The sequence below is a fragment of the Aquila chrysaetos genome, chromosome 3 (assembly GCF_900496995.4).
Source record: "Aquila chrysaetos chrysaetos chromosome 3, bAquChr1.4, whole genome shotgun sequence".
Taxonomy (NCBI): Eukaryota; Metazoa; Chordata; class Aves; order Accipitriformes; family Accipitridae; genus Aquila; species Aquila chrysaetos.
Window position 1 is genome coordinate 44,949,166 of NC_044006.1, and position 461,814 is coordinate 45,410,979.

The window sequence follows — 461,814 nt, forward strand, 5'->3', positions numbered from 1 at the left end:
GCTTAAGAGCCCAATACTCAGTGGATCCACATCATTAAAATAGTGCTTGAGTGGGAAGTGGGTGGAATAATCAGTTTATTTGTCCCAGAGGCACTGAGTTCCTGGAGCTGTGATTGCTCTTTACCTCCTTCATCTTGGTGCACCTCCTCACTGCACTGTGTTTTCATGCCAGAGAAAAATGAGGCACAATCCATTGCCCTTTCTGCCATGCCCTAGTTTCTAAAGTTAAAAAATCCAGGCATGTGAGGTGGAGGGAGCTATGACATATTCTGCCCTGGTCTCCTGTCTGGAAGAATGGTGCTCTCCAGCTCTGCCTTTTGAAGGCAATTCATGCACTTTGAATGCAAAGTTGATTGCATTATCAGGGTCATGTGTTGCTTCTGATGCAGAATTACCATAGCACCCTGTCTTGAACTAGGAGAGCTGAAGGGAATTACGGTACAAGCTAAGCCGCAATTTGTTGAATCCTAGCTCAGCAGTCACTCAGCCTGGTTTCTACATCCCTGGTGTGGAAATCCAGCTGCATGCAGCTTTGAAAAGGTGATCTGCAAATCTCTTTGTGATGTGAATAAAATAAATAGCTAGCGCAAACTCAGAGTGTTTCTGGTGTGTACATTTATTTTGCTTATTAAAAAAATCCTGTGCTTTTGTAACAAAGCACAACGTTTGGAAGCAGATCTGGTGTAAGGAAATGAGAACAGATTTCCGAAGGTGAAGGGATGCTAGGAGAGGACCTGTTATAACTCTTAAACAAACAATACCAGAGGTCAAACATTTCTTTCTCATCACTGGTCCATGAAATAGTTTTAGGAAATGTACTGATTGGGAAAGTATTTGGTCTGGCCCTGTAAAAGTGTTACTGACCCTGGCCGTTAGCAGAATACTGGCTCTTACAGTGTGGGTGTCACTTTGGCTATTAGAATATTGGTATGAGCTATTGAGTGTTAATGTTGTGCAACTTCAATAGCTTGTGAAGATTAAAGGAAAATTAAGATTTGTGTCACTTCCATGGGCCAGGCTTTCATGAGAAGCCATTCCAGTCACATGGCATAATCAGCTCCTGGTTTTGTACACCCCCAAAAAAAGGCGAGAGATTTCAATAGATTAATTAAGTGAAGAAATTATTGATCTCTCAAAGCAATTAATTTCAGAACATCTAATGCCCTGTGAAAATGACTTACACATTTAGGAAAAGATACCAGGAGGCTTAAAGTTGCAAACAGGCCTGCAGTGAGATTTTAGAAAATGGTTAACCTGCCTAAGAACTTCTGAAAAGCTTACTAGGTGCTTGTTTATATAGGGCTAATTCCCATTAATTTCAGCAGAATTTGGGCACTGACCAGTTAGAGGTCCAAGACATTATTGGAATTACACCTGGAGGAAGAAGAAGAAAAATAAAAAAAAATGAAGGAGAATTATTTTTATGCATTGCAGGGCTTTATATATATGAATTTTTACAATATAACACAGAGCTAAAGAAAAGAAAAGAAAAATACTGATGCTGATGCTTTGTCTTTCTAGTTTACCCTCATGTAAGTGAACACAGGAACTGCTTATGAAGACAGCAGTACTATAAATAGTATTTCAGCCTTGGCTGGGAAATCAGGGGACAAAGAAAAAGAGTCTTTATTGTAAAAAATTGAAAAAATTCCCATTTAAATCAGTAAGGGATATATGTTTTCTATAATAGTTCAATAGATTTTCTTAAATAAAGTTTACCCTCCTGGAGCTTTAGTTGCAAACACAGAACACTGCCCTTGTAATAGGAGCTAAACATTCAAGCACAGACCAGTTCGTATCTCAAAGCTCCAGCTCCTCCAAACTGCTTGAATCTTTGCCCTCTACAAGGTATTTATGACAAGTTTTGGTTCAGAGCAAAGCAGATAAATGGTTCCTCTTATTGAGTATTCCACAGTCTTTGTGTGATGTAACATCTGTCAGAAAGTTATAGATTGATGTTTCAGTATTATGCAGTACTGTGGTCTTTGGCCTCAGAACTAAAACCAAAATAAATGTGAGCATTTTTGGACCTTTTGCTAAAACTACGCCATGCATTCCTTTAATCTTTCTTTCTAGAGGCACTGTACAATAGTTTCCTTGTTTTAGACCTTCAGCATTGCTGACATTAATGCAATTATTTTTGACAAGTTGAAAATCTTCCTGTAATTGAGTTTCTATTTGACTTTAATGTTTGCCCCATTTGGAAGGCCCTGTTAACAGATTTCAAGCTGTGATAATAATATTTCCTTCCTCTATTATCAAACATTCTAATCTGTTTTCTTTCCAGATCACCACTGCTCGAAACGGCCATGAGATATTTTTCAAAAGGTGGAAAAGGTCCTCTTTTCAAAAGCTTAGGGTTTGGGGATTTTTTTAAATTTTTTTTTAACATCTATCAAAATGACACAGTGAGTCTCAAACAAAACAAGTCAGCAAGACTGGAAGCACAAAGTTAGAATTTAACGCAATGAGGTTTATTTAGCACTTTTCATAAAACAGTACCATTTTTTAAAAGTGGCCTGTATAATTAATCTCATGTATTAACTGAAATAGGTACAATGAAATATAGGTTTGCTGAAATCATTTTTCTCAGCTGTAGGTGCTATAAAATCCATATAACAGTCAAATTTAAAACAACTTTCCCGCCTAAGTTTACTTCCTTGAAATATTTTCCTTTGCTTGTATGATGTTTCTTATTTCTACACTCAAGGACACATTAAAGAATGCAAAAATTAAAGACTTCAATCTTTACCAGTACAAATTTCCTGAACTGTCACTCACAGAAGTTACTGCCACAAACTTTCTCTTTTAAGGCACACTGACAGTGAAGTTATCGTTTTGTTTTCAACATGATTTTCCTTTTTTCTTGGCAGGGTTGCTTCAAGTCATTTATTCTGAGTTACCCATGCCAAAGTATAGCCATGTTACTCTAACAAGTAGACTCTGGGGTCTTTGTGACTCTCTGATACTTTGAGTTTAAAAGAAAAATGTCAGCCTTCAACTCTGGCTGTTGAAAACTCTCTGCTTTTGGAAAGTGCGGCTAGGGAAACAGTGTATAGATATTAGAGGCAAAATTGGTTTTCCCTCTACTCACTATTCCAACTGATACTTAAGAGATAAAAGTTAAAGCAAGGTTTTAACAGAAAACCCTACCAAATCAGCCAAACAAAGGGCAGTTTCATAGACAAGGAAGATTGGTTTTAAGTACTGCCTACTCCAAACCCTTGTTCTTGGGCTACGTCAGCTGGTCATCACCTAGTGACTACCATTCAAGTATCACCCAAGATGTGCATACCAGCACTCATTTAAAGTATTAGTCAGATTTATTATGCATTTTTAAGGGTGTATGGAAGTTGGAATCAGATGAGAGAGGCAGTAAGGTATGATCTCAGCTATTCTTTCATTGATGAAATTACTGGCAATTGCTCTGACACTCCTTCTCTGCAAAATGCAAAAGCAAATCCTCTCATCATCAATGTAGAAAACCAGACACATAACTGTAAGGACATAATTATTATGTTCATACTTTATGGAAGAATGGCTATACTATGCTTCGCCCCTGTATGCTTCTTTTGCCTTGTATACAAAGCGTTTAATAGGAAGGGGAAAGGCCCTCTTGGAAGAGGGCTGGCTCAAATTTCTGCCATGGATATATAGGAGCAGCAGTGAAGAATATTAAAAACTAAGGCCTCAATAATCATTGGGAACTGCTCTGATGCTGCTTCTGGGGACTGTGCATAATTACTCCTCTTTCCCATGTCTCTCTTTCCCTTGGTTCCTCAACACACTCCCACTGGGCTGAAGCCATACACCAGAGAGGTCGGTTGCCTTTGCAGGAGTTAGAGTCAATATTACAGAAAAGCCGTCAACTGTCCCTATGTCAAGGAGAAATGTAGCTGTGAGACTTTTGATGAAAGGTGGAATTATAGTACATCACAAACCTCTTAAGCAAATGACAAAATAGTAAGGCACTGTGTTTCATTGCCATCTGGGTTTCATTAATAGATTATGTTGTAGAATGTGTTTCCATTAACAAATAAAGAAATGCTTATTTGCTACATCTCATCAAGTAACATAAAAACAGATTTGCAAATACATGCACAAATAAATGACTCAAATTCAATTTGGCATTATTCATGGATTCATGATCCTGCTTATCACCAGAAACTCCATTTCAGGCTGGTATTCATGAAAATGCCCACCAACCACCCCAGATATCCGAGCATGTGCCAGAAACACACAGTTATTCATTCTTTGTTCTTTTTCTCTCATTAAAGAGGGCAATTCTTCTGATGGGGGAGCAGGAAGTATGACCCATTCCATGCTGCGAGTGGAGAGCTTGAGATCTTTCAGGTCTGAAACCTGAGCAGGGAAGTGAGAAGGTGCAAACCCGCACACAGCAAAATGAACCCTGTGTGACACAAGAATCTTGAGTTTCACACAGGGCTGGTACTGGTATTTTAAGGCTGCAATGAATGTGGGGGAAAAAAACCCACCTTGCAGTGCTGGTATAAAAGATTTTGTAGATGGTATTTTGTCCCACAAATCTACAGCTTATGCCTTTGCTCTGATTGGTGTCTCAGTGTCACACTTACTGTAAAAATTTCTTGTATTGAAGCTTTCTTTACCATTGAACCCCAGAAATCTCAACTTATTTTTAAGCATTAAAATATGTTTCTAAATATCATTTCCATTGCCAGTAGATTCTGCCATGTAACCAGAGATGTGCAGGAAAAAGCTTTCTGCAGAAGAAAAACAGCTGGCAGAACTGACAGCCCCAAAGACTGCTATGCTCCCCATTGCTCGCCTTTCCTAGTGATGGAGTGATGCTGTGTATAATAGCACCGGATAAAAGGGACTGTATCTTGAGTAAATAAGCATATACATGAAGACTATCTGGGTACAAAGTTTTCAAACACCTAGCAATTTCTGGGCTGTGTTGTTAATGTATGCAGTAAGCTGCTGAAATGCTTACTATACTGCTCTTTGCAGCATGGCATTGTGAAGCAATTAACACTTTTTCACATTATTGCTTTTTCTTTTTCTATTTACACATTTAACAATGCGGATTTCAGGTAATGAACTAGAATGGGCATTCTGTACATGATTTTTTTAACCTGCTGTTACTATATAAATTGCCCCTCAATGTCATTAGTTTTCATTGGCACCTTCTAAAATACCCAGGTTTGAAATTTTTGTAATTTAGGATTCCCTGGAGAAGAGTCCAGCTCTGAAGAACATTTATTTTAGCATTAGGAAAGATGAAAGCTACAAAGTTATTACAAGACCTTAGCAATAGGAAATATAACTCGTTGATTTTAAAAGACAGAACAGAAAACTGAAATACCAAAAACTGGGGAAATCTGTTTAATGCACCATCAAGCAAAACAGAGAGCAATTCATCAAGCAGACTGGTGAACATATTTGGCCACCAAAAATGGCATGATATGGAAATTAGCTTGTTTGAACAAATTTTTGTGCTGTATTAGCTGGATGCACAAGTGTAACATGAATCTAAACAGTGCCAGTACTGCTAGATAATGCAGATACTTCTGCACATTCTGCTGCATTATATGTTAGGCAATACTGCACTGGATATAGGTTAGAGACTTATTATACAGTTTATAATTTGTACCACTCTCCATTCCCTTATTCTCCTGCAAGAGCATGCAAGACAATCTTGTCGATAGTTGCCTATGGGGTTTTTTTGATTCCAGTGCCCTCATATTAGCTAACTGGTTTATGATTTGAAATTTTGATTGCACATGAGGTAATGCTGAATGATCAGTTGGGTTACAACTGATATGTCATACACAGAACAAGATAACAAATAACATAGAAAGCTTCATAAATGGAGTTTCTCTGTAGATGGAAGTGTTTTACCATTTTTTGCCAGAGTAGCACATTTTATTCTGGGGTTCTTTGTTTTTTCTTTCTTTTCTTTTCGCGTGACAGCGTAGGTTTAACATTTGTGGGAAGGGATGGAACTGCTCCTATTACTGAGTTTTGCCACTGTATTGTGACTCATACCTGCATGTGCTGCTTTCCCTATATAAATAGGTATTTCAGTCTCTGTGTTAGTCATGTCTCATCCTCTGTGAACTGAACTTGCTGAATATGCAGATTTATAAATATGCTTGTCATAACCTTAAACTATCATGTTAGCTATGCAAAAGCCATACATTTTTTTACACAGTTACATACAAAATGTCTTCAGATTCATATCAAGGACTTGGGATCTGATTCAAGTCTTTTTGTCCCCCAGTAGCAAGATATCTTCTCTAACGTAGCTGCCTAGGCTCCATCTATAATCAGCGGAGAGGGATAGCCACATCTAGGAGGTGATCTATCTCACATAGATATCTTGGGTTATAGCTAGATTTCAAACTTAGCATATATTGTTACGTCCATAGTCAGCTTTTAAGAGTCCTGTGCCACTGTAGAGGTTAGAAGGTTAGGAAAGTATAAAATCAGTGGAGTCAAGATTTCACTCTTTGTAATAGCCATGTATTAGTTAACTAGAATGACTGCTTGAGTTTTTAAATATTCTTTATTACCCTTCTCTGATTCTATCAGTGTGGTTGTCGGCATGATTTTCTACATGCCATCTAAGATAGATGAGCAAAACTTATCTCAGAAGAGATAATGCCTCAGAAGAAATTATTCCATTTGCTTCTTCCATGAAGCTCCCAAATGGAAGCAGTGACTGATTCATGAACATAATTTCTGGACTGGTCCCTTCTCTCATCTTGGCTGGCTTGCTGGTGACCAGATGTGCTCTCTACAAATACGAGTAGTTTTTCCTCTATATTTTCACATCTCTTAAATTTTTCTTTTTAAAAACTCTTCCTTAAAAAAGTAAGGTTTCATCTTATTTTATTTTATTTTGAACTACCCAAGTAGGAGTGACATACAAGATGCAGGTCCAATGATATCAGAAAGCCATGCATAAATTATTTGGACTGCAGTGCTTCATGACATGAAAACATGAGCAACATGGAAATCAGAAACTTATTTTCCCAGAATTTGTCTTTAATAAATGCATTGGCAGTTGTCTGGGGACACTAGACTAATCAGAACCAGGATCTGACTGCCTAAATCCATGTAACTGAGGCTCATCTACTGATCCAGACTGCCTGCTCACCAGCACTGTCTTATTGCTGGTCTGAGAGTTCACTAAGGACTTTATGTCCTTACCCTAAGGACTCATCCTGAAGGGTAATAGGAGAATACAATACATACGTTTTACAACACATTTTAGTGGTTAGATTATTTACCTACAAGGTCTGAGATCTAGGTGGTGGCTCTCATCCAATTGCTCAGGCTTGAAAACACAATTTCTGCATCCACCCAGGATGGAGGGATAACACTCTCCATCCCTCCTGATAAAGCTGTGCCACAGTGCAGCAAGGAGAGGGAGAGCCATAGGGCTGGGGGAAGAACATACCAAAATGAAAATCCCAGAAGCCCAGTGAACAGAGGATGAACTACTCCTGGCTTATTGTTACTGTTGTTTTGCTTTGCTTTCATCCCAGGACACTCTAATGTAAAATACATTAACACTTGAAAGACAAGGACTTGTGGACTAGCTTCTCTCTAAAGTACTGCCTTCTCTCTAGTGCTGTTACCATGAGGCTCAAGTTGTGTGTCTGCTGCTGGCTCGTCTCCTGGTGTTCCGTGGTGCAATGGTATACCAAGTTTTAGCAATAAAGTAACATGTTCAAAAAAAGGAAGGAAGGAAGGAAGGAAAGAAGGGAGGGAGGAAGGAAAGGAGGGAGAGGAAAGAAAGAAAAAGAAAGAGAAAAAGAGAAAGACAAAAAGAAAGAAAGAGAGAAAAAGAAAGAAAAAGAAAGAAAGAAAAAGAAAGAAAGAGGTAAAATTTACTACACAACTTCATATCCTTTTAATATTTACAAAAGCTCAGTGTGTTATGCCTCTAAAGCCTCTGATGCTTAGCATGAAAAAAATCTGCCTTTTGAATGCTTCTCTAGTAGCAAATTCTTTAGATCTGAGACAGATGATCAAGTGCAACTAGCGGAATGGCTATTTTGTCTCTAGTTCTGATGCCCGTTTCAGAGCTCTCTTTTCCATACTTCTACTATGTTGAACAGCCATCTCCAGTTGCTAGATGGCAGAAGTCAGGCAAAGTTGAAATAACACTGATGAAATGAGTAAGGCCCATGCTAGCTGACAAAGGGATTTTGGTTTAGGACTATGAGATGAGTCTGTCTGTGAAGCAACTTTAGAAGTCTCTGAGAAATGCAGTCTCCTATTAAATGTTAAATGTAAATGTGTTAAATATAGGTCTGGTTTTTGTCTCTGGTGTACGACATTTCATAACAACACAATTCTTTGCAACACGACCATTTTGCAACAACCTGTATGTGTGCAATTCCAAGTGTGAGTTTCTCAAAGTAGTAATGATAATGGCACTATAATAAATGTCTATACTCTGAGAGTAGGCAAAGGCACTGTCCTGAAAACCTTCCTGCCCTTTAGTCTGTACTTCTTTGTCTTAGCACCCAGAAAATCAATGCAACTATTTTGATTTATATGCACTGTCTCTGACCTAAAATATTTTGAGTGTGGATGGGAATGACCTTGATCCTTGAAATTTATTATATACAGATTTATTTGACAGAAATGCAAGAAGGATTTCAAATGTTGATTTCTATGAATAAGATAACTTTTAACTTCAAAAATAAAAAAGGGAGGGCAGCTTTCAGTGTCAAGGTTCCCTCTTTGTTTGAAAGATCAGGCATGTCTCAGAGCACTTTATCTCTTCTTTGTATATATGGGGAGACCAAGAACACAACTCACTTGAAGGGGTGATGGGGATGTCTCATGTTAGACAGTGGAATGCCCCCCCCCACACACACACACTTTGAAATTGTAGCATTAAATATTAATTTACATGAAATGCATTTTAAATATGCAGTGTTTATGCTGTCTCTAGTCATCTCATCACATCACCATCATGACTACAAGTCCAAGCAGTGCTAACGGGTTATTTTTAGCAAGCAGCTGACAATGACTCACGAACTCGGATGGAATTCTAGCAGTGGAGCACAAAGGAGGACATTGCTAATCTTCATGTGTTCCCACAGATAAACTCAACATCTTGCACGTTGACAGACTGCATACAAGGATGCCTCATACCCGGGTGCTGAGGTGGTTTTCCTGCAAAACAAAGACTGGTTAAAACACTATGCAGATCCTTAAAAATCAAAGGCCTCTGGCTTTATAAGTCCACTTTACGGCCTGATTTTGAAGTGTTCGTTTTCAATGCCAGACAGGTTCAAAAAGAATGTCTGTTTTCATTTCAGCTGGGCTAATCCATACATAACATCCTTTCCCACTATTTACTAGACTTCAGCTATCAAATGAAGATATGATGTCTGTGTTTGGGTTAGTTGGTTTAAATTCTAATGACCATGATGTAATCACTATAATCAAGCAAAGCTTGTATGTCTTTGGATTTGGGTCTCGTTGCCATAAGCCCGGTGTTTCTAGCCTTGTCATTAAACTAACCACAACACTGCCTAATTTTCAATTAGCAGTGAACTTGCTATACAAAGTTGTGTGGCCCTAATTTAAAGCTTGCTTCACAAGGTTCTTTGTTCTTTTTTAACAGTTTACTAACATTTAGATAAGCAACCTCAGTTTGCAGTAGATGCTTTGTTAGATTGAATTTTCCCTGGGTTATTTTGGTGGTCATCATGAGGTTTTTTTCCAAAAGTGCTCATTAACTCTCTTCACATCGAGTGCAGGCAAAACTTTTGGGTAGGGTTACTCAGGAAGAGCTTAATTTAAATCAGTGTTGAAAATGTCTAAGAAAAAATAAATTAAATTAAGCTCTTTTAATGTCCCAGTTCCTCTGTGTATTTACCTGTGTTTAGGGAAAACTTTAGATTCTATATGTCATGTTTTTATTAGGAGAAAAGATGGAAACTCTGGATAAATTGCAATTCTGAAGCAATGAAGGGAAGAGAAAGAAACAGGATTCAGACTATTGCTTTGTTTGCCTTCATTTGTCTTCATCTCCTCTCTGCCTGAAAGTTTTGTTCCTTGCCTTTGAAAGTAAAATATCTGTATTTTTTATACCATTTCTCTCTAGCTAGTAAAATTGGAAAAAAAAAAAAGCTTACTCAACACAACTTTTACATTATTCCTGCAAATTTCACTAGGTTTTAGTGCAAAAAACTGACTGATCAGAGAATAGCGACACAAGTGTTCAATAAATGAAGACTTAATCTAAGAAAAAATTAACAACTAAATGCATGTAGTTTAACAGAACTGCACTTACAAGAAGAGCTTAAGAATAACTGAAGATGAAAAGAATGAGGAAGGAAAATGTCCCATTTGCAATGCACATAGACACAATAAGCACTGATTAGGTAGGACTAAGGTATGAATTTATGCTGAGTATCAGGAACAAATTCCTGCCAATGAGATGTTTTCAGAGAAAAATCAGCTCAAGGAACAATCTGTCTGGGAATTTAAAACTACATAGGAAATAAATTCCACAGAACAATTCTTCATTGGTGTAAGATGGGCTGATGCACTATGTCACTGCTTGAAAACCTCAGATTCATTGTATTCTCTTACTATTAGGGCATAGGACTTCTGTATTAACCCCAAGGTATGTCTAGCCAGGTACCCTGTTTCTGACAGGAGCACATTGCGGATGCTTAGGAGAGTATGTAAAAAGAAAGCATGTTTAAGTAATTCAATTAAGAGTTAACAAAATGATATAAATTTAAATAGTGAGGAAGTTATGTGTGATTTCTTTTTATTGCCACTTGTTTAGGAAATCCTGACTGAAGTGTTAACACGATCATTAAACATTCTTCATTTCATCTTCATGCAGCATGGATTCCTTTTTAGGAAGAGAGGCAATATTTTTTACTCAAATCAGCCAAGCTGTTGTTCAGTCTGTAGAGGGATTATTTGCTTATGACCAACCCCAATAAAGGGCTTACTGTAGGTTTGATTTTCATGTTGTCCAAGTGTCCTACAACTGCTTGCATGCATGTAAGGGTCTTTCCTGGTACCAGAAGATAACTCAGCCTCTGATATTCACTTGGTATTTATAGTTTTACTAAAGTCTATCTCATTTCTAACTACAAATATTCCTCTAGGGAATTAAAGATGCTTGCATATTAAAATAAAGCCATCTATGACTATAATAAAAAGAAAGGGGTTTTTTTAATCCAATCTTAAGTGAGACTAATTTTTAGCATAGTAAACTATAACCAAAATTAAATTTGTAGAGAGCTACACTGAAATTTTAGTTCCACACAAATGTATGCAGTGAACATAATATCACTTATGTCAGAAATTGTTCATTTCTTATTCTGTTACTTTGTGGTCCACTGTTCAAAAAAGGGCCATCATTAGTGTAAGGCTAGGCAAAGATATGTTGAACTGAAGTGTGAAGAGGTCTGCTTGTTCCACCATAGCAGGCGAAACAGCTTGTTCTAAGCTTTCTTTTCTGATTTTGAGACTACTTAAACTCCAAGGCCCATACTGTAGAACCCAATAAAATCTTTGCAAAGACAGGCAGGCACTTATGCAGCTCTGCATACAAGGTGATGGAAAAGGGCAGAAGAAACCAAACTAAACTGAAAGGAATAAAAAAGCAGAAGGCACTTGCCCAGAGTCGGATTCTGCCCATTAACGTGGTGTAGCCATGACTCACTGGGTATTTCTTAACTGCAACTACCAATGAACAGGGGTTTTGTAATGTCCCCAAGAGCCACGCTGAACTTGTCACTGACTTCTCTATTTCCAGGCCCAGAGCAAAGTGTGAAGCTACCAGCCAGACAGACAACAAAGAAAGCCTGCCTTCCAGATTTCCCCATGCCCAGATCACACTGAAAATGCCGGCCCAGCCAGCAGTAAGTCCCTCTTTCCTGGTCCTCCCATCTAGAAAGCAGTGAACATAGATGCTTTGCAGGCCAGCCAAATTTGAAGTGGCTGCTCTAGCTGAAAAATAGCTTTCCAAGCTGTCCAAACCCCTCTGAAATCATCAGGCTAACTTCTCTGACTATCTTAATCCTAATTTTCTAGAGTTTCCAGAGACCTGAGGGATGATCACAGATATTTATGATCTCCCCTGTGTAATGCAGGAGCAGAGCTGGCTGCACACCAGCTAACTCCCCTCAGTTTGACTGTTCCTTCCCGTACACTGGGTTATGTTAAATTGTCCCGCTGGCACATTCCCAAAAACGCTTCCCCCATGGCATGTGCCAATGTTTTATTTTTTACCTCCCATCATGCCCTTGTTGTTGGACCAGCTTGGAACTGATCACAACTCTTTTTAGCCTCCTAAAACTTAGCTGTCAAATCAGATGGTCCATGAGAGTAAGTAGACACATATGAATGGGGGTTTATCCCACCTGTCTCCAAACACCTTTTTTAAAATGGGACAAATTGTTCTCAGGAAGTGCTTATTACTCTCTACCAACTATCAGAGAAGCTTAGATGACTAATTTAGACTAGCTGCCAGAATTTTAAGGGACAAAATTAGAAGACAAGAATCCACCTCTGATCAGGGGTTGAGGAGCAAACACCAAAGCAGCTGAAACTGTTACCTCTGTCACGTAACCAGACAAACAGACCGACCAGCTGACAACTTCTGGCCCCAAAAGCTGCCAATTGGTAGTTGTTGCAGTTTTACAGAAAGAGAATTAATGCACAATGGCTAAGTGCCTGCAACAAGAGTAGTAGACAGCAAGAGCAATGGAAGGAAGTGGGAATTTGTGTTGCTTACCATGAGGATGGTAGCAATTGCAAGAGTTACTACTTGACTGAGTTTAGAGGTTCAGGAGGTACTGGGAGAGTTAGCAGACTACTTCAGTGATGTGTAAATCTTCAATGCGGCTGCAATGTAGCCTCTGACATTTTTCAGACAAGGATATCTAAGAAATAATTTCATGTTTTGCAAAACACATATATGTATACATCTATTTCAATGTATAAAGATACATAAAAATCTGGAGCATATCCCTCTTTTTAAATTTAGTTTACTGATTGCCTACCTATCTACCTGTCCTAAGAGACTATGATAGCTTGGTTGCACCACCTCTGAGGACATAGGCATACCCCTTTTAGAACAGGGCAGCGTTTGGTGCAATCCCAAGCTCAAGTAACTAGTCCTGGCCGCCTCTCAGAGAGGCAGGAGGAATCTTGCTCTAGGTAGGTATGGAACCACTGGCCCATAAAGGCTGATGAGGTGTTTTTCATTTCTTACCTTAACATCTGTTAATTAGAGCTAAACTTATCTCTGCTGCAGTCTCACTGGTTTCCCTCTGCCAGCCCTCATGAGACATGACCTTTTGCTGCTGCCGCAGCTTCTAGAGATTCATGAATGTTTTTATTCTTCCAGTTCCATGAGTTCGAGTGCTAACCTGACTAGCCTTCCAAGAAAATGGAATAATTTAATGGGAATGATGTAATGCTGTGTAAGTGTGTTCAGGCTCTTACATGCCAGTGTCCTGCAAAAGCCTTTCCTCCCAAAGAATAAATTATAGACGATGAAGTCTGCTGCAAACCACCCACCCACACTCAGCCTTTCTCTCCTCCCCCACAGCTACTTGTCAACCAAATGGATCAGAAAATAACCCATGTTTTCATTGCTTCAGTCAACAACAGTGTCTGCATTATTACTATGCATTTGAAAAGCAGAGGACATTGCAAGCAGAAAAACAAAGAACTTCTAAGGCTAAATATTTGTACATTGCTTTAGGGTTATTTTTACCTATAAAATGACATGCTAAATGTGGTTTACTTAACGTGTTTTACTCAAACTTCATTCACCTATAGACATCTGTGTTATATGGCACAGTATAACTGTAAGCAAAATCAAGATGAGGAAGTGGAACATACTCATTCATGTAAGTTTTTTTTTTTTTTTTTAGAAGAGGCAAGGAAATACTTACAATTTTTCTCAGTATTAGAGCCAACAGTTTAAAAAACCTAAACCATACAGATGTTGAAACAAAAACTGTGATGTTTATGAAGAATAGTAACTATTGAATGAAGGTAAAAATAGAAGAGAGCAATGTTTAAAACTTTTGCTGGTTCTTATTTTAGAAGATGACTACACAAAGCAAACCTAAAGAGTGGGATAGGATTTCACGTTTTATTGGCATTTGGGGAAACTTTATACTCTGTCTCTGGAAAATCAGAAAGGGAAGTGGTTGCAAGGAATCCACATAATAATGCATGGGAAAGCCAGCTAGAATTTACAAGGGAGTGGACGGTGCTGGTAAATCAAAAAGTTGCCAGATCACATGGTTCACAATTAATAATAGTCGGGTGTTCCACCAGTAAGGAGTTTCTCCATTTTCTTTTCCTTTATTACCATTTTATTCCCACTAAGCCATTAAATTATTTTTCTTAACTATTGGTGCAAAATACATGTCATTAGTAAAAACATATCAGGTATATAATGAGAAGCAAATAAGCCTATTGCAGTTTCATAAAAAGCCAGGAAAGTTCCAAACTGTAGGGTGTTTTGTTTTGTTTTTTTCTTGCTGAGAAATAAGGTTTTATGGCCAAATGTTATGAGAACCAAGCATTCACAAGAACCAGAGTTTCAGTGCTCAGTTTGGAGGCTCATTTTTAGCTACATAGTACAAACTCGCAGTCTGTGCTCTTGACTTGGTGCCAGTTCTCCAGCTATAGTCCCAGAAAAGGATGTTTAGGGACAACTACTGACAGGATCTAACTACAATTTGTGAATATTTTTGGTTCCATTCCACAACACTAAATATCACAAATGTCACCCTTGTGTCCCACCACATGATTCTTGAGGAACTAACTAAGCAGTATCATTAAAGAGAACACATTGCCTTATAAAGTGAAAAGGAATGCCAGCTGCCTATGTGATCCTGGTTCCCCAAATGGTTTTGCCCTGAAACCAAACTATTTTGATGTATTAATTCTGTCTCACGTTTGTTTATAGTATTGCTATCCAAATGATTTTTTAAGCAGAGAACCAGGTAAAGAGCACTTTGCAAAGATTTCTCTGGAGTATAGGAGGATGAAACACTCACAAGAAATTGGGTATTCCATGAATCATCCTTAGAAACAGGCATCCTCTCCACAACTGGAATTTGTCTGTCAAGGGACTCAGTTTTACACAGTCAAAGTGCCTTCTTATTGACCACAGGTAGTGCACATTTACAGCTCCTTTGCCTTAATTTTAAGCACGAAGTGAGCTCTAATGAACCTGTTAGATTCTGGTTTGAGTTCCTGATATAAAGGACCTACAAACACTGCTGCCAATATTAGTAACAAAAACTTCAAAGTGAACATCAGCAGCAATAGCATTTTGTCTGTGCCAGACTCTGGGTTCCCAGCTCAACTCTACAGTGGTTTGATTGTTTTCTCCCAGACAGGAAATGATAATTTGTCAGAACTCATCCTGGTTTTACCAAAAAAAAAAAGGTCCTTAAAGTTTAAGAAGTGCAATGGAGAAAATTAATTCTGAATATATTTCTAGTCAAAACTGAGCTAAATCATTCTTAGAGTTTGTGGAGTGAAGCGTTTCCCCAAAGCTCTCAGATCTGTCCGTAAAGACAAAACTCCCATTGAATTCAATGGAGGGGAGGTTGACACTAGACATTTCTGTAAAGATTTATACATACCTTCATTTCTCTAACACTTGTTATACATTGTATGAAAAGGCAGCATGCCATATGGCATAAGTAATTTCAGTGACACGTGGCAGTGGTGTTTTATACGTAATTCAGAAACACCAACAAGATTTTTAAAAAGTCCTCTCCCCAAGGTACTTATAGCTTTAGAACCAACCCTGCTGTCTTCCATTTCACTTAATGCAATTCCTCCCAACTATGCATGTTTTTAACAAGTTCAATTATAGCAAACTTGGATAAGAGAGGCGGTAAGGTAAACACTATAATGCTGATAAGACTAATGGTTATATGGACAAAGTTTTGGATTGAAGGTAGTCAAAGGTGGGGAATGTACACAAGAACTTGAGAAGGTTTATCAGTGTCCTGATTAATATTTTTGGATAAAGGAGAAACTCAACACTGTTTCATCAGTTAAAGACAGTGTGGTCCGAAGAATGAGCTTGCGTGTTCAGACCAGAATGGAGAGACAGAGAATTCCTCATATAACTTTATAGATGGCTGTTGTTTATAATAAAAAAGCAATCATGCTAGTATCTTTTAAGCCTACAGCACCTTTTCTTCCATGGAATTTTAATGTGCTTTTTCCACTCATTAATTGTTTTTTTCTTTCTGGAAAGCTGCTTCATTAAGCATAGCATGTAAGACATGCTTAACACTATGTACAACATGTACAAGAAACTTTGTTACTTCTGTTGCTCTAAAGCATACCAGATATGCTTGGAGATCTCAAAATTTATATACAAGAAAATTTAAGAGTTAACTTTGATTTTCACTGAGAGTTCAATGGGATTTGTGTATGTAAGAATAAAGTAAAAGCAACCATATCGTACAGACATGCTCCAGAACTGTTAAAATTAGTATTTCAGTGCATATTGAAGAAACAATAAAAATATTTTAATATAGATCACAAGCTCACCATGCATATACACGAGAATAATTGACTGAAACTGGCATGGAGAAGCAGAATGCTACCATTTTTAAAGAACAGTTCAAAAACTAGGGGCAGAAGCTTAATATAAGTTTGGAGTCAAGGAAGGCTTGGAGCAGAAATATTTCATTCAAAGAACAGTGAACTTAGGGAATATGTTGGAAAGCATAAACAAATTTGAGACAGCTACATGCTTCTATGTAGAGAGAGATACAAATGAAAGATTCAGTGACAAAGTAGAAAGTTAAAGATAAAATTGAATAGAAAGATACAAGGTCCTTATACAGCTCCTTTCTTATTGAAATCTCCAAATTGTGGTGTAATTTTCATGGTATTCAGCCTTGAGAATCTAATCTAAGAAATGACGGTATCTATAATGACACAGGAAAATTGCTGACTGTATGTGAAACATCTTGTCAGAATATGTTAAGGATGGGATTTACAAAAGTGCTCAGTAATGAACTAACTTTGTTCTTATTGAACATAGTGAAGAAGAGTTAAGCTGATGCTTTGTTAAATCCTAAATCTTATGCTGATACTGTATCACTGCAACCTCTTCCCATTTGCCTGAAACTTAACCCTAACCTTAGCCTTATCCTCAGCAAAGTAGCCTCAGCCAGTGTCAGTTCTAAACCTAGACAGGGTCCAAATGTCATCAAGCAGAAATCCAGTCTGTCATCATGTCCCAGATCCAGCCTTAGCCATTGGACATTGCCAATGAAAACCTGATCCTTACTCCAAACTTAATCTTGGCCATTTTGCACACCTCTGTGCATTAAACTGGAAAGGTGGATCTCACAAATCTAGCTTAAGAACCAAACCTGAACCAAACTCAAAACCAATTAATTCTTTCAAGGTCAAGGACCTGTAACAACACAGTTTATCATAGGTCCTAGGCCTTCACCTTAGTCCAGCATATTGTTGCTTCCCAGCTCCAGACCCAAACTGAAGCAGCTTCTCCCTGCCAGCAACATTATCAGCCCTTTGCCATTGGCGTCTCTTTACTTGACCTGGAACTTTAACCTTGGTCTTGACTGTGGCCACACCCCTTAGCTCAAGGCTGTAGGCAAGACTAACCAAGTGACTTCTGACAAGACTAGACCAAAAATTAATAATCTCTCTCCCTAGCCCCATCTCCCCTGCCATCTCCAGTGGTAACTTAACACCTGTTTCTCTTCCAACAGTTGCTAAACGCAGCAGTATGACTCCTCCACAAACTCACTGAGTCCATAACCCCACCTGCTTAGTCCTAGTATTGGCGTTAACCTAAAATATAGTGACAGCTTCAAACCTAACTCAAACAGCTGTATAATGCCTGCCAGTATGGTCACTAAACTCAGATTTTGCTGGGTAATTTAGGCCTAGGGTTTGGAATTAAATTATAGTTGTGCCGACTACTCTTGACCTTACATACATTATGTTCACAACTAAAGTTGGCAGAAATGTACTGAGCTGATGAGAAGGCTCAGTTTGGGCTTGCACATGTATCAGTGAGGTATCTTGCTTCACAGGAAGCTGCCAGATCAGTTTTGAGACTAGCACTGGAAAGAAACAAGGAACTAAATTTTGATCTGCCAGGCCTGAGGAGAGACTAAAATCTGCAGCTTGGGCTGATTTTCTGGTTTTACCCAGAAAGTCTGACCAGCTAAATTTCTGTCCAGTTAACATCTGAACTGGCACTTGTAGCCCACCTGCATAGGTACAGGTCTGGGAAGTGCAGAATTGCCTTGGGGTAGAGTAGGTTAAGGATTAAGCTATAGACCACATTAGGGGATATGGTATTTGACTTTGTAAGAATACTTCTTGGCACGCTGGGGAAATATTTAGTGAGGGCAAACAGACTTCTCAGAGAGATAGCTGCAGAGAGAGGAGGAACCTGTGTTCATTACTTCTCTTTGAGCCTTTCAAAACTTTCTCCAAGACAAGACAGGCTCTTAATCTTATCTCTCCAGGCAGAGGTGATACCAACTTTAATTCACCAAGGCTTAAGAGATAAAACTGCAACACCTCATACTCCTCCTCCTGACAAATACACCGCAGCTGTCTGTAGTGGAAGCAGTAATGGGAACATTCATTTAAAACAAGTGCAAGAAAAGGAAGGCCAAATTCAGAAGCTCTTCGGAAACCAAATGTAGCCTTTCATTCCCAGGCTAGCCAGAAGTTGGCTTTTTCTAAGTGAATATTTTTTGTGTTTGCATCATCACTTCTTCCATAATAAGCTTTTGATTGACAGATGATTGCGGGAATATCCAAGAATATGACTGCTAACACACAGTTTTGTAATAGCAGGCTGCAATAAGAACCTGGGCTCAGCTTGAGTCATTGTTGTTTATGAATGTAAGCCAGAAGCGCTGGAATCCTTATTTAAGAAGAGCTGAAGATTTTGTGGCATCCTTCTGGCAACAATAACACATCAGAGGTATATCTTCAAGACCATGTTGGCGAACATGTTGTAACATTTGTGGTAGCCACTTGACAATGGAAAACCTTAGGATGAATTTTCAGCTCATAAATAAAACAAGAAGGGCTCATGCTTACATGATCATGGCTGTTGAACCTGGCCATCTCTATAATGTTCCCACTTGCAATGACATTCCTTAAACTGAGCAGTCCATCATTATAGAGCAAACACGCAATTATGGTTACAGACTTGTTTTGACAATATTTCCAACATTACTGCAACCTGCTCCAGAATTTCTTTATATCAGCTGATCTCAGGCATTTCACAAGTGACATGTTTTCTAGACACATTCAGTGGCTACCTTATCTCAAAAATAAGGGTGGTCCAGTGTCATTTACCAGAGTTACTAGAAATTGATTTAAAACTGATTTTGTTGTACACTAGCAGCAATATTAGTGGCTGACTTCTAGTGGACAGATCTCCAGTCTCAGACATTTTGTGAACATAGACAAATCTATGAAAGACATTAATACACTAATGCTGTCACTCAGAATTATTCAGGGTACTCAATTCACTGCTTGCCCTAGAAATAGACCATGCATAATTAAGTTCAATATATATAGAAAGATACCCTTTTGAAGTGCAATGTTTTGTTGCCTTGTAGGAATAGAAATAAGTCCTTTAAATTGGTGTGAGGGGAAAATTCTTATTCCCCGTAAAAAGTAGTACACAGTTCAGTTCTGGAATTAAAAAAATACATTTTAAAACCTTATGAAGACCTTTATAAATTTGTATGACATCGTATGAATTCTTTATAATGACTTACAGTAATTAAGACACATTTCAATAGAAAAATAGCCCCAAATACATTTTTAGAGATGCTTACATATTTGCAAAGTATATTTTCTCTAGTGCAAGTGACATGTAGTGAGTATTTGACAATGTGTTATGGTTTAAAGACCTTGTTGGTACTTGCTAAGGGTGAGTCAGTCCTGATTTTATTACCTACGAAGCCGTTCCAGACTCTATCCCTCAGATTAATAATATTTATCTTCCATGTATTAGGATATGTATTTGTTATACTATTTTCTCATTGGTAATCTCCTGCTCTTTTCATTATGTGTATGCACATCTATGCATAAGAAATCTGTGCCTGGGAGATATGCATACTTTATAAGTACATGTCTCTGTACATGCAAATAAGTACATGTCTCTGTACTCCCTTTCATATATCTGAATATGTGTGTATTTAAATTTTTTTTTAAGTTAGTTTTTAATATCAAAAACCATAGTGCCAAGGCATTAAATATTTAAGACAGTCTAGAAGACCAATGCTTGAAGATAATACGCTTGAAAGGCTGGGTAATTTAAAAGTCAGTGTGGTAGCCATTAGTAAGTATTGGCTTTTTTATAGTAATCAGAAATGTATCATCTGTTTTATTTTTAGTTGTTCCTGTTGCAATCTTACAGCTTCCTTTCATGAATTTCTGGATTGTAACACTTTAAGTCATTTCCTTATCATACAGTGGGCCTCCAAACTTATTTCCTGACATAAAATTCTTGGCGTATTCTTATTACTTTTTAATTAAGTAGCCTTAGCAGTCATCAAAGTTTTGGACGACAGTCCAGGGAGTGTGAAATTCCAAATTTAAGCACCTCCCGGGTGGAACCAGGAACCATTTGCCAATTGTAATGGCATTTTTCATAATGGGGGATCATTTTTTTCCAGCAGGAACAAAAGCTGCCAGCTCTGTTTAGATCTGATTGTAGCTCACAGCTAGTGATGTGGTTATATCAACTTGCCAAGCCATCACTTGACCTTCTGTCCCTTTCCAAGGCAAATTCCAGCTTTTATTGTTAACAAGCTACTCTCCTTTAATTAAAGATGGCCTTGCAGGCAGCCTTTATGAAAGAGAGGGTTAACCATTTGACTGGCTGAAGTTTCTGCTAGTAAAATATACCCTTACTTTTTGGCCTCTTTCCTGAGGAGTCTCACACTACTATTAAACTGATATAAGCAGTGCTGCTAGGAATGTTACTGTTGAGGAAACACCACAATTTTAAATATCATATAGTTTTGAACATGATTGTGTTCAAATTGGGCAATGTTGAATACTGGCCACCAGGAGTTGCTTTAGGTCTTTCAACTAGTCACTCCATCAGAAGCAGTGATCTGGGATATGTCAAGGTCCTAGAATGGATCTTCACCTCCACACAAGTAGAAATCTACTTATTAATTTATTGAATACTCCCTTGCAAAATCCATTCTTTAAAAAATAACTCAATAGACTACATCTATCATGAGCTGGTGAGTAAGCCTATGACTGGTGCATCAAAATGTGTCATTCAGATCATGACATCTGGGAATACCTGGACCCTTCTAATAGGAAAAAATAAGGTATTTTAAGGGTGTTTACTTTTAAAATAATCTAATTTAAAACTGAATACATTTTAAGACATTACAGATACTTTTAAAGTAGTGTTTTCATGCAGCATCTCCTGAGCTAGACATATCCCTTCCATATCTTTGCTGAAGCCATTTGCTAGTTTATTGTTCGACACACAAGAATACAGTCATACAAAGGTTTCAGTCATTTTATAGCTTCAGTCATGTCACCTGAGCTTATTACTTCAGTTACCAAAGCTGGAAACTATATAGTTATTACTTTGTATTTATTTCAGGAGAGCTTTGTGAAGATTCAGTTAGTGTCTGTTGAGCTTTAAGAACATATAGTCCCATTATCATTTCACCTAAGTGGCCAATTCTTTGTTATTGTTGCTATTACGGAGTTGGCCCTTTATCAACTGTTTTTTTGACACTCTTGCTTCTGCATGCTCTGAATGATCTAGCACAGCTTTCCATGTTCATTGAAATGTTATAAGGGGTTATATACTAAATACAGACATAGCTCCTTTCCACGGCAAGACCATATAAAGAACTTTCTATTTTTCAGCTTCTCTTGGCCATTTACTCCATCTCCTTTTGACAGTTTGCTACTCCTGCACACCTATGCACATGGTTTTAGATGTACATGGTAAACCAGATTACCTTACACTCCTGCTTTTTTAAACCCAGGTCATTTCCCTGATCCACCTTACAGTGCAGTTACAGTGCACAAGCCAATGAATGAATTAGCAGAGAGTCAAATGGGCAGTAAACCAAGGGGATGGGAGGAGGGTGTGAGAAAGGATCAGGGAGGAAACCTCTTAAACTGGCTTACCTGCAAGAGAAAATGCTAGTGGAGCTAAAGATCTAAAACTTTCCTTGCCAGCCTGCAGGGGGAATCTTGTAATAGGATAACTGTTTGTACTTAGCTTGGTTAGAAAGTAATACTGTATGCTTTGCACTCACCTTTAAATACATGTTTTAGAGATAAACCCTCATAAAATATCTGAAGAACATCAGCATTTCAAAAGTGTCTTTAAAAGTTATGAAAATGTTAGATGACATCAGGTAACAGTCCTGAGAGGGGGGAGAATTTGTTGCAGGCTGATTTCTGAGGTACTATATTAGTAATTCACAGAGCGCACCTGCAGGGTAGGACTTCAGATCAAACTCAGGGAGGAACCTTGCAAGACAATGTGAATAAAAGACCAGCTTGCCCTCAGACTGATGTCCTATGTAGGAGAGGGAAAAACATCAAGACAGGAGTCTTACTTGAAGTTTGGATCCCAGATTATGGCTGACAGCCTAACAATTTTTTAAGTGAATGAAAATGAGTGTTTCCTCAGAGCTTATGAACAGGTGTGGCTCAAGTTTGGCTTTTCAGGTATTTGTTTCAGAATAAAAAAACAATGTTTACACTTTGCATCTTATAAAATATATTCTTTTTTCCTTCTTATTTCCATATAACAGTAATATAGTCATTTGAAGATACCTAGCAGACTTTCCAACACTTTTCTTCAGGGCTGTCATCTTCCTTTTGTAGGATCCAGAATGCTCAAACTGAATCAACCGACTGAAGTTTTTCAAATGCTCCTTTGCTAAGCTGTCAGGGCAAGTGTGGGATGGGCTGGTGTGAAGGGAAAAAATGAGGACAGGTCCTGGATTCAAAGGCACATAAATGAGAGTTTTCTAAGAACTGGAACCCACCTAGCTACTCTGCTCCTGCCCGTTATGTCTTCCCTTTCATATTATTTTTTACTCACTGTACCACTTGAAGGTCACCCAAGGTGAGAAGAATTGAATATGCAAGTTTGGAAGTTTGTTGGATCATTGAAGGAAAGATGCAGAATAGGACACATCCCATTGAAAATTACAATGAAGACAGTGAGAAAATATATACTATGAACACCACCTATTAATCAGGAGAAAGTGTGTGAATATTTTAAGGGACAGATGGGAAGGAATATAAATGAGAAAAGGAAACAGTGAGGCAGTTGTAAAGTGGTGTAGCTGAGGTTCAGTGAACACTCCTGGCCGAAGCAGATGGAGGAGCAGAAATTTCTGAAGTGTTTCTGTAACATGGTATTCTTCTGACTAGGACCTTATCAGAAGCACGACATAACATAATGCAGTCCTCTGTAGTCCTGGGGAGGAACAGGGGCTTGCTCAGCCTTGGTACCATTACATGCTGCCTCACAGTGTTCCATTACAAGAAAGAGTGGAAATTCATTAAAACACATGGTGGTCCAAAACGTGCACAGAAGGCAGTCATAGAAGGAGTTAGTTTTATTAGGAGTAAAATTTTCTGTGTAATATAATATTTCCCAGCCTCACTACCAAAAGGGCAAGAAGAATCTAAATGGAAAATGTAACTGCATTCAGTGTGCCGCATTTGTGTGCATATGCACACACACTCACTCATTACGTACACAGAAAATGGGGAAAAGAGGTTAACACATGGGAAATATACTATATAAAAAGCTTATTAGCAAGGGCTACTCAACATCTGTGGAAAAGTTGACAAATTCTGTAATAACGGTTCTATTTTATTAAAAGATAGATTTTTTTTTTTTTTTTAAATTTGAAAGCAGTTCCTTGGGATTATTTAACAGCATAAAAGAGCCATTGCATTGGAGAATATAAATATTTCAAAGCAGGGGCTATAACAGAAGATAAAGGATATAAAGAGTTACATCCTGGTGCTACTCATTTTAGTATGCACATACTTAATGGCTTCACCCACAGCAGTTTTGACTGCACAGACATCCATTCCTCACACTGAATCAGTGATTTCTTTTTTCCTCTCTTGTTCATTTTACTTCCATGTTGACAAAATTGGCTCAGGAGTGTCAGGTTAGCTCCATACTGTTCCCTACAATGTTTCTTCTGTAGCATCATTTGAAATGTCCATAGACTTCTGATTGCTTGTCACAACCCATTTTTACCATTTCTGTATTAATTTCCTAAGTTCAGCAGCTGCATCATTCCACCAGCCAATCTCTGAGTCCTGGAAGTAACTTCTTCGGTTTTTTAATTAATAACCTTTTTATTGCATTCAAATCATTTGGATGGAAAAGTGATGGAATTTGTAATAATCAATGATTATAAGGAAGTGGAAAAGACTGTTAATCATGTTTTTCAGTACATGCTTACTTTTATCTTTTTGTTTTACAAGTGAGTAATATGTATACTGACAATTAAAAATCCTGCATAGTCAGATTGCTTGGCATTCATCTGCTTTCCAATATAAACCACAACTTCAAAGGCAAATAATTACCCTGAGCAGCAAACCACATAGTTTTAATGCAACTCTGGCATTGCTGGAAAGCAAATTTGGCAGTGAACTGATTTACTGTTTCATGAAGTCCCAGAAGATCCCAGGTATATGTGTGCTTCATTATTTATAGAACTTTTTCTTTGACAGATTTGAATGGTAATGCAGTTTTCTGTAGGTTCAGGGTTGCTTTTGAGTTCATGTTTGCAAATCTGCAATCTGGCCTTTGTTAGTAGATTTATGATAAGCTTTTTTCCCAGCATAAATATGATATTCAGTGTGCACATTTTTATATACTGATGACTGTACTATTTTAGCAAATAGGTTTTCTTTAGATTTTATCTCTCATTCACCCATGTACCCCATAACGCTCTACTTTCCACCAAAACCATGTTTAATGTTTCATTAAGATACCTCTATGTGTTGAAATCTTTGTTACACAGGAGAGTTTCAGGCCAGTCATTCGTTAAAGCCCTGCAGAAATATTGCCTTGGTGTAGGATATATTTCAAGTTCCTTATCTATAGTGCTCTGTTAGTGAAAGTGATCCTATCTCCTTATGGGTATGTTTCTGTTTTGTTATCTTCCTGAGAAAAGGATAAAGGTCTTTTATATTTGCTGGCGGCAAGGACAGCAAAGAGGCTGAGTGACTACAATATACAATAGTTCAATTTGCACCAATACAGAGACATGGTGGTTTTGAATTAGCAGATTGCGGAAGCCTGAACACTCCTCTTTCAGGGTCCATTGCAGTAGCTGGAAGAAAACTAAAATTCCTGTTTTCTCCCATCAAAGTCAAAGGACTACTTACTTGTAAAGTCTTTGTTTTAAGAACTCCATCCCATCTGACTGCTTACCCTAAGACAGTAAAATAGAGACTCCTCTGTCAAGAGAAGAATATTTGAAATACAAATAGACCTGCTGGCTGCCTTTACAAATAAAGCAAACAATTTTTGTGTGCTAAAAGAAGTAATACTGTGACCGTCACAAACTGCGGAATGAATTCTAGATAGGGATGTCAAACCTCTCCCTATTCAAGATGAGATCTTTGTAACCCAACTTAGGGGGACAGGTAATTACTTTTCAGCCACTGAGATTATTATTTCACAGACTGTATCATTTTCACAAAATAATATTTTTTTAAAGGCTCTAATCTAGCAAAGAACTTGAGCTTATGAATTTGAAGTGTCTTGTTGATGTGAAGACAATGGATGAAATAATGATATCACTGAAGTCAATAATAAATACTGTCTCATGCTAAAAGTGTTGGACTGAGCCTTCTGTTGGTGAGCTGTTTATCAAGAACATTTTAAGCAATTGACATCAAAAAGCTTCTTTGCCATCCTAGATAGTCTTCCTGACTTGATATTTTTTAACTTTCTGCCAGGATTCAGTTTTCAAGCTACAACTCATATAAAACATCTAAATGCCCAATTAATCAGCAAATGGCATGTTAATTCACTGTCCCCACCCCCTACCAGTGGAACTTTTATTGATATATTCATTGGTAGCATTTCTCTGCTGTATTTATTTGCCATCGCTTTGCTTTCCTGACTTCAAAGACAGAGGGGTAGAAGGGTTTTCATCATTCTTTTCTCAGAGCTGAGCACAGGAAATGGGAGATCTGTGCATTTTATCAACTTGGCGTCTGTGTCACTATGGCACTGGGGGAGGAAGAAATGCCATGATACCTAAAACTGAAAGTCCTAGACAAGTAGATAAGCCAAGAAAGGATAACAAAGAATTCATCCTAAAATGAAAGTTTGCTTTTCATTATGATTGTGTTGGGGAGAGGGGAAGAACTGAAGTAAGACTGCAGACTACAAACTATTACAGCTGTTCATCAGCTTCCACTGAAATTAGTGAAAGGAGTCTTGACATTGGCTTTACTGGGCATAGGTTCATCATGTTCCTCAGTGATAATGTCTATCCTAGTGATTAATTAATTAATTAAAGCTATAAGGGATGATGAGACTAATGTAGCTGTTGTGATTTTACTATGTTTCTGAATCAGAAGATACAATGAAAGTGTATATGATGGTATCTCAGCCCATTTGACTGATGACACCATTTGACTCATGACACCATTTGACTCATGACACCAACATTGTCTGAAGTACTGCTGTGTTTTATAGCCCATCTTCAAAATTATATTTAGACAACTAAGAACCTAACTATGAAAAATTAAGTCAAGATACCGCCATCATTTTAATGACTTGGAGTATATTTCTGTAACTTCTACTCTCTTAATTGCAGTCAGTCTCATCTCACCATGCTTCGTTTTGGTATTTTAGTCTCAGCCAAAATTAATTATCTAGTCTCCCACAGCAGTAAATGAAGAAAGACAAGAAAATCCATGGGCATAAAATAGGCATTTAATATCAGAGAGGAAAATCTTCTTCTGGAAATAGCTATCTTTTTCCGCTAATGACTGAGGAGGATTTGATGACTACCTTCAACCAGACAGTTAACTTCTAGACAGCTAAAATTAGAGGACATGAAACTAAACCTTAGTGTATATGAGACGACATAATTCAGAGTTGAGTTTACCCATTTCCTGTTTTTCAAGTGATTTATATTACCCACCTAATGCCCCTTCAGCTGCGTTTGACTAAAGCAATATATTTCCCTAAAGAGCCAAGCAAGAGCATTCCAAAATATATCCTCAATAGCTTTGCACAAAGTCCTTATTTCCTACTGTAAAATCCTATATTTCTATATGAATTCTAACTTTGATTATCTCTGTTTCAATATGTTTATTCTTGTAGGACAGTTATACTGTTTTGGGAGTCAATTTCTTACCTTAAAAATTTTACAAAACTCGCTTGTAGATTCTTTTGTAGTCTCTTAAAGGATGAAATGAAGTAATAATCTACTTTTTCTTTGGTCACACTTCAGCAGCGGGATAAAAGCAGGTATGCCTAATGCATATATAATAGTTTTCGGTTTCTTATAAATGCTTTTTGTGAGATTCCTCTACACATTCCTGAAATAAATGCAAAAAAATCCCTTCATATTTAAATTCAACTTGCAGATTAATGGAGGTCAGTTTTTAGCTAACCAGTCAGTTCATGAAAGATAGATATCCTGAGACAGTCATCTGATATACCATCTTTTACATTGAATTACTTCTATTCTTTTCTTCACCTTGGACACTCCAAATATTAATGTCTAATTTCCATAAATAATTTCCTTCCTCTTCATATAATCTTCAACAATTTCTTTCATCATATATTTTAGGCCAAAACTTTTTAATGACACTCACTTTTTCCACCCTGAATATTGCCCTCCAACATTGCATTTCCAAGAATCTTTCCTTCAGCTATTTTCTATACATAAACTTACTAACTTCTCATTCTTTGGACTTATGATTCTCAGCATCATCCCTCCGACACTCTTTAGAAACGTTTGAATATTGCACATATACATAAATAATTAATTTGCTAAATAATATTAAGGTTCCAAATCAAATGGTAGATTTTGGTCAGAAAATATATGTCTTACTGTGGAGAATTTTGCTACTGTTCAGTTTGTTCTGAAGAGTGATGAAAATTTGAATAAACTCCTTGCAAAAGATGATGTCATCTCAGATAAGGGTGGTCTGTCTGTACACTGCTCCAAGGCTGAACACTCATTGATCCCTAAAGTTAACTCGACACAATGAACTGAGTAGTAGAGTGAAAACACAAAAGAGAGGAATATCATTATGCCTGGTCATCAAAAATCCTTCAAGACTAGTGGAGAAAGAAATGTTAGGAGAAACTATCCTCCTCCAGTGAAGTTTGTTGCTTCAAAGAATTTATATTTAAGACTGAGATGTCTGTTCATATTCCAGTTTATGTGGGCTTAAGCCCAAAGAGATTCAAAGACATATTTCACACTCAGCCACCAGACTCCTGCGAGCAGGGTTGATCAGCCACCCTTCCTACAGGAAGTATTCCCTTATAGAAGTCAGTTCAGGATTCACAGGGCCACCTAGAAGGAGTGTGACTGAGTAGTTTAATTTTTAAGGTTCTTTTCTGGTAGGCAGAGTCTTAGGCTATGGTGCTTCTTCTCAACTTTATGTATTTTGTGCAATGATCACTTCATGTGAAAACCAACAGCATTTCTCCTATTGCCACTCAGAGACAACTGTCTTTTCCCAAGCAATGCATGAGAAGTGTAATGCTTAGCTCTGGCTTCTTGATTCTACTATGGAAATTGCCTACAGTTACAAGCAGCAGCCTCTACCGTGTAATGCCAAAGGCTTTCAACTTGGTCTTACCCTGTGTTAGGCATTAGCTGCCCCACTGAAATCATCTCATCTTACCATCAGCTAATGGTAAATTACTAATTCCATGAATGCTTAGGAGATGTTTTGACATGGAGGGTGGGCTGGATCTCACACTGCTGTGGGAGGCAACACATAGTGCCATATCCAGAGGGACTGAGTCCACTTGTCCCTCAGCAGTGCAAGGTTTGATGCAGAGAAGGGGCAAGGCAGCCTCATCTCTCCCGTTTTGATCAACCTTATTCAACGATGGGGTGAACTGGCAGGGAGAGGTTGCCCCGACCAAAGGGGCACCAGGTCCTCTCCTGCCCAGCATGGCCAGGGACTCTCGGGGTGCCAGGGCTCCCAAAGTCAGGTTAGTTAGGCTCTCCCTTCTGCAGGCTGCACCTTCACTGCTGGCCCTAGCCTTAACTCTTTGGCTCTGGACAGAAACTTCAATCTAGAGAGGTCAGGACTAAGCCAAATTGAACTTGAAAACAAGTATTCAAATCCTGAGGGGATGCAGGGATGGGGGGCAGGGGGTTGAAATGGCTGCTGTCATATAAATACATGAAACCCCATAAAAATATTTACAACACACAGCTAATCTCAAGATAACATTTTTTGGCCATTGTAAAACTGACTCATCAATATAATGGAGTATATTTTTGGTTACTTTATTTTAACTTTCTTTTTTACAGTTAGTATTTACCAAGTCTCTGGGGCCTAAAATTACCTCACCCTTTTGCTTCAGGTCTACAGCTGCAGTTTCTTGCCTCACCATAGAAACGCCTGGAATGCAGCGTTGTGTTTCCTTTTCTGTTAGGAAAATAAGGGAAGCTGAAGTAGCAACTACCACCAAGAGACAGATAAATGCCTTTATAAATGACTAATTAATAACTTAAAGCTATGTTACTGGGTGGAATGTAGGTGACTGTTAGGTACTTTGATACTCCAACGGGCAGTAAGTCAGCTACAGTACCTGGTGTATCTTGCTGTGTCCTCAGAATATATGTTCATCTGGGTTTATCAGATCAACAACAGCTAAAATTCATTTTTCATAGTTAGTCTGGAGAAGAACTCTTTAGCTTTTCAAAGCAGCCAGTGACAGTTCAACATAAAACCTACAGGAGATTTGAATTTCAACTAGTCAAGTTGAGCCCCCAGACACTAAGGCTCTGAAAATCTTGAGTTCTTTTAGAAAATCTTGGCCCCTTTTTATTTAAAGAATTCTTAAGCAGAGTGAAAGCTGCATCTCTCTGAGCCAAGAATTATATCTTTTGAGCCACGCCAAGAAATGAAGTAGAAAAAGATGAAAAACCTTGTAGTCCCAGAGTTGATAGGACTTGGCTTTGAAATGGCTTCTGTGATCCTTCCCATTACAGTGCCATATGACTGGAAGGAACTATAAATACTGGTATCTTTCAATAATGCACAATGATATCTTTTCGTTGCTTCTGTTACTATACATGAAAATCACAGTAACCACAATGTCATATTCTGTATTTCTGGGATAGAGATTATTTTTATACTTTGCTTTTGAATGCAGAAGTGTTACTAACTGCTATTTGTCTTTTGGCAACATTGCTATAACTTAAGCCTGACAAAGTTATTACTCAGTTATGAAGACAGGACTTGGACACATAGTAAGTGCTGATATCAGAGCATAGTACCATGGAAAATGAGTTTCCTAGGAACATAAACCGCAGCTCATTATTTACCTAGTCTCAGAGTAAACTCTGGACAATGACATATATTACCGTATTAGATAATCTGTAGTAATAGATTATGCTTATGAAGGTTGCTTGAAGAAAAAATGGAGGAAATAATATGATCTATCTGTGATATTATTTCACTCTAGTTAGAACTGGGCCTATGCTTCTCTCCTGAGCATAAAACCTACAGCCCTCAAAGCTAGAAAGGGTCAGTGTTAGATTGGAGAAGCACTGCAAATGAGATCTACATTTAGAGCTGTATAACTTACTTTAATCATAACAGGGTCAACCCCCTCAGTGTGCAATGCAAAAGAATAAAGTCATGCAGCTAAAGCTCTCCTGCTGTTCTCCTTACCTGTTGGATGGATATTGCTGTCAATGAACAAAGAACATCTGCTCTTCTTGTAATTCTGCTTTTGAACCATTGTAAATTTCCAAAACAGTATATAAAGATAAACTGAAATTGAAGTCAGGCTGAGCTGGAAATTGCAGGGGTCCAAGAGCTGATTCACATTCTTGTCTCAAAAGCAGCAACATCTGTCAAAGAAGCAAGACAGACAGCTGCAGGCAGCAAGAGATTCTAAACTTAATCTACTACCTTACGCCTGTTAGTCTTTTTTATTCTTTTTTTTCAAGGCAGAGCCTGTCTTTGGCTTTGCCTTTAGTTTGTCTTAATCAAATGCAACTCCAACAATGCAAATTCCTCTTTATTATAGTGATGGTAACTGTGGAGTAGTGGAGAAATGCATAATGGCTTGTTATGAAAACTCTGCACCCTGGAAACATTCAAAGTCAGGTTGGATGGGGCTCTGAGCAACCTGATGTAGTTGAAGATGTCCCTGCTTATTGCAGGGGGGCATGGACTAGATGACCTTTAAAGGTCCCTTCCAACCCAAACTATTCTATGATTCTATGAATATTAGAAAAGCTCTTTTCAATAAATATGGGTCCCCGAGCCACAAATGTCAGTGGGACCATACTATTGGTGTTATTCATTTTTATCCACCATGAAAGCTAGCATGGGACAGTGGTTTCAGAGGACAGTTAACTAGATCTCAACATTTCACTAACAGAAAGAATACAAAGGAGTTGCTTTAGAACATCAATCTGCTTAACAAGTTATGTCTTTATTCAGGTGGCTGGGGCAGGTAGAAGAGGAAAGCAGAACCAAGACTAGTATACTTACAGTACCAAACCAGGACCTCACACATAACATCAGCAGAGTAGATTTAGGTTTGCAAAACAAATCAGAATATGGTCAAGAGGGGCGGGGGGGGTGGTGTGTCTTTTTAAATTAATAATTTAATGGTAAGAAATGTCTCATTGCATAAAGACAATATTAAAAATGTAGAATCAACAAGGTGGAAGAGAATTTACTGTCCCTACTGTTCAAAGCATTGATTACTTACGTATACACGCCAACAAACAAAGAGGTGAAGCAAGCGCTGGTATCAACTTCTAAGTCAGCTGGATCATATCACCGTTTTCACTCTGTAATAAACATCTCTTATTGAACTTAATTACCTATGATGCCTGCAGTACTGCCAGCTACACTGTAACTCCAATCACTCCATAGCTTGCTTGCCAAAACTGTTAAAAATATTTCTTTTGTAATGTACCATATTTTAGCCTAGGGGAAGGGGTAAAGAAATCACACTATATGAAATAATGTATCTTATTTTCACACAGTCCTGGACTGGAACATTCTTATTTTGGACATAAAGCATATGATCTTGTTTCCACTGGAGCTGAAAGAAAAAAACAAAACAAAACCATTCCAATTTCAATTCAAGCAGAACCTAATTCATACTTGGTGGACATGTCTATAAATAGATATCAGCTGACTGAAGCTTTGCCACATATTATTATTCACCAGCAGCTAATCTTGATCTTCAAAATTCCATACAATCATTCATCCCCATCACACCTCTCTGTGGTGCTTTTGTCTAATTAATTTAGATAAACCACAGGGCAGACAATTGAAAAATTTATCCAAATAATTCAGAGGAAATGGAAGAGCCAAACACTGCAATAATATGGAGCTGGGTAAAGCCACCATGTTGCTCAAGACTTGCACTGGACTTTGGATTCTTCTCATCACCGGACACAAAATAAAAGCATCACCTGTTTCTTAACTCCTGTCTTGCTGTTTGGAAAGCTCAGCACTAACTACTCTTAGTCAAGCTCCTAGATTACATCCTCAGTCCCAAAATGGGTTCATTCTTACATGTTTTTGGTTTTGCTCACTAATGGACTAATTGCTGCTAATGGATAGACAGTTTCTTCCTTGTGCAAACTCTTCTTTTTACTGGCATGCTTAACTCATGAAAATGAATTGTTGGAATAGGTCTGTGATGCAAAAAGACTAACCTTGTTTCTCTCTATGATCAACTTTACATTGGACCCTTATCTTTGTCTCTTGTGTCTCAGAATTACGATAGAGGCTGTGATTACATGACCATTTAACACTGGGCAATGGCCAATATTTATCTTACAGATATGAGTTAATTAGGCCAGGAACACAGACATGTTTCCTACACTGATTTCAGTAAGTTATCAGATTGCACAGGTAAATTGACATCCAGGAATTTCCCTGTCAGAAAGTCCTATCTTAATTCATTTTCACAAGGGACCCAAGATAAGGGTGGTATGGGAAGAAAGATGCAAGAATACTGTTGAGAGGAGATCAAGGAAAGGGCCTAAGATTGAAGAAATCTTATCTCTGAGTTTCTTGACCTCTTCTGGCTTAGATTCCATTCTGAATATTTCATATTTGTAGCATTTGGGGCTCAACTTCCTCCTTTGTGCTTTCTTTTCAATAAAATAAAATAAAATACAAAGATTAGACAAGAAAGGAAAAGAGAGAAGTTAAGCAAGGAAGAGGAAGAAGAAAGGTGGTAACTTTCTCCAGGTCCATCTCTAATAGTACTGAGTTTCCTATTTATCTTGCAGTCCCTTTTTTTCTTTTCTCCTCTTCAAGAATTATTCATTGCATATGTAAATAGATGCATAATCAGGATAAAGGAATAAATGCAAGTCCTACTGGACAGGATACCCAAGCTGTAACTGATTTCAATGAGTGCAGTAGTGAATTTATCTAACATGACACTAAACAAGCCATCCTTTAAAAGTGCAAGTTTCATGCCTTTGTCTAGCTACCATTTCAAAAAAATTATGTCAAACACATACCAAGGTGAAAAACTACATGATTATAAAACCACTGAGGTGAATATAATAGTCCGCAGAAAACACAGGACCACGCTGATTGGTCCTTTCCCTGGGACTGGCTGGCAGGTCTCCTACAGGCGAAGCTTAGACCCTGTAGCTTCGCCTCTACCCACACTCCTTCGGTACAATTTCAGACAAGTTGCTTCCAAAAGCTGACACGATAAGTAAACACCAAATGCAGGATCATTCTTGATAGTCAGACCACTACTGTTATGTCTGCAACCACCAAACAGGAGCTTCTTCTTGCTCCTTATGTGGCACCTGGTCACTTGAGACCAAGGAACAACACCAAGTAACAGCCAGTGAGCAGGATTGGGGCACACCATCAGTTCCCATCATGGATTTTTTTCTAGAGGTTTCCACAAATCTACCACATTTCTACTGTTAGCAGTGTGGGTAATATATCCATAACCTAGTGTGCTTACCAGCTTTGGGAAGACCAGGGTTATAATCTGAAGTGCTTTGATTCAGGGCAAGGAAAACTGCTTTAACATGAGCATAATCAACAGCTGGCTGCCAACAGTCAAGCATGAGACTTTATAAGTCTCACATTTTACAGGGAAGCAGAAAGCACATAGCTCTTTTGGCCTTACTGAGGTTTGTAGGAGCATTTCAAACCCATGGAACAAGTGAATGAAAAATCATTATAGAGATCATACGTATTTTTGTTACTGAGTTACTTTGTGATCCAGTGCCCGCTTTATTATCTCTGCCTACTGAGCTAACGGGTAAGCTTGTAGTTTTTTAACAATCATGACCTGCAGGCCAAAGGTTTTAGCCTCATGCCTCAAAAATAGAAAGCTAAAAAAGTGCTGAACACATCTTAAGATAACACAAAAAGCAGTAAGGCTCATTTAACACAGCAAAGCATCCTTCTCAAGAGAAGTAGAAAAGGGTTAAAATCTTTCTTGATACAAAGGAGTTCAAGTGTAACCAATTACTTTATATCAGTGGAGAATATGGTCCTGTTAAAGTCAGCCAGATAGAACCTGATATGGAGAAAAACACTATACTTACATACAGCAGAATGTCCAAGAAAAAGCTATTACAGAGAAGGCAGTAAAATTCCAGCTGATGCAATGAGCAGGAAACACTGGGTAGCAGAAAGTTGATTAAGTACATGTCAATTGGAAGACCTTTCCTCCGGTGTTCAATCACACAGAGAGTCCTGGGGAAAGTCCAGAACAAGAGCTCTTCATGTGAATTGCCAGGAAGGGGGGAAATGTACCCCTTCCTGGAAGGCATATTGTCAAAGAGTGCCAAAACTACTAGAAAAAGAAATAAAAGGGAGAAAGATAAAGAAGGCGGGGGGGGGGGGGGGGGGGGGGGGAGACACCAAAAGGAAAAAAACCCCTACCAAATAAGTTGTAGAGCATTTTAAATGAGTAGGTATACAGAAGGGTTGAAGAATGATACAGGTGCGGCAGGCCTTTACAAAAAATTTATAAAGAGAGAACAAAATAGGAAAGTTCATCTGAGTGAGAAATGACATAAGCTACACTATGTCTACACTGGTGTTTAATTCAAGTTAAACAATCCACTTGAATGAAATATGAATTTAAGCTAGCCTTCCTAAAAGACGTTATTGGGCAAGCCCTAACATAAACACACAAAAGGAGAAGAGCCAAGAGGAGAAGGGCAGCATTAGTGTAGTGAAAGACACTACTGAGTCAGTTGGTTGCAGGCCAAAAATTCGTATTACAGAAGGCTAATCCTGAAATAGTGAAAAAGTAGTAGTTCGTAGACATAAGTTCTGGAAGTGATGGGAATCCCATTGCTTAATCAACACAAACATTGTATGTATCCTTCACCTATCAGAGCAAATGGGATCTCCATTTATGCTTTTTGCTGTCTGTGAAGTGCAAGTACATGACAGCATACAGGCAGACACAGCAATCAGACAGCACACAGCTGTCACAGAGATGTTGAAAGAATAGCTACTTCCCATAGAGCACAGAGTATCTGATTTCCGTATTGTGCACTTCAGCGCTGTGCATTTCAGTCAAAAGGAGATGATCTAGTACATATGTCAGTGGACATCTATTTATTTTGCGTCCTCTACAGTGCTAATCACCAAGGGGCACATTCATTACTAATACTTTCTGCCAATGTATTCGGCATACAAAGTCTTTAAGACTGTCTTCACTAAGAAGGCATAACCTGGATTTCCTGGTTAAATCCGCTAACCAGTGAGATTGTCTCTTGGGTCTCAAAATGTGTACTAGTTTTCTTAAAGACCCTGTGCCTGGCAATACATGAGAAAGTAAGAATTTCACTCTGCTTGTTTGTGGTTCTAGAAAAAAACCTGAAGTATCAGACACAAATAAATTGTGAAGAGTCCAGTATACAGAGGCAAATAAAAGAAAACCCAAAATGCATTATGATGTTTCAAGTCTCAAAATTGTGAGGAGCTGATTTGGAAACCAGTAACAAGCTTGTCATCTCCAGAAAAGTAAACAAAACTGTACTGAAGCAAAACAGAATGAAAAGCTTGTGGATTTTACTGACAACCTGTAATTTATCTTGGGAAAAATAAGTTTCAGACTACGTCTGCTTATGTTTTAGAGAAAAGATTTTATTACTTTATTAACATGAAGCTGTGCTTATTGAGGCAAGTATTTGGTGGTTTTAGGTGCCCCTTTCCATCTAACCTATTGACATTATTATCTATCCCTTAGAACAGCCCCGTTTTGGGGACTTTACCTCTCATATTTACAAGGAAGAAGAAAACACTCTTAAGCTGTGAAACAGGCAAAGCAACAATTTCATCCTTAATGCTTTCGTGTCCTTTCCCTCAGACTCCTAACCAGTAAGTTCACACTTAGAATCTTCTAAAGAATTCAGTGAAAGCTTTCAATATCAATATGAAAGTAATACTGATAATCCATTAATAATAATGATTAAAGGTGAATAGATTTACATTTTTGCAATACTTGTTATAGTCAAGCAATGGCTGAATATTTGGGAGATTGTTCCTATACCTCTAATTTTTACAAAAATGTTTGCATGAATGACGGTGGGGAAAAAAAGTTGTCCCTACATAGATAACTTATTCTTTCCTTTCTGAAAGTGTACTGCTCAAAATACTTCAATCATCTATTCAGAGAGTAGCAACTGCTATTAACCCATCCAGCTTGTCAAATATGTAGTACACTGTATGTAAAGATGTCCCATTATCAAGCAGTCCATTATTACCCTAAATATCTGTTCTGGTATGTAGTCTGCCTGAAATTATACTAGTCATTGATGCGTTTTTTTCCTTCTGGTAAAGAATGGAGTAGAAAAAGAAGGGAAGCAAAGAAACAGTGCCTGGTCTTCAGTGTTGCAAAGGAAAGCTTCCACGTAAGAACTGACCATAGATGGTGAATTGGAATCTACCTGGGCCTGGAGGCAGACCTAACAGAAATGGCAAAATAAGAAGTTGGATTATCAGTTCTTGATTTCCACTTCCAATTTGTCAATGTTTTTATTAATTATTTCAGTGGTTTTTATTTTAGTAAAAAGAATAAAATGTTAAGTGCTAACCTGAGAGAAAGAAAAGATTGCAAGGCAGGAAGAATAGACATAGGGAAGAACAGATAATAAAATAGATGTCTTCATTTTCAGATTAAAGCAAAATTTAAGGCATCAGAATTTTGTGTGGGATGGCAGAATTCCCATCTTCAATTAGCACACTGTCTAGAAGAACTTGGCGCCTCCAGCATTCCCATGGATTTCTGGTCAAATCACACTATTCATAAATGGAAGCTCCACGCTAATTTTTCAGTCAACTCTAATTAGAATAGTTTTAATTTACAACGGCACTTTGAAGATTCAGGACTAAATTAGCTTGAGATAAAGTATGTGCCATTCCCTGAAGACACTGGAAGTGTGCCTGGTCCTAATAATAGTGAATATGATTCACCATGTTTAAACCTTTATAAATGACAGTCTAGTGATTCTGTTATTTAGCCATCACTCAACAGACACTGGCCTTCAAACGTGCTAAAAGCCAAGCACCGCTTCGTCAATAATGCCAATGGATGAGTTAAAAGTTCCACTGCTTGTTCATGCTGAAGGAAAGCCTCAAAGAATTCAGTACAAATTATAGCTAAAGATTCCCATGGCTCACTCTCTCCTAGTGCTTAGCAACGAAAAAATGGTACTCCACAGAGTTGCAGGGCCACTGTGCCAACATACATAAAGACTAAGGGGTGGGAGGGTTAAAGGAAGGATGTCAGTCATATTTTGGGGAAAAAATGACAGCAGTGGCTCACCAGAAAGTGTTATGGCTGACAGTCTCCATCATTATCTTATTTCTTAGTATCATAGTCTGTAATTAGAGTGCAGCTGATGTGCTGAGAAATATCTTTTCCACTACTTACAGAAGAGGGAAGCACTTATTCAAAACCTAGTAAGGTTTCCAAATGGTTTACATCCCGTGCTAATTTCCCCAGATATTTTGTATTAAGAAAGATGGATAGACTTCTAAACCAATACTGTTTCTATGTCAAGAACACATTTCTATTTCTATGTTTATATTTATCAGTCTAAAAAAAATGCATATAGGTTCACTTGACAAGAAATATTGTGCTTGTCTTGTGAAATCCTGAAACTGCTGAGGTACAACAATAAATACATTTTATGTGGTACAGTATTAGAAATTACTTACTTGACTTAGAATTATAAATGTATATTTTATGTTAGAGCTAGCTAGAAGGTTACATCTTAGTTGTGGTCTTTCTTCATCCATTTGCAGGCATCACTTTTGCTAGCAAACTGTTTTTATTTATATGGATATAATGTCATAACTGAAACAGCAGAAAGAGCTAGCCCAAAACACCTCAAAACCCCCTCCATTACAAGAGATGAGATTTATAGTTCCAGGGTGAGCTCACATAAACACAATTACCATATGAACTGTCTGAGACATAGATACCATTGCCTAGGACAATTATCAAGGGCCTCATTACCTTTTTTTTATCATGTCCCATACTGTATCATGTCTCACAAATAATGAGACCGCAGCAATCCCTGCAGAGCCATTGAGACAAGAAAATAATAGAAGCAGAAAGGATTGGTTAATCCTTTCTGTAAGTTAAAAGTTTTGCAATTTGGCACAGACTTTACAAGCAATGATATAATGAATTTTGTACTTACATGATACTTGATCTAAAAGGAAGTCCAAAAGTTAAGAGCATACATCTTTTGGGGGTCAAGTTTAAATTCCCAGGACTTTCAATACATGAAGAGTCAACAGCCTGACTACTGAAACATGAAACTTAGCATTATCATCATGCATATCCATCACTTTTTGTTTGTTAACCTATCTGGAATGGGAGAAATTAGGAGAGCCATGGTGAGCATCTGGCTTGTGCTAGAGTAGCCGAGGCATCTTCAAAAGGACTGTATTTTAAAGAGTTCATACCAACAAAGATGAACTAGAATGGACTCCTTTAAAATATAATTCAATCATTAAGTGACTAATTTAACAAAACATGTGGAGCCTGTTTATGCCCTTAAGAAGCACTGATTTTATTATTCCAAGCTTTACACATAGTTCTGAGCCATGAGGACTCAATATATCAGACCAACAATTCAACAACTGGAAGTTGGCACATGCAAATTTTTACCAGCTGGAGTTTTTCCAGTACATTTAGGTTTAGGTCCATGAGTTGCTCTTCATCTCTCAAGTGACAGTTAATGCTCGCTGAAGTCACTAAGAACAGACAACACATACCATGCAGGACCTCACTACTGCTCAGTAACTCACCAGCCCATTGATACTGTTTGTATACATCACAATGCTGTTTGAATGTCTGTATAAGCCATTTATTCAATAGGATCAGTTAATTAAGAGGGTGAAAATCACTTTATATTGTAAAGGATCCACTTACAGATGAGTTAAGCCCCAATTAAACAAACCCACACACAGTTCAACTGCCCACGTGGTCTTCCTAAGAAACAGTCAAAGTCCACATTTTTAAATTGGACTAAATAACTGCATAGGAAACAGAAACATGCATGGGGAAACTTTGACATAGAACAGTCTTACCCCTTCAGCCCTCAGGGTTTCAGACCTGCCATTCTATTAGAGGGATGTCATGTTGCACATCTCTGCTCAGTCTACGTCTCTCTTCTTGGGGTCAGCCTTTGAGTAGGAACATGAGAGATCATGTCTTGTCACAAGAGCCACTTCTCAAGATTTTTCTATCTCCTCCTCCACAAAGGCATCATGAAAGGTCCAAACAACCCTACCAGCAATTCACACATCAAAACTCTTCTCATAATCTTTTGGAATAAATCTCCTGAGAGCATGCATGATCCACGGATTATGTATACTGCTGTTAATAGTGAACTATTATAAGCTGCTTATTTGAGCTGACACAATTTTGTGTGTAGTTTTTTATGAATAACAGTTTTTCTTCTTTAGCTTACTGACTAGGGACCCACAAAAAAACGGTATGGGGGATATAAGTTAACTCCAAGCCAAAATTTTGCAACATTTTCTGACTGATCAGACAAATGAAAATGTTTAATTTGTGGTTGAAAAAAAAGAATCCAGAACTAAATCATGTGGCCAAGTTCTGCTCAACCCCAAATTCTCATTGAATCCAAACCTCTTTAAATAAAAATGCCTGATTGGATTATTCTTTAACACTAAGGAAATCATTGCTGCTCTTCTTACTCAGTGAAACAGCAATACTGTGTTACCATACTCTTGGAAGACTCACCACCTGTGCAATTAATAGGAAGGGATACAACACAGATGAGAACATCTGCTGTTACTGAATTCTTTGAGTTGGTGAAAAAGAACTGGAGCTGCTAATACTTAAAATTATAAATACTATAAATATGAACATACTTAACTCTATCTACTTTTAAGGCAAGTAATGTCAAATTGCAGTTTTAAAATTCTACATTCTCCAAATACAACATTTTATTAGTTACATCAATATTATTATGCAAAGCCAGCTGCTTGCCACTGCCTGCTGATCAGACTGATGAGCAATGCCACTGCATCTGTTTTTGACAATAAATTAGAATCTAAAATAAAAAGAAATCTTGCAGAATACATTGGCAATTGTTCATAAATGGTCACTTGGACAAAAGCGTACAGAAATCAGTGTCCATATGCCCATAAGGAGTGGATGAAATCACTTATATTGTAAGAAAAAGCACCCCCAGGGCAAGGACTAGTGTGCAAATACGCTGATGAACAGAACCAGAGCTAAGGGAAAGGACAGAGATGCCAAGTATGCCTGAACAAGGTAGGCTGCTGCTACTTAGGGCATATAAGGAATACATGGGAGCAGCTGTCAGCTGTAGGGAACCTAAAGAAAGGAGGGATGCCTGCAAGGTAAGAGTGTGTGAGTGTGTGTGTGTGAGTGTGACTGAGTGTGTGTGTGAGTGTGAGTGAGAGAGCGCACTGCAGGTGCTTAAGTGCTATGGCTCTTCTGGGGATGCTACTGGGTGGTGGAAACATTTGGCTGTTAATCCTAAAATAAAACTTCTCTTATTCACTGGAGTGGGGGAAATATGACATGATTTTTAATGTAACATTTTTATTTTAACAATGCCTGAAGGCAGAACTTGAGCCTGGCTACATAGAGGCACTGAACAAAACACATAAAAACCAGCCCTTGTCTCAGGAAAAATAAAGCCTGTTAAAGCTTCCTGTTCTCCTTGGATAATATTCTGAGGAACAACAAATAGCAATGTGATCAAAATGTTGTTTATTTAAAAGTCTGTATGTCCTTTCTGAATCCAGCCAAACTTTTTACAAAATTCCAGTCCACCAAAATTATAACCCCTTTTTTCAAAGAATCCTCACAGAACCACAACCCTTTCAGCAGATACACAACTCATCCAAATACATGCAAACAGAGATGCATACTGGAACAGGATAAATCCCTCAGTAAAGCTCCCTGTATTAACACTGGGACAAGAACTTATTCAAATGCTAGGAGATTGTAACCCTACCTCTACAATTTTCTTAACTAAATTAGATATCAAAGTCTCTAGCTTCTTTCTAACAGTTATGTGGTAGCAATGAAAGGAAAATTCCAGCCCCTACTTAAGTCAAAATTCATCTTCAAAAGCCTGCTAAAATTAAGCTTTTGTTCCTTGGCTTCCTCTTTGGCTGCTCCTTATATTCAGCCCTGAAAGTTTCTAGAGCCCTGGTTGTCTTTCCTGGATTTAATCCAATCCTGATGGAGGCTAAGAGGAGCCTTTGTCCCCTTCCTCCCCTCCCTTCCTTTCTCAAGGGACTCTTCTAACCCAGACTCAAGCTAAAGTACACCAAACGCAAGCCATTGACAGAATTTCTTTTATACCTGATTATGAATTACCTACTCTGCGCAGTGCATCATGATGGGCACCTTGCAAATACGTTAAGGGACCAAAGCCAGAGAAACTCCCAGTCTAAAAATGTTAACTATATTTGTCTCAGCTGGATTAACTGTACAGAGGAGGATGTAGCTGTCTCTCTCTGGCATACCAGTTTGTTTTCTCTCTTCTCTGAGTGGTTAGGCATAAAGCTTCATCAACGGTCTATGTGACTATAAAGTGCCGGATAGAAATAAGAACTGATGTGCAGTGTGTCCTTCATGTTGGTAGCAGGGCTGTATCAGCATGGTACATGTTCGCCCTTGTCGTCTTCTCACATCGTCACAAGACCAGCAGAATTTTTTTACAAAGTATTTATATAAAATAAAGTTCCATGGATATCACCAAAGAGAATGATATAATTGAGCTCCAGTTGTTATACACCGCAATGCAATTTAGAGTTTTGCACTGAAATAACTGAAAGATAAAAATCTTGCTATAAAGTCAAGTGTTTGTTCCTGTTTATAGAATATTTTTTTTGCCTGGAGTTTTATCTTGAACAATAATTCTGCATTCAAGGTCTGATGTGACTGTTCTACATGTAACCTCATTATCTTCCTAACAGAGAGAGTAGGAATGTAAATATAAAAGAACTATGTTTTTTTACTTAGAAACCATGCATTTTGTTGCTTGTGTTTCTGAACTGCCTTGAAGCTAACCCAGCCTGTTGTGAACTTTAGGCTAGAAATCCATCTGGGCAAAACCTTCTTGCATAGTAGTATGAGATCCAATTCCCAGAAACTCAGTTTCTCCAGTCAGTAGGCTGCTTTTGAAAGGGTGGTACCATGTCTTTCAAGGATAAGCATTTAGAAGTTTACTTATTTAGTCTATGGGAACAGGCACTGGAGAGAGCTTGTACTTCATGTTCTCCCTGGCAGGATCCTCCCTGATATTTGGTAAGCCAGACACACATTTCTACCTACCTTGCTTACTTGAAGGCAATCCCTAATATCCTGCCTTTCTTAGGTGGATAGTGGATGAAAATATATTTGCTTATATTCTTGCTTGTGCACAGAAAAACCTCATGTGTCTCTACTGATTCATTTCTTCACTAGATCAATTTACATTGTTTGTGCATTGTAAATTCTCTGGCTAGGACTTGGCACGTGTGCCAGTGGCATGTGATGCCTGGCATCCATATGACCAGCTTATGTGGTGTCACCCTGCTGTAAATCATGGAAATAATAGAAAGCATTTCTGAATTACATCCTTAGCCAATAGTAGAAAAGTTGCCTACTGTTTTCCATCAACTGAAATTACTCCTCCTGTAAAGAAGTCATTTCATTCTTGATTTTTCTTACTTTTCCCCAGAATATTCTTATTAAATTCCTATAAGCATCCCTCTGTAACAGGTTGATTACAAGGGAAGAACTGCATTTTGTCCTGAGCTCATGTGCAAATATTTCCTCAGTTAACACATCTCTCCATTCCCAGTAGGATTAGATCATTGTAACTCTAATATTTCACAAGAATTTGCTGCTGGTTTGATAAATTGAAAAGATGGCATCTTCTCTACCGCAAAGTTCTTTGCCCCACAAAAAAGCCATACTGTAATAAATAATAAATATACAGTACAGCTTCCTTAGACAGATTCCAAGAATTTTATATGCTGTAATTTAATCCTTAGAAAACCAGAGGATATTAAATGAACTAAACTGTCTTAGCCAGCAATCTCTGATTTGGGCTGCTCTTTGATGTTTATATCTGAAAGTCTTTGATGTCTTACAATTGTTTCAGAAATTAGAAAAAAATCTTGACTTTGTAAATCATTTTGTGATTACATAAACGACAATATGATGATGAATGGCACAGAGTTTACAAAAATGAATTGTTTCTCTGAATATTAAGTTAATCAAAAAGCCAAGATTGTCTAGTATGAGCTCCTAGTGCCTTAAAGATCCTTTGGCATTCCAGATGCACGATGAAACAAAAATAGTGTAGCCTTATTATGAGCACCTTTCCACATCTGCAATCGTGTTATACAATAAACTCTTGTTCTTTTGTAGCAAGATTGCACTGGTTCTTTTTTTCTTTCTTTTTTATTATTAATTTGAAACATGTGGGGAGAGGGTAATCCAGTAAGCCATAGGCATTTCATATCAGAGCTTTCATGCAATCACATGTAACGTCAACCATCTGGGTGGAAGGAGAGATAGAACTTGGTTTATATCAATAGACTGTGAATGATAGCAAGGAGCAGAAACAGTAGAGTTCAAATGAAGATTATATATATATTCATGTCTATGAACATAATAGTAGTAGTATTCATTTGAACATAGGCCCAGTGATGGAATAAACTGGTTTTGCTATTAAATAAAATAGCAAGCACTATACAATAAGAATGTTTGTTGTATTTACAACACTTTGAATGTATAGCATTGTTTGTAAGTGGACGCAAACGATACACATGAAACATAAAAAAGAACAAGTTGTATGCATATACATGTGCAAAAAGAGAGATTTCTATCGGCAACATATTTTTATGATTGGTAAATATATGCCATTTTGAAATTCCACAAAACTAGTGATTAGGTAGACAATTAAAAGATAATAATTTAGAAACCAGATGTCTCCTTTTATTTTGAGCAAAAATAAACCATTATCTCTAAAAACACATTCATTTATTGTTTATTTTCAAAGTGAACTTCAAAATTAAATTACAGTGTTTGGAAGAAAAAAATTAAATAGACATCTGAAAGAAATAGAATTGATTTAAAATTTTACCTTTTTGATGTCAAAGGATATCTTAGAGGAAAGCCTTAAGGATATAAATTCTTCTCAGACTTACAGTAAAAGCATGCAATTTTTTAAGATGCATAATCCTGTATCAAAGTTTCGTGAAAACCCGATAAAAACTCAAGAGTTCATACATCTAAAAGATTAAAACCAACAACCAATGCAAACACTTAAAATTATTTACAGTCCTGTGAAATCCAAACTGCATGCATGTGGAGTACTCTTATGTTGTAAAAACTGCAGCTCAGTCTGGAATTCTGTACAATAGAAGCAGAGAGGAAAATATATGACACGTAATATCTTTGCCTGTAGACTACAAATTAGTGAGTTTCCACTCCATGTTTAGGTAACATATCATCTAATCATTAAGACAATTCTATGCTGATGTTTTCTTTTAAAGTAGCATTCCAGGTGTTTGTTGCCTGTTCTCTACAAGTCACTGAATAGGAACAAATTCCAAGGTGAGAATCTGAACACTGAAATTATGTTCTGGTTGGCTGAATAGTTTTGTAAATAAGCCATTAAAAGAGGTACTATCTTCCAGGTTAGTTTTTTAGATAGTTAATAGTTTGGCTGATTGATTACTTTTTTTGTTTTGTTTTGTTTGGTTGCTTGTGAGTATTGAGCATTCTAATCATCCCCTACCTTTTACTTTATTCTAAAGAAGAACTGAAGCCACAAGCCAGCGTATCACTTAAGCACTTGGTAACTTCAAAGTTCTCATCACACTTGAAGTGAATGACACTACTTTTGTATGGATATCTATAAACACAAATAAGTGTTTTGCCTTTTTGGGACCTAATCATTGGCTAAAAATCTCAGACCTACTGTATCAAAATATTCTGCTGTATTTCATGTATATTTTCTCAGATGCCATGACCGCAAATACAGTCAAGAGCTTTTATTGGCCATCTATCCCAAATAAATTCTCTGTGGAAACTTGAGGGCAAGGGGACATGCCATCCCCTCCTGTTGGGAGGAAGCATGCTCTTTCAAAGGAAAAAAGATGTCAGGCTTCAGAACTCTGGATTCCAAGAATTGCAGGAACATAGAAATGCTCTTTGCAGGGGACCTTTGGAGGTGTCTCCCACACAAAGTTTACTCTTGCTAGCACTAAATCAGGTCAGACATATCTTAGTACTGTCCTGTCTAGAAAACTTTCAAGGATGAAGATTTCCCATGCTCTCTGGGCAACCTGGTCCAGTGTTGTACTACCTGTCTGCCACAATTAAGTTGTTTTTGTCATCTTTGCACCTCCCCTTCTAGTACTTGCAGGTTGCTGGGTTGCTAATAGATCATTCCTTAGCCTCCTCTTTGTCAGACTAAACAAGTCCAGCTCTTTCAACCTCTCTTCATTATCATCTTCAAAGTCCATCACTGCAATCTCTTATTTCTCAGTATCCCTCAGATGTTTGGGGGGGTCCAAATTAGAGTTTGTTTTCCTTATACAGCTTCATCAATGCCAAGCAGAGGACAAGAATAACTTCATTTGGTCTGCTCCCATGCTCCCCCTAACACAGTCCAATACATGATTTACCTTATTTGCATTTTGTGCTACTGGTTTATATTCTACCTGTAGTCAATTACACCCTTGTCCTTTTCAGGGGACTTTTTACTTATTTCCCAGGCTGCACAGATACATGATGTTGTTCTGACACACACTCAGGTTCCTCATGAGGTTTATGTTGGTTCAGTGCTCAAGAACTCTCTGAATTAAAGTTTTCCCGTTCTTCATGTCAATCATTCCTCTTAATTAGTATTATCCGCAGCTTTGCCTGAACACGTATTCTGTGTCACAATCTAAGTTGTTGCTTGAAATACTGAACAATGTGAGTCCCAGGACCAAATCATAGGGTACTTTGCTCATTACCAGCCGGAACACAAATGACTGATTTTACCCCTCTTTTACTGTTTTGGTAAAGCCGATTTTCAATGCATCTGAGAAACTATTATTCCAGTCCATATCTCCTCAGCTTCCACAGGGAATCTTTTTGGACACAGTGCCAAAAGTCATCCTGAAGACCAGGTATCCATTGCTTTCCTCCTGCCTAGTTGTCATGCCATCTCATCATAGCAGGCAATCAAGCTAGTCAAGTATGATTTGTCATTGAGAAGTCTGTCCTGGTTATTCCTGATTGCTTTCATGTGTTTGGAGATGGATTCCAAGGGGATATGCTTTATGATCTTTATAGGGATTAATATGGCCTATAATTCCCCAAGTCATCCTATGACTTTTCTTAAAGATGGGCATAGTGTGAGCCTTTTTTGGTTGCAAGGGATCTTCCCTGATAACCACAGTTTTCTTCAGAGACAGCAACCTTGCAGTCACTGCAGCCAGCTCTTTCAGTGACCTTGGGTGAATCCCACCCAGCTCCATCATTTTCAAACCTCTCTCAGTAATGCTTACCCTGTTTCTACCGCATTATTGGCTTTCCCTCTTTACCAAACTGCACTGATCCACACAGAGGTGTGAGATCAGGTTTTGCCAGTGAAAACTGAGACAAAAAAGATGAAGTCTACTTCAACCTTTTCTGCATCATCAGTCACTAGGTTGTCTACCTCATCAAACTCACATTTTTCCTGAACTTTATTTTGCAGCTAAGATATCTGCAGAGTCTTCTCTCATCACCTTTTATGTCCCTGACTACTTTTAGCTCTGACTAGATATTGGTCTTCAAATTCTTGTCCCTAAATACCAAAGAAAAACACTATAATTGTGCTTTTTCAGCTGTTTTCTTTCTATTTCTTGCAAGTTCCCTTTGTGTTTTAATTCATCAGGAAGGTTCCTGTTTAGCCAAAAGGACAGCTAGTGAGGGGTCTTAGACTGGTCAAGTGGATGCATAAGGGTACACTGCTACTTGATGTTCGAATCATCACTTTCTGGCTTGTGAAGGTGAAATGAGGAAGGATTTCCACAGGCTGATGAGCAAAAAAGGTTCCTGCTGCTTCATGGTGTTTTTCTGTAAGCGGTCTGCTTAACAAACATGAAAAGTAAAATGGGAAACAGTGGCAGATAAAATCTGAAAAGTCCAAGTTCTGGAAGGGACCAGCTAGACCTTCTTGTCTTCTTTTCTGAGTCAGTGTTAGAGAAATTTTCTCTAGTGGGAAAAAAGAATGTTTATTTTAAATTTTTTTATTCTTGCCCTCTTAAGTTACTTTATTTTTCCTAGATTTTGCTGTCAGGCTTAAGATTGGCCATATAGCAATAAGTTCGATCAACTGAAAACATAGCACCTGTGGTTTTAGATGCAGAACGGTATCACAAGTTTTTCCTTCATTTTCATCCCTCTGAACAGAACTGGTTTGTAAAAGGCCTAATACCCATAAAATACATCCAGTGGGAAAATTTCCTGAATCCATTGTCACTGCAAAGATCATTGGGTTAAACATGTCTGTTAGTAACTTTATGCAACCACCTAGATCTGCAGTTGTGTTTATCCAATGTTTAATTTTAGTTTAATTATTGATAAGATAATGGTTTTTAATATTAAAAGGCTATTAACTAGAACTCCTTGTTCTCCCAACTTCTTTAAAACATCCTTGCTGTTGGTCTTTGAATAATAAATCAAATAATATCAATACTTTCAAAAATACACAATGCAATTAAAACAGATGTGTTTTAAAATATTCTGAAGAAATTAACTCTAGTACTAAACAGTAAGTGAAAAAAAATTACAAATGATGTGATTGCTTCAGAATGCATTAAGAAACTCCCTTTCAACACAGGCTTAGAGGAATGAGTCAAGAAATCCTGGAAAAAATCTCTCATAGCAATAAAGACTAAACCAAAACCACCATGGCTAATCTTTAACATCCTAGGACACTCCTTCTGAATGAATACTGTGTACTACTGTATATCGAGTTTTTAATTCACAGTGCTGATTTTCTACCTAAGTAAAATGAGATTTATGTGTCCTTTTTTCTTTCTGAAAAGTAGAAAAGAAAATAGATTTGCCCAATTATTCAATCTTTCTGGAGCTAAAGTTAAAAGGGATTGTTCCATTCCTAACTTATTTTCTCTGGATCTGGTCTCACAAATGAGATAATCCCAGAGAGGTTTAGCTTTGAAAGCAAAAGTGAGTGATTTGACTTTTCCTGAGCTTGTGACCCAGGATTACCTAGCAATTAAAGAATTAATCTAGTAGACCAGAGATAGTGGGTTTGTTCTTAGCTTTGCAACTAATGTATTTTGGTAATCCAATGCAAATAACTGAACCTACTTGTCTTCAGTTTACCCCTTCACAAGTTGATATACTTACACATTTTGCAGGTGTATTATGTACATGCCTTTCGTGGTTTAACCCCAGCCAGCAACTAAGCATCACACAGCCACTCACTCACCTCCCTCACAGTGGGATGGGGAAGAGAAGCAGAAGAGTAAAAGTGAGAAAACTCATGGGCTGAGTTAAAGACAATTTAATAAGTAAAGCAAAAGCTGTGCACACAAGCAAAGCAAAACAAGGAATTCATTCACTACTTCTCATCAGCAAGCAGGTGTTCAGCTACCTCCAGGAAAGCAGGGCTCCATCACGCGTGATGGTTCCTTGGGAAGACAAACGCCATCACCCCAAACATCCCCCTCTTCCTTCTTCTTCCCTCAGCTTTATATGCTGAGCATGATTTTAAATGCAAGGATGAAGTTGTCTGTGATTCACCACGTCCTTTGTGCAAATGAATTCAAACTGTTGTTCCTCACCACTAGCCTGGGGAAAATCCCTAAAGAGGGGTGAGTCTGCATTATTCAGGAATTCTCTGAAATTGGGCAAATCTGGAGCAAAGATGACCTGGGGAAGAGGACATGAAGAAACTGTGTTAAGATCAGTAAGTTTACAGAATAGGTGGAGTATGAGTCCTCATTCCTCACTCTCTAGCCTTGAACTTCACTTGGGTGCATTTTTTATTTACTATTTGCTTTTAAAATTCAGTGCCTATATATGGTTTTATTTACTATTGTGCCATCAAACCACTGCATCAATGAATAAGACTACAATAGCTGCTATGGCTTTTAGGTTCAGCCTATGTTGTATTTTCCCTCCACTGGACAGAATTTGGAATTTGAAAAATTAAAATCATTTTCAATCCCAAGAGCTCTGGGCTTCATCTGTGTGTGATAACCTTCCCAGAACTAGCTCTAGCTCCCTTCTAAATCTCCAGCCCTACTGGTGCGTAGGAAAGGGCTCACCTTCCCTTCATGCCACCACCATCAAGGCAGTGTGTCCTCCTGCCCCTTCTCCACCGAGGCTATGACTATTTAACTCTTCCTCCCTTTAGAATATACTTTTTTGTCACAAGCTGCATGAAAGATAATCTTTGCCTTATTTTCTGGTAATGCATAAAGACCCCAGTAATGTCTGGGTTTCCCCCTCTTACTAGTCACAGCAGAAATACAAAGGAAGATTCAGTCCTGGCCTGGAAGACCTTCTAATCTGGGATGGGAAGCAATGTGTCTGTAATAAATCAAAAGGCATAACACAGGAAAGTCTCCCCTTCTTCTTCATGTTGGGGAGGGAATAGGAGAACCACTTCACCTCCACAGAAGTAGTGTCTGGCTTTCTTCCTTGATAGTCAGGGCCAGGCCAGCACTTTCCCAGGTATTAACATACTCAACTGCTCCCTTTTTAGTTCTAAAAACCTTCTACTCATTCATGATAATTCCTACTTTATAACTACTGATAAGCACCAAACTCTGTAGTATACCAAGATTTGAGTTTTGTCACAACCTAAAATACATAGAAAATAGGAGGAAGGATAACATGCGATGCAATGACCCACCTACAGTGAGGGGGAGAGACTGCTTTAGTGTGGCTGTTCCAAAAAATAATCAAGCATCCTAAATCATTGTTTGTTTCTAATAACCCAGAAAGATGAATATGTTATTTCATTTTTCCCCAAAACAAATAAAATTGCAGTGTTGAATTAGCTATGTTGTACAAGTTAGCTTCTATGACACAATTACATGTGACTTACTTTGTTGGATGAACAACATGACCAGGTACATGAAAATTAGATATTTTCTTTAATTCTAAGGGGAATAAACAAATGGAGCTCAAATAATATTTAAAAGCCCATATGTAAATTCTCCAGTATGTAGTGAATCCTGTAATTGAAAAAGACAAGCTTACACAAGATTTTGAAATAGCCAAATGCTTGTCTTGCCCAAGTTTTTTCTATCAGAAAGATAGATTCTGTCATCTAAATTGGCAACAAGCAACACCTTCCACCACCTTTGAAACATTTTCTACAGAAAATGTAGATTCAGGAGCATTCAAAACATTCAATCTCTTACTTACCAAAAATATGAAAAGGAAAAACAAGACATGACTATTTTGTATGGCACAGATGATTATAGATGTATTAGACTAGCAGTTTCTACTGGGAGTTTAGCATGAAAGGTATTATAAAAATTCTCAGGTTAGTCTCCTTTCCTGCATACAGACACATATGAATCAAGTAAATGGGTTTAAAAACATGTGATTTAAGAAAATGTGTTTACTTTCTAGCTGTTGAGCCTATAAAAAGGATCTATATAACTAACACCAGTTTAAGTAACTTTAATGTTGATGTTAACATGATTATTCCTAATAACACCATGAATTGTTAAAAGCAGTTACGCTGACATTAATGACATCTTTTTATTCTGTAATCCAGTCAAAATGACTGTGTGTAGAGCAAAGCTACTAGGAAATGCATTGTTTTCCTCATTCTTCAAAATTCTGAAAATTAAATGTTTTTGAGAGGAGTGTACTTTTAGATACTTTATTGAAGACTTGCCCTGCTACAGCAGACTACAAATTACAAGACTTTAAAAATTCTAGATTGCTTATACATTTGGATTAAAGTAGCCAAAATCATTAAGGATTCTACCCATGCTCGAGCTCAGTGCCAGGCAAAGTTCATGCAGCTCTGAGCTGTTGTGCCAGAGCAAGGCCTGGGGATGGGTAGCACTAACTGCAAAGGAAAATGATTAAAGAGGCAGAGAGACAGAAAATAATCAAACCATGAGAAGTGGGATTTTGGGGTAGAGACAGCTCAACCTAAGGAGCTGAATAGAAGACTGAAGCCCAAGGAGGTAAGACTAAACCATGTTCCACTTGGAAACTGAGGTAACAAGCTGAAGAAGTGGTGACTGGAGCAAGGACAGTTTAAGGGAGAAGAGGTGGGACATAACAGTGAATCATAACACAGAAAGAGACAGGACACTGATAAGGGCAGACCGGAGAGGATAAATCAGGTTGGACCTAATTTGTCAGAAATGAGAAGTGCCAGTACGTCACATTCCCTTTGTAGACGGGAACAAATCGTTCTGTTCTCAGTACACTTTTTCTGCCAGCAAATATCTGTGAAATCTTCTGGCAAAGTATGCCATCTTCCCTCAGGTCCTGATGGCAGAGTGGGGGATAACATTTGGCTTTACAGGTTTAAAGGCAGCAAGTAACATGATGGATCTAAAGATTTCAGCCCTGCCACAAACACATGTGAGGATAACGTGATGGAACATAGGATGGAAGCTTTCATTTTGCAGTTTACTTTAAAAAAATCTAGCAAATAACAGTAAAACTGGCATGTATTTTAAAAATTACATTTGCAGAATCAAACCCTTTAGGTTAGTAAGCAACCAAAGCTGTCTCCATGTTGCTAATAAAAAACATGTTCCAGATATGTGTTAATAAACCACTTGATTAATGTATATTACTTTTAATTCATATTAAAATTGTATATTATCTATAGAAGGGCCTAGTAGCTTAATGGGGTCTTCTTAAGCTAAAAAGGCTGTATAACACAAGTGGTCCCCAAAATTAAATTCTAGGTAACTCAAATTGGAACCCCCAATTCCAATTTGCCGTTTTGTTCTATTTGCCATAATTGTTCTATATCTATTTGCCATATTGTTCTATTTCTGCTTCCCTTCTGCAAACAGAACCATATCTATCAAGCACATTGATATGGCAGCTGATACAGCATGAGAAATGTTTTTTAAAAGCTCATATGAAATTATTAATCCTATCTTTAAATCATGGCTTATATAGCACAGGGAAAAAAATGAAGGTGAAACACTGAGCAACAAGAAGGAAAGAAAACACTATTTGTTATATTAGCAGCTTCTAATGTGTTGAATCAGAATTAAATTGAAATTCAGTGGGAAAGATCCTATGTGACACTGTAATTGGTGACTATTGTCATAAATATGCACGAAGCTGAAAGCTGTTAAGAGGATATTCAGGACTAGCAAGGAAAGAAATTCCATATCCTTAGGAGAATAACAATGCCAGAAGCTAGCGAGTCAGTGGATGGCTGAGAAGCTTGGCAAAGGAGACCTGTTCTTTAGAGAAGAGTTTCAGTGTAGGCCTCCTTGCTGGTGTAGGAGATACACCTGTGAACTACGAAAAATCATCTGGTACTTCCAGATTCTATAAAATGAAGCAGGTAATATCCAGATTCTAAAAAATGAAAACAAAATAAGAGGTAGAAGATCCTGCCTGGCATGTGTACTGTCAGTATCAGAAAATCCAAAGCTGAGTAGGTCAAAAGACAAAAGGGCTCATTTGATCCAAGTTGATCCCACCAAATAAAAAATGGAGGCTACAAAGAGGATTCTGGTAATGAGTCTTGGTCCACCATCATACATGCATTTATTCTGTTGATATATAAGCAAAATCTTTAAGTAACTATAGTTTTCAGCCTGACTTTTCCCTGCATTTTACAAATTGTGAGAAGTGGCAGAGAAAAAAGCATTAATTAATGGTTCTAGTACTTAATTACATACTAATAAAATTAATTAATTGTAATAAAGATTTAGAAAAAAAAAAAATCTAGATTCCTAGATAAACAATACATGCTTTCATTGCATTCCATTTTCCACAAACAATATTTATATAACAAAATCAAGGTGAAAGAAGCTATGTTTAAATAACATTACATTTTTTCATGCATGCTGATAAAAAGCCAGGAAATTCAGTTAAGGTTGACATTCCAACCTTAATACATGTCCTGTTCTCAATTCCTCCCACCCCTAAGGTTGTGATTAAGGAAAAAAGTATCACTCATAAAACTTTGCAAGCATGATGAATCACATCACACCCTAACCACAACTATTCATTTCATTTGTCTATGATTTACCCAAAATTGCACTTTCAAACTTTTCCTTCATCATTTGGTCCCGTAAGGGGAAATATCAACAGTTACTTCTTTAAACTTTTCAAATGGTGTGTAATACAGCTGTAAATAGAAATGAATTGCACTTTACTGGCAGAATGTACCTAGTTTTATTAGGTTTTGCCCAAAATATTGAGTTTTGCTAATGATTTCCTGTGTCAGGGAACAATGATGTTACTGAATGTCACATTTTTGTCAGGGAGAGCCAAGTTGTGAAACCTGATCTTTGTAAGTAGGTGCTTGTATTCAAATTGGAGTCCTATTAAAGACAGGCTGTGACACAGGAATGCATTCATACAGTCAGATACACATAGGATCAGTGCCTGACATTACTTCTGGGACCAGACCGTGATGCTCTGGCTTCACTGGATATATTCTGGTTTTAAGAACAGAACTGATCCTTATGCTGGACTTCACCTGCTTTGTAAGTAGAGGTTACTCACATATACCATCAACATAAGGAATAAAGTTAATCCTTATATTGCCTATACACGTAAAGTACTTGCGAAAAAAAAAGGTGGCAGAGAATACTTCCAGACTGAAATTCTAGTCACTGCACCCGAATATATCCAGTTGTGTTTGCCCACATACTCGGGATATATACCTTACTGGATTTTTTTTATTTTTTTTTTAGCTTTTATTCATAAACTGCTAATTCTAGAGCCAAGTTCATCCCATAGGACTGAAGTTAATCTGAGTTAGAAGCCAGTATCCCCAAGCTCCTTAGACAGTCTGTCAGGGCAGATAGACTTCAGGTGGACTGAAGAGTCCACTACAGATGCTCAGATCTCTGCAGGACTCAGAGTGTCTCCATGATAACTTGATACTTGGATAAGAGCCAGGAGTTAGATAATATGAGCCCATTTCTAGTATCCATTTTATTTTTCTTAACTGATGGAGTCAATCAATTCTTTATGCACATGAGACCTGAAGAAGTCAAAGTGAGGTTACCTTGTCCTCATGTCCGTACACTTCATCTAACTGTAGTGTACCAAAGTCTTTCCCAGCTGTTTCAACCAGCAAGGCACTGCTTGCTCTGGTGTACATTAGCTTTGACTTTGACTTCAGGACTCTCCTCGTTTCTGGTTTCATTGCAAGCCACTCGAAACAGTACTGACCAATTTATCTGAAACTTTTTATTTGGTCTCCTTCAGCTTCACAACTGACTCAGACATAAACTCTTTGAACATAAACTCTATCACAGTCCAATATTCCCTGCCTAGATAATCTCATAATGCGTTGAGACATTAAATCTATAACATCTCAATCAGTAATGCTAAGTCATCAGAATGGCTGCCTTTGCCTGTGTGATAATGTGGAAAATTATCAGCACAGGGACTCAGTACACAAGGTTATAAGGGGAGTAAAACTATTTCCATAGAAGTACGCTGAATTAAAATGCACATTGTCCTTGTTTCTGTTAGTACAAAGGATATTGGATTTGTTATATAGGGAAGCTTGTTAAGAGACATTGATTTTCAAAATTGTTAACAACCACGACATAATCAGGGTATGGGCAGAAGAGGATATATATGCTTTTCTGTTAGGGCTAATAGATCAGAAAAGCTGTTGTGGTTTGGGTTTTAAAGCCAAACCCTACATGAACATCAAGAATCATATCATAGATATTTTTGAAAAAAAAAAAATTATGGAAATAGCTGCAGAGTGGCTCAAAGGTGTAGCCATTGGTGCTCAGTATCTGTAAGCATCTTGTGAGCAAATTTTTTTATGGTAAACAAGTGAAATGAAAAGGTAGGATAAGAGGTGGGTAAAGGAAGGTAAACAATCATAGAACAAAGTGTATTCTTAGTTAAAACAAATCTTGAACACCCGTTTGAGCACCTAATCTGGTCTGAGAAGATTTCAGAGTATAAAACAGCCTCTCATGAGAGTTTGTCCCACTTCCCCTATATCGTTGCATTGTCTATGCACTGAAAACCTGTCCCCTGCAGCACTGGATATTCATTATGCACTTCCTCAGCTCCACACTTTCCCCGATGTGATAAAAATCACCAAATATGAAAAAATGTTCAAAAACATACCTCAAATCACAGTTCATTGAGCTCATTATGCATGATTTAAAATAGTTAATAGAAGAGAAAAGACAAAATTTTAGCAAAAATAAGAAGGGGGGGGGGGGGACCAAGAAACAAAGCAGCAATTAAATCAGTTTGACAGGAGGATTCATCTTGGCTACAAGTCTTCATTTGCTGCTAGGACCTCCCAGTCCTGCCTTAGTCCTGGCTTTAGTGCTTCCTTTAAGGATTCAGTGACAGGAACACCCTGCATTAATCTTTTATGTTTTATGTTATATCACTTTGTGGTGCAATAGTGCTTCAACAACCTTCTCCCTTTACCTTCTTGCAAAATATAAAACGCTTCTGGTTCCGGTTGTCTTTGTAGTTTGTGTCCTGCAAAAATCTGAAACTAGAGATGTGAAGAGACCGTGGTGAAGGGCTGCTCTATCCTCTTCTAAACGCTGGTTTCCCACACGACGGTAAATTCGGGTGAAGATTGGCACAGAGTTGACGAATTCACATTTCTCCATTCATTTCTTTCTTTATCTGAAGTATTTGTATTTCCCCGACAATTTTGCACCCTGTCGTGACGCATCTTTGCTGGCATTTGTCCTTAATTTATACCTCCACGTCTTTAAACGAAATACTTGCCACCTCACCTAGAAAGAGCTCAAATAAGTTACATTCCTTTGCGGATCGATCATAAATATTCACCTGATCTTTCGCCCGCCGAGCGTTTTTATATAACACTTAACATTTAGAGCTCTTCAACTTGCTGTTACTTTTGGATGCTCTCTAGTCAACGCTTCTCCCAACAGAAGTTTTACAGCTCCTCTTTGCCTCCTGAGTTGGTTCACCAGGTGTTTTAATGAACGACATTTGTCATAAATAAGCCCGTCTCTGAGCCACCTTCTCCCTGTTCGCTGAGAAACCTCTTAGCGCTAGTACGAACAAAAGCAACCTCCCGGCTATTTGCTCTTTATTTAGCCTTAGGCGTGCCATGGAATCCTTAAGGCAGACACCACGCCGCCCAGCACCTGCCGCAGCAGCGGCCGTGGTGGTGGTGGTGCGAGGGGCCGGGGAGAGGTCGGTTCTCGGCCCGGAGGAAGGCTGGGAGGGAAGGGCCCCCCTTCTGCAGGGCCGCCGGGTACCTGCAGTGCCGCCGCGGCCGCCGGGACCGGCTGCGCCCCGCTCCGGAGCTGTCCAACGTAGCTCCGCTCCCGCTCACCTTCCGCACCCCCTCCGCGCCGCTCCGCGCCCTGCCCGCCCCCCGCCTCTGACAGCCCTCGGAGCCCCCCCGCCCCGGGCCGGGGGAGCTGGGAGGGGAAGTGTCTTTCCCGCGGCATCTCTCCCAGGAAAAGGGGACGCGTGGTTCGCTCACTGTGTTGTAAATGACGGCAGATCCCGGTCCGCGGGGGGGAAACGTTTGCGCTCCCCTAGGCAAACAGGAAGGATTTTCGCGGAGCGAGACACCCGCCTCCTTTGATCTGATGGGCTTTGAAATCGCCTTAGAAATTAGAGACTAATTAGCCCCAAAGCGAGAGTGGCGACAATGCATGACAAAGGCGCAGATTAGGCTTTAAGAAGGCAGTGCAAGAGCAACGGCCAGCCACTCCGAAGCGAGCTGCGTGCACAAATCGTGTGCCAAAGAAAATCGATCCGGTTCAGCCCGAGTGTGTCTAACACTTCCCGGGATTGCCAGGGCCAGGCTGTTTATTTAGAGGTGATGGTCTATGGGGTGGGAGGGTGAAGACACAACCCCTAACCTCTTCCAGCCTCCCAAGACAAAAGCAAAACAAGCCCCAGCGTCCGTCCCCAAGGAAACCTTGATCAAAGAAAGGTATTCAGCGGTGTCGGGTGTACGGGTGTGTTTATATGCATTTCACGGTATTTTGCGCTACGTGTCCAGCGTTATCAGTGCGTGCAGTCAGGTCGATTCCTCTGTGCACCGCCGGTGACCGGGACGGCTCTACCAAAGGTGTAAGAGCAACCGCTGCCCTGGACTGGGACCGGCTTATCCTCGTCTCATGGGCGGGAGGAAGGAGTTTCAAAGCAAGTGCTTTGAGATTGCCTGAACCGAAAAGAGCTTTACGAAGCAGCCTTTTACTGGAAAGATGTTTGAACTCTAGTTGAAGGGGATTTAGGGGGAATGGAGAGACGATTCCAACAGTTACTACTGGGAATGCAATATCGGGTCCCCTGCAATGCTTACTTAGGCTAATGGAGGTCCTGTCATTCAGCTCCCATTGCGCTGGGATACAGGGTAAACATTCCCCGGTGACCCTCTGCGTGCAGGTCCCCTCTTCAGGACATCATTAAAAGCATACACGCACTTGCCTGACATCAATTGTCAGGCTGGCTCTCAGGGTTCAGAGATCCCGACAGAAAGCAGGAAAACAAGCCCAGCGGACACCCGGCTCTGCGGCCGCGGGCTTTAAAGAGGCTGAAAATCGTTTGGTTGCGGGTGTGTAAGAAGAGACAAAAGTGCTCAGCAGGTAAGAGCGGCGGGTTTTGCCAAGAAGGAACTGTCCTTGATCGCTGTGACAGGATTGACTCGCTGGGGACTCCTCTCTCGGGAGCATCCACGCGTCCCCGAGGGGGCTGCCTGTCTCCTCTCATCAGCATCACGGCGAGAAGTTTTACAGCCGCTCTTTCTAGTCCTGCTAATCCTGTTATCCGGGGGGTTATAAATATTAACGCCGCTGGGGCTGGGGATGGGGGACCAGATTAAGCCCCCTCTGAAGTAAGATGTCAGCCAGCCTCTTCCCAGCCCACCAGCGCCAGGGGCTGCTGGCTGAGCTGCGCGGCAGAGCCCCGCAAGCGCCCTGCCCAGAGCGGCTGCTGGGCGCCTCGGTGCTGGATTTCGTGGCCGACCTCTCCCTGGGCGCCCCCCAGGGCCCCCCCGGGGCAGGGCCGGGCCTGGGGCTCCGCGAGGTCACCTCCGGGCCTCCCTTCGGGGACAGAGCCCTTTCGCTCCGGGAGGGCATGGCCCGGGGGCTGTCCCTGGCTGCCTTCGGAGATGGAGGTCCCGAAGACGAGGAAGAGGAGGAAGAAGAGGAGAGGATGCGCGGCACTTCCCTCCTGGACAGGCCCAGGAGAAAGCGGGTTATCACCTACGCCCAGCGCCAGGCTGCCAACATACGGGAGAGGAAGAGGATGTTCAACCTCAACGAGGCGTTTGATCAGCTGAGGAAGAAGGTGCCCACCTTCGCCTACGAGAAGAGGCTCTCCCGGATAGAGACCTTGCGCCTGGCCATAGTGTACATCTCCTTCATGACTGAGCTCCTGGACGGCTGCGGCAGGCGGGAGGCGAGCTAGGGAGCGCCGGGGCCCGGCGGGAGGGCGCTGGGGGCCGGGCACCACCCACGGCCCCGGGCAGGTGGCCCCGGGCGCCTCCTGCCTCGGGACGCAGAGCCGTGGCTCCTGCCTCGGCTGCTCTCACCGCGGCCGGGACCACGGAGGCGTGGGATGCGAAACGAGGAGTGTTTGGGGAAGCGTGCGTGCGTTGCGGGCGGGGGGAGGAGTGGGCAGGAGGAGGGGTGGAGAGGCTCAGTATGTGTAGATTTGCTAATATATATAATTTTTGTAAGGGGAAGGGGAAAAATGAAGGGCTGAGGCCCGTCGGTTTGTGCCGCGTCGCCTGCTTGCTTCATAATTTTTGCCATTTGTCGCTTTCGAGGAAGGCTCGGCCGGGGCAGCAGAGCCGCTCCACTTTGCGGAATGGGCTTCCAGCGGATTCAGTTGCCTGCCCAGCCGCCTGCCAGGGACTAGGAAAATCTCGGCGCGTGCATTCTAAACCAGCGCTTTCTGCTTTCTTAAAAAATAAACAACAACTCCCTTTTCTTTGAAATCCAGCCTGCCAAGTCCATGCCGCGTGTCACATGGCCAGTGAAGCGGAACATCTGGACACGACCGTTTGTTGTCACCATTCTCTTCCCGGGACCAGCTCTGTCCTGGCGTGTGGGCCGTCAGCGCCGTCGCTCGCACCGAGCAGGAGCTGGCGGAGGAGGGCCCGGCGCTCCCCGGCCCGGCCCGGCCCGGCCCTGCCCGGCGCGGCGCGGCGCGGCACGGCGGGGTCGAGCCGGCCTCCCCGGCACGGGCGAGGCAAGGCTGGGAAGCCGTCTGCGCCCTCCTGAGAGAGAAAGCTTGTGGGCTTTGATTTCGGGGAGGTCATGGAAAAAAGCCCTTTTCCCCCTCGCCGGAATTTTGGGGTTTTTTTCCTCCCCTCCTATATGTTTCATTGCTGCCAGGAGAGAAAATAAACAAATAAATTCTGAAAAGCCCGAGCGGGAGGGAAGGGGGAAGCCGGGGCCGGCCGAAGCCTGGGGATGGTGATGGGGACAGGGTCCACCGCAGGGATCGTTCTTTTAGCGTTACCTACCAATGCCTCGCAGCCCCTCGTTAACAGGGGCGAGAGCCAGGGAGAGCAGCAGCGGAGGGGGAGGCCGTGGCTGGGCTGGGAGTGGGGCAGGGGGCCCGGGGGTCTCCCTTAGAAGCTTCTTCGGCCCTTCCTGATGTGTCTTTGGGCTCCCGCTCCACACCCCCCCACACACACACCCCCCCCGACTCTCCCTGCCGCTGGCACCTTCCCCCGCCGCCGCCCGGGAAAAACCTGGGCTTCTCCCCGTGTTTGCCGCAGACGGGCAGCAGCCAGCCTGTTGGGGGCCCAGCCCGGGCTGCCTTCAACTCGGGGGCAAAGGTCCCGTCCAGGGCAGTGGTTCTGCAGGAGTTGGCAGGACAGCTTTCATCTCCACTATATAAAATTGTCGTGATGCTAGTGAAATCAAGATTTACCCCGGATTCGGGCTAGTATGGCCGAGATCCAAATCCCAACCTAATACCTCTTTGATTTCTTCTCTCATGTTTTGTCAGCTCCTGTAGTGATTCTTCTTCCTTTTCTCATTCCATTCACTTTAATATTATCATGAGTGATCTAATAATATCCCGTATTAATACTCTAATACTCTTTCTCTTTTCACTTGTTTCCTTGGTTTCTTTTTCCACTTGTTTTTGTTGACCTCCCTGACTCCACACATTGCATCTGCTCTCCAGTTGTCAGAATGTTTTCTTTCCAAGAGGCAGTTGGATAGTTAATGCAGCTGGATCCTCTCTAGAAACTGGGGTGTTTCACCTCTTCAGATGGTTTTGTGTTGATTTTTTTTTTTGCTAAAAATAAAATGAGAAAAGGAACTAAGAATGAACAATGTTCCAAAATCAACAACTGTTCACATGACCCAGATGCATTTTGTTGTTACCACTGTCTCAAGCAAAACGATGAAGACAAATTCTTTAAGGACAATGAAATTTTCAATTCAATATTCACTTCTTAGCACTATTTCTTTATGATTTCTGTACAACTGTGCTTTCTAAAGCATGCTTATGTATCTTCTCATATTTTTTTTGCTCATGTCACTGGATAAAATTAGAACTCTATAGCACACAGAGTCTTAAGTTAAGAGATTCATAATGTAAACACGTCTGTAACAGATAGTTCAGAAATTATTGGTTTTCTCTTCTTGGTTTAATAACAAAACATAGGAATTTGCTCAAGATCCAAGGTTTTTCCATACTTGTGTTAAAGACTAGAGAAAAGCAGAAAGAAAATGTTACATTTTATTTTTAAATACAAATCAAAATCTGGATCTTGCATTATGGATCCTAATTTTTAACGGATCACTGGAAATTTTGCAGCAGCAATACAGAACAGTAGTAACATTCTTATATGAGCCACTGATTCTAAAAATAGCATTAGAAATTAAAAATGCAGTTATGGTATAAGACAACGAACATAATACGCAAACAGCAGAGATAAAGTATCCAGATGCATTTTGTGTTTCGTCAGACTTTGGAGGAGTGTCTCAGCCACACCTTGATTTATAGATGAGCCTGATGAAGGGGACTTTAATTTTTTATGTTTCATGCTTTTCCAAAACTGGCAAAGATTTACCAGAACAGTAGTCTAGATGCAATTTTTTCTTAGACACCTGTGTTAAAACTAAAGCATGCCCTTATGCCCATGAAGAGCTCAGTGACACAGCAAGATACCATACTGACCCATCACTTGGCCCATGTGGATGTGTCGAAGTCCTGGAAGCTCAGTCTGCTAAGAATATAGACACATTATGGAAACATCGCAGACAAGCTTCTTGCTGGCGTGCAATCCCATCCCCCTGAAATAACAAGGCTGTGGGGTCCCTTCCTCCCTCACCCTCATCTCACTCCAAGATAGCTGCATCCTAGTCTGTGGAGTCACAGTGCAATAAAACAGCATGTCAGGCTTGGGAAGCCAGCGAAACCCTGGCCCTAATGAAGTGAGTGCAAAAATGCTCCTAACTTCAGGAAGGCTAGGATTTCACCCACTGTAGGGAAAGGCCTTTCCCCTGCTCAGAAACCCTGCTGCCACCAAGGCTGAGGCCAGCTGCCGTCCTTGGTCTCCCCAAAGCACCATGCTATTATCACTGCATTAAGAACAAAAACTGACAGTGTCAATTTCTTCTGGGAAGAGATAATAAGGGGTTTTTTAAAGCCTTAGAGCTGTTTGATCATAGCCCATTTTTAGATCCTGGTCTGAGGCGGGTTTGTTTATATTCTTTTTGCCCACTGAAGGCTGCCTTTTGGTAGAAAGTTGACTTCCCTTGAAGCTATCACGTTACAATTAGTATTCAGACATGTAAACCAAAAAATAAGTCTAAATGAAATCATATTTGAGAGACATTTGCTAGCTTTCTAAGAGACGTATAAATAATCAAATGATTTTGCAACCTAGTCAGACTGATCTTGTTTTACAGCTGCTCAACCTGAAAGCAGGTTTAAGCAAATTAGAGCTGGAAACAAGAACAAAATATTATGATAGCACTGCAAACTCCTGCATCCACATTCTGACCAGCTACTATGGCCACACAATTGGTGTTTATTATCGCATTTGTCAGCGTTTCCATTATAAACAGTCTAGTGTGGAGGGTTTATAACTCAGCTATAAAAATTCCCTCCAGGATGAAACTTGATAAGTGAAGTCTTAGTCCAACAACACTTTTTTTTTTTCTCTTACAAACTTTAAAATAAATTCATTTTTGAAGTCATGGGGGTACTAAGCAAAACCAATGGAAAAGAGGTTTTGATTTATTTTTGTTCTCCTTCAGATCAGTGGTGCTTCTCAAAGAGATTTTCTATGTATCCCTTTTGGTCCTTTCAATGAACATGGACCTTTGGGGTTTTTTTTTAATTAAAAATAGCCAAAATACTGAGGCTGAAAATGTAACTGCTGTGTATGCTGAGTCCCATTTTTCATAAGAATTTGTTGCTTTTACCAGGCTTGAATACTAACAATCTGCAACAATGACAGCCAAGCTTTTCCTACTACTTATACAACAGAACAGTTACAAGGACAGCTAGGTATGCTGGTTATAGTCTTTTTGTAGTACAGTAAAAATTGTTGTCTTTTCTAAAAAGTTGCTAAATATAATTAGTTCAGATTATTTTCTCTTAAACTTTACTTCAAAAAGCATGCTTGTTTCAGGTATTGAAACGAACATTCATCACAGAATTGTATCCAGAATAAAAGAATTGCCTGAATAAAAATATTCAACTGCAATTGTCTTAAAAATCTAGCTTTTTAAAAACTGCAGCTCAGGTATTATTTTAAAATTTGCCTGTATTTCATCCAGATTTTACTTTTTCCTGTCTCTATTCTAGTTTCAGGGGTAACCTTTGGTCTGGTTGGCACTAAATTTTAAGCCCCTGAAATTTTTCACAACCACCACTCTGCTGATCACCAGCCGCAGTCCAGTTCAGTGGTCCTTACACACCTGAAATTCCTATTCCTTCAAAGAAGTCAAAGTAGGGGAGCAATCCTGTAATCTTTACTTTTGTATTGTCAATTTTCACATGAATGTATACTTGTAAGGGCTGTAATGTGTTCAAATTGTTGTGTGCATTATATTATCTTAGTGTGCCTTATATTGCTCTCAAAGGCTTCAGGGCTGTAACTGTGACTCAGACCATCTCCTCCACTCAAGGATTTTGTATGGTTCCTGCACAGAGCTATTGTAGTGCAGAAGGACAGGCTTCACTGTTGTCACACGGAGCTTTATTTCAAACCAAAGTAATCAGGCACCCTGAGATGCTAGGCCTGTTTATGCTTTTGTCATACTTCTGCCATAATTTCAAAAAGAGAAACAGCCTCCTGTTGGTTTAATTGTTTCTCTTTAGCTCTGACAGCAGAAGAAAGATAATAATTGCCCATGTTACTTCCAGTCCCATCTTGTCTTGCTCCAAGCCTTACAGGGGTTCAAGGGAAGGTAGTGCATTTTATGATTTTCTACACAACAAAGAGGAAATCTGTGCATGGAGGGTCTTCACCATAAATAAATGAATGGAGAGAGGGAGGAGAAGTTAATTCACATGTTGATACTTCTTTTTTTTTTCTAGCATTGTTTACTTACTGTACGGTCTTTAACTTTGTTAATGAATTCTGACCTTTGAAACTTGCAGTTATCAGAGGAAAGAGTGGTGACTATAGCACAAGAGATACAGGAATAAATATACCACAGCAAATACCATCACTGCTTGAACATTTCAGGTTCATGAGGGATAGATGATATCTCTGATCCAGATAAAGGGTAGCTTAACAAAGACTTTCAAAACAACCAGTGATTCAGGGTCATTCATTTTTTGTGTGGCCAAGATGAGATATCATATAAAGATCCTGACTTTCTGGAGGTCACTGCAGGTAAAAGTTGTGACCTGAAGCCATAGCCATTATTTTGGTCCTTGGTGGTGAAATGAAGTTGTGCAGCTGCACTAGCCCTTTTCAGCTGTGAGGAGTGATTACAGTGCCTTTACTGCTCATATCCAGTATTGCTGGAAAACTATACTGTGTTTTACAGTGCCCTGGGATTCCTACTCAAGCTCTTTGGTACTTGGCAGGGCTGCCTCTCTGTGGAAATTTGGTTGCAGAAAGGGCACTGGGCCTTGCCCCCAGAGCCCTGCAGCGGGAAGGGGCCATGCTGTCTCCACGGGGTGTTTCTGGGTAAAATGCCAGTTGCAAAAAACACCCACCCTAATAAATACGACGAGAGATTAGAAAGATAAAGAAAAGTTTCAATACGCAGACAATACACAGAAACTTTTGCAAGTTTAAGGGAAGACCCAACAAAGCTCCGACCCTAAAGCCGGTGGCTCTTTGAATTTGCCTTTTACCCCTCCACTGCTCTGCTTCTCTTTCTCCTGGCGAACAGAGGGCCCTTGCAATACAAAGAATGTCTCCTTTAAAACACATTTGTGTGCAAAATGAACACAAAACCCGGTAGAGCTAGATCCAGCCACAGCACATCAGATTTCATGTTGCAACAGTGTGCTACATTTTCTATTAAAGCTGGCGCCAGTGATCACATTCTGCCATTCAGTCCACTCTGTGTGGTTGTACATTTTCTTAATGAGGATCTGAAATCAGTCCCCTTCACTTAACTGACAGTCTGCCAGAATTATGCCATCTTTCCAAATGCAGAGATCATATGATCCATCTGTTGTCTGCAGCCATGCAGGGGAAACATTTTCCAAAGAGAAATGTGGGTTGGCCCCAAAAGTATGTAATTATCCAAATGCTGAAGTGTTTCAGATGTTTCAAGGTGCTCTTGGACCTGATCTTGGCCATCTAAGCTCCTATGAAGTCTTTTAGAATAATGTACATAACTAAGCCATTGAGTTGGCAGGAAATTTTTGGAGTACAGGAATAATTTAAAAATTATTCTTAAATAACTTTGAGTCGAATCAGAGATTTAGGACTCAGCAATATCATCTGGGACATTTGGGAGTGCTTACACTTTTAAGAAGTTCACATTTTTGTTGCTAATATTATCACATATAAAAAAAAAAGTGAAGAGCATTAAGTGAATATGCAGAAAGGTGTTTTAATCTATCTTTAATCATATTTTAATGATATGCCAGAACACTGCAGTAACTCTGCAGCATCCTTGACTCTCATAACTCTGCAAACTACCAGATGCAAGAGATGTTGTAGGATGACAAATAATAGTCAAGGAGAAAAAGAAAAAGAAAAAGAAAAAGAAAAAGGGAAAAGATGATTGAGAGACTGTGAAATGAAGGGCTATCTCAGATCTTTCCCTGCCTTACTTGAAGACGTGTGGAATTCATTTCATATTACATCTGAGCCAGTTTAAATTTTCTTTGCAGATATCTTGAATGTTGCCAAATATGATTAAACTGATAGTTTAGGTCCTCATCAGGTGCCACCTCCTTGACATATAGAACCCAAATTTTAATCATGAGCAAATGAAACTTTCACCGAAGTACTGATAACTGTGCTTGAACTACTAAACCAAGCCTTGGTAAGATGGAGTTCAAGTCCTATTGCTGAAAACACCTTTGGCAGCCCCAAGGTATTAAATTTGGAGACGTGCACATGTCCATTACTTTATTCTGTCAACCATATGTGGGTTGACAACAGTATAAGTCAATTCTCAGTTACATGTTCCACATATCCAGGAACTGAATGATTACAGTATCCCCTCTCAGATCACAACTGCCATACCTAAGACTGAACCACATTATACTGAGGAAGTTCTGTGATGTTAATAGCATGGGGTTTGCCCTTGGAGAGAAATGAGTTCTACCAAAGCTATGATGAGAACATATGGTACTTGTCATATTTAAAATATACAAGCATATTTCCTGAAAAAAACCCCAGAGATTTCTCATATTCTCTTTGAGAGCAGTAAAAGCATGAATCTTCAGTGTCCCATTGGCCAAATCCTTTAGAATGATCAAGTGCATAAGCCAAGTCTTTGACTGGAGAGGGTTTTGGCGTATAAGGTCAGTGGTTTGGCGTATAAGGTCCAAGCTGAAAAGGCATATTAGGTAGCCGAGAATGGCACAGAAAGTGAAAAGTTCTAATGACACCTTCTTCAACCCTGCTTCCCCTCCCAAAACACAGTTCTTGTGAAGCTATGGGTCATTAGCATTATTTATTGGGAAGGTTTCTGAATCACTTCCATACCAGAGAAACACCCAATATCACCCCAAAGATGCAGTGTCACCTCAGAGATGCGAAGAGAAGGCTTTATGACCAAAGTCTTTTCTTTTGCTGAAAACATCCAATGACACATTTTCAAATGACAGGAAGTCTACATGGAGACTGGTAATGTTTGCCTTGCAGCGGCATGGTGGAAATGCTGGCAGCACCGTGGAGGTTTCCTAGTCAGTGCAAATCTAGGGAAAACACAAGCTATGTTTGCTGTGGTTTCTTTCCACTCTATGTATAATGCTTCTACTACCTGTATGGCACTGCTGTCCTGCACCTGCATCTGTATTGCATCTGTATTGCAAATGGGGTGAAGTTATCTGCATCATTTGTGGTGCCACAGCTATTATTGGGGAGCCACTATCCATTCCCTTCAGTTTTGGTGCCCTTGCAGTAGCACCTACTCCAGTGTGTGTGGATTTCAGATACCATTTTCAAATGCTCTTGAGCAAAGTTTAATGCCAACTTTTTGTCATGTAGTATTTTGCTAACCTCTATGACTTAAGGAGCAGTGGAAATCCTTTTTTTGCCTCAATGAACAGTTTGGGAGGGGGATGTGTAAAGAAATACAATGGCTTCCATAACCACAAGGAGTGAAAAAGCATCTTCTATCTCTTTATAGCAGTTTAGCTTGCTTCAGATCTACACTAGGTCTGTGAGAATGTGAAGGGCTGTTTCTTGTAGTGATAGCTGAGTGACTGTATCACCTTTTTCCCTCCTGTCTATAGCCTTTGGGTTGGCCCCTTACCCTTGATGTGAGCAATTATGAAGTACCTCCTATTATACATCTGATTTAGCATGAAGAACTTAATTTCCCAACAGTGCGTCTAATCTTTAAACATGGTTATTTTTCTTCTTTTTTTGGATGAAATATACTACCCACAGTGAATTCTGTGCGGAAATGGTAAGACTTAGACAGTTAACCTGCCAACTACACTAACAAATCAGATAGTTTGACATCTAGACCAGACTATTAGTTTCTGCAATGAACTGACAACATGAAACCACAGATGGAAGGATTTGGTGTTGCAAAATTTTACCTGCCAAATTGGAGGCTACGTTGTCCTCTTAGAAGAGACAGCCTATTCTGGGATGCGTCTTCGAGAAAGAGAATGTGGCAGCTGTTTTGCTTTGTACAGCAACATGACACAGTGTTATAGGAAAGAAAATACAGAAAATTATCTTAGTTGATTGAAATTAAGCCAAATGACAGTGTGCCATACCACAGCCACTCAATTACATACGCTGAATGTAGATAAAGTTGTAGTTACCCATAATGGAATCTGGCCAGAAGACAACATCATGAGTCTTTCCAAGACACTAAAGGATTTCCACTGACCGAAGTTTAACATGTTGGCAGATAATAGCTAGGTTGAAGGCCATTTGGGGATAACCAAAATAGATCATAAATGTCACTGTAGATAGCACATGGCTGTAAGCCATTGCAATATAATTGATCAAACTTCTATCTCTTTGAAAGGAATGATGACCATTTTACTGTCAAATCATCCCCATTCAGCAAAAATTCCTGCAGACATACGTCATTCAAATTACCCAAACCTCTGATACAATGACTACGAGGAAGCAGTGCAGTAAACTCTGTGAGGCTGTAGTTTGTGTTTATATTGCCTTCTTTTTTAGTAAAAGGTATGCTCTTACATACTATGTACTGTTGTAGAGGAAAGGATTACCAACTGAAGGTGTAAACTTCACTGTTTTGTAATAAAGCCCATGCTATAATCCACCGCACATCCTCTGCCTTTAAATTAACATTTATATTTATGTTAAATTAACATTAAATTGCAACATCTGCTGTCACCAAGAGCTGCATTAGCCCTATTGTGAAGTGTGTAACAGCAAAGAATAACATTAGATCAGACATTAGAAAATTTCATAAACTGCTCGAATATGAATTGAGACATAAACCTGAACATATTCTAGAGTCAGGAGAGTATTTTGGAATGAAGTGTCTGCTCTGAATTTGAAAATCTGGACCATATCTTACTGCTTAGGGTCCAGCCCATATACATACCACTGAGCTCAAGTCATCTTTGCACTTATTAGGTCAACAACAACATTTCTACTGTGTAGCAAAATATGGATGTTTTGAAGACTGAAAACAAATTACAACTTTCATGCAAAGGATTATTTTTTAATCATGGAATATTCCACAAATTCAGCTAAATATTAAGGAACAATTACTGACCCTTTACTCCAAAGGCAGCCTCTCTTAAATATTTCTTTTTATTCAACAGTACTCTCAGACTGGACCTGTTTTCATTTTCATTTTATTTAAAATTTAATTGACCCATTTTAGGGCTTGATCCAAAGCCCACTGAAACACTCCCCTTGACATCAAAGGATTTTGGACCAAGTCCTTAATGAATGCAAGCACAAATGTTCTAAAAGGAGAAACGAATATTTCTCTGCTTCTGACATGAACTATGCTGCAAGGTCAGATAGTAGATTTTGGCATGAGAATATGTTTGCTATAGATCCTTTTCAAGGCAGAAGCAGAAGCAGTATGGTATTTTACAATACAGCGTAGATACAAATACAGATGCTTGTCTGGAGGTCAGAGTACATAGACAGTCACATACATACATGAACAGTGAATGTGTGTTAATTTACTTTAACATATTAATAAACTATTGCCTCTTCTGGAAAATTGCCTTTGGAGTTTGGTAACCAAAATTTGTGCTCTAGATCAGCTTCACAGTGTGACCTGCTATATGACCTTTGGTCAGAAATTAAAACCAGGTTGTGGACCTATGGACAGATCAATCTCTAGTGAGCAAGGTGCCTTGACTAATCACCATCCTATATTCTAGAGGCAGGCAAATGGGATTGGGGCTGCAAAATGAGCGGTAATGGTGTACAGTAGATCTTTAGGCATCATAGCTGATAGCCCATAGCACAAAATAATTATAACCTCCCCACTTAGGAAGAAATACATAAACCTTAATTCCACTCTGACTGCGTTTTCTGAAAGGAAAGACAACCTGGCAGAGATGGAAATAAACCCCTGCTCCCTCAAAAGATCTTCTAGCTCTAAGTAGGTGTCCTTAGAAGTAAGGTAACTGTGGAAAGAATGAGATGGGTGTTCATTTCTGTGAACCATTCTCCTCCAGGCTCCCCTCCTCTGCATGGCTAGTCAGCCCCTGTGTGGTCTCCAGGCAGGAGGAGGAGGAGGTGGATGGGGTCCAACTTGCAGACCTGGCATTCAATCAGGCTACCAATCAAAAAAACATTTCCATTTGCCTAGGAGAGCATATGTGTATGTTAGGACGACCTTCCAGGCCCTTTCCCTCACACCAGGCTTTGCTGCCTGCCTCAGAGGTAAAGGAGAGCCTATTACCCTGTCTAATGAACTCCTATGGGACTCTTGTGAGTCATGGTTGTTTCTTACATGGCCCTTTTTTTCACCTTCATCTGTGAGATCCCAAGAGCAACTGTAAGTCTAAAGCAGACCACACTGAGTAGGAAGCACAGGGGGTTCTTCCCCAGCGTGCAGACATGGCTAATGGGGGAAAAGCCCACTTCCATGCTGAAATTCTGGCTCTAGGACTCTGACTTGAATTGCATGAGCTGCAGGGAGAGTTTGAGTTCACCCCTAAGAAGAAGGCTTTCTGGAATGTTTTATCCATCATCTGTGCCCAAGGTGCTCCCTCCCCCACCTTGGAAGAAAAAGCAGAATTTGTGGCTAAAAAGGCCTGAAGTTTTATGGAGTTTCCATGGGCCAAGTGTACTGAAAGATTGAATATATAGATTTGAGTAATGTGTGGGAGCAGGAAGAATACAAAAAAGATATATTTACATAGTTCAGGAAAGATGGAAGAGATGGAAAAGCAAAAAAAAAAAAAAAAATCAAAGGACCTGAAATAGCAAATAAGCTCCATTATTAATATAAATAACTATTATCCCCTGGAGTGTAGATAAGCTTGTTTTACTAAGCAGTCTTTTCAGATTTAGACATGCAACCACATAAACAAGACCCAGAGCCATAATTAGGGGCAGAGCTCCACCACAGCATTAGACACGTTGATCTCTTGCAATGGGAAGGACTGGTCTTCTCTGGGGTAGAGGAGAGGATACCACTCCAGCTTCCACCGAGGTAGTCATGCTCTGCTTAGAAAGCCCCATCCACTGCCAGGAATTATTTCTGGAGCTGAATAAACCACACATAAATAAAAGATTTCATATTAAAACCCGTGTTGCAACTCATTTCAGATCTTAATTTATTAGGACGCTTGTCTCCTCTGTGGGACGGCTTGTTCGGTAACGGGACACAGGTACTCCTTGGCCTTGACCTGAGGCGAAAATTGGGAAGAGCGATGCAGAACAAAGCGAAGCCCCGTGCGGGGAGCGGCGCAGCGCTCCCTGCCGCCGGCGCAGCCCCGCGGCCGGCCGGGCGGGGGCGGGGGGGGGGTCGGGGCGCCGGGCTGGCCGCGCACTGCAGAGGCTGGGAGCACTGGAAGCAACGAGGCCTCGGGAAGTTAAAAAAAAAAAAAAAAAAAAGCCACCGTCACATCCTCCTGTGCCAGCAAGCCGTTAGGACTTTGAGATGAACGACTACATCACAACGAGCTTAAAAAAAAAAAAAAAATCACTGTAGTCGTTCTGACAATGAAGCTGATTCCTTGAAGGGTTCCCGTGTCATCCTTCTGTTTTCCGGAGCTTCCAAACGAAGCGAGTGGCAAAGCGCCGTGGGCTAGAAGCACACCAATGAGAAGTGTCCGTGTGTCCGCGGAGGACCCGTGTGCCGTCCCCCCGCCCCGCTCCCGCTGCCCCGGAGCGAGAAAAAAACACTCGGGGCTCGCCGAAGCACGGCGGCTCTGAAGGAATCTGTGCAAACAGAGCCGGGGGCGGGCGGGCAGCCTCTCACGCCCCTGAAACTCGGGCGAGCCAGCGCGAAGGGCCCCGGGCTGCCGCAGGAGCACGGCGGACGCCTCTGCCCGAGGAGGGAGCGGCTCACCTGGGAGCCCTGCCCGCCGCCGCCGGCCGGAGCGGGGAGCGGCGGGGAATCGTGCCCTCCGGTGGCCGCCGGCCGCACAGCCCGGCGGCCGCGCTCCCCCGCGGCCCGAGCCCCGCCGGCGGGGCCGAGCGGCACCGCGCCCGCCCCCGCCGGCCCAGGTAGCGAGGCTGCGTCGCCCGAGGTGCTTGGCGGCTCTTCCGCGCCCTTGGTTGTATGCGCTGCCGCCGTGAATAGGAAGAAAGGAGGAGAAGGAAGCCGAAAAATGGGTCTCGCTCTCAGACCCTTTATATAGTCTTTCCGCCCGCTCGCGGTTGCTCTGCACAGGTTTGTGCCAGGGCACGGCGAGAGTTCTCGGCTCGTTTCCTGGTGTGCTTTGAACACGGAGCAAATTACAGCGTAAATGTCGGTGTGAAAAGTTGCTGGCTGCTCTCTTGTCCCTTTTGAAGGGATTGGGTCTTGACCAGGCTTTCACCTAGCATCTGTGGGAATTGAAATACCTGGCCATGGAAATCAGTGGGGAAACTTCAACTGATTTCAGTGGCCTTTGAATCAGGTCTTAAAGGTCCGGCTTCTGCGGAAACACCGGACTGAAGGCTTCCCCACTAAAAATACTCAGGCAGCCTGTCTCTAAGCGTGCACGTATGTAATAGTTACATTGCTGAATATCCCAAGAAACCCCCACCAGTGAGAGAGTTTGGTCTTTTACCACAGTGAACAGCCTTTGAGAGCTAAATTACAATGTGTGTATGTACACGCCATATGGGGAATACTGAACAGCCCATCGCAACCCAGTTGTAATTTGTGTGTATGCACATAACACATTGGTGGGCAACGTTGTAGTTGTAACCACCAGATCTTGTGTGCATTAGTTCTTAAACTACTGCACTGATTTATAAACAGGCAGACAGAATCAGACCTTTCATTCCTTCTTAAACAAAAATCAAAGAAAGAATCAAACTGTCGGCCTACTCCATGCAAAATCTGCGATGTTTCTGCCTGGCTAAGGCAGACCCTGCTTGTCCCAGCCCGAGAGTGTCTCAGCAGCTAATGGGTACCTACACAAGGACCAGCATATAGTTGGGGGGATCCTTTGCAGCTGTGATCAGCCATGACCACAATGATCATCACAGCCTGACTTGTTCTGTCGTTCTGCTAAGCTTATTACTCATTTCATCTTCCTAGGAGCTTGTCATTTATTTAGCTCCATGGTCACACCCACACCTGTAATCTAGGTGGTTACTTCACCAGTGTTACGTGTTACTGCACAGATGGCAAAATTCTGGAGTTCTCTCTATGTCCTGACAGTGCCCCATGAAAGGGCTGATCCCACAGCATGCATTTTCCCAAGCTGAAGCGCAAGGAAGCCTGCAGGAACAAACCTGGAAACATCCCTAGAAAGGCCCTGGAGCTGCTTGCAGCTTTGCTTACCACCTCCAAAGAGCAAAGCAGGGTTGAGAGCCTGCCCAAGGAGCCAGGGCAATTCTCATCCAAGTCATGCCTATGCATAACAGAGAACAGGACATGCCATCCTTCATCCCATGCTCCAGAGTGGTCTGCAGGTCTGCCTTAGTGGCTTTTGGAGTTTCAAAACAGATGGTTTAACACCGTATGAATTACACAATGATTACTGTTTTAGTGTGGAATACAAAGCCTCCGCCTCCATCCTCACCAGAACTGTATATTTTAAAATAAACCAGAGTTAAATTGATTTTTTTGAACTCTGCACAGTCCTCTCTCCCCTTCCCTCCCAACACACAGAAGTATGCACACTGCAAGATCAACTATACACGCACACACAGACTCACACGTAAACACACCAGTATGTCTTCCTATCTCACACAGACCCCCAGACATGACTCTCTGACACATCCACCCTCCTCCAGACACAGGTCCAGCACACTCCAGCACTAGCCAGGGTTGCTGCCCACCAGCAGGCCTGGGGGATCCAGGAGGGCTGCCCCAGCCAGCCCAGCAGCAGGACCCTGGGCCAGACCGCTCCCACCACAGCTCGCCTGGCCCCTGCACTCCTGCAGTGGGTCTTGACAGTAACAGCATGGGCTTAGTTTCCTTCGCTCCCGAGCACATGATTTGTGAGTCAAAGACAAAGCAAAAACCAAAATAAAAATGATGGGATTTTCTGTGTAATCTGGGCTCATACAGCAGCGCGCAGGTCCCGGGTAGCACCACACATGTTCTGCTAATTACTGCTGGTTGCTTTTACTGCAGTTTCCATGAAGAGTAACTGACCCTAAACCCAACCATCTACCGTGGTCAGCCCCTCTCCTCAAGGTCACCCCCTCCCTACATCTCTCTGTGTTTTCTGGTTATCCAAACCATGTAACACTCCCTCACCACCTGTCCTTGCCTCTCCGGCACACCCTCCTCTGCACACCCTCCTCCCGCCCCATGGCAAGCAAGTGATGTCCTGCATCCCACTCAAAGTTCAGCTGACATAGACAAGCCATGCCTCCTGCTGAAGCACCTCAGGAGACCCTGTCCCTCCCTCCTTTCAGGCAGTGGATCGCTTCCATTGATTTTGCTGATGTGGGCCTCCACCATCCAGGCATGGCCACAGCATCCTGTTCCCAGCAAGGTAACCAGGTTTGGTTTTGCACTTTGATGTCTTTTCCATAAGAATGGGAGAGAGACGGAAGAAGGAAAGACAGAAGGAAGGACAGAAGGAAGGAAGGAAGGAAGGAAGACAGGCAAGCCCCCAGAGCTGCCTAGAGATGCTCACCACTGCTCTTGCCAACCTTTGCTCTGTAATGACACTCCTCAACACCCCAGGGGAGCACCGAGGCTCTGGGCACAGCCAAAATTATTGGCGAGAGGGAGGTGGTAGGAGAGCCAGCTCTTCTTATCTTGGGGGCAGCAGCTGCTGCCAACACAGGGGAACCCCTGAAGCTCCCCGGACGAGCAGTGGTGTCAAGGTGAGTGGAGGGGCCTACACGTTGCAGCACACACAGAAGGGACAAGACAAAAGCTGGGGAAGCTGTGCTTGCTCACTGTGGGTTGGAGTGCCAGCGTGCCTTCCCTCGCCTGGTCAGTCAGTCCCTCTTTCTTCCCCTGGTCGTGCTTCTGGCTGTTGCCCGAAAGAGAAGGTTTAGGGCAGACTGCTATTTGCTCGCATGGTGGGATGGAAGACCCGAGGACGAAAGCTCACCCGGGGGGGCAGCGGAGGAGCGGCGGGGCAGCTCTGCCCGCGGCTGCTGCCCCACGGGCGCTGCGGCTGGGAGCTGGGCAGTCGGCCACGCCGGGCCGGGCCGGCTGCCCCTCGGCGGCGGCTGCGCCGGGGTCCTGGCCCCTCGTAGCGCCCGGGACGGGAGGCCTCTGCCCGGAGGACACGGAGCCCCTAGGCAAAGGGGAGAGACGGCTTTTTTCCCCGGAGCGGATGACGGGGCTCCTCCAGAAGCCTCGTCTTTTTCGTCCCTGGGATTTATCGCTTCTCTGCTATTTCGTTCGCCCTCTCCGCCCTCCCGCCTCAAATACCGCCGGGGAGCCGCGGCGCTGCCCCGGCGCTGCCCGCCCTGCCCCGCGCCCGGAGGTGCCCCGTCTAAGCGGTCGCTGCCAGGCCGGCAACAGAGGCGTGCGGTCCCCTCTCAGGGAGCAGCAAAAGTGCATCGCCCCATTTATTAGTGGATGGCGATTTCTGGCTTTCCCTCCCAGGCGTTCCCCGTTTGAATCTGAGCTGTTGTTAAAAAGACACACCACCTGCTCTGTGCTGCCAGCGAGCGGGGAAGGAGGCACAAAGGCGGGGGATGGGGAGAAGTAGCTTTGGCTGCACACATAAAAAAGAATTCAAAATAAATAAGCTCGGTTCCCAGGAAGTGCCGGACTCGGGAGCCTTCAGGGCGGGCGAACTGAAGTGAGCCGTCAGCAGGCAGAGAGTGTGGGCAGAGAGGGTCCGCGCACCCTCCCGTCTCCCGGTATGCCAGGTTGGGGGCTGCAGGGGCGCGGATCCTCCCGGGTTTCCCTTAAGACGAGCTCAAGGACTGGTGCGTATGTGCAAAGCCAGCTCTTAGTTTCCCCGCTGCTTCCACCTCTGAAGATGGCTTTCTCCTAGCGCAGTCCTCCAGCCTGACAGGACACGGCTGTGCCATCCCCCTTCCCCAGCCCAGAAACGTGCGGGTCCCTCGGAAAGCCAGACCCCGGGGGTGCTCGGTGACGGGAGCGCGGTGCGTGCGAGAGAGGGACGGAATTAGGATGTGCCTGGATGCTGCCCCGCGGGTAATTTCCCCTTCCTCCCTTTCGCCGCAAGCCGTGCCCGCTGCGGCGGGGAAAGCCCGAGAGGTGCGGGCTGCCCCCCGGCTGCCCCGGGGAAGCCGCCCCCCAGCGCAGGCACGAAGCGGCCCGCTGTCCCCTCCGCAGCAGCGCAGGGGGTGCACGGGCACCCTCCTAACCTCCCGCCCGGGCCCCCCAGCACCACCCCAAAGCCGACTGCGAACCGGAGGAGCCTGAGGGAGAAACCGCGGAGAGGGAAGCTGAGAAAAGGGTTGGGGTAAGGATGTATGCGTGTGTGTGGAGGGGGGGAGGCCAGATCACTTGTGAATGGCTCGAAAAAAATAATTGAGGGAGGGCGTGGAGGGGGGGAAGCGGAAACTTTCCTATAAAACTCAGCAAAAGTCCCTCCTCTCCACGTCAGGCCAATGACACTGCTGCCCCCAAACTTTCCGCCAGCAGGAGCTATAAGAACCTCCAAGTCTTCAACTTTCTCCCAATCCCAGACACCTCGAAGGGGCTCCAAGGAGGGATCGGGAGGGATTTTTTTTTTTGGGGTTGGCTTTTTTTTTTTTTTTTTTCCTCTTGGATCCTGATGCCATCCCCCCTCCCCCCAAAGTGAGGTCCTCCCTCCCTCCCTCCCTCCTCCTCCTCCTTCTCCTCGCAGGCCAGCGAAGCAGCCGACCAAGGGGGAGCTGGCGGGTTAGGTGCCCCCCTCTTCTCCCTGCCCTCCCCCCCCTCCCGGCCCGCTTCTCGCGTCTCCCCCCAGAGATGATGCAGCAGGACGAGTCAAACTCGCCAGTCTCCCCCGCCGACGACAGCTTGAGCAACAGCGAAGAGGAGCCGGACCGGCAGCAGCTGCCCAACAACAAGAGAGGGGGGCGCAAGCGGCGCTCCAGCCGCCGCAGCGCCGGCGGCGCCGTCGGGGCCGCGGACGAGCCCTGCAGCCCGGCCCAAGGCAAGCGGGGCAAGAAGTGCGGGGCGGGCGGGGGCGGCGGGGGCGGCGGCAGCAGCAGCGGCGGCGGCAGCCCCCAGTCTTACGAGGAGCTGCAGACCCAGCGGGTCATGGCCAACGTGCGGGAGCGGCAGCGCACGCAGTCGCTGAACGAAGCCTTCGCCGCCCTGCGGAAGATCATCCCCACGCTGCCCTCGGACAAGCTGAGCAAGATCCAGACCCTCAAGCTGGCGGCCAGGTACATCGACTTCCTCTACCAGGTCTTACAGAGCGACGAGCTGGACTCCAAGATGGCAAGCTGCAGCTATGTGGCCCACGAGCGGCTCAGCTACGCCTTCTCGGTGTGGAGAATGGAGGGCGCCTGGTCCATGTCCGCATCCCACTAGCAGGCGGCGTCCCCCACCCGCATCCCCCCCGGCAGGAGCCCTAGGTAAGGCAGGGACCCCGAAACCGGCGGGGAGAAGTGGAGGCGGGGGGGGAGGCGAGGGGCCGCCGACCGCGCCGTGGGCCGGGCACGCGTGGCCGTGGGGGGGGGGGGAGAGGGGCCCTCCCCGTCCGGCGGGGCCCTGCTTCCAGGGCCGGCCGGAGAACAGGACGGCTGGAGGTGCCCCCCACAGCCCCCCCCCCCGCCCCGGCCGCTGCCCCGGCGCGTCCCTCCCCCTGCGCGGCCCGAGGTGCGCCCCCGGCCCCGCGGGGCCCACGCGTGGCGGGGCGCTGCCGGCGGCCGGAGGGGGTGGGCTGCGGGCGGGGAGGCGGCGGCGGTGCGGGTGTGCCCCAGCCAGATGGGGCCGGCCTGAGATCACTTTTTCACCAAACGCTGCGGAGCCAGCGGGGCTGCTGGGATGGTTCCTGCTGCTGCTGCTGCCGCTGCCGCTGCCGCTGCCGCTGCTGCTGCCGCTGCTAGTATTTTGAAGTGAATCCATGTCCGCCTGCTTGCTTCCCGATGAGCGTTTCCTACCGCCCCAGCAGCCCCCTTCCCTCGGCTCTGACACCGCTGGCTGCCTGGCTGGGGTGTCACACGGTCACCGCACCGCCTGCCCGGCAGAGGCACGCGTTTCTCCCTCCTCTGTTCATGCCCGATGTGTGTATTTCCACAGACGGAGAGGTGTAGGTAGATGTTACGTGTGTCTTTCATTTCAGTAACGAGTTTTCCGCCCTCTCTGGGTTTTTGCAGATGACATTGTTCCCACAGATGGAGAAAATGGACAATCTAGAGACTCTGAAGTTGGATACGATTTTTTTGGTCTTGTCTAAAAAAAATGTACCAAGGATTTCTTGGAAATTAGAAGAGCAATATCCAAATTCAAAGCAGGGCGTGGGGAGCACTTAAGGAAAGAGAAAGAGACAAGGGCTTTGGACAGTGACTACCCTTTGGGCGTCGGTACAATCCACACATCTCTGCATTCTGATAGAAGTCTGAATCGTTCGATTTTTTTTTTTTTAATTTTGACGAAGAATGTTGGAATTTAACTTTTTTTTTATTTGCCTTTTTTTTTGCATGCATTCCCAAGAGGTCTTGCCTGTGAGCCACTGATGAAAGGAAATACATTATTGTGGACTTTCTTCATTCTTGAATGAAACCAACCAACCAACCAAAAAATATCCCTGTAGAGATGAAAACTTTTTTTTTTTTTTTTTTTTTTTTTTTTTTTTTAGGGGGGAATAAGCTGGGCTCAAGCTGTTATATACCCGGTTCCTAACTTTTTTATTATTATTATTTTTCCTCTGAGAAAAAAATAAACATTTTATTTATTTATTGATGACCCATGTTAAAATGCAAATAGATCCGGTGTCTAAATGCATTCCTATTTTTATGATTGTTTTGTAAATATCATTGTATATTATTTTTCTGCAATAAATAAATATGAATGAAATTTTAATAACCTTAAAGTTTGGTCTCTCTGAGAACTCAGGGTTGGAACTGGAGATAAATACCTGCTTGTTGAGCTGTAAAGACACCCAAGAGAGAGGGGGCACTAGTATAAACAAACCAGGCGAAAAACGCAAATAAACTAGCTACTGACAGACACAGGCACGTTATTTATTGAGACAGCTTTATTATTCTGCGCTGCAGCTCACTGCATTTGGGGGAGGAAGATATTCTCTCTGCTCTCTTTCTCTCCCTCTCCCCCTTCAATCTTAACGCCAAGCGCCGCAGAGTTCTGCGGGGAGCGGACTTTTCGCCGCAGAGCTCCGGCGCTGCCGCTGTGCTTTGCCCCCCAGATGTAAGGCAGGAGCAGGGCCCATTCCCCAGCCCCCGGCGCAGGTATTTTTGCTGATCTCCCTGAGGACGAGGCATAGGTTTTACACAGGGATTCGTCCACCCACAGGCCAAGCGAGAGAAAGCGAGGTTGAAACAGGGAAGTGTCTAGCGAGTGGGGTTTTCCGGTGGAAGTGATGTTTGACTGCTCTGCTCTCTAGGGTTTTATATAATATATAGACTAGCGATCACATTTTCGTTGTACAAAGCACGGAGGGATACGCTAACCCGCCCTCTTCTCCTTTTCTACGTGTAGGGCGCATGTTGCCTCTGTTTCTCTTCACCATACCCTCCGCGGGGTCCCAGTGTGCGGCGACACCCCAGTTGTAAGAGAGAGGAAACCTCCAGCTCTGAGGGCTCGGAAGGAAGGTGGAAAGGGAAGTTGCTCGACAACAAAAAAAAAAAACCCCAACAACCCAACCCAACCCAAACCTTTATAACCGGACAGCTGATTCCGCCTCTGCTGTCACTCGCTCATCTCCCAGCGCTTCGCAGCCGGCCCATTCCCGGGGAGCGGCGCCTCCTGCCCCTCCGCGGCTGCGAAGAGTCCGCGGGTGCGCAGGGGCGTCCGCCGCGGAGCGCCCGCCCCGGCCCTGGGAGCCGAGCAGGGTCCCCCGCGGAGACAGGGACCCTGCCGCCGGGATTCAGCCAGTGCCTAGGGTAAATAGGATGGGGTGTTTTTTCAAAACAGAGCCTGTTTGCATAGCCCAGGTTGAGTTGACTTTATTGCCTGAATGTTTTTGTTTCCATATCCACATATTACCGTCTGTTGCTGACATAACAGTATTATAAATTTAATATCGTGCATATTTTAGGCCAGTGTGCAATGTTTAGAGTAGAGAGCCGGCAGCGCTTGTTTGCACTGCCGGATTAGCGGGGACTGGGAAACGGGATGGGGGCTCTGGTGGTCGCGGCCCTCCGTGACAGAGAGGAGGGGGAGCCGCTGCGAGCTCCCGGGGGGGGGGCCTGCCTCCCCCCGGAGCCCTGGCACCCCCAGCACCCAGCTCAGCGACTCGCACCTCTCGAAAAAGCCCGCTCCCATGCCACCCGGCTACCGAGGAGGAGGTAATGTCCGTCCGCGTTACTTCGGCTGAAGCAAAAGCGAGGGGCAGGGGGAGCCGACGGGGAGCTTTGGCCGTGGGGCTGGGCGGATTTGAGGCGTTGGAGGTGGTTTCGGTTCTTCCTTTGGGGGGAAAAATCACACAGGGGAAAGGGGGAAAACCGCCCCACGTTTAGGAAGAAAACAGGTTCGGGAAAAAACGAGAGGAGCTGCTCGGTGCTGAGGGGAAGGCGCGTTTCGTGGACGGGGATACCTGCGAAATATGAATGAGGAATCAAGTGCATTTTAAAAACCACGGGCCACGCTGTGCTCGCCCTTAGAAATGCGGAGCAACTCCGCTGGATGGACTTAAACCTGATTGACTCCGTCACAACCAGCGACAGGCCTCTGGCACAGCCTGTGCTAGCCCTTCCCAGCAAGCTGAAGCACCCGAGTGAGAAAAATCCCCGATTCCCTGTCCCTGGGGCTCATACCACCGTCAGGTCTCCCCACCTCACCCCTGGGTCCCTGCCGGCGCCGCAGCCCTCCCCGAGCACCTGGGTGCTCAGCCGGTGCGCTTTCCCGGCTGCGAACCCCTACCTTTGCTTCATTTAAAAAAAAAAAAAAAATCCTAAAGAGGAGATAATCCTGATTTAAAAACACAAACGTGCCCTTTCCTGGGTTGGAATTGGGGACTGCAGAGGTCTGGTGCTCCTAGGGCTAGAGCCAAAAGCGATTAAGTCAGAGTCAGGCTTACTGAAGTTAAAAAAAAAAAAAGTATATTAATTTGTCTTTTGGGAATTTTAAACACTCTTGCAATCAGAAAATGAACTCTGCCTTTCGAAGTCCTGACTGATTTTGCTTCTTTCCCCGAGGCATCAATACGTCCCGTTTATTCGCAGACAAGCAAAGCCGAGCGGAGAAGAGGTCCGGGTCCAAGCAGCTGCCCCGTCTCATCGCCCTGGCCCCGGCCCCGGCCCCGGCCCCGGCCGGGCCCCGCGGAGCGCGGAGCTGGCAGAGCGCGGAGGCGGCGGCTGCCGGCACTGCCCGCCCGCCGCGGGTGCCCGGCGCTGCACCTCCCGGGGGGCGGCGGGCGGGGGGCGCCGGCCGCGGGCCCTCGCACATTCCTGGGTTTGGCAGGGGCCGCCCCGCTGCTTTCTCCAGGCCGGTATCGGATTCCTCCCAGGCGTATGATTTCACTTGAAGTCCTGCCCAGGAGCCCTTCAAAGTGCGCGCTTGTCCCGCTCCCATGATGTCAGGCGGTTTTCCCTGCATCTGTAATTTTAAGCAAAACAAACAAACGCGCGGTGGGGGGGGCGGGGGATGGGGGCGGGGGAGAACGGGGGGGGACACACAAAAGTCACGGAAAAGCGCGGGGGGAGAGGGGCTCACCTGCGGCGCCGGCACCTGCCGCCCGGGGCGAGCCACCGCGGGGCTCGGCGCCTGCGGGAGCGACTCCCGGGAAGGGGCTCAGCTCCCGGCGCCGGTGTCCCCCCCGCCTCGCCCGGCGCTGCTGCCAGCCGCCCCCGGTGGCTGTGCCCGCCCGGTTCGCACGGCGCTCCCTTCACCTGCCCCGCTGGGGCAGGCAGCAGGCCCGCCGGGCAGAGCGGGAGCGCTCTGCCGTAAATTAGCATCTTTGGGAAGAGGGTGGTGGCGGTGGTGACGGAAAGTCCAGTCCACCCCGTGGAGGGATCCGGGAGGCTAAGGCGAAAAAAAGAGAGGCGCACACAGCCACATCCCACCGGGACTTGCTTTATTTGCTGCACACATAACCTGCCCGCAGTAAACATGGCACAGGATGTATTTTACATTAACTTCTGCACCAGCTTCTTTCGACTTCAGTCCACTTAATGTTCTTGGCAAATCAAAGCACGTGTCCTTTGAAGAAGGTGTGTAATTGGAGTTTAAGGCATGTATGGAATTCCCAGATGTCTATAAAGTAAGAAGGAGCATTTGGCAGGTCACTTGAAGGTGGAGCAGGTTAAAATGACTTGTACAAAAGTCCCCCTTTTCTTTTTTAAAAGCAAACAGCCGGCCATTTATAAGGACCAAGTGATCGAGATTGCGGGAGGCTTAGAGCGGTTTTACAGAGCAGAAACAATAAAGCTCCGGAAACATAATGATGATGATAACACCCGCCTAAAAATCCGAAATGAAACGCAAAACAAAACCAAGTATTCAGATCGGGGGAAAAGCTGTCCGTTCTCCCAGTAATTCCCTGTCTCCTCTGCCCTCTCAGGAGCGCTTGCACCCCTCTTATTTAGGTATTCTTCTTGTCTTGGGTAGCCGACACTTCCCCGCTCTTTTCATAAGGAGGTGGCATTAAATTTGCGGGAGCTTTACGAAAATTCCCTTGTTCACTGCATGGACACGGGCGAAAAAGGACGCGTTTCACTCCAAAATAATCCCGACGAACCACACTGAAATCAAAACGGCTAGAATGATAAGAGCAACAATTAATAATAGAAGAAATAATAACGGAATCGGTTTGGGACAATTAAGTCCTCATCATTTGTCTTTGGGGGCTTTACCGGTGTTCGTGCAAAATACCAGCCCGAGCAGGACTGCGGGTTTGCTTGGGGGGGTGCAGCAGACCCTGCTTGCTGCGACGCAGAAATCCCGCCGCGCAGTATTGCGGCGGGATGGGGACCCGCTCTGCCCTCCTCATGCGGGGAAATCTGGAAATGGGAGGGGGCCGGGGGGGGGAAGGATGCTCTTGGGAAGGGTCGGGGTCACCCCCTCATGTTTAGGGTTGCTTTGTTCTGTTTGGGACGAGGCAGAGTCATTAAACAAGCAGTCAAGAAAGGAGCAATGCACACGGCTGCAGCCGTGGACGAAAGGGGAGCTTCAGAGGGGAAGGGATTTTGACATGTGAAAAGTTAAGCAGGTACCTGAAGGAGGTTTATTTTGACCAGATGTTAGAGCTTTTATGAAAATGTCACGTGAAGCGAACAGATGTACAACTTGCAAATGGAGCCCCGCCTTGTAAATACTGGGAAGAGAAAGGCTCACAGAAAATCAAGCGTAAATCATTCCTGCTGCTTTTCTATATGTGTGTATTTGTACATAGATACACAGTATGTAGGTTCTACTTAAATATTGCTTTTTATTTGTTTGTTTGTTTGTTTGCGAAAAAGAAAACGCAGCTGTTCGGTCCAAACTTGCTACCCTCTTCCAGTGTGCCGAGCCAAAGTCACTTTCTCCCTTCCTCCCTTTTCTTCCTTCCTCCCTTTTCTCTCTTCCTTCCTTCCTTCTTTCTTCCTTCCTTCCTTTTTTCTCCCCTTTCTTTCTTTTTTCTTACTTTCTTTTTATCTCTCCCTTTCTTTCTCCCTCTCTCCTCCCTTCTCTTGCTCTCTTGTTCTTGCTCTCTCTCTCTCACTTTCTCTTGCGCTCTCTCTTTCACGCTGCCTCATTCTTTTCTTTTCTTTTCTTTTCTTTTCTTTTCTTTTCTTTTCTTTTCTTTTCTTTTCTTTTCTTTTCTTTTCTTTTCTTTTCTTTTCTTCTTTTCTTTTCTTTTCTTTTCTTTTCTTTTCTTTTCTTTTCTTTTCTTTTCTTTTCTTTTCTTTTCTTTTCTTTTCTTTTCTTTTCTTTTCTTTTCTTTTCTTTCTCTTTCCTTTTCTTCCTTTTCTTCCTTTCTTTCCTGTCCGTCGACCCCCTCCTTTAGTCTCGGGTCCGTTTGATCCCAAGGAAAGTATCGGATCTCTGCTGGGAGGAGAAACTGAGACTAATCAATTGCCTTCTGTTTGAAGGTGGGTAGAGACTGCTAAGAGGAGCGGAGGAGAGCCTGGGCTGGCAGCCCCGAGCCCTCCGGGCGCGGCGAAGGCGGGCGGCTCTGCCCGGCTCTGCCCGGCTCTGCCCGGCGCTCCCGCCCCGCTCCCGCCGCCGGGGAGCGGGGGCCGCGGGCGGCGGGACCCCCTGCCCGGCTCTGCCCGGCTCTGCCCGGCCCCGGCGGCGGGGAGAGCGGCAGCGCCGCGACTCTCCAGGAAATTAAAAGCTGTCCGCGGTTTGACGTTTTCAGAAGGGCGCAGTCAGTCCTGCGCTAGCTGCAAGCCCTGCGTTCTTTTTTTGTACGATTACTGTGGGTGGGTTTTATTCTTTTTGTACGATTATTGCTATTTTCCGCGAGGTCCTCTGGTATTTTAGTTGAAAAACTGTGGCTCGTGTTACACCCCACGGTGCCCGTGGTTATCACTGTCGCGACAGGCTGGCAGGTAGGGGGGCGGCAGGTAGCCCCCCTGCAAGCCCACCAGCCCCGAGGCACAACGCAGGGCAGTGGGACGCAGCCATTGCCAAGGAAAAGACCCGGGCTGGAGCCGGGGGCAGGCTGGGGCCGGGGGGGCTCGGACTTGTGCAAACACCTGCCTGTGTTCTGGACGTTTCATTCACAAACCATTTCGATGAGCTTATTGCTTATTTCTGCAAATCTATTTATGCAAGTGGGTTTGATATATCCGTTTTGAGCTGTGGTGGAGGCTGTTATAATAGGTACCTGTATTAAATAATAGAAGAGTTCTCACTGGACTTCGCCAGACAGAAATGAATTCAGTCTTTATTTTTCTTTTTATGCCAACGTTTTCAAAGGTAAAAATACTGACTTTAAGCACATTAGTTTTGAGAATGACAATGCAGGCGTACGTAATGCAGATAAATAGACTGAGGTGCTACCCGTAATCTATAGCATCAGTCTAAAAATCCCTGGGGTTTCTTAATCTAGATTTATTGCCTTTGAGTCCCAATCACATGATCTTGTAAAAACGTTTAAAGTGAACGCAAATGGAAGTTTTTTAAAATAAAAGACTAACTGTGGAGTCCTTTTTTCCTTTCTTAGCCATCGATGCTATAAATGACGGACTCGGGATATTCAGCAGATATCACAATTTTCAGCAAAAACAGATTTGTCTCGTATTCTTTAATGTAATTTAGAAAACGACGGGAGAATGGTTTTTACATTTATCTCAGAATTTGAAAAGGAGTAAGGCTTTTCTTCGCGTGTGAAAGTGTACATGTTCCGGACACGCAGGCACAAACACACACACACACACACACACACACACACACACACACACACACTCGCTTGTGAACCCTGGAGCTATCAAACATGTTTAGTGACTGAGTGAGATGCTGTCTACGGAGGGGTTGTTGATGTAGGAGCCAAATTAGTGTTAATTTCAAACAGGCGGCTAATTCCTCCACGGAACCTCAGCACTTTCAATGTCCTTTGCTGGACTTCATATTTAATTACTTGCAAAGGAAAATAGATCCATTTCCCACGTAGAAAGATTATTTAATTAATGAGGTCCCTCTTTCTTTCTTTCTTTCTTTCTTTCTTTCTCTTTCTTTCTTTCTTTCTTTCTTTCTTTCTTTCCTCTCACTTTCTCTCTCTTTCTCCCTCTCGAAGCATCCTGGAACACCTTTCAACTTCAAGGTTTTTACACCAATATAAACCAGATCCAGAACAGGCTCCCTTCCCCCTTCCCCTCGGTCCTCAGATCTGAACTTAAAACATATATCATAGATCAGTTTTCATCCAGCGAATTTAGGCATAGTCCTCGACCTGTATTTTCAAAGAGATTCTGGGCTGGAGTCTGCAATATTTAATCCAGTCAGCTATTAAATGTCCTCCGGCTTGAATCAAGAATTTAAACAGGCATCTGTGCTGGGGATAATGACAGTTAAAGCAGTTTGGGGTATAGTGTGTGGCAGAGAGGGGGGAAACGGACAGAAGGACAACGATTATGTCTTTGATTTGGAAAATTCCTGAGTTTTAGGAGTTCTGTCAGAGTATTGGTGGGGGAGAAGATGAAAGAAACCCCTTTGCTCAAAGGCATGGCTTTAATGGGGAGAAATAGTCCTGTTAATACCTGACAGTGCCTGACACTCGCCTTTCTTCTGCCTGCCCAGCAGTAACATGATACCCGCTCCCCCCAGTGATGGCCAGGCCCGGTGCGGGCAGCCCCGCTCCCCGCGGGGGACCCGGCTCCGGCCGAAGGGGCGCTCCGCCGGCGGGAGGGCTCCGCCGGGCGCCGCCGGGAGAGCTCCCCCGGGGTCCGTCCCCCCCGGCAGGGCTCCCCCGGGGTCCGTCCCCGCCGGGAGGGCCCCACCAGGCGGGTTCCCCCGCCCTCCCCCTTCCCGGGGCCTTTTCTTGAGACCTCGGGGTGGATGGGCTGGGGAACCCCACGGTGCTTCAGGCAGAGAAGTGTTGGGGTTTTTTTTTCTTTCTTTTTCTTTCCTTCCTCTGTCAAATACTGAGAGGACGGCCAGTTAGATTGAAAGATGGGGTTAGGGTGTATTAGGTGGATTCCTAAAATCCTACAGGGCTTGAATCCAAGGAAGAGAAGAGAAGAGAAGAGAAGAAGAGAAGAGAAGAGAAGAGAAGAGAAGAGAAGAGAAGAGAAGAGCAGGGTGTGGGCAAGAGGTTCAGCTTTTGACTTGATGAAGCACGTGTCAGATTCTGTAGTTCAGGCAATTAAAACTCGCTTCTGATCAAAGGCCTTCATAAATCACCAGGAGAAGTGAACTGGTCAGAGACAGCTGTCTGTGTGAGCAAGCGGGGGGGCAGCTGCCTATCCCCACCTTTCGGACACTGTCATCCACTCCCACTGCCTCTGAGGAGTCTCGCTGGGAGTGGATTTTTCCTGCTGTTTTATGGAGGCTTGTTTTATTTATGGAGGCATTTCAGCAGGAAAAAAATATATGGAGGGAGTTCATGACCACTGGTGACTATCCCGAGACCAGAGGTGCCACAGTGTTTTCTTTTCTGATCAGAGAAAAAATGCTGGATGCTGAGGAAATAGTGACAAAAAATATTTCCCTTATCCTTAAGAATGAAGCATGAGATGTCTGATTCTTTGTGCTGGGCTCAGCCCCAGGACAGCCCTGACCATAGAGCAGGGGAGTCATGCCCAGGAGCTCCTGGCTTTGCCCTCATCTGGCTCCACTGCTAGGACCTGGGCAGTGAAAGGGAGAGGTGGAGGGGACAGGGGAGAAGGGAAAAGGGTTTTGCAGCTCAGTGAATGCAAAGCCCCTTCATCCTTGGAGCAGGGCACTGGAGCCAGGGAGTTCATGCAGTTTTGTGTGTGCCAGTCCCTGTCTGTGAGTCCTGGGGTGTCAGGGATAGTCCCGCTGTTCAACTCCTCACTAATGCGTCTTCTCATGTCAGATTTGGTGTATTATAGGAGTTTACAGCTTGAGGGGCTGCTCTTTGATATTGGAATTTAGGGGTGAACCTATAAGTGGTCTCAAGGCGCTTGTCAAATTTGAGTGCTTTTTGGTGTGATTTATGGCAAAAGGCTCCTTTCTGACACCTCCATATGCCAAACCTTTCACCTTGCAGAAAACGTGCTGCAATAGCCAGGGTGAGTTTATGCCTGCTCTTTAAAACAGCTGCTCTGGGGTAATAAGATGGCATGCAAGCCCAGTAAGGAACATTTTTATGAGATTTGCCAATGGTTCAACTGTTTTCTACAATGGTTTCTACCTCCTTCCAGCATCCAGGCTATTCACTGACATGCAACACTGAACCTGTCTGACCCATCCAGAGGAATGCAGGACACCCTTTCTCCCTCCAAATCCTTCCTTCAGGCGGACTTCTAAAGTTACACTTCAGTCAGCCTGTCAACCTTTCTCTGCTCTGTTTGTCGTCTGGCCAGTTGAGGAGTCTCTGGAGGAGTCTTTGGCCATCAGGAGTCTCTGGAGATCCTTTTAATACAAGGCTTTTCAGAGATTGCTCTGGACAGAGGGCAACTATGGAGTGAGAATTTGAGAAAGGAAAACAGGGGGCATTCATCTTCAGAGCACATCAATCACTATGAACTCTCCCAGGCTACTCCAACAGGCTTGGGATTCCCTTGCCAGAGATGAGTCACAGATAAATTACCAATGGCCCACAGAGAACAAAAGGTTTGGCCAAAAACTGCAAGGGGACGGGTGTTCTCCAAGAAGTAGCGGAAGCCTTGCTAACACATGCCTCTCGATGGATGGTGGAGCTTGATCTGCATTCCTGGTTCTCATGAACAGCAGGAAATAAAAACAAAAATAGATCAAAATTCACTATGTGGTAACTTCTTCTTTGCATTTCTTGGCAGGTGGACTCAGATGTTTGATCTTACTGAGAGACATAGTTTTCCATCTGAAATTGAAATAGCCCCTCCTGCCAAACTGAATACATCAGCAAAACCAATTAACATTGAGCTTGGCTAGTGCTGGGTGGGGAAAGGACTATCACCACATTAGAGTTAGCATTGCAACAGCAGCTAACTGTCATCTGATCACTTCCTCTGTGGAATGTCAATATGAACCAGTAAGTCTGATTTTCTAAGATTATTCATTGCTGTGATCAAATTATGCCATATTGAATAAAAATACCAAAAGAGGAAGAAAGAGAAAGAAGAAGAGACAAAAGAAGAAAGAAAGAAAGAAAGGAAGAAAGAAAGAAAAGAAAGGGAGGAAGGAAGAATGAAGGGAGGAAGGAAAGAAGTAAAGAAAGAAAGAGAAAGAAAGAGAAATGAGAGAAAGAAAGAGAGAAAGAAAGAGAGAAAGAGAGAAAGAAAGAAAGAAAGAGAGAAAGAAAGAAAAGCTTTTAAGAGATTTTCCTGAATACAGAATTAGCAGTGTCTGGTGCATGGTTGTCAGCATTTATCTGAAAAGTCCCAGATAATACTTGTTGCCTGTGTGTAAGGTTAATGGGAAGGGGAAAATAGACCCCTCTGCTTGCATCCACATTATTTCAATTTACAAGTGTATCTGCTTCCTGTGGATGATAAAAGGGTCAAACCCATTTTTTTATTTTGTTGTGCAGAACTGATCCTGTTGCTTTGAACCCTAATCAGAACCCCAACAGAAAAGTTAATATAGGTAAGACTGGCAGTTTGACAACCTGCTCCTTTAACGAAAGGCAACCTTGCTCCTCTCACCTATCCTCTGTTGGCCAACCATATCGAAAGACTTAAGATTGCCTTTGTGCTGCTGCATGCATATTTTCCATGGAATGAAAAGAAACTTCCCCAAACTTCAAACCTATCAAATGTTTAGCATCTGAAGGATATTCATCTTTAGGAGGCAGGCCAAAAAGTCAATAAAAATTTAATTATTTCTGTAGCATATGGGAGCAGTTACAAGACCAAAAATGCGATACTGTGTATTGGTATTGGGAAGAAACTCAACGATATACTTTCATATTTGCTGGTCAAGACAGTGTCCCCACCAAAAGGCAACATAAGCCCCTGAAACTGCAATTAATCATGACAGTTTCTAAAACTAGCATAGAACAGGTCAGTGATCAAGGAAGTGATTACCTGCAACCCACTTAATGATAGAGTGGTGCTGAACATCTATATGCAGGGAAAACATGTGTTTATCATTTCTTTGTGTGGTCAACAGGAAAAGGAATATTTGTACTGATAAGATTCTTGCTGTCTGAAATGAGTTCTCTCTTGTATATGTGGGTATGGGAAGAGAACAAAAAAATCCCAAACACTTTTGTGAAGAAACAGAAGGGAAATCCCCAATTCTAAAGTTAAAAATAGCTTCAATATATCAATCATTAGCAATGTCAGGCAGAGGAATGCTCCTTGTAGGGACTGATCTAATGGGATCAACTCTGTGGGAGTCTTTCAATTAATTTCTTGGGGCAATGGAGCAGGCTACTATTGAGTTATTTTAGCATATCCCAAACTAAGTGTTAGATAAAGGGAAATTCAATCTGACAGAGGTAGGGGACTGACATGGAACAGCCTGAGAAGGCGTTTCTGTTATTTTCACATATGAATCCTTTAGCAAGACTTGCCATCAATCCAGATCTAAGCAGTGACAGTTTTAAACATGAGAACCACTGTTTAAGGTGATACATACCAGAATCTGCTGAAATAAAACCACACATCCATGCCATCGCTTTCATTATTTTAATTAAGAAGAATAACTATATAAGGTACCTATAACTCTATAAGGTATCTAAACCAATATATATTTAAATTACACCGTATTTGTCTATCTAACCTAAACACATTCATATATCCAAGCACTCAGCCTTTGTTTATTTCCTTTGTTGGTGTCACCAACTCTTCGGTTACCAATCTGTTTTTTTAGGATGACTTATTCCTGCCTTTATATGTGAAATAAATGTCATCTTCTGCCTTCCCTTTTTCTTCTATCTCAATACAGAACAGCACATGAAGCAAAATAATTCTGGAGCAGAGCTAGATTTAGGTCATATGAGGGTAAAAAATGTAGTTTTCCATTTTTTGTCCGAATATGCCACCTGCTTCTAGTATTCACAGGTCCTTAATAGCAGGTGTTTGAACTTGCTGTCTATCTGGAAAGGACATTGGCTACTGCCTGGTTACTAACTGGTTATCAACTTTTTATTCCATGGTTACTCGTGCAGTTGGAGGTAGGGCAACTAGAACATTTTGGCTTTATAGGGGCTTTGTTAGTCTTTCAGGTTTAAAAAATAGAGTCTTTTGTTTTTCTACCACCCCCACCCCCCCCCACCCCTCATGCACTGTTAATCTCTTCCTTTCCTCCACCCCAAATTTGCTTGGTGGTAGAATGCAGTTTAAAGGATTTATTGGTATTAATTTGTGACCTTTTACCTTATTCATACACAGCTTCTCCATTGCTGAGTAATGCAGGCATCCCAGATGAATGCCAGTACCATTACTATACCATAAGGTTATAAATGTTTTTTGCCCTATAATGGCAGAGAAAACAGTTAATATCAGCCAGGAAAATGAGGCAGTCCAAGTTTTTTCAAAGTTGTGTCCTATACTTCCTGCAGAATACAAGCAAATTCTTATAGATTAATAATACTTGCCCACTTTACAGGATTGTGGGAGGCTTACTTCATTAACATCTAAATATTCTGAGTATATCAGATGGAAGATGTTACCTAAGTACAATGTATTTAATCCTTTATTTCAATGTATAGCATTATAAATACCATATAGTTTAACTGCATATAATTACATCTCTATAGAATACATATACACCTATACTATTGGTTATATTCCCACTGGTGTAATATATGAAGATGATTTAAACCAGGCAGTCTTAATAGATGTTCATAGCAGACCCTGGAGCAGAGTGTGACTGCCATTCTGAATATTTGCTTTTAATTCCCCATCATTATAGAATTTGGGTAAATTAGATACCTCTATATTAATATTACATTAGCAATAGTAAACGTTGCCCCCTTAAAATCTGTAATATTTAATTCTTTCTTTTCTCTCAAAACAAAATGAAAGCTCGTTCAGTCTGAACCAAGTAGACTCTGTTAAGGTTACCTTTATCTGTATTGCTTGTAAACTAAATATAACCTAATGCTCCCAAGAAAGTATGGACTATTATGCCTAGATTTTTTATGGGAACAGTCAAGCTGCATGCTACACTTACTGGGTCAAGCACTGACCCTTTTACTCACATTGAGTAGCATTTCACTCTATAAATAGTCCCACCAAAGCCAGTGGAGCCATTAATGAAGTAAGGAGTTACTCTCTGTGAGCTGGGATCCCAGAACTGCCTGTAGTAATTCTTGTTTTAAAAAAAGGTATTAATATCTGCAAGCAATGGTAGGCTTTTGACAAGGAAGAATGGAATTCTGATGTCACTGAGGAAAAAGGATTCACAAAGTAGAATGTGATTCGCTGAGTGAATTCTGTACCACATGCTGCCAGTAATAATATGTCTTCCAGTCATAGCATGAAGTGAATAATTTTTGCAAACTGTGATGTAGCAAGGAAAACTGTGACCTTTTTAACTTCTTTCCAGCAAAAGAAAAATATGGCCAGTTGGTTAGCAAGATTGGAGCTAATTGTCCATGAAATGAATTTTAAAATAACTGTAAATTTTTAATTAATTTAGTAATTTCTCTTGGGAAATCTTCAATAATTCAATGAAGTGACATTTATGTAACTTTCTAGACTGGACATTTTGCAGCCTCATCAAATATAGTGAGTTTGCCTTTTCCGATGCAGACTACAGATCTCACAGCTGTATTAACAGAAGAACATCCCTCTCAAAAGCTGTAGCTGAGAGATATGGGCTGGTGTTTATTTGAGACTCCATCCACCTTTTTTCTGTTTTAAACCTATTCTTCCCATTGCCACTGTTAGGGCCAAGAATAACTGTATTGTGAAGGGAAGGATCACAATCTCAAGGCAATGTGCAGTTTTCTTAACTTCTTATACACAGCACATCTTTATTTCATTTAGGTCCAACAGAATGCATGGGAGAAGAGTGCAAACAATCTCTTCCTCCATTCTCACCTGTCTTTTAATTTACGGTAACATTTCTGGTGAGAAGCCTATAGAGTTGCTCCTGAAGATGTCATTGAACTAGTAACATTCCCTCCTGTGCTATCCCAGGAGCTCCCTTGAAAATGTTATGAGAAAACCAAGCAAATTCATTTTCACTCCTGCAGTTTAATGCTGGTGCATTTGGTCCCTCTGCACATCAGACAAGGTAAATTGTGCCAACAGAAAGCCTCTCTTTCCCAAGCTGGAAGCAAACAATTGCTTCTGGAAATCTGCTCTGTGAGTGATGCAACCAGAGTTTTTAAATGGTGCTGAGAACAAAGCTGGTATGAACAATCCTCAATATATCTGACTGTCAGTACTGCCAGAAAGATCTTGCCTCCTGAAAAAAGTCTTGGTTTCTCAATACTTACTCTTTTTACCCAAAAGTTCACAACTAAGGAAACAGAGATTTTTGTTGTTCCCAGCAAAATAAGCTCTTCCCTGGGGCTATGATGGACCAATGATAGTTTCTTTTCATTGCACAAGCCTGGCTTAGAGACATGGGCAGGAGGTTTGCCAAGGTCACCTGCCCCAAGTCAGCTAGCCAAGCCTTGGGGACCTGCAGAGAAATGACCCGCTGGCTTTGTGTGGGGTGCACAGAAGGCATCAGTGGGCACACCACTGCTGTAGCAGGGACTCCACAAGTCCCATAGTCCTAATGCCTGCGTGGTCATCTGTCCCACAAGGGCTGTAACCAGTGCTTTCAAGCCCTGCAGTTACAACAGTTACCGGAGGAGGCTGGTCTGGGATAATGAAGCTAGCTATTGTCCAGCCACACAGATTGTGACTTCCTAAGTTTCATCTGACAATATCAGTCAGCTCCTCACAACTTCTCTCTACTTAGCTGTAGTAACAATTCTACTGCAATTTCAAGCATCAGCGCACCTCCCTTTCCCCTCCATGGGAAAGGGTAAGGAAGAATAATCATTCACTAGTGGAAAAAAACCATTTTTTGATGCAGGATTTTCTTCATTGCTTGCCAGTTTGGGACCTCTCCTCACAAGTTGTGATACATTTATTACTCAGCAGTTCACTTTTACGGGATGTGTAAAAGGGAGTGGGGGCATTGTTTCAAAGTGTTTGCTCATAGAGCAGACAAAAAGCTTTTTGTACTGATATGCAGAGATGATGGACACAGGTTGTGTTTATTTGCTACTACGCTTTGTAAAGGTATTAATCATCAGCCTCGTACCGAACTTTCTTTTTCTGCGTGTAACATCAAAAGGGAGGTTTAAAGCTCTATAACCTTTTCTCAAGAACCCTACTCTTGAGTATTTCTGTTTCTTGTTTTGCTTTGTGGTCACTAACCACAGGAGAAATTTGTCTTTTTTACATATGCTGGAAATAATTTACTGCCCTTAGAAATATTAAACCACAAGAAACCCCCTACATTAAAGTAACATTAAGGGTCTGCCTAAAACCCACAAAAAGCCAGGAAATTGAGAGTTAAAGCTGAAACTCTGATCTGATACTCCAGCCTTAATTTACCTCATAGGGTATGGGTACAGCTGGTGGCTCCACTGAGGGAGTGAACGTTGCTGGGTGGAGCACTAAGCATTTTCTGTAGCACCTAGATGCAACAGCCTAAGTGAAATAATACAAATATGCTAAGGGCGAATTTGCTAACGGCAACCCCTTTTTATACTCAGGTTAATTTAGTAAGATGAATGGCCACATGGAACCTTTCCACAGCCGCTGCTAACTTTATCTCCATAGTTCATTGGCTAAATTTCCTCCTTTAGCCTGCCCAAAACAGCTTTTGGTCAGGGCATTCTCCTAACTTTAGACATGTTCCACTGGGCAAATGATGAGCTACTCCTAAGGTTTGCTTTGTTGCTTGCAAGAAGATCTCAGCAATCACTCGGTTGGGTTTGCTCTTACACTTCTCTCCTATACTGGTTCCACTGTACTTTCACGTGCTTCACAAGCCTTTACCTACCTGAAACACTGTTCCATCAATAAATGCAACACAATCTTCTGGACCAACCAGAAAAGATTAGAAAGAAAAGGATGCTGAAAACACTCAGAACACCTATGCACACTGGTATATGCAGAGTTAATAGCAATAATCATAGCATAGAGCTGTAAACCATACGATGAGGGTCTAGGGAACTGTTGGAGTGACATGTGATGAAACCATGGAAATTAATGCAGGGCAATGAGAAGCAAGTCTTGGTTGTCTGGGTGCTCATGGGTATTGCCCTTGTCTTTTCTCACCAGGACTGATCACCACTATCAGTCAACAGGCACCTGACCAGGTGGTACCTTTAGGCACAACCTTAACTTTCAAACGGGACAGATGATTATTGTTAAAAAGGAGAGAAAAAGCTCAAGGTCACTTCTCACTTTAGAAATTTTCAGCTTCACAAAGGATTTTTTGTCACTACAGCCTAACTTGCCTTCTGGACTTTGCTGGCACAGGAGGCTGTGGAAGCAGGCAATATCAGTAAGTTCAAAAGGATTTGACAAGTTCATGGACAATATGTCAGTAAACAGAAGCCTAGTGAGTGGTGTACCTCTAAGATCTCTAATAACACCTGTAGATTCTGAAGATGTACAAAGCATATGTGTGCCAGACTCACAATTCTGTTGTCTCCAACATTGAAAGTGGGCTGGATGGACCACTGCTCTGACCCAACAGGACTTTACTCATGTTCTTATTATTTAACTGTCCAAAATGGTAACAAATGACAGTTTCATCCTTAATTCTTATTTATTCTTCTGATTTCCCTTGTGAAAGACTTTTTCTTTTTGATAGATCAAACCTTAGGCAAAACTTTTGAGTGAGAGCTGTCATAGTCTTGTTCTGCCTCAGGAGCTGTGCCACGAGGAAAAGAGCAAATGGCCTTTGCTTCGCTTCTTCTGCTGAAGAAACTCTACCTTACTCGATTGTCTACTTTGTATTTAGATCTAGGTACAGCACAGTCCTGTCCTGCTACATACACCAGGTTTTCTTCTCTACCAGCAAGCAGATAAGGAGAGGGGAGAGGCAGCGAGAAAGTAGAGCTTTGCTTCTCTTTCTTTGCCAGTCAGCCAGAGGAAAACTGAACCAATTTGAGAACCACCGTGGAGTACTTGAGACAGCTGTTTCAGAAAAGCAGCTTGTCTGGACCTGATAATAAGACAGTGTTGCTCCTATTCCTTTTTTCAAGACTAAAACCACCAGTTCACTGGATGATTCAGTTGAATTGGGTAGGTTCATCCAAAGATGATGAGATGGTTTTGGGAGTCTTAAACAGGTACTGAACTGTAGCCACCTTTCCCTTTCTGTGTTACTAACTGACAGTAAAGTCTCAACTAGATAGAAAGCTTTTCCTAAGAAATACATACATAGGAAAGGAAATGTCACTGTGAAACTGACTGAGACACACTGACTTTTTTTTTTAGTATCAACAAAAGCTGATAAATGACATATGTATCAATTTAGGCCTATAAACAGTTAAGGCAGGGGCAAAAGTTATGCTGTGAACACAGCCTAGACCAGTGGAATATTATAACTCTAATATTCTACCCATGGCCTAATTTGCAGTGAAGGATAATTTTATTAATGAAGTGAGAAGTGTGGGAGAATTAGTAGAGAGCTGACAATTCATAACAAATTCCAGTATTTTACAGCATTTATCTTCTAGAGTATATTTGTCATTATGCTTCAACAGCTTATCTGTGACAATCAAGTTGCATGAAGCTTTTTCATCATAATGGTGTAAATTTGCCAGATGTTTGACAATAATTCCTAGCCTTGTGCCGGCAGACTGCAAGTCTTCATGGAAGTTACTAGGTCTGAGAGGATTTAGTTGCTGAGACCAGATGAGATTGGTGCATGGAATGTAGTCATACTGGAAGAATTTGTAATACCTTATGCCACCAATGACATTACCTCTGTGCTCTCTCAGATGAGGAGGCTGCTTATTATTAGGGTAAAGATATTCACATTATTTGAGGCTTACACATTTTGCCACACACCATAATGGAGACTATAGTCATACCAGTGCTTTAACTCTTCCTCTTGGCATTATCTTTTGCTGGTTTTTTTTAAAGGCTTTCAAGAAGCAATAATCCTAAATACTGTGCATGGAAACGATAAACTGCTTGTTGTGACTTTACTTTGAACAAGTTCTCCTGCAGAGTATCATATTTAAGTAAATTGCCATCAAGTACAGCGAGCAACACAATCATTCACATTCAGACAGAGCCTTTTGATCATATTCTACAATGCAATCAAGAATCACATGAGAATTCAAGTACACACCGGCCTCATTCAATGCTAGCTAGGTGAGAGAGAAAGGAGGATTAATTTTGGATGTCAACTAATTGGCTGATGCATTAGCATATAGAAACTTGCACTAGGTATATGTAATAACTATATAATTGTAAACGGCTCATGTTCACAGTGCTCTGCAAATGTATGGTTATTCACAGCTGAAAGATTATGAACATTGTTTCATGTGGGTACAGCACACCCCCCCCCTTCCATTTTTCTCAGATCAGAAAAAGTTTTGGAGCTTTTTATCCACAAGGCACATTAAAGTCAGCAATTGGGAATTGCTAACTGATGGGTTAATTGGGGAAACATAGAGACTCTATAGAACCTCAGCCAATAATTTAGCTCATAGATTTAAGCAGGGCAACAGATGTGGAGGTGGAACCTCTGAAGGAACACATGGCACTGGCAGGGCACTGTCTCTGCCCCTGTTTAAATTACAAGTGGAACAGCAATATGGCAAGGAGGTGAGAAATGAAGCTGTCTGAAAATATCCCTTGGTTGAAAAAAAATGTGCACATTGGAAAATAAATATTTCTCAGAGAAAATATTCATCCTGAATTCACACAGACATAGGAACAGCCTGAGGTTAAAACTTGACCACTGTTAGTGCCACTCATTGACAAATAGCTTTGTACACTCCTCTATGAAGTCCCTTCTTCAAGTGCTTTCTCTGAACAATCCTGGAAGGTATTTCTCTTCTTTCTTCAAAACCCAATCTCCAACTTGCCTTTTTCGAGTTTAGTTACTGGAAATAGCCACTAATGCTGCATCTTCTGTTGTGCAGGCTATAGATGAAATCCTGAACTAATGAGAGTCACTAGTAGGACTCCCATCAACTCCCACAGCTGGTAGAGTTTGGACAGCATGAAGCATTGATAAATATTCTAGTGCAAGGAAATATTATTGCTGGGGTCTATTCTCCCATCTTTTCCTTAATCTTGGATACTGTTTGTGCCAGTTTGGGAATATGTGCTTTGAGTTCCATCCTTCAGGGGATGTGAAGGCAGCTTCTACCATCCTGAATCATACCTGAAAAGGAACAGAAATGAGGGATATATTTCATAAAGTACTCTTCCTTCCACTAGGCAGTGAAATAAAGTTTGTAAAGGAAACTGTCCATCTAAGAAGCCTGGGCTGAAGTGCATCATCCCCTGAAATCTGCTGGAACAGCCAGTTGCTGTGATTTGGTGAGTTACCTGAAACAGACACATATCCACCATTGGTTTCCTCACCAGTTCTTTGCTTGTTGGTGTACTTGTTCTGTTTAAAACTTGTTACAGTGGAATATGCCTAGAGGGACAAGTAAAACACCACATGAAAAGGGGGACATGAAAAACACCACAAACTTGATTTGCCACTTCCCCCTCTTGTTGAGAGAAGGAGAAACTGAGGTGGAGTGAACCTCCCCTGCTAGCCTGGCTCTTGTTTTCCATCCCTAAATGAGATTGGCCACACTAAGTCTGGGTATAAAGGGGACAACTTCTGAAAAGTGGTTCCAGGACTCCTTCCTAGCAATGCATAATTAGCTCTTGCTGTGGGGATAGCAATGACTCCGCTTTTGCAGAACCCGTAAATAATCATTTTTTAGGATGACTGTACATCTCTTTACCATTTAGGAATGAGAAGCATGGTGTGGAAAGATTTTCCAGTTTTCCAGTAGTTTAAATCTCTAGCTCAGCTTGGGGTTCTTCTTGGCTTTACTTTATTATGTTTGATATGGGCATTTTGGGGCAGGCAAGGAATGAAGAGGACTGTATTCAGGCTGCAGTCAGATAGGCAGTTCTGGTTGCAGCTGTGCTTGGTCACACACTACCTCTTTCTGTTCATCTTTGTCCACTTCCCTCAGTCCTTATGCTATTCACCTTTGCTTCTTTACTCTCTCCCTGTGCTTGGAGGAGGCAAAAAAAGACTGGGGTTAAAAAAATTAATGGATCAAAAATGTCCAAGTGAATCACTATTTTTTTTTCAGCTACATCAGACAGACTATATACACAGCTGTGCAGGTAGATTTTAGGGAGCAATAACCTCTGGGGAAGGCAAGGAAGAGAAGCTGGGCATAGGCTCAGGAACACCTGTAGTAGCACGCTTGACTACAGCTTCATTTCCAGCCTCTGGTTCAGCAGTTTATAGCAGGCACATCACATCTACACACTGACAGTGGATATATTCCTGTTGACATCAGGGGGAGGAGGAGCTGATCTGTGAATGATGCTGACTTCAGATTAAGCCCTGTTCTTGAAAGCTAGGGCAAACCAACTGTTTTCTTGGAAATAAATGCAAATGTGAATTTATCTGAGATTTCAAGATTGGTCAGTGATAAGAACTTGTGAACCAACAGAATGGCATGTTTCACATCAGAACTGAAGTGTGGATGTGTGTGTGTATGTATATATGACAGCTTAAGGAAAAGGGGACTTAATTGTGCTTCCTATTGTCTGATGGAGACAGAGAAAAAGATTTTTGTTGTTCTGTTACCTTATTTTCTGGCAATTTTAAATGTTGACACCCCTGATGTATGCTTGTCTCCCACCCTTCATGCTTACATTTAATTCTGAGATTGGATACGTTTGAAATTTTATGCACCTTTCCTTGATTGTTCTTGGAAGTTTTTACCAATTTTTAGTTAAACATTTTGTTCCTTCTTTCCAAAAGCAACGCCATTTTCTTTTTAACTGCTACTTAATTTTTTAAACTTGAACTCTATCCCTGTCTTTCTGTTGTGATGAAAAAGCTTATTTATTTCTTCTGAACTGAATGTCACCTAAAGCATATCAGTTATGAATAGTCTATTTATCCTGCTCCTGTTATTGGTGAGCATCCCAAATGCTTTGTGGTTTTGCTGCCTGCTTTTCCTTATGAGGAAAATGAATCATAAAAGCTATTAGGTATCAAAAGAGATACCTAGGAAGATCTGTAAAACACCTGAACTCAGTACATGTCTAGCACATTCAGAGTCTGTCACCTGCAGGTAAGAGCAGTGACCTGGCTTTAAAGATTTAACCATAAGATACCTGTCTAAAGACAGTACAAAATCTGTGGTAAAGAAAGAAGCCAAACACAGCTCAGTGCAGTGCTTGAGACACCTATCTGGAGACAAGATGGTGCAGCTTTGTCCCCACTTTGCAAAAGGTGTTTTGGATGCAACCTCTTGCATGCAGATGCTCTTTAGGTACACAATGGGCATCCTTTGTATTGGCGGCTGATCTGTGACACCAGCATCGGCTTTTGACTGTCTATAGAAGGGGAAAAAAATTCTGGATATGCTAGGGCCAGAGTAGATGACTAGGTGCATTTTAAAGTGGTAGAATGAGCTGCTGAAAATACTAGAAAGATCTGCTACCTCTCTTTCTCCAGCCTGCCTGGGAAAGGGTTCAGTATCCCAGATGTCAAGTATTAGACTTCTGTCTTTCTTAAAACTTACTTTTTCAAGGATCCCGGGTTCAGTGGTGTTTCCCCAAAGGGTAGCACTAGCTAGGGTAAAGCCTTGGATTCTCTGCAGAGCCAGAATTTAGTTGCCTGGATCTATACAAAAGAAACTTCAAGAAATGCATGAGATTTCTTAACTTTCCTTGCTTCTGCTTGGTTTGGTTTCACTTGGTTTTGGGAATGTTTTCCTGAAGAGTTGTATTTGCATTACTGTGGCTTAAATGCAGCCACATTTTGATCATTAACCCTATTCTGAACCTCTGTAAGCATCTTGAATATCAAAGAAACCTGCCCAAATATACTTAATTTAGAACATATAGAAGAATCACCATTTCAATAAATAGAACAGCTTACACTGACATGAAAGAGACTATTCATCCTAGTGGGTGTTTGAATTGCTTGGCACTAGCACCATTACTTTAGAGTGTCTACCATGCACTGCGGATACTTTTCCTCAATTCCTCACATAGAAGGAATATGTTATAATGTAGTTCTGGTGAGTAGTTAAGGACCATGAATAGTTTCTCCCTGCAGTCCCTTTCTCTCTGCGGTCTCAGTCCTAGCTTCAGAGGCAGATGGAGGCATAGAAAGAATGACTAAATCCCTCTTCAGGTCTAAGAGACTACATGAGATAGCAGAAACAAACAGCACTTTGCTGAGCAGGGCCCCAGAATTCATATGAGATGGAGTACACGGAGAATCCTAAATAGACACTGGAATGGGGGGTCTTCCCTTCCCTTCCCTTCCCTTCCCTTCCCTTCCCTTCCCTTCCCTTCCCTTCCCTTCCCTTCCCTTCCCTTCCCTTCCCTTCCCTTCCCTTCCCTTCCCTTCCCTTCCCTTCCCTTCCCTTCCCTTCCCTCCCCTAAAGAGGAGAGGAATATGGATGTGTGCCTCAGTAAGAAGTGGAGCATGGACCTTTCACACTTTGCATAACCAGATGGAGCAGAGAGTGAAAGAGATTAAAACCTCCCCGGAGCAAGGCAGTGCCCTTAGGAAGGCAAGAATGTAGGGCTGACAGCTATCAGCCCTCATAAATCCCCTCTTCGTTAACTGCTGAACCCTGGCATCGTCCAAGTTTTCTCTCATGTGCCCTTCAGCCTTAATCCTCCCTGCCGTGGCCTGGTTTGCCACAAGTTCTCTTCATGTCCCGTTTATCCTGCTCGCTCTGTGCTGCCAGTCCTTCTCCTTTCAGCTTTTAACTTGCTGAAGAGCAGTCATGTGCATAATTTATTTTCCTTTCATCCTCTGAGTTTTTGCTGGGTTTAGATTATTTTACTGTTGTAACTAATGCCTTCTATTGTTCAGATTTCTCACAATACTCAACCATTCAAACAGACCCTGAACAGGTAGCAACAGTAAGCACTGTGTATTAACTATCCCTCTGAGATGCAGAGGACCCGTGGATGCAAACAGACCACAGGTTGTTGCCTACTCAGTTTATATAGGGACAAGGCAAGCCTCTCAACTCCATAGCAAGACCCAATTTTTCTGGAATACCATTTTCTATTTCTTTCCCCAAGAAACCTGCAGGACCAAGACACTAAATAACATAAGCAGTGGGTGACCTCAAATGTTTTCAGGGTAGTCAGCATGCCTCTTCTCTCACTTCCCTTAGCCTGAGAAGAAATTGAGAGGTGATGTGGTGTACGAGCTTCCTGTTACTAATTCCTTTCTTTAAATGTCTGCAGACCCCATCTCACAACTCTTTCGGTTCACACCGGTGATCAGAGATGGATGTTAAAACTCTAACAGAAACAGAAATAATTTCCTAACTCTGGAGCAGTGCTGTAATATCCCTAGTCAATGTTCTGCATTGTTTTCTTTGTGGTATGGAAAATTTCTTGGAGAGGAAAAAGCCAAGCATGCACTGAAGAGTTCACTTGAAACATTTATCTTCCAAATCTAGGGTATCACTGGTGGTCAGCTGTGATATTATACATAAATCTACTGTGGATGAAACTGAGAAAAGCCTTTTCAATATTATTTTCAGCTAAAGTGGTGACAGAAAACATTATGAATGCAATAAACAGAAAGAGAGGGAAATGCAAGCTTATACAGCAAGGCAGATTTATATTTTCCCCAGCTCTTTGCCAGCTAACAAAAGTACGTCTCTGACTCTGGGGTCCACTTTTATTGGAGGTTACTGCAGCAACCTTGCTCGTGCATCTGGCTAAATTTGGAGGTTTCAATAACCTTCCTTTCCCCCTTGATACTAGAGATGCTAGAAACATTCTGGAGACTCACTTTAAGCAAAGGAATCCCTCAAATGAAACAGGTGTTGAAGATGAATCATTTTACTTGACAGCTTATATCCCTATAGCCCTGACTGGAAAAGCTGTATCCAACTGAAGAATAATAAAATTTTACATTCTTTTTATCATATTATTTTATTGATCAGTCTTGTAGGATTATTAGTTAGCAAATCCTAATGTTTCCCTATCAAATGAGGATGTTGTGAGAAAACATTTTCTGTTTATTTTTAGACAGTGGAAATCCTGATTAAAACGCTGTTCCTTTCTTTAAAGTTCTCATCTCTTCACTCCATCTCTGACCTTTCTCAAAAGCCCATCTCCTTGGTCTGCTCAGGGCTGCTGCCAATGCTTTAATCTCTCAGTACTGTAAATACATACCCAGAGTAGAAGGTTGCAATTTCCTTTGACTTTAAAGTCACACTCCAGCTGTTTACCAAAAGAAGTTTAGTGGCTCTAAGGCAGACCAGCTAAGGAGAGATCATGGTCTCACCCTGTGAGGGTATCCAGTAGGGTATCCAGCAATGAAGGACAAGTATGCTTCTGAGCAACTGAACAGCTCTCACCCCAGCATGTGAGGAGTCCAGGCACTGAGCTGGGAATACAGGGAAAACCAAGATGAGTCCTGATGGAGAAGTTGGATAGGAGCATCATTACTACTGCTGATCCCCCTCCATCTCTGCATCATGTAACTGATGTGAGGGAGTATAGCCTGAAGCACAAAAAGATGGCACAAACAGACAAGCTGTGTTTGATCATAAGGAACAGTGTGACGAAGTGGCCACCAGCATCTAACGCCTAAATGTGAGCTAGGCATATGTGTGTTTAAGAGCGTTGCAAACTTCTCACAGGATTTCTTTCCATAGTGCTGCTGAAGAAGCCAATGCTTTTTTAACTAGCCAAGGGGTGTGACCTTCCACGAGATCCCACCCAAAATTGCTTTCATTTGGCCTGTGCCATGAGCCTGGCAACTCTGTGTTGTGTGGTGGAGCAGCAAAGGCTTTGATCCACTGCTTGCGTGGGAAAGAATTTGAATGCATTGAACTCTTTGTAGTAATAAAGTTTTCTTGTACCAGCCCAAAGGTTTGCTGGGCATAGCTCCTTCCCAGGGGGTTTTCTCTGATGTGAACCAGAACCACCCCAGCTCTAGCTCTAATAACCTAGTATATTTTACTTCCTTCTGCACTTTGACTTTTAAAACAATCACCTTTTTAGGTCCCAAAGCTGCGGTTGTACCCCTGCTCACTAACCCATGGAGCAGCTTCAATAGATGAGGTATCCTTGAGGAAGAGCTGATCATACTATTGCCCCCTGGGGTATTTTTAATCTGGAAAAACTTTAAATACCAGTTTTGAAGCTCTTCTGCTGGGTTGGCTTTGTAGGGTGCTGAGACCATCTCACAGATACCTTAACTACTGCTACAAGTATTCATGCCAATTCTGACCTGTTGTCAGCTACAGTGTCGTAGCAAAAAAAGGTAGTCTTCATACAAGAAAACATAGAAGAAATACATAAAACAGATTTGTGAAAGTGGGATAGATACAGTATGGAAACTACAAACTTCATCAGCTATTCATTGTGTTTCAGGGTGTCTGATATAAGGAATATAACTCATGAAATGGACTCAAGACATTGTGGCTCACTTTGAAACTTTAATTTAATGTTTTTTAAATTTAACTTTAATCTTTTTAAAGATTGAAGGCTACTTTCAGTTTGTTCTTTCTTTCTTTTGAAAGGGTTGAGGGACCTCCAGGGATTCTTCTAAAAATACAGAGAGCATCAGAATCACTAAATTAAGGCAACTTCTACTACAGTGAAGTGAAAGTATCAGCAGGAAAGATTGTTCCAGCTTCTGCAATAAGTAAGGGTCTGGTGAGGTGTAGGGTAGAGTTTCTCTAAAGCTCTGGAACTTGCATTTAGAACTAAACTTTGACTGGAGAAGAAATCAAAGAATTAATCAACATTGTTTTCCTGTAACAAAGGTAGTCCAAAAATTTGAGATGTCTTTGTCAATGTTTAACCTCACAATAACAATATTTTAGTATTTTCAGAGGGGCTGGGGGAGGCTGGAGGCAGATGGGGAAAGAAGTGGTTTTGGCTCTTAGGTTTTCATGTGATTCAGATGAAAAAGAACCTGGACCATTTAGCTGTAAAATATAAAATCTATTTCTTCCTTTTACCGCGTGGCACACATCCCAGGCTGCTTAGAAGGTGTGTGAAGGGAGTACAGATAGTGAAGAGAGGTCAGGAAAGGCATCTAAAGGGATGGAAGCTGTCAAATGAACAGATTACATGTATTTTCCTCTATGCAGTGTGTGCATAGCCTAAGAAACCAAGAAAAGAAAGAAAATCTTCCAGCATGCTTTGTTTCTCATATCTGGCTTTGAAGCCAGATTCAAATGTTGGCCAAAAAAAGTACATAAATTCTGGGGCCTGTTCAATGGGAGGTAGTGATCCTTTTCAAATCCATAACTTCATAAAAGAAAACCATCACTTATGGAATGCACTCCATTTGGTGAAAAACATTCTTTCCATCTCTATTATAAAAAAGAAAACTCAAAGAGGGAGAGCTAAGCCACGTTGTACTAACATACATAGATGAAGCCATACCAGAAGTGGAACTAACAGCAGCTTCATAGCTAAGGGGTAACATACTAACCAAGGTTATCTTGATTTGGGTTATTGCTTGGCTAGTGTGTCCTGATGGATTTGCATAAGTAAATTTAAAATATTGTGTTATATTTATTTTGGAAACCCTTGTTGAAGATAATTAATTTCTCTAAAAGGAGTGCATTTTTGGAACTATTGTTTTCATCAGATAAGATTTTTCTTGGCTAAACCAGTGTAACACAATAAGCATGGTCACAATGACTACCACTACCTAACCTGGTTAGCACAATTGCCCCTGTATTTATTTAATTATTATTGCTACTTTATGGCAATATAAGCTACTTATATGCTACTTTTCATTAACGGCAGCAGTGAGAAAAATCACCACCCTGTTGCCAGGGTCAACAGTCATTTATGAGAACTTGGTCAGCTTCTGTGAGGTAGTGTTTGGCACACATTTAAGAGTGTTTTCCCCCTGTAGTTATCCTCATGTTTTGACACTTCCATTGCAGTTTTCTTCTAAAAAAACCTATTCTGATTGGGTATCACTTATATCAGAAAGTAGCCTGAAATGGAAAGTTTTAAAAAGGTGTGTGAAATGCAGGTTAGTCAACTGTGCCATGAAGATGGACCAAAAGTTAGCTATAGGAAAAGGTATGAAGAATTCACAAGTCTTTCCAGCCAGCTCACACATGTTCAAGAAACATAAATCCCTTTGTAATTTTGGAATGTTTCACTTCATTGAAAAAATGGATTAGAGACTGGATTAAAAAATGAAATGTAGAAGTGTGAAGTCATGGCCTCTGTGCTGATGCCTATTTGCTGAAAGGTCCATTGGGACCATAAGACTGTCATTCTCCACACCTGCCTGCCTCTGAATGGCCTCACGTGTACTTGGTGACATGCTAAACTGCCAGGAGCACTTGAGCAAAGAGATCTCTTCATGGTCTAGACACATCACGGTCACCCCTCGGCTGAAGCTTGCTGCATCTAGCTGCACACCCCAAGAGTGTGGCTGGACACTCCTAGAGCTGGTGCATGCATTTACTGAAGTCTAACTTCAGGGAAGCCAGGATTTTCCCTGGAGGAAAATCATCAGACTTTACATTCAGTGGAGCTAAAATACTATATACAGCTAAGAATCAGCTCCCCTATTGTTTCAATTCCATGATGGTACATAGATTCATAGCTGTGGTATGTACAGAGCTAGAGATAGACATATATGGTGCATTATAGTACTCTATGCTCATATAATTTGGCGTTTAGATGGGTAGCTAACCTAAATACAGCCATGGTAGTTTGGCAGATATCCATTTAATCTAATTTATCCTAAAATATAATTCTGCTTTTTAAAATTACTTCATTAAAGTAGCATCTTCTGACTCAACAAGCTCATCTTCTATGGGTATTTGTAAAAACTTAGCTGCTTACTTTAACAACTGAAGTTCATTTTTGTCAATCATGCTTTTGACAGTCCTGCACTCTGAGGAAGAAATGGTTTTGTAGAAGTAGCATTCTGGGAACATCTCTGCAGCTCAGTAATTTCCAGGTTAATTCACAAGTGATTGGAAACCCCTCCACACACCTGCAGGTTCAGCTTTTTTGCGTGGTTTTTTTTGCATGTGGATCGTATGTAGGAGAAAAGCCAATTCAGAACAAAAACTGCTGTAATAAATTACTCACACAAGTAAATTGCTCACACTCTTGCCCTCTTCAATGGCATTTTTCATTTGAGAAACTACTCCCAGACGGGAATGAAGTGATCACAATCTAGCCTTTGGTAAAACACCTATAGGGCTGCATTCTGCTCTGCACCATGAACAACATTTTAAACAATGCTCAAAGGAGTGGAGAATGCTGCTCTGTAACTCATAGGTGTGCTTGCCACAAGTGACAATGGTAAATAACTTCTGAGTAAAACTGTGCTTCAAACCCAATGAGCATTCACCCCATCCCTGCAGAACAGTAAGAAATTGGTTCAGTAATCAGAAAGGACAAAGACAATAACCTGTCTTCTTTTAAAGCAGTGAACATTTTCCAGAACACCTCTGTGAGTTACCATTCTGTTATCCCTCAACTCTCCCCTGACCTCACAGTATGCTTTACATTCCCATCTTTATTTTACATTTTCAAAACTATTTCAAAACAATTTCAATTGAGAAATAACATTTGACCAAATATAAAGTGGCTGAAGTCTGCTCTTCACTTTTACTGCACTCAAACACTGAAGCCATCCTAAATATATTTGGGGGCAAAATGGTGCACAGAGATATAAACAAGCAAAAGCACAAATTGAGCTTATATGGGAATATTTTGTCATGGAGGGCACACTCTAATTAGATCAGATGAAGAAAGCAGATGGAAAAGTGGGCCAATAATTATGCTAATAGTGCAACTGAATGTATAATCCAAGAGACAGCATGACAGAAATAGACCAAGAGACAGATGCATATATAGAAATGCAAGAAGCACCGTTGTTCAGCCAGGTTTGTTACATTCCCATGGAGACTTGTGTTTCACATGCTAAGAGCCACTACTCACTCCTCTCCTACACACATTAAAAACAGTCACTTATTACAGACACACATACAAACAGCAAATCAAGCACCTTTGGAAATAAGTCAAGCATATTAATATGTCAGTGATAGCTGTCTTCAGTAGTGCATTTTTGTTTCAATAATAAATCCCTGTGGGAGAGATAGGCTTCCTCAGAGTGTGGTCATTTAACGTCTGAGTCCTCTGGAGGTCTTATTCACAGCTTACTGTAATAACTAGAGAATTATTTCTATTTCAGTAGGTTTTGGTCAGGCTTCTGACATACTGCATACATGAACAATAATTCTAATTAAAACTCTTGAACATTAATTCTAACTAAAACTTTGCTCTTTTAAAACCTATTTTCAGGCAAGCTACCCCATGGAATGTAATGGAGCTGTTTGGGCAGGAACCTCCCAAACCTCATACAAGATCTAAGGGATTTCTGTTGATCATAGTAAAAGCACTCAAGAACTGCATGTATGCAGAGAGGATGGGATGACGTGCTCTACCAGTACTGCAGAAGGCAGCAGTTTGAATAAGGTCCTTTTTCAGATGCTTTCATTCTGCTCTGCTTGACTGGCTTACCTTGCCTGTGTGTTGCCACACACCGTTTTGAAGATCAGTTTACATAGCTGCTTTCTTCCTGTTCCTTACTATTGTTCACACTATTTTTCATCAGCTTTGAGGCAAGTCTCTCTTACTTGGCATTAATTGAATAAACAGAGTTCTTTAAGGATCTATGTCTCTATCCAAACTTGGAACAAGCTATGAGTTGGGAGACAGAATAATTAGTACCTTCTGCAACTACAGAAATGGTAGCAAAGGACAAAGCTGCCCTGATAGAAACAGAGATTTTGGACTCAGGTTCTTTTAACTGCTATTTCACTTTCTAAGCGAATGTTTGATTGTTCTTTTCTGGTGTATATCAAAACAGAATAGAAGTAAGAAAAAATAACTTCTGTTCCAGCACTGTTTAAGTTGACAGAAGATTTTTCTATAAGCAGGTTGTTTTTGTAGGTAAAATACGCACAGATGAGCTCTTCAACTTATATTCACAAGGTCTTGTTATTGCTTTAAGCCCCAATTTGCATTAGCTATTATTGGTGCCAGGCGTCTAGAGAGAAAATGCAACTTTCCCTTCATGATTATTATAGAGGCAGGATGACAGACTAGGAGCAAACCACTCCACCTCTGTTCCCACAGAGGTTCTGGGTTTTTGGAGGAATAACTTTGGAGCAGCTAACATAGACATCCACAGTGGAAAAAGAAACATACTCATAAACCCCCAAAACCAGGGCAGCTCTCCTAGTCTCAACGGGTGGTAGCAGGAGGTGGCTCTAAAAGGAAGTCAAATGCTTTAGTTCATTGCAAGAAGTCTTTTAACTTCATGCTAAACTGGGATGGAGGCATATACCTAACTGAAGCTGCAGGGCTCTACATTTAGAACAATCTTTGATGAAAGGAAACCAAATCCCAAGCTCATTGAAGTCAATGGCAACATTCCTACCGACTTCAATGGGAACAGGAGGTAGTCCACAGTCATTAGAGAATTGCTAAGGAGCTATATTTATTTAAATCCAGATATGACAAACTTCTGTTTGTGATAGCTTCTCATAGAAGAGCTGACTTTGGTATTTCCATTCTAGCAAGAGTATTAGACAGCTAGTCTACTTAGCTCAAAATGTGCTTAAGTCATTAAGAAAAACAGGATACCACACCCAGTTTTTAAAGCACAGATTCTTAATGAAGCCACTCTTGAAGGAACTCGGACTGATTTTCATGGAGACTACCGGTTGCCAGAAAGCACAAGCATGAATCTAGAGAGGTTTTTGTTGAAAAATGTGTAATATTTAAGAACCTGAACACAATAGTTTGTTGTTGCTATTTTCACACAACCCTGTTGCTGCTTTGTTGCTGCTGGCTTTGAAAGGTGCATGTAAACAATGGGAAAAGATTCACAACTTCCAATTAAGAGACTTTCATTAAGATTAAAAGCAGCCAAATTTCAGCATTCAGGGTCCCTGAAAGGATGGACAGCCTAGTACCTCTCTGTTTGCACAGGCAGTAGAAAGCACAGCATGTGCTGTAGCTTGCCTAGAGTGCCCATTTCTAGTTTGACACATAAGCAGCCTAGTGGCAAACCACCCTCGGTGATGACATGATAAAGAGTCCATAGAGTCCATAAAAAGTTCACTAGATAGTAAAGCTCTTGAAAAAGTGGGACTGCTTCCTGAAAAGATGTCATGAGGACTTCTACGCAACCCATAGAAACAGCTCCTTTATGGGTTTCGGGGTTTTTTTTGTGAGCTTTTAAATTTCTCATACATTTCCCCAGCCAAAGTATAGATTAAAGTAATTTCAGTACTGCAATTTGAGGGATGCCATAACATTAAATTACACCCACTTAAATAATTACATCTCTTTAGCTACAAATGATAAAATAAACGTATCATGTTTAGTGTGTGTACTTTGCATGCAGTGATATAGCAGTTTACATGCAGAGCCTTTCCCAAAGTAGCAGAGCGAAAAAAGTCCTTCTGGAAATCTTTACCATTACACTAACATATTTGATTGTGGGAAACAATAATTCAAATGAGGCAAAGGTTATGGTAGAAAAATAAATGAAATCAAATGGGAATAAAAGCTATAGCTAGAAGGACAAGTTTCAGTCAGTGTACTTTATTCTCTTTCTTACCCTCAATTAATTGTTAAGAGGAACACGACTGTTAAATTGTATCTTCTGTTGGCTGTATGAACTTCTCTTTGCATACTTGCCCTCTCAGAGCATATACAGCTAATAGAACTTTATTTTTAGTATCTTTATTCAAGTGGGATATAACATACACAGAAAATGTGTGAGACAACGGGGAAACAGATGTTGCAGCAGGGGGTAGGAAAGAGAATAATTCTGCAGACAAGAAACTCCAACTCTACAACAGGCAGTGAGGACTTTTCCTCACGTTTTATTATTTGGCCCAGGGAAAGAGAAGATTATCTTTAGTCTTTTAAGAGCTAACCTAACTGAAACACCATCAGGAATCCCACCTGTTGCTATTTTAATACACAGCAAAGGATATATTTGTCCCTGGCCCTCCTGGGCATGCAGTTCATGGAAGATGCCAGCTGTAGTTGCCTTTTTACCTCAGAAGCCAGGGCTCTCCTGTCCAGCTTGTTATTGCTCATGCTTTGTGAGTTGCAGCCTGCCCAGAAGGTGGTTATGCACATCTTCACAAATAACTCTCCTGCTCCTCTCTGGCTGCTCCATGCCTGGCTGCTTTATAAAATATATTTGAAGATACATCGGAAAAGAAAAGAAAGAGTAAACCGGTATGGTGGTAATCGTTTGGTCCTTGGGGGCAGTTCACTCCCCTTGCATATAGCAATGTTAGACATACATTACAGGCTAAATGCAGCTCTGAATTTGGATCTGAATTCCAATCAGACTAAAATCTAGTTTACATAAATATTTGTGCTTGGCTCATTTTAGAGATAGTGTGCTGAAATTTAGGAGGAAAACTTGAGTCCATTTTGTTAAAACTGCCTTTGGCTTTTGCCATTCCAGTCTAGGATGACACCCTGTTTTAGGACCCACAGCCCCAGGCAACTGACCCAAATCTAAGCCATCCACAGGGCCCATTCTGCCAGATTTTCTCCAAGCACACCTCCAGGATTAGGCCATGCACAACACCAGCTGGAGCAAAATGCTTCTGCCTTTTCTCCCATGTTTAGATCAGCAAGGCTTTGAGAAAGACATAGCTTTGGTCCTTGCCTGGAGGGGAATAACAACTCAAAGCAGCCATGAGGGAGCTGAAACTGGGGGCACTGAAAACAGCTTCAACTTACATGTTAGTTAAATGCATGCTAGTTAAATATCCATTGGGAGAGTGAGAGAGAGAGCAGGCATGACTGTGTAGCTCTGCAGTTAGACAATGCCCCAGGAGGTTGGGGTGCAGTGCCACAGCAAGCAGGGTATGGCTATTAACAGCAGCTGTGAAGCTGACAGGACTATCGGATGCGATCAGCAGCTGACAGGGTACTGGGGAGTATATTTCATCCTGGGAATAACCACATGGCCATGTTTCCAAAACCAAGTGAAAAAACAGTAACAACAAAAAAAGGCCAAATATTTCCCTTTGTCCCCCTTCCCCAAGGTTTTAATCTCATGGGATTGAAAAAGAAAAGATAAAATGATTTGTTCTGAAGAAGAATGAAAGCAGTATTTGAAACGCTGGCTTCTCCTGTCTCCTGAACTCTGCCCAGCTCTGCTCAGTGTCCCAGAGACTAGGGTTCTCTGCAGGAATGGGAGTGACTGGGCCGGAGAAGAATGGACATGTCTACCAAATCACACAGACCAGGAACAAACATGTCTAAAATTGCCAGTGGCACGTCTTCCTGGGAAAATGGTAGAATGCTTAAACCGTGGATACAGAGGAGAGGGAAGGTGCCTCGTCACAAAAGCACCCCTTGGTGGGGCATGAGCAAGGTGACATCCTCTGAAAATGCCTACCATGAGGATCATAACGGAGCTTGGGCATGAGAGGAGCCCAGGAGCTGGCAGCCAGCAGGCCCTAGGCAGTGTTGATGCTCACAGCACTAGGAAGCAGCCCAGCAGCATCTCTGGGAATGCCAGCGGACACTGACTACTGGATTGAAGAAGCCAGGCCTTTGAAAGCCTAGCACGCATGTTTTGTGACCAACTAAAACATCATCTAAAAGCATGAACTTAAAAAAAATAATGTTGTAAATGCCTATAGTATAGTTTCTATACCTGTTTCTACAGGTAGCATTCCTCAATAACCATCATTAGTTACCTTTTTAGGATTGTGAATTCAGTCAGCCTAATAACATTACATCATATTCAAAAAAGCGAGTGGACAGGGTACTTCAGGACATGGTTTAGTGGGCTTGGTTAATGGTTGGACTCGATGATCTTGAAGGTCTTTTCCAACCTAAATGATTCTATGATTCTATGATTCTATGATTCTATCTATTGTAAAAAAGCATCTTGGATTTGTGTGATTATATAGGCACATCCCAGATCTCACACTGGTTTGTCTGCTATAGGCCAGGGATATAGATACTAGATACAGATATTATAGGCATGGACACAATTAAAAGAAGAAGCCAGAGGAAATATATCGTAGCATCAGAAAACATACTGCATGTGTCTCAAATCTCATCTTTCTTGGGCAGTCATTCTAGTATCCCTCACGTGCACATTAAATTTGGTCTAAAAGCCTGCAAAGCAAACAGATGTACTGCTGCCAGCACTCCTGCCAGGGTCCCAGCCATGTTAGGTTTGCCTTACTCAAGGTACAATAACTCTCACAGGCTGCTGCCAGGAAGCTCGGCATCAGCACACTGCTATGGAGAATTTCTATGGTTATTACTGCATGGAGAAGAAATGGGAGATCCAATGTGATCTATGTGTCTGTTCCCCTCTGACACGTTCGTGTGACATAGCACACCCCCTTTAGCAAAGGTTGTGCCACTTGTGAATTCAATCATGGAATTACACAATGTAAAGTGCAGTGCCTCCCTGGAGTATATTTTCCTTTCAATTTCTAGACATAGTTCACACTGTCCTTAAAATTCCTTTTATAAAGACATGTGCATACCATGAGGAGGTGATACATGTTACATAGTTGGGATAATTCCTCCTATATCATGCCTTGCTGCTTCATTCTTTTTGAACCAAAGATGGGTACATGAGAGTGGAGCTCATCAGACACTTTTTGTTGTGATCTTGTTTTAAACTTTCCTCTGAGCTGCTCACATACCAGTTGGTGTCCATATGACAGTTAATGATTAATTTTCAGGTACAACTGTGGAGTTTTTTCATCCTTTCCCACTCATCTCTGAGATTCACAGTGTGTGAGGCTGGGCTTAGACCTTCTGTAGGCTCTCACAGGGTTCTCTCCAGCAGCTTATTCTGATTCTGCAAGGGGATGAAGGATGTCCCAGACCTTTTGAATCATGTCTTAGTGCTCTACACTGTGAAGGTCCCATCACTGTGGATCCTGTGGTGCACAGTACCCACGCAGGTCTTACTCATTATGCTTGAAATATACACATACTTGTTTCCAGCTTCTTGGTTGCTTATAGAGCATGTATTTTGAGCATAACACCTCAGACTTCCTAAGAGACCCTTACAGGAAGATGCACTTCAAAGTTACAGCTTAACAAGGGTTATCCCATGATGTGTACCACCCTGCTTCCTTCATGCATTCAAGAAGATGCTTAGACAACAGTATATGGGAGGATCAAACAAAATGTGTCTTGAAAAGGCATTAACACTGCTCAAAGGAAGTCTAAGAAGCAGATTTGAGAAATCACCTGTTCAGCAAGAAGCAGTTTTTTCTGAAATTCCTGACTCAACTTGCAATGTGAGTTAGGGTTTTGCTTGACATTCATTTATGAGGGCTTGGTGCATGCAGCCTATGCCCATTCTGACCTGTCCATTCATTGAACCCCTAAGATTAATATGGGGCATAAGGACTGGGCTGATGTTCCTTTGTTTGGTAATAAGAACCACAACCTTATGCTTATAAGCAGTGAGAGTCTTGAGATAACTTCCTTCCAAATCCCCTGAAGCCTCATCTGAAATGGTTCGGTTGTTATCCCTTACACAAGTGTAGTATTTATTGATATTTTTGTGTTCTTTGAAATCTATATTCAAATTGCAACAGCCAACACATCTAGCAGGGTAAAGGAAAGGTCTAGTTCCTGTGCATGGCTTTTTACACAACCCAAACAGTTCTCTGTTTTGTGAAGGTCATTGAAAAACACGGAGCAAGTAAGAAAAAAAAACCACACAAGGAAACTACAGGATATGATTCATAAAAATCCCATGTCTCTTCTATATGCTCATACAGTCATCTTTGAAAAAATAAATAAAAGTTTTTGTTCTTTAGCAATGTTCCAGTAAGTAATACACATGCCAGAGAACAAGCAAGCTCAAAACAATGAGCTAAAATTAGAAGAGGCAGATTCAGCATCTAGTCACAAATACACACACATTTACTTTATAGTGTGAAGGCATCTGGAAGAAATATAGTCACATGGACTGTCTGGGTGCTGGTATTAGGACTGTAGCTCAGGAGATTCTTCCGTCAGCTACAAGCTCTTTGTGGATCCTCAAACAACTCTTTTAAACCTATCTGTGAAAAGAGGCAACAACTGGCCTGCTTTTGTGGCTGTTGTGAGGATGAAACCCTAGGTGTTTACAAGGATCTTTGATTTTAGTGTTGAAAGCCACTGAAATAAAATTATTTCTTCAATCCACTCAATTTTAAAAAGTGTTAAAAAAGTAATTCAGTTTAAGCCATCTTGCTATTCAGAGTAAGTCTACTTCCTACTAAAATGGAAGAGAAGGAGAGACATGGTGTGCACTAGTACTGACCATTTGTCAGCACTTCAGTATTAATACTAATACATTTTTTTCTGGCATTTTTTTCTCCTAACCTAAAAAAAAATAAAATTCTGTGCAGCCGGATACTTGCTAGCCACAATCAATTCTCAGTAGACCTTACCAGCTCAATCAATAAACTACTTGCATTCCCATGGGAGACATGTTCAACAACAGCAAGAAGCAGCAAGATCTACATAAGAGCCTGGGGAATCATGACCTGTGGCCAGGACCACTCCTTCCGTATTGTGCCATCAACCAGTAATCAAAGAAAGAGTTACTTACACCTACAGAGGAGGAAAGGACAGCAGCCATGAGTACATGCAAATTTTGACATTACAGAGAGGATTCAGGAGGAGCTATCTGATACCACTCTAGATTTACATCCCCAGTGCAGATACAGGCTCTAAAGGAGGCAACATGAGCTATTGTAGGTAAATAAAGATGGAGAGGTTTTTCAGCATCCAATATTCCAAAAAATTCTGAAGATTTCATTGCAAGGCAATACTACACTGTGATAATGTTTCTCATGAAATGATTTGCTGGACATTTTAAAGGATAACTGAAGTCCACATATTAGTTTTCAAAGTTTTCTGTTCTTTTTGCTGTTTACAGATTTTGTTGCAGCTGTTCTTAAACTACCTATCAACTTTCAGTATGAACCAAAACACCCGCTGCAGGCAGAAACTCAGAAGGAACAGGGACTGCTTCCTTCCTGCTAAGGTGGCAGAGGCAGAACTGCTACACATCAGATCTAGTGACAGACAATACACATTTGCATTTTGGCTTACATCATAAGTATTTATGTATGATGATTTTGAAGCGAGGAGGGGAGGCGGCTGAGAAAAAGATAAATCAATTGCAGAATTAATTTTGGTTTTGTTTCCTAAGAATCAGTTGTTATTTTTCCTGTGCGTTTGGTAGCTAGAACAAGGAATCATCTAATTTATCCCTGCTCATAGACCAAATTAATTATAACAAGACCAGATTAACCATAGACTCTATATTAGATTAACTATAGATGTTCTAATAAGATTCTCAAGACTAGATAATCTAAAATACTGAGAAAATTGTTAGACCTTTACTGGTTGAGTTGCTCGACATAGACAAAGTTGGAGAGCAGAATTTAGACAATGAAAGGCAAGAGAAGTTGAGAAGAAATTATTACAAATGACCCCGGTTATGTTCATACTCTTTGTTACTGTGTAGAATCTGTGCATGTAGTTAGGCTGGGTCTCTCTCACAGCTAGGATCAGGTACAGTGAATATGGAAAGTGACACTACTGATTTGAGGGAACACACATATTTGTAATGCATGCTTTTACCTTGATTGATTGATTGATGGTTATTTTGTTTTGGTAACACTTAACAACTTTAGCACAGACTAATATTTAATTAGATTAGACAGTTAAAGAACAATGCATTCAAATGCTATAATGACCTGAATGATGTCAAATGATGTTGCTTGTATGTAAAATATACAAGAGGTAATTTGGGATCTTACCAGCAATGGTCTATTTAGTTATTATAATCTATGAATACATTAATGTGGCAGTCATAACAGGCTGGGTATTTTTCAGTGATATGTAGACAGAGAAGTTCAGCCTGAAGCAGCATACAAGCTAAGAGTAGTAAATAAGCTAAAGTTTGCACAAAGTCTTGGACCCATGCCCTTACTCAGCTTCTAGTAAAGTAGGAACTTCATTTTGGGTTTTCACTGATCCTGCTCCCTTTTATAGGCAAGCCCAGAAAAGGATGTAACAAGAATCCTGAAACTCTGTTTTCCAAGTCTCCAGGAGGCCTGTATGAATGAAGTACTGTACCCAGGCCACTGTGATAGCAAAGGGAAAAATAAAACCCTTCTCTGTTAAAAAAAAAAAAAAAAAAAGAAAAAAAAGTATCTCAATAGCATGCTGAAACCATAATTTTAACATAATTTCCCCCTCATTTGGCAGGGAAAATAGGCAGAAATAAGGAAGAAGAGCAATGGCTCAACATGCACTCGGTCAGCTTTTATCTCACTGTTTACTCTTTCTGACAAGAAGCCATCCAACTCTTGCTACCCCTTTCAAAGCTGCCAGTGGAAAGAAAGATTTTTCCTGGGAGGGAGGATCTCCAGGGGAAGCAATGAAAAAGCATGAGAGAAGGAATCTGGAAGAATTCACTCCCACCCACCTACAGGAGATTCCTAGAAGCATTGTTAGCTTGAAGGTTTCCAAAAACCCACTCCACTTCTCAAAGGCAGGGTCATTTCTGTGGCAGGTTGATTTTAAAGCAGCAATGGTGTCTAGCTGGAACCTCTCACAAGGTTGGAATGTTAGAAGTAGTCCCAGGAGAGAGGGTCTAATGTACAAAATGCAGGTGAGGCAGCCAGAAAGACATGATGAATGCAATTTATCACAGGGCTCTGCAATTTATCACAATGGAATCACAGGAAACAAGCAAAGCAGAGAAGCAGATAGATAGACTGGATAGATTAAGCTCCTCTGGGCATGGAACTTCTTTGAAATATGCCAAGGAAATTACATGTTACATGTCCAAATTTTCAAACAATATTTTATTGATTGGAATGGAGCTATGGTTTTCTGGGGCTAGGGTCCTTTTCCCCAGAAAGGAAAAAGATGTGTTCTTCTGAAGAATGAAATAAAGCTAAAATTATAGGATGCTGTTTTGCTTCATTTTTGTTTTAATCCACCTCTGGAGCAGCTCTGGATAGATGCCAGGAGGCAGGGATTTGCACGTGCAAATCAAGCGCCTGTACTTCCCAGCTACCCTTCTGCCGGCTCAGCTTTCAAGTTTAGGTGCATGAAGCTCCACACACAGGAGCAATTTCAGAGGCCTGAATCTGTGAGCTACTTTTGACGATGTGCAAGTGATCAAAGTGCACTCGCAGCAAACACACTCCTTCCTCACTCCCCAGCTTTTGTGGAGTGCCTTTCTCAAAACAGGTCTGTTGTATCAGCATAACAACTCCGAGTTTTACAGCAGCAGGGCTGGCGCGATACCGTGGTCCAGAGTATTGCTGCAGTGTGCTGGATATTCCCCACCTCCCACAAAGTAGGGGCCTTATAGCTTTCAAAACAGCGCATGTACTATTTAAATTGTTTCTCTGGGAGGAGAATTATGTGTTCTGCAATGCCTCAGGACAATGAGCCAAAGGAACTGTAGAATATGAGCTTGGTGTTAAAGCCGGAGCTCTGCAATGCTCTGCTTTGTGTGCGTTTTAGCCTGCTATGTAACATTACTTTTACATTAACATTTGTGGTTCCTTTTTTATGCACTCCAGCTTCACCACGCTCCGCCCTTTATATTTTAACAGTCAGATTCCTATGATCCAACCAGGGTGGCATGTTCAAAGCTCCACTTCTTTTTAGCGCTGATTAAAAAAAAACAAAAACAACAAAAACAGGCAAAAAAAAAGCTCAGTGTAACGAACAAGCTTACTTCAAATAGCTTTTATTAACACTAGGACAAGACTATAGCCAAAGAATTATACAAAACACAAAACAAAAGGGATTTTAACAACTTGGTTGAAGGCTATTTCACGCCAATCTTATGCTCATATATCTATAATCAACAAAGTTTTGGAGCACAATAGTACTTAACATTACTCATTGGATGCTTTCAGATACAAAAATGTATCAGGAATAATAACAATGGTTCCTCTTACTCTTATGGAAATATTACTATTGACCTTTAAAAATGTTGCCCTTTGGGTCAGTCCCACTGATGCTTTATCCCTTAGAATCTGATCTGCCTGGAAAGAAATTACAGATAAACTTTTAGTGCTCTGAGCAAAAGGACTGGTTTTTATCATAGAAACAGATAGCAACATCAATTTCCCAAGAAAAAAATAGACATTTCAGCTATGCATCCCTAGACCAAAAAGTCAGTGTTGTAAAAACCCACGGCAATAAGTTTGCTTTGAAAGCTTTAGTTATGACTTCACCAGGTATTGCTTTATGCTTTCCTACTGCATCCTAACTTGGAATATTAAGCCAATCAAGAAATTTTAAATAGCAGTAAACTAAGCAGCAAGAGACATGAGTATGAACCTGTTCTTATAACACATGATGTATACACCCTCCTGAAGCTAATAGGATATATCCACTACTGTCAATGCTCTTTCAGACAGACTTTTCTGGAAGCAGAACTGGCACTTCATATCAGAAACAGGGATGTGTGGCCAAGTTCAGATCTGTATCTGCACTTTTTTTACAGTTTGTGTGGGGCTGAGCGCAAAGTTAAGGCTTCTTCTCTAGCTGCCTCCCAGATCTTACCCAAAGCCTGTTAGAGAAGAGATTTCAGTGGTCTTTCAATCAGGGCACCCTACAGCTCTGCTATTGCAAATATACCTTTGGCCAGGCAGGAGTACCATCAGGAAGGGGATAATGTGTGGAGATCTTAGCACAGAATCACTCTCAGTGATTGTCATTACCAGTGCCACTGGTTTTCATGCGTCCCTTGCCTTTAGACCATCCATGCAGGAGCATGCCTGCCTTATAAATTACAGCCCAACTCACAGTGTGCTAATTAACATCCGAATAGTAGTATCTTTGATGGTGCAGAACAATTTATATTTTGCTATAAACTATTCTAATATGCTGAACCACAGAGCATGGCACTAGAGCAGGGTGAAGGATTGTGCAGAAGAGATATAATTAATAGTTGCTGGAATGTCCTTTTTGGTCTTCGCCCTCTGTGGGTGTGTTATTTGCTAGAGACTAGAACTGAGCTAGTAACAAGATGTCATGGGACAAAAACCTTTTGGATCAAGTGAAAATATTACATTGTTAAAATCAAAATGGGTCCCTTTTGAGGTTAGAGAGGAATGCAAGTTTCACAATTTCTTTTTTTAACAATCAGCAGACAGCCAGCTAAATCGTACTCATAAAATACCACTCCAGTTTGGATCTGTCACAAAAATGAAGCATTTAATTGCTGCTAGAAGTGACAAAGATAAGCTCTTCTCATTCCCACACCAAGGGCAGGGGCATCTGTCAGAAAAGACAGACTTTTTTTGGTAGTTTTCTATGTGCTACGAGGGTGAATTCAATTATAGGTAAAAAAACCAAAGCAAGTGACATGACAAAGTGAAAGCTTAAATGATAATTAAAGAACCCAAACTCCTCCAAATCCAGGATGAAAAGCGGGTAGCAGAAGCTTGATTTAAGAGAAATTCTTTCCCAGCAGGTTTCCCCCCATGTACATATTCTGTTTTACTTCCATATGGAGACTGTAAAAAAAAAACCCAACAACAACAACGGTTCACAAAGCTCTACTGTGACCTTTTAAAATAAAACAACCGTGCACTGCTACACTTCTGGAAAGGCCACTATTGGAAGAAAAAAACCTTACAAAAATCTCCCCTATCAGTCATGTTATGAAGTGTCTGCTGCGGGCTGATAGCTTCTCAGGCAAATGCACAGCATACAGGTCAGGGCAGCACACCTGGCTGCTGCTGCTTAGGACAAAAAATTGTACAGCGAGGTTCATGTCTGCATGCATGTGGGCATGCTTGTGGGACAGAGGGGGCACTTCCCAAAGAACAAATGCTCGCTGAGCACCTCCTTGCCCCTGCAAGCTACCAGAAGTTAGTTGCCTCACAGCCATCAGTGCCTTTGGAAAAGTTCCCTCTAATTCTTCGTCCCAGACACATTGCCCCAAAAGTGTCCTGCTGCCTGTCTACACAAATTAGTCAGTCTCTACATTCTTGTTCTCTACAGGACCTCTGGTGTTGGCTGCAGCAAAACCTTTCTAATATTTCATCTCCGGTTATGACTCTCGGCTTTTTAGGGAGGCTGCACTTAGATAAAACACCAACTCAAATACCACATACTCTAGAGAGGGATTCATTTTGCCACTTCCATTCAGCTGGCAGCAAGTTGTTGACTTTTTTGCAAAGTAAAGAAATAGCCATCTTTGTTTGCATAACAGCTGTTTATATTTTCTTTTTCTTTTATGATCTTTATTTAAGATAGCTTAATGATTTTATTTTCCTCAGATTCACTTGCCTGGAGTTAGTTACTTCATTTTCACTGAAAGTAAAATTAGGAAGGTACATAATTAAAAAAGGGACTAATTCTGTCATCTTTACACTGGCAAAATTCCCATGAACTTTGATTGCTCGCTAGGAATTTTGCCTGAAAAAGTATCATATAATCAAGCACTTAATTGCTGCAGATTATATTGAAGCCAAATGAGCACATATAGAATTCCTTCACACAGAGTCTAAAAATGAAGTGCAAGACAGTCTTAAGTTTTAGCAGTTCTGAGATTTACCCTTCATCATTGCTCCCACTCCAGCTGAGGTAAAAGCATTAAGCTGGATAAAAATAATTATTTTCTTGACATCCTGAGTTATATGTCTTTTTAATTTTCAGTTTCTACTATGAATTTAAGGACCTAAGAATACAAGAAAAGTATTTTATGAACTAAGACTAGAACAAAAGCCCTACTGAGCTTAATATTTAGTCCTTAACACTAGGGAAGAATATGAACTGGAGCAAGCATGTTAGTGGTACTTGCTGCTGAGGCATCTCTCATTCTGCAGGTTGGTGGCTTAAGGACACCTTGATCCAGAGGCAGAGTGCAAGTTCCTACACACTTCCCTTGTGAGGCAAAGATTTGCTGCTAATGGCGGTGGCAGCCTGGGGTGGCCGTGCTGCAGGACGTTCTCCCGCCTGCCTGCAGCCCCCGTGCCACCAGCACCAGGTGGAGGGTCACCCTGGCTCCAAAGGCTCTCCACCACCCCCTTAGCTTCACCTTCTCCGTGGAATCACACACAGAAGCCACCATTTACCCCATCTTATTTAAGCATTTCAGCTCATTGTTAGAAGTAACCTAAGCTCAGATGTAGATATTTTGGCAGCCAGCTTGAAATATCTGGGACTTAATTTTCCGAGGTGTCAATCTCCCTAGCCTAAGCTGAGGTCCGTGGGAGACATGAGACTGTGATATCTCTTCAAAAACAGCTCCTAATCCTCTGAATTTGGACATTAGAAAGGGAGACATGCAATTCGTGCATCTTTCTGAAATTCTTGGAATTTGTTGTTGAATCCAGCTAAAACTGGGCATTTTTAAGAGTGTCTATGTGAATATTTCCCTCGAAGTATGTCTAAAATTGCTGGGAGATATTTTAACTGCAATCCATGGGGAGCTATTGATGGTAATAAAAAATACTGTGAGAAGAAAACAGCAGCAAGTGAAACTGCCCTCTCAGAGAGCCCAGGTCTGCTTTGAAGGAAGTGTTGATATTCACCATAAGCCTCAATCATTTCCCAGAGGGCTGTACGGTGCCTTGTAATGACATAATCAAAAAGTAATGGTGTTCTGGACTTAAAGGAAAAAAAAAAAAGCACGACTTGATCCATCTCCCATTGAAATCAAAGAGGATTTTGCTATTGACTTCAGTGAGAACAGAGCTCTGGACACAATCTGTGTGCAGTTTATTTGCACATTTGCTTATCCAAATCATCCTAACTTTAACCAATGGCGTGTCTAGATGTCTGTTTGGGAGTATGCCTGTTCAAATGTGTAAGTGTGAATTTATAATGTGGTTTAATTCAAATTATTCTGACATTTTAAAAGCATTTCCAGCTACAAAGGACAGCTTTAGCTGATTTCCACCCCAGAATACAGACTTTAATTGGTAAAGTTTGTAACTCACATTTCAGGCTGCAATTCATATTCAATTTCATGCAAGCTAAGGACACCAGCAGATGATTGTGCATTTGTGGGGTTGATTTTAAAATGATCTTACTATGCAGTCAATTAAAAATTTGCAGCCATTATTTCAAAATGTGAAAAGCTCTACAAATTACCCAACTCATCAGCTATGGTACTTGGTTTCCTTGAAGGGAAATTTCTTTGATGACCACAAGAAAATTGCAGTAAATGGCAAGTAAGATTGCCATCACAAGTCTGCTGAAAATGCAGGATGAACTCCTGATTGCTTTAGTCATGTGAACAACCCCTTCAGAACAGCCCAAAGTCAGGCAAGGTGGCTTACACCAGGAGTTAATTTAGCCTGCTGGGACTCTTTGCATTACTAAAATGAGCATGATTTTGGCTTGTAAATGGGGGGTAGAATTTTATTTCACTTTCTGAGGGGCATGCATCCATTTTAGAGTAAGCCTTTCAGAATAAAAGTTTACTTCACATTATAGGAAATGACATTCCTTTTTTAGATTTCCCTTTTCAAAGCATGCCTCAGATTTCTAACTTGTAGCAGAGAGCTTTTGTATAAGTAATAAAAGTCTTTAAAATTAAAATGCTAATCATAAACAAACCCAAATGCATGAAAGATATAGTCTGACTGCATAACAAAAGAGAATTATATAATTCTATTTGAGTGAAATCTTTCATCTTTGATTTACAGGTTTGAGTCTGCTTATAACTGAAACCATATTGTTCCATATCTTTCATATCATGGCCTTCCCCAAAATCTTGTTTTAATTAAGGTTCCTTTCAGATTTCAGAATAAAAAGCATGACAGTCTTCACTTATGGATTTAATATATCTTTTGAGTTTGGAAAATATATAAAAATGAACATCACTTGCTTTTAAAAGCTGAGCGAGCTATCAAATACTCCAAGTTGAATACTTCAAGGTATCTCCCAGGGTTCATTAGGTGAGAAAGTTGTAAACAAAATAAAAGTTGCTGTAGGAGAGTTTTGTTCATTTGAAGTAGTCTTACATACATGCCCTATCTCTTTCTCTGATGGTAAGGCAACACGTGTAACAGTTTAAGCATTCGTTATCAGCTAAAGGCACAACTCTATGTTACGTTCTCAAACATGGAATTAAACAGCTAAAGTCACATTGCGGGGAGATCTTGCTGCACTTTGGGGATCTAAAATAAAGCCTAAACCCTTTGAAGCTTCTTAAGCAACATCAGTTCTCTTGGTGCAGGACTACATAAAAGAATCAGTCTGTATTCACATGACGACCTGTAAAAAACACCCCAACACGACCTCCACAGAAACACCTGAGCTTCAAATTTGCTGCACGCAGTTACTGAAGATCACTGTTCTTACAGTCAGGACGCAGGAACATTTCAGAACAAACTAAAAACACATTTGAAAAGCCATCCATTTTTCAGAGACTACTTGATCTCTGCTGCACATATGGTGAGAGCTACTGTCAACTACGGAGGGTACAGCACTTTTTTTTAAAGGCAGAAGATCGCTCATTTTAGAGAATCGTGAATGTGTTTTTATGATAGAAAAGATTATGTGAAATGGGGAGGGATGGCCGGGAAAAAGGAAAAGAAAATAAAGCACCACCAAGCACAGTACTTTGGGAGGTTTATAGTATAATAAGAAGTGCTTTCCCTTTAGCTAAAATCCCTCATTGTAATTTACACACCTTTCACTTATTCAGCTAAGAACTCATTACAGGGCGTTAAAAAATGGCATGTGAAATAAAGGTGTTGGTTTTTTTTTCTTTTTTTCATTACACAGAGCAAGGAAAACAAATTCTATTAACAATTTAACGCAGTATGAAAAAAATTACCCAGTAAAAATTGTCAGAAAGTGATTCATGGAGTTTACCGAGTATTTTGCTGGCTGTTGCAATTCTCATATCTATAATCTATCATGTAGAATTTTGTAATACTCTATTTCACAATTTATGTTGGTGAGTGGGTCAAACAGCATATAAAAAGCATGCTCTAGGCTCTTTCTTCCGAGCCTGTTTTACTGTAACTCTAGAATTGTAGCGGTTACATTTAAGGAATCTTTAGGGCCCTTTCAAGTCCATCCAAAGAACAAGTGAAGCTGCTATTCAGAGTTTTGTGCCCAGTGTTTATGTTCCATCTGATCTGTGCCACCCAAGCAGCAGACAAGACATGTCTGAGGGTGCTTTGGGGGGATACACAATGATGTCACCCACAGGAAATATCAGGGAGGACTTGGCACTTCACAAGGCTGGCTCTTCTTCCATGGGCTCGCCAGCAGCTCTGTAAAAATAAACAGGCAATCAGAATACGGCACAAGAGTACACAATGACATTGTAGATTTTCATGCATAATCAAAGCTGATTTTTCAGCTCTCTCTGATGTTTATTTGTGTTATTCATTTATCCATAAATAGAGTTTCTTTCCTAGGAAGTATAAACAAATGTCAAGTGGAAAAACATTTTAGATCCAAGCAATCACTGAAAATGTTCCTGTTTATATTAAAATATGTCAGAATATTTTATAACTTTTTGTCCAGAAATGTACATGCTTTGTGTCAACAGAGGCAAATAATTTCATGAAAAAAATAGCTGTGATACTTTCATTTTACAAGCTTTTGCAACTAAAAATACATGCATTTATTTTTTCAAGTAGGCCCATACCATTAAAGCAGAATAGTTCACTAGTAGCCAAGTAGTTAGCAGTGTTTCTTCTGGGGTTCTTCAGTCCTCTGATTTTTGATTCTGTGCTTTCACAAATGCATTGCCTGCCTGCCTGCCTGCAACTTCTGAGACAAAATTCTGAACTCGATCAGCAGATCACTGTCATAGAGAAGGTATCTATTAATAACATCAAATCAGATTATATGTATATTTTTTATTTGAAAGCCTCTGGGAAATATTCAGCTTAGACACGATGAGCTCCTTAAAACATCCAGTAAAAAAACAGCTGGGACATATGCTGGGCTGGTATAAAGTGCCATAATTCCTTGTATCTGACAAGCTACCGCACTTCAGGATTATGCTGGCAATTATAAGATGGCAAGCTTCTGAGATCACAGTGAGACCTCACCATTGAAGGGCATAAGAATTTGGACATAAACCATTTTTTACCTCAGTCTGGCAGAATACCATACGACAAATGAGCTTAAGACCTTAAAAATAGTTACTTCAAGCAATTTTGAAATGAGGGGAGAGCAAAAAGTAAATGCAAATTAATAAATGAGACATTTACCATTTAAATCTTGTAAGCCAGTATAATAACTGGCTTCAGTAAAACAGCCCTCAGAAAGTACAAACTCATGAGGTCCCATGGAAAAAAAAAAAGTAATTAATGGGGGCTTGCATGGGCTTTGGTAGTTTATTCAGCAAGGAAGCCAGAGAAATTTAAATGAATCTGGAGTTTATTAAAGTCTTTCCCAATGAAAAATTCAGCAGCGTGTCTATAAATGATTTTATGCAGGTTATTCCTTTATGATTTGGAATGATCACAGCTAGTATGTTGAAAAACATGTCAGATGAATGAAATATGAAAAAGAAGATGTTTTTCAGACTAATCACTTTCCAAAGTATTATTGACCCTAAAAGATTATTAACCTATAAATCTTAAATCTTTTGTTCCTCACCACATGGTGGAGAATGTTTCCTACATACAGTAACCACTGCAGCTCCCTCATTGCTGAGAGGCGAGGTGAAGCCCTCTTGCATTCCCTCTTTTTCCCCTCTTGCATTGCTCTGGCTTGCAGCAGAGATTGCACAGTGGCAACCAGGGTAGGATGGAGGCCAGCCTGCTGCTGCCGTCCTCAGGTGTGATAAAGGATCATGCACCGTGTGGGGAATTCACACTGGTGGTGTATGTTGCTGTTGTGCTGACCGCATGCTTCCACCTTCTCCAGCCACTTTTGGAAGACCTGCATGTCCTCTGGCATAACGCAAAAGTGCAATAAGCCCTTGTTAAACATCCAGGACCTTATGGGGCTGTCTGGCAAGAGGATAATTTGGAAGCAGATTAACAGTTCAGTTTTTAGGTTCTGCTGTGAGTAAGCGAATGGGAAGAAATAGTTGTCAATAGATTTCAACTGGACATTGGCAGAGCAGGAAGGAGTGGAGCTCTGGAAAACCTCTGGAAGTGAAAGTGGGGGTTTGGCTTATTTATAAGGATCTAGAGAAGCAGTACGTGCAACAGTCTGTTCCCATGTCTTTGGTTTCTGGGACTGACATTCTCATGACCATATTACAATTGAGAAATTATCTTATTCAGGGTGTTAGTCCTGGGCAATTTTTCACTGACGAGGGTGCTTCTGAGTACCAGGACTGACCTTGAGTGCTATATTCTAATATATTCCAATATCTTCCAACAATATACCAATATTCTGCATCAGCCAGAGCCTAAGCACCAATAGAAATTTTTATATGCAAGTGCCAGATGCAAGGTCCTTTTTGGAAAAGGAGAGGAGGTTAAGGTGCCCTGGCGAATCCAGCTGTTGTCTCTCAGTGTGGGTACTCTCACAGCCTTCTCCAGTCTCCTGCTGAAGACTTATGTGTATGCTTTAACTTCGTTTTATTAGTGTCAGAGAAGTCACTGGATCTATCCAACAGCTTATCATTAAACCCATACATTTTTATGGGATAACGGCTTAGGCCGGAGTTTTGTGTGGGAGCCAGTAAAGTTTTAGGTCCCTTAGTACAGAGAGAAAAACACTGTAGTCCCATAACACTGAGTGGTGAATCAATATATACCCATTCTGCTGAAATCAAAAGTTCTCAAAAAAAGAATCGAGGGGGCAGAGTCTGACAGGCCAAATTTATGTTACTTCAGTTATGTCACTGTTAGTTACATCAGTTCAGTCAGTCTTCCTGTAGCTGACAAGAAGTTGGCATAAAAACATAAAACAGGCAAAAAAACCCATCCCGTATTGTATGCTCTGACTGGTTCCTCAGAGGTGCAGCTCTGAGCTCGGGTCTGACCCAGACTGATCCCATGCAGTCAGCAGATTCAGAAAGACACCGATTGGGACTGTAATGATTGTAGAACCACAACTGTGATTTTTCATTAAGGCTTCATGGTGGCTTGTTCAAACTGCAAGTTCCTAGGAGCAGAGCCCTCTTGCATTTGCTCTGTTTATTTTGGTGTGCTGGAAAGAGTGCTCACCTATAGTTCTCTATATATGCAATTCACACTATAGCAGAATGAAGTAGTCTCTTTGCAGTTAACATTAAACAAAATGATTCCGTTTAAATCTTAAACCCAAAGAAATAGATGAGGCAAAAATCCTACCATATGGATAAAATCTGGCAAAACATGTGACATCTTAAGTATTGTTCTGTGTCAGTTGAGAAGAAATGGAATCCATATTATTTATGAGAATATTATTTAAAATAGTTCACATCTACACTTTAAAAAAAGTTAATATTTAAGAATATAGATAAACCCTGTACATCATTCAAAAAAGTAAATGTTTCTCTTACCTTATTTTTTAAATCAGAATTATAGAGATTCCTCATAGGTACATCATCACACACATAAAAATAAAAATTCAAGGTATGTTTCCAAGTCACAGAAACTGCCAAACAAAAGACAGATTTTCTGGCTTGGTATGGCTGTTTTATGCCATAATCTGTTCCTAATTTAACTCAGCTGTCTCAGGGAAGATCATTGTAATTGAAAAGTGATCCTCTGGTAGCAGAGAGCTGGGGAAAAAGAGGTACATTTCTACACCATGGAGATGATTCGGAGAGTGTCTAAAGACATCATATAAGAGATCCTGGGTAAGTGTATACCCTAGTAAAAATGGGCTTTGTATGGATCAAAGAAAAAGGAACTAAAAGTAAAAACCATCATAGTTTAAGAGCAGAATAAGGTAACTACATGTATACTCTCAAAAGAGGAAGTAATGTCCAAATAAGGCAAATTAAATAAACTATAAACTCTGGCAAGTTAAATGTAAACTCTCAATGAGGCAAGCCAAAGGGGAGCCTGAAGAGCAACATGTTAAAGGCATAAAAACTACTAATAAAAAGATCTTTCAAAATACATCAGAAGAAATGATCAAAGCATAAAAGGAGCATCAAGGAAGGTAGACCGCAAAAGCAAAATGAACTATTTATATCTGTGTTCACTAAAGAAGTGTCAGGGAGATTTTATTATTTGCAGATGAACTATCTTAAACTGAATCAGCACTAGAACAAAGTGATATATTAAACATTGCCAAATTGTTAAGAGCAGATGATATTTGTCCACTGAGTTCTAGGGGAATGCAATTATGATGTTGCTGAAGAAATAATTATTGAGCATATTCTACTGCTTAACCCAGCATCCATGCAAGAGATAGAGAAGGTAAGAAACGCAATTCCCCTTCTGAAAACTTCAGGAGCTACAATAAGCCTGTATGGGGAAATTGAAAGCAGCTATAATCAGTGATAAAATTAGAAGGCATTTAGGTAATAGTAATTTGGGTAAGAGTTATGTCTTAACACTTACAGAGAAAGCAAGCCTTACAAGGAGGTTTCTGAAGGAAATGAAGGAAGAGAGATCAAGTGATATCCCTGTGCAAAGAAAGTCTTCCAAGAATTTTATCCAAATGCTTTGAGGAACCAGTACACAGTACTCAAAACAGGGGGGAGGACAGCTTTACCTGTTTATACACAGTGGTGGCTACAACTGAGAGCTTGGAGTTAATGGTAGAAGAGCAGAGAGCAACAGAAACAAGAAAAAAATCCCCAACATTAAGCTACTGTGTAAATTTATGGTGTGCCCAACACCTGGAGTCCTGCATGTAGTTCTTACTTTGTCTCAAAGAAAACTACAAAAGTCACAGAGAGGGGCAGGATCATCAGAGGTAAGAAATTATTTTCATACCAGGAGGAATACAGTCTTGAGACAGCTGAAGCCTTTAAAACCAGAAATAGGCTAGAGACTATGAGTAAGGAAAGAGCTGCTTTTATTTCTCACAATGCAAGAACTAGCGGTTCCCCTCTGAATCTATTGGTTAATAAGTTTAGAGCAAAGAGAAAGAAGTGCAATGCCTGATGAGGCTGTGGGGTTCACTACCTCAGCACCAAAGGTGTAAGTTCATTGAAAAAAAGCTTTGGAAAGTTTATGCCTGGGTAGGTATCCTGGAGGCTTTTACACAGGATGGGTCAGATACAGCTGTTGAGATCTACTGACTCACCGGGGCAAGGCTGTCTCTCAGACCCCTCTGCTCCTGGTTCTCTTCCTTATGCACCCACCACTGGTGGATGAGAGGAAGGTGGGCAAGATAAGGCTGCAGCCTGACCTGGGGAAGCTGTTCTTCAGCTCCTGAGCCTGGCTGTGACTGCAGGTCCTGTGGGGTGTGGCCAGATAGGTGCAGGTTACTCACCAAGGCTGAGGTGGATACCCAAATAGTGAAATGCTAAGCGAAGCTTTATGAGTTGGTACATAAACACAGCAAGTGACCCTAGATGGTGGCTAGCTGTAGCCCGTGATCCAACCAGGTGCTCTAGTATATAATATAATGTATGTAATACAATGCAATGTGACCAAAACTGCAACTGGTAGCTCTGTAACACTAAGAGTAATATCTAAAAATTACCCCTTGTTTTCATTTCCATTTGAGTAAAATCTATGCTCAGCTGAATGAGGGCCATAAAGTCAAATTCTGATAAATGTCATTCTCAAGATTTACTGTTTGCTGTAAAAGTAGTAAGTGCAAGAAATCTCCCTCCACACCCTTTTATTTTTCCATTTTAAGAAGAAACATACAGAAGCTCCAATGTATCAGGGACATCACTGTATTGAATATTTTCATAGCATGATTTCTGAAATGGATGTCTGGCCAAAGCAAAATTCTAATTAGCTAAATCTGTATCTCACATAGGGAATAAGCAGTTATCAAAACACAAAAGTTATGGTAGTTAGAAATGTTTTATAGGGCATGCTTGTTCCTTTAATTGCATCTGTATTTAAATCTGTGTTAGCATCATGTATGTTTTCTTTCCTATCCACAAACTTTTTTCTACATCTGTTCTCTTCTGAAGTCTATAATCAAGTTTCAATTGGATCTTAAAATGCAGAGTTGTGCTTTGGTAAAATAAAACACCAAAAGCGTAGCAGCTTTTTGCAGTTTTCTTCATTTAGCCTGCCAGAGAAAATCAAATGAAAAAATAATCGGCACTGTCACTTGAAGAAAAGAAAGAAAGAGAGAAGAAAGAAAGAGAAATACTTAAGATGGGCCTTAGCCAGGAGCATTTTATCCTTTATTCATCAGTGGTAAATGAGTCAGATATGAGTTGGCCAGGAAAAGAGCTGCTTTACCCAAAATCTGAGTTTAAAGTGAGTCATCTCACTCCAAACACCACTATATCCTCCAACGTAACTGGCAAGAGTTTGCCGCAAAGAGACTCTTGCTGCCGCTCTCTTCATCTGGGGGCCTGACCATCCAAAGCTGAAGTCAACAGGATCTCTACCATCAGTTCGGTGAAACAGCCGTTAGAGATGCAGGCCAGAATTATCAGCCTGGCTGACCATGGTGGGAATGAAGAGAAAGTAAATTGGCTCCTGCCATAATGAAGGAACCCTTCAGGCTGCCCTGCCAGCCATGCCGCTTTCTCCCCTGATCCCACCCTACATGTCACAACCAACTTTCCCAAACAAACACTCAGTGCAAAGGCTTGCAACGGGTCTTCAGAAGGTGGCCCCCATTGACAATGGGGGGAGAAGGGGCGCATCTACAGTGGCCTTATGAAGAGGGCTCGAGAGCCCCAGCAACTCCTCACGTCCCTGCAGCTCTGTCATTTGCATAGTAAGGGACTGGAGAAGGAGCATTGCATACTTGGTCCTTAATTACAACAAACATAACAAATGTGAAAAAGCAAAGTTGGACTCATCAGTACATTACTGCAGTTTGTGTTGGTATGTGCCTATGAAATGAACAGCATGTTTTTGTGAAATAAATGAAATTATACTGGCATGAAACCAGAGTGTGCAATGTCAAATCAGTCCCTGGATTTATGATCCTGTGCTGGACTTTCATTCATGCTGAAAGTGCAGCCAGGTCCTCTCAGCTCTCCCCACAGCTCAGAGGACTCTCAAAATCAGACTTTCAGGGTGACCATTTTTGATTCCATATTCCTCCTTACATTCAGCAGGAAGAAAACAAAGAGAATGATGTCCTGAAGCCTCAGAAAACCTAACTATCAATTTCAGCCCAGTGGGACAGCACTTATGTTGTCCTGTTGCTCTCTGATGGCAATCTGGCTTTGGGTGACTTCTTTGTGGGTTACGAATGTGGAAACAGACTTAGGAACGCATGCGTGCATAAGGTTTTTTTGTGCTGCTGAAAAACCTCTGCAGCACCACAGAAGATATTTCAAACGAAGCCATTTTTCCACACAACAATTCATCACGACAGATCTGTCCCTAGAAGAGTCCAGAACTGATGAAGTGTAATGAATCTGGCAGCCACATGAATTTCACTTGTGTACATTTCAGCACATCCGTTTTTTTTCCATTTCTCTCAGCTCCGCCCTGAAATTCTGTTTTCAGAATGGGTGGAAACTGTCACAGGTTATCAGTAGGTAGGTAATAAATACAATAATTCAGTGCAGCATTAGTCAAAGGGTTATTTTGTTCAAATTATGTAGGATCAGCCGTTGCTCTCAATGGCTGCAGTTTTAAGTGAGTGGAGGTACATAAGAAATACAATTCTTGGTTATTCTGAGCAATGTAAAAATACACAAAACTAACCACGCCCTTTTTCAGACAACTTAAAGCTTTGCTTTGTTTGACTACATTAGTTCCAACACTTTAGCTGAAATTCTTTATATTTCTGAGCTATGCACACACGAGCAGGCACCTTTCTGTCCCTGGCTAGCAGAAGTGTCTTATAACTGTCACAAATTTATATGACAAACCTTACATTAGTCCTTAGCTGAGCACTGATTAGCACTCTCACAAATTTAAAATGTGTCTCCCGTTCGTCACATATTCTTCCCTAAGCTTTTATGGATTTGTTTGCAATAATACTAGCACAACAATATCCATAGCATATTAAAATATGATTACAATCGGAAAGGTAATTATGTAAATACTGTGAACTTTACTAGCTAGCTCTGCTCCCTGTGTGTCTCTTTGAGCCATGTCTGTCAACTCATTGACAGATGAGCGCTCCCACTGTTGTGAGAGACGTTCGCTCCCAAACGCATCCATAGCTTTTAGCACTGCACCATTTCCCTGGATGCCTATCAGTTCAGTTCTGATTAAAAAAGCCAAAGCAGGAGGCAAGAACCAAATCAAACAAGTAGTTGTCACAACGTAGGAGCCATGGATCCTTCTGGCTCCGCTCCCACCACAACCGTGCCCACCCGCAGCTCCCTCCTTTCTCTCCTGCTGTTACACAGCTCTGCTCCGCAGCCTGCAGGGAGCTGATGAGTCTCCTTATAAGGCTTTTTTTCTCCTTTCCTCCTCTCTCCCCTGTTTTCTCTGTGTGACGGAAACTGAATGGTTCCACTGCATTTTGGGTCTCCTCTACTGGTGAAGACCAGGAAAGTTTACCCTTAAAACAACTTGGAGGAAACTCCAAGAACTTCTGCAGTGGCTTTTCTGATTCCTAACAACTCTTTGAAGAAATACTGTTTTGTAGATGACACAGTATTCAGTGGCTATCAATTTTTTTCATCTCTAATTGGCAAGAAACACAGCAGCAGTTACTGTATCATTTTCTCAATTTGTGAAACTGAAAGCAATCTTCATTAATGTACAAAGCAGCTGACAAGCTGGAAAAAACAGTGTTCTCATTCTTTGCTGGTGTACCTTCATCTTGGTACACAGAAAATGTTGGCCCTAATCCTGGTCAGGATTGCTTTAAGTTTTATACTGGCACCATTCCATTGCTTCCAGGGAAGTAACTTTTAATGCCTGTCTAATATCATTTAATAATGATTTAAGTCCATCCTTATTAAATTTATCTGACCATGTGTTAAATGCCTTCCTAGAAAATTAAAACTAAAACAGGTTTGAATAGCTTTCAATGAGAAGAATACGGTTGATTACACTTGATCACGTCTATTTTCCTCATATGGATATTGCACTTTTTATGTAGCAGAGAGCATTAGACGTGGGCAGAAAACAAGGTTCTTGTACTAACCGCGAACCTTAGTAAAGAATTACACACACCAAAAAAAAAGCCTGCTAGCATAGAATACCTCTGCTTCGAATTGCCAAGTGAAAGAATTCAAATCCAGGGATGAAAAGTTCCAGCTACCTCAGTTAGCAGATAATTCTGAAACACCCCTTAGTCTAGCTGTCTTCTTCATCTCACTTGACTGGAGTGAAAGCCTTGTTCTCTACAATAATTGCATATGCTTACCTGCTGCCTTCCTGAGGCATGCACTGCTCAACATCCACTGAAAGAGAGGCCATAGCAGACACCGTTTCCGTCTCCTCCCTCTCTCGTTTCTGAGACTCAGCCAGCGCACAATCCACTGGCACAGAGTATGGCTCCACTGACTTCCAGTACTTGCCTAAGGAAAACACACATAATAATTTATGGGAATTTTAGCTAGCATGGTGGTACAAGCATAGTAATCACTTAGTTCAACACTGAGTGATTATAATTTAAAATCACTGCGGTGTAAGCAGTACAGTTGAAATTTCAGACTGCAGTGAAGAGGTATATTTCTGAACCTAAGAATGCCAAGTTGGAAAGTGCTTTCATTCCAAGGGCTGTGTCACACCCTTCCCCAGAAGGTAATAAACTGGAGGAGTAACACACAGACTAATGAACACATACTGTTAGACAGGCTATTGGCTTTATCTATGCAAGGTGAAGGGAGTTCAGGGCAGGGTTAATACCTAGAAGCTCTGATATGGCAGACGGTTGATGCATATACAGCAAATAGGACTAGAAAAATGAACATTGTTGTACAAAGTGCTCACACAGCACTGTCTTGAAAAGGAAAAAAGTCAGAAATGCCAGCTCGGACTGAAGTGATGTTGCCAGAACAATCAGGTTTGTTAGTCCTGGATGTTCTTTCTCCTCCAACCTCAGGGCGTATACTAGAACAATAATTTATTTAAAACTTTCGTATATGAACTGGCTGCTGCTGGAAAGCTGCCAGATATAAGGAATAGAGCTTTCTGGTTTGCTGTGTAAAAACACAGCAGTGGATTAAAAGCATAAGTGTTCTCAGCTTTCTGCCTGCAACAGAAGAGACAGTAAGAAGCTTTTCAAGCAACGCAAACAAAAATGGCAGGTGACTCATCAGCAATATATAAAATGGTCTGCTACTGCAGTGCTATTAAGAAAGAGGTTGTTTAGCAGTAACCAGATGAACAAGTAAGAATTTACATATGTATTTCTTACAGTCCAGTAATCCACCGAGCTCTCACTAATTGCCAGGTGGATGACACCTGGAAATTAGGAGCTTTGGGAAGGCTGGGAGCTCTGGACCAGAGCTTATTCAATGTTTAGCAAGAAGCTTCCAGCAGCTGCTGCAGAGGTTGGATCAGGGTACTTATCTGGGAATTAGATGGAGGGTTTCAACAGCTGTGAAAGAGGAGGGATCAAGTAGGGGACTTTTCTGAGGGCTAAAAGGAGAATTTTGGCAGCTGGGCAGCGGGCTGAGTTGAGGTGCTTATCCGGAGGGTAGCTGGAGGCTTTGACAGCTGGGAGGCCAGGCCAGCAGTGGTGCTGCCTGTGCTGCACAAAGGCTGCTGAAAACTCCCTCTTTGGTAACACAGCTCTCAACACAGTTTCAGGCTTTTCGAAAGATGAACTTTTCCCTCCAGTGAGAAAGCAGCTGTCAATAAAGCCTGAAATGTCTTTATTCAAAAACATCATTGCAAGATGAAAGCCCAAGTCAATCTGCAAGAACAACCAGTAAGCATGGCCAGTGTGTTTCTTTGAACTCTAATAGTGTGCATGTTTGAGTAGTTAGCAGAATCTTTAAATAACGGGGACCTTCTGGGGATAAAATGTAAAGTGTATTAAGTATCCTACAAAGTTGAGATTAAGTGTTAGGAGCTTGGCTTTGCTCCAAAAGCATGAAAGACACAGCTAAAAAGTTATGTACATAACAGTAGGCTCAGTGATTGGAGCCTGGCAAATTTTATAAAAACAAGACAAAAATATTCTCTATTATTACTGTGCTCAGAGACCATATTCTCTATTCATTAAAAAATGCACTAAAAACAAACAAAAAAGTTATATGAGCATTCCACAATGTTCTCACAGATCATATGTGCAAAAGTCAGTCTTTGCAATATACACCCAATTCAAACCCTATAATTTATGAGCTAAATGTTCGCAGAGTGGGTGGGGTTTTTGTTGCAGAAACAGATGTGCAAGAAAATCAAATCTGTTGGCATGGGAATAATACCCCCTCTTGCCTATAAAAGAAATGAACCCATGTTCACTGCTGGAGTTTTCAAGGGTTCTTATTCATAAAATAAAATATTAGTACCCAGCTACCACTGTGCTGCTCTCCTGCAGCAACAATAAAACAGCATCAGTGAGGATTGCTACATCGCATTCATTCATTCACACACAGGCTCACACACCAGCTGCCCCCTGAATCCTGACTTTCTTGTAACACTAAAACTCAGGGCCAATTCAAGCATATTAGTGGGCTCTCTGTGCCCATTTAACTGCCCTTCACTCCCAAGCGATGCGTGATTTTCCTTGTTTCCCCGCATTGAGAATTGTATTATAAGAGGGGTTTTAGCGATAAAGAGGGAGAGCAGAGTCAGGCCAGGAAGCAGGTGGCAGCATCTATGCTGCAGTGGACGGTCTTGGAGAATGGTGTGCATGGCAAGGTGTTTGTGGTTTGTGGGAGGAAATTTTAAAGCAGTCCCAAATAGGAATAGCATCCAGGTAGCAGTGCATACCTCATGCAAAGTGGGCTTTCTGAAGCTTGTGAAAAAGCAATGGTAGTTTTTTCTTTAAAATCAGAAAGCTGTACTTACAAACACCTGTGGTAAGCAGAACAGCTTTGCAAGCTGCTTTTTACGAAGAACAACATTTATATGTTGAGCACAAAACATACAGGGCTAGCATGTGTGCTCAACCACAAGATTTGCAGGCAAAGTCTTGTGGAAGGGAGAGGCAATCATGGCATGCAGCTGCAAAGAAGCTTTGTTAGAAACCCTAGGTATCCTGTGGATTGACAATTAAATGAGCTCAAAAAGCATCTGCCTCAAACTGCTCACACCTCTGAAAATGCCATTTCTACTGTGCTATACTGGAATGTGAAATACTGCTGGTCCTGTTACATTCATTGAGAAGAACTTGGTGGAGCTCAGGGGAAAGAATGAAGCATACTGCTGGTTTCATTCATACAAAACTTGAAGAGCAATCACGGCTTGCAAGAACAAACAATGAAACCAAATCAGTCTTCTAGGTATGCTTTGGATTTCAGCATGAAAATGTGCTTAAGTCTCCCTCAAAGATTTGTGGGAGCACTGATTATTACCAGGAAATAATAAAAGTGAATGTTTCTGTCACTGTTACAGGCATTTGTAATTGCCTTTCACAAATAGATTTGGACATGCCATACCATGGCTTGCTTGAAAAAAACAGTTTGGGGGTGGTATTCAAGATAGTGAACAGGATTGTTTAGGAATAGCATATTACATGGGTGTGGGAACTACTACTTCCAAATGTATTACATTTCCAAAGGAGATTTGGATCACTGTCACAAACAAAACATTTAAACAAATTCCATTCTAATTAGAAGAAAGTTGTTTCCTCTCATTGTCTAGCTAAGTGTTGCATCTTCAATTTTTTGCAGCAAACACAGAGGGACTTTTTTTGTCTAAAATATTGCTAATATTCATCATCAAAGTTGGAGCACAGAAATAGAGACTCAATATACATGCAAGCAATCAGCCAAACAAATCAGGCTTTCTCAGTGTCTTTCACAGTGCTACCCCACAGCCTAATGCTTTTCAGTCTGCATAACTATTCAACATGTACTTGCTTCTCTCAATCCCATCTAAATATGCATCCTTCATAAAGCTGCACTAAACTTCCTCAATGCACCCTTCTGTCATCCAAGCATATTCCTCTCTAGTACTTGGTCTCTCTCCAGACGAAATGACGTATGCATAACCTTTCAGGTAATAACTGCAAGAAAAGACAGAACATTGTGTAGAAACAACTCCAAACCCTGACCAGTCCAACAGGCTTCAGAACAGCCCACTGGACTGCTGTGACTGTACCAGCTCAGCTCAAACCTAAGCTTGTTCTGAACAAGTAAATTTAAGCTACTCTGCAGAGGTCTGAACTATGTTTTTAGACACACACTATGAATTTGTTCCTAAATCCATTCCTTCTTTCTGAACTGCCATCATTAGTGTGTATTTCTAGTAAGACACTATGCCTTTCTGGAGCCAGTGTTAATTATTTTTTTTCTCAATTCAACTTTTTTTTTTTTTCCCCCAGATCCATTTTCATTAAATACATGTCTTATTTCAAACAGAGTTGCATATTCTTTCTTCATGTCTGTGGCCTGTGTGCAGCTTTCTGTCCTTATTATCATTTACAAATCTGCTCTATCTTGCATAATGCATTAATTTCTTTGACTTGTTGATTCCTTCCAGATCATTATCAGGGAATTTTAAGGAAGATACTAACTCATGAGCTACCCTAGGACATACCACCCAGCAAAAATTACTTACTGGAATTTATCATATATAGCTGATTTACTTAGAGCATTTGCATATCTGGGTTACTACAGGATATGAAGGACGAATTATATACCTACAATGAATTTTAATTGTCACCTTACAACTAAAATCAGATTGATAATTACTGCATGATCAATGGATAATGCATGGTGTCCCTTTTAAAAACTGCATTTATTTTATACAGATGAATACCAATTTATGATTCATCTAACATGAAACAAAACATTTGTTATCCATTTGTTACTGTTAAGGAACCAGCAAACAGTAGAACTCAGGAAGCTCCCACTGTCTTGGTAAAATGGCAAAGAGCAGAAGATTAGAAGTTTAAGGGAAGTCTGCTCAGTTGGATTAAGGCAACTGATGGCAAAGCAAAAAATTTTCAGCGAGACCAGAGCAAATGCCTTAAAGCATCTGGGTAGTAAAGGGTTGGGGTCAGGGCACACAAGTGAAGGAATCAAGTACCTTCTGCACCAGAAACAGAATAAAATCATGTATTTGTTAGCATTGTTCCATGCATCAGCGCCCATTTTGAGCTTTTTAACTTTATCTCAAGCTCCTATACACCTCAAAGTGAGTAACTTGTAAAGGACTGCACAAACAGAATCTGAAGAAACTATTTGTTAGAGCTCTAATTTACCTGTCTGTTCCTCTCCCTCACTGACAAACATCTATTTCATCCAAGCTGCTCTGGAATGGAAAGATTTGGGAATATTCAGGAATCAGAAAGTTCTAAATAATTTCAGTGAGTTAGTTTTTCAGAGCTAAATACATAGCAGAAACAAAGAGATGTCAAAGAAAGAAAAATAAAAGCATATATAAATAAATATATGTACTAGACACAGAATGTTGGTTTATACATAAAACATTTGCCCACTCTTTTCTCTGAAACAATAGTTAAATGTCTATGACATTAATTAATAATAAAAAATACCCCAAACCCACCAACCCACCAACCCAAACTGAGAAACATACTTTGAATTTCAGTGGTCTTTTTTAAAGAAGCTATTGCATTCATATTGGGGATTTGGTGCACAATATCTTCTGGGAGAGGCTCCAGCTGCAAGAATAGAATAGAATAATATAAATTTTCAATAAGCCACAGGGAAGTAAAACAAACTGAAACAATCTAATCCTCAGGAAAAGCTCAGCCCAAGAACTGGTTAACATTTTGCTGGTATCAGTTCTGAAAGTATAGCCATGATTTTGTTTTCTGTTTTCCAGCCATGTAATTGAATTCCAAGGGGCTTTTCTATTGGCTGCAAGACTAATCTATGGAGTCTCTGAAGCAGGTGCATGTCTGTGTATTATTCATTAAAAAAATGCTAGTTATTTGTGTAATTTTTGTAGGTTCCTCACAAACCAAATTCCACTGCGTCTGTATATGCAGCTGGGCACTCCAAACAAAACCTTGCTGAAGCCACACTGGAACCGAAGTGTGCACTCTATTATCTTTTTTTTTCTGGTTTTATTACATCTAACCATCTTACACATTTTAAGATTTATAGGGGGAAACCATAAAACACAGCTGCTTTTACTAGCTTTGCATTAATTTCAAATAAAGTAGTAGATAAAAAATGGTTATGCAGATCAGCAGTAGGAGTCCTCTAAGTATTTTTTTTTATAGTCAGCTGCATTTTAATTAGCCAGTTTTAATTGTATATTCTTTGAGTAGGGCTGCATCATAGTAAATTAGCAGAAGGAAGTGTTCTGTTACTGCACTGTTATTTTTGCCCTGCAATGGATAGATATACCAAGAAAACTGTGTTTTGAAATTCAGCCACATGTGCTTTTTTGTCCACCTTTCATACATTTTCCCCTAGAAAAAGGCTAAAAGATTGTTTGGGTTAAATGTGTCTTCTCGTGCTGTAACAACTACATTCTCTTTGAACTATGCTTAGAGTCCAACCAGTTTTTCCGCTTCCCCACATAGGCTGCTAAGGCTTGGCATGGGGCTCCTGTGGAGCCAGGAGTAGCAACCATGTCAAGGTGGACAAGGAAGAGCGGTATCAATACCAATCTCTCCTCTCTAAAGCCAAGGAAGTTTGACCACCATTGACAGGAGACATCTGTACTGCAGACAAAACTCCTTTCTTAAGCATGCCTGGGTCTACTTTGAACTAGGTCAAGTGAAGCCCACCCGAGGAGCTTCCTCTGTGAAGTTAATAGTTCAGTAGCCATCTTATATTGTCCTCCAGGTTGCTTCCACTGCATTGCTACCCATCAACTAGATAAAATCAGCTTTGATCCAAGTACACAAAGTGGGAAGTAACTGCAGTGTAGATACTCCCTTAGTGGTGCTATTTTAAGCAAGCTTAGCTACAAATCCCAGAACTTCTGGGATCCTACCATTACAATCAGCAGTCAATGCCCGTCAGTGATAAAGAAAGACATTGCAAATATCACCAGTCCTTTGGAATCTTGGTAACTAAAATGAATAGGGCTGTTCATGTCATTATTTCCTTAGAATCCCATGTGGGATTGCAGCTGGAAGATTTCCTTGTGGCTTGAAACAATAGAACTATGTTTTGTTTTCAAATAGCATAAATCACTCCGTTCTACACAGTGAGCAAGTGTGCAGAGGAGTGCTGGTAGGATCTGACTGGGTCCCAACTCTACTTGGTTACCGAGGAGGCCAAACTGCAAAGGCAGATTGTTGCTATATAATATGTATCATGGATGAGAACAAAGAACAATTACAATAAAAATAATATTTACAGATACATTTGCAATTCTCAAACCACATTTACTTCACGATCTTCACAGGTTACTCTATTTGGTAACTCTTGCAGGTACCTGGGGAAAACTGCATATTTACGAAAATGCCCACCAACAGATCAAGCTTCACATATTTTAGAACAATAATCCATATAGCAATCTTAATAATCGATACCTTGGGTTATGTAGATAAATAGCACTTGCTTTTATCACTTTTTATTTTTTGTTTAAAGTAATCTATCATTTGTCCAGGAAGAGGACAAAATCCTGAAGTTCTGTTTGGCGATACTGGGCACAGGAACACAGAAAGGGAAGGAAACAGTAGCTTAAGGTTCTGTTTTGACAGTTTCCTAATTCCTAAGGCTTTGATGACCAATTCACTCCCCTGAAGTAGGACAAAATAGCTTCAGGCTATTCAGTAAGAATAATAGTGCAAGGTATGGAATTGCCAGATGGCAAGATGTGAGAGCTGTGTCTTGCTTTGCCCTTTGAGTACCTTGAGATTCTTTCTGCAGACCTCTTGTACCAATTATTAAGCTAGGACCAATTGATGTAGAGATAGCTAGAGGAGATGTCCAATTAAAAGGTGAATATTCTATTGCCTTCTTCAGAGCTGTTTTTTTGCAGGAGCCAAAAAAAGTCTTGATTTTTCCTAATATATCAATGGCACCTCTTTATTTATAAGTACAGAAACAAATTTTTTAACAAGTAGGCTGCATTTGAATATCTACACATACCAGAACATCGCAGATGTGGTTTTAGAAATCAGGATAAGCTGATGAATCATTAAAGAAAAGGTGAAAAAGGGTCAAACATCCAACAATTATACCAATCATTACTCCATCGGTTAGCTCTACTAACAGATCTGTAGGTGATGAGCATAACAGTCATGATTGATCATTTCCTTAACTGTTTTTTTCCACAAAACTTTCATTTTATATCCCAAACTCGGCTTCTACTTTGGAGCTTTTCTGCCTCCTCACCCTTAAGGATAGCCAGACAGACCTTGGATCCTCTTCGATATCAAGGAAACCTTATCAGGCTCCACAAGTAAGTTCATTACATCATATACCCTGCTCAGCTCAAAATCCAGCACCATTACAAAAACACTGTAGAAATAAAGCCAGTGGGTTATGGCAGCTATTTCTATACACTTTGAAATGAGGCTGTCTGCATTCAACAGAATGATTTCTGTTGGCAGCTATCCACTGGTTGGATACAACTGTATAGACATAGGGGTGTCCCTGGAAAATATCAGCAGTTAGACCCAACAGTGAACAAAAGAAATTACTCTACACCTGGCATATATGGCATAATCACCTTCCCTCCTACACCTATTGGCATTCAGATCATTAAGTCTATTAAATCTGGAGGCTAACAGAAAGGAAGTTGAAAAGAGCACTGGAAATACACTGTCAGGAAAGAAATCTTTCAGAGAACAACAGCTCAAGTCTGCAGAAATAACCAAACCACTGGAGAGACAGTTTGGACTAGACATAAAGGGTCACATTTTCAAAGCTTTTACATGGCTGAATCGGGCTTTTGTGCCCAAAGTAGCACATGAAAGTAGAAACTGTGTCTGCTAATCATTTTCAAAGTAGGAAACACAATGTAAATGGGCAAAAATCACTTGGGCTGCCAAAGTATGCCAGAGGCATATCAACAAATGTTTGAAGAAGGAATTAATGATGGAAATTTTGTGTGCCCAGAAAGTGATCTGAATTGATCCTTGGGATCGTGGAGAGAATCTGAAACTACAGCAGTCTGTACTGAGCTGGAAATTCTAGCAATATCTGCATTGTCCTTAGCACTGTCATGTTTTCAAGCACCAAGATTAGCTTCAGTGAAGATCGTTGTGGACTGCAGTTAGAGATAACTGACAAGTGAGGCAATTGCAAGGATAAGGTAAGGAGCATGGAGGGTCCTGGCAGAAGCAGAGGAAGGGGAGAAGGCAGGCAGGCTCCTCAGCTTCCCCTAGGTTGCAGGGAACTACAACCTCCCTTTCCTGGACACACTGTGCAAGAAACACATCTGCACATAGGGTTGCCTATGATTACAGAGGACTAAGTTCAAAGATCTCACAGGTCCTCTATGTTCTTATATTAGCAATCTTGTCAAAGTTTCTGCACTTTCTGTTTATATATAAGCACTTTAGGCAGGTATTTTTGTGATCTGCTGTTACAGTGCAGTACCTAAACAAGCCAGTTTTCAGTAGGGAAAAGGTTTCAAAAGCACAAAGGGTCATTAGCACCTACCAGCCCCCAAAACCCAAGGGATGCCTTGGAATTATGTAGCTTTGGAATTAGAATATTCTCTGTTTTCTTCACCAAACCACTTCCTGACTAACACTGCCCACCTTGGTGACTTTGATGTCACCATGCTGACCTATGGCACATACATTGTTCCAGTGTCCTACCCCATCTAATTCTCTCTTTCTGGGCCAATTTCTGGACTCTGGGTTCATGCAAGCAGCGGTTGACAGGTGGCTTAGACTCAGTGTTAATTCTTTTCTAGTATTAGACTCAGATTAACAATGAGGAAGTGAGATTGCGACCAAGTTTACCATGCAATTTAAAATTGATCTCAGGCCATGTTCGCTTCCATGAAAATTTCCATTTTGGAGAGAGAAATGCTTACCTGTTCTGGTAAATAACCCCTTTTAACGCAGTCCAGGCCCTCTTGGCAGAGCTCACTGCCTAGCTGGCAAGCAGCCCCAGATTCACGCAGAATTCCACAAAGGAGAAAATGCCAACTTTTCATCATCAGCAGGAAAGCTGCAGAGTATGAGCTTTCCACTTAAATTACCATCCCCTCCTAAATGCCAGCTCAACAGATTGCAAGAAAGAAGCACATACTTCACACTCTGCAAGAAAATTGTCCAGTATAAGTTTTCAAGCATGCTTGGGAGCCAACCAATCACAATGTTTTGTCAAATTCTGCTTCAGACTGAAATTCAAGCCAGAAGAATATTTACTAGAAGATGTTAAATTTAGTCACTTAAAAATGTTTTTGGACTTAGGGCCAAATTCAGCCTTGGCCGCCACAGTCAATGAGAGCAGACATGCATCCTCTCTGTGCCTTTGTTGCAGGGTCCTGCTGGGCAGAGCACACTGTGGATTGCACTTCTCTGTTTCCTCTGTGCAAAGAAGAGCATGACCCCGTCTGTGACTAATTATCACTTGTTATACACCACGGCAAACTGCTGTACCACAGAGAGCTAAGAGACACTGCCCAAACCTGTAGACGGATCAGAGGGACCATGATGTTAGACTGACTTTTATGTCCCATAGAAATATCCCACCTGGCTGCTTGAAAAGAGACGGGATGAAGGAAGAACTAAAGCCTTAGGTTTTGACTCAAAGAAAGAGGTTTGTGCTTAAAGAAATCCTTCCTTACTTGTTCTGGCTGCAGAAGAACCCGCAACTGAACGCAGTTATGTTGGAAATAAGCTGCAGGATTTAGGATCCTGAACTCAAGGACAGCTTATCCCTGAGGGCTTTTTAAATCCAGGTAGTGGCTCTTCAAAAGTAATGTGGAGGAAAGAAACCAGAACCTACCCTTGCATGTATAGAGCAGCCTTACTCACCTCTACCTGGCACCGAAAGGCATAGCAGAGGTCTTTATAGCACTGAAGCTAGGACTGACAAAATAGTGTGGAATTTCCATTCTCCATGACAAAATTTTGGGGAAAAATCTCAACATTCAACCCAATTTGCACACACTTCTTGGAATAACATACAAATCTTAAAATTTAATGGTTTTCTTAATTAAAGTAATATGTATAGCTATATATGCTTTAAAAATAAGTATTTGAAACTATACAACCAATCTGTGAAAAACTGTAGAATCATTTAAAGAGTATCACAATAAATGAAGGAATTTAATTTTAAGCAAAGGAGTATATCATCATCTCAGAAATGCTTAAATTTAAAAACAATGTCTCTTTTCTAATTATCTGAATCTATCATTTCCTTTGTTTTGACAGATGCTCTTTTAATGGACAAGTTCTCAAATCATGTTGAGAAAATTCAGGGATATTTTAAAGCAACTCATGCTCATCCTGCCTTTCTATCTTCCAGAAGGATTTCCATGTTTTCATTTTAGATTTCAAGGGAATCCAGCTGCTTAATCTCTTCTCACCTCTTAGGAAGATTTCCTTCCAAGGAGATAACCTACTGTGCTCCTAATTAGCTCTGCAAATGGTCAGATGGATTTTTCTCAAAGTGACATGGAAATTTTCTGCTTGTACACAGAAAGATGGACAAGGAAACCTAAGATCTTGAAATCTTTTATTTTTAAGTAATTTTATATGTAAACTTTCTAATTAATAATTTTATCTTCATAAAATTTCTCCTTACCTTTACTTCTGTAATTTCCTTTTTCGTTTTCGCATCATTTAAGGAGAGATTCACACAACCAAACCGGATTGAGCCATTTCAGACACTATAGGGTGTCTTGCCTGATTTCCACTTGCCACTCAGAAAGTGTGTGGATCTACTTTAAGTTCTGTGTTAGATCTACCAGTCCTGTGCTGATGTCCTGGATACCCTAAGGTATCTAAAAAGGCACTAGGCACCTCTGTTTAGGGAATTGGGTCTTAGAAAGAAACAATTAACAAGATAAGTACTTCCAATCAGAGAATACCAACAGTTACAATCCCATTTGAGTTTCTGTCAAAATTTGAAATTATTGCTCAAAAGTACTTCTGCAGAGAAGTTCAGAAGTATTGGCCACACATAGATGGGGCTGATAGCTTATTTAAATTCTGATCTCTTCCAAGAAAAAGAGACATTTTTAATAGTTTTTTTGGTTAGTCTTCAAAATCAACAACTGTATGCAGGAATTTCCTGTGCCACGCTCAAATTATTTAAAGAAGATTAACTTGATAGTGTATTCTTTTCCTAGTGGCTCCACTTGCATTTGTTAAGAGAAGAGTAAGAAGTTATCTTGCTAAACAGATCACTGCGCTACTGCGCACATATAAATAAGAGCAAAGTATATCTATTTTGGAAGTCAACCTGTTTTCCTTCTTGGTGTTCAGAGACAAATTGAGAAAAGAAAGCATTTTGCACTGGTAAGTTTGATGTTACCTCTACATATCAGACCAGCTTTCCATGAAAGTTGGAAGTTGTGGCTAGTTTAAAGTTATTCTTTTTTTAAAATGTTATTCTGCTGGTAACAGAACACATGAAGCAGTGAATTTCTGTATTGACAAGTCCTGGCCAAAAACAACAAAAGAAAAGAAAAAGTTTTCAAAAAACCCTGCAAAACGTTTATGAATTCTAATCCTCAGCACATGAATAAATACATCTGACAAACTGCAGAGTACCTTACAAAGGCCTTTCCCAACCTTTCTAATTTGAGTTCAATTACATGTGTAGTGTTTAGAAACTGAAGTTCATCTTGCCAATGTTTTTAAACTAGGGTTGCACTATATACCATTATTTGTAAAAGTGAAGGGCAGATAATAAGTTATAATTATCCTATTAATCACCTGTAAAGAATTGCATTCAAGGAAGAATGCATCCTCAAATTACAGTAATTGGTTGTTTGAAGAAAAACATTTTTTTCTGTCCTTGGCAGGAACACACTTGGAGTTTGCTTTGCAAGTTCATGAATATTATGCTGAAATCAAGCAATGTATATGCTATGGGCCATGTGGTGTAGATTGCCATAAATCTAGAGATGTCAACAGACGTGCTGATTTCTAACTACTAACTAGGTATCAGACTTCCTCATTACTGTCTGCTCCTTGGCAACACCTTTACTTATTCTTTTAAGCAAACATTAATTTCTTATGGTAGTGTTGGTAACAACATCGTCTCTGGAGTATTTTTCTCTTCTTAACAGCCATAGCATATTTTCTCTTTGAAATTCCACTGCGCCAGACCATTTAATGCATGTCCCTGAAGACAATGCTGTGAGTAAGTGCACAGGAGAATAATGCTTATTGCATGAGATGTTTCATGTTATTAATGATCATGTTCTTTCACAAGTGAATTAAAAATGGCTGCATGGTTATGTCTGTCTTCATTCTCATCTATTGAACTTTTGTCTCTCCTGAAGTTTGCTTTGCTATATTTTGCAGATAGACTCACAACTTATCTAATTTCCCAGTCTGTAATTACTCTAAAATAAAATGGAAGAAAGTTTCTATTCTAGTACACTTATCCCATTCATTTTTCTCACAATCAGTATTTTTTCTCAGATAATGGCTAGCCAGTGACAGCAGAAATAGTAATTTGGTGTGATATAGTGCTAAAACAAAACAAGGCAGTTTTCATAAATGGGTAGCACCACCAAATGGTCGTAACTGGATAGAAGGACCCAGGCACCTACACAGAGGAAGACACATCACATCATCAGCATTGTACCATTTGCATTAGTCCCACAAGGGTGCAAATTTCAGAGAATGGGCTTAGAAGGGCTATGAAAAGCCACTGATGCCATAAGATACTACCACAGGGAAGATGACGACAGAGAATATCAATAAGAGTGCCCTGGAATGGCAGCTGATCAGGAAAGCAATGCTGCATTCACTAAGATTGTCACATGCCTCAAGCTAGGTTTTGTAGTCCCTATTTCGGCACCTAAATAAAAGGGCCAACATTGAGCTGAGCGTTTTTTTCAATAGTGCGTGTCACCACACTGGAAAACTCTCCTTATGGGACTTGTCAAAAGTGATAGCAGATAAAACCCAATGAAAGCTTTTTTTTTTTTTTTTTTTAATGTGTCTACTTCTTTACATGTCTGAGAATATTTTTGAAAAAGGTATCACTTATTGCATGTATTATGTAAAAAATAAGCATAAAAATATTTTTCTCGGTGGGTCATAAAAACGAAAAGCAAAGGTTTAAAAGAACATTTAGAAAATCCTTCTATCCAATATCCATCAGAAGACATATTACTTTACATCATTCACATAGGTATGAACTCTTGAAGTGGAAGGGAACTGGTAGACTAGCTTGCAATTTGGCACTAATACATTTGATTGGAGAGATTATATAGCTATTACCAATTCCCCTGGGGAAAAAAAAAAAGTAACATATTGCACTTTACATCAAGATCTTGCAAAATTCACAGTTTATGGTAAAGGCTTTTGTCCTTTCATAAATTATTTTGACTGCACCTTCAGCAAGCTTATTTTCCTTCTCACCATATTTATACGATAAAAGGTATTTTCTAGCGGACAACAGACCAATTTTCACTAATATTTTGTGTATATAAATAGCACATACTCATATTTACTTAGTCTGATAGTCCACTCTCAAAAGTTTTTAAATAATATATACAGTGTTTGATATATCTTGGACACTCCATTTAAATTACATGCAGATCAACCTGAATCTTCATTTATAGCTTAAAAAAAAACCAAACATTTTTTAAGTAAGTCTTGGACACATTTTTATTAATGTCATTCAATTTCAAAAGCCTCTGAAATATATTCTTTTACAGGCCAGTTGAAGTGTCAAAATACCGCAAAAAATGTGCCTTTGCAGTATCCAGTTCCTAAGATTACTAGATACCTTGCAAAAGCCATTTTTTTTTCCATGATAGTTGGCCAGAAGGTCCAATCCTGGTAGATGATATCCACACCAGTGACTACCAACGATGTCAAGTCTGGTATTCAGCACATCACCAAAAGCAACTCTGAGGTATTAAATCTTACTCAGAACTGGGAATAATTTAGGCAAATATAAAGGATTTGTTTAATCATCTAATTTAGAGGTATTTATCCAAACCAGCTCATCTGAGGTCTGTTCATTTCTAAGACATGCTCAAATTGCATGGGTTTTATACCAAATGAAAAAAGGACTGATGCCATTGTTACTAAAAGAAAATCAAAGACAGGAGCTTCAGCAAACTTGAAACATTGTCTCCACCTACTATGATTTATATTTTACCTCATTTCCTAAAAGGGCGTTTATACAGGCTTCAGATGCATCACAGATGGCAGTAAGGTCATGTCCTCCCTCCAGTGCCAGCACAACACGGCCATCCGCTAGCTTCAGCAATTGCTTGGTTAGGTGACCAAAACCTAGTATTCAAATACAGTAGTGCAAATAATTAAATCAGAACAGGTATTACTGGCATATTTCACATCTGCTGCACGAGAATGTAGAAAGCTCACGGATATTGCACGGGGAACATGGGATATATTTAGTCCAGTATCCTGTTTCTGACTATGGCCCACACCAGATGCTTTGGAGTTAGGTATATGGAATTTTGTATGAGGCAGATATGAAATAATGTCTCTCGTGCTGATCCCTAATAGCTGGAGATTAGTTGAAACATGAGGTTGTCTCTCTTCTTACCGTCGTTAACCATTATCAGCCTGGATTCTCTTCCTGTTTGCACATCAATGTAACACATAGCCATGTTATTTAGAGAGATCTGACATAACCCTGGTCACTTATGGCATTGATATGACAAATAATATTTATAGTTAAACTATGATACTATAATTAAAAATAATTGTATTTTTCAAATGAGATGATGAAATTTTTATTTACAAATTGCTTCTTCCTTTGTATTTGGGGTTTGAGTATAATATACAACCATGGACTGAAAAATAGTGGAAACATATGTTACTTCTTAGCTCAATTTTGAAGTGATTTTGGAAGCAGCACTAACAACTAGATCACTTATTTTGATTCAAGGTTTTGGTATAAATTGAAACTGTCCAGAACTTCATAGATGTCTCTACCAGTATTGCTCGCTCATGACCAACAATGCTCTAAACAATTCTGCACCACAGCCAAAAATGATGGTACTTTATGTGGTGACCTATAACTACATAAACACTACCACAAAGTTTTAATCTGAGATTCAAGTAAAATGAATTTATTTCATTTTTAACAACAAGAAAAACTGCATGAAAAAATGTTAATTTGGAGAGACAATTTTGGAGAGAAGTTTTGTGGTAGTTCCTTAGGACAGCTATTGTTTTTGATTAATCTCCTTTAAGTGAGTAATGGTAAGCAAAGTTTTGAAACTACTGAAGTTAAATATCCATCACATCTTGCTCTTAACTTTTTCACTAGTTGCTCTACTGATGGTCACCACTACTATTCCAGTGCATTTCATAGCCTTAAATAAAGCATTTAGAAGTTACCTGTTAAAGGCTGGGGCTCTATAAAGACAGGAAAATAAACATCTTTTTATTATGTTCCAGTGAAGAAGGTCATAAAAAATTAAAAACTACAAAAATTACAAGCATATTCTCTAGAGAAATTTTCCAAGACACAGACTTAAGGCTTGACCTGGCAAACAAGCAATTTCACAATTAATTCCATTTATATCTTAGGATTTTGTTAAGCACATGCCCAACTGTTTTTAGAACAGGGACTTTAATGATACCAGATTTGGTTTAACTGTGCAGACAAAAGAAAAAAAACCCAACCAACCAAGACTTTACTTGCCACTTAATCTATAGATGTTCACAGAACACTTGAGGTGAACTGTTTTTTTCCTGAAGCCACTCCACAATCTTCTGTACCCTCTAAGAACCGCAGTTTTGATTCTAGCAAAGAAACTATGCCATGGTTCGAATTACATACAGGGTTGAAAAACAAATAAAACCTTAAATTCTCATTTAAGCCAACCTTTCCTCCTGAAAAAAACCCAAACCCAACAACCTACCCAATCCTCTCTACAAAAGACCAAATTTAGACAGGATAATAAAAGCGAAGGAAGGAGTGGAATGAGTATAACTTTTGATCTTTAGCCAATTTCTACTTTCTTTTACCTACAGGATTTATTTCTGTCTGCATATTACACATGTGATCTTCAGATTCATAAGAAGAGAGTGCCAACAGTGTAAAGTGAGTCGTACATACAGCATTTAAAGGAAATGAAGAAGAATGAACGAGCGCAGACTCCCCACATCTACAACTCACCCTTTGGGTCTGTGAGAAATACAACAACATTTTTAAGACAACATTATCCTTCGTGTTTTACAGCTTCTGTGAAGAAGGGCAAGCTCTACCATGTTTCCCCTGCACATTTTGAAAATTTTGTATGACCGCAAATGTTGCTACTGACCCATCATAATTTTCTGAGGTATGTATGGCAATAAATGTAAAGACTCTTGCAATGCCTTTTTCTTCTTCTAGGCAACCATACATAATATAACTCTTAGACATTGTTACAATGTTAGTTTGTCTGCTTGGTTTCCTAATGATTTTCCTAGTATCAATGTTACAATAATCATCCCTGGCTGAGTCAGGGTGCAATGAGCCACGCAGAAAGCATCTTTCTCAACAGAGAACACAGTAACAAGATAAAGCATTGCCAAACCAAATCAACATGATGGGGGCTTTTCTTCAGTGTAGTTACCCTAAGAAAGTAAAAGTGAGTTGCTAGAAAGGGAGGAAATAACTTTAGCCAACAGTACCAAGATTGCTGGTGACCGAATGAGTTATGGAAATTCTTAACAAAGAAACTCGGATACTGTGTCAGTGCAGCAACCTAGGAAAGATATTAGCTTCCTCAAGGAAATCCCCTGGAGTGCAGAAGTAACAAAATGGAAAGAAAGGAATCCCAGTCAAGTAATGGTTTTAAGATGGGCTGTAGTTCATGCCAAATAATTAAGAAAAACAAGAAGAAAATAGTAACAAGCACCATGAAAAGAATCAGTCATCTCCCCTGATACGAGGAAATCAAGCACATATTTGACACCCCACTGACCAACTCTAACATGAGAAAGGAGTCAGACAAACATTTTGAATCCTGGATCTTCCAGCTCACATGAATTTCTAGAAATCAGCAGCAGTTCTTGGCCCTTCTACTGTGCCTGCTCGAAAAGGTGCCAGCTATGATGTTTTCAGTTTGGGTTTGCCATATTCTAAAACTGTATGGTTTCCCAGTGGTGCATAACACTTATAGATTAGTGGCATTTTATAGAAACAGGAAAAGTTCATTTATGAAATGGGAAGTCACACTAAAACATCAGTGCTTGATTTTCAGTCCAGACTTAAATGGTTATTGCTTCTTTGAGGCTGCAGGTGCCTGCGGGCCATTTAGAGTCTGAGTGCCTGACTCAATGACAAGCATCTCTTAATAAGGGCTTGAAATGGCCCTGGCAGTATCCACAATTATTTGTGTCCATAAACATGAGTCTAAAAGTCACATATTAATAATAATAAAAAAGAAATAGTATTTAAAAATCCAATCATTTGAGTCAATAAGTGAGAAAAGATCATACATACAGGGGTATTTCGCAAATCTTCTTACAAATGTACTCAGTGAATTTGTACTTTAGAGAAGTAGCAGCATTTTTTAAAGTTAGGCTCATGCAGTGTGCCAGGAAATTGTGAACATGGTTTTGTGCCAACTATTATTTTCATAATTTCTGTAATTTAGAAGTACCTGTTTCCTTCACAGATCCAATCTTTAGACATCCAGGGTAGAATTTGCAAAAGCACTTAATATTTTGTTTGCTATGGTCTTTTTAAAGACAATGATAAACCTTCAATTTACTGAAGAAACAACATTAAAACACTACTAAGTAGTTCTGAAAATCCTGCTCACCAATTGGTTTACATTTTCCTAACAAAAAACCTGTGGGTGCACAATTGTACATCTAAGAAAAGACTAGATTGAAACCGAAACCATTACAAACCATGTTGTGTATTGGAGAAATGTGTGGTATATGAGCTGTTATTTGCCAACCTTTGAAGTAAAAACATAAACTTTGAAATCAAAAACATAGCATGTATTTTTTAGTTATATCCTTTCCCCTCCTCTAGTGCTATTAGTGGAGGAGGTACAATATTCAGCCTTATGTAAGAAAATATTCTATTATGGGAAGGCAGAAAGAGACAAAATTAATACTGTATTATACTAATAAGCAAGCTGCCAGGCTGTTATTGAAGGACACAGTGTACTGATCACTTGAATTATCATCTAAGCAAGTAATTCAGCTTTTAGTGGACTGATGTCCCAGTAAGGGCCCTGTTGTTTTTTTTTTTTTTTCCTTTTGTAACAGACGGGCTCCCCATGCACTCCTTCTAGTTCTGCCAAACAGCAAGGAATGACATAGGTGAGGCTTCTGACTCATTTGACCAAAGTCACTGGAGCAACTATACTCTACCTGGACTTACTGAAAATCAGGAAAAACTGGTAAACCCTATAAAAAGAGAATTCAGGGTTATTTCAGTTTTCTGGTTTTGTTTTTGAGGTATCCTTACTCTGACAACCTGAAGTGGAAAGTGGCAGACAGAGAGCAGGTAAAATACCTCTTATCCAGGCCAGTTCCCTTCCAATGGACTCATCACACAACTGCATTGTGTATTACAGCTAGAGGAAGTAAAGCTAACAAGTCAGAGTTTGTATGTACAGCCTCCCATTCTGAGAAAGAAACATTTGAAAATGAAGACAACTTGTGAGTGTTATTCTTTTCACATCCTTTCCTCAGCAGACAGGGAAAAAAAGGAACCATATAGATGGGGTACACTCCCAGCCAGCACCGTGGAACTCCTTGTTTGCATAAACATATATGCAACTCAATTTGCTCGCCAGTAATTGTGCAAACACACAGTTAGTAGGGACTAAACCTGCCTCAGCAGAAGACAGACTCCTTCCCTCTCCCCCACTGTGCATAAGGAGAGCAGATGTCTCCTGCACAGTCATTTTTTGGGTGACAGTAGGCTGAGCAGAGCAGAGCCATGGCGCTGGCCCTTGCTCAGGGGAGGTGGCTGGTGGAAGAACAAGGACACGTCAACAAGCTTTGGAGTTACGGAGAAAGCCTCAGCTTGCTTAGTCTCAGCAGCAAGGCCCCAACAGCTCTTTCAGCTTCAGTGTCTTAAAAGCTACAATCCGACCCTAAATTACAGACAGAGTTCTGGTGAGCTCCTCTGGCTACTCGGAGCAGCCTGGAGAGGAATACACGCAAAACACAAAAACTCCACAGTCTCTGTCCTGGACCTCCAAGCATGTATTTAACTATTATTTACCATTTAATCATGTCATTACTCTCTAATTTACTTGAGAATGTGTTTTCCTCTCATTAAAACTGTTACGATGATCACTGCCAAAAGTCTACCCACCAGTGTTCTGCACTCCTTCCCTGTGGTTCCTTCGTGACTATTTGATTAATTTTCACTGATATTCTTCCAACAATAGCATCTAAAATTAACTGGGTCAGTTTTTACATAACTTCCTGAGTCACCAGGCTATGTGTCCTAAATAAATATGTCCATACAGGAGTCAAATGATAATTTACCCTTCCAGCACTGGCAGGAGCTAGAACATTTTTCAAACTTGTGTTCTATGATAAGAGAACACATTTTCTTCACAGGTCTTAATTCAGGACCTTTTATTCAATCAAAACTTCATTTGGATTAAGTCAGAGGTTTGACTCAGTTGGCAGGATGTGGCCCTGAGTGAGGGGGAAAGGGAGGTTTTAATGCCAAATACATTCTTATGAAAAACATTTTCCAAATGGCTGAAATTACGAATGTTAGTGTTGAGGTACCTGAATTTAAATGGTAGAGATCTGGCCTCTAGGCATTAGCTGCTGATTTCTTGCTTTTAATACCAAAGAAGGAAGCTCAGTTACACTTCAAATTACATGTCTCAAGCAGGCATTTAATTCAGATTAAATTAGACAGTAATTGTACGTTAAATAAATACCAATGGTCTCAGGAACTCATTTTTTACGGATTAACAATTTATGTAATAGATGTTTTTCTTGCATGCCTCTTAGTTCTACAGTAATATGTTTTTCATAATTAGCTGCTCTTTAGCTGCTACACTGAACATAACTTATTGAATCTCTATTAAATACATATTCAAGGATACATAGGATTCCTCTTTGAAAGCCAAATAATGCAAATCTGTCTCACTACAGGAAAAGGCCCACTTGACAATGCTCAGTAGGATAGTCTGGGCATCTTCAACTCTCTTGAGATATATGTGTATCCAAGCGGGTCACATATACTCCATTGCATTTGCTCAGTCCTCTCAGAAGGAGGAACTTGTACACCTCCACCACACAATGGCAGCACTGACCACCTGACAAAGTGTTCCTTAGAGAAAACACATGAAGAAAGAAAACTCCCCCAAACTCTTCTCCTGACTAATTCATACTAAAAAAAAAAAAAAAAAAAAAAAAAAAAGGAAGGCATTTCTTTTGTACCCTGCATTATCAAGCAGTAGGGATTCTGCATCCTCCAGGAAAGGTCATAGCGATGTACAAAATCATGATGTACATGATGATGTTTTTAGAACTGTTATAGTGCTGTCATGTGGATTCAGAGGGAAAATATTCAACCACAGATTTCAGCTGCCAGAGTCAAAGCAGGAACCTTTGGATATTCCCAAAACTGGCTGGATGTTTTTAGCCCTGTTCTTACTAGCTATTTGCTCTGTGCCTTCCTTTCTTCTCGGTTTCCTCATATTCTCTTCATCTCTACCCCATCTCACACTTGGTCCAAGTAATAATTTCTCCACTGTCCTGTCATCTTCCCCCTCTTTTTTATTTCGCTTCCTATTTAGTAAATCCTCTACTAAGTAAAGCTGGCCAAGAAGCAAGATTATCCATCCCACAGTGTTCTTCAATTTTTTTTCAGGAACATGTAGCTGTTCTGCATCAGAAAGCAAAAGCCAAGAGAGGAAACATAGAACTGCAAACATCAAGGTGACATGTCAAAATCTTGGATTCAGATCTCTCTGAAAAAGGCTGTTCCTTCATCTGTGTGGTGAGGGGATTCTCCATGGGATTTGGGGGGCTTGCTTTGTTTTTCTTTTTTTTTCTTTTTTTTTTTTCTTTTTTTTTTTGTTCCTGGAGATTAAAAATCCCTCTAAAGGGATTCTATGGGGATAGTCTAATCAGACTGATAATTATCTACTGAAAATCTGTCCCATATATTGTGAAATCTGCCAAGATGATAGTGCAAGTGGTAGTACTGTTATCATGATAACTTACAAATCTGATCAAGTTGCCTGATTTAAACTGATATACAATACATGCAACTGATGTAACAAATTACAGATGATTATATCTCCAAATCTGAGTCTAGACTCAGTAAGATGTTGGCTAGAAAACAAGACATCTGATAAAAAAAATAATTCAAAGTATGAGGAATTTGTTTCTAATCCATGCTGGAATGAAAATCAGATACTACTATTGACTATACAAATAAATCAGTAAGCTTGATTAAGTTTGGAGAAGTTTATTATAATGCTACTGCCTATAAAATCAACTTGACACATTTTTAAAATATGTGGGGCAAAGTTTCTGCTGTTATAAATGAGTATAGCTGAAATGCGGGCACTGAGTTATGACTGAAAACAATCTGATGGGAAGATCTAGCCTTATTTCTTTTTTTAACTGATGAAAAGCCAAGTCAGTTAATTTTGAATTGACCCAAGAGACTAACACAAAGGATCTGATTTAAAGCCCATCACTCAGAAGCTGAAACTGACTGCCATTTTCTGAAGATGGTCTACAAAATTCTGCCAAGAAAAGCAGCATTGACTAAACGATCTTTCCAACATATACAGTTTCTCAGAGTCTACAAATTAAGGCTCTTACTTTATTTGCAGTCATTTATTGGCCCTGCCACATCAACACATCGCATTAAATTAAGGGCTAGTTCCTTAACCAGTGTTAATCAGCATATACCATTATCTAAAGACCTGGCCTCCAGATGTGGATCATACATCATTCCAAGACTAGACATAGATACAATAAGCATATCAGGGATGGGTTCCTGTAGGTGGATAAACTTGAGGTAAATACTCAATTTCCTGACCAATTTGGCATCAAGTCTCCCGGTGAACTCAGTATTAGTATCAGAGCTCTAGTGCCCCTCAGGATTTGTATCACGTTGTTTAATAAACATCACTTTAAAATATCAGGAGGGAATAAGGTAGTGTATTTCTAAGGGATTACTGTACATCTCAAGTAGTTACTCACTTTCCCTCTGGCCTTGTGCCCGTTAACCCCACCTGACATATGCTATAATCACCCAGAAATGCACTGCCTGTCACCACTTACTGAAAAGGTAATGTGTAAAACTCACTGAAGGAAATGGTATTGAAACTAAGTTTGGGTCTGACTCCTTGCAGTCTTCTGATTAATTGCAATTTCCAAGTAAAATACATTGAGCAACTTTCTATTATGCTGTTCTATTACAAAAACGTGTAAGAATTAAGGGTGTGATTTCAACCCATACAACAGCCCCTTTGTCCCTTTTCACAAACAGATGCCTTGAAATGGCAGGTAAAACCCCACAGAGTAAAAGAAACTGTAGCTACTATTTGAATGACATAGGTGGCTCTATCCAGCCTTCTTCCCAAATAGAGAAGTCATGTCAGAACCTTGTCACTCATGTTATTACACAGCAGAGTTTGCAAGAGCCTTAGCCAGCTGGGAGCACAAGAAAAGGTGGTGGGGAATTGCATGGGCCTCAGGTGAAGGCAGCACTGATGCCACTTTGTTCTGATGCACAGGAGGTGGAAATATGTAGAAGATATTTTTATTTGTTGTTCCCCAGAATCAAATACATGACTCATTCTCATCACAGATATGTAAAATTTTTAAAGAATGGGAGTAAAGTTGTTCTTTTTTTTTTTTTTTTTTTTCATTTTGCAGACTTTAGGGCTAGGTTCAGCTGCTGGGTGAATGAGGGGGCTTCATGTACAATACAACTTGTGATCTGGAACAAATTAATTGGAATAGGAGTAGCCTCTTTGTTTCCCCAGAAATTCTTCCCCCCGGAAACACATCTGAGAATAAAATATTTTCTTAGAATATTTAATATCTTATCCCTGTCTCTCCAGTCTTCTGACATACAGTTCTCAAAAATGAGCCTTTCTGTGACCTTCTGCAGCCAAATGGTGACCCACTAATTACTGCTTGAGAGCTAGTGCTCCAGAAACCCTCATGGAATTCTTCACCCAGTGGTTTTCTACCTTTTCTCAGAGAAACTTTAAACAATGATCATAACAAGGCCTGGGTGAAAAATGCCTTCAGGTGGGTGAGCAGTCATGGAGTACTAGTTTCTGGATTTTCTCAGTGAGGAGCAGAGTCACTCAGGAATGACCTGATTCTGCGGGAACCGTAAGTAAGCAAATGACCACTATCTCTGCTGTTACCATAGCGTGACAGCAGTATTCAGGGAAGCTAACAGACCTAAAAGAATTGGTAATCTTCATTGAACAATAGAAACATCAAGACAAACAATGACATTTCTGTGCTACACTCAGGCCTAAATCCAGCTAACTAGTGTCAAGGTAATTTGAGGACTCCAGATGTTGTTGCAGCTGCATTACCACAGTCATCTTAGTCATTCTCCTTAAAAGTGGGAAGTTCATAACAGCACAAAAATCATTCATTCAGTGTTAAGATACTGTTTCTTGAGCAACATCAGTAATTTCTTCTTCAAGGGAAAGCAGCACATTGGCTTTTCTAAATGGAGACACCGAAAATCTACTACTAGAATAGCTACTGTTTCTCCCTCCAGAGTTTTAACAGCTAGAAGTAAAATAACCTGCTGCCAGAGCTCAAAGCTCCCTAGCAGCTCCAGAAACTTAGCAAACAACATATACCAAACTGCAACATCAGGATTGCATTTATTCCTCCTTCTGACAAAGCTGAAGAGCCACAGCAGCTGAAAGCTTGGGCAAAAATTATCCAGACTTTGTAGCAAAGCCACATAGAAACCCTTGACAGCAAAGGTGTTTGACTGCCTCAGTACAGATAAATAGAGAAGATCAACAAGGAAAAATATAAAATTCAGAACAATTCCACTCATCAGAGCATGCAGTGGTCACTCCAGCAGAGAAGGATACACTTTTTAGTCATTTTCAGTTTTGGCCAAAGTGCTGATTTAATTTCATAAAATAAATGGTCATGAACCAAAATTCTAGGATCTTCACACTGTTTTTACTTAAATTTTACAGCTGGACACTATGTTAGGGGGAAATAATTAATTAATGTTAATTAAGCATGAGAGAGAAAGATGAAAGAAAACAAAAAATGAGACATGAGAGAACTGGGAAAAAGATAAATGTGTATGTTGGGTTAATAAAAGACACTTATTAAATGACAAATAAATACATTTGTGACTAAAAGACAATAAAGGCATGTAGGCGAAATTACTGGATGACTGAGTGGATGAACAGGAACAAAAATGAATGTGAATATGAAGCTAAACATTGTCAAGGAATTAGATTTTCTTATAATCATCAGGAATGGTCAGAAAGTAAAGAGAGCAGAGAAGGCTTATGATCTTATTTCTACAAAGAGATGCCGAGCATTTCTGAATTCTTCACCAGGGATATACTTTTGTATCCTTTATATAGAGAGAAAGGTGAGGCAGTCCCACAGCTATATTGACATGAAAATGATTCAGATTTTGTCTGCAGTGAACTCTGGATTCCTCAGTGACCAGTTACAAACTCAAGGTCTAAACATAGGCTGCTGGCACTGAACTGAAAGTACAGTGTGCTTCAGGTGACAGATTTGTATGTGTAGGCAAAAATGTTAGTGATAACATTCAAAGCAAATAAGGTATTTAAATAAGTAGGTACTCGACAACAAGTCGGTCTCCCTGGGAGCAATCACATCACTTGCTATTTATTCAGACATACTACCATACTGTCACAGAGACAAAATCTGAAGTAATCCCATGGCTGCAGTGGATTTATACCTCTGGAACTGTGAGCAAAATTTGGCCAAGTAAGTACAAACATTTATCTTCTTTTAACCGTAGTAAAATAAGTTTAGAAATTGTGAATTAAATCCACATTAAAGTTTAAACATGTATTTGGAGATCCACATTTTATCAACCAGAAAAGAGCTTTTACAGTGAATGCACAACAGTTTCCTGAACTCATTTGGACTCAAGGACCCAACAGCTGTTGCTCCTTCTAACCTTTTAGCTACTTATATGTCTTACCAGACCATGCCTTATTCTAATTGGTCATCACAAATAAACTCAAACTACCTTTTCATAAATATGAATCCTTAGTGGTAGTGGAAAAGGCACCTTCTGTCTCCCTCCCAGGTGATGCGTGACTCCATCTTAAGATGATGAGCCCTGGCATACACCTAGCCCTACCTGGAACAGCTCAAAGATGACCTGGAAGTCTTTTTGACAAAGATCACAAACAAAAAGCTTTCATTTTCTTTTCCTCATACCCATTGGGAACTAAAACAGTAAATCTATGTATTTATTATAACACTTGTAAGGATTGAGTCCTCAGATCTGAGTAGAAAACATGTCTGGGGACAAGTGCTTGCAGGTAGGTAAAGAAAAAAGTCATTTCCAAACTGAAGATGACTTTTGGTGCTGGTAGCTATTAATAAACCACAGTTCTTCAGTGCTAAAATCTATACAAATCAGAGCAAGACCTGGATGTTCCTTATTCAAGGGATGTGAAATTCAACATGTGCAGCTGGCAGGGCTGATACAGGTGTGAGTGAGCAGGTGTGTGTTTGCAGGCAGAAGCAGTTGTAAAAAAACAGGGTTTTTTTTCATCCTATCCTGTTTCAGTTGCCCAAGAAACAGGCAGGAATAGTCCTTGTGACCCCTTCAGACTAGGATTTTTTTACTTCTTGTACATGTTGTACTGGGTCTGTCTGCATCCTCACTGTGTCTGGAAATGCTCAAGAGAAATTTTTTTCACCATGACTATTATCTGTTCTATTGGACTACTATATAGTACATGCAATTTAAAATATGGATCAGAGCTCTGTCTGAATTTCTGGCTGTGGCTTTTTGTAGGGTACGGCGTTCGGAAGATCTCGCGATGTCACGGAAAGGTAGAAGGCTAGTTGTCGCCTCCCTATGACGTATCAGTAATCCCACCTACTGTTGTTAGTATAAAAGGAATTAACTGTGCAATAAAAGACGGAGTTGACGCTCACAGCGTGTGTGTTATCTGTCTCTTCCCTGGTCCAGGCCGACCAGTGATCTAATCGCGGCACCTTGATATGTAGCAAAGCTACAGCTTTTCATGGCCAGTTGCAATGCATAAGTGACCTGCTGGTTGATGTTACAAATTGGACAATTAGAAAAATAAAAACATTTTTATTTAATCTGAAATTAAGATTCAAGAAACAAGAAATCTAGGGCTCCACGGTGCTATTTTTTTATCAACCACTTTTAACAACAGAGCTTGTGGTGTTTAAGCTTGTTTTTCATGATAGAAAAGAGGATAACAGAAAAACCTTATATACAGAAGAAAGGTAGAGGAACATTTATTTCCTCTCTTTTTTTAGATTTAGGCAGAAACTTTGAAGTTAGCATTTATTGCTGGTTTATAGTTACAATTTGAACCTGGCCCTCTCTATACTGAGAAAAGCCAAGGTCCAGAATAGTAGATGTTCATTTAATTAACAACTCTACCTTAAAACATATGCAAAGGGAGTCCATTGTGCAAGCAATCATAAATCTCACTTGGCCTAACTTCAGAGCAATTGACCTTACAACCCAAATAATGTTCCTTTGTGCACAGTTTTTATATGCAATTTCTAGATTTACTGTTTCAAAAGAAAGAGTGTGTAAACAATTTCAGCTGAGCCTAAAGTGAGCAACTCATTCATCCTACAGCTGGATGAAAGTTTTGCGCCAAACTGGAAAACTTGTTCTGGAAAGAGTGTCTATTGATGCTCAGTGGATCCAGATTCAAATTTTTCATTTACTTATTTTCACATGCTGCTGATATCTTAAGTAGAAATGAAATGAGAAGAAGAGAAATGACAAGTTTTAGCAGTTCATTGGACAGCAGAGAATATAATAGGAAATGGTAATGAGACTTTGCCAGCCCAAGAGTATTCCCTTGTCAGTCATCAATGGACTGGTACAAATAAAAAATTCTGAGGACTTCTCCAAGAAAAAGGCAGAAGAGAAAATATAGGCAACATAAACGTAACTTCTACTTGCTCCCACTCTTAACTATCCAGCATCTTAAAGTCTTCATACTTCTTTTTTCTATAAACAAAATTTCAGGCCACATTTTAAAAAGTTCAATATGCAAAGCATACATACCACTTCCATACGTGTGTTCTAGGTGACATCTATATGGAAACAGTGACAAACCCTTTCCTTGAATAAATATTGTAAAGGCTTTATTAGAAAATTTACCAAAAATGAAAATGTGTTATCTATATCAGTAGCGTGCATTAAAAATCTCAAAGTAACTAGCTCCAAGATGAATCTTTGCAAAATCTGAAGTCCATATGTGGGAGAGGCAACTTTAGCACTTGTAAATATCCAAAAATCTGTAATTAACCCGGAGAGATTCTTCAAATCTCTCTTAGGCTGACAGGCTTTTTTAGTTAGTCACTTCTGGAGAGCTCTGGTACTCTCGAGTCAGCCTCTGGAGGCTCCGCTGGCCATTTAAGGGATCTGGGTTTTCAATTCGGACACCAAGGTTGAGCAGTTAAAGCTGGGGCTTCCCAGAATACCTCAAACTCACTAGGAGGTTATCCCTGTCCTTATATGTAAGTATGGCCAATCTTTTATACATTATTAGAACTGATTGAAGTATTAATTACAAATAAATAATTCAGATAGTGTATCCCTGCTGCATGTTCATAATACTGTTTGTAAACATATATTAGTATTTGCCAAATGTTATGTTCATAAAGTTGTTTGTGAAGGTATCTGTTAGCATTTGCCAAATGTTATGTTCAGCTTAGAGGCTCCCTCCACATTGCTTACTTTGACTTCCTAACCTTAATTATCCATTTCTTATTAGTGCTCATAAAATGACATCCTATAGTATCTGCTCTCTTAATGTGTAGTTGAAACTTCATATACAACAGAACAGGGATTAATTAAGATAAAGTGATAACTAGTAAATAACCAGTTCTCTTGATCACACAAATATCCAGGAATCTTTGCAAAGAAATACCACTCCTCAGACTTAAATGAGAACATAAATTAGAGCCTGTGACTATTTCTTAATAGGAAACGAAAAAGTAACTTGAGCAAAGGTGGGATGAATGAGTTTTAAAAGTCAAAGAAATGTTTACTAAGAAGAACAGCATTTTCATTCCTGTTTTCCTGAGCCACTTGCCCCTTTTGCAACCTGATAAAACAAATGAGTCAATACAAATCAAGACGACTTAGTAGAAGAACAGCAAATGGCCATTGTAAAAGTAAAGGCCAGAGGAAAAGGGATGCCACAAAGGCCCCAGCCCTGCAATTTTTTTTGCAAGCAGATTTAACTGGTGTACTGTGGCCAGACACCTTTAGAGTCAGACATGCCATTTCACTTAAGGAGAGAAAACAGCAAGATCATGTCCAAAGACAGGAAAGTAAAATGGAATAATAACTTGACCTGTTACAAAGTTCATATTTTGAAAAGAAAATAGTAGAAAACTTGTACAAACAATTTTTCATGAGAATCTGTCCATTCTTCAACCATTTTTATGTGATAAACCAGGAATGTTATTCTTTCTTCATAGACATACTGCCTTGTTTTCATCAATTTACCCTGACTGTCAAGGAGCCTTCCAGAAAACAGTGGATAAGCTGAGAATTTATGCAGCCCATATCCACTACCAGACAAATAACTCCAAAGTTTCATTTTCTCCCTTGCCTGTCTGACAAAACTGCAAGACAGCCAGATACAGGTGTTCAGATATATTCAGACAACACTCTTTTTTCTTTCTCTCTTTTTAATATAATATTTTGTCATTTACTCTGGTGAAAACATTATGGTCTGTAAAGTAAGATCAAGCAATAATTCTAATTTTTTAAAGCCTTTAAAGCAATTTTTTGAGAAATATGGGAGCTTAGACAGCACATTTATTTAGTTTTAATTTTTGTGCTGTCATACATCAGCACTGAAGTCCTGATTTAGAACACATGCAGCTTGCCTTTGAAGTTTTGGCTGTTTTTTAACAATGGCAAAAAAAGATATAAAGAAATTAAACAGCACCAAAAAAATCATAAAACAAGGCTTTTGTGCTCTTGATTTATATATTGTTTTTTATGTTTGTTTAAAAAAAAGCTTTATTCTCTATAACCTTTCATGGGAAGCTTTGCTCTGACATACCTTTATTCGTCTAAGCCTTTTCTTCTGCATTGACCTTTCTTTTCTCCTTCCTATCCCCCCAAGTCTCTGAAGAGTGCTTTCTAATATCGTTCCCATTCAGTAGCAAAATGAGTTTATTGGAATTCTGCTGAAAATTTAAAGAGTAGAAAATGCGCAGTGATATGCTAAACTGATATTTTTGGATGAAAGCAATAAATATTCCAAGTAAACAGGGCCTCCACATGAAAGGGCTTTTTTCTGCTGGTGCTAGCTGGACTCCCCTTCTGGGTTGCGCATGTGCTGTGGTATATGTGGTCCTTTTGGTCAAGTTACACAACACTGGCATTTTCTAAGGAAGTGCATGAAAGCTGATAGTTGCTGTTGTTCGTTTTCATCCAACGTGTTGTAATGAATATGAGCCAAGGCCATACTTATTTGTTCTGTGGCCAGCTTTTTCCTGTTATTCTCTCTCCCTTTCAGCTCAAGGACTAAATTGTTGAAGCAACAACAAAAACACCACAACTGGCTTTATAATTTTTCTCCTCCTTAGGATCTTCCATTCCCTGGAAAATTTTAGTTCATACTATCGTCATCTAAAGGTACCGACACCATGTGCTGCTAAGACCGGTTTTAATTGCAGTCTACCTTCAAAACATATTGAAAGTAATTTCTAGATGGACCAGGTCCTGAAAGTGTCCAGATGTTTGAAGCAGAACATTAAAAAACCCCATAATTCTTAATTGTCAGCCTAAATATATATGTGTACAGTACCAGTGTGTATGTGTAGAAGGATATGTGCAGGGCATTTATGATAGCTGAGGGAGTTGAAGAAGCAGGGGCTGACAAGTGAGCTGGACTTTGTCTGAGGCATTGCAGGAAGGTTAACAGCTATGTACTGGGAGATTACTGGGGACCTCCTCATTCACTGTATCTCTTCCCTTACCTTCACCATCTCATATCCATATGCTTCATCTCTGCACCCCTTCTAAAACACTGCTTACTCTTAACAGTGAAATAATGACAGCTGCATCTGAGGAGAAAGTTCTTTTTGTATTCCAGCTCATTCATGGGTTAGTGCAAAATAACAGAACCAATAGAATTTCCTATCATCAACATTGACACCTGGATTTATGTTAAAATGTTTTTTCCCAGTGAAGTGTAGTGGTAAGCTTATTGCAAAGACACCTCTGATTTCCACAATACCTCTCTTAAAATCCATATGAAGAACTTATGTAAAATTTTGACTGAACATAGAAGGTTCTGCAGTTTATTTTATTTTCATGGAATTTAACCATCAATTTTAGCAATTTGGTCTGTGTTAACAGAAAACTTGCTTACAATTTCATTTAATTTCATATTTATTCCGTGACCTTTCTACATCTTGAAGCAAATACTGCTGGATGGGAAAAAAAAACCACTTTAATTTTAACATTCATCAGGATTCTTCTCCCCTACCTTTAACCCAGGAAAAGTTAGCTGTCTTGCCTCTGCTACTCCTACAGGTTAGTTACTACTCAGAGGGGAAAGAGGAATCTCCCCAGGAGGATCTGTTGTACCAATTTTCAGAAAGGATTAAAGTCTTTTTGGAACTAAACACATCTCTATATTGACTGTCATGGACAAATCTGGACTTACTAAGATGTATAATGTTCAGAAAGCTAAACTTAGAGTGAGGAAGCTCATCTATGGCTCTGAAAGACTATTTACATCAAGGCAGGTAAAATTTGCTTTCATCTACCAAGGTAATGCCTTGGCATTGTGAACACGGTATGCTCAGTGAGAAGCTTCTCAGGTAAATATGAAATTAGAGATGAATGCATTTAGATTAAGTAGACTATGCCTCTGTTAATATCTCAATAAAAAATTACTCTTGCTAGAGATTTTGTAGGTTACAGAGCCCTGCTTTCAAATTCTTTATTTAAGCAAGTTATAATACTAAAACAATCATACAATATTAGCATATTAATTATATAGTTAGTAGGAAATTATTTATAAAAATATTTTCTATATCATAATACTACCTAATATATTTATAATAATAAATCAAATCTCAAGCTAGCAGGGGTATTTTTATACAGAAATCATGGAAATGATGTAGAAATTATGGTTATTCTACTTGTAACATGGAAGAAGTCATTAGCATGTCGTAATAATAATGATCTTTTTAGCTTTAAAGCTTATTCATCTATGAATATCTTGTAGAATATTTCCAGATTCATAAACTTTGAAAATAATTATATGCAGACAGAGGATTTCTTTGCCAAATTTGTGCCATTACTCCCAGTAATAATTCCTCAGACTATACTTCTTCTGACTCAAAATATTTATTATCCTATCAACCCACTTTTCACCTTGCTTTCTTTGGCTAAGACATACATCATCAACTCTTTTAAGTTCCTCTTAGTACTTAGCTAACGCATTTTTATTCCACTATTCCTTTCCCTTGAATATACTGGCACTTCTCTTCTAATAACATGACAAAAACTTGGTAAGTGGTGTGTGTTTACCAGGGTGGCTTTTAGATATCCCAGGAAAAAGGGGAATTCAGCCTTTTGTCCTGGTGTTTTAGAAGCCACCCAGTCAAAATAATGGTTCCAGCTTGGATGTCTGGCGTCCAGCATCGCCATCCTTACACCTGGGATTTCCCAGGCTGAAATACAGGAAAATGTCCTCCTTCATCACAAATTAATTAGCTGCTCTCAAGCCCTTTCTTTCAGATTAGCAGTTGACATATCTCTAAATGGTGCCACCATAAATACCTATATCGCTTCAAAAAGGAGGCATTTGAAAGAGGAGAAGGATTGCTTACTTTAGAGAGATAAATTGAAGAAAATGAAAATCAAACCCCTAGGGACATGCTCCAAGAGTGAAATCTGCACAGATCAATCTCCTAAAGGTAGTAAGTGGTAAAAGGTATTGATCTGAAACTAACACAGAAGGTACAGTTCAGTAACACAGTGATATAATTATAATAAAATACACTAGGGACTATTCCTGTAGTAGCAAGAGGCCTATTCTCTGAACTTTTAAATTGTATGCTTATTTTTTATGCTCCTCTGAAGCAGAGTCTACTAATTGTGCATCAGTTTTCTTAAAAGTTAAGGAAACATTCAGAGCAAACCAATATATTTCCCAGATGCACTGTCTTTCACTAGAGTTTTAATTAAATAAAAAAGAAAAACAGGTACTGAGCAAGGACAGTGTTATCCAATGGACTAAATTAGGTACTTGAGTCATGATGACAAGAAGGATGGGCAGATTTTGAAGAAAAAAGCAGGTTACTCAAGACATAATGTTTGACATCTGGTTTATGATACTCTAATTGTCAGTATTCAGCCAAAGCCAAAAGACTGCTATTGTCTTTCAGATGAAATATAACTAGAACAGTGCTAACTATTTACTCAATTAAATATATCCTTTCAGTTTCTGCTTGAAGTATATGTCCTACCTTGGAATAGAAGATATGTTCCACTTTCTCTCTTAAAAATACTGGGTTTAGGTGTGACAAGTTCTGATGGCCAATGTACACCATGCTAGAGTTGGCTGTATGAATAAAGTGGTTATGCTACAGGTACCCTTGTTATAAGATGGCCAGTTCAATTAAAATCAATTACAAAAATTTCTCTGAATGTAATGAAACATAATAAAAAATCAGACCAATAATCCATAAGTCTTTTAGAAAATGTTATGCAAAAAATGAAAATTAGTAGTATCTTTCTTACTTTTCCTTTCTTTTCTAACCATGAAATGCAGATTGCAATAAGGAAATTCTTATTTGGTCTGAATGGACACTCTTATTTTATGTTCTAGAATCTTTCCTTTTCTTTCCTTTCCTTGCCTTGCCTTTCCTTGCCTTTCCTCTCCTTTCCTCTCCTCTCCTCTTCCTCTTCCTCTTCCTCTTCCTTTCCCTTTCCCTTTCTTTTCCTTTCTCTCCATTTCCCAACTTTATTATGTCTGTGATAAAGTACTAATTTGATCAGGCAGATTCGATTTCCCATTCTTTTTTGAAAGCACTATGTAAAAACTTATCTTTATTAAGTTCCACTAGGAGTCCAGCACCAGGTAGCTAATCAAAGAATTCGGTAGCTTCATGTCCCTGTGATGCCTCAAGCTCAAAGGGGACAAAGACATCCTGTTTGGTGTTTTGTTTCACTCAAGCTATTAAAACTGCACAGACCCCCTTAAGTGTTTTTTAATGTAATCTTCTTTATTCCCTATCAGTAACCTAAAACATCATAAAAAACAGCACCAGTTTAGATAATTTTCAAATTTGTAATGTGATTTGGAAAAAAACCCCAATGATTCTCAATGAAGTGGAAGGACTGAACCTCCTGGTGGATGCAAACATTTCAGATATACTACTTTTTTCCATACACCTTAAAGATCTTGGCTTAGTAATTCTGTTCAACTTTTGTGACCTCAATGTTTTTCCTCAAAAAGCATGCTGGGAAATTCCCAGAGGTGTGCACTGTGTGTGGGAATGTATACACTCAAAAAGGGTCAAAAGAAAAAAATTACATGGTTCAGAACATACGGACTGTCTTCATGTATATTCTACAAAGCTACAGTTGATGCAGTTGACACCACTAGAAAAATAAAGTTTTGTTCACAGGTTATATAAACGCCACAATTTTGGGGGTAACTCCTTTGATGTAGCATATTTGTTAATTAAATTACAAGTTTTGAAATAACATCTTATCACTCAATCAATAGATTTTCCTTACTGTTTTTCCAAGGGCTTGATGGAGGTTTAAGAAGGTTGCTTACTCAAATATTTGGGTGAATGAAAAATTACTTTTAACCTGTTTATGCTGGCTTCTGAAGTTTCAATGATACTAGGTTCCACTTTACCACTTTTACTTGTGTGCTAGGATGCTTTGAAACATTGAACATAAATATGCAACTGTTTTAAAGCTGATTACACAAAATTTCTTGAAATTCCTAGTAAATTTGTTAGTACACAGAGCAGTCATATTCAAACATGACTTTACTGCAAAGCTGTTCCTCCAGTGTAAGAACCATAAAAGATGCTTCCTGTACTTGAACTATAATTTTCAGCTGAAAGTAAAGGATTTCTTTGCAATAGTCATATCTGAGACTACAGATACTGGCTTTTTTTAACAGAAATAAAATAGATACAAATAATAACAATTGGATTTGCTTTGTTACTAGTCAATACCTTTTTCTACAAAACAATAAATATATTCTTGTTCATTTTTTCCATTGTTTTTGTAGAAATTACACATTTTTAACAGAAAGAAATAATAATACCTTTTGTGTTTAATTTTAAAAAGAAAGAAATCAATATGAAAAATTTCAAAATAAAACATATTTGTGAAAATATATCAATTTTTTAATTGTCGTGTATATATATCTCAATTTTTAAATGGATCAATTCTTTTGGCAGCATAAAAATACTATACAAAAAAATGTAAGTTATTCTTTGCAAACCTTGAACATTGTTTAATAATAAGAAAAAGATGCAAAAGAACATATACAATATGCCTAAACTGCAGTCATAAATGAAAACATAAATTATGTGGCAACGCATGTGAGGGATCAACTTTCCATACAACACGATCACTGAATTCATAACCAGTGTTAAGTAATGACATTAGGAAAATAATTTTGAAGATAGCACATTTAAAACCCAGACATTTAATTGAAGGATGCATTCCACTATTAAATGGAAAAGCTTTGTTTTATTTTGCTTTTAGAGATTGCTAATCCATCTTAAGTAAGTAAAAAACAGATTTAGAAACCAGGCCTCACAACCAAATTGCACCTAAATTGATGCAATGCCAGATACCGAAAAGTTTTTGGTCACCATATAGATAGAGAACAAGTTTTTTTTACAGAGAGGAACCTAAGGAAAATGGATAAGAATATGGATCAAAGGAAACAAATATTTAATTCATGCTAACATTTACTATCATAAACAGAAACCAGGAAGTAACTGAATTTTGATTACTTAGCGATATTTTGTTGTTCTGGATACATACATATTTTTAGTTTCTTCTTCCAAAGAAATTCTTTCAAGATCTGTCCCTTGGTCTATTTTAATGTATATGAATCGTAATCAGTGATGGGGAGAAAAGAAGGAACCTGAAGTAAATAAATTACTACTAAATGCATTTCAAATGGATTTATTTTACAGCAGAACTGCTCCTTTTTCTTTCCAAGTTAATTCTATACAACTTCAGGAAGTATTTAAATAACAGCTTTCCCATGTGAATATGCTTTTGAAGAGTTTTTAGCATGTGTTTTTGTACCATGTTAATACTTAAATGCAAAGTCTGTCCCTGTAAACATTACTTATTTTAGTAAATCTTAATCAGGTTGGTGGAGTGCTCTCAATCAACAGGAGTGCTCAAAGTGAGTAAAACCTTGTGGGATTAGGACCTACATTCTTGCATTTCCAGCAATTTTATGGCACTTAGTTGGTATAAGCAAGAACAATTTCCTTAACACCCACCCCCCCAAACAACAAACAAAGATAATTAAAATGCTGAAAAAAAGGGAGGGTTGTGGGGTTTTTTTTGTTAAATGTAGCAGTGTTGGCAACTTGCATCATTTTATTGCAGATTTCATGGTATTAAGTGTTTGCATTAAAGCTATTATAATCAGAAGATTGCAATGGAATGTCACTGTTCAGTTGATAAAGAAATGGCTGCAGGGAAGAGCTTAAAATATGAAGGAATTTTGTCCTGGGAGATTCACAACAAAAAGAAATCTGGGTAGTATTTTAATAAGTCTTACAATATTTTTGAGGTCTGAAGCAGTGGTTTTTAACTTCTAGAATTGGTAGTACTGATATTCTATTTGAACAATTAATTAAGGTGTAAGCATCCTGTGTGATGCTGCATAATGTGACTTTTTGAAACTACTGCCATGAATTGATGTTTTGAGTTTAATCATATGGGTAAGCACTCATTTCCCTTTACCCACAAATAATTAATATACCTGTTATAAGTCCTATTTTAATAATTTCTTTTCTTAGAGTCACTAGTACCTTGAACTTAATTTTTTAAATTTTATTTCATATGTTTTCTTGGTTAAATAAACCAACACCACAGCAACTAAGACAATTGCCTGGGATCAAATCTACAAATATCAAAAAAATCTCTTCAGAACAGTGAAGAATTGCTGGTGCTGATACCAGTCAGACCTAAAGTGTACTTGATACTGGGATAGTGTGAAAAAGATGAGTTTGCAGTCAAAAAAACCAGATGGCCCCTTATCACCCCATGGGGCTAAACACACAAGAGCAAACTTCAGAGACGCCTTACCTTTACCTTGTCTGTCCCTATCAGGAGAGACTGTTATATTAAGGGTTATTGCCTCTCTAGCCCTCCCTGTGATCAGCTTTTGAAGTCCATGGCCAAGAGGCCAGTGTGAGAATATCACCCCAGATAAGAGGTGTTTGCTCTGTGAAATATTCAGGACAGGAATCCATGGACCCCATGATAGTTCAGCAGGGAATCACAAACTCCAGCTAATATCTTCTAATCCCCTGTTGGTTTGACAACTATCCACCATAAAAAGCATAACTGGCTGTTTATTTGCACAGGCAAGAGATAACATCTTAAAGTTACAGTCTGCCTTAAGTAGTAGGGATGTGAAGCCCAAAGAAATGTACCATCCAAGCTCATAATCAAAATTGTGTGTGCTCCCTTCTTCTCTGCCTAATGAGATGTAAACATTTTGGCTGGTGTCTCTTTTGAAAGATATTAATCAAATATATTGGTTAGAAATCACAAAGGATAGTCTGGTCTACAAATTACATGTCTTCTTTTATAGCATTCTGAAGCTGTGAACAATATGTTAAAAATTTTCCCATGGTGCAACCAAGTAAATACTTGTGGCACATTTCTATTTATTACAGAGAATAGTTAAATTCTAAGACATAAATCATGCTCTTCTACTAAAGGCTTTACAAATTCCCAAAGACAAGCCTAATTCCCAATGCAATGATGCTATAAAAGATCAGACACTTTGTTATGGAGAAATCCACATTTGGAGATGTCTTTCAACAATTTTCTCTCAGGACCCAATCCTGTGAAAGGCACATGCAAGTTGCTGAACACTGTGTCAAGTTCCATTTAGTTTCAAAATGGCCCTAAAACCTTATATTTAATTTGCTGTATTGAAATTGTAATCTGACAAGTTTAATACTGCCTAAGCAAAAAAATTTTTTTCCTTTACTTTCTTCTACTAAATGTCGGTCTTTTGGTTTCGGTAAGGAAAAAGATTTCATAACTTTAAATTTCAAAACTGAGAGAAGATGCCACCAATTTTACCTTTTTTGCACCCCTCACATCAGTTATTGTCATTAGCCAATGTCACTACTGTGGCATGAAAGAAAAAATAACAAGAGGTAGGTGAAGAGATAAGGGAATATGACTGAAAAGGGAAAATAATTCTTAATGGTTCTGTAGATCATCTTTTTTTCCATTGTAATCTATCCTCTGCCCTGTCCCTAGAAACTGCCCTAAATCAAGGAACTGGCACCTGATGCATTCTGCAGATGGATCGGCACTGTATATCTGGAACATAGTATACAGGTGGTTTTTCACTTGTATTAGTTAGTTAACTAGCCAGCAGACAAATCTTCTGTTTGTGGGGCAGGAGCAGGAGTGGAAAATGGAAATGTCTTCTGGCTGATTTACAGAAAGAAAGGGTAAGTGAAAGAGCAGGTCAAATCAGCACTTATTTATTAATATTTCTAATTGCTCTCACTTCCTGCTTAGTCAGACCCTTTCTGGAAGGCACACCAGTTAACCAGACAGTCATAGAAAACACTGGGCAATAACAAAATCAGTGCTAAGATTTCTGAATCCTTCAGATGTGTTTTAAATACATATTCAGTTAGGCATGAGTGCTCCAAAGTCTGAAGATTATTTCCCTGGTCTCAGTATGGGGTGAATTGTTCACCAGTCTGGTTCTCTTGGTTCAAATCTGTAGTCCAAGCCATTGACCAATGGTTACTTGACAGCATGTGAAGGCAGATTCCTCAAACCAACATTAGAATCGACCATCCATACTATGCTACGTCCTAGAGAGGATGCTAATTTTATACAGTGAATTCCAATTTCTGCTCATTTTCCACAGGAGCCAATAGATTACTCTTCCTCACACAACAGGATTTCTGGAATTTTCTACATTTCATATTCATAAACGTAAATGTAGTATGAATGTCAATAATATACTGGATCCTGGAGGCACTGGCAAATAATTCACTGATATTTGCAGCGCAAGAGCAAATTTAAGGAATACAAATGCAGGAGTAAATGCAGCATAATCTGGCTTGGGAGGCTGGGCAATCCAATGGCCGTGCCCAAACCATAGGAGATGCTATGGCAACCACTGCTGTGGGCTAGGAGGAAAAAGAAATCAAAATGCTTTCCTTCTCCCCAAAAATCCTATGAAAATGTTCATGTCTGAGGATAGGTCACCAATGAACTTGTCATTTATTCTGATGCCTTTTGTATTGTACCAAGCAACCATTCAGTTAATATTCAAGAAATCACCCTAGGGAAAACCCAGACTTTGCTTTCCAAAGCGAACCACTGTAAGCAAAGTCTTGATGCTATGTTTTCTTGCTGCCAGTCACTGGGTACCCTGTAGTTTCCAAGAGACAAAAGAAACAAAAGGAAAATGTCTAATATGAATCAGGAGACTCCTGCATGAAAAACTACATGAATGATCATTGTTCCACCCCACCTCCCATGCTTTTAGCTCTGAGTCAAAAGCTCAAGATCTATCCTGCTGGATAACCATCTTATCACCTCCAGTACCTCAAAGATAACCAAATTATATTAACCAAAATCAAATCTCTGAACTGAGAAGAAATCAGACAAGAAAGCAGCTGTGGCAACTGAGTTAATTTAACACCTTTCTGCTACCAAAAGGTATCCTACTCCATCTCTCTCTTTCTCTACTGCCCCTGCCCCCCTTCCAGTAGCTGTGGCACACATTGGTCCCTCCATAACCTGATTCACCTTCATAGCCCAACAGAAAGCTCTTCACTTTTTTGGTTGATGAAGTTTTCTGATGGGTTGATGAGTTAATGCTGCATGTGTTTACAGAGAGATCTGACAACAACCAGAGCCAGTGCAAGGTAAGTAAGGGACAATTCGGAAGGGGAAGGGTCATGCAACCGCCTTTTTCTATGGCAACGAGCTGTTGGAGCAGACGCCATCTACCGGAACTGCACTCTGAAACTGTTAGTGCCAGAATTTCCAAGATCATAGCTTCTTGTGCTGATAGTTGAGTCAAAAAGACTTTCTTGCTTGTGAAGAGATTAGACATGGCATCATAAAAGCCTGCAGTGCTATTTTTAGAGACTTGAATTGTGTTTAAATAGCTACCAAGTCAAAACTACTATTCTGTTTAGTCAGCTGTCAGTTTGCATGGACTTTTTTGGCCTGCCTTCCTTTAACATTTACCTATAATGTTAGCCTCAGTAGTCCCAGTCAGGACTCTTTTTCAGAGTTAAGTGTCAGGGAAGTCTTTCAGACAATCACAAGAAAGTGTAGTCCTTCCCCAAAAACATTGCAATCACTCTACCCTAAACAACTCACAGTCAGTTCAAGGTACTGCACAGTACATAGTCACAGTATTATTTGGGGACTCCTTTAGAAGTTGTGCTTCCACGAAAAAAAAAAAAGACAAACATATATATCATTTGCAGTACTTGAAATACTTAGAATAGTAACATAGAATATTTTAGAAATAGTGAGGCTGGCACATACGAAACCCTTTCTCTGAAACACATCTGAAGTACCAGGCTTAGACCCCGATCAGTTTTACATTTCAATACAGTGATATGCAGTTCTAGCATTTTCGTTTGGTCTGTTTCTAACATATATACTACCCATGACATGTAGTGGAAAACTGAAAAGAATTCCAAGACACAGTAGGACAATTGTGAAGACTCAAGAAAACACTGGTCATTGAAGAGAAATTTCATTAAGTGATTTTCGCATGAAGCTTCTAATGTCTGAGTGTGCTACAGCATACTTATTTGTAAGGATGTTGTAAGCCATCTATGTATAAGCCTCATTTAAAGCCTTCCAGTGATGTCAAATACACCATGCTACACTATCTGTTTTAGTGATCAGTTATCTCATTGTTGAAACTGTGCACATTACTTCTGAAACTTCTTGTGCCCAGGTGCTAGGTATTTTATCTTATAGCATTGTATGCTACATTCAGAGAACTTGTTATCAAAAATCATTATACCCTGTGGGAAGTTGGAATGGAAATATGAAGGGCAAAGCAGAAACCAACAGGACAGGCACCCAATTTCAATCTGGTTGCTCTTATTTGTATTCTGAGAAGTGCCAGTTCCAGCCATGAGAAGAGGTTCCTCGACAGAAGACCTGTAGGCTACATGTAAGTCAGCAGCCCTCTTAACACATTAATTTCTGCCACTTAGGCTGACATATCGTTTGGAAATAAACTATTCAGGGCATTAATTGTTTCCTCTGCTGTGATTACTCACACAGATTGTGCACTGTTACAGTGAAGTCCTCTAAGCCCTACCTGTCGAGGGCTTGTGAGGAGGGAAACTGTTCATAGCTTTAGCACTTTTTTCGTTGGTCCCATTTGAATGGAGTGTTTCACAGCATAATGCAGCTTTTGATAAGTTAAGGAAGTTATTGTAAATTTCTCAAATAAAAACGTTAAAAATTGCAAATTGGCTTAGCTAGAGTCAGTTATGTTCTAGACACTGGATCAACCTTGCATCACAAATTTGGCATAACAGTAGACAGGTATCCAAACTGACAAAATATAATTCACTCTTTAAATGCTTGCAGTGGTATCTTTTCCTACTGCTAATTGCTGATGTTATTTTGCACTCTGGTGTCAAATAGCATCTCTGGAATAAGAGAGTAAAACAACAGGAAAACTCCAGTAAACCATCATAGCCCTTAACAAACACAGTGTTTCAGGAAGAGAAGTACCCTGAATAAAATCTTCATTCTTGCTTGACACTTCTCTATTTACTTTATTCTTTTTATGGAATGGTCACCATTTAATGAGCAATTATGTACAGTATTTACTTAAACAGTAAAGTGATCTCAGTGACTTTAATGCAAGCATTATTCTAAGGGCTGCTCTATAAAACAAAGACAAAGGACTTCACCTCAGGATAATGTTACAGGGAGAACTTCAGTCAGCAGAACTAAATTTAGAAACAGTGCACTTACAAGATGTAACAACTTGCAATTTATGATCAGATTTGGCAGCTCTTTTTCAGACTTGTTCACTGTACAGAATTCAAATGGTGTGATAATACAGTACATTTTAGCAGAGGTTGTAAAAATTAACTATAAAATAAAGCACAGAATATATTAGCTCTATCTCCAATAGTTCCACCTAAGCATCATCAGGATAAGACAGAAGAGTAGATTCATACTCTTTAGGGATCTCCTTACTATTCTAAATATAAAACTCTTTTATCCCCTTTATTTCTTCCACCATTATTTTTTCTTATACTTTATTGTCAATACAATTTTTACAACTCCTGTACAAAAAGTGGATTTAATACAACTATGTTTTTATAATATGTAATATATTGTGCTGATATTTTACCTGTTAATTTATTGAAAAATAATATATTTCTAGTAATAAAAAGGAAATATTAGGCTAGTCAGGAACTGAGGCATGTTTTCCTCTTATCTGATTATAGTTTATAGTAAAATTAAAGCACCTTTATAGTCCCTGATCTAAACAAAGGGATCCCAATGACATCAACAGTTACTCTGCATAAGACAGTTGTGCATGAGAGAGCTCCTGTTGCTGCATGCGCCTTCACCACACAGCTTGGAGAACCAGTTTAACCAAGCAACATGGACAGAGCTATTCCAATACTAAAGATGGACTTGACAATACAAAAGATATTCCACTGTTTCAGCTAATGAAGTTAAGCCTAAGTTATAAGAGAGGGGACATAGAAAGAAAAATCTGAGATAAGTTGCTTGAATATCCCTGACAATCTGAGCCAGACCCTCTCAGATGTTAGAGAAGCTCCTGAGCAGGAGTTGGCACACAGAACTGACACAAGACCTAGGGTCAAGAGGACTGCCAGAAAGGTTTAATGTGTCATGTGTCTTGCTTTCTTTTCTTTGCTTTTTGATGTTAAACTTGGTGCAGTTATCATAGCATAAGGACACAGGCAAGGAAAAGTTTGTGAGTGGAGATAATATCTTTATTAAAAAAAAAAAAGGTATATTTGGAAAAAGAAACTCCTTTTCAGACACAAACCCTTTTTTTGGGAAGACTTTCTTTGGGACAAAGTGGTTGTACATTCAAAAGTATACCTACTGTTTCTAATTATGCAAGATAGTCTTCTAAATGGCGTTGTCAATAATAAAGCTTCCCTTTTTCTTACTAAGATGGTAAGAATATAGCTGGTACCAAAAGCCCGAGAACTTTCCAGCAGCAGAAAGTTCTGCCATATGCCACCAGTCATCTCAAGTCTTTGAAGTCTATTTTTTTCTTAACAGAATATAAAACCCATCACAAAGTTTACGCATATGGGTTGAGTATATGCTTCAAGATGTGTATATGTACTTAGGTATATACAAGCACCTTTTGAAATGGTAGCACTTCATTGAGAGAGAGAGAAAGAGAGAGAGAGAATTGGAACGAAGGATAAAAAGAGCCAACACAAAGAAAAATGTGCCTGTGAAATCCTCAAAGTTGGGGCTGAAACAAATGTTTTAGTTAATCCTCATTCTCAGTTCTACACTGCACCAAACAAAAACTGTTTTGGGGCCAGGTAAAAGTTAGTTAAATATTCTTTAGTTTAGCAAAAACTTTTCTCCTCAAAAAATCAACAGACAAAGACGAATTGCAAAGGCAGTTGGAGAAAAAGATTCACTTAGGGAAAGTGATTTGAAAAACGCAATAAGAAATGAAGGTTTCAAACTTCCCTTCCAATCCTTTTTAAACACTAAAGTTTTTTTAATAGAAAAAGACTGTTAGTGATTTCATTACTTAATGGGACTGGAGATAAATTAGGTAAGTGAGATATCTCTTAGCTCTGCTATCATCACTCATCTCAGTTGGCCTTCTTCCATCCTACACTCTTCTAGAGGAGCTGAGGGTCACCTCACTGTGAGAAATCTTGACATGCATCAGACCTGTGAATTTAAAATCAGCTGCAAAAATATATACAACTATTTTGTTGCTGATGTGTTTGTTTACTAGGCAGAAATGGCAGCTCCGCAATATATCAGATTGTATGTTGATACAGCAAAAAATTAAAATACTGGGTTAAAGCAGGTTATAATTTACATCTCTCAAACCGTGTAGATTTAGTAGACCAATTTTTTTTCTGTATGTAATTGCCTGCTATATGGTTACTCCAAAGCTGTAATTAGTCCAATCTCTTATCTTCATCCTATGGTTTTTACTTTATGACTTGGGTATGCTGACTGGTTAATACATTTTAATTTTTTCTCTTTGACTGTACTCTGAAGGAAAGACATAAACAATTCCTTATCAAGAATCTAGTGTCTCCCTAACTCTCTTTAACAGCAAGGTTAGTAGCTAAGGACCCATCTTCTCTCCTTTGATGTCAATCTCTTCTTAATTTATATGTGTAAAGTTTATATTGGGTCACAGAAATCAGAACATTCAGTGTATTAAGTGTACACAAAGTGCTAAAGATTTATAAAGAAAGAATATATACAGGTTAAACTTTAGTTTGTGTTTACTTGGTTTTGGCATAATTTCAAATTATTACAAACCAATTACATTAAAAATTTGCATGAATATCTATTTTTACTCTTTAATATGAATGTTTGTCTTTGGACTTTATTTTTTTTTAATAGACTGTTCATTTTTCTACATACCACATATAGTATGCTATGTTCTAAAATGGTATGGTGGAATGTGGAGAATTTTGTTTTGGGGAAATAATAAATTCCTTTGGCTCTGTACAAAAGGCTTTATTCATCCCTCAGGTGCATGATCATTATCTGGGTCTATCATGGCTTTTCCCTTAATTTAAACAAGAACCACCTACTGTAAATCACCTTTTTTTGCTTACAGACACATGTGCAACTGGTAGATGTGCAGCCTCTTACATTAAAAAATGTACTAAGATTTCAGTTTCTAAAAAAAGTTATGAAGAGCTAATAAATTAATGCATGAATGAAAATTAACACTGATTCCAGTATCAAACAGTTTTTCTTTGCTGTCAGGGTGAAACTCAGTCTAACCTGAGAGGAAAATAGGAGTCTTATTGCAATTTCAAGTTAAGTTGTTGAAGCTGCTATGCCAGAACATCATGTATGCCACAGTGTCTTAGTGGGGCATCATACACGCTCAAGGGACATGTAGCATCCATTCTCAGCTGCTAAATGCAGGTAATTATACAATTCTTCTCAACAAAATAACTATTTTGTACCAGTTGGAAGCTCAACTCCCTACCACATAAGCTCATGGAATGGTGCCTCTGACCAGGAACCATACTTACGGAAAAAAATAGTGTGTAAACCTCTTACAAATGGCTTTTTCATGCACAATGTTTTACTAAAAATCATAATACACAGATAAGTGATAGTCAAACATGCATACAGGCTGCTATGTTTCTTTCCTCTCTAGTGCAACCACTATATTAACCTGAACACCTGTGCTAAAACTCAGGATGCCTTACTTGCGGACACAGGGATGTTCCCTTTCCGATCCACTTGTGCATTATTAGCACCTGTGTGAGTGTCTTTGGGTAGGCCCTTGCACTGCTCTCTGCATTCTTGGTTTCCACAGCATGCCACTACGGACAGTCACTCTAGCTCTCCATCTATCCTTTTGTCTTTGGTATTCAGGGGAGCCGGTGCAGCATGCAGCTAAAATGAAAATAAAATGTATGTGTCTCTTCCCTGCTCCTCCTGAGGTAAATACCAACTTCATTCTACTGACCTGTAACAAAAGGCAGAGGTCAGAAGGACAAAATCCTCTGAGTTGGAGTCCATTTGTGCAGAGTCTCAGTGACTTCTCCAGACTTTTCCCAAGGCATTTGTCATTAGAAGCAGAGATCCATATTTAATAACTATTTAAGTGTTATTACGGTATTTCTTGAGATATACTGAAGAAAATTATTCACAACATTGCATTAGGAAACCATTTTGTGTTGTCTCAGGGAAAGCGATTTATATATAGCAGTTAGAGTGCACATTGCTGTACAGAGCGTTACTACATTACCCAGCCATGCTTAACATCCCAGGCTCAGAATCAGTTTGGTCACAAGATCCTGTAAGAGCTAGTGACTTTCAAGTGCTACGTATGAGACCCCTCAGACAGACCTGTCTTTCAGAAAGTATTAAATCTCTGCCATGAGCACACATTTTGGAGGACTGAAATGGACATCCAAACATTGAGACCCAACAGAGTAGTCTTTTAGAGAACTCTGGCCTTCATGAACACTGTTGTAATTCAAGATTAATGCCATCGAGCTGAAAAGATTACAATAACAAAAGAGCAATATGAGATTTGACTTAGGCCTCCAAAGTCTAAAATCTCCAACATACATTTAAAGAGAAATAACTTACTCCAGCATTTGGAAAATGGTGCCTATTGAAAAGCATGAAACCTCTAAAATGTTATTTGAATGCCAGAAATGTAATACTTTAAAATGCCACGACAAAGATGCCAAGAGGAACAGAAAGGAGTGAGCCAGAAACACTAACATGTTCATTTCCATCCTGTCTGCGAGCTGGGCGAGATCCACAGCTCCATGGACATCTCTGGGTATTAACTGATGTACAGTCCCTGCCCTCAGTGACATGGGTTTCATCTCACAAAACAGAAATATGGAAATAAGCTGGAGTTAAAATAACTAGAAGAAATACCAATTCAGAAACACGCGCCTTATGATGATACCTACATTTAGCTGTGACTTTGTAACCGCCCAGCGGAGGGTCATGGCCTTCCACGGCATCGAATCCTGCTGACACTAGCACAATCTCTGGATCAAACTCATTGGCGGCTGGCATAATCACAGTCCTATAGAGTGAAAAAAACCAACCTGTTAAAAATTAAAAGAACTATCTTCATGATATAAATTGCCACAATCTCAAAAATCCACAACACAAGATATTTTCTTTTAATTAAACCAATATCCACTGTAGCTGTCCAAAACCAAACAAAGTCCAAGGCTTCAATTAATTTCTTTCTACAGTCACTCTTTTTTCTTTTCTATGATTGAGGAAAAAAAATAAAATGCAGGTACATGTGAAAGCCTCTAATATTACACACACATCTGTGCCTGTTTTATCCTGCTGCCTATAAAAAGCTGCCTCTTCCAGGGAAGTGACTAATGGTTTACAGAGAGCACTCAAAGCCTGAGTGGAAACCCGGACTGCTCCAGTTAGTGCGAACTTGGTGTAAATTTGAACTATAAATTTCTTTTGGGAAAATGTTTGCTTTCCAAACTTTTTTTTTTCTTCTTAACATTTTTAAATGTTTGTCGAGGTGGGGGGTGACTCTAGCAAAGGAAAAACATGAAATTCCCTTAATCAAATCCAGACTATGTTGTTAAGCCTTTCCAAGGTCAAGCATAACAGGAATGTGACAACCACAAACTAGTGACAGCAGCCCCTGCTGGTGTCAGGAAGATAATTCAGCCCTTCACAGTCACAAAGATTCCACTTTTTTAACCCCTTCCTTGACAAACTTCCATGGGAGTATTTTGTCGCTTTGTTTTTGCTCTTCTCCAAACTCAAAGCCTTAAAGATGTGTTGAAGGAGAAGATAAAACCCTTCATTCTGCACTCGCAGATGCATTCTTTCAGGCTGACTTTCTGAAGGGAAGGCGTCAGGATGGCTTTTACACTAGTGCGACAAATGCTGAGCCTGTAATGACTGCGTTAATTCAGGGGGACATCACTAACATTAAAAGGCAAATACACAAATGAATATTCTATTCCAAATACATTAACTCAAGGAAATCCCAATTGGTCTACACTGGTCAAAGTCTGAGGATCAATTTTGCGCATGTGTAATACTATTTGTCTTAGTTCAATATTTATTTATTTATTATTTAATCAGCTTAGGCCAAAGAGATCATGTTTTTGCTGAAAGATTAAGGTTTTCTGTGGGAGAAAAAAAGGCATATTAATAATATTTTGACAACTCTTCAGGTTTTTCTTTAGTTTAGTTCTTGATCTGTGTTTTATAAATTTCATTTTGTTCTGATTTCCTCAAAGATAATTTTCATATTAGGAAAGTGTTCCTTTCACTTGTTAGTGAGAGAAAAGCAGAATTCATACTAAGTTAAAAGTCCTTGTCAGGGCATACAGCTTTTCAATGAATATCATTTTACATTAGAAAAAAAGGATAGAGGCAACTTCATTTTTCCGGTGATTTTGCTGAAATTGCACCATGAAAATCTGCAGGCAAAGTGATATAAGTTGTGAAATATTCCTTTTTTTACACATCATTAGTAGGTCTCTGCTGAAGTATGGCTTCCAGTATTGAGCATTGCACTTCAAGAAGGACCTAGACCAACTTGAGAGAACAAAAGGAAAGAAAAAAATTCTAAAAAATGTGACCTCAGTGGATAAAATGATAGAATTATAATTATTTGATTCACATAACATGACAGTAAACACAATAAAAGTCCATGAATATGTAAGTGGTTGTTGCAAGAGGAAAGAAATAACCTGTTCTGCATTTCCACAGTGGATAGGACATGAAGTAGTTGCAGCAGGAAAGCTGTAGTTCAGACACTGGAAGAAGCTTTTAAATAGTAAGGATAGATAATAGTTTCAATAAAATGTTTAAGAAAATTGAAGAGTGTCCATCTCTCTGATTTTTTTATAATAGGTAAAACAAATATCCATCAGGCTTGCCACAGGTTCGAGCTGACATGGCCTTCAGGTGGGAGGTCAGATTACTTTTCTTCTAGGTCTTTTTCCTATACTTCCATGGTGTATAACTATGTAACACACAAAGTACACGTAAGAATAATTACATTAGACACTATAGTGACTGAACATTTTTGCAGGCTAATCTCCACAAAGTTAGGGAACAATATCAGGAATAAAGATCTCCTATGCAACTACATCTTTCTTATGTACATACCTTCTGATACTCTAATTATACGTTCATTGTCTGAAGCAACACATACTTCCCAAACTTCCCCACGTCTGCAACACATGTGGCATGGATCCTGATTAGTGATGAGGACTGTGGCTGATATGCAGTCTTGATCTGTCCCCATAGCACCATATATCTTATACACTGAAAGAAGGAGGGATCCTATGGAGAACCCTCCCTATCTGCAGCCACTTGAGCTTTTGCCCTCCTCCTCTCCATTCACATTTCCTCAAATTCAAGTCAGGCTCTGTTTTTTATTTCTTCATGTCAAATAAAGTGGCAGCACCACAGAGTACAGCACAGACAATGCTCAGAAGTCAGAGGATGGAGTGTGTTGAGTACAGACAAAAGCTCTGGAAACTCAAGTTGCTGAGCATTAACAAACCTAACCAGGCTAAGAGAGAATGAGATTTTTGAGAGTCTTGTAATTTGGAAGATTGGGCAAATCTACCACACTTCTACCACATTTCAAGACCTTGCTCAAAAGCATAAAGATGTCAGCACTTTTTTTTTATAACTTGGGCAAAACAATGCATTTGACCCTTAATCTCATTCTTAGAAGCAGCAAAAATGGTTTAGCCACAGTTTCTTCAAAAATTTTGTCAAATAAATATGTCTGACATGAAAACTGCCAGCCACGCTGGGTAACACTAGTAAAATTATTAAATACCGAAAGCAAGGTCTTTCAACACAAAGCACCAGGAATAGCTATTAACACCATCTTTAATAGTACTGAACAGGAAATAGTAGCATATTCATAAATCTCTACAGAAATGATATATAGGAATCTCAGCTAAAGGAAGGAGAAGGCTATAAGGATAATAACTGGAGGTGGCATTTACAATTCACTGTTCTGCTACTGCTTTCAGTATTACCTGAATCCACATGACTAAAATAAGACCTAAGAGGGTTTTTCTGAAACAAAAATTTTTATTTTAAAAATGTACACCGTGTCTGTTAAATTTCACCAGAAGAATAGCACCCTACTTTTGCTATAATACTGTCTCACAAATCATGACAGAATTTTGCTGCTGCTACTCTGCATACTACGTACCACAAGAGCTAACGTATACGCCCACAAGACCTGTGTCATTGTTCATTTCTCTTTCATCCTCCATAATATTGAGGGACTTTGAATGTCAGAGCTCATCCATCTTACACTGTTCTTGATTTAATACTGAACAGAAAATCTAAGGACTTTTCTTTAAAAAAGACATTATGGAAAACATAATCTGTTTACCAAGATAGCAAGTTTGACTCTTTTCTAAAACATCTCAGGGTGTCCATGGCCCTTGTTACAGCAGCCAAGACTACTATTTGGTCTTTCAAAAAGGTGACAGCCGCAAGTCTCTCAATTGCAGAGAGAAACATATGGACATCTACTTCCTAAATCTCTAATCCAGTCTTCCTCTACATTAATCAACAGGCATTTAAGGTTGCTCCTCTTTTGAATAACAACTATGAGATCTCCGCTCAGAGAAGAGTGGCTTAATGCCTGGAAAACATCGTAGCATTTATTTTGGACTTTGTGCAAGTAGGACCTCTCTAACCTTTGTCTTGCCTTGGCAGGAACTGCTTTGTGGCACAAAACACACAAGTAAATTCCTTCACAAAAGCGACAGATACTTTCTTATTTTATGAAGTGCTATAAGGAATCATATACATACATTTTTAAATATGGGCTAAATTTCACCAGGACATAAATATAACCTTTTGGCATTTGCACCTCTCAGGCTTCAGTGCTTTTATTATCCCTGAATAACTGTCTTTAGAAAAGTATTTTGAGGTTGGTATCTGTAAAGAAAGGCTACACAAAGCACTAGATTCCATCCCTTTCTTTTACCCCAAAGCAATGTGAAGCTCACTTCTCCCTCATAAACAGGCTTCTCCTACCTCAGGAGAGTGAGGACAGTTGGACAGGCAGGGACAGCTCCTGACCCTTCACTGTCTTTTGGGAGTAGAGCATCATCAGACCCTGTATCCTTCTCCTATCCCATCTCATCTACACTCTGGAGGGCACAGCTGGGTGTAAGAAAGAGAAATCATCCATCGACTGCCTCCTCAAGAGCTCCATAATCATAGTGCTTCCCTTCTCAATTACCTAAAAGAATCCTCTGAATGAGATCATAACAGAAAATATGCTTTTTTTTTTAAAGCACACAACTAGCATTGGTCATACACTAATAGATATTCATGTTAACCTTCCCAAATTCCTCAGACCAACCTTATGCTCAGAAGTCAGGCTGCAGCTGGCAGGATTTGTTACGGTGCAAAGGGTCAGAACTCTGCTCATCAGAAATCCTTTGCAAGGGTGCATAGGCAGCCTGCACTCAGACCTAGGTAGGAACAGTTATTATCTTACCCGCAGCAGGAGTAAGGAATATGTTTCAGCTTCTGGCCATAGGTCACCAGGCAGGTACAGACTGGGGACTGGCAGGCCATCAGCTTCCTGCTTGAAGCCAGTTGGGCTGCAGGGGTTGCCAGCAAACAGAAATTAGTGCTAGGATCCTTCTCTGACAAAATGAATAGTTTTTGTCAGAAGAGAAGTCAATTTTAGTCTTCTACTATGACTCACACTCTCCTCTACTCCCTTCTCCAAAGAAAATAAAACACATAAAAGAGATATTTATTTTCTGTGATCCTGAATCATATAGAAGCACAAATATTTGGTATACCGTATTCACCTAATGATGACAGCAGAGTTACAGGGGCATCTTGCCTGGCTGACTGTTTCTTTCTTTTCTCTCACGTTTTCGTTAATAAACGTGTCAAAGCCTGAAAGCTTGAGCAGCTGGATCGCAGGAGTTACTCATCCATGCTAAATGTTGCAGTTACAATGAAACTGTGTCCTCCAGCCCAAGGTAGTGCAGATCCTCCTTTAAGTCTGATGGTACTGGAAACAGAGCATGTGTCTGGGAAGCTGAAAAGATTTGTTTTTGTCCCACTAAGGAGATTTCCCCAAAGAATTAATATGTTCCATTCGGGTATGCTGCTGTCTGCAGAGAAGCCAAGGGATGGCTTCCAGTTGGGTGTAGTCCTAGAGAAAACATCAGGCATGTGATCCTCCCCTCCCCACCAATCTGAACATCAGATGCAAGACATTAAAGAGATTCTACCAAGGGACTCTGTTCCTTTTATTCTTCCATTCTATTTTTGTACATCTAAAGCACATGGTTAGGTTGCTCCCAAACATTTGTTCTCCCAGAAGAGATTGCAGAGAAGTATCCAACTCAGAAATGACTCTGCAAGTACCATCACACAGAGCTGGAAATCTCCAAAGAAAGTTAAGTTGATGCAAATAGCTACAATTCTTTTGCTGTGTTGGTAATTCAAAAAGGAAACGAGCAGAAATACCAGTCCAGCACAGTAATTTATGTAACCGAGAAAAAAAATCCACACTGTTCTAAAACTGCAGATTGGAGTGGCTTAGTAACATAAATTATTTGCTCTTTCCCTAAAATCCTCCAGTGTTTTCATCCAGTGATCTCAAAGTATTTTCAGAACATTAATAAATGGGAAGGCTCATATCTTCAGATGGTATAAATCAGTATAGCTGTTTCTAAGCAGCTAAGTCCTCTAAAGCAAGCATTTCTTGTACCCACTTCACAGATGAATCAGCTAAAACTAAAAGCTGGTAAAACACTTGAATAAATTACTTAGTTGTCCCTGGAAAAACCTTGAAATAAAATGCAGAAGACTCTAAGTCCACTACTTCAACTAGAAGGAAACACTTTAAAAGCGCTGTTATTTATTCAGTTGTACCAGACCCGTATTTTGCAAGAAATATATATACAATGCATTAGTGCTATTAGAGTGGGGGTTTTGCCACCAAATGGAGATCCAGTTTGTTGTTTGAAAGAGTGCAGGTCTGCCTACAGTTTCTCAGTTTCACATCCTGCAAATAAAATATTGTACCAAACAATCACTCTGTTGTCCTACCTTAAAATTACACAAGTTTAAGTATGTTGTTGCATGCACCCTGATATGAATAGATCAGAAAATATTTAAAAGATTTCCCTGATAGGTATGTGGAACTTATGGTATCTATTATTTTTATGTGTTGTTTGCACATATGTTTTAATGTAACACAATATCAAGTAATGTCTATCCTTGCAGAAAGCTACATAGAATTTCTGTACAACTATTGGATATTTTTTTTTTTTTGTCTCTGTATTAATTGAGTTTATACTAGTGTCTCTCACTAAAATTTCGGTTTACCTTCATGACATTTCTTTATGCCAGTTCTACTGGCAGCCCAAGTTCACCGAGGCCAAACCTGAGAACTTTCCCCCAAACTCCTTGCTGACTGTCATCTGACCATCAGCTTTGTCCTGGACTTATCCTCTAAGGTATGCCTAAATTCTGCAGATTTTATCTGTATTAGTTTCTAAGTTATATTTTTTATATAATTTTTATCTTTATAGCCTTTATTTTTATTTTTTTCTTTTATCCTTATAGGTTTTCCTTTTATAACTTTTAATAATTTTATTTCTTCTCTATTTTTTATAAGTACAGTCAATATTCTTGTCCTTACTTTTATTTTACAATTACCTTATTTGCTTTCTGGAAATACAAAATATATTTTTCTTTTATTCTTCAATGGGCAAAAGGCACCACATCAATACAAAATCCTCGCTACTGTAAATCAGTCATTTCACTGGGATTTACACATGGTATTAAATTTAAGCACATGCCAAAGTGTTTAAAGGGTCAAGGTCTTCCATGGATGCACCCAAGTTGGTAATTCCAAACCTTATACTTCTAGAAGTATCTAAGTGCCACTGAATGAAAAGTTTTAGAAGCACCAATAGATTTGCCTTTTTTTTTTTTTTTTTTTTTTTTTTTTTTGGCTTTTGAAGACATTTTCATAGCCTAAGGCTATTATTTGTGGGTTCCTTTTTTAAATGAATAATTATTTTGGCGTCCTGCATGCAAGTTTCCTGAGTTCTATTACAGCTGGAATTGCAACATCTTAAGTGCTCAAAAAGCATAAGAAATATTGACTACAATATCTGCTGATCCTTCCTTTTTTATTATTATTTAGAAAGGTGGTTTCAATGTAATTATAAGGATTCTTCTACATTTGATCTACAGTAAGCCTCAGTCAGAGTCTCTGAACTAGTAAAAAAAGAATCAAAATAAGAAAAAGTTAACAAAGAGGAAAAGTATGAGAAAAATATTACTTCATGGTTTTCAGAATTTGCTTAAAAATTAATAGCACAGTCAAATAAAATTATCCAACTTCTAGAAACATGGGCAAATGCATATACACACATACAATGCACATTCACATCCATATTCAGAACTAAGTAAAATTCAAAGTTCAGTGGCACTAGGTAAAGGGATTGGCTACAAATTATGGTTAAGCTTGCTCAAAGGCTATGGGTCCAAGTACCTCTCAAATGATTATATGATGAAAGAAGAGGTTACCTTGGAAGGATCAAAGACTTTCAGCTGTCCAGTATGCAAATATAAAGCCTTCTATGGAAATACAGGCCAAGATAGCACTTCCAATAGCAGGATATCTCCTTACAGAACACTTTTACCCTGAAAAGTGACTGAGTAAAAAAAATCTGCATTTTCTATTAAATGTTCCTCTGTCTTTTAGAGTCTTATTTGTGGGAGCACCGGCGTGATGAAAGAAAAATTTACTATTTTTTTACCTTTTATTTATTTCTCAGATCTCAAATAAAGCTGGTTGGTACCATGCCATCTTGTGCAACATAACTTATTTACTAAGTTCCAGCTGTTAGCTAAAGGACTGATGTGGCTTCCAAGAGCTATATAACTGAAGATGATATATGAGAAGGAGGAAATAGAGGTTTAATTTGCAAAGATGGAGCTTAAAATAAACCACAGCATGACTTAAAATAGTATCACCAACACTGAGAAAGTAAAATGCAATAAATATAGAATCCCACCATTTTAAGTCAATTATTTTCCTATCAAAGCCATTCTAACATATATGGGAAATGGTACTGATGCATATACACTGCCAAATTTTACCCTCAAGTATTATTTAGGATAGCATTTAGCTTTCAGGGTGTAACATGTTCCTATCAGAAAAAACAATTCAGTGCCCATTTCTTGTTATTAATTGTTTTGGGGGGGGGGGGGGGGGGAAGAGTAAATCTTTAGAAGCTTTTCTGCCATAAATATAATAATCACATTTGGGGGTATTTTAATTTTTCTGTTTTAAAGTTTGCATGGCTGCTTAGAAAACATGACATCTCTATGAAGCCTGAGGACACTACAGTATTTTCTATAACAAAATAACTACCAGTTTTGCCCTTCTACTAAGTAATTTCTTTCAACAGTATTTTATCATAAAAGTCAGTGGACTTGGCCTAAAATGTTAACATAATAAATTAATAATACTACTAAAATGGTTCACTGCTCCCAGTAAATCTTATTACATAGTAATAAGATTGCTGCTAAGAAGACAAAAGAAAGTATTATAACACCAGAAATAGTTAAAGGCAGAGGTGAAAACTTACCTCAATGTGTTGCATTTATAGAGTTCACAGAATGAATGATAGCATGGTATCCCCTCTGAGGAATTTCATATGTCTATGAAAAAGCATATTATTTTGAGCATATCCTATCTTTCAGTGTATTATTAGAGTACTTGACACTTTTAAAATTACTTAGCAATCTAAGAACGGTATAAGAGAAAGGACAGCGTAGTACCTGTTTTACTTACACTCCACGGGAATGGTGGAATTGGGGAAAAGAAGGAAATGGTGGTGGTCTGAATAAATAAAAAATTAAAAAGAGGGCTCTGGAGTATGAAGTTTGTCTCTAGGTCCAAAATCTACCCTCCTCCTTTACGAAAAACCTTTAGAAAAGCTTTCCAATTTGGGCATATGACATACAGTTTGACAAACAGCGGCAATGAGGAAAATATGCTATCCAAAATTTACTGCTATTGGTTGTACAACAGCTCAGTTTGCAATGTTAACAATCTGCTTTTGTCACCACTGAAGTAATTACTAGAGAAGTTTAAAGTAGTTTTCAATTCTTGCAAAAGTGAGATGTGGAGAAGAAGGCAGGGTAAACCTTATTAAAAAATGCCTGGGGAGATGAATTGAAGGGGTTGCATATTTCATGGGAGCAATAGGTTGAGTGGATAAAAGATACAGAAATCCCTTGCAAAAAATACTTTTACCACAAAATTTGCTAAATTTCTGAAAAGTGCAATTTGCCCAGAAGGGGATTTTTTTTTCTTTCCCTTTAAATGAAAAGAAAACAAACATTTTCTAGAAATCAAATTATTCATCAAAGTCACAGCCATTTGCAAAAGCATAATTTTTCACATACTGTATTCATCAACATGGCTGTGAATACAAAGTACATGAAGTTGTCTTAATTTTTTTCTCAGAGGTCTCTACACATTCTCTCTTGCAAATGCTTTCTTGCTTTGTCTTGTATTTCCTTCCTCATAACTACTTTTAAAGGTATTTTCTGTGTGTGTTGTTTTCTGGCTTATCATTAAACAGAAATTTCACAAGTTTCTGGATAGCCACTATTATTTTAGTATATGTTGTCACTATTCCTTTGAAGTAATGATATTCAGAAAATTGCTTATATGGCTAATCTTATTTTTCAGCTCTTATGAGGTATTCTTTCAGAGGGAAGATACAGACGTGTCACTTCCTCTTGTTTTTTGTTGACGAACAACATACACTGATAGAAAAGGAACATATGGACATTTTCTCACACCCAAACCAAATTAACCAACAGGAAATGTCTCTGATCTCAAGCTGGAATATACTGATGCTATAGGCAGCAACAGTATCCAACACTTCTGTATTAGTAAATACAGGCCTATTTGTTTGTCTCATGCTTGGCAGAACTTTGTCATTGGAATTGAGGCCACTTCAGACCATCCCATTACTCCACTGTATTTAAACAGACCAGCTGGGCTTCATTTTGATATCTAAAAATACAGCATCCCTCATATGACAAGGTTTTACACAGAACAGAAACATCAAGTCTTCTCTCTTCACCTAAATTGAATGCGACTTAATGGAACCCATGCTGATATAATTGTAGTGGGGGTTTAGAGGAAATATTTACAGATAATGTAAAGTAACCCAAAAAACCACTTTTCAGTCCCTGCCCTTCCCAACCCCCTCACAAAATTCTCAGAGAGAAAGAGCAAAGATATTTGTGGGAGCAGGGTGAATGCTCACACTAAAGCACTAATCCCTAGGTACCACACAGTGTTAGAAACTACGACTTTTTCTGGTGCAGTTTCAGCTACTGTTTGGTTAGAAATGTGATCTGGTGTTGGCTCTGGGTAGTTTAGAGGAATCCTGTCTCTTTTATATTATCCTATCCCCTCTCTTCCCTTACACTCATTCTGCTCAACAAAATAGAGGAAATATGATAGACTCCAAAGACAGAGAAAATTGGATGTCAGTGCTTACAAATTAATTGAATTGAATGTGACTAGAAGGACTCAACTCACAAACAAAAGTACCAAACTTGTTCAGGGAGTAACGTCAGGTAGACTAATGTTTTAAAATATGAAACAGTCTTCTGCAAGAGAGTTATGCCTATAACTTAAAGAGTGAAGTCAAGGAAAGGACTAGAGGGAACTAAGGCTTAGGGAAATGTGAAGCCAAATATGACATGTTGATGACAATGGGAATTTTGTTTCTGATTTCAGTAGTATGAATAAAATAGGGTTTTATGCCTGAAATTCAAAAGGGAAGCATTTTTATACAGGAAAGAACCTTAAATATTAAGGAAACAATGTCACAAATAGGAAGTTTAATAAAATACGAAAGTAGCAAAGGAATCTGCATTAACACAATATCTGAAACAAAACCCAAGATGGTCAGAAGATATTGTATCAGCTTCAGAGAAACTTAAAAAAAAGAGGATATACATTCCCATTCACAGACACAATGAGGGAAACAAAAAGTTTTTCTTAAGCACATCTGGAAGGAGAAGAAAAAAAGGAAAAACAAAGAGCTCTGAAAAATAAGGATTGAAGATAACACCGCAGAATTCAGGAATCACATGTTCCCTGCATAAATGTTTCACAGCTTTTTTTTAACAAGGAAGGAATAGTGAAGAGCAAAGCACTTGAATTCTCAGCCTGAGAAACAAAACATGAAAATGCAGGTATACTGCGATATGATTTAATATTTTACTTAAGCTTCCATTAACTTCATGGAGCCAGCATTTCTCCTAATAGTTTTTATTTGACATCTGCAAAAGAAATGCAGAAAGTCTTGTGGTCCTAGATCAATCATAACTTTTTCAGTAGTGCACATGGAAGAAGCCTTTTATTTGTGCCAGGCATTTTACAGCAGAAAGGCAACTCCACTCACCCCAAGAGAGTCATACTGATACAATGCTAATCCATTTGCCAATACAATCTCTTGCACCAACTCTTCATGTTGCCAGGACCCCTGAAGAAGGTCAGAGGAAAAATCAAGGTGAAGTTTGTGATTTAGCTGAAGAGCATCTAAAATTTACTTTTTGCTGTTTCTGAATTTGCCTTTCCCCCATGAACTTATGTCTCTGCACTTCTGTTACAAAACTGAACTGCTCACACTGCTTTTAATCATTTTTGGATCCTATTTGGAGTGATAAATTAGATAGTCTCTGCAACAGCATGAAACAAAAAAGACTTTTTCTACCATATGTTACAGCAATAAAAGAGAAAGCTGTTTCCCATTATTGGCTGGTCCATCCTCATGTAGTCAGTTGCCTTGGAAACTGAGATTGATTATAATTTCAAGAAAAGGTAAGAATGAACTGAATCACATAGTTCCTCTTTCAATGTCTGTCTCAATTTACAATGTTGAAACTAGCAAGAAAAACATCCCTAAGCATGATTTCCACCTCTAGCTTTATTTTTGTTGCATTTCTCTCTCAGAGTGACATTCAAAATAAGATAACTTAGATTGGATACCTCAGTAAAATAATTGCGAAGTTTCAGAAAACATTGTAATAAATGTAAGTCAAATGTACACTAACACTGACTTCATTAAAAAAAAAAAAAAAAAAAAGTTGTTCTTCCAGATTTGATATCTGGATGACACAATATCTAGGTATCATGTAATTCAAATTCTTTACTCTGTCCAAAAACTTGAACTTTCACTGAAGCCAAGATATATTTGATAAAACATTAATTTTCCAAGTATTTCACGGACCCCTTCAGGAGTTCATAATCATTTCTCTCCTAAGGATTTGACTTTAATTAGCTTTAGTGTGCTTACTGCAAATAAGTTACCATTTATTTATTAAATCCTTTTGTCATTTTAAATTCCTTACTTAAAATTGCCAACAGAGCTTGTAAACTGTGCAAAGGACTCGTTCAAAAGCACCACTTTTCATGCTGCTATCTTTGGTTTACCAACAGTCCCAAAAACTCTGCAAAGTGACTTCTTTTGCTTTGACTTCTTCAATTCCAGTTGCTGACCTATATTTAAAAACAAGGAATTTTACACCAGCTGAGAAATTTGGCACACTCTTCTCATCTACTCTTCATTAAAATTACTCTTCCAACATAAAATTGCCAAACCTGTCATAGGGAGTTGTGGAATTACAGTGAATGGGAGGAAGTTTTTATCATTGCTAATACATGGGAGGTGGTCCAATAGATTTTTAAGTTGTGGCCCCTTCAAGAAAGGTTAGAAGATTCTTGGCAACTAAGCAAAAAGAATTTGTCAGCCCTTTAGCATGAACAGCTAAGGAAAAAATTACTTATTAAAATCTGTAATCTTTGTATTGTTTTTCTGTAAGATAGTTCAGTCTTTGGAAGGAAAAACAGAACCCTAAGTTAGTATAATGTTAAGGATAACTACAGAAGGGCTGTATATATAATCATCTTAGTTGATTTTGATTTTGCAGTCCTAATTTCAATACTTTCTGACTTTTGTGGATTCATAACATTAATCAAATAATATCTAAAATTTGATATTTTTCTTCTCACTTATTGGGCAATTCATGTCTTCTTTTTTTATCCAGCTCTGCACACTTGACAGACATTGCTAATTAAGTAGTTTGCAATTAATTTTCTTATCTAGTGCCAAATAAATTATTTGTATTTTTTACATTATTTACCCAGTTTAGCTTTAAAAAGACATTGCAGTAGCACAAATATAATTTTAAACTTCATGTCATAGCTTTTAAATAGCTAACAAAGTATTTATTTCATTTTATTTTATACCTTGAATTCTAGTAAAAATCTGAGCTTTTAATTGTAAATCTTGAAATTTAATTCCAATCTCAAACAGCAATTTGTGCCCTGACACTGGGAATCCTGGCAACCTGTCAGTCCAAGTGGTAACCCACAGTCAGGAAGGAAAAAGTCATATTTGAAGAGACTTGACTGTGGAAGGAGAACTGGTAAAGTCTTGCTTGCTATGACACAAAGCAAGCCAGCTTTCCCACCACCTCGTTGCACTGCTTTCTTCACCAAAAAAGCAATGACAGAGATGAGGAGTATCAAAGAGCAAAGAATACTTAAAAATAAGCTGATCCTGCCAAGGCTGATATTTTCATCTTCCCTCTGGCTCTACTCCATTCTCTTTAAATTCCATTGAATCACCAAAGGAGAACTCTGGCCTGATCGTTGAAACAAAACATAAAAAAAATAAAATCAGTGACTAAACCAACAAACAAGAAGTACTCTAGTTTGTAATCTAAGAAGGACTACTTTTAGCAGGATTACTAACTATTGATGAATACAGCTCGAGAATGGCTTCAGGAAGCTGCTGCAGTTCTAGAATACTAAGTATTTCTATAATTCATGCAGATATCATACAGATAAAAAGCACTTAAAATTGAAAAAGGCATATGCTGTTTCAACAGCTACAGGGTACATGTGTCTTCCAATTTGGCTCTATTTCTAATTGCATGTGAAGCCAAATCCTGATAAGCAGTTCCTTCAGACTTGTGCTCTCTTTAACAGTTTCTACATTCTCCTTCCATAAGTTAAAAAATTCAATCAGAATTTTTTTAATTCACAATCCCATATAAATGTCAATAATGATTTATTATTAAAGGAATGAAGATTACTATTATACCAGGCTAACGTGAGAAAAAATGGTGTTCTAGGACATATGTAAAAACGCATGGATTTTGTTTATCTTGTTACCCATGCATTCAATTTTAGGCTCTCTACAGCTTCCTTAATAGGAAGTATATATTAGCAAAGAATAGACCTCAAGGGGTTTGAAGTTTGGTTCATATAAACATGTAAATGTTTTGATGTTTATTTCCATCTTATCTATGCAGGGTCACCAATACTATCAGAATATCCTGTTATAGAATCTCTGTTTCTAATTCCAGGATGAAAAGATTCACAAAGTTTTGCCTTAACCTTTTGAAAATCCTGTTAAAGATTTGTTTTATTCAGAAGTTGGACTGAGGGTATAAGTTTCTTTTTTTTATTTTATCCAGACTAGTTCCACCATGTCTTGTGTAAATCATTATAGTCTTGTCTCTCTCACTTCATTGGCTTTTTGGTTTCCATCTGTTTTCTCTCATCTTTTCCTCTACTCTGCCTCATCTACATTCTCTTTCTACTCTGTTTTCTCTCATCTGCTTGCTCATTACTATTAGTCCAGCCCTCTGTTTTCCCCTTTACTTCCCAATTATCTCACAGAGGTGGAGAATGGCTGAGACCTGAGAGCTCCATTCTGAGAGATGCTGATGACTTTAACTTCTTTTTTTGACCTGCAAACTTTAGGTTCTTGTTTTTATTTATTTTTTAAGAGAGTCCTGGATATCTTTACTGACCTAAGCATGTTACTTTTCTGAATGTTGTCTAAGGTATATAGTGTTCTTATTCCTGGAAGCATTAATTTCTACAGGACCCATTTGTACTTTTCATAGGAAGGTGTAACTCCCTAGTGTCCTACCTGCACAAAGGTTAGCATGGTATCATGATATGTACTTTACTAATCTCTGATGGGAAGCTGTAAATATTTCATTGTTGCACATTATTGTATCTGTTGAAGAACATTCAGGAATGTGTTCATGATAATGTTAATAAAATTAATTTCATAATGGTGCTGTCTGTAATACAAGCAAAAGTGTGAGTATCTCAAATTTTGAAAAAAAAAAGGATAGATAGACATGCATTTAAAACCTTTTAGGATAGGTACCCAAATATATACATTATTCTATCACTGAAAACGGCTTAACAGGGCAGGCTTAATGCTCTACAGCTACCTTTGTGACACCATGAATGTCACAACTCTCTGTTCTAAAGCTGTAATTTAGCCATTGATGATCAGGGGTAATCTTTAACCCTTAAATTGAATTCAGTCAGAAACTTCCAGCTCAAAACTATTTTTTTTCTCTCTTAATAAAAAACAACTCTTCACAAATGTTCCAAACTGTACAGTAAAGTACTGACCTTCCAGAAGTGTGCATATGCTCTCACTCCCAGGGCCTTCACTAGTTTCTCATGTTTGTGCACTTTACCTTGTTATCTCTCCAGTGCAGTCCCCTGCGACAGAAGTCCAGAGATGCAGTGCCGAAGGGACTTAGATGAGGTCATCACCCCAGCACCAGGTCCATCATTTAAAGGGTGCATTCGTGCATAATTCACAGAATTACCTACACATTTCTATGTCTCAGGCTTGGAGACACTGGCTGGACACTTAACTGTGCTACTAGTTTCAGTGAAGTCCAGCTGTGCTATGTGTCCCTTTTCCTTGGGACAGCTCCCATTTACAGTAAAAGCCACCTCCTCCAAGTAAACACCCCTGAAGCAGGAAAGCCCTATTTATCTTCTGGGAATTACCACCTCTTCCCTTGTGCCAGCAGAGATCTGTATCAGTCAAAGCTTTCATTCCTCAGACTCTGCCCTTCTCCTCATGCTGTCCAAGGGAATGTTTTCAAGCAGTCCCCAAAGGAGGGACAAATAGTAAGGTTCTTGCTCTTCCCTGTGTCAGTAGAGGAGGAAAATCACTACAAATTAGAGCCCTGCTGTGGAGGAAACTTCTGGAAACCCCAGAGACTTCTACAACTTTCCAGAAGTTACAAATGAGGTTTAGAGAGGTAGCTTGGATGTTGCGTTAATTACAGAGTCCCTATCTCTTTTCTATGATTGTGAAAACTATGAAGGGTTTGAAACAGAGACTGGAGAAAGGATCATCCCTCTGTTGAAAGCACTGTTTTCCACTGAATGGCAAAAAGGCAAGTGACAGAAGTTGGCTGATTTGGATTTTATCAAATAAAAGTAGCAGTGTTATTCCATGTCATTCCACACTCTGACATCTCATACTGTTTTTTAAAGACTACGAAAATTTTTAAAGATGAGGTGCTAATGTGGACCCCTGTCAGAGTAAGGGTTGCTATTGAAAGAGGTAACCAGTCCTTCATGCTTTCAGAGAGGCTCTCTTCTGAAGGTGGCATCTGTGCCACAGCCAAAGCAGTATTTAACTTTCAATGAAATGCTGGAGTCATGAACCTGAGTGATTTGGAACTGCTCTATTTATAAGCAGATATTCAAGACAGCATTTTTGGAAGGCAGCCACTGGAGTGTACTGTATTACGGAATAAATCACACTGAAAAGATGCTCCCTGTCAAGTTGGAGATACTTTTAGAAAAGATCAGTTACAGAAACCATCACATTTATGTGACTATTTCTACCTTTGTTAGTGACACAAGCTTATTTCATACACACTGTAAGATCCCAGATGAGTTCCCCTAAGATTTCACACAGATCACAATACCACAGGCTCTTAAATATAGTGGAGAGGTCTCATTTTTTATAGTACAATGAAGTACAATTAAGGCATGATCTTCCTCTGACAGGTCTGAAATGATCTCCATCTCAGCTCCTTAGGGAGTGTGTTGAAATTTAGCCATTTAAAAGATCTCTAGCCAATATTTCAACTGCTCTGAACTCTCATAAATATTATCAGCTCTAAACTTCTGGAAAGGTTCACTGTTGAGAGGTAGTCCCTTCAGGAGTATACAGTACAACCTGACTAAAGTACAACCTCATCCCAGGTTATTGTTCTCATGTATTTTGGTCTATGTGCAGCCAACAATATGGGCTACGGAAGGTGCAGTACAAGGGTATAACAAAAAGCGTACAACTGAAGTGGCAAACCTCCCACTTACTTCATCAATAAACTGAAGTGGGTACCTTGCCTAGGGATATGACAACAATGGACACTGCAGCAAGATGCAAAGATCTGTAGCTTTAAAATGAGTCAGCATGGATACTGAAAAAATTTTGCCAGAGGGACTTGATTTTGTACAGGCTATTTCATATTGCTAAGAAAAGGTAATTTATCTCAGTGCAGCATATTAGACCCTTTAAAGCTTTAAATCTTTCCAGCCTGAAAGATTAGTTTGGAGACAGACATAAACTACTTACAGTGTGTGTGTTTATGTTTTGACACTGTGCAGTAAAGACAAAATCAATTAGCATGGGTGGTTCATGAGAATTCTTCAGACATTTCACAGGTAGCTTAAAGATGGATTGAACATGTCTACACTTGTTTTGCAGGTATAGAAGCATAGGCATACTCTGAGACACTGGCTTAGAACAATATCCCTAACCATATATGGATGAAACCATGGTTAACTGAATTTTCCCAGAAGTATGTAAATAACTATTACCTAGAATAGAGATTAATTTAACCTGGAATGGCATCCAAATCCAGATGCAGACACCTAACCGTATACTGTAGGAGTCTATATGTGAGCTAAGGGTCTAAACTCTCATTATGTTTCATGGAGACAGAGGATTCAGTTCCGTTACCTACATGAAGATATGCAGGAGCTTTTGGGATGCAGGGGGACTCGTCCTGGCCACCTGTTGACTTCCCAAAAGGGCACAATCTCCCACAGCTCCTGTGCTATAGCTGTCAGCCCCAGCAGTAAACCTCAGCTCCTCCAGTGCATCTCATGTGGCACTGGACTTGTATGTTTTTGAGAACTGAATCAAGGTCATAGTCGGTATAGGCAGTGAAATCTAGAAAATTATTCAAACAACCAATGTATATCCCTGCTTAAGGGTGAGTCACACAGCTCTCTCGATTCAGCTGACTGTATCACCCAGAGCTCCACAATGGGAAAGTAGACAACTTGCTCACATGCGGATGCCTACTTTGCAGGGACATGCCTGGATTTCTGAATTTGACCCTGAATTCATCTTTGTTATACGCTAGTTTTTAACCATAACCTAGTGTGAAATAAGAAGCCAAAAGTCACAGCTTCTTCAATATTATTGAGTCAATCAGACTAAAAGCTCCAGCAGAGAAACCATTCTAGGAAGCCTTCCATTAACGCTATTCTCCCTCCAATAAGGTGGGGCAGAGACGGTCTCCTGGGTAGACATCAGAGGAACTCAAGCTTCTTTTTCCAACTGTAAAGTCATCTCTCTTCATGTTCAAAGTAGAAAGGACACAAGGAAGTGAATCACATCTGTATAATCAAATTTTTCAACCGAGATCTGAAAATGTATGGCTGCTTTCCACATTTTCCTTTAGGGTGCTAATATAAATTGTTTCTACACAGCAGGCTGAACCTTCTGTTCCCTCTCAACGAACGGCTTGTATATTGCTGCTTTTTCAGTGCAAAGATCATAGTCTGATCTGGGCAGCTAATACTGTTATAATAACTTATAACAATAATTATCTAGATTTTACTAAGAATAATAGTATTTATAAGCAGCATGGGCAATACAGGACTTGGCACTTTGTTAATTCCACAATCCTTACACAACCTAATATGCCACAAATAGTAGGGAACTGCAGTTACACAATAGCTACCATTAAATAAAAAATTACTTGTTTTTTAACTTAAAATGTGAGAATTATTAGTCCATTTTTTAAGACATCTAAGATAGGATTGACTGCAAATTCAAAGTAATGGTTCATGTTACTGTTAGAATAGAATTTCACTTCTGCTAAAAATGTTTTAAGCACAATAATAAATAGAATGCAATTGGAAGTCTTTTAACTTTTTAGAGAAACATTGAATTTGTGTGTTTTTTCCTGTGTTTTATTACAGCACTATCAATCACTGTAGTTATTTTGGAATACTGTACATATGAATTAAATTAAGGAAACAGAGCTATTAGGAGAAAATATGCAACTAAAAGCACTCCCTGTTTTTTCTTAATCCTAAATCTGACCTTGTTAACAAGCAGGTGCAAGACTTCACACTACAACCAAGAACAATAAAGAAGCATGCTGTCCTCATTTTTCCTCTAATTGTTCTTTTCTCCAAATTGTATTAGCTCCCATTTGTTTTATGCAATATTCACCATTATTCCCTTTTATTTTTTTCAAGTTTATTGTAGTCCTGGAAATAAGAGTACAATCCTTTGATCTCCCACATCACACAGAAGTAATCTATGAGAATATAGCATATGCCATGATATGAGAAATGTATCCCAGTTGAATTCCTCAGTCAAAAAAATTACATACCTATGGCATCCTCCATGAAAGTTCTCTGCAGTGAATTATTCCCACTGTTATTACTGAGTACAGCAATGAAAAGTCACAGCCAAAACCCACATGTATATACCTTAGGTAGGTAACGTCCTTATTAACTCTTTCTCTGTTCTTTACCAGAGTAAAGGGTGCCTGAAAGCAATCTATAATTATATAAACAGGTAAAGCATCCAGCATCCAATTAAATGTTCTTTATGGCATTTATCTTCCAGTTACCCTCTTGTTATCAAAAAGTGTAAAAAAACATGTAATGAACAACAGAATGCAGTGCTGCTAAAACATATGTCGCGGTTGTTCCATCTAAAAGTGACTTACTGAACCCAAGTGGTTCAATTTACTACTTCTTTACACATCCTAAAATGATGCAAAGGAAGACTAATGAAAAGAAGAATCAAAATCTACCTTCAAATTTTAACAGGAGAGCAGGTGGATTTTCTACCTGAAAATTTTAACAGGAGAGCAGACAGATACATAGAAAGATGACATCTAACGGTCATTTTTTTAGATCTGTCATTTAAAAGATGCAGGAAATTCACAGAATTAGTGAAAGTAATGAAGCCCAACATTTATTCTTGGCTCAGCCAGTGATTTGCTGTGTGGTCTCTATAGTGGTTTGAAAATACACAACACAACACCATTATCAGATAATGGCTACTTCATGAATATTTTTGTTAGACTTCCTTTTATTAAACTGCAGATTTACAAGCAATTGTAAGTAAGGTGGAAATTATGAAACTGTGTAGCCCTTAGCTCCCCATATAAAAAAAAGACACTTTTTAGTAATAAGCATTGTACTACCTTAAAAACATTGTTGGAAACCTTGGAAATAAGTGGTTTAAGCATCCAGGGAATTTTTTCCTGCAATAAAATGCTTCCTCAGTCACTATCCCCTGCTTGACTTACACCACCCACCTAAGCTTAACTTTACTCTATAAAGTTTGTAGACAGATGTGCAAAGGTCAAATTAAACCACCAGTAGATTTTATAGTCCTATTCCTTCTATTGACGAGATCATTAGGCGTATGTGCAAGGTATGAATTAAATCACTAATAGATTATATAATCTCACTTCTCCTAGTCAATAAATCTTTTCCATTATACTGTAATATTATATCATCATATATGCTCCTCTAAATCACATTAGCCTCTACAAAATGTGAATGTAACTGAAAGTACAATCAGACAAGTATTATGTTTACAACATTAATAGCCCAAACTACCTCTTAGGAAGCATGCTATCAAAAAGGAAGTTTGTGTCTTATTATTTAGTTATAAAAAATGAGAGCAAACAAAATCTTCTGTTTAACAAAGATCAGAACATCTGCCCATCTGGAAATATTGCTTATAGGAACTCTCACATTCTCACACTATGACACCTACACCACTATTTTCTCACAAAACAACCTTTTCTATTAGAAGGGATATTATTGTTTTCTGATAATTGTAATGAATTATGATGATTTCAAAAGATATTTTCTCAGCTCAGATAGAGATTCATTAGTGCTAATAAAATACGCATCAAGATATAACCAGCTCCCTGTGATGCTGGCTATGAGTTTAACAGGTTAAAATTTCACAAAGTGTTGATAAAAATATTGAAACCTGCTGCTTCTCTTTAAAGCATATAACCAATTTGCTATTCTACTATCATAAAACATGTTAAAATTCAGGCCATATGAAAGGGAAGAAAAACAAGAAGCCTTCAGACTTCTTAAATAGGAGTCCTTTGTGTTAAAAAATCTTCAGCTATACATACATAAAATTTGCATTATAGCATATATATTATTTATAAAATAACATAAGGCGGAACTAGCTTGAATTACAGAAGCCTTCTTTGTGAAACGGTGTTGCCTTAAGGAAAGGGCTGAATATTCTGCAGAATGTATCTTTGTGACATTTCTAATTTTTATGAAGGAATCCAAGACATTTTTAAGCTTTTAAGAAAAACAGAAATATTAGCTACATGGAAAAAAAAAAAACACAAAGGAAAAAAAAAAACCCAAAAAAACACAAATAAAATGCTCACAGAGTAGACAGCAACAGAACTGATTTTTCAGTCCTTTTTAATTTGCCTCCCAAGCTCATGGAGAAAAGTTTTGTGTATCTTGATCTGAACTTCACAGTTTCGGTCCCACTAGAAAGTAATATTCATCAATATTTCTTTTATTATGTGCTAGTGTTAGTAATATGGGATCTGGCCCAAATCGGCCAATATTATACACTTTCATTAGTCTCAGGAGGCCCAATCCTGCAAACATAAATGCACATGTGTAACTTTACTCAGGCTAGTAGCCTGATTGACTTAATAATGAGTTAACATGTAAATATATTCCGCCACATGTTTAAGCATTTGCAGGATCTGTCCCAGGTTTCCTGACAGCAGTCTTCACAGGGACCTCGGTGGCCCCGGACACTGGATCCTGAAGACTGAGAGACGTCTCTCCTGATATAGAGTGTCTAGATCTGAAAACACATTCATGCACACAAGTTCAGCTTTTTTTTCCAGCAGCACCACCAGCTGGAGCAGCTAAAGAGATTAGGACCAAACTCTGAAAGTAATTATCATGAAGAGAATAACTCACAACTAACATTGCTAAAATACCTCAGTTGTTGCTTGTCCTTACAGTATTTCACAGGAGCCTTTCTGGTTTTGGAGAGCACATTACAAGTTACCCTCAAGATATCAGGCTGGCTGTAAGGAGTCAGTTCTGTAGGGTGTCAGGTCTGCAAACACACCATAGGGGTTTCCTCACTTATTCCCACTTCAAAGAAGCATTAAGAACAATTTCTCTTTATTACAGATTTTAACTAGATTTCTTTCCCCTGTGATGATTAATTAGGCGTTTGTTACAATTTGCCTTCTTTCCACCTCTAAGAATAAATGTCCCCTTCTGCTAATCAGACACAAACAAAATGTTTTGAAAAGTAATCACTTGCTAAAAAAAAATATGGAAATTTGGCTTCTGTGTTGTGAGGAATGTACACACATAGCATAGTGAAATTTAACACGGGTAAATGATCTGACTACCTCAAAGTGAAGTTTTTGCCTTCCTACAGTGGCCTTTCACCCTGCCCTTTCCTCCAATCTGAGGAGAGCTGATGTTGATGGAACATATAATGGCTCCTTTCCTGTGTAGTAAAGTCAGCAATAAAGCTCAGTAATTAAGGTGACCGGGGAGGCCCAGCCCAGCAGGCTAGTGGTGTGGCGAACACTTTCAGAACTTCAAACAATATCAAAGTCACTGAAAAACGGGCCTAGCTCAGGACTGGTTTGAATTAAGCCTCACTTCCACACGCACTTTTCAAATCCAAGCTCAAACAAGAAAGCCAAGGCCTTCTGGATTTCATTAGAGCCAATTATCTTATCTGTTTCATCTCAGGCCTGACCCTAAGGCTGGCAAACAGCTATTCAGTGCGTTTGTGTGGTTGTTTGAGAAAGCCTCCAGCCAGCCAATGGCCTGAGGAACTGCTAATTAAAACACAGTTGCCCCCTGCCTCTAGTGATTAAATATTTTCAAGCTTTTGTAAATAATTTTTCCATTCTTTGCCCCAAGCCTCAGAGGTCCAATACATGCAGTAATTTATTTAGTTTGTCAAAGAATACTGCTGGAAATAAAACTATAATAGAAACTTAGGAAACTCTTATAGCTTGCTTAACTTCTGCAAGTGACATTCTACAAGTTTGCAAAACATGTATACTGTTTCTTTTGTAATTAAGCCTTAGGAACCTCACTGTGTTTGAAGTGATACAGTGTACAACAGGCCCTACATTTTGTTGATAATCATCATGTTTCATCAGATGTCAACAAGATACGTATGCTTATGGGCTTAATGAGATCGTAGATGCTGCGGAAGTGATACTGAGTGATATCTGTGCTCTTGAGACAGATGGACAGAGGGTGGATCACACTTCCAAAGCCAGTTTGGGGAAGGACTGAATCCTACCAGTAGCACACTTATGTCTCAGTTGACAAAGAAGAGTTCCAGAACACAGGTCCATGTCACCATGTCCCAAATAAATTCTAGTCATTAAAATTTGCATAAAAGACAAAGAACTCCATGTCTTTCATCTGGGCTAGAGGACTCAATCCCTCCATCTCCCTCTTTCAAGTCCTGGGAAGACACTCCCTTTTGGCTCAGAGCAGAAGACCTGATTATAGCCTTGGTCCCAGCCGGTGTACCAGCTCATGTGACCCCATGTCTTACATGCAGCCACTGTCACCCGTATTGGGGGTGTGTACGTCTCATGCAACATGATGGGGAGAGGAACAACTTATCTCCCAAATTAACCTTTTAACTCCTTACATCTTACTATTATCCTTAATAATAACAAACATATTTACATTACTACAATGCGTTGGAGGTACTGTCATGAACCAAAACCCCATTGCATAAGACACTGCAAAGAAGGAATAAAAAGATGGCTCCTGTCTATATACTCTATGGGGACTTGGGGAGCTACAGGCAGAAGCTGTACAAGCTAGAATATTAGAAGCAATCTTAGCAGTATACGAATTCAACTACTGTCCAGTTTTGTGGGAGGCAATACAGCAAAATAGAAATGTAAAAAAAGATTTCAAGGAGGCTAATGAAGTAGTTTTGTAACTGTTTATGAGAATACCCTGCATGTACAAACATTATCACCAGAAAAAGCAGAAAACCTGTACCTGGTATCATGATTTGGAAAATGAAATTCATAGCAGCATTCTGAGAATGACATTGCAATAATAAAATGGCAGAAGCTTAGAAATCACTTTAGCTGGTTGGAATGGTAGTATATTCTGTATTTCACAGACATGCTACAGAAAGAATTTGCAAAATTTAGACATTGATGGGTTGTGACTTCCAACAGAAAAGGTCAAAGGTAACACAAGAACTTGTCTGTCTGACAGACAGAAAGATGGTTTTGCCTATAGAGAGTGGCAGTAGGAATGGCTTGGGGGTAGAAGTTTGGTAAGGTTGAGCTTGAACTAAAGTCAGATTTCCTCAATTAGTATATCATAAAGTTACTATAAATTTTCATGATGCACAGAGGACACATACCTAGAACAGAGGAGTAATTGGCTGACAAACAATAATTGGATTTGTATTGTGGATGAACTGTCCTCTAGACAGACACAAAGAAGGAGGAGGAGGAGGGACCAAGGCCAAAAGCAGAATGCCATGGAATCACTGAAGAAAGCTCAAGAAGGAAAATGTTGATTCTTCCAAAAGGCAAGTTAAAAGAGCTACTTGAAAAGTTGAATGGAGGCCGGGGATTACTGAACATGGAAGCCAGGGAAGGATGAATTTTCAAGACAAAGACCAACAGGGTCAATAAAAGTGGATGACACGCAGGCCAAGGAAAATGAGGGTGAAATATAGACTCTGAGCTTTGGGCTAGGAGGGGTTTATGCTAAGAATGGTTTCAGAGGAAAAGAAGGCTGAGAAGGTCTAGACCTGAACCAGAGGACAGACAGCAATCTGTACACTCAATGGTCTTGGGGATAGAGATGGAGAAAGGAGAGAAGATGATAGAGAGTGAGCTTAACAGCACTTTTTCTTTTCAATGAAACATGATTGTATCACAAGGGACAAGAGCCTCTTGTGAGGGGAATGAGAGGTTAAATAGATGAATAAGGGAAGAGAAAAGCTTATATCCCAGGTAGATCAGAAGATGAAAAAGAATGAGGCCCTGGTACCAAGCAAAGGAGTTTGAGAAGAAGAACCAATGAGGAGCAACTTTGTGATCAGAGCCATAGGACAGAGCTGTGGGAGGAAAAGGGGAGTTAGGGCTGCTGTGAAGAATTCGGTGAATGATCAAATTATGACCCCAAGAGAGAAATGTGAAAGGAAAAGGGGAGGGGGCAGTATTTTCAGTATTGGAAAATTATTTCTACTATTTGGTACTATTGGAAAAGTATTTCCAAAACTTTGAAGTTCTTAAATTCACTTTGCAAGACCAAAAAAAACAGCATAAAAATTTCTGGGTTTCTTCAGTGATTTTTTACATAGGGGCCAATGACCGAACTTGACACAGAGCAAGTCAAAATTAACTCAAGAATGCTCATCCACTGCATGTTTTCACTTTCAGGGGCAGCTAATACTTCTTAGCAGTGGCCCAGCTGATATTACAGTGAGAATGAAATCACTGCCTTCTCAATCAGTTGGAAATCACAGGGTCTTTAAGCTGTTACATTTCTTTTGCTGGCTTTGCTTGCCGTTTCTAACAAGAATTATATTGAAAGCAATGGGCAACCTTTTGAAATATTTTTTCTTTGTAGAACAAAGTGAGGTAAATGAGCAGATAATAAATTGTTATTTTCAGATCCAAGGGGAATCAGTTTCCATAGAGAGTTCATCACATAGGCAGTGAAGCAGATGCTAATAAAGCGTGAGGAGTGAGAAGTCCCAGTGACACAGGAATTGAAGCACTTGCAGAGGTTTAACAACAATAATTTCATAATCTGTAAACATCTTGATTGGTGAGGTAGGAGGGTTGGATTGGATAGGGAGGTAACTAGCCCCTGGTCTCCCATCAGCCTAATAATGCAGGATTAGAACTGTAAATTTTTGAGAAATGTACTCTTTTACTAAAACATAATCTTTTTGTAGATGTACATCACTGATATTTTTCAGAGGGAGGCTTCTTTTAAGAGTGAGTGGAAAAAAATTATTCCAAATAGTCTGACAGCAAAGGCATTAACTTCAGATGTGATGAGGTCAGGTTCATTCATAAGAATAGGGGACAAGAAATTGTTTTCAATCATTCAGGGGTGGGATTTTTCACTTAAGGTTTTTTTGCTTCTTAGGGTGATGTCCTCACCATGAAGCTAGAGGTGAACATTGTCACAAAAGGGTTTGAAACAAACACTTAGTTGTTTTCTTGGAAACTTTCAAATAGCTTTGGTTTTGTTCCAGTGTAGAAGAATATCACATGTCAAAACCACGGACAGTTGCTACTTACTGGAACTGCTGTCTTTAGTCATCTCTACTTAGTAATGCACACCCTGCACAGGAGTGAGAAAGCAGCAGAGACCAATCAGTTTACTGACAGGGAGAAAGGAACCAAATAAACTGCATCTTCCCTTCAGCCCTCCACCTTATATCATCTGATATGCATGTGCACTCCTATGCAGGACACAGGAGAAATGCATCCTAGATATAGCTATTTTCAACCTGGTTTATACTATGCTGTAATTTTTTTGTTTCATTTTTCATGATTTTTTTATAAATTAATAATTTTGATAACTTTATTTTAACACCTGATATAAATATGTCCAGAATGCTTGTGGTAGGTAAATATATGAATCAGCTAATGAAATACTTTGAAAGCTGATTTTGTTTCATGGCATAACAACTCATGAAAGTGCTTGTATATAATAGTAAAGATTTGATTGCTTAATTAGGTTAAATGTAGTCACAGTATCTAAGATGAGATCCATCACATTTACTTGGTGAAGAGCCTCTGCTTTCACAAACTCTTTTAACAATTACTTTTGCAAGAAGCTACCATTTTGTATAAGTAACAACACTATCTCTTAGCCATAAATTATGCTGGTGTGCAGAACTGAGACCTGCATTAGCTAATGACACAAATGATTGATTTAATTCTAAATCCTGACCCTAGTATATGTGATCACAGGACAAAGACCCCACTTTGCATGAAAAATATACAAATATGCCAAACATGGTAAGTCACCCTATGACTGAGCATTTTTCTTATACTGCCTGTAAGAAATAATTAACATCTAAGAGTTTGAAGTCTGATGGATTCCCTCACATTGGGTAACAACTTATTCTTCAAGAAGCTGCATTGATTTAATGGGATTACTTGTGGCTCATGCAGTACTGCTAATGCCACATAATCATGAGTCATAGACCTCCCTGAACTTTTTCATTAGATATCTATTTTTGAGACATACATGTTTTCATAGTTTCAAACATCTCTCCACAAGACTAAAAGCTGACTTTAAGAAGTAATAAAATACTCAGAGTTGGGGCTCCAAAAATATCCAGTAACAAGAAACCTCATAAGATCTTGCAGCACTGAGCACAGTGCTATTCAGCATAATTCAGGATTTCAAAATCTGACTCTTGCCAGATTTTTCTATTTTTCTTCAGAATTACTGGAGCTTTATTTGCTAGAATATATTTTCTACAAAAAATACTTATTCCTTTCATTCAATTACTTTATGGGCAAAGTGTAGCACAGGTACACAAAATCATTAGTATTAAAAAATATCTCCAAGGAGTTATTGGTGCAAAAGCATGAGAACATCTATAAGCACAGGCATGCCCTGGAGGTATCCACACAAACCTACACTGAGACACAGGTGCATGAGCACACACAGAACCTCACAATACTTCTTTGCAATCCTGCTTATGTTTGAAAGGAGCAAAATAAAAACTTCCATTTCTTTTTCTTCTTTAATTATTAAAAGAAGAATAGTGGAGGTCTCATTAGCTAGGCTGGCTAAAGAAAGCATGAATAAGAACTGTGTAGCTGAAAGGCCTCTGTTTCTGCTGTTCTTGAAACAACACTTCTGTCTGATTCTGGATAATGGGCTTTTAATAAAAATATCCACCAAAGGAAAACAATTAAACAATACATAAAGCACCAGGGTGCAATCTAGTGGTTCTGTTACAGTCTGGAGCTGTTCCAGCAGAGAACATGTGGATATTTTTTACAGGCTACAGTGTAGTTCTCAAAAGTTATTATAAAGCAACAAAATTTAAATTGGGGCTGGACATCTATACAATTGCTCAGTGTTGCTGTAGGACTTTTAATTCAGACCTGAAATTTATCTCCATCAAAATGCCGCAGATATTTTGACTTTTAGGATAAAAATATCTTCTGTACTCTTGCTGCTGTTTAATTTCTTCCAGGATGTTTCTGGTGATACTTCTCAGCTTTCTATCAAAGTATTTGACAATATGGCAATTCTTTATCCATACACCTCTATTCTTTCATCTTTCTGGCTTGACAAAAATTGGAAAATGGTTATATCGGAAAAGAGCTCAGGTACTTTTCAGTACTTTGAAACTACAGACCATGTATGGCTTGGGGTTTTAATCAAATAGTTTTTAACCTGAACCACATAAACCTGACACATGCCATATTTTATTATCCTTTCTCCTCCACCCCCTACTCTGCCATGTCAATAAAAGAAACTGTGCATCTGTAGAAAAGTAAGCCGACACTAATTAATTTCTGTAATGAAAGGTTTCATTTTTGTAGTTCCAGTGAATGAAAGGAGTGTCATACACAGTTTTAAAAATCCTGGTACAGTAAAGGTGAAAATTTAGGGTAGTTTGGTGAGAAGAAGTTAGATTTTCCAAATAAAAATAAACAAGTAAGAAGAACAAGAGGTCACAGGTTATAAACAGTGTTGCCAGTTTTAGTTTTATGGTGAACTTTGAAGTATAACAAAATGTTGAAAAGCTGTTTATACCAGTGTTTCAAATGCTTTTAACTCTGCTTCTCCATTTCCTAAGGACTCTGTCCCTATCCCCATGATACTAATCATCTGAATGCTCAGAACATTTGTCAAGAAACAAGAAAAAAAGCATGAAAATTTACCATTATTACAAAACCTCCCCCACCACACTCAAAAAAAAAAAATACTCAAAAGCCACAAATCCTCAGGACTATTGAATATTTACTTATGAAACTTATAGTCTAAGCAGATTTAAAAAATATTATTCCAAGCAAACTTCTACCTTCTTCAGACTTCTTCAAAAGGAACTGCTCAGGCACTCTTAATTCATCTTTTTATAGCTGTTTGGTGTACCTTTCTTTGAATTCTCCTAAGACATTTTCTACAGCAGAAAGGAAAAGAAAGACATCTCTGATTGAAATGCTCACCTTTTAAAGACACTTGGAAGAAGTGGACAAAATCAGAAATGAAAACCTGACTGAAATTATAACTTATGGCTGCAGAATGCTGTGGGTGACTGAAAGCAAACTATATACATCCATACAGAAACCATTGTATAGATTTCCTAGAGCTTCCATGACTGTGTTCTGTTCAGCTATATTTTTCTTCATAAAAGCAGTACTATGCCCATGACAATGCAGAATGATTGCGGATAGTTAGCACTCTCAATAATGTCCATCTGCATTGGGGTAAATCATTATCTGCCTGTCATACATATGACTCAGAGATTCTGCCTTCCTCTTTACACAGTGAAATGCTGAACACATTGCTGTCAGCAAACAGACAAGAGAGATAACAATAGCTGGGATAATCTTTACCAGTTATTGTAAAGCAAAATATTGAGAACTAAATAATTGATTTCTGTTAGTAAAGATAAACATGGCATTTTGCTAGTCTGAGGCAATGCTAATGGAGTTCACTGATAACACAATAGATTAAAGTTCTGAAGATGTTAGTTCTGTCTGCTTCTAGTTCTTTTATTGACTCAGGAGTCTGAGCAGTTAACTCGGCTTTTTTATTTCCTCTCCCACACCTTTGTCCTTTTATCTCTTCACATTTGAATCAGAAACTGAGTCTTAGCATATTTTCTAGATCCAGTCTAGCATAATATAGCTTCAGCAGCAGCCTCTGGACATTATAGCCATAAAAAATAATAGCATCAAGTTATGGGTATTTAGAATTATCGTTTAAAAGAACTTTTCTTCTCAAAAGCTATTCTTGATGGAATTCATTAAACATTATCACAACATACCATTGTTCTATGACTCACTGTAAATAGTTAGGTACAGCTAGGAAAAATGTTGATTTTTGTCTCCTACATTCTTTTGCTATGTTTATAAGAAACCAAGGTTTCTACCCAGTCAGAGAGTTATACAATATTGCAGAAGAGTGATGTCAAAGAAAGCCATAATAATATTAAAAATAATATAAATCGATGGTTCGCCCTCATGTGGTGTATTTAGCTCATTTCTAGAAAATAGCAGAGCTTCAGAGATGAGCAATTAAGATGATTTGGCAACTGGACACATTCCTAAATGAAGAGAGATTGAAAAGGCCAGAAATACTGTATTTTGAGAGAAGAAAAATAGGAAAGGAAATAACACAGATAATGTAAATGTATTTAAAATAATAAATATCCATGGGCAAGAATGTGCACTTCATCTACACATGTAGTACATGAACAAATGGATGTTTAACAAAAGTGGAAGACTAGTGATTTGGGCTAAAACAAAGAATTTTTGGTTTTCAGACATGCATACTTAAGACCATGAAACTCAATACCAACAGGATACACAAAACTTATTAAAGTTGTTATCTCCAATTCCTCAGTGAACAAAAAGTTATAAAATTTACTGGAAAATTAAATTAATATATACAAATAAAAATACATTTACAAAGTTTTTCATTTGAAATATCAAAATTAAATGTCATCAGATTAGGAAATAAAAAAATAAGACAAAAAAAAGGGTTGGTATACATCAACACAATCTCTTGAATAACCTTAACTATGCAGTGTAAGGCCACAAGACTACAATGAATATTTCTTAATATTTTTGATCAGATATTAGAATACAGAATCTTAAACATATTTATTTTCTCCCAAAACAAGCACTGAGAACTGTAAGACAGAGTGAAGATTTTCTGCACACCTTCATTTTCTTTCATTTTTACACTTTAACATATGTGGTTTCAAATATGATTTTAATTTTTAATTACCTCTGTTTAAAATTATTATTTTGAGGTAATTATAAATTTTGTGCTGTATTTTAAATTAAATCATGGATATAGTTCATCCTTAACTCTGCCTTAATGTCACCTATGTCTTCTGAATTTGCTCACCTTCTTAAATTAAAATCATACATGTGACTACTAAAAATTGCACTCAAAGACAGTATTATCATGAGCTATTTCTAATCATTCCAAGAAACACACACACACACACACGTTTCATTTTATGAAAGCTTTTATGGCCAGGTTCCTTGATATGCTGTAGCTGTTTTATGCTACTCTGGAGTAGAGCAAAGCAGCCAGAGCATAGTGGCTGGTTAAGCTAAATTTACAGCTCTTTTGTTGAATAAAAGCAGTGCAAAGTGGTTGGAAGGCACACCCCAGTTTCCTTCTGTCTCTTGCTTCTCCCTAAGTCTTCTGAACACTTATATTTGTTTCCGCTGCCTCCTGCGTTTTCTATATTCTGCTCTATGGAAACACATCTCTCCTGTCCTCTGTAAACTCCAAGTACATACATATACATATGTGCATGTACAACACAGACCTAAGCCTCTGTCTGCTGCCTCCTTTACTGACCACATGTGGTATAATGTGGAGCTTATGAAAATAATTATTTGAACACTAGTAGTTGACCGTTGCTCTTATTTTTTCTATAACTATTGGCAGAAGAGAGTGGATTACATCCTCATAAACTCGAGTGTAGAATCATCCTCTTAGAAAATAGCCACCATATTCTATTGCTTTCAGAGACATTAAATCAAATTTAACCTGAATAGGTGGAAGTAAATGATGAAACAAAACTCTAGAGGGAAAGATACATCAGGCCTTGAAAATAATGGAAAAGAGCTGTGCGTTTTTGTTATCATAGGGAAAGAGATGTCTACCCTTTAGAAAAAGGACATTATTGCAAGGATTTTTGTAGCTAGACCACTTGCTTAACTATGGTAAACATCAAACAAAACTCTTCTGGCAAAATTAAAAGGTATGGTGATTTGATTACTGTACTGTTCCACTCTACAGAAACTTCTCTCTCCTACATTTTCTACTACCTCCTTGTAGTTAACATAAGCAAATATATTATCTTAGTAGAAATGGGAAAGAAATGGAAAGGAAAACATATTGTTTTATACATGAAAGAGCAGTCTTCATCTTCAAACCAGCTACAGCCATTTAAATTTGATTTTGCACTAGAAAGAGTTAGTTTAAAAATACGATAAAGATGACTCATATAGCACTGAATTCAAAATGGCAGACACAAACCAGCACCGTATTTTTTCCTGTCTCCCACTGGAGTCCCACTGGAGCCACTCACTCAGCATGCCTTTGAAGTGATTATTCTGTGTTATGCCTCTAACTCATCTTCAAATTTTCTGCATTTTTACACATGAAAGTTGCTTTTTCCTGAAGAAATAGAAATATTTTCCTGTACAGTTTGGGGGAAGAGTAAGGTGTAATCTCATTCAGTCCCAACAAGATTTACTTAAAATAGATTTATCTAGTGATTTATGCAATGGAAAATAACTAATATTCAGCTACCTGCATGTATATGTATGTGCCTGTAAATGCTTATACTGTTCTACAAATAGATTCTGGCCTAAGAACCTATACCTGATATCAGATGCATAGTCATATACAATACCTGATTATGGGCAAAACTCTAGAGGCAGAAAAAAGCCTTGGTCTCTATTTCTGTGGACATTATCATTCGGAAGGATCTCTGCTGTGAAATTTGACAGTCAATCAAGCAGTAACGAGCTACCTAGTGTCATGTCTGCTGACACTTCAAGTATGTGCCTGGTGCAATTTTATGAAGAAACTAAGGCTCTGCTGGTGAGAAAGTGAAGGTTATATGTACCCCCTAGGGAGCTTTAGATGATTTTAATGCAAATTTCTCAGTTCCTAAGAACTCAAAGGATTAGGCTCTTGAGGCAGCCAGAAAGCAGGAAGCCTTGGCTTCTCTCTAAACAGGCTCCACCCATCTGCAAACTTATTCACACCTTGGTTTTGGAGAGGACCTTCACCAACACCCTCTCCTGCCTTCGCTGGGGATTGAATACTGCATAATCTCTCTGTCTACTGTGGAGTAGGTATAAAGAGAAAATCTCTCCATTTTATCCCTTATTTTTCTTTTAAAATTGAGGATGTCCAACATTTTCCCCACCCCTTAGTTAGGATATTCTCTGTAACTTTGTTTCTAAAATCAATTTATTTGAAATAAAAATCAAGCCCATTTTCCTATCTACAAAACTCACTGTTTATTTTCTTAACAACTGACATGTTACAGGTCAAAACCCCAGAACAACAGCTGACTTGCTGGGGTTTTTAGCAACTCTTCTATTGATTTTCTCCAAGACTGTACCTCCCTTTCTGTCTATGGCTAAAGGACTGAACTGTGGATCTCTCTTTCCTGACTACTGTCTCACAATTCTGTCCTGGCCAAACTGAGAATGCAGGCTACATAATTTGTGACATTTTGGATAATAGCAGGGATAGATTCTGATCCACAGATTAAGTGTCTCTTTACCAGGAGTTGTAAATTTACCTACCATTCAGATCAGATCCATAGAAAATAGCTACTTGGTCTATCCTACATAATGTACAGATTTTTGTATTTGCCCTTCGAAGTTCCGTGCCATTTGCTTCATTGATCCCCACTCAAAACTGTCATACCAAACCCATATCAATAAGCCCTACAGAGGGCACAAAGACTGTGCACAGGCAAAAAGGGGCTTAGGGTGTAGGGAAACATTTCCTGTCATTCTTACTCTTTTGGAGAAAAGGAAAACAGCAGTGTCGATTGTAATCAGTCAACAGCATTATATTTCTTAAAAAGAAGGCAATTAACTATGTAACACAATGTATAACCTTCACATTAATCACAACATTAATCTCAAGGTTAAATGGTTGCATTTAAAACAGCAGCATTAAATTTTGCACCATCAGCAATTCTTTTAAGGGAGATCCTAAACTTTACTTTGAATTTATCAGCATTAAAAAAATTATATAATCACACATTTATTTTAGTGGTATGTCTGTAAATGATTTGTCAGTGTGTAGTAGCTTACATGAATTTTATTTTCCTGAATAGTGCTGCTTTGCTCAGGCACAGAGATTGAAATTCCTTCTAACTCTGAAGCAGAGTAATAGGTACAGCAGCAATATTCACTGCTCCAAACTATTTACTAGTGTGCCTTAAACTAGAACTGCAAAGTACACATTTGAAAAGGTAGTATTAAGCCCAGGATTTTGTTGTCAGGATAGCAGGGGTACCAATTATGGTTGCAGTCTCAGTTATGTGAGTTTTCTGTTCAATCAGCTGGGACCAACATTCTCCACAGCATTAGATGGCCACATTACCTATATCATTATTGGAACAGGTAGGATCCAAACCAAGAATTTTGGGGTGATCATACCAGATATTTTAGTATCAGACACTAATACTAGTGATTTGAACCATCCAGTCCCCTAACTTCTGTAAAATCCTGTCAAAGAATAAGACAGATCTTGGAAAGAGCTTGAGGCAATACCGAGGTGTAGAAAATTTGGAGCTTGCCACTGACTACTTGTTTAGGCTCTTTAAATACAGGCAAATATTGTAAATAAAATCAAAACCTTTTCCACAATAACAGTGTGATATTGTGAATGTGTAAGGCTATTTCTGTGTCTAGGGCTTAGACTTTGAATTCAGGTGTGTTGTTTAACAGGTCCTCTGTGTATTATTTCATGGACTACATAGGAGTGCTTCAGAAAAAAAAAATAAAATTAGTTTTATACTTTTTGTGATGTATTTTCAATAGAATATAGTCAAAAGCTATGTAAGGTAAATGCACTACTTGAAACTAGAAGTCTTGAAAATGATTGGAGATACACATTAGTTGTCTCATTGCCTTTCTTGCATATCAGTTTCCACTAAATGAAACATCTTTTCGAACACGTAGCATTTGCCCAATCTTGAGAGGTGAGTGCCCACTAAACTCTTCCACTGGACTTCTTTACAATGAAACGAAATTGTGTATGTAAGACAGGACTACTGAAAGTCTAAAAGAGTGTGTTTTAAACTGTTTTTATCTCCTCTGGTCCCATGAAAATAAGACTAAAGATTATGATGCATCACCTATGAAAGAATAAAATTTCATTTAGAATGAGCTATTGAAAGCAAAGAGAAATACAGCATGCAACATTTCCTATCATTTTTACTGAGACATTTTACAATTATATGCTTTTAAGTAAATAATGCTTCACTGCCATTCATAGTAAAATCCAATTGGACAAATCTGTGAGCATCACGATGAGACTTTTAAGTGAATGAAGAACGCTGGATTCAGACCATACTTCATATTGCTTTCTATCTGCTCTACTTGCATGCAACTGCAGTCAGTGTGGATGTGAGCAGTAATTTTCTTCTGCCTGGTATAAATGCTTACATTTAAATTTTGTAGGTAGAGAAGTGAGCAAGCTCCAAGTCATTTTACTGGCATGATATAATAATGATTAAATGAGTGACTGATTAAATCATTAGACTTCTTTTTTTGTCAATTCTGAGTGGATGATCACAACAATTAAATTATCCATTTTTATTATTTACTAAGCTTTCGTATACTGGGATACTAGGATTAAGCTAGTTTCACCATGGGTGATTCTCCTGTCTTTCAAGATTACATTAGCTCTTATTCATGTGCTTATGTTCTAGAACCAGTTTTCATAACTGTAAAAGAAAAAGGTACCAACCTGAATGCTGTGAGATACTCAACATCGCCCATAGGAGGATCCAAGCCACCTGTCCAAGCAATATTTATGTTATACCCTTCACCAGGGCCACTTCCAACCTGAAAAATAGGAATAAAATTCCAAAAGGAGTGAAGAGGAGGAAAAAGGGGGAGGAAAAGGGGGGAGGAATTCTCAAGTGTGCTTTAGAAACAAACATCAAACAACATGTCAGATCAGCCTAGCCTTGTTTGACAAGGACTGCTCTGGGTTATGCACTTGTTCTCCACTGGTCCCCTGCTCCCAGTGGACAATTTGGTAATCTGGTGTAATTTAAAGAACCAGAGAAGGACAAGAAAATTACGGGTAATCATGCAACGCAATTACCTGAAAGATACAAATAAAAATGGGGCTCTAAAGAAATAAACCTAACCTCATTTGGGGCTCCACTGCCGGGGAAGAAGTTGCCTTCATCATAGCGATGGAGGGAAACATACAGGATGCTGGGGTCAGTGTAAAAAGCCTGCTGTGTACCGTTGCCATGGTGAACATCCTAAAGGAGAAAGAAAACAGATGACAAATGTAATAATGTCCAACTCAGTGTAGAGAGCTCAGTTCTGCTTTCTTTTACCAACCCCCCGCCCCGTTTCTCTCCCTCTCCCTTGCCCTCCTTTTGTCTTTCCCTTTCCCCCTCCCTTCACCACCCCATACTTCCTGAACTTTCAGGCAAATTACTCTTTAATGCACTCATTTTTTAAACTGGCTTCTAAAAATCAGGAAACCATAGCGAGCGTGCCCTGGAGACTCCAGATGAGCAGTCATTGAGAAATCCCAGTCCTTTTGTACAATTAGATATTTATACACCGGCTCTTTGTACTCCTTGCCTCAGTGATGGAATCTAGCATCCTGTTTTATGGAGGAATTTTATGACTTATTAACTGCCAACAGTTCATAACCCCTCAGGCTTAATTAACTAGCCTCATTGGCCTCTGAAGAAAGACTAATGTTTAAACTACAAACTAGTATTTTGCAGAAGGATCTATGGTTTACAGAGCTTTTTCACAATTCTTGACAGAACACTAAACATAAGTGTATTCATTGATTTGCCAAGTTCCACTATTGAGGTCAAAGGCTCTGCGACCAGCTGAGTAAATTGGCTTTCTTGAAACATTCAGTTCAGTTAGCAGTCCCTCAGCAGTTAGATCCACATCAAAAGAGATGCCAGATGCGGAAAGGACTTCATACTTCATTTTTGCAAAATCATGACGGCAACAGTTGAAGACATAGGAATATGATCTCATTAGCTATTAAATCATCTGGCAGATAGGATGGTGCCTTCCACAATCAAGGAGTGACCTTGGCCAGTCTCCATATTTCAAACATTATATAATGCCAGTGAAAAGAAATTCTGTCATTAAATAAAATACTGAAAAAGAAATGCTGACAGTGTATCTAGATAACAAAGGCTGATGTTGTGGACTTTTCCTCTTTTTTTAGTTTTGTTTTCACAGTTCTACTATTGTACTATGTGATTAGACACACAAGAAAGTTTGCAAGTGAAAATGGAAAATCCACTTGCCTTTCAGTAAAAGAAAACTGAGTCTTTTTTGTAAGTTTCTCCACTGGCATTTGTAGGAAGCTGAAAAATTATAGATATTATTGATTCTCCTCCCTTAATCCATCCCTTTTTGAAATTTCTGATTTAAATTGAGATTTCAGAAGGAGGACAGAAAAGTACTCTGAATGGCAACACTATCACCCAGACTGTATTTATTTTACAAACACCATGAGGTCTGAGCCGAATTTAGGATCAGAGAAACAATGGTCTCATTTTCCTCAGGATGCCTAGACTCCAGGAAGGTTGGAGTTAGGTGTACATTGCCAATGGCACGGCAAGCACTGTCCATTGCTTGCGCTCTTTGCCAGCTGATATAGCCCATGACTTTCATCCACATTGTTCAGGACTCTACATTGATTGAGTCTTACTTGTACTGCATTGTGCTTGACTTGGACCTCCTCTGGGACCTCTGTGGGGTAATATTATAATGCTTACTTTTCTTTTCTCAGTTGAAAGTACTTGAAACAACATGAAGTTACAGCCCAACTGTGACTTAGTGCCAAGGTTAAATGTAACACATGTTGGAGGTGCAAGGGAGCACACACTGGTGTGAGGCTGTTGGACATTTGAAGGCAGCCAGCATAGTGTTAGAGGCCTCTGACTGGCAAATGAAGTAAAATCTGGCATGCAGACTAACCCCAGAATTCCATTCAGTCTTCAACTACGACAGAATTAATTGGTTTACTCCAAAACAGACCCAGATCATGCTAACATACATGCAAGTATGGATGATCTTGGAACAAGGATTGCAACAACAACCGAAGAAGCTATGTTGGCCATATAGATAGATCTGCAGAGACTATGAGTAAAAACATAATAGGACTTCATTTTGTGATTTTAATTAGTCTTTCTTTCCCGTGCATATTTGGGGCTTTAGATACATTCTTGCTGTAACAGTTTTCAAATGAGAAGAAAAAATATTAAATGGGCATAGAGAGTTGTTATTATTATTATTATTATTATTATTATTATTATTATTATTATTATTATTATTATTATTATTATTAAAATCTCAAAGATACCCTTCTTGTCTAAACTTTAATTCCACCAAGAAGGGTTACTCTGTTTTGAAGAGCAGTAACTTCTCTGGTTAGACAAAGGAATGTGTTGTTTAAGACTGCGGATGTTACCATGTGGGAAATGTGTTCATATTCTGCCCTTAGTAGATCAAGTGTATTCAGGGCATATAAGTCAGTTAAAAAATGGAGATGTATTCACATGGTGGAATAAGGATAAGAAAAACTGACAAAGAGGTCTTTTATTTTAGTGTAGAAATAAATGAAGGAAAGATGAAAAATTTAAAAGTTAAAAATTTATATATCAACACATGTAGCAGCTATGAAGACTACACTTAATTTGTAACTAGAGTACAGTTTAATGTGTGGGATTGAATATTACTTTTTAATATTTACATCGTAGTAACATGTATAGCTGCCAACCTGCATGGGGTCCTGCTGTGCTAGTCACTATCAAAATATAGTCTTAAAGGGTAATTTCAAGTCTAACATCTGTAATTCCATTCTTTCTTTCAGATGCCCGAAACTCTCTGTTGGTGGGCATAAAGACATCACCATTAACTTGTTCATTCATTCAGTTTGGATTGTGATTTATCCATACTTTGCATACATAAGAAATTTTCCATACGAATTTTTGTACATCATTGCACTGACCATGGAGCAGACTAGGGACTGGACTGCAACTGCTCCAGGAATGAAGTGGTCTGTGTCAGCCATATATTTCTCCCTTTTCACCAACTGAGTTATTCTGGCCAATGGGACAGAGTCAGAGAGAGGCTGACCATTCCCCATCTACTTTCCTGGGTAAGGATAGGCAGCTTCACAGGTAATCATTTGCACAGGTAATGATTTGCACATTTAAACTTGCCTTGAAAAATTGAAGCTGAATTCCTAAGTGCTTATTGGTTAAGTAGGTCAAATGGAAGTGATTTCTTTTCCCAACAAGGTGAATGTAACATTTACAGTCAAAAAACCTCAAAAACATTCACAAAATGCAAACTTTGAATAGGCTTTTCTTATTAAAAAAAAAACAAGAATAAACACAGAGTTCACTTTTGGCCAGGATTTACAGCACTAAAACTCAATGAACTGTACGATTCAAGTCAGCAAACAGATACAACATAGAGTGGAAGTGAATTTTGCAAAAATACTGGTTTCTTGCAGTTTATAATTATGTTTCTAAGTGATAGTAGGCCACTCTAAGAAATATTTGAAAAACATTCTAAGAATAGTTAACCTACGCCTATACTTATTATACTACTCATTTTTCACTTGCCATTCCTTCTACCACACTCTTTCTTTCTCTGCTTCTCTTCAACAGCCAGTACGCATGTTTAACTGAACAAAAGTGCTAGATGGTAAGGCCATGACTTCACAATAAGATTTAATTATGACTGCAGATATGAACAAGATTTAGACTATTAAGCCCTGCACTTCAAAAACCCTTTAACATATTTTGTCTTTAAATCTTTTATCACCTGCAAAAATTAATTAAGTGCAGATGTAACAGGTTAGGTTTTGATGCCAGGGTTCATTTCCTGTCTATGCTTTGTCAGACACCCTATTACACCTCCTCATGAACTGTAGGAAAACAAAAATGGTGCTCATAAATCAGCATTCAACTTTCCTTGGGCTGTGCATTGGCCTGATCCTTTAAGTGCAAGGCAGAGCTCCAATTCATTATTCATGAAAATAATATAGACAACATGCCAAATGTCATCTGCATTTAAATAAACCATTTGTTAAACATATTAAGTATTGTGTAAGAATGCCTTATATTAAAATACAAGACTAATCCAATGAAGTGGATTTTTAATCACGTAGCTTTCCTTCAGGGAACCATCAAAAGCTGGCACACATGACTTGAAAACTTCTTAGAGGGAATGACCTGTTGATTTGTTTAATAATATCGAAGTTACACAACAAGTCGAATCATTGCTAGCTGGGGGAAGTGGCCAATTTGGTTACCAAAGCAACAACATTCTTTAAAGCACATCTGACTATTTAAAGTTTATATTCTGTAGGGAAAAGTAAACTTCGGTTCTGTAGGGTTATTTTAACGGTGGAAGTATCAATTCATTTAAGGACCATAAAAGTTGCCCTGATCTGTGCCTTCTTCTCATTAAATTGCAGTTAACACCATTAAAGTGAAACATAGATGTTTACGGCTTCAGTACTGCCATCCTGGTTTTAATGAGTTCCCAAAATCAGAGGAAATGCACACCTTTATTACTTGTAGATATTAAAAGCAGGAAAGTCTGACATATGAATACAAATTCATTATCTTTTATCTAGATGCACTGAAAGTGCAATGCTTGCCAAGAATACATACCAGATCTACAATCAATATCTTGCCTATATTTAGCTTGTCTCTCAAGTATTTGGCAGTAATTGCAATCGAATTAAAAAAGCAGAACCCCCTGTGGAATAGAGAAGAACAGAAATAAGAAAGCAAATCAGTCAGGAAAACAGCTATAAATAATGTTCAGAGCATTTTAAAAAATGCTATATGATCTCTGAGGCCATAAATCTGCTTCTGGGAGTACCTAGAAAGCCTTTTCAGTCATCTGCTAACAATTACAGTTCTTCAGAGACATGCACAATGCAGGTGATTGCCAGTAACCTTAGTGCTCCAAGATGGGCAATATTCCCTGGTACTTACATGGCTGTTGATTCTTCAGCATGATGGCCTGGGGGCCTTACAACAGCAAAGCCATTCTGTAAGAACAAGATAGGTTTTCAATTATCAGCCTAAAAAAATACTTGACTCAGTGCAAAACAGAGCAGCAGGCAGACTGGACTGAAATCTATTAGAGGCTCTTGAGCACTTTTTCTGTCCAGTCTCCCTTTCATAGTACTGCAAGAAATAATATATTTGAGAACAGTGGCATATAAAATTATATAAATACACACAGGCACATACATACATACACACACCACATGATCTAAAGAGGAGGAAAAAGGCAGGATGAGAAAGCCGTTGTTATCAATTCTGCTGTCTAGAATTCATATTTAAAAGGAAGTAGAGACCACTGATCCATTCTTGATCTAAGTTCATGTAATCTTACATTGCTCCAGCTTGAGATGCTTCAAAATAAAAGTAGTTTGAGGTATATATTTTACATGATTAGTCAGTGTTGACCCTACCTTCTCTATGGACTAAATGATAAATTCAGACACATACACACATGTGTAATTCCTAACAGTAGAAAAAGGATGACAATGAATATCCCATATTTCTGCAAACCATAAATTGAACTTGGGAACCTGCCATGCTCGCAAGTTTAATAGATTCCCTAAAGTCAATTTCTGACACATTTTCTGGAATTGTATATAAATTTCATAAAGTACAACACTAGGATCAGTGATGATCAAGGGATTTTTTGCCTCTAGAGTCACTGAAGATAAAAGAAAAATGAAATTTCCCTCCTTCCAGTGTGGGTAACGTAAAGGGAAAATGTAGAAGTATTGGCAAGCTAGCTTTGTTCAGAAAGTCAGATTGTGTATTCAAGAAGCAGTGTCTCATAAGGGTGTGTATCATACCAAATGTCTCTTACAACAGTCAGACTCAGGAGTAACACCATTACTTCATCAAATTTACTCTTTATTTCAACTACTCAAGACATTTAGTCTCTGCTATTCAGCTATATATTTGACATCAAATTAATGACAATTAACACATACATAAAAATAAGAAATTATAATCTGTGCATAAGTACATCAGCCAAACTTGTATTTTTCAAGCAGCCTCATACAAATACCATGTGTATATGTATGGCTGCAAGACCAACCAAGTATTGTATTTTCAGAGAGGAGGGCACAGGAAGAAAAAGGATGGCATAGTTCTATATTTTAATAATCAGTATTAAAGTAGTCCAGTTTGATATACTTAGGATAGTTAAATGTCAATGTTTCAGCCTTTACTCATCTGAAACACACATAATAATCACTAAACTTTCACTCATACGGGTGTAAATAAGGAGGAACAACATGGCAGTTAATAGAGTTACATTGGTGCCTGTGAAATCTGTTTATTTACAATCCTATGACTGTCTGCTTGTGTGTACCTGTGCAATTGCCTACCTATGCTGTTACATTGGCATTAATTTAGAAACAAATACTACCCAGCTATCTCATATAATTTGCTGCTAAACGTAATCCAAGAAGCCAGCTGCCAAGTTTTGTGGAGTGTGGCCAAAGTTCTATCAGACTACAGCAAACAAACTATAACACAAATGGAGTACATCTGTAAGAGTGGTTCTTCTGGCCACCATTTAAAGAACCTGGGGGATTTGACATTGTGCCTTATTTTGCATTAAATGTCCACATTAAAAAAAAAAAAAACACAAACCAAACAAACTAAAGACACAACAAATATATATGTTCACATTTAGGCAGGTGTTCCTGGAGGTAGAATATAAATTGCCTATAGATCAAACACACCGTCAAAAAAAAAAGGCCTTGTGGACTGCACTAATCTTCAGAACCAAAGCAGCTTTACACTCTTAGCTAAAACCCTATTCCACATCCTTCTGAGAGTTTTGTAACATTTCCTTTTCGCACAAAGTATAACATAGTGAAGAATTCTGTGAAGAATTCTTTTGTAGCATTTATAAAAAGCAAAGTATGTGTATGCTGAGGAACATACAGATAATGAAGTGAAAAAAGACTCAGAGAAGAGGATATTACTAGAGAGAGAGCATCATGCTACCTGTATTTTGTTCTCTCGATATTTCCAAGAATTTGGAAAAAGTCCATGCAAGGCTTACAGCTGCCCCTGCTCAGCTCACAGCTCATTATCATCTAACTTTATCAGCATTCCCAAAAGAACAATATAATTAAGATAATTATCTCTGGGAGGATTTCATGGTGCAAGATAGAGACAGAAAAAATCAACACTGCTGTTTTTGACAACGTGACAGTTACAGTATAGGCTTCTCTTTTCTGTTCCCTTACTTTGACAAGACTGTTTGGAAGCCCTGTTTTGTTATAGCTAGCTAATTTCAGCTATCAGAGCTTAAGTTAGCTATTACAGTTCTCCATGAGCATGCAGAACATTCACATCAATGTTGTGACCATTTTTTATGTGTTTTTACATCACAAGAAGTTCAATATTCCCATGGGAAATTTTCTTTTTTTTTTAAATACAGTGCATATGTTATATTGATGATAAAGCATATACTATAATCAAATTTCACCAAACACTGAAAACTAGTTACCATACAGTATTATCATCAACTTTTGTGTAATTGATAAAACACTTCATTTCTCCTACTTTCAGGCTTTGTATGAACACAGTGTGCATTAGCACAACGGAACATGAATTCATTTATTTAGGCAATATTTAAATACCAGACAGTGAGCTCAGAACAGTAGACAGAAAGGCAAAAATCTGCTTTAAAGATAGAAAGACTAACACAGAGCAATATGTTGAAAATGAAGCCAACACACATAAATTCAAAGCATTTTTGTACAGAGCCTTATTTATACTAGGATACAGACACCTTTATATGTAGACAGAACATTAAACTGACTGACAGACATGAACATTAGAAAAAGGATTCATGTCTGTGCCATTATATGATTACCTTTAGTTAAATTTGAGGATGAAGAGTAAAGCCTGAATAGAGATATTCTAAAATATTTGCATATTTGAACAACAAACAGAGAAGTCTGCCCAAACTCAGTTTACAAAGAAGAACCATTGCAGATAGATCCACTTTGTTGGATCTTTAATGAAAACTAAGAAAAAGCGTTAGTCTTTTTCCGCAGTAAGCTAAGTATTCTCTTCTTTCATGACTCCAAATAGGTAGTTGCATGCTTGATTTCCAAAGAACAGAGGTGTACATCCCACTGTGGCCTTCTTGTCTTTGGTGATATAGTTGATTCCTTCCTGTAGTGTGCTGGGTTAGAGCATTGGGCTACATCATGCTTGGGCATCTACTATACCTCTCCCTGAACCTTTCCAAGACAAGCACTCAGGACAATACCATAACACGGGTGGTTACTCCAGGGCTTGGGACTGACCCTCTACAACAAAGTTCCACTGGTGTTTCTATCATACGAGGAGGTAAAACTAGACATAGGCAATTTTTCCCTAGGGTAATATGTGGTGGCTGTGGCAAGGTACGAATCACTCTTCCCTTCACTTGACAGTGGGGAGCTTATTCAGCCTAGATTCCAAGTGGACTAAAAGTGACCCAGCCAGTCTGGCACTCCAGGTATGCTGAGAAGCCTGGCTGAGAAGCAGTGCATACTAGCTTCAGCCTGTTACGACTCTAGTAAAATCTGGCTTTTTGTTGACTCCAAGAAAAGCCAGTGCCATGCAAGAAATAGCTATGAACCCCAGCAGGCACTCCAAGAGCACTTACTTAAGCAGTAGAAGACTCAGGTTCAACTCCTTCTTGAACATGAGGATGAATTTGTAAATATTCTTCCCATACCTGTTTGTGTATTTAGATTATGTGGTCCATAAAGTAGACACTGAGACACATCTTTTCAGTCTAAATGAGTTTTCTAATAGGTCTGGAGTCATGCTCTTCCTCAGCTCTTACTCAAACTTATGAATCTTTAATTATTTCCTGCAGAGTAGCAGTCCTTCAATAGAGGACAAAACACCACCACTGAATCTCAAATTTAAGATATGACAGTTTCATATGGAGTTTAAAAATGGATTCCTTTCAACTGAAAAGATAAGAAATTGAAGCTCTTCTTAAGCTGTAAAACCCTGTATGAAAGAGCAATGCCATCTAGCCCAATATTCAAGAGGGAAGGGGCACAAACTGAAATAGCGGAGGCTCCATCTGAACATACGAAAATGCTCTTTTACTGTGAGGGTGACTGAGCAATAGAACAGGTTGCCCAGTGAGGTTGTGGAGTTTCCATCCCTGGAGATATACAAAAGCCATCTGGACATAGTCCTGGGAAACTAGCTCTAGGTCGCCCTGCTTGAGCAGGGCAGGTGGACCCAATGGCTTCCTGAGGTCACTTCCAACCTCAACTGTTCTGTGATTCTGTGATTCTATTCAGAAGCTGGTAATCTTTGAAAAAAGGCTTTCAGGAAAATGGCTGTAATCTCTAATGACGAGCAAATTTCTCGGCAGAGCTTTGTCCCATTCACTAGCTAATTGCAGCTGCACACATTGTTAAGGACAGCTTTCTCAGGAACCACTGTGTATTTCATATGGAGACCAGGTACCTAACTCAGGGTCTGGATTCCGGACTTGAAGCTCAACATCCTCCTAAAGTCAGGTGCTAAAGTTTCTATTTTCTACATGTCTAAATCCCTTAACCTAGCCCTTAGCTCTTAAAATTAGCAGTGCTTAAACACGGCATTCTTGGACATTCACTTGTTTTTCATGGAAAGGTTTTATTTTTGCTTCAGTGTGCACAGGCTTCAGAATGAGAAGCAAACCACTGAAGCTAATACTACATTTCTTTGTAGAAACTTCTTCAGTTATTATACAGAAATGTATCCATTCCTCCTGTCAGAATTGATATTCCTTATGTTTTATATATATACAACTTTGTATCCTTATAAAATTATATAAAAACCTATTTCTTTGCATTTAAAAGGTGCTCCACACAGTGTATCTGATGGGGTGTAACCCCTGAAGTGGCCTTAGTGCCATCTTTAACCCCGCTATCTCTGGCTTAGTTAACTCTTACAATAACAAACATCAGGGCTGCTTTAAGTCTCGGCTGCCTACAACAATCCCCTTGCAACTGGTACCCTGAAGAAGATAACCACATTCTTACCGGTGTCACTTATGCTGTAACATGATCCCAAGCTATGCCATCCAGCAGGGAGGGTAACCATAGGAGTGAGTGGTGTAAGGCCGAGGCAATCCTCAGGTACATGGTTAGGACAATTTTACAGGCTATTCATACTGCCAGAGCAGGAGCCAGTATCTGGCCCTGGGGGTCTACGAATGCAGTGAACAAGAACCCATGATTTAACAGACCAGTATTAGCAGCATGTAGATTTGCCAAGAAAACAGTAATGGACATGAGGGAATACCATTTTGTCTTGCAGAGGAAGCTAGCAGAGGCCAAGAACACAGAAATGGACATTAAACATTTAACTCTGTGATGGAAACAAAGAGCTGCCTGTCTGCTTTCCTGAAGGTCTAAGAGGATAGAACCAGAAAATACACAGGAAAAGTTGGTGCTTGCAGGCTGAATTATATACAATCGTGATGGCCTGTTCAGCCACAGCTAGTGTTAACTATATTGGGAAAGAAAGCAGCCAAAGAGTTTTAAGAACAGAGTGGTCATGGAGATAAGCTATATACCACACATATAATTAAAGTCATACTACTATATGAAATAATAACAGTCATTCAGCTATAAATATAACCATAATTGCTGGGATGAAGTATCTAAGAGATGGTTCCATATGAAATTTTGTAATTTTGTAAATTTGTAAAAGCAAAGAACACAAACTACTATCTAAAACACTTCATTGGTAACTTTGATTGATGGCTTTTATCAATCATGTGTTTAACACTAGTGAAATAAGCTTTCATTTGTTACTGTTTTTTACACACTATGCATTGTTAAAAATGCTGTACCTGGGTGCGGAAAAAATGCCTTTTTTTGTAGCTGCCACACATCACTCAGAAATTTTTTTGAGGCAGAGGGAGAATGTTATAGGGCAGAGGGTGAGACAGGGAGGTAGAAACAAGGGTCGGGCAGAGCCTGCAGGAGGAGAACTGTCCAGGAGGCACCTGAGCACAGAATACTTGCCAGGAAGGGAGATTTTTTTAGGTATCCAGAGGAGCTGGGGGGGGTTTGTGTTGTTCAGGCAGGCATGGGAATTTGCTGACCTGAAGCTTTACTGGAGGGAGAACACTGTGTGACTAGGGAGACATTTGTTTTCAGCTCTTTTTGTTTATTATGTCTTTAGAAAGATACTTCATTTTAGGTTTTGTTCTAAGAATACATAGCAGTAGAGCTGTGAAAATGGCTAAGTGATTTTTATACAGAATACTTTTAAGACTAGAAAACTAAGAGCTTGGGGGGAGGAGGTTGGTTAAGCTAATTCTGCTTATTCACTAGATTAGTACAATTTACCGTATGATGATTCCTCCATAGCCCTGTGTGACAAAGGCCTTGAGAACAATAATAACCAAGCTCATTTGGAATGAGACTTTCAAGTTCAATTTAAGTTATCCACCAATTATACAAAACACCAGAGTAGCAATGCCCAAATGCAGGAGGTTTATTTCGGTATTGATTCAACCTGACATATCAGAAAGAACCATCCCAGGAACATATCAGATTCTGGTTCGGAGGAAACTCATTTCAATTGCTTTCATTCTGTTAAATGACCCCTAACTGCCAACAGGGCAGCTGCGCACATGTGTGTTCGTGCACACACATACATATGATAAGGCAGAGAAGGGGCTTGTGCTTCACTCAATTCAGCTGAAATGGATGTTCAAGACAGTCTCAGACCATGCTTTTAACTTATGTGCCTTTTTTCTTGAGCGTTCTTTTGCAAAATTCCTTCTTAATTCATTCAAACTTTTCTTTAAAATAGGGAATAACCATACAAATCATACCAACTCTTAATAGTTTATTGTGTAGGTCTCTTCTGTTTCAAATTTGTCAAATTAAAAATATATGGTGCTTATGTGTTTCTATCACAGAAAAGAGTGGTGCTATCACCAACGTTGACATATTTAAAGGATAAGCAAAGTAAACTAGACAGTAATCCTTATTATGGGTACTGTACTTAAAATAATTAATTCCAGCTTCTAATAGTACTGAATGGGGTCATCTGAGGCTGAAAAAACCATTTCAGAAATGTTCCTTTGGATTTTCAGTAGTGCCATGGTCTGCTCTGGCACTGAGTTGCCCATGACGATGGAACGTCATCTGCCATTGCAAAAAGAGGTTCTTATTAGGTATACTCTTTTTAAATTATATTTTTCACGGGTACAATATTTTTTCCTGCCAGTCAAATGTAAGATATTAAGGGACAGCCAGAGAAATGTATAACTTGTTATCAGAAAAGAAGTTAAGACACATTTAATGTTCACAAAACAGCACACAATAAAACAACCATTACAAAAACAAATAATATTTTGAAGGACATTATTCAACAAAGAATAATACTTGCAAAATTATCATATTAACATAATCAACTATCTGAATTCCAACTTCTTAAAAGTAGTATTAATCATTTAATAAACACCTAATATATGGCAACAAAAAAGGTGTCAGCATCAGCATGAATAATTTGGTTAACAAAAAGGAAATATCAGCAACCAAAACTCTTTCAGAAAAAACAGTAATTTGGCAAGCTAAGTCCTAAAGGTGAGATTCTCTGCAAGCTCTAAGGGTTACAAATGAAATCTGAAACTCAAGAGAGATCACAGATGCAGAAACCCTCCTTATTTTTCTCTGAGATTTGTCTAATGCAGGGTTTGGACAACCTCTGTACTCATCCAGTTCAGCAGCAGGAGGGAAGCGCCCGCTGCGCAGGATAGCCAGGTGCAGGCAAGGGGAGAGTCTCTTGGTGCCTAGCTGCCTCTGAGTGATGTAGCGTGCTGGCAGGGAGGGGAGGTGAATGGAGCTGAGCATCAGAGTCGATGTAAGGGAAGCAGCCGGGCTGGGCTGGGAAATAAATGAGAAGGCAGGGCAGGACAGCACCTCCCAGTGCCACCAAGCCACTAGATCATGAGCTCCTGAAATCTGCCTCGTTATTGCAGAGCAGTGACTGGGACACCGCAAGTGTTCCTTTTGCAACATGGTTCTAGCACATGTCTATTTTCCTTTGGAGCAATGCAAGAGAGGAAGGAGATCCTTAGGAGACAGTTCCAGGAAAGAAATGCTCTCTCTGCAGATGCAGATCTTTTAGGGCCCTCTTTCTAAAGGTGTGGTCATTAGGTAGAGGCTAGAGACAGTGATTTCCAAGTTTACAAACTATACTGCATGCAAGAAATCATATGCAGGGCACTACCTGTATTTCTTCCCCAAGGAATATATCGTAAGACTTCTCTTATCTGTTAAGATTATTTATTGGATATAGATAATGACTGCAGTGGAATTATATTCACCCAGTTCCGCATACTCCACTCTTCTAAAGATCTGTGGTCAGCCAGCAGATTATTAGAAGCTATCTACATAAATCTGTTGGGGAAATGAGAAAGGAGCAAAGGTAGATACAGAAAAAAAGCTAGACAGGAGAGCTGTGGCACCGATTCCGTATAATTACTTCATCACGCATCAGCAGGTTTCCTAAATTATAAAAAGCTCAAAAAAGGGTGACCTTCATGCAATATTTAGGCTCATCTCCTATTGTAATAGTGCCAAGATGACATTCATCACACATGCAAATAAATCCATGAAAAAAAGGAAAAACATAGCATTTGACTCAGTATAACATCACATTTATCATACTATATATTTCAGTGGTGTGATTCTTTATTCTTTATTAAATGTTATCTCAAAAGTGCATCAAATGGATCTCAATAAGTGCTCATTACATTATTAAACACCCCTCCCCAAATCCTTAATTTTGATTGTTTGATATAATCAAATAAAAAACATCCAGATTAAGACTCCCCAGAGAAAGGACAGTTTCTACTGATTCAAAAAAAAAAAAACACCACCACCGTAATTTACTATTACGGCAGCAGTAGAAATTCAGTAAACCCTATTGTTCTACATCCTTAGCACTGTCATATTGATGCTTTCTCCATTAGTCAATTAGATCAAAGAAATCTGATGTCTCACAAGGGGTTTGAACTACAGTGAAGAGAACTCTTAACTCCTGGTCAGTTTTTGAACACTGTCCAAATCAGATGAACAAAATGTTGCTGTTCTCAGATGAGACCTGTGTGAAATGGGACTGACAGTCTCAGGAAATTCAGAATAAAGTAAAGAACCTTCTGCCTTGCACACGAGTTTGACTCATGCCCAGCCCTGTAGTGAATCTCTCAAATGTTCTGCAGACTTTCATAATTTATTTTGTAGTCTCAACCCTTTTCTTAGCAGCATGTACCTATAGTTCCAACCTATTACTACCACCCTATGCAATAGCAAGCGACATCAGTAGAGACCATGGAATAAGTATAGAAATTGAAATGTGCTGTCATTCCTGAAATAGACTTCAAATGTTAGATGCCAGTCAACACAGGGCAGTTTATGCTTGATAAATGCTACATTCTAGCTAGGCAGTGAAAACATTTATCTTCAGTATTGTACATAATTTGTTTTTTAGATTAATTTAATACATGTCCATAAAATAAACTATTATATTAATTTTCTTTTTAGGAAAACCATGTTAGACTTTTTAAAAAAATACATATTGATTCATCAAGCTGTAAGAAATCTTTGGGCTGCTCATACCCAACTACACTGACAAATTTGATAATTCTCAAGTCAGAAAAGCACTTATTAAATTAATGACTTCAGTTTCTCATTCCTGAGGCTTCTTGTCTATGCTAGATAGTTTTACTCCGAGGTTATCCTAATGTTGCCATGGCTGTTTCAGAAAAAGGCATCTGTGGTTCTCCAGTGGAGTGAGTAGATAATCCACTGCCTCCTCTGCTGCAATCTGGAGCACTGCCCTGTGGGAAGTCCTTGCTGTGTATTGTAAGTCTGCCACTGTGAACTTCAGGACATGTGGTTCTTCTCAGAGAACTGTGGGATTTCAGAACAAATCAGTATGCCCTGTCTCATAATTTACTTTTTTTTCTTAAGATGACACCAAACTGACAGCGCACCATCTGATAGCAATCCATGGTGGTAAACTTCCAGGGGAAAACTACAGCATGTTTCTCTACTGCTCTCATCTTGCTGTTTACATGTAGCAGAGATGTTATAACTTACACACAATTCTTGGAAGGCGTTTTTTTGTCATCCAAAGATTCTGAAGCTGCAGCAGATCATTCCAGATTCCCATCAGAGCTTAATCCTCCCACTCAGTGCTCACAGTACAGGCCCCAAATGGTTGCTTCACATGCATATTTGCTCAATGAACACACATGGAAGTGGTCAGCTTCACTTACTTCCCCTCAGATCTTCACAAGTACGCTACAAAACTGGCATTTTGCCTATACTAGAAACAGCTGATCAATGCAACACGTATGTTTTTAGAGGGAAAATGGCAGCAAGATGGAAAAGCAACACGTAAAGTCATAAAGGTAGATTAGAACATACAGATCTGTGGGGCTAAAATCTTACCGCTACCTACAATCTCATGCTGAACACTGTGTAGAAAACCCCAGAATACACGGCAAAAATCCCCCTAATGTTGTTTACCATATGCGGGTATTGGGAGCAACTCACCAGCAAAACCCAGGTTTGTATGGATGCAGTGATAAAGCAAACAAAGGAGGACTCTGCTAAAATAGCTGATGTCAGGACTGGTACATTTCCAGAACTTCTGCTAGCATGCTTTTCTTCTGTCAGTCAGGCCTTAATAACCTTTCCATAACCTTAAATTATAAATACCACATGCAGATTGTTAGTTCATACAATTGGCATGGTGGCATGTAAGTCATTGGGCTTCATGCTGGAAGTATAGGAGCAGGTTAGATAAACACCTATCAGGAGTGGTGTGAGTATTCCCAATTCTCTTTCACAGCAAATCCTTTTCATACCTATTTTCTTGATGATTTGGTATAAACCAACTACTTGGCATGTCTACTGAATAATTACCTTTCCTATGTTTCAGCTGCAGGTTGCATGAGACTGCTTCAATTCTCTGCGCTGTAGACAAAGATTCTATTTAGGATCAACAAAAATTTTACAGTGAACTACAAACTAGTACTAAATTTAAAATAATTGTTTACAGACTGTTGCAACGCCAGTAGCAACCAAGGTCTCACAGTGGCGGATGTTTGATTCTTTTCAGCTGTCCGTCACACACAACCAACCAAGAGCATTCACACTGTGGAAAGACACCACAAATGTACAGAGGTAAGCAGTAAAGATTCTGCAGTGGACCCTGTTCTTGTCAACTGCGCACAGGACATATCTCATTATTCTTATCAAAACTTGCTTTTATATTGCCTTAGAAACTGACGTATGTCCTACAGTTGCCAAAGGTAAAAACTCGCTAAAAAAACCTTCTTCACTTTCGTTAGTCCTGTTGGGTGGGAATAACGCACAGTGACTTGTGTATTGAATCCTACCATGCCCAAAAAGCTTAATATGAATGAAGTACCCCTGAGAAAGGATGCACAACAGGATCCCATAAGATGCACCCTGTCCTTGACCTGAGATTTCAAAATCTGTACATTTTGTGTAGGACCTGGCTAATGATTTCAGTGTCTGAATATGAAAGTTTAGTAACTGCATTCGATTGGGTCAGAGCTATAGTACAGGGGACCTGAGCATGCTGTCATTTATGTACCTATATATTCTATATCTATGTATACACATAAACATATGTAGCCCTCCCCACGTATGTGGCTAACATATTTTGACTGAAATAAGACCAATATAAAGGAAGAAAATTCTCAAGTTCAAGTACAATTTGGAATTTTAAAAATCATCGTACCGTGCTAATTCTAAAATATTTATTTCTATCTTGATTTTGGAAACATGACTGAATCCATTACTATTTGGACTGGAAAGTGAATAAACAGTTTCATTAAGGAGGCATGTTAGCTCCAACAATGTTTATTGGGGCAAGCCTGCACTCCGGCTGCATATGGTGTACCTTTAAATAGGGCTGTTAAAATACCAAATAAAATGTCAAAGTCCGTCAGGTCTGGAGCTTTTATAAATTGTTTAGACTGGGGATAATTTGGGGTTTGTACATCATGCCTTGCAGATCGCGCGGCACGGAGATAGGAAAGGAAAGGGGGCCAGGGAGAAGAACGCGGGGCAGTCAGCCTGGCGGAAAGGCACCTCCTGGGTCACCGCTCTCCTCACCACCCGCCTCCCTCTTCCCCCTAGCCTGCACGTCCGCTGTTTGCCTCCCCTCTCTCTGGGTGGTATCCTGAGGTTACGCACGTGACGAGGCAGCCATATTAAAAAAAAAATTTTAAAAATTCCCTTCAAAAGGCAGTGCCACAGCCACTTGCCAGAGACATGCACGCTCCGAGTAACTTCGCCCCGGGCTGTAGCAGCTCCGCGCTGCAAGCGCCCGCCACCGCTTCAGCATATCGACAGCACGATCGTCCCCGGCGAGGCCTTGAAGAGCCGCCTGGGCTGCCACACCTTCGTGGCCGCCTTGCCGGCCCTCCTCCCGCCACCCTCCCCGGAGCAGAGCGGAGCGGTTGAGCATCGCCTCCCCTCAGCCCCCCCCTCCACCGCCCCGGCTCTCCCACCCACGGCGCGGCCCGGACCTCACCTTCAGCTCCCGGGAGGCCACGCGGGCCGCCAGCTCGATGACACAGCCCACCGCCATGCGTGCCGCCCCGGCCGAGTGCAGCTCGTTCCAAACGGTGTCACTGTCCACCTGAGCAAACAGCCGGCCCCGGGAGGAAGGCAGGGGAGAGAGGGAGAGGGAGAGGGAGAGGGAGAGCATAAGAGAAAACAAACCCGTGAGGGAGGGCTGGCAGCGTGACAGCCCATGTACAATAACATCAGTCTTCCGTCCCGGCCAGCTGAAAGGCCTTCTGGACATGGCTTTGCTTATGCTTTTTCTCTGCACGGGCTTCTCCAATGGAAACACATTCCTGTCATGCCTCGCTGCCATTCCCTGTTTAGATTTCTCATTACAAACAGCGTTACATCGGCCGGGCTGGGCCTGCTCACCAGCCGCCAGACGCCGTGTGCCGGGTCCTCACGCCGGCGGGGGGACGGGGACCTGCCAGCGCCGGGACAACGCGTCCGGCGGGGACGGCCACCGCTGGCTCCAGCGGCCGTCACGGGCCACCCGTGACACCAAAACTTACCAGTGGCTCAGGTCATTACTCCTCTTTTGAAAAAAAAGGAAAAAAAAAAAGAGTAGTAAGCACTAGTCTTTCCTACCTAGGCTGGAGTTGTTTTTAAGTGACTGAAATCAGAACAATTAACTGTTTGGATGAGTTTCAGTAGTCACTATTGCCATAGACAGAAAATAAAATTCAATAAAATAATGTGCAACCCTTGCTGTATCTCCAGTTTTGACGAAACGAACTAACAAGTTTTGGCTGAAAGGCTTTAGGTCCCACTTGGTAACAGATGAATGCGGTTATTATAAGCAGAGAAAATTACCTTTTGCGCCTTCTAAATGAGCAAGTGTGACATGTAAAACATTACATGAATATTAAATAAAATAGAAGGATAAAATATTATCAAGATAAAATATTAAAAAGGAAATATTATAAAGATGGCTAAGCAGCACTGCTCTAAAGCTCCAACTGGTATGCTAAAGTTTTACTTTTGAAATCTATATTTAGTAACTATTTATTTGCAGAAACATACCAAAAAATATAGGTGAAATGTTGTATATCCCTTATATGATATTATGCCAAGCAGACATGATGGTGTGAAATAGTCTGAAAAAGTCATCCAAAGAGACAGCCAGACTTCCTCGATGCTCCATAGGAAGTGCATTTAATTGTATCATACCGTACAAATTTATCATGAAAAGAAAAACATTTAGGGATAGACAAAATACTGTGGCAGATGCTATTTGGATAACTTCCAAGCACACTGAGACATGTTTTCAGTTTGAACGAGAAGCTTCTGTTCCTAATTTCTTTAAAAAAAAAAAAAAAAGAAGGAAACAAAGAAAGAAATCAAATAATTGAAAATGGATGCAACTGCTACTCGACTCTGGAGGTTCTGAGGAATTTCTCTGATTAGTCATTTGAAACAGAAAGAAGCTTGATCTTCTCTACACCTGTCAAATGTCTTCGCCATTACTGTTACAATAATATTATATTTCAAGCTACTGAAGTGATCTTATTTTTCAGTGTACTGGACCTGAGTTTTCTATCGTTTTGATCAAGTTTGTGTGTATGCAGCAGAACTAATGAAAATAGTTCGTATTCACAGTAGATCTGAATAAGAAGACTGGATTTTGCTTGCAAAGTTTAGAATAACAGTAATAACAGCACACTGTGTTTTCATGTGAGAGACTCAAAATGTTGTACAAACACAATTAAGCATCATCAGCTTGATACAGGATGATTTATTATATTTTTTTTGCAGATTGGTAGCTTGAGATTTAAAGAAATTAAGTAGCTTTCGCAAAGATGCACACAGATCAATAGTTAACTAAGAAAATTACAAGAAGTAAGAAAGAAACCAAGCAGTAAAAAAAAATAATGACATATGAACATTAGGCAGACATTCAGATTGTCTCTCTATTGCTTTAAAGCAACTGTGAATAAATTTTCATTTTTAAAACAAATAAGGAGATAAATAAGTAGAGGTCATTGGTTAAATCAATTTAATCAAACCATAACAAAGTTTGAAAAATACTGTGCAGTACTTTAAATAAAGAAGTATCAACAAGAGGGCTGGGAGGGAGTTCTTTCTTACCATTTTTATGGCTAGCAAATTAAGGTTAACATGAAGGAGTGGCTGATGAAAATGATTCAATGGCAGCTGCTCTGTACACCAGGGCACAAGCAGAAGCCTGCATCCTCAAAGGGACTATGATTCATTTCCAGGAAGGCCGATTAAGTTAAAATTGTAACCACAGCTTGAGAGTACCCACCCTTCAAGACAGTTGTCTGCTCTGACACATGAGACGGCAGTCTCTCCAACCACCGAACGCTGAGTATTGGCCAGGAAACAGCATTTATCATTTTCTGCTTTCAACTGAGTGTGAGGAGACTGAACTGGGACACCAAGGCCAAATATCTTCCACTGAAAAATTTCCCTCACTCCACTTGAATGACTGCTACCTAATTTTACCTGGACTAGAAGTAAAAATGGGCAATCAAGAAACAAAACAGTGTTTCCTGAGGAATTTTCAAAACCAACCACCTAAATGTACATAGGAAATTCAGGATATTTTAGCTGATCTCTTCGGCATGGTACATGTAACGAATGGTAAACTCTCAAAGCCAGGGTCAGCTAACTGAAGCTGCATATATTAGTGCGCAGTTATTATAATAAAAGAAAACTAACATAAACATATGAATAATTACCCTGAAAAGGCACAGTGTTACAAACTTAGATGTAAAATTCTATTTCATATTCATGCAAAATTAAGACTGAATTTCTGAGGAACATCTCATGAAGAACAACCTAGAAAAAGTTTCATCACACAGCCAACGCTTTAGCTGTAACAACTGGAAAATGTCATCTCACTCCATTTTATATCATTATTAGTTCTATGTATTGCCTTAAATGTTTCAGGTGTTTAAACAGAGATTTTCTTTTAGTGTTACTCAATGTTTACTTTGTAAATTGCTGTTGAAATACAGTGATATAAATGGCAAACCCATTAAAATTACAGCTACTAACTGGCCCAGTTGTCAAGCTGTATATGAAATGCAGCTATGTATAATTCTACTAGATATGCTTTTCTTTATTCCTGTGAGATGAAATGGTTGGATTTTATACAAGTAAAGGGAATAGGATTAGACACTGTGGCTTCTGGTTCTAGTTCATGTATATATCACATATATCTGACAGTCTATCTAGATGCTGAGTATGCATGAATTTGTGACACATGTGATGCTTTCTGAATCACACACTGAAAAAGTCAGATGGAATTTTATAAGAGGTTATTTTTGTTCTGCAAGTGCTTTGGAGCAGCCAAAGAATTCAGTAAAAACCTTATCTTGATTAGGATTTGGGGCGGGGGGGGGAAATGTTAAACAAAATTTGCAGAAAATAGAGCCTTTGTAGCTTAATGCTAACACAGAATCTTAGCCCTTTTTTTCTGCTTAATTATATATTTTATTTCCATTTAAGAGTCCTTTAAAAAAATTGTCAGGGTAGGAAACTGTTCTGAATGTCCAACAAAATGAAGAAGAAATTTTTTTTAAAGCATCAAAATGTCAGTGTTAAACTATGAGCATACTACACATTTTGTTATCAAAAATCCTATCACTGCTGCAGCTCTTCAAAGAAGGATCGTGCATGATAGCGCCAAGAGCCAGAAAACACAAGCCCTACTGAACACTGAATTTCTAACACACATATGGATTTACTTCACTCCGAGTTTCCTGAATGAGCACTATGGTTGTAGGCTTTTTCAAGCACATCTACTATAGCTCAATCATTGGCATGTGTAGCAAAGCTAATACTCTGTAAAGCTACAGATGATAGAAATTAAGCTACCTGTCCCTGAAGTGGATGTGGAGGCATTAAAGAGGAAGGGAATGACTTAAGTGAAAAGAAATGTAGGTAACTTTTCCTGACTGAATGCAACTAATGTTTCAAGACCTGTGTGCAGTAATTCCCTGCTTTGCACTACAAAAAGAACTTAATATGAATGCTTCCTGCAAGAAATATCTATGTGATAACTTGACTTTCACAATGAAGACTTCAAGCACGCTGAAAATGAGCTAAGAAACAAGAAGCCTTGCAGCAGAGATGTTTCGGCAGATAGAAAGCTTGTACCGTAACCCCTCATGGCTGGAATAGTTAATATTAAGGAAGAATGACTATAAAGTTTGAATGTTACCAATGCTTTATACCGTGCTCAGGTTGTGGCATGTGTATGTGAAGGTGGAGAGGAAGGATGTGGAAATACATCTGAGAGAGAGATTGTTTAGTTAAAGACCTTTCTGCAATCACTGCAGTTGCTGAAACTGGAAATGATACTTGTCCTGCTATTTACATTTATCTGGAACCTACTTCAGAGAGGCAAAAGAGTAGTACGAATAATAATTCTAAAGCATTTTTAAAAGATATTTATAACTTACTTTTGCTTTACCTGTCCCTTCCCCTGCTGGAGAACCTCTTCACTCCTCATCCTCTGTTTCAGTCCTCCTTCCTCCAGAAACCTCCCAGCATCTGCCTAATGGTCACTGGATCACAGTTCTGCTGACCAGAGATGCTGCTCGCAGTCTGACACACCCTTCCATTTTTCACACCCTGCATATTTATCTGTGTGAGTTATTTCTCCTTGTTAAATAATTATTGTAAACTCTAAAGTTGCCTTAAATATACATCCACTGATAACTATATGGCAATATAACAGAGAGCCCAAGCTACTGCTTTGGGATGGATTCTGACAAAGCATCCTAGAGCTTGTTCCCTCTCTCCCACACACACACACAATTTGTGATTTAACATAAATTCAGCTTCCACAGTGGAATTCTGGTTTCACTCTTAAAAGGAATTAAAAACATACTTAATCGCTTATCCTGCTCTGGATTCCCTGCACAACTGTTGCCATCATAAAAATCAAAATCAGTCCTCCTAGGGTTACCACATGTCCGTACCAGAGATACTCTACTTATTCTCTGAGAATAGTTCAAAAATGCAGTCTGTCATCTACCTGTTGATGGAAATTTTGACCTGCGATGATCCTTTGATAGCAGTGATTGTATTCTGTGTGTCCAATATCCTGGACAACAAGCTAAAAAGTAGCAGTTCTTTGCAGGAGTTTAAACTGATTCTTTGCCCTTTCTTTAAAGAGCAGAGGTTGGGCTCAACTGTTCTTGGATGGAAGTTAAACCAGTATGTATTTCAGATGGATACATTTCAACACAAATCTGGAAAAACTACTACATTAAAAAAAAAATTCCAGTCCTTTGAAATAAGTTGTTATAAAACTGAGAAGTAAATAAAATCTAGTCAGGTAACAATAGTGTAGCTATACGCTGTAAACAAACTGATTAAGAAATCTGTGAAAAATAACATAGGAGAGTACAGACCTCCTCAGTGATACTGCAATTTAATAAAGCTTGTGTATTGCAGAGCAAATTCCTGTGCTTTAGCTTTAAAAGCGTTCAGAGTCTCACACTCTTCCACTTATGCCAGAGCAAACATGTTTCCATCACTGTTTTTTTTTTGTTCCCTGGCATGAAAATAGAAATTAAATATTTTCCTGAAGTGTTGCAACCTCTAAAAATTGTGTGTGGCATTTTGCTGTCACTTCCAGCAAGGAGTCTGTCGTTTTCAGAGACAGTTTGTGCCAGCAAATACTAGCGCATAAGTTTGTAATACTTTGCTCCTGACCATGAGCAGTACAGCTTCGCAGGTGCCACGCTCGTAGCTCTCACCTCTCACTACTACAGATGTCCTGGTGATCATTCATCACCTCCGTGACTTCCACTAAGAAGCAAAAGGTCCTCAGCGTGCTTCTCAGCTGCTGTTTCATCTCACCATGACTAAAGAAGCGAAGGTGTGCACATCATCTCCAAGGAACAACCTCTAATGAATGGCCTGTCAGCCATGTCTCTCGTTAAGGAACAAAGGAGAAAAAGTTTGCATGGCTGATGTCTCTTCCATAAATCCCGCATACAGGAAGTGTGTAAAAGTGGGCTACTTTAGGGAAAAATATGTACAGTAAGCTTCCTTTATTTTTACTGCTATTTTACAGCTGTATCAGAGATTTGCTCTGTCAAAGGCATTTCCAGCTGCTTTAATCTAAAATGCCTGCCATAGAGAGTACCCAGAATATCAGCTTTTCATACTTTCTTGCCTACCAATGTGGTTTACAAATAAATTGTGAAGGGGATGTGATCTTTAGGCTCCAGTGAGATGAATAGTTCAAAGGATCATCACAAATCATTGCTTAAACACAAAACATGGAATTCATTTGGGCTTGCATTGGCTTCTCTGTTGTGTTTGAATAATTCCAGTAGGAGAATTTATCAGCAATAATAATAAATAATTTTAGAGGCTATTAATTCTGACCCCAAAAGCCTCTTTCCAGGCAAGAACAAGAAATGTGGACAGTACGTGTACCCACTGTATGTAGAATATTTAACACCTTTCAAGTTTTACCTGTCAATAGTGATCTAACTTGTAAAGCTATTATAAATCAAAGCCAATTTTCAGAAAATACTCAGTAAAAAAATTCCAAGTAAAAATTAATAATTGAATGCCTAGCAGAGTTACTGATGGTGGTGGTCAGCCACTAATAAAAATGCAGCACCCCTACTTCTGTACAAAGAATTCACCTGAAGGTTTTTAAAAAACCAAGTAAATATGTGAGGTCTGTATTAAAAAATAAATAACTTTGTACTCAAAATGAGAATCAGAAAAAAATCAGACTAAGTCAAGCTGAAGCCTGAATAGAATAATATCTTCAGAAGAAATAGTTTGATTCAGTTACTCTCTTAAACTAACTTTTATGACAGGCATTCAGAATCTCTGGGTCTCGTAAAGCATACATTAGACACCCTAAAGGATCTCAAAATCTTAGTGAAACAGTGATGTGTGGATCATTGGTAGGGGGAATGGAGGGAGGATAGCATGGATTAGATGTGGATTAGAACTTGTTTTTAGAAAAAACTCATAAATAAAACACTTAGGCCCAGATTCAAGTCTCAGATATGTGGCATATATCACCAGATGCTTGTAAAAAATGTTACTGCACTTTCAGACCTAACCCTGAGTACTCTATTAATTTAACTTGACGTTTGTTTTAGTATTTAATGGATTAGTGTGTGAAAATGCTTGTGCAACTGCCTTGTTATGTTTGATCATGCAGTTTCCAGGAGTTCATGGGCAAATAGAACAATGTGTAGTTGGTTGTAATGCATACAGTTACAGGAAATACAACTTTTATGTGCAGAATTCAAGCCTGATTTTTTAAAAGTTTCATCATTTGCTTCTGACCACATTTTAGCAATACATAGCATTTCAGCTTTCTTCTTGGATGTAGATGATCTTTATGTTAGAGGCCACCATGGAGCTGTGCTAGAAACTGGTGTTTATTCAGACAAGCAACACATGAATATTTCTTCTTCAGAGAGCTTTCCTGTCCATCTTGGGAGCTAAATTCTATCAATAAACATGTGATGTGTTTTTAAAGTGAAAATGTGAATTCTGCTTTAGTTACAGAATTCCCATCAAATCCATATGTGTGTGTGATTAAGCCTGGGGAGAGTGAATAGTATTAGTAAATTGTATATGGTACTATTCCACTATTTACATTTAACATACGTGTGTATATATATATATATATATAAAATGTTTCATATTCTGGCAAATAAGAAGGCTTTGCATAATGCTGGCCTTTGGCAACACAACAGTCGCTAGGAAATGCACAAAATGAGGTAAGGTCTTTAAAGATTTGACTTTATGGTAGTTCATTAACTTCACAATAATTTTCTATGTTCCATACGTGGTATCTTTGTTTACAATTTTAATCTGGTCTAGTCCCAAGGAAAAAATGTCCTCTGTTAAAAATGGGAAAAAAAATTATCTGAGGGACCAAATTCTGTATTTGATGAGTTGGCAGATTACCACTCCTGAGCTTTCTATCCTTCCTGCTGCAAGTAATAGCAGTCTGGGACTAATCTAAAATATTCTGTTGTGCCTGCAGTGATGCCAAGGAACTATGTCTCAGTTGAACAGTTTCACCTCTCACTGGACTAAACATCAAGCTCTGTGGTTGGTGGCACAGGGCCACCTCAGTGCCATGAAAGGACAAGAATAGGACAAAATGTCTGCCCTTTAGTGTGAAGAGTTTTTTTCCTTTTTTGTGGCCATGGTATTGATATGCTAAATGTTGCATTGCCTCCCTGCCCAGAGATGAAATGCCATTGCACTTTCCAGATCCAGAGATGAAGCCTCTGTACCTCAGTAAAGGAAGAATATCTATTTTCTGCTCTGATCATCCAGATTCATGTTATCACACTTGTTAACTTTTTTTCCTAGCATGAATGTGCCTAAAATTAGGAACTTAGTTGCTTCAAGTCCCTGTCAATGAAGGAAATCATGCACCTCCAGTCAGTTCTTCTGATCTTAGGTGGACTGACTCCTGCTTTACTGATGCACATGGCTCTCTGATGGTTATATAGGCAAGCAAGGGTGGTCAGGGTGCTGCTTTAGCTGTTTCAGTAATTTGTCTAAAATTAGGTATGTGAAGCTGGACAAGTGAGTCTTCAGAGAACTGTTGTTATTCTGAACTGAAAGTATGTAAATGTGCAGTTTTTATCTCATTTCCCTATTTCTTCTCTAGTTTGGCCACTCAAGGAAGCTGTGAGCTTGTCAGCTAGAAAGCCTACAATTCTTTATGCATAAGAGAGCTTGATTAAAGTGTAATGTGAGTTGGTCCACTCTTACAAAACACAGACCACTGTAACAGCTGGCTTTCATGAATTGCCAGAATTGATGGGGTATACCACCTAAAAAGTGCATTCACCAGCGCAGCTGGTAGTAGATTACAACCTCGTTCCTTCATCCTGTGTATAGCCTAAGTATGTTTATCTGGAACTGCACTAAGTGACTAAGCATGCAGACCCTCGAATGCTCTGGGATGAGAAACTCCCAGCCCTCACTCCAGTCCCGTCCCCACTGGCCTTGTGCCTTGGGGTGGTACCAGGATGGCCTTTTTGATCATATATTTTGATGACCTCTGCAGAAAATATCACAGAGTCAACAACGGGTAACTCTGAGTCGTAAACAGTCGTGCAAAATACATCAATTAAAGTATAATGTGCTGTGCCTGTGAGATCGTTTTGATTAAATCTTGCAATTTCTTTAGGGATGTGAAGCTGCCAGAGGGGCTTAGGAGGTAAACAAGTCCTTTATTCCCAGTAGTCTCCTGCAATCTGTTCCAAAATGTTATAACTGGCAAATTTCAGTAGGTTAATAAGGCGACTCAGGTAAGTAGTTTAAATTAATAGGTGAATATGTTGGCAGCATGGTATATTAATGATTTTACAGTGGAACATATTCTATTGAGGAGATGAGCTTCTAGGAATAACAGATTGCTTTCCCCAAACCAGGAAACAGACATATTTTTGGTTGATATTATGAAAGGACTATACCTATTTTGGTACAGCCTGGGATATAGGGGAAGGACACAAGTTGATACTAACATCTGTGTGGAGGTGATGTTTAATTTGAGTGCCCAAAGCATAGGCAGTCTGATTTCTTTACAGCCAGATTTACATGCAGATATAAGGAGACACCCCTAAGAAGCCCAGAGTCTAAAATCTGCTACAAGGAGACAATGCCATCGCCAATACTTCCTTAATTTTTACACTATTGTACTGTGGTAATGGAACCAGGCTGGTACCATTAGCTCCTATACAAATAACAGGAATGAAGAGTCATAATGTGTAAAGGCTGAAAATTCTTCCTGGGCCCAGACTGAGAAGACCAAGGGAAGAATAAGAAGCAGCAGAAAACAATTTTTTGCCTGGATGAATTACTGAAGTTGTATACTAGTGAAATCTTGCCTCTTTTTTTGCTTTTCTTCCTGTGTGGTCAGGACAAAAAGTAGTACTGTCCAGCTACCACAGCAAGGAATGCCAGGAAGAAATGCAAACATTCAGAAAATATGAATATTTTGTAAGTTTTGTAAAAATGTAGAGAAATTTTATAGCTTTACTTTTCTTTTCTTCATAGTTACAGGCCAAATTCTTTTCTGATATGAAAGATCTAAGCTACACTTCAGTTAATGAAACAAGGCCAGCAGTTAATGAAACAAGACCAGCTTTTCCCAGCAGAAAAACCTCATCTCATCTCTGTTTTACTGCCATAACAGCAAAATTAGAGGAAATGCAACGGACTTTCCGTAACACGTACAAGCCATACTTAGCCATTCAGATGGCTCAATATTTAGCCCATGAACCACTCTGTTCAGCTCACTAAATATTTATTCTGCTAAAGTCTGATTTCTTGCAGGGTGGTGTTCTCCCCCAGCTCCTCCTCTTGCAATTGAAAGATCTGACTTTACACAGTACAGGTTTGGAGCAGTGTCTTTTGAGGGTGGGGGGAGAGCAGGGGGGATTGGATAACTGCCCAATTTTGTATGATAAAAGTGAAATTCTCTTCTGTCTGCAGGACAATCCCCAGGGAACAACGTATGAAACCCAAACTTAAATAAAATCATATCCTGTTTGCAAACATCATATTCCCTTTGCTTCTCAGTAATCTGGACCCATAAACCCCAGCACAGCTTGAGAGCCCATTCCTCATCTAAACAAATGCCATAAGCCCCTTTATACTTTTACAACCATGTCAGAAAATAATATTGACTGCCAATAGTGATGTGATTGGAGTTGCCTCCTCTGAGCCATAAAAGAAGCAGTCTGTTATCAATTTCTCTAAATGCATCAAGGGAATTATGGGTCGGTTCAGTTCCAAGTTATAAATGACAATTCAAAAGCCGCAGAAGTGTTTGAAGCTGGGAGCCGATGATGACATTATCATAAAAGCCTGCTCTTCCTTGCTTTTGTGGGTTTTTTTGCCTATCAACTAGACAAAAAAATATGGCTGAGAAATGACTTCAAGATTTCTTCACACAGCAGCAGGTCAAACAGGCAGGAAAACAATCACTATTTTTAGTGACAGACTGAGGCAAGGAGATGAAACTCACTCCCATTAAAAGTAGATTTCTGTTTCTCTTATTGTCATTTTCACAGTACAACAGAAGAGGAGGAATTGCAATAGATGGATGCATTGATCAAATGAGCAGCTATAGCTCTAGTGACTGTTTACAGATGAAAAATTGTGGAATGGTCTGATAATCTGCAGAACTGAAAAGTAATTTGTGATTATTCTCCCCATTTGGTCATTTCACCTGCAATCTACCCACCTCTCCTGGAAAACTTTTCACATTCCAAACCTCTGACCAGCTGCAAGAAACCATCTCTTGTTATTAAAACTGCTGGCCCTAGAGCTGCTAGTCTTTCTCCAATACAAGGAATTTCATACCCCTGGTACTAGAATTCTTTAACAACAGTTGGTTCTGGAACAGTGTTAAGCTTGAAAAAAGAAGAAAAAGCATTATTGCAAGAGGGAGGTCCCATAGTTCAGCAGATGTTATACTGCTGACCCTGGATAGTCCTCTGATAAAAAATTAACCACCATTGAAAGAAAACCTGTTATGGGCAAATTTAGGGTTAGATTTAGACAGCTTTTTTTCTCTGTGAGATCTGTTCAGTTTGGCTGTCAGTATGAAACAGCTTTGTGCTCTTAGATAAGGTAGCTAATTATTACTTATATAGTTTCTTATAAAACTATAAAGTTTATTGTTTGATTTCTTCTGAAAGCCTAACATATACCAAGCCAAATTCACCAATGACCCTGACATAATCAGTCGCTATCACTACTTGAAAGAAAATTCATATGAATGAAAAATGTTTAGGAAATCAGTAAACAGTATCTTTATATGCATTTTGCACTGGTACAAAAGATTTAGAGCCATGATGGAACAGGATCAGAAAATATTAGTTATGGACACTGCCTCTTGTTTGCTTTCCAAAATTCTTAAAAAAACCCTTTCTTTTACTGTAAGTAATGTCCAAAGAAGAGGATCTCTGATCTTGACTGCAGGTTATTGATGCTGTTAGAACAAAGATAACAACGAAATCAATAACATAGTAGAATTCAGGGTTACGGAGGTTAGTTGGACCTTTGTTTGTGAACAATGCAAGCCATACTAAACTCATGCCAATATAGTCTTTATAGCCCACCAGCCGATTATGTCTTCAATGCCTGTGAAGTCCTAGGTTCCAGTCCTTGCTCCAAGAGCAGTTTCCATTTTGTCCAGTGATTCTTTCACATGAAATATATAAGTTGTTTGTGGAGCAGAGGCTCAGAGCTAGGACTTCACATTATTTATGAATGTATGATAGGTAGATCATAGCCTTAGATACATAGGCTTTATCCTACTTATGCTCTGCCTTACTGGTTCAGTGCTCTTTCCAACAGTGGCACAGCTTCAGTGCATGGTGTGAGGGTCCCCAACCAGAAACAATCTATGATCTCCTCAGTGGTAACAACACCCACTAAGAGATGAGGATTCTGATATTAATTCCAGCCTAGCAGTGGAGAGAAACGAGCCGAGGTTTCCCATCCCCTGTGTGAGTAGTCTAACCACTAATCTATTTAATCTATTTAATAATATTTAATAATAGAAGAGCTGCATAATAACAGCCAGCAAGGTCCCCATATGGTTAGAAGACAATAGGATCAAAGAGCTGAAAACCATCGTTCAAGAGGCAGCCATAAAGTCTCCTGCAAGAATGGAATTCTTTTTTTTCTTAATACTTTCTCACTGTATTCTTTAGCAAACAAGTAAGCAAGCAAGCAAGAAAATAAATGAGAACAAAAATAAAAAAGATTAATTCTTCCATCCCTCCTTAAAATCTTTGCATGAACTATTCTTACTGCTTTACATTGATTATTGCTTTATAACCCTCAATTAAGTTGAAAGCTACTAAGTAGCAATGCTTTTCTTTCTGCCATCATTTTTGAAAGTAAACTTAAGAATTGTTTTCCACACAGTTTGAAGCAGCTCCCTTTCCCAGAGCTCATCTTAACCAATAGACAGCTAAATATCACTGAAAGAGAGCTCCTAATCTGATTATTTACCTTGAAAAAGGTCATAACCCATTCCTTTAAAAGAGCCCCACAGCAAGCCTGACAATAATAATATGTAGAAAGGCAAACCAACTAGAAAAAAAATAAATAAAAGATCCATTTCTACAACATGTTCTTTAATCCAATTTCCATGATTTTAAATAAGAAATAAAGCAAACAGACTCAAAAAAGTGTAGATAAATTTAGATGCTTAATAAAATGAAGTTATACCGAGCATTTCCAACTTGTGTTAGCTTTAGAATGGACAACATATTTTCATTGGTAGAAGGATTTCAAAGCACATCTTTCTTCATGATTTTCTAATACCACAATAACTTGTTTCATAGGAAAATTTTATACTTCAATTTTCAAAGCATACCACAGTCCTATTTACTTTCCAAAGTTCTCAAAAAGATTTGTCAAGAAATTTTACATCAGCTCCTCTTTACTCAGAAGCCTGAACAACATCCTTTCTCAACTTTATTGATCTCTTGTTCAATTTGCTCTAAACTTCTTAATAACTGCAACAACAGTGTGAAAAATTACTTTTTTTTATACAGAATTATGTGCATATATGCATGTCTGTGTGCATATGTGCACACAGTAATGCACAGAGGTGCGTGTGGACATGCATGTCTACATGTCAATGTGTAATGTTAGCTGATCCACATACAGAAATGACCCCCAAGTTTCAAAATTAGCAAGTTGCTAGTCACCAAATTCCAAATTTTAGGCAGAATCCTCAGCAAGCTAAGTCCACAGTAGAGGAGCTGGAATGATTACCACTTCCTGATTCTTTATTCCTTAACTCATGGTTCAGAAATCCTCAAAAATTACTAAATACTGAAAGCTACAATGGAATTTTTCTTTTTCATGTGTTAAAACCTTACAAAATTAGTATTTCTTCTGTCAGGTATCTTATAATAAAACCCCCCACTATCAACAAGACTAGTAAGGTATGGAATTTATCCTTTTGAAGGATAAAAGTAAATAAAACTTTAGAAGGTTGCACTGGAAGTTGACCTCCAGAGATTGTGGCTTTATTCCTGCATACTCAGAAACAGTGAAAGGGAACTAAAATATATATGCGACACCCAGCCAGCCCATCAATATCTAGTAATATCATCATTTCAATTTGATATTGCTGACATCAATAAATGATGGACCCAGCTGGACCAAAAGTGTAGAATACTTTTGTGGGCAAAAACCCTGTATGTGAAAAATTATTTCTCCCTGGTATTATCTTCACTAGAATTTAATAGGAGCATGATACCAGCATCAGTAGAAATTCTCCATGTTTTTCAATAATTTAGATTAATTCTTTACCTAGTGTTGCAACAGATTTTTGTCTGCAGATTTTTGTCTACTGTGTCCTAATACACGCAAGCTTGTGTTTCAGAATGAATCCATTTCAAAACAGGACATAAAAATGCTCAGATAATTTATTAGTTTAACAACACCCAAGTTATTAGCTAGCAGCTAGTGAGCACTTCTTGCGCTATATGTTAGCTTTGGTAATTTTTTTGTGCTTTCTGAGAAATGTAAAGCTGTATTTTCTTTTCAACAGTACACAAAGCAGCTTCTTCAAAGCTCATTTTCCTATAACAATTGCACCCATGTTACTTTCCTCAAAAACAGAGCTCATGTAAAAAACCAAAGTGGGACAACTAAGAAATGTGCATATTATCACAAAATATGTTCCTATCTAACTGTTCCATATGCTTATTGTAATGTACTGTCTCCTGTGTCTTTGAAAACACAGTATGATAATGGCTCAGGTTTCATCTCTACATTTTTTTATCAGCTTCTGAAGACTTTGAACTGATAATGCAATAGTGCTAAAGAATTCATGAATGAATACATATGTTGCGTGCTGTCCCTCTTGCGAAAAAACAAACATCTACTTACCCCAAGTCCCCCACAAGGCAACAGGGAAAAGAGTTTTTGAGACACGTTTCCTATATATTAAAGAAAAAAAGAAACAATAAGCATCATTTATCAAAAAGATATTTAAATACTGGAACAGTAATCACTCTTTGCTGTAATTCAGATTTTGGTATCACACAATGAAAATGCCATATATTAGAATAAAAAATATTAATAGTTCTTAGAAAACAAATCAGCCATGGGACATTTAAGGTACTCTTTTGGAACAGTGACAAATCTTAAGATTGTAAGCAGTACTTTCAAAGAGTCTAATGATTGAATCTCCATAGAAAGTCACTCTGAACTAGGGTGACTAATCATCCCGATAACTGTAGCTGATAAGCAGCTTGTCTAAGCTAGTCATCTCAGCTTCTTCTACAGCCAGTGGAGTGAGGTAGAAACCTCTACCCAACCTAGATGACTGATGGGATGAATTATACTTGAGAAATGCCTGTTTCTTTTCACTGACAACAGAGGCAACCTCATTAAGCTTACATGAAGCTGATAACTAATTTCTTAACTTCGTCTCTCAGAAAAAGTTTCTCCTTTGAAAATCGGAGCCTTAGTCCTATTTTTGCAAAAATGCTGTTCTCTTCACTTACATACCATCAATGAATACATTAATATTTTAAAAACATAAAATAAAATACTACTTGTTTCAGTATTACTCAGTAAATACATTCTACTAAAGGGAACAAAAACTTAATAGGCTTTAGAATCTTAATTTCTAGCTTACTCTGCTCTATACATTAGATAATGTGATAGGGTTTATCTTAATATTTATACTCACTTTTTATTCATTCATGTTTTCTTTTTTTGTACCACTAAACTCAGTGTTTGTCTTGATAAGGACAATATGAAAACCGGGTAAGGATCTCAGGATTTGATGCAGTTCCTATCCCAGTATGTAATCTGATCCTAAGGCAGCTGTGGGAGAGAACATAAGCTTTTCCCCTGCCGTATCACAGAACTGGCTTTGTAACTTTGCCATCTGGAGGAAACGTTAGATAGTGAATCACTCAACTAACCTAGAGGAGCCACCCATTGTTATGGAAGGGGCGAACGCTGCAGTTACTCATGTTTAGCAGGTGCCAATGAAATGCATAAAGACAATTATAAGCCATCATCTTTGAAGTATGAGAGATCAGACTGCAAGGTCTGAGACAAAGAAAGTGCTTTACACTTAGAGTAAAATCCAAGATGCATTTTCAACCAACTAGAGGCCTTTGATCAGTTTGCACAGTGTGCAAGAGAAGGCAAACAAAACCTCCTGTGGAGCTACCAGGGGAAATGCAGGTGCAGCAGCTATGCAGAATATTCTCATACTGTGAGTCCTAATGGCCTCAGACATGCAAGGAAATGTTGGCTGGAAGAGATTGTCAGAGCAGAGGTACAGAAGGATTTTCCAGATCTCTTGCTAAGCAGATCCGGGGACCAATGCAAACAGCAATTTTTCACTTTTTACAGTGGGGAAGATCAAAAAGTCTTGAGCAGATAACTAAAAAATTAGTGCTGTTCAAGTGCCAGGAGACATCAATGGAAACATAAGCTGTAATTTGAGATAAAGAAGGCATTTTTAGAATATTGAATGACTAGATGTTTTTTTCTTAAATTCCGTTGCAGAGTTGGGACATAAGAGAGAACAGATGAATTCTCATTTATCTCCCTGCAGCCGGGCACATTGTGCATGGTAAACACTATTAAAAACAACAAACACAAAGTAAAAACAGAAAAGCAGATGGTGAGGAAGGACACTAAAATCAATCAACAGATAGTTCTAAAAATGGGGGAAACAAGGGGGGAAAAAGCACAAAGTCTTTTCAGTGTATCAAGAAACTTGCCAGGATACTCAATTCTTATTGCACGATAGTCAAAAAAAGCAGATAAGCAGACTTTGCAGAACAAGAAAAACATTGAGATTTCATGAAAAGAACAGCGGGGAAAAGTTCCACTAAGAGAGAGTGAGGCCATCACTTAGCTAGCCTCACAAAAAGAAAAGAGCTCACAACACTCTGCCATAAATGAAAATCAGTAGCAAAAAGCAAACCCTGAAAATGAATTGAAGTGAGAATTTCCCATGATCTTTGGAGTGGATGTCCTAGCAGAACTTGGTAAATAGCAGTCATTTTCCAGTAACACCCTTCCACACTTCAGGATACCTCCAGCATAATAATGAAAAAGATAATGGGATACTTCAAGTAAGACAGAAGACAGATTTTAAATAATCATACTTTTTTTGGCTTTGCATCAGGACAGAATTTGCAGTCACCACCAAATCACTTAAGAAAAAAGATTTTTTAGATAAGATTCAGTACAACAATTTACTGGTAGAGCTAGAAAAATTATCCAAGATTTGTATTCTAAAATTCCAACCCACAAAGGCAGTAGAAGCTAGTTAGACAAATCAGGTGCTGAGGCAGCCATCACTGACTGAGGTCAGGGCCCCCACAGAAGTCAAAGAAGCTGCTTAGGAGGTTGACAATTGGGGACGGAGAGTCTGATGAGCAGGAAAAGTGATTGGTGAAAACTCTCTTTCAAAAAGATAAATTTAAAAGTGTATTCAAGTGTGAAAAGGTGCAGTTTGAGGAACCTGTTTTCAGTATCATCCCTCAAGAACAAAGCCATTTCTGCTAAGTGGTCATTTTTTCACTAACTTGAAATTGCAATTGCACAGATACTCTGTGAATATATTGTTTAGTTCTATTCTAAATACTGCCCCACTATCAGGGATTTGATGACAGTATATTTCTCACTTTTACAAATTTGTAATTGTTGGAAACTTGATTTTTAGAAACACTTTCTTAATTATGGTTGGAGAGGGAAAAAGCAAACAAATTTGTAAGACCTGTTTGATAACTGTTCTGCCCTTGAGCTTATTCAAAGAGATTTGAAAGGTGGTATTCTGTCACATGAAACTGTAATGTGATGTGACACATAGTCTGTATATTAGTTTCCTTCATGTCAAGACAATGTAGTGCAACATAACATGTTGCTTAACACACCACACTGAAATACGATCAGTCAAGAGCTCAACTACACAATAGTGTAGAACTTGAAGTGATCATTTGCAATAGCTGCATTTGTAGGCCCTGATGCAGGGAAAATAAAGCCAAGAGTTCAAGCCAGTTTATACTCTGAAACCTTTAAGAATATGTGAATGATAACTTTGTGCACAATTCTCACTGATTTCAGTACTTTACAGCTGTTTTGCTTTGCAGTCTTCAGAACAGATTTTTTTTCCTGAACAGGGACACTGAAATAAGCGTTTATTGACAAGTAGCACATTTCTAGCCCTAGTTGTACTTAAATTTCATTCCTTCAAGTGTTTCTTTTCTGTTTGAAAGATACAGAAGCTGTTTGTTAGGAAAAAAAAAAACAAAACCTTCAGACAAAGCAGATGTAGTCTTCTGAACAGGGAGAGGGAACAAACGTTTTTCTGGAGCACAAGTGGAGAACAAATGGTGCTTGTCTTTTTGGGTGGATAGAGGAGTAAGGAAAGGAATGGTTAGGTCTTCCTTTTCATTAGGATGCAAAGCCACAATTTGATGAAACAATTTCTGTAGAAAAAAAAAGCACTTTCATTGAAATAGAAATGTTTTATGAGATGATGTTGTTATTGATGACATTTTTTATGAGAAACATTTCCTTTAGATATTTCTCCTTTGCAACACATCATTTTGAATTTCTATACTATACCAAGATGTGAATTTTAATGTCAGGATTGGTTAGGTTCAACCTCACTGAACTGGGGACAATGAAAGGTGGAACAGTCACGCTGCATTTTGGCAAAACGTAAAAGACAATTAAGTTCCTTTATACAAGAGTCTGGAAGCCCAAATGATTAGAGCTTCCAACCAAAAAGCAGGCACATGCAAAAGCATGTAAGAAGGGTGTTTCATTGACTGTTGTCTTGGTAAAAGGCCATGTGAGATGCAGCAAGAAAACATCCTAGAAACAGAGACAGAAGAGGGCATTAAGCCAAGGATACACTCAGAATATATGCTAGGAGTGTGATCTTGATATAAACTTAGAAAGTAAATGTTTTGGACTAAGTGTCAAATAAAAAACGCAAAGAGTGTCAACTAAAGAACTGTGGGCAAAGAAATGGTTTTCTGAGATTGGGTAAACAGCTTTCTGCATTCTTTATACATGGGCAGAAACACAGCAAGGATACCTGGTTCCATTCCTTTTTTCACCTCATAGCTGCAACTACACACTGCATCCCATATGCTGGTCAACCACTGAGATCCAAGATGGGAACAATATTTTATATCAATGTGTGCTATATTAAATAATGTGAAAATTAAAATGAAATGAATCAAAACCAACAAAATTTAAATGAAATGCTCGACTCTATCAAAATGGAACATTTTGACAATGTTGATGAACTCAAATCAAAATGTTTCCAAATTTTCATTTTGCAGGAATTTAGAGCTTTTTCTTGGAAACACTTTTTGGTTTGGATTTGTCTTTTTTTTTAAGGGGGATTTCCTACCTTGGAAATTCAAGCTCCTGAGAGTCTATCATACTGTAAGTATTTTTCAGTTTTGATGTTGCCTTGGCTAAGAAGATGTATAAACTTAGATAACATTGTGATCAAGACATTTCTCTTATCTACAGTTATGACTCACTGAAGCAACAGTCTGCCTTACAGAAGAAACTCTTAGCAATAGTTTCCAAAGCAAAATAATTGCTATGTATTAGTAGAACTGTGGCAGCAATTTCTTTTGATGGCTAGTATTGTTTTTGTTTGGGTTGGGTTTCATTACATTTAGGGAAAGCTCCACATCTTAGAATAAGTGTTATAAAAATAGCTGCAAATTAGAGTGTTGCATCCAGTGTGCTGGGACATAAAGGGCAGGATTTCACTCACAGATTATTTCCAAAATGCACTACTTTTCTGTGTGTTCCCTTTCACATTCTCTGTAGCAGGTCTGACAAGTGGATCTGCTTCATCTTACACTCATGGCAGAGCTCAATTCAAACCTACTTTTCTATTATAAAAAGCATACACTGAGCATTGGCTGTGCATGAAGATATTTGATGTGAAAATCCTGTCAGTTTTCTGCTGTTCTGTACATCTATAGGTCCATTTAATATTTTAATATGTTTTTTTCCCCCCTGTTATTCAGAAAGATGTCATATCCTGCATAATGGGAAAGCATTAAAATAAAGTTCACTTATTAGCAAGACTTAAGCATGGTATCTGCACTTAGTGTGGCTGAAATAATTGAAATAATAAAGCAAATGAGAACAGCAAACAAGCAATTCTGTCAAGCAAGTGTATCTTAAACTCCCGTTTTCAAATCAAAGAACACAAGGAGATAGAAGACCAACCATGTTCAAAATTGCCATTGACCTCCAATGGAGAACAAATACAGTAAAGGGTCAACACTTTGATGATTTTTGAAGCAGATGAGGAGAAACTTCTATTGCTGCTTTCCAGCCTGTGCATTTTGCTAATCTATATTTGGCTTCCATTGTAACATTCTCCTTCCACATAGCAATGCATTTGGAAAAAGTGAATTTTTGTCACACTGCTTGCCAAGTATTTTAAACTGACACCAGCTATGACTAATGACAGTGCTGGAATGTGCTGTTCTCAGTAGAATAGAGGCCTGTACAGACCTAGGAGTTTCCTGGGGTCCAGCTTCTGTCTGTTCAGGGGGCTGGTGCCATACAGCAGTGAATGATGTTCAGAGTGAACCAGCTGTATTTCCTCCAGACTGGCTTTTCGACCTCGAATTCGCTGAAAGAAAACAGCAGAGGCCTACAATATTCCACTGACAATATTTAGGGAGAAAAAAAAAAAAAAGTAAAGGTCCGAAATAACATTTAGTATGATTAATAATGGGTTGAAATTGCGTCATGCAGGAATGTGACACTGATTTGTTTATTAAAGTAATGCTATATGAAAAACAAATGCGTGTGTGGTTTATCACAAATGCTTCACTTAAGTCTTAGCAGAGTTAACTTCATACAGTGTTTCACATACAAGAAAAAGAAAAGATTCTGCCTCTTTTCTACATTATATTAAGAGATACAAACCAAAAGGTGAAATATTTTTTAAGTAAGAAATCTGGCTAGAAAAATTCTAGTTTGAAGAGCAAAAACTTCTTCACACCTGTAAGCTGCAGATGTGTTCTGAATGAGGATTAATGTTTTTTGCATCACTACTAGTACTTGTGATTTATGCTGCTAGGAAGAACATGATCATAGTAAGGAGAGCCAGGGAGAAGAAGAAAATTAAAGTTTAAATGCTTTAATAAAATATTTCTATATCTTTTCTTTTTTTTAACTTATGTTCAATATCCCCAGATCATTTTTGCTCTTACACATGCTGACTCGCCTCCTTACATTTTTGTAAGAAGTAAGTGGATTTTGTCTCTTTAATTGTTTCTCCATCCTGTACCCTCCCCACTTAAATCAGTGTTAAAAAATCTGGGATGTCTTTCTATAAATCCATTGAAATTTAATCAGTTTAGGAAGGAAGGAAGATAGGAAAGAAAGAAGAAAAGATAAAACTAACACTTTCTTATTCAGCAGATCTGCTCTTGGTATGTATTTGGAGTTACAGCTTGTCATAAAAATATTTACTTCTCTCCTTGTGCTCATGCTGCACAGCCTTTGCAGACACAGCAACATGAAGCAGATTTTGTTCAGGTTTGGGCGTAATAAACAGCACTGTCAACAAAGTTCTGGTCCCAAGATCATCTTTACTGTTGATATTGGATAACGTGGAGAGAAAACAGCCTATTTTTAATGTCTTGGACTCTATTTCCAGATCTGATCCTTATGAACACCTGGGGCAAAACCTCTCACAACTTAGGCTGTGGATCTGTCTGCCTGCCAAGGTCTCCAGATAAACAGGTTATCTAAACAGAAGTTATCTAAATAGACCATCCTATTTTTAATAGACTGATTAACCTGTTACAGAAATGCCACTCAATTCTCATTTCTTAGAGGTTAAGTTGTAATTGTTATTATATCCATCACCTACTTATGCACATCAGAAAGCACCAATCTCTTCACTAGGAGAAGAAAGCAATATTATAAATATTAAAGAGAACGTGCACTGCGGAAGAAAGAAGCTGCCAAGGGGGGTCAGAAGAACCATACACAGTTTATATTGAGTTAAGCAGTGGCAATTTTTTCTGACTAATCAGGAAAAATGTCCTAAGAGTTAGATCTAGATGACTGTGGAATAAGCTCCCCCTCAGGGAAATGGTGGAAGCCCTATTTCTTGCAGTGTTTCAAACTTGACTGGACACAGCAGTGGAAAAAACATTTTAGGGAATGATCCAAGAACTAAATGACTTAATAAACCCTTTTTCATCTCTAATTTCTTCAAGCCTCTCCCAGTCTCACATGAGGATTTGTAGCGGTGCACTCACTTCCTTTTAACACACAGTTCCACAATCAAAATCGGCACATTATGTTACTTCACGGAGTCAGTAAACTCTGTAAAGGTTCTTCTGGGTCAGATAAAATGGCTTTCTTCACAAGTGAGGTGACTGGTAACATTTATTCATTCATCCATTCTCATTAATGTCTATGTTTCTAATAAGCTGCTTTAAAATCTATATACCCAATTCTCCACAGCAAAACTGGGAAGGGAGGCTGGCTTATAGGACAGCTAAAATAAAAAGCATAAGAAAAGTAAAGAGGTATTTTCTGAAGGTCACATCAAAGAACCTTGAGTAAAATACTCACTCTCTGGTCATGTATTTTCTACAAGTTATACAAAAACTCTTTAAGAGATGTTTAAGAGAGTTAATTGTCTGGCTCTTTTTAAAGTGCTGTTAAATGCCATATCCCTTTAACTATAAAAAGACCCACAGATAGCCATTATTCTTACAATGGGGAGCTCTCTGATATCCTATGGAATATAGCAATTTGCACTAACAGGGTAGGGTCTGGAAGTGGCCTCCCCAAAACGTTTTGCCAATGAGCTACCTACTACCCACTATTGCCAGCCAGATTCTCTAGAGCAGAAACAGGTTGTGTAGAAACAGGTTTGGTGCAGAAATCAGGTGGCACCGAACAGGATGCTCGACTCCAGCCTGCTCCCAGCAGTGAGGTCCTTGGAGTGCAGCCAGCAGCTCAGCTGCCAGGGCAGGCACCGCCCAGAGCTGCTCTTTCCCCACGGCTTCTCCAGCTCTAACCTTGAGCATCAGCAAGCACATTGATACAGTAAATGGCAGGAGGAATGGAAAGGGTAAACAGTGCACACAGCTGTGCTGTTTCTGCATTCCCACCTCCTCGTTTACTGTTCCTTTCATCCCACCCTTGCAGCATCTCTGCTTGTCAAGCCATTTTCAATAACATTAAAATTTCAAATATTTAAGGCTCTACACAGAGGAAAAAATAATTGATATTAAAAATAACCTGTCATAATTGCTAAGAACAGTTCTTACACAATGATGTCAGGATTTAGCAGATCTACAAAAGCACATGTCATAAGTCTGTTGCCAGAATCTGGAATCATGTAACTTCAGTTATGCAAAGCAATAGTTTCTGGCTCTCATTGGCATGAGTTACCAGACAACATAACATATGCATCTGTATAACTTTACACATACACTTTTATCCACATCTTTTTTATTTTAAAGTGTCTTTCTTAATTTTCATCGGCCATGGTATTATCAAAAGCATAAAATTTAGTAGAAAGCAGAAAATTGGCATAAAGCCAATGAAAAGGGAGAAATAGCATAGGAAAACTTGTGAACAGTATTTATTTCATTCAGGGGGATTTGAATACTACATCCATCCATCTACTACACCCTTAGTAGAAGGCAAGTCATCCTTTTCTAATGTGCATGACAATGTGTGTGTTGGCTTTCTCTTCTGACATATGTAGTTCCCTCATCAACAGAGACATTTATACATCTCAGGAGAGCAAAACACTGCACCTGAGTACTTCAAAAAATCAGTCTAGAACTAGAAAGTTATTCTCCCTACAACGGGAAAATGCTTTCACCTTTCACAGAATTTGAGATCAGTGAGGACTGTCTAGTGTGGTCTTCTGTTTAAATAGACCATTAAAGTTTCACACAGATAACCTCTATTAACCTGAAGATTTTGGTTAGACTTTCAGCAGACTAAACTTTTGCACAGTTAAAGATTCAAAAAGACAAAGGTGACACTGCCTGTTTCTCTCTGCTAAACTAACAGGAATTGTTGACATAGCTTAAGGAATACTTCTCACTCAGGTCTCTCAGTGTAAGGTGTTCATTTGCCTTTACTGGAGCTATTTATATGGAGATAGTGTCTCTGAAATTCCCTTAGCGTATCCAGTTTGTAAACAAGGTCTTCAGAGTTTTTCCTACTTTTCTGGGATTTCTCATAGTTGTTAAATTCTCTCTTGTTTTTAAAACTACACACAGATAGCATGGATCGTTTGTCAGTCAGTACACCCACATCACTTGCTAACTCTCCATTATGTGGGAATTGCAAACATATCTCTGACACATATGCACCCACATAGAGATGCATTTACTCTCTTCATGTGTTTTGGTCCTGCAGTGCCTAACCTGAATATGTTCAACACTACAAAGACTTTTGCTCTTAAAGACTAACTTTTCCTGTGTTATCTCTTCTTTAGTAGTAAACTGAGGTTCAGAGGATGGAATTTTTTCATATATTTCGGTCTGTGTGATCTGGCAGACTCAAAAGTTTTTAAATCTTTAAATTCTTTCCTTCTCTCCCCTTCGATCCATGAGATATGGACAGCAGGAGGTGTATGATGTCTCCCTAATCCAGAAAACTACCAAAATTCAGATCAAATTCTAGCCTGAAAAGAAAAATGTTGCTGGAACACAGTGCCTACAGGAAGTAGAGGTGGGGGCACAAAGTGGGACTGTGTCTACATTCTTCTTTTCTTTTTTAAAACTCTGCTGATCAGTGTAGCCTAATGTCAGTCATGTGTGCATAAATTATGGCCCCAAAGGAGTTATGTAAATACTTCCTCTCCCTAGAACAAGTAGAAAGCAGACACCACTACCAAAACATAATTCAGTCCTTTTTTTGTCCCAAAGGTAGGTTAGCTATGCATTGCTCTTTACCAAGAGAAAATTGCAAAAAAAGATAATGGATGATTTTATGCCAATCTTTACATCTTTTAGCTGCCCTGTTCTGGTGCTGCATTTGCTAACTGTCTGTTCTACATCTGTCAGCCTTTAACGAACACAGAATAGGTATTTCAGTGAACATACAGGAACTTTTAAACTACTGCAGAAATATTGTGTCTGAATTTTATTTTTCCAATACCTATATACCAGGACTATAAAAACGTCCACTATGGGGGGAAACTACTCCACTCCCTTGCCCTGGACTCAGTCAGGGACTGGTCTCTCAAATCCAGCTCTCCAGAGCTGGCCGTGGTCTGAATGTGTTTCTCCTTTGTCTTGGGGAAGCCGATGGGGGAAGTAATCTATCTATTTGGAAGAGTGATATGATTAAGGAAAAAAAGCTTTAACTAGTTACACAATTTAGCAAAAACCCTCTAAACTGTTGTTTGAATAACTCTAGAGCTGAAATATCTATGGCTAGAAAGAGAAAATACAGTCTGGAGAAACATGTCCTTTTGGCTGTGTCTGCGGCAGTAAATTAAGCAGTGCCAGGAAACATTCCCAGGCAGAGGAACGCAATCATCTGTACTATTAAATTGCTGAAGTGGTCCTTCACACCGTTTTGGCTGAGCAGCAACTAGCACTCTCCCAAACAACTCCCAGACATGGTTTGGTCACTGGCATGGGCCAGAGAGCATTCCTGGTAGTATGAACATGGGCCTTTCCATGCCAGTTGGCTGCAGTGGTGGAGAACAGTCCCAGGCACATTTTATTTCATAGTGAAGACACAACTTTGATTACCCCAGTCAAAACTTGTTATGATTTTACCAAGTTGTATTTTAAAAATGCTCTATATAGGGGCAATATGAGCAATACATATAGGTAATAGATTAAGTCTAGGTTAATCTACCAGATTAATCTATTAACTGCAGCAAGCATGGTGTCAGCCCAGTATATATGACTTCCATCATCCCATGCCCAGTTAGAGAAGATGGTTCTCTGTGCACTTGGCCAGCCATCTCTCCAGGGCCATAGACCTGGGCTGCGTGAGAGAGGTTAATCCACACCACATGACTTTGGAATCACATTTTGCTATAGATAACAAAGATCCTATAGATATAGATTGCTCATTTTCATAAGGGTTTCTTGATAGATTAAGAAAATAGGGAGGGCCTCCTGGCACAAGCCTGTGGCTAAGGTTGCACACACTGCAAGGTAACAAGACCTGAGCTATCTCTCACTGAACTGGCTTTGATCCTGAAACTCCTCATCAGACAAAGAGTGGGACTGCAGTCCTCTTGTGGGACTATTGTTTTAGTAAAAGAGAAAAAAAGAAGGTTCACGGTTACTGCAGAGGATTTCCTAAGTGGCTGTTGCAGGCTGCTGTTCCTAAAATGCCCTTCAGACTTGGTGCATGAGGCAGTGCACGTGGCAAAACCTGACCAGCGACCTCCCCACTCCTTCTGACACAAACCGTGGAAAGTTATATTGAGAAATTATATTAAGAAATACTAATGTCCATGAGGAGGCATTCAGAAGTCAGTAAAAGAGACAGTGCAGTTGCCTGTGGTGCTTTGACTCCGCATCCTCAGTGTGGTATATTCCAGAATGCAGCTTAATGGCAGCCTATTATTTCTGGAATAATGCAATAACCGCTCCTTTAGTGACACGAGTCATATATTCAGCTGAATAACTTTTCTTTAGAAAAGAATCAGAGCACCAATTAAGTGAATCACTGCAGCATTCCTTATTTTGAAAGTGAGCAGCTTTAAGGGCATGTTTGATGTCGAGCAAGTGCTAGAGAATTCAGTGAAGCAAAGGACAGATTGCATCATCAAATATAATCCTGTCTTTAGCTACATAAGAGGATCAAGATAAATACCAGAGCTACGGACCAGCTTCACACTGAGGTTCCTCAAAGTTTTATCATCAGAGTTTACATTTTGACAGCTCATTTCACATTCCAGCTTCATTTCAAAGCACACAATGGGAGTCAAAATTAACTGAATGCCATTCGACATGAAGTGACTTATTTCCTCTCTCCCCACTCACTGGATTTTGCAAGACCTAATAGGCTATATTTCAGTTTTGGAAATTGCAGAATTGTAAGAGGAAACTTCAGCTCTTCCAGGAAACTATTGGACCACATGCATCTCAGACTAAACTGGACCACTTTTCCTATTTACACCTTTTGCAGATCCACACAATTTACTGTTCAGCAATATCTGTTTATTACTGAAGAAAGCAATACATAGTAGCACATTGCATTTTACTTATTTTCTCTCTTTTTTGTCTTTCTTTATAATATGGGTCCTGAGTCAAGAAGGTAACTAGGCCTTATTTTAGTAAAGCACTCAGGTGCATGTTTAACTTACTCTGTATGTGATCCCACTAGTGAAACCACTCATGTGATATGTGGCCTTAAGGGCCTTGCTGAAAGAAAGTCTTCGTGAAGATTGAAAAAATTATCCAAGCAAAAAAAAGAATTAGCCTGTTAGAGTGCTGCCATCTAGTTAGATGAGTGTATACAGCAAATCCATTTATAGTGCTTGCAATATCTCACTGCCCAGTACACCAGGCTACCTGCAGAAAATCTTTGTGGACAGTCACTAATAGCTAATCAAAGAGACCTACTGTACCAGTTCCTTTGGGTTTGTAAAAACCTAAGTATATAAAGAACAGTAATTAAAGAAAACAGAATATAAGATCCCTGGCAGTTGTGGGATCCTGCAAAACATAAGCGAATTTGTGTTGAACTTCGTTAACTTGTACTGCAATGCAGTAAGCACCCTCAATTGCCACAGGCTTCTGCAGAATTTGGCAGTGCTGCATAACTCATGGGAAGCAAAGAAAGGTAGGAAAAGGCTGTTTTTCAGTAACCCAAGTCATATCTGAACCTCAGAGCCCCTATCTGATTTAAGCATGATGTTTTAACATGCAATTTTGTGAAGGAAATCAAAGCAGAAGAAAGTTCCACATTTGCTCTGATATTGTCTAGAAGATTGCTCTTGAGTATCTCAGGTTTTGACGTGGTACCCATTGAACACCAGGCAAATGAAAATGCTGTGGAAACAGACTTTAGAGTCTGAAATAAGACGAGGTGCAATGTGCTTATGGAGTGATATAAACTACATTAAAAAAAAGCAGTGTTCTATGCTACTACATAAGTAAAATCTTTAGCTGCTTGAAAAAGTTAAGAACTGTGCTATTGAAAGGACTGCACTTGCCATTTGACTACTGCTTGCTTGTCTACCTTCCTATATGAAGGTGAGGAGCACAGTCATGTCTGGATTTTAGATTTTGATGCATGTGGATAAATGACTTTCATTGTGTAAATTCTTTGGTTTCTGATTGGGAAGTGTGATTTCCTAAAATGCATTATTTTAATATTGTCAGTTAAGTCCAAATAATTCCGCAGACAAATTACTCTCTTTTCACAGAAGTAAGACAGATTTAGGATTTCATAAATTTGCCATTTACTTTAAAAAGTCAAGTATCTGGTCTTTATTTTTTATTACCTCGCACTTGTTTAGCAACCCAGTTTCTTGCAGCCTTGACCATATGCTTTGGATCCTTCCAGCATGTTCAGGGTGATTAGCATAGTTGCCACACATACACTGGTGCTTCAGCATCAGACTGTCATACACAACACCTTCAGCAGAAAGACAGCACAATAAGAAACAGTAAGTGAAACAAATGCAAGTTATACTGTTCCATGTCAGGCATACTATAGCACAACTGGATTTTATTGACAGAGCAAGGTGAAAATTCTGGATCTTAATTCCCCTTTCCTCTGGGAGACTCTGAATTTTGACGTACAAGGTACATCTTGTGATACTGATAAGGCAAAAACGAATTCTCAAGAAATTATTCTAATACAGTTAACTGTAAAGAAGAAAGGAAATTGGGTGGAGTCTTGTTAAGGCTTTTATGGCTAGAAAAAATTCAGTCCTATTACTGAATCACTTGTTTTCTCTTTCTCCAGTGGGTAAGGTCAGTTAAGGCTGTTAACCTATATATAGCAAGAAAAGGTTATATATTCATAGTGGTGCAAGGAAAATCATTCAGTTGAACCTTTTAAAATAAATTTTAAAGTGGCAATGCCACTCTGCATTTCTACTGCTTAACTAATACAATGTTAATTCCAGATCTCAAAGCATATCAGATGAAAGTTTCAGAGAGTTGCAGCAGTGGCAGCCAGAGTCCTTTTTCATTAAAAAGAAAAGTTCCACCCACTACTCAATTAGGACCAAATCCTGTTGTTAGACTGCAATGCAAGCTTCCTTTTGAATTTTCTACGCTCATGTATTCAAGGGCAGAACAAGTTTATACAGAACAGCTATCAATATCACATTGCTCTGTAGCTGTGTATTGGGAGAAAAAGAGAACTTTTAGCAAGTAGGCTTGAGCTAAACTCAATTTTCAAGGCTTTCAAACCAAGTCAGAAACACTGAAAAATTATTTTATTTGTTTATTTGTTGTTTGCATTTCCCTCAGAAATGTCTGGAACAAAAAATATTTTCCTTACTCCTGTGAACTATTTTCAGTTGCAAAACATTTGGATTTTTCTTCCCCTTACAGTTGAAAGGGACTCAAATTAACAGTTTCTCCAAGCTGCAAAACTTGGCATTAAAAACCTCTTTCTTATCTGCCACCACTACCGGGAATGCCAACACAATTTTGGGAAAATTGTGTTAGCCTGCTACTGAAAAGTCAGCCAGTGAAGAAAATACAAAATTAAAGTCCAGATTCAACAACATGCTCAATACTGCCCTTATTTAGCAAAGTTCTTGAATGGATATTGAACTTTAATAAAAGTTTTTAAAATTCCACTGAATAAGAGTCTGTATACATTGTGGGCAATGCAAAGTTAAGGTTCTGAGATAATTCAGTTAGAATCCAGCCAGAAATTATGCTGCTCTAGAAATATTTATGCTGCCATATTTCTTAGCTCACGCACTTTAAAACTGATCCTTTGGGATCTCGCTATTTAAGCCAAAATAATAATACAACAATAATGTTTAGCATAAGGAGAACGCAAACATAATACCTATGTGCAGCATGACTATGTTTATGCTAAATGATTATCTAACAGACAAAATAGTTCATTAGCAATAAATTATTGTATTTACTTTCTTGGTTTGTTTTCCTTTAAAGAAAAAAAAAAGAACCAGTGAAAATCTGGAGTTAATAAACTAATGCAGCTTAAAATCTCTGCTGGCATTGTCAAAGCAGTTAATAATTTCCTTTCTCTGCAGTTATTTGCACTGTACCGTTTATAAGCTTTGCTGCTCTATCATCGAGTCTTATAAGTTATTTGAAATAACAAGTATGCACACAAATAAGTGCGTGCTTACATACCTTGCTTTCCTTTTCTTGGCACCCAAAGTTTTAACTTCTACAGTCTGTTGCATACCCAGATTGTACAGTCTGCCAGTGGTTACTATAACATTAGATAAGAAGACTTTTCCTCCCATCCCCCTGCCCAACAGAGAAGGTGTTTAGATGCTAAATGTACATGCATCAGGACTTTCAGAAGCTCTTAGAGTAGGCAGTTATATCCAATGGATTTGAATGGAAACACTTGTTAAATGTTAACAAAATTAGCTGAAAGTTGAAAGTATCTCCTGCCTGCGACTCTTCCAATGAATGTTTTATTCTAATTATCAATGCTCCATACAGGCTTAGGTTTGCATAGTCCAAGCTGTAGTTAATAGAAATAAAAAAATATATATTTTACTATGTTATTATTATACAGAATCGAGATGTTATGTAATAATGACACTTTCTGATGACCCATATCAAGGTTGCAACTAAACAGTGATTTTGAAGAGAAATGCTGAAACTGTGTATTCAGGATGCCTCCTCTGGTTGACATAAACATCCCTTTTGTAGTGCATTAGTATTTTTCCTAAAATAGAATATAACTAAAAATGTAATTTTATTGTACGTGAATTATTTTGTCTGAATCAAAAATCAGTTTAATTGAGTCAGGTCAGTATTGCATGGCAGAAGCATCTGCTCCAAACTTTTAAATACTAAAATATTCACACCACTGAGTATAAAATTTATTTCTAGCAGGATTAATTGACTTAAGAAAAGACTGAAATATATGTTTTCATTTATTGCAAGCATCTAAATTGATTTAGGATGTGCAAGTAATTCAGATGTGTGGCTGCTGGTCATACAGCACATGTGGTTGGTACAATACCACAATGCAGCAGTAGAGCTTACTGCTAAAAATAGCCTGTAGGATTTCCCTAACAGGATTCAGCCAATAATCTCCCCACCCCCACAAAAAAAGAGAGAGAGGGAGACAACTGTTTTCAATTGCAGACTGCTGTGAAATATTAATAAAAGATGGTTATTCTCTCTCTCCAGAACAAATGCCTACAGCCAGATTCTGCTCTCAGATTCCTTGTGTAAATCTGAGCAGCTCCACTGAGACTAGTGGATTTATTCTGGATTTACACCAATATTACTGAGGTCAGAATGTGGCCCTGATGACAGACTGGAATGGTGGCACCGCTGAACCATATAATGATAGAGGACACAGGACAAAAGAAACTGAATTTGCATTAAGTCAGAAAAAACAAGGTCTTCCTGGTGGGGACTCCTTAACACTCATTCTTTTCCAAAATACTGTATTTGGGTCAGTTTCTTTTAATCATATTTTAAACAGAGGGACAGCAAGAGACCTAAAAAATGTTGGCTAACAGCACGCTTTGAAGAAGGTGAAATGCCCTGGGGAACAACAGTACCAATAAGAAAACCTGAGGGAAGAATATCTAACAAATTATTCAGAAGAAAAATCTGACTAAATAATGTCAAATATTCTGTAAACCATCTAAATGAACATCAAGTAATCTTTATATTTTTTTCCATCTTTAACTCATTATCTTGTGCATATACTGCATATATGTTGCATAGCTCTCTCACAACCATCGCCATTCTGATTCCCTTACGATATTTGGCTAAGAGCATTTTCTCTCACGACTCACAAAAATATAGGCTCATTTTGATCCCTGTGTAATATTCTGCCACAACAGTTTTCCTTCTAACTTTTTTCTCTTCCAAGAATATACTGTCTTTAAATAGAAAAACAAACAAACAAACATACATACAAAAAAAACCCAAACCAGTAAAAAATAATTCAAGGCAAGGAGGTGTTTTTACATCAATTTCTAAGTTCTGAATTTGACCTCATGTCATGCTGTACTAGAATTTTCTCCCTTTCCACCCACCCATTCCTTCCTTCCATGCTTTTAATAATACTATAGTTGTAACTGCTGTGGACAATGGCTGGTTGCATCTTGTGCTCTCTTAAGGGAGCAAATCATAGAACTACAGGATAGCTCAGGTTGGCAGGGACCTCCAGAAGTCTGTAGTCCAGCCCTCTGCTCAGAGCAGGTCAGCATTGTGATCAGACCAGGTTGCCCAGGGCTTGCATCCCAAAGGATTTTGGAAAGGCTGTATAAGAACAGATAAAAATTGAGTCTGGATTTCTTTCTTTCCACTGACCAATGAATAAATGCTAGGGCACCATCCAGACCCAGGAAATACTATGCACAAATAAAACCATTCTATACCATACCATACCATACCATACCATACCATACGTTAATAATACACATATCAACCTAGTTATTCACAGAAACTGTATTAGAACTGTTGATGTTGCAAAGTCTGTTTATTGTCACTCCAAAGGTGTTAATCTCATAATATAGAAAATAGCTCTATTTTCAATGTACTCAGAAACTGCAGTGATAAAGGTTATATATATAAGTCTATAAGCCTAGAAACATGTCAGGGAAAGGGATTTCTTCAACCAGAAAGGAAAGACTTCATCATGAATGCAGAAGTGTGTGCTCTGTTGGACCTACGAACTGGTCAATCAGCCAGGGGGTCCTGGCTGTTAGCATAGGTACAGCTTGGAAGCACCTACAGCATCGCACTGTCTTCAGCCAGTACCTAGAGGACATGAAAGAGGTGAAGGTACAGAACAGGAGTGGAGCAGCAGCAGCATAAATTTGTAGAGAAAGTGGAAATAGGAGGATTGTTTTTCTTTAGTGAGTAGAGATGATTATCTTGAAAGAGCGGTGGAGAGGGGAAAAAAAGGTTCAACAAAAGGAGAAAGAAGGATTCAAGAAAAAGATGTTTTGGATTTGGAGAAGAGTTCAGTGGAGGATTGAGAATCTCAGTTGGAATAAGATGCATTTTTTGACTCTTTCCTTCTCTCTTTCCTTCTCTCTTTCCACTGCTGTTGTTCATGTAGCAATGCTTTACTAAAGGGGTAAGGTTCTCTGCATATGCACTGTCTGCATTTCCATTGCAGAACCCATCAGGCTTCCTTGTGTCAGATCTCGAGCCCTTTATGCCTGGTATGTCCCATTTCCTGACACCATCTCCATTCAGTGTTTGTCCTACATCATTTCATTCCTTCTCTTATTCTTCCATCTCAACTTCACATTTTCTTTCTTGATCTGTTCCACTGATGCCACAAGTCCCCAGATATATGTAAACCCCTTGACCCTAGTCCCCTTTCTGGGGACTTACAAAGGGAGGTGTCAGTAAACCTTAGCAATCAGACTGAAATGTTTGTTACTCCATTCAACTTTTCCAGTGGAACTGCAGATTTTTGAACAGGACATTGAAGCCTACACACAGTGTGCTCTGTGAATCTTTTAGACTGAGTTTACAATGTTTTGGGGACTCTGAACCACAAGTAGAAAAACAGTGGCCTGGTTTAATAATCTTGTCTATACACAGCTGGTCTTTTTTTGCAGAAACTCATGGAAAGTGAATTAGCATGTTTCTTTCTGTACAATCCAAATGTTTGTTACCCAACAAGTGAAATTCCTAAATTGACAGTGTATTTAAAGACGAAGAAATTATGTCTTTCATCTTTGAATGCCATCTTGCATCCATTTACCAGCTTACTTGCAGTGCTTTAAGGACTGTGCACAGAGTAAGTGAATCTTCACTTCTAACCACACTGTAATGTTATACTGAGATTCAGACTCTTGAAAAGATGGACCCTCTTGCAAAGTTAGATTACCCATAATAAGAAATGGGGTTTCTGTGGTCATTTTTCTTCCTGTTACTGAAGATTTGGGGGGTTCTAATCACTCTGCTTTGGACAGCCCAGGCCATACCAATAGGAGATGCTCCCTGAGTGACTGGACTGCCCAGGGCCTGACCAGAAAAACCTTCCTCTGTATCCTCCACACAACTGCTGAAAGACACCAAAGCTGTAGCCAACGTGACCTTCTAGTCATGGCTACGGCTTTGCTCTTTCTGTAGGGAAAGCAACCTTGTAGCATAGACTGACTTGTCAAATGAAGACATTGAGAATTATATTGCAGCTTTTCTACTTACTGGTGGTCTTTCTTCAACTTATTGGTGGTCTTTCTTCAACTTATTGGTGGTCTTTTTACAAAACAGGCAACAAGAACATGGAGAAAAGAACCAGAGGATAGGGAAATGAAAGAAAAAGCTATAAATGACCTAAGGGCACCAAAAATGCACCTGTTGCTATATTGCCAGAGCCAGTCAATGATAATAATTTATGACTGTGTGAATATTAACCCTGTGATTTATCAGCTGCACTGGTTGACTTGATGCCAGTACAGCATCATAAAACCGAGGAACAGTAAGGCTAAAACTGAATGCATTGCTGCAGGAGGTATTTGAGGCATTTAAATCTGTTGATCCTACATGAACAAACGCATTTGCCCTGCCTATTAAAAGCAGTCTTTAGGGAATCCTACCAGTCGTGTAGACATGCTGGCTGGGCTGGTCCATGTCTGGGTGAGGTAATGTGGAATCAGCAGGGGAAGACGGGGTCCTGGACACTGGCCGATGTTTATCTAATCCTGCCATGCCAACTGTAGCCATCTGAGCCTGGTAGATTTGCAATTGGTGGACACGCTGATGTGCCAGGAACTCCTGTTTCCAAGAAAACAGCACAGTAGAAAGAAATGTGAGACGGCATCAAGTAAGACACTGAGGGAAACATGTCAACAAATTAAGTTCATTAGGTCAGGGCTGTAATAAACAGTGTGAAAAAAGAAAACCCCAACAACTCACACCTAAGACTTAGTCAATAAATCCATTCAACAGATGTTTTCACACTGACAGTGTGGGCTGCTGACTCTGCTGGAGACTAGGTGATGGCAGGCAACCTGTCAGTTCTCCCTGACAGAGCTAAAGACGGCTTTCCATGCAGAGGCTTATAAAAGACAAAGGTTTTTCTAATATATTGAATACATAATATGATGTTAGAATATGCATTTCATGACCCTACACAAATAAAAATAAAATCTTCCTACAGCACTGAAAGTCAAAAGTGGTGTCCTTACTACTCAGTACCAAATTGGCTGAGCAACTGTGAGTCAAGTTTCTACAGAGGACTCAGTTCCCAGAGCTCCCTGGAAAACAGGAACAATTTGCACATAGGTTTTCACAAATCATTTAGAAATTCAGGAACTGTTACATGAGATCCCACTTAGGGACCATCTTTTTTTGTCATAACTGCTGCTGGCTGTAGACAGTGCCAAACACTTCAGGAAAGGTAGGTAGGTGTGAAAAGACTGAGACAGAGCAGAAAGGAAGATTTCCTCCTCTGCTTTGTTTGTCAACAGATGGTGACTTTTGCTGACATGACAAAGGCTGAAACCCTGCTGAAGTCAGTAGAAACCTTGGCATTCACTCACTCCAGACAGTAGGATTGCTTCGCAAGCCCTTTTCTTTCTGTTTTGATTTTTTGTGCATATAGTCCTGGAACCTCAACAGAAAGTGAATGCAAGAGAGAGATTTCAAAACTACTTTGCAATATAAATTCAGCTGAAATTCACACTTTTGTCTTAGAACTGCAGACTCTGTTTATCCTCACCTGGGCTCGGTATACATATATGCAGGTATATATATGGTGCATATATATGGCGCTTTTTTTTTTTTTTTTAAACCCAGTAACGATTAGCAGTGCTGTATGCCGTTGCTTGGGACAGCAGCTCAGAGGCCTGGCCTGTCCAAGGAGGGAATGCTGGGTGCTCACAGAGGTGAAGCTGAGTTCAGGCTGTGTGGGAAGGCAGGTGGGAGTACCTGGGGGTACCCCAGCCCCTCGCGTGCTGCAAAACCAATCCACAGCTCATGGGAAGTGACAATGTCTGCCCTGCATGTAAAAAAAGAAGCCTTTACAAAAATGAGTGCTCATCAATAACAGCTGAAATGAGAACAAATACTTTAAAAGGCAGCTGAAAACCCACATTAATATCTAGAGTCACCACTTCAGTGAAAATACATAAGGTCATGGGAAGGGTAAATCACCTGGGACCTTGTCATAAGTGACTAAATAAAGAAAGAAAATATGAGTAAGCAGAAAGAGGTTTTACAAGAAGTATCTTGGTTTGGGGTCATTGAACCATTTCCCTTTCTTGAAATACAGTCCCAAACTTTTCCTATTGCTTTTTTAATGTGTGATCACAGGATGGTGTTATATATTCCAGGAAATATCTTGAGGTATCTGAAGACATCTATGTATCCTCTTTCCTTATGAACATAACATAACTTAATGTTCAGGAATTCTTTCCTGAAATCCCTAAGTGCCTTGTTTTTATGTAGTTTCACTAATTATTTTAATTGTGATAAATTTTCAGGGGAGATTTTTTATGTGCTCCTAGGCATACACATCTTTTGTAACCTTTGCTGGGAGTGTGTGTGATTGGAGAGAAATGGACAATGTGTGGACGGTACTGCGTTGAATATTTTCCCTATGGAGAACAGAAGTAGATAAATTCCTTTGTGAGGATTTAGCATTCACTTTCCTCCATGCTGGCTTAGTGCTCAATGAAGGAGGCACAGGAGGTATTTTGCTGTCTGTGGCATGATTACTCCCTGCATCCTAGGGTCAAGTGGTGACAGCAGCACTGTCTGTCTGATTCTAGTGTATTCGCCATCTCCTGCCTACTCTTCCAAAGCACAAGAGCTAGCTGAGCAGTTTGGAAGAAGCCAAACTCCTACCTGCAGGAACCCTTCTTCACATTGAGCTTTACTGCCATACATGAAATTTCTGCTGCTCTCCTCAACCTCCTAGGTTGCATTCATTGTGTTAATTAAATAGCTGGTATCTGTGTAGTTCTTAGATCAAGGGAACTTTTGATACTATCTTTCAGCGTTCACACTAACTAATGATAATTCATTAATTGAGTTCACTTTTCTGATAATTACTAGAGTACAGAAGACAAAAGGGTTTGTTCCCTATTGGAATTCTCTTCAAGCTAGTAAGGGCATATCAGTGTGTTCTGGCAGTCTGCATCAAACAGTATTATTTAAATATACTTCTTAAGGTAATCTTGGAAATTCAGCTATCAGTGAGGGGGGATTCATACTGTACACAAATGTTTCTGTTTGGACTTTTCTCAGTGCCAGCAGACTCTGAGTTCTGAGCTTTTAAAGCTGCCTTGTCTACCTTTCTTTTATGTTCAGACCTGAACTTCACTTGTGCAATACCTGCACAATCTTTTTTAGTGAAGCTGTAAGTTTGCCTTTCGATCAATACCTAAAATCTCACCTATCCAGGTCTCTGAGCTGAAAAAGTCAATTTAAGTGGTTTTGGGTTTTTTTTTTAATGGTGTCTTGAAGAAGAAAAACAGCAAAGTCTAGAACACTAAAAAATGTAAGTAATTCAGAAAGATATTCCTACCTTTACTTAGAAAACGATTAGGTGTTTGTGTCTATGTAAGCAATAGAAATAACACTATTTTTCAGGCATATGAACAAATCATGGTAAATTTTTTTAATGCTAATCAACCTGCGTGAACATTACCTAAGAGCCAGACAGCCATATATTTCAGCAATTTGTCACAGACCAAGAAGAGAGCCTGTTCTTCCTCTCCTGTATTTTCCTGCTAAAATGTGTTTTGTTTATATCATTCTTCCCTTCCCAAATGAAACCAGACACATACCTAGAATTTGACACATGTTTATCAGCATAATCAGACCAGGGAAGGAGAAGAAATTTGCGGATGGTTGGGTGGAAAGCTGCATGACACCTGTTTTAATTTCTGAGGTCACAGAAAACTGTTTGCCTGTGAAAACCTTTTAAAATTTGTGCAAAGTGCAGTAGTTTGTCTCACAAAGCTTACACTGAGGCTTGCTTACATCCTCTAGTGATTTCCAGATCCTTTAACTGTAATTTTAAAAACTCTAGGCATCAGCAAAATTTGGAATTGTTTAGGTTTTAGTCAAAGTTTTAGGCTAACTTCCCGATTAGGTTTCATTTTACAGACAACAGGCACTCATGAAATACATATATTTTTTTTCCAGCCACCTACATATTTATGCTGTGAGCATTTGAGATACTCTGTGTCACACAGACAAGTGGATTAATGCAATGAGTAATGTGGATAATCAACACACTTATCTGGCTCCCCAAATGCCCACCTGGCCTCTGGAAGGGATTAAAGCAACACAATGAATTCATCTTCAGGTTTTATGTGCTACAGCACTGCAAACACATGTCCATCTCTCCAGCAATATGACAAAAGCAGTATTTGCACATCTGCAGGGTTAGTGATTTGTGTGAATATATTTGGAGCATTTCTTAGGTAACCCGAGCCCTGCCTGCCCGGCATGGAGCCTGCTAGTTCCAGGTGCCTGAGATTAGTTCATTAGTAGAGGCAGGCAATTAGGGCCTCTGCCGGAGTGAATGGAGGGCCATTCATCGTCTTGCCCAGAAATCAGCTCAGGTCCTCAGTAATTATTTTGAGGATTTTTAGAATCCGTATCTAAAGAGAAGATGATCCTTTTAGAGGCATGGGAGGTAAATATTTGTTATTCTCCTAGTCTTACTGTAAGGTTTGTTGTTTAGGAGGAGCTGGAATTAATTTGGGTTTGTGTGAATACTCCTTTTATGTAGATGTGTGATTTGTGCATTTTGGTGTTTAATGTTTTGTATATTCTGAGGATTTTAATGAGAACTACTTCCTTATTTCTACTAGTTGTGAGAACTGGTGACCCACAAGCATATTCAGCTGTATTGTTGGATGATAAAATATAGGTGAATTGTCTATGAATTAGTGTTCCTTTAAGCTGTTATGTTTTGTGCAGAGAAAAAAATATGTGGGGTTTACTCAAAAACTTGTGTCTCAACAGTCTGCTTTTTAATTCAGTTTGATACATTTTTTATTTAGTTTAATCACAGCTGAATGAATCCTAAGATTTGTACTTCTGTGCCATAATCCTAAGTGTGTATGAGCATATGCACCTCTCTTTGGGGTTTATGCTTTGGCTTTTTTTTGTTGTGGTAGAAAACTTTTTTCTCTGGAGAAATTCAAAATTTGCTATTCCTAATAGCGATATTACTGCTTATAGTCTCTTACATATCTGCAGCCAGGTTAATAGCCCTCTGTCATTGTGTTTCTACTGCATTCTGCTGAAGTATGAAATGTGTGCTGATGTCTATTAACTGTTAAAAACCATTCATGTAACACCCATCCTTCCCTCCCCCAAAGACCTTCAGTACTACTAACCCTTACAAAGTTTTTCCTCTCAAAGAAATTTTTGGCAGTCTGTTCACTAGTTAATTTTTTCCTATAATTTCCACATTGTTTTCTGAAAATTACCCAAGGGACCAATTATTACTGAGGAGGAAAAATACGTATGTGCTGCAGGAAGTTTTGCCCTAAGCGAGCATGAAAACAAAACCTGCCCAGCAGGAAGACCTGCTGCCTTTCAAGTACTTCCTCTGGTTCCTTCCTCTGAAGGGTATTTCTGACACCTGCTCTGCTGCCTTTTCTCACCCCAAAGCTCCTGTTGGAGGCCCTGTTCTTTAGCTTCTTCCAGACCCTGGTAGCAACGTGGGAACAGAGTAACTTCAGGTCCTGCCACTTGTCTTCCCCACCACCCTCCTTGCATTCCTACCTTCCTAGTGCCGTTGTAGCTGAATGCGCCTAAGGGCTGTCCAGGCCAGCCAGTGGCTGCATCCAGCAAAATGGCATCTGCTTGCAGCAAACAGAGCTCAGTCCTGCTTTAAGGTCCCCAAGATGGCAGCCTTGGCCCAAACCAAGACAGCATCATCCCAAGTCTGATGCAGTCAGAAATCCTGGACACCCAGAAACTTCTCATACAGTTCAGATGTAGCTAGTTAACAGTGCTTCAGAAATCGTGGACTTCATGGGAAGTATTAATAGGATTGACCTTGGTTATCCTCAGAAGTGACAGGGAAAAAAACAGACAGCAATGAATTCCTAAATAAGGAGTATTAGAACAAAAAGACCTGTAGGTAAGCAGAAGTTGTAGCACTCTTGACCCAGGAGTTTTGTGAACTACTGTTCAGCCTACCATCCTCAAACAAAACCATAACTAGTTGCCCTTAGGAACTGAGCAAAAATAGGTCATGAGGTCTTCTGAAAATACCTCTGTGAACAAATGTGAAACTGCAGGAATGACTTATCTCTGTCAATCTATACAACCTAAAATAGAAACTAGTCTGAGATATCACTGAAAATGAATATGTTGAGAGATCTTCTTTTAAACTGCTCTGTCACTTGGAGAAAACACATGACTGAGAAACCCTACCAATGCTATTTTTGACAAAACCACATGTAAAGCCGCAAACTTCCATGGTCATCACTTTCAAAAAAAAATCAGTATCACCATCTAAAATATAGTCAGCCACAAATTCAGAATCAGCATTTTTATGAAAAGTGAATAAATAGCAAGTATGAATACAGACACAGACTGAATAGGTAGAAAGGGGTTTAGAGTAAGCAAAAGCATAGACAGGAAGAAACAGGGAAGCTAGCCTTGAGGCATCTGGGCATATCGGGTCACATATTATCAGGATGTTTATAGAATTTGGGTTTCTCTTGCTGTAATCCAAGGAACACAGTGTTGACTAGAAAATGGGTAAACAGAAATGAAGTCTTATCAACTGGAAGTCAGGTGTAAATACAGAACAGTGGGATGAAAGCCATACCCCAGAACTGCCTAGAGTCCTAGGCAGAGCAGACTTGCCTTGGGCAGCAACCTGCTGCTCACAGCAAAACAACCCTGTGCCCTCTGCCCTCCCCTTGCCTCCTGGAGGACTGTGGAAAGACTTATTCCAGCTACTGCCAAGGTAGAGCTTAGTACTTGGGGTGGCCCTACTGCAGTGACTGCCCAGGCCATGGTCACCACCCTCAACGAGCTTTGTTTTCCCTCTCTGTTCCTGGAGAAGCAAAGCTGCTGCCAGAGAGGCCTCTGCCCCTCTCCTGCCACCCTTCCCTTCTAGGGCAGGAGCACCTTTGGGGTGGCAAAAAGCATTATTAAAATGGCAACATTCTTGTCTAGTGGCCCAAGGAATAGGGGAAGAGCAAAGACTATTAATGGGGTGACAACAGTGTGCTCCTTCATCAAGTCATGTAGGAAGGGATGCATTCCCTGCCTTGGGTTGCGTGACCAAAAGTGTGGGTCAGGGCTGTCGTCACACCCCTTGCCTCTGGTTGTAGGGCATAACAGCAGGGTCAGGACCCTATCTTTTACCCCTACTGCACAAGGAGCTGGGTGGGTTGCTGACCTGTGGTTTCAAAGGGAGAGGTGGTAAAAGTTAGCTCCCTTGGATGGAGAGTTTCCAAAAATCTGTCTAAACATGAGCCATCCTGGTCCAATGTGGGTGAGGAGTAAAGATGGCCACGTGGGTTGAGAAGTTTTCAGCTATCTTGGTGAAGAAATATTAGCCAGGCAGTCATTAAGTTGAAGCCTGGCATGATTAAGAAGAAAGGAGTGATGGGAAACGTTTTCTGGGAGTGACAGAAAGGAGGGCCCTAAAGACAGAGCACTTTCTACTGGAGGGAAGTTCCAGGAGTCCAGCTGAGCTGCTGGTTTCACTCCCGGTTCCTGCTCCTGCAAGACCTGCCTTCTCTGCTCCTGATATTGGCAGGTACTTGACTTCTGTCACTTCTGCTAAAGTGCTGACGCTGCGGTGTGCGCAGAACACATCCAAAGAAAATGCAGCATGTCCTCAAAAGCTTGCACTCCCAAATGAATCTTTTCCTCACTTTCTGACTCTCCTGGAGATTTAGTATAAATATATAAATAATTGGGGGTACAATGAAAGGGAGAAAGGGACCATCTGAACACCTTGTGTGTTGTTTTTTGGTTGGGTTTTTCTGTTGTTTTTTTGGTTTTTTTTTTAAATAAAGCTCTTTAGAGGATTCTTGTTACTTTATTACTTTTACTAGAAATACCACAAGACTTTCCTGAAGTCATTTGGTGCTTTCCAAAAAAACAATACAGGGAAGTGCAGAAATTAATACCAATGGCAAAACACAGTTATCCACGTCTTGCCCTAACTTTCAGTATTAACAAGTATTTGCTTCTTTCAGTCTCATGTGAATAAATAGGCTTATAATAGCATTTAATGGTTACAACCACCTAATCCTAGCATCCTTCCAGCAGTCATTCAGTTAAGCTGTTAGTTGGCCAAAACTAATTAATGAAAAATCACCTGTCCCACCTGTTTCATTGTTCTGGGAAATATCACCCAAGTCTCTTCACCAGTATTGGCAAATCCAGTTTGGTGTTACTTTATGCAGGTCATTTCAACCACTTCCATTTTTCCACTGTTCATTGGAACTATTTTTCTTAGCAGACTTGTATGGTTTCTGTTCAAGTGAAGAATCGTTAGTTTGGCCTTCAGGCAGAGAAATAATAGTCTCCAGACTAAATTCAGCAGCAGCCCTGCTGAAGATCTGTGTTTTCTGCGTACTTCAACAGATTCTGCTTTGGTTTTATAGGCAACTCTGCTGAGTTCATGATTTATTGTAGAATTAATGGAAATTACTTGGGTCTGACATATAAAGAGCAAACCTTGGAAAACCTTGCTTTTCAATACAGACTCCAAGCACACTAACACATCAGTGTCTAAGCATAAAATCATGAGGGTGTATAGAAGCCCTCTGCAGATGCCTTCTCTCTTGTATGGAGGTACAAGAGATTAGAACAGGGAGCATCAATGGACCTTATGGTCAGCAAATATAAGAGCCATAACCAAGGTGTTTCACCAACTCTGTTCTCTCTCTATAGATCACTACCTAATGCACAAACTCTAGCAGGTGTGTGTGCTGCCATTGCCTGCACCAGAGCTCTTCTGTACAAACTATCCCTTTCTGCCGTCACACAGGTGTAAAGTGTTGTAACCTGATGGATACCAGGTTCCAGTCCTTTGCTGGAGGACTTCTGCCCCTCTGAAGATTTCAGATAGGTATATTACCAAATCTCACATGTTACTTCAGTGGTTAAAATGTCAACAGACTTCCTTTCTCCAACATATTTGTAGTAAGAGTTACAGGGTTTCTTGAAAACATATGTATGTACACACATACATTTGCAAATATCACGAAGTATTTCAAAAATGTTTTTCTCCGGTGCTCAGCTCTTCACTTCATTGATTTTGGCACACAGGGAAATAGCGATATGTAGTGAAATGGTGATTTAGTTTGAGACTCTACCAAATATAGGATTTGAATATAGGAAGGATGCTGTGGGTGGAAAAAAAAAAGAGAAACTATCACAAAATAAATCTTTACAGATCTGTTCCATATACCTATAAAGTATTCTATATGTTTGCAGACTGCTCTATATATTTATAGAATAAATATATTTCTGCAACAAACAAGTGCATCTTGTTGTACTTCTTTGTTTTATTTCATTTGGAATAAGATCAAATTATTTGTATCAAATTCTATGTAATTTGAGCAAAATTGAACTGAACGCCTAAAGATTACTTTTAAATATTTCTTGAAACCAGGGACTTTCCTACTATATGCTTCTCAGCATAAGGTTTGCTGCTTTTCAACAAGTGGGAGAATGGCCAGAATGGGCAAATTGAAAATGGGGAGGAAAACCCTTATGTTTGGTGATTTAGGAACGAATAGAGGGTTAAAAAGAAACATGGAAAACAGTATGTGCTAGCATAGCACTAATTGTATAATGCAAAATAAATTCTCTGGTTTCTCATTCCTTGAGAAGATCTTGGCCCTCAAAATGCAAAGTACAGTTCGGAAGAGACCATAATACTTGTTATGTTTGATGGGAAGGATGAATGAATTTATTTGAACTTGCTTCATCGCAATGTACTTTATATGTCCCCTCTAAAAAAGTAAAGGGGCTAGACCGCTGTCATGAGGAGGGATGTGGAAGAGTGGGTGGGACTAAAAGGGAGAAGAGAGGGAGCAGTATTACAAAATCCAAACAACTGAGTATCATAAGCTCCAACCTCTTCCCTTCTCACCATCTCTCTTCTTTATGATAATGCTCTCCATTTTCTTTCTGTTTTAAATTTGAAAGCTATTTTGCTTGTATATTCAACTATCTTCCAGTCCTTTCTTGCCTTTATTCTTTTTCCAACAAAAGCTGAGTCTTCCATGTATTCACACCTTCAGAATCCTCAAATATCATAAGATATTACAACAATTACAAGAAATGGAAACAATAAGAAAAAGTAAAAAGAATACTAGCTGGAGAGGAGAAGTGGGGGCAATAAGAACACTTGTCCCAGTGTAGCACTTCTGGAAGGTAGTTCATTGATTTGATCACTCTACATAAAGATCTTATCACTCACTGCATTAGCCAACATGATATTTTTCTCTACCTAAAAGACTAATTTACAGGAAAAGAAGTCTGAATGCTTAAGAGACCAAAGGACACAAAATTAGAGACCAAACCCTAGTCTATATTCCTCATCTGGGCTCTGTTACTCCTTACTATGATTGATGTCCTTCCTGACACAAGAGAAAACACAACAATCTTGGTTATATTAAAGTTTTCAAAAGTGCCTAAATATAGGACAAAAATAACTTTGTACTTTAGGAAATGGCTGTTTTTTCAGAGGATGGCTGCTTAGCACTCAGAATCACTATCTCTTTGTTTTAAAGACCAGCTGAGGTAGTGGTGTCTCAGTTTGTATGTTGGGGAAGGCAGCCCTGAAGATCAGCTCCATTGCTGGTGCAGTCCCTTAAAGCACCTCCCTGAGTGTAGCCTGATGGCACCCTGGGAGGGCATCCTTATGCTGGAGATTGTCTCAGGAAGGGGCAGATGAGCCAGCTGGGAAGCACAAATCCCATGTCCTAAGAGCCGTGTTGGTGCAGTCAAAGAGCAGAGGGCTTCCAGTAATTCTTAAAAGAAAGGACCTGACAGTCAGTGGAGAAGGTAATCTCCAATAATAAGTTATAATTTATAACACATTGTAGCTCTGTTTTGGGGCCAGACTGGATTATTTACACAGATCTAAGTCTAGATAGACTAGAGGGGAACGAAGAAATTTATTCTGGGTTTTCACTGGGATATCTGAGAGGAAGGTTTGGCACTTCAACAGCTGTTTCTTAAAGCAATGCCCACAAAGAAGAGAGACAGTCTTCTTGCAGCCATACAACACTTGGAAAAAAATATATACTGGAAAATATTGCACCAAATCAATAGCCACAACTTTAACTACATCTACTGAAACCTGGGAGGAGGGAGACGGGGAATTCTGAGAATGAGTAAAAGCAAAATGTTAATTCTATTTGTTATATTTTGTTGGCCTTGTCTTGTGACAAGTTTGTTATTATGCAGATTTCCTACCTGCCACTTTCCATGGGAGGATTTTACGAAGTGAAGTGATGCAGGCAATTCCCCTTGCTTCTTACCTCTTTATTCCTAATTATGTTGGCCCTGTGTTTACTCAAGATAACATTATAGCTGTCCCCAAATGCTCTAGACAAATGAAATCTTTTAGTGCTTGGAATTTTTTTTTTTCCTATGTTGCAGAAGTGTAGCTACTAACATGCTGAAAACAAGGCTGTGTTTGCTTATTGTCTCACAATGGATTATTAGTTTTTTAAATCTTCACAGGCATGATTTCTTAGATGTCTTTTTTGTCTTCAGGTAGATATATAATGTAATGTCACACAGGATCGTTTGGGTTTTGGTGTTTGGTGTTTGGGGTTTTTTTTTAAATATTTATGTGCAATTACATACACTCTTGCACTTACTGCTTTTTTTTTTATTTTGCTAGGAATGTCTTCCTTCTTCCTCTGTAATAACTTTTACGTATACAATGCATCTGTATCTCTTGCATGATGCCATCCCGTTAAAGGCTATCATGAAAATAATCTGTAATTCATCTGCTACATAGAGAGTATTTTTGTGTGGAGAAACCAAGGTGTAAAAGTTATGAATCCAAACTGAACAGGGATTAGAAATTCTGATTTCTAAGTCCTTCCTTTAACCATTGCATCAATAATATTCTCCACTTCTGTCTTTTAACTATGAAATAATGCAGTACTGTGGCTTTCAGTGTTTCTTATTACAACAGACAGTAGTAGAGGTACAGTCAGAAGTTGTTTTGGTTTGTTTGTGCTGGATTTGGAAGAGGGTAGGAGAAAGAAGTCAGAGCAATGGGCACTAGAAAATGTCACAGCTTTTAGGCACTGCACAGACAAATTAAAGCACCCCCACTCTGTAGCTTTAAGCTGTGTGCAAAAGGGTTCTGGACAGACTGGGTCAGTAGAGGAAGGCTGATCATCCCTGTGACCCACACAGAGACATTGTGGTGAAGGCACTGCAAAAAATTCTCAGCTGTTGTATCTTTGGGGTCATTGTTGTCCTCAGTCTTGTTGGGAATATCCAGCCTGTTTTCTTTCCAGCCTCTGGAGGGATTAAACCTACTTGGAGAAACCAGGAGGAAAGGTGGTCCCATAACATGGTATGTAGCGTACACATGGTGCCACAGCCAGCCCTCAGGGCCACTATGAGTCCCAAGAGCTGTGCCAACAGCACTCCAAGCCAGGCAGTGCCAAGGCATTCCCGACAGCTGGCACCCTACATCCATGCCACTGCCATCTGTGGTGGCCTGCAAACCCTGCTGGCCACAGGGGACCTTTTGAAAAAAGAATGGATGTTGTCAAATGTATCTCAGACTCTTGGCAGAGCTGCAAAGGTGGGCTGAAAGCTTTGGGGCTGGGTTCAAAGCATCGAGTCCTGCCAGCCCAGCAAAGTGCGTTCCCATCAGAACTCTACAAGACAGGACACCTTTGAAGGTTTCTTTCCGTGAGCAATGGGGGTTAACCGGATCTGATCGCCATATCAACAGATATGCTAAAACATGGCAGATTTAGCCTGAGCACAACCAGAGAGCTAATGCTATCCAGAGGCCCAGTCGCAGGCAATGAGCTTCTCAGCTCCTTCTCTCTCTCCTTTTCCAAATCCTCCTCTGACTATGGGTATTGGGGTTTCTCTTTGCTACTCTCAATAGACAAACCTAATTAAAGCAATTAAACGCTTAATAGTGCCATTCAAAAAGGGGAAAAATATGTGAGATTTTGGTGAGCTTCTGACTTTTATTGACAATTTTAGAAATATCCCTGGTTTTCATCATAAAAGTTCAGATTCACACATCCAAGTGGCTCTTTGGACATTGAAATGTGCTATACACATGGATATAATATAATTGAGAAGAATCTGACTGCTGCTACCTGGCCTTTTTTGCTTGTTTTTAGTCAGTCGATAGAGAATTTAGAAGCCTTTTACTATACAGTTGGAAATAAGAGACAGGATTGTCTTTCAGTTTTCCTCAAATGTTTTGTGAGGCATTAATCTAAGCTATGACCAGGCTCTCTCTCTTTTTTTTTTTTTTTTTTTTTTAAACACGTATTTAATCCCTGATGATTTTTGCTGTCATACAGTAATATTCTCCAATGTTGTAATACAGTACATCCTATACATTACATCCTAAAGCAGTTCCGTAGTTTTATTCTTTTTGGGCAGAGGGATCATGAAGATGCCAGACTTCTAGTAAATTTTATATAAACTTGTTAATTAGCTGGAGAAGTCTCCTGATTTTAAGTACATCCAGAAATTGGTCCTGGTACAAAACTCCAGGTGATGCTTTGAAAATCTGGGTTCACTATAACTTCAGATGGAAGCATCTGCTACCTCATCTAATCTGTAGCATATTTGTGAGTGTGACAGTCAACACCCTTTTCAGAGCTGGCTGTATTTCTGGGGTAATATCTGTAATACCTGGAGATTCAACATATTATTTCAGTACAAAAATGTTACATGAAGTAACTCAGATTAATAAGGCCAAAAGCATTTGAAAACAAAGTTTTGCTACTCATGCAATGATTGCTAAGAGCAAAATTCATCTTGTTACTGTGGAAATAACACACTCCAACTTCACATGGCAGGAAGAAAAACACTGCTGATTTATGAGTAGCTGCCATCTGAAGACATTGAGATTTTAGGTGTATTGAATCTTAACCAAAAAGACCTGGGGAACATCTGAGACAAAAGCTAGTTGGTAAATTCATCTCTGCTGTTATTAGGCATTCACATGACAGGCATCTATTTGTGCCTACATAACCCCAGCCAGGAGACGGAATACCGGCTGCGGGTGCTGTTGTAGGCAATGCATTCCCGGGGAGGAAGCTTGGGGTGACCAGTGCATGCACTTGATGCCTAAACCTGAGGTGCGAGTTGTCTCACCTAATCTTTGTATTTTAATGAGAAAGGAAGGAGTGAGAAGCCCTGAGCAGGGGGTCATGGCTGGCCCCCTCTGTTTGTGAAATGTTTGTGTCCCTGGTGGCTGTCTTCTCTCCAGGGGAGAGAGTGGGTGGAAGAGCCTCTCCTTTTCATTTAAGAAAGGGTTACAGGGCCATGCTGCCAAAAGAGCTGCACCAGGGGCTGAAAGCCCCAAGAGAGGTTTGGGTCAAGTTAGGTTGCTTTGGGAGGATTTGGATCTCTGAAGATGTTTTGTTTTCATTCTTTGAATTAAAGTTTAATTTAAGTAATTGAAATACATAATCCGTCTCTGAGGAATGCTGTCTTAATCTTGTCTCTTAGAAGAAAAACAGGATTTTCAAATTTTATCTGTAACCAATCAGCTGTATGAGCTTATGCCAGTCTTCTAACCTCCCTGAGACTTTGTCACCTTATCTCATCCCAGCTTTATCTATCCTAACTATGGAGACTTCATTTGCAACGTGATGGTTCAGTGCTCAACACTAAGGGTGCTTGACTGCAGTTGTGGTGCTAAGGCAGTAATACACTTAAAATAATGAAAAACTATCTTGAAAATCCTCCTCTTCATCTCCTCACCCACCCCCCAAAAAATAAAAAGGAAAAAAGCTATGAGTTTCATTTAGTTTTTTTCAGCATAGTAATTACCTATATAGGTCCAATTACATTTCATATTTAAAAAAAAAATAAAGAAGTAAATACAAGAAACTAGAGCAAAAGGACAAGAAGTGAGAGAAGAGTAATTACATGGGAGCAGGCTGGGTAGAACAAGAATCCAGCTTTAATAGAGAAAAATCGTAAATAACTGAGACTCTGGACCCAGGCACCGACTTTCTTATCACTTGGAAAAGGTCAGAGCATCACAGCTGTGATTTTTTTGGACATTCATACAGTATGAGGCTCTGTTGAGTGAACCCTGATCCCTTAGGTCCCCCTGTAACAATTACTTCTTTAAAAGCTTTTAAACTTAGGACTTCACCTTTGTTATAATATAAAGGCTTTTGAAATCTGTGATTTATTTTGGAGGGTTTTTGTTTACTGCTCTATTCTACTATAAAACCGTATATACCCTGTTTATTTGGTGCCTTCCAAAAACCCACAGTAATTAATTGCTGTAGCGTATGGTTGTGGTAGCCCAATGGTCAGACAAAATCAGCTGAGAAAGCAGGGCTGGTTGTGCACCAAGTGCAGCACCCGCCCACTGCTGACCACAATAACCTTTTTGGGAAAAGTCGCTTCCATCAGTCAGGCCACTACAGGGCAGTGGCCGCAAGGCAGCAAAACACTGCTTGGAATAATTCTTTGCAGATGCCAGGAACCGGAAGTTTCAGGGAGAAAAATGAAAGCCATTCACTCTTCCAATGACACAAGCCTTTGATACCACAAAGTCATTTGGACAGAGAGCTCCAAGGTCAGGAAGGCACGTAAAGATTGGTGATTAGAGAAATACTATATCAGCAAAGTGTGGCAAGCTATTAAAAGAAACTGTAGCTTTTATGATTGTGTTGCTGGAGCTTCCCCAGGGCTATTTGTATTAGATATTGAGTTAAGCATAACTTATTTAGTCCCAGCATTCCAGAAAACATTTTGATGTCAGCTACTGAAGGAAAGTAAACACAAGGAGGAGGAAACAGTACTGATCCCAAACAGATAAAAATATTGTAATTTAATTTTGTGAACCCATGCATGTTAGAGCATTAAGAAAGAGGAATTTTTAAAGGTTGATTTGACTTAAAAGACTTGGTCGATAGAGGTATTTAGTCACTGTGCAGCTGGGGGAGGGAGGGTGGAGAAACAGAGATGATTTATCACCTTGAGTATATGCTACACCCTGACAAAGCATGAATGCAGTTTTCTGTAGACATCATTTTTGTCTTGAGCAGATTTTATGCACATGTGTGATTCTCATCTAATGCTGTGGGCTTGTGCATATGTTGGGCCAAAATATTTGCTTAGCTGGGCTGTTTGCCCAGTGGATGTTCTGATGGCTGGTGACAGGGATTTGCTGCCCTGTAGTGAGCAATTAAGAGTCTTTGGGACTGTAATTTAGGAATAGCTCTATGGGTCTCGATTTTTGGTCACTAAGTGAAGAGTTCAAAATCTGATCTACAGGCTGATAATATCTGCACAGATATTATCTCACAGCTCAGCAGCTCCAGTGCAGGAGTGACACTTGTTTATTTCTGTACGAAGAAGCCAATAAATCCATTGGGGAATTCTGCTTGTGGGTTCTCTATTCTCTCAGAACAACACTGAGGACCTGAGGAAATCACAGGTATAAATGCAAGGTCAGGTGTGGTTTTCTTTGATTTGCCAGAAATTACTGTTTATTTAAGAGTGAGGAAGTGGGAGAGCTGAAACCTCAAAGTCAAGTACAGCTCAACCCCTTTAACACAGGGGAGACATCTCAACAACAGCTCCTTGCAGAGGGGTTTTTTCATGCCATCTTGACTGTGCTTTGATTTTTAGATTTTTTTTTTTTTTTTAAGGTGTTTTTAGGTGGGAGGTTAGCACTTATAGGTTGGTTTTGTTTTAAGTACTGCAGGAAAAAAAGGGGAAAAAAAGGGGTCAAGGAATATAGCAGAACTAGAGTAATGTTACAGATATCACCCTGTAAATGTTATCTGTCCAGAGATACTGTCCAAGAAACAATTTGTACTTCCTACTACCTTGCTCTGACCAGGTGTATTAATGTCACTTCAGTTTGGACCTAGGGAAGATGCCGTCCCTTCCATTTCCTTTTATCTCAGTAGAATACAAAGTATGTAAGATTGTGAAGACCATACTTTGGTGCTTCTCTTGATTAGCATTGTTACAGTTCAGTGACCTCATATTGCTGATAAAATAAAGTTTTTCACTCAAATTTTGAAATTCTACATTTCTATGTTCAGAGTAGGAAGATTTTAGCATGAGATGAAGAGGAAGAAAACTTCCTCTCCCTTCTCTCCTTGCTATATATTTTTTTGTGCTAATGTTTTCACTGCAAAGAAATTATTCATTACCACAAGAAAATCCCAGCTCTGCAGGTTACATATTAATGACCAGTCCTCCCAGACAGAGGATCATGTTCCATTTAGCAGTGCAAATGTTATGTCTGCGAGTTACCAAACATGCCATATAGAACTTAGCAACTAAGACTTTATTTGCATGTCCTCTGCCTAAAAACATACTAGTTAATACAAAGACTTCCCACAGATTTTTTTTTTTTTTTTTTAACCTTAATTACTCAGACTTACGTACTTGTCCTAATTCTTGACATATTTAATAAGATGATTCTGGACTATAAATTCTCTACCTCATAATTTGTAAGTTACCACTTTATTGGACATTTAGGCTGTCTTTGAGAACAGTTAGTCTTTTAGTCAGGAATACAACTACTGCATTTTGCATGTTGTGAAGACATAGTTGAAGCTTTTTGGGACCCATAGCTAAAAAGGAAAAAGGCTTGTGTTGTTGACTACCTGTCCTGAGGAGAATAATTTGTGGCTTAAGAAAGCAGAAATGTACTTTACCCTGAATCTAGTCAGAAAAAAATACATAAATTTAATAGAAGACTCTAAGTTTGGCTATGACTGAAGGACTAGATAAAACCAAATCAGATTTAAGAAGATAAAATAAGAAATGCCTTGCTGCATCAGGCCAGTCTATCATGCCAATACTGTCTCAGACAATAGGAGATGCTATTTAGTGAGAGCACACGAGCATGGCCACGCCCTGCAATTCGTTCCCCTTGTACTCTCCCAGCATTCAGAATTTTTGCATTATATATGTTAGAGATACATCCCTGTCTCTTTCCTTTAATATCTGATTATGACCCAGTTGTCCATGAATTTGTCTAATCCTCCTTTAAACTGCTGGTTCTACAATCTCCTGTGGCAACAAATTCCAGAATTTCACTACTCTTGCAAAGAAAAAAACCTCTTGCCTGTTTTAAACTGACCTCCTTGTAATTTCAGCCCAACCTCCCAAATCTAATACTGCAGAATTTGGTGAATAACAGTTCTTCATCTGCTTTGCCTGCTGCCCTCATGATTTTGTAAATGTCTCTCTGGGGTAAGGTATTCTGTAGCAGAATTAGAGATGTTTACCCAGGAGAGTCTGTGCACTTTTTCAGCCTTCCACGGGTGATAACGTGGCCCGGCTTCTCAGTTGTACAAATTACCTTTCTGCTCAGCATTGTTGAAAATGCTGCTTTAATTGATGTTCGTGCTGCAGCTGGCCTGGTGGGTCACCCGCTGAGCAGAGAGAGGGTTCTGCCGGCTCCCTCCCGGCCCCAGCATGCCCCAAATCTGCCCCCTGTGCTCTGGGCCAAGGAGATCCTGGCAGCCAGCCAGGGAAATCTTATTATGGAGGTGATATTCACTAGGGGAGAATCTGAGAGGTGCATTTTAGTTTTACTTAAATGTTCTGGTTTCTACTGCCATGGATTTACACGTATAAAAGCCCCGCGTTTAATACATAGTAATGTATGAGCTTTCCAAATGTTTTCTCTATGCTTCTGCTTCTACTCTCCAAACTCTTCATTTTGTCTTTCTCTCTCCTTCCCTCTTCTTCCCACCAGGAGAGGATGATGCCTCTTTGCACAAGACGTTAGTGTGTCTGCGTCGGTGTTTGCAAGCAGTATGCAGTAAAACTTTTAACTATAATGCAATTTAGTCAAGAAATAAGAGACAGAACCCAAAGGCTGAGACCAGCACCAAAGCTAGAGGTCTGATATTAAATATATTGCAACTTTTTCTTTCTAATATTTTCAAGTAGGAAATAAATCTCCATTCTGTTGAAAGATAGTTCTGCCTTTGAAGATAGAATAACGTTTACATAAATGTTAAGGTCTTCTTTAATGTAGCTTTCATTATCTCCTATGTTCCCCCTTTCTCTGAAAGCCCAAGTGACTGATGTCAAGATCAAGGGAGTCAATCAATGTAGATACACTCCAGGACCCAGATAGGATATAAATCACCCTTACTCCTAACCAGAGTAGACACCTAACTGAAGGACAGAAGTTTACATATTCGCTGTCCTTGTGGGGGAGGCTAAATTTCCCAGCCACTTACCTCACGGGAACCCCTCATTCATTAACCAATTGGGGTGCTTAGTATCACTTATCAAATAGGCTAATCAAAGTTTGAGGGAAACCAGCTCTTGACCACTTCTTGCCCTTTGAGCACTCCAGGGCCACCTCCCACCCCTAGACTTTTATCTAATTAAAGTTAAAGAGGGGAAAATTAATCCATGGAAGAAAATGAGATAACAGCCACCATAGCAGACCATCCTGGAGTCTGGTTTGGCTTTCATCTATTGCTACCTGACAATTAACTCTTCAGTGACACAGGAACCCCGTTTTATGGGAGCAGGATCTGTCCCTTCACACAATGATGGGCATTGTATTTTCATTTTGCACTCCCCATGTTGCAGTTCTTCTACTTGTAATGGGTGCGGGTGAATTAAAAAGGTCATCCTTTACTCTCCCTCTCTCAAGCTTGACTTAGTGCTGTTTTCACTTGCAGAATACAAAAGTGAAAACTGTAATTTATTACAGTACTAGCAATTCAAGATGTTTTGCTTGGATCCTGTGCTTGCAATTGGTTACCAACATTCCATCCTTTCTTGCTTTTGTTGGCTACTAGTTTATAACCCTCAATTTCATTCTCTAAATCTGTGTTTAAAAAGACATTTCACAACACAGGGTTGTGGGGTTTTTTTACCTTGGAAAGAAAGTGTGGAGTGTCCCCTTTGCAGATTCACTGCAATTTTTTGTACTACTTGTGTTCCTGTTTGGTGTTCTTTTGTTTTAAATTCTTTCCTTCTTTTTCAAGCCACCTGACTGTAATATTTCTGAAGCCCAAAGGATCTTCCTTTATGATCGCTTGAGTTTTTCAACAGCTGAAGCTTTGGCACTGTGAATATCAGAAATAAGTTAACGCTGGTAACGCAGCAGTCGTTAGCTGCACTGCGAATGGAGAAACTTGCATTTTATGGGGTACTTGGGAGTCCTGGGCTGTGGCCACGCAGCAGCAAGCTCTGCTCCTCCAGCAGCACCTGCCAGCAGCGAGTTGGGGTGTGTGGGGCAGCTCCGACACGCCACCCTCACTGGCATTTCAGGTTTCGGTGCACTGAGGGAGCAACAGCAACAAAGTTGGGTTTTCATTCTAAAAACACTCTGATATTTTGAAGGCTGCATTTGTACTTCTAGCATTTTTAGCAGGAAGCGTTGGATTATAAAGTCTGCGGGACAGGCACATATGGCCAAAATTAGAAGTGCTGAGGAAATCCCACTTATACTCTACACTGTCCCAGTGTTGTAACTTGCACCTTGAGGCACTCAAAGGTGGGTAAGTTAAAGTAGCCCCACTCGGACTCCTTTCTAGAGAATGAGAATTGTTTTAATTATTACATGCTTATATTACTTTGGAATGGGCCACTGTTACTGGTTTGGGTTTTGGTGGTGTGGTTTTTTGTTGTATTTTTTTAAGCCTCCAAAGCCCGTGTGTATCTATAGCACTACACCCAGCAGTAGTCATTAAATACCTTACAAGACTAACCTTAATATTGTCAGTACACAGTTCCTAGCACTTAATAATGGGTGTTCTGCAACATAGTTAATTACTTGCAAATGGAAGTTGTAAAAGGTAATAGGGTTCAAACCTTTTCATTTATATCAAAAAGAAGCCCCAAGCAAGCTTCCAAATCTCTTCCAAACTTTGGGAAAATTTTAGTCCATATCAATGTCTGAACTAATATCTGGCCTTTCCTTTAGCTACCCGAACTAATCCATCAGACCTACAATTTAGAACTATGACCTGCAGCTGTTTGGTTATGGAAGGGCCATTGGTAGGACTTTAAAGGGGGATAAGTGAGGCAGTGGAAATGAGATTCAGTAATCCCCCTGTATTATAAGGTATTTTGCACAGGGTGGGAAGGAGCTGGGACTTTTGCTTGCTCCCCCATCCCAGGCAGCAGTGGGGGGATACGGGCGCTCCCTGGGCTGCTGCCCACTCAGTGCCCCCCGCAGAGGCAGGCAGGAGAGACGTGTCTGCCGAATCCCTCCTACAGCTCCGGTGCCAGCATGGGGAGTTCACCAGGACCCAGTTAAACTCGGACATCAATTAATACCAGCTGCTTTGCTCTGCTGGGTGGACAGGACCTGCTAGGAACTGGAAAATCTGTAATCGGGAAATATACTAGAGAGAACGATCCTGCACTGGTAGGGGGATAGGCTGCAAGCTATAACAGGTCTTTTCCATCTCTAATTTCTACATATTTAATTTATATAGGGTACTGAAAACTTAAATTGTGGCAAACTTTGGTCACTATCCACAAGGGACAGATTTGATCCAGTGACCCAAAGGCGAAAGGCTCTGTATTCCATTAGCAACCCCCTACAAATGCAGTACCTCACTGAGGCTTTTATATCAATAACTAAATACCACTAACCTTTACAAGCTATGTGGTAACATTTTCAGTCTCCTAATTCTGAGTCATTTGACAAGCAAAGGGAAATTCAAGTTTGTCTGAGATAAAAATGGAACTTCTTCAATGTTTTGTTATTAGATATTTAGGAATACAATTCTTTTTGAAAGAAGGGGAGAAGGAAAGCGGGTCTGATTATGACTCTGTGTTTAGGAGTGTCTAAAAGGCATTGCCCTAGGAGAACACATTAGGCACCACTCCTACACTGCTTTTCCCACCCTCTCCTGTGACTGATTGAGAAAGAAAATTCTTCTCTCCCCCTTACTGGCAATTTTACATCTTCTACTCTATTACCCACTGGAATGTCTCATGGAATTCCACCCAGGATCCAGAAGTTAAGAGAGTCTTGATCTTGATACTAGTGAAACTTGTAAGCAAGATAAAAGTATTTTTGCACATATTTTTTGAGCATGCACAAAAATGTATACAGTCTAAGAAGATATAATGCTATTTCATTCCTATTAAAGGTAAAAATGTGGAAATAACCAAAAAATATTTACATAAAATAGCAGTTGGAGGTCAGTATTCATGTCAGAGGTGGTCTTGTTCTATTTTTTTTTTCTTTTTTCCTTTACCTACAAGCCAAACACCACTAAACCAGAAACCACCAACCAGTACAGTCTCACAGTAACAAGATATTAATAGCCCATGGAAAAATCAACATATAATTTTATATTATGGTACTTACTAAAGTCCCTGTATTTTTTTTAGTTCTGACCTAACCATAACATGAGAAAAGGCAGTGGAGTGACATGCAAAGATGTGTGCTCATTTTAATTCGTAATATATTCAAAATATTGTTGGTAATTTTTCATATGATACATTTTTAAGGAACCCTCCCTTCAGCCTTTTATTACGGAAAGCTGGGAATTTTACATACAAATTTTAGTGGTGTTGCTTTTTGTTTAAATAAACCTATCATACTTTAATACACAGAGTAGTATACAATAATCCTCAGAGTCTATAAAGTAACTTAGATTGTGACACATCTCCTACCTCCTGAGGGGACTGTCTATGGGCCTGCTGTCTCCACCATTAGTTATATAGGCTCCTCTCACACATGAGCTCTTTTGTTGGTGGTGGTGGTTTTGCATACACAAATGTTTTCATTAGATAGCGGAGAACGCACTTGAATTACTTGCATGGACCTTTGAGGAAGTCACACACATACAGGCAAGTAGGCATCTTCAAAATAGGTGCCTAAGCACTTTAGTGGTTTTGCTTAAAATGACTTCACAAGAATCCCTATATGTTGTAATGGTCAATGACCTGAACTCTGTTGAAGCATGCCTAACGCCTAACTTGTCCTTCTTCATTTCTATGCATGCTTTATTGTTCCCTGCCACATCTTTTACTGTTGTCCCTTCTTGCACACATTCCCTTTGGCATCAGTGAGTTGGAATCACTTCTTGCTATGTTTCCTAATTCTTTTTATATCTTCTAATCCTCATACGTGGGCCGCAGATTTTGTTGGGGTTTTTGTGGTTTTTTTTTTTTTTTTTTCAAATTATATTGATCAATCTCTTAATGTCAAAATGCCAAATGCAGCAACAATAAAGGAATTTTCTGGCTAACAACTTGAAAAGACCTTGATCTGCATTGTCTAGCCTGGTCTCCTCATAGAGGTGTGCAAACAGCTTAGTAAACTTTCAATCAGTGTCTCTCAGCCATTGCCTCTCAGAAGGACTGAGGCTGGTTCAAAAGTGCAAAGCTCTTCCCTGATTTCGGGAGTGTTAAAATTGCAGGAAAAACATCAAGCAAAAGAGAAGGAATACAGACACAGCTCCTCCAAAAACTCTCCTTCCAGCAATAAAAAGCGAGCTTGAAAGGAAGAATCCACTCAGCAGGCAGGATTTAGAGGATAAGATGTTATACATATAACACCATTCTCACAGGCAAGCCAAGAGCTGCACTCAGTGTGCAAAGGTAAAGCTTTAGGTCAGAGCAGAAATGTCAGAACTTTCGAAGAATTCTGGATACTCCAAGGAATGCCGTGGAGCCCGAGGTAACGCGAATGCAGACTGGGGCTGAGTTGCAGCCTTGCTCCTAGGACTCCTTGCGTCTTAAGGATGCTTTGCTGCTGTTTGTATTCTGATCCTAAAATGAGATTAGACACTTGGGAAAACACTGTGTTAATCTACTCCACAGTGATTCACGCTGGTCACCAGACTGGAGTGAAGTCCTGCTGAAAAGCTTTAAAACTAGGCAACAATATTGGAAGCAGAGCCAAACCAGCAGTGTTATTTCTAAGGCTGAGGGCTCCATTCCAAAACTACTGTCTCCTCAAGGAGCTTAGTCTTCAAAAGAGGTCCATTTAATACTAAAATTTACCATGATTTGGGGGTCAATAAATCTTTTTTTTTTTTTTTTAAGTGATAAACCACAAAATGCCCCATGAATTGATCTACTTCATGTTGCCATGGAGTTTGCTATCTTCTTTTTTCCCCACATACCCAAGTATTTCATTCTACTCTCTCCCTGAAACTTGGAGGATTTGGGTTTCTCCCTCTCCCAAGATAGTTATCATTGGCCTGTGCATCAAACAACTTCTTCTAGTGAACTCCAGCCACAGAACAAATACACCATCTACCAAACCAAAGGCGCCCTCTTCAAATCGCAGTCCCTTTTGGCAGCCAGTTCCTCTCATACCATTATACCCGGAGCAAACTATAAATCTTTTGCCTTGGACACTACTCACTACCTCAAGTGTGTAAAACTAGCTATTACAACAATTTTAGTAAAATGATCAACTGCTAGAAAGGGATTGTGCTGTAGGTGTAACACATTTCACAGAGATAGTTTCAAAATTCAAGAGCTTCCCTTTAGCAAGCTTGAAGCCATTTCTTTTTTGTATCTGCTGATGCTTTTTTTCCGCTTTTTCTCTCTTGTCTGTCTTTTTTTTTTTTTTTTAAAATTTATTTGTTTGTTGGTGTTGGGTTTGGGTTTTTTGGTGAGGTTCGAGTTTTTGCCTGTGTGGTCTCTTGCATTCCTTGTGAGCTAGGAAATGTATCTTACCATTGCAGGAAACATCATCACACATGATTCTATGTACGGAAGAACCTCACCATTGCTGCCTTAGTTAAAAGGTAGATTTGAAAATACCAGACCAAATTCATATCTATTGAGATCAAAATCTCACTGAATTGTCATAGGACTTAGTTTAACCCTGAATGGTTTTGTCTTCAGACAAAGCTTAAAAGGAATTCTTGATGCTATGGAAGGTGTGGGGAAGTAATAACTCCTCCTAACAAGTCCTCACTATAAACTGCCTGAAGAGCTATGCATGGAAGGGTACTTTTTTTTTTTTTTTCCCCCTCCTTATTGAAAATAAAACTTTCTTCTACTCCACTGGTATATGCTCAGTTTAAAGCATGTTTTGAACTGCATTGCTCCATACTATGCATTGGAATTGAGAGTTTGATATAGTCTATAACATGGTAGATTATTCTAATCCAAATCCTGTTTTAGTACAGAAGCAAAAATTTCAGCAAGGCAGTTAAAATGATAATCCAAATGCAATGACTTCAGATTATACGGACAGAGTTTTCACAGCAGTTGTCAAAAGGCATGTGTGTGTCCCCAGCAGATGTGAAGGCAGCTTTACGCCAAAGGCCATATTTGGCTGTTTGTTATCTCAGTTACCATTTGCACTGCTCCAAAATGCTTGCTCCTACTGCCTCAGTAATACATGGGAGTGAGAGAGGAAGAAGGACTTTGAAGTATTTGCTTATAAATCATTTCCAGGGCTGTGCAAAGCTGCATAGGTTACTTTCCAATTTCTGAATTTGGTTCGCATCCATTTGATGGCTCGCACAGTTTGTACTTTGAGGTAGTTTTGCTGCCTTTCAAGGTTTTTTTTCCTGCTGCCATCTCCGATCCAACTAACAAGAAGTCCTTTGCTACAGGGCAAGAGTGAAACATCATTAAGTCATAATTTCTTTTCCACAAGTGTAGCAGGTATAACCAAGCTGCTTTGCTCCTAAGGCTCCCAGCCCTGAGAAAGGAAAGAGGCTAGCCCCAAAGGACTGCATTTCTTGAGTTGCTATAGTTTAGATTACAGTCCTTTTGTCAGAAGGAGAGAACAAAAGTGACTTAAAATTTCTTTTTTATCTCTCTCCCTTCAAAAGCAATGCAAAAGCTTACACTGTATGCTCTTACGATCAGACTGAGCAGGGAACTTGTCCCACATAGGTCATGTATGCATCAACAGGGTATTTTTACTGCAGCAAGTCCCAGATTCAGATCTGAAGATAAGCTGCTTTCTTGTCTTGCCTGCTTTTGTATACTGTAGCTAGCCTTCCTGGAGCTTGTGCTTAGCCACAAATAGACTGGAGAGCTTTTTCCCTTCCTAAGAAGTCTTTGGAGGGACGCTCAAGCATGTTCACTGACAAATTTAAGAAACTGTAGGAAATTGGTGAAAAAGAAGCAGTTCACATAAATGTCCTGTCTAAACGAAAAGTAAGAGCGCAAGATTTGCAGAGGAAATCAAAGTCTGAAAAAGTAATTACACTTGTTTAGATTAAATAAAAGGCAGCATTTTAATAAACAAGCAAAACCTCTGGCTAACATTATTTCTCAGCCTTTCTCTTATTTTATGTTTAAGATTAATGTATTTTCTCCTCAGATCCATAATCCCCAATAAATTAACCTGTCCAAATAACACATGCACAGGATAAAACTATATCTTTGATTTTGATTACATTGCTTATGGTTGCAATTTAGGTAGCCTTGATTCCAGCCATTGTTGTTCCTGAGGACTTGGGCACCCTTAAACTGCTAAGAAAATCTCAGTTCTTACGTGGATCTAGTTAAGTTGTTGGTTGCAGATAGCTAAACATATCTCTTTTTGTTGACAAATGACTTAAAAACATAATTTTGCAAATGCGGTGCTGTGTCTGTGGTGTATCATCGCTTTTTTTATAGAGACTATCGACTTACACTGTTGCAAGCTAGAAGAATTTAGTTGTAAGTGGGATAGGTTTTATCTGTAAATACAATTCCCAAACATTCAACAGAACTACAGGAAATGTTACATTAACTGAATTGTTGCATTGATACAGCAAAACTGACACTATTAAGGGAATGTAATTTCTCGAAGTCCTACATGTCAGCAATTGAGCTTGTATCTCTTATGACAAACTTGATGTAACAAAAAAGGTTTATTAGCAGAAATACCTTGCGTGCTAATCTAGTGCTAGGTAGACACTATGTGGACTTCATTTTACATGACTGTAAAGCTTTACTATACTTTAGTAGCAGCTCTTTGCATTAAAACAGAAGAAATTTTGCTAAAATAATGGGTTGCGATAGAATGTGAAATGTAAACAGAGCAGAGCATCCTTTCAAGGCAAGGAGGCTCACCCTCCCTGCTTGCAGGTTCCCTTTGACAGAAGTACAGAAGTACTTGGCTAATGTGATAGAGGATGAGGATAAGGATGTACCCAACCCATATTGCCACAGTTGTGGGGGATCAGGATTAAAATAGGTGCAAAATGAAGACAATCTTCAATATTTCAAATTTAGATTACTAAATCAAAAATTCATACTTTTGTTTTGACTATGGGTAGTACATTGGCATACTAGTAGACAAGAGGCAGATTTTAAAGACGGCTTAATATGGCTATCTAAAATACTCCTTAAATGAAGTATATCACACTACTTAGGTATTACAGTTATAGCACATATAGAGCTATAGTGTTATAGAGTGTTATAAATCATTGAGATGAATCTTAACAAAGCAAGATGCTTGTTGACATAGGCAAAAATAAAAGTGTATCTGAAGGTGCTACTACGCCACTTCCATATCCTCATGTCCTTGTGCCTGCAATTTAGTAGCATAAATGTAACTTTGGAGGAGCTGCTTTTTGAGTAATCTGGAGTTTCTGGATTTCTGAAAATCAGCCTTTTAGAAATGTGGGATTCTTTCCACACATCCTTCTGGAAAGTTCATTCTTCCTAATTTAAAAACCACAGCAGCAGCGGCAGCCGCCTTATGGATATGCCTGACAGCCCTTCTGTGTCTTTCTCCTTCTCCTCACAGTTTGTCATTTTTGGACTTGAATAGTGCAGCCTGCTCTTGCCTGACTCCTCGGTGTGATATTTTCCCCTGTGCCCAGTCTTTCCAGAATCACACCACAGAAGCCAATATAGTAGCACCCCTTTTTTGGGGGGGAAGGGGGCGGGCAGGGGAGGTAGGAGACAAGGGGAATGTTCTCCACAAACTCCAGCCTTTTAAGTTTTTCTTGGAGTTCTTCTGGTTTCTTTTAAGTAGAGCTGTCATCAACACTTGCTAAGTTACAACACCCTAAAGACTCACATAGTGAGTTATAATACATGTTTTCTATAAATCATGCAAAGACACATGCCCACAGCTTGTAATGCTTGTGTACACCTTCATGCACACACATAAATATCTGTGTGTATATACACAAAATTCATCAAAATGTATAGTGGTGAAGGCAATTTCTGTATAATGTTCTTTCTGAAGTTCTTCGGTCGAGAAGCATGTAAATACATGAATGGGTATATGGGGAGATGGGAGCATATGCCCCCACCTGTTAGTAAGTGGGAAGTAGTGTCATCTAGTGGTTAGCTCAAAGCTAAATGGGACAGGAGCTGTAATTCAGTATATAGTAACAAAATGTTTAATTCTTGCATTGCTGAACTGTGTAACTTAGAGGAAATAATTTTTATTTATTGTATCTTGTTGATTCAGCTAGAAAATGGGGGAAAGTAAAGCCAGTTGGAGAACCATACACCGATATATCAGAAATGTGTAAACTCTGCTCAAATAGATGCTTTCCTTTTTTGCATCCCATCCCATCCAATGTTTCCCTCTGATGATATAGACCTCTTGAGAGCATATTCATAGACCTTCTGCCCACCCTCGTCCATACAACATAGTTTGAAAACTACTGTGGCAGGATGCTGGCACACTACCGTATAAAGACGTAGATTAATTTACTGTTGAAACTTACAGTAACTGAAGTTCATTCATTTTCCAAAAATGCAAGAATAGACAAGTCTTTCTACATGTAGTAATTCCTTATAAGATGGAACTAATTTGATTAAAAGCTGGTTCTTATTCTTTCCTGTTCTGGCAATATGATTGTTAGAAATGATATCCTCATACAGTGTAAAGTACTCTTTAGTATCACTTCTGGATGCAGGAAAACATGGACTTGAGTGCTTGCTTACAAGTGAAGGAAGTGGTGGTGTTAAGTACATACTTAAAGCTAAGTGTGTGATTAATTTCTCTGTAGATTTGGGATTTATAATATGAATGGAGTACTGTAAACTATCTGCTCTTAAATTTTTGTCAAAAGACTTAAAGCTGTAATTGGCAGAAAATTCTTATATAAAAATAATTGTAGAGTGTTAACATAAAAGCTAACTTATAGCTGGATGCAACATTATTGGTATGATTATTTGCTATGGAATCTTAATTAGTTTCTCACCCATTACAGTTTCATCTATTAAAATCAAAGAAACAAAAATCTACTGAAACTGTTGAATGAAGGGCTAACCATATTGGAAAACAGCAGTTATAAACAGGACTTTTCCAGCTGCCCTTGCTAACAGGCAACTCTAAAATAACAGCGATGCATGTCTTAAGTTTCTGCTAACAGAGCTGATTTCTGACCAGAAGGCTAGAGTATTCTTTTTCATCTATTAAGCCCCGAAAGTGACAGTTCTTCTTCATATCCCTAATATTTCCTTTTCAGCTCACTAAGGCCAAAATGTCATCTTTTCTTGTAAAACAAAAAATCAAAGCCAAATGGTTAAAATGCAAAGTTTTGGTTAAACAAACAGTCAGTATTTCAGTGGTTTTATCTGCAGCCTGCAGAGCAACTAAACAAAGCCAAGATATTGTCCATCTCTTTGACAGACAAAGAGCCTCAGAGGTCCAGAATGACATGCCTGGGGCTGGCACGTGATTAGAGTAATTAAATTAAATAGCAGGAAACATGTTTTCCATATGCCATTGCCTGGCCACACACAAACTGTAACAGTAAATCTTTTATATTACATTGGTTCAGGGAAATGTATAAAAATGCATGATGCCCACAAAAATAAAGTTAAAGGGAATGTAGTAGCATACTCACCAGGCTCCCTGGCTTTGGTCATTGGCCTGAAATGCCAAACGAGTTCATTCCTTATTTATTTGTTTTTAAAGGTGCAGCTCAAAAAGCCCTGAGCATGTGAACATTCAGGAAGCATTACTGGGTTTACACTGGAGAGTAGTGCTGATGCTCTGATTCAGAGGGGGGAAAAAAAAAAAAAAAAATCCTCCCAGTAAAGTTAAGAGAAACATCTTGGGTATCTTACAAACTGAAATCCTAACATGTTTCTGTCAGTCTTTTGCAATAATCAGGCCCTCCAAACATGTATTAAAAAGGAATTTTTGTTTCAGTTCTGTTTTCCACAGCAATATGAACTCAAATGTCTTTGTTTTCATGGCCAGTTGTTAGAAAAGACAGCATGTTTATCCATGCCATAATACAGTCAGAAGAATTGCTAGTCGGTGGGATCATCTGTCATCCTTAAATTCACTTGTCACTGCACTATTAAGATCAACTAGAACACTTGCTAATCTATTTCTGACTCATCTTTCAGTGGTTGATGATGCCAGATTAAATCACTGGTATTTCTGTTTTGTTATGGTTTTGCACAATAGGGAAAAGGCTGCAAATCAGTTTGGAAGGAGCTATTAATCAGTGAGGTCATGGATTTAAATGTCCAGTCCTTGAGATTTTTAGGACATGACATAAAGGAACATTTCCTATATGTGATAAATTCTGAAGACTGCAAAATGCTCTTAACATGAAGAGAATTAAGAATTTGGGGAAAACCATCTCAGCACATGAAAACCTGTCCTTCAAAGTAAATTAAAAATGCATCTCACCATTTTCTGGTGAAATATATACCGAATAATTTCATAAGCATTTTAGATATTCCATCTTCACTTTATCTACCTCCTTGACCCACAATGCTCGGATAAGAAACAACAGAAACTTCAGTGCTTCCAATTTCAGGTCCAGCACTGAACTACGGTATTAAGTTTAATAATTGACGATAATTCAATGAAATCAAAGTACAAGCTTTCAGCTGGAAAAATAAATGTCAATTTATCTTTAAAAAGTAGTGTAATGAAGATGACAGAACATTGATACTCTTGGCTGAATCTTTAGCAGTTATAGTATTTCTCAAGCTATAGAAGTGAGACTCAGGACGTAGTCAGTATGGAGAATTAGGAATTGGGACCTTTTTCTTCTACTCCTTTGAATGCTTTCTTTAGTAACTCATCTCCATTATTTGATCCGGGAAATTTGTGCTTAACAGTGAATCTAAAATAGTTAAAAGAAACAACAATGACAGGAAAGTGAAAACCAACGACTCATGTTGGTAGTAGCTGGCAGAGCTCGTGCACATGCTTTCTCTCTCTCTCTCTCTTTTTTTTTTTAACATTTCTTTAACTGTCTGAACTCTTCCCGGAAAGGATCATTGCATTTCGACTTAAATTGTTTAGCCTGAACTTTCTATAAAATGGGTTAAAATGATCAGTTAAGAAGCAAAGCAGTTAATCCCTTGTACTATCTTGTCTTCTGAGAACAAAAACAATAGACAAAGTTCTTTGCAGCAGGTAGAAGGTGGAAATCTGGAGCCTCTGGCTGAAGTAATGTTGTCATCCTCAGGAGGGGGTGGAGCTGCTCTCCAAGCAGAGGAGGGCTCTCGAGCCTAAGTACAAGGTGTCCTGTAAGACGTTTTACAGCTGTTGCTTCACCTCTTCTGCCTCCCCTCCCCGTTATGTCCCACAGCAGTGCCGGTGCGAGGAGGATGCCTCTCCATCCTCTGCCCCTGCTCCCTGGCTGGCCTTGGCCTCCAGCCACTGTCCCTTCTGTGCCAGGAGCCACCCCTGCCATGGGGTGGCCAAGTGCGCGTGTGAAGCAGCAGTAACTAAAGGCTTGTGGCCTTTCCCAAGAGGATCTCTTATGCCTTCTGATCATCAGAAGTGGGGCAAATCTGGAGAGCTTTGCAGAGGGGCTGGTACAGCAGGGGACAACTGCAGGAGGGAGAAGGGGCTGGAGAAGTTTCTAGTGAGGAGTTATTCACTGAAGGGGAGAAACACTGTGGTAGCTTTGGGTGTAACTGTTCCCCTGATTTTGCAAAATATGTTCACGGAAAGCAGCTCTGCCTTTCAGCTTTTGGTGCTTCTCCAGCATTACCCATTTTAGGGACACAAGCTATAAACTGTGAGAAGCCTCCATCCCTGTGAACCACCACAGCTGCTTCAGAGGCACAGAGGAGATGTAGCCTATAGAGAGAACTTGGTAGTATTTCTTTGCTCTTATAACACAGTTGTGTACCTAGACCTATGAAAGCATGTGAAATTCAGTCCAGTGGCTTCTAACAATGTTAAAGGAAGTAATTCAGTTTTGCTCTCAGTGATGCCCTTGGTGAATTACTCTGACCAAAGGACTTGGACAGTTTTGTTTTACCTGTCCCAGTTCCTGTCCTATTCCTTGTTCGAAAGACCTGCTACAAGCCCTGAGTACCTCCTCCAGCACAGCACTTCTCAGAAGCTACGCAACACAGGGATTGAGTACAGCAGCAGTAGTGACCAGCAGTTGTTCATTTCTGATGCGACAGCACTGTAACAGTGATCTGTGGAGAAGGCGATAGCTGAGGACTGGGTCTGGGTTTTGGTAGAGGTCAAGTTGTGAGACAGTATTTTCCAGCTTCTCATTTTGCATAGAGTATCTCAGCTGTGTAGTCAGCTGCATGGCTTGAATCTCCTTGTTTTCTGAGGCCCAAACTCTTAGTTCAATGGATGAACTTTGTAACAGAGAGCAAAATCTGTATATATTGGTCCTTCTTGACGTAAGTTACATTTACAGGATTCTGCAGGTTGAATGCAACTAACCTCAGTGAGATTGTGTCCCTCCTTTATGACTTGCCAAATCCTCCTCCACTTCTAAACTCCTCACCTCAGAAGTCTTTTATTTTCCTTTTCAATACTTAGCATCCATATTAAAGCAGAAGAAAGAAAAAATAGGAAATACCAGCACTACATGGGTAATAACTTGTTATGCATCAAGCACTAAGTGCCCTGTCTTGTGATTTCCTTAATTACTAGCTGAAGTAATCGTGCAGAAGAGCAGGTAGACACAGTAGAGCTGATCCTGGTAAGAAGATGTAAAGAGCTTCCAAAAATGTTTCTTCTCTAATGTACCTAACCCATGTTGAGTACCTGTCTATAAGTTAATATTCAGCCTTTTGCAATGACACTAAATGTGCAGGTGGCCATGACAGGAAGAAAGAGAATCAAACAGTGACTTCTTCCTATCATTGACCAGCTAAGTTCACAGTATCCTTTCAGGCTTAAACGATCCACTTAGTATCGAATCCTAGGGGCCATGACTGAAAACCAAATCTACGAAGGAAACTGTGTTATGAAACTGTCTTTCTGTGGTGACCACCTGCAGCTCACCTTTACAACAGCAGCTTCACAAACATTGTGCTCCTGTGGGTACGACATCCCACCAGGCTGAACCCGCTGCCTCTTCTCTGACTGAATGTCCTTTATGCCAACCGATTTCACAGCCTGAAAGCATCTCAGTGGTTAATGGCTGTGGGAACCACTTGCCAATGAAATGGGGCAAGGCTCGAGAGTGCAGCTACTACATCGCTCAGAGAGCTGGGCCCAGATGGAGCTGGGAATGAGCACCGGCTTCAGCATGCTGACTGCAAAACTCTGCCTGGCCAGCTCATCCCTAATGTAGCTTCTCACCAAACTACAGATTTTTGTGCGAAAGCAGAACTTGAAAATGAAACTGAGTTAATGTGCTTTCAGTCTTTTTCTTTCATTAAAAGCTTGAGGGAAAGGGCCAGAGGTGAAAGAAAGGATTACTTCTTTTACAGGAGGGTCCAAGCTACTATCATAGTGACATATAATAGTACCTAATTCGAAAGCAGTTGATCAACTTGGGAAAACGAGCAGCCTGCTCAGTTAGTGTGTTATCTGTCAACACAGAAAAGTAACAGTCCCCATGCTTATTCTCAGTCTGTTGCTGCGGGAATGAATCTTGCTCCTGTTCCTTTTTTCTTGCTGGGCCTGCACTGCCTGTGTTTGTGTTCTCAGAGCCTGCCTGAGAAGGGATGGAGATTCTTATGAAAAAACTCACTCACACAGCACAAAGGGTAATGCTGCATGTATTTTAACTGAAAACATTAGCACCCCTAGTGAGGCCTAATTACCTGAAGAAATGGCCACATCAGAGCTATTGAAGTCAGATGTCCCTGGGCTGAGCCTGTGGTGATGGCACCTGTATTCAGCACTGCCATTCTTATTTTTCTGTCAGAAACACTAACAGAGAAGTTTTGAAGCTCTCCGTATAAAGTCAGTAGCTTCAGAAAACTGAAATCTATGCAGAAACTAATGGGAAACTATGACAAAAGACCTGTACAAATTTAGGTAAAGGGTGAGAACCAAAAAGTTCCAGAAAGAAAGGAAGATGTCAAGGGATGTGCTGTTGGGCTTGGGAGCTTTTGATGCCCTAAGGCAAGGTGTCAAAATGGTTCAAAATGGGTGAGAAATCAGGGAAACCTGGTCACCACCTGTGCCTGTGTGCAGTCAGATAGCCGAGTGATGGAGCTGTGCTCTCTGATGTGTAGTAACTCTTCAACTTTTATTTTCAGTAAAGGAAGATCTAGGAGAGCAAGCCTTAGAAGCAACTGGTCTAAGTAGCTATCCCTCTGTGCACAGGGGGTGAGCACCTCCCAACAGCAATTCTGCCTTGTCCTCCTTCTGGTTCTGTTCAATAATAGAGATCTGCTTTAAAAATCTGCAAGCTGCCACCTAAAAACTATCACGGTGGCCTTCTTGATGGGAGCAAAAGGAAAAGACTAAGGGAAGGTTTGCAGACTGAATCCTCCATGCTTCACTAGCTGCTTTGCGGAGAACCTGAGCAAAGCCTTCTTAAGCCCTTGCCATCGCTGCGTTGCTGCAATCTCATAGCTGTAGTTTTCACGAGACTCTGCTAAGGAAATACAGGCAATATGAACAGAAAGACCTCCTTGGTCTCCTGGGGATCCAAAGGTCACAGGCCAGAACATGAGAGGAGACAGATTATGCACTGCTTTCTGCATTAGAGCACCTATGTCTCAAAGGCATTCGGGGTGAGCTGCTCTTCCAGGACATTGAACAACGGAGCTTTATGAAGATTTAGCCAGCAGTATACTGAGGCATGCATCTATTCACTCTCATATTTTAAGGAAAGGAAGAAAATGAAAACTTGTGTGTGCACGCGTACGTGTGGCTGACAGAGAGACATTCAGAGGTCATGACAGAATTCTTCCAAAAATGAAGCGTTTAAAGAAGCAGCTTTCCAAGAACACATAATCCTCTTCAATGATAATAATAATAAAACCCCGTGCTGTCTGATACAGGAAATGATAAATTGCCCAATGGTATGAAAGTAGTATCATCTGACTGTCAAAATGTGAAGTGATAATTACTGGGATCTGGACTTACAGACTTTCGATTCATGCTAGCTATGTACCCCTGATTAAGTAACTCTGCCTAGTGTTGCCCCAGCAGTCTCCTTACGAGCTGCTTTCTCTGACAAAAGGGAGCAGTAAGAAAAGTATTGAGGTGCTGAAGGGGGAAAAGCAGCATACAAAATCTTGGATCAAAAACTAAAAGAAATATCAACATTATTCTGTGCAGGTATCAGTGAAATGAAATAATTTTGTTATGTTGTAATGCCATATGCTTGGTCAGACAATTCAGGTCTTGATTTAATTATGTGATAAAATAAGTCTTATTGCTTTCTGTAACTGAAAGTTTACAATAGCAGACAAACAAAAATAATAATCTTGGCAATCATTAAGAAAGTAGATTTGATACTTTGAAAAAAATTGATCATTTTTAAATCCTACTGGGAAAGAATAATTACTTGTAATTATTCTCATTATTATGCACTTTCACATAGAATTGGCATTAAAAAAAAGAAGAATTATTCTTCCTGTAGCATGATTTTCAAAGACCATAGTTAGAAACTTGATAGAGATGGACAGGCCCTTAAGAGTAAAGATGACAGAAAGCTGGCTAACTGTTCAGATGGGGCTTACCCTTATATAGATGAATGAAAAATTTTCACAGAACAAATCCAGCTACACCCTCTTCCACCCCCTTGCCCCATCCATCCAGCCTATGGCTCAAGCTTGATCCCAGAAATCATAATGACAGCTTGTGTTATGTAGGCATTGTACCAGGACTGTGCACTTACAGACCTGAGGAAGGGCAGAAAGGTAAAAGGTCAGTATCTCTCTTACTGGCTGCACAGTTAAAGGAAACAACTAAGGTAGCCTACAAAAAAAAAAAAAAAAAAAAGGTGACTTGAGCTAGTATATATAAGACTGCAGCTGCAATCTCATTTAGGAGGGAGGAGAGGCAGTGGAAGGTTTATTTGGAAGTATGACATTGTTCAAAACTTACATTTCCATTTATCCTGCCCTTCACAGCACTTCTCAAGGCCAAAAACGTTGTGACGTGCTACCACCTTGGAAGGACGAAGTGTGCAGAGGGGTACTTTTAACAGTGTATCCTCCAACCAAGCTCCCTTATATTTTCAGGGCTATGTACTGTTAAGAGTCAATACAGTTACTTCAAGGCAACTATGGAAAGCAACAAAGGCTCCAGAGCCAGATTCAAAACGTTTCACTTAATCAGCTATTAAGAGACTGAATCACTTACAAGTAAGTATCTAGTCTGTCAAAACAACTCTAGTGACTAAAGCCCCCATGTAGCCATCACAGAGAATTAGACATTGCTGAATGATTTCAAGTTACTAAGCTAGTACCCTTTTAACTCTCAGCTGCTCATGAAATAACCCTTGGGGGTCTCCAATAGCTGTGTGTGCCCCCAGGTAGCTGAGAAGTTATCCTGTATGAGCTAGATGAGTTTTGGGGCCAGAATCAAAATAAGCAAAAGGACTGTGATGCTTGAGCCCAGTAAATGGGGACCAGAAACCAGGACATGCCTAAAGGATGCCCCTTCCCAGTCCTGTTTGGGTATGTGAGTGACTGAGCATGGCCAAGAAACCCAGCTTTTCAGCTGGCTATGCAGTTTGAGCTAATTGTATTTTTTTTTTTTTTTTTTTTGCCTTTAATTCTGAATTAGGCTGAATTAGAAGAGAAAAAAACAAATGCAAAGCACAAAGTCTACCAAATGCAAAGTACAGTGTCTCCCAAACAGAGTGGTAAAATTCCACAAAAATCACTGGGATTATTGCTCTAGCACAGAGAAGATAATTTTATCCAGGATGCTCTTCTTCTGTTTGCCTGAACAGCAATTCAGCACATCATGTTCTAAGCTATATTCCTCCACTGAGAAATGAGGTACAGAAGCCCCGCTACCACCCAGATGATGGGAACTGCATAAGGAAATCAGAAACTAAATAAATAAATGAAAAGCAAACAAACATTTCTTAAGTGGATAAGTAGGACATGTTGCTAGTGGGACAGAATACAATAAGGAAATTAATTTGGCTTAGCTAATTTTAGCTGCAAATTGTGAAGTGTTCATAAGGGGGAGAAATAAGTAAACATTTTTAGATTGGTGCTTGGGACTAATGTTTATAGATTTTTTTTTTACCTCAGAATGCCAGTGAAGATAAAAACAGGGTAGAGTTGGCTTAAATAATATGGAGTAAGTCTTAGTGATCCTGATGATAATGAAGATGGAATGAAGATAGTGCACGAATGAATTGCTGAATAGAAAGGATGAGTGGTGGTAGTGTCTGGAGTGCTCTTGCTTTGCTGAGGCATTCAGCTTTTAATCCTATTTCGTTAATGCCAGAAGATGAAAAAAAAGGCTAAAGTTACAGTGTCTACATTCCAGTAATGTGTGTCCGTCTTGAGTATGTAAATATTATGAAGCATTTTCCCTTATTTAGTAGTAATTACTTCTAAATTGACAGCTATACTGGCTTTATTTTTGGGGCAACAGGACAGAATAAACATCTATTATTCCAAAAAAAAAAAAAAAAAAAAAAAAGAGAGATGCACATCATTCCTGGAAAAAGATAAAGGCTTGTGAATTGTATTAAATTGTGATTATTTTTTTCATTATGGGTGCTTTATTTTCTTCATTATGGGTGCTTTGATGAATGGTAAACAAATAATTTAGAAAAAAAAATCTAGGTGTAGCCTCCAAAATGGGAATGTTGTAAATTGAAAACATTTATGGCTGCTCTTCTAATTCTGACATGAGTATTTAAACAAAAGGCATCTCAATCAAATCCCTGTTAAAAGCATGATTTACTTATAGACACAAGATTCTAAATGCATAATAAACAATCGGGCAAGCAGTATAATGCTATACTGTTAATGCTAGTTTTAAGCTTTCCTAAGCTAAAACTTCACTTTGTATCTAATTTTTTGGGGTGTATTACAGATTAAACATTTCTTTGCTGTTATATCAGTGAAAATAATTAAATTTTATTTATGGAAATATTTATTCTTACATACCTATGTTGTTAAAAGCATTTTATTTTAGTTAAAATTATACCAGAATCAAAGCTGTTAAGAAAGAGCCTTTGCAATTTAAATGAACAGTTAGAAGAGCTAGAATGCAACAATTTTCTGAACTCTTTTGGTAGTAGTAATCCATGTACTGTACAACAGGGATCGTTACGCAGTACAAACTATTTCTCTCTGTAGATCTGAAGCTAAGCTCAGGAAATGTCACAAAGCATTTAACATCTTCATGGAAGTGCTTAGGTGTTTCTCTAAAGTAGGACTTCACTGTCTCATGCAGTTGCTTTAATGTCTGCGAAGCTCATGGATTCCCTCCTCACCAACATATTTATATGTGGACTCTAGTTTTGCAAAGATCTTGAGAAATATCAAAGAGGTCAGTATAAGCTCAGTTTCAGATCAGCATCTTTTGGGTTCTAGGCAGGTTTTAGAAATGTCATGGAAATTATTTCAGTTCACCTGAATTTTGGGCAGTTAGGAGTCAAGAAACTGGGATTCACCTTTACCTTTCCTATATGGTACAACATATGATCACATGTTCAAGACAGATGCTGTGATGGGAAAATGAGCATGCATCAATACTATTCCACATTCACTAAAACTTATAATGGCTGATGTAGGATAAAACAAGAGACCAAAAAAAGACTTTGTGTAATTATTGTAAGAACAGTCTATTAAAAACCTTGCTCCTGAAAGCTTGAATTGTTTCAACGATGTGTAGCAAACATATTTGGTTATACAAAGCAAAAGCACAACTAAGTTATCAAATTTACACAAAGTCAGATATCTGAAAGGGGATCTTTTAAAAAAAAACTTTATTTGAGAAAGGAAGAGACTTATATCAGAAGGCAAAAAAAGGGAACATACAAACAGAATATATTTACAACACAAAACAAGAGATCACCTCTAAGGGTGTAAATTATAATAAATACAGTAGATTTAAAATGTAAGAGACAATAATCAATTAGAAATGTGGTTGTTTAAACCCAGTTTTCCTTTTCACTGGTTCCAGGTAGTTTCTCTATTTTAATTTTATCCAAATTTGAAAGATTCTGAAATTAAAGTCCTCCAATATATTGGGGTTTCTCACCTGAATGACATTATAAAAATATCTTTTGTCTTTTGTGAATACATGTCTTTGAAGTGATATTGTACAAAAGTGTTCTCATTTGCAAGTTTCTCCCCAAATAAAATGTATTTTAAAAGACGCACTATCCCTTTTTTATGAGGCTGAAGTTAGATTTCAAAGAAAATTAAAATTATACAGAATGGGAAAAACATATAATTTCATTTTTATATGCTTCACTTTTTGAGTGTGAATGTGATTTTTTTTCATCCAAGATGGAGAAAGATTTCTGTTCAACCACGAAGCACACATAAAAATCACCTGTGTTTTTCTCAATAAATCTTTCCTACCTAAGGAGGCCTTTCATATTAACAGCAACTATTTAGTCATTTGTTTGGAGACCTTCTAGGAAAAAAGGATAATGTATCTTCAGAAGTTGCAACATTTTATAAGAGATTTAATAGTATTAGAGCATAATGTAAACAACACATGCTAGTAACATATTTTAGAACAATTTCTACATTTGGCAAAACAGCTATCTCTTTTGAAACAGGATACTGCACCTTAAAATACCTCAGCTTTAGAAATATAAATATTTTTAATAGAAAAAAAACCTGACAAGGATTCCAGGTCAGTTTGGGATTATCCATATTAAAGGGGATCTTAATACAATGAATCTTTAACTAGCTTAACAAAAGTAAACCTATAAAACAAGGTAAACATATCAAAAGGGAATATGAAGGAAATGTTTCACTGGAAAGCTTCCTTAACAATTTCCCTACTCGCTTTGTTATTTTCTTTGACAATAAATCAATTCATAGAGTGCCTTTAAAAACAGAGGGAGCGCTGCCCCGTCCGCCTCCCCCCACCCCGCATTCCTCAGCACATGAATCACTTGGGCTTCCTGTTTCCATAAGGCATTTCCTGCCCCCCCTCCCAAAATCACTTTTCTGCAGGAGAACAGCAGGGACCTGACAAAGTATCGACTTAAATAAACAGGGCCTTGCACTGCATCCAGCCTTGCTCTGCCTGATCTTACAGCAATGGAGAGGGACGCCTGCTCGCTGGCTGCACACATGCACTGCGCTTTTCAGCTTTGGCGAAATGCTCGCTGACAATCTGAAGTTTCCTTTTGCCCAGCTGGCATTTTATGCACAGTCGTTATTTTAGTACTTCTCTGTGAGACCTAGCGGTAAAGGTTATGCAATATTGTACGATTAGTCTTTATTCAAAAAAAAACCCCAAGTGATTGGATATCGGATGATAACGATAAGAGTTCTGTGCTTTTCCTGCACTATCCTGATAACTGATTGGAACCTAATGCTGCATTTTGCTTCTCGCCAGTACTTGCATCTGCTGCATTTAAGGATGTCTCTGCAGACTGTATCATCAAATAAGACAGAATGAAAAATTAACTAAGCAGTGCAAAAAAGAAAACAATGCCATTTTTAAACAGTGCCTTGCCTTGCCTCTTTACATCCACCTTGTGTTCTTCTCTAAATTATACTTTATACACCAGCCTGGGACCACTGATATAGCAGTCAGTACCTGTCTACTGGGGAAAAAATACCCTAATGTTAACAGTGTTCAAGACTACAGTATGATACAGTATATACACATAGCTGAAAGCAAAAGTCAGAGGATTCAAAATCAGAGAAGAATGTTTCATCAATCAGGTCTGGAAACTAATTCCAGCAATTGCTGATCTCAACAAGCTAAGTGATACGAGTTCTCTTTCACTAGAACTAAGCGATGTAATGTAATCCTGGGCTAATACAAAGTCTATCAGCTATTACGCAAAGATTTATGTAGAATAGTTGACTGCAACAGGTATTTTCTCAATTAGTGGCCATAAGGATGAACTTCACTATGTTTTCAAGTGTGCATACAACACTTCTGCCTTTGTTAGATTCTTTGAACAGTAAATCAGGATTTGCTAGATCAGTGAATCAAAACACAAATGCTTACCAAAGCCTAGAAAATGTACGTGATGTTCAGATAATAACCTTGATTACAAATCCTGGAGCTAAATCTTTGCCTATTACCTGTTGCATAAAAGCAGCTTGCTCCCCAGATTCCATTTGCTGGGATTGAACATCCTCGTCACTGTCCGGTGGCTCCTCTTTGACTTTCACAGCCCCCACCTGCTGTCCTATTCTGTCATCCACACCAGCACTGCTGCTCTCAGCCCTAACGCTGGCACCGCTGGCAGGAGCTCGCTCTTCCTGCATCGAGTGATCTCCGTGAAGCTCTTCTTCAGCTTCCTCCAGGTGACTGCCAGGCTGCTTGAGCTGCTCAATGGACTTAGAGAGCATCTGGAAAGAGAAGGGGCAACAGCTATTGATTCTTTTCACTGATGCCAAACACCGAGAAGTGCTAGATTTGCACCGACAAAATTCGAGCTTCCGCAGCAAAACCATGTAGCTCTGCATCGCTAAAATATTAATGTACAGGGAAAAAAGAACCAAAGGTCCTAAGAAAAAGGTCGCTTGTTATTCTGCAGTAGAAAATACCATGTATGTAGAGAGTGCTACACAGTAATACTAAACTAAAAATAAGGCAGAATAATGAAAGCATTACACATCTGTTACGCTGTTACAGCTGGTAATTAAGAGAAATTAGTCTCTCTTCAAATATAAATGCAGAAATATATTCAACTGTATTACAGTTCGTTTTCTGCAACACAAAGTAATAAAAGAACTCGAAGAAATAAGAAAATTATGAATCTGGTTAATATTTTGCTACAAGCAAATTAGGGAATATTCACACAAGCTTCTTTACAAATTAAAGTACTGAAGGCACTAATAGTTGACAAAGGAGCGGTGACAAAGAGCTGCTGACAGTCACCTCTCCCGTAGCACAAAGATACTACAAGCATGTCTGTCTGTGACTGGAAAGACTACAGCTTTTGTTGTGCACAGTACAGGTATCCCTGTTTCAGCAGTGATGATATAACACAGCTACCTGGACAATACTCATTTTACACCATTAACTGCTATTGTATAGCTCTGCTGACGTGCCAGATGCCTGGGTGTTGCAATCAAGTACAGTTTATATTTTACTATTTAAGATGCAGCAAATGTATTCCAAAATAGTCCAAATGTAATCCAAAAAGCCAAAACTGAAAAAAAAATCCCTGCTTTGTTGAAAGAGGCACAAAACAAGACACGTGTGTAAGCATCTGCAGGGTCAAGTTTGTAATTATCATTTACTCAACTGGCCCACTTGATTTCAAGCAAATACTGATTTGTATCACCAAAGTCAAATATACTGAGAGGGGGAAAAAACCCCCACCTTTTACCGTTACTCTTACATACTTTCCTCTTCCCATCTGCCCTCCCCTCAACAACTACTAAGTCTTTTAAACTAAGTTTTAGCTAGTGCCATATGCTGAGTTACTGGATGGCTTCAGTACAGCTATTTTTGTCACAAACTGTGGACCGCCTAACTTCATTCTGCTTGCTAATGCATATAGAGAAATGCCACCCTAGTGAAGGGCAGGGTTGCCATGTAAGCTATGATCAAGAAGTTACAGCTGTGTTCAGAAACTCCCACAACTTCAACAAGAAGAGTTGAAAGATCTGTTTGTGCAGTTCCACTTGATGCTCTGATGCATACGCCTCACATCAGTGGGGAAACAAATTCCACAGTGGAAGTCCACAGGCTTCGGTCACAGCAAACCTTCATTTTTTTGGGGGTGTAATGAGAGTTTAATGGCTTACTAAAAAGAAACAAACAAACAAAAAATCCTTTTTCATTACCGTAGTAACTGGCAAATCACAACACGTGTATCCTGCATGCTGCAGGTGGCATGCTCTAAGCTGGGGAATCCTTACTACTGCAACTAATGCAGAGTGTCTCCTTTATTAAGCAGCATCTGGAATATTTCTCAGATCAAACCCATAAATCTTTTCCAGTTGTTTCTCAGGGGATGACGCTGACCAAGAAGGCACTGAAGCTAACTACGTGTACTCAGCTCGGCTACACTCCTCTCTGTTCCTTAGTTAAACATCTGTGGGTGAGCCCTCTCTGCTCCTCAAGCAAGTAAAGAAAGGCAGGGCTGGCTGCTTGGCTGGCTGCTAGCAAGCAAATACAAGCTGAAACATCTGTGTGACAGATTATCATATACAGCTACGAGAGTCACTGATGCTGATCCATCTGTAAACCATTCCATGTGCCAGTTACTTGACTTCAGGTGGGTTATTCTGGAGGGGAAGATGAGAGAAAATGAGTGCATGTCCACAGCAAAGTTAAGAAACATGTTTAGCTCATTACTGCTCTCCTTCCTTTCATGCTTTTTCACTTTTATGTATGTCAGGCTCTTTCTTCTTCACACTGCTATATGGCACAGATCTGCTGCTGAGCTTTCTGAGGCAACACGATGGACTGCACCTTCAAACGCTTTTTGCATGTAATCAGTGGAGTGATACAAGCACACATAAGGGAGCTGCGGAGACTGGAGTGGTATTTGTGTGCATTTCAATTTGCAGTGTGGCTGTTTTGGGGCCTGCTCCCACACCACAGAAGTCAGCAGGTGATTTGCTCCAAATTTCGGTGAGAGGAGGAGCTAAACAAATTAAATTTTCTAAAACTCTGTGAAATGAAAGTCTTTATATATTTACACAGTAGATTTTACAAAGTGCATTCATATCATCATCTTTACTGCAAAATCTTATTAAAAACATCCTTTACACTGTGACTTTCACTAAGCCTCAGGCAAGGGGCTATGAGGCACTATAGTCATGTCCTCTCATAGGATGGAGCATGATAAAAATGAGTGGATGGCATGGAGGGGGGAGGGGACGACCCAAAACCTGAAAACCACTCCGGCTGCTCAGACTGCTAAGCCACAGCTGACTGCTTTCTCTCTATCACCACTGCACCTTCATATTTGTAAAAGTGGTTTTTAAAGGCAGCTTGGCCTCATCTCATTCCAGTAATTACATTAGTAGCATTACCAGGAGACTGTTCAGTTCTCCTAAAAGTCAGAAACATCTTATTTTACATTATATCTCCTGGTACTACCGTGGAAGATTACGTACCTGGAGACATGCAAAGATATCAGTTTAGAGTCAATATTTCTATCTTATCTCTCTCTATGTAAAGCTGGATTACACAGCAGAAAATGAGTCCTGAATGAAACACTGCTCAAGTCTTTTCACTATGCAGCTGGATACTTCTGCTTACACTTAATGTTTAAATCTTTCACTTTAAATCCCCACTTACCATTTTTTCCTGAATCTATCTGTAGGTACATGCAGGACTTTCTCCTCATTTTAATACATATTTTTTATTTTGAAAAAGTGATTGCTTAATCCGAGTTTTAATAAGACTACTTTTAAAAAATAATAATAAACCCATGGTTTATTTTAGTAATAAATTAGAGTTGTACAGATTGGTCTTCTTTAACCAGCACACTTTACTGTTATCGCTATTCCAACTAATGGATACACTCAAAAAAAAATGGTTTCATGCTAATGTAACCTATATTTTTTTTCCTTTTATTTTCAGGAAATTAAGCTGTAAAGGATATGCATGAGCCAAAGTAAATAGTGGCAGCAGGAGAAGAAGCATTTGGAGACATTAACTCCATTGTATAACTGCAAGAGTCCATTCAAAAAAGACATCAAACACAATCTAACCTGCTTGGTTGTACAGAAAAATGGAAGACTAAGTATAAATAATCTAGACATTGTAAAAGACCATTTTATAGGTCCTTCAGTCACAGCCCCTGCCTTTGTTTCTCCTTTGTAATGATAAGCTCTTGCAGAATACAGTATTTTAAATAAAATGCCTTTAAAAAGAGACAAAGCACAAAATCCTGCAATAGCCACCCCATACATTTCTTTCCCTAATTGATCATTTTAAATACATGGCAGTAATTTCTAAGAACTCATGTATATACTTATGGAACACACTTTTTCTCCTTCTCTCCTATGGCTATCAGATTACTTTGACCAGCTATGTATGTTGTTAGCTGTACTGAAACAACTTGGCACCTGCTTATGGTTGTCTCTTACTCATGCAGTACAACTTTTTTATCTTTCAAAATCATTCTTCTGCATTGTGGCTTAAACATTAGTTCTCAATAAAGGAGAAAATGCTCTGGGCATTTTTCAGTTCCAAACACAATCAACTGTTGCTTTAGTTTTGTCCAAATTATCCCCTGCTATAAGCAATATCTGAAAGAAGAAATGTGCTACCTCTCACCTTCAGAAAATGGTAGTCAGATGTGTAAGCTGGAAAGCCAAAACCTCAGTTGTAGTATGTTTAATGAAACTAGATTAATGTACTTCAGCTGAACCTTCTGTATGTCATAAATATCATTCAGAGAAGCGAATGATTAATCTGGGGTTAACTTTATCTTTTCAATATTCCTATTGACAACAAATAGTCTTCCTATTTTTTCCATCAATAAATCAACAGAAGCTTCCATATTATTTTTCATTTTTTACGAACAGAATTTTCACTTCCTGTATTTTTTTTGTCATGGATTTTTTTACCTCACAGTCTTGCCCAGTCACTGTTTCCCTATACAAAGATGCTTTAAACCAATCCTGGAATGAAAACTGAAATTCAGGTGCTCCTTATCTAAGCTTTAACATTATCCATAGTGCTCCCATACTTTAGTGTACACTACCAACTGCATCATTATTTTGAACTTTACTACTCCAATACAGAGGAGGATTTTACCGTTGAAACCAAACTGTCAAAATACTATGAATACATTATTTTAAGAACATATGCAGGGTTCCCACACTGATCAAATAAAATCTTGGTCCAAGTTAAGACAGTGCTAGTTTAGCTTCAGCGGAGGCAGGCCTTTATTCATCATATGTGACAAAAAAAAACCTTTAAAGACACAGGGCTTTGTTCACATGCTCTTCACCTTATGATTTCTGAGATCTCGAATGCAGAGTTCTGCTACGGGCTTTGCACTTACATTAATTACAGCAAAATCACCCTTTTTTCTGCGAGTGGCAGGCTCAAAGCTTTCTAGGTAGAGATACACAAATAACATCAGATTTTAAGGTTTTCATTGTAGTAGTGGTCTTTTGGTACCTGACTGCAATAATGTTAACTGGGGGTTTCAGACTTTGGACTCCCTTTATTGAGCAGAATGAAGATCTGCAATAGTGATCAAAGGGCCTTATGAGGAAATAAGCTGTCATTTGAATAGAAGTATACTAAAGCTGACAATGGCAAAGCCGATCTTCCCTAAGAAAGACAAGCGGAGTTCCGGTTACTTCACATTCACTATTATTTTTTCCTCAGAAAGCTGGGACGAAGGTTTCTACCTACTTTTGGATGGGATGTCAACATTCGCAGAATGTTTTTAGAAAGTCAGCATACTAGATCCCGCAGGTATACATGTCAGACTTCAGCAGAGACATATACCATTTCCCACATCAAAAGCCTGGCATCTGACAGCTGACCAGAAATAATCCATAGGGGATCTTCTCTTTGTTATTAAGGACAGAGGCACATCTCTTGGCAATGATTTGTTTCTTTTCAGAATGGAAATGATCCAGGGGAATTCTTTACCTCTGACCTATGTTAGATTTTGCTTGTTATCACCCTCGCAGCAGCACTGGCTTGCTGCTGAAGTATATTCTTTTCTCAAAAAAAAAAAAAAAAAAGGCTTTTTAATACAAGATAAATACAAGATCAATGGGGTGGGAAGAAACTTGCTCTCTTCCTCTTTTTGCTGTTACAGCAAGATTCACCTGTATGTCTGCCAACAAGATCTGACCAAAAAGAGTTTTCAGGGAGCGCCGACACATGCCATATCATCTTAGTTCAGGGCAAACATTCAAATACTGCGTTTAGTTGAGATATATTAAAGCCTTAAGGACTTGAAGTCCTAAACATAAGGAAAAAAGGAAAGAGAAATGAAAAAGTAAAAGATGATATTAACTTGTTCTAAGCTCTTATCAACTGGCATTTCATAGTCTTGTCAGCTTAAAATGGTTCTGGTCTTTCTCAACAAAACTTTTGAAAGAATGTTTGAGTATTCCTTACTAAAAAAACCTCTACATTTTTCATGACTGAAAAGGAGGGAATTATACCTCTGTGCCGATTTCACTATACAGCCTATGAACAGAAGAGTAAGGGACAGAACAATGGAAAAGAACAAGCGTATGTATTCACTTCATACATGCCCAAACTTGTCCGAAGAAATGAGAAGATACTGGGTTGCTTTGCTACATGGTCTAGAATATCTGCTGGTTTAAGGTTCAAATAACTCTGCTTTGCAGAGTGCAAATTTGATTGTAAAGCCGTGCAAATTACAGAATGAACAAATAACTTCAACTGTGAATAGAGGCAAGTTTTAAGATGGAACAAAATATATTCTACCATGCTAGCAGAGTTCAAAAACCTTATGTAGGCACAGGTGTTCAATCTGAACCTTTAAGTTAAAGGATTAAAGAATATAGTTTTAGATTCAGTATTCAAAAGCCACTCCGTGATTTGATCTTTTCTCACTTTTTTGTCTATGGGCCACCCTTAAATTTCAGCTTTTAAAAATCAAGTTTCTTATTTTAAGTATGTAAGAAAGCCCCTCAGCTTTCTGTATACTTGCAAAGGACAGATACATGATTAGAGCACTGACATGTTTCAGTGCTATTCATCAGAATGGTTCTTCTGAAAATGGTGCCGCAGAAGAATCTAGATGCTGCAAACTGTAAAGTCTGATAAACCATGCGCATCCTCAGATAACCCTCTGTTTCTGTGGCTGCAGCACAATCTTACTGAGTATCTCCTTAGGTGTTTGCTGCTCTGATGAGTTACTGTGCTCCTGATGAAGGCTAGCTGCTCTGGGAGGAGGGATAAAGCAGACTGAGAAGTTACTGAGGCAAAGGAAGTAGGTTATGGGGGTTCAAGGCAGCAAAAGGCCCTATGATAAAGTTAAATTTCTACTATCTGCATATGTGTAGAGCCCCTACTGTAGAGAACAAAAGCTAGGTTCACTACATTTTAAAAGAAGGAATTGTTTTGTCTCTTTATCACAAATAACCATGTGAGAATGAAAGTGTATTTCAAGTACGAGAGGGAATTATTCTCCTTAACATATATTTTCACTGCAGTTTAACTCAGAAAAAAAATGTTACTGAAACAAGCATTATCCCCAACTAACTGCAGTCTTTTTACTTCCTTATGCAGCCTAGCTCTTGTGAGGTGCAGTGCATTCCTAGTCCTATGTGACTTGGAATATGTTTACGTGACTCAAGTTTAATTTTCACATTCAGGACAAATGTACCTATGTGCCACAGCACTTATCCCCAAATGCTATGGTAGAATTTATGTCAACAAACATATGATCTAACAAAAACATGTCAGTGAGGTTCTTTGCTTTGTCAGAAATGCATGAACTGATCTGTTTGTAGTGAATACCCACAAATAGCACAAAGACTCAGTACTTTACCGGTAAAAATTCTTTTCTCTTCAGACAATTGAGGGCAGGTGAAATATTTTCAAAACCTGAGGCTACGAGATATACATATGCCATCTTGATTAAACATATGGAATGCATACTCAAAGAAAAGCCAACTGGAGTCCTAGTTGAGTAATCAAAACACCCAAGCTGAGAGGGGTTAACATGCAAGGATCAGCTCTGAACTTTGAAGTTTTCTGGTCTTCATTTTTCCTAATTAAGACAAGATTTAATAACCAAACCACTGTACAAACTATGTACTTAAACTCTAGGTTTGTTTCTAATTTTGTTGGGAATTCTTAGTAGATTCCAAAGAATCAGTACCCCCTGGGAAGTTCACCCAGTAAGGTGGATTGATTTTTTTTTTTTTTTTTCCTTTTCTCTTAGGTACAAGGGCTAAATGCCCACTATTCATCTTTCCTTCTTTGCCATTACCTCTTATATATAGTTATTCAGTAACCCTCAAACAAAAGAAGACATTTAAAGATGCATGATTAATATCTGAATTACCAGAGGAGGTCCAGCAAACACCTTTTGGAAAGCTATATAGGAAGTGCAGAAAAACATTCTCCAGATAAAAGCATTTAATTACTTGCATATCTTCATGTAAAGCAGGGAACAGCATCACATTTGTAGAAACATTAGCTCCTGATAAATCTAGATCCTGCTGCTCTTTGTTTGTTAATGGATGGTCCCTTCTCTTCTTTTTCCGCCCTCAGAATAAGGTGTTCTTCTACAGGAAAAGATGGGCACAGTTCAACTCCGTACCTGATGTTAGCAAGAGCACATTCCTCTCTTTCTCCTTATATGGTATTTTATATTGCCGTATAGATAACAAACTTTCATGTTACTAATTGACTTAAAGAGAAAAAGTTGGTTTGATAAAAGCAGATTAAACATTTCTCCAGACATTTAATAAGTTTCTTACACAAAAAAGATAAATTTAATCAGCTGATTGAGTTCAAATGAGTTATATATTTACTCCACATACTAGTCCACAATGAGAAAGCTTAAAATACATTGCAAAGGCAGCTGAAAGAAATGATGGCTGAAGCTCAGAAGTGCATATTAAAAAGTTGGATAGAAATCTAGTAATTTTTAAGGCATCATTTGCCATTCAACAGGAAACCACCTGTAATTTAAACCTGTAAGATGCTTTGAACCCTATTTTGTTGAATTGTATTCTTACTGGTGTCAAGAATGACAAATTACCTTTGTAGCGTATTTCAGAAACTGAAAATGAAGATCTATACAAACGTTTACACCAACTATGCATAAACAAGATACTCGTGCAAGAACCTGTCTACTGTCCATGACCACATGGCACCAATACCTAAACTTCCTTATTAGTTTTCAACCTTTACGTTTATTGGCAATTTCTTAATTTGGGAACTCACCTTATTCATGTGGATCTGCTGCTGGTACTGTTTCTGCTTCTCCAAAAATTGTTGATGTTGCTGCTGGATGACCAGCTGGGCCAAAGTACTCTGAGGAAGAGGAGCTGACTGGGTTCGATTCAGTGGCCTGTGACGAGGCAGTTTGTGGGCAGCTCTTATTCCAGGTGAGACTCTCTCCTTCGCTGCTAAAGGAGACTGTGGATGAAGAGGAACTGCTCCTGCAAAACAGGGACATTTCACTCCCGTGTGAAGAACGACAAACTAAAAGTTCTAATAGAAGAGAAAGCTTTCAGCGAGAAGAGGTGTGTATATTGCAGAACTTTGCATCAGCGCGGATGCAGTGGGACGTGTACCACGTGCCTCACCACGCTGGAAGTTCAGCAGCTGCAAAAGAATGTGATGAAGTAATCATTTTCTCTTTTCTGTAATCACTGAATTCTTTCAGGCTAACAGACTGCAGTAGAATCACTAAAGGGGGAAAACAAAGATGCTGTCCTTTTTTCTCCCACCCTTCCACTTTTCCCAATGGTTAAGGATTTATAGTATCTGTGTTAGCACATTTGATTTAATGTGAATACAAATGTCATTAAAAACATCTTAAATTATTATTACATTGAAGCCTTGATCATTACCAGTCACAAGAAGTTTTTGCTGTCTCATTTGTTCTTTCAGTAACAGATGCTGCAAGAGAGCTTGGTGGCTGCTGTTTGGCTTTCCCTCCAAAGCAACATGAGGATGAGTTGAGGATGGAGGAATGTTCCCCCCGTACTGTCCAGCCAAGGCCACTCCTTGTCTGAGCGACTGGGTCTCCCCCTTCTGCTTTTCTTTGAATGACGATGAAGCCTGTCAAAGAACAATGACACTGGTAACTGCTTTTCATAGACCTGGCCATTTATATCTCTGCTTGATTAGATGGTTTTAGATTAGATGTCATACTTTATGAATACATACAGAAGAAAAGATTAAGATCCCTGTTTTACAGCTTGACTGTGAGATGAAAAGGGAGGAATAACATGCCAGTTAAATGTAACACTATGAGAAACTGAGTAATGAAACCACTTGAAAAAAATCAGTAATAAAAGCCAAAGCATAAGGAACTACTAGTTAGAATATTATTAATGAAAAGACAGGACCCATCCTTAAAATTCCTAAAGACCTTCCCACAGCCTCCTGCACAGGAAAATAAGGGATCAGAGGAAATAGTTTCCACTGATTTTGGAATAGGCAAGGCTTGGTTTTTCACATAACTTTCCATCAGACAGTAAGCCAATCAGCAAAACAAAATAATTACCTGTAGTAGTGGGAAGCTATTACTTTTCCTGGAGCACTCCCTGACTCCCTGAAGGACAGCATAAATGTAAGTTTTACCCTTTGCAAAGTACATTTGTATAGTTAAACTCTCATCTACACAATCATCAAGAGCTGTTGTATGTGTGTGGCATTTTAAAGTGCCCTTATAAATTGCACAGTTACTGATTTAAAGCTTTTGGAAGCTTTAGCATTGCAAATGTACTTCATATTTCTTTGTCTAGTTTTAAAAAAACAGTATTTCTTAAAAGAGCAGTTAAAGCAGAATAACAATTTTTACAGCAAAAATAATAACCTAACAGAAATAAGCATGTTGAGGCTTGCAGATAACCACTTATAGTATGCCATGGTAAAAACAGTATCTCTGATAATATAAATGCCATAAATTCTAATGAGGCAAACCAAGGTTTTCACTAATATTTTTTGGGCGTATGCTTACTTCACACTCTGCTATCACCCTTCCCTGAAAAACAAACACCAAAGTAAACTTTACATTCAATTTGCAACTGCTTATTCTGGTAACAGAAATAAACATTACTTGTATAAATCAACCCCTTTGTTTTTTCTAAGGCCAAAAGTAATAATTGGTGCTAGCTGGCCACATCAAAAGCTCATATGATTTGAGTGAGAAAATTAAACATATTTTCATTTCCATTTTAATGTTACAAAAGTACTTTGAAGCTAGTTATATTTTTTGTGAAATAGCTAAGAAACTTTTGATGATATTGTCTGGAAAAGTAAGCACTACTTTTCACGATCAGTTCAATTTTTCCATCCCTTAAAAACAATAATTTGTTTATAAGTATCTCATGAAAGGCTTCTAGAGAACTGATTTAAAGCTTACACAATTTTCTTTGCAAAGTTCTATATCTGATGTTAAAATGTTGGATTGCAGCAACATATTATTGGTAAGAACAGTAAATGTACTGAAAAAGCCATAAAATAACATGAAACTTTAACTTGAAACTACATTTAGCACTGGAGTTAAGTAGCACTTATTATGAACCACCGTGGATCGTATAGATTTTTTTTTTTTACACCATGGGAAGCTGTACTTACACCCCTAATATTATTATAGAAGCTACCAATTCATGTTCTAAGGAACTCAAATTGCTAAAATTTCTTCAGAATTTATACACTGTTGCATAGAAATACCATATAACTTATATCAGTATTTTTATATTTTTTGCTGGAAATCAGAAAAGGGAAGTTTTGACCAGTGGCAAAATTTTCAGATATTTTACTGAGCCTCGGATTTCACCTCTAGGTTCCTGGAACTTGGTCTAGATCTAAAGATCCTTATCCATCAGCATGGATTTCCTTACATACTATGTCTGTGTTTTCATACATTTCACATATTAGTTTAACATTTAGCTCTAAATAAAGGTGATTGCTGCAGTCTGAACAAAGGGCATATGAATAGAACCTGTCATTAAAATATTAAGCTTTGTTCACGTATCACTAATTTTATTTGTCTGTTTGATAGCACACCCCTCAAATAACAAACCTAGCTGCGGGAATACTAAATTTTTCCCCTACTATGCTCCAGCCCAGCTTAGGTTGTTACTTGAATCTCATAAAAAGTTAGAGGTGCTGTACTTTACCAGGTAGGGGTGATCACAGAATTTGAACTTTTATACTAAATGGTCTCCTCATATACTTCTCACCATGTCTGAAATCTGTTTTCTGATTTGCAGACATAAAGGCAGTGCATGTGGCCCATACTTAGCTAAGCTCCACACTGGCACTTGTTTGTTTGCAATTAAGAATGATTATTGCTTTCAAGTTGTGCCCTTAAATGTTCAGATGTTGCCCAATGCGAAGAAAGGTCAGGTTCCTACTCCGAATTGCTTACGTTCCAAAATGCTAAAAAAAGAGAATAGTCAGAAAGTAGGTTTTCTGGAAGCGAAAGTAGACAGGAAGGGTTGACACTGGTCACTTACACTGATTTGAGGTTGTACTGCTGGAAGTCCCAAGGTAATGTTGGGCAGAGAAGGGGATGTGTACAGACTCAACAAGTTCACTGATTCATCCTGTATCAAAAGGCGTTGCTGTGAAACCAGATGCTGGAATAAAGGGGAAAAACAACAGAAGTATAATCTCCAAGCTTTTTATTGTGGTTACTTTATCCTCATTATCCTGCTACATTGAAAGCCGGTTATGTATCATGCATTGGTTTGCATCCCAATAGGGTTCCAGATAAGGAAAAGTACTGTCCCTGTGAAAAAGCTGTTGGTATTTCTTTTCTTAAGAAAACAACTGATAGATGTCTGGGATTATTCCTTGGTTAGTAAATCAGATTTCCATGCAAAATTGAAATCTGGAGGATTCCTAGACCATCTCTTCTCATCAACTTCTCATCAGCTCAACATCAGTTCTTCTCATCAACTGCACTTTCCCTACTAGAAATTTAGCCAATGACTTGAGGAGTATATCTAGCCGAATCAAAGGTGTCACGAATGTGGATGTATTAGACCTTTACTTTACTGTGGTTATTATAATTTTTGTTGTAAGGTATGAAATGTGGTTTCTACCTACTCCATGTATTTTCTTACCCAGACTGTGATATGGATATGTTTCAGGCACATTATTTACTTCCATTGACATGGGAATTTTGGGTAGAAAGTGAGGCAGATTGCCACATCTGCAGTTTAAAAAAAAAGTACTGTCTCTCTATACGCATATATACAAAACCAGCATCCTATCATTCTCTGATGGTGGCATACCCCTTACAGCCTTCCTAATTCCCTTCGGGTTAAAATCTTTAACACTTCTTTTGAAGCCTTGTGATATAATTTTCAAGGACATGGAATTGCTGATATATTTTTAATTACTGTCAAGTAAACCCAGACATTCTACAAAGATCACCCTCTGTCTTTCCATTCTAGATTCATTGGGAAAAAACATAAAAAGTTACATTACCACAACAGGGATCTTTTTGAAGCCTTTGCCTTTTTGCTTTAACAGTCATGTTTTTCAACATGTGGTCTAGTATAGTTGCTTGAATTACATTTTCTGTTTAACTCTTGCTTCCCTCCCAGAACTTAACACAATAAGAGCTACAAAGGTCTTATTAGACTTAGGAACTCTGGCATGATATGGTCCCCAAGGGAACAACATCCTTGAAAAAGAATACCCTGTGTAACAGTATGACACAGTGACTGCTTTCTTCCCAAACAAAAAGCATATGGGACTCCAATAATAGACCACCTCCAAGAGGGATACTGCACACTCGGGCTTTGACTAAAGTAAATATAATAACTTGTCAAGCATGTTGTGGGGAGCTGTAGATTTTCCTCTGGACAAACCTGGAATATCAATTAACTCTGTAAAATGCTTTGTGCTAATACAATGCAACTTCAGACCATCAATGAAAAGTGGTTAAGCACAAAAACACAGGATGTTATTCCAAAACATAACCTTCCTCATACAGTTTGTTTGGAGATATGACCTATCACTGAGACAATAACAGTAGAAGTCTATCTCTGTAATTTTCTTTTGGTACCTAGGGAATGTCAACAGCATACGAAACAAAGAAGCTTCACTTGTATATTACATTAATTCCTGGTTAACAGTGTCTTGCCTTGATAACATCCACCTTTGACCATGAATAAAACCAAGTATGTCAAGACCATGGAGATATTACTGGGGGAGACTACAAAGATTTAACTGAAAAAGGACACTGCAGCAGCTCTAATGTCCCTCCTAGAATATAATCAAATTTTAGCAACTGCAGCATCTATACAAAGCCACTTTAAAAATGCAAGTTTCCTTTTTGGTTTTCAGCATGCCCCTACTACCTTCTAAGATCTGAATTAACAAACATAACAGTGAAAGGGTGTATAGCAGTATAACACATTCCCACATTAAGATCAAGCATGATTGCTTCATGAGACAGAATCAATCATGTTATGTACTATGGGAGTTTAATGTTGAAAACAGGAGTTTATTAGTAAGAGCATTTCCATCCAATTTCTAACACTGCTAATAATCAGTCATTTTCATTTTGGTAAGCAACTGATTTTTAAAAATATTTTCAGGTAATATTAGCCTAAGCATCAGTTAAACCTCATCTCCCCCAAAAATGTAGTAGCCCACCTGCATAGATTAGGGTCTTGCGTATGCTGAGGCAGAACTGCATGACCCCAGCTGCAGCTTCTCTTTTTATACAGTTGATAATACCTTGAAATGGTGGCACAAGCTGGAGCTGCCAGCAGTATCATTTGGCAGCACAATGGCTAAGCCATGTTCCTTGTCCTACATGCAGTCTTGATGGTTTGGAATGGCACTGAAATTGCCCCAAAAAACAACTTGCCCTACTTGCTCCTCTATATACTTACTCACTGGGTCCATGGATCCTGCTTCCTGATGCTTAAAATAGCCTTTCAACAGGGTTACTCTCTTTCTTAAAATAGAGTACAATAACTAAATGTAACTGCACAATGATCAGCAAGTACCCATGATTAGTTGTTGTACTTCCCTTGTGCCACTGGGACCTGCTCAGAAGCAGGAACACCTATTTCATGTGTGCATGTTTATATGCACATTTATACATTAGGAGGGGAAGAGGAAATAGCTTGGCTTTAATACTTCTCAATTGTCGAGCTACAGTAAGGTTGTCATAGCTTTAAATATTCACAATTACTTACACTCTTATTTCTTAAGGCTTTTGGGGTGGGTCTTTTGTAATTATTTAGACTCTCTTCACATACACTTGAAGCAAACCTCACCAGCTGGTAAGAAACCTACACATTTTTCCACTAGCCACTTGCAAAGAGCACCTCAAGGAGCCGAGTATTAGAAACATAGAGCTGTGCGGTTGCGCAAATCAAGTATGTGTTTATCTGCCATGCATGTCATTTATGTCTCCGGTATAATCAGGTGATATTCTAGGAAATGCTGCTCTCCAAAGCGCAAATGAAGGAAAGAAAATGATCTGAAGCCTGCTTATACCAATTGGACACTTTCCATTGCCCTCAATGGCTTTCGACCAGGCCGTAAATGCCTAAAATTAATCATTTCACATGACTAAGGCAGGTTGTCCCTCTGAACTCAAGGGACATGCTGTGCAGAGGCTCAATCCTGCTTGCATTTCTCATGCAAGTAAGATTTAGCCCCAGCACAGCAGGTGACCTGAAAGTGTACGGCATGCTACAAGAGACAAATAGCTACTGCGGTGAACCTTGATGATACTGGAGACAACTGGGCCTAATAAAAACAGCATTTTATTTATAAGGTGCAATTAAAATCTTGAGTTTAACTTTCAAGTTTCATATAATGAGACCAGTGTTTTAACAAATGGTACTGAAAGTACCATTAAGGGAACTGTGATAGTAAAAGATTATCTGCAAAAATGTAGCATTTGCAGTGCACCTTTGTTCATTCAAAAAAATGTAAATGTCTGCCCACCAGACTGTCTGCTCCGGAGGGTAAACCACTTAAAAGTCTCGTTATTCAAACGGATATGGCAAAAATACTTTAAAACTCTGTTTCATTACTGATAATGCTTAAATTCTGTCTATGCACTAGAGTGTAATCATTTATGGTATTGACTCATGTTTTACTGGTAAATGGCTCTCTGTCATAGCAACCTGTTTTCCCCCAGCAAAAAGTGTTTTATTTGCTGCCATGAAAACCGTGGCTATCCACCCACTCAGATATGAGCACAACACTTACTGCAAATGTCACAACAACGATTATGAAACAACAGCAATGTGAGTCATGTGGGATTACAGCAAAACAAGTGATATTTTGGGTGATTTTGGAACACTTATCCTATTATTAGAAACTTCTGTACTTTGTGTATCTGATGAAAAATTGATTAGATATATAGCCTTCGAGAGCTGGCAGCTAATGCTAAACTAGAAAAGAGATACGTAGCGGTTTGGTGGCTGTTAAACTACCAGAGAAAATCCCACTGAAATCAAAATGCACTGCAGCTGAGATTTATGGAAAAATGTTTGAGCCCACAGGACCACAGTATTAAGAGTCAAATAACCAGAGAGGTAAAGAAATCCCTGACTGGATCCAGAAATGGAAGTCTGTACTTTCAGCTTCTTAGCACACTTCCAGCATGCTAAGTGACCGACTCCAGCACGCAGAGCTCAACTTCTAAAGGAACTTTTTAGGCTCATTTGAGCATCCACAATTGTTTGGTGGAGCTATAACTTCTGATGCCTGGCATATTAATGGCAAATGAAGCACAATGCAGTGTTCTGTTAATAAACAGAATATAACCCTGCTGGTTGTTGCTACAACCTTTCCAAATCCCCCCAGAGATTGCCAGCCTGACCAGATTGTATGCATTTCTGATGGTGGTTCAACACTGTGGGCAAATGCCCAGAAACTATAACGTGCAAAGTAACAAGCATCGTGTATCAGTCTGAGACATTATTCCCTTTGCATTTTGTAGTATCCTCAAGTCAATAATACGATCCAATTGGAGAAGATTTCCTGTTTAATACAGCACTAACACCCACATATTACAAACTTCTATCTAAAATGTTCCCAGTATCAAAATACACCATTTAATTCCACTGAACTAGGATCTGATCTAATCCAAATGATGGATCTTACTCTGCATCATTTAAATTTCCTTCCAATTGCATACAGGGGGGCTATGAGGCAAGACCACATGTTAGCCATCAATGCAATTTTTTTTTCTTTTTGGTTACGGGCCAGAGAGAGGCTACTAATCAGTGTGCAGAGGTCACCCACCTGCCCCCTGGATCATAGTTCACACACACAATTAATTCATTATGGGGAAAAGTCACTGCTGGAGGTTGAACTGCCCATTCCAGGTTTTTTTGAGGTGAATGTCCTGCCACTGACCTGGAGAAATAGCTCCGTTAGCTAAAACTCTGTTAAATCACATTTTCTTATGCAATTTTTCTAACATAAACAGTATAAACCAACAATTAATAGAAAACTTTGCCACAAAGCAGGAATTGCTGTAAGTATAGGCACTGCATACAGAATATTGTGGAATTTGATTCTCTCTTCGTTGCATTAGTTTCTTGTCCCTTTACAATATTGCCACGGAAAGCATGACTTAGGCATGTCATCTATGCTAAATGAGGTTTATCACAACTGATTTACCATCTGCATTCCTGTTGTTATAGGCATGTATGTATGAAACGGAATAAGGAGTAGTTAAGATTCCTTCCGTGTACAATCTCGCTTTACAAAACAAGCATCCAAGACTCCTGGCATGTCAGTTATGTTGGTAAGTACTGCCCTGACAAGGAAACTGAGGTACATTAAGATAAAAGGCAGATGTGAAAAAGGATTTAGTCACCTAACTCCGATACTGTAATTAAACAAATTTACTTCAGCAGTCATCTGAACCTGGGACCACCTTAACTCATACGAGTTAGGGTCACCAGTGCCTAAATCACTCTTTGCACATGAAACTTCTCCATCAGCATTCAGCACTCCTCACTTCTTCAGGTTATCCCAGAAGGTAATGTTCTGCAACACAGATGCGTTCAAGTTCCTTCCATAGCTCTCTCCCACTCTTCCAGTAGCATTACTGCTGCTTTTGTTTGGACTTTTGTTACCAAAGAGTCTCCTGAACATGCATCTCATATATGAAGATATATCTCATATATAACATACTCTGATGTCAGCCTGCAGTGTCCTGGTACCCCTGATAATTATATCTTCTGCAAGTACTCTGCTTGTGAGTATGATCAAATTGAAGTTTCACATCTCTTCAGTCTAGAAATCTGAGTAGTTATCTACCCAAATAAAGAATCTTACCTCAGCTTGAATGTTAGATGGCAAAACTGAGGTTTCATTTTCTGTTACACTGCTGGTCGGACCATTGCTTGGGGAACTGGGACCTGATCCAGGGGAGCTGCTACTGACTGAGGATTCTGAAAAACAGATTAAGCATACATGAATTTCATACTGGAAAGAAATAATTGTATACTCTTTATGGCACAGGGTTTTTTGCTGTTGAAAAGTATCTATTGGTTATGCTATTTACTTACATTAAAGATTTTTAATTCATCCTCCATTTCTTTGGTTTTCCTTTTACAGTGCTAACAAGGAAAGATACCCTTGATCTTTCTCCTTCTGATCTCTCTGCTTCACAAGGGAAGAATTTACTGTTTGTTTTTCCCGCAAAGATGGTATGGTACTGAGTATCAGGCAGAGATACAGACATAGAACTTGTAATGAGTAAAAAGAAAAGAAAGTCTTTACTTTTTAATTGCAAAGAGTCCTGCCTCTTTAAGAGATCAAAATGACAGAGATAGCAGGCTTACAAAGGTCATGATAACATGTCGTCAATTCATGAGGCCTACTGCCATCCCCTTTCTGTTTAGAAAGGGCATGAGCCTGTTGTGGACTAATTACGTATGCAAGTAATAATGGCAAAATATACACCACTTTCACTACATCTTTGGCACAAATATGAAGGAATATTTATAGCATACAAAAATTTTAAAATAGCATTTGAAAGACTGTATGTTATCTTGATTTAAAATTTCCCAAGTTCTGTCTAAGATAAAGGGGAAGAGGATGATCTTGTTGTGTGTTGTTGTATTGAGTTATTCTAATCCTACACTGATATAAATTAAATTTATGTAATGGAAACAGTTAACAAGGTTAAAGATGGAAGAGTGCAGCATCAGCAGAGGTAAGCCTATTTCATGGGATAGCTTTCAAATTAAAGTACTCAGGAAGTTAAAATAATTAATATCTAAATGTGGCAGTAAATATTCTATAGCCACTTCTTTGCTTCTTCACTCTTTCTGCCCCAGTGCACATGCAAAAATATATCTTCACTTTGACTAAAATTACTGGGAGATTTCCTAGCTGTTTCTTGGACCTGTTACTCTTTCCTACTAGAGATGACTTCAATTTACTGAAGTGAATCTGTACCCAGCTATACTAACTGGTCAAGTAAAGTTCTCACATCGTATTCTCACTAGTTTTCAGAGAAGAGCAGAAAGATAAACTTATTCTTTTCTCTCAGTTTTTTAAAAATTACAATAGCACTTTTTGTATAAATAGGCAATTAAATAAAGCAATATTTTCAGTTAAAAGAATGAAAAAAAAGGAGAAAAAGGCTTCGGCCAGAAATGTTTGATCAGGGAAGTTTTGATTATGAAAGGTGCAATCTGTCATATAGCCGATATTAATAATTAAAATGGCAATCTGTAAGGCTCAGAATTATTGTCAGAGCTAGGAAGAGAACACATTTATATTCAGGTTTCTGCTCTTTCAATGGTCGCAGAAAAGAACTCCTGGGATAAGTATTTTGCGTTATACCTTACTTGTGAGCATACAAAATATAAAGAAATCATCTAAAACTAAGGGGAAGTGGAGATCAAGAATCTCATAAGAGCTTCAGCAAATGGAAATAATAACTTAGCTGTAAAAAAATTCTAATCTGGAAATAATTTATAGGGAAATTACCTTATTTAGTTACTCTCATACTTACATTCACATCTACATCTCAGTTTTACACATGACATACTGTGAAAAGTTGTCATAAGAATTGTATGTGTGGGGACATTGACATGAATTTGTTCATGTTTGTTATGTTTCCATCTTGGTGTGACATAATTCTGATATACCAAGTGAATTCAGACACATCTGACAGACTAGTAACAGTTGGTTGCATAAACATATGACCTGATTGTAACATCACTTGAACAAGCCATGAAGCTACCAAATATCGATGCAAAGTCAAAGCAAGAAATGTCAGAATGAGGTCAAATACTGTAAATGCTCTTTTCTTTCAAATCAACAGTTAAAGCCTTGGCAGCATACTAATCCTAAGGAGAGGACTTTAGGCTGTTTGGGAACTTGGGTGCAATTCTGCAACATAATATACATAACAAAATTTACCACTCTGCAATACCAAAGATGTTAAAGAAAGCCTTAGCATCCATGGTTCATCCACCCAGTCACTTTTTAAGTTCAAAGGCAGGAAAAATATTGAAAACAAATACTACTTGATGACAAATTCTTACGTTGCTTTTTTTCCTCTTTTAATCCCTTCCTATGTGCCTAATTCTGTATTTTTACATGCTAGAAGTTCCCTTTCAGTTACTAAGAATACTTACTAACTGCTATGACCAACAATATGCCACTGAATATTTAAATGTTTCAACTCTTTCTTCTCAAAAAAACAGCTTAGTGAGCCCTTACATCAAAAACAGCTAATCTTGACATTTTCAAACAAGAGAAACCAGAGGAACGGGGACAAACATAAGATTCCAAAATGTCCTTGATTAACCTAAGTAATGCCAGATAGGTGTTTTTGTGCCTGGTATTAGTATCTGCATTTTCCATGGGCGATGGGAAGTGGGAGGTGAAAGACCCAAAATATTGTCCCTGTACAGAAGACACAAGTGAAGGGAACAGACTATTATTGTTTTCTCCTTTGATGTCCCTTGCCACCAGCAGTCTACCATTTGTTTGTTCTTGTACTTGCTGTTGTAAAGTACTGGTTTCCAAGCTGGTTTGAAAGTATGGCTTTCAAATTGACAATGACTTTTTAGTAAGTTGTAGAAAACTGTTTACAAGCTATTTACACACAACCATTTAATATGGTTTTCTTTTCAGCAGCAGAAAAAAAAGATACAACCTTTTGTTTAGCAAACGGTTTCAATTCCAAAATACCACTACTATTCTGTGAGCAGCTGCAGCTGATACAGAATTTCTCCATTCTTAATTACCTGTCACCTCAAAGAGTCGCTTCTTGAATGAACTGATGTTTCCATCCTTCCTCCTGAGTAAAGGACTGCTTCTCCTTTCTGTAACCTTTTGTTTTAACCTTGAACGTACCTTCAAATTAGGCTCTGATGCTGGAAATGAAGAGAAGAAAATAAATTATTACAAATCAAATTGCTACTTTGTGTCAGACACCACTGACATTCCCTGTAGGACCTCATCTGATTCAAGGAGGGCTTGGAGGCAGAGATTTTACTGCCCATCCTCCCCAGCCATCCTGCTGCTCCTCATACCACTCCATCTTAGATTGGAGGCTAGGAAAGAGAGGAAGAGAGCTGAAAAGCTTTGGATCCCAGTATTTTTCTCATCCCATTTCAACTCTGAAGTTAACCATTAATTATTGTTAATATCATAAGCATAAATTAGAGATGAATGCAACTTTTATTCTACATCTTTTTTATCTCTCTTGTAGGTGAAACTTGGATGGAAATACAGCTTGGAACTTGGAACCTTATAATTGGATTATGGTCTGATGACAGAAATAGAGAGAAGCCTCCACTGGTGCGTTTTGACTTCTCTTAGAAATATAAATTACGACAAGCCTTGCTGGCAGAACATTTCTTGGTCAGCAATTTTAGGCCCAGAACTTCAATGTTTTCTGAGTAACACACCAAACAACTAGATTTATGACAGTGTCCTAAGAACATTTACACAGCAAAATATATGCTCCGAAAATGAAGAAGCAGGATTGATTCCCAGAAAACCTAGGATTATATTTAATGCACCTTGGGTAAGTTCCACCTTTGTTTCCTAAATGGACACAGCCTTTTCATGTGAAGGCCAGAGATGAAGCTCTGCTGTGCTTTTTATTTTGTGATATTTTTAGCATGATCATGTACTCATTTATCTGTTCTTCTGAGTAAACCCTCTATCAAACAGACTGCTAAGAGCTAGTGAAAAATAATTGTGGAATAGAATTTGTTTGTATTTCCCTTTCGGGAACTGAGGCTTGGCTAAGCAGTATCTCAAAATAGAGAGAGCTGGAAACTGGGATCAGTTCTCTCTTCTATGCACAGACATAAGCCCAGCCCCAAAGAAGGAGCAAGAGTTAGCAGAAAAATGAAATAAATGAAATCTACATTCAATTCAGCATTATACCATTTGTCACTTCGGGGCAGAAACTCAATCCCACACTTCTAATTCCAGTCCCTGCCCAGCATGTAATATTGCACATTTTTTTCCTGCTGTCCCACTTGTTCCCTCAGGGATGGGGCCATTAGAAATGCTCACGCAAGAGCAAAGGGGCTGCACCTCCATTGGAGTGCTGCTGTAACCGGCAGTACCTGCAGTCATGCGCCAGCCTTTGTCATGTACTACATCGCTCTTGGCAAGTGCTCCCTTCTAAGTGGCTTGTGCCTTGAGTACATTTCAGACCAAGATATGCAGGCTAGCACAAGACTGGAAATCTTTAATAATAAAAATATCAACAAGAAATTTATTTTCTATCATTTACTACCACTGTTACGACCAATGGTTCTAGCGACGGAGTACAGATGACTTATTTGCTGTCTATGATACCATTTGCTATGAAACTGAGAATATAAAATATAACAATGGGCTAAGATTACACTACATGCTTTCACCACAGATCTCACCAGGTATAGTGACATTTGGAAGAAAAGGTGCTCATTCTTTTTGCACTTATTGTTATTTCGATTTATACTATTCAGTACTCTTAAAATTTAGGAGAATATTTCCATACCTGTGACAGACTAATGTGATACAAATCCTTTGCAACACTCACTGGAGAAATGCTCCACTTCTATATGAATGTTTCATGCTCAGTCAGAGAGATTGCCTTTCTATTTTTACCACATTCCCATCATATTCTGCATCTGAATCAACCATATAAGCAGAGAAAGCAGACTTTGATGTCAATGTCTGAATTTATGAGCCATCTGAGAAGACAGCCCTTGCATGAAAGACAAAGATAATTCTTAAATGGAAATAATCGATTTTAAAATGAAAAGGCATGGAGAAGAGTGGTTTTTAAATTATAAAATGAACCTCCCAATAAAAAACAAAGCCAAGGTTTGAAGAGTGTTTGCTTCAAGTACTGGCTTTCTTGAATGGCTCCCATGAGACACTGCCAACTCCTAACATGGTACTAGCTAGGACTTGATGGCTGACAATAAGAATTCAGGTTTCAGTGCACTAAATATATAAAACTAACCAATTTGAGGATGTCTGCTCCAACGGACAAAATACAGAACTGGAAAGTGGTTTCTTGATACCTGTCTGTGACTAAGGCATTGAGTTGGTGTGTGACTGTAGAGGTCACTGTACCATCCTGCCCCACTGAAGCTGAAGCAGGATTATTGTTGACTGCAGCAGGTATGGTTCACAACACCAATCCTATGTGCTTCAGTGCACTCCTACATGAAGGCAGTAATACATCTATAATTGCCAACTCTCTTCTGATAGTTAAAAAGGCAAAATTAAGTATTTTAAGCTTCAAGGACAGAACCGTGGATTAAAATTATAAATGTATATACATATATATACACACATGACTGCCCCAAAGCACATACATGAGATTATTTAGAAATTATTTTAATCCTTTAAACTGAAATGCAAACAAGTAAGCAAAAAGTGAAAATAAATTTTTCAGGTGTTTTTTTTTAATTTAATTGTTCCCCTTGCAAGGCACTTGGGAAACCTTAGTGGCAAATAGTGAAGAATTATTACAATTAATCTGCCTTATGTTTCAAATGAGCATTTAGTTCAATACTTTAACTACTGGTTCTTAGAAGTGGTCTATAGAGAGATAATGCTCAAAATAATTTTGCATTAGCCACCTCTGTAAGCATTTCTGCTGCACGTTATTAGCACCTTTGCTCAATTAATTAACCTTTGCTCAGAGTAGCTTCCTCATGCAGATACAAGCCCCAAAGAATTAACCTTTTTTGGCTCTATACTACTACAAAATCACTGAAAAGACCTTAATGCAGTCTACTATATGCGGTGATTCAACCATAAACCAAGACACTGACTCAGTAAGCTAGTTGCATGTGGCTAACTTTCTGTACTCCAAGCATCCCACTGGGGTCCAGGACTCTAAACTAGATTAATTCTACCCCATACAGGATGCATCTTGTATCTCACCTTCCTGAGGAAATAGGGCCTCTCTAAAGCGCTGGAGGTGCTGAATGAGGTGGGGTTTGCTGGGTTAGATGCCTGCAACTATAGTGGGCTGAATCATCTGACCAACGAGCCAGAATGCCAGAGTCAAGAGAAAAACAAGAGCACGTGGCCAGGAGTGTAGCAGATGAGGAAAACAGGACTGCAAGTTTTCATGGCAGCAGGCTGATAGGTTGGCCTATTCATGTAAAATCCTGCTAACAACCACTATACATCTGCTATTGGTCTAACTGGCCACTATTAGCCTAGCCTCTTTGCTCCACAAATCTTTGCACTTCTACTACATTTAGCACTTTGGAACAAGTAATAATCAGTTCCCACTTGGAGAAAGGGAAAATATATTATTTGACAGTGTTTTGTTGCAAAGAAAATGAAAAGACGCAGCTGTTTTCTCTGAAGGCCATCGAAGTCCATGTCATTGATCTCGATGGGAATCAGTTGATACCCATTTGAGTGATTCACTTGAGTGGATTTCAAGCAAGACAAGCCTGAAAATGACTTTGTTTATGTAACTGCAGCATAATTTGGAATAACGAGATGTTGCAGTAATATGGCTTGTTCAGTCTCATTGCTATTACCTGGCTTATTCTCTTTTTAGTGCTGGTAATAATAATGCTTGTTCAGTCTCATTGCTATTACCTGGCTTATTCTCTTTTTAGTGCTGGTAATAATGAACTGGTATTACTCTTTAAATGACTGTAAGTGGGAAACAGGTATGACAGATACTGAAAGTATTAGTTTAAACAACAGAAGATACCACAGGCAACCCAAGGATTGGTTACCTAACTCGTTGGCATGACTTGTAACTATCTCTCCAGAACTGAGAACTTTGGTTCTAGGTGAAGAAGAAAAACAGTGTCTCAATGACTTTTCTCATCTTTTAGGGTGGCTTCATATAGCAGGAAAGAAGGAAGTAACTGTACTGTTAAAAATGGACGATATACAGACTTCTATATAGGTACACATTAATTTCATCACAACAACCATCATTGCTCAGGTGAAAGAAAACTATTGTCTCCTGAGGAACATGATACTGAAACACAAGCATGAGAGATAGGAAAATGAGTTGGTGAAGTCATTATGTCCTATACTCCACTTTGCTTAATATTAGCAATTTGCAGATACCAGCATTAAAGAATATAGCCTGGGGCCACATCGCTCCCAAATGAGCTGAGGTTTTTTTGACAGGGCTTTGCTTCACTGTTTCTTTTTATTAAACACACAGAGACATTTAAGAAGAAGGGATAAAAATCCTTTCTACGCATGGGGAGAGGACATATATATGAAGGGAATGTAAAAGATAATAATACACTACTTTCTGATGGTTCCTGGAACACAGTACTACTTTTGTATCAGAAGAGCGTGTGCCAACTTCAAATCAGCATTTAATGAACCCAGGCAGGAAATGGGGGATGGGAGAGGGTGCATAGCGAGCAGGTCCTCATCTTGAGGCTAAAGCCATATATAGGAAACCTGAAGAATAGAAAGTGAGCTTTTGTCCAGACTTCGAAAGGCTCTAAAGTGAAAGCATTTCCTTTTCCTCACTGGCAGGCTAGCTTAGAAAAGCTGTGGGGCAGTCAAGGTAAATGATGCTAAATTTGGCTACAAAGATTCCAACAACAGCACGAGCAACAGCGCCAAATGCACATCTTGAGAAAGATAAATCATTCCCTATTGCCCAGACACCATGTGTTATCCCTAAGATTCTTCTGAAACAATAACTTAGACTTCTCTAACATAATTAAGTCAACAGAAACAATTATGAAAAAAAGACTTAATGATCTTGAAGTAAGCCTTCACTGGTATTCTCTATTTCTTCAGCTGTCATCTTTTTTAAGCTGTGAAAGCTCATATATTATACTGATTTGAATATATTCTATGCTGTACTCCATGCACAAGCTATTGTTTTTTCCTACCTTATATCTAACAAGTATCAATAAAGGAATACATAGTCAAGGAATCTTTCTTTTTTCACACCGCATAGGTTGTTATTTTTTATACTATTGTACTAGAGACCCACGCACAGATAAGCATTATATGCTTTACAACACACAACCATGGCAGTCCATACCTGAGATAGCCTAAAATCTAAGTTATAGGACAAAAGGATGATGTGTGGGTATAGACCATCAGGGATACAAGAGAAACTAATGAGACGGTACCGGTTAGCACGATGGTGGTATTGCCAGCATACCAGTGGGGGTTATCCTTTGTCAAGTTTCTTTCTGGCACTGTGGCAACTGAGAATTTTTAAGAAGATACTGAATGTGGATAATGAGGTAACTCTGAGATCTCTGTCATGATTTCATTTGAAGCAGGAGGAGCAGAATGGAAGAAAACATACTGTGAAGAGATCCTCATTTTGATGGGTCCACTGCATAGCACAACAGGTTCCTGGTCCATGCTGTGCGCTCACAGTCACCATGGTAATACACATAAGTAACAAAACAGCCTGCCTGTCTATGCCATGCCAGGACCTGGAGATCAAGGGAAAAGTCAAATCCCATCTTACTACTGCAGCAACAAAAACAGCCAAAAGAGGCATATCTAAGGTTCCTAAGAAGCTAGTCCGAGGGCAGTGGGCTTCCCAGCTTCCCCCTCAGTGATGTAGGCAGAATGAAAGGCACAAGATACCCCTATGCACCATCAGAAAGGATAAGTGAGAAGATAATCCGGGCTTCCTCACCATAACTATGAACGCAGCCAAAGCCAGGCAGAAAGCTAGAGAGGCAGAGAACACAGGTCAGGGACCAGAACCACTTCCAGCTTCTTCAGCCACTTTCTGGAGAGCTGCAAATGAGTTTGTCCTTCTGAGAGACCTGATGGTCTCTCAGCCTTTCCTCTGCTGCATGTGGTTCTCGCAGACATGTAAATAGTCTCTCGTCTGCGTGGAGTTTCTGACTTCTGCTCTGGCTTCCTGTAGGCAGCCACAGACTGCTTCAGCCACCTCCACAGAGCTGAATATATTAGGCATAGGCAAGATGAGCAATGACTTTTTGTTTTCATACATGACTGACTGACATTTGCTGTAGAAGGCCATGTCCCAGTACTGGACAACCTTGGACAATGAACACGTGGACATCCTCCCCACTGGCTGACAGACTGGAAGATACCAGCATGTAGTACAATTCAGTAGATTCAATGATTTCTAAATTCTGGTGATTTAAAATGCCATTTCTGAAAGAGTTTTAAATTACATTAATGAGACTGAAAGCTATTTTTACATGCCCTCCAATGCTCTTCCACGAACTACATGGACCTGACCGCTGGGTGGTCCCAACAAGGCTGGAGCACCAGATACAGCAGTCCAGGATGGAGACACTTTGTTCTTCCGGCTTGCATCACCTGATGTGCTTTCAGCATATACCGAAACTGTTTCCTGTACAACCATTCACTTTAAGGAGAGTGCTGGTCATATGTGAAACCCTTTAGTCCTTTGCTTTATTTTACTTTTGTAAAAGGTAGAATGCTTTATTTATTCAGACTAAGGTAAATATCCATTCCCCAAATAAAAAAACAGGTTTAGTGAAACACATGGTAAAAGAGCTAATTAGATTAGAGGGGATCTCGCAGCCCTTCAGCTCTCTTCAGGCTAAGGAAGCCAATTTAACAAGATTAGCAAATTTTCATTGATTTCCTAAAGAAGGTTCAAAAATGAAATATTCCCTGAAGCTGTTTTAAATACCTAACTTTTCCTTCTTATTCATTGCAGTCGGTATGAAATATAAAATTTGTTTTATTATCCACGCAAACAAGTGTTATCTTTCTAGGAATGATTTATTGAGTTAGATGGAGGAATTATTACTTAGTGTACTGCTTGCATTTAGCCAGAATTAGAGACCTTTGTATTTTTCATTAAAAGCTGACCAGTGCAATAGATGTCCTGTTGATATTTGTTCTGCATGTAACCTGTGAGGCAAAAGAACAGGTCTCTTGATAGAATCCTTAATAATTTCTATTCCTTAGCACAGAAACAGCATCTCCTTGCATTTGCACCACTGGGCTATATAGCAGTTTCAATGAGGGCATGGTTTCACTGGGCCTCGGGTCCTCATTACATGTCAAGTCTGCTGAAACCATGGCATATTATTGCTATGTCAGGTCCATCTTAATCTTCTTCCATGTAAACTAATATCCTTTTCCAATAATAAATAGGGGATTAAAAAGCAAATAATACTATACTGTCTTGAAACATAGAATAAAAGAACAAGGATATTTAAAAATTAATTCTCATCTTCCCTACACATCTTCAAATTCTATAATTTTTTTGCAATTTTATGCCACTTATGGGAGCCAAATCATATCTGAGTTCTCAGGAGGTGTAGAAGAGAAAGAAGGTGAAACATGCTATTTAATAAAGGGCATCCCTCATTTGAATGGTAATAACCAAATTTCAATATGCATGACTGGCAGTCCTTCTGGTTAGGTCTCCACTGGTTATTCGCGCTCCCACTTCTGACCATATACACCAGTCAGTTCTAGCTGGGAAGAAGTAATGGGAATACCATACTTTCTACAAATATAGCAAATCCCACCCTTCAGCCTAACTCCTCCTACAACATCCATTGAGTCACTAATTTTGCACAAGAAAAAATACTTTCTTCAGTGAAGAAGTGCCAGAGATAATACCCTAGCCCCAAAAGTTGAGGCTTTTGCAGGGTCACAGTTTGACCCCTAGGTACATGATTTATTTTTTATAGAATAACCATGTTCATGATTATGTTGCTCCCGAAGCCCCATAGAAGAAGGAATTATTTAATAGGGTGATTAAATCCCACCGATTTTAATCTAGGAAAATATCCAGCAGTGATAACTCATCGATGGCAGGCAAAAAGTATACTGTAATATTTCATCAACCTTCAGAAATTCATGATGAAACACCATCACCTTCTCCCCCAGTTTAATGGGGCATCAATGTCGTCAGTAGATAAGAGCTGGGCAGGTCTAGATTGCTGAAGCATACCCTTTGGAGTTGCCCAAAGACAACACAGAGTACAGGATGCCAAGAAAACAAAAGCAACCAAAACACAGTATATCTTGCTTTCCTAGCAGATGAGAACTATGGGCCAAATTCAGCTCAAGAGTAGGAAGGCACTTCAGCTCCACTGAAGACAAATGAAGATAAAATTGGACCCAAAGTTGTTTGGACTTTCAAAACATGTTTTCCTAACTTCTGTGGGCAAGGTTGACTCTGTGAAAGGATCCCTCCATGTTAAGTGAGGTGAGGAGAAGACTGTTTAAAGCCTTAATTAGACGTTGACACTGCACCTTCACAACAAAACTGAATTAAAACAAGTTTACTTTTAGATAGGTTCTTTATGCTCTAGGATGTAATTCCAGTCCCCTACAACTCAATTAGCTAAATACACAATGTAACCTTCCATCTGGTAGAGTAATTTAACAGGAATAATTGTGCACCACCATAACTCAACGAGACACTGAGGAAAACCATTGAAATGCTATTTCCTTTCCTTTGGAGGAGAATTATGTACAATTTCAGCATGCTTTGCATTGCTAACAGTTAAAGCCAACAGGGAGGTATCACTCTCATTTATATTACTTTCCCATGAGAAAATCAAAAGCAAAGTACAAAGCTTATGCCGTTGTTCATGAATGGCTCTGTAATACTTACTTGGCTTTAGCCAGAACATGTTATTTGGCAGCTAAACCCCTTAATTATAGTTGTGGGTTTGAACAGATTTTTCAGTGAAACTATGTTTTGCAGGAGTTTGGAGAAGTGCAATCTTTACTAACCAACATCTTCTATTTTGGATGATCTGATACCATGTGATTTCCACTTTTCACTTCTCTGTTTCTCTCTTTTTGCCATCTTTTAGATGTTCTTGTTTACTTTTCTAAAAGTTTTCAACTGTCTCTGCCCTAGATACAGTGGAAGAAAACTCCTAGTCCCACTGAAATCAAACAGGACAGTTTCTACTGACTTCAAAGAGTCTGAGATTTTATATGCAATATTTTGTAACTTATTTATCCAGAGGGAACAGACTTTGAAATGCCCATTAAAACCACTCCACTTCATTTTCAATGGACATTATGCTCTTAAAATGCTTTAGATTTTAGGACTGCTCCCTGCCCCTTATATAAGCTGTTTCCTTTAGGTTCAAAAGTCAAAAAGGTGTCTAGTATCTGATTACCTGCTTATCCAAAAGTTACGCAAGCTACTTGTTAATGCTAATTTATAAAACATTTCTGAAAACATACACGGTTTGTGTAAGAAAACCTTTATGCAACCACATGAAGCAGAACTTTGTAATTCAATTTTGGCTCTGCATTGGGCAGTAAAAGGAGAACTAAGACAGTATTTAGACCAAGATCGTGTAATTAGTCTAGCCTCAAGAAGGTTCAGTATCTAGCACAATAGAGTAATTACTGGCGAGAAAGAAAGTGATGTATATACAAGAAGTAGTGGGATTTTTGCTAAAACAGAAATACAGTGAAAAACCCTTATCTGGGTCATCTTGAAACTGAGTATGAATCACCCACGCGTAACACCTTCGCTTCCCGCAATGAAAAGTAAGCAACAAATAAAATATATTAGAGGAAGAGTCTTGCACTGATGGGAAGGCTATGATGGTCTTTACGGGCATCACCCTGGTGATAACTCCTGTTGAATCCTGGTGCAGGCCCTGGCAGCTTTCATGACACCAAAGCATACATACACAAGTTCTTTTCTCTCTGACAGTGTCATTAAGCCTACCCTAGCATTCATTTTACTTCATTTTAAGCTATCTCAAAAAATTTTCCCTCTAACTTGAGCTAAATTAGAGTGACAGGGCATCCCTCCTCACCCCCAGCTTAGGAGGCTGCAGAACCCTGATGGACCCGAGATGACTGCAGCCCAGCACAGTAGCTACGAGGGTATTACATTTCCTTAGAGCTGCTGGCTCCCAGGGGCTGAACTCTGTTTTGGCCTGTTCATTACATGAATCCGGAAGAAGCTGTTAACAACAGTTTGCTTCAGATTCACTCTTCAATTGCAAGTGAAAGTTTCTTCTCTTTCTAAAACCTCTTACTACTAATTATGTCCTCTCAAGTTATTGATAGTGAATTTAGGAAGGCTAAAAAAGTCTGGTGATTAATGGGAAGAGAAGTCAAGAAAGAGAAGGGCTGGGAATCAGGATACTTCCCCCCCCCCCCCCGCCCCCGCTCTGTGATAAACACCAGTGATTTCCTTTGGGCACATCACCTAGTCCAAATTTGTCAAGACTGTTCATTAACCCAGGAAAAAAAGGACTCTGAGAGGCAGGAACGCTAAGCATCCCTGAAAAATGGGATAAAATGAGGAGAATCATATCATGTTTGCCTTGTTTCCCTGCTTCAATAAAAAAAGTGCCTCTCCCATTTATTGTGCTCACTCATAAACTCAGAGAAAAATAATGCTTCTCTCTACTGAGCTTGACTTCTTCATTTTGGCAGACCTGGTAATTGAGGGTTTGTGATCCTCTAAGCCTTTTTTTGTTACCAAAGACCAAAAGAAATCCAGCTTTTTCATATACTGTTACTTCACAGGACAGTGTTTTCCTAGAAAATGCAAACAGAAATGGAATTTGGTGGCACAAAATGGAAAGGGGGAAGAACTTTCACACACAAAATGTTTTTCTTCTCAGTTTCAACTGCTCCAGTAAATTACTGAGTCACTAAGTGCAGAAAGAATAATGGTAAGGAAATATTCTAATTAATTTCTTTTTTTAAAAAAAAAATACATCTGCTGAGTTCTTATTCAGGAATCTTTCACTCTCATTACACAAGAGCTATGCTGTTATTCTACTGCCTAATCAGGTTAACTTCATATGGTTTTTACAAAGTGATCTTCATGACTGTGCAGCACAGCCTTCTTCCTCTCTTTCATCACAATATTAAACAATCCTTCATCTCCTCTTCTTTCCTGTATGAAATTACATAATTTCCCCCCTCCAAGCAAGAACCTTGTACTATTTGCTATTAAAAAAACCCCATGCTCTATTTCCATTGAGCATGCTTCCAATTTTTGGAAAGCGAGCTACAAACATCTTCTCAAATAGTACTATTGTGAGTGATCTTTAAGCAAAATGCTTAAGTTGTAAGTTGTAAGCTTACAACTCCATCAGCAAGGAAAGATTCAACTGGCATAAAACCAAAATAAATAGAAATACTGATTGACATTCCCATTCTGCCATGATTGTGCTAAACTCAGGAAAGAAAAAAAAGTTTATACTTGATATGATGATGTCCCCGGAATTTCTTCCAACAAAAGCCAAAACTTGAGGCAAAATACAGAAATTCCATCTATAGCAACATTTTGAAAAAGCACACAGTTTTGGTTAGAGAGCTAACCTTTATTGTAATTTACTGGCTTTTGCTGGTTTGCATCAACACTTGCGCACAGAAAATGAAATGTTACAGATTGAAGAAAATGCAAATGGTATGGCCATTTGCCAGAATTTCTGCATTTACTTCAACAAGGTAAAAAAAAAAAACAAACCACTTCATTTGGAAAGAACTTCTACCCTATCAAACCCATGTTGTTTGCTACATTTTTGTTAGTTTTACAGTAACCTCGTCAAGCAGCTAATATTTTCACGGATAGATAGACATAGAATTATGGAGCTCAACAATCAAAACTTCCCCATATTAAATGATCAGGTCTTCAAAAGTGCACAGCTCCCATCAGAGCTCTTACAACAGTCAGTATGAATTTCAAAAGTATTCAGTAATAGGGAGGAATTTTCAAACCTCTCTGGGTAATTTAGACGCATTAGTCTCATTGAAAGTTAATGAGCCATGTGCTGCTCAGGCTTTCGGGTGCTTTGCTGAAAACACACATTATGACTGGTATCCATGGTGAAAATCGTGGGCATTTTCAAAATTTGATCTTATGCTCTTTAGGTTAAATTCTGCTCTTAGCTACAGATGTGTAGCTTCTCCTTATGGTATATTTATCTGTCCAATGAAGCAATAGGTCCCCGTGCTCTGCTCTTTTGAAAGTCTGTCAACACAGAGCATCTGAATGCAGCTGTGCAAAGAGCTGCCTATCCTGGCCTCTAGCCCTTAGGACAGTCCCAATCCTCCACGCAGCTAAGCTGTGTGAAGGCCACTGCTGACAAGTTCTGCTGCATCTTGCACAGAAAGGAATAATCACATGGCTCAGAGTGTTACTGAGTAACCATAGACACTGCACTAGGATGTTAACTCTGGTACCTAACTGTAAACATAGAAAGAGCAAGATTCCTAAGTCTTTCCCTAGTTATCTATGCATCCCATCATTCCAGATGCTAGAAGAGTAAAAGCTGCACAGAATATTTTCCTCTTTACCATAGTCTTTCTGAATTAATTTTTAAAAGATTAATAAGGAGGTGCCACTTCAATTAAGCAAAGGTTAAATAAATTACTGAACAAGAAAGTGAGCAAGCAAGACTCATGATTTACACTGAAAAACACATTAGGATGTCAGGAGAGAATCATTGAGCTTTGTTGCCCATTAAATCTGATCTTAGAGTAACCAATTTAATCAGAATTATCTTCCAAGAGCGTTTATATTAAAGTTGGAGAAGAGGAAGATACCTCCGCCTTTTATATTATGAATATGGAAAATAAAATTGAGAAGCAAAACAAAGCTGTAATTAAAACCAACAACAGGTATTCCTTTCTTAAGGCTGAAAGGAATGTGAAGTCTGCTTTCATATGAATTGCTGACTTCATGCAGGTTCAGCACCACAGAGGGTTTACCAGGAGCCAGTGGCAACAAGCGTTCATAGCCTAAAGGAAAGGAAAAGAGGTTCGCCCCTCATGGCAAAGGTCAGATTTCTGCAGGCTTATAGCCTGTCCATATACATGAGTGTTCGTGGGACATCTTTGTCTAGTGAGGTCCCTTGAGGATGGCACAGGCTCCACAATGTCCCCTCTGCCTGGAGGATGGGCCTATAACCACCCAGATCAATTTAGGGTCATTTGACTTGTGTCGATCTGGTTGCTGTTGCTTTTACTCTCAACCTGATGAACAATCATTGCAACCCTTGTGGGTATGTTGCTGAAGGCTGGAATTAAACAACTCTAGTATACAGACAGATTGGATGTGTAAACAGGATATTTAACAGTTGCTGTTTTCATGGATGTGGAAAGCTATCAAACATACTCCCTTGCTAACATGCAACATGTTGTACACTTCATTTATATTTGCTTATCAGAATCACTATGTAAATGTCATAGAAATGGTTATGCTAATGATTATATTAGTATTTGTCTATTTATTCTGTAGATATCTTTTCAGAGAGTCATCATGTCCTTTGTTCAATTTTGGAACCGATGCATTGCATGCCCAAATATTTGGAATAACATATAGAAAACATCTGGATTTAATTATATTATAGTCGTCTTATGCAGACAATGGGAATTGAATTAAGGAATATTTTGAAACCCCCACAGAGATATAAAAGTATTAGCAGCTGCACGAGAACTTTACTGTTACAATGTCTGAAAATGTTTTGTTTTACAGATCAACAGTCTGACACATCATAAATATCAATCATAACATTTAAGATATATAAACATGGAAGAAAAATTAAAACTTGCATTTCAAAAACATGTAGATCAATTCACAGCATTTAGAAGATGTATAGTGTACCCTTTTGTTTAAAAAAATGAAAATGAATATTCAATTGGCACAGAAAATGTATGTTGTACAGTGGTATTAAGCAGAGAACCACATAAAGGCTTATTGTGACTGAATAGCCTGAACAAGATTTTATAGAATCTTGTTATATTGCCACCATATTGTACAAAGAGTAATTCAGCTAGAATAAATTAGCATTTTGCTTTTCATGCTTTCATTCCTTTGAAAATATTTGGGGATATAATATGAGCTTAGAGAGTCTGCCCCAAAGTATTAGATACAGACTGGATTTTCTTTCTGAATGTATGCTGGTTCCAAATGCCACTTCTTTTCAAGTCAGTACCAGTTTTGCAGTTAGTTTTCAATCTTCCAGTGGCTAAATCACATTCAAAGGCTGTTAGCACAGTAGGGGGTCAGACTTTCTCTCTGAATGTAACTATATCACTCAACAGCAGACTCATGCAATAAGCGATCTAATGTTTTCTTTTCTTTTTTTTTTCCCCTCCTCTTAGTGTCTCCCTGCATTCCTGGATACCGGTCACTGCACCAAGGACCTGAGGCAACAGCCACATGGATTCCACCACCATCCAGATTCTAGCTTTCTTTATGGTGCAGAAAAAGTCAAGTCTACAGTTCACCTGCTGTCAAGACAAAAGGTTCAGTTGCTAAATCCTCTGAAACTTTCTGAAATGTTCCAACGAACGTTTTTCTTGTACAATATTACACATTCCTATGTGTAAAAAGCACAGACAAATGTGTGCGTGTGTATGCATATATGCCTACAAACCTTGACAACCAATGACACAAAATATAATATTAATCCAATTCCTCCTCTTTCCATGAATTCCCCTCAAAATGTCTTGAAAAACATTGTCTAAAGGCAGCATACCAATACTGTATATACCATGCAAAAGAGAGAGCGCTATTAAACCCAGAAGTAATATTGAGACAAAGAAAATAATGCCATAAAAGATCCATGAAATGATGGTCTGTTTAGAAACTAAATCTATCAGGACTGAAGCCTGCACTAGCTGTTAGCACTGGGAAACACCGACTCTTGATATCATGTGGTCAGTCCGACCTCGTAAAGATGCAGTCAGGATCTTTGAACTTACCCATAGTATCATCCTGAGCAGGCTTTTTGGATTATGATATGTGCCTTGCTGATGGACAGCATGGTTAAAATAAAGGGTGGGAGAATTGCTGGGTAAGGGGCTCGAATAAACTACGCTAACTCACCCGTTTTACGAAGTGGAAAATCATCCTTGGCATCCTGCGCTCCTGGTAAAGTGTATTTGTATGGTGGCGAGGCCCCACTCAGGGGTGGAGAGCTTTGATCCAGTGAGGTATGGTGGGCAGCCCTGCAGCAGACACAGAGAGGTCACAAATTAGCAGTCACTGAGGTGACCAGCAGTAACTATCTACACATGTTGTACACATGTCTCAGCTGTGTTTATGTTCTCGTTTGTCTAAGTGTGCACAAACCACAGGCTCATGTAACCAATTTCACTTTTACAGTAAGTTATGGAACTCCTCGGGATTCCCAAGAACGCGCTTTTTGCACTCATTATAAAAGTCACATAGGATAACAGTCACATTGACCTACAGACAGGATCTGTCACCAGTTTGGGGAATTGACCATTTTAGATTGTTGCATTTTAATACGAACCAGCTGAGGCACAGCAAAAGTCATTTAAGTCTTGTTTATCATGTACAAATAGATGTACATTGATCCAGCCTCTTCTATGAAAATGTGGGGGATTTTCAGGGCAGGGGGCCTTGTATAAAACTAACCAGAAATATTGAGTTGTTATTATTATCTGTTGGAAAAAAACCCCAAAATATTTAGTGCACAAGGTAGATAAAACCTTGCATTTCGGTTCAGTTTGTAAGTTTTGTGAGCACACCACTGGGCAGCACATAGCACTCACGTCAGCAGAGAAGCTCCAAGCTGAAGAGTGCTTTCTGACAACTGCTGGATGAAAGAAATAGTGTGGGTAGATCTTTCTGAACACGGAAACTGCAAACTGCAAAGAAATTGCATCATTTGGCCCAGAGACAGGGTTTGGGTTTTTTTTGCTTGGTTGGTTGATTTTTCTATTTAGAGGGGAAGAGAGGGAAAGGAGGGAAACTTTCAAACTTTGTGTTTATCTAAACATAATTTTACTTGGCCTTTCACAGAGTCTCTCCCTATCTTTCCAATGTAGTGTGGTTAATCAATAATACACCTGTCAAAAGGGGCACTACCATGAGAGGAAGCGCTACTTTCCTTAGTGTAGCAGAAGACATCTTCTGCAGAGCTTCTCGTTCTCACTCATCTTAAGTCTCAGAACTAAGCTTGGATTATTAGTCCAGAAATCTTACATACTCAAGATAATTTCACACATTATTTGGGGAAAAAAAAGAAAATTAACCACCAGAAACAATGTAACTATATATTAAGTCATGTTACCACAATGCTCTGATTAGCTCAGAATGGAAACTCCAAGGGCAGGCCTTCAGTAATTCTTTTTAAAGAGAACAAGTACAAGACAGAAATCTAGTGTACCATATGCACTTTTGTTCATCCTGTTGAAGGCAAATTTGCATATAACATTGAAGTCTTTCAGAAATGCAGCCAGAGTTCATTTTGTTGGAATGACTTATGTGTCTGTTGTAATAAGAAAGTTAAAAAGGAATTAATCAGTAAAACAAAAAACAAAAAACAAAAAACGAGGGGGGGGTGATAAAAACTGTAAACTCTTAAAATGTTAATAGGCCTGTTATAGGACTCAACAAAATCACTTGTTTCAATGGTCTAAGCAGATTCTTATCAAGGCCAAGGCATCATAACAATATGCAGTTTTGGATACTAAAATCCATCACGGTAAGAAAAGTTAAATGACTGCTATCCTTCTCAAAATCCTTGTGAGTTACTTACACCATTCGAGTAACTTCACTGGAAAGCAGTATCTCTTCAAGAAGAAACAAGTTTTGTGATCAATTCAAAATCCAAGTAAATCAAACACAAAGTTGTTCTAACTACAAAAATTGAAGAGACTTGGAAAAATGACAGGTATAGTTGTAAAACTTGTGATAGCATCAAGAGATGAAGCAGTTGAAATAAAAACTTTATACAAATTTCTGAGAGCATCTTGTTCTGTATAGCTCTCGTCTCATCACTGAACACCCAAATACTCTTTAGTTCAACCAGAAATATTACACTTCTGACTTTTTGCTGACTTCTTGGTTGAACAACTGTCTTGTTCTGGAGGCAGACTCTCAATACCCCTGCTGAAGAAGCATTCTGTCAAGTTTTAACAGATACCTCAACAAGGCAAGGAAACAGGTTAATACTGAACGTACGTGTACCAGAGCTTGGGGTGGCGGCTCATGGAATGATTCTTCCCGTTTGCTGGAGAGTCTTTTGTTGCCGATTTACTCAACAGGAACTCTTGAAGTTTCTGCTTCACTTCTGTACTGGCCACGGCCCCTAAGACACAAAGAATTGAACATATCTTATCTCACTTTAAAAAATTACATTTTTAAAGAAAAAAAAAAACCCAAAACACACACAAAGAAAGCCTGAGTCTTGCTGCTGCCAGTGTTGTAAACTATAAAAAATATTGTTGGAAATCCATCAAAATGAGATAACATTTGGATTAATTGTTTGTCTGTAGAAGACTGAAGTTGGCCATAATCCAGATATTCAGTGAAGTCATAAGGAGTATTTCAACAGTAGATGAGGCTATTCATCCAGGGCAGATGTATCTACAGAATTTAAATTATTTCCTAATAATTCCCAAATACAAAACCAAGGATAGAACTAAAAAGATAGTGACAAAAGGTCACTTTGAGTTTGCATTAAAGAATGTTTTATCTTTTAGTAAATAGTAAATAGTAATAGCACACCAAAACTGTCCTCTGAACACTGTCTTGGTTATGAGCAGAATGCCGTAGAAAGAGCCAGCTGTGAGCCTTTTTATTCAAGCCACTTAAGAGCCTGTACCTGTGATGTCTGGAAGATAGACCACAGTCTGAAACATGAGTCTTAGTTGATAACTCTACTTTTACAACACAAAAACAACAGAAACACCAAAACACCAGGAAGACACAGTGCAGTTTGAAATCTCCAGGGGGCCAGCTCAATACAGTACAAGAAGTAGGGCATGTCAATGTCAGGTTAAACTGCCAATTCCTACTTGCAGCATGGGACATGCTTCTTTACTCACAGCCATAATACTCTTTATTAAAAAAGCATGAAGTAGAAAAATCTTCTCTCAATTTTCCATAAACAGTGACAAAAAAGGGAAGAAAAAACATTTCCTTAAAGTAGCAGCACTAAGGCATACTTATACTCTAAGTATTTGGTCACCCAACCCTGACACAGCACAGCTAGCTGGTGAGCATGTCCCCCTGTGACCCAGTTCCCATAAAATACCTCTACTACCCCTCAGCTTCAGACCCTAACTCCCCTTCCTGCACCTTTCTTCCCTCCTGTAGTCATTAAGTAGATCAGCAGCAGCAGCAAATGCTGGGGCTGGGCCTGGGGGGTCACAAGCGCTGCTTGGCTGGCAGCTACATACTGAACAGCCACCCAGCAAGCCAAACTGAGAAGGGAACCACTGAGTTCACATCACTGCTTTTCCTTTGGTGGGAGCACTAATAAAGCCCAACTGTTTATATGGAGGCTGATTTTTCATACCACTTACAGAAACCTTTTGTTCCTGCAGTTTCTGCCACCTTCCCACTGCTAGGTCAATAAGCTGGTGATGCTTTCACAGATTCATTGTTCACCAAAGTACTGGAAGCACCGTAGACACCTTCATTCTAAAGCCTACGATATGGTGGTACACCTACAACTGTTGAACTGATACATTTTTCCACCCAAGAAAAAAAGGCAGGAGCATAATGTACAGCTCTTTTCTGCTTCGGTCTTTGTCAATTAATTCTTGTGGTCCTTTAGCAGGGCAAGTAACAATATCTGCTGGTGGCAGCTTCATTTTGAAGACCTTCACAAGGTACTTCAACCTGCTTTTTAAACTGACCTCATGAAGGAGAATTATTTGTATCTGTCTCCCTCTAGTGAGCACCAAATTCCAACAGTATCCTTTATATCTGTCATTTGCCTTTGAGATATACGTGAGCTAGAAATAACCCTTGGTTGGGCCTCATGAAATGGCATCAAGAACAAACACAAGGCAGTTTGAAGAAGTACTAGAAAAAGTGTTCAGAAGTCCCAGCCAAAGATATTCTTCAATATTTTGTCATATTTTCAATCTTGAAACAATGCCCAAATTAGTTAATCAGCAAGTAATTTGATTTTTTGCTGTTTTGTGGTGCTTTCTGTATTGGGAAATAAGCTCTTCAGAATGAAGTTCTCAAGTGAAGCTTTAGGCTTTCAAATTCCCTCTTTTTTCATAAAAAGAGCTAGATTCTTGAGAGACATATACACAGGTCTGTCAAAGTGTGCTTTCCTACAGTCCTCCAAGTCTGCACACAAACCAGCAAACCAGTTTCTGTGGGTGCAGCAGGTGGCCCTGCCTTTCTGCAAGCACAGCCTCAACTTCTCTAGTTGTGTATTTCACACAGTAATAGGCTTGCTTCAGGTTCCTGTTCATCGTCCATTTTGGCTGGGAGAAGGCAAAGGGGAATAGATCAATTTCTTATTAGGATTCATGGTACAACGGCTCTTACTTTCTCGGCCTCTTTCTTTGCCTCGGAGGGGAGGAAGCTGTTGTTCCCTGCGATGCCTCTCCAGTTCCTGCTCTTGTCTCTGCTGCTCCAGTTTCTGCTCTTTTTCAAGGAGTTCTTGCTGTTGTTTAATGGCTAGGAGTTCCTGTTGTAACTTGCACAGAACAAAAAGACATGAGAAAGTGCAGTTTGCACTGTTTTCTAGGTCAGTCCTGGCTAAAACAACCCTCTTGAATAACTGAGTATCAGTGCTTGCTTTTGTGCTTACACTTCTTTTCATCTCTTAACTGACTTTCCCCAGTCTTTTAAGCAGGATAGCGCATTACTGGCTGTCACTAAAATGAATTTTAATGTCAGCTAGCAGCCTGCTGCTCTGGTTTCACTTCTTTCTCTTTTGGCAAAGAAGCCTGGAAACTGCACAGGGTTCTTTGCCAGTGCATCACCCAACTCTGGCTGCTGTGCTCCGCTGCATTTGTCAGCTCCATCAAGCAGAAGTTTAGCACAGTAGCATAATGGCAAGTAGATCAGAAGGAAAAAATGAAAAGAAAGGCAAGATCACAAATTCATGCTCAAAATCCATTATAGCAATCCAACCATAGGGCATGTAATCCCATAAATAATTTTCTTTCTACATAATATCAGGCAGTTCAGAGAAGAGTGAAAACACAACACTTTCAGGGCCTGCCTCCATTTTACAAAAGCAAATATTATGCACTTGCTTATCAGTTTAGTTTGTGGGCACAAACTCAAATAGTAGCCCCAAAAAGCAGTCTTTTAATATACTCAAAACTGCACATACAGAAAGACAGCCATATTGAAGTCTGGCTGAAAATCCAGCTTTGTAAAATAGGTAGTTTGATTTTCTGTGGATGTGGTGGCTTCATGAGCTTGATGATTCTCATAGTACTGCCTCGGTCTGTTGTGAGCAACTCGCTGGTCGGTGCTAGCAGTTTTGCTTGAAAAGGCTTTTATCACCCAAATACAGAGAAATAAGCACTCAAACACCATCTGTCAGTCACAGTGAACCTTTCAGGCATGCTCCCTTTTCATGTCTGCCTAAGCATATTCGGTTTGCAGCTAAAGTGAGGGATAAATGAAAAATGTTGCTACCTTTATGTGCTCCTGAAGCTGGGCCTGATGCTGGCGGGTCAGGTTTTCATGCTGCTTCTGAAACTCTGCAATCAGCAGTTGTTTCTGAATTTGCTGCTGCTGCTGGATCAGAAGTAGTTCCTGCTGTAGCTGCTTTTCACGCATAATTGGGTCCACCATGGGAACCATCATCCTGAGATCAGTTCGCAAGTCTAATGGTGAGATAGGCTCTAATCCCACGGGAACCTCCGACTTTACATCCACTGTGGGAAGAAAACAACAAAATGTATATATATTAAATATAACTGGAGAAGGAAAATAGAGATCATTCCTGCTGGGGAAAAGACCAATTTCACTCAAAGACTGCTTCAATGTACAGACCTAACAAAACACTAATGCATTCTACACTGTATGCAAACTTCAGACATTCCTACTAGCAATTGGAGATTTTACAAATTATTTTATCACTTACTTTCCATTCTCTGCAAAAATGCTCCCAGATTAATATTCTGCAAGCAACCCAGTTCTAAAACCTAATGTCACAGCCTAATGGAGCAACACTTAGTGAGAATCTCCTAGGCACTATCAATGCTTCACAATAAACACTCAGGGCACTTCTTCCGTGTAAGATGAAGGCCGTCCAGTTCTCGCTGCATTGCAAGAGATTTTCCAAAGCAGCGTGTAGATTTTCTGAGGATGCTGTTACACATGAACAGCTACCTAATGCTATATAGCTACTGCATGTAAATATACCTGGCAAACACATAGGAATAACACATATGAAATTATAGGAAAATAAGTTGACCCAGAAACTGAGAAGTTTCAATATAGCTTTTTGAAAAGTGTCCACCATGCTTGGATTGGATTAGACATAACATACTATATATGGCTTGTAAAAAAAAGAAAACATCTTGAATTATTCCAATTTGTTGCAGCAATGGCATATAGTGTTAATCTAGCCCTAAAGTACTTAAGGAAAAATCCTGTGTTTTTCTATCTCCTTATTTAAATCGAAGGGACTAAAAAGCAGCAGAAGAGAGAGGTTTGATGAATTTCACTACAATACTTGCAAAGCTCAGGTTTTCATATAAGTGAAGAGACAGAGTGTAACTTTAGCTATTTCAAAAGAACAAAAAACTAGCAAGTAACATTTCTACAAGAGGAAAATAAGTAACAGCTGAGGGTCTCTGCTAAAGCTCAGCAGTTCTGATTCCATCCACAAGAGGACAGTGGAACACAAACACATTCGCTCCCCTTCCTACTGCTCCACTACCTTCACTGGAAAATAAGATTATTAACTGAAAACAAACACGCTGTTGGAAATGACTAGGGAACAAGATTTTAAGCATATTTTCTCCTTTGCTCTGCTACAGCTGTATTTGTTTTCAAGGAGAAAACCAAAATGATACAGAAATATTCTAGCAAGCAGGAGCAGTAAAATTGAAACTGCAGCAAATGGAGAGAACTGAATTGTAACTGTATGATCAAATCTACTAGCAAAAGTTTTATAAAAATAAGAGATGAGGCACCAAATCTCTTCTACTGATCATGTTCTTTTTTTCTCAAAATTCTGGAAACGTACAATTTCCTGGGCTGTTTTTTTTTTAAATCCTAGTAACTGTGATTGTAAAACCTCAAAGCATAATTTGCCTTCTTAACCTGCTACCCCAAAAGAATGATTGTGTCTTAAGTGCTTACTTTTGTTCTGAGACTAATCACTAAATTATAAAAAATCACCTTTAACTTACAAAAACTACTCTTGATTATAAATAATTGCCACAGACCAAGAGAAACGGACAGGCAAACCCCCAGCCTTTCATCCCATTTATTCAGCAGCAATCCACATTCCATTTGTCTAGACTAAATATAGCCGCGTTTATACAAGAAATCAATAGTGCTTGCAGCGAGCAGAGCAAAGACATGAATATTTCATCAAACTCGGACAGAAATGGCAATCAGCAAACTGACAGCAAACCGTGTGGGCTGACTGGCCCTCCAGATAAGTCTTCTCCGGTACTTGGACAATGGCTCATTGCCTGCAAGTCACAATCTTATCATCGGCGCTCTTCTATTTTTAACATTAATTGCATTGTAGGTGACAAAGGCTTATCATGTTTAAAGTGGAGAGATGGATTTTCTTACATCTTCTGTGACAGGATAATAAGCCTTACTAGGAGGAATAATAGTAACTGGAGCTTGGCAAACCCTGCAGGGTCTGGTTTGCAATAGTGTTTGCAAACTGAACCCCGCAGTTTATTTTGCAGATATTGGCTACAAATCAACCCCTACAGGTCTGCATGGCGATTCAGGCTGATTATACTTCCTATCTCTGACAAGCATCCCGATTCTTCATTTTCAGAGCACTTCTTGTGAGGGGAGGCCTCCAGATTTTTCTAATGATGGAAATTTCCTTCTACTATTGGTAAAACGTACAGCTGAAATCAGGCTCAGTTTGATAAGATACACATTTTCAAGAATTTTCACACACTCAAATAATAAATCTAGTGCTGGAATATCTACTTCATCAAGTTCAACTTTACCTCATTTCTTAATGTGGGGGAAAATAAACATTAAGGTAGTTCTAGATGCTTGAATCCATAGAAATCAATACATAATTTTTCATGTCATTTAAATGGCAATTTTTACTGACAAATAAGACAAGCATTTATCTCCTGGCATAAATATTGCTAACAGTAAGGTTACCACCAATACTACTAGTAATTGCTGACATAGTGAATACTAACTTTTGGGGGTAATTGCTGTCTTAAAACTGTAATAGCTAATTAGTTAGCTGGATAATAGTCAACCTAATCAATGAAGTTATTCTAAACAAGTAACTATAAAATCACCAATCAAACTGAATGGTTTGCTACTGTCTGTTAGGCAGTCCTAATGCCACAGGCCATTTACATTCTCCTCACTTGTTACCAGCTGACAAGAAAGAGACAAAGCAGCCCCGTGGAGCTACATCAGTGTGAAAAATGTGTAATGGAGCAGAGAATCAAGATGAGTGTCTTTAAAAGCTTTGACTTTTAGTGGAAGCATTTTCCGCCCGCCACCCCAACACAATTTTAAGTCTCGAAAGAGCAAAGGTGGTGCAGGATGTTTATTCTCATTGGGGCTTTTTATGTTTTTCACCCCCTTTACACAAGGATGTATGTATTTTTCAGGTAGAAAAGGAACTTCCTAATCAGTGCCCTCAACTTCCAAACATCACAAGAAGCAATGGGATACAGGACTTCAACAACAGGATTCATTGAGATATTAGCCAAAGAAGGAAAAGGATGGCTAACAAAAGAAAATACTAATCAGAGCTTGATAAAGGCTAACTTCACTTTAAGGAGCCTTGTTTTGCAGGATTTCCAGTATCACCAATGGAATGATGTTGTAGCAGGCACGATTCAGAGTAGGACCCTGCCTGCACTCTCTCCACTGCGGTCTGCAGCAGATCCTTCCTAACAGCTCTGCCGACTACAGAACAAGCCTGGGATTCCTCTCTAAGGTTAAATAAAGACAAACTCTCTGAGCTCATGTCAGCTGCGGTGAATACAACAGTAGGCTGCACAATATTAACTAAAAATGTTACTGAAAGCTCGGTGATTCCAGGAAATATGCCAAAATCTGAGTAGAAAAATATTTAATTTTCAGCTACAACACACTGCAAAAGGCGTATGTATTTATTTTTCCTAAAAATACTCAATTGCCTTTATCTTGAAACATAACAACAAAAATAGTCTCAGAAGAGCGTCCATATCAATTATATTGCATAGATGGCACTTCCCACAGTGCTTTTGACATTCTGTGGAAAGAAAATAAGATACTTGCAAAACAGCATGCTTGTTCTTGTTGAATAGATTGAGATGCTTGGAGCATATGTAAAAAGAGGTAAAAGAGCTTGTTTTAACCCTGAGGCTTTGCTTTTTGAAACCATTCCTTAAAATGGGAATCACTGAAAAACTGTAAGTCTTTCACTGAGAGATGGCATTTCAAGCTTTGTTTCCTGTGACTAGTTTCAATTTCTGGTGTATTAGAATACACAAATCTTCTGAATCACAAGTGCTAAGGGAAAAGATCAGAAAATAAAACAGCCCACTTTCTTACCATCATCTCCCAAGAAGGGCAATCTTCTTTTTTTTGTTTGTAGTTACCTTTCTTGGCAGACATTTATGCCATCTTTAAAAACAGGAACTTAAACAAGGTATGCTGCCATCAGCTGAACAGTCACCATTCTTTATCATCTGAGATGCAATGAAGAAGAATTCTAGTAGACTTGCTTCCCAGAACATCTCATCTAGTACATTTAAGATTCCTACTATTAGAGGAATCATGTGAATTTGCTGGGACTGCAGGGATTCAAGCCAACCCCTTCCCAAAGGAATTTCTTGGTTACACTGTTGGGCTAGGACAGTAAGGAAGGCTGGAGAGAGGAACAGGGCATGAAGTGGCTGAGGACCTTTCTCCTGCCTTGGTCATCCAAGGCAGCCTTTTACTGGAGAAGCAGTTAAGGTTTATGAAGTGAGCAAGGAGGACTACAAAAGTTGGAATGCTAAATGAAGATTACATGTGACAAGAGACAGATGACAAGCTCCTCCAACTAGCAACTTCAGTATTAGGCAATAAAAGCATATTCCTGAAAACACATCAAAACAAGTAAAATCTAGAAGAATCGTTCTGCCAAAAAATGGCTACACCTTACCCCAGACATCAATTTGGTGAAGTATTACAAAGAAAAGAGAGAATGGGAGAGCTGTTTATACTAGTGGTACTCTTTTGAACTCTGCTCTACAAAACAGGGCCCACCTGAAGTTATTATTAACTTGTACAGTACTTTTCATAGTTTTCATATGCTTTTCATAAAATGAAAACAAACCAGAACAGTTTTGCACATTTTAGTGTAAAAGAAACTGCCTCTATTTGGCCTCTTCATTCAAAGAAAGTGAAAAACCTTCCTTTTTACAGGATTAGCCATCAGTCAATCATGACATAATCAGAGCACTCAGGAATTTACAGGAAAAGAGCTCTAAATGGTGGAAAGAGTGGAAGATCCCTCCCCACCCCAATAAAGATAATACTTTAAATTTATGCTCCAGTTTAAACCTAGAATTCTCCAGCTTTATGTGCCACCTCATTCAGGACTTGAAAAGCCCGATACCTGAAAAGCCATAACAGTGTCTTTGAACATAGACTGAAAAAATGAAATACCGTAGGAGGCTGAAAGTTGCAGGAATAAGGACCAGAGGGTAGGAGGGAAACTTTGGCAGGCAGGTGAGACACAAAGTAACTGGCAGGAGATGGGGCAGAAAAGGACCGGCCAAGCAATAAGACATGAGCCGCTGACCAGAGATAGAGTGCAGGAAAAGGAGTTAAAATTTCCAAGCTTTCTGTGCTGAGAAGCAGCATTAGAGGAGCATTGCTCACTCTGTAATCTAAAAGCAGCCCTGGCACACTGATAAGGTGGCAGTGAGGCCACAGTGTAAATAAAGAGCTAATAGAGGAGCAATGTGTCCATTGTGAGGATGCTGGGATATTAAGTGAGCAACCTGGTTTTGAATAGCCATGACTAAAGAGGACGAAGTCTGGCATGAAAACTACTACAGCAATTGTTCAATGTTCAAACTTGCAGAAAAATCTCATAATCTGGAGCCCATTCCCCAGAGGAGAGGTGGCGTGCGGCTTTCTGGGGGAAGCTGTGCCATGGCAAGACCTGTACGGCAGACTGCAGGAGCAAGAAGACAAAATTTTAAGAATAACTAGTGACATCAGAAGTACAAGTCAGATGATCAATAAACTGTGAAAGGTTAGGTTACCTCCCATGGGATGATTTATCATCCCAGCTCTGGTGGCTAAAACTTGTACCTCAATTCTCAGCTGGCATAATCTGTCATTCCTCTGTTAACTTCAATATAGGCAAAGCTTCTTTATGCCACCTGAGAAGCTTGATGCAGAATCTCTCACGAGTATAGGGGTGAAAGAAGACAGCCTTGAGAGCATCTCATTTTAATATGGGGACAAAACCATCCAGATTTAGGATGACACTTGTAAAACTTTTTTACAATATTTAAAATCAGCAGAATTTTTTCTCCACTCTCACAGTTACGCTAAAGGATGCATCCAAGCTGAAAAAAGTGTCACTTAGATTTCACTGAATGTTATTAAATGTTTTTGATTAGTTATATATCCTCAATCGTACTCTGGATTTTGGTTGTCACAGGCAAGGAAAGCAGAAAGAAGACAGCAACTGCAAATGGAAGATTTTTTTCAAAGGCAACATGATGACTTTTTATGGCAGTTAAGTACTTGACTGCAATTTGTACTTTTAAAACTTCCTTGCTTGGAAAGGAAAAGGACAAGAAATTAGGACACATTTCAGAGCAGAAAAAATACTTTCCAGTTATTTTCTTGGATTATCCTTCAAGAGTCAGTAATTATTTTAAAAAGTACTATCACTGAATCAGAAGTATAAGTGAACTGTCAAACCTGATGAGGCACTCAGCTGAGTTTATAGTATTAAGGAGAAGTGTAATAAATTAGACTAGAAATTTATTCCCCTTTGTTCTATAAAAGGGATCTTATCATGATTATACCTTTTCCCTGTTTCTTTTAAGTGTTTGCATACATGTCATAATGAGAAGTAAAATAAATGCAAACAGCGATCTGGGCTTTGATTTACCATTCTCTTATTTCCCCAGGGCCTGGAAAGGAAGCTCAAACAACCACAAACTTCTAAAATATCAGTGAGAGGCCTTGAAATACCAACACTGAAGTTACAGCTAGCTGGCTTTTGTAAAAAATCAAAGGCTTTATTATATTGATTTAGTAAAATCAGATTCCTTCTTGCAACTAGGCTTTTGAGTCAAACAGTCATAACAAACACAAACATAAATGCCATCTAATTTGTTATAGCCAGGAAGTTTTTAAATGTTACAGTGCTCGCTGTTTCTTCTCTACTGAATACACGAGCGAAAGTACCACTTACGAGCCTGCCAGAGTTCATGCAAATTTCAGGCCAACTACTTCTGTTGCACAAATAAAGGCAAATGCACCCAGTAAATCACATCAGAATGTGAAACGCTTTTAAACTCAAACCTGGGATCATCTGTTATCAAGAAATCCAAGCTGAGCTATATTTGTGTTTCTGAGTTACTTTCTTTATATTTCAGCTAGGAGAACTCTTACATACACATTCTCTACACCCATCAGCACACAGCCATATTTTCACTTTTCGGAAAATGCCCTTTTGATATAAGGAATCTGAATATCCTAAATTCTAGATGCTACTGCTGCAGGCAAAATAAAAACACGTCAAAGATAAATGCACATATGGTTAAAAATGTAGAATTTCTACGTAACTTTCTTTGCAGTTCCAACGTCTATGACATACTGGTGATTCTATTAAACAATGATAATATATCAGTGTTAATTATGCTGTTGATACATGGTATCGGGTTAGCCTGTTTGACCATAATGTGCCCACCTCATGGCATGCATGCACAAGAAATGACAGGGAAGAATGTAAAATAGCGTTCTTTTGGCTGTGTGTCTTCTGTGCATGGATCAGTACCACTGTCAGTGAGATCATACTGAAGATGCCAAGTAAGGTTTGATTTGGCGGCAGCACCACTTAGCGGTTGCAGAACTAAGTAGGTATAATGTCTTCAAATCAGTAGGTGCCAGCTTATCGCTATCTGCTGGTCACTTCATTAAAGACATTACAATTAATTAATTAAAATGAAAGCATATGTGATATAAATCTGTGTGCGTGCACTTGCATACATACATAATTCTTGTATCATATCCTGAAATGCTAAAAAAAAAGCAAAGAGCAGTTATGATACAACGGATTCCTCTCACCTCCCTTTTTAAAACAGGTATAATGATAGATGCTACAGACACATGAGAAAGGCAATATGCTTTTAATTGTGTCAGTATTATTATACATCAAAAGACAGTGTAAAAAGTCCCCCAGGTTGCTAAGGATGACTGAAAGGGCACCATGAGGCATTCTGGTGACCCGCTACAGTCTTTGCCTCATCCCCTATCCAGAGACAATATGAGACTGCTACAAGTGGTACCAAATACATCCAGAACATATGACTTTCACTTACTTTTCTTTCATCTCTTCTCCACCTGTGAATGCTGCAGGCACGTTGGTGGCAATGTCGAGTTTACACCTGCTGAATAATTTCCAACAGTGCGGATACCACTATTCTAATCCCAAGTGGATGACGTAGAGAAAGAGGAGAGGGGGGAAAAAGCACTTCCTTGAAGTGAGGATATCAAAGGTAGACAGCCACCATTTGGGCATGCCAGCAGGTATATCCTGAAGTATCATAGGGCAGCATGCTCCAGGCAAATTAGACAGTGGGCGGAGGTTTGCTGAACAAGTATCCCCAAATAGCTTTGCTATTTCAGGGGTGTGACAGCCAGTGCTCCAAATGAAACCCTTGGAAGGCAAGATGCAGTGCAAATCTTTCAAGGAACTGTTGGCAACTTTGTATTTTAGGGAAAAAGATGACTGATCCCAAAAATGCAGTGAAAAGAATATTTTCCAGTTCCTATTTTGTTTTTTATTTTTGTAGCTGTGCTCCCCAAGATGCTACAATACTTAGGGTTTTCTTTTTTCTTCTTTTTTACTGCATAGCAAAAACTATCATGTATATGTAACTTACTAAGCTCACAACCTCTCTGCTATACCCAGGAAAGCAAGAAAGACCTCCTATTATTCCAATGTTTTTAATAAATATTTATGGAACGTCCTGATCTTTGACAAGCATGGGGCTAAAAACGGTTTTGATCCCAAGCAGAGAAAAAGGGAGGACCAAACTGAAATCTCCCACAGAGGAGGGGAAAAATCCAACAGAAGGATAATAGTACCTTTTAAAGAATGTTTCTAATGAGAGAGTAAATGAGATGCCAGTCAGAGACTGGCAACTCAATACTACTTGCTATGTTAGCTCAGAAATAAAACTCTTATGTATCCTATGCAAAATTAACAATTGCAGATGTTTATTAGCAAAGATGTATTTGCTTGTACTATATATTTTTTCCTGTTCTGCTCCCCTTTGTACCATGTTGCCTTGGACTGCAGCATACTCAGGGGAGTCTGTCTTCCTCTGCTCACATAAAAACCTACTATATTTGCCTAGTGACTGAAATAAAATGAATAAATAATACTAGATCACTGGCTTGCCGTTTTTCTGAACTCCACCTTTTGGATTACTGACACCTAGCAGCAGAATAGATTATAGCATGCATAGAGAAAACACTAGGGTGAGGCAGAGAAAATGAAAGATTTGGTCCCAATGATGATGTAAAGCAAAGGAAAGGTAGAGCTGCTTAGACCGCAGAACTGAATTAGGAGTGGCAGAATATGACAAGGGACAAACAATGGCAATCCAGCTGATGGGAATATTATGCAGCAGTCAAGCCCCAAAGTTGGATGGATAATGACGTCAACAGGCAGAGAAGATGGGCTGCTGTAAAGAAAGTAAGGAGGAGTTTCTGAGGAAGATCCCTCTCAGCTTGATGAAAGGGTTGTGAAGGTTTTAAAGGTCTTGACTCAATCTATTTTCTGCTGCAGACAGAGTATGTCTTTCAGGGAACAACCTTGACTACCATTCAGATGGCCTCATTTCCATTACTAAGACATTACATAAGGCAGGCAGTCCAGTAAAAGAGATTACATAAAATATACAAAAGGCATTATGAACTCACAAGCAAGGAAATGCCAGTCTTCCAGGATGTTTTCTTATATTTTTGTCTCATTAATGTGAAGACAGTTGTGGTTTTATAGCGTATAGATCCAAACCATAATCATTTGCATTAAGTAATCACAAAAAATCTCTCTCTCATATTCTGCCATTTGGGATTTGGGGGAATTACTTGAAGAAAGGAGACAGACATCTCAGGTTCACAGCTGTAACCTAAATATTGCAGAACTCTTCCATTTTATAGCAAAAAGGTGTCTTGGCAAAGGCAAACTTTTAGATGTTTACTTCTAAAATCAAATAATGTTCTTGAGCTGAAAAAAATCCCAAGCCAAGTATATAACATCTTGTTCATGTAATTCTGTGACATAATTAGCATCATCACTATTACACTACTTATCTAAATTCCTCATTTCCTATTTTTTCTCTTTTCACCACAGTAAATGTTTTCAGCCCTGCTGTGTCCATATCTGTGTTTACTTGACTATCTACTGATTCCTTGAAAACATGTGCTGTAAATATCTGCCCTAAATTCAGAAGATTTCAGATAGCAAAAGCAACTTACCACTAACATTGCACTCTGTATGACAGAAAGAAAAGCTATTGCTATTTTTTTATAATGATATAACACTAAACGTAGAAAATACTCTTCAAGATTTGTGCTCTCCAGACTAAAGGGATCTCTGAAAGGCTCCCTCCAGAATGCGGAGACATGATTTCAACCACCAGAGGGAGTCAATCTGGTTTTTCAGGTCAACTAAAAATTAGAATGAGCAGAAAAAGCACCAAGAAGAGAAGAAATCGCTAACAAATAAAGTCCAGATATATGTGGATACCAAATACAACAAAAACAAAACTTAACTGGTGTTCTGTTTATTGAGATAAGAAAATCACCTTTTTTGCTTTAAGTGTCATTAACAAAATTCCTATTTGTATACTTTTCCTGTATGACTTCAGATTAATAAGATTTCAAGGCATCAAAAATAATAATTGACATAATCAGAACGATATTCGTATTTCTATCCAACTTACTACTCTTTCTTTATTTGAGTTCAAGACACTACCATACTCACAAGTCTGTTTCAGACATATGCTGGCTCAACTCGAAACTGTAAATAGAGCAGGTTTTCTTCAGTTTATTTATGATTTAGTCACCTTAATCAGCAAGTACAGTTAGGGACTTATGATGGTAAGTATAGGAAAGAAAGCGACATTTCTACTCACTCTGGCAAACATTTGTCTCTAATTTTTCAGCATTGGAAAAGCAAACTATAGGAATTATTAAGATAATGGCAACTTTCTCAGTACATTAGCTGGAAATATTTTCCATTATTATTCTTCTAAATAAATACTGAAAAATGGTTCTGCATTCTGTAATATTCCAGAAACGAATGAAGTTAAACACTTTAAAGAAATTTATCTGTTATGTCAAAAGAAACAACAGCCATAGAAAAATTCTACACAATTCTGATGCCACTTAGCAAGCGCAATTCAGAAAACTGGAAATTAAAAAGTTATTACCCATTTTTGGTTTTCCGCATTTCAGTAGGTCCATTTCTTACTAGTGGGTTGGTTGTTTCTCTCTTCATCTCAACTCATCTGACACGCAGAAAGTCAGTCAAGCCTGTGGGCATTTCTTCAGTCTCAAATGAGAGATTCTTTCTCAAGCAAGCTTTTCCAGAAATCAAATTTCCTATTAAGAAGTCTACAAAAATCAGTGGGAACTCTTCTCAAATTTCAAACTCAAGTTTTGGAAATCTGCAGATCAGGCCTGGAACATGCACACTAGACTGACTGCCTGAACGAAGTCAAGCACTCAAAATTACTCTTCAAGAAACTCTTTGGGTCCTTTGAGAATCTCTGCCTAATTATTGAAATAAACCCTACTCATATTGAAACCCCCACCTCCCACTTAACACATTAATCATTCAGAGTAGAACTTCCTTCTCATCAGACCTAAGATGAACAAATCTTAGCCCATTGCAGTAAGAAGCACATTTAGTCATGTAGACTGAGCTTTTCAACCTGGCTGGAAATGTCATTACAAACTAAAATTTTGCAATACAAGAGGCAACATGAAAGTAAGTAAGTGCTCAGTTTCTGCACTTTAAGCAGAACTTTTTGTCATCAATGAGACTGCATTACAATATGTTATGGCATTATTGCATCAGGCATTGCATACTAAGGACTGGGAGAAGAAGGCAGTGCAACTAATTTAAGGTTTGCCATGGAAAGGCTGTAATACTGATTTTAAGGCAAAGCACTGAGAGAGCTTGTACCATACAGAAGTCATTAACATGTTCACTTTAACAAGAGACAAACTTGGAATCTAGCCTGAAACCTCATCAACGTAATGCAGAAGGCTGGATCCTGAGCAACTTAGTTGCAGCAGCAGCATCCCTTACTAGGTTCTTCTGTTCAGTATAGTTTGTTTTCTTAGAAATTTAAAAGTTTTTCCTGACTGCAGTAATCTGACTAATTTTGAGTTTTCCTCTTTCTTACTCAAAGTATTTCAAAAGCTACCAGGAAGTGATTTTCAATTGTTTTAGTTTACTGAAAATATTATAATGAAGCATATTAAAAGAATTAAGAACAAAATGCAAATAATTTCGAAAGCATCCAGAAAGTACAGCTTCACTTTCTATGGCTTTTTATATTTCTGCCATGCATAGTTATGCTGTAAGAAACGGGAATTTATTTTGGCTAATGAGGCTATTTACATTAATTTTTAGATATGCTAGTGTTTGATTTTCTTCCCTTAATTAGGATCTGATAGTGAATACCTGAACTGAAATTTCTACACTGTTACGGATTTCCCTGTAGCCAACCTTGGCGCAGCACTCTCTCTGCTGACCGTAAAGTTTAATTAATTAAATGAATGCTGAGACCATGGTAGTATATACATAAAGCATGTTTCATGCAATGTCTTAGGAAATGAAGATGATGAATATACCACATGAAGCTGACTTTCCCCTACTCACCAACATAAAACACCATTTCCTAGAACTACCACAAAATCTGCACAACCACTAGCTACTCATCACTGTAGACAGACACACTCTGCAGAAAGCACAGCAATAATAGGGTCTGGACATAGTATAAATACAGAGAGAATGACCAAGAGTCAGTCCACCTGAAAGAAAGGAGGTCTGGAAATACAGACAATGGAGATGTCATTGATTTCACTCATTCCAAGTATGTGAGTACTATTCTGTCAATTGAGAACTATGCACCTGATGAAACACCACAAAGCAAAGCTGATACCCAATACTATTACCTTTCACTTTCTCCACAACTCAGAGTCCCAAAGTGTCAAACTGACTAGCTGTCAGTTCAGAAAGAGCTCACTTATGCACCCATAATATTCCATTTCATTTCCAATCACACCTATATCTGCCAGAGAAAAAAAGAAAAATGAAATTGATAGTCAACGCACATGCAAAAGGGCTCCTGAAGGATTTACCTTCAATGCCTTTTGAATACAAGTAAAATGAATGGCTCAAATTCCATGCCAGAGATGATAAAAAACTAGCATATGATCTTTCTTAAAAAATCAGAAATGACCAAATGTCACTCTCCACTATCCTCTTAATTCACCCATTTCCAGAACTTGCACTATCTTTTTTAGAGCTTGCTTCACCTCTTCTTAGAAGACATTCTGATAAAGAGGAGACTAGTTGCAGACTGGGATGAAGTTGCTGAGATCTCACCACTAATTACAAGGAGGCTGACTTCAGACAGTTCCATGCTATATTTATCACCCACCTCTAAAAAGGTATGGAAATCAAATGCCATAAAGCTGCATGACTCGGGGTCACAAGGCTGAACAACTGTAGATCCTGCACTCCTTGGAACAAGGAGACCAAGGATTCTTTGTTAGTCAACAATGACATATATGGCTGTATGCCATGTATGATACAATTCTGTGCAAATGCATTTATACTGACATATAACACATGTTATTGTGGCATAAGGTGAAGATCTCAGCAATGCTACTGGTGGGATCACCCTTTCTGTTGACAGGGGCAAACTATTACAGCCAACAGTTAAGAAAATCATTAGGGATCATTTGAAATCCCTTTTTTTGAACCATCCGACATAATTTTTGCTGCCACCTGCTTGAAATTTAGCTTATTGAAATGTGTGGGTTTTGACTGGAAATGACGTCTGGCAACACGATATTCAGCTTTTGATTCCTGTATGCCAGCCAATGGACACAACATATATATCCAGACACACAGTTTAATACCACAATAAATTAAATACAAAAAAAAAAAAAAAATCAATAAACTTTATCTCTTCTGCCATTCAAACCCTCAATAAAACCCACTGAAACAGCACCTTATGACTTTCATCCAATGATGACCTTTCACAACCATCTGAAGACACGCACAAAATCTTGCCAATCACTCAGAATCTGGCTAAAGGCCCCAAACTTCCAGAACTGAGTGAAAATCCTGTAGCTCAATACACAATTATCTGCTAGTCCAAATGTTCTAAGAAAGCACCTATGTGCAAATGACACAAAAGATCTTCAGAATTTGGCCAGTTCCTGAAAAACGGTTGCCCACATGGAACTACTCCAGAGCATGGCAGGTAGAGAAGCTAGTGCTCACTTCAATTATTTCTGAGATCTCAGAGCAACATTAACCCTCTTCAGAGCCATCTTCTGCCTTTCCAGTGTGGACCTGCTGACCATCTTTCCCTCAAACGAAAGAGGGAGGCTAGATGGAAAACTACCTACTAAACTTTCCAGCCCTTTAAATAAAGCCCTCTGCTGAGACCTTAGAGGGCATGTTCTCCCCATTTGTGTGTTCAGTTCCACGTGCTTCCAAGTTCAAAACACTGCTACAGTAATGAGATTATCCTGATAATGCCAGGCAGGCTCACATGACACAAGCTTCAATGCAGTCCCCATCCAGGCTAAAAACGCTACTGGCTTTTCCAATTTGGATATCAAGCTGGTGGATACACTCAAATAGCTACCTTCTGCAACCTCCCATCTGCAGAAACTGCCATCACAAATTTCCCCATTACCATTATTACACAGAAGAGCAAAAGTAACTTACTTGTAAACCAAAAGCCATTCCGACCTGAGAAGTATGTCTTTTTCTGAAATAAACGTTACTCGGTTCTAAGAATTCACACAATTCACTTCCTTTGCTCTTCCTTGACAATGTCTATTTAGAAGAGATCTATTTATTCCTCAGCACATTTCACAGTTCCTGTTTCTAAATGAGAATCATATTAACAAAGGGTAGAAAGACACAAACATGTCTCAAGAAAGCAAGACTGATTTCTATAATGTATGTACAGTGTTGTTTCCAGAGGGACCCCCCCCACCAAAGCTTCAAAGACAGGCATCAATGCAGTTAGCCTTTCAAGACTTACTGATCCTACCATGAACTTGCTGAAAATGAGAGAAGTAAAAAAGTGTTTAAGATAAAATGAATAATTGGAGATAACTGTATTACACTATAAACAGTTTCCAATCTACCTTTCATAAATAAATGTCAAAACTGACCTTCTTCCAAGAAACAGATCTGCAACTATTTCATGATAAATGATTGTCCGTTCACCTATTATTGTCACGTTGGATTAGAAGCACTTCTTCCTTCCTCTAATACAGTGGACTCCATGTGAAAGTAATTTCAAGATAATATATTGTACTTTCCAAAAAAATCCAGCAGAGTGAAGGGAATCCACTTCCCACAAATTCTCTCCATGCATAGTTATTACTCTCGTCTCATTATTTTTCTGCTCAAACTAAACCACCTATGTCCTATTTCATACTGCAATACTTTCAGCAAAAAAAAGTTCAAATACATATAAAACTTCTGAAAGAATACAGAGGACCACAGCACAGACAGCAAAAAGAGCAAAGCAACTCCGGCAAATGCCACCCCCGCCAAGCACAACCATATTTAAGGAGATTATGTAGTGAAATTCAGATTTTTTTGTGGGTTTTGAACAGATACTGTGTATTTTTCTCCCTTCCCATGCTCTTTATAAGCTCCTCACCATCACCTCCAGGTACTACTCTTGACTATGTAACATTTGCTGGTACCTCCTCCCACTGTGAAACTTTACTGGTGGGTTCATTGAACCAGTGGTATATGTTGGCATGGGCATGCAGAGCAGTTTTCATCCCTTCCCTGCGGTTTCCTTTTCCACAGTAGGCTACCCAATATTACAAGGCACAGTCTGAACCAGTATAAACTTCCTGCTAAACGACTGTGGTTCCAGTCCTCAGCCCGACCTTGGGCACCAAGGACTGACCACAGTCTCTTGAGTACAGAAGTATCAACATGCTACTGGAGCTGCTGAGTAAAATTATTAATGCTTTGAAATACCTGCATTTGCTAGCACAGTATGTTCTTAACTGTTTTCTTAGGCTTTTTGGAATCTGAAGCTTGCACTGCCATAAAAGAATAGAATAAAAACACAAACCCATGAAGGTTTCTTCTCAAAACACTTTTTGGGCCATAACATAAACCCCACTGCGTCTCTGTGTGCCACTGAAATAAGTAATCTACTTAAAAGTAATATTATTTGAAAAGCATCCTTAAAAGTTAAATTATTGAAATTTTGTTACATTTATATTTATATTTTAATAAATCCACATATAATTTTATATTCATGTTAATTTTAATTTTTTTTTTGTTTTATTTTACTATTAATCATGCTACAAACACACACAATTCAGTTGAAAGCTGCAGAAACATTGGGATCTGCTATCGCAAAACAAGCTAAAAAGGAACAGCAACTAAGAAAAAAGTAACATCAACTTTATTTGAAATTTACATTTGAACGTTATAAATATATAAGGAGAGCTGGATTAAGAAACGGATGCTGTAAGGCTATGCCAAAAGCTGCAAAACAAAGAACTGTTTGATCATACTAGAATAGAGTATTTCTTCTTACATAATGTTCCAGTTAATGGTTAGTATGGAAAGCTAGAGAAAAATGGCTCAAGTATAACCATTATTCCTAAATCTGAGAAGAGCTTAAAATTACACCTCAGGGAGCTAAGCTGCTTCACGCTGTGCGTAAGCTGCACATCTCCTCTCCCAGCAGTTCTCGCCAGCCCTCCCAAGCAGGGTGCAGACCATAACAGATCTGCTGTCATAATCCTCTCCCCAGAGAAAAGGAGGAGCTCCCTGGTCTTGTTTTATGAAAGGAGGTGAGACACTGGCTGAAGTCACTCTGAATATGTGTGGCATGAGTCTTAATTATAGTCACATGAGATACGCCCAGTGATAGCCCTGATTGCCTTAATAAACCAATATGTATTGTCAGAGCCTGTAAGAAGCAAGTGTGAGTGCTGTGAAACAAGCAGGAGCTGTGTAAGCAGCAAGAGCAAGGAATTATTTCTTCAGGGATGAATATGAATCTTACATCCCACACTTAGCTAGTAAAACATAATCCTGTATTTAATACAATTAAGCCAATTAACACCATATGAACACTATTTTAAAACTTGTTAAGTTGGGTACCCTAGTGCCTTGGGAACAGCCTTCATTCAGCAATGATAAAACCACCCTTACATTAAGCAGAACTCTTACAGCACAGGAGCACCACTTGAGATCAAAAAATAGCGCATGATAACTGATAATGACAACTCCCAGTAGCAACCTCCCAGCCATTTCACTGACCGCTCTTGCAGCCTGTGAAAGACAGAGCCACTAATAAGAAGCTACAAGTCTTTAGCTAGTTTCAATCTAAGTAAAGAAAACCATCTAGCAAGAAATCTCACCCAGCCAGCCACAGGGCTGTTAAACCGCTTTGCTGAGGCTGGCTGCCACTGGGATTGCGTACTAGGGGCAATGCGGTGAGGAGGGGGTCTGCACTGCTAGACAAACCTCTGGTCCCCCACTGGCACACCGATTTCCCTGTTGTATCCTCTTTTCTGCCATTCCCTGCTGGATGAGTCGGCGCAGTATGGAGCATGAACAGTCAGGTAAGGACAGAGAAGTGGAAGTCATGCTCTTGGTCCTTCTAAGACTCTGGCTGGGGTCCTCTGCCAGTACTTGCCTGCTTACAGCTGGCTTCAGGGCACCAGCACACAAAGAAAGACAGGGGAAAAACTGAAATAATTTCTTCCTTCGTGATCCATAAGGGGCACAGAGTAGAAGCAGTTCCCATAAGTGAGCTGGAGAAGAAGGGACAGATCTTGAGAACTTCCCAGAATTTATTAAGACAGGGTAACGGAAAAGGACTACAAACTGCTGCTGTAAGGCTGATAGCTCTAATGAACCACTGCACCATGGTAGACTTTGAAGGTTGGGTAAACTGGACTGAAATAATACATGTCTGCCAACTGTTTATCTATACTTATGTCCCAGTTGCCAGTATCATTCTGATGTGATAGTTACACATCTTAAAGGACAATGAGTTTTAAGCCTCTCTTCAGCCTAACGATGTAAATAAGGATCACAAGTAAATACCTATTGCTTTCACTTGAAATTCCTACAGATTTTGCTCACATCTTCTGGCCAACTTCATCTGGCTGTTAACCCTGACCAGAGTACTCACCAGTACAACAATTCTCTTAGCCCAATAGCCATTTCACACTATTTTGCTGATCTATGATTCCACTGTGAGAAGTGTATTTTTGTAAAGCAGGTAATTTCTTCAGAGAGAAAAGCTTAAATGGGTGAAAAGGCACTGAGGGAAGTCATGCGTTTAACCCCATCTCATGTAAAAATGGGGCGGGCCTTCAGTCAAACAGATGTACAAGTTTCTGCAAGTTTTTATAGTATTTACAGAGATAAAAGGCATTTGAAAGAAAATCTGTGCCTTTCATGTTAATTCCTAACCTTTCTCCTGCCCCCTTTGACCCACACTCTTGGCAGAGTCCTGCTTAGAGTCAGTCTGCCAATGCCAGGCTATGGCAGTCCCCTAAAAGTAACACTACTTGGCATGTTCAGAAAAGGGGGACTGGCGAAAACCACATGGCCAAGTTGGAGCCTCTTTTCTGCTCTCCCTCTCTCTGCAGGGACAGAGCAGACCAATGGCAGTGGCAAATCTACTGGCAGATGCCACATTTATTCACACTGAGAGTGCAACCTCCCTCATATGGACATTTTCCAATCTCTCTTATCTCAGCATATACATTTGCGCATATACATTCTAAAAACTGATTGATTACACTGGAAATTTCCCTGCTACTACATCTTAATATTTAGATTGATAAACAAGAATTTGCGGTCTCTGGAAAAGATCGTATGAAATGTCTGGGTTTTAAACTGCACCTTTCAATTACCAGTTTAATCTATTAATGTGATACCTCCCTCACCAGCTTTTGTAACTATTGCACAATCCTTTAGTCAGAAATGCTATAATGCAGTGTTATATATATGAAAGTCTTCTCTAATGCCCGTTTCCCTTCTGAAAACCACCATATGATTTCCTTCTCAGATCATATTAATTAATCCCTCATTGGATTAAACTGCTATGGTTTGTTATTTGTTATGCTGTTAGCAAACAGCTGGCTCTTACTAACTTCAGTGTAGTTTGTGTGCAACTTAATATCATCTCCAGTACGAAACCCTTTTAAAGCTCAAAAAATGGTCTGTAATCTGAACGTCCTGTTGCATGGCATGTTTAATTTATACACACTTTCATCTGTAGACAGTATTTTCCCATCACATTTTTGTTTGCAGTTTTGATGGCAAACTACAGATAACAGAGCAGGCAGCTCTACTGTGAAAGTAAAGATACAGAGTAGATATCATTTGCAGAGAGAGGTATGCAAAAGACAGTAGAACCTATGTACCATTCAGAGCACAACAGCTCTTTGTGGATAAATGATGAAAGATATGATTTCTTCCAGTGAGTAGTAAGTATGCACAACAAATAGCTGTACCACTGTTTATTTTAAGAATATACCACAAAATGGGGAGAGCTACACAGCTGTTATCTGCACTTCTGTTACTGACCATTTCAGTGGTGTTTCTATAAATATTGCAGCTATAAAGACAAAGATTTAAAATAGGTCGTAGGCATTAGGAGCAGATTATACTGTACAGGTGGGAAACAATGATTTCTGGCACAAGTACAGATGATGTCTGTGTTCAACATGTGGGAAGTCTCCATCAATACAAATCAGCTGCCACCAGTGCTGAATGAGCTCATGTCATTGCAGAGCACAGCATGAATCTTTGACACAGCTCTATTGCCTTCTCTAAGATATGTCTATATCTCAAGGGAGTAAAAAGACAGAAAACAGAAACATTTTTAATGTGGGTTGTGTGAATAGTCCTTTGATGTGTGCCTATAATAAAATAAGATTGCATATTCCTGATTGTTGCTGGTATTGGGTGAGAGACTACAGAGAATTACACAGAAAAGACAGACTTGCCATTCCTAGAAAACACAGTCACAGCTAGGGCAATTCAGGTATACAATGCCTCTAAGCTTAATTTCCCCAGGGAAACCTTGTCTATGAATGGCAAAGAGCACAGTATGGTTGGGTGCTCTTGAGAGCCCCAGCTGCACAGCTTTTCCTCATCTATCTGGAGTGGGATGGGCACCAAATAGATTACGGCCACCTCACTATCCACCAAAGAATCCTAACTGCCTTCCTGAAAGGTACAAAATAAGAACCATCCTGGCTGTCTACTTCCTCCCGGGATGCATCTTTTGGACACATCATTCTTCTGTCCTTGTCTTGCCAGTTCTCTTTAAAGGAAACATAAGAAAGGAGAGCACGGCCAAAAATCAACAACAAGAAAGCAGTCACATACTTGTCACACTTCTTACAGGTGACTCTTTCTTTAATACTTTAATAAAATCTTACCATCTTATAAAGTTCAGTATTTTTATTGTCACAGTAAATATGACATATATCAAACCCTCGCTTCTCTCAGTCGTATAGTTTCAAAATTGCAGCTTTTCCTTTGCAGCTAGCAACTTATTCCTCATTCCTTCTGCTTTTGCTTTCTGTCCTGCCCATAAGGCAGAAAGAAAGGGAGAAGAGTGGAAAACCTGTCCAAACAGCACTTGCCACCATTGAAATATGTCTAGTATGAGCATCCACAGACAGATTTACAGAGGAGAAACTAAAGCTCAAATTAGGACTCAAAGTATAATGTAACTTAATTCCCCTCTGGTTTTCGTGAGGAAGAAAATACAGAGAGAATATGCAGAACATCAAGAAACAGTGTTTTGTGGAAAACTACATCTCACGCAGACTTCTAATTTACAGCCCAAATTGTTATCTAACAGTTGAAATCAGTTCAAGATTCATTGCTATACCTAAAGATTAATACGCATTCATAGAAAGGTCCCCATTAGACACACCTCTTAAAGGAGTAAAAAGATTCCCCACATGGTTTTCAGCACTGGCCAGGATGCCAGAGCCATGTTCTTCAGCAGGAAACCACACAGTGGAATGCAGAAACCATAAATATTACCACAGATCAATTGCCAGTTGAAAACTGTTGCAGGGACAATCTATTCCTTCAAAAACATTTGTTCATTCATACAGAATCCAACTGATTTGCTTTAAAAGCCTCTTCCTCAACTGAATTCTTAGATACCTGTAATAATTCCATTTAATGCAACATATTGGCTTTTTTTGGCTATTCCTACTAAGTACTCAACTCTGCTAATCGTCTTAATGTTTTATTCCGTAAGCAGTGAACTGGTCTACAGAATTTAAGAGAAAATGTTAATCAACTGCATAGATGTGTATTTAAATATAATACGGTTATTAAATTAGATTTTAAATTGGCACTAACTTCAAGTAGACACTCAAGAATAGGAAAAAGTAGTTTTATGGCTGTTAGTCTACATCAAACATTGAATCACAAATGCTTGTTTTTTCCAGAGGGCTTTTTCCTCTCATCTGTTCTCCAGCTCCCCGCCACATTCCCTGCACTCAGCTTCTAATTCTCAGTTCCTAGCCATCAACACAAGCTCAGCGTTCCAGTTTATCCTGTCAGGTTTTTCTCTTTCCTACCCAGGGAAAGCAGGAAGAGTAACTGAGCACAGGAATGACAGATGTCCTTTCGGTACTTGGATCCAGGTTCAGATCCAGCCTACGGCAGCCAAAAACTAAAACAGCTGAGCTCTGAAATGGAGCATATTCACTGCAGATGAAATCTTCAGGTTATCTACACAGTTCTCCAATTTTTATCACACAGAAACTGTGGTTTTACCAAAGGCTTTATATTGGCCAGATGTTTACAAAAATAAGTAAATAAAATGCTTTTTTCTAGTATGACAGTACTTTTCCCTGCCATAACAAATTCCAAAACTTTTGCTCCTGAATATGAACACATCATATGCTCTTAAAGATCAGCAGAAATTTTAATGTGAGCACTGTATATGAGCCACAGCAGCAAAGCAGGTAAGGAGACTTGTGACAGGCACAAGACTTGCTGGGCATGCCTTGTTGCAAGCTCAACATACCTGTAGTTGAGTAGCTATAAAACAGTCATTCAGCCTCAGGAACCCAATGCCCGTGAGACTACACGCAAAACCCCACTGACTGTGAGTGACCAAGCAGGTCTGACACTAGACTTTCTGTGTTGCTTTTTTTTGGTTTTGTTACATATGTCTGAAATTTATCACGAACGCAAACAAAACTCATCATCTTTGAAAAGCTACTCACCCTCAAAAACTTCAGCTGGAAAGGAAAAATCTAGTAAGGTCTACCATTACCAGTCTTGTGTACTGTAGGCAAAGCAGCACAGGTCACACATCCATGAACAATGAATTCAGAAATCTGGGGGGAATTCTGACTACACTGAAGTGAATATAAAATCTCACATGTACTTCAACAAGGATGGATTTTACATACACTTTTAAGAACTCAATGATTTTTTAGATTTATCTCATTATCCATGGCCACCTCTTCTTCTGGTTGAAGTAAATTACAAAACTTTCCTTAACGTCTACTTTAACAGTCAAATGGAGGAATAATTTCAAAATTCAGGATGGAAGGTGATTTGCTACTGAGACAGAGCTCTGTGAGATATGAGTAATTACTTCATACAATTACAAGTCTTAAAATTTCCAGTGCACTTACATGTATTGAAGCAGAAGGCAAATGAGACTTATCTTTTTTATCTTCTCATTTTTTTAAAAACACAGGAGATTTTTCTTTTTTTTGAAATTTTTTTTTAGTTTCCTGAACTAAAAGCAAAAAGGTAAAATGTTAAAGCCCTAGAAAACCTTCACAGGTTTGTTTATCCTTCCCCTGCCAATGTAATATCACAAGCCTCTAGTAGCTGCTAATCATAATTTATTTAGCTCCATGCTCATCTTTGATTTGTACTATTCATGAATGGTGGGAGTGAGCTACTGTAAATGAGTCTTTGACTAAGCAGATGATCTGAAATCAAGGAATAGAGTACAAGAACTTGGAAGGCTCAGAATAACTGAGCGGAGAATATAATTCAGATGGCACAGAGATTTCAGTTTGGCAAGGATGCAATTTACAAAACTCACACTTCATCAAATTCAGTGAAATCCCTTCACTGGGGGAAATGAATTGTGTAGTAGGGTGAGATGAGAACACTCAGGAGGTATATTTGAGGGGTTTTTTTTTCAGAATTGGGTAATTGTTATATGGAGGTAGATGTGCTTAATCTAAATGAAAATCTGCTTTGCATGATTCCCGAAAGTGTCTTGAAATATACATTAATTTATTCCTCTGGGCAAATCTTTGGCATTGGTTAAAAAAAAATATATATATATTCCTGCATAATACTGAGAAACACAATCCAATATGTTTAAAATCTCAGTGTATATTCTCCCTTAATATTATTATTTATTTTCGAACTAGTTTAGAATGCAATTAAGTCTGTCAAAGATCCTCAGCTGAAAAACTAAGGTTTTTTTCTGAAAACAGACTTTAGCACTAATAAAATAGAGAGGAGACGGATTCTGTTGGTAACACAATTGAAGCAATGCTGCTCTTAAGAAACATTTATAGGATCTCTGTGGATATAACAGTTGATACGTGGCATTAAGTTACAAAATCTTCTCACACGCAACCTTGTTTCTAAGAATCAAATGTTTGGCAATGTATTATGTTAAAGTTCTCATTTTTTCTAGCAAGAATTTAGCTGGCATGTATCTTTGGAATCAGCCTCTATCAGATGAAACTTGAAAGTTCGAAGCATCAGTACTTTTCATCACAAGATGTTGACAGTAAGAGGTTGCATTTTCAGCAGATGGGAGTAATCCCTTTGTCCTCCTACTGAAAGAGAAAGTCTTGCACTTTTGAAAAACAGAGATCTAGTGAAAAACAGAATTTGGGGAGAAGTCCTTTACTCATCAATCCAGTAAAATCCACTGAAGATTATTATTTTAGTTGAAATGAGTAAGCATCTTCTATGGACAAAATTTACGTGGGGGTTTCCCTACCAAGGAGACACAGAATGTTAGTTTCACTTTGTGATGGTATGCTTGGAATACACTCCCAAAATTTGTCCTAAGCAAAATTATTTTAAATGTAGTCATATTAACCTGTTTTAATAGAAATTCTAAGTGTTTTACCTTTCCTGATAGAAAGTTAATTTGATCTCGGCTCATTCTTCCCTGGAGTGAAACCCTACCTTACTCAGTTACTGAATACACAGAAAACTTACTGCATATTTATCATGTGTCTGAACTAATGACATCAGTGAATATCTAGTTGCCTAGAGCAGGATGATGGGGTAGCTCCACTGACTGAAACGGAAACTTTGCCAATCTGTGCCACCTTTAACATTTTGCTAGATAAAGCAAAACAAACTGGAATCCACAATCCCTCCACTTTCCAGCACTATTAAATGGATTGTGAAACCACTAGTGCTGGTGCGTGATTTCCTAAGAATTCAAAGCTTGAGTGCTACAGTCCTCTTTTTCACTTTGACTATATGTCAGCCTTTCCTCTGCTTTCTGAATCGAGTTCTCCTTGTTCTTTGGACTTCCTGGGGTATAGTAACCATGGAAAATAAATCTCTTTCCTTGTCTTCCGTATCTACATTTACCACCAGCAAACGTCATTAAATCATGAAAAATTATTTCTGTCACGTTCTTAAGAAAGCTAGATGACAGTCCATCCTGAGATGATCAAATCCAGTGCATAGAGAAATGTAGTGAAGTTTCACACTTCTTGATGATTCTACATATTCTAACAATGACAAAATATACCTGCTACTTCTTTCATTCATTTCACTTTTTCTTTTATTGAGAGCTCAAGAGTTCACTCCACAGTCACATTACAGCTTTCCACAGTCACATTACAGCTTGAACACCTATGCTAGTTGAGAGAGGCAAGGAACAAGCTCTCTGCCAGCCTCCCTGTAAAGAATTCCAGCTGAGTCAGTCTGCAGAAGGTTAGTAAGTTAATCACCATGTCATTCAATTCTTTTATCTCAATTTTTTTATGTAACTGCAGGTTCTGGATTTTCTTCCAAGGACACTGGGAAGTTATTTCACAGAGATCAATAACAAGGACAGTGTATTTTGATTGGCAGCAACAACCAGGTTAAATTCAAACTGGTGCTCTAGCGATGAAGATCTCAAGATTATTACCAGTCCCCTGAGCTAACCATGCATTCCTCTAAAATGAACTTGCTAATTCTGCCTAAAACTCATTTGTGTTGCTCACTTTTCCACTGTTTTCAGCAGAGTGCTTTACATTATGAGCAACCTCTTCTATGGAAATTCTTCCTGGATGTCTTATTGACTAGACAGCACACCTGTATAAATTCAATCCAAGTCTTTGCATTAGCTACAATCTTAAACTGCTGACTGGCAGAGATTCCATTGCTTTCCTTTGAGAGTGCTATACGCAGGGTACCTCTTTAAGTTCTATTTAGCCTCCTTTCTTTTAAGCTATGTAGGCTGTTCATATCCTTTGTACTACAAATAGAACAGATAGAGTTAATTGAAGGCATCCCTGCTGCTGAATTTAGCCTGCTAGTCTAGTAGTCTGAAACTTCAGAGGAAGTTCCTATAACACAGAATGAAAGGCTACTTTAATTTCCTCTGACCCTGTTACAGACCAAAACTTTCTGACAGAAAGGATTTTTTTGATATAATAGGAAGAAGCAGTTTTACCCTTCCAGCGATATGCTTCTAGCGCTCACATTGAGCAGAAGCTGCATATCTTACTGGTATACAAACACCAGCATACAGGAATCCTAGCAGGATACAAAAAACTAGTAGGAAAAATTTGATTCTCCAAAGTGAGACTTTTAACTCACTCGCAGCAACACAGAGAAAATATATTAGAATTTAGGGAAAGTTTTAAAAACATTTAGTTCCTTAAGAAAGACCTTACATGCCCAGTGTCAGGTCTCAGCAGCCATTGGCCTTCCAAGTGCTTTTGAGAATCCTCAGTTCCTTATTGCACAAGTTCCTTCATGCCTAAATAATTCTGAAATGTGGATCTCAAGTAATGGAGTAACTGCAGAGTTTAAGTGCTGTTTTACCTCAAGAAGATCAGCTGTCCACTTGCCTATACATCTAGAGAAGGAATTCCTATAACCTCCCATTTCCTGTTAAAATGTGGGACTGTTAAAAGGTGGTATAGATAGAGTTCTTCTGCGAGTGGTCAGATTACACCGGAAACGTGCAAACACAACCCTAGTTCCGAAACTGGAAAATGTCAGCGGTTTCTTTGCTACTGTTTCATTTATGTGTAGTCATTATTCACCAGATTGAACGACACTATCATACACAGTTTACTCTTTCCTGAGGAAACAGGCGTTAGTGCTGGTGACCCTGCCAGTATACATAATTGATCAAATAACTTGAAAACCTGCAGAAGCAGAAGAAATTTACCTTATGAACCTTGATACTACTTTTCTTGAAAAGTGTACTTTAATACTACTTTTAAGTACTTCAATACATCTTTAAGTAGGAGAGCATTCAGAAGCCTGTGATTCTGATACACTATTTCCATTTTAAACTCTACCCTATTTAGGATTTCCATTGCTGTTATGTTTTGCTCTTAAATAAGACTGAGCTTGGAGGTCTTGACCCCGTTTTCTCAATTGCTTTTGCTAATTTAACAGAAAAGGTTTTGAGGTTGGGACTGGAAATACCTAGCTGTTTTATAATTCTGGATTATTTTCTTTTTGCTCCAACCATTTAATGTGCCCGTGTTTCTGGAAATATTTTTTTTTTCAGGTCATTAAACTGTAAATTGCAGTGGTGGCTTTCAGGAATTGGGGGACATGATGGGACAAATTATAAATGACCAAGTTGTTTCATTTAGAAATACACTTTCTCTGAATGACCATTAATTACTTCCCACATAAATTTCCTAGTAGTTATATATACACAACATCTGTATGGGTGAGTCTGAGCATGGTTGATGAATTTGAGGCGATTTATTGAAACAGACCTCAAAAAGGTTTTATGCTAAACACTGCGGGGTCTTTTCCAATGCAAGCTTGCTTCTGCAGTGGCGAGTTCTGGAAATTTTTGAGAAGAGGGGAAAACCAACCACCTACAGCACATCAGAAGTGAACGACAGCAGAGCAGTCCCCATGCACTATGCTCTTTTCCTGTTGGTACCATACAAAGTCAGGTCCCAGTTCGACGACTTAAAAAAAAAAAAAAAGTCTAGTTAGCTATCTCACTCTACCAGCAATGTGCAGAAGAGGGGGCTCTAATTAAGGGCTCTAAAGCAAAGCCCTTAATTTCAGAAGAAATACATATGTATTTATGTGAGTTCTTTCTTTATGGATAACCAGATGCACGTAGCTGCGTAATGCCTTGAACACAAGCTGGGGGGATGTGCTGTCTGTTGCCCTCCAGCACCACAGTGTCAGCCTTGGATGTCTTGGGCTGAGGGAAGCCGGCACCAGAAACCCACCAAGGAAAGCCAACCAAGACACTCTAGAAAATTTACAACTGTGCCGTGACACTGTGATGGGGTGGGGGTGAGTATGTTTTCTTTTAATGAGGGCTGAATATTAGTCACATCTTTGCATGTTGTTCAACACTGCTGATAATGTTGATAAAACAGGATGATTGCTGCACTAAAAGGACATTTATAGAAAAATTAGCACAGATGGGGTGAAATTATAAATATGTTGTCTGGACATCTGTGTCATTTATACAGAAAAAACCTAAAATGAGTGATAATTATCCACTTTTGGTGGAGCAAATGAGGAAAGCTTATTCACTGTGTAAATAATACAGTATGCCTTTGGCCCCACTCCAGCAAAACTATATAGGCAACAAACCTTTAGGCTCGCACTCGATACTCTCTGATTCTTATATAGGCACAAAGTAGCACTGGGTTTCTCCCATGGTGAATCTATAAGAATAGTATCAATTGACCAGGTCACTGGCTCGCTTCTCCATATTACATACACTCATTTATAACCTCAACATGCTAAATGACAAAGCCTTTAAATATCACTAGTAATTTATAAAGATTTACCAAAGTTATAGCATGCAAAAAGAAGTCCCAGAGAGCTGAAGGACCTTTAATAACATTAGCTAACCTAAACTGTCTTAATTCCAAACTATACATTGTTTTTCAGTTCACTAGTGGTGCTCTGAAATCTGCATTTTTTATGAGGATGGCCACGTTTTCTTCTGGTGTTACTTACTTTCCTGAAGTGTCTTCTGCCACTGTAAAGTTACATAATACACAGAAGATGATAGAAAGACTTCCCTAGGACTTTTAAATTACTGTCTATCATGCATTGGTTTTGAATGTACTTTCAGTCACAAGCATTTTATTTATCCTTTAGGGTGATGTGTCCTTTGAGCACAATTGTTTATTTCAGAAATGGCAATAAGAAAAATGAGAGGTGGAGTCCATTTCAAACATAGCCCTCTCCCCCAGACATCAGTTTTCCTATGGATGCTGTGTGGCATCCATTATATTTAAAATGGCTTGTTCTCCTCTAATTGGATTCCAGATGATTATTTTTGCCAAAAACAAAGGTTTTCTGTGTTCTTAAAATAATTAGGCCTGATTGCAAATCAAATTACCCAATTTCAAAGGCTTGTTTCCCTCTCTGAAATGCCTGTTACAGACAGACTACAGATGACTAAGTCTTGTGTCATCCTGTGGCTTTATTAGGAGAATGTTCTAAGTCCTTCACTTTCCCTGTAATCAGAACTATAATTTCTTCAGGTTATTTTAAGACCAAGCTACAGCTAAAGCAGGAAACTCAATTTTATTTTGAGCTCCAGACATGTCGACACAGCAAAGCAGGGCTCCAGTTTTATAGGCTATCTTCTTACATAAAGCCTAACACTGGTATTAAATTCAAGTTCCCTACGAGATGCACCATGCTGACTACTATCAGATAGCTCTCTATTCATGGAATGAAGAGTGGCACAAATGTTTGTTTTGATAATCTGTTTATAAGCTACCCTTGTAGAAACAATATAGGCTCAGTATGGCCACTTCCTTCTCTCTCTCATTCATTTTTAAATGAATAAGGAAAACAATCCTGTACCCAAATGAAAGAGAAGAGATAAGGTAACAGCAGAGACATGCCTTCAAACTACTTAATAGCAAGTTCAGGGCATGTGTTTCCATTTAGGTCTTCAGCTTTGTTAGTGGCATTTGTTTCAGTAAAATTCCAGTAAATTATAGAATTAATTCTACGGGGGCAGACTATTTACTCTTAATTCTGCTAAGACACTTAATCATGATGTAAGCTGTTGTACTAATAGCATAAAGAAGGTGCAATCATCCTTCACAACTATCTACCTTTAAAATGTAAAAAAAATCTGACAAAAGCTTTGAGAAGACATGCAATGAACTTTAGAAAACTAACGTGTGATGAAATGTAAAACCAAATTAGCAGCGACACTGCAGCCATAAGGTTTTCTTGAGGCTGTGGAAAAAATAGAACATGGTTAGTACTCCACTACTTTTCAACAGCCTAAAGTGGGCCTCACAGCTAAAATGTCATCTCACATTTGATTTTCTATTGCCAGGATATAACTTAATTAACTCTTTTTTGCCAGTTTGCTGTTTGTAACTCAATGGAACATCATTCCTGCTTTTCTTTAATGTCTTCTCATCCTCCTCGAAAGAGCCTGAGGTTGCTCACAGTATTAACCAGTTACGTCCACCTACACCTCATTACTTTCTGCACTGTTCCTTTCTCTCAACTCCTCCTTTCTCATTTTTGCCCACTAATGAAACCTGTCTCCCAACTCTTGTTTTATCTTTTTACCTTTAATATCTTTCATGTTCCCTTTCCATCTGCACTGTGTACCAAGAAGTACACAAAAAGGAACTGATGCTAACAAAAGAACTGCTTACTGCTCTGGGAATAAAATACTGCTCTTCCCAGTGAGAATTCACCTGTGCTTTTCTCCTGTCTTTCTTTCTAGCTTTCATACCTGTGGCTTTTATCACTGGGAGAAGCAACATCATCCAAATTTATTATTACTCCTATTACTATTATTACTGTGGTTATTAGTATTATTATTACTCTTAATAAATAGTTGCAAATTCCTAAAGCTTTATAAACTAATAACTAGATTATGTCCCTAGTGGGAGTTACCTGAACATGAAAGGGAGCGAAAGAGCAAAATGGATCTTCCTTCTCTCCATATCACTTGCCCTTCCTTTACAACTCAGAAGCTGTAGGTATCACAAGGAATCATAACTGTAGTTCACGTCAGGAGTTCAAACTGGTGCTGACATTTGAAATACTCCCTTTAAAACTACAAAAATCAGGGACTTAGAAAAATGAAAAATATTACATCTAATGAGATGGTGTATAAAGGTATGAATGTATTCCCCAAGTCATGAATGATTCCAACTCCAGCTTACAAAAAGGCTCTGTATCAGTATGATAGCTTTACTTTTAAAAGAGTAGCATGCTATATAAATGAAGCGGAACTATGTAAGGCTACAAGATATCCTGCTAAAGACAGTCCAAGTGTCAGGAAGACACTTTAGTACAGGGACTGCAAAATTGCTTACTTGTGCACTTAAGTTAGATGTAGATTTACATATTATATTGATTCCAGGCTTGTTATCTGGGAATAGTCATTCTTATGTCACTCCCTTTATGGGAATCTCTGTGTCAATGCAAATGTTTTAGGGACAAGCAAGAGCAAAGAGCGAGCCTAGGCACTTTCACGCATCAGCAAATGATATACTTGGTTAATCAGAGGCCTCATTTTCACTACATTTCGTTAATGCTTTTAGTAGGTGAGCAGAGAATTTATAGGGATGAATTTAATCTGGTAACTTCACTGCATGGCTCATTTTAATTCAGAAAGCAAAGCACCTCTGAACAGTGACCACAACAGAGAAACTGTGGCTATAAAGCAAATGGATGTCATCCCTGACCCGAGCATTACCAGTAAGAATCACTTCACCGAGTTTCCACTCACTCGAGTCCATTCAAATGGGTATATTCCTGGCTCTAGGTAAGCCATGTATAAGCCCAAAGCATTGATGTTCTACATGAGAAGATAATTGCTGAAGGCAATGAGAAATTGGTCAGTTCTGCTTCCTAGACAGACACTAAGAAGACAGAGCATGAGTATTCAAAAAGAAACAGCTAAGCAAAATCAGGACGCATCTCTCTATCCTTACCCCTCCTTAACACATTAACTTTTACACATGCAAGACTAAATATACCCAGTGTTTTGGCTGCGAGAAAGGCTGATCACGCCACAGCACTCAGGGAGAGATTCACAGCGAGGTGTCAACTTGGCGCGTTTGGGAGGAGCACTGAAGTGCTCCGAGTTCCTCCACTTTGCCTTGCAGTAAAAGTGACTGCAGAGCATCACAGGAAGACCTCAAGAGGGTCCAACTTCCATTGATTAGGGATTCTAATGAAGATGTACAACAGCATCTACATCTTTATAATGCAGACAACTGCCAATTAATTTACTAAAGAAGAAAGAAAATTCTCCTACCTGTCAGAACTGCACATATAGTGAACCACTGTTTCTCACTTTTCCTGACTATGAGCGACATGAACCATGTCTGGTTACGAACACAATCAGGCTTACATTGAAACCCAAGCTGATTAACTGGAGAGAGGCTGACAGTAAATCATCTCCTCATGACTGTTTGGAAGTTTTCGCCAAAGACTCCCAGGAGAAACATTTCAGCTTCCTCCTCCTCCTTTCCTCCCTTCCTCATCCATCCCACTTCAGCATTACCCTGTTCATTACAGCTCTGTTCAGGCAGTTATTGGAGTCAGCTGGCAAGATATTATACTTAAGCTGCTACTTTTCCTTCTTGTCCTAACTTAAGAAGTCACCAAGAAGTGCCACTGAGAGACTGGAATGCTGTAATTCCCAGGTTCTTGTAGAAAGATTGAGGGATACGGTGGTTACCCCCAAAACACTGGGAAGGACAGCTTTTGTTATCCTGAGGTAGGAGGTTTGGAATAAACCTGTGGTCATTGTAATCAAAGTGCAAAATATTCCCCAAACGGCATTCATAGCAAATGCTTTCCCTCTTTTATATAAGCTCTAGGTGTTCCCTAGAACAACTGTATGATTTATAACCACCTGCACAATGATACCCCCCTGAGATACCCCGAGTTCCCAATTTTGTGATCTTCATAAGCTTGAAGAACACTTTTTAGGTGTTTTTATTGCTATTGCCAGCTAATTATTGTTTCAAAGGTAAAATATCCATAGTCATTTTGATAATATATCCAAAACAATGGAGAACATGCTAGTGAATACAGAGGGATACTATTTGTTTCCAGGATTTTTCTGAAATCATAACAGCAAGTCAGCAAAATAATGACTTGCATGTTGCAGAAAAGCCACTGGAAACAAAGAAGAACCACTAAAGATAGTTCACAAGAACTGACAGCATTTCTTAGAAATACTATATTATGCACTTATTTTCTATCAGTCACTCACTCTCAGCAATTCTTACCTAAACAGGCTTCAGCAAAATCCAAACCAATGATACGTTGGAAGAAAATGTTATGACTCTGAGAAATCATATACAACATTTTCATGAAGCAGGGCAGAAGGCTCAGTTAATTATTCCTTGCCTGTAGTGAAGCTCACTTCACCCTGGATAAAGATAAATCATCTTTTGCCTCACAAAAGTGTTTGGCTTTTTAAAGATTAATAAAAAATTTTTTATATTGACTGACTATGTTAATAGAACTCTATTCACACTGCAACATTAAGCCTCCAAATTCTGCCTTAAATAACAATACTATATTACGCAAGCATGCTGAAACCTCAAGCCCTTATCTGTTTAACACCACGAATTCATAGTTATTTGCTATGTTTGTATTTTAAATGCTCTGTGCTTTAGTTCCCATCCATAACACAGCAACAACAACCTCCCACATTTCACAAAAGGTGTTGTGTGAATATATGAATATTTAGGAAAGTTGCAAAAGGTGAGCTCATGAAGAAATTAATAAATTTTGCATACTGAGTAGGGTACAAACAGGGTGTAGTTAATAATGCCTGCAGCCATGCACGGAACAATGAAGTTATAGAAACATTTTCATCTTTAAACCACTCTGGACATAGATAAGGCAGAAGTCCTATAGGAAGAAAACGTGATGTGATTATGCCGTTCCTATTCCTACCAGCTTCTTGAACTTTGGTCCCTTCTCAGGTTCTTTATTCATTCTTTGCCACTTCCATCCAAGCTGCTCCTGGCTCCTATCATTCACCCAGTCTCAACCTTCCCACCATGCCCCAGCTTCCCAGTAGCCCTCAAGCAGACTCAGTCTCCTTGGCCAACCAGTCGGTTCCCTCCCTATTCAGTTTTCTTTTTTCCCCTTCTCTCCCTTATGCTTCCAGTTTCCAACTGGCCTTTCATCAAAGTCTACTCCTTACCACACTTGGTGATGGAGGTGGAGGGGTCTACAAGACAGTTGAGGATACAAGAGGCTCCTGCCTTCAATTCAGGCACCTGGAATTGCACCACGACTGCTTTCACCTGCCCTGCCTTGAAAAACAAGACTGCTAAAAAGGACAAGAATGCAACATGCTAACTGAAGACAGACTACCTTGACATTTTATCAGCAACACAATAGTAAAACTTGATCTGCAATTTAAATTTGGCCAACAAAAATAGATTTGCACAGAGAAAGTGAAAAGTTGCCTTTCAGCCACAAATATCACATGCCAAGTTCCTGCTCTAAAGACAGAAAGCACCAGAGTTTTGTGCTCTGGAATAAGGCAGACTGATGGAACTTTTCAAGGACAGAATATTTTATTTTTGTCTAGCTCCTTTCTCAAAAATGGTTGAAATGTTTTGGCCGAAAATAACAGGGGAAAAAAAAAAAAAAAAAGAAGCCACATTTTAGCAGACAGCTGAATGGCACCTTCACAATCCTCACAAATATTTAGTGTCATTTCCTTCTAAACCATAAATGTTAGTACCACATCACACTAGTCTGAAAATCTCAAAGATAAGCTTGTTTACAAGTAAGTCTCATCATTTTTGACCACTGCTACAATGATGATTCTGTTCTAATCTGGTACACAAATGTGGCTTTAACAGACAAGAAAAACCAATACACTGATAAGCTGAATGGTAAGAATTAAACAGTTACTGGCAATGAAAGAAGAGACTTACTAGTTCTTTCCTGTTAACACATGGTTAAAAATAAAGGGTAACATATAATTCATGGGACTTGAGAATCATTCCACCTTGCTATCCTAAAATGCATTTTCCCTTGCCTGTTAAAAAGCTCAGGTAGTACAATTCCAGGTAACTGACAATTAGTCTATCCAATGTAAGGCCTCATATAAACTTGTGAGTCCTGTTGTTTCCCAAACACTCGAATAATTTCACCAAGTTCTTTGTAAGCATGAAACCAGAAATTAACTTTCCCTCCTACCAAAGGTACTTCCTCAAAACATTTGCCTCTGCTTTAAGGAACATAATTTTTTCAAAGGCTGCAATCAAGTTTAAGATGACGATGACCATCCAACCAAGTTAGCAATGCCACTGGAAAAAGTCCTTCTTAATTTGAAGTCTGGAATACTTATGACCACACAAAACTTTTCAATCTGCTGAGTCAAAGATCTGGTGACATTTATTATGACAGCAGAAAGTGTAGGACTTCATCATTTTACCACAGCAATTGTAATCATTCTTAGGAAGTAATCATTAAAAAATGATTATACAGTCTTTTAATTTCACCTAACTCTTTAAACATAAGGAACTTTTTCTTGACCTGACGTTCTCAGAATCTCTCAACAAAAGGTTTTCTGTATAATAGATATATGGAGTGAGGTCCAGGGATAATGCGCACCATTTCAGATTGATGAATAATTTATGGATCTCTAAACATCAGTGCTTTAAACATAGGGTATTTGCCGCCTTGGATCAGAACTAGAATATTCAACAGCTTGCAGGCGGAAGACCATACAGTGCTAAACAGGCATAACACATTATTTTATTTGTAACTTTATTTATCGAAAATTTATTTCCAGACTTAGAAAACTGAATAAACTATGGCCGTTTCCCCATAATGACCTCTGTGCATGTCCTGGGGTTCTTACCAATGGTGTGATCACAGTGCCGTAATAAAAGTGGGACAACAGCTTTCATTTACTTCTCTGCTTACTTACAGCAAAGTAGCTTCAGCAGTAGGGAGCACAGCATTGCCTAACCGCCTATATAATTTTCTCACTTCTCAAGCAACAACAACGGCAGTGTAGGCACAGGTGCCAGAAGAAATGCGTAAGAATATGTAGTTTTGCAGAGGCTTCAGGCTCAGCTGTGCATGGCAGCCCTGGGGCCTCCATTCTAAAGATAAAATATTTCCTGAAAGACTGAAGAACGTCAGCACAAAATTTTGTTCTTTCTATAATAAGTAAGAATAATACTTAATTTCATGCTTCCCTTTTCAAGTCTGTAAAAGTATGTAAGCCTTCACACATGCACAACATTTGCTTTTGGCTTAAGTACAAGCAAATGAAATTTCAAATCAGAGGGTAACTTTTTCTGAATATTTTTCCATATATAAAGACAAACGATTGAAAGAAAATGGTAATTTAATCCCAGACTTTACCAGCTGGCATCAGACATAGATTAAGATCATTAATTTTGGAACAGCAATGGATTTTTAGGTTTTGGACAAGTAGGATATCTATTCATATCACTGTGAATAACTGATCAACATTTTGCATTATTTAGGAGACAAAATCACATCATGAAGTGGACAGGAACTGGCACCCACCTACTAGACAGACAGTTTTTCTATACATTTTATCAAGTAAGCAAACATGCCCTAAGGAACACTGCGAGAAAGTGACTGTTACCAGTATAACTGAGAACTGTTCCTATTTTGTGCTAAATTATTCGAGTAATTTGAACAAACTCTAAAATCTGCATAGACAAAATGGAAGTAATTTTCTTTTTTTCCAAATTATGAATTATTTTCTAAAGTCTTTGTGTTTTCTTATGTAGTGATTTCTCCCCTCACAAGGACAGGTTTCACCACACCAAGGTAGAGTCTAAGCATTCCAAATGTGTTATGATTAAATCCATAGGTTTGCATGAATTGAGAAAGAACAAGAGGAACATGACAATAGAAATAAAAATTAAGAAAAAACTTGACTCGCCCTTCTTTAACTTTGGGAAAGGTCGATATGAAACAAGGATACTGTCAGTAAGGAAGGTGAAATAGATAAAGTGATAAGGACTTTTACACTATAAGACAGATGCCTCTTGGCAGAAAAATATACTAAAGTATTTATGGACAGCTCATTCAAAATATAACAAACATTAAATACTGAAATGTGCCACTATGCATGCCAAATAAATAGACTTTTCATCTCAGTGCCATTTTCACTCATTGGAAATCTGATGGACTGCAGATTGGTTTTTTTATTCTTTGATCTAAAAAGTCATAGTAAACATGCAAGTGCCATCTTAATAATCTTGGGAAATTAACAGTTATTTTTTCTTAATTAAATTTAGTCAGTTCTAATTTTCAGCATGCCCCAAGGTTCTTTATTCTTTTTATGCATAGGGGCCTTATAAATAACATAAACAAATCTTATACACGTAAGACATCCTTCAGGCCAAAGAATCCCAAGCCAGCCAGTTTATGAACACTTTCACCTTATTTCCTTTGTGAAGGGAGGAGTACATCCGTGTGTACAAGGACCACTGTGTAGCTACTGTGATGCCCCAACACCCTTGAGTTTTTCTGCTAGTGTAAAGCAGTGCAATTCAGGGAAGTCCAAGAAGAGGCATCAGCAAGCTCTGCTGTATACTGTACGCGTCATCCCGAAAAGAAACCCATGAGAAACACCTTTTATGGCACATGAGATACAACTTTCCCAGCTTAGAGGAAAACAGACTCACAGGTGACAGAGGAAAAGATCATGGCAATTTCCTTCCTGTGAAAAAGGAAAAATTAAGAAATACTACACTTTATACAGGCTGCAAACATACAGCTCTATACTCAAGTTTTCATAAATTAAACCAGATCTCTCATTTCCTAGCAGTCTAATCTCTTAAAGGCTGGACCTTTCCCAAAGCACATTTGTTTCACATAAGTGAAATTATCAGTATCCAGAAAACTGTCAATATTCGGACAATAACATGTAAGATCTGAAGACCATGGCACGAAATGAGGCAAATTAATCCAGGAGGTAGCCGGTGCCTGCTCCGCAGAGAGAGACAACAGGCAATTACTGCTGATTTCCAAGGCTACCACCAGCACTCTCTTAAAAACTTGTCTCAAATCCAGGAGGACCAGAGGTATCCAGTCTACCTAACAGCACCATACCACCAGAGTCAACTTGCATGTGGGGCATTCCATATTTCAGAGGGTGGCCATGATCGAGAAGTTGTTATTCTTCCAGTGTTGCCATCTGCCCAAAGCGGAAAGGTGGTTTTGAGTGCGGCCAAGAATGAATGACAAAAAGAGGTGGCGAGTATAAAATCAAATTCCTACCACTGCTGCCTTCTGGCATACAGGATTTTCATTTTTTCTCTATTATCCACATGAAATAATATTAACAACTCTCTTATTATGACAGAGATTTTTGAAAGCTGAGAAAATTAACAGCTAAGAGGTATAGAGGAAAGATAGGGCAAAGAGCCAAGTATTAATTAAATGCCTGAGAGATTGAAGGCCCATGTTCTGAGCTATTATACAGTGGATTCAATCCACTACTGGTTAAAAATCTCAGGTTCATGTGTGCCCAAAAGCCTCTAATTCAAGAGCAGAATCGGCCTGATTTAACAGCAGTGGAGATGTCTGATGGTGCTAACAGCTCAAGAATATAAGGCTACTAAGCATGAAATCTTGGGCAGAAATAAGCAGAAATTATATTCCTCTCCTTGTACAAATACACATACTTCTTGAAGCTATGCAAGCCGAACACGTCTACCATGATTTGATCAATGTTAACTCAAACAATATTTACGATGGATATTGCATGTAACAACTAAAGCCATAAGTCCTTCAACACTATTATTGCCTAATGGATTACATGCCCTTTCTCCCCCCTTTTCCTTCTGTCATGGCCGTATAAGGGTTCACTTTGAAGCAGGTCAGCACCCAACCAACATAAGTAATTTCATTCTAGTGAAGTCAGCAGTACCCAGCAAATGGCCAGTGTTCTGACATCACCATGTACAATTAACACAAGCTATTTTGCTTACTAGCAACCTAAGGTTACGGTGTTCAAAAGCCACCATCTCACCTAGGGACTGATGAGAATGGAGGACTTCTTCCTTCTCACCAGAACAAATAATAGCAGGAGGCTCCACCACTTTGATTAAAATAATATGACTTTATAATCCCACTACTAAATGTGGTTATAATTGACTAACAATGTTATTTTTTCCCCATAATCTGGTTAAAGATGCACAATAATCTTGGAAGGAATGTTGTATCTATGTAGTCTTCATGGGAAATTAATGCATACCATGAAATGTGGGCATTATAAAATATAACAGGTAAGAAAATAAAAAAAATGTTTGTGTCACTAAGTCTAGCCCTGTGAATTTTGTGACATGACTTCATCTACAAGTAATTTTAATCTGTAGCCAAACAGCTGTAGTTAGTGCTTTAGGTACTGCTTCAGCCTCCTACCTTAGTTATTTATGTCTCTGCTCTCCACAGCTCTTACTACTAGAAAAAAGTTCTAACATCTAAGCTAAACTTTTCTTTTCTTTGCTTCAGGCTATTATTCCATGCTTCACCATCTTTTGAGAACAAATAATTCCCTTCCTTCATTTATATTGTTACCTTGAAGTTATTTATAGCCTGTGCCCATGTCCCTTGAGCTCTCTCTGTTATAGACTATAAATATAGCTCCCTTAATCCCTCTTCATATGTTTTATCCTCTAGTATTTATATCAGATTTGTAATCTTTATATTTTCTTTTCATTTTAAACTCTTTGGACCACAACTACAGACAGTATTGCAAATGAGTGGTAAAGCAAAAATACTTTGTTCATTTTAAATATGATCTGCTTATACTGATATAATTGTGAACACACTAGTCAAGGTTGAAATGCATCAACTACTGTAATTGCTTTAATCTCCTGATATTTTTAAAACAAGTTGTTTTGAATTTAAAGTTTCTAATGTTTTGTCTGAGTTTACAGATTAATCTTACAAAAGATTTAGCAAAAATGATATCAGCCAAACGAAAGCCAGGCATGTAATTTTAAAAGAAGAAAGGGAAAGAGATATTCTTTCCCCATATGTTCTCTCAGAAACTATATCCTCCATTAACAGCCACAACTGAGCCAATTTTTGTTTAAATTTGACTTGTTTTAATCTCAAAGACATTTAGGGAACAAATCAAGTTTGATGCAAACTGACTTTGTAGGATGCAGTTATGAGTTTTGAATTATAATTGCATTCATATTTTGAGACACAAAAGCATAACAAATTCTTTCAAAGGGTTAACAAAACGGTGACTAAACAAGGGTCTGGATTTCAGTGGGGCTGTGACACTTGGTACCGGCTGAGGATCTGGTCCACAGACTTCTCTGGACTTGCAAAATGTCCTTCACAAGGTGTCTCACTGGAGTTTGTGTCCTGCTCTGGCCTTTATGTGAAGTTACAAGACCTCTACCGCTGATCAGAAACAGTTTTAAAGATAAAAAGCATAAGGGAAATAAATATTCTTTCTGAATCTAAGAAAAGGTTGATAGTACAGTGAGGCAATAATAATTGCTATTTTAATAGAGGTCTGGAAAGAAGAATAATGGAAAAAAGATTGATTGGGTTAAAACCACAGATGAAACAAATCTCTTCAGGATATTTCATGGAAGGCTCTGAGGAATGCCAGAGGTCCTCATAAAGCTTTGTGATTGGGAAAAAAAATAGAAGAATTCACTCATTTTTTTTATGTGCACGGTAATTTCTATTGGGAGGAATGAGTGGAATATACTTTACTGCGCTTCATTAACCTTAATATAACCTTAAAAACAGATGGCTGTCATTGCAGACAGCTCAGTGACAACATGTGGTCAATGTACAGCAAGATTCAAACATGAAAACAGGAAGAATAGAAAGCAGGATAAAAGTAAGTTTTCGTATTCATCAACGAGGCTTTGTCATCAGGAATATTCCAGTTTGGTTATCCTATCTCAAAGGGAGCCATGTCAGAAACAGGAAAAGGCTAATTGGATTTAAGATGATTAAGAGCTTGGAAAGACTTCTGTAAGTAGAAAGAGTCTGATTTTCATTTGCACTACTATGCTTTTTTTGCATGGAACACATACTATTTATATCCACTTAAGCATCCATCCATCTTCATTGGAAGAGGAAAACCATATTATAAATGAGAATTATTTGCATAACTACAGGCCTTCTGGGGAGTGCAAGTAAGGGTTATATAACAACAAAGTTGATTTAGTGCAGAAATGTAAGATTAATCTATACAGCCTTTCTCTTTTGCAGAAAGCAACTACTGTCTTCCAGGTAGACTTTATAATTGCATTCATAATCATGAAGTTCAAACATCTGAACATGTTATCTAAGGAGAAAGCTGAGTTTTCTTCTCTCTACTGAGGGTTTGGACAACTAGTCAAATACCAAGTCCTGATAGCTGGACACAACATGCTATTACCTACATAAACGTTACTAACTAATGCTTCTGATTTTCCATTTTGTCCCACGGGGGACACATTCTGTGGCTGTCCCCAGTTCAGACATACAGAATTTCACAGCAAGGGAGCAGCAATGAAAATCTCTCTCCTTTCAGATCTGGCATCTTCTACTTGGGTGTTACTGTGGAGAGCACAGTTGTTTTGAGGGGTTCTGATCCAAAAAACATCTGCACTTTGTGTCGCCAGGCTCAGCACAGCCCAGTGCCAGCCGCAAGAGTCAAACTGTGCTTTCAACTTGAAATTGCACTCAGTAAGAAATGAACAGCAACAATCATGACAACTATATGGTCCTTTTGACCTGCATTTGCTAGCATGTCAGCATCAGAGTTATTTTATGGTTTTGGTTCACATAGGGAAGTATTTGATACAAGTACCTGAGTGGCAACCAGGTAACAGCATCACAGGAAGGAAAATTTTCCTCCCATAACTTGAATTCTACTGATTTCCAGGTTGTCTAGGAAGGATAAAGGCATACTGGACCGCTCTTAGGTTAGAAAAATAAAGGATAGGAGGAATTACAGTGGGAGAATGCCTGGCAAACATTTTCTGCACAAAGAAAGATTACAAAAGACAATGAAGCAGAAATTGAATGCAAGAGCCATGAAGGCTTTCCTGGGGCAGACTATTCACACAGCACCGCACCAGGACTGATATGGTTCAGGAGTGCAGATGGCTACTGCTTCCAGTATGTTCAATTTTGGTGCAGGTTGCTGAAGCCAACACAGATACAATTTTCCACTTATTACGAAAAAACGTGCATTTGTAGGGTGTTTTCCTTTCATACTAACAGATGAAATCTGCCCTGTGGATGATGAAAGGTAATTATTGACAGCTTCATAGGGACAGTATTAGCATAAATTCTACTTAATGGTAAAGTGCTATGTAGTTAACTGGAGCTTAACAAGGTGCTAATTGGGTGTGAAATTTTAGGCTCTGTCCCTTAAATGTTGAGAGGAGCAAGGGGTGTATTCTCTGGGCACGGAAGATTTCCCAGGCAGCAGTTTGACATGTATTTGGGGCCACTGTATGCTGTAGCTGAAGTTGAGAGAAATGGTTGTGCCTCCCCTCCCCGCTCGTGACCCCTCCAACCCCGAGGGTGATGCCCTCCTTCCCCACAAGGCAGCACACACCTGCAGTGGCATAGGGAACCGGGGGGGAGCACATTTTAACCGGGGTCAGCTCTTCACTCCACCATGTGTCCCAGTGGACACATGAATACCTGTGTCGGTACAACGGATGTGACTGTTCAGTGGAGGAAATGAGAGCAAGGGACCAGGGAGAGGATGGGACCGCTGCTCTTCCTTCCCAGCAACACCAGCTGCCATCTCCACAGACCTCCCTCACTCCTACGTACTGAGGACTTACATCTGTATAACCACATACAGAGTATTCACAGATAACAAAAATAAAAAGTTAATAAAAAAAAAAAAAGGAGAAAGAGGAAAATGAAGAGAGAAATAGTCCAGATTTCTACGTTCACTCATGTCTTTCTGAATCTGCAGGAGAACACTAAAGCCTATTTGGCTGCTAAATGTTTTATAACCTGCCCTGCACCTGGAGCTCCCAGGCACTACCAGGACAGACCTAGCAATAGTATTCCTTAGATGGAATAAACAGGTCCTTAAGAATGAGTTCCTGAGGTCTTTGGGGATAAACGTGTGCTGCTGCAGACCTCTGGTTATCTGCAGATGAAGAACGGCAGACACACGGGGAGGTTTACATGATGAGCATCCACCTCCTGTGGGCTGCTAGCCCTGCAGGAGGAAGAAGATCACTTTGCCTTAGGCACTCGTTCAAGCTTACCTGAACTAACTTGTGAAACCCAGAGTTCCTAAAATTTTTAGCAGGTTTTAATACAGCCATACCAAAATGTCCCCAGTGAGGGGGTATGGAGCAAAATTGGTGATAAGTCTATGTATATACATATTCTGTAATTGTATATGCATACCAGTGACAAGTATATACATGTGACCAGTCACCAGAAACAGGCATTCACTCTTAGACGAGGCTTGAGAATTTTAGCCCAAGGGTAATTTTTTCTAAATATTCCCATTTCTAACCATTTATTTTTCTAAACAAAACAGCTGTGTCAGTATTAGCATCCTTAATCATCCATAGCATCACCATTACTTAATTCTGCTGCATTAGCATTCCTTCTTTACTTCTTTGCCTATAGCCCTTTGATGTTGTCATTTGTAATTTTCCTTCTTTCCCCAGTTAAGTTCTCCAGCTGCCCCATTATCACCCTGTATGCATTGGCACGAGAGGAAAAAAAAAAACAGAAAATAAGCACAGAGCTCCGAAAACTGCCTACTAGGCCAAGCAGAAAAGGCAAGATAGGGATGGTGCAGATGGCACAGTGATGGGAATTTATGGCAAAGCTCTGGTGAGATTGTTCTGCAGGTTCTCCAGGAAAGCTGAGATACATTTGGCGGGGGGGAGGGAGCAGGGATTTTGGTATGGTGAGATGCAGCAGAATTTATAGTGTGCGCATAAACAGACTCAGTGTCCTACACCTCTCCCTCTCCCAAACAAATTACTCATTCTCAGACAAAAAAAACCCAGAAAAATAGTCTGTAAAATGGCAAAGGAAATCCCTGAAGACTTGCCTACTGTGTGATTACAAGAGTAACACAGTCCTGAGTTGTTTTTAATAACTTTTGTTGATTCTAAAATATTCCTCCTTCCCCATGTATTCTTCATTATGGCTTTGGAGTGGGGTTTTTGACAGAAACTTCTCTCACCTCAGTTGAAGTTAATTGTTTTCATAACTGTTTTCACCTGTATTTTTCTTCTGTTGGACAGTTAGAACCGTACTTCAAACTCCCCTGGTTTCCACCTCCCACATAGTTCTCTTGTATCTTCAGTGCCTTCCTCACCCTCTCTCACAACAGTATTTTAACACAGGAAGTGCTTGCATAGCTCATCTCTGCACTACTACTCCATATATAAACTTCTCTCGTATTTTCTTCAAACCTCTTTGCCCCCTGTCAGTCCTTCCCTCACGCTCCTTGAAGAAACTTAGGTAAGACCTACTATTTCCTATGGAATTCCTTCTATGATAACTATTGCCAATTCTTAAAAGAAACAATAGAGAAAAACTTTATGCTTCTTCTGAAACAGATCCTGTAGGAAAAACAGTGACAGCAGATAAAAGGATGCCAACTTTCTGACGTGTGCGTGGGAATGAGTGGATCTGTCTTTGGAGTCTGGAACAGTTTTGAGCATATGCAAGACTCAGGCTGGTGAGCATGTGCCGGACTCCCGAGGTAAAGTGGTCTCCTGAATTTAGGTCCTACTAGATTTCAGCAGCTGCTGTGCAAGGATTTTTATGACGAGCATTTTGAGGCATCTAAGTAATTTCTATATAGTCTTTTAACAATATGTATCTACATGTAAAAGTAGATATGTTAATATAAAGACTCATACTGATGATTTTCCTTTTGCTATTTCTTACACCATTCTGTGCCTCATACTAATTCCATCACTATTCATGTCAGCATGAAATCCTCAAAAATCTAGGCATTTTATTTTATGTTTCTTGGTGATATTGTAATATCTGTATTCTTTTATGCATTATAAAACTTCAGGGTCAGATTCAAACTAGCATATCAAAAACTTGAACAGTCCAGGAGGTTTACTTCTTTTGTATCCATAGGAAAAAGACTTCACAAGGCTTAGGAAAAACACATGTTCTTCAATAGGGATGTTGATCTAGAGATCAAACAAGTAGATGAAGAGAACTAAGAACTTACTGTCTCTGCAAGAAAAGGAGTTGTGAACAGGTAAATAAAAGACCATCATTAACATTTTACTGAATGTAAACAGGAGTAGCAAACACCAAAAAGAGTGGCTATGTAAGATTGAACACTAACAGTCTGTTTTCCCTACTCCCTTTCATACTGTTACTGCGCAACACCAACAAGGTGGTGGCCTTGGGCACCAAGAAAGAAAAAGGAAACTTGGATTAAGAACAGAACAATTGCGGGAAATTATTAAATTAACATTAAGTTTCCTCATTATTCCATTCCAGACTTCAGTGAAATTGAATAGCTGTGGTTCCTCCCTGTGGCATGCATACCTTCAACCACAGGGATCATGAAAGAGAATAATAGTCTTTAATTGTAAAAACATGATTTATATATTTGGCATTTTCAAAGAATTCATTCCGTTCCTTCTCTTGTCTCCCTTTGATGATACACAGTTTCATTACTAGAAGGAACGTGTTATCATTAGAATAAAGCATCCTGCATTTCAAGCACATTCATCCACAAAGGGCTTGAATTCTTGGAGCTCTTGTCGTGTTTGTATACTCCACAAGCTGGAAGGAGTTTACAACCAGGAGACACAAAACAAAAAAAACCAGATGTGTTGGCTATGCTCAGATTATGCTAAATGCCAAAGTACCTTTACAGTCATGCACAGAACTGCCAGCCTGACAAAAAGAAACGAGCTGCTTATTATATAATGGGAGTTAAACCAGCACCGTATCATTCAACCATGCAAAGGCTTCCACCGATTTTGCAAGCCTTTTTACACCGGTAACTTTCTGAAGTAGAACAAATCAGGTGCCCCCTGATTACACCCTGAATGTGCACAATGACAGAAACACGCCATTTATTTAGGGGAGAAAGGTAAAAAAGGAATGATGGAGTTCATTAGAAAATTAAAATCCATTAACATTTCACTATTTTATAAATTGCCAGCTTCCTGAGCAACAACGACAGTCAGAAGCTGCACCGACACCCCAGCTGAAGATCTGCCACTTCACTGTTTTTGCTGCTCTTTACTAAACTGTCACTAAAAGCTTGCTCCTAGTTAAACACATGCAAGCACAAAGATCCCAGTGAACTTCCCTAGGAGAGAACATGCCTCACTGTGTTTCTGAATGACAACTCTGCTTTAGGATTCAAGTTTTTCCAGTGAGCAGAAATGTTTGTGAAGCAGCCATAAAGAATGGTTTGCTAAAAACGTGTCAGTTTGCTGAAGCTTCCTGCTATGTCTGTGAAAAGCACCTAGAAGGCTAATTGAACAGCAGACATCACTTTTATGTAACAAAACTAGAGGGGTCCATTTTGGAGGAGCTGTGTGCATATGTAACATGTTCACACTGAACATGGAGCTTAACGGTGCCAGCCCCTAAAAATAGCACCTGGATATCCTTGTTCTCAGTAACCACAACCCCATCTTCTCCGTTGTTCAGCACATCGATCTGGCACCCCTCTCCCTCCTCCAGAAGAGACAGGAGCGGTGGTACCCTGAGGTACCTCATTTTAATAGAAGTGGGGGAGATAAAGAGGATGTTTGCATCTGCTGCAAGCACACATTTTAAACAATATCCCTGCCCCTCAGCAGGCAGTTATCATGTTGTTTTGGCAGCAGGAAGGAATCTGTGGTTTTTCTTGAATGTTGCTCTTCTTTATTTAAACTACCAGAAATAAAGCAAAAATGACAGAATGCTCTGTCTATAAATAATCATTCCGGTGTACAGTTATATTAGGAGGTAACTCAGATGGCATGATAACGCCTAACAGGCTAATCTTAGACCTGTAATGCCATAAGATGAAAATAACTAGGCTAAGAATAACTGACCCAGAGGATTCAGCCTGTTAAAGAGATCCACAGAACTGGGCATTTTAGATTGTCATGTGTTTAACAATAATATCTGCCAATTAGTTTCTCTACAATATTTTGCATTGTACCCACCATATAAAAAATGCACCCACGACAGTAGTTGGGAAAGGTTAAAATGCAATGACACCTGAAACCTTTCCCATCATCATAGTCCCCATCATACCAAAACCTGAAATTAATGTGTACATACACGTTTGCAGGCTATCTATCTATTCTGCTTTCTCACAGCTTTTGCTTTCCCTGCAAAGACTGTGCAGCAGAAAGGGGCTGGGCAGTCGGTACAGAAACAGAGGTCTGATTAAAGCTCTGGTAGTAGGAAGAGTTACAAGTGTTCCTAATATCTAATGCAAATCTTAATGAACTAAATTGATTCTATACATAGTTTTACAGGAGGGAACACTATGGCTGAAACTGTGTGCATTTGAGTGCAGTGCAAACCAATACGTGTTCTAAAGCTTAACAGCTAAAATAATAAACAGCTGAAGTAAAAAGCTCTTTTCCAATAAAGTGATTTAGCTCAACACACCAAAGAGAAGGGAGCTAGAGTCCTAGTGCCAGTACTGGTGAGCCTCTGTATTAAATGCAGTGTTTAATGGTAGCAGGAAAGATGCTCAAAGAGGTTTTGAAATTATGTTCTGCGTTCTTTTTTATTTACTTTCCAGCTTTTGCAGCTTGCTATTCTTGTCAATCTTGTAGTTTGAAATTCTTATTCCAGGCTTTTCCCACAACCTATACATGTATCTTCTAATACAAAGTAAGACTGTCAGGTAATCACATGGCTCCAGAAGCTGGGACTTAAATAAAAAGAAAGAAAGAAAAAGCAGTGTTACAGCATTAGAGGGCACATGAAGTTGGCAACATTGGTCTGTACTCAATGTCTTCTCAATAACGCAAAACAGAGAAAGCAGCTTCATTCCATTTTGCCACATTTTTGTTCAACTGAATTCATAACCAATGTCTTGTCCAGCATACATTACTGGGCAGAGCCTCTACTCAAAACCAGTGAGATTTTAACCATGAAAGACCTGCAGGTCTGTGTTGCTTGTCTCTCCTCGCTGTATTGTTAAGGCTAAGACCTTACTCTTCCATAACAATTAATTAAAAAACTTCAGCTAGTACTACGAAGCACCAGATTTTCTTCTACCTAACCTTTACAATAGGCATTGAAAAAGCCTCTCTGGCTGTGATGCAGAACTTCCCTGAACTGAATTTTCACACTCAATTTTTTCATTACTCTGAAGAGAATCACAAAGTAAAAGCTCGGCATATTCATTCTTGCTCTCTCTGAAGAGTTATTGCCTGAGATACCACATATGCAACATTTTGTATCTGTAAGGAGTTTACATTACCCAATTCAGATATGCAAATATGACAAGTTTTTCATGAATATCAGAGCAAATCTTTAAATGAATTTGCTTTCTGGAATCTCTCTGCAGGAACGGTTGAGCAGGTGAAAGTTTTGTTTGGCCAGAAAAAAATGGGAGAGCAAATACCAAAGAATTTTCCCTGAAGGCAATATAAATGCATGTGTACAAACTTGTATACGTGGTCATGGGGCCACATGATAGATACAACGTATGAGATAAATTTTGTACATCGGGGTTTACAGAAAATAGCCTATGAGGACCTGTCAACCCACGTAAATGATGCGTGTAGCATTGATTCTGTCATTTATATTCAAGTGACACAGCTGGAATTTCCTGTCTGGTGCAGAGAATAAAATGCTGCGACTACATTCACTTACTACGTATGTGAAATTGCAGGTGTTTTGCAAGCCTGTAGATAGATTAAGTCAATCAAATTAATCATTCTAAATCACTATATTCCCTTTAGAGTAGTTTTGCTCTATAGATTCCTGACCCTGACAGGTATCATTTTCCGTATTTCACAGAACAGTTAGCTGACCTAAGCAGGATTGCGTAACTTGCTCAGGTCACCTGTCAACTCAGTGAGGAGCCAAGGCTTTAAGCTCAAGATCTCCTTGAACTCTTGATTTTTCAACACAACAGCTTTGGGCAGGAAGCAGAGGATGCCTTATCCAATAAAAGCCAAGATGGAATTTAGGCAGGCCAGTGCAAGGCTGTACATCAAAATATGGCCACTGAGGCAAACGTAGCAAACTTACCCTTTGGAAAGACAGCTCAGTATATTAAACCACCATAAATTAATGAACTCAGCAGTACTTCTTAAAGCTCCACATCTGCAGACACCATGGCTAGGCAGGTTCTATCTTCTCCTTCACACAAGTGACATCTATTTGAGTAATGTAGCCCTGCATTAGTTATTTATTGACTACATTTTAATGAGCATTCTTGCCACGAACTGTGCTGCACCAAATGCTTTTTTTCAAGGACTTACAGATTATTACTTGTATTGTGGTAAGATAGTAAGGCCAGCTGAATGCTAGGGTCCGCTGTGGAATTGCACAGACATGGAAGTTGAGACTTTGGGGGTAAAATAAAAGCAACAGCATAGTTAAATAGTAATTCCAGCTAAACAAGAGGCTTTAGACTCCAGATCTACTCTTTAAATCGTGAAACTAAAATAATTATGTTATCAAATAAGAATACACCAGCATCATTTTCTTAAAAAAAGATGCACAGCACTTACTGCTGCATTTTAGAGCAACAGTACCATATGGGAGAATCTAGTTCAGTCTTCTCAAGATAGCTGAAACTGCTCTCTGCAGTAAGGTGTAGGTGTCTGCAAATTACACAGCTTCTTGAGTCAGTGCCGATCTAGATCGCTCCATTCATAATTAGACATTTGATTGGTACCTATCCAGATCATCTCATTCATAGTATGATTTACAAGCAGGGATGGAGACAGACAGGCAAAGCAGTAATTGAGGGAATACCAGAAGAACTGCTTCACATGACAGAAGTATTTCCTATGCCTGCTATTGTCAGAAATTCCTCAGATCGTTTGCTTTGCAAATACATATCCATTGGCCATTGAATCTGTCCTCTTTGGGGATGGCTCCAGCCCAGTTTAAAATCAGAGTTGGATAATACATGCCCTTTGCATCTGGAAACTAGCAAATCTAAAAATCCATTGAGCGTTTAAGTTGTGCTTGCTTCAAAGAATTCAAGAATATAAAAAATGCAGAGTGTGAATGTTCAGGGATCTGTGCTTAAATATGTGCAACTTTTTTACCCAAGCAAAAGACACATACATGTAAGTGAAGATAACTCTAAAGTAAGGACACTGCGATAAGCAAAATTTAAATGACTGATTCTACTCCAAACACTAGAGCACATCATCATACCCTGGCTATTTCCTTCTCCCCTATATGCAGCATAGAGGGAGACAATACCTGAAAAGTTACCATGCCTGATCCTGCAAGACCCTGAACTTGAGGGGACTGAAGGTAATTGGCCACAGTACCAGGCTTTGCGGTTTCATGTGACATGAATTAAACTGCAGACTATGTACAATGTCAACTACTTGCAGTCTAGTTCTGTATTTTAAAGGCCAACAGAAACACCGAGGAATATTTTTTGTTCTACAGAATATATATTTAAACATCTTTTACCTGGATAATGTTCTTGACAAAGTTGTTTGTTTTGTTTGGGTTTTGTTTTTTTTTTTTTTTTAAGTCTAAAAACCCCCTCTATTCTACTTGGTGCTACAGGGGAAATTGTGCATGTTATATGGGCCTAATGTAGTATCAGATAAGAACCCACTGTTACATGATATTCTTGTCTCCAGTGAAGAAAAGGAGAGCTATAAACTTACAGAAAATTACCTCCCTTTCTTGTGTTTCAAATGAGAAAATTGCTATTACTCAGGCAACATTAGTTGGCAGTTACAAGGTAGCACAGTGAGCTAAAAAAACAGATTTTCACTTGTGTACAGCTAACTTCAACTTGACATAGTATTAAAAAAAAACAACTGGAGGGAGGGGAAGCAGTCAGTCTTATCTCTTTCACCAATACAAAAGCACTGGACACCTGCTGAGCTGCTCAGGAAAACCAGAGAAAAGCAGTAATTCTTGAGCAAGAGGTCGACATTGCAGATGGCTTTGCAGAACTATAACACTTTCAGAGAAACTTCTGCTTTTACCCACTGTCTTTGCTAGAGCTTCATTGTTCCTATTTGTAAACAAGCCTTTCACCTGATTTCTGTCCTTGACAAAGGAACTGCAATTGGTGATCAACATCTCTTCTAAGAAGTTAGGGAAATAATAAATTCTTTGAGACATGCAAAAAGAAACAAACCAACCCAGCAGCTTTATAAAGGAATAGAAAAATTGCCCATCTTAAACATTACCAGTTGGAAGTCTCCATTCCCCTTAGGTATTCTCATTATTTTAACGTGCACATAACAGCTTTTCAATCTCTCATTCCCTCGTTCAGTCTATAATCATTATGAGGTAGCCTTGGCTTTCTATATTGAAAAACACTAATCATGAGGTTAAGACATATCTGTCTTTTCTAACAGGAAAGATATTACCATTTGACACACTCTCTCACAATTTATTTTCATATCTGAAACTAGAAGTCTGCTCTAAAATTGTATGGAAGAAACTCAGGTAAACCTTTAAGTTCTTTTTCTATAAAGCAGGAAAAGAAAGGGTTTTTTTAAAAAAACAAACAAACAAGGGCTCAACAGGTATACCAAAACAGGCAATATGTGAAGAGGGCTGTGGTCTACACACATAATTAATCTTAAAAACTGAGAAGCACTGCCAAGTTTTGTGAAACCAAAAGCAAAAGAAAAAGAAAAAGGGGGGTAAACTAAGACTAAAGTACATGTAAACAATTCACCCTGCATTCTACATATATGTCCTCTATAAAGCCAACATTATGAAAAACAAAGTCAGAAATCTAGGATTAAAAAGGTACAAAACAGATAACATTTTGCCTCAAAAGACAAGAGTTTCAGCCCAATAAAAACAGAACGGGACTTCACAGAGTTTAAGAGAGAATGGGCAAGAGTAACCTGAAATTTCGACCTTTTTAGCCTGTCTAAATTGACACTTTATCTGAATGGCAACAATTCTTCCAACTTAATTCATCCTCAGTACATTATTTGCAGGTTTCAAACACAGCTAGCAAAGAAACTAGAAAATACAAGGGTAGCTTCAAATACATGAGGAAACATCCAGTGTTCTTTCAGAGCAGCTTTGAAATACCTTCTTTAAAAAAGACATCCAATTTACATCTCAGTGAGTCATTACATATGACTACCATTGCCAGGTTCACAAATATTTTTAAAGTATCAAAATAAGCCATGCATATTAAAGACATGTTAAAGTAACACTGTAATGAAAAGCGAAAGGGATTAGTATTAAACTCCCTTTATATGCAAACCGGAGAAAAGGAAACTCGCAGAAAGACCAAATCCTGTTTACAATAGACATATGACCAGAATTGCCTATGAGGGGCTCTAACTGCATCCTCCTGACAAGGTCTGCCTGAGGAAGCCTCTCTCTGTGAATAAGCCTGTGCCACGAGCCCCATTTTGCAACCACGCAACAAAACAAACAAGGAATCCCAAACTAGATTTCAGTTCTGAGCATTTTGCTCTGGCTGGAAAGCAGCAGACTGAAGGAGACAAACTCCCCGCAGAAGCAGCAGCTGCTATCTGACATACTACCATAATTATTTAACAACAACTTACATAAAGCCCACAAAAATAAAGTCACTTCTTTAAAGGAAGGGTGTTTTCTTGTCGTGCTAGGCTGTATTTTCCCAGTCAGCCACTGAAGTCTGAGGTACGGAGCTGTCTCTTACCTGAGCTGATCATACTGTGCATTCTTTGCTGAGCCAAGAGCTGTTCACGTCCAGAAACCCCATCTGAGGAAAAACACGATTCACTCTCGTAAATTGTTTGCAGCATATTCCAACTGGTCTGCACTTCAGCTACACGAGAGATTCATCACTGCACTTGCACAGGGGCGTCAGGCACGACCCTCTGCGGTCCTACCTCCTCCAGCGAGGGTTGTAAGATAATACGCTTCGGCAATTAGCAACGTTTAAGGATTTGCACAAGTATCTATCGGGAGAGGGAAAAAACCCCAAATCCACGCTCGGCAGCCCCCGCCCGCTGGAAGGGAGCCGTGAGTGCGCAGGGGGCTGTGCGCTGCCGAGTTTGAGCAGTTGCGTTCGGGCAGCCAACGGCAGGTGGAAGAAGAAATGAAGAAATATCTCTGCGCTTCGGGCTTTCTGGCAGGGCGGGGAGGGGGGGGAAACACAGCCTCTTAAAAACCATCAAACCAAAGCAGCCACCTTTCCAGGGACCGGGAGGCCCCGAGGGTTTAGCCTGAATTACCCCAGCCCGGACCAGTGTTGCTGTCCCCGCGCCCCTCTCCTCTCCCTGGCCGGCTCTCCCTCGGCCGGGCGGCTGGACGAAGTTGGCGGGAGCAGCAGCGATAACTCATTTGCATTTGAATCGACACCCGCGTGGCCCAGCGGCGGCAGAAATAGAACAATGGCCGGCCTGAGCCAAAAATAGGTCAAGCATGGCCGGGTGATTGGAGCCTGCATTAATGCGTTTAAAAATACCACAGCAAACACAGCTGTCCAGTCTCTGTCTTTCAAACTGCCTGCCGTCCTCCCTCCGCTGCTCGGCCTCGAGCGCGATTAACCCCTTCCCCCTGCCCAGCCCGTTTCGGTGGGAGAAGCCAGGGAGGGAGGAAGGGAAGGCAGGGAGCGGGGCAGAAACGCTCCTCGCCCGCGACTCGCGCCCCTCTCCCTCCTTGCCCTCCCCCAGGGAGTATTTTGTGAAAAGCGAGCAAAACGCCACGGCCTCTATCAGTCCTAAAATAACGCCGGGAGGTTTTGCTGGCAATGTGGTTTCTGCCTCACCCACGCGCAGCCATCCTGCTGTTCTATTTTTGCTGCCCGTTTCTCTGGCTACGCCGCAGTTGGCTTTGGCGGGGGAGCCGGGCTGCTGCCTGCTCCCTGCAGGACCTGCAGCCGCCTCGGGAGAGGCGATTTCTGAAGCTAATCGCGCTGGGGAGGGGAGCAGAAGGTGGGGGCAGATGTTAATGAGGGACCGGGTTTTGTGCGCGCAGTTATAAGCAGCCTTTCCGTATTTAGCACGCTTGATATAATTCTTATAGTAAGTCACCAGTTGTGGCACAGCATGTTAGACACGCTTACCGACTATGCACTATTCGGTTGACTTGCTAAAATTTGGAGAGGGGCTGAGCAGCTCACACTTATTTTTAGAAGCATTAGGCAATTTGCACGGCGCCTTTCTCAGTTTTACAAGATGATGTGGTTTCAGAAGAGCAGAGTTTGACAGCGTATCAGACAAGAGCAGCATGCTCTTCTGCGTCTTGGCAGGTTTCACGCATACTATGTGAAGTTTATTTTTCATAATGATATCTCAAAAGTTGTGTATCTTCTTTGCTGATTAATATACCTACAGGTAGATAAGTTTCATTTCACTGTTAAAGATGGTACTTTACTCCTCTGGGTCCTGCTCTGCCTCGTAGCACTTGTTACACAGCCTGTCGCTACCTACATACATGATAGAGCGGCCTGACCACTCACCTACCAAAATTACAAGTCCCCTTCCATGTCCCTGCTCTAGGGGAGCAACAATGGCCACAGGGACAGGATGCCTCACTGTAATCAAGAAGCCAATACAGAGGTCATCTCGGAGCTTTCTAGAAATCCACCAGATTCTCAACTATCTCCAGCATTATTTTGCTCCTGAAGACACAAGAATCTGCCCAATACTTGAGGCTCGGTTCTGCCTTTTGGTGAAGGATTGTCTGTCTGCTCTTCAACTAACACAATAGATCGTAGCCAAAGGCAATTTTTTTTTTTTTTTTTTAAACTTCTCAATTGGTTTACTGAAGAAAAGATTCACACTAACAAAGTACTGTGACACTCCTGTGACGTTTGGATACATGATGGCACCTAGGAGGTCTGTGGCTCAAGTCTCCTCCATCACCCCAAACCTTTGCTTCCTCCGTGTGCCAAATGACCTGGTCCTGCTGAAGAGTTAGGATTTGTCCCCTGGATAGACAGAGACCGCAGCAGCTCACGACAGGGTTTTCCCCACAGGATCCTCAAGTTAGCACCTATGGCTGCTCGACACTCCCCTCTCCTTGCCTTCTCTCTTCCCTCTCCCCATTTTTCCCCAGGAGCACTCCTCCCAGGGATGCAGCGAAGCTCCGCAGATGGCATACACCCAGCTCTGCCAAGGGGCACGGGCACGGGCAGCACAGCGACAGGTAGGGTGTTACAGTGCAAGACTGGGGATGAGCATCATACATACCATCATACTATTGACAGCTGACAATTTGGTATCGTGAACGTTTTCTCTTGAAAACAAAAATACCCAAATGTTTTGTGGGAAATACGTGGCACTTTCACGGTACAGGGCAGAAGACGATTAACACGAATGCAGGGGGGATCACCAGTAGAAACAGAAATCTTCTCTAATGCAGAAAAAGCTTTTTATAGTCAGAAGTAAATAAAAAAGTGGAATTGCTTATGCCCTTGAGCCAACCAGAACATGACCCTGTTTAGTTATTCAGCACCTCAAAATAATCAAGTCTCGTATTACAGGGAAACACTGCAGGAATAAGTTAAAAACAGGTCAGAACATGGAAAGCTGTAGCGTGTGGGATCCTGGTATTAGGTACCCATATGTGCTTACAACTTCTTATATATGCAGCTGCATTTTTAAAGATAGCATTCACAGCTCTAATTGACTTCAAATACTTCAGTAACTAAATAAAAGCAAGCTACCTTCAAGAGTAGAAAATGTACATTCAGACATTTAGCTGCAAGCGTTCTTAATTTTGGCATACGTATTTTAAACTGACAGACACATAAACTATCCTATGTTAGCTAATTCACAGACCATAATAACTACAGCATTGCGCTTTATATTTTAGATGATATATAAAAATTATATCAAAATATTTTACTTATGAAGTCAGTCACCCCAAATGTAGAGCTTTTACAACCTGAATTCTTCTGACTTGCTTCAATGTATTATGGGCCTACTTTGGTACATGCTTAGCTTTAAAACACGTGTGTAAATCCATCCCCTTTCAACATAATATTTAAGCACATGCTCAAATTCTATTGATCACAATAGAATTTAAGCACATAGTTAAACACTTTGCTGAGTCAGCCCAGCCTTTAACTGAGTGATCACATGAGTTTAAATAGCTCCTTTAGAGTCCCACAGGGGAAGGATAAAGGGTTCATGCCTGAAGAAAATCTGGTTTTTATTTTTAAAGCTATGGATGTTATAAGGTGACATTTTCATACAGGAACATGAGGGGTTTTGTTCTGTTTTTTCAAATGCATTTCCTAAACTTGGAGAACTTTAATGACACTGGAGGTAAGAGTAAACTGTTGAAATGATTTAGTGCTGCAGAGGTAACTAACTCTAAATGCAATCAGGAACTTTATGGAAAACGTAAGGCATGTTAGTAGCACTAAGATCTCATTACAGGGGTTTCACAATGTGTTTCTCTTATTTTCCTTCTGAGTTGTTAAAAACAAATAAATATAAGGAAATTAAATCTGGAAACCACATTACTGCAACATTAAGACTGAGAAATTAAGCACTCAAATTAGAAAGAGCTAAGATTTCTACTGCATTATTAACTCTGCAACATTATAATTAAGTAGTGCTTTTCTCTTCTTACTTTCCTTTTTAAGTACAAACAGTATATTACTAGTTGTTTTTAGCATATCCCATTTCTCACTCATGTTATTCTGGAGCATAGCCTTCATTAATATTAATAGCTTAGTTTCAACTTTTGCAGTTTTATTACTTGTAAATGAATTCTTGAATAGATTTTTCTACCATATTGCTCAATTGTATCATATAAATATTACATACAAAATTAAATAAAGATATGTTCTCTAGCTTGTAGTTGTATGCTTAAATGAGGATACCACAATCTTACAGGTGTCCCATTCAGCCCCTTTTTCATTTTGCAAGTGAAAACTCAGCAAGTAATAACATGCATCGATACCAAACAATGCATAAAAAAGTGGGAGCTAAATTAAGGTTGCACGGGTAGTATTAAATCTGGCCTATTTCAGTACTGAAGGTTTGATTTCTAATCTTTGCAGCCTAAAGAGCTCCTAACTACTTTTTGTATATCTAATCACTGGATTAAAAAAAGAAAAAAATTAACTATTCTATAGAACAGATGTTTCTGTAGTCACAGTTCATTAGATACCATTAGTACCACGTGAAACCCAAACATCCAGCATAAATTACTACAGCTTATGCTAGAGGATTAACTAGGTTAACGAACAGCAGAAGACTATTACCACAGAGAAGCAGATGGTTTGGGAGCAGAAAGAAATCAGGGGAGATGCTCAAGTGGTCTGGTTCTGCTCCCTCCTGGAACTAAGGGGCTGTATTCCAAGCCCCTGGGGGAGTTAAAATGGATTACTTAATCCACGTGCTCTGGTTGGAAAGATGTAGTGTGGGAATGTCTCTGATCAGTTTTCTGTGTAGCAAGCCTTTGGCGTTGTCTGTGCAGGAATACATGTTGCTTTTTCTTTGCAGTGCCATGAAACCACATGATGGGCATTTTTCAAACAAGGAGAAAACTGAGATTCTAAACGTGTTTAAGCTCAATTCAAGCTTCAAAGGAATTTTCTGGGACAAAGAAAGGCCTATCTGTAGCTTTAGGGGATTTTGTGACAAACAATGAGAGAATAAAACTTTACAAAGTTTGGAGGATAAGGAGTGCCATGCTAGATAAATGCATGGGTGTCTACCATCCCTCATATAACAATACAGAGAGCCTCGCATCTTTCTCATGCAAATTAGCTCAGGGTTTTTGGAACTAGCTGATGACTTATCACTTCTTTCTCCTCTTAAAATATGCCTTTCTGTTCATGTAAATAAGACCGCTAGAAATTAAGCCCTAGATTCAGGACAACACCTCAACAACATATACTTGATTATAAGCATGAAGCTTAAGTTAAGCATATGCGTAAGGGCTTCATAAATTCAAAGGTACTTTCCTGAATCAGAAAGCTCAAATAATTTAAAAAACCACAGACAGCTATCAAATAAATAAATAATATTTAGGTTAGGAAATATATACACAATTCAATTATTCTGCTGACACAGTTATTTATCAGGTTGGAACTAAAATCTTCATATATTGCGGCAACGCTAAGGTAAACTGCATACAAACAATACAAGCCATGTAGTCAAAAGCAACATCAGATATTGACAAATAAATGCCTCAGACCAGCAAAGCACTTTGCCCCTTTTATGCCATTAATGAGGCAAGTAGAGATATGAGCAACATGAGATTTACCGGGTCTTCCATGGTTATGCACGGCTTTCTTAGAGAGACATTAGTGCATACGTGCACTGCATCTGCCATGTCTAGCTCCACCAGACACACCTGGATGGACATACATAAAAGAACCCTAGAGCACATAACATATGATAGCTTGCAATACGTTCAGCATAATTCAGGCATTTCAAGCTTGTTGCACATCTACTGAGCAGATAATCTGTACCTCCATACAGTGTTTTGCACAGGATTTCCTGATGCCGGTAGTCTGGCAGGTCAGATCAACCGACCTGGACACTGAGAGTTCCTGGACGACAGAATACTAAGTCCCTATGGCTGGAGAACCAAGAGGAACACCATCCCTGGCTTGTAATATATGCCTGGGTTTAAGTGCTTTTTGGGATTTAAGCCAAGAAATGTAGGCCATGCTTGCTGTCTGGAGAACTGCATTGTGAAAACCAATGGCTATGCAAAGGATTTAGGATCATAGTAGAAGACAGCTAACTAAATATGAGCTCCTAGGATTACACCGGGACCAAAAAGGCTAATAAAATCCTTGGACATATAAACAAGGTTATATTGAGTAACAGTAGTGAGGTGATATGCATACACCAAAGAGAATATTCTTGGGATACTGTAACTTGTTCCAGTATAGATACCTGAAGAAGTATGCTGAAAAAATCAGGATGGATAGACATGCCACGAGCATAACATAGGTTTGGAAAACCATTGGGAATTGGAAAATCAAAGGCCTGAAATACTAAGTTTACTGAAGATGTTCAGGGGTGGCTTGTCACTGTCTATATATACACAGGACAAGATGTCCACTGGTGTAGTAAAATGCTCTGTATTTTAAGAAACAAGGCTTTAAGAAAAATCCATCAATTAGAAAAATTGAAGCCAGAAGTGGGCACACATTTTAAACACATTTTAAGCACTGCAGCAACTTACAAATGAGCTTTACATCGGTAGTGGCTGTGCCTCTGGAAAGAAAGCTCTAACACTTCTATAGGGCAAACTTAAGGCAGGTTTTACTGTAGGACTCCAAGTTAGACAGATCAGACCCGGTGATCATGGGAGTACCTCCAAACCAACTAAGAATTAGTAAGAATTATTGCTTAACTGATAGGAATAATAACAACTAAATAGAATAATTATTCCTACATCAGAAATAGTTTTCTTTTAAATCATCCTCTCCTGAAAAGCAGAGGTGTGTTTTTTGCCCCCCCCCCCCTTTTTTTTTAGTCCAAAATATGTTTATTTTCCTATGAGATTTGATAATTTTTACAAGAGCAGCACAATGGAGTGCACTGCAGACATCTTGGTAAAAAAGTCTTTGTGGGGAAAAAAAAAAACCAGCCAACCACAAAGTGTTCGGTTTCTTTTGCTATTCAGAGCTGCCCTTTTAAGTCAAATAATTAGATCTCAAAAGTAGGGTCTTTCTAAATCCAGGCTTGGATTCATGGAGGGACAAGGGGGCTTTACATAACATGCTACAACTGCCCTATAAAGCTATAGTAGATTTATAGTAGATAGATACCCATTGTAGATTGAGACAATTGCTCTGTTAAATTTTGAAGCAAGTAAGACATTTTCTTAAATACCAAACAATATATATGGTTAGAGAACTGCCACTACAAGCCATTGGAAGCTTGGCCAAGAAAAAAATATTTTACATAAAGCACTAAAAAGGGCCTCCTTTAATGTGTGGGCCAAGGAGCAGACCTGAGATGCCAGGCCAGGTGCTGGGCTGTGGGCACACACCAGTCTCTCTTGCTGCGCTGCCTGCTGGGATCTCCTTCCTCTCCCAGCTCCTCTGGGGAGCATTCAAACACATGGAGAAACAGCGTTACATGCACAAACATGCCTCCGGGAGCAGTAACAAATTGACTGCTACTGCGCTATGAAAAGGTCACATCTCATGCCGATCAATAATGTGGTTATGAAACCATACAAAACCCTCCTGGTTAGCTGGACCAGGACGGTAGCGAAGTTCAGTCCTGGTCCTCTCCTGTTTTTTTCAAAATGTTTCAGTAAACCCAGATGCAGTTTTCATCTAACTTCTTCCTCATCTTGAACTCTGATAACAAACAGATCCACAAACCAAAATGTTATCGATACACCAGCTTGGGAGCTGTTTTTACTGTGCTGGTGAATTTGGGGCAATGCTAAAAGGATGAAACTGTGACTTCAGTGGGTGAACTGTAATTATTTTGCCTGACTTCAGTAGAACCAGGAATTCTCCCAAGGAGCAACATGATCTTAATTTCCTTGTGGAAGCAACAAATTTATAGACTGCAAAAGAGAAAAAAAATCAAAATACAATTGAAAACAAGGTTTCATAATTCTGAAAGGAAAATTACAACACATTTCAACTAAATATAGCCCTCCCCTTTAGCTAAGTAAACCACCTTGAAAATCTTAATGCAGCTACTTACTGTAATTGAAAATACCTTTACAATATACTATGATACTGCCAAAATGTGTCACAAACTTGACTTCTGTATATACATGCATCCAACTGGTATTCCTAAGGCCAGAATCAGCCCCAAGAAGGCTTTTATCCATACTTCAAGCTCATTTAATCAGATCATGCAACCTTCATTTTGCTAGGCAGTCTGTCCCGTAGTAGGGATGAAACAAATGAAGAGGGAGGCTACAGCAAGTGCCCAGAAAAGTCACACCTCAGCAGGCAGATGTAGGCAGCTGCAGGCAGCTGCAGCTGCTGCTTCCACGCATCCCTCATCTGCCCCATCTCTGGCTCTTAGTAGCAAGGGGCTACTAAGTGCTCAAGCTCTGTAGGACAAAGGGGCAAGGCTGGTCCCAAGCCCCACAGTTTTCTGGAAGGAGAAGTGTTCACAAAATACCTGCCAAATTGTTCTGAGCCTCAAACCACTATGCAGTGGCTAAAAAAATGCACAGGACAGAATTGATAATTTGCATTGAAAGCATGGGGAATCAGGAAGAACGTATGTTGTACCCATGTTCATACAACACTCCCATTATAATCAACTCTAATCAGGTATATTTATATCTTGAAAGAGTCTGGCAGGGGAAAGCTCTTATGTTCACTTCAATCTGAAGAGCTGCTGGGAAAGGGCAGTCGAAAAATGAATTAATAAACAAAAAGTAACTCACAAATGCTGGAATCCCAATGCCACAAGCAGAGATGACAGACTGTTTTAGATGAGCTTAAGCTACTGAGCAGTCAAAATACAGGATCAAACTTGGGCTCAGGGCCTGTTCTAAAAATAGCATAGCTTGACGGCAGTCATCTACGCACTTCATATTCTGTTGATTGGTGGTTGAGAGAACAGGATGGCAGGATAGGTAATAATGGCAGGAAAACATAACCTTTCAGTCAACAACAAATCAGAGGTTCTACACCATCACAAGTCAGGCTTCACGTAAGTCATCAGTCATGGATGGACTGGCCTGTGTATGTTATATTGCACTTCATTTCCAGCCCCTTCCCCTGCTTGTTAAAGCAGCTGCCAATGAAATAAACTGCTAAGAACATTTCCCCGAGGTTTGAATATATTTTTTCATTTTAGATCTGAAATTAATGCAAGTAAAGTGTTATCACTAGTCTACAAAAAATTGAGTGCGTTTTCAGCAGCCCACAAAATAATGCTGCACACAGGCTAAGCGGCAGTTCTGGCTAAAAGTAACCAGCGATAAAAGCTAGACTCTTCAAGGTAGCAGGTATCACCCGTGGACTGTGTCCACAGGAATGAATAAATAAATCACAACCTAGATTATCTTAAACCTTAATTGTATTCTCCATCTCCTCTCCTTACCTCTGCCAGAATTCCAGCGAAAAAGAAAAGCTAAAAAGGTGGAGACAGAAAACTTGGACAACTAAAAAGTGCACATACGGTTCGCAAACGGTTTATTTGCCATGACCAAGGAAGCTTTCTACGTCTCAGAAGACAAAGGAAGATAACTAATGTTGGAAGTCTGGTTTTGTGTTATCTGACAAGGGGGTGCAGCAAAATTGGGCACTGCCTTAACTAAAAATGGATGTACTGTAATAATATGGCTGAAAGACCCCCACATAAGTAAATTACCAGTGTGATGAAACAGGCTTAAGTTTGGTCAAGCTTTAGTTTTTTCTTTTTAATTGCCAGTAAGAATGCTTCTAAAAATAGCATCCTCATGCTATACAATATTAATTTGCTTACCATTCTAAACAAACGCTTGTCTTCATTTTCGGACTAGACACGAATGTGACAACCTTACATTTAAGGAGTAATTTACTTGAAGTAACACAGCAGAGCTCGTTTTATTTAGACAACTTCAAAGAAAATGCTACTGTAAGCTATCTAATCACAGTATTCTCTTTCGATCACTATTTTCAGGCATACAAAGTGTATTTCTCATAGAGACCTTATACGTATAAGTCTTGTGTGTGTGTGTATAAAAATATAAACAGATAAACAACGCACTTTCAGCTACTGGTGTCACACACCACAGTTGAAATACTAAAGTGCACATACATTGACGTAAACAAAAAAATAAAGCTGAAAGGTACATAAGCAAGTGTCTAGCTTAAAACATGTCACGATCGAGTACTTTATTGACTTGGGACCTAAATCACTAGATTCACTTTTGTTCATTTAGTGTCCTCTCAGATGCAGTAGAAAGCCTCCAGCAATTCAGAGAGGCAGTATGCTATTCTGGGACCCATCAAAAAATGAATGAGTTGAGAAGTTGAGCAACCAACTATATTTGCAAGGGGAACTATCCGAGGCATACCTACCAACAAGAATTTCAGGCTAGAAATACACTAGGATGGTTGCCAACAGAAATATTTCATCAGTCAGTCTTCTACAGTACTGTGGCTCCCATCTCATTTTTTGCCAAGTTATTTAGCACTGCAGACACCAGCAACCAACAAGTTTGGTAACTGCTTTCATTTCTCATACTCTTTTTCTGGCACTCAGCTGTTTTCTGATACTTCGTCTTCTGATCCAAAGAGCTTGTCACAGGATGCTAAGGGGGTTTGTGTGTACTTTTGCGGTGCGAGGAGAGAAAGAAGGTATAGAGATGGTCAGTAGTCCCTTAGTGGCTACATACCCCCTACAGAGTGACCTGCAGCTGTGGAACGCTGGACTGAATGAGCATGGTAGCTCCTTCAGCCATTTCTTCTCAAGTGGCATTGGGAAATTCTGTGTTTTGAGGCAGTGCATGAATCTGAGGATAACCATTTCCCCAGCACAAATGCTTTTACTTAGGACATGTGTCCTAAATAAGACCATGTCCTAAATAAGATGATGTGTACTAAACAACACATTTATGGAACATCTAAATCAAACCAGCTACTGCAGCAGTCTTGGTGCCACTGCACTGCTAAACAGTAGATTGATGTTTGCCTGGATGGGATGCAGGGGCTTCACTGGCAACACCACGTTAAGGAGTTCCCAATGTGCTCCCACTCCTCCCCTGTCCTTGTCCAGCATGGCAAGGTTTTACGTGTATTTATTCTTTCATTCTAAGGGAAATCAGATCAGTTTTCTAATGCAGCTCAAAAAGCACAGGGAACAAAAGCAAGAACCCAAAAGCACAAGCAAGAAGAGCAAGAATTTTTTATCATCATGAGGTCCTCTGCCTCATCAAGCCAGAAGCACAGTGACAGGAGTTCAAAGTACTCCTGACTGTGCTATACTATCCCAGAACTCTATTCACCAGTGGGACGACAAGATCACTTGCATCTTGAAGAGATTGATAAATCACAGAAAATCTATATGGCCAAGCCAATATATATAATCAAAATAATTGACTACCCAAACTAGCCAGTATCATTTAAAGATAAGCACAAAGTCTACAGCAGATGTATTTTGAACACTAAGGGAAAAAAAATGTCTTAGAACTCCATAAACAAAGTTTTTTTAAAAACTCAGGTTTCTAAGAATTTGGAGTCATAATGGTGTAGATCTAAATTGCATTAGTTAAATAAACAATTAAGGTCTCCTTTGAAAAGGAGAACAGTATTCTTCAATTAGTTTCTATACAGTACAAACTGTATTTTCTAATGATGCAGAAAATGGAATATTGGGTTAAGTAACTTGTACGGGACTTCGGCTGAGGCCTTTACTTTTCATAAAATTTCAGACTAAATTTAGGCTACCTTAAGACTTAGACTAGCTAACAGACTCTGCTTCCTCCACGTCTTTCAATGCTCACGTGCAAAACTCCCCAACAAGTGCACACTTTTTCTGTCCTAGAGGAGGCAGCAATCAGGGCGTGCCATTTGTGCACTGAGAGGGCAAAGGGATGTTCCCAACTCTGCTGGCATCACAGGACAGGCTGATAAACAATCCATATCATTTGGCCACTCCATTTGATTAGCTTTACATTTATTTTTATCATCTGCGCAAGAGATAAAATAATACACAGTAAGGCTTGTTATATGTTATTCTGCTCGACACACAAACTTGAAAAGAACTAATTTTTCCCATCATTACAATTAATAATACAGTTCTCAAATTTTCATTTTAGAGACAACATATGATAATATCCTATCCAATCTGAAAGAGGATTGAATCCTTGTCCTCTTGGAAAGTACAGCGTCATTACATGATTTCATATACAACAGAGCAAACCACCCTAAGCATGTCTCGTGCCTTTCACTGTCATGCGGAGCCAATAATCTATTTTTGACTCGCAGGGATGGCCTGTTCCCATATTTGACAAGGTAACATTCATCCCTCTACCTGAAACAATGTAATTCTTCACTGGCAGAAAGTGAGACCTGCAGCAGTCTTAGTCTGGCAGTACCAAGAAGAAAATCTGCAATACCTGCTAGACACGTACAAAACCCTGGTGGACTTTTTTTTGTTTGATTTTTTGTTTCTTTGGTTTTTTGTTTGTTTGTTTTGTTTATAGGTTTCTAGCTTTCCTCCAGTAACACTGAAAAAGATCATGTGAAGTTTTTTACAGCTATGTATTCATCACATATTTCTGTGCCCATGAAAGATGGTTAATGAATGTTTAAAAAAACCCCAAACCACAGTCTAGTTGGTTGTTAGGGCACTCAGGATTTAGTAGTCTTGAGCTGAAGTCACCGGTCACAGATTTCCAGTGATCAGAGACCCCATGACACTCTGTGTTCCAGGTCCACATCTGTCACATGGGAATAAACAGCAATATATTTCACATTACTATTTAGAGGACAAGTGCTTTAAGGGAGTTCAAACATTGTGGAAGTGGAGAACATACACTTTCTTTAGGCCAAAACATTTTTGCCAAACTACTTCTACAGCGCATGGTCAGTTAGGAACTGGTAATCTGTGTCCTTCCACAGGGAACTGGCAATGCTCTGATTACTATCCATGACTGTCAATGCTTTTTAAAGCCTGTATTTTTTCAGATAGCTGATTATTACCAAAATAAAGTTGCATGTGATTTCCCCAAGCCACAAGCGTAACCGGTTTTTCCTCAAAAGTTAGAGACAAGGACAAAAAGCCTGTGCTTTGTTTCATATTTCAAAAGCTTTATGTTTTTACCTGTGTTCCCTTAACTTGTCCTTTTCTTCAGAACATTCTATATAGTTCTGTAAACAGAATATTGCCACTTGCAAAAAAACACGGCTAAAAAAAGTTTCTTATGTCTCTCTCTAGGTTCCCAGGCTTACACCTGAAGAGATATTTCCATTCACAAGGAGAAACAAGACAGCTTAGCAACAGTTGTGGCAGGCAGTGAATCTCACTCATGTAGACACTAAATGCCTGATGTTAAAGAAAAAAATTGTCTACTTTAGCTCAAGATAATGCATTAAAAATAAACAACTAAGAACCAAACACACGCTTTTGGGCAAACATTTCTGTCTGAATCTGTTGTGCATTGATGAATAAATGAGATCAACTGAAGGACTTTTTTCCCCATTCAGCTGAAGCTGTGGTCATACACACCTGCTGTCTTTATTTCATCTCCAGCACAGACCTGGCATGGTCAGTTAGTTTTCGGTCTATTTTTGGCATGAGAATATTTGAACAATGATTGACTATGATAAACTGCCTCTGCTCTAGTCAACATTAAACTAGCCAGTCCTCTTTATACCCTTCCCATGAGTCTGGAAACCTCACTTGCAAATAGGGGTAAATATTTCTGTAGGATATTCCTTTTTAAACTGACCAGAAGAACAGTCTTTGGGTTGTTGTGGGGCCCATGTTTATATATGTCATCCTTTCCTTCTTCAATTACTACTCCTACCAAAAAGGATGGTGTTTTCCAAGAGAAAATTAGTAAGTGATGACCATTTTTTCTATGACTTTCCTTTCTTGCTGTTAGTCTTTTGTCAGTTATTGCAGACATAAACCTGTCTGTCCTGCTCTCCTCCTTTAACTCTATCTTTCATTCACTACTGAAATGTTGACTCCCTCCATGCTTCACTTAACTAAAATCTCAGACAAAACACAGTTCTGAGATTTCTCCCATGCTAGTCTCTTGTTTGTGAAGAAGTGACCAAATACCTGGCTGTTCTTCCACCAGCTGGCTTAAAACTCTCCTCCTTAAGTCAATACAAGGAATCGAGCTCCTTGGTCAGAAAACCACAGACATTACCAGGTAATATGGTTCTTTTCTTCCATATCTGAATAGGTATGGAGATTATACATTCAGCCAAGATATTTCTATCCAGACTGAAAAAATTATTTGGAAGAGGCCTTGTTGTTGTGATGATGAACATAAGGTGCCCCCTTCCATCAGATAAAAGAAGAGGTTGTGGCTTCGTACTGTAACTGTACTACCACTGCTACTTTCCTGTTCTTCCAGGGGCTTGGAGACCCTCCACAGACTCGCTGACAGCCTGCTTCTGCAAGAAAAGCTCTTCCACTGACCTGCTACCAGCTAAGAAAACACCCTGCAATCATTAGAAGTCGTATTTATTCCAAACCCTTTAATTGGGACTTCATTTCACAGGGTTTTAACCGCTATAATCTCTGCTGAATGTTGAACTCAAAAAGCAGATGCAAAGCAGCCCTCAAAGAACAGCTCACGTCAAACATTTATCAGGTCTCCCATTCTTTTCATGCATAAATAAATGCCTCTCTCCTTTACTGTTTTCCGTCTTGTATTTGCTTTCTATACTTCCTACAAAGAGTGCTCCACCATCTCTCCTCCCAGAAGCTTCCGATCACTAATTCTCTGTTTTAATTTTCATCTGTCTATATTTATCACTGTATTTCACAACTTAGTCTTTTACTCTTTGATCCTTTAATAGACATTGTACCCTGCAATTTCTTTATTCTTATTAACAGCCTGAACATTCTTCATCAAATACAATTCAGAATGTGTTCCTTACCACTTGTTTTCTTACTGTACTTGCAAACTTTCATCTTTCCTCTGCCTATAGAGGTGCTGCAGAAATTGTTTTCTCAACTACTGAAATTCTTCCTTTGAGTCCTCAAATTCAAAGAAAACTTCAAACACAGCCCATTTTGTCATGTCTCATTCCATTTTTTTGGGAGAGGACAATAGTGGTTATAGCATTCAGAAATCATGCCACATCGTGTTTGAAATTTCGTTGCTGCTAATATTGTGTCTCTTTCCTCCTGGAAATGTCTAGTTCTTTAAAGGCCAACAAAAGGGGGGAGACCTCTCCTGTTTTGCCACCTATTCAAATAAGAGATGCAACTCCTGACTTTGAAATTTTAATGTTATAAATTGGTGCAATACCAATGGATAGGCAAGTGAAAGGGAAAGCATCGAAAAGCCATCATTTCCTTTTGATTATAAAGACTCATCATGTCAAAACTGATGTAAGGACACTGACAACATACTATGAGGCTTCTATACTTAATATTCATCATTTGTAATCATCTCCCCAGAGCCAGTCTTACCCTTTGTTATATGGAAAACAGGGAGGTATAAATCCCATTTTAACGTGAAACAAAGGTAGGCTTTTTATTCCATGGGAGAAAACATTTTTTTCCCATAGTGCAGAGCAAGGGAGTTGCATCCTGAATAGAAAAGGAGGAGGAGTGGGGAGGTGGTTGCAGAAGAGGGATAGTTACTATGCAACTTGGAAGCCTGCTAGAAAAACAAACACAGAAAAATGGCAGTTTGGGAAAAACCACACTGTTTATCAGTCTGAGACTGACCAAGATACAATGACTTAAAAGCATATGTTCCACGTCACCAAACAGGATGAGCTTGCAAAGCCTACAGCAAAGCTTTGCAAATATGTCTAGGATCTATTTAAAAAAAAAAAAAAATTAGAGATGTCCAAATTTCTAGTATTTCTTCAGCTCTTTATCGATACTTTCCTGTGCCTGGCTTAAAACAAGCTCAAGGCAAGCAAATAAACCTGGCATACAGTAACACTGTTCATTTAGCCAGTTCAGCATATCTTCTGACTATCACCAGGAAAGTGTCTGCAAATTCACTACCACCCTTTCACTATTCCTCTCTTTCCCCTCAGTCTGCATCATGCTGTGCAGACCACATATATTTCAGTCATGTGCGTCCTGCCTTGACAGTCTTATGTGATAAATCTGATAAGGATCTACTAAATGCTTACATTTGCATTTCAAAAGTGAGCTCTCATGGGTGGACTCTTCATACTTTTTTACTTTAAGAACAATGCACACGGATGGTGCTACAGAAACGATAGGAGATTTTACTTTGAAGCACCTTACGGCCTTGCACTTACATTCACATAGGACTGAATGGAGCTCACAAAATTAATTATCTAAGCATCTGCAAGACTGGCACCAGTCCTCCCTTACTAGTTGAATATTGATAAATATCATCAAGCATTATGCCAAACAGTAGAAAGCTAAGCCACTCAGAAAGATGATATAATAGCAGCACGCAAATTTTAAAAAAAGCTCATCTGAATGACTCAGTCTGTTTTCATGATAAAACAAACTTTCTAGAAGTAACAATAACAAAAGGGAGTGAGGTCTATCATTCTACCAAGACATTCAACCCTGGTGTTTACAGGTGCTTTATACCAACTAAGCAAAAAATAGCAAAGAAATTACTAGGTTATATTAAAAGAAAAGCTTAAAATAACCATTGTGAGCCAATGTTAGAGGTATGCAATGAACTAGGTTAGGACACACCTACAACTTACTATTGCCTTCAGCTCTGAGATCTCATTTATGAGCTCTGTGAATACACTCTTCTCAACTAGAGCTGTTGAGAAGAGCATCATCAGTAAACCTTGCATCAAGCCAGCTGTTTCCTTGTTTTCCATATTTGATAAACATTAATAAATATTATGTCAATTTTCCACTCCATCCTTATTTTAAGAAAATCCTGACAGTTTAGTTGCAAAAGTTCCTGGATCGCTTTGTATTTTCTTATTTGTATGAGAGTCAGAAGACAGTAGTCCAGCAAAATCACTTCCTCGAGATTTCCTCATCTTTGTTGCTTTTATACTAAATACATGGCTAAAGATATGACTGTTCCTGTCCTAACCCCTTCCTCACAAACATGGCCACATCATGTCACAAAAGATGGTGTCACATCTAAAATTAGAAACAAATCTCAACTGTGATGATTTTAACGCTGAGCCTAACCTTGAGAAATGCTAAGTGCCTTCCAAGAGGTACAGGAAAATGGATTCGAGGGTTCTCAGCAACATACAGATTTTGATTGCAGAACAGCAAATCAAAAGACAACAGTAAAATGAAAAAAAAAAAAAACAACAAGAAAAGCAGAAATAGCTATAGATTTAAAATAGATACTGCAGGAAAACAGAGTAGAAAGTGGCAGGATTAATGCTATCCATTTATATATAATACTTGGGGAATGTTTTTCTAAAGACTAACGTGCTCTTAATTTTTAAAGTTCAATTCAGAATCTAAGCCAGTGGCTGACGGGACTAAACCTGCTTCAAATTACAGTAAGCCCTGCAGGTTTGTGGGCCATTTGACCCACAGAAAAAATAATGACATTGCATATTAAAGATAATCCTTAAATGACCTTATTTACTTCAGTGTACCACCTGACAGGATCGATGAGATCACTAGCTATTTCTAAATTACCCCAGAGCACAAAAGGGCAGGCCAGGGGGAAGACATTGGAATAGGAAAAAAATAACAAAGCCAAAACTATGAAGCTAACAAGACACTTCCTAATTCCTGCTACTTTGTAATTTATTGAATTATACTTCACATTCTTTTCTGTTGTCTTTCCACTTCAAGTGCAAACTTTCCACACAGCTCAATAACTAACCCCATTTATAAATTACTCAGTATGGTCAATATACCAGATTAAAAATTATTATAATCATTTCTAAGAATGACGTCATGAATCAAGGAAGGTATGTGTCGTGGTTTAACCCCAGCCAGCAACTAAGCACCATGCAGCTGCTCACTCAGTCCCCACCCACCCAGTGGGACAGGGGAGCGAATTGAGGAACAAAAAAAGTAAAACTCATGGGTTGAGATAAGAACAGTTTACTAGAACAGAAAGGAAGAAACTAATAATGATAATAATAACAGTAATAAAATTGCAATAATAATAATAAAAGGATTGGAATATGCAAGTGATGCACAATGCAATTGCTCACCACCTGCTGACCGATGCCCAGTTAGTTCCTGAGTGGCGATTCCCCCCAGGCCAATTCCCCCCAGTTTATATACTGGACATGACATCACATGGTATGGAATACCCCTTTGGCCAGTTTGGGTCAGCTGCCCTGGCTGTGTCCTGTGCCAACTTCTTGTGCCCCTCCAGCTTTCTCGCTGGCTGGGCATGAGAAGCTGAAAAATCCTTGACTTAGTCTAAATGCTACTTAGCAACAACTGAAAACATCAGTGTTATCAACATTCTTCTCATACTGAACCCAAAACATAGCACTCTACCAGCTACTAGGAAGACAATTAACTCTATCCCAGCCGAAACCAGGACAGTAGGTCACTCTAAATTGAAATCATTAACAGTATCAATTTTTATGCAAGTTAGCTTGTCTACCGCTATTTGGAACACAATTTGATTTATTTCCGTTTAAGTCACGAAATGTGGCAAAGATGTGGTTGCATGAAGTATGAAATTTCTTTTCAAAACATATCATGTTGGTGGAGCAATTATGACAGACAACATTTCTACCATATAAGATGTGCAACATATGCTTTACCATCTCTTTTTTACAAAAGCTTGTTTTCTTCAGATTACACTGCATCAAAACCTTTCAAATGTAATTATTATAGACTTTCTGACAAGATGCTGAACATTAGGTGTCAAAAGCTCAGAACATCTGACTTTCAAGAGGGTCTGTGAAAGCTGCAGATGTGTATCATACTTCTGAACAAAGTAAAGTACATGGGCTGAGTTGTTTTTCCTGGTGGAGCCAATGGGATTTTCTGCCACCAGCCCAAGCAGCTCTGGAGTCCAACCCTGCACCCCATCCAAAAGAGCATGTAGAAAATAGAGCCAAGTGAAATATATCTGTCTGTCTCACAGCATAAGGTACAGTGAAAAGATCAATAGACCTTTTCTTTATTTTATTTTACTTTAGTGAGTCATTTAGGATAACCGTTATCACAGTGAATTGAGAGAAGTGCCTGAAAGTTAATGCAATGACCACACAGATGAAGTATGAAAACTTGAAAAATCAACAAACTTCTTTATCAGAATACGTATTTCATATAGGTATGTTATATGAAATACATTCTACAAAGAATCTGGCTCCCAGCTATGGCAAGATCTGAACTGTCATTCAAACTATTAAGCTTCTGGTACTACAGTTGGGAAGCTACCTGAACTCATGGTGTTCACTGCTATGGAAGAAGAACCTGCAGGAGAGAAGCTTTGGCAGAGAGGTTTCTGTTCCAGCTTAGAAGTGGCACAGACAAGACTGAGTGAAGAATCAAACATCAAGTATTGGAGCTTTCCCAAGGCGAAGGTGCAAATTCTTCAGACTCCCCTCCCCTGCAACCTGACTTGAAGGATAAAGACTTTACTTCACATCTGTCCAATCCATAGGAAATGGCCTGCTGTCACCTACAACTGATAAGCTCCAAAAATAGAGTAAAATTGATCCCAAAGGGAAAAAAGGATTGATTAGGAGGGGGGAAAAATCATTAAACAGAAAGGGGAAAAAAGTTATTTACTTCCTTTGAAAGGTTACACATCAAAATTCCCATGTTACTTAGCAATGAAATACACATTCAATACAAACGTTTTTTTGTTTTCCCACCTGGAGATAAGAGTTGACAGTGCAATTGTTAGCAGAATTACTGCTTCAATAAAAATTGCCACCATAAACAGTTCAGTTATAAATAAAAGAAGGTGTACCGTCTACTACTGTTTCAAAAGCTTATCAAAACCACTAAAAACCAATTTCATTGTACTAAATTAGCTGTTGCAGCTTGGCAACTTATTATCACAACTAATTGGAAAGCATACATGAGCCTGGTTTTACCATGCTATGACACATCAAAATCCCACAAAGGACTCCATGGGGAAAGTATGCATCTGGGTAGAAACAGCTGTTTGTGTCAGGTATAATCGCCTTCTTACCATAACAAAGTATAACACAAACATGAAGCATAATGCTTATTTGTTACGTGAAACACATGTATTCCCAAGTATATATTATTTTCTTAAATGATATTCATAATTTTCTGCAGTATTGCCTCAAGCCATAGAGAAACATCAACATCTACATCAGGGTCTCAGAAAATAGTTTTTATTATTTGGCAGAGAATTAGTACTGAACTTATGATTTCAATATTTATATCCCAGCTATCATCAGTTACTCATGCAATCTAAAATTAACCTAATGAATATACTCTAGTCTTCTAAACTAACAGATTTTTATTTCCTTTTCTATTTGGTATAACATGCCTTTACATTGTTTTTTTAATTGAAACTATACTGCTCTACAAGCTGTAAGTTATTTCATTTTGTATTTTTTCTTAGCGCTAATAGCAATGCAATAACAGTCTGATTTTGCTCTGATGGAGAAAACATATGAAGGTGTCACATCCCTTGAGCGCTCGCGGTCCATCTGTGTTAACAGTGCTACCATGCAGGAGTGCCAGGCTGGAGCTCGAAAGGAGCGCAGACCTCCGTTGCCAAGTGGCCAAAGTGACAGTGCACCTAGTGTCACACTGCTGGCAGCTGTGATACCCACTCGTGTAAAAAGCCCTGCAGCCTTAAATTCAAAGCTGGCTACATGGTTGGATAGTTAGACTTGTAGGTGCAATGTGTGGTGGAAGCCAAGGAAGTCATCTACAGCCAGGGACCAAACCTCAATATCATGAGTTCAGTACCAGGTGGATCCCTGAAGCTGGGAAAAGGAGACAAAGACCTACAGCACCTGCCAAACTGCAGAACTAGATCTTCTTCCTATTTTCACAATGCAGTCCCTAATTTCACAAAAAGCTTTCAGTATTCCCCAACCATGTATAAGAAAAGGACCTCTAAAGCCAAGCAGTGGATGCACAGATTGCTCACCATTTGACCCATCTGTTGAATTTCATGCCTTCTCCTATCCCTAATGATAATATGAATCAAATATTCTATTTCTAGCATTTCTTGTATGCATTGTTTATTTTCTCAGTCCTGTGTAACAAGCAGCATAGCTGCAAATGTCAGGTAGGAGCTGGCATTGCACCGTTTTAACTGGTGCTACAAAAAAAGCCCCATCTTTCACTCAAGTAATCTAAGAGTTTACCTCTCATAAAAATGTCTCACTGGAGCTTGCACATATGAACTGTTTCATTGCAGGGAAATCCCTTGTTGAAGAACACCATGCAAGGATATTATGAACTCTTAAATATAAAAAGCTGTGGCTTTTGGAAACACAGAAGCATAAAGTCCGATACACCATAACTTCACAAAAGTGGATGTAACTACAAACAGTAATTGTCTGACCTGAGCAGCCAGGTCCCGGCTGGACCTGATCCAGCAAGACTACTGCCAAAGGCAACAAGGTAGATTTCTTTTTTTCTCACTCTTCCTTTGTTTACTTTCAAAGTTCTATTTAAGTTAAAGGATGAGAACAGCTGAAACAGAAATGGGACACTAAAAAGTGCTAAATCCTCAGAGGCTGTAGAGAGATTACATGGAAAAACATCCAACTGAAAACACAGTACTAATGAATCTCACCTAGTAAGGAGAGCTTGAGAACAAGAGGACATCTTTCAAAAAGCTGAAGTTGTGCCCAGATGAAAATCATAGAGAGGAGTAAATTAAATACAGGAACACAATAACCCCCCATTCCCCCCGAAAAGTATAAGGATCAGCTTGCAAACTGACTAATAATTCTGTCTTCAAACACATGAGGTGCAAAAAGACTGTCAGAGAGACTCTGTAGGCCCAGTTAATGTTCAGGATGTGGTAACAGCATCCAGAGAAGACAAGGCCATTGCAGTGAGGCTAAATGAATACTGTGCATGCATAGTGAACACTGGCTCACTCAGAAACAGGGGTAAGCAGTGAAATGGTAAATCTGCAATAGTAAAGACAAGAGCTAACCATGCAGGACTGCAAAAGAGATTTCTGAAACTGAACAGGCAGTAAAATGGCAAATCAATTCAAAGAAAGGAAAGGGAAAGTGATGTGCGTAAGTACAGCAAACCTGGCTTCACATATAAAACGACATTTTACAATCACAACCACTCAGGAGTGAAATCTTAGATTTGTAAATAGTTCCACAAGAAAACATGTGCTGAGTGCTCAGCAGAAGTCAGAAAAAGGATATCAAATAATTGAAAACGATACTAGGAAAGGAACAGGGAACAAAATTGAAAGCATCATCACACCACTGAATAAATCCCCAGCTTATCTTGATACCTGGTACAGTTTGGGTCCCCTCATTTCAGAAAGGATATAGTAAAATTGGGAAAGGTTCAGAGAAGGGCAGCAAGGATATAAAATGACTTCTGGATGAGGAACTACTAAGTAAGTTAGAACTCTTCAGTCTGGATGAAAAGGATATCATATCCTAGAAGGGTTATGATAAAGGTCTGCAAATTCATTACTAGTATAGAGATGGTGGATAGGGACCACTTGTTCAGTGTCTTTAAGTACAAGAACTAAATGTCATCAAAAAGAAACTCAAAGAAGTCACCTAAAATGAAGCAAAACAACGCAGTTTTTCACAGAGTAGATAATAGACCCATGGAACTCCCTAAAAAAGTATGTCATGGATGCCAAAACAAGTCTCCTGGGGTGAAAAGAGTGGGAGGTTCTGAGATTACTGAAGAGAAATACCATACAAGTTCATCCCCGACATCTGTTTACAGCCAGTCCTGGAGACAGGATACCTAGTTCTTCATGGTGGTGTACCACCACAGCATAGTGAGGAAGCTGTGTATGACACTGCAGCAGGACACTTTCCAACGCCATTCTGGAAAGTATTGTCTCAGTTAGATAGGTGCCATCACTCAGGTAAGTGAATTAGGCATTTAAAGACCTTCAGACAAGGCCACCTTATATCTGTTAAAAGAATCTTATTGAAACAGAGGTGGAGTTTACTGGTTTTGTATTCAGCCAAAAATAAACAGAAATCTTATCTTCCTTACAAGTCTTATTTTTGTGAGTCTGCTTCAGTGCCTCCAAACAACCAAAAAAAGCAAAGGCAGATACAACACAGACCAAGTCAGATGTGCTCAGCCTCTCTCCATCCCAGGGGCTCTTGCCAGCTCCTCTCAAAAGATAACTTACTCCACTAGAGACTGCCCACTCCCACTGCCGTATTCCTTTGTTCACAGGTAGGCAGTGGGCTCTGGACATGCAACAAAATCTGGTAGAGCCAAGAAAAGAAACCTACAACACATGAGCATTATAGCTGAAATGTCCAGTCGCTGCAAAAATCACTTCATGGAAGTGCCAGCCTAATGCACAGAACAAGACTGCGCAGGCACTCTCACTCAGGCCATAGGGCAGGAAGGAAGATGCTGCTGCAAAAAAAAAAAACAACACAAGCATCTGCAATGATGACCTAATATTTACAGTGTGATAAAAAATGCAAACTCTTAAATATATTGTATACCAAGAAAAAAAGAAAGGAATATGCATTTTTTTCCTGAAATTCAACTATATTTGACATTGTTCAACCTATTTGTAAATCTTCAAGAGATTCAAAACCTCATGAATATAATAAATCTAATGTAATCTGAATGCAATGCCTGCAAGGTCATTTTTCAGACAAGCTATGCCTTAAGACACAGTAAGCCAACAGTTAACAAGTTTTGTTAAGCAAGCCATCCCCATTCATTTAATAGCATCCCCAGCCAGCTAAAGGAAAAATATGTCCCCATAACATTATACTAATAATTAACTGTGATGCCATTAAAGGCCTATGCGTAGGGCTCCACAGGGACAATGAATCATGTATTTACATTTTAGCCAGGAAAGTAGTTGCCTGGTAGCAAGGATGCTCACACCTGCCACAAAATAATTACAGGGAAAATATTAAAGACCAGAGAAAAATAAAACAAATAAAAAAAACATTTGTAATCCTTTAAATGTAATTTCAGAACTTGTTGGATTTCTGCAGGGCAGTAGTAAAGAATTACCTCCTTACACTGCATTTCTTTGTTGTAAAGTATTAGCATGCTTTCTAATATTCTGAGGTGAGATAAAGAGATATGAGTGCAGATTATGACAGAGAAACAATTTCTTTTTATTCTGCTCAGAGTTGCATGAGTGAGTTTGGAGGGATGAATTATGCCTCATATACACCTGTAAATAGTCAAATATAAGAAACATGGAAGTAAACAAAACTATTCTCAAAGACTGAAGTCCACAAAATTGTACTTAGTGCATTACTAAATCCACAGTGGAGACAAACATAATTTCCACAGAATGTCGAATCACAAGTAATCTCCAAGCAAAAGAATTACATTTGGCTATTGTCTTTTAGCTGATGGAATTGTACCCATCGTGCAATACCTAATATGTCATACAAGCTTATCACAGATCCCTTGTTTACTGCCTCAGATAAATATCTGAATTCAAGAGTTAGAACTTTAGTTAAGAATTTACCTTTTCATATGCACACATATATGTATATATAAATACATACAAATAGAAAATGAAATGCTTTTAAAACTTGTTTTTTATATATATTTTTATACTGCAAGTTTCAAATGAACGCTTGAGAACGTGACATAAATCTTCAGACTAAAAAAGAACCAAACTGAAGGCAAACATAGGACTCTCCTAAAGATACTTAAACAATATATAATTATTCAGTAAATAGCTTCTGAGCTTACTGGTTTTTGAGGACTGACTCACGACTTTTATTCTGGGTTGGCAATATATGCTCACTGTCTCTCACACATTTTCTTAACTGGACTATGAAGTCAGAGCTGAGCAACATAAGACACTCTCATACTTTTCCAGGAATGAAGGGTGAGGGCTAGCAAAACAGGCACAATTTCCTGCCATGTTGTGCAGATTTTTACCAACAGGTAGAGCTAGATGAAATAATAAATTAAAAAAGAAACAAACAAACAAAACCAAACCAAAAAAAACCTTGACAGAAATAACAGCACAGAGACTCTGTTTTCTGCTCTTCAAAGAATGCAAATTATTTGACTAAATTAAATACTTTTAAATAGCAAGTCCTTGTCCTCTAAGCAGAGTTTAGGTAAAACCATATTGGCCTGCTTAATTACCTAGTAGCTGATTAAAAGTGACCGCCTGCTATATGCAAGTAGAGTTCGGGTCACATAGCAGAGCATCTGTCATACAAGGAGAGGCTGAGAGCTGGGAATGTTTAGCTTGGAGAAAAAGAAGGCTTAAAGGGGTCTTACGAATGTGTGCAAATACCTAATAGTAAAGAAAGAGACAGAGTCTTCTCAGTGGTGCCCAGTGAAAGGACAAGACGCAATGAACACAAATTTAAAAACAGGCAACTCTGTCTAGAAATAAGAAAAAAAATCACTCTTTTACTGTGAGAGTTATCAAACACTGGGACGGTTGGGCAAGAGAGCTTGTGGAGTCTCCATCTGTGGAGATATTCAACACCTGAGTGGACACACTCCTGGGCAACTTGCTGTAGCCGACAATTTTTTTTCCAAAACTGGAAAAAATAAAACTTCTTTGGAGAAGTCAGAACTTACTGAGACCAAGCCCAAGCAACATGCCACTCATGAATGACTCAGTTCTCACAGAGAGATCCTCCATCTTTTGTGGTGCCCCACATGAGTAAGGAGACCACCTGAACACCTTTCAGTGCAAGACTTATGCCTTAGATCTACACTTACAAGTTAAAGGGTTTCATACTTTATTTATTTAGTTTGTAAGTACTTTACGATGGTGGGTCAAGCATAGACAGGTTTATTTAAGCAGCCTATTTTGGTTAATTTAAACACATAGCTAATAAATTCAAGCCATGAATAGACTACCTGCTCCAGATCTAGCCCTGCTGGTTTAATGTGTTAGTGTTCCCATTGCAATTCAGCAGCTGGAGTCCACTGCCTGCAAAACTCTGCTAGTAGAAGATACTTTCCCTCAAAGAGACGACCAGCCTGATGACCTATTGGGATGTCTTAGACGCTTTTGCCTTCAGTGGAGAAGTTGCACAAGCCCTTATTCTGGCAAAGTTTTGGAAATATTAAGCCCCAGATGGAAAGTAACAAGCCACTGGCATGGATAATAAGGCTTTCAACCTGCACAGCTACTCATAGAGCAGGCATGGCCATCAGCTAAACCAAAACAATCTCAATTCAAACTGAACAATCTCTCAGAGGTTTAAATTCAGGCTAAGTTCAGGTTTAAAGACAGGCTTAACTTTACTGACTTAAAAACAGAGCCTTAGCACTTCAGTGCAAAAATTCTCACATGGATAATCACTTTTCTTGAGTTGGGTGAGAAAGCATGCTTTTATAAACTATGTTTGGAGGTCAGAGCTTGCTACCTTACCTGACCAATGTACAAAACTGCATAAAAACTGGAGGAAAAAAGCTTGGTGTTTTTCTGAACTGATGCAGGGAATCTGTTCTCACAACTCACAAGCAACATTAGCCCTCATTTATAGAAGTGCTGGCACCAATAGTTTTCAAATGTAAAGTGAAAGTTGCTTTTTGGAGAAAAAAAAAAAAAACACCACAAAACAAAACCCAACAAATTTCAATTAAACACTTCGGAAAATTTTAAAAATTGGTTTGGAACTTCTATATACAGTTCCATTTTGGGGGAGAAAATTAGTTCTTTAAGAATTTACATTTCTTGCTAAATTTGCATAGCAAATATTTACTATAGTCATCCTAAGAGCCAGAAAATTGTTTTGATTTATTTACTTTATAGCATTGCAACAGCTAGGGATACATTATGCACTTGCTGCCAGGACTACAAATCCATACAAAGTTATTTTAAAGGGACATAGATGAGATGACAGTTGGGAGAAGACTGAAAACCTCAGTATTGCGGTCATGCCCTTTGGCCCCCCCACCACCCCGCAGTGTCAGAATTGGACCCACTCACTGTGTCCAAACGTATCGGGAGCAGAGTTATGCAAGGCCCTGGCTGTGTTACACATCAGGGATCTTGACTTTGCTCCAGAGCCGTTACAGCTGAACGGCCCAGAGCTGCTCTCCATCCCCAACATAGATCTGGCAGCGGACATGTCTATTTGGATTCCACTCCCTGGGATTATAGGCTGTGGATGCCACTTGGAGTCCAACACACATGCTGTAGCACCCAAGATAGCAAAGCTGCCTTCATCACTACAGCTGACCACCAGATACTGGTAGGGATAGAATAACCCAAGCCCAAGCCCTTTCACACTGCCTCATGCTCCATGCTGCAGCTCTGGTGGCTTCTCCAGGCCAGAGCAAGCCACCCGTCCTGCAGGCTGTGTGTGTGGTGGAGATCAGCAGCTGCACCAGCAAGCCACTTGTTGGGGCCTCAGATGCGCCCAGTTAAAGAGTTAAAGGTGTCGAGCAATGAGTTCAAGTTCAAATGTATGACCTCATCACATGAATGAACTCTTAAGACAGCACATGTATTTTTAGGACAGAATTTTTGGAAACCTTCGGCATTGGTCTAATTCTGTTCCCACTGATTTCAGTTCTATTATTCTAAAGACCCTACAGTCATACTATTATTTAAGCCAACAGGAACCTGGTAGAAACCCATATACTCTCTTATGCTGTGGCACCTTGATTTTTTTTTAAATTAACTACATGGTTAAAATCAAATTGGTTTATGTTTTAATAAAACTTACTCTGAGAATAAATTATTTTTCCTTCCTTTTCTCTTAACCTTATTTTCCTGCAAAGGCAGATAGGAGTTTTACTGAATTTGGAAGGTCATGAAGTCGTGCCAGTTTACACAAATTTGAAACCAGCTTAAAAATACATCATACGATTAATCGAGATACCAGACTTAGCTCAAATGAGAGTCATGAACTCTTCAGCAGCAAAATCAGTATCTGAATTAGTATCCAATCACTCCACATCAATCGTACAAATAAACCAAAGAAAAAGATAGCACATCATCAACTCAGGTATAAATAGCCTCCAGTTCACCAAAACCTTTGTGGACAACAATAAAGTATTAAGTGGAAAGTAAAGTAACTTACAGTAATTAGATTTAGACTGCTACTTAAAGAAAGTTGTGACTCAACACTAATAACTAATTTTACCTTCCATGATTAGTGAAAGCTGATTAGAATTAAGTATGTTATCTGCTGGCTCTGACATGATTATTGTCTTACAAAAATTGTCTTATTAGTTTTGCTGCAGCTACAAATTTCTCTTTAACAGGCATGCTCAGCAACACCGTAAGTATTCCACTACTTATATATTATTAAGCTCTCCGATAATGTGCAAAACTCTTGTGTAGAGTTCAGGAGCTTTTGTCATTGTTCAGTATGGACTGAATTCTGTGAGGGACTGAGAAACCACTGGTTTAGGATCTATGTTCTCAGAGTTAAGACAGCTGTAACTATAAAGTGACCTCAGGTTTCTCACAGTCCCAGTCACTAATGCTGCACAAAAGCAAAAACATACACACAAGTTAAAACTCTCACAGGCTTCAGTTGATACTGAGACACTGTGAAAGAGGTAGGTAAACATGGTAACGGTGAAATTATCTAGCCATAATTCCCATTTAATTTCCTTTACACGTGACAAATTATTTGATTGCTCAGACTGAAACAAGACTCAAGACTAGACATAGCAGAAAGATACAGAAGACAGTTGGGTATTTACAGCAGTTCAGGTGGGGTGGACAAGATGTCTACTGTATAATGGATCTTGAGAAACATCCGGCATCCCAGAGCGGCCAGATAGCAATTCCCTCAGCACGACCATGCAACGAAGTGCCTCACAAATGGTCTCACTAACTGGATATGAACTACAAAGTATGTGGTAAAAGAACTACAACAGGACCTGAAACATGCATTTGAATATTGTGATGTGTCAAGTAGTGCCATTGATAATGGATAAATGTTAGCCATGGGTAGTATTATTTCAAGAGAAGAGGGGCAGATATCGCTCTGCATTCCAGTGCTAAAGAGGGTGTTTAATGATACTTTGTTCATTTAATGGAATCATTACTTGAAACTCAGAATCTAGAATTGAAGACAGAAAAACTTGGGAAATAATCATGTAGATATTCACCTCCTTCTCCACATCTTTAAACCTTCCCTGTGTCTTTAAATCTGAAGGTTTAACCCCTCAGAGAAACAATAAATGAAACCTCATATTAAAAAGTGAAAAATCTCTCTATCCTGCCATCACAAGAGGTAGATGAAAAAGTTCTTTGTTTTCATATACACTTCATAAATTTAGCAAAAATCTAGTAATTTAGTATTTGTCCTCGCTTGTTTGGTGAGAAGAGGAAAAGAAAAGTTAAAAGACAAAAGACAGACTTGAAATAAATAGTTTAAAACCTGAGGTATTATGTTCTTGATGAAGAAGGAGGTGGTAGCTGTTGTTCTTTTGACTAAATTCATCACTTATGCATATGTTTTTTCACTGTATGGTGACCAGCAGCACATCTATTTCTTCAGATAAAAATTCCCAGAAATTATCATTAAAGTAGGGACAGTATTAGCAACCAGCAACCTCTGCCTTGTTTGTGCAATGTGCACCGGAAAAACATAGTCCCCTGTTTGTTCATTTAGAGTTAACTTATTTACAGAGACCCTAGCAGTAACATAAAATCATAAAATTCATTTCAGCTCTTGACATAAGTGGGTGCAATTCTGTTCTCTTCAGTGGAGCGTCCTATTTAACCATGGCTGTTCGTGCTCCCTAAAAGAATTCAATGGCCAGAGTTGCGCTGGTATCTCTTCTTAAAGTACCACAGAATTTCTCAAGAACAAACTTGGTAACTTTGCTGTAAAGCTCATGCACAGAGAAATTTCCCTGGGCAGGGGGTGCCCGCCAGAGAAAGACTGTAACAGCCACAGATGTTGCTTTGCAAAAGGGATCACAGAAGATCCATAACCATTTATATTTAGTCTGAAGGAAGCTCAACGAGAAAGGGGAGGTACATCAGGGGATGCACTGAGGTTGTAAATTCCCACATCAGCATGTCCTAACATGGGTCCTCTTACGTCACCAACAAATGTTCATGTCCCTTCCAAAAAAATATGATGAAAAGTAATTGTTGCAATATTGTTCCTTTTCCCTCTGCGTTTTCCTCTTTTTCATGTCTCCTCATGTTAAGTTTCAGTGAATTTAGACCACAGTTCACAACCTGTGTGTTCACACTTATGCCTATGCTGTTCTTTGTACAGCTGAGAGGTTTGTAGTTCTCATTCAGGTGAGCACAGAGCATACTGCAAAACCATTTTGGAAGAGGAAAAATACAGCTGTTTCAGCATGCTTTTGCTGTGCTTTACCTAGGGTTGTGTATGGCTTATTAGTTTACATGGCATTTTCTTACTTACCTAGAATTTCTACAGCTGCTTTATTGAATGTTCTATGGGATCACAGAGGTGATCTTGATCCAAACCAAGTCTCTTAATAATATACATATGGACTATGTCAGTTTTAGTATTTGGGGTTTACTGTGATGTAAATGAGAACAGAGACAGGCCTTGGCTCCTACCTAGAAACATCAGAGCGCTTTATGTTTATGCCTCTCTTATGAAGTATTTTTAAGTTAGAGAGCAGGACTGTCCCCATAGGTTGCTCTCCCCTCAGGCGCTGATTCTAAAATCAATGACTGAATTTACAGGAGAAAAAGACCTTTGTAAGCTTTTCAGATCCCAAATGGGCAACCTCTATTAGACCATGTTTTATTTTCACAAACCAAGGCCCAACAACCATGAAGGGCATGTGAGCCCCCATAAACCCTACACACTGGTTCCACTTCAGTGAAACCGAGTGAAGTGAAACTGGCAGGTTTGCTGAAGCTCAAATAAAACTTATTTTCTTGTACTAATTTAATGGAGGACCTGAAAACTTCACCCATTCAAAGCCTGTCTCCTCTGCCATCTGCTGGAGCCCTGTAATATAAACCCTGACATACCATACTATAACAGTTGACATCTACCACAAGGAAAACATTATTATTATGTAAAATAAATTAGATGTATAATCAGATAATCATGATGAAAACTGTACTTTTATCAGGTTGATGTAGCACAGCAAGCAAGCTTTGATCTTGGATATAGCAGTTAGGTCAGCATCCAGTATCAAATAAATAAAATTCTTCCAGGCCCTTCAATAAATGAGCATTACAGTTATTGGTCTAAATACTAGCCTTTCTCACAATATATATCCAGTTACTCCAATGTAGTTCATAAAGTTACCCGAGCTGTATCCATTTGTAATGGAGTCCAGACTGTTACGTTATTTTCCTCTGTGTTTTTAAAGCAAGTGTCAAAAACAACTTTCAGAGTATGAGAGTTGCATACTACCCATATGCCTTGCAGCTTCCTGTAAGAGTCTGTACACACTGGTGTCATGTGAAAATGCATTTTAAGCCATACATTTTAGGACTGTTTTTACAGGTACGATGCAGATTGCACTAAACCAAAAGAGACCTCTCCTTTACTGAATGTGTCAAGTGTCACTCCTGATGCCCAGCCAGGCTCACTGCTGAATTGTCACTGGCAGGACTAGAAAAGGCAAAAACAAGACAAAACTTCTGCATAGGCAACTTGACCTCCTCAGCCTCAGCATGCCAGACCTTCCGGAGCAAAGTTATATGAGGATGCCAAGATGAGGGGAGGCCATTCTTTGTCCACAGCTGAGACTACTACTCCCACAACAATGCAAGAGAAGCTTCTTAACGCTGTTGATCTTATCTGAGAAACAGGGTGCCAGGTTTTATTTTTCCTAAAATACTTCAGAATGATCCAATATCAACAAAAAGAGGCTTCAGCCCTTTCAGCTCCCAATGACTTTAGCAGAGGCTCACTACATCTCCAACTAAACAATGATTTTCCATGTTTTGGAATAGGGACAAGGCAAGTGAAGAAGCTACCATTCAGGTTGCCCAATGGTTTCATTATATCATCCTGTACTTGGCTCCCTAGAGTTGCAAAATAACTTAATCATCTCCTTAGCTTGGCTGTTTGCCTCCCATCATTTTCAAGGAGTGGGGGAGCAAAGTTGCAGGTAAAACAACTGAGCCAGCCAAGACAGCTCTTTTGGAGAGGAAATCTGGGTGGAGGGAAAAATTGTTTTGCCCATGCAAAACTCCTATCACTAACACCTCCAGTATCTTAGAATCCACATTCCCACAGTCTTAGAAATAGGTTTCAAAATTTGCCAGAGAAGGTATCACTTGACCAGAGAGGTACCTTTTACTGTTCCCACCTAATCTTCTGTTGAGTTACAGATCTGAGGAGCACCATTTAAACATTGTGCAAGAAAAACGTTTTCTGGGGACTAATACGAAAATTCTTTCTTGATCATATACTAAGGTAGACCTGCTTTAAGCAGGGTATTGGACCAGAAGACCTCTAGATGTCCCTTCCAACCTATATTTTTCACTGTTTCTGTTATCTGAAAAAGGCCAATCCAGCCCATAGCTGACTGAGACTCTCCTTGAGGTTACTATTTGGCAATGCCAGAAATTTCTGCCAGACATGTGAACCAGACCATGAGAATGTCTCCTGGCTGTCAGCTGGTGGAGTTGAGCAAGGGCAAATTAATGTAGTTAAGGGGATTGACCCTGGCAGGGTCTAGGCAGTCTAAAGCAAGTGTATTGTGCCAGACAGTATTTTTCTTTTCCAAATTCAACATTACGCATGCTCAGCTCAGAGACTGTCACCTGCAGGAATACTTCCTTGGGTTTTTACAGGGTTAGGAAGTTTTGTGTGAATGAGGAAAGAAATTGTAAGTAGAGAAAGATCTTCCTCTTGATTACAGGAGCTCAATGCCCCCCAAGACCCAAATTCTCTCCCTGCCCTGGCATATGGTTCCTGCGTGCCCATGGGCCAGTCCCTTAGGGTGCTGGCTGGCAAAAACTGACTGCAAACTAGATTTGGACTGGAACTGACAGGTCATCAGGAGGGTGGAAGTGATAAAACAGCAATACTTAGTTACTGCTTCATTCTTCTGTGCAGCTGAAGTGATTGACCAATGATTCCTGAAGTCTCCAGGAAGATGAGAGCTATGGTTCGCAGCCTTGACATGAGACACCTTCCCTTCGTGTGAAAGACTAAAGGCATGTTCAAACTGCTCATTTGGCCCAAGCCTACACTGAGGTCTTGGTGAGCCTCTCCTGCGCTGCTTACATGCAGCCTTTCGTCCGACTGGAGCGGGCTGTGAGAATTTTCCTCTCTAGAGGGCAGAGGAAACCAAATTAGCCATCATGTCTCTTTACACTGGCACGACACAGAGTGGAGTGAAAATCTAACACAACATACAATAGTCTCTAACTAAGAGGTGACAATCAACAGTCCGGCTATCCTCCCTGTTGCCAACTGTCTCTCAGGTGTGGCACCACCAGCACCTCTTCTCCACCCTAACATGGAGAGAATGCTTACCCTTAGAAGAAATTATAGGTCGTTTAAGCTAGCTGTTTGCACAACCATTAACAGACAGCAAGAAGGGAGTAACTAGCAGCACTACCTTTGAGCTGTTAATTGTCATGGTTTGTGTTGGGTTTATTATCCACATCGCTTGCAGGAAGGGAGCTCATGTTTTCCCAGGAAAGCTGCCACTCCGTTACATAAAACATCACCCTTTTCCCATGGCCATGCTTTGAAAGAACAACAGTTTCTCCTCAGTTGTGTGAAGGACAGAGCCTGGACATCCACCTCAGTGCCATGGATGCCCAGTGGGTGGAGGTAGGCTCTTGAATCCCTGAGCAAGGTCCAAATGCAGCAGCGAGGAACAGAATTTTGCACATACTTTTGTCCTCAGTATTTCTTCCTGGGTAGCTCGGCAGCCCATCACAGAGCTCCCCGCTCCCCAGGAAGCCGCGCTGGGACTCCTGCCTCGCCCCAGGATGGCAGAGTCCATGTGCCCAGGATGCTGCTGTGGGACCCCAAGAGTTAGAGCAGTAATCAGCTTTAGCTGCACAGGACCTTTCTGGGATACAGCATTTAAGCCAAATTTATCCCATGCAGCGTGTGTGTTTTTGCTGTTTTCTAACTGAATGATCTGATACGACTGGCCTGGGGTTCAGTGTTGATTTTTCTGCTGAGAGCGCTATATCTGCAACTGAACTTGAATGGATCTCACCCAGTACGCAGCGATAATATTACTAAGTAGTCTGAGAAACAGAATTTTTAAAGTTGGGTAGCTATACTGCTATTTTAGATAAACTCTGAGGATATGTCTAAACAGCAGAATGCTCTGCAAGTCAGAGATATCCTGTCTTAATATAGCACAACCACAGTGCTTCACTCAGGCTAATTTGGGAAACACAATGCAGAACATCTTATTATGCAGCTTCTGATAGACTACCTAGCTCAACCAGAACTAGCTAAAGTAACTCAGCACAGCAGTGCCCTGAGTTTGAGTTGTCTAGTTATAAAATAAAAATAATACCATCTAATCTTTTAAGGACATTATGAGAAAAAAATAATCCGTGAAACGCTTAGGTAAAATAGTCAATAATCGCTATCAAAAATCCTACAGGACACAAAAAAATCTGTATTTAGCGTAGCGTTGGAGGGCAGGTAGTAAATAAAGTTAGAGCTTTACTGAAAAGAGGAAGAATAAGACATCTTTACAGAGCAACCTATACAGCTAGACCATCTATCAAGTATTACCAAACAAGCCAGATTCTGTAGGCAAAAAAAAAAAAAAGTCACTATAATGAAAGTGAAATGGCTATGCATAAAAGGAAAGGAGGAAAATTAAGGGTATATGGACAATCTAATTGCAGTTTAACTCTTCTATTTTAGCATTCCACTATTTTACCTCTCTTCCTCTCTCCCTTTTTTTCCAGTTTCACACGTGTATCTCATACACACACACACACTTAAAATATGGAAATATAGGTAATATGTTTTCTAATCAAGAATATCCCTTTCCACCTGACCAGAAAATAGAAGGCGGCTGTCTTCCCTCAGATTTTATTGTGCACTCTTTTTTTAAATCTATGTTGATACACCAGTTTCTAAATTCAAGCTAAAAAAAAAAATATATATATAAATAAAAAAAAAATCCCTATTTCCTTTGTTGGGATATTACAGTCCTATTTATATGTAGGAGTAGTGCTTTATTCCTCTACAATATGACATCTGGTTCTGCAATGGTTACACAAAGATGGTTATTTATAGACCAGGGAAGCACAAATGTCCCTCCCACCTCCCCCAGTATAAGGGTCACAGAGCCCTCACCTGGTACTAGATTTAACATGACAGGTGATAACATAGAAGTAAAAATAACTTGTCAGTATTCCCGTCAAAGTCAGACAATTACTAGTTTAAACACAGGGATGATCTGTTCTTAATTACGGAAGATTTAAATACACCAGAATACAAACATATGCACAAGTACACTTCAACAGATACATGTATATGTACATACGTACGTACACACATGCATTACTCACAAAACATTATTTTGGTCAGAAACCCACATGAAGTTGAGGCTAACATCAGCTTTAATTAAAATCAGCTCAGTAAACCTGATACTGGATTTCCAGTACTAAATGCAGGTTTACAGGGCTTTAATTAGGATATAAAGGCTCTGTTCCCAGTGGAACAGATCCTCAGTAAACCCCTCTGCTAGTCCATTATCCCCAGTCCAGCATGCGTCATTAGGTGCCCCTGTCTATTTTAGCCTTATTAATGTGTTTAGGCACATACATCAGTGAATTAGCACAAACTGGTCTAAGGTTTCAGGATGAGGGAGCCAGTCATTTCCATCACATCAGCTTTACCTCTCACCTTCCAGAAAAATAAATACTGCAAACCAACCCTGCTAGTTTCCCAAGTAAACTGCTCTAGATATATAGCATGTCTCATAATAACATACTGCATTTCAACAAGTTTATATAGCATACAGGAAGGGTTTTTTAGGCAACATCCATAGACCAAACTCAACCACTTTCGGTTTTGAATTACAAGACAGACCTACTCTCAGGACTGGGGATACTTCATCCTTGCAAACATAAAGAAGTTAAAAAAAATATTTACTTTTCAAGTATCCTGTACTCTTGCTCCTATAATTCTATAGGCAAATTACAAAGACAAACCCAGACAAAGGAATCCTTTAAAGAACTAATGCTTTTTAATAATTTTTCTTCTTCAGTGTTCTTCTAAACAGGCATTATTAAGTTTTATTACTGCTTTAGTTACCGCTCTGTCACCCAGAGAACCTCATTTTTACAATATCCTAAATCAGAAAATGTTTCATCACCAAAACTTGTTATTTTTATGTTTCTATGCCAGGTGACTATCAAACTTCACAAAATATTTCAAAACCACTTGAAATTTGTAACAGTCTTACTCATATTACTAATCAGGACAAAACTTACTTGGGCTGCACTCCAAGCATGTATTTTTAAATGGGTAAAATACAGGAATGGCATAAATGTAAGGTAGATATCAATCATCAAGTCCGTACATATTAATTTTGATATGGCCCATCACATTGCTACTGTCAGGGAGTTTTACACACCTTGGTCATTCCACTCAGTCATACTACATGGACAACATCTTGACTGAGAAATTGCTTACATCTGTTTGTAGCCACAGCAAATCAGGGCCTTAAAATCAAAGCCAACAGGAAGAGGAAACTGTGATAACTCGAGCCCATTACCTGTGCACTGCCGTTCTGCAGGCGACCAGAAGTTAGGTGACACTTATTTAGGGCATCCATACCTGGTAGGCTCCACTGTATAATACAGCACTAAAGTCACTGGTTTAGGTACTGAACAGAAACTAGTTTTAAACCTACCCAGGTTTAAATGGTCAATCAGCCACTGAGATAATTAGCCTGAGTCCACATCTTGTGCCTTTTGAGACCTCTATTATATCCAATAGCATGGAGTGATCCTCCTCACTTGCCAAAATGAAGGTCACCAGTATGGCTAGAGATGCTGCTGCATCCCACTGTTAGGTAGAGAAAATGCTCTATGAGGCCTTTTATCATCTTCTTTTATACTTCCATTGTCATAATCAAGCAACCGCTTTCTGTATAACCAAAACACAAAGAAACCTGCCACTATGCAATCTCTTTCTTTCATCTGGGAGAAAGGAATTTGTATTGATGCTAATATGCCTTCCTTAAATTTATTGCCAACTGATCAAACAAATCTTGATCAAATAGAACACATGGAATATTACTCAGTCCTGGTTTAGCTTTTTAATAGAAAGCATATCTTTTTAATACAGACATATATATATTTATTTATTTTTTTTTTTAATTTTTTTTTTTTTTCCCAAGAGCTATGATAAACATGCTGGGATGATTTGGAGAACACAGAGAAGTGCAACCTATCAGACCACCAGTTAACCCTGAAAATGAAAACCATCTGCAGAGAAGTTTATTCCAGTGAGGCCTGCTGAACCTGGAAACAAGAAACGGTTGTGGGTTTAGGATGACAGGAAAACCTACTGTCACAAAGGTATTTGTTTGCATTTCTACTTATGGCACAAGTTATAACTTGTGGCATGAATTCTAGCACCCTATTCTGTATGACGTTACATAATGTTGCATTTACTTGGCAGATTGAACCTTCAGGTTCACGGGTAATTACTTATATTTTAGCTCATGCCCATGTTTTTACACTATCCCATTAAGAGCTGGTAATAGAAATGAAAATCATTAAAACTTTTTAACATATTCTGGGATGGGAAGCTATATTTAAAAAAAATACTTCATGTTGACTATAGTCTGACTGCTGTACACTGTACTTCTCCTACTACTGATAGGTGATATACCTTTCACACATAAATGGTCAGACCCTAAATCTAAAAAGGAAAAATAGAAGTGTAAAGAGAAATACTTAAAGCACTTATGGGCAGTCACTTTTGCAAAGCCACTTAGCAAAAGAGGAAGAAATGCAAATGCAATCAGGTCATTCTGATTTCCAGCCTCCTGTTCTAATCACTGGATAATAGCATCTTTCCTAGCTCCCTTTCAGAAAGCTACCCATAGAATATATCCTACGCACACATAGCTGAAGTATCAGCTAGAATCTTGAAGGATCATTAAGGAATAAGCAAATTACACCAACGAATAACAAAAAAGAAAAACCACTGTTATTTTACATATGTCTCCATCATATTTGCAACTTTTAAATATCATTAGTACTTGATAAGAAGTCCATAAGAAGTCCATTCGCATGGTAAGAACACAAAGTGAGTACAAATTTAAATATTCATCAGGAAGCTGTGGAGCTTTCTGCCAGTCAAGCTTTGCCATTTTATGAATTCAGAGAATAACACTCAACAAAGTATTCAGGCAGGAAAAAGGAACAATAACTAAAATGTTGCTCTAGCTACAGTTAACGCTCAGAAGCATTGTTGGAGTGTTTGATAGATCAGATGAATGTAAATACTCTATTTACTGCTGTGAAGTAGTCAAGAAAAAATGCTGTGAACATTTAATTATTACCACGAATCCAGAAACTCTAAGACATTAATTTTAAATATTCAATTACCTATTGAACAAAAATCTATTAGGATGCTGTCGTGAGTGTAGCGGCTGCTTGTTAACTCTCCAGCATGGCAATAAAACTTGGGCAATGACTGTAATTGTACTAGGGATCAAAGAGCTGAGCTCCTACTGAGAAGCAAGTGTATACACTGCCAATATTTCATCATTCAGAGTCACTTTCCCTCCTCTACCTAATATGAAAGCTATAAAAACAAAACAAAAAAACCCCTCAAACTGTTATTGTTAAAGCCAAAAACTAATTAGTCATTGCTTCCCAAAGTGTTATGTGAAAAGTCTCTAGAAATAATGGGCTGCATTCTGAAATTTTATAGGTTTACTGAGTCTAGTGTTCTCTGGTATTTCCTGTTTCCCTTGCTAAGGAAGATTGAGTAGAGTTTACAAGTCATCTTGAATAACACACAAACTTTTCAATAAAGGCAATAATTTGTAGATTCATAAAGTAAATGCTTGAAATAAAGACAAGGGTTGTAAACAAAAGGAATAACAAGACTTCTTCTATTGTTTTTAGAACTAAAATTCCCAGCATCTTAAACCTTCCAGCAGCATATGATTTGCCATTTTGGTAGGGTTTGGTGATGCACTTTTATTTTTCCACTGAAAATATCTGAGCTTGAAAGCAGTAATACATGACATACCGGGGGGGGGGGGGGGGGGGGAGGGGGGGGGAGGGGCGGGTGGCAGGATAAAACCAACACATCCATTTAAGTCTAAAGTACTATTTTGGTATGTTAATGCATACATATCATAGCAGTTATAGGCTGCTAATGATATGGGGAACAATGAACAGCTTTCTGTCTCTTCCCCTGTGAGATATTCCAGCAAAAGATCTCAAAACATGAGGACATATATAAAGACTTCAATGTGATCCTTGAAACACTTACGTATGTTACTTTTCCAAGCTATGAGCATTTGAATGATGCTCCATACAATTAATGACAAGGAATCACTTACTTTCTTGGTAGCTCTACCTACTATGAAAACAAGGTTAAATGTCATGACTCTTGATCAAAGTCCTGAGAGGATGATTCAGATCCCTGGCCCCATCACAGTTAATGGGAGTTCTGCTATTGACTTTATTATGTCAGTATTTCAACTTCTGAGATCATTTAATTGTCCCAAACATTTATCACCTTGTTTCTGTTTTACAGCACAGCTAAAAGCATATCCAGAAGAACTGCAGCCATAATGCTATGACCAAACACTGCTTTAGTGAGGACTCAAAAGAGAAAAATACCATCTTCCAGAAAAACAATTCCTAAATCAGCCCCTGAATTTGTGCACAATCCTAAGCCATATTCACTTACGACATCTAACAGCATCACAGCCCCAGTGTGTATTGCTGCATCTTAGTTTACTTATATTTTACACAGTTACTATGAACGTACACTGGTCAAGAAAATGCTTTTCCAACACACGAGGTATGTTAAAGCTCTGTCCATATCCATGTGCAGGTGTATCTGCCATGTTTCCAGTATTGTTCTGGTTTTCATTAAATTAGCAAAAAGACACAGATTTTCAAAGGACTGTGTTCAAGGAGAAAATGCCCTTGATTTACTTAATAAAGAAAATAGGTGCATCTGTATGCTTAACTACCATCCGTATAGTACATTTGATAAAACTAATAATAACAATATGCACAGATTGTTCTTTTTTTTTTTCCTAATCTTGTTGTGTATTCAACTCACATAGGCGTAAGTCTGAACCCAGCTCCACTGAAGTCTAAGAGACTCCACTGCCTCTTATAGCAATGTGATAGAAGTAGCAGGATTGGTACTGAAGAAAACAAGTTGGATTAAAAGAAGAGACAGAAAGCAGGGCAGTTGGGTGGATCCCAAACCCAAAAGATATCTGTTAGCAAGCCAGAAATTTAGGCTGCATGTTTTGTATCTCTTTGAGATGGTTTTTTTTTTTATTTGCTGACTATTAAACTGCACAAAAAGTACCTGGAGATGTAGTAAACTTGCATTGCTTTGGTTAAAAAAAGGTTTTCCGCAGTAAACCTCTGCATTGAAAAGATGCCTTTATCCTCAAATTTAAGCTCCAGTAACATTTTTAACAAACTAACCTTGGCCTTAAGACACCATCAGAACGTGCTTAGTTTCAGCATATTATATATAATGTGTTTTACATACATGACACTCTTCAGTAAGTTAATAAAAGCTCTAAATTTGTCTCTAGCTGATGTTCATTTCTTAAGAAATGTACACATCTGCATGCAAATGAGGAACATCAGTTGAGCTCCTCACATCTTGTACGTGGTCCTCCAAAGACCAGTTCCCGCAGGCAAAGAAGCACTTGGTCCCTCAGCTTCTAATCAGAGCTGCCTCCATTCAGTGATCTGGCACAATACACACAGTCTTATAATAGGTGACAAAAAGTGAGAAAGCCATAAAACGTCTATGTTTTGGGTTTAGCACACAGAGCCTCTCGGTTTTAAACGTTCATAAAAAATATCAAAATATTTTTAGAAATGAAATCCAAGATACCTATTTTGAATAAGCTGCTGTGTTCTGAGGTAACTGGATTGTAAAAACAAACAGGAGTATTAATAAAAATGTTCCAGCAGCTTAAATCTGTTGTAATTTAGTAAATTACTGTACACCCACCCAGTAGTCCTGCACTATAAAGTTACTTTCGACTTTATACCAATGTATTTCTAGCAGCAAATCTCCACTGCAGACCATTTATTTGACCTTTCTAGCACAGATCATGTTATAATACTGAAATTCTTTATGCTCCTAAAAATAGCAATGCAGAGATTCTGAAATGATTAATGACAGTTAGGACTGTTGAGCTCGATGTAGAAAAATAAAATGGTGTATACATCCATCCATCTACTGAAACCTGTAAGATTACTTTTCCTGTTCTGGGGTTAGGATATTAAATTTCCTAAGAGCTCTCCACTTCCAAGATTGTCAGAATGTCAATGGCTTTATCCAACATTTGTTCTAACATTTAATATAATACATAACTGCCTAGAGGTACCAAAATACAGGCAGCAATTGAAGGGTGGTTTTCTAAAGATATAAATAGGAATGCTAGACATGAGTTTATTGTGAAAATCTTGAGACTCCCAAGACTCAGGACTGAGATCTCTGTCACAGCCATGTCCCTGCAAAGCGTTCTTCTGTTCAAAGTACTCCCTGACAAACATACTTACGATGCGGAGATCCTTTGCCTTTCCTCAGCAGACTACAGTCCAAACTGCTTGAAAAATCTTGTTAAGGACCAAGCACTGCTACAGTGAATGTGTGGAATTTCTTTACTTTCTTCATAGAAGTGTCAGTGTTTATTAATGAATTGCATAGAATTAAAACACTGATCTCTAGAGTTGGTATCTGAGTATCTCTTGTGCTGGTAACAAAGAACCACGTCCCGTCAGAAAATTAAGGGGAGTAAAGCGTATAATAGGACAATTATAGTGATATTACCAGAGAATTACATATACGCTATATTTTAAAAGGGTGACCATAAAGCTGACTGCAATCCAGTCCACCAATTTCAATTGACTTGTGAAGGAAAACATAGCAGACTATCCTGGAGCAGATGCCTAATTTTTAGACGGATAAAGTGACGCGAGATGAACTGTGCTCTGTGCGTCTTAATGCCACTTTTTTTTAACTCATTCTTCTGACTCAGGAGACAAAGTTATCACTGGCCAGGCATTTTCTGTTTTCTAACCACATTAAAACCAAAACTGACCAGTGTTAAAGCCGTTGCACATGATGAATGCATGTTCAATTCACTTAGAGCCTATGCCAGTGACATGAGCTGAACGTCAGCTGTGTCTTACATGTCTACTTATTCTAGCTTTTCTCAAAGAGGAGAATCATGACCCTCCATTTTCAACACTTAAGCAGCAGGCACCTAACAATACTTAAGCAGAGGGTGGAATAGTGGACAGCATGAAGGTAATAAGGTCTCAGCAAAAATTTTCCATATTCCTTGGATGGATCAGCAGATGTACAAGTAAGACGCACAACCTGTAGTGCACACAACCCTCATGCATTGCAGGACAAAGCAGAGAAGACAGAAAACCCTGATGACTGTCATTGTTTTTCCCCTGGTCCCACAGTATTGCAGTCCACCATGTAGAAATGGCATTGTTCATTATGAACAGGATGGAATAACCTGACGAACGAGCTAAGAACTTAGTTCACAGCCCATTTAAATTCACAACATTGAGATGTGAAACAACAGTTGTTTCTGTATGGGTACGAGGAAACGAGCATTAAGGACTCGATGCTGAAAATTTAAACATCAAAACAAATCAGGGAAACAAACCAGGATCATTGATGTGCAGTAGCACATGAAGTTCTCCTTCGTTACAAATTTGCTTGGTGTTCATTGCTGGTAATGTGCAGATGTCATTGCACTTGCCTAAGAGCTTTCTTGTAATGAAGGACTGATTTTACATACTATTAAAATTATAATGCTGCTGCTGCAAGGAACCTGAAGGACAACAAGCTGAAAGCTATTACTGAAAGAACAAGATCCGAATATGTTCATTCTTCATATTCCACGCAGCCATTTATCATTCAAGGAGCAAATTTTACAGCTGAAATAATAGCATTTATAAGGAACCTAGATCTTTAACTCCCATTTCAACACCAGCCATATCTGAAATTCTCAGCATTTCTTTTACAGGCCTTATCATTTCAACATATATTAAGTGAAAGTGAGTATACATGGAATACATGTTTCTTTTAGTAGATCCTGGATTTTATAAGAAACAACTAGTTATACAAGAGAAAAAAGCCCAAGTCTTTTAAATTAAAACTGGTGAAACTCATGCAAATAACAAAAATAACACATTCTCACTTAATACTTATTTAATAATTCCTTAAACTGTTTAAATAAATATTAATTTAATGATCATTTTAAGGTTTTTTTATAACAATTAAAATTGCATCAATAATGATTTAATTAAGTTAAGCAGGCTTCAGGTGCATTTGCATGCCTTTTGTAACAGCAATTTAAAACTGAATAAATTAAACTCTTGCAACTTTTCAAATACAGAGATAGCAAGTAAAATTCTTCTTGGAAACACTCTCACCCATAAGCACCTTTATGCATATAAGCAGTGCCTTCGAGTTCTATTCATGGAAGTGTTTTCTGGAATGAGGCCCTATGGAATAACCGTAAAAGCGGTACTCTATTTTCTAGTATTAAATATAGCTGAGGAGCATGTAGTTTTTGAATAGCCATTTTATTCTTTCTGTGTCTGAATGCCAGCGCATCGTTGGTGGTACGCTTTGAAATTTATGGAACCCATTCATATAATATTGTGAGCTGTTCTTATTTCCATACCATGAGAAGTATAAAATTTCTTACTGAAGGGAAAACAATATCCTCAAATTTCTATTTGCATGAAGAAATACGTACCTTTGGGGGCCATCCTTGAACTAATCTTATTGTTTCAACATGATAATTCTGTATATTTTTGTGTCTTCACAGTTGTTCACAAGCTTATTATTCTGTATTGAGATGTTAGTTTTCTACCTTAAATCTGTGTATTTTTTAAATTGAATTCCTTGCACTTGCTTTTCTGAAGTTCTATGAAGATCACAGAGCAAGAAATAATATGCAGATATGTTTTGTATAAATTCTTTGCACTAACGCATGAGAACTCGTCTTTTCTTCCAGTACAGTGACAGCTCACAGATACGTTTCAAGCAATCTTTTGCTTTTTGGTTTGTAGCCATTGAATTTTAAATTACTAAGCAACATTAAAACGATGAATGCAAGATATTAATCTTGCATATGAATTGTATGAAAGATAAAGCTATGCGCTTTATCAGTAAAGCTATTTGTTAAATGTAGATGATCAAATTTTTTGTTTTCAAAGGGTATTTGGAGACATACTGTTTAAGTCCTTGCTGTATTTATAATAATAAAATCTTTGAACAGGAGAGAAAAAATCAAGATCTTTCCAATAACCTAAATATCTTGATATTTCTATAAAAATATTTTTATTTCATTCTTGAATTACCATGCTTCACATTCCAGGTTCCTGCCTAGTTCTTTCCAATATTCATCATTAGAATTTGAGTACAGACAAGAAGGAACCGACTGAATTTCATAGCTGCCCAGTGACATGAAAAATCTTCCCAGTAAGAAGCTTCCAGTGCCACTGTCTCCAGAGTGATCAGAAAAGTGAATTAATTGATAGAAATTATGACAGGCAGAGTGACGTGTACAAACAACAACCAGGATTTCAAGTTTTCATGTTAGGATCTTGGGTGCTTATTTCAATATCATTAGGGACGGAAGAAAGAAATATATGTACAAATCTCACAAATTAAAAAAAAAAAGAAAGGCTGTCCTGATGAATATTTATGCATATCTATACACATATGTATGAAACACACTTCCCGACTTTGAAGATGTCTTCCCTATACAAGGAGACAAAGCCAAACACTTATACTTCTCTAGACCGCTCTTCTTTCAGCCATCTCAGACGACCAGGGGTACTTCTACACGCAAAAAGCTCTGAAGGGACGCCAAAAAGGCCAAAGCATCTCAATGAAAAAGTTTAGGGAGGTCCTGCCCTGGGGTTCAGAAATCAATAAAGTTAGATGAGCAGGGCTCAGCATAGCCCTGACCAGACTAGACTGCTTCAAGTTTCAAAGCTCGGGGCTGTGTTTCACTTCCTGGTGCACCTTCTTCACAAGCGGAAACATCCTGCATTCTGCAAAAGAGACTGTGCAGCCCCAGGACTAGCACAACAGAAGAAGAATGTGCTAAAAATCCAACCATAAACCTCTTCAGCCTTTGCCAGTAACCACCTACCTTTCCTCTGAAGTCTGGCTAATATAAGAAAGGCCATTCTGGCCTTTGTGGACCGTTCCAAAGAAGCCTCCACATGTCCTTCTGGTTTTTATGCCAGGAACAAAATGATTGTTAGAAAATTAATAAAAGCAAGTCTCTCAAAAAACAATGTGTGGGATATTTCTCACTGAATATCTATGACACATAATAGAGGAAATATCTTTAAGGATATTTACCTTAGATGGGAATGAAATCTACCACTCACATACTAGATAAGATGGAATCACAAGTGGAAAAATCCTTACAGTTTTTAAATACTTGAATGCCTATCTTTGTTCTATCTCAAGTAAAATCAATACATCTGACAATGTCATTATTTTGTTACTAATAAATTACGTATTAAATGAATTAAACATCACACAGACACAAAACTATCTCTTAATGGGAAACCATTGTTACTAAACAGCATTAAGAAGCAACATTTTATTTGGAATATGGTCCTGTAAGGTCATTCCAAATATTATTCAATATTTTTATCCTTCATCTAACACTGCAAATGATGTAAAATCTGAATGACAGATGAAGTTGAATGAAGCATTAAGGCTCTGTTCATTTCAAGCAGAACAAAACAGGTTCTAAAATCATCAGCTGAAGAAGTAAATAAGGCCACCTTTGGACAACTGAAGAAGCCTCAAATTTACATGTCCTGATACTCAAGGGGGAGGGCTTCAACCACCTGTCATCTGCTGGAAGGACAACACAGCAAAGCACAAGCAATCCAGGAGGTTACTGGAGCGCACTAGTGGTCACTTCCTAACACAGGCAATTGAGGAATGGACAAAGGCAGGTGATCTGCTGGACAAACAAGGAAGAACTGGTTGGGAATGTGAAGGCTGTGGGTAGCTTTGGCTGCAGTGACCATGACATTGTGGAGTTCAGCATCCTGAGAGGAGGCAACCACACTAATAAGCAGAATCACAACCTTGGACTTCAGGAGAAGAGACTTTGGCCTGTTCAGGGGGTTGCCTGGAAGAATCCCATGGGACACGAAGAGAAAAGGGGTCCAAGAGAGCTGGTTGATTTTCAAGGATCAACTCCTCCATGCTCAGAAACAGTCCAGCTGAGGGGCCTGAGGCCAAGCAAAGGCAGGAGGAGGCCCGCATGGATGAACAGGGAGCTCCTGACAAAACTCAAACATAAAAAGGAAGCATAACAGAGGTGGAAGCAGAGACAGGACACCCCGGAGGAATACAGAGACACTATCCAAGCATGCACAGATGGGGTTCAGAAAGCCAAAGCCCATCTGGAGGTAAATCTGACACGGCAGATGAAAGGCAACAATAAGACCACCTATTGAGATATCAGCCACAATAGGAAGATTTGGAAAGAAGTGGGTCCGTGGTTTAATGGGGCAGGGGACCTGATATCAAAGGACATGGAAAAGGCCAAGGTACTCAGCGCCTTCTTCACCGTTGTCTTCACTGGTAAGATTTGTCTGCAAGAATCCCAGGCCACTGAGACCAGTGGGAGGGTCTGAACCGCTGAAGACTGACCATCCATAGAGGAAGATCAGGTTAGGGAAAGGTTAAACATAACCATAAGATCAGATGGGATGCACGCAGGAGTGCTGAGGGAGCTGAACAGTGTTGAAGGAGGTGATCCTTTCACTCTGCTCCACGCAGGTGAGACACGTCTGGAAGGCTGCATCCAGTTCTGGGGATAAAACTCCTCAGTACAGGAGAGACATGGACATATTGGAGTAAGTCCAGCAAAGGTCTACAAAAGACAATGAAGGCACTGGAGCCCCTCACATGAGAGGCTGAGAGAGCTGGGAGTGTTCAGCGTGGAGATGAGATGGCTCAGGGGAATCTTATGAATGTGTACAAATTCTTATGAATGTCTGACTGGGGATGGTGTTGTAAAGAGCATGGAGACAAACTCTACTCAGTAGTATCCAGTGAAAGGACAAGAGGCAATGGGCACAAATTGAAGTACAGGAAGTTCCATTTAAACATAAGAAAGACTTTTTTCACTGTGAGTGTTGTCAAACACTGGAACATGGTGCCCACAGAGGTTGTGGAGTCCCCACCTCTGGACATATTCAAAACCTGATGGGACTTGGCCTAGATCAACCTGCGGTAGCTGATCCTGCTTTGAGCAGGGAGGTGAGAGTGTACGATCTCCAGAGGTCCTTTCCAAACTCAACAATTCCATGATTTTGTGACTCTGTGAAACACATTGTAGTATTTTATTGTAGCTGGAGCATGCAACAATCCTACCCTTTCACTTCCTATGCCTGATCACGCCAGAATTAAGAATAATGGCCAAATCATCAACAGACCTTTGTGCAAAAGGACAAACAAGCTCAGAACAAATAAGCACATTTGATACCACACTGCTTTTCTTAAACCAAAGGAAGCACCACAGAGGCTAATTATTTTTGCTGTTCTTATCCATAAGCATTACATTTTTCAACGTTCACAGAGAAAAACTTTAGTTAATGAGATCCATAAAGATTCTTTAATCAGCTTATATTGTGAAAAAGTATTAAAGTCTCCACTTTCACAACAGGCGCATGAAATATATAGTTTTATGATATATTACTAGCACAGGAACTCACCTCCCCCTTTCCCCTGAACCACCTGCAATTTTTAATAGTCATGTATCGCCAGGGTACCAGAAACCAATAAAAGTTTAACCTGCCAATTAACAACTAGGTAAAGTTCCAGCCTTGTACAATATTTTGATTGCTTCCAAGAGCTTTTCACAAAATACAGAAAATATTTCCACAAAATCATTAGCCAGAGTTTTGATCCTATCTATTACAAGTTGAGTAGCAGGAGAAAAATATAAGTGTATTAAGTATGAAAAAAATTCATCAATTTTTATACATGACAGTAGACCTGCCAAAGCCAGCTCTGGATAAAAAGCACTTATTTGTTAAGGGAAGGAGGGGAAAAATTAAAGAGAAAAAAACCCAGAGGCTTTCATTCTAATATTTCCTCTCAAAGGGGACATAGAAAGTAAGGGCAGAGTTCAGCTATTCAATACAGGTTAATCAAGGTATGAAGTACGGTGCAATAGTTTTCAATTTATTTAATGATACTGCATCAAAGAAATAAGGATGTCAAATAATATTATCTCGGTTTTCAGTAATTCTTTAAAAACTAGATAAGAATTTATCAGCTTTCAAACAATTTTCAGGAATACACAAATTGAATTGCAAAATAGTTACATTTATTTAGATCTGGACTGGGAGGTATAAATTTTTTTGGCATTACCATTGATAATCACGGATCCTAAGCACTGACCAATACTCCCATTATGGCTTGAAGAAAAAAGAGAAAAATAAAAACATATTGACCTCTGAGAGCTGAGATTTAATTATAAAGGAAGAAAGTCTAATGTATATTGGCAGGAAAGAAATCAAAGACAATATCGATCACCAACTATAACAGGCACCAACTCATATCCATCAAACTAACCAGTGCTAAGTTTGCATAGGCACCACACAGTTTTGCAGGTGAATACAGGATCTCCTAAATATAACAAACACAATGAGAAAACCTAAAGATGTCCATCTGAAAGTGAAACGAGTTGGTAAAGAAAGCTGTTGAGCAAACAGTGAGAATACATCTTGACTACTGGAGAGCAGATGACATGAAGAAGTGGCAGAAAACAGAAGGAGAAAGTCAAAGTTAGTGGGACATGGCTGGAACTGCAACCGTGGAACTTCATGGAAGTAAAGCAAACAAATTATTGGGAGAGATACCCAGTCTGAAGACGATGAGAGCAAATGAGAAAAAGGGAGGTAAGAGAGAGAAAAGAAGTCATAAATTGCTTAGGGCATAAGTGGAAGGACTTGGAAAAAAAAGAGGACCTACAGGCAATGGGATGAAACTAAATGACAGATGGAAAAGAGTTTGGGTTTACATGGTAACTTTCTGCCATAGGGATGCAGGTGCTGCAGAGTAACCTGATCGCTGGCACTACAGGGTTACAACTGAGCACACGGCTGCGTTCACAGGGGACTTTCAAGGCACAGCGCAGTTTGACTACTGCAGTTACACCTTGCCTTCAAAAACTGTTTGAATCAAGGGTGTCAAAAAATGCTGATATTATGTAAAATGAGTGTACACAATTTACAGGAGCTAATTAATAGCCCAAGACAAGTCCTAGAAACAGCCTGAATGTAGGTTCAGGTAATTTCTAATGCTCCAGTCCACTCAATGAAGAGAAGGTGCACTGAATTCAGAAACAATATTTTTTATTTTATATAAACAATATGGATCAAAAATTACCAATTTTTTTATGATAAAAGAAGAGCAAATTTTTTTTCTCACAGAGTCCAGTATCTGGACGAGGGTAAGGAGTTTTCTTAGAGTCTTAGCTTTGTACTGATTCTCCTGTACTGGAATCTCAACTTTGTTTTTTCTTCCCCTTTCTATCCCTTTTTCCCATCTTTCTGCCTTTGCAGTTTGTAATGAAAAGCTTTAAAACTTGATAAGCATTAGGCAATGATGAACTATATCAAGCAATTTCAAAGAATCATTATTAGCATTTTTCAAACTGCTGTGATTTTTGTCAGGCCAAGTGATCTAAAAGATCACTTTTCAGGAGACCGGCATCCATTACCACTGAAAAGAAGTGTTAACTGAAATATTGTCCCGCAACTCATTTGTGCTCCCTTACCTTATCACAAACTGACTGAAGAAATAGCTGTGGGCTTTATGGCACACTCAAAGCATCTTCCAGCATATTAAAAACAAAACAAAACAAAACAAAAAAAAGAAAGATCTAGCTTCTTCCTAGTCACACAGTTTTCTTAGTAAATTCTTTGTGTCTCTGTTTGTGAGAATTACAATAAAATCAGTATTTGTAGGAGTCAAGGAAGAAAGGAAGTGATTACCATACTGAAAAAAACCCCAACCAAAACAAACCAAAAAAACACTATGAAAGCCCATAAGCCAAACATTTTCAGACACAGGCTATAAGCCCTAATAGGAAATGTTCTGATTCCACATTATTTTTATCTACTGTAATTTTCATTTCATAATTATAGAGGAAAGGGGATCAAAATCATTTACAAGTGCAGACTAAACAATATTTTACAACAAAAATGCAAAGATGTGACATTCTGGTAATACCTAATTCATCATTCACTTGGTTCTAGATCTATATTATAACATCAAGCACATACCCATTACTGGTTATCAGTCCAATTCACATTCCAATAAAATCAATAAAAATCAGTTTACATTCACATTTTGTAGGAATAGCATTTTAAGAATCTCTTGGAGAGATTCCTGGCTTCTCAGGAAAGGGCTCTCAGAATTGTTGAAAAGGAAGAAGCAATACCATTTATTTCTGGTTCTCTAGATGTTCAATAGGAGTTTTAATTCAGAACTATTGTGTTTATTCAAGTCATTTTAGATAACTTTTTCCAAGTTTTAAGGGCTTGGCATACAGTATTAAGTTTCATCTATAAGCACCGTAACTTTAGATACAAAGCATTTTTTTTATTATTATCAGTATACAGTGTCAGTGTACAACATATGCTTGATTCAAAAGTCCTTCCAAGTTTAACTGAAACAATCCTAATGGTTCCCAAACAAAAAAATAAGTCAAATAACGCTTTTTTTCTCTAAATTATTATAACTTAGATAAGACCAACATAACAGTGAAACACAACAATGTACAGTAAAAATAAAACCTAACTTCCACTTCTCAATTTCTAATTTAGAAATTGTACAGGATGGGAAGATAAGCAAAGCTGAAAATTCAGTAACCCTTATTTCAGTAGGAAGGTATCGCGAACATTAGGTTGGTTACCGGGCAAGGAAACTGTCTACATGAATTCTGATTTGATTTGTGGCAGTCCTTGATGCCACTTCAATTGGGGCCAAGTATGGCCAAGAAACACAGCTCTCACCATAGCAGTGCAAACTAAGAAAGCAAGACCGATCTACACCTCGTATGGGGCACTCCTGGTGACCAGTTTGCCCAAAAGGTAGCACAGTCCACATTTATCTGTTTCTTCTCCTTTGCAGAAGACGGGGATTTTCCTGGTTTTGATACACTTATCTTCCTTCATTTATTGCATGTCATGTTCACGAAGGAAAATGGATTATTCAGCTTCACCATAATGTTTTCCTCACTGACAGTTGAAGAACTGTAGGAATTAGCTTTGCCACACACCAGTGACGTGCCTAGTCATTTTTCAGCTTCATAAACAAGTCAAAGGGAAAGGAAATCTATTTTTTATTAACCAGCTTCTAGAACTAAGTCATTTATGCTTCACTCTGCTGAGACCCCTAGTCAAAGGAAAAGAAAGCCAACTGCAATAAGTTTACCAGTAGATTGCTTTATTAAAATCTATAAGGTGAAATTTTTCAACACAATCTAATCATCATAAAATATGTTATGTATTTATGATAAATTAAACTGTTATTACATGTCTTTTCACTGTAACACCACCCTTGGGAGCAAGGGATTTTGTAGGTTCCAAATATGTGTTATTGTAAGGTGCTGTTCTACTTAAGGTTAAGTTGCATTTTCCATTATAAAACCCCATTTCCAGGGTTTTATTACTCAGCCGTAAAAATCTGCTTGGGGCTGAAATACGGCATGTAAAGACTCAGTTCAGCAGCAATTTTTTCAATGAACATTTAAGGAAAAAAAAAAAAACAAAACAGAAACCCCTCAGTTTAGCTGTTTTTAAATTAGTAAAGTGCCAAACATTCAAAGACATTCCACACCTGCAAAGATTTGAGTCCGCATCTGAAGTACTGACCCCAAAAGCCAAAAATAATCTCTTCAGTGACCATCTGCCTGACCGAGCCCAGTATTCTCCCATGGCAAAGCAGAGACAGCAATACCAATAGGGCAGCCTAAGCATTGCAGCACGACCTTCAAAGACTGTTCTTTCCAGACCCTTTCATGAATACTTGAACGCTCTCCCAAATCGTCCTCCTTTTAGGTGTATATTTTTCAAAACTACAATTACATTAAAACATAACTTTCCCATTTGATTCCTGAAAAAGAAATGCAAGATGCTTCACTTAACTTTGACAAGCATAAATAATTATTTTATCAGGGCTCTTTTTTTTTTTTTTTAAGGTATGGGTAGTGCTGGCATTAAAACTTCAAAAATATTTCAATGAATTTGCCTTTATTTACTTTGCACTATTAAGTTATGGTGACACAGGAATGGATGTCCTGGGTCAGAGTACAGGTTTATTTAGCTCTGTACCCAGCCTGATGCAGTGACTCATGCGCAGGTACCTAGGAAAGAGTAAGAACAGAACAAACATACTGTTTTCCCAGCCTCCAACTATTTTCAGCTCAACAACATCTTGAGCCAGACGCGTCTTCTGATATATTTAAACCATTGCATGAGTAAAAATTTCATGTAAAATTATGTAATTTTCTCTGGAGATTTTGAGTCTGTGAATATTCTTTGGTTTTAGCACATAAAATGCTAATGATTTATAGTGATTCAATACAGATATAGTGACAGAATGATACACGCTTGCGCACCAGTATGTGACCACACATACACAGCAACTCAAACAAACTTTAAAAGGTCTGATTATAAAGGCAGGAAATACCAGATTAATCTCGACGGTGCAACTTTCATTTTAACACCCTTGTGCATGGCTGCTGTAACTCAATCTCTAACCACACCTCTATGTGCTGGTTTTTTCTACAGAACTTTTGCTCACAACACATTTGCTTACAGCAGTCATTGCTCTATTACATCTTTTACTCTCTCCTCTTTGATCATTATGTAGTCTTCACTCACACCTTATTCTTTGCACAGAATAGCGATGCAGATCTAAAGACATTTCTTTCCAGGGTCTTGACATTTCCTTACAGGTTTTCCACTGATTCACACTGCAGCCACATGCTCGATTTTGAGTTTTGCAAAGTCTGGCAAGATGTGCAGCAGGTTACTGATCCGCCAAAGCAGAAATACAGCGCCAGAAGACTGAGAGTAAAGAGGAGCCACTCCTCTCGGTTGCCGATCTGGGACATGACCCGTGACATTACCTTCATCCTTAAGCAGTGATTAGCATAGCACAGCACTTAGAGATATCCAAGCACAGCTACTCTATGCTTCACTTGCAGTGGATTTCTCTCCTGTCCCAGTCTCCGCCTCTAGCCAGCCCCAAGCTGCAATCCTACAGCTTCCAGTCACAGTGCCAGTGTCCCTGCCCAGGAGATCACTGTGACACCTCTGCCGCGTAGGTCCCCTGCTTCAAATGCCTTGCTACTTCCAACTCTTTGGGTTTCTCCTTGTGCACTGTGAGGTCTGTTAACCTTCCCTGCGCTGGGCTCTTTTCCCAAGAAGTCCCAGTGTGCTCAGAAACCCACCCTGTACAGGTTTTTCTACCTGTAAACCTCTAGTGTCAGTTTTGATCCAGATGACCTGGAGCGGCCACCACAGGCAGCAGGAGCACAACGGCAGGAGAGTCCTGCCCATCCCTGGGGTTCAGGGAACAGAGCAGTGCAAAGCTGTAATGCACAGGGCTCACGCACATCTTCCATACACCAATGTTTTTGCAACGCCTTTACTAAAGTTAACTTTGTAATACAGACAAATTGTAGAGGGACCACTTATTCCACTTAAAACCTGTATTTAACTAGTCAGTGCATCTGTTACGGGTTTCGTATCAACTGAAGCGTCAGCGTAGACAAAACATTTCCCTCACCATTTTTAAATGTACGTATTGCACATAGTGCCGGTGGCATACAGTACATGCTGGTGATTTACCTGCATCTGTATTTCAGTGAGCAAATCCCTCCCACTCTGCAACACCCAAGCATATCACCATCACCATCATTCTGGGCCAAAAGGCAATGGCAATGTAAGTCCTTAGAGATTACATGGCCCCTCGTGAACAGTTAAGTGGAGATTATTTAAAAGACTTAATTACACAGAAACCTGACACACTCCTTTTTAACGGGCAGGCAGACTGTTGTTTATTTAGTTTTTGAAATCTAGTCTAAATTGGGCCTTGAGAAAGAAAAAAGTAGCCTAGGTTTCAATTAACAGATTGTCTTCCACTAGTCAAGGGATAATTTGAGCTTTAGAGAAACACGTGTAAGAAGTAAAAATAAAGCGTAAGTGCTTCCTCATACTGTATATTGTTTTGCATCAGTCTAGTTATCCTGTGGTTCATCATTGGTATTAAAAATTTACATGTATAATCTAGTTTAAAGTATATTAAGATAAAGTAATATTGTATCTTACTATATAACAGTCATTAAATCTTTCAATACTGTCCAGTTTATCAGCAATGGCTTAGAAAAACCATCATACAATTAAGAGTAGGAAAGATGGAAGCTTCCACAAGGAAACTGTGCAGCAAAAGGAGTATGTCAGTTGATAGCAACAAAATATTTTTATAAGAGATTGATACTGCTTAGTAATATCAGTATCAAATTTGGAAATGTTTTGGCTGCAACTATGCAAATCAGTGACTGGGACTGTCTGTTTAGATGTATTGGGATATATTTATGACACAAATGTTGTGTAGAATGGCTATTGTGTAAAAAAAAGAAAATATCCTTTCTTTAATAAAAAAGCAAATTCTTAAAATCTGAGGAAAAGACTTCAAAACCTATGTTTAATAATTTTCATTCATAATGACATTAAAATTAACTCCTTGCAGACTGAGGTACTGCACTACATCAGAAAAAAATATTTAAGCAATGCCCTTCAAGAAAAAAAAGAACTGTATTATGGATCAGAATGAGGAGCACTTAAAATTGACTTAGGAACTAGGCATACAGTAGTGATTTGCTATTCAAATTGACTAGGTCAGAAGAAATGAAGCATATTATTTTCTCTTTAATGATTAACATGAAAGAACATCTGCACACTGCTCTCAGCAGCAGAAAGTAGCAGGAGGAAACATATACACAAGCAAGATTAATTCAGGTTGTTAACTGGCATGAATTTCTGAGTTTGCAGTGTACTTCAGAGTGAACAGAGGGCAGGATGATTCTCTACCAAAGATTCAAGACAACAAATTGACAGAATTAATACTTTCTTCATACATATAACTCCTCAAAATAATTTTTTAGCTTTGAAAATACACATATTCCCAATACTGCGAACAAACAGGAACACAGATCCCCACTCATGAGAAAATACATAATTTTTTTTTTTTTTTTCCCAAGGTTACTTTCTATTCAAATTGTACCAAACAGTACATACTACTTTGGGTTGTGTGTACCTATGTACTTTAAAAAAGCCCAAGGAAAATTAATTTCTGTTTAAGAAATGAACACAAATTGAAATCATATAGCAAAATTAACACTTAATAGCTTTACAAATGCTAATGCCTTCAGTAAGCGATAAGCAAGCCAAGCTATCACACAGTCACTGCCTGCGCTGCAGACTTTCTGTCATGAATTCCAGACTTCTGCTCTTCTGCTAAATCTGGCTGAAATTTCCCAATGTGTTTTAAAGCTTGAGGGGGAAAAGGCAGAGTGTGTTATCATTTTAGCCTTGTTGCCTCAGGAATGAGGGCCAAAAGTCCTGAATTTAAAACTGTAGTTTGGTTGCCCTACAAATCTTGACAATGAAGGATTACAGGTTTTTAAGCATCATGATACATTTTTGTTACCATTTAGGAAAACAGCTATTTTTTAAAAAGAAGTTTCATATACAATGCATGCTCAACTTACTATTTTTTTTCAGTTTTACATTACAATTCATTAAACGCTTCATTCCTTCAGTTCTGTAAGCTGTCTTCCATCCATTTGAAATCCTCATTGTCCTTGTGAAATGACATTATTCTATCCAAGAGGGAAAGCAAAGGGCTATGGACCATATGGTATCTTCACTAAATTAGTAGAAGTTTCACTAATGCCAGTAGAAACCAGAATTCATCTACCCTACAGATTGCATCTGTACGTCATTGTTTGGGGTTAAACAACAAATGAAAAGGCAGTTAGATTTGATTGGTTAAATAAGCCTGGAGAAAAAAAGATCATTAATTAAAAGAAAAAAAAATTACTTTGCTGTTCTTTCATTTATTTAGTGATAATAACAAACAAGCCTCGATGACATCATCATACTATTTTTCACCACACACCTTTCAGAGGGCTGCACTATTAAATATGATTTGCACTGGTAAAAATGCAACCTGCCATTGTCGTGGTGCTATGAAATGAATAAGCACCCAGCAACTAATACCAGCGAAGCAGATTTTTAAAAAATGGGCGTGCACGGAATTGCTGCAGTAGAACTGTCCACTCCATCATGCCACAACTCTAAGTACTGCTGCAGTAGGCAGGTGTAACACTACTCCCTGGTTTGAGCTCAAGAGGAACCAAACCGCCTTTGATGGCAGGAGGAGAGGGAGTCTCTAGGACACCTTCAGAGTCCTCATAACGTGGCTGTTTTGGACGAGCAAAGAATCCTGAATCTACACAAGGTCCCAGGCTTGGCCCAGCGGACTCCTGGGATTGACCAGGAGTCACATGAATGACAACCAGCTTAGGAGAAGGACATGCCTTCCTTCTCCATGGGAGGACAAAGCACATCATTCTGCTATACTTCAGCTCCTGCCTTCACTTGTGCAGTTTGCCAGTCTCCTCTGGGGAAGGCCCTGCCAGTGGGCAGGATTCTTTACTTGACACACCAGTCCACGCAGAGTTCAACCAAAAACCTAAATATTTTTCACTTGCGGACTTGCCCCACCTATTCAAAGCTTGCTGGAAATTCCCCGGCATGTTCTTGAGCACGTGAGCTGCCCCGGGCAGCTGCTGTCATTGTAACGCTGCCAGCGTGTGCCTTCAGTGTCTGTTGAGGCAGACATGGTGCCCCTTTCAGCAGTGGCCAGCAGCGATAAACTTGCCCGCCTCGCGTCGCCTCGTCAGACACGCTCAGGCCGCGGTCACCATACCCGATCAAATGCCGGTCCATCGCTCAAGGCTTTGTCGACAACATCAAAGTATCCAGCCTCCCAACAACACGTTCGAAGTACTTATGCACAGTCACAGAAAAGACTGACATTTCGGAAATGAAAACTGCACAGGCAGTAAAAAAAACAAAACAAAAAATAAA

At 39.2% G+C, this 461,814-nt stretch overlaps 3 protein-coding genes and 2 long non-coding RNA genes across 26 annotated transcripts; 4 read left to right on the top strand and 1 right to left on the bottom strand.

The window, feature by feature from the left end:
• The first annotated feature begins 58,867 nt into the window (after nucleotides 1-58,867).
• On the top strand, nucleotides 58,868-59,437 carry FERD3L (Fer3 like bHLH transcription factor). The gene has a single exon (XM_030010337.1). The coding sequence runs from the start codon at nucleotides 58,868-58,870 to the stop codon at nucleotides 59,435-59,437; it is 570 nt and encodes a 189-aa protein (XP_029866197.1).
• Nucleotides 59,438-75,946: 16,509 nt separating this feature from the next.
• Nucleotides 75,947-79,285, top strand: TWIST1 (twist family bHLH transcription factor 1). 4 transcript variants are annotated; one of them, XM_030010695.2, is made up of 4 exons: nucleotides 75,949-76,630; nucleotides 76,775-76,907; nucleotides 77,120-77,735; nucleotides 78,480-79,265. In XM_030010695.2, the coding sequence occupies exon 3, from the start codon at nucleotides 77,122-77,124 to the stop codon at nucleotides 77,689-77,691; it is 570 nt and encodes a 189-aa protein (XP_029866555.1). In that variant the 5' UTR covers nucleotides 75,949-76,630; nucleotides 76,775-76,907; nucleotides 77,120-77,121; the 3' UTR covers nucleotides 77,692-77,735; nucleotides 78,480-79,265. The 4 variants fall into 4 exon arrangements, with proteins under 4 accessions (XP_029866557.1, XP_029866555.1, XP_029866556.1 ...); XM_030010694.2 differs by having other exon boundaries at nucleotides 75,950-76,127; nucleotides 76,246-76,630; nucleotides 76,775-77,735; nucleotides 78,480-79,264; XM_030010697.2 differs by having other exon boundaries at nucleotides 75,947-76,630; nucleotides 76,775-77,735; nucleotides 78,817-79,285.
• Nucleotides 79,286-118,829: 39,544 nt separating this feature from the next.
• HDAC9 (histone deacetylase 9) lies at nucleotides 118,830-405,678 on the bottom strand. Of its 19 annotated transcripts, XM_030007855.2 has the most exons (28): nucleotides 405,021-405,513; nucleotides 404,483-404,545; nucleotides 352,383-352,624; nucleotides 351,276-351,426; nucleotides 348,945-349,071; nucleotides 346,839-346,960; nucleotides 331,798-331,926; nucleotides 328,865-328,980; nucleotides 323,047-323,169; nucleotides 321,087-321,134; nucleotides 320,428-320,638; nucleotides 319,796-320,013; nucleotides 311,008-311,277; nucleotides 270,114-270,291; nucleotides 263,862-263,995; nucleotides 255,902-256,022; nucleotides 250,256-250,305; nucleotides 235,311-235,418; nucleotides 222,657-222,712; nucleotides 222,327-222,414; nucleotides 217,794-217,913; nucleotides 217,385-217,482; nucleotides 181,347-181,465; nucleotides 149,353-149,486; nucleotides 139,706-139,790; nucleotides 134,415-134,568; nucleotides 126,895-126,988; nucleotides 118,830-125,350 (listed from the first exon to the last, which is right to left on the bottom strand). In XM_030007855.2, exons 1-27 carry the CDS (start codon nucleotides 405,133-405,135, stop codon nucleotides 126,907-126,909), a joined length of 3,462 nt encoding a protein of 1,153 aa, XP_029863715.1. In that variant the 5' UTR covers nucleotides 405,136-405,513; the 3' UTR covers nucleotides 118,830-125,350; nucleotides 126,895-126,906. The 19 variants fall into 19 exon arrangements, 17 of the variants coding, with proteins under 17 accessions (XP_029863715.1, XP_040978129.1, XP_029863718.1 ...); XM_041122195.1 differs by lacking the exon at nucleotides 405,021-405,513 and adding an exon at nucleotides 405,557-405,678 and having other exon boundaries at nucleotides 118,830-126,988; XM_030007858.2 differs by having other exon boundaries at nucleotides 118,830-126,988; nucleotides 348,951-349,071; nucleotides 351,276-351,417; nucleotides 405,021-405,517.
• LOC115338877 lies at nucleotides 396,018-397,160 on the top strand. Its single transcript, XR_003922558.2, has 3 exons — nucleotides 396,018-396,135; nucleotides 396,234-396,379; nucleotides 396,769-397,160. It is a non-coding gene; the product is annotated as an uncharacterized LOC115338877 (long non-coding RNA).
• A 12,512-nt stretch (nucleotides 405,679-418,190) lies between the features above and the next one.
• Nucleotides 418,191-419,057, top strand: LOC115338878. The gene is made up of 2 exons (XR_003922559.1): nucleotides 418,191-418,244; nucleotides 418,774-419,057. It is a non-coding gene; the product is annotated as an uncharacterized LOC115338878 (long non-coding RNA).
• Nucleotides 419,058-461,814: the final 42,757 nt, after the last annotated feature.

Bases quoted from the DNA above. Each gene is read 5' to 3' on its own strand.
- HDAC9 (XM_030007855.2), bottom strand. From the start codon at position 405,135: ATGCAAATGAGTTATCGCTGCTGCTCCCGCCAACTTCGTCCAGCCGCC. The intron at 270,292-311,007 runs GTAATAGGCAAA...TCTTGGAAACAG, and splicing joins AAGCTGCTTTTATGCAACAG to GAGTTCCTGGCACATCAGCG. The intron at 222,713-235,310 runs GTGAGGTCCGGG...TTGTTCTTACAG, and splicing joins TGGCCTCCCGGGAGCTGAAG to AATGGCTTTGCTGTTGTAAG.
- FERD3L (XM_030010337.1), top strand. From the start codon at position 58,868: ATGTCAGCCAGCCTCTTCCCAGCCCACCAGCGCCAGGGGCTGCTGGCT.
- TWIST1 (XM_030010697.2), top strand. From the start codon at position 77,122: ATGATGCAGCAGGACGAGTCAAACTCGCCAGTCTCCCCCGCCGACGAC.